General features: G+C 38.3%; 20 protein-coding genes across 35 annotated transcripts; 11 read left to right on the forward strand and 9 right to left on the reverse strand.

Moving 5' to 3' along the window:
* Window positions 1-27,341: 27,341 nt before the first annotated feature.
* Window positions 27,342-32,373, reverse strand: LOC306858203 (Schwann cell myelin protein-like). Its single transcript, XM_079398626.1, has 7 exons — window positions 32,161-32,373; window positions 31,379-31,735; window positions 30,971-31,288; window positions 30,588-30,875; window positions 29,760-29,847; window positions 28,593-28,662; window positions 27,342-28,452 (listed from the first exon to the last, which is right to left on the reverse strand). Exons 1-7 carry the CDS (start codon window positions 32,198-32,200, stop codon window positions 28,177-28,179), a joined length of 1,437 nt encoding a protein of 478 aa, XP_079254752.1. The 5' UTR covers window positions 32,201-32,373; the 3' UTR covers window positions 27,342-28,176.
* An 8,772-nt stretch (window positions 32,374-41,145) lies between these two features.
* On the reverse strand, window positions 41,146-45,365 carry LOC306858204 (uncharacterized protein). The gene is made up of 3 exons (XM_079398627.1): window positions 45,101-45,365; window positions 43,457-43,511; window positions 41,146-43,308 (listed from the first exon to the last, which is right to left on the reverse strand). Exons 1-3 carry the CDS (start codon window positions 45,133-45,135, stop codon window positions 42,949-42,951), a joined length of 450 nt encoding a protein of 149 aa, XP_079254753.1. The 5' UTR covers window positions 45,136-45,365; the 3' UTR covers window positions 41,146-42,948.
* Window positions 45,366-45,466: 101 nt separating this feature from the next.
* Window positions 45,467-58,684, reverse strand: LOC306858202 (B-cell receptor CD22-like). Its single transcript, XM_079398625.1, has 8 exons — window positions 58,555-58,684; window positions 56,940-57,010; window positions 56,230-56,598; window positions 54,770-55,087; window positions 54,411-54,677; window positions 50,410-50,676; window positions 46,409-46,675; window positions 45,467-45,934 (listed from the first exon to the last, which is right to left on the reverse strand). Exons 2-8 carry the CDS (start codon window positions 56,983-56,985, stop codon window positions 45,606-45,608), a joined length of 1,863 nt encoding a protein of 620 aa, XP_079254751.1. The 5' UTR covers window positions 56,986-57,010; window positions 58,555-58,684; the 3' UTR covers window positions 45,467-45,605.
* Window positions 58,685-84,813: 26,129 nt separating this feature from the next.
* On the reverse strand, window positions 84,814-97,761 carry LOC306858995 (myelin-associated glycoprotein-like; the record flags this gene model as incomplete). Its single annotated transcript, XM_079399810.1, has 9 exons — window positions 84,814-85,134; window positions 85,307-85,361; window positions 86,343-86,538; window positions 86,689-86,955; window positions 87,024-87,341; window positions 87,433-87,792; window positions 96,656-96,740; window positions 96,827-96,845; window positions 97,586-97,761. The coding sequence occupies 9 exons, from the start codon at window positions 97,759-97,761 to the stop codon at window positions 84,814-84,816; spliced, it is 1,797 nt and encodes a 598-aa protein (XP_079255936.1).
* Window positions 97,762-127,014: 29,253 nt separating this feature from the next.
* LOC306858833 (integrator complex subunit 13-like) lies at window positions 127,015-137,753 on the forward strand. 2 transcript variants are annotated; one of them, XM_079399589.1, is made up of 17 exons: window positions 127,015-127,452; window positions 127,678-127,908; window positions 128,543-128,617; window positions 128,728-128,930; window positions 129,197-129,277; window positions 129,354-129,444; window positions 129,772-129,900; window positions 131,751-131,835; window positions 132,304-132,396; window positions 132,473-132,562; window positions 132,715-132,893; window positions 133,244-133,408; window positions 134,216-134,370; window positions 134,555-134,785; window positions 134,899-135,038; window positions 135,530-135,665; window positions 135,748-137,753. In XM_079399589.1, the coding sequence occupies exons 2-17, from the start codon at window positions 127,684-127,686 to the stop codon at window positions 135,782-135,784; spliced, it is 2,115 nt and encodes a 704-aa protein (XP_079255715.1). In that variant the 5' UTR covers window positions 127,015-127,452; window positions 127,678-127,683; the 3' UTR covers window positions 135,785-137,753. The 2 variants fall into 2 exon arrangements, with proteins under 2 accessions (XP_079255715.1, XP_079255714.1); XM_079399588.1 differs by having other exon boundaries at window positions 127,178-127,452; window positions 134,555-134,791.
* Window positions 137,754-137,779: 26 nt separating this feature from the next.
* LOC306858834 (ras association domain-containing protein 8-like) lies at window positions 137,780-150,077 on the reverse strand. Of its 2 annotated transcripts, none has more exons than XM_079399590.1 (5): window positions 149,819-150,077; window positions 143,547-143,732; window positions 141,692-142,590; window positions 140,488-140,617; window positions 137,780-140,341 (listed from the first exon to the last, which is right to left on the reverse strand). In XM_079399590.1, exons 2-5 carry the CDS (start codon window positions 143,656-143,658, stop codon window positions 140,220-140,222), a joined length of 1,263 nt encoding a protein of 420 aa, XP_079255716.1. In that variant the 5' UTR covers window positions 143,659-143,732; window positions 149,819-150,077; the 3' UTR covers window positions 137,780-140,219. The 2 variants fall into 2 exon arrangements, with proteins under 2 accessions (XP_079255716.1, XP_079255717.1); XM_079399591.1 differs by having other exon boundaries at window positions 140,509-140,617; window positions 149,819-150,057.
* Window positions 150,078-162,565: 12,488 nt separating this feature from the next.
* On the forward strand, window positions 162,566-168,185 carry LOC306858387 (N-acyl-phosphatidylethanolamine-hydrolyzing phospholipase D-like). Of its 3 annotated transcripts, none has more exons than XM_079398905.1 (5): window positions 162,566-163,697; window positions 164,224-164,458; window positions 166,319-166,965; window positions 167,143-167,257; window positions 167,839-168,185. In XM_079398905.1, the coding sequence occupies exons 1-5, from the start codon at window positions 163,588-163,590 to the stop codon at window positions 167,947-167,949; spliced, it is 1,218 nt and encodes a 405-aa protein (XP_079255031.1). In that variant the 5' UTR covers window positions 162,566-163,587; the 3' UTR covers window positions 167,950-168,185. The 3 variants fall into 3 exon arrangements, with proteins under 3 accessions (XP_079255031.1, XP_079255032.1, XP_079255033.1); XM_079398906.1 differs by having other exon boundaries at window positions 163,657-163,760; XM_079398907.1 differs by having other exon boundaries at window positions 163,689-163,810.
* Window positions 168,186-172,634: 4,449 nt separating this feature from the next.
* On the reverse strand, window positions 172,635-303,732 carry LOC306858663 (voltage-dependent L-type calcium channel subunit alpha-1C-like). Its single transcript, XM_079399294.1, has 48 exons — window positions 303,206-303,732; window positions 260,449-260,791; window positions 258,140-258,245; window positions 213,076-213,215; window positions 212,023-212,162; window positions 211,238-211,399; window positions 210,953-211,155; window positions 208,794-208,897; window positions 206,641-206,813; window positions 203,298-203,388; window positions 202,259-202,285; window positions 201,702-201,862; window positions 198,683-198,908; window positions 198,408-198,609; window positions 198,210-198,330; window positions 197,999-198,113; window positions 197,616-197,736; window positions 196,697-196,766; window positions 196,263-196,395; window positions 196,000-196,129; window positions 195,847-195,906; window positions 195,601-195,707; window positions 194,884-194,971; window positions 194,655-194,762; window positions 194,414-194,466; window positions 194,178-194,324; window positions 193,351-193,552; window positions 193,101-193,259; window positions 192,907-193,017; window positions 191,917-192,000; window positions 191,214-191,297; window positions 187,921-187,968; window positions 186,041-186,178; window positions 184,492-184,557; window positions 184,255-184,346; window positions 183,990-184,146; window positions 183,671-183,798; window positions 183,455-183,551; window positions 183,265-183,367; window positions 183,050-183,151; window positions 181,029-181,156; window positions 180,810-180,944; window positions 178,754-179,094; window positions 176,926-177,042; window positions 175,987-176,108; window positions 175,790-175,887; window positions 175,368-175,712; window positions 172,635-174,294 (listed from the first exon to the last, which is right to left on the reverse strand). Exons 1-48 carry the CDS (start codon window positions 303,330-303,332, stop codon window positions 173,944-173,946), a joined length of 6,666 nt encoding a protein of 2,221 aa, XP_079255420.1. The 5' UTR covers window positions 303,333-303,732; the 3' UTR covers window positions 172,635-173,943.
* On the forward strand, window positions 298,375-308,156 carry LOC306858662 (mRNA-decapping enzyme 1B-like). Its single transcript, XM_079399293.1, has 10 exons — window positions 298,375-298,601; window positions 299,826-299,984; window positions 300,139-300,179; window positions 300,440-300,567; window positions 304,279-304,345; window positions 305,029-305,152; window positions 305,279-305,401; window positions 305,494-306,105; window positions 306,210-306,371; window positions 307,252-308,156. The coding sequence occupies exons 2-10, from the start codon at window positions 299,841-299,843 to the stop codon at window positions 307,330-307,332; spliced, it is 1,482 nt and encodes a 493-aa protein (XP_079255419.1). The 5' UTR covers window positions 298,375-298,601; window positions 299,826-299,840; the 3' UTR covers window positions 307,333-308,156.
* Window positions 308,157-317,737: 9,581 nt separating this feature from the next.
* On the forward strand, window positions 317,738-357,518 carry LOC306858664 (voltage-dependent calcium channel subunit alpha-2/delta-4-like; the record flags this gene model as incomplete). The annotated part of the gene is made up of 39 exons (XM_079399295.1): window positions 317,738-317,844; window positions 319,227-319,308; window positions 322,122-322,238; window positions 322,376-322,435; window positions 322,519-322,681; window positions 322,759-322,890; window positions 323,236-323,296; window positions 324,254-324,404; window positions 324,526-324,600; window positions 324,684-324,773; window positions 324,857-324,970; window positions 325,052-325,130; window positions 325,952-326,085; window positions 326,293-326,310; window positions 327,215-327,292; window positions 330,066-330,146; window positions 330,334-330,408; window positions 330,535-330,621; window positions 330,718-330,789; window positions 330,911-330,972; window positions 331,049-331,116; window positions 331,220-331,265; window positions 331,361-331,458; window positions 332,054-332,147; window positions 332,259-332,351; window positions 332,742-332,872; window positions 332,968-333,039; window positions 350,746-350,807; window positions 352,366-352,380; window positions 352,498-352,545; window positions 352,695-352,757; window positions 353,630-353,700; window positions 353,791-353,866; window positions 354,173-354,225; window positions 354,320-354,400; window positions 354,777-354,890; window positions 355,933-356,050; window positions 356,343-356,423; window positions 356,535-357,518. 39 exons carry the CDS (start codon window positions 317,738-317,740, stop codon window positions 356,628-356,630), a joined length of 3,318 nt encoding a protein of 1,105 aa, XP_079255421.1. The 3' UTR covers window positions 356,631-357,518.
* LOC306858665 (leucine-rich repeat and transmembrane domain-containing protein 2-like) lies at window positions 336,964-345,840 on the reverse strand. Its single transcript, XM_079399296.1, has 4 exons — window positions 345,725-345,840; window positions 343,095-343,254; window positions 339,504-340,100; window positions 336,964-337,681 (listed from the first exon to the last, which is right to left on the reverse strand). The coding sequence occupies exons 2-4, from the start codon at window positions 343,153-343,155 to the stop codon at window positions 337,224-337,226; spliced, it is 1,116 nt and encodes a 371-aa protein (XP_079255422.1). The 5' UTR covers window positions 343,156-343,254; window positions 345,725-345,840; the 3' UTR covers window positions 336,964-337,223.
* A 970-nt stretch (window positions 357,519-358,488) lies between the features above and the next one.
* Window positions 358,489-368,661, forward strand: LOC306858436 (serine/threonine-protein kinase 38-like). 2 transcript variants are annotated; one of them, XM_079398987.1, is made up of 14 exons: window positions 358,489-358,669; window positions 360,572-360,711; window positions 360,839-360,890; window positions 361,145-361,267; window positions 362,010-362,093; window positions 362,194-362,317; window positions 362,476-362,630; window positions 362,776-362,878; window positions 365,253-365,314; window positions 365,389-365,506; window positions 365,632-365,755; window positions 365,960-366,055; window positions 366,230-366,321; window positions 367,209-368,661. In XM_079398987.1, exons 2-14 carry the CDS (start codon window positions 360,578-360,580, stop codon window positions 367,334-367,336), a joined length of 1,395 nt encoding a protein of 464 aa, XP_079255113.1. In that variant the 5' UTR covers window positions 358,489-358,669; window positions 360,572-360,577; the 3' UTR covers window positions 367,337-368,661. The 2 variants fall into 2 exon arrangements, with proteins under 2 accessions (XP_079255113.1, XP_079255114.1); XM_079398988.1 differs by lacking the exon at window positions 358,489-358,669 and adding an exon at window positions 358,998-359,064 and having other exon boundaries at window positions 367,209-368,586.
* A 303-nt stretch (window positions 368,662-368,964) lies between these two features.
* On the forward strand, window positions 368,965-382,115 carry LOC306858691 (gamma-secretase-activating protein-like). Its single transcript, XM_079399336.1, has 32 exons — window positions 368,965-369,350; window positions 369,433-369,481; window positions 369,694-369,755; window positions 370,029-370,085; window positions 370,283-370,352; window positions 370,489-370,536; window positions 371,761-371,849; window positions 371,942-372,011; window positions 372,152-372,201; window positions 372,299-372,403; window positions 372,515-372,571; window positions 372,658-372,710; window positions 372,840-372,919; window positions 373,304-373,381; window positions 373,461-373,547; window positions 373,692-373,784; window positions 374,093-374,313; window positions 374,389-374,458; window positions 374,541-374,620; window positions 374,718-374,798; window positions 375,502-375,636; window positions 376,405-376,463; window positions 376,700-376,731; window positions 377,517-377,578; window positions 377,962-378,057; window positions 378,816-378,886; window positions 378,978-379,072; window positions 379,883-380,002; window positions 380,174-380,235; window positions 380,657-380,761; window positions 381,368-381,464; window positions 381,566-382,115. Exons 1-32 carry the CDS (start codon window positions 369,306-369,308, stop codon window positions 381,664-381,666), a joined length of 2,580 nt encoding a protein of 859 aa, XP_079255462.1. The 5' UTR covers window positions 368,965-369,305; the 3' UTR covers window positions 381,667-382,115.
* LOC306858690 (coiled-coil domain-containing protein 146-like) lies at window positions 382,026-402,842 on the reverse strand. Of its 2 annotated transcripts, XM_079399334.1 has the most exons (18): window positions 402,746-402,842; window positions 402,022-402,174; window positions 396,673-396,965; window positions 395,501-395,558; window positions 391,110-391,286; window positions 390,946-391,019; window positions 390,632-390,859; window positions 390,343-390,529; window positions 389,632-389,724; window positions 388,865-389,035; window positions 387,784-387,872; window positions 387,469-387,633; window positions 387,137-387,361; window positions 386,823-387,051; window positions 384,908-385,027; window positions 384,195-384,332; window positions 383,633-383,881; window positions 382,026-383,294 (listed from the first exon to the last, which is right to left on the reverse strand). In XM_079399334.1, exons 2-18 carry the CDS (start codon window positions 402,169-402,171, stop codon window positions 383,094-383,096), a joined length of 2,847 nt encoding a protein of 948 aa, XP_079255460.1. In that variant the 5' UTR covers window positions 402,172-402,174; window positions 402,746-402,842; the 3' UTR covers window positions 382,026-383,093. The 2 variants fall into 2 exon arrangements, with proteins under 2 accessions (XP_079255460.1, XP_079255461.1); XM_079399335.1 differs by lacking the exon at window positions 384,195-384,332 and having other exon boundaries at window positions 402,746-402,827.
* On the forward strand, window positions 398,457-401,815 carry LOC306858692 (fibroleukin-like). Its single transcript, XM_079399337.1, has 2 exons — window positions 398,457-399,180; window positions 400,367-401,815. Exons 1-2 carry the CDS (start codon window positions 398,532-398,534, stop codon window positions 401,077-401,079), a joined length of 1,362 nt encoding a protein of 453 aa, XP_079255463.1. The 5' UTR covers window positions 398,457-398,531; the 3' UTR covers window positions 401,080-401,815.
* A 20,737-nt stretch (window positions 402,843-423,579) lies between the features above and the next one.
* On the forward strand, window positions 423,580-432,914 carry LOC306858695 (leucine-rich repeat-containing protein 17-like). The gene is made up of 4 exons (XM_079399340.1): window positions 423,580-423,809; window positions 426,835-427,683; window positions 430,444-430,599; window positions 432,254-432,914. Exons 2-4 carry the CDS (start codon window positions 426,939-426,941, stop codon window positions 432,670-432,672), a joined length of 1,320 nt encoding a protein of 439 aa, XP_079255466.1. The 5' UTR covers window positions 423,580-423,809; window positions 426,835-426,938; the 3' UTR covers window positions 432,673-432,914.
* A 3,503-nt stretch (window positions 432,915-436,417) lies between these two features.
* LOC306858386 (centrosomal protein of 83 kDa) lies at window positions 436,418-443,352 on the forward strand (the record flags this gene model as incomplete). 5 transcript variants are annotated; one of them, XM_079398900.1, is made up of 17 exons in its annotated part: window positions 436,428-436,461; window positions 436,640-436,714; window positions 437,096-437,301; window positions 437,395-437,545; window positions 438,537-438,629; window positions 438,799-438,930; window positions 439,010-439,261; window positions 440,003-440,134; window positions 440,233-440,347; window positions 440,425-440,569; window positions 440,647-440,796; window positions 441,017-441,092; window positions 441,201-441,358; window positions 442,079-442,208; window positions 442,364-442,467; window positions 442,560-442,728; window positions 442,877-443,352. In XM_079398900.1, the coding sequence occupies 16 exons, from the start codon at window positions 436,706-436,708 to the stop codon at window positions 443,036-443,038; spliced, it is 2,184 nt and encodes a 727-aa protein (XP_079255026.1). In that variant the 3' UTR covers window positions 443,039-443,352. The 5 variants fall into 5 exon arrangements, with proteins under 5 accessions (XP_079255029.1, XP_079255026.1, XP_079255030.1 ...); XM_079398903.1 differs by lacking the exon at window positions 436,640-436,714 and having other exon boundaries at window positions 436,418-436,461; XM_079398904.1 differs by lacking the exon at window positions 436,640-436,714 and having other exon boundaries at window positions 436,431-436,461; window positions 437,093-437,301.
* Window positions 443,353-444,130: 778 nt separating this feature from the next.
* Window positions 444,131-462,537, forward strand: LOC306858694 (sortilin-like). Its single transcript, XM_079399339.1, has 21 exons — window positions 444,131-444,463; window positions 444,889-444,951; window positions 445,150-445,226; window positions 446,224-446,326; window positions 451,892-452,059; window positions 452,176-452,249; window positions 452,417-452,463; window positions 452,631-452,767; window positions 452,889-452,972; window positions 454,790-454,850; window positions 455,421-455,576; window positions 456,659-456,756; window positions 457,253-457,352; window positions 458,221-458,392; window positions 458,500-458,693; window positions 460,791-460,983; window positions 461,069-461,185; window positions 461,279-461,396; window positions 461,639-461,745; window positions 461,845-461,962; window positions 462,091-462,537. The coding sequence occupies exons 1-21, from the start codon at window positions 444,239-444,241 to the stop codon at window positions 462,103-462,105; spliced, it is 2,427 nt and encodes an 808-aa protein (XP_079255465.1). The 5' UTR covers window positions 444,131-444,238; the 3' UTR covers window positions 462,106-462,537.
* An 844-nt stretch (window positions 462,538-463,381) lies between these two features.
* LOC306858697 (protein FAM3C) lies at window positions 463,382-469,920 on the forward strand. Of its 2 annotated transcripts, none has more exons than XM_079399346.1 (10): window positions 463,382-463,446; window positions 465,081-465,142; window positions 465,376-465,480; window positions 465,658-465,684; window positions 466,213-466,336; window positions 466,504-466,562; window positions 466,673-466,723; window positions 467,900-467,984; window positions 468,072-468,198; window positions 468,304-469,920. In XM_079399346.1, exons 2-10 carry the CDS (start codon window positions 465,127-465,129, stop codon window positions 468,391-468,393), a joined length of 684 nt encoding a protein of 227 aa, XP_079255472.1. In that variant the 5' UTR covers window positions 463,382-463,446; window positions 465,081-465,126; the 3' UTR covers window positions 468,394-469,920. The 2 variants fall into 2 exon arrangements, with proteins under 2 accessions (XP_079255472.1, XP_079255473.1); XM_079399347.1 differs by lacking the exon at window positions 463,382-463,446 and adding an exon at window positions 463,708-463,786.
* A 245-nt stretch (window positions 469,921-470,165) lies between these two features.
* Window positions 470,166-487,078, reverse strand: LOC306858696 (serine/threonine-protein phosphatase 6 regulatory subunit 2-like). Of its 5 annotated transcripts, none has more exons than XM_079399344.1 (24): window positions 486,750-487,078; window positions 483,898-484,057; window positions 482,704-482,958; window positions 481,237-481,423; window positions 480,980-481,117; window positions 480,538-480,603; window positions 480,330-480,442; window positions 480,079-480,186; window positions 479,816-479,942; window positions 478,803-478,955; window positions 478,439-478,669; window positions 477,871-477,935; window positions 477,626-477,741; window positions 477,452-477,537; window positions 476,201-476,281; window positions 476,004-476,101; window positions 475,799-475,856; window positions 475,579-475,706; window positions 475,355-475,494; window positions 475,138-475,273; window positions 474,953-475,005; window positions 473,949-474,099; window positions 473,211-473,312; window positions 470,166-473,130 (listed from the first exon to the last, which is right to left on the reverse strand). In XM_079399344.1, the coding sequence occupies exons 3-24, from the start codon at window positions 482,928-482,930 to the stop codon at window positions 473,082-473,084; spliced, it is 2,613 nt and encodes an 870-aa protein (XP_079255470.1). In that variant the 5' UTR covers window positions 482,931-482,958; window positions 483,898-484,057; window positions 486,750-487,078; the 3' UTR covers window positions 470,166-473,081. The 5 variants fall into 5 exon arrangements, with proteins under 5 accessions (XP_079255470.1, XP_079255467.1, XP_079255468.1 ...); XM_079399341.1 differs by having other exon boundaries at window positions 473,211-473,315; window positions 480,073-480,186; XM_079399342.1 differs by having other exon boundaries at window positions 480,073-480,186; window positions 486,750-487,076.
* Between the last annotated feature and the right edge of the window lie 1,536 nt (window positions 487,079-488,614).

Here is a 488,614-nt window from a genome sequence, read left to right on the forward strand (position 1 = left end):
GGCATGGTGTGTAGGGCAAATTATTGGGCATGCATTTTTTTTTCTCCAACAACAGTGGCTCCTATCGGCTGGGTGTCACAGTAGGAAATATTAGCCACATTATTGCCATTAAGGCATCAAAGAGTCTAAACTGTCAGAATACAAGGCCTGATGAGAAGCGATGGGCATAAGGGAGAGGAAACCCTGAACCACATGGATTTTGAAGAGCTGCAAGAACACCAGCAGAGATTAACTGACATGTGGTGGTGAAAATCCCTTAAAGAGGTATTTAGAGCAGCTGGACGCTGCTAATGGAATGCGCTATATGCAGTGCGGCTTAAGGTGCCCTTACCTCCTCTCTGCTTGCGTGCAAAGACTACTAACATCCTGAGCCTGATTGCAATGTGTCTGACAATCGACCAGGTGATATGTTCAACCAATTCAAAGAGTTTCAAATCTTTCATTTTTTTTTCAGATATTAATATACTTGGGAATACTAATTGTTTTGAAAATACTGAATTATTGGAACATCAGACAGTCTGAATGCATATGCACTTTGCCATACAGCACCACAAAACATCAACCACATCAATATTTTGACCTACTGATAACATAATTATCTAATCCCTTTAATATAATAAAATATACACAAATGAAATGCAAATGACTTATTCCTTAAATCCTAATTACAAATCAACAGCCATTTCCAATCCAATCTCTAAATTAATTACTCTCTAAAAGAATGCAGTTATACACTACATAGCCTATTTTACTGTTTTTAATAACAGTTCATATTAAATTTTCTCTCTATACTGTTAAATAATTAGAAGAGTAACAGTGAAATTAATCCAATCATTGCTTTGCTTTTGAAATCCCTTCATATAATCCTGCCAAAAGAGTCCCTGTCTAGCTCTAAGTATTAGAGAGAAAATGCAGGCTCTCTCTGCAGTGAAATTCAACACACCTCTCACCCCACTATGGCTGGGATGCTTTAGACGTTTTGTTTCATGTTATCTGTGGTGCTCTGTGAGCGTCTCTCAGGGGGGCACCTTGATACCATTGGCCTACATTCCCCATGACAGTATCAAAGGTGTTCAGGCCTAAACTTTGAAGCAAAGGCTGTGCGCGAGTTTATTCGTGCTTGGGTGAATTAAGGAGGGCCTTATTTTGGGGGGGTTTGAGGTGGATGAAAGCATCACAGATTATGAGGATCTATAAAGACACTCTAAAAGGAGAGGTGACGTATCTACCTGTACAACATAACTGGAGGATTCATGGAGACACCACTGAATACGGAGGATGAGCCAGTCTGTAGGTGATGTAATTGACTGGAACGAATATGACATCGGATTCACAGAGCCTCTCAAGGTCTTACATCAGAGACCGGCAAATCATATATTACGGTTACGGAACGATGACAAGACCAAAGTGAATCTGCAGGCTTATGCCCCGTAGTCAGGTCATCCTTGGGGAGTCATTGTAATGCAATGGGCTGCAGATGTTGTATGAAAGAAAACCAGAGGAGGGAGATGACATGAGCAGGAGATAAATGGAAGCACACCAGAAGATAATAACACACCATGTGGCTTTGTCTTTACTGACGTCCCTTTTTCCGAGTCCTGACATAGGACTGTTTTTATGCCACTCTGAAGTCGCGGTAACAGGATTGATGGTCAAAGAAAATGTTATTCATTGGAAACTGAAAGAAAGGCATGACCACTTCCCATTTTGATAACTTTACAGAAGATTACTCTCTTGAAACAAAGTGAGGAAACATTTGGCTTGAGGTCTAAAGAAGACTTGTGCATTATTAACATATAAGTGCTCAATTTCATTTTGTAAAGGTCCAAATGACCACATTAAAAATGTGGGATATTTTTTATATATCAATATAATCATGTTTAACAACGTCTGTAGGGCTGATACAACATACAATAAATTATTCAATTTCATCTCAAAGACATCTAATGAAATCAAGCACAACATACTGAAAATGTTCAGATCACAGCAAGCTGGTTTGAACACAATGATTGAGTTATTCAATCACTGTAGCTGCTATTAATATTTTAACTTTAATAACATTATTTCCACCCAATAAAAGTTTGTCGTCAAAACCATTGTATCCATTGTAACATCAAGAACTGCCATCTGTGTGTTATTTAGCACAGACAGTGGCAAAATTAGGAATGTCTTGATGCACATGGCTTGGGAAAAATGCAAAGTTTTAGAATGAAATTTAATGAAATGAATGAAACTACTAGGGTAAACGTACCTATTAAACTCACGTACCCATTAAGCACACTTTCATATTTGAGCTCAGATTATAAAAAGAAAAAATAATTTATTATCCTACTTGATGTCTTAACCAATTGATATGTTTGTTACTATACCTCCTACAATTATATGTTTGTTACTATATACCTCCTATAATTTCAAGTCAATCAGATCATTGCACACTGAGATATGAGTCTCCATGTGTTCGCACTGTCTGGCGGCCATTTTGAAAGCTGTCTAAAAACTTTCACCAAAAGAGGAGCCCTATAAATGTGCATTTTTTTAGATGTTTAAGCCTTTATTTTGAGTATAAGTTTCACTACTTACTGTAAAATTAAGAGATTAATGTTCAGAACTTGGATGTGGGAAGTAATTACATTAGATTCAAAAGATAGTTTCAGCAACATAGCGCAGATGCTACAGAACACGGTTAGCTGACTAGCTGTATAAGATTGTGTGCTAAGCTAACATATTATTTCACAGGCATTACTGGCTTGTACTTTTACATCCATAATATTATAAATTGACAGTTTATTGCTGGTCTGTTGTTTTACAGTGCTGTCATTTGTAAAGATTTAATTTTATTTTAAGGTGAGCTTAAAGGGTACACGACTATGAAAATCAAGTATAATTTCATAGATATTGCTAATAATAGTTGTTCATATTAAAATATGTATGAACTTAATACATAAACTAGATTATTTAGCAAAATCTTGTCATTTTAATAAATATTACATGAAATGTATTGTTGCTGCTCCAATTAAGCTCAGTGTGCTCTCTTTAAGCTCTTCCACATTAACCATCTACGTAAATACTTCATTAACAGACTTCAAATGCTAACTGATGGTAATCATTTTAAGTTAATGTTTATAAAATGTCTAATAACTTATTTTAACAGCTTTAAGATTACAAAATCGAGACATAACTATAGTTTATGCCAAAAGATGAAAGAGGCATATCGTCCACCAGAAAAAAACCTGTCCAGGAAAAAAACAACTAAAGGCTGGAATACACTACATGACTTTTAAAATGCGAACAATTTTTTTAAACACAAGGCATCATACACGTAACGACTTTGTAAATAGTCACAAAGGAAAACTGGCCATCATACACTAAACGACTGAGGATCACACACTAGCAGATTTTAAATACCTTCCGATCACAAAAAAACTCACACAGAACTGTGCGCATTGTTTCTGTGTTCATCCCCATGAATTAAATGTTTTATTGGTGTTTTATTTAATTTTTGATTGCGTGTTATTTAGCTGAACGAGGACTAGTCTTGATGTTGCAGTGTGCTGAAATTACACTTATATCTGATCAAATTGAATGCCCTGTTGCTTGATTTTAGTGGGGTTTTTTTTATTATTTTATTGACTTTGAACCTTCAAATTAAACCTTTCAATTATTCTTTAAAAATATTTTTTTAAATAAACAAGAATTTTTAATAAAACATGATGTGAGCTTAATGGGAACAGGGGTGTGCTTAAAGGCTACACAAATGTATATCTTTATCAAAATTCTTTTGTCATTTAAAATAAAATTCAATATTTTTATGTGAGAGATTAATATTTTATTTTAGCATAACTTTTTGTACCGAAACCAATATCTTGTGCACTAAAAATGTCTCAATGTAGATTTTGGTGAACTTAATAGGTACGTTTACCCTAAATTCTAAATAATTCTGCACATTTAGACAAAGACGAATAATAGAGAGAAAGAGAGTATAGTTATAATTAAATATAGGGGTGTGACGAGACACTTATCCCACAAGACAAGACACGAGACTGGGTTCACAAAAACGAGAATATAGGGAATATAGGGGAAAATAGTATTTTATTCAACTGAAAAACACAAAATGCAAAAAAAAATTTAGGTACATTTTGAAATCAACTTGTACTTTATGAAATTAAACTTCTATTTTAATGAATTATATGCAGTAATAAAAAAACATGTAAACTAGAGCTGCACAATTCTGGATAAATTGAGAATCACATTTTTTTTATATAAATTGGAGATCATGATTGTTTCACGATTCTGAAAAAAAGATTAGAAAACTAAACAAAATAATGTAATTTACTAGTGGTTCTGACAAGATGTTCATTGCTTAAGTATTTTAAATATATATATTAATTTGAATAAAATACAAAAATTCAATGAAGGAGTCAGTGTCTCACTTCATAAAGACTTGTTACGCTATTGGAATCTCTTCGAATGAATGATTCAATGACAAATACTTTTTTAAGCAGGTTGTTGTTTTTGTATTAAAGTAGAAATGGATAATAAATACGCCTTTCGTATGGGATTAAATAGCAAGAGTGTCCTGTTCATCATATTTATAGCCTATTCAAATAAAAGCAACAGAACTGAAATTCATCATGTTTATCAGCAGCACAGCATATGAGTGAGAATGACGCAATATCCTCTTTTGATCTCGTGGTATCTGTTCTACTTCGAGAGGTCAGAACTGTCTGTCTTGACTGCGCTTATTTCACTCCTCCCCTCACTGCAGCCGCCTACTCTCGCCTACATTTCAGATGAGGCGAGGCGCATCTCAAACAATGACAGCGTTCACATCAGAAGCGTGATGATGGCCGACCCTCTGATTCATCAACATGGGCAGCGACAAAACATGCTTCTCACGCTCCACTGACACTCGCGATGTGAAACAGTCGTAATAGACATAGCTGAATCATTGTCATTCTGGAATAAGATCGCGTGGGTGTTTGAATCAAGAAAGCAAATTTTTAACGATTAATTATGCAGCTCTAATGTAAACACTGCAAAATATTTTGCAAGGATATCGTCACGTTCGAGACCAGTCGGATCTCGCGGGATCAATTGCCACAAGATCTCGTCACATCCCTAATTATATATAATATATAATTAATTGTGTGTGTGTGTATGTGTATATGGAAAAAAAGAAACACATGACAATTTGACAATTCTACTTTCCAAATTGTGGAAAATTTAAGTCCAAATTGTGATTCTCCATTCTCTTTGCTGCCTCAGTTCAAATTCATGAATTGGATTCCAGAAGGCATTCCCACACAACACTATACAAGTGAGAACAAGATGCTGAAATGATAATAAAGCCTATGCATTATAAAACCATTTAAACATCTGATAGCTGCATGTTGCAGCTTTGTGTCATCATTGTTGATCATCCATATTTGTGTATCGTTTATTGCAGCAGGTGTCTTCTTGAGAGAGCTCAGCTCATCTCAGTCTTTGATTTAGCACCTCTTATTTTCTTCTACAGGCATACAGTAGTGTATAACCAGCCATTACCCTTAAGATCAATGAACACATAGAATATTTACACTGATAATTTACACACTCAAAGAAGCACAAGCTACTTTAATGCTCTCAAACCCCAGGACAAGAACAGCCGCCCATTTTCCAGTACTTAGAGGGGGTGAGCCCATGGAAATGAGGCAAATTACTCTGGTCCCCTATCAATGTACCACAATGACCTAAAACCCACGCATAAACACACGTCCAAATGACAACGGGCGCCTTGCAGCCACCATTACACTCATCCTATCCCAGATTGGGCCTGCCACTACTCCGCCAACAGCATCTGCGGCTGGGCAAGCATGACAGAGGTCGGGACAAATTGCTTGGCTGTTTTTCGATGGCTATGGATCACTGACACATACTCTCGGGGAGAGAAAACAGGGGTGAGGGAAAGAGAAGAGTGACAGGCGGCAGAAAAGGATTTTCCTGCAGTAGGCAAATTGGGCACAGAGGAAAACTCTGCCATTCCTGGAACAAGCTAATTAGACATATGTTGGAAGATGCATGATTTAAGCATCTTCCTGTTTCTGGCAGCATTTCCAGTTAAAAAATTTGATAGGCCCCAACAGTATAATTGTAAACCATGATCCACATGATTCCCACTGTGGCATGTCACACATACAATGGGGCTCAAATTTCAGATTCCACATGAAAAGCTGGGATTCAAAATCTAATTTAAACAAAAATAAACAAAGTGTTAAATTACTGAATGGATGCTGATATAAAATAGTCCAAAAGAAGTCCAATAAAGTGCATCCATTCATTATAAAAAAACACATGGCTCCGGGGGGTTAAAGTCCTCCTGCAAGTGAATTGACTATCCCTTTAAGATATGCAAGATCATGCTAAATCCTATTGAATAACTGGAATTTGCACATGAAAATTTGGTGAAAAATCGCAAACATGACTGCACCTTTATGCATGCACATCTAGGCATGATTAAAAAATTATGTTTTAACCTCTGGCACCTCTTTCTCTCAAATACAACAGCTTCTGGCAGCACAAATTCCTTAAATCCAGATACTGACCCAAACAACCTACCCACACTCAAACCTCATTGTACCATTAGGGAATAACCCAAGGGTCACTATAAAAGTGAACGCATTAACCCTGTTAAAGTCTGGGTTCACTCGAAGATTGAACTTTATCCAACTGTCATGTGTTCCAAGAGCTTTAGGCCAGTGACAGGATGTCTGCCTCCCTCCTTTCCTTTGGCAAATTCACACTCTCACCTTTCTTCCCCACCTCCTGCAATAACCCGCTGCCTGCCGTGCTGGCATAAATAAATGCCCTCTCATGAATTCTGCATGCCCGCAGCTCACAGAAAGCTAATGACATTCATTACACCACACTTGGTCTGACAGGCTGTGTGTTTGCAAGTGTGTAGGAGGATGATGTAAAATGTTTTCGGATTCACATTGAATTGAGTGTTAAATACTACAAAGCAGGCAGGCGATGTTTCCACCTCTAAGTGAACCATAAATTCAATAAAATGACCAATTGTGCATGTTCCAACGTGCTCTCATCATCCAGCGGGTGAATTTCTTGTATTTTACGCAAAAAAGGGAACAAAAAATCTGCAGAGCATCAAAACTGTGGTGAGAAGTCTGTAATGGAAAGCATTGCTTTCAACCGCCCACTTTAAGTAAAAAACATGCAGGCATGTCAGTCCCCAACCATGGCAAGAGGAACCACGGGGCAGCAGATGAGGCTGACTGTGAGAACAAGCATTGCATGAGCTGGGAGGCCTGAGAGAACGGGAGGGGATAAATAAAGAGACATGAAAGAAAGCAAAAGATGAGAGCAGAACATCACAAAACAGGGGAGGTCCTCCATTATTGTTTATTAGTGTAATTAGCCAATAAATGCTCCAGTAAGTTGTAGCTTTGAGGCTTCTGAAAGGCTGGTATGTAACCATATTGGCAGAAACCCACTAAGCTGGAAAAGTAGTGAGAGATTGCTGTGCATGACATCTTTGGTCACAGCGTCTTCGCCTGCCATGGTCTGTGTGAAGTTTCCCTTGTGTTTTGAAAGCAAATAGTTCATAACTTAATTAGGTCCTGCTAAGTGTAATTATGGCAAATAAATCCATACCCTGTGTTTACAAGCAGAGACACCAGAGTTTGCATACTACTGCAGTGGACAAACAGACCTGAGAACTTTATAAGGTTTAGACAAGAATTAGAAAGAAACCTATGCAGGTGAAAATAAGTATTTCACTGCATCTCACATTACCTTAGAATTAGCCCCTTTCACACAGTAATACCAGTAAATTGCTGTAAAATAACTGAAACGACTTTACTGGTAAATACAAAAATGCGCTGTTCACACATGACATTCCATCTTTTTACCAGTACAGCACCATTCACACATCAGTTTCAAATTATCAATAATTTCTGTGACATCATTACCCAGAAATTACCTCTAAACGGCTGCGCCTCCTGGTGTTGTGTTTATAAACATGGAATGTTATCCGCGGTCAGTGTTTTTGTTGATGTTTTTATTTTTGTGTGAAATGTTCACATTCATGCAGCGATTTAGGGCCAGAGACATCACATTAGGCGACTTCAAACCAAACTATACAGTGCGGCGTAAATGCATCATCTACTTCAGAACTGCTTGGCCCAGAGCTGTTAAATTGTTATTTTCAATGGCTCTGGATTGGCGCAGGATATATACGTCTTATGTCAGTGCGTTCTGAACTCATACGTGCTCATAGCGGTAATCTCGTTTTGCATTTACACAGAGCAGATTACCAGTGATTTATCGGTAATGTTACAACTACTTATCTGGCGTAAATTGCCAGAACGAATCTACCAGTATTTTTGAAAAGGTCCTGTTCTCTCATGATCTCTTACTGGTAATTTACTAGTCAAGACTGTATGCGTGCGTGAAAGGGGCTATTGGCTACTGGTCGGTGAGATTTTTAAAAAGGTTTATTTTTGTAATAAGTCTATTATGCTCTAGCATTTAAAAAAAAAAAATATATATATATATATATATATATATAAATATATATAATATTTTATTATTGTGAAATATTATTACAACTTAAAATAAAACCTAATATGTTGATTTGCTGCTCAAGTAACATTTCGTATTATTATCAGTGTTGAAAACTGCTGTGATTTTTATTTTTTATTTGTTTGTGCAAACTGTGATACCTTTTTCAGGATTCTGTGATTTGAAACAGAATTTTTGTGACAATGTAAATGTATTTACTGTAATTTTCGATCAATTTAATGCATCCTTGTTAAATAAAATTATTAATTTCTTATTAAAAAATACACACATACTGACCACAGTTATAAAGGCAAAAACAGTATTCATAAAACATAACTGACATTCTAAGTAACAAGGAAATGACAACATAACCAATGTAACATCAACATTTAATGGTCACAAAGTCCGTTCAAAACAATCCCATGAAATACATGCAATTCCAGACGCAGCCTTTGTAATTATTTTGTATTTGCTGCTATGGTAAAAATATGTCAAATGTATAGTAGGGACCCAAATCACTTGACATCTTCAATTTTCCTTACAGCTCAGAAGGCAACTGAAAAAGCAACTTTTCACCCCCAAGCCTGGCAGTGACTTAAAGCAACGACTTGCTAATTGCTCCTCAGAGCTTTACTGATTAAGGTGAGTTTTTAAAGGTAATTACACTATATTGCCAAAAGTATTGGATCACCCCCTTCTAATGAACAGGTTTGACTACTTTAGTAATTTCCATGAGTACAATGTTTAATGTTTAAGCATATAATGATATTCTAGGGAATTGCGTGCTTCTAATTTTATAGCAACAGTTTGGACAGAACCCTTTTCTATTCTAACCTGACAATGCCTCTAAGGCCAGGTTAAAACAAAATGATTGATTGAGTCTGTGTGGAAGAACTTGACTGGTCTGCAAAAAGCCAAGTCCTAATCCCAGCTGAACACCTCTGGTGTGACTTTAAATGCAGACCTTGAGCCAAAAACTCGTCACCAAATACCAATGACTTGTACATACACTATATGGGCAGAAGTATTGTGACACCCCCTTCTTTAGAACAGAAAAAGGCACTAACAAAACTGTGGCAACAAAGATGAAAACATAGTTCATGTATTTAAAAATTTAATTTCAATCTCTGTTGAAACAGTTTTGAAAGTGTCTAAAATGACTGTACCCATGTACCCATATGTACAAGTCATTGGTGTTTGGTGACAAGTTTTTGGCTCAAGGTCTGCATTTAAAGTCACACCAGAGGTCTTCAGCTGGGATCAGGACTTGGCTTTCTGCAGACCAGTCAAGTTCTTCCACACTGACTCAATCAATCATTTCTTTTTGAACCTTGCCTTATACACAGAGGCATTGTCAGGTTAGAATAGAAAATGGTCCTGTCTACTGATCTATATATAATGACTGGATCGCTCATTGCATTCTAAACTGCTGACAGGCAGTGAAGCCACCAGAAGTGTTCGATCCGCCATCTTACTATTCCCAACCAGCAGAGAGCACCATTGAGTCACATGCAAACCGCTAACCTAAAATCACCCAATTTGAAGCGAATCAGTCACACGGGATTAATTTTTATTACGTGTATGTACATTCATTTTTACTTCAGATGTTATCTGCAATGTTTATGGTCTTTTTTTGGGCAGGATAAGCATATATTTAAATCGTTTAGGTGGGTGTGTCTACTGTGCAAGTGCTGACACAGGTAACTGATCCAAAATAAATTTATTTAACCACCGTTTAAATCATTACCTGCTTCAAAACGAATGCTGTTAACGAAATCATTGTTGAAATATTTGTAGTTAGCCTACTGTACGATTAAATATACTATAACAAAATTACAATGAATAACTGTACAAGGCGAATGAAGGTAGGCTATATGTGTATACAAAGCATAAATCTTTCTTCATATTTCAGAATGAGCACTTTGTCATTTGTTATGTGTTGAGGTCCTGTCCGTCTGATGTTTATCATGTTCCTCTGATGTTTGCTACTCATATGAACATAACTTTTTAATAAGCAGGGGAAATTCCCGACATTAAAAAAAAAAAAAACATTTACATGCCTAGGGTGTTTGTACTGTAAGAATGTACAGGGATACTTCAGATTTAAAAAACTACTTAAGTAATGTTTTCTCGTTAAATTCATACGTCTTCCTATTAATTCAATGGAATGTATGGGAATAGTGGGGAATACCAATATGGCGGCGCGGCGGCTTCACTTTCATGACGTCATGAGCAATCCAGTTCTCTATTATCAGTGGTCCTGTCCAAACTGTTGCTATAAAATTAGAAGCACACAATTCCCTAGAAAGTAGTCAAACCTGTTCATTAGGGGGTGACCCAATACTTTTGGCAATATAGTGCATCATAAGATTTGTCTTGGCAGAGATGCTTTGCTCTATTGTGAGTTTGATTAAGAAGGGCTCAGTGTTACTGGTGTCAGCGCATTTAAACCAAAAACATTAATGACAAACAAATGGGCACTTTGTGATTCAAATCATTTTGCCCATTCACAACTTCACAATATCATGGTGTATCTCTTGGCTCGCGATGCTCTAATTTAATATGAAAACCTCACACTACGCTCCACTGATGCAGCATTACTGGATATGACGGATAATGACTCATTTTCCAAACTCTTTTCTGAATATAGGCCTGTTTTCTCAATTATCTTATTTAATAAACCAATAAACTGCGGGTTACCCTGTGTTCAACATGAACAGAACAGAAAAGAATATAGTTGTGATATTAAAGACATTAGGATGGTAGACAGAAACAAATCAAAAGAGCAAATGTAGACAGAGAGATCAGGAGGGAGTCAGAGGGGAGCAGATGCTCTTTTTGGCCTGCTGAGATAATCCTCGATGCTAAAATCTATTCACTGATTTATGCTTGATAAAAACCCATGGCTTCAACTGCCATCGCCACTGAATGCAGGATAATTTGAAAAGAATTAAGTTTATCCCTTTGAAACAAATGAGCCAAACCGTCTTTGTGGAGTCTAACTTCTCTGCTGCTATGACAACAACACAAAAGCTAGTTAAAAATTCATTGCTATCATGATTTTAAGGCAGAAAAGTAGGAGTCTCATTGTAAACAGAGTATTCAACCCACTGAGTAAATGAACCCAGTGACAGAGAAACCCACAAAACAGCCATTACACACAATATTCCTCTTTTGCACGCAGAATTTTATAATACAATGAATGCCATAATGATTGTTGTAGGGAAGGAAAGAAATTCTTCTTCTTCAACATTTCTTGGACTCCGTCCGCACCAATTCCCATTCACACACACACAAGCAGAAATAACAATCAGTGTGGGTCCCTATACTCAGCACTGTGAGGTACAAAAAGCCCAAGTCTAATTCTCTCCTAATAGCACAAGAAGAAAAACACACATACAAGGAACAATACTGGTACCACAAACAAACACACACACCCTCAAACTAACGCCTATAAACTGAGTAGACTGGATTCTGGCTGCAACTCTATAAAGAAAGACAGGCTGATTGTCTAGGTTATTTGGCATTGGTTAATTAAAGCCTTTCAGCATCAAAGGTAACAGGACACCAAGCTCTAATTGAAATGAAACGGGGTGTTAAAGATCCTTGTTGATAAAAACCTCAGCAACTTCTGATTTACATATTTAATAAAAAGGCAAATGTTTGAGGGACTGCTAAGAGTCTGTAGGCAACGTGCAGACAAACGCTCAAGGTTCACTGGAAAGATTTTTACAGGCATTTTGAAGACAACATCTGTGGTGAGGCGGTTAAAATTAAATGAATAAATAACATTCAGATTTTATTAATCGGATTTGAAAATGATGCCATGACTGTCATGCCTTTCCATTCCCAGTGTAGCTTGATGAGTTCATTAAAACAGATAAATCTTATGACGTCAAACCACGTATTCAATTTCCAGCCTCCATTTCCCTGCTGACAGAAATGAGGGAGTGGTATCTAATCAGTTTGCTTCTCAGTTTATTCACTGCAACTTTACATTCGGAAGGGAGTAGAGAATCAGAGTAAACCGTACTGTAGCACTGTTTACAGTAACATTCTGCTATATGTGCTGTCATAACGGTGGTGCATTGTTATTAGTCTGAAGCTCTGTGGTGTCCTAAATGTTTGTGATGTCTATTACCCATTGCAAAAACAAAAGTAAACTTAAACATTTTTGTTTTCTACTGTTATATATTTTAAAATGCAATTTATTGTGTTTAGGAGCCATTACTCCAGTCTTCGGTGATCCTTCAGAAATCATTCTAATATGCTGGTTTGATGCTCAAGAAACATTTCTTATTAATTGTTTTGCTGATTAATGTTGTTGTGAAAACTGTGATACATTTTTCTCAGGATTCTCAATATTCTCTACAATATTCTCATCTTATAATGCATATTATAATATAAAAGCATGATGATAGACTATTGAAGAGTCTCCAGAAATGTCTAAGACCACACTAACAACCCAAAATACCGCAGTTGCAGAGATGGATTGAGGGTGCAGAGCAGAGATGAAAAGAAAGGAAGTAGTTACCTTTTTTCATTATTTCCTCTATTTCTCCCACTCAAAGGCAGTGTTGGCCGCAGTCACAGACAAGTGCAGGAAAGAATGCCTTTTTGTCATGACAACCTAATTCACAGGCATTTGAGAGTCGCTTCACAAGCCATCAGTGTCAGAATGTGCTCTGCCTTTAACAGATCCAAGTGACAAATCAACTTGGCCTTTCTTGTTCTCTCTCCTCATCCCTTTCTCATTTTCTCCATCTCACAGTCTCTTCTGTATCTCCCTCCTCAACTTCTGTCACAACTCCCAAAAAGCATTTCTCAAGCACCTCTGTGGCTTTGTTTCTCTCTTGATGTTTTCCTAAATTGCCCTGGCAAATCGGTTTCTAAATAACGAAATAGAAAGTGAAAGCTGATATACGCATTTAAAACAAACTTTCTTTCTCTTCTGTGAAAACAGACTAAAAGTGTTTATGACTCATGTTGGACTACACAGATTTGTCCAATCAAATGCTTTGAACCAAATAGGTAAGAAAAATCATGTGTCTGAATCAACTAACTTCACTACTATAAAGTATGCTTCTTAAATTGACAGCAAACAGCAATGAAGTTGATGTCATAAGTCACACAACAACCCCAACAATCATACATAAATGTAGGACATACTTTCGTCAAAAAGCAAGTTCTTCATTGAATGCCAAAAGGAACAGTGTAAGATTAATCAGTTCTGTCTCCTTCATCTTTCCTTGAAACTAGAACACAGCTCTGTGATATAACTAGAGCCAGTTTGCTCTTAAAAAAGGGGCAAACAATACAAAATACCACACAAAGGAAAAATTTAGCATCATTTGCTAACCAAGGATCTTATGCAGTGAATGGGTGCCGTCAGAATGAGTGTTCAAACAGCTGATAAGTGCCTTTTATAATCAAAAACAGTCCAAAACAGTTCTAAACAAATATGTTGGTGGATTTTGTTGTGAGAGGACAACAGGGGATGGAGTTTCTCACTAGAAGAAGCGTTATTATGGATTACAGACTCATGTTTTGGGCAGAAGTGACAGTTTAAAGTTAAAATACCATAATGATAGATTTGTTTCATACAAACATGCAGTTCTTTTTACTTCAGAAGACGTTAACTGATGGACTGAAGTCATGTGGATTACATTGTGATGTTTTATCAGTTGTCTGGACGTGACGGCACCCATTCACTGCAGAGGATCGATTGGTGAACAAGTAATAGCCTAATGCTAAATTTCTCTTAATTTGTTCAGATGAAGTAACACTCTTCTACATCTTGGATGGCCTGAGGGTGAGTACATTTTCAGCAAATTTTCAATTCTGGGTGAACTGTTCCTTTACTATGAAACCTATATGTTGAGGTAACTCATTTAAAATTAAGTATAAACAATGGCCGGAAGAAATGCAGAATGTGAAAGAGAGCTGCAGATGGAGATGGGAGGAGAAAGGCTGGAGGAGATTGAGGGATGATCTGTGAATGTAGAAGAGAAGAAGAGAGGAGTCCTTCAGGGTCCACTGCACCGCTAGTGAAAGTGGCCACCGGTTCAAATTACAAACCATGTGGTGACAAGTGTGAGAAAATCTCATTAACTCGCCATTCGCCCAGAGAACTGATTCACCTGTCTTTACATGGTTCCTTTCAGCAAGCCTGGATTACAGCGATTCTCCTGTGTGCCATTCAGCACTCGAGTTCATTTACTGTAGTGCAGGATACAGCACGCTTTGGGAAGAGGAACTGGATTGGGACCAAACATGCGTGTGAATAACACAATCATGTAGAGAAACATCAAGTGTCTTGTCTTTCATGACCGTGAAATCAGGAGACGATTAGGAAATGAGCAAAAGGCAATTAGTGGAAATGCGTGTAATTCGCTAGCATTCACTGTATGGATGATATCTGTCAAAAATAAGCCCCATAACCATAATCCATTCGTAAACTATACAAATAGGATGACACGGATCATTCATATAATGCCCAGAGCTTTTTTTTTGCCACCAAAAATATCAAACCTGTCACACATATGCAGGATTTGGACATTTAGTGTTCGTTTGTGTTCATTTGTAATTGGGTAGTTGGCATGACATCAAGCAATGAGTTCTGATGATATACTCCATCTACAGCTATTTCAGTAACATTTCTATAGTTTTATATGATTACATGAAAGTTTTTGGGATGTTATATTAATTGAGAGGCTAAATAAAATATATTATACTCCAAAAACATGAATTTATCATAATAATACAGGACTAATTCTGTGAGAGAGAAAAAAATCACTATTATACAAAACGTTCAGTGCTCATTATATTCACTCATGCAACAATTACTTGAAGGTTTTAGTGATGTTATATCAACTGAAACTTCTATATTTTTACAGTGAAAGTACTTCAGATAACTGAAATCATACAATTATGCATTTACATACACTTTAACATTAAATCTTACATGCAGTGAATGCTTGGCATTGAAAAATACTACTTCTACACATTACATTATAACATGTAATGCAAAGTGTTGCCCAGGGGTTTGTACCGCACATAAGGAATGACTATTGCTCTGATTTATGCATGGCAAGAGAAAATCATGTGTTAAGTCCTAGATGAACGTTTCTGCTTGCATTTGATATTAAACAGGCAGCACATTAGATCAGATCTATCTAACTGATGAGATTAAATGCTTTCTGCATGAAGCATCAGAGCATGTTTTGTTGCATCCCTCAGCATCCTTCATGCGCGCGGGAAACAATGAGCAATACTTTATCAACAGTGAGCAATTTAACAATTTAACCAAAAAGACCAGTGCTAGTTCCACAAATAGACCTGTATTTAGCACTTCTGAAACCAAGTCTATCCACCTTTTATTCTATTTTAATGCCCGGTGAGGCTCGAGCATCACTGGCAACAGTTGAAATACGACATTCACGTTAAATTATCACGTTAAATGCACTTCATTTCAAAGATACTACTTTATAAGATAAGAGGAGCAGTACATACCTTTCCAGGGATTCACAATCTGTCCTCAAGTCTGCGAGTCTCGTTATTTGGCATCGTCACCTTTCAGAAAGGCAGCGAATTCCTCAAAAGCCGCCTCACCTGCTCCAGCAGCAGCTCTAGGCAGCGGAGGATGGATTAAAGCGGATGCTGTGAAGGGAGTCGAGCTGCGAATGCCCAGTAACTCTCCCCGGGGGTGTTAGTCCGCCCAGAGACCCGGGAGCGGCTGTCACTCCTGCCTGTCCCTTTCGCGGACCTGTCAGCGCCAGCCACCCGCGTCTCACGAGCTAAACCCCGGGCAAACAAACGCGCTTCGCCGCTGTAAATGCTCCAGTAACCACCGCGTGGCGCTGCCGTTTCCATAACAACTGAGGTGAACTCTTTCAGAGTTGTCACATCTCGAGACAGATTTTACTTTATCTGTTATTTAAGGACGTCGCGTCATATAATATTTATTAATTGTTTGCTAAAAATTCGGAATAATATACTTGAGTGGGAAAAAGTTGTTTTTTGTGCCACTGAATCTCCAGGTGACTTTACAATCGTTTGTGCTTAATTGTCATTTGTTTACTTTTTTTTCAGTGATTTTTATTTTATTTATTTATTTTTATTATTATGCAATTATGTACATATTAATACAAACATATACATCTGTCATTTGTTTACATTAAAATCAAAAGCTTTCAAGCACCATGTCATCACCTACACAGAAATTACCTGCTGCTGCTCCTCCCCAAAATCTACACATTTGAAAAAAAACAGGATTAATTGAATAAGGGGGTCATTTGGATTTTTGAGGAAGGCACACATTTGTCACTTGTTAAAATGTGACCCTGTACCACAAACCCAGTCATAAGGGTCCATTTAAAATTGAGATTTATACATCATCTGAAAGCTGAATAAATAAGTTTTCCATTAGGACAGGACAACATTTGGCTGAGATACATCTATTTGAAAATCTGGAATATGTGGGTGCCAAAAATCAAAATATTGAGAAAATCGCCTTTAAAGTTGTCCAAATGAAGTTCAAAAAATAAGTTTTATATATTTATGGTATAAAATTTACAAAATATCTTCATGGAACATGATGTTTACTTAATTTCCTAGTGATTTTTGGCATTTAAAAAAAAAAAAAAAAAAAAAACAGGTTAATTTTGACCCATACAATGTATTGTTGGCTATTGCTACAAATATACCTGCGCTACTTTGGTTATGTGGTCTAGGCTCACAAATGAGTAATTGTGTTATTTGTCGTCTTACTCACAAATTCATAGGCTCAAAACAATATAAGTGTTAAAAATATATCATTTTTCTACCTTTCTAGAAATTATATTTTACCCAAATTTGATCTGTTTCTGTGAGTGGCCATGTAAGAATCTAATCATGAATCAAGGAGTTAAATTATGTATCACCACAAGGCTGTGCTGTTCTTCTCTTAAATTCATCCAGCCAGCTTTGCTGCATTCCCAGTGACTTTTTACCATAAATTGCTGTTTACTAACAGTCTGAGAATGATTGATTGATGCCATTTCTTCATACAGGTGCCTTATGTAATCTCTGTCTGTTTATGCATCAGAAAGCATAAGAACATCAGAAAAGGACATTCACAATTTCCTCTTTAACTGGTTTGTTCTGTTTAGTGCCGCCACAGCATTTCTGTAGACATATGATTGTGGTTTGCTCAATTGCCACTAGAAACAATGTCTCTCATGAAACCCACACAGGAATACAGAAACACACCATGAAACTCTGCTCACAGGTCCCACACTAATTCAAAAGGATCCCCATGTCACGCCACACCATAAGCAAATCCATGCACCATTTGGTGCACAGGCCTTTATAATGAGCTGCCTCAGTCTGAGCTCTGATTAGAACCTTTGCACACAGAGTTTCAAGTAATTAGCACCTTCCCACATTCAGCTTGTGTGTGTGTGTGACTGCAGCGCATCTATCATGGAAATGTGATTGATTGCCTGGCAACCATCTCGGTCATCTCCAGCTGCATCACTCATCCAATCACAAAGCACAATGTCTCATTAATACCCAATGGCACAAAAAAAAGTTTACGATAGCTTGGTTGCATTTTCCAACATACTTAGGCTAAATTATACCAGCAACACGTATAAAGAGATTAATTCACATAGACCTTACTCAAATGGTCAGCGCTAACTTTTCATAGTAAGTGTGCAAGCAGTTGTATTGCCAAATTGAAGTTAGCACTTCATGCATTACACAATTATCTTTTGAAAAAATTATTTATTCCAGTGGTTCGCTGATTAAGAAGTCCAGCTCATCTGTACAATTTCATTTAACCTTTATCAACACAAAATTCACAACTTTGTACTATTAAACTTTAGATTAAACTGTCAAACTTGATTAGCAAAATTAGGTTTAAAGTGAATAAAAAGCAAACATTTCTCAATGATTCACTGTAAAAGACTTTTCAAAAGTTTAAATTATTGGCCCACATTTGACAAGAAAATTGTTTATTTTCTGCTTTAAAACTTAATTTATATTTCTACATTTTCCTCGTTTCTTTCAAATGGATTGTGAAACTTCTAGCGATTTCAGAGTAAAAATTGTTTCTAACGTCTTCTGATGGATCCATCATGACACACAGCCTCGCCAAATCAAAGGTCACACTTTTGAGGCCGTTAGGACAGGCAATAATCCCTTGCCAACATGTGTCAGCGGGATTTGATGGAGAGACTCAGACTCTAAAAAAATGACAATAACAACAAGAATTCTAGCTGTAATAGTTCACATGTATACATTTAAATAGTAACTTTTAAAAATATATAAATGAACAAATAAACGCAGCTTTAGTAAGTATTAGTGTCTTTCAAAAAGATTTTAAAATCTTACAGACCCCAAACTTTTTGAAGAGAAGTGTAGATTGTATCCATTTCTCTCAAAATCTAATTACAACCAGCGTTTATTCAGCAAAATGAAAGACTACAAAATATGACAACCACAAACCAAACCAAACCACACAGACCAGAACAGACAAAAGAATGAAAATCACAACAGCGGGTAGAAATACACAGGATAAATGAGGGATAACACAAGGAACATGTGGAACTAATCAAACATCAAATGAGTAACTATAACAATTAAGGACATGGGGCTAAACACAGAAAAATAAACTAATCCAAAACTACACAATGTGATAATCTTAGTTTGTTTTTCCATATATAACTAAACATTTTTTAAACAATAGACAAGCCTTTATTTTTCATGGTTTAGTTTTGAAAAATTAAAGAATGTCTCAGGTTACGCATGTAACCATGGTTCCCCGAGGGGAACGAGACGCTGCGTCAGATACGCTTTGGAAACGCCTTCAGCGTGACTGTGCTCTGAATTATCTGTACAATCAGTCCAATGGAAGGACGAGGCGTCACGGGCAGGTTCAGGAACGTTCCCCTTTAGGAACTCGAGCTGTGTCAGATACGCTTTGGGAACGAGATACCCACGCCGCCAGACTGACAAATCCCTGCCTAGTGTCACTAGGACGAGAGGACAGAAGAGCCCGGAGCGGCTCGAATGTCGAGGTCATAAAACCTTACAAAAGTGAGGGGCGTGGACCACCCAGCAGCGTTGCAGATGTCCTGCATAAACACACCTGCTAGGAAGCCCTTGGAGGCCACCACACCTCAGGTTGAGTGAGCTCTGACTCCCATCGGTGAGGGGAGCTGAGAGGACTCATAGGCAATATTGATAGCATCCACTATCCACCTACTGAGGGTCTGCTTAGTAGCAGGAAGACCCCTCTTAGGAGGACCATAGCACACTAGGAGTTGGTCCGCCTTTCTCCACAGGGCAGCTCTGTGGATGTACGTGCCCAGTGCTCACACTGGACACATACAATTAAGCTTCTGCTGGTCGGGTTCCCTGAAAGGAGGAGGACAGAAGGCCTGAAGTACGACGGGCTGTGGTACGACAGAGGGAACCTTAGGTACATACCCCGCTCGGGGGTAGAGAAAAACTTTGGCCATACCAGGCGCAAAGTCAAGATAGGTAGGGGCCAGAGAAAGGGCCTGTAAATCACCAACTCTCTTCAGAGAGGAAATAGCCAGAAGAAAGGCAGTCTTAATGGTGAGGAGTCTATCAGATATGTCCTCAATGGGCTCAAAGGGAGCTTTGCAAAGAGCCTCTATAACCACAGCCAGGTCCCACGTGGGGACACGAGAACGTACTGGTGGCCTCAGCCTCAGCGCACCCTGGAGGAAACGTGTAACCAGGGGGTGTCTGCCCACTGACTGAGCACTGACAGGAATGTGGTAGGCCGCAATGGCCGCAACGTACACCTTAATGGTGGAGTGGGTTAACCATGCGGAGAAACGGACCTGCAGAAACTCCAGATCTGTACCAATCGGGCAGTTAACTGGGTCGAGCTGGCGGTCTCCACACCATGAAGTGAAGAGCCTCCCCTTCAGGGCGTACAGTTTCCTCGTAGAGGGAGCTCTGGATTGGAGGATGGTCTCAACAACCTCGGTTGAGAGATCGGAGACTATGAGCTGTGCCCCCTCAGGGGCCACACCCACAGCTTCCACAGCTCCGGGCGAGGGTGGACGATAGTGCCCCCCGCCTGTGAGAGGAGATCTCTCCTGACGGGAATCTCCCATGGAGTGCCGTCAAGGAGAGAAATCAGGTCTGAGAACCATACTCGGCCCGTTCAGAACGGCGCTACCAGTAGTAGACTGACCTCGTCCTGGCGCACTCTTGCCAGAACTCCCGGGAGCAGAATGATAGGGGGAAAAGCGTACAGACGAAGCCTCGGCCAAGTCTGCACCATAGCATCCAGTCCCAGAGGAGCTGGAGGAATCAGAAAGAACCAGAGGGGACATTGAGCTGACTCTATAGTCGCAAACAGGTCCACCTGAGCCTGGCCAAAAACTCTCCATATCTGCTTCACCACCTCGGGGTGAAGCATCCATTCCCCGGGCCTCGGCCCCTGTCTCGACAGAACGTCTGCTCCCACATTGAGATGCCCAGGAATGTGTACTGCTCTTAATGAGAGGAGTTTGCCCTGGGACCACGCAAGGAGGTGGTGCGCCAGCTTGTACAAGGGTTGCGACCGCAGACCTCCTTGGTGGTTTATGTACGAGACCACTGACGTGCTGTCGGTGTGCACCAGCACATGGTGATCTCTTAGGTCTGGGAGGAAGTGTTTGAGTGCTCGAAACACGGCCAGCATCTCCAGCCAATTGATATGCCAAGTCAGATGGCGGCCACTCCACAGACCGCGGGTAGGGTGGCCATTCATGACCGCACCCCAACCGGTGAGGGACGCGTCCATCGCTAGTGTTACACGGCGACAAGGAGCTCCCAGCACCGGGCCCTGGAACAAGAACCAAGGTTTCCTCCACATGTCTAAGGCACGTACGCAACGTCGCATGACCTTGAAGGTGCGGAGTAGGTTTCCCCTCGGGGAGAACCCCCTGGTCTTGAGCCACAACTGTAAGGGTCTCAATGTCGATGTCGAGCCGCCGTCTGCTCTGATTGAGCTAGAATCAACCAATCGTCGATATAATTTAGTATGCGGATGCCCTGAAGCCGCAACGGGGCCAGTGCCGCATCCACACACTTTGTGAAAGTCCGGGGTGAGAGTGCTAGGCCAAAGGGAAGAACTCGATATTGGTAAGCTTCACCCCCGAAAGCGAACCTCAGGAACTTCCTGTGACTGGGAAGGATGGAGACATGGAGGTACGCGTCATTTAGATCTATCGTGACAAACCAGTCCTCGGACCTGATTTGAGACACGACATGTTTGATAGTGAGCATCTTGAACTTCAGTCGCATGACTGAGCGGTTCAGTTGACGCAGATCTAGAATGGGACGCAACCCTCCATCCCTCTTTGGAACTATGAAGTACCGTCTGTAAAAGCCTGAAGGGGAACTTCAGTCAGTTCCATTCAAGTTCACACAAAGGTGAATAGATAGAAAGCCTTTCGTTTACGGTTGTTTAATTTGGGGGTATCAGGCAAGGCAAACCGGTTTTGTGTAGCCAACAAAATCTTGGATATTGGACAAAACCTACGTTAAATCTGATGGGATCTAGCAAACTGGATACAATATTCCTGGCATGGAGATTCAATCTAACATTTCTATTGGCAGAATTTCAGTCTGTATTGACCCACTCTTGATTTTTTTTCTTTTTAAGGTCCTCACAATACTGCAGTTTGTTTTAAACCAGATCTTACAAATCTGCTTATTCCCCTCAATAACATGAATAAAAAATTGGAGTCATAATTAGAAAACAAGGGCATTAACATTAACTGACACCAAGAGGTAGATCACAAATCTGTTCATTTATGAACCGTATGTAACACATTTTTGTCACTGTCTGGTGCAGGCAAGGAGTTCATAAAGCTATTTTAAAAGTAATCTTGAAATCTTGATAGAAAATGTAGTAAAATTAAACAAAAAAATTACTAAAAATTAAGGAAACATTTAAATTATGCATATTAAATTAAACTATAAATATAGATATTATTTTATGCAAATTTTATATACTTTGAATTGCGGCTGTGAGTGGATAGACAATCAAGAAGGTGTTAAATTGTGTGCCACCACAAGGCTGTGCTGTTCTCCTGTAAAATCATGTTTGTGTTGCATGGTATGGCTCTCATGGTCTGGTGTAAGAATCAGGATTCAGGGGTCAGGAGCAGGAAGGAAAAACATTGGTCTAGTGGTTAGTGTTTTTTTTTTTAGAAATTTCTGTGTAGATTAACTTAGAGAGTTGTAGAGCAACTCAATAAAGCCTAAAGTAAGTCAATAGGCTTTGAGTGATATTTAGTAGGCCTTGAGGCTAAAGTGATTTCATTTATTAACAACACAAAATATACTGTACTGTATATGTAAAGGATTACGCTTAGTCACTTCATTTGTCACAAACAATTAGATGCAGTTTGCATGTCTCATTTACATATGGCCACAGACAGTGTGACCAGCTATATAATTTCCCAGGGGAGAAAAACTACAAAGTAAGTGCTGAAAGCACTTTAGACAAAGGCATCAGTGAAATGCAATTGTAAAGTGATATATTGGCTACTTTGCACAATTTGCAACTCGTATGCAGCTCTTCTTACCTGGAAGCATGAAGCTTCCATCCTCAAACTTGAAGACGCTGTTTGATGATTTAGCACCTAGCTCTCCAGCAGGTCCATCAGTAAAGTGCTTCAAGGATAATTTAACACTTTCAAAACTAGTCCCCAAGAAAAGGAAGACTTCATTCTCACTGTTCACCCCACCCACAAAGCCTAACCCAGCATCAGTCTGCTTCAGGGTATCAGGTATCACTTCGCAATCCCAAGCTATGGGGAAAATATAACAAAATAATGAGTGATGCTACACTACAGGTGTGGCCACGGTGTTTGAAAATTCTGTTGCGTGACAACTAGTTTATATAACTATATATAACATTTATATAGGTGAATGAAAAATCTGCCATTTACAGGAATTATGGTTCGTATTTGGTACTTTGATGTCTTATGGGATCAGGTATTTTGTTCACGTTGGTTGAATTCTGCTAATATTTTTTTTTTTGGCTTGATCTGTTTAAAATATCTATAATTCACAGTGGAACTGATCATTTATTTTTTATGTATTAAACACAACCTACTTTAAGTACACACTACTAAAAAATCGAATGCCTAGAGACAAAGGCAAACCGTGTGCCTCATAGGCCAGAGAAATCACATCTGTGATCCAATGCAATAAGCTCAATCACAGACAATGCAGGATCGGACATAACCTTCCATCCTTTATGGGAACAAAAAAAAAAGCTGTAGAAGCCAGACTCTCTTAAGGGTATGGCCCCTTTGCCTAGGAAACACAGCAGTTCCTGCATTAAAAACCTGCTCTTTGCTCCTCGGGGTGCATACCATTGAAATGAGGTGGACTAGTGCTGATCTGAAACTTGTAACCTTTTTCTATGATCTGTCAGAAACTGCCATGCTGCCAGATGTTTAGTATCAACCTTTCAATATTGTTGGCTTGTTCAGTGCCCTGAAAGACTTTGCTGGTTGGTAGCAACTGAACCTGTTCAACTCTGGATCCGTTGAGAGGAGACTGCCCAACACTGTAGGAGAGCCCTAACAACCTTACATGATATAGTACCTTAAGTATCCTGGGTACCAGACTGCGAAAGCATTGTTGAGTAGAGATTGGATTGAAAGCCCGACAGATATTGCTGCTTCCCGAAACATCGTAAGTTCACAAAACAATCTCCTGGGGACGTAGGTGGAGAATGAACACACAGTGTTGTGGTGTCACTGTGTACTTTTCAGCTTTAATGAGGGAAAGAACTACCATCTCATAACTGTACATTACTCCACCAATGCTTTAGAACACCTAAGAATATCTCTCAGCCAATCAGAGTGAAGAATTTTGGGGAGTTTTTGCACCTGGCTAATTTGGAACATTTGTTTCAGAAACTGGCATGTTCTCCTTTAAGTTGCAGTAAAAATATCAAAAGTCTATTGGTAAAAAGGTCCATTGTCTATTGTCAATAATGTAGCAACATATGAAGCACAGCTCACTCAAGTCACTCTCAAAACAAGTAGCTTTCTGTTGGTCACTGCAGCAAATCTGCCTGACCAACTTAAAGTCATTGTGAAATCTATAAAGGGAACACTTTCGCCCCCACATGTAATCCTTGATTGTGTGGATTCCTATTGAAATGACTGGATTTTGTCTGTTGAGCTAACTGTTTGTCACATCTAGTCTTCAATCAGCTGAAGAGAAACCACATCACACCCCACCCTCCCAAACTGTTTTTGACCTGTGGATTGTTTGCTTTGTTCCAAAAGGGACTTACATTGTTAAAATGGGGCATTTTACCCTTAGTTTGGTTGACTTTTACAAGTCAAGATTTGAAGGCATGCCAAAATGTATGTAAGTCACATGCTAGTAAAATTGTCCTCTCATTGGTCAGAGTGCTGATTAAGTGCAGGATTTCACTCATAGTGGTCATCCATTAAGATGTACTGACAAGTTATATTTATGCATTTAGCAGATGCTTTTATACTCTTACAAAAGAGAAAAAAAATTCTCAACTATATTTGTAATATACAATGCCAGGTTTACTACATTAGGAAGCGAACTACTCTCTAATACGAAATCATTTCTGTATTGTTTTTTTTCCACTTTCTTTTACCTGTATTTTTGAATTGCACACTGCATTGTTTCCTGTGTTAGGGTTGAAGGAAAAGATGGTAAACTTAACATTTTCTGCCAGGACTTTATCTGTTTTACCACTTTATTTTTCCACAAGTTCGCACTTACATGTAATCAGATTGAGCAAATAGTATGCATATTTGGTGTGTTGTCTGATGAGATACATACTTTTGTGCTAATCGAGTTGATTATCTAAATGTACTCCTCCTGTGCCAAATTGGTCAATTAACTGAATGTGTTCCTCACAAACTTTGTTATTAAAACATTTTTTTCTTACAATGGAAGGAGAAATGCAGAGAAGAAATAGAAGGGTTGTTTTGTTGTTATCTGTGTGTGTGTGTGTGTGTGTGTGTGTGGTGTATTGTCTTATGTTTTTCCTGCTAAAAATTACTTATCTTATTATTAATATTATCTTATTATATTGGGTGGAATAGCCCATACAAGTGATGAAGATTAATTCTGAAATGCAGGAAACACTGAAATACCTCCAAATGCTTATTTTAAGTAACATATACATTTGTCACATACTGTATATGAATATTTTATTGCATACAAATAATCAAAAGTGGAATCTACAAACTATTTATGCTTGAGAGTTTCTCAGATCTGACTTCTCAATTCTTTGCAACGGCTTTTAACCACATGGTGTCAAGGTGCTTATAATGGTGTGAATGTGAAGCTGGTTCCCCTCAAGTTCACATAAATGTACAGTAGAAGAGTAAACACAGCATTGTTCATCACAGTAACACATGACAACCACGCCAAATACTTTTTGTGTTCAGTTTGACAAGTATATCTGTAAAAAATAAATGCCACTTGATTTGAAAGTTTGTTTTAGGCTATATTGCAACAACATTCATACATTTTTAAGTGTATGAATGTAAGGGTCTGTTACATGATGTTAATTTTTATCCATAACTCTTAATTATTCAAATACAATGACTTAAATACACCTCTGCTAAGACAAGATTGTTTTTCCTTCGAAAAATATACATTTAAAGATGTTGGAAATCAGCTAACACAATAAAATCAGATATTAGATCAGAAAAAAATAGGTTGAAACGGTTTTTCTTATTGATATGGTCACATTGCTCTTCTATGCATCATTCTTAATAACTCATAAGCAGTGTTGGGAAGGTTACTTTGGAAATGTAACAGGTTACAAGTTACCCTATTTAATGTAATAAGTAGTGTAACTTTTCAATTACTTTATTAAAGCAATGTAACTTATTACATTTGATTACTTTTCTAAATTTCTAATAATTTCAACTGTTAATCATTTTCAAACATTTAAACCAGGCAGGGTTAACCTTAATGTACTCAACACTGATAACTGTCACCCTTTCAAAATTCTTCATCACTTGAATTAAGATTATAATAAGTAAGGGAAAATGTACATCTTTATTTTACATTATCCCGCTTATTACATGGCTGCTTGCCACAAAAGTAAATAATTAGACATGAAACGCTGATCTGAGTTGAAATATTTGAACGCAAAGCTTCCATGAAGAAAGCAGTTTCTAGTAAGCGACTAGTAACTAGTAACACCTCTTGTTTACTTTGAGATCATTCTAAGGTTAAAAACAGATTTAAAATTATAATAAGAAATAGTTTAATTGCTATGATAGTGGATTTGAAATCAAATGTTTGCATAGTTATGACAGGAAACACTGGCATCTAACAACGCCTTGGAAAAAACAATTAATCTTAAAAAATAAAGCATATGCATAAACCCAAATAGGAAATAAAACAGTTATTGAATAAGCATGTGTCCTATTCTGTGTCCTAAACTCATGAAACACTGGTGTCTCATTTTAGAGCAGTCAATTCAATTTATTAAAGAAGTCAATTAAATCGGTATGTGTGTGTGTGTGTGTGTGTGCGCGTGTGTGTGTGTGTGAAAAAATTCAGATGTAACCCCCTTTGTAATCATTAACATTTTCAAAAATAACTAATTTAATTACACATTTTTTTTCTCAGTAACTGTAACTAATTGTAAACTACAATTACATTTATTTTGTAATTAAATTGCATAATTCCATTACATGTAAGTAGTTACTCCCAAACACTGCTCATAAGGTTAGGATTAAATGTTTAGAATCAGAATCAGAATGAGCTTTATTGGCCAAGTACACATACGAGGAATTTGTTTTAGTGACAGAAGCTCCACAGCGCAACAGAAAGACAGCAACAGGACAGGACACAGGTAATAAAGAATAATACAAATATCCAAATAGGCAATGTACAAAACAGCAAAAATACAATATATAATATAGACAATTATGTGTTTAAATTATACATGTAGTAAATGACTATGATTACATTGAAGAATTGAATGATTGAATAATTATATGATTATAAGCAAATAAATGAACAAAACTAAAAGAAAAGAAAACAACACACATAGGTTGCTATTGAGAATCCCTAAGATCAGTTTAGCCTCAAAAGCACCAAATGAAAATCTTAGACTGATTTTGACACAAAAATTCAGAAGTGCTTCTACTCTAGAATATTTGTTGCTCTGAAATCAGTATTATAGATAAATTAGAACATATCACATTCCAATTTTCATGGCAAATCCAAGGGATTTCAAATAATACCATAGAGTTAACATTTCCCAAAAACACCAAAGATTGGAAATTTGGGGAATTCTGATATAATGCACAAACCAAATTAGTTAAAATGTAAGAACTACACGTTTTTACAGAATCCCTTTTTTATCCTTGTGTTCTTCACTGTTCTTCATCAGTTGTCTTGTCTGTTTTTAACCAACACATTTCACAACCTATCAGTGACCTCTAAAATTGTGCGATGATGAGTCAGCAATAATGGGGCTAAATGTTAAAATTGTTCTCTTGTTTACAGATACAGTATCTGAATATATATTTTTAGGGGGAAAACTAATAGAGGAAGGGCAAAGTGTCCAGTTTTCTAAGGGTTACGGCGTTTTACCTTTGCGTAAAGCTGAGAGGAGTCTTCAAACAGCTCTTCCTCTAATTGCTTTGACTCTCCTATTGAGCTCTCAGTCTTTGACAGCCATCCAGAACAATCCTGGACAGCGTAGTCAGAATGCAGTGAAGAGACACTCCCAACCTCTCGTGATTTAGATTTTGTGAAGACAATGGAGGAATAAATGTCTTGATAGTTTTGATTTGCTGTGGCGGCTCCAGTAGACATCATGACATAAACAGGGTTGTCTTGATTGTCCTGTGGAGTGACAGGGTTGAATCAGTGCAGTAAAGCTCTAGTGTGTCTCTTTAAATTGTTTAGCTGTTTGTGTTCTAGTTTAGTTGTTTTTTTGTTTTGTTTTTGTATTTATTATTATTATTGTTACTGTTGTAACTCACTTCATTGGTAATTTGATCACTTCTCTTGGTGCATTCTTGTGCAGCCTGTGAAAGTTTCCCATTCCTTTTTCTAAAAAACAAAAAACAAAATGTGTCCATGTTAAAATAATTTATATTCGACAAAAGCTTCACAGTTGGCACAATCATGAAATCAGTCAGGATTGTCATTTAAGTCACATATATAAATATAATTGCAATATATACAAATAATCAAATGTGGCATCTACAAACTATTTATGCTTAAGGGTTTCTCAGATCTAACTCCTCTATTCTTTGCAACGCCTTTAACCAAATGTACAATAAAATCATCAGATCAAATATGCTGAATGTGTTTCACAGTGCTCTTCTATTATGCATCATTCTTAAAGGGGTCATCAGATGCAAAATTCACTTTTCAAGTTGTTTGAACATAAATGTGTGTTGGAAGTGTGTGTACACATCCATCCTATAATGATAAAATCCACCCAGTGGGTTTTTTAAATTCCCTATTTTAAAATGCCCTTTCTCAAATCGGGCTGTTCTGAGATTCCTGTCGGAATGACGTAGTTCTGTACAGACCGCTCCCACGATAGTTGATTGGCAAGGCCGTCTTACTTTAGACCCGCCCTGAGTGAGCTGGGAGCTGTCTGCCTCTGGTGCAGGGGAAGACGACATGTCTCCGATTAAGCGATTGAGGCATTTTGTTGTTGGATGTAATAATGAATATAGCAGTCGTCATTTACTCCCAACAGCTGAGTCGCTGAATATGCAGAGGGTTAACGTTACTTTCATTTTGAAGGGAATGTGATGATCCCGATCTGCCTAAATGTGTCTATGTTCGTGCGAATCATTCGTGATCCAGCTTCATCTACAGAAGAAGTGAGTTTAAGGGTTTTTTTATTCTTTGCAAATCGCCTTGCCTAATAATGTGCTAGTTAGCCAGTTTTGAGGCTGAATTTTAAAGGCGGGGTCAGCAGAGCTCATTAGCATTTAAAGCAACATGGACTAGAATGGCTCACTGAAAACAGAGCTGATTTTGACAGGGGAAAAAAGTTGTTTTTACACTACCATTGAGAAATTTTAATCAAAGTATGTTATAGACTTTTCATTAAGACCCTAAATAATCTTATCAACTTGTGGAAAATGGGCATCCGATGACCCCTTACCTCATGTGTTTTGTGCACTTACCGTACACGGATACATGTAATGGCACACAACAACACGAACACCAGAGCCACAACAGCAACTCCAATCAGCAAAGAGAAATGATTCAATCCTAAAAAAAAAGAATAAGTAGTGTTTGGAAAACCACTGATGATTCAATGATTCAGTTAAACAATTGCTAGATAGTTATATCACTATCTACAAACAAAATAACTATGATGGCCGGGGAATGAGAATTTAAAAAGTAATAGATTAGCATTAGCATTAGCATTCCTACGTATGTCAATGGTTGTGTCTGAAAGCGTAGGGCAATGATTCGCGGGCAGCATTTGAGCACAAAGGTACCTCGCGAAACTGATTTAAGACTTCTGAGGCAGCATAATGTTTTAATGATCTACAACAAAACATTGAGAGTTTTGGTGAATTTTTAGCTAATTACTATAGTACTAACGACATCAAAAGTGGAAAAAATTGGTTGAAAATTTAGATACAAACAGACCACTAACTGCACATTTTAGGAGCCATTTTTCTTTTTAGCCCACCTGTCACAGATTTGAAGACATAATTATGGGATGTCAAAGGCAGTGAAACAGGATACATCTATGATACTTTTAACAATTGATCAGATTAAGGCATCTCAGGAGACAGTAAGTGAAGCTAGCATTGGATTCAGATGAACCTTGATGCCTTCCTACATTGGAATGCAGCTTCTGAATTAAGGCAGCATTTTTCAGCTTTTGGATGCAACCAATGATTGTTATTTTGCTCGTGAATGCACGATTTACATGTTTCACATTTATAGATTATTGACAGGTGCTCTTCTGTTAGATGTATCACAGAACTGAAACTCACGTTCAACAGATATAGGCAACTGAAGCAGTTGACTTGCAGTGCCTCGAGTGTTGTTACTGACACACTGCAGAGTGGATGTGTGTGTGAGAGACTGATGTAGAGTGATGGAGCTCCTCAAGCCTGTGCTGCTCAATCGCTCTTCACTGATGAACGTGTTTGAAGAGTTAGTGACAGGACGTCCAGACAGATGCCACTCCAGTTCAGGTGAGGGATTCCCATCAGCCTCACAGAAACACACAGTTACATCAGTTCTGTTACAGATGGAGGTCGAAGAGATTTTAGGTGCATCTGAAAAAGAAGAGAGAATGACATGATACACATTAAGCACATGGTTTTTATGTAGCATATAGAGGAGAAAAGTATTGATGCCACAAAAATCTTACACTGAACGTGTACTGTGATGCTCTCCTGTGCTGTTTTGTTCTTGTCCTGTAGCTGGTAGGTTATAGTGCAGGTGAAAGTGACTCCATGCTCACGGTGAGTAGCAGTGAAGTTCAGATCAGAGATGAGCTCCTGTAGTCTGCTGCTTTCACTGAGGGGGATTCTGGGGGTGGAGCTCCATGTGAGAGTTGGTGGAGGAGAGGAGCAGAGAATCTCAGCAGAGCAGCGCAGACTCACAGAGCTCCCCTCCAACACCTCCTCCTGATCCTGCACCTCCTTCTGCTCCACATACAGCTGCACTCTGGGTTTGGGGGGAGAGTCTGACACAGAGAAAGAAATGACAATCATGGCAACTTTTAAAACACTTTATTAACACATTTGTTTATAATTAAAAGGCTCAAATCACTCACTAATGACATCTATAGTGGAGAAGGGTTGTTCGTAGGTGTATTTCAGGCTGCCACTCACAATTCTGAAGAAATATTTACCATTGTGATTCGAACTAACATCGTTAAAGATAGTGGTACAGTTCTTCTCGTGTAGTTTTCCAGTTATATTCCCACTGAAGTGACCAGGTTTGGGATCTCTGGAGTTAAACACTTCTTTGCCATTCTTTGCACCTTTGAACCATAATCCTGTCGCAGCACTCTCAGTGAGGAATTGGTCATGTTTTTCAATCTCAAAAGTGCAGTTTATGATCAAACAGGATCCACTGAGAGCTTCAATCTTCTCTGGCAGACTGATGCTGAACTCTCTACAACAAACACCTACAACACACACAAGATGAAAAGCATTAAATTACAAGCAGAAACATTAAAGCATTCAGACACACCAACACATTTGTTGCAACTGTTGTTTTGTAATCTCACAAACAGCTAAATAAAAATATAACTGTTTACAAAACATTGAATTGTAATACATTATAATTTATTACAAGCAGAACAATAGGAACAGCAAAATCTACATCATACATAATTGTAACTATTGATGTATTTTTAAATTACTTTAATATTGTAAATATTTTGAATGAGATCCCAGTCTTCCAGTCAGAAAACAGTGTATATCAATTTAGCTAAAATATTAACATAGTTTAATTCAACAGATTAAACATATTATTACTGGTTAAACTAATTAATTTACATTCTCAGTCATACTGAACACTAGGTGTGAAATAAGGGAAGGAAAATCAAACCTTTCAACAGAAAACAGAAAAGAATTGTTTTCTCTGCCATGTCCACCTCTTCATTAACAAACGCTCAGTCCTGTAGTAGGGAAACACACACGTATGTGCAAGAATTTACATGCATAAATTCAACCCCCAAAATATATAAATAATAATAAAAAAATATTGATATTTATGGATCTCAAGTCCTGATCTGCTGCTAATTTGAAACTGTGTGAAAGTGGGCTGTGTGAACAGTCTTTAGCACTATATACAGACTGAACTTCCTGTTCCTGTTTCATCAACATACATGTTTAACCTTTAAATGCACGAGTCCTTCTACAATCACTCATTTTAAAGCATTTTATGTTTAATTTCCTAACCCCCCTATGTTACATTTTTGTTCATCCCCTTGAATTAAAGCTTAAATTTCATCTTGATTGTTTCATTTTAATTCTATTCTGGTTTCATACTGAGCCAAAATTAAATAATTATACCATAATTGTCAGTGTCCAAATATATGGACCTAACTGCATGTCAATTTGGACACAACTTTTATAAAATAAATATTTGTTATCAGGCAGTCCATAAAATAACACAAAAGTGATATTAGATTAATAACCAGAATGCATGTCACATATATTTATCTTTTTTCAAAAAATGTCAAATGTTTTATTCAAACAACTAAATAGATTTGGCTCAGATCAAATATGTCAAAATAGCATATTTCTCTGATAGTGGGGCTTGGTCTTCATGCTTTTGTTATGTATGAGACATGAAATGTTTTGGTTTTTATTAGTCTTTCATATTGGAAATGTGCATGTTTAAAAGTACAGCTGACTGAAGACAGACATTTGACAACTCACATTAGGCACATATAAATAAATGAAAACAATAATATAATAAATCGAATTAAAATAACCAGTTGATGGGCTGTAGGGTCCAGCCCTGGATGACAGTTGGCTAGAGAGGAGATAGGACTGTGCAGGATATGACCGGAGGTGGCAGTGGTGGCCTGACAGGGACACAAAGCTCAACCACTCCTCACTTGTGATCTCTCTTGGCAATGCACTTGCTTGGCTGCGTGGCAGACACAGGAAGAAGACCGGTAACTCAGCCTGCAGGACAGGATGGGACTGGACTGAAGACAGACAAGTGACTGGAACAAAACTCAACAAGTTAATAGATGGGGAGTACTCAGTAGCTTAAGGTAGAAAGAAGAACTAGCAACACAAAGAGGTTAGAACAACAAACTGACAACACAAAAGAGAAAGAGTTTTACTCTACAAGGACTAAACAAGGGGGTGAGGTAACAGGTAACAAGGAGGCGGGACCAGAGGTTCACATGGCAGACAACAACAAAGTCATGTGCTCACACACACAACCCAAACAAGGAAACATTAAACAGTGACAAAACAGACAGGGCTGTCCGGGGAGATCCCTGACAGGAATTTGTAATTTGTTACTAATTGTATTTGCTCCCCATTAATTAATTTAGGACAGATTACACTTTGCTCTTTCTCTCTAAAATCAATAATCTCCTTAGTTTTGGAGATATTTAAGAGAAGATTGTAATTTTCACACCAGATTTAAAAAGAAAGCCAAGAGAGGCCCATGTTCTTCCTCACCATCATGTAAAATGCTCACTAAAGCAGTATCATCTGCATATGTATATGTCTGTTTTTAAAGATCTCACACAAGAATTTGTATATAAAATAAAAAATAACATGGATAAAACACATCCCTGTGGAGCTCTGACCTAAGTGATCATCTTATCCGAAACAGACCCTCCTATTTTAACTGCTGGATTCTGAAACTAAGAAAACTAGTCACCCAGGTAAGTCACCCACTCTTGATCTTTCTTCATCTAGCCTAATGTAGTTCTTCATAGTACTAGAGTTTGTGTTAATCAGGTCTCACAAAGCTGCTCATTCTTCTCAATAACATCATAAAAGTAAATGTAGAAAAATATAGAGCCAAAATTTGAATAAACTTTTTTAATCATGTTTATTTGCTATGGATGTTCTAAGACTTTACCAAGGACAGGCAGATCACAAGCCTGTATAAAATTATGGACAGCACATAATTAAACTAAAATAAAACAGTTATACTTTCATTAAAAAAAGTATTATTCCATTCAACAAGATCACATTAAATTGATCAAAAGTAACAGTAAGCGCTTGTACATCGTAAAAAAAAAAAAAATATGTATATGTATATTTTTTATAAAATTATGTTCTTTTGAACTTTATATTAATCAAAGAATCCCGAAAACACTGATAATGATAAGAAACATTTCTTTAGCACAACATCAGCATGCTAGTAATATTTTTGAAGAATCCTGTGATGCTCACAGAAAATATTACTTTGCCATCACAGGGATAAATGACATTTTGAAACATATTACAACAGAAAAACAGTTGTTTAAAATAAATAATAATAACACAACAGACTTCTTTCAAAAAAAAAAAAAAAAAAAATCAGTAGTGGATCTCACATATATGCATTTTTCCCATTTCCCTCTTTATATAGTTTGTTAATCTTTATATAAGATTGCTCAGTCACACAAGAAACATAATTGATAAGATACGTGCTTTTATCAGACTACCAGCAAACTTTTCAAATGTGTCTGTCACTTCAACTGCCATTACCTGGCACGTGTAAACGTGTAATAAACATGTGAAGTAAGTGTAATTCAATTACACAACTGAACACATAATCATTAAGCCATGCCCATTGTTCATACAAAATGTTTCTTCAAAACTCATAATTATGACACCAAACAAGCAAAGTAGCTTTTTTGGATCTTGTAAATTAAGATGCGCTTGATCACAAAGAAAGAAGATCTGTCAACAGTTATAATAAGAAAGAAGAAGAAGAAGAATCTAGACTGATCACATTGACTAAATCTTTGGCGTTTATATAAGAGCAGCTGGTTTTCATTCAGTTAACATTAACACAACAAGATAACAAAGCTAGCAGTCTGTATGCATGTTTCTGTTTTTAAAAAATAATATTTAAGCTTATTTACAACCTTAAACATTCATGATTGTGTTTTATGAATTTAATAATGTTTTGTGTGTGTGTGTGTGTGTTTATGTGGTTTATGAGGACACAAATTTGTATAATGACATGGGTATGACAGAGGTATTACAATATGAAGGTGGTTTATGAGGACACTGCCTATCTCCCCGTAATTCAAAAGGCTTAAAAAACATACTAACTGGTGTTTTTTTTGAAAATCTAAAAATGCACAAAGTCTCCTGTGAGGGCTAAGTTTAGGTGTAGGGTTGGTGTAGGGCAATAGCACACACAGTTTGTTCAGTATAAAAACCATTACGCCTATGGAGAGTCCCCATAAACCACAAAAACCAACATGTGTGTGTGTGTAAACTGGCCAAACCACTTCCTGTTTTCTTTTCCGAAAAAGCATGTGTCCACATTAAAATAGGACCACTGCCAGGAGCACTATCATCAAATTGATTGGCACATAGCACAGTTTGGTTTGGCGGTATGGTTCTGTTCTGGGCAAAAACTCCCTGCCAATCCATGCAGCCTGTCATGAATAAGCAAGGAGAGCAGTAATAATAACCCCCTTATAAAGTTAATTAGTAATACTTAGATCTGTGTCTTTGAGAGGACACACACTCAATCTAGAAGGTGTTAAAGTGTGTGTAACCACTTGGTTACATTTATCCTTCTAAATTAATCCCCCAGCAACAGGAAGACTTCATTGTCATTGTTCACCCCACCTACTACCCCAACACCGGCATCAATCTGCTTCAGGTTACCTGGTATCACTTCACACTCCAAAGCTATGGGGAAAATATCATAATATTTATTTTACAAAATGTTATATGTTCATGAATCCCCAAAAACACATTCATAGTTTACCTAGAGAATAATGGAGCAGGCAAAGTAGCAGGAGGCACTGACAAACTTTCATTGGAAAGGAAAAGACAATGAAAATCTGTAAAGACTTTTAATCAAAAGGTGTCAAGTAGTGTGCAGTGTGAGAAGTCAGTTCCCCTCAAGTTTAGAACACATCAACATGACATCCACTCTCAAATCATTCTGTCTTCAATTTTGAAAACTGTATATCATTGTAAAAGCAAACAAGCTTCTTTCTCAAAAAATAAATTCCTTAATATTTAGTTATATATTGCAACAATACTGATACATTTCTAAATGTAACTCAAGGGTCTGTTACATGATGCTAATTTTGATCCCTATTGATCATTTTAAAAAAAGCACAATGACTCATATACAATACATTCATCAGATCAAATATGCTGAATCTGTTTTTCTTACATATGTAGCCACAGTGCTTTTCTATGCATCATTCGTAATACCTCACGTGTGTCATGTTCTTACCGTGCACATGTATATGTAATAGCACATAACATCACGAACACCAGAGCAACAACAGCAACTCCAACCAGCACAGAGAAAAGATTCAAACCTAAAGAAGAATAAATAAGTTTGTTGAAAAACCTTTGATGAGAGCAAGAGAGTCGTACTGTAATCTTTAAATAATAAAGTAATCATGGTTGCAAGTGCAGAGGAACAATCTGGAAAGTAAGACATTAGATTTAGCATTCCCATTGAAGCCGATGACTAAGGTGATGAATTAATTTACATATTATTGATAGGTTTGTCTTCTATTGGATGAATCCCCAAACTGAAACTCAAGTTCAACAGATACAGGCAGCTGAAGCAGTTGACTTGCAGTGCCTCGAGTGTTGTTACTGACACACTTCAGAGTGGATGTGTGTGTGAGAGACTGATGTAGAGTGATGGAGCTCCTCAAGCCTGTGCTGCTCAATCGCTCTTCACTGATGAACGTGTTTGAAGAGTTAGTGACAGGACGTCCAGACAGATGCCACTCCAGTTCAGGAGAGGGATTCCCATCAGCCTAACAGACATACACTGATACATTCCCACTGATACAGCTGGAGGAAGAAAAGATTTTAGGTGCATCTGAAACCTAGAAAGAGAGAATGCATATAGATAGGTGTCTTATGGAGGGGAAAAGAACTGATGCCACAAAAATCTTACACTGAACATGTACTGTGATGCTCTCCTGTGCTGTTTTGTTCTTGTCCTGTAGCTGGTAGGTTATAGTGCAGGTGAAAGTGACTCCATGCTCACGGTGAGTAGCAGTGAAGTTCAGATCAGAGATGAGCTCCTGTAGTCTGCTGCTCTCACTGAGGGGGATTCTGGGGGTGGAGCTCCATGTGAGAGTTGGTGGAGGAGAGGAGCAGAGAGCCTCAGCAGAGCAGCGCAGACTCACAGAGCTCCCCTCCAACACCTCCTCCTGATCCTGCACCTCCTTCTGCTCCACATACAGCTGCACTCTGGGACTGGGGGGAAAGTTATACACACAGATGTATGTTGTATATATGAATATGTTGATTACAAAGTGACATTTTGGTTGAAAACAAACATTTCTACAATGTTCATTTTGTTTGTTTTTTCTCCAAAGAAAATAATTGTAAAAACGAATGTGTATATTGATCATGTCAATATACATGATGAACGGCATGAATTCAAATGTTATCTTTTTGACTACAGTCGTACTAGATCAAAATTTTACAATTTATAACATTTTCCAGACATGAAATCTTTCACCCATCGCATGTATTGAAACGCTGCTTTGTTTATAGATCAATTTCAGTTTACCTTCACCCACAATCCTGAAGTAATATTGGCCTCTGTGTTTTGATCTGAGCTCATAAATTACAGTGGCACAGTCCTTTTACATACAAGCAGAAACATTTAAGCATTCAGACACACCAACAGATGTTGTGTCATAAACATACAAAATGCTAATTTTTTTTAATTAATTACACAACATTCAATTGCAAGTTTTTTTTTTTTTTTCTGAAAAGGTGACATAAGCAGAACAACAGCAAGAGTGAATATAATATAATAAAATATTCAAGTTTGATATAAAAAATTATAATAATATTCTAAATAGTCTTGAGGAAAGACATGTTTTCCAGTATTGTGTATAAATGTAACTATCTGAAAAACCACAGTATCACATAGAAAGAATAATCATAGTTTAGCACTTAAATTCACATTCTCATTCCTGTCACACTGAACACATCAAAATATTGTATAAGATGTGAAGAAGAGAAAGAAAACCACACCTTGTAAAAGAAAACAGGAAAAGAAGATCTTCTCTGCAGTGTCCATCTCTTCATTAACAGACGCTTAGAGGGAAACATTTGTAAATCTGCATAAATGACCAAAAAAAAGAAAAGGAAATCATAAATTCAGCCCCATAAATAAATGCACATTCATTGTTTTCCAAATTATATGCAACAAATATAATTAATTGCAGGCATCCTACAGCTCAACAAATCGAACAGCACTTATGAAGAAACAACTAAAGAAGAACAAGAAGAGTTTAAGACTTACCAGAAATTAGACAAGGGTAAATAATTTATGAAAAATGTATGTATTGGTGTACTGTAAATAACTAAAGTAAGCTAAACTGAACTGCCCACACCATTTCCAGAAGAAACAGCCCTTATGTTTTTACATAAGTTTGTATTGTGGCTTTAAGTGAGGACTGGGGATCTTCTTGAGGATTTTCCAAATAAATCTAAATAAGAGAAGTATAAGAGTAATACAGGGTTCATTCCAAGAAGTATCCTCATGCACGCCAACCAAAATCAGTCAAAGCAATTTTCACCATGTTCCTCATACTTTTTCTTTAGAACAGTAGTTTTCCATTCTGGGGTCTCACAGCATGGTGCACATTGTGTTTGTGTTACTTATTAACACATTGATTGTTATCATCAGCTCATTTAAAGAGAACTACATGAACTCAACTGAATGTCTCAGATAATAGAGATGTCCAAAATGTGTGGTGCTGTGGGTCCCCAGGACCAGGACCAAAAACCTCTTATGTATAATATATCATTAAAATCCTGAAAGTATGATTACAGAAGACAAAGAAGAAAATAAAATGTGTATTTATTATCAAACAGCCCATATATTATTCCACAAATTGACATAAATGTCATATATATAAAAAATTATATATGCACCTTGTTTTTTGCACAATTTTTATCAAATCAATCCATCTAAGTGAAATGAGCTGTCTGCCCTGTAACCAGCAATATGCTAATATTATTTAGCATAACCAATAGGCTAATGAAACACTACAAGACAAAGGATAAATGTTCAAGAAATGTAGCAAAAGTTTATAATCATATTTAAAAATAAATGGACAATCTATACAGATGGTTGGGCAGTCATTTTCAGAGAGTGTCCGCTATAAAAAAATAGACTGATAAAGGCAAAGTGGAAGATGTGAGAGAGGATGGAGTATATGGAAATGAGACAAAAGGCAAGTTTTGTGGGTTTACAATAGTAATGAATGATTACCACATTCACGACATGACACTCCAAGCCACTTCAAAAAAATCATACAACTGTTTTACTGTACAAAATTATAAAAACACACCTTGCTGAGACATAAAGCTATCAACAGCCAACAGCTCTTCCTCTAATACCTTCAACTGTTTGTTAGTGCAGATGTGATTATCAAAGCTGAAAAACTGAATATTAATAATATTAATAATAATAATAATTAATAATAATATAATATGTTCAGTCGTGATACAAAATGTCAAACATCCATCTGCCAACACACTGATTACGCAAGTGCTTTTCTCAGAACTAATTTCGGTCCCACTTTATATTAGGTGGCCTTAACTACTATGTACTTGCATTTAAATTAATCATTTGAGACAATGCACTTATTGTGTACATACATATTTTTACATTGTACTTATATTTTAAAAAATACCTATATGTAGTTACATCTGTAATTCATTTCTGTTATTACATTTATAATTACACGGTTGACTCATCCCTTACACCTTAACCCACCCTTAAACCTACCCATAACACCAAACCTGTCCCTAACCTTACCCAACATCCCACTTCAATAGCAGCAAAAATGTTTTACAATACAATATGACCATATTAAGTACATTGTACTTATTTTTTGAGGTAAGTACATAGTAGCTAAGGCCACCTAATATAAAGTGTGACCCTAATGTCTCTACTCTGCACTTTATACTCTGAAATTTGTTATCACAACTGCTTTTAGTAGATGTGTGAAGGCTGTTCTTGTCAATTTCACTCACAGAAACCACAGCACTATCCATCACATTACCGTTTGACAGCCACAAAGAGTCAAAGTACTTTTTTGTGTTTGTTGTAAATAGCATATTGTTTTCTATCATCTAAGCCATGACCATTTATTTTTTAAATGTTTTGTCCTAACATATTTTAAATAAATATCACTGTTGTTGTTTTGTTTTTCTCATTTTGTTTTTTAAAACTGTTAAGTTATTCTAAACAAAATGTAAAACTGTACATTTCTTCAGAATTGAACTTACAATTGATCTATGTAATTAATCACAAAATGAAACTAATGTAAACTCTGACTGAAGCTTTTGAACCTTAAAAGGTCAGTCACTATCACTTTCAGAATTAAAAATAAATGTGGTCAGACTATCAGCTTCCTGCTCAGCATTCACACATTAAGAAGAGCTTTTTTGATCCACTCTGTTAATAAAGAAAACTGTTTTCCTCTAGACCAAAAGCACAGTCTAATCTGATCTTTGTGTGTTGCTCATTTCAAAATAAGCACATCAAGAAGAACTGAAAAATAATAAAAAAAATTGCTTACATTTTATCTGCCATTTCAGCTTAATTTACACACAACTATAAACATTGTAGCGCCATTAAAAATTAACAACATGCTACACACACACATTTATTTGTATTTTTAAAGTGTCAAAAGACTAAACCTACAAATATTAGAGGAATGAGAATTTGGTGCTTTGTTCACTTCATTTTACTGCAGATTCGTTTACAAACAAGGCACAATTCGATGCAGGATTTTCAAAAAGATTGAAACTAAAAGATGATGCAGTGCCGACTATATTGGATCCAATAGTAACGTCACAACACACAAGTGTTAGTAACTGAAACAAAAGTTTAATGTGTTCAGAAAAGTTATTATAGTTTTAGTGACAATGACAAACTATAGACCAAGTATGAAAAATGTCCAGTTTTTTCATGTTATTAGATTAACAAACATTTAATTTATGCCAAGGGCAAAACGCCCCCATGGGTGGGGGAAAATGCCCCCCAGTCTGACAAAGAAATTTGCTTTAAACACTTACAGCCAAATCAGAGTACAGGCAGCTTTAGCTTAAAAAAAAAAAAAAGAATATAATCAATAATTATGGATAGTCTATTTAAAAAAAAAGTTAGCTGATGATAACTGGCAAGCTAACTAGCTACCTGATGCTAACTTGGTCATTTTTAAATATAAAGTCCAAAACAAATTATTTAACCAACCAGTTAGAATTCATTTGATGGAAAAACTAAGGATTTGATGTTCAGAACAGAATAACTACAGTAATTGCCCATTGCTGCCTGGGGGAATTTTACCCCACACACTATGTTTCAGAAAAAAAATGTCATTCTGAAAATATAATTATATTTTTATTAAATAACACATACTCTCTATCTACAGACCCTACTGTTCTCATATTATATATAACTGTGATGTTCTACAAAACAACAAGCTTTAAAACACTTTTTCTTACTGCTGAAAATTAGATCATTTACTGTGAAATGCGTTTTTTCCCAGTACATCACCAGTGTAAGCTTCATGGTGAAAACGTCTGCATCACTCGTCAACGTAGTCCATAGTTATAATAAAAATGTATCTTGACTTTATCTTGTGGTTATTTTGGGAAAAACAGGAGGGAGGGGGGGGGGGGGCTTCCCCCCCTCACTATTGCTTTGTCTCTTCTTACAGATCGTTTGATATGTATTAAGTTAATGATACATTTTTGACCTAAATCACAACAGTATCCATCTATGAGGAATGTATGCTGTCAAACATAAAGACAGTATATTTTTAATATTTGTTTAATGGCATCTTTGTTTTTATGACTGAAAGCCAGTATCACTGATGCCAAGTAATACTGATTTCCCTATAAAAATGTTTTCCCCTAATATTTAACCATTGACTGTAGCCATTTAACATTACATTATAATTGAGAGCTATCAACATTTATTAGACTTTAAAAATAACTTCTAATTTAAGTGAACTTAAAACAATCTTCACATATACCCATTATAATAAATGTCATTTTGAAATTGAATAAAGTTATCAAACACTAAATTCTAAACTAAATACAGATGAATCCTTTAAACTATAAAAGTTATTGATTTCCTCTTTTCTTTTGTTCTTGATGAACAGACATCACAGCAGCTGGTTATTAGGTTGTTTTGGCTGCTATTTCTTTAAGAGCTGCCGCTGCTGAACATGATGCAGATCTGACACGCATTGTATTTTCTCTCAACTCTACCTTTTCTGACCCATTTGAGGTCGGACCCATTTCAGCCTCTTCTAATGAGCTGACGAGTTGAATCAAGTGTGTTAGATGAGGGAGACAGCGCTAGGATGCTCCAGCACCGTTTTGAAAAGCATTTCAGAGACACATTCTTAATGTAAACTCATATTACATACATGCACAGTTTTATGGCAGCTTTAATCACCTTTTTGGTAACTTCATGACTTAACTGATCATGACATTGCATGCTTGTAGTTTCTTGAGAGATTTGATATGATACAGGCTATGCGCGCGTTGGTGCTTTTGTGTGTGTGTAACACACACACAGTTCCTTTAGCTTCTGTTTCAAGCTTTAAAGCTCCAGTCAACATTCTTTGTAATTACATGGGGAAACACTGATTGTGTGAGCAAGTCTAGCTCAGATGGTGATACTTTCATACGTGTTATCTTCTGATGGCTGGGAGAACACTTCTCCAATATTTGCCTCCTGCTCTAGTATTGTTTGATTTTCCTCAGACTTCATTACAACTGAGATGCTGCTGTTGGGCTGATCACCTCCTATTGAGCTCTCTACATCTGATACTCCACCAGGATAACATCGGACCACAGCATACTCCGTTGTCAGCGAGGAGATGCCCCTGATCTCGTCTGACTCTGGTTGGAAGTTTGTGAAGTCAATGGGGGCATAATGGAGGGGTTCTCTTTCATGATTCTGGGTGGAAGCTTCGTTTTGTGACAGCATAGTGTTATTGGCATAAACAGGGCCAATCTCATCCTCCTGTTAAACAGCAATAATAGATGAGCAAAGCAGCAGAGGAGAGCTGTGGTATATTCTGTTTTTAAAACAATGAAATGAGTGCGTTTTGATATTTAACATTAGTTGTTGCATCATTTCAAAATGAATAATGTACTTTAAGGGAACTCACCCAGTCAGTCAGAATGAGTCCAGGACCACCATCTTGTCTTGTGTTGCTTTCTCTTCTGAAATATATGTGCCCATGATCAAAAAATACTGGCATAAACATCACCCATGTATGGATTTGAATTGTGACAAACATAGGGTGGATGACTGGGGCAAATAATTTTTAGAGTTGGCATTAATTGATTATTGCTTAAGTTAGGGGATGGGAACCTTTTTTCTAAAAAAAGGCCACAAGTTTAGTTACCACCTAATAAGCATCAATCTTCTTCAGAGTTCTATATGAGTGAGTGAATGTGTAAAGAACAACGCACAGTGCTTATGTAGTTTATATGACTACTCATCAACGCAGGTCTTTTGTCAAATTTCTCTCACAGTGAATCTTTTATTATTTGTTTGAATTCAACTAATATGTGAGATTGAAGGTACAAATCTTTAGAACACATATCATTGTGACGTCACTGCACACAACCGAAGACTTGTCTTGTAATGCTGCATTCCAGGCAGGTTTTTGAGCCCGTAAGTCACGACTTCAAACCACGACTCACGACTTTGTAGTGTTCCAGGCAAGTCACGCCAAACTGCCTGAGCAAGGAATTGAGTGTGTGTATCATTTATTATTAATTTGATTGCAACGTTATATTGCCCTAAAGTCTATTTCTCATGTGTACCACTTGCATAAAAAATAAATGAATAAATAAATAAATAAAAATAAAAAAAAACACTGCATCCGTAGGGGCTGCCATTGTTGTTTCGAGGGCTATGTGATGTCAGAGCGCGGAACTGGGAGTACGTCGATCTAGTACAAGTTCACAGGTGGGAAGTCACAGGTTTGACTGCCGTTCCAGTGCATTTTCACGCGTAGAAGGTTGTAAAAACACGGGTTGCCTGGAACACAGCATTAGTCCCTTGTTCTCAATTCCAGTTCTAGGGACCCCCTGCTCTGCACATTTTGCACGTCTCCCTTATTTAACACACCCGATTCAGATCATCAGCTCATTAGGAGAGAGATCCATGAACTGAAATGAGTATGTCAGATAAGAGAGACATACAAAATGTGCAGAGCAGGGGGTCTCCAGGACTGGAGTGTGTGCACAGAAACCACGTTGTCAGCAGATTCAGTTCTCTTCAATGGCTTATTGCACTTTTAATACTTCTTTTAATGTCAGGCACATTTAGTTTCTCCATTCAGGTTTCTTTATTGATAATTTCAAACTGCCCTGTCCACTGAAATCTTTCTTTTTCCACAAACAAGCTATGCTGGAATCTGAGTGCAGGAGCTCTAGGTTACCATTGTGTAAGTGGTTTGCAGTTGATTGCTGTTGTGAACAGCAATGAACACGCAATTGGCCACCGGCCAGTACAACTGCAAATATTCTAAACTTTATTAACTGAACTCTAGTCATGCGTCTAATCTTTTTTATGGATTATTTCTTTGTAAAGTGGGAGAAACCTGGCAAGCCGACAGCTGGTTTAAGTAATCAAACTGTCTAAACTGCTGGACAGTTTATAACCATAATAAAGGCTGCCCTAGAGAGCCCATTTATTCTGCATTTTCCAAAAACCTCAAATTTAGCGAACTACTCAGGTCCCTGTGTAGTTCTAGGGCTTTGTTGTGGACTTATAGTGACCTCGGCCAATGTGAACGTACCTTGCACAGATAAGTAAAATGCCACATAAGATCATCACAGTAGCCCCACCAGCTGCTCCAACCAAAAAAGAGAAATTGTGGAAACCTAATAATAAACAACAAAAAAAAGTTTTTGGGAGAACCAGCAAGAGAATTACAAATAAAAGCCTTTAATTCTAGTAAAGCTAGTGATTCAACTTCCTCTTTAGAAGAATGAGCTGAGCAGCCAGTTTGAATTGTGGTCAGTAACAACAAAGTGGTTTGTGTTAGAAGCAAAAAAGCACATCTATAAGCAAAAAGAAGGCTCTTTTACAGCGTTTCATACAAGTATGTACATAAAAGTGTGTGATGTGTGAGGTAATTAAGAATTAAGCATTTATTTATTTTCATTTAATCATTTTATTTATTTGCCCTACTAATGTAAAAACTGGAAAAGACCAACAAACATGGAGCAGTATTAAAATAATGTAAATATAAAATATAAATAATGGTGTATAAGTTGATGCATCTGTAAACACTTTGAACATTAAACCTTAAAAATCAGTAAATGCCTATAAATGTTACCTGACTTCTGAAGAGTGACATGAAGCAGATTAAACAGTTGACTTGCAGTGCCATGAGTGTTTTTACTGACACACTGCAGAGTGGATGTGTGTGTGAGGGACAGATGTAGAGTGATGGAGCTCCTCAAGCTGTTCAAATGCTCTTCACTGATGAACGTGTTTGAAGAGTTAGTGACAGGACGTCCAGACAGATGCCACTCCAGTTCAGGAGAGGGATTCCCATCAGCCTCACAGAAACACACAGTTACATCAGTTCTGTTACAGCTGGAGGTTGGAGAGATTTTAGGGGCATCTGAAAGTATTAAAATGAGAAAAAACGAATAACTGTAATGATTCTGCTCCTGTCAGTGATAAATGATACAGTTCAGTACTGCTGGATTTGCATCACTGCTGCTAGATTGATGAAGGAAAACTCACTTACTGGGAAGTGTAGAGTAGCTAATATTTCTGTCAGGTACATATACAGTGGCCCAATCATTTCATAAAAATGAATGCATTTGTATTAGGTATCAAAATATCAAAACAAGTAGGATTTATTTTAAAGTAGCATTTAAACAAAACAGAATTAACAGCAATGTGGTAAGGTTAAATGGAAAAATTAGAGGCTTTTTAATTATTTGGTCTTCAACTTAAAGATAAATGTTTTTTATATGACGCTATTATTGCATCATAGTACAGTAACAGTGTCATAACTCTTCATTTCATGATTGACTTTAAGGTGCTAATGAATGTGACGAGGTAAAATTGGCTGTTATGTATAACTCACACTGAATGTCCAGCATCACCGATGAGTTTTGGCTGCCATGTTGGTTCTGAGCTGTACAGTGGTACCAGCCTCTGTGTGTCGGGTCGGTCCTATTGAAGGTGAGGTTTTGTCCAGGCTGCAGCTGCTCCAACTGTCCTTCTCTCTCTCTGGACCAGGTGTAGTTCAACACTGCTGGATTTGCATCACTGCTGCAGGTCAGAGTCACTGAACTGCCCTCCAACTCAGAGCTGGAGGGAATCACTAAAGTTGACATGTTTTGGGGGGCATCTGAGAAAAAGATAAATGGTTGATTTAGGAAGAAATAACCAAAGACATAAGATACACAGAGAGGATGCACTCTTATTACTTATGGATGGGAGAAATTGTAATGCACTTACATAAATCCCACCTTCTACATAAAAGAGTCAATGACTGAAAAAGGCATCGCATCACTGCAGGTGCCATTAAAAGTTCCAGTTGATACAGAAACAATCATTCTGAGACACATGTGCATTACCTGGTCTATCCAGAAAATTAAGCTTTTTTACAAGGGGAGGTCTAATGCCATTTCATGCATTCTGACTTATTTACATTGTTAGATTCTCATGCTAAACAGGTCCAAAGTTTCGAAAAACGAGTTGAACGTATGACATAGAATTTCTGTGCCAAATACATTCCTTCAGTGTTCGCATTCGTTTCAGAAAGTTTATGAATATGGCCCTGTATGACATCATAGAGGGTGAAATTTCTTGTGTGGCCACTTCTCCCAGAAGAGCGCGGGCACACATCAACCAGAGCAAGCGCATGCCCATGCTGCACAGGACTTGCTCGAGAAGGATTTGTCATATTTTTTAAACAATGTCATCAAAGAAGTGTATTTTGGTTGTGAAGGAAAGATAACACACACACCCTACATAAACCATGGACTTCCTCTTCCTCTCTGCCGAGTATTGTATAGCGTATATCCCTCTCCTAGCAATAGCTACTCTACGGAGCCCACGCAGTTATCATAGTCTTGCCTTGCTTTGTGTGTTTTCTAGTGTTTTGATTCTTGCCTGTGTTTCCTGGATTTACCCCTTTGCCTTGCCGTTTGGACTCTGTTTGCACCTCTCTTGGACTATTGCTCGTGTACTTGTATTATCTCTCTGCCTTGCCCTGTTGGATATTGTTCGCCGATCGTCGACCCACGCTTGCCCTAGGATTACTGTCTTTCCTGTGTTGTTCCGGTTTGCCACTGAATGAACCTTGCTTGCTTTGTAACCACGCCTTTGAATAAAGCTTGCAAATGGATCCGCACGTCTCACGTCTCGTTCGCCCCGTAACAGAATGAGTAAAGCCAAAATATCTTCTTTAGTGTTGACTTACACTGAATGTCCAGCATCAATGACTGAGAAAGGCATCGCGTCACTGCAGGTGCCATTAAAAGTTCTAGTTGATACATAAACAATATACATTCTGAGACACACGTGCATTAGTTGGTCTAGCCTGAAAAATAAGCTTTTTTACAAGGGGAGGTCTAATGCCATTTCATGCATTCTGACTTATTTACATTGTTAGATTCTCATGCTAAACATGTCCAAAGTTTTGAAAAACGAGTTGCACGTATGACAGTGAATTTCTGTGCCAAATACATTCCTTCAGGGTTTGCATAAGTTTCAGAAACTTTATGAATATGGCCCTGTATGATGTCATAGAGGGTGAAATTTCTTCTATGGCCACTTCTCCCAGAAGAGCGTGGGCACACATCAACCAGAGCATGCCCACGCTGCACAGGACTTGCTCGAGAAGGATTTGTCATATTTTTTAGACCACTGAGTAAACAATGTCATCAAAGAAGTGTATTTTGGTAGTGAGGGAAAGCTACCCTTATGGAAAAGAAGTTTATTCAAGTATGCTATTAGTATACTTCTTTTAAACGAAAAATAGGAAAGTGTACTTTGTTTACTTTTTATATACTTCTCAGAAATGGGCTTAAAATGACATTTAAGTATACTTGACTTATACTTAGAAAAAGTCTAAATATATTTGAGCTATACTTGTGCTCCTAGAATCCGTGTTTTCATTGTTATATGTTAGGGGGCGCAAGCACACATCTTCTGTACAGAATTTCCAAAAAACACAAGTGAAGAAAAAGAAACAACAGATACTTCCGCATGCAGTCTAACATGATGATCAGACATGAAACAGCATCAAAACTGTGAAATGTCAACCAATGAAGAGGTAATAATGACTGGCAAACTTTGGGGTGTTGATCAACACTATGTTTTGATTATCATTCTGAATCCAATTCATAGTCTTTTTCAGCTTTTTGTTCAAAACATTGCTTATTTCTTCATTTTATTTTTTTATTTATGAAACTTACCAACATTCAAGTGTTAAAAAAAAAAAAAAAAAAGAATGTATGAAGCTAGAATAAAATGTTTTTGTTTAAAAGGAGATACCCTGTTTTTTCTTTGGATGTTTTGTATCTTCAGATATTCATACAACAAAATATATACAAATTAACACCTAAATAGGGACATAGTAGTATACTTAAAGTATGATGTAAAGCTTACTTAAAGAAAACTTACGAGTATACTTGCAGTATAAAACTACTAAACTAGTAGTTTACTGAGACTATACTTCAAAGTGCACAAAAAATACTACTACAAGTATTAGTAAACTATCAGTATACCTATAAGTTCACTTTTAGTATAGTTGCAGTACAAGCTAAAACCATTGATGTAAACTAGGTGTGTACTCAAAGTTTACTACTTTTATACTTAAAGTATACTTTTATATACTAGAAAGTGGGCCAATTTAGTCCCAAGAAGTATTGAAATAGTACACTTGCAAATATACTACTAGTACACTGATATTTGTATACTTATTACATAAAGTATATTTAAAAATAAACTTGAAGTATACTAATTTTTGGTAAGGGTAACCTTGTTCAGCATTTCAAAGATGGCTGCTGAATGAAATGGCTTCCCTCAAAGTACCTTTGGAATAACTGTTTGAATAAGGGATCTAGGGAAGGGATCCAAGTTTCACTTCATGGGTTTGCATTAGGTAACAAAATATCAAAACGTGGCATTAATTTTAAAGCATTTGATATTTTGTTATATAATGCAATAATATTCAGACATTAAGTGTAACTGAAGTGCCCAAAAGTGTTCAAACATGTTATGGGACCACTCTACTGTATATATACTTCTGCTCTGGTTTTAAGGAGACAGTTCTCCCAAAAACACACTGACTTTCATTGTATGAGTAAAATCAAAATATCTTCTTTAGTGTTCTACAGAAGAAAGAAATCCATACAGGTTTAAAACAACATAAGGGAGACTAAATCATGACAGAATATACTTTTTCTGGGTGAACTATGTCTTAGGGCTGTGCAATTAAATCGAATTTGATTATCATGCGCATCTCGTCAGTAAAGCCGGTTTCTTTATTAGTAGTTAATCTCCATCACCTGCTTTCAAATGGAGCGGGAATTACTACACAGAGCCATAGTTCATCGACAAGATAGGCAATATCGCGTTCATAATCGCAGACGAATCACCTTCGATTAGGAGCACGAAATTGTCTAGCTTGTCGGTGAACTATGGCTCTGTGTAGTAATTCCCGCTCCATTTGAAAGCAGGTGATGGCGATTAACTACTAATAAAGAAACAGGCTTTACTGACTAGATGTGCATGATAATCAAATTTGATTAATTGCACAGCCCTACTATGTCTTATTAACACTAAAGATCTTTATTTTATCACTGTCTCTACCCTCTTCACACTGGTTCGGAAAGTGTCACAGTAACTGCTGCAAAAAGCAGAAGAATATCTATACAAACTATTGTGCTGATGCATCAGCTGCCATTTATTGTGGGGATTCGCAAAATATTACCGAGACTGCCCTGAGAGTCCAGATAAACTTCTCTGAAGATCTAAACCTACAATCAGCATTCATGACTGAAACAATCCATTTGATATTTGACTAAGGTGCTAATGAATCTGAGAGAGTAAAATGGGTTATGTAATACTCACACTGAATGTCCAGCATCACCGATGAGTTTTGGCTGCCATGTTGGTTCTGAGCTGTACAGTGGTACCAGCCTCTGTGTGTCGGGTCAGTCCTATTGAAGGTGAGGTTTTGTCCAGGCTGCAGCTGCTTCAACTGTCCTTCTCTCTCTCTGGACCAGGTGTAGTTAAACACTGCTGGATTTGCATCACTGCTGCAGGTCAGAGTCACTGAACTGCCCTCCAACTCAGAGCTGGAGGGAATCACTAAAGTTGACATGTTTTGGGGGGCATCTGAGAAAAAGATAAATGGTTGATTTAGGAAGAAATAACCAAAGACATAAGATACACAGAGAGGATGCACTCTTATTACTTATGGATGGGAGAAATTGTAATGCACTTACATAAATCCCACCTTCTACATAAAAGAGTCAATGACTGAAAAAGGCATCGCATCACTGCAGGTGCCATTAAAAGTTCCAGTTGATACAGAAACAATCATTCTGAGACACATGTGCATTACCTGGTCTATCCAGAAAATTAAGCTTTTTTACAAGGGGAGGTCTAATGCCATTTCATGCATTCTGACTTATTTACATTGTTAGATTCTCATGCTAAACAGGTCCAAAGTTTCGAAAAACGAGTTGAACGTATGACATAGAATTTCTGTGCCAAATACATTCCTTCAGTGTTCGCATTCGTTTCAGAAAGTTTATGAATATGGCCCTGTATGACATCATAGAGGGTGAAATTTCTTGTGTGGCCACTTCTCCCAGAAGAGCGCGGGCACACATCAACCAGAGCAAGCGCATGCCCATGCTGCACAGGACTTGCTCGAGAAGGATTTGTCATATTTTTTAAACAATGTCATCAAAGAAGTGTATTTTGGTTGTGAAGGAAAGATAACACACACACCCTACATAAACCATGGACTTCCTCTTCCTCTCTGCCGAGTATTGTATAGCGTATATCCCTCTCCTAGCAATAGCTACTCTACGGAGCCCACGCAGTTATCATAGTCTTGCCTTGCTTTGTGTGTTTTCTAGTGTTTTGATTCTTGCCTGTGTTTCCTGGATTTACCCCTTTGCCTTGCCGTTTGGACTCTGTTTGCACCTCTCTTGGACTATTGCTCGTGTACTTGTATTATCTCTCTGCCTTGCCCTGTTGGATATTGTTCGCCGATCGTCGACCCACGCTTGCCCTAGGATTACTGTCTTTCCTGTGTTGTTCCGGTTTGCCACTGAATGAACCTTGCTTGTTTTGTAACCACGCCTTTGAATAAAGCTTGCAAATGGATCCGCACGTCTCACGTCTCGTTCGCCCCGTAACAGAATGAGTAAAGCCAAAATATCTTCTTTAGTGTTGACTTACACTGAATGTCCAGCATCAATGACTGAGAAAGGCATCGCGTCACTGCAGGTGCCATTAAAAGTTCTAGTTGATACATAAACAATATACATTCTGAGACACACGTGCATTAGTTGGTCTAGCCTGAAAAATAAGCTTTTTTACAAGGGGAGGTCTAATGCCATTTCATGCATTCTGACTTATTTACATTGTTAGATTCTCATGCTAAACATGTCCAAAGTTTTGAAAAACGAGTTGCACGTATGACAGTGAATTTCTGTGCCAAATACATTCCTTCAGGGTTTGCATAAGTTTCAGAAACTTTATGAATATGGCCCTGTATGATGTCATAGAGGGTGAAATTTCTTCTATGGCCACTTCTCCCAGAAGAGCGTGGGCACACATCAACCAGAGCATGCCCACGCTGCACAGGACTTGCTCGAGAAGGATTTGTCATATTTTTTAGACCACTGAGTAAACAATGTCATCAAAGAAGTGTATTTTGGTAGTGAGGGAAAGCTACCCTTATGGAAAAGAAGTTTATTCAAGTATGCTATTAGTATACTTCTTTTAAACGAAAAATAGGAAAGTGTACTTTGTTTACTTTTTATATACTTCTCAGAAATGGGCTTAAAATGACATTTAAGTATACTTGACTTATACTTAGAAAAAGTCTAAATATATTTGAGCTATACTTGTGCTCCTAGAATCCGTGTTTTCATTGTTATATGTTAGGGGGCGCAAGCACACATCTTCTGTACAGAATTTCCAAAAAACACAAGTGAAGAAAAAGAAACAACAGATACTTCCGCATGCAGTCTAACATGATGATCAGACATGAAACAGCATCAAAACTGTGAAATGTCAACCAATGAAGAGGTAATAATGACTGGCAAACTTTGGGGTGTTGATCAACACTATGTTTTGATTATCATTCTGAATCCAATTCATAGTCTTTTTCAGCTTTTTGTTCAAAACATTGCTTATTTCTTCATTTTATTTTTTTATTTATGAAACTTACCAACATTCAAGTGTTAAAAAAAAAAAAAAAAAAGAATGTATGAAGCTAGAATAAAATGTTTTTGTTTAAAAGGAGATACCCTGTTTTTTCTTTGGATGTTTTGTATCTTCAGATATTCATACAACAAAATATATACAAACTAACACCTAAATAGGGACATAGTAGTATACTTAAAGTATGATGTAAAGCTTACTTAAAGAAAACTTACGAGTATACTTGCAGTATAAAACTACTAAACTAGTAGTTTACTGAGACTATACTTCAAAGTGCACAAAAAATACTACTACAAGTATTAGTAAACTATCAGTATACCTATAAGTTCACTTTTAGTATAGTTGCAGTACAAGCTAAAACCATTGATGTAAACTAGGTGTGTACTCAAAGTTTACTACTTTTATACTTAAAGTATACTTTTATATACTAGAAAGTGGGCCAATTTAGTCCCAAGAAGTATTGAAATAGTGCACTTGCAAATATACTACTAGTACACTGATATTTGTAAACTTATTACATAAAGTATATTTAAAAATAAACTTGAAGTATACTAATTTTTGGTAAGGGTAACCTTGTTCAGCATTTCAAAGATGGCTGCTGAATGAAATGGCTTCCCTCAAAGTACCTTTGGAATAACTGTTTGAATAAGGGATCTAGGGAAGGGATCCAAGTTTCACTTCATGGGTTTGCATTAGGTAACAAAATATCAAAACGTGGCATTAATTTTAAAGCATTTGATATTTTGTTATATAATGCAATAATATTCAGACATTAAGTGTAACTGAAGTGCCCAAAAGTGTTCAAACATGTTATGGGACCACTCTACTGTATATATACTTCTGCTCTGGTTTTAAGGAGACAGTTCTCCCAAAAACACACTGACTTTCATTGTATGAGTAAAATCAAAATATCTTCTTTAGTGTTCTACAGAAGAAAGAAATCCATACAGGTTTAAAACAACATAAGGGAGACTAAATCATGACAGAATATACTTTTTCTGGGTGAACTATGTCTTAGGGCTGTGCAATTAAATCGAATTTGATTATCATGCGCATCTCGTCAGTAAAGCCGGTTTCTTTATTAGTAGTTAATCTCCATCACCTGCTTTCAAATGGAGCGGGAATTACTACACAGAGCCATAGTTCATCGACAAGATAGGCAATATCGCGTTCATAATCGCAGACGAATCACCTTCGATTAGGAGCACGAAATTGTCTAGCTTGTCGGTGAACTATGGCTCTGTGTAGTAATTCCCGCTCCATTTGAAAGCAGGTGATGGCGATTAACTACTAATAAAGAAACAGGCTTTACTGACTAGATGTGCATGATAATCAAATTTGATTAATTGCACAGCCCTACTATGTCTTATTAAGACTAAAGATCTTTATTTTATCACTGTCTCTACCCTCTTCACACTGGTTCGGAAAGTGTCACAGTAACTGCTGCAAAAAGCAGAAGCATATCTATACAAACTATTGTGCTGATGCATCAGCTGCCATTTATTGTGGGGATTCGCAAAATATTACCGAGACTGCCCTGAGAGTCCAGATAAACTTCTCTGAAGATCTAAACCTACAATCAGCATTCATGACTGAAACAATCCATTTGATATTTGACTAAGGTGCTAATGAATCTGAGAGAGTAAAATGGGTTATGTAATACTCACACTGAATGTCCAGCATCACCGATGAGTTTTGGCTGCCATGTTGGTTCTGAGCTGTACAGTGGTACCAGCCTCTGTGTGTCGGGTCAGTCCTATTGAAGGTAAGATTTTGTCCAGGCTGCAGCTGCTTCAACTGTCCTTCTCTCTCTCTGGACCAGGTGTAGTTAAACACTGCTGGATTTGCATCACTGCTGCAGGTCAGAGTCACTGAACTGCCCTCCAACTCAGAGCTGGAGGGAATCACAGACACTTCTGTGTTTTTCGGCGAATCTGAAAAAAAAAAAAAAAAAAAAAAATCAGGTCCTCACAATGAAAATCAAAATAATACAATTCACAACTCAAAACTAAAAAGCATCACTTACACTGAACGTGTACTGAGATGTTCTCCTGTTCTGTTTTGTTCTTGTCCTGTAGCTGGTAGGTTATAGTGCAGGTGAAAGTGACTCCATGCTCACGGTGAGTAGCAGTGAAGTTCAGATCAGATATGAGCTCCTGTAGTCTGCTGCTCTCACTGAGGGGGATTCTGGGGGTGGAGCTCCATGTGAGAGTTGGTGGAGGAGAGGAGCAGAGAGCCTCAGCAGAGCAGCGCAGACTCACAGAGCTCCCCTCCAACACCTCCTCCTGATCCTGCACCTCCTTCTGCTCCACATACAGCTGCACTCTGGGACTGGGGGGAGAGTCTGAAATACACACAGATTATGTTTTTTATATATATATATATATATATATATATATATATATATATATATATATATATATGATTCAAAGGTCAAATGAGAGTACACTATGTAAAATAATGCTGATATTTTGGTAGTATTCTACAAAGGATAAAATGCTACAAAGATTTATGTGCGTGTGATCTTGTTTATGCTACATTGTGACGACCAAAATATCCCCACGAGGATAGTAAAACCAGAAATGTTTGACATTGTGTGGACCATCCTGCAGATAAAAAGGATAAAAATGATTAAAAATAGCAAATTATATTTATCTGAAAGTGTAACAATCCAAACAGGTTTTCTGTAAGGGGTAAGTTTAGGGTTAGGTTAGGGGATAGAAAATATAGTTTGGTCGGTAATAGAAGTCTATGGAAATCCCCACAATTCACAGAAACCTAACGTGTGTATGTAGAAATAATGTTATTATATTTTTTATTGATCATAATATACACCACCATTCAAAAACTTTAGATTGGAAAGATTTTTTAATGTTTTTAAAAGAAGTGTCTTGTGCTCACCAAGGCTGCAATTATTGGATCCAAAATACAGCAAAACAGTAATATTCTGAAATGTTTTTACAATTTGCAATAAATGTTTTCTATTTAAATATTTTTATTTTAAAATAGAAACATTTTAAAACATTTTAAAATGTATTCCTGTGAAGCAAAGCTTCAGCATCATTACTCCAGTCTTCAATGTCACATGATGCTTAGAAATCATTCTGATATGCTGATTTGCTGCTCGAGAAACATTTCTGATTATTATCAATCTTGAAAACAGTTGTGTTCTACACCGAAGACTGGAGTAATTATGCTGGAAATTGAGCTTTGCTAACAGAAACTGCAATTTAAAATACAAATATTAAAATAGTTATTTTAAAACAGTTATAACAAACAGTTATTAAAAAGTTATATAAACGGTTATACAGTGTTATTTTACATTTTTCAAAATATTGTTTTTGCTGCATTCTGGAACAAATAAATGCAGTCATTCTAAAAATGATAGTGTATAATTAATAATGATGGTGAAACTGATTTTGCTGTCCTGTAGTATACAGTAGATCACAATTTACAGTCAAATTCAACAGTCTTGATGTCACTCACCCATCACATGAATTGAAACATATGGGTTTTTATAGGTCCATTTCAGTCCACCTTCACCCTCAATCCTGAAGTAATAGTGACCATGGTGATTTGATCTGAGGTCATAAAAGACAGTGGTGCAGTCCTTATCTTTTAATTTTCCAATTATATTCCCTCTAATTAAGGAGTTCTGTCCGGATGTGCTTGAGTTAAACACTAGATTTGTCGTCACATCAGTCTCATCTTTTAACCACAGTCCTGTAGCTCTCTCAGTGAGGTCTGTGTTATATTTTTCCCGAATCTCAAAAGTGCAGTTTATGATCACACAAGATCCACTGAGAGCTTCAATCTTCTCTGGCAGACTGATGCTGAACTCTCTGCAGCAAACACCTACAACACACACATGACAAAAGAGTTCAAACAAGCAAAAACAAACACTGAAGTAAATTCATGCCTTTTTTCCATTTAATTGCATTAAAGGATGATTTTAATAAGGGGTGAACATAGCAGAACAACACCAACAGTGAAATTTACCTCAAACACAATTATATTAACTATTGATGTATTTAATAATAACTGTAAACTTGTCCCAAACAAGATCCCAAACTTCAGAAAACATTGTGTATCAGTCACTATTTGAATAAAAAATTAGTGTAGTTTCATGTATGCAGAGTAAACATTGTTGAACACTTAAAATAGTTAATTTACCAGTTAAATTAGCACTTACAAACCTTGTAAGAGAAAACCGAAAATAATGATTTTCTCTGCTGTGTCCATCTCTTCATTAACAGACACTCAGACCCTGTGTGGAAAACACACTTGCACTTACATGCAGAAACTACAAAAATACAGATGAAAATCACATATTAAGCCCCACAAATAATGCAAATTGATTTTTTTTAAATATACAAATTAACATATTTATGAAATCTTTCAAACTGAACAGCACTTACATAATGAAACATTTAAAGAAGAACTAGAAGAATTTAAGAAATGAGAAAACAGTGAAGCCATTGTAAATTCTTCACTGCTGCTGATTCACGAGTTCACCCTTGCATCTAATCTGATAGCAAATAGTAAGCATATTCTGGCGTTCTGTACTGGGGGAGGGCTCCGAGCTCAGAATATGGCCCGAACCCAGAGGGTTATAAGGCTTTTTTAGCACTTATAACCAACTTTCAGAATTTTTGAAGCATTTTATATTCTGAAATCCCCTTTTTTCTCTTCTAGAATGACAGAAAAGAATTCACTGTTGAATTGTTGCTGGAAAGCTTTGTTGAAATTGTTCAGCAGTTTGTGTTCTTGTTTTGGAAAGAAGTCTAAGTTTGTTTAAAATGTAAGGTTTTTGTGTTTTAAATCTTTTGTGTGATTTTGTTTATCAGTTATGATTCACTTCATCTGTCCAAATGTTTCTCATAGCACATCAGCTCTGGGGAAGTTTTCCTTTTTTCTGAAAAGCATGAGTTCATGTTCAAGTGTAGCTATAGCTTTACAGGAAAAGAAATCAATAGGTCAGACATTTATAATCAAATGTATAATTATCCAACTTTAGTCACACTTAAAACTGCCTAAATGTAGTTGCATTACAACTTCTTTATTCTGTGCCTTATTTTTGCAGACCTGCCTGGGTCAGAGTGGTTTTTAGTGGCTGAGAAGTCAGTTCCTCACAAAAACCCAGCAGAGTAAGCATGATACACAACACATCACATTAGCGCTTGACAACCACAAGATGTCAAAATACTTTTTGTCTTCATTCTGAATTGTATATTTGTTTCATTTAAAAACTAATTTCGATTCATGAAATGATTTGCTTAAAAAGTGGGACCCACCTTATAATAAGTATCATCAATTATATTTAAGTTAATCATTTGATACAGTGCATTTATTTATATATACATACTATACATTGTACTTGTATATAAAATACTTTCATGTATTTACAGCTGTAATTAATTTCTGTAAATACATTTGTAATTACACTGTTGACCCTACACTAAAATACAGGTGCTTCACGATGCCATAGAATAACCTTTTTGTTTAAATGGTTCCATAAAGAACCTTTAACATCTGAAGAACCTTTCTGTTTCACAAAAGGTTCTGTGTGGCGAAAGAAGGTTCTTCAGATTATAAAAAGGTAAGGAAGAGATGGTTCTTTAAAGAACCCTTGACTGAATGGTTCTTTGTGAAACCAAAAAAAATGTTCTTCTATGGCATCGCTGTGAAGAACCTTTTAAGCAACCTTTATTTTTAAGAGTGTAGCTTTAACGTAATGGTTGTAAAACAGCAAAAAGACTATAAATATAAAAACTATATTTGAGGGAATTTGTAAAAGAAAATGAATCTGACCTTCCTGAGGGCAGAAAGTGTGGGAATCTCCTGGTTAGATCCCAAGTTTCCAGCTGAAACACCTGCTGCTGATTAGAGACGGACTGAAGCTGTGCTGCAGGAACAGAATCTGAAGTACGATCTACTGACTGGCAGCTGATCTATTATAACTTCCCTTTTTCATCAGATCACACCAGTACTTCCTGTATCAGCATTAACATGCATTCTACACACAGATCCTTGCATTTCATTTCTGTTAAGTTTTTTTGCTGCAAAAAACTATACAATTGAAATGTGTCCCAACATTTAAATAAACTGAAATAAACAGCAATGTGGTAAGGTTAACTGAACGACCTGGCTTTTTAATTATTATTTGGCCTTAAATTTAATAAAGATTAACATTTGTATAGTGGTTATTGTGTCAAAGTTTAACATTTCTGGAGTTAAACACATTAGCTCCATCTCTGAACCACAATCCTAGCAGCTTTCTCAAGAAGGTATTTGTCATATTGTTTCTTAATCTCAAATCTGCACTTTATGATGACACAGGATCCACTGAGAGCTTTAATCTTCTGTGGCAGAGTGATGCTGAAATCTCTACTGCAAACACCTACACATGTAAAACATACAGAGTAATGCACAAGCACATTTCTAGCCATAAACACATTCTTTACTGACTAAAATTTCAAAGGACCTAATTTACATTTCATTTAAAACAAAAATGTTATAATAAAGCATTCAAAGTAAGAAGAGTAATCAATAAACAAATGTATATGGCTTGAAAGGAAATATTTCTTAAGTAATGTCTAATGAGATTACACAGATTTGCATGTAAAACTGTAAACAGACCTCTGAGAAACTGTACAGTACAGATAATATGTTTTACTCAGTTAAAAGCACCTGGCCACAAATCACACCAATGCAATAAAACACACATATATGCTAAATGTTTTAGTTATTTATTTTATCTTTCAAATCTTACTAAAGTTCTACATTGGTGAAGGTAAAAGAGATACACACACACCATGAAAGAGAAAAACAAAAAAAAAATTTCAGTTACACACGTCTCGCCTTTAAAAGAAGATCGGACCAAAGTACAGATCATATATACAGTCACATCACCAAAATTATACAAACGTACACAACATATATTTAAAATTGTTGGAATGATTGTAGGGAAATAAATATTCTTATATTCACAAATCTGAAGTAACTAATCTCAATTATAACCTTACAGAAGTAAAAACATTTCAACTTTATTGGATGATGACTATATGGAATAATTGATTACATACACTCTTGAGCTATAGTAAGAAACCTAAACCAGTTTCATGTTATGTTTTCTCAAGCAAACAAAATACAAAATAAATGTCACTTATTCTGGACGCATTATTGCTTCATCTGTGAGACTGTGGCACATTCATTTGTGGACAATTACACAAATGAATGCTTCCTAAAGCAGTACCTTGTATGTTTCTTTTAAACATATTTTGTGAAAATAGATATTTAGATTTTTGTTAATTCTGTTCTCAAAAATTTAAATGCCCACACCATAATTTGATAACAGCGGCACCTATCAGTCAAAGCAATAAGCAATTCAAATGCATTACTAGTTTTTGTATTTGTGATTTAAAAAAAAAAAGATTTGCACACTGTTAATCTCCCTTTATTCAAAATTTTAAAAGTATCAATGTTTTGGTTAAAGACCTTCATCAGGCAAACACACATACATGCAAAGGCAACAGCTCAATACTCAGATTCAAACAGAGTTCCAGTTGATTACACCTGTTGGCAATCAAAGTCAATCATGTGAACAGCTATAGTACATCACAATTGAGCTAAGGGTGCGTTCAAGTTATGTCGGATACATCGTATTCACGAGTTGAACGCACCACAAAGTCGTTATAACGAGTGGGAAACTCGAAATTTTCTTTAAGTCCCGAGTTTCCAAGTTGGGGGCGTGTCAGTGAAAAAAACGTGTTGGATGTAATGGAAGCAGCCAAAAACTAAAGATATGCAGTGTCGGTAAAGTTGATAAAATGAATACAATTATTATTTTTTGTAATGTACAATAAAACTATTTAAGTTACATATACAAAATATTATATTATTCAGTTTACATCACCTTCATAAATTAAATAAAAACGGAAAAAATAAAAAAACATAATATTGCACATACTTCATTTAATATTTTGTAGATGTAGAGTAAAAAAAATCGTTGAATTTTATGTAGAAAAGTTAAATCGCCATTCTTTTCCGACCAAAGTGACTTGAACACACCCGACGTCGTAATAAGGACTTGTCAACTCGTACATACGAACATCCCAGGAGGACTTGAACGCAGCATAAGACAACCACATTGAGGCAAAAATGCAAACACAACATCAAAAAAAGTGTATTTAGTAAATACACACTAAATACTTAGTAGGGTAGACTGAGTGCAGTAGAGACACTTTCTGCTTTTTTCATCACTACACAAAAACTAGATGCTGAAATGAAGTGATTTTTCACAGGATATTTATTTTGCTTGTGTATTAAAATATCATAAATTGATCGTAACCATAAGTAGTTCATATTTTCCACAATCAGCTCATAAACATGAGGTGCATTTTTGTCTCAACTGTACCCATATGGTGTACAGTTGAAACAGTAGCATGGTACAGTTGAGACACTCTAAAGCTGGCTAACCATTTATAGCAAATGTAATTGTTACGACTCTCTAGGGGTCAGCCGTAACAGGAAGAAGGAATAGTCTCAATACCAGAGAGATGTTGGATAACAAGAATTTATTAACAAATAAGGGTTTAACGTCAGGGGCAGACAAGGCCAAAATAACAAACAAAAAATATCTTTTTATAAACACTCTATACTTCCTAAACCAAAAATAAAGAAAACAAAAATACAGTTTCGACTTACCTAACTCCCTTATTCAAAACAATGAGAAAAGAGGTTTCAAAATAAAATGGCGTCTGACCCCCTACCACCCTTAACTTACCAAAAACTTATTTACAAAATATTTACAAAAGATATATACAATTTAGTAGCAAACTAATCACAATCGGAAGGCAATTTCATAGTCAATCGGGCATGGGTCAAGTTAACAAGGAATATAAAAAAATTGGAACAAAACAAATAATCTAAACGATCACCGAATTACAATACCACTAACAATCTTAAACACCCACACACTATCTCTCTGGTAAGACACCCAAATAATTCAACGGAAGACAACGGCAACGCACAAAGGCAAACTATGGAGTCACACACACGATGGCACAATAATGGCCCCTCTTGAGTGTTTGGGGCAGTCCTTATATCTGGGTCAGGTGAGGAGGAGAACCAATCGTAGCCTCCAGCAAATTATCTCAGGGAACCGCCCATCTGAAACACAAACATACACATACACAGAGAGAACACAAGAGGGCATAATGGAAACAAACAAATGATTAAGGCTCATAACACCCCCATCCACAAAATAAAACACCCTGTTTACTGATTAACACGAGACAGTGAATCAGCAACCACATTATCGATACCCTTTTTATGACAGATCGCCAAGCTGTAACTCTGGCAAATTAGTGACCAGCGCATTAGACGATGATTAGCATTAGACATTCTTTGAAGAAATACAAGAGGGTTATGGTCAGTATAAACCGTAACAGGTTGTGAACTGGAACCAACATAGACCTCAAAGTGTTGAAGAGCGAGAATTAAAGCAAGAGCTTCTTTCTCTATGGTACTGTAGTTAATCTGATGTTTGTGGAATTTTTTTGAAAAGAAAGTTATTGGGTGATTCAAGCCAGCATCATCCGTTTGAAGTAGGACGGCACCCGCACCAGTACCACTAGCGTCAACTTCTAAGAGGAATGGCTTTTCAAAACAGGGGGCAGCTAGTACAGGGGCACTACAAAGCAAAGATTTCAAGGCTTCAAAGGAGGACTGACATTCCGAAGACCACTTAAATGAGACTGCTTTACGTAATAGCCCAGTGAGAGGACTGGCAACATCTGAAAAATTCTTACAAAAGCATCGGTAATAGCCAGTCATTCCAAGAAATCGACGGAGCTCTTTCCTCGTTTTAGGAACTGGGAAATCAAGGATGGCTTGTATCTTGGAATTAAGAGGACGAACTTCACCATTACCAACCTCCTTTCCCAAGTACGTGACCGTAGCACAACCAAATTCACACTTTGATAAATTCAAGGTTAGGTTGGCATTTCTCAAGCATTTAAAGACATCATCCAATGTTTTGAGATGGTCTTCCCAAGTATCAGCATAGCAGACAACATCATCCAAATAAGCCTCACAATTGGACACGTCGGACAACACTATGGACATCAGTCGCTGAAAGGTAGCTCCAGCATTTCGAAGGCCAAAAGCCATCACACGATACTGCAGAAATGCATCAGGGGTAGCAAATGCAGAAATCTCGGACGCTCGCTCCGTGAGTGGCACCTGCCAATATCCTTTTAGCAGATCTAGTTTAGTCATAAATTTAGCGTTACCTACCCGATCAACACAATCTTCCATGCGAGGAAGAGGAAAAGAGTCGGCTTTAGTTAAAGCATTAACTTTACGGTAGTCAGTACAAAACCTGGAGGTCCCATCTGGCTTAGGGACAAGTAGACATGGCGAACACCAGGGACTGGCACTAGGAACTGCTAAGTTGTGCTTTAGCAAGTACTGAGTTTCTTGCTTCATTAGCGCTCTTTTAACTGGGTTAACACGATAGGCATTCTGTTTAACTGGGACATGTGAAGCAACATCTATATCGTGTTTTATTACATGGGTAGCTGAAGGAAAGTCATTAAACAAAGTTGGGTACTTACTAATAAGATTGGAAATATCCGCCTGAGCAGATACAGGCAAATGTGACAACTTTTCTGACAAATTCAACAAAGTTTCAGAATTTGGCAAACGAGCTGACAAGAATGATGCACTATTCATTTTCAAACCATCACTTTCGGGTGAGTATTCTAACAGTGACATTGTAACTGGTACAACAGTAGCAACAGGCATACTTGCTTCAGAATCAGAACGTGACATGTATGTTTTAAGCATATTAATGTGACAGACGCGTGACTTTCTTCTGCGGTCAGGGGTATTAACTACATAGTCAGTGACTCCAAGCTTCTCCTTGATCTCGTAAGGACCCGTGAACTTAGCTTGGAGTGCTGAACCTGGCACTGGAAGTAAGATAAGAACTTTATCTCCAGCCTGAAATGATCGCGGTACAGCCTTCTGGTCATAGTAAGATTTCATTCGGTCTTGCACAGAACTGAGCGAATGTTTCGCTAACTTCCACACAGTATGCAAGCGTTCGCGAAATGCACTGACATAATCCAAAACATTAGTAGTTGAAGATGGACGACTAGACGAAAGAATTTGCTCTTGTAAAATTTTCAATGGACCACGAATAGTGTGTCCAAAAACTAACTCAGAGGGACTAAATCCAAGGGATGCTTGAGTAGTATTACGTACTGCAAACAACAAGAGCGGGACGTGTTCATCCCACTCTTTTTCGTGTTCAACGCAAAAGGTCCGGAGCATTGACTTCAGGGTTTGATGAAAACGTTCGATAGCGCCTTGCGATTGAGGGTGGTATGCACTGGATACCTGATGTTTGATGTTTAACTGTTTCATTACCTTTGCAAACACTCTGGACATAAAATTGGTGCCTTGGTCCGACTGAATGCATTTAGGCATTCCAAAAGTAGTGCAGAACTTTACAATTTCCTTGACAATTTTATGAGCTTTGAGGGAACGTAACGGTATTGCCTCAGGAAACCTAGTTGACACACACATTAACGTTAATAGATAAGAATTTCCAGACTTAGTTTTGGGCAACGGCCCTACACAGTCAATCAGAATTCGTTCAAATGGTTCACCTAATACAGGTATGGGTTTCAACGGTGCTGGATGAACCACCTGATTTGGTTTGCCCGCTATTTGGCATGCGTGGCAGGATTTACAAAATTTGGCTACATCTGACTTCATGGAAGGCCAAAAGAAATGCTTAATCAAGTGATCATAAGTTTTACGAATACCAACATGGCCAGAAAGCTCATGATCATGCGCAACACTCAGTACCTGCTCTCTGTAAGGTTTCGGGACAACAACTTGGAAAACAGTGCTCCAGTCATTCTTGGTGTGACGTGGAGACCATTTACGCATCAGTACATCATCCTCAAAGTAGTAGGCCACTGGATGCTCTGACAAATCATTCAGCTCAACAGCGGCTACAACACAGTGACTCAGAGTTTGATCAGCACGTTGTGCCTCAATTAACTTAGGTTTATCAATTGGTAAATCAACACCTGGAAGTGTACACACATCTACCTCAACTGTACCAACATCTTTCTTTGCATTAACAGAATTATCAGCACACAAAAATGAATCGGACAGATCCACAGTATCCATAAATTTGCGAGCTTGAGCTCGGGTCACAACGCATGTGCCAAATACATCAGGAAACTCTTCCTGCAACACATCACATTCGTGCACGACAGGCGTATCTATTACCTCAGGCAGACAAAAAACTTTATCACCGGCCAGATCATTCCCAAGAATGAGCGACACACCTTTAACAGGTAACTGAGCTCGGACTGCCAGTTTAACATTCCCTGAAATAAACCCAGAACGAAGAAACACTTGATGTAAAGGAACTCTAACTACTGTGAGATCAATGCCTTGCACCAGCACATTGGAACCACAGCTTGACTGTTCAGAGAATGGCAACACATTTTGTAGGATAAACGATTGGGCAGCGCCTGTATCACGTAGCATGCGAATATGCTTAATCTCAGACTCAGCTTCACTCAGTGATACTACACCGTCACAAATAAAGGGTTCAAAAGTAGACTCAACCACCGAATTCAGAGACACATTTTTCTGAGGTGACAAAACCTGTCTTTCAATCAACGCAACACTTTTCGAAGGGTTTGCTTTTCTACTACCTTTGCGTTTCAAGGTGGGACAATTTGCGATGAGGTGTCCAACCTCATGACAATAAAAGCATTCACGTTTCTCACTACTGTCTGCACTCGAAATGTTCTTAGGTATGACTGTGGCATCCTTAGAACTACGAACTCGATCAGGGAAATTGCGCTTTGTGGGTGAAAACACTACTCTGTGCGTAAGTACAAACTCATCAGAAAAAACTGCAGCCTCAAAAAGAGAAGACACTTTCTGCTCATTTAAGTAGACCACGATTTTCTCTGTTACACAATTTTTAAACTCCTCCAACATTATCAACTCTTTCAGCTGTTCAAACGTATCTACCTTGTTTGCGGCACACCACTTATCAAACAAATTTGCTTTGTCTCTCGCAAATTCAACAAACGTTTGACTAGGGGTTTTCACAAGACTGCGGAACTTTTGCCGGTACGCTTCAGGGACTAACTCATAAGCGCGCAAAACGGCATTCTTCATTGCGTCATAATCCAAGCTCTGCTCAAGCGTTAACGCTGAGCAGACTTCTTGGGCTTTACCGACGAGTTTGCACTGCAATAACAGTGGCCAAACATTCCGCGGCCAATTTAACGTGGCGGCGATTCGCTCAAACACGGTGAAATAAGTGTCAACCTCACTCTCTCGAAACAGCGGTACTAGTGCAATTTGACGGGTAATATCAAATTCAGGTTGACTTACGTGTGGGGTGCGACGAGGTGCAGGAATGGGACTTGGTGTGGAAGCATTGATGGGTGATGACACAGGCACGCTCAAACCAGGCGCATCAGCAGCTGAGGGGTGAACAGGTAATTTATTTTTGAGCTCAAGCTCCAACTCTTTGAGTTTGATTGCTCGCGTAGTTTCAAGCTCAACTGTGCGCACATGCAGCAGCTGACTTTGATATTGTTGCCTGCTCAACTCCAACTCTAACTCTTTTAGTTTGATTGCCAACCGAGCATCGCTTGGAGAAGGGAGATCGACGGGATCTATGCTGGCCATTTCCTCGAGTTTGGGATGCTCCGCCCCCTCACCCACAGAAACTGGCATCCGGTCTGCAACACCCGCTTCACTCACCTCCAGCAAAACTCCATGCTCCACCAAATGCTTATAGATCACATCCTTGATTTCACGCTTCACTGCACCACGAGGAACTGTAATTTGATATAAATCAGCAACTGAAAACAGATCATCCTTGCGACAAATATCCAATTGTTCAGCTGTAGGCTGAATTGCGAACCTTTCCAATTCAAATTTTAAGGACATACCGAATTCCCTCCCCCTTAAAGTGAAAACCACTAGCCAAACAAAGGCATACAAAGCAAATTTCATGAGTTTTTATTTCACTGACTCGCAACGAAGAAATTCCAATTGGTTTTGTAAAAATTGTTTTTAAAGACGAGCCCCCAATTTCTGTTACGACTCTCTAGGGGTCAGCCGTAACAGGAAGAAGGAATAGTCTCAATACCAGAGAGATGTTGGATAACAAGAATTTATTAACAAATAAGGGTTTAACGTCAGGGGCAGACAAGGCCAAAATAACAAACAAAAAATATCTTTTTATAAACACTCTATACTTCCTAAACCAAAAATAAAGAAAACAAAAATACAGTTTCGACTTACCTAACTCCCTTATTCAAAACAATGAGAAAAGAGGTTTCAAAATAAAATGGCGTCTGACCCCCTACCACCCTTAACTTACCAAAAACTTATTTACAAAATATTTACAAAAGATATATACAATTTAGTAGCAAACTAATCACAATCGGAAGGCAATTTCATAGTCAATCGGGCATGGGTCAAGTTAACAAGGAATATAAAAAAATTGGAACAAAACAAATAATCTAAACGATCACCGAATTACAATACCACTAACAATCTTAAACACCCACACACTATCTCTCTGGTAAGACACCCAAATAATTCAACGGAAGACAACGGCAACGCACAAAGGCAAACTATGGAGTCACACACACGATGGCACAATAATGGCCCCTCTTGAGTGTTTGGGGCAGTCCTTATATCTGGGTCAGGTGAGGAGGAGAACCAATCGTAGCCTCCAGCAAATTATCTCAGGGAACCGCCCATCTGAAACACAAACATACACATACACAGAGAGAACACAAGAGGGCATAATGGAAACAAACAAATGATTAAGGCTCATAACAGTAATAAATGACAAAATTACAGTTTTAAATAATTACAGTTTAAAAATAAATTTATTTATTTGCTTGATTTAATTGAGATTCAGTTAAACAAAACAGTAACAAATATTTTACACTACAAAAATATATGGCAAACAGTACAAATGTTAACATAACAGTAAAAATAACAACATGCATATATTATATAATCCTACCCCTAAACCTATGACTTTATGATTAAACTGTTACTGTATATAGTACATAGCAACCTATCTCTCAACTGGTGTCTCAACTGTACCCACTTTAAAATGCTATGTAATCCTTTTAACATTCATGTTAGAAAATATATATATATATATCCACATGAAAGACTCTGATGTCTCAATTAAATCTGTCTAAAGACATGTATAGTGATGAAATTTTGGATGAGAACCAGGAGGCTTGACTTTCCCATTGACTGCCAAACAATTAACAAGGCCCAGAAAAGTATGAAAGACAATAATAATAATAATAATAATAATAATTCTTTACATTTATATAGCGCTTTTCTGCTTTTCTTAGCACCCGAAGCGCTCTACATTGTCAGGGGGTATCTCCTCATCCACTACCAGTTGTAATAGTCCAAATAGTCCATCTGCCATCAGTGGTTCAACCGTAACATTATGAAGCTACCAGAATACTTTATGTAAGCAAAGAAAACAAAAATCAACAACTCCTCTGCATCCGTGTAGCACCATTTTGCAGAGTAGCCGCTGGATGCAAACTGCGTACGCTGTTTCTACCAGGGCCGTGCACAGGGGGGTGCCCTCATCAGCTGAGGTGCCCCTCTCATCACTAAACTCACCCCTGCTTATCACCCCAGCTCAAAGCATTCAGTTAAAAAGTTCAGTTTTGCTCTACAAAACATTCCACTGATTATGCGAATCCGCTCTGTGTTTTCCATCACTCACAATCTGTGTGCCCACTCTCTGGAGATGACCGTTCTTCCAGAAGGTCGATGCATTAACAGGTAGATGCATTGCAATCCACATTACAGTCAGTGGTCCAATGTCTAATCAAATTATTGTACCCAATCAGATCTAATATAAATAGCACCAATTTTGCTGTTGTTGGCACACTTTGTCGAAAATTAAAAAACCTTCACAAAAAAGGAGAAAGAGAAAGAGAGAGAAAGACCAAAGGGAGGCTGCTAAGGGCAGTTAAACATCACAAACATGAAATCAAAGCTCCAGCAAGCCAGCAGGTAAATCATCATATAATTCTTGCTATTAAGTAGGCTATATTTGCCATTATAATCACTTGTCTTATTTACTAGTAATCTAACACATTTTTTATATTTTATTAAAACCATATTAATAGGCCTATAATAGTTAAAAAACTGTAATATAAATTGTTCTAAATGAGCTTTTTTATTACAACCCGAATTCAGGAAATGTTGGGACGTTTTTTAAATTTGAATAAATTGAAAACTAAAAGAATTTAAAATCACATGAGACAATATTTTATTCACATAGATAACATAACAAATGTTTAAACTGAGACATTTTTACAATTTTATGCACAAATGGGGCTGGGCAGTATATCGCATGCGATATGCATGCACGCGCATCTCGTCAGTAAAGCCGGTTCCTTGATTAGTACTAAATCTCCATCACCTGTTTTCAAATGGAGCGGCATTTAATACACGGAGCCGTAGTTCACTGACAAGCTATGCAATATCGCTTTCATTATCTTAAAATAATCTATCTTAAAAGCCCTATGCACAAAATGAGCTCATTTCAAATGTGATGCCTGCTACAGGTCTGAAAATACTTGGGACGGGGGCATGTTTACCATCTAGCATCTCCTCTTCCTTTCAAAACAGTTTGAAGACGTCTGGGCATCAAGGTTATGGAGTTCTAATATAGGTTTCCAGCTGCTGAAGATTTTGTGGTTGTCTTTAGCCCGATTCGGACGGTAATTGTTTCTCAGGGGGACGTAAGTTATTTTCACCAACAGGGGGTAGTTGGTGAATTAATTGCCGTCCGAATCCACATCTCTAAGTTTACGAGAAGAAATCGATTCAAAATTAAGCGTTTAAACCCTTTTTTGAGCACTCCCGAACACCGTACGGTAACTGTTGTACTTCGGTGTAATTTGCATACATATTTATTTCTGAAATGCTGGAAATTAAGTATTTAAAAGAACAATACTTCATAACTGCTCCAGCACAGCGAGTGAGAGCAGAAAGAGAAGAAAAGCATGTAAACATTCGAAGTGGGTCTTTATTATGGGAGCAGCAGGTATGCAATACAATTTTAAAATGTGTATTATAAACGGATATATATCGTGTATAATTATATCCAACTATAGCGCGTATTTTCCTATTTTTAAACAGGAGATTTAAATAATGCAATAATACTAAATAGGATTATACATTATAAAATATGCTTGGAATAATAAGAATATATTTTACATGAGTTTTATCACTGAGGTGATATGTAAATTTATTTTTACAGACGTCCATATGAGAAACAATTACCGTCCGAATCGGGCTTTTGACGTATTCATTTAATGATGTACCAAATGTTCTCTGTAGGAGCCAAATGTAACTTCTTAGCCACTAGATGGCAGTGTTGGATGGGAGGAGTTGGTGTACGTCATATGATATTTAAACCCTCATGGTTGTGTGTGTGTGGGAGGGTAACAGGTGGCGGGAATATACAGGTCCGTTTCAAAAAATTAGCATATTGTGATAAAGTTAATTATTTTCTGTAATGTACTGATAAACATTAGACTTTCATATATTTTAGATTCGTTACAACACAACTGAAGTAGTTCAAGCCTTTTATTGTTTTAATATTGATGATTTTGGCATACAGCTCATGAAAACCCAAAATTCCTATCTCAAAAAATTAGCATATTTCATCCGACCAATAAAAGAATGGCCATTATGTTCATTTATGCACTCAATACTTGGTCGGGAATCCTTTTGCAGAAATGACTGCTTCAATGCGGCGTGGCATGGAGGCAATCAGCCTGTGGCACTGCTGAGGCCCAGGATGCTTCGATAGCGGCCTTAAGCTCATCCAGAGTGTTGGGTCTTGCGTCTCTCAACTTTCTCTTCACAATATCCCACAGATTCTCTATGGGGTTCAGGTCAGGAGAGTTGGCAGGCCAATTGAGCACAGTAATACCATGGTCAGTAAACCATTTACCAGTGGTTTTGGCACTGTGAGCAGGTGCCAGGTCGTGCTGAAAAATGAAATCTTCATCTCCATAAAGCTTTTCAGCAGATGGAAGCATGAAGTGCTCCAAAATCTCCTGATAGCTAGCTGCATTGACCCTGCCCTTGATAAAACACAGTGGACCAACACCAGCATCACTGACTGTGGGTACTTGACACTGGACTTCAGGCATTTTGGCACTTCCCTCTCCCCAGTCTTCCTCCAGACTCTGGCACCTTGATTTCCGAATGACATGCAAAATTTGCTTTCATCCGAAAAAAGTACTTTGGACCACTGAGCAACAGACCAGTGCTGCTTCTCTGTAGCCCAGGTCAGGCGCTTCTGCCGCTGTTTCTGGTTCAAAAGTGGCTTGACCTGGGGAATGCGGCACCTGTAGCCCATTTCCTGCACACGCCTGTACACGGTGGCTCTGGATGTTTCTACTCCAGACTCAGTCCACTGCTTCCGCAGGTCCCCCAAGGTCTGGAATCTGTCCTTCTCCACAATCTTCCTCAGGGTCCGGTCACCTCTTCTCGTTGTGCTGCGTTTTCTGCCACACTTTTTCCTTCCCACAGACTTCCCACTGAGGTGCCTTGATACAGCACTTTGGGAACAGCCTATTCGTTCAGAAATTTCTTTCTGTGTCTTACCCTCTTGCTTGAGGGTGTCAATGATGGCCTTCTGGACAGCAGTCAGGTCGGCATTCTTACCCATGATTGCGGTTTTGAGTAATGAACCAGGCTGGGAGTTTTTAAAAGCCTCAGGAATCTTTTGTAGGTGTTTAGAGTTAATTAGTTGATTCAGATGATTAGGTTAATAGCTCGTTTAGAGAACCTTTTCATGATATGCTAATTTTTTGAGATAGGAATTTTGGGTTTTCATGAGCTGTATGCCAAAATCATCAATATTAAAACAATAAAAGGCTTGAACTACTTCAGTTGTGTTGTAATGAATCTAAAATATATGAAAGTCTAATGTTTATCAGTACATTACAGAAAATAATGAACTTTATCACAATATGCTAATTTTTTGAGAAGGACCTGTATGGTTCTTACCATATCCTAAGAGCCACTGAACCATGAATACACATGTTTGTTGTACGCTGCATCTCAGTCGTTAAACGAACAAGGCAAGAAATGGATTGTTGGCATGGACAATGACTTTATCTCCAACTTATGCGTGAAGAACATCTTACCACCTGTTCCTGGATGGATAGGAAGCCACTACAAAAAGTAAGAACCTTCTCTGTCTAAGAATTACTGTTGGAATGAAGTAGAATTTCCTTGCGCATTGGAACAAGCAGAGGAATTCTGTGAATGGAAACGTTGACTGGCAACACAGATGGATTGACTATTGGAGTGTTGCAAAGTTGATCGCTGGCATGCGGTGTTGCAGAGACATGGCGTCTTGAACCAAACGGAGTGTGTGCGTTTTAAACTGGATAATGTGGATGGAGAAGTTTCCGAAGCTCGACAAAAGCCGGTGAGTGAACCTCTCTTAGCGTAATGAGACTGATACGTTGATTTACGACGAAGTTGCTGGAAATGTGCTCTTAAAGGCGCTTGTGTGCACAAGGAGTGTTGTAGGAAAGAAGATTGGAGATGAATTGCTAGTTGCAAAGGACGATGCTAATGTGTTTGAGAATACGTCCATGGTTGATTATTGCTGTGGAAAATAATGGAGTTGAAACAGAGAAAAGAGCAAGGAGAATGACTGAAAAGGGTGTCTCACTGAGCATTGAAAACTGATCTTGTTCAACAGAAAGGTGACAGCAAGATGTGCATTGTTTGTAAGGGCAGTCATTCATTGTAAAAGTGTTCTTGTCTGAAGAACATGACACACAGAGAAAAATTGAACATGTTGAAAGACAATAGATCCTGTTTTGCATGTCTAAAGACTGGACATGTAAGCAAGGATTGTAGAAATCCATTGATTTGTGATGTATGTAAGCAAAGGCATCCAACCCTGCTTCATATAGAAACTAAAGTGAAATCACCACTAGTACCAGTAAACAATGTTCTTGTTACTTTGCAAGCTTGTGGGCAGACTGGGGCCGGGAACAATGAGTGTGTCTTATCTATTGTACCAGTACAGATCAAGGCAAAGTCTGGTAGCAAGATTGTAAATACTTATGCATTTTTGGATCCTGGGAGTTCTGCCAGTTTTCGTACGGAACATCTTATGCGAAAATTGAACCTTACAGGAACAAGAAGCTCCATATTGCTCCGTACTTTAGGCCAGGAAAAGTCAGTAGACACATTCATGCTCAGAGGTCTTCAAATTTCAAACTTGGATGGACAAACCTTCATGGATCTACCGGAGTTGTATACTCAAGGATTGATGCCGGTAAGCAAAAATAACATTCTTACTCGGGAGGACTTAAGGGATTGGCCATATCCGGAGGGTATCAAAATTCCCAGCATCAATGAAGAGGTTGAGCTGTTGATTGGTATTAATACATCAAACTTAACCTGTTAGCCATCACCACCCATTTGGGGCCTCACAGGTAAAAATAACATACCTAAATTAAAATGGTAACATTTCCTTAAGTGAGCTACACAAACAAATTAGGTATCTTTGGAAAGAAGATACTCTTGGCTTTACTATCTATCATCCAGAGTTGATAATGCTCAAAAAGTTAAAAAGTCACACTGAATGTTTTTTTATTACATATACAAATACATGAAATAAGTCCTGGAGCAATCCAGAAAAGTAATGGGTTGAAAGCCACGTGTCTCATGAGTTTATATTTCAAATTTGAAGACGATACCATGAAAAATTAGATTCCTGCAATATTTTTTCTGAAAATATTTATAGTCCCCCCAGCCCCCCTGTTTGAGGAAAAATAACCACCAAATGTATTGCGTCCATACATATGATAATCATGCAGATACGGCCACATTCCTCACACAATACACACACACACACGTATAAAACATGTTGAAGGAGGAAAAAAAAAAGTTTTTTATGGAAAAGCAGATCGCTAAGTTACGCCCCGCTCAGATAACAGCTGTGTCACAGCATGCGTCATCGCTGGCTGGAGAGAGCGCCAAATTCAAAAAAACTATATTCCGCTTTTCTGAGACTTTTTTTTCGTGGATGATCTCATTCTGTTTGTAAAACTGTATGCTACAGCACCGTGTTGTTTTTTTACCACCAAGACGCTGTTTTTGAGCGCAATTTACGGACGCGAACAATAACTCCGGAAGAAATTAAATGTAAACAAAGGAATATTCATCCTTATTACAACGTTATTGTTTCGCTGGACTAAAAGTGCTCGCTGGGATGTTGTTCTGTGGACCCTTACCTCTGAAACTAAACTGGGATTTCAGCAGTGGACGCGTTTGTGACTCGTTATTACAATGATAAAGGTACGTACTGATTTTTTACTCTGCGTGTTTGGATGTGTACTGCTTACACAAATGTAGAAAATACATTCCTTATAAGCTTTCCATCGAAAAACAGCGATCTGTCGTCGATGCTTGAGGCTTAGACCTTCAGAATGATATATAGTTTGTCAAGATTAACTTTGTCCCGTTTAATTTATTCTGTTAGAAAACAATGACACTTGCAAACAAAGAGCGTTCAGTGCGACGGCGCACTCCTGACGGTTAACAGGTTAATGGAGCCATGGGAAATAAATAACAGCCAAGGCGGGGGGCCCTATGCTGTCAAGACCCTATTGGGGTGGGTCGTGAATGGGCTTCTAAGAGGTGGCAGTAGTGACAGAGGAAAGACTGGCTGTCCTATAGTTGACTGGCTGTCCTATATTGATGTCATCTTGCCAAACAATCGTAGCATTGTAGAACAGCGTGGCATGAGTCTGCAAAGGAAGTTGAAAAGAAATAAACAGTATCAGCTAGGGATGCTCCGATCGATCGGCCGGAGATCGGTATCGGCCGATAATCACATTTTATGACTCGATCGGTACTCATACATTTGGCCAATCTCATGAACCGATCGCAATTTGATGTCAACGTGTGACGACGTATATGATACGTGGGGACATATGCTGCAAGTGATCGCCAGTGTGGAAATGCTATGACGTTTCGAGAAACAATGACAAATTCATTATATGTCGTGTATGTTTTGCATGATGATATGATGAATGGGTGGTTCATTTTTAACAGCAGGCTTGTAAATCCCACTCTGTTTCATTAGTCCATCTTTTAACAGATCTTAATACAGGCTTTGCAGATTTAAGTTTCTGCCTGTAGGTCGGAATAAGATGAATCAAACAGTGATCAGAGAGTCTTAAAGCTGCTCGTGGAACCGAGTGATATGCGTCCTTTATTGTTGTGTAACAGTGATCCAATATATTACTGTCTCTGGTGGGACATGTGATGTGCTGTCTGTATTTTGGCAGTTCACGGGAGAGATTTGCTTTATAAAGTCCCCGAGAATGATTAAAACAGAGTCCGGGTGTTGTTGCTCACTCTCTGTGATCAGATCAGCGAGTTTCTCTAAAGCTGTGGTGGAATGTAGACACTCACGAGAATGAACGAGCAGAATTCCCGCGGCGAATAGAATGGCTTACAGTTAATGAAGAGCGTTTCTAGATCTAAACAGCACATCTTCTTTAACACAGTTACATCTGTACACCACCTCTCATTGATGTAAAAGCACGTCCCGCTGCTGCACGATTTCCCTGTTGAGTCCGCATCCCGATCTGTTCTCATCAGCTGGAAATTAGGCAGATGAATCGCGCTGTCTGGTATGTCGCAATTTTGCCAGGTTTCCGTGAAACACAGGGCAGCAGAGTTGGAAAAATCCTTGTTTGTCCAGGAGAGCAGGAGGAGTTCATCCGTTTTGTTGGGTAGAGAGTGGAGATTCGCCAGATGGATGCTAGGCAATGCCATTCGAAATCCGCGCTGACGAAGCTTCACGAGCGTGCCGGCTCACTTCCCCCGCCTGCGCCTCCTGTAGCGTTTGACCAGAGCTACGGCTCCGCCAACTACAATGTCCAGCAAAACGTCCGAAAAATCTAAATCCGGTAAAAGATTTTGTGGTGTGTTCTGCCGAATGTTCAGCAGGTCATCCCTGGTAAAACTGATCGTATTTGAAAAACAAAAAGCAACGCACAATAGCTGCCATCAGCGGCGCCATCTTAGTTCTTCTAATGAAGGAGTTCTGTCCGGATGTGCTTGAGTTAAACACTAGATTGTTCTTCGCATCAATCCCATCTTTTGACCACAGTCCTGTAGCTCTCTCAGTGAGGTCTTTGTTATGCGTCCTGAATCTCAAAAGTGCAGATTATGATCACACAAGATCCACTGAGAGCTTCAATCTTCTCTGGCAGACTGATGCTGAACTCTCTGCAGCAAACATCTACAACACACACATGACAAAAAGTGTTCAAATGCAAGCAAAAACAAACAATGAAGTAAATTCATGCCTTTTTTCCATTTAATTGCATTAAAGGATGATTTTAATAAGGGGTGAACATGGCAGAACAACACCAACAGTGAAATGTACCTCAAACACAATTATATTAACTATTGATGTATTTAATAATAACTGTAAACTTGTCTATTTTGAATGAGATCCCAAACTTCAGAAAACATTGTGTATCAGTCACTATTTGAATAAAAATTACTGTGTAGTTTCATGTATGCAGAGTAAACATTGTTGAACACTTAAAATAGTTAATTTACCAGTTAAATTAGCACTTACAAACCTTGTAAGAGAAAACCAAAAATAATGATTTTCTCTGCTGTCCATCTCTTCATTAACAGACACTCAGTCCTCTAGAGAAAAACACACTTGCATTTACAAGAATTGACATGCAGAAACTACAGAAATACTGATGAAAATCACATATTAAGCTCCACTAATTATGCAAATTGATTTTTATATATATATATATATATATATATATATATATATATATATATATATATATATACATACACAAATTAACATATTTATGAAATCTTTAAAACTGAACAGCACTTACATAATAATGAAACATTTAAAGAAAACTAGAATTTAAGACTTTCCAGAAAAGAGAAAACGGTGAAGCCAGAATAAATTCTGCACTGCTGCTGATTTCTGTCACGGATCGGCCAGACTCGATCACCACCCAATCACAGCGCACACCATCACCTGAATTCTGATTACACACACCTGGTCTGAATCAGAACTCTCATCAGCACTCCTTCATAAGCACACACCTCATGTCACTCAGTGTCCGGTCTCATTTGCACAAAGTGGACTCTTTATGCTATCCCAGCAAAAGATTGATATCCTTACCTTCCAACCTGGTCTCAGGTAGCTCTGTGCACTTTCTGTGCGACACCGTTTTACGTATCTTACTGGACGTTTCGCCGCAGTTTCAAAGAGAAATGTCCACTCAGTGGCACTAAAACACAGGTTAAATACATGAACTCTGGCACGTTTTTATTATGTTGATATAGGTACGTATATGGTAATGTGGTATATGCTGAGGAGGCACACATAAAGTACTGTATATAAAAACTATGGTAAGTTATCACATGGCACTGGGGTGGTGGTGGGGTTCCTATCGGAAGCTGATTTCTTATAAAAGGCACTCACAAAACTATTCACAAAAAAATTTACCACACAGGCAAAACCTCCATAAAATGTATTGCATTTATTAATATTGCGTTGTCGTGCTGCTACTACTACTACTACTACTACTACTACTACTAACATTCATATGTAAGGGTCACAACTCAATGTAATTGTGTATGACTGTTCATTAGTAGTTATTTGTCTTGAACCTTAACTTGTAGATAATTAATAGTAGTTCTTCAGGAGGTATGGCAGAATACATTAGTTATTGATTAGCTAACTGTTACTTAACACAATCATAAAATTGTATTACATACTGATTAGTTAACACATCTTCCTTAGTAGTTAACAGTAGTGAATTAAGTGTTAATGAATAATTACCTGTTAGTTCTTCAATAATTCCTTATTAGTTATGCAGTAAAGAAGAAACCGTATTCTAAAGTGTTACCGTAATGTCTAATGAGAGTAAACAGATTTGCATGTAAAACTGTTAACAGACCTCTGAGAAACTGTACTTAAATTACAGATGTTTTACTCAATTAAAAGCACCTCTGCCACAAATCTCACCAATGCAATAAAACACACACATACGTATGCTAATTTTAGTTATTTACTTCGTCTTTCAAATCTTACTAAAGTTTACTAATTTCTTAGCTCTTTTTCCCTTTCTACCTGGGAAGAAACTACAACTAAGCCAGAATAACATCTTTTGGAGTTCATCACCCTTCAAACCCAGAAGAACTTGAACTCCAACACCACCGAACCTTCAAACCACCAGAACTTTCATACTGACACACCAGGCAATGCAAGTATCGTACATTTAACTAAACAAAACAAAAAGAGTTTTAGTATAAGTTATAGACCCCGTTATAAATGGCGCTGATGATTTTAATCAGGTGGTTAACTGACTCTTTCCATAACTGCATTCTCTGGTTTCTCTAATGGCTTCATCCATCCACTTTAGCTCCCCTTTGTATGTATGCGTGAGTGCATGTGTATTCGTTTGTTTGTTTGTTTAGATTAGTTATGTGTGTTAGAGTTTAGTTAATAAAAGTTGTGTGCACAAATTACATGAGTTTCTGGTTCTGCCTTGCAAAATTAATGTTACGATTTGTGATCCTTACTACATGCTCTAATGTATTAATACTTAGGAAAGCTCTGTTTCTTAGAGCTGATATGAACTTACGTTGAATGTTCTCTGGACGGACCGATCAGTTGATGGCAATTTATTTCTGCTACAGTTATTAATGTCAGCCGATATAAATAATCCAAACCACATCAACTGATCACTGGAGTTCCTCAGGATCCCTCCTCTTCTCCACGTACACTACATCGCTGGGTCCCATCATACATGCACATGGCTTCTCCTATCACTGCTACGCCGATGACACGCAGCTCTATCTCTCTTTTCAACCAGATGACCCAACGGTAGCTGCACGGATCTCAGGCTGCCTGGCGGACATCTCGGCATGGATGAAAGAACATAACCTACAGCTCAACCTGGCAAAGACGGAACTTCTGGTCTTCCCTGCCACTCCGACTCTACGGCATGACTTCACGACTCAGTTCGGCTCATCAATGATTACCCCATCAACTTCGGTCAGAAATCTTGGTGTAATCTTTGATGACCAGCTGACCTTCAAAGAGCACATTGCAAAGACTGCTCGTTCCTGCAGGTTTGCACTACACAACATCAGAAAGATCAGGCCCTTTCTGACAGAGCATGCTGCGCAACTTCTTGTCCAGGCCCTGGTTGTTTCTAGACTGGACTACTGCAATGCTCTTCTGGCTGGTCTGCCATCAAACGCAATCAAACCTCTACAAATGATTCAGAATGCAGCGGCATGACTGATCTTCAACGAGCCCAAAAGAGCGCATGTTACACCTCTCTTCATCTCCTTGCACTGGCTACCAGTGGCAGCTCGCATCCAGTTCAAGTCACTGATGCTTGCGTACAGATCTACCACAGGCTCTGCACCCTCCTACTTCCACTCACTATTACGAACCTACATCCCCTCCAGAAGTTTGAGATCTGCTAGTGAGCGACGCCTTGTGGTACCATCACAGAGAGGCTCAAAATCACTCTCCAGAACATTCTCGTTCACCATTCCTGGCTGGTGGAATAATCTTCCCACCCCTATCCGGAACGCCGGATCCCTGGCAACCTTCAAGCAACAACTGAAAACTCATCTCTTTCGGCAGTACTTGACTTCATCCTAAACTCAAAAAAAAAAAAAAAAAAAAAAAACTTTCCCTCTATCTTTCTTTCCACCTACTAGCTTGTACTTATTTGAACAATGACTGAGACTTGGTGTTACGAGCACTTCCTCTGTCTGACTGTCTCTTCAAGATGAATCGCTTTTTGTATTCCCCAATTGTAAGTCGCTTTGGATAAAAGCGTCTGCCAAATGACTAAATGTAAATGTAAATGTAATTGTAATTAATCATAATTAATTGTAATTATTTATATACAATTCCCTTTTGAGCTAATTTGCAACAGAGTGCATGATGGCTCTTCGTCAGTAGAGAAACCCCTGCATATTCCGGACAGGGATTCTGCTGGGGGCGTGTCTCTGAGAAAAGTGGTGACAACGGATGCATCCCTGACATGATGGGGAGCTGTTTTTCAGGGCAGATCTGTAAATGGTCATTGGACACCCCAGCTTCACAAACTTCACGTAAACATGTTGGAGTTGATGGCAGTTTTTCTGGCACTGAAGCATTTTCTTCCATTCTTGGAAGGGTTTCATGTTCTAGTCAGGACAGAAAACACGACGATTGTATATCAATCGCCAAGGGGGTACGCGTTCGTTACAACTGCACATTCTAGCGCACAAGCTGATTGTCTGCAGCACCGTGCACTTCAGCTCGCTGTGAAGTATGCATGTCCTGGGAGTCCTGAATGTTGGGGCAGATCTCCTGTCAAGGGGAAACCTGTTATATGGAGAATGGGTACTCTACCCACAGGTGTTGAATCAAATTTGGCAAATGTACGGCAGGGCCCCCGTAGATCTCTTCGCCTCGCAGGCAAACTCAAAATGTCCGCTGTATTTCTCTCTCAGGGACAAAAATGCACTGTTGGGTATAGATGCGCTGGCTCACCCATGGCCGAACGACATGATGCTATACACATTTACACCACAATTTCTCCCACCCTAGACAGAGTAAGAGAAAATGGATTATCTTTCCTTCTTATAGCACCTCGTTGGCCGGGGAGACTGTGGCTAGCAAGAGATTGTCCAGCTCCTTCGGGGAGAGCCCTGGCCGCTCCCATTGCTCCGGGACCTGCTGTCACAAATGGGGGGACAGATATTTCATCCCAACCTGGAACGAATCAATCTTTGGGTCTTGCCCATGAAGGGTTAAATATAAATGCACTCTGGCTTCTCCAGGAGGTTATAGACACAATCCAGAGCGCTAGAGCTCCATCATCGCGCTCGCTGTATGATCTTAAATGGCGGATGTTTGAGAACTGGTGCACTAGTAAAGGAATAATTCATTTTCACTTTTTACCCTCCTCCGTTTTCTTCTTCAGAGGAAAGGAAGAGTGGCGATGGTGGAGGCGATTGAACTAGCTTAAACATCTATGGTTCTTCATTGCCCAGCGGGCTTAAGGGCCCATTCTACATGAGGGATTTATACCTCATGGGCGTTGTTCAAAGGGGTGTCGGTGGGAGATATTTGTGCAGCGGCAAGTTGGGTTTCCCCACATACATTTATCAGATTTTATTGTCTTGATGTCACTGCACCTTCATTGGCTCATGCAGTTCTTAAAGTGTGCCCTTTGGAGAATTGAAAGGTTCTCTTTCTTTCTTTTGGAGTCTGTTCGGCAGCTTCGGAAAGCATGCATTACGGGAGTTGACTATATCATTCCCATAGTGAGATACCAAGCGATTGTTTGAAAGAGAACGTTAGGTTTAGAGCCCTGCATTTCGGCCCGGGCCAGACGGGCCCTGACTTTTTTACGCCTCTAGGGCCGGGCTTCGGGCCAATTTCCACGTCATAGTTCAGACGCGGGCCGGGCCTCGGGCCTGTTTTAGGTTTCTCCTTATTTTTCTATTTTAGACATCTATAGATTAGTGGTGAGAGAAATTGCCGCGCTGGTGGAAACAACACGAGACCGTGCCATGACTGAGAGCAGCTCGATGGTGTTTAGTGTCCCGCAGCAGCGTGCGCAAGTGACTTCAGCGCAGCTGAGTAGTTCTGCGTTCAAGTGCACGCAATAAGCTAAAGCTTGCTGCAAAACCCCAGCAAACATAACCACGAATGTGTCTGCGGGAAATGGTAAGGAGATATTTGAATTATTTACTAATAAACTGTTTTCTGAGTTTGTGTCGCAATGATGAAGTTGCTGATCCTGACTCGCCGTCTCCTCATTAGACGCGCCTTTAGAGAGAAATGCATCTTTATTGATTGATTAAGATTATAATATTTATCATGTCTGTGAGGCATGTATTCGCTCCGCTTCGGTTCATTTTTGTGAAGCGCTCCTGTTCAAGACCGCAGAAAGCGCATCATGTTTGTTTTCTTTGTTTTATAAAAGAACAACCTTTTGTTGGTATTGTGAGTGCACACAAATACAAGTAGACCCTTTACAGGTCCGAATGATGTATTACACTTTTTTTTTTTTTTTTTTTGATAAAGGTAAAAGACGACGTAGGCTATTTTAATTTGTTTCCACTGAAAAAAATCCAAGTGTTTGCGCTGGTGCCTCCATGTCCTGCAGAGCGCGCTTTAGCTTCCACTCTCCGCACAAACTTAGATATAGGCTAGCGCACATTATTATTATAGCGCAGGTTTAACATTTAAACATTGTCATATACTTGAACTGTTTTAGTATATCTATAGATTTTATTTTAGGCAAGTAGTGATGATATGAGAAGGCTAAATTGATCAAACATAGGCTATGATCAGCTCATGCAGCTGGCTGCTTGGTCGTTACTTTAAAAAAACAAAAACTTATAGGCTATTTAACGAGCAAAAATGCTCCAAATGTTTTTCTAAATTAACTTAAACAAAACGAAATATAATAATTTTGCCATTACACACAAAACTGAACTATTTTAATAGCCGAAACGGTAGTATAAACTGTTTTAGGAGAAGGGGAAAAAAAAAAACGGGCTTGGGTCGGACTCGGGCCGGTAATTCTGATAAGCTGTCGGACATGGGCCGGGCTAGGGCCTGAGCGTCTCGGGCCAGGGCCGGGCTAGGGCCTAAATTTGAGGCCCGTGCAGGGCTCTAGTTAGGTTACTTGCGTAACCCTGGTTCTCTGAAAACAGAGCAAGGTATCTCACCAAGCTTCCCTACTTGCATAACGCGGGGGAAGAGCGTGCTTAGAATGCTGTTTCGGGGATCAAAGCTGTATATATAGGGAGGGGGTAGGCTCCTTGTCAAGAGCTGTGATTGGTCCGTCCTTCAGACAGACGTTGTGTAATTGGTGCTTCCATAGTCTATCACTCCTGGGGCGTTTCCCATAGTGAGATACCTCGCTCATAACCTAACGTTCCCATACAGTTCAACCAAAATTAGTCCAAGCACTTTCCAAGATGTTAAGTGCTAGGCGTCCCCAGACCTAGGATTGAAAACCACTTGTGTATAGTATGTCATTTGGGACATAGTTTTTGTTTTTATTTGTTCCCTTTCCCAACATATTTGGAGACACAATTGCCCTGCTCCCTCCAGAGCTCCCATTTGAAAGTCTTTGCCCTTGTGGAGTGAGTATAGTAGGATTGCTAACTTTCGACTGGAAATCACTCTGTCTCTCCACTTGTTGCCGTACGATTTACCCCTGTCTCAATAGTAACAGTTGTGTGAGACATCAGTAATTAGGTCAATACAGCAGGGTGACTTGTGTACATTACTACCCTCTTCTGGTGATTTACAGACAGAATTTACACAGACAGCAGATTGTACAGTATATAGTGATTTGGTAAGATGAGAAATTCAGTATATTATTTATTCTTGCATCTTTACAAACAGAAAGCAAAATGTTGAAAATTAAAAAAAGCTTTTTAATTATTTCACTGCTGCAGTAGTAGAGTACTCAAAACCAGAAGATGAGTAAAACAAGAGACAAAATATTTTATACAAGTAAACTGTACATCAAAGGACTACTTAAATTAAATCTAATTCTAATCTGTCTTATTTTGAATTTTTTTTATCATTCAGTATAAATCATATAGAAAATATGTACTTCCAATTATGTAATCCAATTACAAAACAAGAACATAAAAAGTAAAATGTGTATTTGTATTTTTATTAAATAAACATATGCACATGCACAAACTTCTTTTTTCAATTTTTTTTTTAAAATACTGGCCAATAGCAAATACACTTGATTGGGAAATGAATAATTAAATGCATACACTACATGGCTTTTGCACAGATTTTCAATGTAATATGTTTATATTATTTATCACTTTTCAGTATTTGTGTTCTTTTCAATCACAGTAACATTGTGATTTTTCTTTACATCATTTACAGTGGGGAAAATAATCCCCTGCTGATTTTGTAAGTTCGCCCACTTAAAAAAAAAAAAAAAAAAAGTCAAATAAGTATTTGATCCCCAAGCAAAACATGACTTAGTACTTGGTGCAGAAACCCTTGTTGGCAAGCACAGAGGTAAGATGTTTCTTGTAGCTGGTCACCATGCACACATCTCAGGAGGAATTTTGGTCCACTTCTCTTTAAAGATCCTCTCTAAATCATTAAGGTTTTTTAGCTGTCTCTTGGAAACTCGAACCTTCAGCTCCCGCCACAGATTTGTACCCTTAGCAGAGAAACGGCCCCAAAGCATAATGTTTCCACCTCCATGCTTGACAGGCTGATGCACAACTTGGTCAAAGTTCAAATAGTACATTATCACTCATGGAAATTTGCAAAGATAAATAAAGGTGAATGTACCTTTTGAGAACAAAGCCAATATCTGTTATAACCATAATGCAAAACAGGCGGCTGGGGCATTATGCACTAATGCAACTGAACTCACTTCATTTAAAGAAAGTAACACTGACATTATCATGTTGTGTAGGTTCATATATTTCAATAATGGTCACTAATTTACATTTTTAATATTTTGACAAATCCTGGTATATGTGAGAAACTGTCATAGCTGGAAAATTGACTTTTACAAACTGAAGCCTTACAAGTGTGCAATTTTTATACTTTTTATTGTTTTTTTTTTCTTGCGTACATTAAAGCCCTCATGCAATCATTAGAGCTGACATTTAAACAAGAATGTTTATTAAGCGAGTAGTAGGCCTATTAAAAACAACAACAAATATTGTATAGGGACACAGTTTAAATTCTCAAAGAATGTTTATCTAAGACAATAACAGAAAATACTTTCTTTTTTTTAAGTTTTAGTTTGCTATAAATCCAAATCCAAATTTGAATGAATTAAAAATTGTTTATACAAATATTTGATATTTTAGTAGATTCACTTTGCTTTAGGTCCATATCTGCCCTTGTTTTGCTTTGGCTGCTGCTTTGCGAGGAACCTGGTAAATGTCTTCTCCGTGTGGCATTGAGGAAACCTTTCTGATCTTTGCCTCACTACCTTCTACATTTTGACCACAGTATCGGACCACAGCATAATCGGTAGTAAGCGAAGAGATGCCTCTGATGTCGTTTGACTCTGGACTGGTGTTTGTAAAGTTAATTGTTGAATAATGTAGGGGTTCTTGGTGATTTAGCGTGGGGTCTTCAGCTGATGACATCATAACTTTATTAGCATAATATGGATCTCTACTACTGTCCACTGAATCAGCCTAGTGAATGAACAAAAATGGAAACTCGTCAATAGAAAGCGTTTATGCACAAGAAACTTGAAATTTGTTGGTGGGTTGAAAAACTAATTGTATGTAAAAGATGTTTGGTGTTTGTGAGTTTGACATATGCATGAATGAATAGCATGTGTGTGTTTGATATATTGTAACATACCCCATCGTTCTGAATCAGTCCAGCTTTATCTCCCCTTTGGGTCCTGCAGAACCATCTACAGAAATAATTTATATGACACATAACTGCTTGTATCTTATTTATCAGAAAATTTTATTCCTCAGAGGTTTCTCTTTCATAGCTCAGGAGACTTTAAATATAGTGAAACATAAGGAATATACAGTAAGTGAAATTTAACTCCAATAAATATCTGATTTATTTCAGATGTTCTTTCTACAATTCCTTAGGTGAAATAAAAACACAAGAGACAGAATTGTGGACATAAAGTTACATCATAGATCCATACATCTATAAGTTGAATGTAAAACACCCAGATAATTTAATCGTAGTAATATCTGGAAGCGTTTTACAAAATGTTTATTTTGAACATCTCTGACTTTTGGTTGCAGACTAAAATCATCAAATCTGACACTTCTGTAATCTGAGACATTGTTGAGATCTCCTCTGAAATTCTAGTGGACTCATACAAGATTATTAGAGTCTTTTCTGGGAACTGGAAATGATTGGAAAAGCAGGAGAATTAAGCAATAGTCTCAGTTTGCTTTACATTTAACTCATTACTGTCTACAGGAGACCTCCTTTGTGATTTTTTTCTTAGGGTTAAGATCATACTCTTGTTTTTACATCAGGCAATCACTCTGTCTACTTACTTGTACAGAAGTGTTGTGACCCATAAGATTGCCATAAACAAAGTTCCAACTGCAATCCCAACCAGGAGGGAATACATGTTAAAACCTATTAAATAAATAAGTGACAGGAAACATCCTTTATTCTAGAGAGCAACTGTACTGATATCAATTAAATATTTAACCATGCATATCTAAATGATTGTCTATATTCAGTAAAAAAAAAAAAATCAGCAGTCTAGTTGATTTACTGCCATATCAACAACTAAAATAGATTAAATTGTAATTTACCTGGAGTATTTTCAGTGATGAAAACCAGATGAAACAGTTGACTTGCAGTGCCATGAGTGTTTTTACTGACACACTGCAGAGTGGATGTGTGTGTGAGAGACTGATGTAGAGTGATGGAGCTCCTCAAGCCTGTGCTGCTCAATCGCTCTTCACTGATGAACGTGTTTGAAGAGTTAGTGACAGGACGTCCAGACAGAAGCCACTCCAGTTCAGGAGAGGGATTCCCATTAACATCACAGAAACACACAGATACATCAGTTCTGTTACAGCTGGAGGAAGTGAAGATCTGAGGAGCATCTAATAGAGAGAAAATCGAAAATTGTCTGTGCAGCACAACTGGAAATATTTCTTGGTAACTTTTTTTTTTATTATTTTTTTTATGCAGTTTACATTGCTTACAATTACTTGGTTTAAATATTTTGTATTTTGTGTTCATTTATTACTCACACAGAATGTCCAGCATCACCGATGAGCTTTGGCTGCCATGTTGGTTCTGAGCTGTACAGTGGTACCAGCCTCTGTGTGTCGGGTCGGTCCTATTGAAGGTGAGGTTTTGTCCAGGCTGCAGCTGCTCCAACTGTCCTTCTCTCTCTCTGGACCAGGTGTAGTTAAACACTGCTGGATTTGCATCACTGCTGCAGGTCAGAGTCACTGAACTGCCCTCCAACTCAGAGCTGGAGGGAACCACAGACACGGCTGTGTTTTTAGGTGAATCTGAAGGGAAAAAAATTAGGTCCTCACAATAAAAGTCAAAATAATAGTTCACAACTAGCATCACTTACACTGAACATGTACTGTGGTGTTCTCCTGTGCTGTTTTGTTCTTGTCCTGTAGCTGGTAGGTTATAGTGCAGGTGAAAATAACTCCATGCTCACGGTGAGTAGCAGTGAAGTTCAGATCAGAGATGAGCTCCTGTAGTCTGCTGCTCTCACTGAGGGGGATTCTGGGAGTGGAGCTCCATGTGAGAGTTGGTGGAGGATAGGAGCAGAGAGCCTCAGCAGAGCAGCGCAGACTCACAGAGCTCCCCTCCAACACCTCCTCCTGATCCTGCACCTCCTTCTGCTCCACATACAGCTGCACTCTGGGTTTGGGGGGAGAGTCTGAAACAGAGAAAGTAAATGACAATCATGGCAACTTTTAAAACACTTTATTAACACATTTGTTTATAATTAAAAGGCTCAAATCACTCACTAATGACATCTATAGTGGAGGAGGGTTTTTCGTAGGTGTATTTCAGGCTGCCACTCACAATTCTGAAGAAATATTTACCATTGTGATTCGAACTAACATCGTTAAAGATAGTGGTGCAGTTCTTCTCGTGTAGTTTTCCAGTTATATTCCCACTGAAGTGACCAGGTTTGGGTTCTCTGGAGTTAAACACTTCTTCGCCATTCTTTACACCTTTGAACCATAATCCTGTCGCAGCACTCTCAGTGAGGTATTGGTCATGTTGTTTTTCAATCTCAAAAATGCAGTTTATGATCACACAGGATCCACTGAGAGCTTCAATCTTCTCTGGCAGACTGACTTTGAACTGTGTACAGTATACACCTTATAACACACACAACACAATTATGTAAAGCAACATACACCCTTATTGACTAGGATTTTCAGTTTACAAACAGACTTCATTAACATTTAAATTAAAATGAAAAATGTTACCGGTATATTAAAGCATTAAATGGGGACACTTAATTTCTAGTGATTATCGTCAATTTGATTTAGCAGATACTACTTAAACTAAACTGATCTAGACAATGACATCTCTGAATTCAATAATGAAATGCCTTAACTGAAAATTGAGTGTTTTAATCTTATTTTTATACATTACTGACACTATCCTCCAAATTGATACTGTTAAGTGCTTTGACACAATCTGTTTTGTTAAAAGCGCTATATATAAATAAAGGTGACTTGACTTGACTTAAAAAGATGAGAAAATCAATAAACAGTCTGTGTAGAATACAACATAACCGATTTCCACCTTTTATTATATTTATGCATTTGGTCTTTAGTGCTTTATTGTACAGCTTGTATTAAAATATTTCTACAATCAAACTTTAAGAGAGTTTAGATTTTAATGGGTTTTTTTTCGCTTTCGAATTTCTGAAATGAAACATAAGGAACACTATTCAAATAAAATTAAATGGCTCTTTAAATTTGTTGTGAGCATGACTCGCAACTTGGCTTGTTAGTCACAAACTAAATATTGTTTTTATTTTTAAATCAAGAATATATTATATATTGTTATTAATAATTTTAACATGAAATTGTAATGAAGTAAAAAGTATTATTTGTCTTTGCAAATGTATATTCTGTTTAGAACTCAAGTAAAGTACAGATTTCCCAAAAGTCATTCTAAGTATATTAAGATACTATTACTCAAATACTTCACATTTCTGCAATTAAAACATTTAGACACCTAAACATTCACAACTGACTAAACACATAGGTATTATGAAACACACATTCATGAAAAATGTTTTAGTTGTTTACTACATATTACAAATGTCTAATTAAAGAAGGTAAAGGAGAGACACACACCTTTTAAGAGAAAGAAAAAAATGATGATTTTCTCCGCTACGCTCATCTTGCTATCAAAAGATGGTCAGACCTAAGCAGAAGTGATATAGTCACATCTCAAAAATAACACAAACATGAATTATTGATTTTTGCAGACAAATATTATTCTAATAATCACTAATCATCTAAAACAAACCATCTGTATACACTGAGGGGAAAAAATTACAAAACTGGGTAGAAAGGTGTATCTTTGTACCTCTAAATGGTACATATTATTACCTCATTTTATGTAATGTTTTCACCAGCAAACAAAGTCAGTTTTTCATAAAACATCATTGCTTCATCAGTGAGACCACAGCTATTTGTAACACAGGAAAATTCTCTCAGATAAGGTGTTGAGTCAAAAGTACAATTAAGAGAGAGAGAACGTTTTGCTAAATATATTGTACAGGACTGTAAAGTGTCTTTTAAATTTGGAAAGCCACTATATAAATAATCATAAAAAAGTATATTATTAAAATAAAATAGATATAGCTGTTGGGTAAACAGTTCATTTATTATTTTATTATTATTATTATTATTTTTACTTGCTGTAAGCCATTAAAGCCTTTTGTGGCCAAGACTTTGATGTGCCTTTTATGCAGAAATTATTTTTATAAATAAAAGTTTGACACATGTTAACTAGGGTGTGACAAATAGTCCTAAACTCCTCTACATCAACACAAGCCCTCAATTTGTGTACAGATCAACAACAACAAAAAGAATAAGAATGGTTAACATTTCAGATAAACAGGTTATTAAATAATGTTGGAAGTGTTTTTTAAATAACTAAATAACTTATACTTTTGGCCAAACGACGCCTTTAATTCTTAATTAATAAAAAGTTTTTGAATATACAAACTTCTTGTAAACTTTAAATCCAGAGCTGTAGTAATCACCTTTAATATGAATTGTAGAGGAAGCAAACATGGAAGTGCAGCATAAATGATAGCAGGACAAAACAAGACAGAATAACAGAAGCCAAAAATTAATCTATTATGTGCTGTTTATAAACAAACATGAATGAACCGAATAAAACAAACAATCTAAAACATCAGAGTCAACACACCTGAAAATAAATGTAGGTCCTACTGATACTTACTACTTACCAGAGAAGGGTGGTAAAGCTGACTGTTGCAACAAACTTTTTTTTTAGACTGGACGTCTCTGTGCTGACACAATGCATGACTGATATTTGACTAATTACACCTTTATCTTTTATTCAGCTCTGGTTGTATCTATAAACATCATGCTGCTCACAAACAGAACAATCTATGCAAATATACTGAACAGTCAATACCTTCAAGCAAATTACCCTGGATTTGTTATACTTTCCATGATGGAAAGAAAATTGTGTAGCCTAATGTCACAGTGAGGTTATATTAATATAAATGAAGCTTTTACAAGATATTTTAAAGTTAATAATAAATAATACAAAAAATCAACCAGTATGATATGTTTTAACCTACAGTATTTCACCATTAGGTGGGATGGCAGGTTTTAACATCAAGAGCTGTTGAGGAGCTACAGAAGAGCCACTAGAGCTCAAATTGCTGTAGCTTAATGCTGAACATCATATAAAGGTATCAGAACACACAGGGCATGGCTTTTTGGCGTATAAAAAGTACAAAGGCTGTCACTGTACATTTCAAAATGTACACCTTTTTACTAAAGGGTGCATAAAGGTACCTTAAAGTTACATATTAAATGTGCACATTACTACCTAAAAGGTACAAAAGTGGACATTTGGAAAAGGTACTGCTTTTGTACCTTTCTTTCTAAGAAGTCAGAGTGCCCCTCATGACCCCTGTACACTGCCAAAAGCACCTACAATTGGCATGTGAGCATCAGAGCTGTATCATGGAGCAATGGAATGAAAGAAGGATTTATGCTCTGGCTCTTTTAGATCAGGTGGATGGCCGGCTACTTGTGCGTTGTTTAGAGATGGCAGAGAGATGCATTTTGGGCAAAAAGGCCGGATGGTGGAAACGTGTTGTTGTGACTTGGGCAAGGTTCTGCTGGGAAACCTTGGGTCTTGACATTAATGCGGATGTTATTTTGACATAAACTGTCTACTTAAAGATTGTTACAGACCATGTACACCCCTTTACAGGCCTTTTTTCAGCAGGATAATGCATGTTTCAGGAATAGTTTGAGGAACATGACAAAAGGTTCAAGGTGTTGCTTTGGCCTCCAAATTTCCCAAATCTCAATCCGATTGAGCATCTATGGAGTGTGCTGGACCAGACACCAGAGGACATGTTATCAACAATGTATAAGAGATTACATACAAACAGTGTTGTGCAAGTTATTTCCAAACTGTAATACATTACAGATTACTTGTTACTGTTATTTAAAAGTAATTCCTTCGCTTACAATATTACTGTCTCAGAATTGTAATGCGTTACATGACTCCTGTATTATTTTTGAGTTACTTTCACCAAAATAACTACAGAAGTAGAACTTAACATTCTAAAATGACAAAATGTACTAGAGCCCTGCCCTAATGACAAAGTGTTTATATTTCGTTCCGGCTTTTTATTAAGTTAATTTAGAAAAAACGTTTGGAGCATTTTTTGTTCATTAAAAACGTTTTTTTCTTTCTTAAAGTAACGACCAAGCGGCCAGCAGCAGACCGGCAGGCTGATCATAGCTTATGTTTGATAAATTTAGCCTTCTCAAATCATCATGACTTGCCTAAAATAAAATCTTTAGATATACTAAAACAGTTCAAGCATATAACAATGTTTAAACGTTAAACCTAGATAAATGTGCGCTGCATCAGTAGTTTGTGCGGAGAGTGGAAGCTAAAGCGCAGGACATGGAGGCACCAGCGCAATCAATTGCAATTTTTTTTTCACAACTTGCGCCATAATTTGATCATAAAGGTAAGAGTAATACATAATTCGTAACTGTAAAGGGTCTACTTTTATTTGTGTGCATTCATAATGTCAACAAAACGTCGTGCTTTTATCTTGAACAGGAGCACCTCTCAAAAATGAACTGAAAGACAGCGAATACATGCCACACAAACATGATAAATATATCTATCTTTAAATTGTTACTTAACAAAATAAATAAAAACTAAAACAAAAACTATTTAATATAATCGTTATCCGTGAAGATGCACTTCTCTCTAAAGGCGCGTCTGACGAGGAGATGGCGAATCCTTACTATTTCCCCCTGGACACATTCATGCTAATTACTTTTGCTGGGGCTTTTGCTTTATTGCATTTATTTGAAGCAGAACTCTTCAGCTGTGCTGACGGCTCGCTGCTGCTGCGGGACACTAAACACCGTCGAGCCGCTCTTGACAGTCGCGGCACGGACTCATGTTGTTTCCACCAGCGCAGTAAATTTTTTTTCCATCAATAACTGATGGATATCTAAAATATAAAGATAAGGAGAAGCCTAAAACAGGCCTGAGGACCGGCCCGCGTCTGAACTATGACGTGAATATTGGCCCAAAGCCCGGCCCTAGGGACATAAAGTCGGAGCCCGACTTTAAATAAAAAATAAATAAATAAATTTTACTGAATTTATTAGTAATGCCTTACACTACTGCGTTACAGCAATAAGTAATACGTTACTGTAATGCATTACTTTTGTAACGTGTTCCTCCCAACACTGCATACAAATATGTAACTTCCCTGCCCAACCTTTTCTTGTGACTTCTTTAAAATTGTGTATACTTTGTTCTTTCCTCAAAATCTGCTCCGAGATCAAGCATGCATTGACTCGTCACCTAATTCAGTTCTAAATAAACATGAATGTGTCTTTGAGAACAAACACAGTGCTGTTAAAATGTAACCATGTAAAACAGGTGTAAAACAGGTGTTTGTGTTTGGTTTTCCTGTGTCGCATGTGTGTTACAAGATAAGACGTTTTACAGCAGGTTATGTGGAAATAGAATGGAATATGTGGAACTAGAGTATGGCATCCATGAGGATACTTGAGCATGGCTGGGAAATAGTGACTAAAAGAAATTTTCGCAATCTACATTTTAGAGAAAATGTTATTTTAGTAATCATATCCTGGGTAAATAAAAGTGTGGTGTATGCATTAACTGATTTTATGCATATTTCAAACATTGTTATATTTTCCTTTTTTTCATATTTATTCATACAGTATATTCCATATGAGTTATTCTTTATGATTATTTTATTATTACTCCACATTATGTTGATATTACTGTTTTTATGCTATATACACTCAAGTATTATACATTTATTCTCTTTTCATGTTGTTAATTCCATACTCATATTCCATTGACGTAGTATTTTCTTTTAGATTCGACATATAAACGGTTCATCTTGTGTTTATAAGATAATGGAAATTTATTCTCGGTGAAAATATTTTGATATGCAAGGATGTTTTGCTAAATTTGTCTGCTCTTTTTGTGTCGTTTTCTAAGAGCAGGTATTTGCAAAAGTATATTTAAATGTCAAGATTTGCTGTTTCTGCTTGGAGGATATAAAAACCACATCCCCTATTTTTATCTGATCTTATCTATTGCTTGTGGTCATAAATACACTGAACAAAACGCAACACTTTTTTGTTTTTGCCCCCATTTTTCATGATCTGAACTCAAAGATCTAAGACTTATTCTATGTACACAAAAGGCCCATTTCTCTCAAATATTGTTCACAAATCTGTCTAAATCTGTGGTAGTAAGCACTTCTCCTTCGCTGAGATAATCCATCCACCGCACAGGTGTGTCATATCAAGATGCTGATTAGACAGCATGATTCTTGCACAGGTGTGCCTTAAGCTGGCCACAATAAAAGGCCACTCTAAAATTCAATTCAAGTTTATTTATATAGCCCTTTTTACAATACAAATCGTTGCAAAGCAGCTCTACAGGAATTTATCACACAGTTGTATCTGTGTGATAATTTATCACATAAAATGAGCAGTTTTATCTCACAGCACAATGCCACAGATGTCGCAAGTTTTGAGGAAGCGTGCAATTGGCATGCTGACTGCAGGAATGTCCACCAGAGCTGTTGCCCATGAATTGAATGTTCATTCCTCTACCATAAGCCGTCTCCAAAGGCGTTTCAGAGAATTTGGCAGTACATCCAACCGGCCTCACAACCGCATACCACGTGTAACCACACCAGCCCAGGACCTCCACATCCAGCATCTACCTCTCCATGATCGTCTGAGACCAGCCATCCGGACAGCTGCTGCAATAATCGGTTTGCATAACCAAAGAATTTCTGCACAAACTTTCAGAAACCGTCTCAGGGAAGCTCATGACTGCAGTTCGTCATTATAACCGACTTGAGTGGGCAAATGCTCACATTCAATGGCGTCTGGCACTTTGGAGAGGTGTTCTCTTCACTGATGAATCCTGGTTTTTACTGTACAGGGCAGATGGTAGACAGTGTGTATGGCGTCATGTGGGTGAGCGGTTTGCTGATGTCAACGTTGTGGATCGAGTGGCCCATGGTGGCGGTGGGGTTATGGTATGGGCAGGCGTATGTTATGGACAACAAACACAGGTGCATTTTATTGATGGCATTTTGAATGCACAGAGATACCGTGACGAGAACCAGAGGCCCATTGTTGTGCCATTCATCCACGACCATCACCTCATGTTGCAGCATGATAATGCATGGCCCCATGTTGCAAGGATCTGTACACAATTCCTGGAAGCTGAAAACATCCCAGTTCTTGCATGGCCAGCATACTCACCGGACATGTCACCCATTGAGCATGTTTGGGATGCTCTGGATCGGCGTATACGACAGCGTGTTCCAGTTCCTGCCAATATCCAGCAACTTCGCACAGCCATTGAAGAGGAGTGGACCAACATTCCACAGGCCACAATCAACAACCTGATCAACTCTATGCAAAGGAGATGTGTTGCACTGCATGAGGCAAATGGTGGTCACACCAGATACTGACTGGTTTTCGTACAGTAAAACTGCACATTTTAGAGTGGCCTTTTATTGTGGCCAGCCTAAGCCACACCTGTGCAGTAAACATATGATATGCCACACCTGTGAGGTGGATGGATTATCTCTGCAAAGGAGAAAAGCTCACTAACACAGATTTAGACAGATTTGTGAACAATATTTGAGCGAAATAGGCCTTTTGTGTACATAGAAAAAGTCTTAGATCTTTGAGTTCAGCTCATGAAAAATGGGGGCAAAAACAAGTGTTGCATTTATAATTTTGTTCTGTGTGTGTGTGTGTGTGTGTGTGTGTGTGTGTGTGTGTGTGTGTGTGTGTGTGTGTGTGTGTGTGTACAATCCAATTGGCTTTACAGGCAAAAAACCCAGCAGAGTAAACGTGATGAACAACATATTGCATTAGCGCTTGACAACCACAAAGTGTCAAAATATTTTTTGTGTTCATTTTGAATTATATATGTTGTTTTTTATTTAAATTATTTTGTTTCATAAAATGATTTGCTTATCATTTGCATAATTAATATGATTTAATTTGATATAATGCACATATGTTTGTAGATACATATATTTACATTGTACTTATATGTAAAAATACCTGCATGTAATTAATTTCTGTAAATACGTCTATAATTAGACTGTTGACCCTACATCTATTCCGTAACCAACACTTAATCTATAGTCAGACCACCAAACCTGTCCATAATCTTTCCCATATCCCCCCTCATAAGCAACAAAAGTTTTTGCAATACAACTTGAACATAAGTACATTGTATGCAATAATTTATTATTTTTTACATTGTAGTTAATGACACCTAAAGTGTGACTGCAAAGTGTGCTAATCTTTGTCATTGCAAAATGAAAAGCTATTTTGATATTTTAGGGGGTCATAAAATGCCCAAAATTCCAAAAGATTGAGTGCTTTCAATTGCTCCCAAAAGTACAATAATATCTATAAATTATTAATTCAAAATATTTGAAAATATACAACTTGAAAATATAAAACTGTTACGTTTCAATACATGTAAAACATCTTTGAATAACAATTAAGATACATAAGAAAAATATAGATTACATTTTAATTAATGGTTTTTAGTGTTATTAAACTTCAATTACTGCTACTTGGAATAAAGTTTTATTTATTTATTTTTTAAACATCCACCACCCTATAACTGGGTAAATCACTTATCTGCACCATATGTCATAAAAGCCTGTGAGTTCATAATTTATACTTAATTTATACACAATTTATGTTTTTTTGTTTACAGATTATATTTGGTTTACCCATGGGTCTCTCTAGCGGAAGTGCTCCATTTGTCAAGTGTGATTCAAACTGATTTTTTGATATGTTTAGAATATACTGGTATTGGTTCATATGAGAAAATGCTAAAAGAGCTATGACATTTTTCTTTATAGACAGCTGAAATTTATGGTTCTCATCAGAAAGCAAAAGAAAAACAAAAAAGCAAGCATTTAATATTGACTGCAAATTATTTTAGAAGACAACAAAGAAGAAAAAAATGTGTATCTGTCATCGGTTTACATAACAGACCATAAAACAAAAGGTTACATTAATCAGTAACTAGAATGACATACATGTTTTTCTATTCAAATAAAACCATAATATATATTTTTTTAATTACAAGTTTCTATAACTAGCCAATAGAAAACGCGTATGTATGTTAAAATAATTGTCTTATTCAAACAACAAAATAGATCTGAGTCTAATCAAATCTGCAAACTAATCACATTCATATTTAGCTGCCAGTAATTCTTGGTTTTCTTCAAGCTTTTTTTATATATCAGACATGAGATCCATGTGAAATTATGTCTTTCATATTGGAAATGTGCATTTTTAAAGTCCTAAGAGTACAGCTGATTGAAGAAGACAAAGGAGGAGATCATATGTGTGTTTGTGGTTTATTGTGTGTCACCTCTCTTAATGTTCAAAGTCTCATATTCAGAGGGTGGAGCGGAGAGCTGAAGAGAAGCATATGTGTCGACTGCCTCATTCTGAGCCTGAAAACAAAAATAAAAAACACTTTCAAACTCCGTCATCCTCATCATGGTGACTTAACATATCTATCATGAAATAAAAGACTCACCTGCAGCTTAGTCGGCCATCTGGAGGGGGCGATTATAGATTATAGGTTAAGAATAAATAGGTATATTAGTAGAGAGACATTTTTGCAACAACCTTTTCATATTATATTAAAGAATAAATGTGCCTTGGTTCGACATCTAATGTAAGAATATTCATACATTTTATCATCCAAGTGCTTTTTTGGGAGCCACTGTATAAGGCTAAAGCATGTTCTTGGTTTTTATAGGCATTGATTTTGTGCAGAATTGCAGTCTGAACGAATCTGAATTGCTAGTTACCAAAAGTCAGTAGCAGTCTGCAGATTTTCAAGAACTCCTCCCCCAAGCCCGCTGAATGCGCTGCCCATCATAGAGGTGCCCTTCGAGCGCATCGGGATGGACCTAGTGGGGCCGTTGCCTAAGTCTGCCCGGGGACACGAACACATCCTGGTCATTGTCGACTATGCCACCCGGTATCCAGAAGCCATACCCCTCCGGAAAGCCACCGCCAAGGCCATCGCCCACGAGCTGTTCATGCTCTACAGCTGGGTCGGCATACCAGCTGCGATCCTGAAATCAGGGAAAACCCTTTATGTCCCGGCTAATGGTTGACCTATCCCGGTCGCTCAAGGTAAAGCAGTTAAGGACCACTGTATACCATCCCCAGACCAATGGGCTGGTCGAACGTTTTAACCAAACTCTAAAACAAATGCTGCGACGCGTGGTGGCTGAAGACAGCCGGGACTGAGACCTCATGCTCCCCTATATTTTATTTGGTATACGGGAGGTTCCTCAAGCATCCACTGGCTTTACCCCATTTGAACTCCTCTTCGGCCGTCAACCCCGAGGGCTGCTCGATGTGGCGAGAGAGGCGTGGGAACGAGAGCCCTCGCCACATCGCTCCGTGGTCTAGCATGTCAGAGAGATGAGACAGAGGATTGACCATTAGTCTTGCCATTAGTCCGGGAACACCTCACAAAAGCGCAGCAAGCTCAACAACGGCACTACAACCAGACAGCCCAGCCACGGGAATTCCAGCCGGGGGACCGAGTGATGCTCCTGGTCCCCAACGCAGCCTGTAAGTTCTTGGCCACCTGGCAGGGTCCATATACGGTGCTAGAGAGAATCGGCCCGGTCACATACCGCCTGCGCCAGCCAGGTAGGCGAAGAACTGAACAGTTATACCACGTAAACCTGTTAAAAAAAATGGGTAGGGTCCAGAGATCAACTCGCCGCTCTTACAATCACGGAACACCCGGTTGTGGACCTCAACCCCCACCTGTCGGCTGCCTAGAAAGCCAAGCTGCAGCACCTGATCAGTCAGTTCTCCGATGCGTTCTCCTCACTTCCTGGGCAGACACAAATCCTCCATCACAACATTTGAACGCCACCTGGAGTCATCGTTAGGCAACGGCTCTATCGCATCCCTGAGGCTCGTCGGCAGGCTATTGAGGAGGAAATCCAGAAAATGTTAAAGTTAGGCGTGATTGAACCATCTCGCAGCCCTTGGTCCAGCCCAATTGTCCTGGTCCCAAAACCAGATGGCACCCTCCGCTTCTGTAACTATTTCCGACGCCTCAACGAGGTTTCGGAGTTCGACGGCTACCCAATGCCTCGGTGGATGAGTTGCTCGACCGCCTGGGAAGGGCCTGTTTCATTTCCACTTTGGACCTCACCAAAGGCTACTGGCAAGTACCCCTCTCTGAAGATGCAAAACCGCTTTTTCGACACCTAGTGACCACTGGCAGTACCGGACCCTTCCCTTCGGGCTACACGGGGCACGGGGCAACATGGACATCTTGCTACGACCTGATCAGGCCTATGCGGCAGCCTACCTGGATGATGTGGTGATCCACTCCGAGCATTGGGAAGATCACCTGGACCGTCTGCGGAGGGTACTGATGGAGCTCTGGAGGGCTGGACTCACTGCCAACCCCCGCAAATGCTCTCTTTGAAGCGAATTAATCTGAGCTCTCCTTTTTGCGTGATTCTTCCACCCAGTTACAATACTTATGTCACTGTAACTGTGTAAATGACTTTGGTCCCACTTTATATTAGGTGGCCTTAACTACTATGTACTTACATTTAAATTAATCATTTGGTACAATGCACATACATGTTTTTACATTGTACTTATATTTTTAAAAATACCTATATGTAATTACATCTGTAATTAATTTCTGTAATTACATTTATAATTACACTGTTGACCCATCCCTTACACCTTAACCCACCCTTAAACCAACCCATACCACCAAACCCGTCCCTAACCTTACCCGTATCCCACCTCAATAGCAGCAATAGTGTTTTGCAATACAGTATGAACACAATAAGTACATTGTACTTATTTTTTGATGTAAGTACATAGTAGTTAAGGCCACCTAATATAAAGTGTGACCATGACTTTTATTGTCAATATAGGGTGTGTCAATACACAATAAAACCCACCAAGTAAATGTAATATGCTAAACCTATTTTGTATTAATTATGTTCTTTTTAGTCACTTAGTAACATTATTTTACATTACGTCATACTTCATATGTGTTGTGCATCCACCGTACACAGACACATATAACAGCACACAACAACACGACCACCAGAGCTACAACAACAACTCCAATCAGCAGAGAAGAAAAAATCAAACCTAAAGAAGAATAAATGAGTGTTTGAAAAACCACTGATGATTCAGTAAAAGCAGTGCAAGGACGTTCTATCATAATCTTTAACAATAATGCGAGGGATGAAGAACAATCTGAAAAGTAAGAGATTGGCATTAGCATTCCCACTGAAGTCAAAGACTGTCACTCAGCCGATGAATCCCTGATTAATTTGTTTTCCATTTACAGACTAGCATTAACAGATGTTCAGTTTAACTTATACTGAATGACTATATATAGGCAGCTGAAGCAGTTGACTTGCAGTGCCATGAGTGTTTTTACTGACACACTGCAGAGTGGATGTGTGTGAGAGAGACTGATGTAGAGTGATGGAGCTCCTCAAGCCTGTGCTGCTCAATCGCTCTTCACTGATGAACGTGTTTGAAGAGTTAGTGACAGGACATCCAGACAGAAGCCACTCCAGTTCAGGAGAGGGATTCCCATTAACATCACAGAAACACACAGATACATCAGTTCTGTTACAGCTGGAGGATGGAGAGATTTTAGGTGCATCTGAAAACGAGAAAGAGAGAATGCATATAGATAGGTGTCTTATGGAGGGGAAAAAAACTGATGCCACAAAAATCCTACACTGAACGTGTACTGAGATGTTCTCCTGTTCTGTTTTGTTCTTGTCCTGTAGCTGGTAGGTTATAGTGCACTGTAAAAAATGTACTGTAAAATTTACAGTAACTTACTGGCAACAATTAGCCATTAAGTTACTGTGAATACTTTTTACAGTTAAGGTACTGTACTTCCATTTACAGTATTTTATGTATACACTGTGAAATCAAAAACAATTAAATACTGTGATTTTAGTTGTATTTACAGTAACTTACTGGCTAATTGTTGCCAGTAAGTTACTGTGAATACATTTTACAGTAAAGGTACTGTACTTCCATTTACAGTATTTTATGTATACACTGTGAAATCAAAAACAATTAAATACTGTGATTTTAGTTGTATTTACAGTAACTTACTGGCTAATTGTTGCCAGTAAGTTACTGTGAATACGTTTTACAGTAAGGGTACTGTACTTACATTTACAGTATTTTGTGTATTCACTGTAAAATAAAAAACAATTAAACACTGTGATTTTAGTTGTATTTACAGTATTGATTGTTTTACTGTAGAAGAAAAAAAATAAATACTGTGATTTCAATTGCATTTACATACAAAAAACAGTTAAGCACTGTTTTTTATGTATTGTATGCAATACAGTACTATAAACAGTAGATAACAGTTAATCACTGTAAATTCAGTTTCGCACTGTACATTGTAAATACTGTATCACTCTGATTTAATATTAGCCATCATTAAAAGAATCACCCATATTCTAAAACATTGCAATCAACTGCAGACAATAAGAAAATTGTTAAGTTATTTATTTAAAAACATTTGGTGAACAGGAATGACAAAACAGGTACAACATAAAGAGATAATGGACATTGGACAACATGCCATTATACCATCCAAAGTTAACGCACATTCTATGTTTGTAATGCGGCCACAACGCCCAGCGGAGTGTGTTAACTTTGGATAGTCTAATGGCGTGAAGTCTATTATCCCGCTTATTCTACTGTTGCTAAATTTAATTTACGACTGAAGAAAATGTTTACAAAACTAGGCTATTTCATTACAAGTTTTGTAAAGTCACAGAGCAAACTGTTACTAGTTCATTCACTAGTTCCACATGACTGGTTGCGATGACGGAACAATAATGCAAATTGATACAATACGGTCAAAAAATTTAACTACTTTGAAGCCGTGCAAATAACTGATTATTACCACATTCTAAAGAGCAATAAATAACACTATGGCAATATTGAAATAAAATAAAACATTGAACATTAAAAAATAAAATATTTAACATTTGCATGAACATTTAAAACAGAAAGGAAAATAAACTTCCCCTGCCACTTGACAAAGGTCTATGGCCTCTTGCATGCCCTGACCTTGGAGACCTAGAATCGTAGTCGGAGCCCTGAAATTAAAGAAGAAAACATTAGATCGGCTGAATGGTTTCGAAAACGGTAAAACTCAACTGTTTAACTCTGGGGGAGTTGTAAAATGAGCCTATTTCCAAAAAAAGTGGAGTGTTCTTTTAACAAATACAACTTTTTATTTAAATAATGTAGGCTACTAGTAAATTGTGAAATTAACATTTGGAAAGATTAATAAATGTTGTAGAAGTGCAGTTTATTAATAGTTAATGTTAACTAATGTAGTTAACTAGAGTTTAATAAATGGAACCATATTGTAAAGTGTTACCAATTTTGTTATACACCGATTCAGACATCTCGTGAGTTCAGTGTTGGACAGATCAGTTGTTTTAACCATTCATTAAATGTAATCGGTTCAAAGGAGTCATTAGTTCGAGAATCGGATGCGTCATTAGCGGACTATGGCACGCGTTTTATTATCCCGGGAGTTTAGGACATTGCACAACATTTTTGTCAACACAGGAAACATTTAATCACTGGATAGTTTTGTTTGTTTATTGAAAGTGTTTTTATTTCAGCTGATGCGGAACAATTTTCAGAGTACATAAGGCAACGTTTTTTTAGCACAATTCACATCCAGCGGTAATTCAGGGAAAAAATAAAATCTATGAATGCTCGACATCAGTGGCGGCTGCTGGTCTTTCAAAGAGGGGAAGCTCATTTTCGGCCTACATCATAAAAATTGTCCAATCAACAAGTCTCTCTCTCTCGTCAGTTAAGATAAGCTACATTATGTCTTGTTTGACTTTCTTTGCACTTTCCAATGACGTCTGGTTAAAGGGATGCGCTCAACCAGCTCACACGTTTTCTAAACACAAACACTGTTTACACACCTGGTATCGGTTGTTGGTATCGGAGTACAAAAATCATTTTTACGAGTACGAGTACATTGAGCTCAGTATCGACCTGATATCGATACCGGTATCGGTGTATCCCTAATAATTATTATTATTATCAAATTATGATTAATTATATTATACCCATGTATACCTATATTATTAATTATATTATAATTATTATTAAAGCTATTATCAGAACCTCACCTGTATCTAGTCAGTTAGTAAATAGAATTCCGTGAAGTCCCTGATGAAGGAGATTACATGGGGGTTCATGTATGAAGTCTTCCGCTTCACCACTCTCCCAGTCGTCTTGCTCATCTGCTCCTTGGCAGTGCACTTGTTGGAGTCAGGATTAATCCTGACTAAAAACCTATGAAAATGAGTATAGGAGTTAGGGGATGGGACAATATGTACACATTAATGAATAACTGTAAGTGCAGTGAGCAATGTAGAATCATACATAAAGGACAGCTGACAGAGGCATTTCACATCTCAACAGGAGTTAGCTTGATGGTTAACCACCAACCACTAAAGGAAGTCAACTCCATGTAGGTAGCAAGTGATGGCGGATCAAAAAGGGATGTAAAGAGGAGAATAGGCAAGGCAAGAGCTGCATTTGGCATGATGGGGCCCAAATGAAGAGCACGTAACATCACACTCAAGACCAAACTACGGCTATTCGACTCAAGCATTAATACCATACTCCTTTAAAGATCTGAGACGTGGAAAACAAATAACCTCCTGAACAAGCTACAATTCTTCAACCACTGCCTAAGACATATTCTTAACATCAGATGGCCTGAAAAAAATGAAGAATTAAGAGCTGTGGAGTAGAGCAAAGCAGCCTGAGATAGAAGTGGAAATAAAGAAACGAAAAAGGGGATGGATTGGGCACACATTGTGTAAAATGAATAATTCCATGACACAAAGCCCTACAGTGGAACCCACAGGGTAAACGTGGTAGAGGGAGACCAAGAAACACCTGGAGGAGGAGTGTCACAGCTGAGATGGAAAGAGCTGGCAAGATCTGGAGAAGCTGGCACAGAACAGAATGAAGTGGAGAGATATTGTCAGTGGGCTATGCTCCTTGGAGTAACAGGCCTAAGTAAGTAAGTAATGAGTAACTGGTTAGCAAATCACAACTGTTTACAGGACATAAACCACTCTCCTTGTTTGTTTTTTCAGGGCAAATCATATTCCCCAGACATCTCCGCATTGGGTCCTCTCAATTTCTCCCAAAAGGTTTTATGTAAAAAGGAAAATAGTATGTACATGCTCAACAGTCCTCCTAAAGCATTCAAGTTGTAAGGAGGCTTCAACCTACACAATTTAGATACTCAGATACTTTACACAACAGGGCTGGGCGATAAAACATTAACAATATGTATCGCGATAGACATGTAATCAATATCAATAAAAAATGCGTTCGATAAAACGTTACATATTTTATTTTTTTCTTCGTCAGAAGAAACCAGAGGTTGCGAAGCAAGTTTGGTTGCATGAACAAAGGCACTCACTCTCTGGTAACCTAGCAACGTAGGGAGTAACACGCTACCAGCCAATCATGTAACAGTTTAGTTGCGCCATATCGTTGTCTCGTGTTGGATTCTTCAGTAACAGAACCGGCGTGGAGTGATAAGTGGAAAGCCTTATTTGATTGGTGAGTGATGAGTAGATGACTGACTGCTGCGCCAATTCTGACAGGAACCCGCGCATGTTACTGATACCCCTGTTCCACCTAAGCAGTTCCAGGTGCTAGTTCAGAGCCAGTGCTATAGCTGGTTCTTAGTTAGTTCGACTGGCGAACCCTTTAAGAACCGGTTGCTTTTCTACATGCTCAGAGCCAGCTCTTACGTCACTGAATACGTTTCATGTTTCGGTTCACTAGCGCAGCACAACAGGCTTGTTCGATGTACATCAGCGCCACGCAGATCGATCGATCGGCACACAACACACTAAAGCACGATGAGAGCGACCCAAAAGCATAAAGAGCCGTCTGCTTTCCAGTCGCTCCCGCAGCACCCCGATATGCCTCGCACCGAACGGTCTGCGCAGCGCCGATCTCTCTACTCACCCCAAACAAGCCTAAACAAACTATCAGCAATGGCGGACGTTGCGGTGCTATTTGATGTTCATGGCTTTGCGAACCTACATCGGCATCCAAACACGGCGAATCAAACGTGTTAGCGTTTAGCTGCTATTTCAAATATGGCGGTCCAAGTTTCTGTTCGTCTTGTTGGTCACGGTAACCCCGCCCCCAGCTCCTGACGCAAGCGGTTCTTCCTTCTAGCCCAGCAATGTTTTGGTGCTACTTACGAACCGCTTTTACTGGTTCGGAGCTGGTTCTTTGGATGTCGAAAAACAAAGAACCGGTTCAAAACTAGGCTCTGGCTCCGAACCAGCCCTGAAACTGCTTAGGTGGAAAAGGGGTATGAGAGAACGAGCAGAGAGAGAGAGAGCGCCTCCTCCGTCCGCGCACTCTCACAGTCTTCAAACTGTCTTGCTCTCCCTCCCTTCTTCGTGCATATTAATTAAAATTTATATTACCATCAAAATCAATTGAGAATTGACACGATGATAGGTCGAAGACCAAAGTTTCACGTTAAGCATTCAGAGATTTATTTTCCCCTGAATTACTGCTGGGTGTGAATTGTACTAAAATAACGTTGCCTTGTCTTCTCTGAAAAGCATTCCGCACATTCATCTGACATAAACCACACTTTAAATAAACGAACAAAACCTATCCAGTGATTAAATGTTTTCTGTGTTGACAAATCTTGTGCGATGTCCTAACTACCAGGATAATCACACGTGCTGTGGCCACGTCATGACAGGTGTGCCTTATATTTCCTGCTTTTTTGTCCTTTGCCAATCACACCTATGAATCAGAGGAAGGTTAAAGGATTAGTTCACCCCAAAATGAAAAGGTCCTAATCATTTACTCACCCCAATGACATCCAAGATATCCATGTCTTTCTTTCTTCAGTGGAAAATAAGTTTGAGGAAAACATTTCAGGATTTTTTCCTTCATATAATGGACTTCAATGGCAACCAACTTAGTTGGTTGCTATTGTTTCCTCAAAAAACCGAATTTCTTTTCCACTGAAGAAAGAAAGACATGGATATCTTGGATGGCATTGGGGTGAGTAAATTATTAAGAAATTTTCATTTTGAGGTAAACTAATCCGTTAAGTTTAAAATAAAAATTTATCGTTTCTACGATGTATCGCGATGCAGACGAGGACGATTCGGTATCGGTTCAATAATAGACCATAACCGATTATAATGTACTGACGCTTTCTGACGGCATTTGTCACGTACGTGCTTTGTCGCGGTAGCATACAATGGCAGAGGGAGGCGAGATGCGAGTGCGAGTAATTAAAGATGCTCCAACTACTTTTAAAGCCTACATCTGGGCACATTTTGGCTTTTATGAACAACCTGGTAAGCACGACCTGCAGAAGACGCGCTGTGTGCGCTCATGTCACGCACAAATAGAATATGCAGGAGGTAATACCACTAACTTGATAAACCACATTAGCCGTTTGCACCGCGAGCTGTTAACGCCTGGCAGAGTCTGACTGCTTTTAGAGCTCCAACGCCGAATCCGTAGCCAAAAATAAATCATCCACCCGCCCCAATAATTTTCTCTGACTTAAGTATCCACACCCGATGGTCAAATTACAATTATTCTGTGTTGTTATGCGTGATTATAAATGGATGATCGTCACCTTCAACAGCGGACTCGGCGATGGTTGATGCGCGCATCTTTAATGGTAACATAATACACTGATTAATGAGCGCTGCTTTTTAAATTAACATTTCTTTAAAACAAAATTTATATGACAGATTTTCCTTTTCTTAATGGCATAAACAAGCTTTACTCGTGTGGGGATCTAGGCAGGCATACAACACAGCTGCATCACATTCACTCAATCAATCATGTGATCTGTTGTAAGGTCACCTGACTAATCAGGAAGTGATAAATGTTTGCTGGCTGCAAGGCAGACTCTTTTCGTGTTGAGGTTAGATACTGTTGTGTGAGTTGGGCTCCCTTTTTCATGCAGGGTAATTCTAGAAGCACGTGTCTACTCTTCACGGAGGACACAGGCTTCTGCATGGAGTTTTGATAGTTATGCGATCACCCCCAGTGTGACTTGAGCTGCTGAGCTGCACTGCAACGGAACGTCCACCTTTTCTCTGCATGTGTTAATGTGCTGTGGGACAGTTGAGCATACTGAAAAGGACCAGGCCAGCCACTGTTTTCCTGTAATTAATAGGCATTTCTTTATTGCTTCCTGTTGTTTGACTTTTTCTTTGTTTGTTTGGTTATTCATAATTTTGTCACTCATGTGCCACATTCATAGTATTTTTTATTTTGACTAAGTGTTGCCATTTATGCTGGTGATTCTCCTCTCCAACTATGTCTTCTGCGTAGGGTATTCTTGTACAAGGCCGGATCCCCACTGATGCTTTGACCCTTCTCTTCAGGGGACCACACTGGGAGAGACACTGTATTGGTGTGTACTTATAACTGCAACACGGTGTGATATTTTGTAGTGGTATATAAAGATCTTAAGTGTGTAGTGCTTGTTGTATCGCATGCTTCGACTGGTGTTGGGTGGCTGTCTCCTGTTTCTGTCTCCCCAGGGGCCTCCTGAGCAGGGGTTTTGCATTGGCTGATCCGACCTTCCTAGATTGAGGAAAATTCACCAGTCATTTATCACAGTATTTTTAAGATCGGTTTTAAATAACTTTTCTACGTCTTTCGTACTAATGTAATAAATTTGGAGTGCATTTACATTTCTGCGTCTTGTTGACTGTCCCTTTGCGGGGATAAACGTAGTATTAGCCACACTACATTCACAGAAAGAGTTGGGGTTCCTCCTGCCCATCATCAGGGGGTGGCGTAGTCAGACTTAAAATAAGGTATACTGCATGGCAGGTACCACATTTTGGCGTAGTCGGCAGGATAAAAAATAAATAAAATAAATAAATAAAAAAGGCATTGACATTTTATATTGCTTGTATGGTTTTGTTTGTGTATTCTTCAATTGTTAAAATAGAAACAGTGGCTGGCTCTGGACAACAGAAGACTACAATTGGACGGCCAAGGCGAATCACGAGGGGAACCAGAGGCTAGTGACTACTACTTCTCAACTGAAGTGTTTTTGTTTTTCATGTCTTTGGCATTGTTCTATGTTCTCTCCTGTGATAGTGAGACTGTTAAACTGGTAAAATGAGTGAGGTGGAGGAACACATGCCAGAGGAACTTTTGACTCTTCGGGAGGAAGTGCAGAGGTTACGAGTGGCTAATGAACAACTTCAGAGAGGAAGAGGTGCCAGCGCAAGTACCTCTGGTAATGGCACTACTGCTGGTGGGACAGCCCCCAGTGGCGATTTGTACTCCCCAAATTTTCCTGGTCCACAACCTAGACCTGAACGTTTTGTTTATATTCAGAGAGAAAGGAAGTGCCCCCACTTCTCTGGCTCAAAATCTAAAGCTGATATATCGATTTATGATTGGATTGAAAATTTTGAGTCATGCGTGAGGGATATGAATATGAGCGCTAGAGAGAAGGCCCTCTTCCTTTATGACCATTTGGAAGGAGAAGCAAAAGTTGAAATTAGATTCCGCCCTTTGGCTGAGCGGGAGAATCCGGACATAATTTTAAAAATCTTAAAAGAGGTTTATGGTTCCTCCTCCTCCTTTGTCAGCCTGCAAAGACAATTCTTTGACAGAAAACAAAAAGATGGGGAGTCTCTAAAAGAATTTTCACACTCTCTGTGGGCTTTAACTGAAGAAATCAAGCGTGCTTACCCTAATAGGTTGACAGACCCAGATATATTAGTTAGAGATCAGTTTATGGAGCATGTACGTGATGTTTCACTAAGAAGAGAGCTAAAGCGCATTGTGCGCCAAAATCCGGCAGTTGATTTTATAGCACTGCGGCATGAAGCAATTAGATGGATGGAGGAGGGCGAGCGCCCTTCCGGACAAAATCGAGCCGGGCTTTACCACTGTGGGGTGGATATAAATGTTGAAGGGGCTTGTCATGCAGTTGGGGTGGGAAAAGGGTCGGAAGTTTCTGTTCTGCAGGAACAACTTAACCAACAGCAGTTACAGATTAATAAAATCCTACAGAGTCTGTTTAAGATTGAATCTGTGTTAAGCCAGTCAACTGCTCGTCCCCATAACCCCAATTATCAGTTTACCCCAGAAGGTCAACCCATCTGTCTCCGGTGTCGTAAGCCTGGGCACGTCCTCCGTCAGTGTCGACAGGGGCTGAGACCGCGAACAGCCAGTCTACCTAATGTTCAGCCGGAGGAAAATCCTGCAGTTACAGGACAGTCAGGTATGCATCATATTGATCCTAGCACTGTGACGAACAATCCTAGTCTCTCTAATCAGGTTTTGCCCCCTTCAAATGAGTCAATCTCACTTGTAGGTAAATGCCCTGTAGTGGAGGTAAAGATGGGGGGTGTTAAAGTAAAGTGTTTACTGGACACTGGTTCTATGGTGACGACAATAACAGAGTCTCTTTTTAAGGAAGTCTTTCAACATTGGGGTGCACCTAAGCTCAAGTCATGTGGGTGGTTGGCTTTAAAAGCTGCAAATGGCTTAGACATCCCCTATGTTGGATATTTAGAGTTGGATATCCAGGTACTGGGTAGAACCCTTCCAGGACGGGGGGTTTTGGTGGTGAAAGATGCCCCTCGCACATTACAACATTCCATTCCTGGGCTGTTAGGAATGAATGTTATTGCTCAGTGTTATAGGGAGTTATTTGCACAACAGGGGGAAGATTTATTTGCTTCTCTATGTGCTGTTCAGGCAGAGGCCTGTTGGGAGTCTGCTCTCCGCCACTGTCGTCGCCAAGCTGTGTGCCATTTAACTCGTGAGGGTCGGGTGCGGGTTTTGGAAAAGGGTGGGGAGTTTATACCAGCTGGGTCACTTAAGTTTATTAAGGTCACCTGCCCAAAAGTCCCACATACGACACCTGCCACAATGTTGTTGGAACCTGGAGGCTCAGATCTTGCCCCAGGTTTGTTGTTGTCCCCATCATTACTCAGTGTTACTAATGGTGTGACATATGTTCCGGTAGTTAATGTAGGAGCCACTGGTGCTACAGTCCACTCAAAGCAGGTGTTGGGGATGTTACACTCAGTAGTTGACATTCAGGCAGAGCAGCTGAGGTTTGAAGGGGAGAATGGAGAGGTTGCCCTAGTCAATATACACACTGCTGGTGAGCCACCTGTCTCCATTTCAGAAGCCCTTGCAGCTTTACACTGGTCAGAGCTTTCACCTGAAGAGGAGACTCAAGCAAAACAGCTGTTAGAGAAGTATAGCGATGTCTTTGCTAAATATGATGGAGATCTGGGTTGTACTGATGAAATTGTACATGAGATACCTCTTTTAGATGACACACCAGTTAGACAAAGATATAGGCGAATACCCCCTACACAGTGGCAGGCTGTGAAAGACCATATCAAACAGCTTATGGATAGCAAAGTGATTAGGGAGAGTAGCAGCCCTTACGCATCACCCATTGTCTTGGTGCAAAAGAAAACTGGAGAGCTACGGATGTGTGTCGATTACCGCCAACTTAACGCCAAAACAAGAAAGGATGCCTACCCATTACCTCGCATTGAGGAGTCTTTGGACGCCTTGTCAGGTGCCCAGTGGTTCTCAACCTTGGACTTGGCTAGTGGCTATAATCAAGTTGCTGTTGCTGAGAGCGATAAGCCAAAGACGGCATTCTGTACCCCCTTTGGCCTTTTTGAATTTGAAAGGATGCCATTTGGATTATGTAATGCTCCTGGAACTTTTCAGAGGCTCATGGAGCGAATATTTGGTGACCAGAGCTTTCACTCAGTTCTTTTATATCTGGATGATGTCATAATTTTTTCTTCTTCTGTGGTCCAGCACTTGCAGAGACTGGAGATGGTCCTTAGTCGACTCCAACAGAAAGGGCTTAAGGCAAAGCTGAGTAAGTGCCACTTTTTCAGGAGGGAGGTGCAGTACTTGGGACATCGTGTGTCCAACGAAGGTGTGGCCACTGATCCAGAAAAGATATCTGCTGTGAGTAACTGGAGGAGGCCCTGTGATGTGACTGAAGTTCGATCATTTCTTGGATTTTGCAGCTATTATCGTCGCTTCGTCAAGGGGTTTGCCCAGTTAGCGGCTCCACTTCACCAGCTAGTGGCGGACGTGATTAAAGCCGCAAAGATGAGTAGGACCAGGCCAGCTGCAGTCCTACCCAGTATGTGGACTGAAAGATGTGAGAGAAGTTTCACTGAGTTGAAGAGGATGTTTACAAGTGCTCCCATTTTAGTATTCGCCGATTTCACCAAGCCTTTTGTCTTGGAGATAGATGCTAGTCACCAAGGATTAGGTGCAGTCCTGTCCCAGGAGAAGGATGGAAAATTGAGACCAGTGTCATTTGCTAGTCGCTCATTGCGTGGTTCAGAGCGTAACATGGAAAATTACAGCTCCATGAAGCTGGAGTTCTTAGCATTAAAATGGGCAGTCTCGGAAAAGTTCAGAGAGTATTTGCTTGGCAGTAAATGTGCGGTTTATACTGACAATAACCCTTTGAGTCATTTTCAGACCCTGAAGCTGGGGGCTACTGAACAAAGATGGGTTGCTCAGTTGGCAGCTTTCGACTTCACCGTGCATTACCGACCAGGTAAAAATAATGCTAATGCTGACTCTCTCTCTCGTCAATACAGCACTCAAGCAGAGACCACAGTTCTGGAGACTGACCAGCGGAGAGTTGAATCTTACCAGCCGCCCATTCCCGACAGAACTGAGGAAGCCATGTCTCATCAAATTGGAGTCCTTCTAAGTCGATCCAATACTGATCTGGCAACGTTGCAGGGGGCGGACCCTGTTTTGAAAGACTTTCTGTCTCTTTGGAGACAAGGAAGGCCTCCCAGCAAGGAGCAGCGGGCCAAACTCACCAAGGATATACAGCATCTCCTCCGGCAGTGGGATCGTATCCTGGAGAAGGACGGCGTGCTGTACCGAAAGACAACTTCCCCTCATGGAGAGCCATACATGCAGCTACTCCTGCCCCAGTGTCTCCATCAGGAGCTTCTCCGGGGGCTCCATGACCAACATGGACATCAAGGAGTACGACGGACTACTGACCTGGTGAGGCAACGGTGTTACTGGCCAGGGATGGGAGCGGAAATTGAGAAGTACTGTCAGAACTGCCAACGCTGTGTGCTGTCTAAAGCTGTTCAGCCTAGAGTAAAGACTTACCAAGGGGTTCTGCTGGCCAGTCAGCCATTGGAAGTACTTGCTATAGACTTCACCCTGCTTGAGTCTGCAACAGACGGAAGGGAAAATGTCTTAGTCATGACAGATGTTTTCTCAAAGTACACACAGGCAATTCCAACTAAAGATCAAAGTGCCAGTACAGTGGCGAAGGTCCTAGTTGACTGCTGGTTCTATCGCTTCGGAGTGCCTAAACGGATACATTCTGATCAAGGGAGAAACTTTGAGAGTGCACTCATCGCACAGTTGTGTCAGCTATATGGGATTGAAAAGTCTAGAACAACAGCATACCATCCCCAAGGGAATGGTCAATGCGAAAGATTTAACAGGACCCTTCATGACCTCCTCCGATCACTCACTATAGAAAAGAAAAGGGCGTGGCCAAAGTACATCTCCCAGTTGGTGTGGGCATACAACACCTCTACCCACCGCTCCACTGGTCATTCTCCTTACTCATTGATGTTTGGTGTGACACCTCAACTCCCCGTGGACTTCCTCTTGGGGGCTACTGACACAGAGGAAACAAGCTCTTGGGATGAATGGGTCTTACAGCATCAGGAACGACTTCAGGTAACTCGTGAATTGGCCCGTAAGAACATGGAGGAGGCAGCAGATTACCGGCAACGAAACCATAACCAACAGGTGTGTGATAAGGGTTTCACAGAGGGTCAACTCGTTTATTTAAAAGATCACCGTTGCCAAGGTCGCCGCAAGATCCAGGATGTCTGGTCACCAGTACTGTACAAAGTTGCCAGGGCACCGACCGACCCTGGTGGGCCCTACACTGTGATATTGGTTGATGGAACTGGTAATGTCCGTCAAGTCCACAGAACAGAGATTAAAGCATCACAACTAGAGACTATACCATCCGTAGCAAAGGTCCCTCAGCCCTGCACAAAATCTACTTGCCCAGAAAGTAATTTGACTTGCAGTGACGAGGATGTCCTTACCTGGATAGGAGAAGTAAGACCTATTCCAACCGCTGCTGTCACTACAGATCTGCCACCAACGGCTCCCAACGAAGCGTCAGAAACACCAGTAGGAGAGGATGAGGGTTGTGACGAGGGCGATGATGCCGAGGTGGGGAACTCCCCACTTCAAGGCAGGTCGCCAGGTCTTAGACGCACCAGACGGGCAACAGCTGGGAAACACCAGAATCCTCACAATTTGCCAAGGTCTGCAGTATCCAGTGCCAATGTGGGGATGGTAGGGGCTGCTGCATCCCTTGGGGTTGATGTTTGATCGTCGGGGGCGACGACACCTTTTGGGAGGAGTGAGTGTGGGGATCTAGGCAGGCATACAACACAGCTGCATCACATTCACTCAATCAATCATGTGATCTGTTGTAAGGTCACCTGACTAATCAGGAAGTGATAAATGTTTGCTGGCTGCAAGGCAGACTCTTTTCGTGTTGAGGTTAGATACTGTTGTGTGAGTTGGGCTCCCTTTTTCATGCAGGGTAATTCTAGAAGCACGTGTCTACTCTTCACGGAGGACACAGGCTTCTGCATGGAGTTTTGATAGTTATGCGATCACCCCCAGTGTGACTTGAGCTGCTGAGCTGCACTGCAACGGAACGTCCACCTTTTCTCTGCATGTGTTAATGTGCTGTGGGACAGTTGAGCATACTGAAAAGGACCAGGCCAGCCACTGTTTTCCTGTAATTAATAGGCATTTCTTTATTGCTTCCTGTTGTTTGACTTTTTCTTTGTTTGTTTGGTTATTCATAATTTTGTCACTCATGTGCCACATTCATAGTATTTTTTATTTTGACTAAGTGTTGCCATTTATGCTGGTGATTCTCCTCTCCAACTATGTCTTCTGCGTAGGGTATTCTTGTACAAGGCCGGATCCCCACTGATGCTTTGACCCTTCTCTTCAGGGGACCACACTGGGAGAGACACTGTATTGGTGTGTACTTATAACTGCAACACGGTGTGATATTTTGTAGTGGTATATAAAGATCTTAAGTGTGTAGTGCTTGTTGTATCGCATGCTTCGACTGGTGTTGGGTGGCTGTCTCCTGTTTCTGTCTCCCCAGGGGCCTCCTGAGCAGGGGTTTTGCATTGGCTGATCCGACCTTCCTAGATTGAGGAAAATTCACCAGTCATTTATCACAGTATTTTTAAGATCGGTTTTAAATAACTTTTCTACGTCTTTCGTACTAATGTAATAAATTTGGAGTGCATTTACATTTCTGCGTCTTGTTGACTGTCCCTTTGCGGGGATAAACGTAGTATTAGCCACACTACATTCACAGAAAGAGTTGGGGTTCCTCCTGCCCATCATCAGGGGGTGGCGTAGTCAGACTTAAAATAAGGTATACTGCATGGCAGGTACCACACTCCCAACTGGAATGTCACTGTTTGAACAGGCGAGCACACACATCACTTTTGAAGAAAATGTTTTAATTGAGAATGCGGTGCATCGCGATGCATTGTGATATCGAATTGAACTGAATCGATGACATGATAATCGTAATCGAACCGAACCGTGAGACCAGTGTCGGTTCACACCCCTAATTTTTAAAGGGAGAAGATGATTTTGAACAGCTTTTCAATTGTCAATTTGCTTTAACACTGCAATCAAACTATTTAAGATAAAAAATACCTCTGAACAAACTCCAGTGTTGTGCTGGCTTCCACCTGATACTCTAGGTTGAATACATAGTAACAGGCGAAGAGAGCGGCCAAGGCAGTGGTGAAGTCCGCCATGTGAGCACCAGGTGGGATTACGACCCTCCCCTCGATCGACAGCATCCATTTTTTTGCAGTCAGGATTGTCTCTCCTTAGTAAAGACAATAGTCATCACAAAAATTATATTTCATAGCAATACATTCTATAAAAGATTTTCTCCACATAAATTGAGCATACATATCTTCGAAGCAGTGCATGATTAAAGGATTAGTTCACCTCAAAATGAAAATTTCCTAATAATTTACTCACCCCAATGCCATCCAAGATATCCATGTCTTTCTTTCCTCAGTGGAAGAGAAATTACGTTTTTGTAGGAAAACACTTCAATTGTAACCAACGTTTTGAAGTCCAAATAAATGCAGTTTCAAAGGTCTTTGAAGTGCTTCAACGGGCTGTGCAGGATCCCAGCTGAGGATTAGGTTTTTATCTAGTGAAACGATCGGTCATTTTCTAAAAAAATATATAATTTATACACTTTTTAACTATAATTGTTCGGATTGAGCTGGGAACTACCGTCAAAGTAACGTATATAAATTATATATATAAACTGCATTTATTTGGACTTCAAACGGACTTCATTTCTGTGTATGCTCAAATGACGAACAAATGCAGTAATTGAAGCTGTGCTGAAATTGCAGTGCTTGCACGAGTAATTCATTTTGATGGCAAGCTAACTGGTTATACTCATAGCTCTAGCTGTAACTTATACATGTGGCTTTCGGCACTGAAGTTTTTTTTTTTTTTGCTCCTAGTAACTTACGTTAGTGATAGTAAATTTACTTACTGATTTTCTGGAAGTCCCGATAAACAGTTGGTGAAGGATCCGCGATTCCAAGATGGAAACTCCGGCAGAGGCCACGGGTGGGAAAAATACATGAACGTTAAAGGCCGTCGGAGCTCTCACGGAAACGTTTTCGCTCAATTCCTCAGGCAAAAGTTAAAGATATCAACACAAAGACTAAAACAAAATAAATACAACCACGAGACAAAGCCGTGTATAAAGAAATGTAAATTTGAGTAATAGTCTGTTATTAACGGAGCTTAACGTTAAAGGCTGTGTAAACGTCTCCGTCGGAGCTTTCACGGAAACGTTTTCGCTGAATTCCTCTCAGGCAAAAAGTGAAAGAAATCAACACAAAGACGAAAACAAAATAAATACAACCACAAGACAAAGTTGTGTATAAAGAAACTTAAATCTGAGAATTAACGGAGCTTTTCTTTTTTTTTTTTTTAATAAAGAGAGAACATCAGAAGAGAAAACAACAGAAGACACATCAGAGAAACTGCAGCAACAACCAACATCTGTATGAATCACAAATTCTAAATGTTAAATGTTATTGAGCAGCACACATAACTAATATTACAAAATAAGTTTTGAAGCAACAGCAGATTAAGACAATGTGAGTCTGTGAGCACCTGTTTTTACACCAATGTAAATACTTGAGTGTACACCTGTGTGTGTGAGCGCGCTTGTGTTCATAAGGTTCCTCCATGTAAATGTTTAATAGTGTGTGTGGGGAACAACAGCCCCAACCCGCAAGGCATGAAGCAGGCATGGAAAAGATCCGGGCCCCAAACATCCGGAGGCCCCCCTGGGCACGGGACCCCCAGGAGAACCACCCCAGAAAAAAAAGGCAGAGGAGAGCCCGAAGGTGGGACATCCGACAGCCACAGTGTAGACGCCCCAGGGTGCTGTGGCGGCAAGCCCGCAGGCTCCACTGGAGCCGACCACACCAGGGCAGACCGGTCCCTGGGCCCGGAGATCCAAGGGCCCCCCACCCCCAACCGGGGCACAGCAAAGCCAGTAGGGACAGGCCCCGCCAAGCGACCGCCGAAAGTGGGCCAGCGCTCACCCGAGCACCCTGACCCGGCGCGAGAAATCACCAATGCACCGGCGGCAACCTCCACCGGCAGGGCATGGTGGTGGGGTGGGGGTTGATTGAGATGAGGAGTGAGGTGGAGTCTAAGGCCCGACCTGACACATAAACGTAGACGAACAAGCACACATATACACAAGCATACTTTCCCACCCTCATACACGCAAATGAATATTCACACCCTCGCCCCACATATAGACACACAAAAATGGACACGGTACCCACACTCACACTCCCCATATGCACTCTATGCTCCTAGATCCAGGCACCACCACCCCCAAAGGGTTAATCAGTGCCCGATCCCGGAGCTGAACCCCCTTCGCTCCGGCGTGGGGACAGGAAGACCACCCCGGTCCCCGCAGCAGCAGAGAAGACCACCAGCCTAGACCCCGACCGGGCGGCCAGCTCATCCTCACAGCCCCCGGTCCCGGACAGAGAACAGGGGTGTAAATAAAAAAAAAAAAAAAAAAAAAAAAAAAAAAAATAAACCCCATGCTTCACCCCACCCGCTCAAATGTAGTGTTGGTTTGTGTTGTTCTAAGGTGCTTTAAAACAGGGGTGCTTTAAAACAGGGGAGGGGCACCCTCCACATGCTTGTGTCAATTCGTCCCCTCCCTAGAGCCCTCAATGTCTATGTGCAACTTAAAATTGAGAAGTGCGCACTGGCACCAGCGGGAAGGCTGAATGAACAGACCGCCCTCCGGATGCCATTCAGTGTGCCCACCCCCAAGGCCCTATATGTATATGTCGTGTGACAGTAAGTAATGAGAATGTTTAAGCTGTAATGTGTGATTGAGATGCAGGTGGCCACGAGGAGACAGAAGAGTACCACCTCCCCCGCATCCCAGCGACGCACCCGCACCTCAAAATCCTACCTATGTGTTGGTGTGATGGAGCGGGAGAAGTGAAGCCTTAAGGATGGGGAGAAAAGCATCAGAGGGGGCAAAATACCCACCCCCCCCTTTGGAGCCAGCTCCCCCGCTGACCCCCGTTACCCCAAATCTGCCCAGGCCGGGGGGGCCCAGGCCCATCCAGACCAGGGCCCACGGCAGCCCGGGGCGGCCCACCAGACCCCACAGCAGAGGAAAAACTACCCCACCCCATCATTCAGTCAACTCCCAGACTACATAAGACAATGAGACACCCAGGTTAAGCCCGTTTACCCCGCCTCTATTGGCAGCGCTGCATGCAGCCGCCAGAAAAACAACACCCAAGAGTCACCAATACCCCACCCAGGCCAGGATCGCAGCCCCAGCGCCGAACCCCCCAAGAAACCCACCCCCAGGGAACTCCCAGATGCCCCAAGCCCATATGGCCACCCCATGCCAAAAAAAAAAAAACACCGCTGGACAGAATCGGGACCTTCACTCACACTAGGTGATGGAGCTGATCAAAGGAGCCCAGAGAGATTGATCTAATGTGGCAGCAGAAGCTGTGTCAAGACTTATATAATCCCACAAATGATCTCTATATTGGTTAATATTGAGATTATTTTTATTTTTCCAGTTCAGGAGGACAGTCTTCAATGCATAGGGCAGTGAAAGCCATGTGGATTGTGCTACCTTCTGTAGTGACACCATCTAGATTGCCCAACAAGCAGACTGAAGTAGAGGCTGGAATAGAACATTTAAGACACTTTGATAAGTCTTCACAAATCCTGTACCAGTACCTCTGAACAGGTGGACAGAACCATAGAGCGTGGATGTAATTGTCAGGTGTATTGCCTTGACAGTGTGAGCAGTTGTTAGAAGTTGTAAAACCCATCCTGAACATCCGATGACCTGTGTAGTGCACTCTATGCAGGATTTTGTATTGTATTAATTGTAAACCAGGATTTCTAATCAGTTCAAAGGTTTTTAAACATATCTGAGACCAGAAATTATGGTCCCAGTTTACTGATAGATCTGCCTCCCATTTTGCAATAGGAAGTGATACTGATTCATCTATTTTAGAAAGTATCCTGTATATTTTAGACATTAATTTGGGGGTTTTGAGATTAAGAAAATCTGCCACACTTGGTGGTATTTGTAATTTGATATGATTAGACTTAAATTTTCTTTTTACAATAGATTTAATTTGTTGATATTCTAAAAATCTGTTCTTGTTAATCCCATATTGTTTAACTAATTTGTCAAAAGAAATAAAGTCTGTCCCTTCGAATATATGTTCCAGGTATTTAATACCTTTACAACTCCAATCTGTGAAGTTCATCATATTATTATTTAGCAATATGTCAGGATTGTTCCAGATGGGGGTACGTTTGCATGGGATTAGTGAATTAGTAACGGAGCTTTTCTGTCACTGACGACGAGTCAGAATTCAAGTGCTGCTTCTTTCGCGCTCTTTTTTCCCACAGATTCTAGAACTGTCTAGACTGGGTAAACCCCGCCCACTCTGCCGGCGCTTTGATTTCGCCCTGCAGCTCAGAAACAGCTCTGGAAACTTGCACGTTTATCTCTCCTGCTTCCGAAGAAAAAAATATATAACACTGATTTTTGTAAAATAAAAATCCCATGGTACGTATTTATGAGTTAACCAGACAGCCCCAATTTTGGCAAGTAATGCACGACATAGCCTATACCCAAAATAAAAGTCATTCTGAATAGACACATAACCTTAGAAAGCTTGAGAGTTTTGGCTCAAGTTCAAAACTCAAAATTAATCAGATGTTATTACTATTGAGATATATAAGCTCAAAAATAAAAACAACAAATATTAAGAATATATTTATTAAATGTATAAAAATATTAATATTTTAATATTAATATACATAATTATGTGAATATACTATTGCAACTTATAACCAATGGTCATGCTTCATTTAAAATCTGAGGATGACATCTCAAAAAATTATGCGTTTATGAAGCCTATATTGTTAGACCATGTCAGGGGAGACTTTGGAGAAGTTTAAGATAAGGCTTATCAAATATTTTATTGCCCTTTTAACACCCATTTACACCCAAACACCCATTTACAGTCACAAAACAAACAAACAAAAAAATATTATTGGAATCTGAAATAAAAAATAAGAATAAAAAATATATTGTATGGAATAGAAAGCTCCTGCAGCAGGTGCATCAGAGTACAAGTTACATGACACATTTTAATTAATTTAAATTAATTTATTAATATTACACTTTTACTTAAAGCTCACTATCGAGTATTTATATCATATTCCGGTAATGAATTCTGAGCAACAATAATCTGGGGCCGTCCATGTGAAAGGGGTACAAAGAAAGATATGATAAAAAAAAGGAAAATTACAGTAGTTTACTTTACTATTTACAGTACTGTAGTGGCTAAATTGTGATTGTTTTACAGTAAAGATTTGACTACTGTGATTTCAACTGTAATGCTTGGACTACTGTGATTTTTACGGTCTTACTGTAAATTTGACAATATTCTACTGTAAAAATCTTATACAGTAATCTACAGTAAATAACTGTAGATTTCACAGCCATTTTTTACAGTGTGCAGGTGAAAGTGACTCCATGCTCACGGTGAGTAGCAGTGAAGTTCAGATCAGATATGAGCTCCTGTAGTCTGCTGCTCTCACTGAGGGGGATTCTGGGAGTGGAGCTCCATATGAGAGTTGGTGGAGGAGAGGAGCAGAGAGTCTCAGCAGAGCAGCGCAGACTCACAGAGCTCCCCTCCAACACTTCCTCCTGATGCTGCACCTCCTTCTGCTCCACATACAGCTGCACTCTGGGTTTGGGGGGAGAGTCTGAAACAGAGAAAGTAAATGACAATGATGGCAGCTTTTCAAACACTCATTTAACACCCTTTTTTAAAAAAAAAGGCTCAAATCACTCACCAATGACATTTACAGTGGAAAAGGGTTGTCCGTAGGTGTATTTCAGAATACCACTCAAAATCCTAAAATTATAATTACCACTGTGATTTGGGTTAACATCATAAAAGATAGTGGTGCAGTTCTTCTCGTCTAGTTTTCCAGTTACATTCCCACTGAAGTGGCCAGGTTTGGGATCTCTGGAGTTAAACATTTGATTGTTAATTGAATGCATTCCATCTTTGAGCCACACTCATCTAGTATCACTCTCAGTGAGGTCTTTGTCATGTTTTTATCTCAATAAGGGTAGTTTATGATCACACAGGATCCACTGAGAGCTTCAATCTTCTCTGGCAGATTTACTTTGTACTCTGTACAGTAAACACCTTTTACACACACAACACAAACATGTAAAACAACACACTCTTTAATGACTAGGATTGTCAAGTGACAAAGAGACCTCATTTACATTTCCATTAAAATTTATAATGTTATAATAAAGCATTAAAAAAGAAGAGTAAATCAATAAACAGTCTGTGTGGATTTATATGGATAGTTTAATATTGTAAATCAGAACTACAACATGGCAAAAAGTCAGAATACTTGAATAAAGATAAAATACAACATAACTGATTTTAACTTTCTTTACATTTAAGCATTTGGTCTTTAGTGCTTTATTGTACAGCTTGTATTAAAATATTTCTAAAATAATCAAACCTTATTAATTTTAAGATAATCAGAACTGTGCTTAAGGTAAAATACAGAGATAATATGTCAACAATTTGACAGCCTAAAAGTCTATAGCTAGGCCATTACTTTTTTTTAAACCACACACACACACACACACACACACACACACACACACACACCTTGTAAGAGAAAGATAAATGTGCTGATTTTCTCCGCTACGTTCATCTTGCTATTAAAAGATGGTCAGACCTAAGCAGAGATCAGTCACATCACAAAAATCATATAAATATGAACAACAAAAAAACACATTCAACATTGTTGATATGTAATGATTTTAGGCAAACAAATATCATTCTCATAAACACTAATCATCTAAAACATACCATCTGCACACTCAGGAAAAAAAAAGGTACAAAGGTACCCCAAGGCACAAAAGCTATTTGTACCTCATTTACCTCTAAATGGTACATATACCTTATTAGTACTTTAAAAGTACATTATACTGTTTGAAAGAGTACCACCTAGCAACAGGTGATCGGAAGATGATTGGAATCTTTTAAGTGTGACAAATATGCAAAAAAATAAAAAAAACAGTGAGGCAAAAACCTTTTCACGGCACTGTATATGCATATATACATATATACATAAAAATTTATAATCATGTGTATTTAATCATGTACATGTCTGTGTGTGTGTGTATATATATTTTTTTAGACCGGAAGCCGCTGTGCTGTGTGAAGATAAAGTACTGGTTACTAACATAACCTCGGTTCCCTCAGATAAGGGAATGATCGTCGCATAGAATACGTGTGAGGAAACTCCTGTTTACTTTGATACTGAAGCCTGATTTATTCATGTTCGTGTACCTGCATGAACAAATGAACAAAAGGTGTGGAGCTGACTGCTATATACAGTATCTCACAGAAGTGAGTACACTCCTCACATTTTTGTAAATATTTTATTATATCTTTTCATGTGACAACACTGAAGAAATTACACTTTGCTACAATGTAAAGTACTGAGTGTACAGCTTGTATAACAGTGTAAACTTGCTGTCCCCTCAAAATAACTCAGCACACAGCCATTAATGTCTAAACCGCTGGCCACAAAAGTGAAAGTGACGTGACATACGACCAAGTATGGTAACCCATACTCGGAATCCCATACTTGCTCAAAGGCACCTAAGTCGTGGTATTGAGGGTGGAGAGAGCACTGTACGTTCACTCCCCCCACCTACAATTCCCGCCAGACCTGAGACTTGAACTCGCAACCTTTTGGATTAGGAGTCCGACTCTGTAACCATTAGGCCACGACTTCCCATGACAAGCAGACTAAAAGTGAGCACACCCCTAAGTGAAAATGTCCAAATTGGGCCCAAAGTGTCAATATGTGTGGCCACCATTATTTTCCAGCACTGCCTTAACCCTCTTGGGCATGGAGTTCACCAGAGCTTCACAGGTTGCCACTGGAGTCCTCTTCCACTCCTCCATGATGACATCACAGAGCTGGTGGATGTTAGAGACCTTGCGCTCCTCCACCTTCCGTTTGAGGATGCCCCACAGATGCTCAATAGGGATTAGGTCTGGAGACATGCTTGGCCAGTCCATCACCTTTACCCTCAGTGTCTTGGTGGTGTGTTTGGGGTCGTTATCATGTTGGAATACTGCCAGTCTCCGAAGGGAGGGGATCATGCGCCGCTTCAGTATGTCACAGTACATGTTGGCATTCATGGTTCCCTCAATGAACTGTAGCTCCACAGTGCCGGCAGCACTCATGCAGCCCCAGACCATGACACTCCCACCACCATGCTCGACTGTAGGCAAGACACACTTGTCTTTGTACACCTCACCTGGTTGCCGCCACACACGCTTGACACCATCTGAACCAAATAAATTTATCTTGGTCTCATCAGACCACAGGTTCCAGTAATCCAAGTCCTTAGTCTGCTTGTCTTCAGCAAACTGTTTGCAGGCTTTCTTGTGCATCGTTTTTAGAAGAGACTTCCTTCTGGGACGACAGCCATGCAGACCAATTTGATGCAGTGTGCGGCGTATGGTCTGAGCACTGACAGGCAGCTCTGCAGCAATGCTGGCAGCACTCATACGTCTATTTCCCAAACACAACCTCTGGATATGACGCTGAGCAGGTGCACTCAACTTCTTTGGTCGACCATGGCGAGGCCTGTTCTGAGTGGAATCTGTCCTGTTAACCTGTTAACCTTTGCCAGAGCTTGGGCACACTGAACGCTCTTTGTTTGCATGTGTCATTGTTTTCTAATAGAATAAATGAAACGGGACAAAGTTAATCTTGACAAACTATATATCATTCTGAAGGTCTAAGCCTCAAGCATCGGCGACAGATCGCTGTTTTTCGATGGAAAGCTTATAAGGAATGTATTTGCTACATTTGTGTAAGCAGTACACATAAAAACATGCAGAATAAAAAAGCAGTACGTACCATTATCATTGTAATAACGAGCCACAAACGCATCCACTGCTGAAATGTATGGTCTTGGCCACCGTGCTGCAGCTCAGTTTCAGGGTCTTGGCAATCTTCTTATAGCCTATGCCATCTTTATGTAGAGCAACAATTCTTTTTTTCAGATCCTCAGAGAGTTCTGAGGTGCCATGTTGAACTTCCAGTGACCAGTATGAGAGAGTGAGAGCGATAACACCAAATTTAATACACCTGCTTCCCATTCACACCTGAGTCCTTGTAACACTAACAAGTCACATGACACCGGGGAGAGAAAATGGCTAATTGGGCCCAATTTGGACATTTTCACTTAGGGTGTACTCACTTTTGTGGCCAGCGGTTTAGACATTAATGGCTGTCTGTTGAGTTATTTTGAGGGGACAGCAAATTTACACTGTTATACAAGCTGTACACTCACTACTTTATATTGTAGCAAAGTGTCATTTCTTCAGTGCTGTCACATGAAAAGATATAATAAAATATTTACAAAAATGTGAGGGGTGCACTCACTTCTGTGAGATACTGTAAGTTGGCTCAGAGTGAAATTCGGCAGAATTTTTCGACTGTCAGCGACAGCGATAGACTCGCGTGGAGACTTATAGCACAGCAACCTACGCAATGCTCATTCCCTTATCTCAGGGAACCGAGGTTACAGTAGTAATCGGAGCATTCCCTTTTGAACGGTCTCTCCTGCTGAGTAGAACGCATGTGGGGAATGCATCCAATAGTGCCATGCTATAAGTATTTGCAGAACCAAAATGCTCATCCCCGGAGTGCCCGAAATGAGGGCCCCTCAGAAGCATAAGCCTGAAAGGGTCCCGAGCTGAGCTTGCTGGGGGCTACATAGCAAAAACCTCCTCCGCTCATAGAATTAAGCAGACAAAATCCGTGCCTGGAGTGCAGGGAGCTAGTTATAGAACCTTGCAAAATTTGACTGTGATGACCAGCCGGCAGCAGCACAATTGTCACCAATAGAGATCCCAATGGACCAAGCCCAAGAGTAGGCCATTTCACGAGTGTAGTGGGCCCTTACCCTAATAGGGCATTGCAAACCCACTGTGACATAAGCCAGGGCTATAGTGTCGACTATCCAATGAGATATTTGCTGTTTCATAAACAACAGCCCTTTAGAGTGGCCCCCGAAGCATACAAAGAGCTGTTCTGATTGCCGACATGGGTCAGAGCACTCTACATACACTCTAAGAGTGTATGAGTGGATTGGGACCCTGCTCGTCCTCCGAACTAGGAAGAGCTAGAAGGGTAATAACTTCTGCTCTAAACAGGGTTGAGAGCACCTTACATATAGCCATGTCTTGGTTTGAGGACAACTTCAAACCAAGGGGCCGTTAGGCACAAACTCAAGGCATGAAGCACTGACTGACAGTGCTTGCAAATGACCTACTCGTTTGACCAATTTAAAGCCAAAATGAGCGTGGTCTTAAGCGACAGGCGCTGCAAGTCAGCCAACTGGAGTGGCTCAAAGGGAGGACCCTGTAGGGCCCTAAGGACTATAGATAAGTCCCAAGTCGGCACAGAGTGAGGATAAGGCAGGTTTAACCTCCGAGCTCCCCTCAGAAATTTAACAACTAGGTCGTCTTTGCCGAATGGCCGGCAGGCAGTCTCCACAGTTCCGGCCGGGGATGCCAAATCGTTCCTATCGCCTGTGAGAGGAGGTCTCTCCTCAATGGTATCAGCCAAGGGGCTGCCGATAGCAGCTGAATCATCTTGAGGTACCACGTCTGATTCCTCTAGAGTGGGGCCACCAGGAGAACTGAACATCTGACTTCCTTGACCTGTCTGAGGAATGGAAAAACTGTATACTGATAAGCCACCCCCTCAAATCTCAAGAACAGTCTGTGATGAGGGGCCATTTGGATGTGAAAGTACGCATCTTTCACATAAGGACCATACACCGGGACAAATCTGCGTGTGGTTTAGGTGCCTGAGATAGAGAATGGGCTTGACCCTATCTTGGGAATGAGGAAGTAGCTCGCTGTTCACTGGATGAACTTTCTCTACAGCTCCTTTTGCAAGCAAGTTTGTACTTCAGCCCAGAGAACATGAGCATCGTTGTCCTGTACTGAAGTTTGAATAATACCTCTGAAGTGAGGTGGCCTGCGAGCCACCTCAAAAATCTATGATTTTTACAACCCAACCTGACACATCTGGGATGGCTCTCCAAGCCTGCAGCCGGATGGACAGAGGATTTAGTTTTTCAACTGACAGTCCTGATTGTGAGAAAAGGAGAAATGCTCTTTTGGATATGTGGGTCTGCTATCACAGTGGTAATTTTGTTGGGCATGCATTAAAGTGAATCTTAAAAGTAAACAGAGTAACCCTAAACAATTAGTGTATAGCTGAATTAGGACAATACCCATTGTTAATTAACATAAAAAAAAGAGCCCTGAAATTCTACCAGCACCTAAATGCAGTGATCCGAGCTCACAGCAGGATGAAGCCCTCCAGTGACAGGAGCAGATTGAAGCGCCCTTTTACAGCTCGTTCTGAAATTACACCTAGGCTAAACCAGAACAGCACAATACGGCCCCACCAAATAATACAATTACAAAAACAAAATTACATTAACTACTGGAAAGAGTCTGCTTTATTACAAAAAAAGATGTTCTATTTACACCTGAAAAGAGACGACAAAGCAGCAGAATACCTAAGCTGTGTAAAAGAGCACAAATTGAGAAAGACAATAACAAAATACAGACTGGTTGATCACTGTCTGGCTGTAGAGAGAGGACGGCATAGACAGAGATGGCAGCCACAAGAACAGAGAATGTGTTTATACTGTGCTCACAGAAAGAGGTGGAAACAGAGGAACATTTCCTACTGCATATTTCACTAAATTCCAAATACAACAATATTTTATGGCTTTACCAAACGCAGAAAGTCATATTTTAGGGGAAAACTCCAGCATGATTGCAACAGCAGCAGAATATGTATCAGCATGTCACTAAACCAAACTAAGTGGACAAAACTAAAGCATTTTTATTCATTTATTTGTTTGTTTATTTATTTATTTTACATCTACACATTTTTTACAAAGTCATTTTTTTCTTCTCTTTTTTTTTTTGTTTGTTTCGTTTCAAAAAAGTAATTATTTACTTACTGATTTATAGATCTATTCTTATTTTGTTTAATATGTCAATGCTTTGGAAAGAACATAATTTACTGTGAGAGGCATGCCAATAAAGCCAACTTGAATTGAATTGAGAGAAAGAGAGAGGTTGGAGTTTCCATCCTGCTGGAAAATAAATAAATAAACAATAGAAACCATCACAGAAATTTTTATGGTTTCCACTACAAATACCATAACAAACATTACAAAGCATCAACTTTTAACCATTAAAACTATTAAAAATGATTTTCTGTAGTGTGTTTTGGCACATATTCCATTAGGATTTAATGGTTTTAACAGCCACCATTATAGAAGGGGATCAATTACCGGCAGAAAATCACAGGGTCCATTACAGTTTCCATTAAAAACCAAATTCAATTCCCTTCATAACCAAAACCATTACAAATTTTGTGATGGTGTCTATTGTTTTAGTTTTTCCAGCAGGGTGCGCTAGAAAAAAACTTTTATTAATAAAATAGCCAAAATACTAGATTGCTACATTATAATTCTTCAGCAAAGAGGTGGAAAAATCGCGGCTTTTGAAGTAAATAGCTAAACGCAGCTTTATTGTTTGTAGAGAGTCACACACACTGTCATCATCTCACTGGATTCGCCTTTGAGCCATATGAGGACTATGTTATATTTGTATATATATTTGTCACATTAATCTCAAAAGTGCACTTTATGGTCACTCAGGATCATCTGTCTTGTTGTTAGCTCAAATCACAAAGGCAAATATTACTTCAGGATTGCAAGTGTTTATTTGATCTGACATACATCAGCACTGTTTCTGTGTATGGACAGAGCACGGACTTATTTCTTTATTATAGTACAATATTTTAACAGTCTATAATATTTAAATACAATTTTATTTTTACTACTTGGCCTGAAATGAATCTGTCAGGGATGTCATTTTGCACTAGGACCGTTTTATTTGAGTTCACAGGGCGGAATTTCCCTGACGGACGGATGTGAGTAACGGCGTTTTATGTCCCTTGCGCTTTTATTTTGCTCCTGTCAGGCTGTTAGTTACCGCATTGTTCCGTTTAGTTTTTAATCTTTCTGTCATTTGTTTTCGAATATATTTTTTTCCCAATACAATTATATACCAACATTTTCTATGCGAGTGGTCTTACTGAGTGCGAAATATCCATTGATGGAAAACTAGCAGGCTAGCAAGCTAAAGCTAGCTGCATTTCTGTGACACACAGGTGACAAAATAACAACTGATATTTTCTAACTAATTATGATTAATTGAATAACCCTTGTCAACTCTTTGTTACTTAACTATTATATTACTTTATTATTTACTTTTTATGTTACACCAAATACATCTTTCCAGAAAGTAATGTTGACAACCTTTTCCAGAGCAGGGTTGGCTAACTTACTCCTGCCATATAGCCATATATTCAAAGTGCCTCTTGTATTTTTCACAGTCCAGGATGAGGATGTTCTCAGTTTCACACAAGACGGCTTTTGTGGTCGATCACTGCCCGTACATGGCAGAGACCAGCCGGCAGCTGATTGAATGTGACATGCTGACCAAAAGCCGTTCACAGGGTGTGATTCCTCTGGCTCCAGTGTCCAAATCTCTCTGGACGTGTGCGATTGAGTGCTCCATGGAGTACTGCCGGATCCTGTACGATATTTACCCCACCAATAAACTGGTGAGTGTATGGAAACTGAAGCTGGTAATCGGTGTATTAACTATAAACTATTAACTAGTATTGACACAGATTTCACGAATTTGATTCTGATTCACAGCTCTCTTTATTCGTTTTGATTCGATTCAGCACTGATTCACTTGTGTATATGGTGGCAGTCAGCTGTCAATTTTTCTAAAAGAAAATAATCTCTCAAGTATTGCTGTAAACAACGTGTTAAACTGGTACATTACTATAATATTAAAGGTTAAAATTAACAAGTGTCACATACAGTAGTCAAAATTTGAAGTGGATAAAAAAAAAGTTCATCAAGAATGCATTTTGGTGAAAGGTTTTGATCCACTTCAAATGTTGACTAATGTATAATATAAACATATGATGAGAAATATTAATTCAAACATGATACATGGGATCACTAACAAGTTAAGTGATCAAAATCATTGAATTTTTATTGTTAACCCAACCCTAATATGAACTATTTGCTATGGAAAAAAACTCTAAAGAGTTGTGTGAAAATTCTTCAAAAATGTTCCATGGGGGAAAAAACGGCATAGAATTTAAGAAATAAATGTGGGTAAGTAAATATTGGCACAATTCAATTTTGGGGGGGGTAAACTATTCCTTTAATGTTTCTCAGATAAACTACATTGTGAGTGATTCTGAGGTTCACATCTTGAATAGCTGGAAGCAGGAGCACCAGAGCACACATGAGGTAAAACGCACATCTGTCACTCTGCGCATCCATATCACACACCCTTTTTGTACCCAAGTAATCTGAGCATTGTGTTGAGCTAATGTTAAGTGTATGTGGTGTTTGATTAGCTGATGGCAGCTTTGGCAGCTGTTGGGCCTCCAAACCCTCGCCAGGATCCTGAATGCTGCAGTGTCCTACACGGGCTGGTGGCAGCTGTGGAATCACTGTGTAAGATCACAGAATATCAGCATGAGTTTCGTACCGCTCTGATGGACACAGCTGACAGAGTGGCCAACAGGGGGCGCATTATTTGTCTCACCAATGCCAAAAGGTGAGAACTAAAATATTTTTTTACATATTAAGCATTGAACTAAATAAAAAAGTGACAGTTACACATTTAAAGTATTACAGAATATCTTTATTTTAAATAAATACTGTTCATTTAAACTTCCTATATCAAATAATCCTGAAAAAAAAGTGTCATGGTTTTTACAAAAATATTAAAAAGCAGAAACTTTTTTTTCCATTGATAATAATAAAAAATGCATCTTTCCCCCTGGTTCACTACAAATTTCTTTCTCTGTCCTCTTCTTTTAGTGACACCCATGTCAGAATGCTGGAGGACTGTGTGCTGGAAACCATTCAGGAGCAAAACAAACGGGCAGCAGGATCTGACAGGTCAGTTTTGATTTCTTTTTATTCTCTTGCCATTAACATGCTCATATTCTTACTGTTATATGTTTTTACTGTGCAGACTGATGCCAATTCAGCAGTGTGAGCTTGTGCTGGTTCACATCTATCCTCAAGGTGAAGAGACTCTGGTCTCAGATCGGCAAAAGAAAGAGGTAGCATCTTTTTCTTAATTTCTGCTATAAATGAAAATGACTTTCCATTGGGATTTCCGTAGGAATAAAAAAAAATTATCTGAGCTTTTCTGAGTTCTGAGCTTTCAATCAAACCAATCAGCTCTGAAATGAATTATAACATTTGTTATGAAACAATAAATATTAAAAATAAAACAGACCGGTGTTTGATTCCTAACACTACTTTCCTAGCATGAAAGCAGCAGTAAATGTCTTATTACACTTGCCATTATGTTATTTATTACATGTTCAGTGTTAAAAAATATATTGAAAATGTTTTTATTTTTGGTCTGTTTTGTGTGTGTGCAGCTCTCGTCAGTGTTGCGCAGCGAGGTTCACAGTGTGCGAGCTGGACGGTATCTAGCCTGTAAATTGAATGTGCTGGTTCAGCAGCACTTTGATTTGGCCTCCACCACCATCACAAACATCCCCATGAAGGTCAGTCTTACTGTCAAACACCTTCCTCTCTGCCTGTCTCTCTCTTCCTCTCTTCATCACTTGTTTGCACTGTATCGGTTGCTTACACAGCTGCTGTTTTCATGGTTTATTGTTTGTTTTGCTAGCCTACATTAAATGTCTGTGAGCAGGTCAGTACTTTACAAGAGCTACTATTACTTATCCAGATCAAAACCCCGCCCTCTCATCCAGCTCTTGCTAATCTCTGATCATTAATGGGAGCTTTAAAGAGCTTTCATTTAATTAGGCTGTACTACTTTTAAAAGCTTTTTCCTAAACGCATCTTAATACGTTTATCTGACTGTATCTTTTATAAGACTGTTGTAATGTGTACAGTTTATTTAAACAAGTTTATTTAATTGTATACTATTATTTAATTTATTTAATGTAAAACTGAAGTCAACATAAACATATCAAAATTGATCCTATTTACTTTCTTAATGAACATTCCTGGCCTTATTATGCACATAATTACAGAAAAATATATGTTTATCTCATTAAACTTTTTGGAATGTTACTCCATCTTAAAACGATTTTCCTTTTCAATTTTCATCACTTTTGGCTGATGTTGTAGGCATTGCAGACTTTCTAAAATCTTGCCAGTAATCAGTGTAGTAAGTAATTGTTGGTTAGTGTTCAATAACAGCAGATAAAAAAATGCATTTAACGAAGAGATATAAATATATTTTTTCACACACATGTATTTACATGTATATATTTATATTCAAATAATTTATATAATTTATAAATATTTAATATATTAACCTAATGTTTTTATTTTTTCTTAAACATACATGCATCTGTGTTTACATATACATAATAAATACAAACAGGATACACACACATTGTTTTTACATTTATTGTTCTCAGCCGTCTGTTGCCAAATAATTATAGATTTGAACAGAAATTGTTCACAGACACTGTTTTGCTATAATTTGTGATTCAGTGAGTCAAATTAATTTACAAACCATTCTGATTGGTTCATAGGAGTTTTTGATTAAAAAGAACCGATTCATTTGGATCACAGTGATTTAAATCCACTTTTTATCATCTAATTAATTCATAACATATAAAACCAGGTCCCACACCTTTTTATCTTTATTAATAATCATTTTCACTCTAAAACTTGTCACATTAAGGAAGTAAAATGGGTTGCGAATGCCATTTCATGTTGACTTTAGTATAATTAAAAAGGTTTTGCATGCTCTCCCAGGAGTGTAGATCCTGTATGATGTATGATTAGCAACCAGCTGGATGGAGAACTGTCCCTCTAGCACCCCTTTCAGCCCCAGACGTCCTCTCTATCGGGGTGATCTCTCTCTCTCTCTCTCTCTCTCTCTCTCTCTCTCTCTCTCTCTCTTTCTCTTTCGCTTTCTCTTTCTCTTTCTCTTTCTCTTTTTTGGGTGATGTATCTTGCCCTGGCTGGGTGTGGCCGGATGTAAAGTGTGTTTTCTTGTTATGGTTGCTTGTGTTTTTAAAAGCTGCAGAAGCACACAGTAGTTTTAGGATGTGTGTTTGAGACCAGTGAGCCCAGGATGAACCGTCCTGCCCCATGGAGTCCACCCTTCTCTGTTTTCCCTCCGTCCTTCTCCTGTCTTCTCCTGTTTTTAATGTGCGTAAGCTCTATTTGTAGCTTACAGCCTCTGATCTCCACTGCATATGAACCAGCTGGGAGACTCCGAGGCCTTTATGGACATTAGATCTGTGAGGGCACAGTTATGTTATAATCTGTGCTCTTCAAACATGAAAGCAGCAGTAGATTGTGGTGTTTTAGTAGTGTAGAGGCCCAGCTGCTGATGTGTGTGTGTATGTGTCCGTGTGTGTGTGTAAAGGAGGAGCAGCATGCTAACACTTCAGCAAATTATGACGTTGAGCTTCTGCACCATCGAGATGCGCATATGGAATTTATTAAGAGTGGTGAGTGATCATTCCCTTGCATCAATAATTCAACACAGCCTTCATTTCACTGCATAAAGCATTTGGACATTAGACCACAGCAAATGTTCTTAACCCTTACAGTGCACGAAAAATGTGAATATACATTTTCACATTTCATGTTATCATTATTACCATGTTGTAACAACATTTTAACAAAAATTGTTTGTGTAACAACACAAACAATTTTTAATAATTAAAAATTGAGAATTTTCAATTTCAAATTACACTACAGCAAAACTAGTGTGATGCAAGAAAAGTGTTTTATGAGACTTTTTTTTGCATACAACTATATAAAAATGTAAAATAACATAATTACCTATATAAACTCAATGGATTTGATTAAAGGGAGAGTTCAACATAAATCCAACACTTTTGTGGAATGTGAAATGAGACGTTTAGATGAATGTTATTCATGGTTCTGTCATGTTTTGCATGTTTGATGTGTAGGTGATTTGCACATGGCCGGCAGCACCAGCAGAGACAGTGGGCTGAAGGAAACTGTCACTCTCAAATGGTGCACTCCACGCACCAACAGTGTAGGTGAGTGGAACTCTGGGAGAAGTTTTCTTCTTTCTTTCATATGACCGATTCTTGATTTTCTTTTTTCTTTTTACAGAACTGCATTACTGCACAGGGGCCTATCGCATTTCTCCGGTAGACGTTAACAGCAGGCCATCTTCCTGCCTTACCAACTTCCTGTTGAATGGTGAGTGTGCACAGTCCTTTGTTCCAGCATTCATTTTTTTCTTATTGAATATACTCTGTTTCACTTTTGGTAACCGAGACAGAGAGAGGCTCAGTGATATGAAACTATGGAAGTACATGCAGTTTTGTATCTTTTGTCTGGTGTCTTCTCAGGTCGCTCTGTGCTGCTAGAGCAGCCTCGCAAGTCAGGGTCAAAGGTCATCAGTCACATGTTGAGCAGCCATGGAGGAGAAATTTTTCTGCATGTTCTGAACAGCACACGCTCTACACTAGAGGATCCACCCTCCATCAGCGAGGGCTGCGGTGGACGAGTGACTGATTACCGCATCACCGTAAGCTCAACAAGCGCTGCCTGACTTCCTAGACTTTAGCTGCATCCCTATCATTACCATAATTACGATGTTCCAAGCTACAAACGTGTGATTGCAACTTGCTTTATGAACTAACAAGCAAAACGGCAGATGCTTAAACTGTTAAACATAGTTATAGAGGTACATTAGTAGTGGTGAAGCATTTCACGGTTCACTACAGCAAAGCCATAAATGGATCCATTGAGGACGTTGATACCCTAATAGAAAATTGTCTCCTTGTAATTACAGAAATTGCAGCAGCATTGTATAGGGATACAATTATATTTCCTGTGTATGGCTGCAGATTAAATCTTGTTAATATTTGTCTGCAGGACTTTGGTGAGTTTATGCGTGAGAATCGTCTGACACCATTCCCAGACTCAATGATAGATGCAGCAAGCAGAACTCCAGTCGAGAGAGCCAAATCACAACTCGAACGACACACAAGATACTGGCCAATGATCATCTCCCAGACTACCATCTTCAACATGCAGGCGGTGAGGGACACAATCTTAATCTATGGTTCTCAGCCACTATGGGGCCTCCACAAACTTTCAAGGAGGATGCAAGATGAGTTGCTTTATTCTAGTATATTAATAATACAAGTCGTCTTAATAATTTTTACATTTAATATTAATATTAATGATCTAACTTAAAATGCCTAAAGAGATAGTTCACCCAAAAGTAAAAATGCTGTCATTAATTACTCACCCTAATTTTGTTCCAAACCAGTAAGACCTTTGCTCATCTTCGGAACACAATTTTAGATATTTTTGATGAAATCTGAGAGCTTTCTGATGCTGCGTAGACAGCAACACAACTGACATGTTCAAGGCCCAGAAAGGTAGTAAGGACATTGTTAAAATAGTCCATATGACATCAGGGGTTCAACCGTAATGTGATGAAGCTACGAGAATACTTTTTGTGCGCAAAGAAAACAAAAATAATGACTATTTAATGAGTAATAATGACAGAATTTTAATTTTTTTGGGGTGAACTAGCTATCCCATTAAACGAAATCAAGATAAACTGAAATTATATCCTCCCTCCCTACCTAACTAATTGATTCGCAAAATTCATTGTGGTTAATAAATATATAGTTCTGTTAATGTGATATATGGTGGCCTTCAAGTCAAAAAAGGTTGTGAATCAATCCTAATGCTTAAGCGCTTAATCAGAGTATTTCTTTTCTGCAATGAAATCCTGTTTTGAATTTTTTTTTCAAAACAGGAGTTGGGGGGTCATGAGGTTGTATTTTGTGCGTGCATTTTTGGGTATTGGGATAATTTTTGTGTATATTTCAGGTGGTACCATTAGCCAACCTCATAGTGAAGGACACTCTAACAGATGAAGATGTGCTGACCTGTCAGAAAACCGTCTATAATCTTGTTGATATGGAGAGGAAGAGTGACCCTCTGCCAATCTCAACTGTAGGCTCCAGAGGAAAAGGACCCAAACGGTGAGAATATGACATCAAGATTCAATCTAAAGGTTTCCATTTTGACTTGCTGTGTGGCTTTGGTTCAAAACCTAGTGAGCTGCCTTGCTATCTGCTGCCTGCAGCATGTTAACCATAATGGAGATTTTAATAGTTTGCCAATACGTTTGCTATGTATGTTGATGCTGATATTTTTATATAATAGTGATGAGCAGTATCGAATCATGTGGAATGAGTTGGAGACGTTGGTAAAGGCACATGTGGGCACCAGTGAGCGGCACCAGCGTGTGCTGGAGTGCATCAGTGCTTGCCGGAGCAAACCACCCGAGGAGGAGGAAAGGAAAAAAAGGGGAAGAAAGAGAGAGGACAAAGAGGACAAAACTGAGAAAAATGGCAAGGACACAGAGGAGAAGAGCTGGACCACAGACTCCGAGAGGTTGGTGTGAGTGAACAAGATGCTGACATTCACAAGCTGCAGCTTGTAGATTAATGACTGTGGATTTCCCGATCTGTGTATTTCTAATGTATGTGTCCTTTTTCCTCCTCCAGGCTGAAGGGAGTAGTGGAGCGAGAGAAGGATGAACAGAGTGAATGCGAGATCATCAAAGATTCACCAGATTCTCCAGAGCCCCTGAACAAGAAACCACGCTTAGCTCCAGAGGAGCAACAGCCTCCAGAGAAATCTAAAGGTTCACATTTATGTTTTATTGTAAAATCAATCCTCTCTTGTGATGTATGAATGCATCTAATCTAAAAGCCTAAACCTAGCTTTATAAGATACAGTGTGAGATCAACAACATGTTCTGCTAATAGAATACACACACTTAAATCCAGCGGCTGCTCCTGGTCCAGTTTACAATGGTGATACATGCTTTGTGTGAAGTGCTGTGATATACACACCTTGAGATTCCTATGTGGGGACATTCATGATGTTTTTAACACTCATACTTGTTAACGAGAAAACTGGTAAAAGAAGTGTCAACTACGTCAGAACAGTCAAGTTACTTGTACAGCACGGCATCATTTTATGGTCAGGATTAGCTCCTACAAGCCAAGTCAGAAAGGTCGTCCTCCCAAGTGAATAAACAGGCAAGTCAGAATGTGACATTATTAGGTACAGCAGCCAATCAGATCTATTACAAATACAAACAGATGTAAAATATGGTCTCTTCTTTTGCAGGTCCTGTGTCTCTACTTACCCTTTGGACTAATAGAATCACTCAAGCCAACTCCAGGAAGCATCAGGAGTTTGCAGGAAGATTAAGTTCAGTCAATAACAAGGCTGAACTTTACCAACATCTGAAAGAAGAAAATGGGTGTGTTGATCTCACTGTTCGTCTCACTGTGTTCACATTAATCAGTCATTTTTTTGTTTACTCACTGTGTTTTCTTTATTAGGATGGATGTTCATGAGAATGGAAAAGCCACCAGATGATGTGTGGAACACGCCTCTTCTCATCTCTGCAGGAGCATTGATTTATTGAGAGGAAGTGATATGACCTTTGGCATGATATCAAATGATGTTTTTGCCAGGATGCTGGTTTTGTGCCAGACCAAGAAGAGCAAGGCAATGTTTTATAAGGACACACTTTTTATATGCTGTAGTTTGTACAAAGAGTCTGTAATACTCGTAAACAGAATAAAGAAAAAAAAAAACTGTATTGAAACTTAATGTTCATGTTTGTGTTGATATAAATAGTCTTTGTTTAATGCTGATTTTCTTAATCATAGTTTATTTACTTGCCTGTATATCACTTACATGTTCAGAAAGCATCACCAATTACCTCTGGAAATATCAAGGGATGGTAAATGCACTTTTTGTTCATGAACCCCTGATTCCAACATGTTTTGTTAGCTTCATCAGGACATTCCCTTTCCAAAATGGCACCTTCGGTCCCTGTGTTCCTCATCCATGTCCACATTTTGGTGATGTAATGCCAAATGTTCATTGTGGCCATATGAAGGCACTTTTGAGCACCCTTAGCAAGCATAAATGACAAAGGGGTACCTAAAGAGTCATGGACTGTACCAAATGGCTCGTTTAATATGCCCTTGTGCACTCACAATGGCCCCCGTGAGCCATTATCATTATAATTCATTATCAGCCCTTTGCGGCTTCCATGTCCCCTCAATGCATAATTAATCTGGGCCCACCTTGACGTTGTACCCAGCAGTCAAATCAGCATTACGTCACAAAATCTGGAGTTTGAAGAAGACCACAAGAGCTTAGGGTGCCATTTGGGACAGGGCCATAGACATCCATAAGGAAAAGCTAGGAGTCCATATAAAGTGCAGTTTGGGACAGGCTCATGCAAGGCTAAAAAGCAGGGTAGGTGATTCAGTTCAAAAACATTTATTTGTTGTGCTTGTTGAAAGTCTGTACACATTCCAATAGCAGTTACAAAGGCTCAGTCTGAGGGCTGTCCTACCTACCTGTCATTGTTATGTATTTGCATACTTCAACGCACCATATTTGCGCACATATACGTAATCGGCACGTTCCATTGCGCAGACCGATCAAGAATGGAAGGTGTTATTCCTGTATTATCTGCTTTGTACTGTAATGTTTTTTTCTCACCAGCGAATGAGCCATTAGGTAATCTGCCATCATTACCTTCAACCCTCCACCACCACCGTCTCTCATCGTGTTGCCGGTTAGCCTCTGGTCTGCCTGTGCAAATTCATGTGTTTTAGAGGAGGTATGGCTTTGGAGAGTGATTTGCAGGGAGGGTCGGATCTTGTGCTTTCAAAGCTAGCATACTATTTTTAGCCTCTATGAAATCGCCTACCCTACCTTTAAAAAAGGCTTCAAAACTGTGTTTGCTGGATGTGTTTTGACTCTGTAATGAACAGGAATCTAGCCATGGACAGAGGAAGTTAGTGTAGAGTTTTCTGACTCCGGTGAGGACGAGGCATCTGGTGGTGTTGATATATATACAATCCTAATGATTGCTGTCAGACTCCGTGCACATATTGAGCAGAGGTGAAAGCTATTGTTTATGTGGGATTTGATTCCTGGCATGCAGTTCCCCTTTTCTCAGCAGAACTCTCCACCTCTGCACTGAAGGAGCCTGCAGTCATTGGATTTGAGTAAAATCCATCCAACAGGGTAAAATAACTGCCCTGGGCTACTCAGTGCCTACAGCTAAGACATCTGCTGGGAAGAGGGCATTAGGGAATTCAAGGTGTTTGAACTCAGTCAAGTCTTTAACCAGCTGGACACACTCGTTAAGCTGAGACTGGAACTGTTCTGATATTTTTAGGACCAGCTTTGTGGTTGCTTTTTGTAACTGTTGCCAGGCTGAATTAATCACGAAAATCTACTGAAAACTATCTGAACACAGAATAACACAATTGACTGGTTGTGTAATAATTTTGCTAAACACAGATAAAGTAACATAACCAAAAAAAAAAGACAGTAAACAGCAATGCTCTATTCTAAATTTATTTCATATTTTACAGTGTTACTGCACCTTTTCCACTGATGGCATAAATAGTTTATGCTGCTTGATAAACGTCAACATAAATCATTTCAATGTGTTTTCCAGGCATCTGACACTTCTCAAGAAGGAAGTAGTTTAAATAACATAATTTGTTAAAAATAGAGCTGAATCGAAGTCTGTTACCCAAAGGGATTTTGGTACTAGATAAAAGGTTAAAACTTGTGATCCAGAGATATCAAACCATGATGCCATTTGATTTTAACAACTTTCAGCTGAGCTTAATATTTTAGTCACACCTGTGTGCATAGCAGCAGGTGATAGAATGCACACTGTTAATTTCTAATGCACACACATCAGTCCCAAACCTCAAGCCTGTTATAGTTGCACATATTTATGCAGTCATTTAGCGCAGTCCATGTTACACCTTAATACAGCCCAGTTGAGTATTACACCTGTATTAAGTGCCATAGGTGGATCCTCAGGCCCCTCACACAAGCTTAAAACTGAACATCAGTGCATGCAGCCTAACAATGCTAAAAAATAAAAACATTGTTTATTTTAGATGTTTAGAAAGCACTGTGCAATTTTTTTTATCCATGTTAAAAATAGTCCTCTTTGCTACTTATTGATATGTTGCTATATGCTATTTACAACTTTCGCTTTTTTTAGTAAGGCATGCTTCTCAGATGTTTCCCCTCATCACACAGAGATGACATTGTTCTTCAAGTCATGCGCCATTCAGATAGTCGAATGCTCATTTGCAAATCATCTGAGCACCAGTTCTGTGTGAAATCAACACACAACTACTCAGTCACTCTACTAAAATCGTCAAATGTAGAAGCAGATGGTTTTTGTTTTGAATGTATAGCATGATGTGCAAAGCTTTAAACCAAACCTGTTTTTTTTTTTTACTAAAAGATACAATGATTCAGTCATCCATGAAGATCATGTTAATACTGGCTTTTGGCAAAATAGTGTTATTGGGGGAAAAAAAAAATCAGTAAGCTAACCAGTTTACAAAAATATTAAAACAAATTCAGAAGTTACTACAACAAATATAAATGAGTAATTCCTTATACATTCTTCCAAAAGCTCCTTGCTTATGTCCATATTAAATGTAAAAATAAATGGAGACATTTTGCATCTGTGTGAATGTAGTTTTAAGGGAAGCAGGTGCTACCTACTACAGTTAAACAATAAAAACAAAAATCATGTAATCAACAATAATTTGGAACTGCTTCCCTTTGCACATACACACAATTACAAATCTTTACATTCATGCAGATATTCATGACTTCCAGAACACTTTGGTTTGATAAGAAATAAAGTTCTAAAAACTAGTAAAAACACTAACAATTTGCCTAAAATATATGCAACTGATGTGATTTTTGCTAGTATATGGAGAAAAAAAGACAACTCTAGATAAGGATTTTAGTGAGATCAGCTAAATAAAAAAATAAAACAGAAATAAAATGCATTTATTGGCCAAAAAGGTTCACTGAAAGCTTAAGCAGAACACGTTGATCTAGGCCAGTCATTACGACTTGTGCGTAACTACATTGTACATGCATAATTTAAAAGGCTTCTTTTTAAAATTAAGCTGTTCAGCACAAAACCAGGTTCCTTTGCTTCATTTTAAAAGGTACTAAATTTCACTTGCCACAAGCTGCTTTCATGCAAAAACACCTCTCTTACTCACTCTCACACCGTTTAAAAATATTGCATGCACCTGTTTTCCTGATTAGCGCAATCAAACGCAGAAAATGATTCTTCAGCTCTTAAGATTTCAGTAAAATTCCAGAGCAGATGTTTTGGCCAATAATGTGCAAACTAAGGCGAAACCCCAACCCTTTCTATGAGCTTTTATCACCACTATGAGCCATATAATATAAATGCATAATTTATCATCCTCAACTATCTCTTTGCATCTCCCTAAAATTCCTTCTGCTTGCATAATCGCATCGAGTATGAGGTTTACCTGGAGATTCAGAAACATTCTAGAAATGAAAGACATCATGATGCTGCATTTTCTAACTTGCACCAGAAGGTTGATGGATTGAACGTAGGCTGAGGCAGCATGTATTCTGTCTGTTTGAGTCAGTAGTTGCCATATTCAAGACATATTCAAAGCCTTACTGCGCTTTGGGTCCAGTGAAAGTGAGCATACATTCAGCTGGAGATGTCTTTGAAGGATTTGGAGAAAGCACTGATTGGGTTGGATTAGTCAAACAGCCATCAAGAGGAAGCAATCATCTCCATAAAAAAAACACTCGCTGCTTGTTGATGAATCTGTAGAGCAAACAACAGATACCTCTGTAATTCCAGGAAGTATGATCTCTCTCCAAAGGAAATCTTCATGGTCTCAGAGTGATATGGAGGCATGTGGGAAGTGCAGACTGTGTTTGAATGTTTATGTCCAGTGCAAAATCAGACATAGATGCCTTCTGGGTTAAAGGTCGTGTTCAGCGGGCTCTGCAGAGCTCGTAGGTCAGCAGGAAGTTGTCGAGCTGATCCAAGCCGCTTCAGAGATCCAGACTGATTTTCTGACTCTACAGAGATAAACAAAAGAGTGACTTTATTTGTGAAGTACACTTTACAACTGACACGTTGTGCTTTAGAGTTTAGAAACATACGTTATAGGTTGGTTACATTAGGTTAAATGAAGAAAAAAAACAGACAGTCTCTATGTTTGTACCTGTGTTAGCTTCCTCCTCACCAGGGTCTGCTGGTAGAACTGTTACTTTGGTGCCAGTCTGTTGAATAAACTGTTGAAGGTTCACCTGCCTCAGCTCCTTAGTTAACTGTTCCAGCTCCTGCTCTCTCTCCTAAATGAAACAATCAAAAGTTAAAAATGTTCACATTTTTTTTAAAGAGAGAGGGGAGCCAAACGAGTATATTCCAAAACCTGCCGTACTATAATTTGTTACTTCGACAGTCCAGATAGAATTTAGTGCTAGAATTTAATAAGTGTGTCTGTCTTATGTAACGTTTCTGGTGAATGCAAACTGTACTGGGACATATCCTGCTCCTTCACTTCATCTGTAAGCTCTGGCAAAGATCTTTTACATAATATCCGTGACCATTACTCCCAACCCCCACCCAGCTCTCTTAACATGCTGCAAAGCCGATTAGTAGCATTGTTGGAACTTAAGGCCAAAGAGTCCAAAACAAAGCAGCTGCAGTTCACAAGGTTTCAGCACAGTCATGCTTGTACTGCATGGAACAAAGCACTGGCTTTTATTCATTAGTACTTTGTTTGCTTCATAGGTTGTTTTGACACTTGGTTAGAGAACACTGGATTTACTACCAAAACTTTATATGCACAGAACAGCACTTGAGTATATCTGTCATGGATGCAATGCAAGAGATGCAAAGACTGCTCCCTGAAAGAACAGCTAATACAGGATTGTCCAATCCTGCTCCTGGAGGGCCAGTGTCCTGCAGAGTTTAGCTCCAACCTCCACCACCACACTTGTCTTGAAGTTTGTAGTGATCCTGAAGACCTGGTTTAGGTGTGTTTGATTAGGATTTGAGATAAACTTTGCAAGATTGTGCTTTTCAGGATTAGTATTGGACAGCCCTGAGCTATGAAATATAAATCTTTAAGAAATACATTTACTAATACATATACTTTGCATGAAGTCATCAACAGCGATTCACTTCTGCAATTTTGGACAAATTGCTTTCATACCAACTGCGAACCATACTTGAATACTTAGTTTGCTGTTGTGCACCTGATTTTGGACAACTTTACACTAATCAAATTGACAAGACTCACTCATGTCAAAATAGATCTGGTCCACCCCAAAGGATCTACTTGTGAAAGCAACCTCAGTCAATTCTGATCACTTTCAACTGTTAGTCTAAGTGAATTGTCATCTTCCTTCAGGTGATCTCACCTGTAGCCTGATGTTCGACTGCCCAAGTGAGAGCTCCACAGCTCTGCAGCTGCTCTCCAGTCTTGCAGCCTGCTGCACCTGTATGTCTAGCTCGGCACGAGCCTTGTCCAGTCGCGACCGGACCTCCATTTCATCCGCTAGCCGCGTCTCCATCAGCTCTTGTTGCAGGCGCTCTGCCTCCAGTCCTGCTTCCATGCACTGAATACGTGCCAGGTACTCTCCCAGCTGTTCCTCGCACTCTTGTACACGGCTGCGCAGTTCCTGCAGCTGCTCACGAAGTTGCCTCTCATTGTCCTGCTCAATCTTTAACTCATTCTCCCAGAATTCATGCTCCTTCATCTCCGCCTCATTCCTGCGGACCTGCTGCTCTAGTTTGACCAGCTCCTCTTCTTCTTCCTCTGTCAATTGCTGCTGCAACTCAGTCTCGCAGCATTGCAGTTTCTGCTCTAGGATGTGCAACTTGTCCTTCTGCAACTGCACCAGGCGGGACAGCTCCTGTGTAGGGGCTGGAGTGCTGCTGCGGTTTGTGTTTACCGCTCTCTGTTTGGACTCACCCTCACGATTCTTCCCGAAGATCTCACGTAACCCCTTGGCACCACCGGTGAAAGTGAGGGACTTGCGTTTTGGTTCACGTCGTTTGAGGGAACGTTCGTTGGCTGTGGGGCGGAACTTTGCCATGGGAGGGAGACTTTGGCGGTATAAGCTGCGCTCAGGGGCTCTTGCAGAGGTGTCCGAGGTGGGGCGTTCACTCAGAGATGGGCCTGTACGTTGAAGCACCAACTGCACATCACTAGCATACTGACCCCACTTATTCAGAGAAACCACAGGATTCTCATGGGGAGCCAGGTGCCTCTCTGTCTCACGCCATTTTTCAATCAGCGTGTAGCGACCTGTCCGCCCTGCAAGACAATGCTTTCACATTAGCAATTTGAAGTGCAATTTCTGCATTAGCGTAAAAAATCTGAATTGCAAAAACAATGATTGTATTCAAACAAGTTTCCCAAACATTCCTCCGATCTGTCATTAGTCAGCCAAACAAGTGGTCCCGCCCACAAAAACATCTGACATGTTTACATTTTACTTGGCATGACAATATGAAAATCTACGCTAAATCCAATCTGGCCCGTCAGACTAAAATGGATTTCCAGGAATGCAATTTGAATAGGAATCCAAACCACATGAATGTAGCTCGAAACGGATTTGCAAAAACAGATTTCATGTAGTTTGTTGCTGTTCAGACTATTTAAATATGATCGGATTTCAATCGAATTTGCACAAAAATCAGATTTGGTCTGACAATAAGAACGAGGCATAAAATACTTTAACATACATTAACTTTAATAAAACTGTGTATGGCAAAACAGAGAAGCAAGCAGAAATACACACAGATTTATCTTTCCAAAGGAAATTCATTCGACATTCACCAGAGCCCAGGCGCCTCAGTGGCACAGAGATTGCACTCATTCATGAAATGATGGAATAAGACAAAGTCTAATTTTTTCTAGTATGGGGTGATAGGGTCGAACTCTGAGACTAGAAGGGACAATACTGCATTTCACTGCTCCAGTCTCTGATCTCAAAGAGGGCTTGTTGTCAAGGAGACAACCATAGTGAGGGTTATGTTGTGTAAAAAACAGTGGAAAGGAAGAACAAAGGAGGAGGGAGCTTGGAAGGGAACATGCAAAAAAAAAACAAAAATGAAAATAAGTTCTGTTAAAAAATGGTACCATTGTGTAACAAGTTATTCACCAATCAGATTGTGTTTTTAGGATGTAAAAGTGACCAAAACCCTGTTTGGATCTACAGTAAATAGGCCTATATAGATTATTAGGGTACAATGTGTTTAGTGTCTCACCTATTGCTTGGGCCAAAGCGATAACAACCTCTTGACATGTGGTGACTTCTGTGACCCCGCAGACGATGCGCTGCACTCCATCCACCCATACCTTCAGCTCCATGCCTCTCATCTGGATGATGTCATTCCTCACCTCTGCAGGCACCCGTTACAAGCTCTCTGGTCTGCATGCTGCTCTTATCACTGCTTCAAAAACCAAAGAAATGTTTGTGCTAATTCCACTTACATAAGGAATGATTTAACCATAAATACCTCTCTGTATTCTTCAATAACAGTGATCTTACTAGCACTTGGTTCTTTATGAAACTCCATCCATAATGTCAGTCTGGCAGATGGCATCTTTAGTTCCTCGTGTAGGGAGGGTTTGGGTACTGCAATGCTAAAGTTTTACTCCCAGCTTGCTCACACAAGCCCTGGTCTGTTATATCCTCAAATCCGGCTCGCAAATCAATTTTCACTTACTGCACTGGTTTGGCTTTTTGTTATCCTCTTGTTCTCTTATAGGGATTGTGGCCAGTTGATGGACATCCTGTTTTTACCTAACCCAGCACTATATTTTGCCTGTCTGACTTAATTTTACAGTCTGATATGAGTGAATTCATTCTTTTGCATCAACTCACTTATATGTATCAGTGCTATGTATAGTCAGAATAGATAGTTGAAATAACTATTCAACTGCCCCCAATTGAGAACACTCTTAACTAGGTATTTTGAGATTAAGACCCTTGAATTAAAAGATCAATTAAACAAAGCATACACAAATATCACAGAATATATGCATAATACTCCCAATTTCAGATGTATTGTCAGATAAATGTTTTTGTTGTTGTTGTGCAAGTTTTATTTACTTAATTTTATTGTTAAGGAAAACTGGCATATACTGATGCTTGTCCTCCTCGGTGGTAGTGTACTGAGTGAGCAGAGTGATTTATTTAGCCATGAACCACTCAAGCAGAAGAACTGGTCCAAACAGGCCTGTGTGAACAGTATGTATGGCGCCCATTCCCATGAGACACACTCAAAGGATAAGTGAGATGAGCTGTACACCCTTGACAGGTAATAAGTCTTTCAGTGTGTGTTGTGAAGAGAGAAAGTCCTCTGTTTGTCTCTCATTCTGTCTGTCTCCAGGAGTGTTTGGGCTGCTGAAATCTGAAGTGGCCTCTGATGGGCAGTGGACAATATCTTGCCATCTCACACCGAACTGATATCCATGATGGATATCTGTATCTGCATAGTGCAGTATGTCAACAATACGGAAATACAGTTTTAGCAAACCCCTAAATATTAAATTCAGGCATGGAAATCGTCCCTAAATTTGTGCCATGTATTTTAAAATACTTGACATTACGAAACCAGTTGAGGAAGGGTGCAATATAATGTTTTAAAGTTGTAAAGTAAAGACAGTAGCAACAGATCTCTTCTTCTATATTGTGACAGTGAAACTAATTGAAAAACAAAAAAGAAGGTCAGGGACTTGGTTCTGTCCATCAGTTACTGATTGCATGGAGGCAGATATGAATGCAAGCTTGTAGTGTTTCGTATAAAAGAAGGGGGTTTAAGTGAACTAAATGATTGTAGATGGCCAGCCAAGCTGAATCATTCTCAATAAGATGAATAAGACACATTTACAAAATAGGGTAAATTTCCAGTTCATGTCAACTTTAAATGATTGGATTACCAATTTTGGGAAATCCCAAATTGAAGGAGGTATCCAAGCAAGAATAACAGAGACAGAGGGTTGGGTTCTTTTCACTTTGGCCAGTACTAAACCATCTATAGCAACCACAAGGAACACCCTAGTAACCACCTTGAAAAGCACTTAAAACAACAGAACTGCTTGGCCACCTCCTACAACATCCTAGCTTTTGCATGGGCAAGCATCACTCACATTTTCTAAATATCTTGTTTTAATTCTGTCCTGGTGTGCGTTTTGATACTCTGACATCATGTTCTAATCAGTCTCTCTTGGGCAGAGACATCAGGCCAGGAAGTCTAATCATTCACTTCTACTTTAGAAATCTCTCATGAGCTTGTTAATTCAGTTCAATCCTACCCGTTCAGCAAAGCAGCATGCAGTGGTTTTCTTGTATGTTATAAACACTGCATCAAAGCCCTACCCCCAACAGTATTATGTGTCAGCTGCAGAATCTGTGTTTAATTGTATATACATGATACAGGCATCTGCCCCATACGAGCTTTAGCTCCATGACCTGGGGCTAAATTTAACTAACTCAAGGCTTTGGCGTCCTGTTGTAAGGTACAGCCAAGACAGCTGCTAAAGGAGACGTAACGCGTCTAAACTCACATTCCAGTCGACTCACGTCTGACGTCTGTAAACACAGATCAGCACAGCACATATGGCTGTATGCTACAATAACCCCATTGGGTGTAACGGTCCCTGCATGCTGTAGCGCTCTCACATGCTCGGTCATGTCAATGATGTACATCCATTCTGCTATACTAACTCGGGGCTGTTGAATATAAGAGTCAAAAGTTTCTAAAACTACTCAGGGTAGCTGTCATATTTGTTGACCCAAAACTAAGAGGCGAGGGCTGGCAGTACACTCCATTCAATATGTTGTTTGTTGTAAAATTTAGTGTCGATTGTTTATTCAGCAAAATTTGTGTCAGATTAAACATATTGTCTACCTTGACTAGAGTCAGTACAACATATTCCAGATCTTTCAAGAGGTCTGCTTTTGAGATGAAAGCTTGCTCTGTTGTCTAGTATTTCAGTCGCTGTAATTCTTGGAGTTTTATCTACAGCATTTGAAAAGCTCCTCAGCACCCTAACGGTGTTTGTGGACTGTAGTGGGGGGCTGTTCTAACAAGGGTCCAGACAAACACAAAGGTCCGCTGGAGAGACGCCCACCCCTGCAGGCCTCACAGCATGACTGGACACAAACAATCCATCTCCATAGTGATGCTTTTGTAGCTTTGTGAATCTCTCACATGGCCGGCTGTGACCGGCCTGGGAACTAACAAACTCCAGCAATTAAGAAACAATCTCTTTATTTTAACTTTTGTCCATGTCCCACTGTAAAACTTTGTCCTGTCAGGGGTTCCCAGCTGAACAACACACCAATGAGTCATGAACTGACACTGAATTTAACCCATTTAAAATAAAATTGTTTGTCAGTAGAGCATCTGTTGAGGATGAGAAACCCTGAGTACGATTCATTAACTCAAAGCAACTTTAGTCTGAGGTGAATATGTCACAGTAATTGGCTTTATCACACACAATGTGGGGGAAGAGATGCCGGACATACGCATACCTTGCAGTTCAAAACAAAAGTTTAATTAGTTGAGCAAGAGAGAGCTCAATCTTGTTTCTCTAAAACATTTTCCTTCAGCATTCATTGTTAAGTAATAATGTGGTGCTGCTAATGCGGGAGCCGGGGGCTCTTGGATTTCATCAAAAATATCTTCATTTATGTTCTGAAGATCAACAAAAGGTCTTACAGGTTTGGAATGACATGAGGCTGAGTAATTAATAACATAATTTTATTTTGTGTGTGAACTATCCTTTTAAGTATGTTTGATATTTTGGCCCCTAGAAATGACTGGTGTGTCGGCGCCAATAGCCTCGTGGTTAGTGCGCCGACATATAGCGCAACTGTGCTCACGGTGACCCGAGTTCGAATCCAATCTCGATGTCCTTTGCCAATCCCGCCCCCTCTCTCCTCCCAATGCTTTCCCGTCTGCTCTCTACTACTGTCCTATCAAATAAAGGCATAAAAAGCCCAAAAATATAACAATAAAAAAATAAATGACTGGTGTCCTTCCTTAAGTTTAAGTCTGTGATTATTTCAACACTTTTATCTTCTACCAATCTGAACACTTAATCAAGTGATAGCACAGCTCTCCACAACACAATTTGAGGTGTCACTGAAAGCAATTATTTAGTTGTTCTGTCGCCAATAATTTGTTGTTGTTCTGTCTTATATGTTTCTTTTTAGACTGTAAAACAACAGTCTAGGCAGCGTTGCCACTTTGCAGACAAACTAATTAGTGCAAAATAAGCTGAACATACAGAGTATGTGCAGTCAGAACAATCGTGCAGTATGCATGCAGTATTATACTATGCTGATTATGAAATTCATCACATATTGTGCAGTGCACATACCCTAATATTCTTTGGTTTCTTGTTGCACAGCAGATAAATCCCTTAATTTCCTTGAGTTGGACAGTGTGGGTTCAAAAGAGGGAAGTGAACTGTCTGTGAACTATGACATGCACTCTTATTAGAAACCAACTAAAATATGCACACAGCTTTCTGCAGCCTACATCAGATCCTGATCTGCATTGCCATCATGCATTTATTCATGATATTACATGTACATCTGTCAGCACAGTTCCATCTCACTACCTCTGTACTGTTGTCTACTCCGCCTTCACTCAGCTCTCTATTGCTTTCTTCTCTCTTCCTCTGGTAGGTCTTGTGCTGGAGTTATTTAGCACGCTGACGATATCAACGGTCAGCAGATTTGATCAGTGGGTGTTTGATGAGCCAGCTGTTGTCATATAACACTGTGTGTAATGAGTGGCTGAGGCATGTGTAATCGGTTGTGAGTGAGTCATTTCTATGAATAAGGCATGTGTAAACAGATCTATAAGTGAGGCAGAGGAAGGTGGTGTCCGAAAGCTAAAAAATGCACATACAAATCCTGTGTTGCACAATATCCTGGCTACTAAGATGTCTCTGTCTGGTCTATTTATGATGGGTCTTGCCCTGCCTGCTGTGTCTGAAGGAGTGGTTGAAAGCAGTGTGTTGAAAATGAACTAACGTACTAAAAATTTCAACAGTTCAATTTTGACCAAGAAATTAGCAATGTGTTCATTAAATATTCACTTGGTTATTTGTTCTAGATCATCATATGTGATATTCACAAGATATTAAGATGCCTCTGGAATGTGGTCTAGAGCCCGTTTCCCTTACAGACAACAGTTTTAGTATGAAGGCACCCTTTGGTTTCACACACAAAATGTCTGTATAAGCAAGCAGCTCTTGAAATGAGGGGTGAATTTATCTTAATTGTCAGTACAACTGAGAGAGTGGACATGTAGAAAAATCTGATCCGGTTAAACAGAAATTCAAACCAGCTGTAAAGCACATTAACTTAATAACAAAGGCAACAGTTTGGCCTCTACAGTATATTCTTGTGTAAGTTCTGATAGTCGGTTTATGTAATCAAACCAGCTTAACAAAAACAGTCCTACCTATTAATAAGAGTGCTTAGAACTTTGCAGTTTGTATGACATGTAAACTTCGAAGGTATTGGAGCAAGAGTTGTGTTCAGTTGTTTGATGATCATGTTCATAACTTTAAAACAAAACATCATTCAGCAGCATTATATAATGCCTAATTCATTATATAATGTAATTTACTACCCACCTTACTTTTAATATGACAGCAGGTGTGGCATTTTAAACTTTTCATCAGCCCCTTCTAGTTTTTTTAGGCGCACAAAAAGAGTATGTTATGCTGCTTGATGTTGCAAATTAGTATTTATTATCAAAATCATACATTTATTTTTTTCCTGCACTTTGTTATTCTTTTAGTTATTTACATATAGCAGCTAGTGAACCAGAAGTCTCACACAATCACAAAACATTACTATTAGTATGCATTTCAATAACTGCATTGTCAGGAAAATTTGATTCAAATATTTCCACACATTCATATTTCAATGTACACTACCGATCTGATGAACATTAACAGTGAGGGTTGGTTGTCGCACTTTTGCTCCGATTAATGTTTTACTTAAGGTTTATAAAAATACACAATAGAGGGGCATGTTGTAAGTGACAATGGACCCTAAGCCTTACAGGTTTTGATTAAAACCCTTATGAATAATCAGATACAACCACTGTGACAACTAGCCCCAGTCTCCCTTAATGTCTAATCATGACTCATTAATGAAACTTACTATAAAGGCTTAGTGTTTATGGGATGCAGTGCTGTATGTTTGTAAGTTTAGGAGGGGCTGCAGGCCTGCTGCTGATCTGATGGAAAACACTGACCATCACACTGTCATGTAACCCATTGAAACGCATGTCAGTAGATCTGGGCTGGTGATAAAAGCCCTGACATTGACTGCACACAGTATCGTGACATGCATCTGTTCTCCTGCGCATTCATGTATCGCGTCCCGTCGCAGCATTTAAAGATGCCCCATGAAAACACATGAAATACATGTCGCCCTTCTATCAGGCTTTCGCGATGGTGCAAAACACGGTGCGGAGATGTTTTTTTAATATAAATTTCGTACCTGCGTGTGTCTGCAGTCCCGGACCGTCACAATCCTCAGCCCGGGTCTGTTACTTCGCTTCGCCGGAGCAGAACCCAGATATAAGCAGATGATGTGGTTGTCCTTTTAATGTTTCGTAAAGACTCCCTTCATCTGATGTCCGTGAATGTAGTCCGGTTGAGGTCCGCTCGCTGAAGTTCAGTCAGTGTGGCCCGTTACATCAGCGGCAGCTGCAGCTCTGCTCTCACATGAGTTAATACAGAGAGAGGGACACCGCAACGCTTTAAAGCTGCACAGCCCACACTGAACACGTCTGCTCAGTCTCTCTCTCACACACACACACACTGCATGTACCGCACGTTTAGGGTTTATTTGGCAAAGTCTGCGGATTGTATTAATGTAACAAATTGTTAACGCTTTCACATCTTTAACCAATTAACTAGCCTATTAATTAGCGATACAAACTAGGCTATTTATTAATAAGTGCATTCAGTGTGATATGAATGAATCACACCCATTTCTACTCGTTTGATGTGCATTTATTAACTGTTAAGTATAATACAACGCTCATTTAGTTTAATGTGTTTTTATTTTAATATATAGTTAATTAAATTGACAAATTCCTCTGTTTATTCATTTAAATAAGCTGTTGCTTGACTTTTGAGACATGAGAAAGGTTTTGTGTGTGTGCCACTTTAGAATTCTTATTGTGTGTGTGTGTGTGTGTGTGTTTTTGCTTTTATATTCCGGTGGGGACTTAAACCTGAATCCACACAGACTCATGGGGACTTGTGTCACGGTGGGGACCTAAATTGAGGTCCCCACGGGTAAACAAGCTTATAAATCACACAGAATTAAGTTTTTTGAAAATCTAAAAATGCAAAAAGTCTCCTGTGAGGGCTAAGTTTAGGTGTAGGGTTGGTGTAGGGCAATAGAATATACGGTCTGTACAGCAGAAAACCATTACGCCTATGGAAGTCCCCACAAGGATAGCGAAACAAGTGTGTGTAGAATTCTTATAGTTAATAAATAAATAGGAAGGCATCTTGAAAATATCTTGAAATTACTTGAAGTTTGAAAAAGTTTGACCTTTATTTACTTTTCTGCTTAATAGGCTACTATTACATTCTTGCAGAAAGTACATTGACAGATACAACTGCAAGAAAAAAGCATAAATACAAAATACCAGAGAAATATAAAAACAAATATTCAAAACATTTTCAATAATAGTACACCAAATAATAATTAAACATATACATACATCTGTCCATACATACACAAAATATACATCCATTCACACACACACACACACATACAATAAAAAATTATGAAACAAACAAGTGCAACTGCAAAAAGGACCCTAAATATCCACATTATATTCACTGAGCAACCTAATACCCAAAGAAAGGAATGGTATAACTAGCACAATGTCACTTGCAATAAATATTTATTAATCAACCTTAAATGTAATTTTAATTATAATTTGCTTTTATATATATTTTAGCCTATTATTTGCAGGTAACAAAATGTATTATATTATTTAACAATTTTGTTATTATTTATATAATGTTTTAATAAAAGCATGTGCTGAGTGCCATTGCTCTAGCTTGCCTTGTTTGTGATTGCAGAGATTTACTGCATTTAACTTGACTTGTTAAGTTAAACTGGCCTCCCCTGCTATAATTTAACAAAATGGTGCCATGGAACGTTAAATAACACCAACAGAGCAAAAGTTGATCTTCGTCTCTGCTCTTAACTCGTTTTTAGTAATAATATCTCAACAATAACAAACACGTTATGTTAGTAATCATGCCAAATGCATTACTGTGCTGCATTGACCTGCAAAGACCCCCCCCCCCCCCCCCCCCCCCCCAAAAAAAAAAAACAGAGTAGAAGCACTTAAATCTTCTTTAATATACTTGCTTTACCTAGAAAAGGAGAAAAACTTTTTGACCACTCAGAATGACCGCTGCATGTGGAGAAATTGTCATAAAGCTCAAAATAGTGGATTACTGCCTGGATGAGGCCTGTTTATCTGCTGTGCTGCATGTGAAATCTGTCCAGCCTATGATGAGATTATCCACCCAGAAATCTGGGATCTATTACTATGTGTTTTGTCGGATAACACGGCCTGCAATCTGTTTCTCAGAGAAACCTTCTGCTGACCTGTTTCCTCTAACACAAGTGTTCTGTGAGGATATTGAACAACAGAACTTTGACATGAGGTGAAGCAAATATCCATAGACTGAAAATACTAGTGAGACTGCTACGTCACACTTTTCATTATTGTAAATCATGAATGTGTTTTTCAATGGTTATACTATATAATACTTAAATACTTTGCATTTGAAAGCTTAGTGTCTACAGACTTTTAATGTAAGTCTCTTTACTCCGCGTTTAAAATGGTAAAATTACTAGCATGCATTAATAAATTAATCAGTAATTGAGGCTTTGTATGAACTAAAGCCAGTATACACTCACCAAAAGGATTATTAGGAACACCATACTAATACTGTGTTTGACCCCCTTTCGCCTTCAGAACTGCCTTAATTCTACGTGGCATTGATTCAACAAGGTGCTGAAAGCATTCTTTAGAAATGCTGGCCCATATTGATAGGATAGCATCTTGCAGTTGATGGAGATTTGTGGGATGCACATCCAGGGCACGAAGCTCCCGTTCCACCACATCCCAAAGATGCTCTATTGGGTTGAGATCTGGTGACTGTGGGGGTCATTTTAGTACAGTGAACTCATTGTCATGTTCAAGAAACCAATTTGAAATGATTCGAGCTTTGTGACATGGTGCATTATCCTGCTGGAAGTAGCCATCAGAGGATGGGTACATGGTGGTCATAAAGGGATGGACATGGTCAGAAACAATGCTCAGGTAGGCCGAGGCATTTAAACAATGCCCAATTGGCACTAAGGGGCCTAAAGTGTGCCAAGAAAACATCCCCCACACCATTACACCACCACCACCAGCCTGCACAGTGGTAGCAAGGCATGATGGATCCATGTTCTCATTCTGTTTACGCCAAATGCTGACTCTACCATCTGAATGTCTCAACAGAAATCGAGACTCATCAGACCAGGCAACATTTTTCCAGTCTTCAACCGTCCAATTTTGGTGAGCTCGTGCAAATTGTAGCCTCTTTTTCCTATTTGTAGTGGAGATGAGTGGTACCCGGTGGGGTCTTCTGCTGTTGTAGCCCATCCGTCTCAAGGTTGTGCGTGTTGTGGCTTCACAAATGCTTTGCTGCATACCTCGGTTGTAACGAGTGGTTATTTCAGTCAAAGTTGCTGTTCTATCAGCTTGAATCAGTCAGCTCATTCTCCTCTGACCTCTAGCATCAACAAGGCATTTTCGCCCACAGGACTGCCGCATACTGGATGTTTTTCCCTTTTCACACCATTCTTTGTAAACCCTAGAAATGGTTGTGTGTGAAAATCCCAGTAACTGAGCAGATTGTGAAATACTCAGACCGGCCCGTCTGGCACCAACAACCATGCCACGCTCAAAATTGCTTAAATCACCTTTCTTTCCCATTCTGACATTCAGTTTGGAGTTCAGGAGATTGTCTTGACCAGGACCACACCCCTAAATGCATTGAAGCAACTGCCATGTGATTGGTTGATTAGATAATTGCATTAATGAGAAATTGAACAGGTGTTCCTAATAATCCTTTAGGTGAGTGTATATACTTATATAAGATAAAAAGTAGTAAATTCCATGGATATTGATGTCAGTAAAGTAAAGTAAAGTCGTGACGTATTGTCAAGTATGGTGACCCATACTCGAAATTGGTGCTCTGCGTTTAACCCATCCAAGTGCACACACACAGCAGTGAGTAGTGAACAAACACACACAACACACACAACACACACACACACACACACTGTATTCATTTTTGTTAAAAAAAAAAAGTGTTGTGGGAGGCTTTTATGTCCCCCTGCTGCCTCTTGATTTCCCTACTTTTAGCTGTATGGTATAAGATGATTACAGCACAGAGACATTTTAATAAAATGGGCAAAAAAAAAGGGCAAAAGCTGCTTTAAACACAAGATCGTCACACCAAATGTTTATTTAATTTAGTTAATAGAAGTTAATTGATAAAGAAATTCTATTTGACATTACTTTTGACAGCACCCTCGTTTTACAGTATTTTTACAGAAGTGCCTAAAACTTTTAACAGTACTGTAGCTTTACAGGTAGGTTTCTTGAAGCATCTTGGAAACGTTGCCACAGTTCTTCTGGATTCAGTCTGTCTCAGTTTGTTCTGTTTCTTCATGTTACTCCAGACAGACGGGATGATGATGAGATCAGATCTCTGTGTGGAGCACTGGCTGTTGTCAGACTCCTTGTGCAAACAAAAATCTCACTGAATTATTACAATTAATGGCAAAATGAATGTTTGGAAATGTAAACTGATATTTCCTACTGACACACTACAGCAAAAGATAGAAACAACTAACTTAAAATCCGTTTTTAGCTGGTGAAAATACTAGTGTCATGTAATTTTGGCCACCACTGTAAGTGTATGTTTATGTCTTTGTTTTGATTATTTATGTTTTTCACAGAAATAGGAATAAGTGTTTGGACTGTACAGACTTCCAAGATATGTGGACTGGCATTAGCCATAATGATGGACATCTGCTCATGAACAGGTAATGCTTATAATGTGTGACTGTGTGTCGTTGTGTAATAGGAAATGTGTCGGTTGCCATCATTTTCTTTTTGAGGGGTTACACCTTTTAGATTATGTAGGATCTTTTAGTTTTTAATCTTTAAAGACAAACGTTTTAACTGATTCCACGTTATCTATTAGTTTTAAGAGAATTTATATTACTATTGTAAAATTTACAATATAGTGCATTGTGTCAAACTCAATTCCTGGAGGGCCACAGCTCTGCAGAGTTTAGCTCGATTAGCTGGATCAGGTGTGTTTGATTAGGGTTGGAGCTAAACTGTGCTGTGGCCCTCCAGAAATTGAGTTTGAGACCAATGGTATACAGTCTTTGTTTATTTATGTCTTTACAGAGTAAGGGATGAGCTTGGACTGTGCAGAGTTCTGGAAATTTGCCATAATGATGGACATCTGCTCATGGAGAGGTGATTATCATTGATAATGTGTGTTGTTGGGTACTGAATGTGTAGGTTGTCATCATTTTCTTTTTGAAGGAGGACACCTTTAAAAAAAAGCAAATGATGGCAACCTAAGTAGGTGGGGAAGGGACAGCGAATGTGAAGTTTTATACAACTAAATTTTTTTTTTTTTCAGTCTGGTCAAAAGCATAACCACTGCTGGACATTGTGCTGGAAGCTCCAGGGGGAGACCATACCGGTATCCCCCTCCTTTGGGTGCACCCTTCACTCACACATATCGCAGAGATCTGTCTGGGATCGAACCAGCAACCTCTGAACCCACGAGGCAATGCTCATACCTATGAGCCACAGATCTCTTGGCTGGACATGTGAAGGAACTTATACTTCACTATTCACCTGTAGGTGAGCTGTGAGTTTCAAATAAAGGCTTTAAAGCTGTGGTGTAGTGATTATGTCCAACACACTGAGGTGGGATTTGAACCCACAACTCCAATGCTTCCACGTGTGTGATTAACGTGTGTTTTAGCCACTAGCACCACTGTGGCTTTCGCAATATATGCTGTCGTTTGAGGAACTTTGTTGGATATAATGCAATATGTGATGTTTTTAACAAGCAATAAGAGATTTGAACTCAGAATTATGTGATTGCAAGTCAATGCCTTACCAACTTAGCCACTGAATCTCAGTGGTTGTATTTATATTTTTGTTGGGAATTAATTTTTGTAATAATAATAAAAATAAAAAAACTTTTCAAATGTATAACATTAATAACGCTTGGATTTGAACCAAGAGTTTTATGTACCAAAGGCAAACAATTATTCTCTGAGTCACAGGTTTCCATTGCGCATTGGATTTTCTTTTGTGTGAGATATATTAATGTAAATGTTTTATTACACACAGTGGTGGGATTTGAGACCACAACTGTAGCTCTTCCATGTATGTGATTGATTAATATGTGTTTAGCCACTTGTGACACCATGATGGCACTTTGCTGGATAAAATACAGCATGTGATATATTTTTAAAATAAGCAATAGTGGGATTTGAACTCAAGAAACACAATACGTTATCTATTGAGCCACTAAGTTTTGGTGGTGGGGCTACTAGTTTAGATATAAATATGGTAAAATATACAATAAAAAGACTTCAATAAATGCAGAATTTAAGAGTTTAATGTATGAATGGCAAACAATTATCTTTTATGATGATGATGATTTCTTTTTTTTTTGGGGAGGGGGGGGGTGGGTATTAATATTCATGAATAATTTTTTGGGAGGTGTTTTGTTGTAAATGTAAAAAATGTTGAAAGCAATAATGTATGTGAACACAGGACTCCACATGTAAAACAACTTGTATTCATTTTGTTGAACAATTGAGCTGGTCAAGGTAAATGGCAGTTTTTTATCATATAAAAATATTAGAAATTGCAGGATTTGAACCAGTACTCTCAAGCATGAGAGATTTCCCATGCTCAGCACACAATAAATTCAATCATTAAAGACATACAATGTTTGTTTGTTTTTTAACACTGAGAAACAGATAGCAGCGTTTCTCTTCCTTCCAGTCCTGCATATATACTTCCTGTCCACACGAGGGAGCTGTCAAACGTGCCTTCCTAACCATTGAAGCTTTTCTATAAATGCTGTTTGTATCTGCAGACAACAATTTGAGGCTGAGCTGAGTCCATTAACTGCTAGATTCCGTGTTTATCTGCTGCTCGAGATGCTGACAAAATTATAGATTTCTTTTAAAATGTATAAAACCACACATTTGTGTCCTCTCACCACCGATCAACTGTTTGCTGCTACACTTACTGACCACAAGAGGGCGCCACTAATCGCATGTTTTCACCTGTCTTCCATTCAGCGTGATAAATAGGGATTCTGCTTGAGTATGTAAACGTTAAAGTAAACTACACGTTTAAGTAATGAGTTAGTGACCAAACTTGAAGTTATTTTCAGTCTACTGGCACTATAACACGACTCAAAGCATACTCAAGCATACTCTGCCTCCGGGGAACACCTGACAGCAGTGTCAACAACAACTTAAGACCCTGGAAGTGCAGATTCTGCACATGACAGCTCAGTGACAGACTCTTAATATAACTCAACATCACATATTTCAGGCCAGAATGAAACAAAACCATCATATATTGCAAAAAGGAGCTTGAATCTAGGATGTCACGCGACTCCCCTGTAAGTAGCTTCTTTTGTAAACTCACTAGTACTTATTTAGCTGTCTTCATTTTGTATTTAAGTCATTATATAAGTTAGTATTTAAGTATCGTTCTACTGAAATGTGAAAGCAGGTCTTTAATGTGCTTGCTGGAGTATTTGGGTGATGCAAGTCTTTATTTAATACGCTGTCTGTCTCTATCTTAAAGTCTTGGACTAATCCTTAAGCATGTATGAAAGCAGTGAGATCTTTCATGCAGGTTTATCACATATTTTGTTTGCATGCTGGCTGTTTTGCTAAACTCCAGTCCATTGTCAGACTTATAGATAACAGATAAATCGATAGTTGTTGCATTGTCGGTGTTACACCAAATTCTGTGACCCTAGGAGGCGCTGTTGTCAGTGTTTGGCTTGAACTGTGTCACACAGGCGGATTGGGCACGCAAACAGAGTACAGGTTCAAAGCGCTCGTGCACATAGTATGAGCGCGTCACTTCACTCTGGTAATTTGCAACCTCGTCTACTGTATAACCTGAAATAATTTTGGTCTAATATGAACAGGACAACTGTTACATTAAATAATTTTTATTAATTTTCTAATACTTTTAAATGGATAAAAATGTACTTTAATTAAAAATTCCCTCAGCTTATGTTTTAGCCTTAAGTGTTATGTACTGTAGATACTCTTGAATGTTCTTGAATATGTTTGTACAAATTCTTAACCGCGTCTTAAATTAATAAAAATTAAAGTGCCTGTGTGGAATGTTTGTATAGAAATGCTGGTTGTTCAACAGGCTTATTAAACCAATATAAAATGTCATTGTTTAACAATGTTCATGAAGCTGATGTCACAAAAACAGGCTACTAATCTATTTAAAGGGGGCATCAGAATATGTGACCCCATTGTTATGTGTTTGAAAATTCCTGACACAACATACACTTTTTTTTTTTTTTGGTTGGTTGGTTTTTACCACAAATGTAAAATAAATTTACAAACATTGTAACTATATTCTATACTCTACATACATATGAATAAAACCAATGCTTTAATTTGCAATGAAATGCTTCATTTGTTCAAACAATATCAGGTTAATAGTACCTTTAACTTAACAAAAAACCTTAAGCATTAATAATGTAAAGGCAGGGGAGGGGAGATTAAAATTGACACGCTGCACAGCTAGGGCTTCATGGGGTCGGGCTCTTGTACACATTGTATGTTTATTCTCGTGATATTTTTAATTAGTTTAATAAGCCTGATGAGTAATCATTTCTACACAAACATTCCAAATAATAATAGAAAAGATAAAGAGAGAAAAGCCAACAACAAAGTGTTGTGTGTGTAAAAGTATATCGACCAGCTTTGGAACAACAATTGAAAAGGAACAGGACGCTGACACCTCTGCTAACACCAGCCACGCTCTCTCAGTCTTGTACGGATGTGACTTTTAAAAGATGCAAGCACGCAGAAGGAGCCACTTATCCAGTCAATTATGAGCAGGAACCTGGGTAGACTGAGTGCAGTAGAGACACTTTCTGCTTTTTTTCATCACTACACAAAAACTAGATGCTGAAATTAAGTGAATTTTTACATATATTTTGCTTGTGTACTAAAATATCATAAAATGATAATAGCCATAAGTAGTTTATATTTTCCACAATTAGCTCATAAACATGCATTTTTGTCTCAACTGTACCCATATGGTGTACAGTTGAAACAGTAGCATGGTACAGACACTCTAAAGCTGGCTAACCATTTATAGCAAATGTAATAAATTACAAAATTACAGTTTTATATAATTACAGTTTAAAAATAAATTTATTTGCTTTATTTAATTCAGATTTAGTTAAAAAAAATAGGAACAAATATTTAACACTAGAAAATATGTGGCAAACAGTACAAATGTAAACATAACAGTAAACATACCTGTATATTCTATAACCCTACCCCTAAACCTATGCCTCACTCGCTTGTTTCATCATGGGGACCTAAGAAATATTCCCATAAGGTTAGAATTTACAGGTATTACTATACTTGTGAGGACATTTGGTCCCCATAATGTAGGTAACACCAGTACACAAACACACAGCCTCTTATGCATTGAACTGTTACTGTATACAGTACATAGCAACCTAAAGGGTGTCTCACCTGTACCCACTTTACCACCTTGTATATTCCTTAAAATGCTATATAATCCTTTTAACATTCATGTTAGAAAATATGTCCATTAATAATAGGCAGTTGAAATATCAAAAATATCATTTTGCGTGGTATATGTGTAAATGTGACTTTTATTCTATTATCATAACACTGTACAACTAAACAGCATGTGACAATAGGACACCAATCCGGGTATAGTTGATACACTGTGTCTCAACCGTACCCCGCTGACGTGCTCACACGCTTCTCTAGATTATGAAAAGACCTTGCATGGCACTATGCTATAAAATATGTCTACTTTTGGAGTACGGAGTAACGTTTGCAATGATATATGTTAAGTTTAACAATCTTAAAATAATAATAAGCTATTCATTGTGGAAGGGACAGGGTGAAATGAAAATCTCACCTTGGGTACACTCAAAAAAAAGATGCACTCATTTCAAATTTCCCACGATCAAAGAGAACACTAATACACACGTGTGGAGCAAAAATAACGGCTCGGGGTTCTTGTGTGCACAAGTTATTTAAGGTGTTTCAACGGTACACATGTCTCAAATGTACTCAGTCTACCCCTAACGGAGAGAGAGCAACTGGACTGAGAAAAACAAGACAATAAAAGTATTAGAAAATAAATAAATGCCAATTAAATATTGTAAAAGCTGTACTGTTCATGTTAAAACTTTTAAAAGTTTTTAGTGTATTTATTTTTAAAGTACACAGTACATTTGGAGAACATAAAAATCTCTCTATGTGAAATAATTTCCCTTAAGCAATATATTTACATGATATATACATATATACACAGACATACAGAGAAAGATAGATGGATGGATAGATAGATAGATCAGTGACAACAGCGCCCAGAATTTGGTGTAACACCGTAATATGGATTTGAAGTAGCGATTCCTATGAAGCTTATAAAGTATAATGTTAACAAAAAGTGTTGTTTATCTGCTGATATTGTAATGTGTAATTCGTGCTTGTTAACAGAGTCAGTTTGTGACAATTGATATTCTTCCTGTAAATATGCTCTTTGTGGATAACACAAAATATATATTTAGAGCAGCAAATGTCTGAATGTAGATTTTTAGATTTATTGAAACTTAAAGATTACATATCTTTTTAGTTTTAACTCTTTAAATGCAAGAAAATGTACCTGATGCCCAACATGATCTATTTTTAGAGATTTATCATGCTTTTGTGCATACGGTATGGAGTCTTTGTTTATATATGTCTTTCCTCCACAGAATAAGGCATGTGTTTGGACTGTACAGAGGTCTGGGACATGTGGACATTCACCGTAATGATGGACATCTGCTCAATGGAGAGGTGATTATAATTGATAATGTGTGTTGTTGGGTACTGAATGTGTAGGTTGCCATTATTTTCTTTTTGAAGGGGGACACCTTTAAAAAAAAGCAAATGATGGCAACCTAAGTAGGTGGGGAAGGGACAGCGAATGTGAAGTTTTATACAACTAAATTATTTTTTTTTCAGTCTGGTCAAAAGCATAACCACTGCTGGACATTGTGCTGGAAGCTCCAGGGGGAGACCATACCAGTATCCCCCTCCTTTGGGTGCACCCTTCACTCACACATATCGCAGAGATCTGTCTGGGATCGAACCAGCAACCTCTGAACCCACGAGGCAATGCTCATACCTATGAGCCACAGATCTCTTGGCTGGACATGTGAAGGAACTTATACTTCACTATTCACCTGTAGGTGAGCTGTGAGTTTCAAATAAAGACTTTAAAGCTGTGGTGTAGTGATTATGTCCAACACACTGAGGTGGGATTTGAACCCACAACTCCAATGCCTCCATGTGTGTGATTAACGCGTTTAGCCACTAGCACCACTGTGGCTTTTACGAAGGGTGCTGGCATTTGAGGCACTTTCTTGGATATAATGCAAAATGTGAGATTTTTAACATAAAGATGGGATTTGAACTCAGGACTTTTGCAATTGCAGCTCAACGCTTTACCAACTGAGTTACTAAATGGTGTTTCTGTATTTTTTTTGTTGGGAATATGATAAGCAAAATCTATATAAATATATATTACATTAATAACCAATGAATTTGAACCAAGATTTTTATGCACCAAAGGCAAACAACTATCTTTGAACTACAGGTCTCATTCCTGACTGGTTTTTCTTTTGTGTTTTTGCATAGATATATTGGCCCAAATGGTATAATATGCAGCGGTGGGATTTGAAATCCACAGCTGTAGCTCTACCACATATATGATTAACATGTGTGAGGCATGTTGTATGTTGTTGGCATGTGATAATTTTAACATAAGAATCAGTTGGATTTTAACTCAGGACTTCACAACTGAAAGGCAACAATTTACCTACTGAGCCACAGAGTCTTGGTGGGCTTATTTTATTTTTGAAATATGATTGAAAATCTTTGGATTTGAACTAAATGTTTTATGTACAATAGGCAAACATTTACCCTCTGAGCCACAAATGTCATGGCACGATAGCTTTTCTTTTGTGTTCTCTGTTAGATATATGGACCCAAATTGTTATTATAACATGCAATGGTGTGATTTAAACCCACAACTTAAGGGCATTTGTGTGTGCGATTAACACGTTTAGCCCCTAGCACCACTGTAGCTTTCTCAAGTGCTGGAGTTTGGGGTACTTTGTTACATATAATGGAATACATGAGCATTTTAACATAAGCAATAAGTAAATATAGTATTTACTCATTTGGGGGGGTTGGTTAGGTTTTAGAGCCATGACAGAAGAAGATGCTCAAACAGAAGTCGTCACAGAAACTTCTCTCATCTTCTGAGACTGGTGAGCATTACAGCTCATTTATTATATTTATTCAGTGTGTTCTGACTCATGTCCTGTGTTATAAGCTTATGCTGTTGTAAGTGCAACTGTTAATTTCACATCAGGAAAATATGAATGCCATGTGTGAGACAACTGTTGCTGATACATCAGGAAGAGCACATGGATATGAAAAAAGTTCATTTCCTTCAAGAACAAATAAACACCATTTAACTTTCAATAACACTTCAGACAAGTAGAAGCTGAGATATATACACAAGCCAATGGTTTGTTCCTGGAGTCTCCCCACCCAGCACTGCGGTTGATGTCTCCCTTATTGAATACAACTGGACTGAATTTCCTCATTAGCTGATTAGTAGTGTCCATTACCTGAGCTGAGTATGTTCAAGATGGGAAACATCTAAAATGTCATTATTAAAAAGCATTTTATATGTGTAATAACACAAAACATATGTGGTGGATGGATGCAAAAAAAAGTTTTACAAACTGGCCATTACCAGGTTAAACATCACAACTTTTTGGTAATGTCAACTCTCTAGCAATTTATTATTTTAAGTTACAGTGCATATTCTTATTTCACTCTATGGTACACATCAGTGGTGGAGCCAGAGGGGCGTACACTCCATATTGGTTGCACATCATTGTCAGCTTCACCCTAGGCTGGAAGAGTCTGTATAGGCATTTTTCAGTAATACATTTGTTGACTGATTGCGTTTCCTAACAGCATATGATACATCTCAAATGTTCAAACACTCAAATCTGCATCATTTACACACACGCAGCACACAGTGAAAGCAGACGTGCATGCTTTTCTATGTTCCGCCACATGTTCCTGCCCTCTTGTGGTAAAATATTGCACGTGCATTTAACTTAATAATATCAAAGCTAAACATACGCGATGAATCAGGTACCTGTTGCATAAACATAGCCACCATGTTCAAACTGTGTCTTAAGAACTAGTCTGACTGACTAGAAATTAGCCAATGGGTAGTTACTCTTACCTCTTATTACTCATACCTTTCAGATTTTAATGAGACCAAATCTACCTTTTTGTGTAACTGATTATGACCATTGAAACAGACAACTTGTAAGACTAGCCAATGCAGTTTATCCAGCCTGGCCCTGAATGATATTCTACATCCGATGAATCATATAGAGACAGTAGAGATGTTCAAAAAGGATCAGCAGTGAATTAGTCTGGTCTGGTTTAGCTCGTCGTTCAAACTGGAAATCAGTACACCGCTCATTACAAGGAAACTCTGAAACTTCTTTACAACCAGACCGGCGTTTTTATAGCAAATCTATACGACGCTATTCACATGCACCAAAACAGCGTGTTTTTACGTTTTTTTAACGCGGTTGTTAAAAGTTTTGACTAAGTTACCCCGGCGATATATATAACACTTTAGAAAGAAGCAAAAACGGAAGTAAGCGTTGCGTGCATAAATCTAAGCGGCTTGTTTTTCTGAACCTGTAGCTTCGTAAGAGGCGAACTGTGAGTGTTGACACGTTAAAACTTTCACGCGTTTCGTTTGTAGGTTTTTGTCCCTTATGGCCGCTCTTACATCTGCTCTTCTAGTGATGCGCTTACATCAGAGGCGCGCTCTTGCGCTCGCGACACCGACAAACTCGAGTTTGCTGCTCGCGGAACTGACGCGTCGGTACGTACCTGCGCGACTCAAGACACACGACTGTTATTTGTTTGACAACACAAACCCGCGAATGTATGCGAGCCTTAAATTTTGTGTTTTATAATCTGCTCCTGTGTTCTCAGGTTGGCTATCGACTGTTGTTTTCTCTTCAGATTTAAGGGTGTATTATGTACATGTTAACAAATGTGTTATAACTAACGTTAGACCCTCTGGGTACATAAATGTGGTATACCCTTGTGTACATTTAAATAGTTTTATTTATAAAGAACACGTACTATAAGGTGCATAGTCCAGTGTGCGTCTAAAATGTTGCGGTTAGAGATAAAAAGCGCAGTACAGGCAGTGTATGGGCTATATATATATACAGATAGGAATGTTACCAACAGTAATGCTAATGTGCACAAAGCAACAGAAGTATATGCAGACACATGAGAGTAAATACCAGCCATGTGTGAATAAAGGAGTTTTCTGCAGGAGAGTTGTGTGTTTGTGTAAACTGTTGTGTTCTTAAGTTGCTCAAATGTGTTTTTAACAGGTGCTTGTGCAGTTCAGTGGCTGGTGGGGCGTCCATGGCAGAGAAACCTTTAGTCACAGCAGGGAATAACTTCCCATTGGATTACAGGCAAGAGCAAGATGTTACGTGTTCCAGACGGGACTCTCATGGGTGCTTTGTGAACCCCTGGACAACATGGCAGTTCCCCTCCTATAGCACCATCGCTCGCCTGTTCCTCACAGAGAAGAACAACAGTAATGTTCCCAGTGCCAAAGAGGTACACACACACTCATCAGGAATGCATTGAATCAGCAGTGTGGAATTTAAAATATCACACAAAGGATATTTCTGAGCTTTAAAACATTGATTATTTAAATAAACATTTGGTAGATTAAATAATTTGCATAATTAACAGAATAAACATTTGATTATTTTATTTGTCTCTGGAACTCTAGGGTGTAGAGGATTTTAAAGCAGAAAAATGGCATATTTTATTTCATTATATGCTACAAATAAATTCGCTTTGAAAGGTGAAATATTGTTTCTAAAGGAACATAACTTCAGTATACTGTTACATGAAATTATACATATACAATTATATATTTAAATTTTAAGTTTTATATAAAAATTTATATTTATACATTGTTTAGAATTAAATATTTATATTTTTACCATTTTGTGCATTTATATAAACTGTTACAACATTAGTGAAGTGACATACTGCCAAGTATGGTGACCCATACTCGGAATTCGTGCTCTGCATTTAACCCATCCAATGTGCACACACAGCAGTGAACACACACACACCGTGAACACACACCCGGAGCAGTGGGCAGCCATTTATGCTGCGGCGCCCGGGGAGCAGTTGGGGGTTCGGTGCCTTGCTCAAGGGCACCTCAGTCGTGGTATTGAGGGTGGAGAGAGCGCTGGACATTCACTCCCCCCACCTACAATCCCTGCCGGCCCGAGACTCGAACCCACAACCTTTGGATTACGAGTCCGACTCTCTAACCGTTAGGCCACAACTTCCCCAAATCACATATCACACTGTTTATACCTATTCTTGATTATACATTTCTAAATATAAAATGTAATATACATTTACTTTATATAGAATGTTTACATTTTATATATATATATACACGAAGTTACATATTTACTTTTTAAACATATGTATAATAATTCTAAATGTATAAATTGTAAAAAAAGTATATGTAAATATGAAATATTATTATATGCAATAGTAAATATTATCATTTGTAAATGTGTAATTTTTGTAAATGTGGATATAAAAAGTAATTTCATATAAAGGAAAAATGTACATTGCATTTCCATTTATGCCTTCATAAATATAATTAGGTAGAAAAAGTATATATGTATAATTATGTATATATTTATTGTATATAAACTATAATAATAATAAAGTAAATAAATATTTTATTATTACTATTTTAATAAACTGTTTATATTTTATTATTGTAAAAGTTTACAATGTAAATATTTTATAATTTATACATTTAGAATGATAAATATATAATTATATACTGTATGCACAAATCTAAAATGTAAATGTATTTTAGGCCCGGTTTCACAGATGGGGCTTAGCTTAAGCCAGGACTAGGCTTTAGTTAAATTAAGACATTTAGTTAAATTAAGGCAGCTTTTATAAAAATGTCTTAGAAGAAAACATTACAGGTGTGCATCTTGAGACAGAACAATGTGACTGGCATGTTAGAGCAAGATATTTGTAGTTGAGACAGCTCAAACATGCATTTTAGTCTAGGACTAGCCTTAAGCCTTGTCTGTGAAACCGGGGGTAAATGTTACATTTTATATTCATTAATGTATTTTATTTAATGCATTATAAATAGGTAGAAATGTAAATGTATAATTAAAATGTACATTTGATCTAAATGTCTTTTTAATACAAAATTATACATAAATTAAAATAAAAACAAATTTAAACTATTAATAAAACCTGAAATAATATTCATAAGAAATACATAAATTCATAAGTTAACTGAATTAAACATTTTTAAAAATGTAAATTAATTAAATGTTTTTAATTTTGATCAAAGTAAATCTGAATTTAATTTGAATTTGATGAAAATAAAAATGTTTTATGTTCTATCTTCAGGTTCTGGACCGTGAGTTGCCGATTCAGGAGCCGTATTTTGTGCAGAGGCCAGATCAGTGTGGGCAGACAGGCCCATATGTGAGAGCAACCTGGCTGGGTCATGCCTCTGTACTGGTGGAGATGGAAGGACTGGTGTTTCTGACTGATCCCATGTTTAGCCAGAGAGCCTCTCCAGTGGCCTTCATGGGCCCAAAGCGTTACCGTGACCCACCTTGCACCATAGAACAGCTTCCTCGCCTGGACGCAGTGGTGATCAGTCACACACACTACGATCACCTCGACGCAGACTCTGTGGCAGCTCTGAACGCTCGCTTCGGTTCCGGTTTGCGCTGGTTTGTGCCGCTCGGGTTGGCTGAATGGATGCAGAAGGCAGGCTGTGAGAATGTCACAGAGCTGGACTGGTGGGTTGGCAGCCGCATTCCCGGGCACGACAATGTCACATTTTTTTGCACGCCAGCACAGCACTGGTGCAAACGCACTCCTGTGGATGACAACAAAGCATTGTGGGGAAGCTGGACAATCGTAGGCCCCCATTGTCGTTTCTTCTTCGCTGGGGATACGGGATACTGTTCAGCGTTTAAAGAGATTGGAAAACGCTTTGGACCATTCGACCTGGCTGCCATCCCGATTGGAGCGTACCTGCCCAGGTAAGACTGTAAAGAGCTGTTTGATTCCTAATCCAGTTGTAAAATAAACCTTATTTGATATTATGTATGTTGTTGGCTCCTTAATGAATTACTTTTGGTCCTCTTTTGTTAAAAAAGCTGGTGTGTGCATTTGAAGTACTTTTTGAAGTACATTAATGGTATAACTTGTGTTCTTAGAGGAATCATGAAGTCTCAACATGTGGACCCTGAAGAGGCTGTTCAGATTCACATGGACATTCAGGCCAAAACGTCGCTGGCCATTCACTGGGGGACGTTTGCTTTAGCCTATGAGGTATGAGCCTGTCTGTCTCTCCCAAATGTTCATTCTCTCAGTGTGAATGGCCTCCACTGAGCTGGCCGGCTGTCACTGCTCTGATTGTGTGTGATTGTTGTCCAGCTGTGGTTGGGGAGTCCAGTCTTTGTTGTTATATTGCGTCAGACTTCACTGCTGCGCCTACGCATTCATGCTTCTCTGAGGGAGAGTCTAGCCTGAAGAAGCAGACATTTAGACATTTTTGAGCAGGTTTTCCAGATTAGAGTTACAATAGTTAGCTGATTTATTTAGATGAGCGAACTTGTTTTACTGTGTTTTAGGGTTAGGTCTTGTGTTGCATGTTATATTTATGTTATTCTGAGGATTAATAAGGGGGGAGAACACATTTTTGAGCCTTTATTTAAGCTCTAGGTATTCGGTTAGCATTAGGGATGTTTTGCAGTTCAGGCCCTTTTCATAAGTTTTTTTTTCAGTAGAAAACAGTCAATTTAAACTGTATATATTTTCACAGTATTGCTGTTTTACTGTATTATATATATATAATTTTACAGATTTCAAACTACATGCTGTTCCGTTCTGTTCTTTTTTCTCTCTCTCAGCATTATCTTGACCCTCCAGCACGTTTGAATGAGGCTATGGTGAATCATGGATTGAATCCAGATCTGTTCTTCACTCTTCATCACGGAGAGTCACGGAAGATCAACCACTAGGACACACACTGAACAGAAACTCAGGAAGTATGCAGACACATATATATGATGATGCTCTACACAGGCTGCATGTTTATAAATTATTTTACAGCTGCAGATTGTGCTGATCCAGTGGCTGGACTCTGGATTTAATGCAATATGAATGTTAAAAAATGTATTAGATTTCTATATTGATTTAATATAATTTGTCACTTAAAATATCATGCTGTGACCATAATAAAAGAACATCTGAATTTAACCTCTGCTGATTGGAATAACATTGGACAGGTGAGATCTTACCTGAGGACCTAATCGGTCGTAATCGTTCATAAGGTGCAGAAGAACCAAACCTTAGGAAATTCAATTTATTTGCAATTGTTTAATAACATCATTCCTCAGATAAAAATGCAATATTACAGGAATATACAGCAGAGATTAATTTAAAACTTCCTGTCAAGAACCATACAATCTAAAGATATTTTTTAGTTTTTATTTACTGGTAGCGTGCGTTATAAGCAAGACACACTCTGTCACCAAAGACAGACTGACAGATACAGATACAAACTGTACAATCACTTATTTACAAATCCAATTTTTTTTTTTTTTTTTTTTTCGTTTCACTTTTTTTTGAAAATAGGAGTAGAAAAAGTGATTGAATCTTCAGATTTACGTAGCGTATTCTTTTTCAAATCTAAATGAACAAATGAAAGAATGATGAAATGAAACAAAAGAGTCTCAGCAAAAGTAGAGGAGGGAATGACAGACCATGCAGACGTCTCACAGAGTTCTCAATAACACCTGGGGTCTAAACTCCATTAAATAGTTCAAAATGTGAATGACCTCTGACGGTGTTTCGTGAGCGACCTGAATGATCAGCACTGATGCCTTCAAATTCTACCAAAAGCACGACACGCATCTAATTTTAATTCAGCTCGTTAATCTAACAAACAGCTCAGGACCTCGAGACTACGCTTCCCGTCCGTCAATCAAACCTATCGAAGCTGCTCGTGTGGTCACCCAAAATAAAGCAATCAAGACGATCCGCTCAAAGATTCCTCCCTTCGCGAGTCTTAAGTGGTTAAACGCAAACCGAACTGCCTCCGACTGCAGGAAAATAGTGTAATGCAGATTCAGGTTACAGCCTCTATAACAGAAAGGATTGCGGACTGCATCGGTAGACGAGTGAGCGTCAGGGAATCGACTCCCTCAGCCCTGCCACCCATTAGAGAAAAAGAGACGCAACAAATCAAGTCCCGAGCTCAACGCTATCAAACAGAGCATTACTTCCATCTCTGCAGAAAGAAAGCAGGATGTGGTAAAGAATAAGTTGTTAAAAGGTTCACTCATACATGGAGATTTGTGCAATATTACCTCTTTGAGCTCCTCATTATAATCGTTACCTTTCCGCCCATCATCTTCTGTCTCTAGTGCTACAATCGCTGGGTGGAACTAGAGGTGGGGAAATGCCACTTGAAAACCTCAAATTGGTTCATATAAATGGTTTTGCATTTCCCTTCCCCACAGTTGGGGTTTTGAATGCAATCAGTGCACTAAAAAACACTGAAGAGCCGTCTTACCTACTGCAGGAGACAGCCTGAACAAATCTGCATTAATTATCGTCCCACCTGTGGAAATGAAACTATGGCAAGATTGACGTTTTGAGCTTAGGGCGAAATTAATATTTACACGACAGCTAAAATCTATGCATAAATTCATCCTTTACTTGGATTATGTGTACGACGTGTCAAACTAAACGTGGTTTAAATGTGCAAATTGTGATTATTGCATCACCACCTTAGCTTTTAGTTTATCATTAAAACTCATTAACGCACTACATTAACTTATAATATCAAATTAACAGTCATATAAAGGAGGACATTAGAGATACGTGCTACACAAAGGTTAAACCAGAGGGCAGACATTGCACCTGTCCAGGCTTTCTCTGGGTCAAAGGTCAACCCCATGGCACGTTCCTTCAGTCTGACACATGCAGAATTGGCATACGAACACGAATAAACCCAGAAACACCGGACGGCCCGAATGCTGATGCTTGAACTACACATTCCTTAATAAATCCACTAACATTTTGTGTTCGTGCAATACTGGGTTTATCCAAATAAAACAAACACTAAAGATAAAAAAAACCCTGCGCTGTAAAGTGTTGTGAACTTGAATGGTTGCTGCTCATTTGATGTCCAAAGTTTACTCTTTTCTAAGGGGTTTATATTTCCAAAAATATTCAGCATTAAATGCTTTAAACCATTTTTTTCAATATATTCTTTTTTTCATTGGGGAAACTTGTGCACGCTGCTGCTACAGATGGCAAACTAAATACAAGCCACAATCAATCAAAGTCCATCAGAAGAGCAACCTACACTTCCCCTGCTGAAATGTCATCCATTACCTCACCGACATTCCCTACAACCAGTGCGAAATATCTCAACTTCCATCTGATAAATAGTTCTCATATATTAAAATATAGAAAATAACTTCTGATTCTCTGAGAGAAGAAAAGCTACATTACAACCATTTGGGCAAAAACCTCACTGAGCAACTAAGAAAATATTCAGTCAAATATTTGGTCCATTTCCCCAAGGCCTGAGCAGACAGCTCTCTGTGTTCATTCATTTGCGGTTTCATTCCACAGAGGCGCTGCTTTTGTGTCATGAAAGCTTGTGACTTTTCCACACTGTTCTATCTTGTGCAGGGGCTCGGAGGGGAACGTGATGTGTTGATCTGAATAAAGCAGCTGTGAAAAAGCCCTCGGATTCAAAATCACAAGATTAATCTCATTGCACTCCTCCCTCAGCAAAAACCCCCAACCATCCTGCTTAAAACAGGCCAGACGAGCGGAGTTTCAAAAGGAGCTACTGCGGTGAACACGAATGATTTACTCTATATTTCTCTATCATAAATTTAATTTCTATCTATACGTAGTCACTACATACATTCTCAAGCACGGTTGTGTGTAACCATTTTAACCCTGACATTCAGCAGATATAGATGAGTTTATATTGTCTCTTCTCATGTGTTAATTCTTTTCTATAAGTCTATAAAAATATACAATCATTGGCTAATGAAGGGAGAGGAGGACTCCGTCCGCTAGGTCGATTCTTTAGACTTCATGCAAACGAGAACAAAAAAATTCAAACTTAGCATCCAGATCCATTATTTCCAACCTAAATCTCCTCGCCGAACACAGATTGTCCATGAGACTTGAGAAATGAAAGGGGATTTCTAACGTTTCCGCTTGCAGCCTAATACTGAGAATTAATGTGCATGACCAACTATTTAAAATGAGCCCGTTCACCGGCGCACGGGTGCCGTAATAAAACGCCTTCACTGTGATGTCTGCCGAAGAAAGGACAAGGAGGGTGAGCGAATGAAAAGATAAAGGGGGGAAAAGCGAGAGTGAAAGAGAGAGAGCTGCTCTTGCGTATCATGCACCTTTCAGCTGAGCACAAGATATGCAAAATCATTTTCACACCGAGACGCTTCTCTCCTCCGTCTGTATTTACATCTTCACTCCTCGTCATCAGTGTTTCCTCAATGTTTAAAAATGAAAACAACTAAAAAAAATTGTTACTCAAAACACTTGGCACACCAAAAGAATCCTCATGCAGAAATAATTGAAACCAACAGAAGAAAAACATCGAACCAAACTGACCCGCACAAGATTATTTCAAAATACTCTACTCAAATGCACCCGATTTCAAGTATGACAGGTTTCTTCAATTTAAAGTTCTGTAACTTAATACACAACAGTGAATATATTTCTCTCTGTATCTTAGATTTTTGTACAGCTGTAGTTCTGAAGGAAACTGTTGTACAGTCAAAGTTATTGCATTGTTTTTGCATATCTTGTGGTATGCAAGCACATACGCATGCACACACGCACTCATCCTGCATATACTAACACGAACACCACACAAACGCGCTTGGAGAAACTCGCACACGTACACAACCAAGGCCTCGAAATATGCCTGGGGCAGCCTCACAATGACATATGGCACGTGTGTGTAGGAGATATGAGGGTGTGGTGGCGGCTTTGGAACAGAGCAGGTGGGTTCTGGCTACATTTGTCATGTTTTTTTCACAAGCTTTGCATCGTCCTCAGAGCAGAGACCTCCTGTAAACATTCAGGAACTAAATCAACCAAAAAACAAAACAAAACAAATAGCACAGGACTGGAGACTGAGATCGAATGCGATGTTCGAGGCCTGGAACCAAATGCCAGGACGCTCTGTAGAAAGTGAAGAGTCAGCTAGACAAAAATAGTCTATGATCTATTCATACATGGAAAGAGAAATTCATATCATCTGAAGTAGAGTGCAAAACGGTGACAGAACTTCTAACCCGGTCTAGTGTGGCACAAACAGAGAGACGCCTGGAAGTGGATTGGTCAGGTTTCTCATCAGCGCATGTGTTTAAGGGACACACTCCATCCCGTCGACACATTACCAACACAATGCTAACGCTTCAACACCTTATTTGCATAATAGATCGATAAGTAGTTCTCTGTGTGTCTGCCAAACTGCATGGAAACAGTGTTAAACACAGCAGAAAAATATCCTTAACAATAATAGTAATTATAATAATAGCAATCAATAACATTGTATGATGATGACACTGCTGATGTAGGTACTTTCATAATGATGGTCATATATTTAGCCCTGTGTGAACTACATTAGAGTTAGTTTTTTTTTAAATGATGCGCTACCCAGACATCCCTGAATACTCCACCCTTCCTCTCCTCAAAGTGCACCTTTACTGACCTTCAGAAGATCTGCTGTTTCCTGTGTCGAGCAGGTGGGATCATGACAGAATCGCAGCTGTCGGCTGAATGTTTCTGGAGATCAGCAGTGAAGAAACATCAGTAGTTTCAGAGCAAACATGAGTCCGATCCAACAGCAGCCATGAGACCTGTCAGTGCTACCTGCGTCCAGGTGACTGACACTGCTCATTTACAGCTTGTGAGCTACCAATAAACATTGTGAGAGAGACCGAACCCCCGGCGGAACACACTTCACCTCTGACAGGAATAAATAAATAAATAATTTTTTTTGTGTGTGTCTGTAAGAGGCATTAGATTCACAACACTGCATCTGGCATAAACATCTTAAACGCCTTCAATAATAATAATAATAATTTAAGAAAAAAAACTGTGCAATCCAAGATAAACAACATTATAAACACTAAATGCTGGAAAATAAAAAAGGAAATAAAACCTGAAGCAGATCTGGAATAAAAGGCCACTGATGCAATGACCCGTACCTTGCACAGCTAGCAGTTACCTGAAAGCCGTAACGGTACACAAGAAAGAAAGCAATTCAGAGAGTTCAGTCTTCCGCTGATAAAAGGAAAAGCTATGTGCAGGCTTAACTAGAGAAATCAAATCCAAAAAAAGCAGCAAAAATCATCAACTGAACACAAAAGAAAGCCGTAAAGGAGAAGGATGACGTGAGGGAGCTTGCAGACGACACTTCTCCTGATGAACGAATGGATGGACGGACAGACAGCCCCGTGAAAGGAAAGGGAGAGCCACTCCAATGTGTCCTTCTGAACATCTCTCGAACCCATGACGACCCCCGGGCGGCAAATTCCCGACACGGCCCTCAAGATCCACCTGCTCGGCACCGAGCGTCCACGCTGATTCTGCGGCTCTCGAATCCTACCGCCACACACAGGTCAGCGCAAACTCCCACTGCTTGAGCAACAACAGCGCATCTTTTCCCTTCATTCCCTGCTCGGTCAGGGTTTTGTTTCCTTACTGCAATCAAGGTTGTGAGAACTGTGAGGCACTTTAGAAACACAAACATGTACACACGCCTACTCGCTCGTGCTCTTGCAAACACACGGACGAACTAAAAACCAACTTGGTCTCAGCTAAGCAGAATGGCCTTATACCCCTACGGTAGGTACACGCAACAGACGGGTCAGACTGCAGGACAGCAGTGTCCTCAGAGAGAGCTGGGCTAAGACACAGGAAGTCCTCCGTTGCTGCTGCTGTTCCCCCTACAAACTGGTCACGCACTCCATGTCCTCGTCCTCCAACAGAGTGCTGTTCTGCTGCCCCGCCCCTTCGGAGCACTCTAGCTCTGCCCCCAGCAGCTCGTCGGAGCCCGTGGCGGTCGAAAGGCCCAGCGCATGGCTGCAACGGGACTCCTGCGAGCCAGTGTCTCTGCACTGTATGAAGGGTAGCAGGTTTCCGTTGGCGTTGGGCGGCGCGTTGGCATTGAGAATGTTGTCGGCGGCGTTCTCCATCTCCTCCATGGTCATGTCGCAGGCGTCCGCTAGTTCCTGCTTTGCTACCTGGATGAAGGTGGGATCCTGTGCATAGCGACCCAAACCCTCGGATATCAACACCTGAACAAAGAAAGAAAAATTACTTTTCAAAGCTTTATACTCTTAAAACTAAAGGTTCCTTAAGGGTGTTTTTGCAGTGAAAAGGTCTTAAAAGAACCATTCTTTACTTAGTGTAAGGAAAATTTTGGTAAATTTTTTTTTTTGTCTATAGAAGTGATGTGCGATGGAAAGGATCTGCGTATGCTTAAGATCGTTTCAAACTCGTGAGACCTACGTTCATCTTCGGAACACAAATAAAGATAATTTTGATGGAATCTGAGAGCGCTCAGACCCTCCCATAGACGGCAAGGGTCCTTACACGATCAAGGTCCAGAAACGTAGCAAGAAGATAAAATAATCTTATGTGAGATCAGTGGTTCAACCGTAATTTTACGAAGCTACGAGAATACTTTTTGTATGCAAAGAAAACAAAACGAATGACTTTATTCAACAGTTCGTCTCCTCTACGTCACCCTAGTGCCATTTTGGAGAATAGCCACTGAACGCAAACTGCGTACGTTCTTCTGTGTCAGCCTCACCGCACGGATACGTCTTCTATGCATATATTTACGCTTTGATTTGAACAAAAACAGCGCATCCGGTATGCGGCTAACACAGAAGAGCGTACACAGTTTCTGTCCAGTGGATATTCTCCAAAATGGCGCTAGGGTGATGCGGAGGAGACGAATTTGAATAAAGTTGGGGTTTTTTTCTTTTGCACACAAAAAGTATTCTCGTAGCTTCATAACGTTACAGTTGAACCACTGATGTCACATGGACTTTTTTAACAATATCCTTACTAACTTTCTGGGCCTTGAACGTGGTAGTTGCATTGCCGTCTATGGAGGGTCAGAAAGCTCTCAGATTTCATCAAGATGAACGAAGGTCTTATGGATTTGGAATGACATGAGGGTGAGTAATTAATGACAGAATTTTCATTTTTGGGTGAACTATCCCTTTAAATATGCAGTTTTGGATGTTTTCTATCCACAAGTATGAAGATGACAAGTTTTGCAATCAAAATAGCCCTAAATCTCAAAAAATGATTAGTGCAATGGTTTTGTCTGTAGTGTCTTTAAGAAAATGCAGCTTACGGCCTCCACGAGGCTGCCGGCGCTCCCGTGTGACAGGGATGTGGAGTCTCTGCGTGTGACCGGAGGAACCGTGAGGGACACGGGTCGCTGCGTCCTCTGCACACTCCTGCTGTGGTTGCCGTTACTGTCACTGTACCATGAGCTGCAGTTCACAGACGGCATGCTGCTGTTGAGTTTCTCGTAAGATCCGCTACCATCCAGCCGCAGAGACGGAACGGGCTGGTAGCATGGCCCTCCCCCGCCACGGCCGCTGGGACTCGCAGGAGGTGTGGAGCACAGACGCGTGAACAGGGTCGGAGAATGACTCCGTCTCAGCAAGGGACTCAACCCCGCCACAGCAAGAGCCTTTGAAAAACACATGAATAAGCGAAAATACAAAAAAAAAAAAACTTGTGTGGGTGTGTGTGCGCACATAAGCTCACCTGATGATGCACTAGATGCAGTGGTAGTGCTGTTTTCTGAGAAACATCAGGTCTGTTATGTTTTCTCAGACACTCCAAGTGAAAGGAAGACCGTCGACCTGTATTGAAAAGTAAATAAGCACTCGACTTCAGCGTCACATTTGAAGCAAAACTAATGACTGTACTGACTTGTATTCTGAATGTGTGCGAGTATGTACCCAGTGCAGTGGGGCAGAGAAAGGCCCGTCTTCGTGGAGACTGCCACGGCCTCCTCTCTTCCCCTACATCCGCCTCCACCATTGGAGCCAATTGCTTGCTCTCTTCATCCTGAAATTCCAGCCTGCACCCCGCACACACACATTCAAAATATTAAAATATTATTCTTTCTAGGAGCCTGAATCTCACAATACTGTCAAGTCTGGGTCAAAATATACCCCCAAAAAAGAATAAGAAATTACATTTTGCAAATGTTGAAAAGATTTTCATTTTTGAAAGAAGTCTCTTATGCTCACCAAGGCTGCATTTATTTGATCGAAAATCCAGTAAACAGGAATATGGTCAAATATTATTACCATTTAAAATAACACTTTTCTATTTGAATATATTTTCAAATGTCATTTATTTCTGTGATGCAAGGTGGAATTTTCAGAAGCCATTACTGCAGTCTTCAGTGTCACATGATCAATGTTGAGAACAGTTGCACTGCTAAATATTTATAAATATTTTTTAATTTTTTTTTAATAAAGTAATTATTAATTTATTTGAAATAAAATTTTTGTAACATTATAAATGTATACTATAAATGTTTATTCTCACTTTTGATTAATTTAATGCATCCTTGCTGAATAAAAGTATTTATTTCAAAAAATCTTTCTGACCTCAAATATATATATATTTTTTAAATTGACTAAATGTATATATAATGAATATTGATTCATATCAAATGAATTCTGTTTTTAGGATCATTATGACCACAGCACTACAGTACAGCTGTTTGGAAGGCACTATTAATATGAGGGGGTCAGATTTGGCAACTTCTACTAAACCATTTTAGAAAGAAAATGAGCTAAGCATTAAACTGTATCTCGCACCTTCCTGTGGCTTATTGTTGTATTAAATATTCTGATATGAATTAAAACAGATGAATGCAGTATTACATGTCCATTGAGAGCATGGTCTGATCTCTCTCATCTAGAAATGTTTCATCGTACGTCTCATCTGTAGATGCTTCTTCTCGCCGTATTATAGGGAGACGACTGTCACTGGAATCAGAGCTTCACAAAACACACAGGTGAACCATAAGCATATTGCACATCTTTATCATCTGAAAGGCTTCAGAAAGTGAGGAAAGCTCACCTATACAGATAACAGCGGTTACTCTCTCCTCAAGCTCTCATAAGGATGTGAACACAAACAACTATAGCAGCTTAAGGTTTGATGATTGATGTCTAACAAACCTTACAGTTTTAACTGGTTGTGTCACATTACAGAAGCACTGCTATTATTTTTTGCATAGAAACCTTATGATATTAGATTTAAGAGGAGAACAGGTTTGTCAAGGGGCACTTCATAAAGACTGCAGTTCTCTAACATAAATAAGTGCATATCCTGTTCCTAGGATTGTGCTGCATCTGTATGTCCAGTTTAATAGCTGTCAGAGCTGCTTGTGAAATTGATGCTTTTGTTTTTTGGTCTAAATGAAGAGCCCCTCCACTACAGCCTGGAAATGACCAGCAGGATGAGCTTCAAAACAAACAATTACATGGCCTAGCAGAGCGCTTCTCAACTGGTGTGTCACAAAGAACAATGATTGAAAACGTACATGAAATCTAATGCAGCTAAACATATATATAAATATGCTTGGTTATGATAAACAGGCTACCATTTTATATTACAAAATAAATAAGCTTACCTTATATGTTTTGTTGATGTTAAGGGGGCTGCAGACAATCTTTTGCAGACAAAGTATTCTTTTACTATTACTTATATACTACAGTGTTTGTTAATATTTTCAATTATCTTTTTATAATTGTATTTATTTTAAGTTTGAGTAATAGTGTTATGCATAATTTTGTTGAAAATATTCAAATTGCTAAAACTACCCGGTCCTGCAGATATGCGTTATTCAACATCAAGAAGGTCAGGCCCTTTCTTTCTTTCCTTTCTTTCAGGCAGGCAAAGCCTGGTGCAAGTGCACCAAGGGCAAAAGCTGCTTTGAACACAAAGGATGGTCACAACAAATGTTGATTTAATTTAGTTAATAGAAGTTAATTGATAAAGAAAATCTATTTATTAGACATTATTTATTTATTAGACATTATTACATTATTTTTGACAGCATCCTCATTTTACAGCATTTTTATACAAGAGCCTAAATGTTTTGCTGTAATATAACATTTTTGTTATTTCAGTTTTTATTTTTTAAGTTATATTTTATTTCAGCTTTATTTCAATGAATTAAAAAGTTTTAGTTTACAACAGTCCATATTTTGTAGATGCCAACATGAATATGTTGTTTCACAAACCCTTTTCATCAAGAAAACCATGAACAAAACTTCAAAAAATGATTTGTTGATGAGTGCGTAAAATCTGGGTTCTGACAGAAAACCAGTTGAGAACCACTGGCCTAGCACATGCTCATTCAGCTGTCAGCCAATCAGAGAAGCTGCTCACAGATCCTGCTAGTTAACGTTATGTATAAAGTGGATCTCTCAACACACAGAGAGTGTGTGTTGTAAACATTTAGCTTCAGATCCACTCCAGTATGGACAGAGCATACGCCAGCCCTCCAAAGTGATGAGGTCTCTCTTGCTCTCTGTGTGAGGAACGTACCGCATGAAAGTGTCATAGAAACAGCTCCTGGTCCACACGAGACAATCAGGGGCGAAACAAACCACAATCAGGAACCAGATTCTGACAAACCTGAACAGCTCCCCACTAACTCACACATCTGCATTCAACTACAGAAGGACTATGGCATCATACCTCTTGTTAGGAAAGCACCATATGGGCCGTGGTACTGGGACGGTGGTGAGGGGCGGCCCCGTGTGTCCATCCACTGTGCTGACAGTAGGTTTGGGGTACCGGTGTCCGATGGCTGTGTTGTTGGCGTTGTTGATGTTTGCGTTGGATCCTGAGGAAGAGTAACTGCTCGGAGTGAAGGTGGAGTCGACGAGCTTCTGATGAGAGGGAGATTCTGCCTCGCCGGGACTCCCGGATTTACTGATGTGCAATGGCCGCTGTGTTGTGAAGGACTGTGGGAAGGAGGCGTGGCCGTCACTCTGGTGGTAGTAGTTGACGTGGTTACCAAAGAGGCCGCCAGACCGCTGCAAAGATAAATATACACACATGAGTGGTCACATTTACGCAAACCGCAAACCTGATCATCCCTTCCCTGTTCACACCTGGTATTAACATCTCCAGTGATTTTTCAGTAGATTTCAATGACTACAGACAGCTTCTTATAATACAGAAGTCCTAAGCATTAAAGGGATAGTTCACCCAAAAATGAAATTTCTGTCATAAATTACTCACCCTCATGTCGTTCAAAACCTGTAAGACCTTTGTCCATATTCAAAACATAAATTAAGATATTTTTGATGAAATCCGAGAGCTTTCTGACTCTCCATAGACAGCAATGCAACTGACATGTTCAAGGCCCAGAAAGGTAGCAAGGACTGTTAAAATAGTCAATTTGACATCTGGTCAATTTGACATTTGACAGTGGTTCAACCGTACTTTCTGTGTGCAAAGAAAACAAAATGCATGTGCTGTGCCTTGTTTACAAGCAGAGGAATGCACACCTATGCATCATGGTACTCTCGTGAATGCGCATCGAAGTCTGACACGGAAGAGAAGAAATTGCTGAATAAAGTAATTATTTCTGTTTTCTTTGTGCACAAAAAGTGTTCTCATAGCTTCATAAAATTACAGTTGAACACAGTTGAGTCACATGGACTATTTTAATGATGTCCTTACTACCTATCTGGGCCTTGAATGCAGCAATTCCTATGCAGGGTCAGAAAGCTCTACGATTTCACCAAAAATATTTTCATTTGTGTTCCGAAGATGAACGAAGGTCTTACGAGTTTGGAACGACATAAAGGTGAGTAATTAATGACAGAATTTTCATTTTTGGGTGAACTAACCCCAGCTTTTCTTATGATCTTGACTTGATTTTCTTGAGATCTCAACATAACAAAATTTTATATTTTATTACAGCCTTGTACCTAAAATCCTTCACTTTCAATGAGAGTTGTTAATGTGAAGTGATTTGAATATATATGGTTACACTTTTCGAAAACAAAACATTTTCTTGTCATATTGGTGTATAATGTGGCCATATGTGTGTCTAACCACCACCAAAGATGAATTGAGTATAAAGTTTTCAATACGTTTATGGGATGAACTACATCACTTTTTCAGCTGTATATAGAGTCTACTTGTGATCGGATCACTAATACGAATGTTACTACCAATGTTATTATGTACAGTAAATAATCACGAATGTTAATACCAAGGTAAATGGGGCCAAATGAACATACAGACGCACACACACACTGAGAACACAAACACTTTCACTTCCTCTGTTCACTCTGCACTTACATTCAGACAGCAGCCATGTTTTAGATTTTTCTAAATTATCAATGAATTTGCATTGACATCACTGATAGCTAATTTTTTAATAATATAATGATTAATTCAACTAATTTTATAACCATCTGATCTGTATGATGAGGGCAAAGCACTATTCCTTAATGATTTCTGATACTTTTAGATGACAAGCTTATAAAACTTGATACATTTATGAACCTAATATGAACAAAATAATTTTGTTGTCCCAAAAACAAGTGAAAAAAAAAACAAATCTAAGCCCTCAATGCTGAGCAATGAATCTAAACAAGCAGCTCTGTGACCCTTCGCAGCCTGGTTGGAAGATCTGGCTGATGGTCCCATGCAGGTGGGCAGAAGCTCCGGCAGCAGAAGCGATGATGTGAGCAGAGCGGAGGAGAGGAAATAAGAGGAAATATCAGACCTTTACCCTGAAGATATCATCCTCAGAAGCAGCACACACTGTTTCCTTCATGGCTCTCTCCAGCTCCTCCTCCACAGTCAGGTCTCCTGATATCGCTCTTCTGATCTCAGGACCCATATCGTGCAGTGTACGTAGGCCAGCCTGGTCACAACACATACAAATAGACACATTCATATGCAAACAAAACACACTTTTCTGTTATAGCGGATGGTCTAATGGACCCACCTGCAGTGAAAGAGCAGTCTTTGGGGGAATTTTGGCCACCAGGCCCTGTTCCTTGCGCTTCTTAAATTTCCTGAAGTATTCCTGAATCAGGAATGTGGCATAGAACTTCCCAACGGTTACTTCATCATCTGTTGGGCAAGAAAGCACACACTCAGGTTTTGTTTGTTGTACTGGTTTAAAAGTTATGTTGCTTCCTGCATTTTTCTTTTAATGCATAAATATATTGTTTTAAACTTTTAAGATAAACTTGACAGCTTCTTGAAGTGCTGGGACAGGAGAATAGAACTTGAAAACCTTATTTTTCTTAAATATATATACAGTTGTGGTCAGAATTATTGGAACCCTTGGTAAATATGATCAAAGAAGACTGTGAAAATTAACCTGCTTTGTTAATCCTTTTGATCTTTTATTTAAAAAATTCACAAAAAGCTAACCTTTCATTGGATAATAAGAATTTAAAATGGGGGGAAATATCATTATGAAATAAATGTTTTTCTCAAACACACGTTGGACACAATTATTGGCACCCCTAGAAATTCTTAAGAGTAAAATATCTCTGAAGTATACTCCCATTCATATTCACAATTTTGAGCACTCTAGGGTGATTATGAACATGAAATTATCCAGCCATGGCTTCCTGTTTCACAGAAATATAAATAGGAGGCAAAACAAAGCCCAAATTCCCTTAATCATCCATCACAATGAGAAAAAACAAAGAATATATTTCTGATGTGCAGCAAAAGATAATTGAGCTTCACAAATTAGTGAAGTGGCTTTAAGAAAAGAGCGAGAGCAGTGAAAATCCCCATTTCCACCATCAGGGCAATAATTAAGAATTTCCAATCAACAGGAAATGTAATGAAACTGCCTGGAAGAGGACGTGTGTCTATATCGTCCTAATGCACGGTGAGAAGGAGAGTTTGAGTGGCTAAAGACTCTTCAAGGATCACAGCTGGAGAATTGCAGAAAATAGTTGAGTCTCGGGGTCAGAAAACCTTAAAAAAAATTGTCAAACAGCCCCTACATCACCACATGTTGTTTGGGAGGATTTCAAGAAAAATTCTCCTAGCTCATCCAAAAACAAACTCCAGCATATTCAGTTATCAGACAGGACTGGCACTTCAAATGGGACTGGCTTCTATGGTCAGATGAAACTAAAAAAATGAGCTTTTTAGCAGCAAACACTCAAGATGGGTTTGGTGAACACAGGGATAAAAAGTACCCCATGTGTACAATGAAATATACTGCTGTATTTGTGATGTTGTGGGCCTATATTTCTGCTGGAGGTCCTGGACATCTTGTTCAGACACATGACATCATGGATTCTATCAAATACCAACAGATAAAAAATCAATAAGTGACTGATTCTATTAGAAATCTTATAATGGGCCATGTTTGGATCTTCCAACCGTACAATAATCCAAACACAAACCTCAAAAACAACACATAAATGGGTCACTGAGCACAAAACCAAGCTTCTGCTGGCCATTCCAGTCCTCTGACCTGAACCCTGTAGAAAATGAGTGAGGTGAACTGAAGAGAAGCAGCACCGTCATGGAGCTGTGAATCTAAAGGATCTGGAGTGATTCTGGATGAAGGAATGGTCTCTGATCTCTTGTCAGGTGTTCTCTAACCTCATCAGGCATTATAGGAGAAGATTTAGAGCTGTTAAACTGACAAATTTTTGAGGTTTCAAAAAGTATTGAATAAAAAGGTGCCAATAATTGTGTCCAACGTGTGTTTGAGAAAAACATTTATTTCATAATGATATTTCCCCCCATTTTAAATTCTTATTATCCAATGAAAGGTTAGCTTTTTGTGATTTTTTTAAATAAAAGATCAAAAGGATTAACAAAGCAGGTTAATTTTCACAGTCTTCTTTGATCATATTTACCAAGGGTTCCAATAATTCTGACCACAACTGTATATATATATATATATATATATATATATATATACACACACACACACAAGTTTAGTGTATGTATTTGGTTGACCTTTGACCTTTTGCCATCACCCACCTCCAGCCGGGGGAACAACTTGATCCAGCAGCTTCATGCTCGTCCTCTTCCAGATCTTCTTCACGATGGCCCTGAGTTCCTCGTTTGCTTGCTCCAAGTTACCTGACACAAACACATACAAGCAGTGACTTTTCTGTGCATATATTGTAAGTTGGGATGTGTATGAGATTTATGCATGTTTATGAAGTGTATTTGCATGTATGACACTTTCTCACCTTCAGTTTTGATGCGTAGAGCAGTTCGTACTAGAGCAAAGAGAGTTGCGTTGAACATCACCGTCCCGTCACTATTGAGAGGCATGTTCATGGACACAAGCCGCTGCAGATGCACAGATAAATTAAGTCAAGTAATGTGTCTAACACACTACAGAATTGATACATTTTGGGATTTTTTGTGTGTTTGTACCTTGCATGCCACTCTATGTGGACAAAGCTTTCCAAATCCAAGGGGAGGCTGAATCCTGCGCAGTAACGTCACCACATCCAGGTGCTTTATCCGACCCCTGCAATCACATTAAACTCAGATCTCAGTTTCAGTCGCTACAAATAATAATCTAGAATTATTAATAATAAGATCTAGAAACTGCAGCTGTTAAAGACGGCAAAACAGGAAGTGACTGACTTGGCCTCAGGATCGTATTCTGCCCATATCCTCTTAAACTCATCCAGGTGATGCGGCCCCAATATCGACCAATCACGTGTTAAATAGTCAAAGTTGTCCATGATGACGGCCACAAAGAGGTTAATGATCTGCGGGAGAGGAAGGATCTGAATCATCTTGTGCTAGGGAAACCCGCTGCTTCTGTTATTATGGATAAGGTAAACATTGTACGGAGGGGGTAAAGGATGTCATGCTGGTGGAGATGATTTCACAGCAAATTTCACAGCTGATATACAATAACACAGTTGCTTAGTGGGAAGGAATATCGATGTCAACTCACCAGGAAGGCGCAAAGCATATAAAAGCTAACAAAGTAGATGATGGCAAAGTGGCTGCCACAGTCTTCACTGGAATGGCCGACCTCTGTCCCCTTCTCACATGGGCGGTTCGGAGAACAGGCCAGCATGATTTCCTGCCATGCCTCCCCTGTTGCACACCTACAGAAATGCACAAGCTCAATGTGAGAGAGAGACATCAAACGAGTGAAAGAGAGAGAGAGAGAGAGAGAGAGAGAGAGAGAGAGAGAAAGCAAGAGGGAGACTGACCTGAAGAGCAGCAGAACAGCCTGAGGAAACGTCTGAAAGTTGTTGTTTCGGTTGATCTGGCTGTGGTCCCTCAGGGCAATCTTACCAAACATCTGTGGAGTCACAAAAAACATTACCCATCATGAATCGCTCCACACCAACATGTCCAAGTACAAGTACAGGAGCTAGAACAGACATGGAGACATTTCCTTGGAGAAGATGAGGAGAGAGTGTGAAGCAAATGAAGCTGGGTCTGACCTGCATCCCAATGACGGCGTAGATGAAGAACAGCATTACAATCAGCAAAGCAACATAGGGAAGAGCCTGTGAACAAACCGAGGGAGAAGGGGAAGGGAAAAGAGGAAAGATTAAATATTTAGAGTGAACACAAAATGCAGGAATATAGCAGAAAAAATGTTAATTTCATTGTTCAAACAGTTTCATTTCACTCTGAATGACATATAATCAAATAAAACAAATTTCATAGCAACAACAAGGTACGTGTATAGTGAGAAGATTTAAGTCATTTTTAAAAATATTTCTTAAATATAAAATTGTATTAAAATATATGATAAATAAAATGTAATGCATGCATATGTTTGTTTATTTATTTATTTTACAATAGCTACAAAAGTTTGGGGTGGGAAAGATTTAGAAAGTCTCAGCAAGACTGCATTTATTTGTTCAAAAATACAGTAAAATTGTGAAATATTATTACATTTTAAACTGTTTTATTTTAATACATATTAAATAAAATATATATTTTTAAAAATATTTTTTTATTAAAATATATGATAAATCAAATTTAATGCACACGTTTATTTGTTTATTTATTTAATTTATTCTTGTGATGCCAAAACTGAATTTCATTATTCCAGTCTTCAGTGTCACATGATCCTTAAATCATTCTAATATCAAGTTCAAGTTCAAGTTGAGCTTTATTGTTATTCTGGTACATGTGTGGACATATAGTGGAACGAAATGTCATGTCTCGCAGGACCACGGTGCTACATACTAGTTAAACATAAGATAAACATACAACAATGCAAGCATCCGACTATACATATACTATAAATACTATAACCACTATACCTAGTTGCCTAGACATACACAAACTGAGACTGTACAAGAACTTTACATATATACTGTACATGAAATTGTGCAAAAAGATAGAAATAAAAATAGTATATATATTTCGTACATTAAATTGCTGTGCAGATTAAAGAGAGATTTTGTGGGAAGCGGCGCATAGTGCAAAAAGATTTGTAGTGCAATGCTCAAGTAAACAATTTGTATTGAGTCTTTGTAGCAACAAATATGCTGATTAGCTAAAAAACATGCATGATTATTATTATGTTGAAAACTCTTAATACTTTTGTAGAAACATTCATGCATTTTTAGGACACTTTGATGAATATAAAGTTAAAATAACAGCATTTATTTAATAATATAAATCTTTTGTAACATTATTTACGATCACTTTTGATACTTTTAATGCATCCTTGCTAAATAAAAGTATTATTTAAAATCCTACTGACCCCAAACCTTTGTACATTTTATGAGTTTATTTCAGATAGACGACTTTGTTGATTATAAGGCAAAAAATCAAGTTTTATGTGACAAAATTCTGCTTGCATCCAGTGTAGTCATATAATAACACAAACTAGTTTGTTAGTCTGTTGTTAGATTGTCTGCTGGTGTTTAATTGCTCACAAAGCCTGACTTTGATTTGGGCACAAAGTCTGGACCACAGTACTATCTCTGTACAATTACACAAGAAAGTGCTGTCTCATTTCATTCTCCTCACCTGAAAGGATTTAATGAAGGTCCAGAGCAGCGTCCGAATGCCCTCTCCCCGAGACAGGAGCTTCACCAGCCTCATCACGCGGAACAGCCGAAAGAACGTGATTGAGATCCTGGCGTTATCTTCAGTGTTTTGGAGGCCCTTTTTCAGCATGACAAACACACACATATGCTTGTTCATGGGAGGTACACACACTATATATATACTGTACACCCAACCATTTATACACCACCCAGAACAATTCAAGGTGACACACACACACAATCAAGTTAATATGTCTACAGCAGCATGTTAAACACTTCCACCAAGAGCAAACTACAGGGACACAGAGGATGTCTGGTGGCTTTATGAAACAATGACAATATTCCAAATGGGTGCAAAGCCATATATAGATGTCTACCACAATACACAACACCCCTGAAGTTGTAATCTTTCCAGATAATCGTATATACTTAATATAATACGCTATTGTACTAACCTGCCATTGAAGCTTTAACACACTATATTTCACAGGTGATATTAAAATCTACATGTGTGTCACATACACAGACACTAAATCACAGATGTTTACAGACGTTACGTTTATCTCATTCTGTACCATTTCCACCACAAAAAAATGCTTTGGTAAATTATAATTATGACATTAAAAGTCATTATGAGATACAAAGTCCTAATTATGACGAAAAGTTGAAATTATGATAGTAAGACAATTATGAGATGAGGTTTAAGTTGAAATAAGATAAAAAGACGAAATTATGACAAAAGTCACAATTGTGAATTAAGTCGACATTGGCAAAGTCTATAATGACTGAGGCCATAATTATGACTCATCTCATAACTGACTTAGTTTGTCAATTTCGACTTTTTAATTCATAACTTAGTATGCCATCTTGGACTTTTTGTCATAATTTTGAGTTTTTATCCCATAATGACTTCCTATCTTGTAATTTTGTCAAAAATATGATTTACCAAAGCACTCATTTTTTATGTGGCAGAAATGGGCTTATCCATTTATCTATGTTTCTTTAAAATCTGATATTTTACTTCAGTTATATAATCTAAACATATACACAAAGCTGCTGCTTTCTGTTTCAAAGGTGCACTCAGTAGTTTTTCCCCTCATTAAAACATTTCTACAAATATAATTGTATTGTAATGAACTGTAGTTTAAAAAATGTTCTTAAAACTATCACTTATCTAAAATGAATTCATCAGTCATATCAGTCACCCAAAAGCAGTTTTGTTTTCCATGGAGAGGGTCACCTCATGGGATCCACCATTTTGAGGTCACACGACCATGGTTTTATTTTGGCAAGACCCCTGTTATCTGATATTCCTGAATGGCATCGGTAATTTTTTGTTTCTTTGGTATGACACTACATCCACACCACTAGGTGTCAGTATAAGCACAACATGAAAAAGACTCAGTGCACCTTTAAATCTACATCACCTACATTTGCACACACATGCCCTATAAAAACACATCACACAAACCAAGCAGAACTGAGAATAAGCTTCATGCATGTGGACATCGCACAGGAAATCGTCTTTTCACAAGCCCCAGCTGATTTCAGAGCTCTGCCACGTCGGTGGTGATCTGTCACACCAGAGCTGACCAATAGAGGCCAACACTGGACCACACACACAGAGAGAGCGATGACCATGTGACTACAGCGCACCAATGACAGGCATCGCAGCCTAGGGGAGGGGAGAGGTCGAGGCGATGGACACACTACCAGCATAAACACGTGCCTGCCCAATGCCACAGTGATGAGAGAGAACACGTGCGTTCATGCCGAAGTCACATGGTGAATGACAGGTGTTGATGGACAGGTCGACAAGGTGGAATGAGAGGTGGGGTTTTGGTTATCGTTGGTCCGTACCATTGGTCTTACCACAGAGGAGGGGGGAGAGGAGGAGGGGTCAGCTGGCTTTAAAGAAAGGCAGACAGATGAAAGCTATAGCAGCGCCAACCACCCACTGTACACCTGTGTGTGCTCGTGTGGGAATTTGTGTGGTAAAGTGTCCGTCAGTGTGTTTTGAGGTACATTTGTTGGGTCTTTTGCAGGGGAGACGCCTCATAGCACGTCTGTCTTTCTGCCAGCTGAGGGCGCTACAGCACATGGTCCGTTTGAGGAGGAGCCATACGCTGTTCTGCAGCCGCAGACTGGAGGATGGGTTGGTGACACGCAGACACATGCACAAATTCGACATCTCTCACGAGCCGAGTCGAGAATCTCTCAGCAGGTTTATCACGGTGTGTGTGTGTTGCAGTGAGTGACTGTATGTGTGACTGCATGTAGGTGTGTGTTTAATTTCTACATGCAGAGAGACTGATTTCTAAATCCTCTGCAGTGCCACGATAGACTAAAATGTCTGTCTTTATGTTTCATGCTTTTAGTGGCGATGACAACTCGATTGATTCAATTATGTATTTGCGGTAGAACTGCAGAGGATCTGGCAACCCCAACCATGCATGTAGCACACACATTACAGAACTGGGTCAACGGTAGAACTCGTTCCAAATGTGCATCTGTGAGACAGTTACCATGATAAAATCTCCACACAGAGCCACTTTGAAAGGGCCGCTCCATATCACAGATATTATCTCACATTGCACAAATATACAGATTTGGCACACACTGGTAAACGCTGCCCCCTGGAGTTTACAATCATGCCCATCAGCGAGAACTTCAGTTGTTAGGTGAGTCCCATGAAAATAAAGGTCTGGGTCATATTTCACCCTAAACTCAAACTTAAAAATAAGACATTACATTTAGCATTAGACTTGTTTTAGGACCAGTCAAATTTCTTGCACTGTTGGGTTTAAATGTGTTTAACTGTCATGAAATTACTATAATAGTAATAGTCTACCTCCTCAAATTATAAGTAGTCTAGTGCAATGAAAAAAATATCCTACAAAAACTAAATTAAATAATTAACTATTAACAACAACAACATTATATTATTTAAATGAGAGTTTATTAATTGTCATGAAAATAATATATTTTTATATAATTTTTTTAGATAATATTTTTATTTTATGACAACTAAGCACATTTAGACTCACTTCCCCCACCTATGAGTAAAAATATATACAAAAATATTGTTTTTTAAATGTATTCTAATCTAAATAATTTAATATTGAATGTAAAAGTATAAATCATCTGCCCTGTAAAATGATTTTCATTAGTACTACCTTTGTTTTAAATATGAAAATTAATATGCAAATAGGTTTAACTTTTTTTCATACGAAACATCATTTCATGAGATCACCCTGTTAGTCAATAGAAATTACTTGAATACACCATAACTGGCTTAGCCAATTAAGTTCAGTGATTGTGGTCCTATCAGCCAGTCAACAGCTTATGACACAGGGAGCAGGCCTACCAAGAATGCTGTGCGGGTGTAAGGAAGAAAGAGAGAAGAGACAGAGGAAAAACACTGAAAAAAGGGAGGAAAATGCAGAACAGAGAGACAGAAAAGAAGAGGAGGCATTCGTAGAGAAGGATGCAATGTGGCATCGTCAGCAAGACAGAGCTGGCAAACACTCCCATCTCTCCACCCCCTGCTTCTGTCCAATCAGACACCACGAATCAGAGTGCCTCCAACAGGCAGGGAGGACAAAGCACTGAGAGGAACAGAGCGGCATCAGGGGGAGGAGGGGTGACATTAACGCTTTTCTAAGGGAGAACAGAGTCGTCCGGTTTCACTCTAATCTCCTTGTAGCACTGAGAGGAGGGACTGGCTATCAGCACGGATTCATCAGTTTCATTTCAGATCACTAATCAGATTAATTAACAGGTTAATGAAGCATGAGAAAAAAGTGCTCAGAGTTTTCTCAAAGGAAAGAAAAGGGGGAAACAAAAACAAATCAATCCAAACACAATGCTGGGTCAAAGGTCATGCCTTCAGCTCAAATCAGATGCTGGATGAAGAGAAAACTCCAACCAAATCAAACCCAGTCAGTGCTGAAATGGATATGTATAGCAAAACGGGGTATATCTCCAGCATAACTGTTGTCAATCATAAATAACCTTCATTAACGCATTTTGATCAGAGAGCCCAAATCAAGAATGAACACTTACATGGAGCTGTAATCTTTTATCTGAAATACACCATTCAAAAGTTTGGAGGCAGTATTGATTGATTGATTGATTGATTGATTGTAATGTATCATGGCTTCAACAAAAATATTAAGCCGCACAACTATTTCCAGCATTGATTTAAAAAATTTTTACTTGAGAGCGGAAAATCAGCAAATTATAATGATTTCTAAAGGATCACGTGGCACTGAAGGCTGATGAAAATTCAGCTTTGCCATCACATGAATAAAATCACATTTTAAAATAGAAAACTTTATTATACATTGTAATAAAACAATTGTAATCATATTTTACAATATTACAGTTTTTACTGTATATATTTTCAAATTGCCCTGTTGTGCATAAGAGACTTCTTTCAAAAACATTAAAATTTTTATTGGCCCTAAACTTTGAAACAGTTAATAGTAATAGTTAACAGTACCTTTACATCAAAACATACTGGCAAAGTGGCAAAGTCAAGTCTGCCACATAATGACTAAAGATCTAAAAGATGCATTTTCATAGCATCCATAATGCACAGATGCAATATTTTGACATATCCAATTTTTTACTACATTTGACAAGCAATGATTTCTGGTTAAACCCAGCCACAGTAGCTGATATATAAGAAGTTGAAGTATTTTGACCTCACATACTCTATTGCTGTTTACACACACAGGCTACCACAAGCCTGTTGACAATCTATATGAAGCCTAAAAAACAGAAGAAAATTAAATACTAAACTATGAAATTGGATACAAAACTTTGAAATTAGCAGCAATATGAAATGCAAGTTTCTTCTAAAGAGAATCTGGGCTCTTCTTTCAAAATCAGTTTGAAGGTTTATGAATTGATTCAACAGTAAAAAAACATTAATATCAGCATTTATTGAGTTACAGGCAACATTGATTGATTTCCAAAACAATTCATCAGTCTATATTGATTGTGAAGCCGGAATATATCACCCTGAGCGCTATACAAGGTCATTCATGCCTATGTGTGCGGGTGGAGGGTTAAAGCAACTCATCTTTGTTAGTGTGGGAGGGTTAGGGGGGTGCAGGCAGGCAGATTGAGAGAGAGAGATTACTTACGTTAACCTCTGTGATGGCTATATCAACAACACTACCCACTACAATAAGGGCATCAAACGTGTTCCATGCATCAACAAAATAATGCTGGACGGAAAACAACAAATAAAAAAGAAAGAAATGAAAAAGAAAAGAAAAGAAAAGGAGAGAGGAGAAAATAAGGAAGAAAACAGTTACACATGAACAATTAACTCACAGAAGACATAAGGAAAAATCATAAAAACAAATGACGGGTGTGAGGAAATCAAAAACGAAATCAGAGAATCCCATGATGACCCGGGACCTGTCATGCTCCACAGCAGCAGTCAAACATCCATCAAAACCATCCTGAAAAGAACGGCCAGGGGTCCTGGGTTAGTTCAGGTGTGACTGTTAGTTACAGCAAAACAACATACATCGCAGCCTGCAGGATGAAAAGAAACGCTCGCTCGCTCTCTCTTTCACGGGGCCTACCGAAAACCTCTCCTGTACCAACACTTTTTCTCCTGCCCTAAATAAACCTCTCACCGCCAGAGGGTGACCTGCCACAGCAGCCATCTTGCCATCGGAACAGGAAATGAAGAGTTGGAGGAGACAGCAGGAGCAGAGAATGGCAGGAAGCACAGGGGAATGAAAGACAGCAGAGATGGACAGGAGAGTAAAAGAGAGGAAGGGAGTTGGGGAAAGAGGGAGAGAGAGGGAGAGAGAGAGGTGGCGATGTACTTACGTTGATCTCACTCAGAATGACGTCTATAATGCTGCCAATTACGATGAGGAAGTCAAAAACATTCCAGGGGTCACTAAAGTAACCCTACACAGGACGAGGGGAAGGTGGGGGTGAGGGGTGAGAGAGGGCAATTAGAGAGGCAGAATTGACCATCACTAGTGCTGCCGTACCCATGATGCATGAGCACAGTCAACCCACAACGAGCCAATTACCATTCAGCACAACTATAGACTTTCTGGAAATTATTGATTAAATATGTCCATTTCCACAAGAAAATGCTCTTTGATTTGTGTTGATGCTCTCGTTTACAAGGAAAAGATGGGTGTAGGGGCTCTAGAGGAAGTCACTTTATTCTGTGAGCGGATGGCATCTCTACTGACGCCATCTTTACGATATCTGATTTGTGCTTAATAGGGCAGGAAATCCTTTAATGGGCTGGAAATAGCTGCCAAGTTATGCGAGAAATAAAACTCTTTACACTAACTGATGGAATTACGTCTTAAAGCAGGCGATGAAACCCATTTCTGAGGAAGAGCGAGAGAAAGACTGTCATTTTACGTTACATTCATTTCAGTCCTCATCTGGGGCAAAACTAGTGACTGTAGTAAAACATTTCAGGTCAAAGACATAGGCTAAATAAGTGAGATGTGACATTTCTGAAGATAAGCAGAGTGTTATCCGTTGTAAACTGTGCATTTGATGACACAAACAAAAACCGAAATGGAAAACATTTAGCCTGGAGGACAGCTGTAAAATAGTTTGTTAAACAGCACACGCCAAAAAAAACAAAAAAAACAGCTCAAAGCACTAATAATAAAGTACTGTATACTGCATACTGGGACTTCACTTTTAAAAATAGCTTATAGTCTAATCATCTCAAATTTGATTTAAAAAAACAATTTCATTTAAAAAATTTCCTGTACACAAATATCTAATAACAGAATGATTTGGAATGAAAATCAGCTCATATAATAAACATGCATGGCGTACCCTGGGTTTGAAGGCGATGAGTTTGAGGATCATTTCCACAGTGAAGAGGCCGGTGAACAACATATTGAGGATATTCATAGCTTTGCTGAAGGACTGAGATTGGCCATGATGCTGCAAACGCATAAATTAATCAAAAAGATTAGATTTGTGTATTTGAGTATGTGTGTATTAGTTCAATTACTGAGCATACTGACCTGCATGGCCAGGCAGATGGTGTTGAGAAGGATGAGGGTGAACATCAGGTACTCAAAGTAGGTGGAGTTCACCACGTACCACACCTTGTACTGATACGGGTTCTTGGGGATGTACCTGCGCAGGGGCCGGGCCTTCAGGGCGTATTCCACACACTGACGCTGTACACATACAGAAAAGTATGGAGATGTAATTAAACTTACACTTTTAAACACTCTCTGTGTTCCTGTAGAGATATTGTCATCAGTCTACCTGGTTCTTGTCCAGCTCACAGTTTTTGTACTCTTGTTCTCCCTGCTCCTGAAATGTCACAATGACGAAACCTACGAATATGTTCATCATAAAGAAGGCGATGATGATGATGTAGATGATGAAGAATATAGAGATGATCACACGGTAGTTGTAGATTGGGCCAATATCCTCTGTATGGGAGTCGATGGCTCTGTAGAGGAGCCTGTGGGAGAACAGACAGCTTCTTGTCAGTGTTTTGAAACACTGCTCTTAAGATTTTTCATTAATTTATAGTAATATTTAAGGAGATTGTTTGATATTAACTTTTAGAAATTGTTATTCATTCACTCAGAAGTTTCAGCAGGGATGCATTAAACTGATCAAAAGTGGCAGTAAAGACACTTATGAATAGATTTCATTTCAGAAATTAATTATGAGTTCATTTCTATTAAAAGATTTCCGGGAAAAAAAAATGTAACAATGTTTCCACAGAAATATTAACAAGAAATGTTTCATGAGCACAAAATCAGCATATTAGAAGGATTTTTGAAGGATCACGAGACACTGAAGATTAGAATAATGGCTGCTGAAAAATCTGATTAGCCAAAAAATTTATATATTTTAAAATGTATTAAAATATAAAACAGTTCTTTAAAATTGTAATAATATTTCACTATATTCCTGTTTTTATTGTATTTCTAATCAAATAAATGCAGTCTTGGTGAGCATAAGAGACTTATTTTTAAAATAATAAAAAACCATAACTTTAAACTCACGAAACTTGTGTTAGAATGTGTTAGAAGTAGTATGTGTGTGAGCAAGTGTGAGTGTGTGTGTGAGTATCGCACCCCGGCCAACCCTCAAAAGTGGACACGGCAAACAGAGCCATCATGCCCTGCAGGACATCATCAAAGTTGAAGTCACTGTTCTCCCATGAACGCTGTGCTTTCTCTGGCTTCCCAACATTCCCATCTTTGTATAATATATAGGACCCCCTGTAATACACACACATACATGTGAACAAGCTGTTTTTTTCCATAAATGTTACTGTAAACTTTGTTTCCCAAAGCCAAAGGGACGTTACCGGCATTCAACCTGTGTCTGTTTAGAAGTGTCTGTGCAGTAGAAGAATTTGCCCTAGAAAACAAACATCAGTTTACACACCTGAACATTTTACAACATGAATGTCCCAACAGCACATACAGTGCCACAGGACTAAAAACTCAATTCATTTTCTCTATAGAGAAGTAGATTTTTAGCAGTAATGTATAACACTGTCAATGTTTTGCTCTGTTAAGTATGCTTTGTGATACAGCACAACTTACCTTGAAAAGTTGAACACCAATACAGGCAAACATGAACTGCAGCAGAGTAGTGACGATGACGATGTTCCCGATGGTACGGATGGCTACAAACACACACTGGACCACATGCTGTGGACGCAAACAAAGCTCACAATTAAAATAATTGCTCAGTGCACCCATTACACTTCATGGAAAGTGTAGTCATCTGAACAGATTTTTGTGTGATTTTTTTTGTGAATGAGAGACTCACTTTGAGGCCCTTGGCTCTGTTGATTGCTCTCAGGGGCCTCAACACCCTCAGCACTCTGAGAATCTTCACTACATTAATGGCACTTGACCTGTGAATCACAGCACAGTTTGGCTCCACCAATCAGAACGGCTAATTACTAATCATGTGACAACACTATACAGAGAAGCAGATGCCCACATGGATACATTTGAAATTTCTAGATTAAATGCACTAAAAATTACGTTGGCACCAAAGACTTTTAAAACTTTTTATGATGATAAATAAATTCTATCAATTATATATATACTTTACATATATATTATTTACATACTAATATAGTATTCATTAATATATTATAGTATATATTAATATTTTGATATTTATTGATATTTAGCTTTCATATTTATATTTTCAATTTCCAATTTAATAATATTTTTAATTTCCAATTTAAGTTTACGTTTTAGTCAGTTTGTTATGTGCTTTTTAAAATAATTGTAATTATTGTATTATAGAAAATTATACTTTATTTTATAAAATTATAAGTTACAGTATATATATAACATATAACTTTTATTTTTTATTTTTTTTATAGTTGTAGTTGTAGTTGACAATACCAACACGGAATTGGTGGACATAAATAGCATTTGAGTGGACATTGGTATTAAAAGGGTGACACTGAATATGTTATTTGTAACATGAGAAGCAGTAGTACTAGTTAGTTTGGCAAAAGATACTTACTGAATTCCAGAGGAGATCAGAGACACACTGACCACCACCAGATCCAAAATATTAAAATAATTACGACAAAATGAACCCTTATGTAGGAATGCTCCATACGCTGTCATCTGAGAGGAACAGTGGACAAATGGAGAGTCAGTGCAGAATTAGATGAGTATGAAAGAAACACAGAGAAGGCTGTAGTAGGAAAGATATTATTAGCATGAAATTAACTGGGACACTTGTATCTTTAAAATGTAAATTTACCTTTAATATGATCTCTATGGTGAAGATTCCTGTAAACACATAATCTGCATAGCCTAGAATCTAGCAGAGAAAAAGAGAGACACACACATATCAAAGCCTCATAACAGCAGCGCTACAAATGTGATGTACATGTCAGTGTGTGTTTGTGTGTACCTGATTCCTGAATGAGTCATTATTCACTGGGTCCTCGGCTGCCAGTGAAATACTGCTCAGCAGTATAAAGAATAGGATTAAATTGGTGAAGATGTTGTGGTTTACAATCTTATGACACAAAACCCTGAACCTAAAGAAGAGAGAAAGAGCGGAGAAAATGGGTTTGAGAGACAGTTTTGGGTTTGGATTTTGAATACATGCTAAATAACATAACCCACTGATGTAGAAATCAAGGTCTATAAGTGTGTATGTGGTTTTCATACTTGTTACTGGGGCTGAAAATAAAGAAAGCTTTGGCTTCTGGCATGGGGACGGCTTTCTCCTTCAGCTGAATGTCGGAGAGTGGACGTGGACGAGGACCTACTGGCATCTCTGGCTCCTCATCGTCCTCCTCTCCTGCTGAAAGGAACAAACAAGAGACAAAAATTTTGGGCTCTGGATCAGACGCGTCATCCCTCAACAGTTCCACACATCTTTGCATTACTCTAAAAAGAAGTGAAGATGACAGACTGGGAATTGTGTTGAACTTGGGGGAAATCAACAAGAGTAAAAAGAAGGATCTTTGCTCAACCGAAAAACAATAGTGCTCCCAGAGCTGAATAAAACAGGCCTGAGCTCTTCTGTGGAATTGCTTTTGACTGTTTCTTCAGTTTTTTAATGAAAAGAAAGCATTTTTTAACACTTTCTCTTAACGCACCTGGGAAATCGTTCACAGGATATGGATTCTTCTCCTCATTCTCCTCCCCTGTGTACTCATCTATGTTGATCTAAAATCAGAAGGCAAACAATAAAAAGCAATTTTAAAACATTTGTATAATCTTTATTATAAATTATTTATACAGATGACTATAAAAGGTCATTTGTGACCCTGGACCACAAAACCAGTAATAAGAAGCATGGGTATATTTGTAGCAATAGCCAAAAATACATGGTATGGGTCAAAATTATTCATTTTTCTTTTATGCCAAAAATCATTAGGATATTAAGTAAATATCATGTTTCACAAAGATATTTTGTAAATTTCCTACCGTATCTATAACAAAATTAAATTTTTGATTAGTAATATGCATTGCTAAGGGCTTCATTTGGACAGCTTTAAAGGCGATTTTCTCAATATCAAAATTTTTTTGCACCCTCAGATTCCAGATTTTCAAATAGTTGTATCTGAGATGGTTTTATTTTTTATTATTGCTTGGCCTCTTCCATAAACCTCAATTTCAGAAATTGACCCTTATGACTGGTTTTGTGGTCCAGGGTCACATAAAAAAAGAAAAAAAAAAAAACATTCATTACTACAAAAAAAAAAATTAAATATCTGTATGTAATTTTTTAAATTACAGAAAACAATTGAAACATTGGTGTCTTTTATCATGTGCGGGTAGTGATGGACTTCTTCGCACAGCATGCACATGCGCAGTTGGTGCTTTTGTAGCCCCCACAAAAAATGGGAGGCATGTGGATGTCCACATAGAGCCTCCGCGTACACCCTTCGATGATGATTTTTATGTCACGCATACCCTAGCGGAAAGTATAACAGGCTTAATATTACATCTTGTAAAAAGGGGCATAATATGTGCCCTTTAATCTGTGTTTCTATGTGGCCTCTTGATAGCGACCTTAGTGGCAGTTGGAGTCTCTCCATCAGAAGTGATGGATTTTAGTTCAATCTTTTCCTCTTTCTTTTCATCCTCCAGAGGTGGTTTCTCAGAGTCCTGACGCTTCTCTGGACTGGCCGTTCTGTAAGACAGAAATCGCGTCATAAATGTGTGCGTGTGCAGCTTTACGGACCCACTAAGCACCTGTATTTACAGCTCTTCAGAGGGGCAAAAACACTTCTGTAAAATTATACTTAATTTCCTCAATGTTAAACTAATGAAGTCATAACCGATACACTTAATGAGCCCATTAAGCAGGGGGCAGGAAATCTTCATAGGAAGGTTTTACAAGCCCTCAGTCCATCTCAAAGCATTGCACTCATGTTAACTGTGAGTCACTGAACCTGGCCAGCTTCTTCCTCTCTTTCTCCTCCTCCTCCTCTTTCTGCGCTGATGTCAGACTCTCGGCGTCTGCCAGGTTGTCCACGGCAATGGCCAAGAAGACATTCAGGAGAATGTCTGTTTAGAGTTCAGGAGCGTTTTGATCAGTTTTATAATCAACTCTTTTATTTTGTGTCACATCGCATTGTGTTAAACAAGTTTTCTTTAGGATACAGTTTCCGCAGATGAAGAGGATGATGAAATAAATGCAGACAAGCATGCCAGGAAAGGAGGGTCCACCATACGCCATGATCCCATCATACATCACAGAGTTCCAGTCCTCTCCGGTCAAAATCTACAATCACAAAATCAAACATGGGTCAGGTTTGAAGACACATTAAAAAAAAAGTGTGGTTCAGACTGTGGCAGAACCTGAAAGACGGTGAGGAGAGACTGGGGGAAGTTATCGAAGGTGCTGCGGCGCGTCTCATCAAAGTTGAACTTGCCACCAAAGAGCTGCATTCCGAGCAGACTGAAGATGATGATGAACAGGAAGAGCAGCAGAAGCAGGGACGCGATAGAACGCACCGAGTTCAGCAGAGATGCCACCAGATTACTGAGAGAGTTCCAGTACCTGAGAGAGGACAGTCAGCATTAATACAAATTCACACCTCACAGTTAACAAAACACACATCTTTAACACATACCTGGTGATCTTGAAGATGCGGAGCAGACGCACACAGCGCAGCACAGAGATGCCGAGGGGTGACATGATCTTGATTTCCACCAGGATAGTCTCCAGAATTCCACCGCATACCACAAAACTGTCAAAGCGGTTAAAAAGGGAGACAAAATAGGCCTGTAGGCCTAGGCTGTACATCTTCAGCAGCATCTCACCAGTAAAAAGAGCCAGCAACACCTTATTGGCGATTTCTGTAAACACAAGAACAACACATGCATTCACTATGAGATTTATACAGCACAGAGATCTGAAAAGCTGTTCACTACCATGTTGTTTATTTTAATTAATACTTAAAATAATCAAAAGTGACAGTAAAGACATTTTATAATATGTTAAAAACGTATCACGGTTTCCAAAAAAATATTAAGCTGCAAAACCGTTTTGAATAATGACAATACGGAAGTCAATAGACTTCAAGACAATAAAAAGGGAAAGTCATGGCCTAATGGTTAGAGATTCGGACTCGTAATCCAAAGGTTGTGAGTTCGAGTCTCCGTTCTGGCAGGAATTGCAGGTGGGGGAAGTGAATGTACAGTGCTCTCTCCACACTCAATACCACGACCGAGGTGCCCTTGAGCAAGGCACCGAACCCCCAACTGCTCCCTGGGCACTGCAGCATAAATCATCAAAATATATCAGAATGATTTCTGAAGGATCATGATCATGAAGGAGTAATGACTGCTGAAAAATCAGCTTTGCCATAACAGGAATACTTTACTTTTGAAAATATATTAAACTAATAGAACGTTTTTAAATCGCAATACAACACCCATAGGCGTAATTTACGGGTGGGACGGGTGGGACATGTCCCCACCACTTTTTACCAGGCTCGATATTGTCCCCACCACTTTTAAAAAGTAACTGAAAAATAGATTGCGTAAGGTACATATTAAAGGAAAAGCACCATCTACAAATCGTCACTCTTCATAATCTAATTCATTCATTTAACAAATTTTTCCGCCGGTCAGAAGCTTTTCAACGTCCTCAAAGATGAATATTAAGTCTCGTTGTGAAACTATCGCGAGATACGCGATATGCGTCATGGGATATGTAGTTTCCTTTCCCTATAATTAGTCTACAGATCCTGTACCTTTCTTTTTACGATGTTCGTATTGTTTGGATACTGTTTCAAGGTTGAAATATTTTATTTGAGATTTTTGAGAAGATTAATTGGACAATATCTCTGGTCCACAAGTCAAATCATCACTCACTGTAGTCATCAAGTGATCAAGTGATGACTAGAAGGTGGACGACGGTTCTTCAACCACGCAGCGAGGTGAGATCACTTGAGGCATTGTTAAAAACTCACAAGTCACGGTTATTATTACAAGTCATGATTACGTGTTATATTAAAAATTAAGTTTAAGTTTAAATTAATGTAAGAAGTAACCTTTTAGGCAACAGGACAATTCTATGTTATGACTGGGATTTTCACAATTAAAACAATTAAAAAGTACAAGTCTTTAGTAGTTCATAGTCCTTTAATTCAGTTTTGTAGTAAATCACAGCGCGCTCCAGTGGCCGCCAAAAACATGATTAGCGACAGTATGTCTATATTCACGTAAGTTAAATATAATATTTTTTCGTGTTAAGCAAAGTAACTTACTGTGCGTGGCTGCTTCACTAAAATTTTGTTGATGTTTTAACATTTATGCTATAGGTAGCAACATTTACCGTTAACTAGCCTGTGGGGTGGGGGAGGAAAAAATAGAGCTTTTATAAAAACGTCATAAAAAAAAAAGATTTTTCAAAACAATTTCATTTATTTAATTATTTAATTAATAAAGGCAGTTTAACCATTTTAAACACAAATTAACTCTCATTCATGTTTTACACAAGGGTTTGCGTAGTTCAGGATTGGTTAAATTATTTGATTGGATGAGGAAACATTTTGTGGGCTTGTCTTGACTCTTGACGTAATGTTGATTCTTCAATGTTCAGCGCGTGCATCGATCACACCTGCTTTAAGCAAGTTGTCCGGCTGGTATTAAGAGTATATATGCAACTTATGCAAGTAATTCAAAGTAGAATGAATCGTAATACACACACAATTGTGCAATTAATGAATACGCTGCAGCTGAAGTTCACCATATTTATCTTGCGTATTTTGATTGATATTAGCTACCCTGGATGTGTTGTGATAAGCAAAACGTAACATTCAGGGATGTTTATAGACATATTTGTGAATGTGATGCATGTATACATCAAAGTGAAAATTAAGTGCATTTCCAACTCTGAACTCAGTCCGCAAGTAAATTCGGTTATTAAATAAACAAATAGCAAAACGAGTTGTGCGGTGTCCCCACCACTTTTCAAAGCAAAGTTACGCCACTGACAACACCCCAGATGTTTGAACAGTTCTGTGCATTGAGTACACTCTTAAAAATGAAGGTTCTTTATTGGCATCAATGGTCCTGTGAAGAACCTTGAACAACCATGGAACTTTTTAAATGCAGAAAAAGTTCTTTATAGTTGAAGAAGGTTCTTTAGATTTAAATGTTCTTCAAAATGGTTCTTTTAGGAACTGTTCACTGAAAGGTTCTTTTGGGAACCAAAAATGGTTCTTCTATGGCATCACTGCAAAAACACCCTTTTGGAACTGTTATTTTAAAGAGTATATGTCTGGGTAAAAAACTAATATAGTGTAACATCACACAGAATCAGCACTGCATTATATACTAAAATAGCTAAAGTAGTGTTATTAACAGAGCATCCTTGGTTGGCAGAGTTCCTCGGTGTAGACAAATTAAACCAAGGTTCTGAGATCAATTACGGGGTTTTATGGGATTGGATGGTCACTGCCGAGCTCTGAGAGATACGAGATATGGGAGTCATAAACGTAGCTTCGCCAAGGACAACTAATCAAAATATAAAGTACATCACACATACACTTTTATAAATATTTGACTGCTCAAGGCTGCATTGCTGTGTATTTCAGTAGCAACAGTATATTGAAATATATACGCTATTGTAGAGTCGAGTACCTTGAACATTGGTGAGCCATTGTGGCTGCTGGTGGTGCTCAGAGGCAATGGTAAGTGTGTTCAAAAATACCAGGAAAATCACCAGCCAGTAGAACACATTTGACTTCACTGCTGCACGGCATGTGCGCCGACATAACCGATTCCACCGGCGTGAATATCGACTGCAAAACAAAGACAGAGAGAGAAATACAATATAAAACAAAAAAAAATCAAAGTCTGTACAATCTGACACCATTCTTACCAGCCGGGATAAATATCCTTTCAGTATTCACTAAATGCACTTTCTGGAAGCATATCAACTATGTGTGTTTGTACTGGCAGTGATTGAAAATGCTGCTGCTCTCAATTCTTTTGGCATCTGTAGCAAACAAATCTAACCTGAATAACACTGGCAGTCTGAACTTGTTAATGGATGTTCAGCCACTGATTAGAGGGCAACCGTGATGATCAAAACACAACACTGGCATCGAAACACAACAAACACACACACACACACATATATATGAAGAGCAGTAAAGAAGGCAGCCTCGCCTTCAGACGGTATGTAATGTACTAACCTGAATTTGGATTTGGAGATCCTATTTCTGGAATGGAAAACAGAATGTATTATACATACAGAACAGACACGACATCATGAAGGACAGTGTTTCCACAGAGACAGCAGAACTGGGAGGGCAGTCAGGTGGGCCTGATCATATATCATCACTACTTCAGAGCGCCCCCATGATGATGAGCAGGAGCAACTGAGTGCCACCCACATATGATAGATAGATAGATAGATAGATAGATAGATAGATAGATAGATAGATAGATAGATAGATAGATAGATAGATAGATAGATAGATAGATAGATAGATAGATAGATAGATAGATAGATAGATAGATAGATAGATAGATAGATAGATAGATAGATAGATTTATAGATAGATAGATAGATAGATAGATAGATAGATAGATAGATAGATAGATAGATAGATAGATAGATAGATAGATAGATAGATAGATAGATAGATAGATAGATAGATAGATAGATAGATAGATAGATAGATCACACTGTGTGTTGCATTGCCTTGACAAAGGTTGTTTTCAGCAAAGTCTCATCATTTACAGCGATACATTTTTGTTACATTCAACTTGTGGAATGTTAATTGAACAGTCCTTATGATTTAACTGCTCCCATATTTTTACTATCTGTGGGAATGTTTATATATAATTACTTTTATGGCTGTGTATTGCATGAATGTTCCTGTCTGTGTTTGTGACATAAAACACTGATCACTAACAGGGCAGATCAGCTGGAAACAGACGACAGCAACAGATGTACAGAGAAAAAAAACGACACTGAAGATCACGGGAGCGCCAGGAGCCGCCCACTTAGCCCTGCTGACCTCGCCTACCAGTAAAGCATTTAAAACTAGCTTTAAACCTTCCATCTCTGTAAATGTCTGAATACTGAAAAGCGTAAGCCTGAAGAGAATTAAGCATGGAGGGAAATAAAAATGAAGTAATTGAGGAATTAGAGGAGAAGAGATGATCAGGAAGGAGAACAGAAGGAGGAGGAGGAAAGAGGAGGAACGGGATGCTGTGGGGACTTACGCCATGCGAGTACAGCAGGTCTCTCCCTCCATGTCTCCAGCTGGAGCATTATCAGTGTTCACTGACTCATTTTCACTGGCCGGCATACTCACTGCATGAGAGAGGGAAAGAGAGGAAGAGAGTGCGATGAATTACCAGAAAAAGATGATACTCATTGCTCATCAAAGGCTGGTTTCATACACACAAGAAACTGACTTTCAACCTCTAAAGAACCTTTACTTGAGTTTTTACACTGGCACACTTACAGCAGAGATGACCAAGGTTCAAAATCAACACTTACCAATTGACAAGTGCAAGTAAAAACTGGCCTTGAGAGGAAAGTAAAATGGAGTTTTAACAATGCATAAAACATCACACACACTGTAAATCTAACCGTACAATAATCTAAACCTTACTAAGTGAGGTGACTGATTCAAAGACAGAGTTCACTAAAGAAAACTTATCTGTCATGACATTTTGCATTTATCTAAGGTGCCTGTAGTTTTTTACATATGTAAAACATTCCTCACAGCAAGCCACCAAAAAGAACACATTAGGAACCAAATGACAGTGTTTGTTCACAATGTTTGTGACAGGTGCAGTTTTACTGATTAGACTGTTTTGTATATGATGCTTCAAGAAACACAAAGCTGTTTGTCACTAATAAAAACAAAAGCCTAAATCACAAATTCAGCTGTTAAAAGCTCTCAAAACTATAATAAAATCATAATATAAAACATGCTAAATTATACCTGTTAAACAGGTAGAAAGATAGAATAAATAATATATGTAAAGAAAGTTGTTACTAAGCCAGTTCTTATTAAATAGACTCAGCAATCTTGATGACAGCCAACATATCCATGCTCAGATGTGACCTTTAATGTTTAATATGGACCATATGTGAGAATGTCTGCCCCAAAAAGTGTTTGAAGAGAATCAAATACCACATTTCCTCAACACACACATTCTGTGTGTCATGGGTGTTGAACCTGTGAATTGATCTTAAATTAAACTAGGCATCAAACCAATAGAATTATAAAACACTTAATGATTTGAATGGGTTCATTCAGATTTCAAACTTACACAAATACATCATGTAAAAGACTCAAAACAATGCTAATCTATCAATCAGCATGCAGGCCTACAATTCCATCTCATTAACATGCACAGGGGGCGGGGTCAAGCAGGGTCTCTAAATTCCATGCTGCATTTTCATTGGATCTGATCTTTTCCCCTAATTCTATTTCTTAATAAAAAAAAAAAACACATTATCATCCAGACTACACCACTTGGAAATGGGATTATGTTTGATCGGATATTCCGAGACAGGATTACAGATGTCGAACAGTGACATTACATCATCAGTATGCTGATGATGTATAGTGAAAATTGATGTGTTTAAAATTAAATGAATATTACTCTTGTAATTTGCAATTAAGATAAAATACATAATGTAAACACTCTAAACAAATCTGAAGTAGTTGGGGTGAAGTAACAAATCAGGAGAAAAATGTTCACAATACTTTGCAATCTATTTCTATTAACATCTCCATGTTAATAATACACCATGGCTGTTAAAGAGAAATCACAACCTCAGAGTCAGAACCATCTGAACCGTGGTGTGCAAAGCAGAACTGTTTCTATCTAGGCAACACATGCAGATCACATTGGAACAGGAGCCTGATGTGGGACTAAGATTTACTACAAAGCACCAGATTCTGATTCAAATACCTGGAGAAGAATGCTAAATGTCATGCTAAAAGTCCAGATATTTCAAACAGAAAAACGTATACCATCCCAAAAGAGCAGTGAGTCTAAATTTTAAACCTTTCAGATTTTCATGCTTATTGTCATTCAGAAATCTAAAATACGAAGAACTAAGCAGGGAGACCCCATCGCCCTCCATACCCAGATTGACCTGTCTGGGCGGGGAAGGATGGGTCGGGGGTCAGTATAAAGGTCTTGTTGCACTTTTCCCATGCAAACGCAAAAAGTAAACCGTGATTGCTATGGAGACGCACACGCCTTACGAAGCAGAGCTGCTTTTTTCTTCACCGCTCCACGGATGTACTGTAAACGATGAGTCTTCCCTGAAAACAACAGAGCGAGACTCAAACAGTCAGAGACAGACACAAAGAGACGCCACCAGCCCTCTCTGTCCCTAATATTTATAGCTAAAAAAGGCGGTCACAAAAAACTCAAGACACTTGCCAAAAAACACTTAACATTAAACATCACTGTTAATACAAAAAAATACATATAATCTGAGGTGCAGTTCTATTTTGTGCCACTAGATGTGCGTGAGCATGTGGACTGCACTATATATATTGTCTATTATATACTCTCTATATATTGTTTTCCCATCTGAACTCAGTTAGGGGCCGGACTGGCAATACACAATCTCAGGCTCTGAAAAACCAGAGTCAAAAATAAGTCCAAACACACACACACACACACACACACACACACACACACACACACAAAAGTCTCTATATATACTGTATATCCCTGAAGGGACTTCCCATTCGCATTTATTATTCTTAATATAAACAAATTATACAACCCTAAGCCTAAAACTGCCATTTTAGACATCTTTCTGTCTACTGTAGATTACTGTCTAGACATTTTGTGAACCTTTTGTCCCCCACAAGGACGTTTGGTCTGCTTCTGCTTGCTTCTAAAAATTTAATTCCTAATATGGATAGCAAAACCTGCCCAAATACAAACACAAACACATTCATCTATTCTTTCAGGTTTTGGATTGTGGTGAGTTTCTGACAGAGAACTCTCATCTGCAAATGACACAATCCATAAGATATCTGAATATTGTGTATACAGTAATATGAGCTAATAATTTACATCTGTCTCAGCAAGCAAGATGCACTTTCTCCAAGTTTTTGGAGCATGTTGGCAGCCAATCTCACAATCAGTATGTAAGGTGAGCTGCTGTTTCTTTTCAAATATAGAACAGATGCAGGTTTTGTAATGACAATAAACGTCATATCTGGACATATAAAACTAGACCAATTTGTGTTTTCAGTGAACTTTATGCAAAATTGCATGTATAGAGGCTGTACATCAGACTAGGATATCAGGCCTTGATCATGCTTGAAGGGCCAGAGATGAAATAAACTACAGATATTTATCGATCTGGAAGTATTTTCAGACTAAGTATAAAATAAAACAGTAGCAAAGTCAGAGTTTAACACTGTAACTCCTAAAAGGTAACATTTCAATGTCCTCATTTGCATTTAAAATCCATTTATTAAATTTGCATGGACGACGCTTTTGCAAAATGTCTCATATAACAAACTCAGAGTAAATCAATTTGCCCCACCCTGGTGCTTCCCTGCTTCATACTTACGATTTCTAGGCTTGTCGTCATCCAGTCCCTCATCATCATTCTCTGGGTCGATATCCTCCGCCTGCGTGATCCAGTCCAGGTAGCCCTTTAGATCCTCCTCCAGCTGCTGCTTCTCACGGAGCTTCTGGAAATCTCCGCGAGCTTTGGCCTTTTCTCGCTCTTTAGAGAACTCTCTGAGAAACAGAAAGAGAGAGACTTCCTCTACATATCCATCCCATAAAATAAACAGACTGAATCAGAAAAAGTGTAATAATTAGAAAAAAAATTCAAATTCAAAACTATTTTAAAAGAGCAATTAAATATTAAAGGGGTCATATGATGCGATTTCAAGTTTTCCTTTCTCTTTGGAGTGTTACAAGCTGTCTGTGCATAGATAAGATCCCTGAAGTTGCAAAGACTAAAGTCTCAAAACCAAAGAGATATTCTTTATAAAAGTTGTGACTCGACCACACCCCCCTAAAACAGCTAATTTAAACATGCACCCACATGTCTACGTCACGGTGTGGGAAGATTTGCAAAACACTGCCTAAATTTATATGCAAAGAAAGAAGCCGGAACTATTATTCTCGCTGTAGTATTGTTGCTGCCTCCATGTCGTGGAGACGCTGTGTTTCGTTGTGAAAGCGAAAGTACTTTGTTTGGGCTTCTAAAAGAGGACACAACTAGAAATCAGTGGTTAAGTTGCATTTACAACACTGTTCCCGAACAGTTCAACCCAAATATTAGAGTGTGTGCAACGCATTTTACAGAGGACTATTTCCTGAACCTACGATGCTGGCTTACACAAAGGCTGTTTCTATAAAGTGGGGCAATTCCAACTTTGCAAGGACAGTCTGAAACTTTTGACTCACAGCCAGTAAGTACGTTTTTTTATTTAAAGAATTTGCAACTGATGATTCAAACGCAAGTTTTGATCTGTGTAGAGTAGTACTTGTTGTTGGTAATTTGCAACAAATGCCTCATTTACAATGGGTTTGATTGTTTTTGAGTCGTCGCGCCGGGACACGGCATCACAATATGGTAAGGGGCGTAACATTTCCGTTTCACGCTTGAGGTATTCGGCCAATCACAATGCACTGGATAGCTGGCCAATCAAAGCACGCCTAGCTTCTCAGAATGATGAGCTTTGTAAAAATCGAAGCGTTTCAGAAAGGCGGGGCATAGAGGAGCAACAATAATGTACAGTATGTGGAAAATAATGTGTTTTTCTTAAACCACATCAACACATTGCATTACACCAAATACACAAAATAAATGTTCTTTTTAGCAACGTCATATGACCCCTTTAAAAATACTTCTGTAAGGACACATACACTACACAACTGTTCAAAAGTTTTTTATGCTCACCAAGGCAGCATTTTCTAATTTTGTCAAAAAATTCAGCAAAAAATTGAAATATTGTTAAATGCTGTAATATTTATATGTATACATACATACATTTACACACACACACACACATATATATATATAGTATATATATATATGTGTGTGTGTGTATATATATATATATATATATATATATATGCACACACACGTCAAAAATCTCGCTGACCCCAAACTTTTGCACAGTAGTGTGTTTCTTGCAATAAACAGAACAAGATATTCACTCACAACAAGACCATGAATGTGTATTTAAGGGAAAAAGGGAAACAAAACACCTTTAACCCTTGATTGTACAGACTTGTTTTAAACACAAAAAAGAAGATAAGGAAGATAACAGATCTCTCTCACATACACTCCCTCCAAAGGATAAAGACAAAGAAATAAAGAAGATGGAGAGAGAATGAATGAGTGTCCCTTACCCGCTTAAAACCCCAAGAACCAAATTAAGAACAAAAAAGGAGCCAATGATGATTAAAGTGACAAAATAAAGCCATGGCCAGGAATTCCCTACAGCATCATTCACCTGAGAATGGAGTATGGGGGGAGAGAGAGATGGATGGATAGATGGAGGGGTACAGTTGAAGAGGAATGAATGAATGGTTAGTATGTGTCTGCTGGACATGGGCAGTTCTACATAACCCCTCTCTGGCTTGCTTAATCCCAGTGCTTTGAGAAAGAAAATGTGTTTGATCAGAGTTCAGTCAGAGCTTGTTCTATTGTCCAAAAATCCAAACACACAAACACACACACTTTCAGCACACAATGCTTACCCGCTCAACACACCCAGAACCAGATTTAGAACGAAAAAGGATCCAAAGATGACCAGACTGACAAAATAGACCCATGGAAGCTCATAACCCATGGCATCCTGCATCTGAGATGAGGAGGGGACAGTTAGAAAAAAGAAAGAAGTGCGGAGCGGAGAGGAAGACAGTCAGCGGAAAACGAGTGCAGTGAACAGCACATGCTGGTCCCTCAGAAACCCAGAACATCAAGAAAACCCATGAAGCATAGAGCATATTCAACAGAGAGAAAGACAGAGAGAGAGAGAGACGTTCAGCTGAGTCTGTTTGACTGCTTTAAAAGATGTCATCAGGAAAACCGTCAATCACTTTAAGTATCTGGAGGAGTGCAAAGGACTGAGATACAGAAAAGATGGGCTTTAGAGAGCAGCAGTGATCACACACACAGGGCTCAATGGGATTTTTTCTGTTAATGAGTCCGGTCAATAGTTCTGGTTTTTACAAACATTTTCAGTGGCTCCACCATATTAGAATGTTCAATGTTTGTGCTAGAAAAATGTATATTGGTTTTATTTAACTTTTTAATTCAAAAGTAAAAAAAAATCTACAGCAATAATGTAACTTCATAAATTCTTAAACACGCTTTCGCTAGAAAATTATATCATATGATGCAAAATATTGGTTTGTAGTTTTCATCACTTTTTTACTAGGGCTGTCAAATGATTAATCACGATTAATCGCAATTAAAAAATAAAAGTTTGTGTTTACAAAATATATGTGTGTACTGTGTATATTTATTATGTATAAATAAATCCACACACATGTATATATTTTAAACATATATGTACATAATTTATATATTTATATATAATATTACATAATTTATATTATATATAAATATATTTAAATTTTTTCTTAAATATATACATGCATGCGTGTGTATTTTTATATATTATACACATATATTATGTAAACAAACTTTTATTTTGGATGCGATTAAATGTGATTAATCACTTGACAGCCTTAATTTAAATTTCTGCAAATTAAAAACATTATCACAGTGAAGAATCAGCAGAATATTTTCACAAAAATCCGAAGGTTTAAGTTTGCAAGGTATAAAAATGGATGTACAAAATCAATGAATGTCAAATTTTCAGTGGCAATGCAGCACTGGCCCGGGCTGAGCCGTAACATACATACACACTCACCTAGCCATAAAAATACATATAAAAAAAGCAATAAAAAATAAATAAAAATAGCAAAAGTGGATGTGGATTCCTAATAGAATTTCCATTTTAATTTGGAACTAAGAATGAAGATTCTCACAACATTTTTTTTAATAATTTTTTTATTTTTACAGTTCTGATGGATATATCTTTAACGGAATATGTACTTGTTTCAGAATAATCTCTATACAAAATAATGACAATCACACTGGGATCTTATGAAATCTCCCCAAAATATATTTGAAAATATTTTTAAATGGGTATTTTATCAATTCTATGTTCTAAAACACATAGTTTTTGTGTGAAATCCTACAAGAAAATTCCCATTATGGTTACATTAGGATTCCCTTTAGGATTTGTTCCAAATTAGGAAAGAAATTCTAATAGGGTTCCTCTTTTTAACTAAAGACACTGGGAGATACTCCTAACCCTACCTCATTCATGTGTCTTTTGTCAGAGACCATGTGTGCTTATATGTGACCCTGGAGCACAAAACCAGTCTTAAGGTGCTGGGGTATATTTGTATCAATAGCCAAAAATACATGGTATGGGTCAAAATTATTGATTTTTCTTTTATGCCAAAAATAATTAGGAAATTAAGTAAAGATCATGTTCCATGAAGGTATTTTGTAAGTTTCCTACCATAAATATATAAAAACTTAATTTTTGATTAGTAATATGCATTGCTAAGAACTTAATTTGGAGAACTTTAAAGGCGATTTTCTCAATATTTAGATTTTTTTGCACCCTCAGATTCCAGATTTTCAAATAGTTGTATCTCGGCCAAATATTGTCCTATCATAACAAACCAGACATCAACTGAAAGCTTATTTATTCAGCTTTGTATAAATGTATAAATCTCAATTTAAAAAAAACCTTATTTACCCTTATGACTGGTTTTGCGGTCCAAGGTCGCATATAGTCATTAGGTGTAGTGTGCCGTTATTGGAGCAGACTCACCCAGTACAGGACATCAGTCCAGCCCTCCATCGTGATGCATTGAAACACAGTCAGCATGGCAAATGCAAAGTTATCAAAGTTCGTGATTCCATCATTTGGGCCCTCCCATCCCATCATGCACTGTGTTACATTGGCCGGGGTGCAATGTCGTCCATGGGCAGAGTTTGGGGCACAGGGGGCTGGCTTCTCTTCAGATATAGAACCTGAAAGAAAACAGGATTTTGTCAGTTGATCTGGAGTCAATGACTAGAACAAGGAAGGAACAAATGCACATAAAATCCTGACCTTTGTGTAAGTCTTTGAAGAAAAAGCAGGTTCTGTGCATCTTGCCCATGAAGAGCTCGAGGCCAATGATGGCATAAATGATGATGACGAACAGAACGAGCAGAGCGATGTGCAGGAGGGGAACCATGGCTTTAATGATGGAGTTCAGCACGACCTGTAAACCTGCAAGCACACAGGAAAGGAATCTGAAAAATACCGGAGATAATCACTTTTCTCATGGATGGTTTTCTTTGTTTTTTGAGTGAAGCATTCATATTCTGAAGAGTAACTGTTTATACTTGGAATATTATCGATAATAAAATGATAATGTGCAGTCAGCTAATCACGATCCCATTGTGAAGCCAGAACAGCTTAAAACAAATGGTCAATTACTGTATACCATTTAAAAGTCATTATACTTAGATGTTGAAAAAATATTTGACTGCAGAATAAAGTGACAGCTTAATCAGAACCAAGTATTCCAGAGAGACACATAATAACAACTAATGAACTTTCGCATTCTGGACAAAATTGGCAATCAGAAAGAAAATAGATTTGCCTACACAACAATAAAAAGCTGTACCTACACATGCTGATAAGAATGGCTTAATAGAGTTTTGACTTCTGAATTTCTGGGTTGTGATTACTGATTCTCAAATTGTTTCAGATCTTCCTACAGGAAGGAAATGAACATTTATTTAAATTCATGTTCTCTCAGTTTCTCAGTCCTGACTCATGGACGACTTACTCAACAGTCATCAGATGAGTGTGTGTGTGTGTGTGTGTGTGTGTGTGTGTTTACTCACTAGGTACTCCAGATACGAGTCTCAGAGGTCTCAACACTCTAAAGGCTCGCAAGGCTTTTACATCAAACCCTGCAGCCTTGCCTCCCATTGAAGTCCCACCATCCCCTTTAGTGGCCTGCTCTAATATTGCACTGAAGAGCCTGAAAGAGAGATAGAAAGAGGATGTTATCATCTCATCCTCATTTTACATTTCAGATTAAAACATATTTTAACTATGCAATTCGTTTAGTGAGAAAAAGACAGGATGCAGCAAATAAAATTCATGGGAAAAAATGTTTTTAACATACTGTTTTGTTTTGTAATTTACTATTCATTTCTTTTGAAAGTTAACACTACTTTGAAACACTCCAATGCAACATTTACATACCATACCAACCAATACCATGCACATTTAAAATTATATTTGAACATTACAATAAAATAAAATATTTTAGCCTCTTTAGCAATTAGTTATACACATAAATCTCGATTTGTTTCTTTTTAGGGAAAATCTGTTTTTCAAAAATGACTTAAATGAGACAGAGCTTAACTGCGACATGTATGTGTGTATGTGTGTGTGTGTGTATGTGTGTTAATAAATCAATCAATGTTTCAAAAACATACTTACATTCCATGAACATTTGATAATTTCATATTTAAAACATTAAATTTCATAATACTTTTGGTTACACTTTATTTTAAGGTGCCCTTGTTACAATGTAATTATACGTTTAAGTACTGAGTAATATTAACTAGCTATTGTTAGGGTTAGGATTAGGGTTTGGCTTAGGTTTACTTGCATGTAATTATGCATCATTTATTGTTATGATAGTAAGTACATGTAACGTGCAACAAGGACACCATAAATAAAGTTTTACCCACTATTTGAGCAGTTTCAGCTTCAGTGCAAACACAATAAAGCTGTACACTGACATCCTGCGAAAAGCATTCTTCTAAATTAAAGTGTGTGACCTCAAACTATGATAACTTAAACTGTACACCAGAGATCACTCACTCACACATGTTCCTACGTCTCAGGGGTTACTGCAGGTTACACCGATAGCTTGTACTCACCCAACCACCACGATGATGAAATCCAACAAGTTCCAGCCGTTCCGCAGGTACGCATTAGGGTGACACAGCAGCCCGTATGCAATAACTTTCAGAAATGCTTCCACCGTAAAAATTATCAGAAAGAGATACTCCACCCGTTCCTAGACAGACAAAAGAGAGACAAAGAGGATATTAGTTCTCTAATTGCATCAGCTCTAATATCTTTAAGCATAAAGCCGCTCGAAGCTCTGAACCAACATCAGAAAATGTACCGAGCCATTTGTCTGGATGACATTTTATTACAGATCAGGCCTATCAGAAAAGAACAGATACCACACACACAAACACACAGAATGTCGGTGCACCAGAGACACTGTGTTCGAGTGGATTATAGAGCAGAAATGCTGCATCTGTAAATGCCAGATGAATTTCAAAGTCTTTGCTGACTGTCTTGCAACTTTCCTGTGAGGATCAATACACAGACATTCATCTCCACACAACTCTGGGAAAAGGGATATCAGACCTGATTTGTTTTAACTAGCTGTCAATTGATTAAAAAAAATGGAATTAAATAATTGCATGATTAATCAAATTGACTGCATATCAGTAGATGCTGAAAAAAATCCTCAAATGAAAACATTAAAATATATGATATTCTTGTGGCAGATTAAATCACAAAATAGACAAAGCAGCTATAATAATATAAAAATAAATAGTTAAAAGAGACTGACTGAAAGTTTCTTTCCATAAGTCAATGTATCACATTGTATGTTTTTATTCTTGATAAATGCCTTTAAAGAGACAACTGTTTATAAATGACATTCTGACAATTACACATTCAATGGGAAACCCAAAAAAAGTCAAATTTTCAACAGGTCCTAGAGAGCGTATCTTAAGATAAAATTCAAAATAGTTGATTTACACAGAAGGGAGACATTAAGTTGGAAATTACCATAATATCACTGTAGCTGAGGGTTTTATTACACACACAAAGAATTCTGCTTCCAATTTCCTTTTTGGAAAGGATATTGAAATTAGCACTGTGATAAGCCTTATTTTTAAGTAACTAGTCAATTTAGTACTTTAATGCATGAACTTAGTACTTTAGTGATAGTACTTTAATGAAATTCACTGCAGAACTGCACTCAAAATGAAAACGGCATAATTGAGATGAGGAAAAAAAACAATGGAACATGAAGGCAAATGTTGCTTGCATTTGAATTACATTCTTAAGCAAAATGCAGCTAGTTAAGGACTGTGTCTGGTCCAATAAATGAGTTACTATGTACAAATTTCACAATTTACAAATAGATTTAAAACAAATATAATTAATTGTGACAAATACATATAATATATGTGGTTGTAATATAATAAATAATTACTTATAGATAATAAAAAAAGCAACCGCATAAGAATCTGAAACACCATGAAGGTGAGTAAATAATGTTCATTTTTGGGGTGAATTACTTATTTAACAGGTGTTTTGTTTGTGTGGAGCCACATTAAAAATCCAGCTGCTTTAAAAACAGAGTTAAATGATGCTGTTATCATCTACTTTACTGTAGACTAAACTCTGAGATCTGGAATCAATCTGAGGCTCTTAAATTACTGCTCAATTACTGACAAGAGCCCTCGGTCATCAGCGCAATCAACACCACAGAAATCCACTATACACACACGCACACACACACACAGACACACAGAGAGAACATCTAACAATTACATTGAAACAGATCAATCTGTTGTATTAGATTTAATTATGGATTCATTTTGATGTCCTGTCCTCATATTCCCTCTGTGTTTTATAATGTGATTGGATAAGACGTTAAAAAAACAACATTGGCAGTCTAACATACAGTCCTGCTTGGCTTCACCCCTTTTCTTCTGATTTGCTGCGTGTGTGGATGTAGGAGGTCAGAGGTCGTGGGAGCTGCTCTGAGACAGTATAGTCCCCTGAGAGCCATTTGGGTTCACAGAGCAAAATAAGGGCTTCAAGCTTTACTCACTAAGAGAGACGGAAATATTCCCATGGCTCAGTCTGTCAACAGTCACTTACACAATACATTAGCTGCAGGGATTGTCAACCTGTTCTCAAATAGTGCATGGGTCTTCGCAACCCAAGTTTAGGCCCATGAGTTTTGGGTCACCAGCCCGGATCCTTTCAAACAACAAAACCTGAAACCTGCCAGAAAGCTCTTATTCCCTGCACATCTGTGGCAAAATGGTTCAGTAGAAGAAAATGAAGTGGAATAAGTCTTGTCTCTAACTAAATACTTGCTTTAGATATTGTGGTGCACTCATGATAAATCTTTTATCTTTCAAAATAAAGTGAAGAATAATTAAAACATCCTGTAACTTTCAGAATTCAAAACTTTCCAGTATACAAAGAAACCATTTCTGTAGTTAAGCTACAGAAAACAACTCAAATCTTTCCAAAATCAATGAGGAAATCACTTGCTTATTTCACACGCAAAAATAACTGTACATATGAGAGAGACATCAGCAAAAATCTGAAAAAAAAAAAAAAGTGTCAGACAGAGGGTGAAAAACAGTCATGAAAATACAATTATGGGTGCTTTTTAGCGCATACAAATTGATTAGCATTATGTGGACCTCAGGGGAATTTTTTTTATTAAATAATAATTAAAAAATAATTGTAAAACATTTTAAACAAAGTATCACTTAATGCAGGGGTCCAATAATCTCTCCAATTCTTTTCTCAGCATAAGCATATATATGCTAAACACATAGTAATAGTTCATCAGGGGACAACAACACACATATCATATCATAATAGTTCCACATCTAATCTCTCCTTGTACCGTATATCTGTGAGGACAATGAAGATAAAGAGTTGTGTGTGTGTTTGAGTTTATGTGATGGTGTGCTTTATATTACTTATGCATCATAATTATGAGTTTACGCTGCATATCCTTCAGCAAGACTGACCGGTTGCTCTCGGAACAACGAAGAGAGAGCGAGAGAGACAGAGACGGTGTGAGTGAGAGAGCGATTTACAAGGCTACTCACTCATGCCCATAATTGCAGCAATAGCACATTTAAAAAGGTCAATTTAAGCCTGGAGTAGCGTAAGATATCCATGTGAGTGAGAATGTATTATTAAGACTCTTAGAAGGCGAGACGTGTTAGTTTTTCTTTGAACCAGCTGGCACAGAGTCAGACACACACACACTCAGGCATCTGGCGCAGTGCATCCCTGCGCTCTCTGATCCAAAACCCGCTGACTCTCTCAGTCCTGTCTTGGACACACACACACACACACACATACAGTAATGTAATAAATGACCAAATATATACAACTGGACCGGATCGGGAAAGGACTCGAACTTGGGATGCCCGAAGTGCAACAGTGGCACATGTCAGTGCGCTGTTCACGATGGTTCCGGTGCTGACAAAAGGATCACTTTTGGTGAATCTTTAAGCAGATTTTTTGTTTCTTTTTTTTTGCCCTGTACAACAACGACCATGTTTAACAGTGTCATGAATCCCATGATCTTTTGACATATAAGAGGTCACTGTGCTATAAAAACATTCTGCAAGTTTCAGAACTCAAAACTTTCTCGTTAGTCTAAAAACAGCTTAATCTGCCAAATGACAGGTTGTGGAATGTGCCTCTTTATGATGAAATAGTGTGGATAAACACTGCCTCCGCAGAAGATCAACACCTGCTTCTACATCACTGCCTGTTTAGATAAATAATGAGAACGGCAAACATAGGTCTATGCAGAAACCATACAATAAACTTTATTTAATTAACTTTATTTTTAATGAAGTTCCAGACCATGTCAGTAGGAGATTTGTCCTTTTATTTACTTAATTTTACCGCAGATTTGTTTACAAACAAGGCACAATTTGACACAGGATTTTCAGAATGAAACTAAAAGGCGATGCTGTGTCGACTATATTGGATCCGACAGTTTAATGTTGCACCACACAAGTGAGAGTAACTGTTTTTTAGTATGTGCTCACTATTGCTTTTTCTGTTATTACAGATCGTTTGATATTAATACTTATGCATTTTTTACTTAAATCACAGCAGCATCCTATGAGGAATGTATGCTGTAAAACATACTCAACTATCAGCCAATCATAGCAGTGGGCATTTATTCCCACCATGCCTATTCAAACAGAGCATTTCGATGAGGGGGTTCAAAACATAAATAATTACTTATATATAATAAAAAAAAGCAGCCGCAAAAGAATCTGAAACACCATGAAGGTGAGTAAATAATGTTCATTTTGGGGTGAATTACTTATTTAACAGGTGTTTTGTTTGTGTGGAGCCACATTAAAAATCCAGCTGCTTTAAAAACAGAGTTAAATGATGCTGTTATCATCTACTTTACTGTAGACTAAACTCTGAGATCTGGAATCAATCCGAGGCTCTTAAATTAATTAAGCTCAATTACTGACAAGAGCCCTCGGTCATCAGCGCAATCAACACCACAGAAATCCACTATACACACTATACACACGATACGCACATGCGCGCACACACACACGCACACAGAGAGAACATCTAACAATTACATTGAAACAGAGCATTTTGATGAGGGGGTTCAAAACAGGACAGAAGATAGCCTATTACTTCTAAATTATTATGTTTTTATGTGAAAATCTTGATAACATTATAAGTGGACCTCAGAGAACAGTACAAAATAAAAAAAAATTCATGACCCTTTTAAAGAAAAATTATATTTTAATTGTTTTGGCTCTGAAAAAACTTCATTTGCTCATTGCGTTCACTTGCAAATCTTTTATGTTACCCTGAGAAACTTTTGCGATCTTGATGGAACACAAAAGTTTTGAGAGCGAACGCAAAGCAACTGTAATATAATTTTTTCTCCAATCCATTTTTTTCCATCTCCCTGTCTCTATAGGATTCACATTCAGAACCAAAACCGATACACTGACGAGTGCCATCAAGTTTGACGTTATTAGTTTCTTGTGTGTTGCAATCAAACAAAATGCACCAGTTTGAATATGTGAATGTGTGTACTTTTATGGTCCTTTTATTTTGGGTAGCACTTTATTTTACAGTCCTGTTCCACGTGTACATGCTATGTACTTATTATACAATTACAATAACTGGGTAATAACTAAGTACTAACCTTGGACCTACCCCTAATTCTAACTTTAACCCAGGTAGTTACCTTGTGCTACAGTACTTTCTTGGGTAAGTACACTGTAAGTACATGTACTGTAAAATAAAGTGTAACCTTTTTCTTTCTTTTTTTTTGGACCTTGTAAGCAGTGGCCACTATAAAATGTTGTTGTATAGACAAGAAAAGTACAAATATTATTCAAACATCATCTCATTTATGTAGCACTAAAAAACACAGCATATGAGTAAGTAAATAATGACAATATACATTTTTGGGTATTCCTTTCCTGAGAGGAGGAAAAATGAGGAGTAAATGAGAGGAGGAGTGGAGAGATGGAAGGATGAAGACAGGAGAGGTGAGCTGTGTGGCTCTCTGGATGACAGTCACGATAATTCAATTTTCTGTGATGGGTGCACAAACGGGGCCACGAGCCAATCAAATTACAGCGAACCGCTCGGGGGACAGAACCTCCAGATCTCTGTGACCTTACCTTTATGCCCAGTCTGTCTGTAACCAAGGTAACAAGATTTGTGGTCAGCAGATGCCATGTCAGACACCCCACCACCACCACTTACAAGTCATTTCTGACGGACAAGTGATGTCACAAGGCAACACACGGTGGCCTATAGAAACATTTTTGTGTGTGTGTGTATTTGTTTAGGCTTATGTGTTTACGGGCCATGTGGCCGAAGAACCTGCGAGAAACGACATAACGAATTAGACACTTTACCTGAAGTCCTGAGTCAGTTTAAATATTGACTGTACGTACAGAGTTAAATAATGCTCTCGGGAGCCGTACACGTTGCAAAACCCACAGCATGCTGCTGTCAGTTTCCAAGACAACCAGAGCCCATCTTGGTCTCCATGGAGACAGCTGGTGAGCAGCAGCATGGCTGCGACAGGACGCAGCGGCCTGCTGCGAATGCTGCGTATGCGTGGAAGCATTTGCACGTGTCGCTCAGATCATTTCAACCGTTATCTGGCGCCGCACGCTTCGCTATGACAGGAAGTTACACAGCCCACACATGCATGCTCAATACACCTGTAGTCAACACACAAGGATGTTTTCTGCCTTTCTGGTCACAAATCTGTTGCATTTTATTCTTTTGGCTTAAAGTTACTATCATGCAGCTTCTGTAGTAAAATGACTAAAATAGGTGAATATCCCCTTGTTCACTATTGAGATATGTACTAAATTCTAAATAATTAAACAATTTTATAATCTGGTATTGTTAAATTAATAAATACTTATATTATTTTTAAATAAACAATTATATTTCATCACTTACATTTGTGCTATTTTACCAATTATATTTGATTAAGAATTATTATAATTTATTATACTTCAAATATTTGTTATAACCTACATGTCTTAAATAATTAAACTATTAAATATGTTTTATTATTTAATTATAAAATAATTATTTTTTTTATTTTTCACTCTTTTACATTTATTTTTGATTAATTATATTTTATGCACTACATTTTGACTATTTAAACAAAACTATTGATTAATAATGGTTGTAATTATATTTGGTATTTGTATTATAATTTCTATAATTTTATTATAACTTGCACTTCCTGAACAATTAAACAAGTTATTATTATTATTAAAAACAATTAATACACGCACACATATTTTAGTCAGTTTATTATTAATACATTTTAATTAATATGCAGTGCGAACAACTACTTGAAAACTCAGCTTAAGTCTCTGCCAAATGTTTGTGACGGCAATGCGCAAACGTTAGGCAGTAGTCCTACTAAGGACTGTGGCTCTTTACCAATGTTTTTTTTTTTCATGTAAGACTACTGGTCGAACTTCACAAGCCAAGCTACCTTTTTATAATGTGCCTCCCCCACTTTTCAAATGTTCCCATGTTCCTGGAGTAAACCCAACCTAGATGAAATAACCAAACGAAACCTGTGCTAAAAGCAGATATGAAGGGAGTTCTGGCAGTGTCGTAATTTCTCCAGAAATAACATCACTGGGTCTATTCATCATCGCACTGCCTCCGACACCAGCAGCCCAGAGCGTGTGTGTGTGTTTGTGTTTGAGAGAGGAATTATTTATGGTGCAGTGCTCAAACGCTATCTGAAAGTGACTGCCAAATTCCACCCACTCTCCTACACTAATATAATAATAATAATCGACATGGGGTGGGGATCATATTTTCTCTGAGTGTGTATATTTAAGGAAGGGCCCCGATGGGTCTAGTACTCTCATGACGATACATCTCATTGGCCAAAAGGGATCACGGTGCAAAGTTCGACCAATCGGAGGTAAGCAACTGTGAAAAGAGGAGGATCGCTCTGTTCCGCTGCATTTTTCACACCACTTTCTAAAATTAACCACATACTCATCTATATACCCTCCCTTTTCTCTCTCTCTTTGTCTCTCTCTATCTGTCTCAGCAGGTACCAAAAATATTCTGTCCCATAGGAACAGAATTATCTGCAGCTTCGAGTTCTTAAGCACGAGTGTGTGTACGTCTGTATGCTGGGTGGCCGTTTTACCGTCTCAGGTAGAATCAGAAGCACACACACACACCTTTTCAGCTTCACACTAAACCATTTTTCTTGGGCAAACATGGTGTATAATTTGAACATGAAATTGAAATTGATTTCCTTTTATGTCATCTTAAACAGGAGGGTCTTTTTGGTAGGTAACTGGACCTTGTCTATATTTACTTCATCACTTCCACAATTTTAAACATAAAAAAATTATTTTTATATCTTTATAGGACAATACATTTTGTGCTTGCTTGTGCTTATGAATGGTTGCATTAGTGTTCCTACGATGTATATTAAGTGTACAGACCCACACTTTTTCAATATTTTAAATAATTAAAATGTTTAAACATTTTTATAACATTAAATAATTCAATAATTATCAAGATTACATTTTGAACAAATATTTTTATAAATATTTAATTACATTTTTATTCATATTTATTTTTGTAAATATTATCTAAATAATTTAAAATAAATTATTGTATTAACTTTATTTCTGCTACTTTAGAAATTACGAACTTGAACCTGCTGTGAAATCCTATTAGAATCCTATTATCCTATTAGAAAGACTGCTTTTCGCCCATGAAAAATAGTTGAACAATGGTAAATGTGACTGTGCCTTAATAGTGATTCTTGCCTGTCTTGCAACTTCCACTAATGTATGTAATCAACAATAAATAAAGGGCTTTACTGCTGATTTTGTAAGTTTAAGTAATTGCAGTGACCGTTACGGAAGACAGCGTATCGCCGCTCCTGTTCATGAAAAACTGAACACGGCGTGACAGTAAAGGATGTTGCTGCCAGCAGGAGAGGAGACCGGGTATGAAAACAGTATCAAAGATGGACGAGGCAGTGCTGCTTTTCTCAAAGGAGGAAAATCTTTTTAGTCTTTTAATTGACAGTGGAGGTTGGGTGGGTGGAGTGTAACGTACTGTTTTGCTGCTGGGTCAAGTAAAAAAGTGATAAAGACGATCTCAAGATTAAAGTGGTGCATGCTTGTTACCTCTGTACAGTTATGTGTGACTTAGTAATAGAAAAGGAGATTTCATGGCTTATGAAATAGTAAAGATCTTGCATCATATATACATTAGGAGAGATAAATGGATACGTTGCATGGGGTGTCTCTCTTTCTTTCCTTTTCCTTCTGTCTTTTTCTCTCTATCCATCTGTCGGACAGCTTCTCTACGGCAATATGACTCACTCTGCCGTTCCAGTGACTCAGAGAGAGAAAAGTAAGGGGGGTTTAAAGGAAGCCGTAAACTGTTGGGACTGAAAGCCACCAGCCCTATTACATGCCTACAGACTCATACTCGCACACATACAGACATACACCCGTGAGCACATAGATGTTTGTGCACATGTTTGCGGTCATAAATCACACACGAACACTTGTATTATCATGCAGAGGAAAATCACACACGCACGCATATGCAGAGGAAAATTATGAGCTAGATCACTGCTTATCGACTCTAGGGGTGTGACAAAACACTTGAGACAAAATTCAGATACTTGGTTCACTAGAATGAGACCATATTTTTATACAATTTTTAAGACATTTTCAAAAAAGTATTTGTCTTTTAACTACAAAGTTAAACAATGCAGTTGTAATTTGAAATATTTTAACTAATCTAGGGCTGTAACTAATTATTATTTTGGTAATTAAGTAATCTACTGATTACTTTGATAATTGAGTAATCTGATATTTTTAGTTTCACAAACAGGCCTAGGTGAAAACTAGGCCTTAGAATTAATATTTACTAATTATATATAAACTAACAATGAGGCAATAATAAATGGCTCAAATAAAATATCAAAACCAAGTAACTGCATGGTTTTATTGAACAACACTGTTAAAATACATAATGTAATATGCCTACATAATGTTAACATAACCAATTTAAGTACATTATGTATTATATGCTGATGATACCCAGATTTACCTAGCCTTATCTCCAAATGACTACAGCCCCATTGACTCCCTCTGCCAATGCATTGATGAAATTAACAGTTGGATGTTCCAGAACTTTCTTCAGTTAAACAAGGAGAAAACTGAAATCATTGCATTTGGAAACAAAGATGAAGTTCTCAAGGTGAATGCATACCTTGACTCTAGGGGTCAAACAACTAAAAATCAAGTCAGAAATCTTGGGGTGATTCTGGAGACAGACCTTAGTTTCAGTAGTCATGTTAAAGCAGTAACTAAATCAGCATACTATCATCTCAAAAACATTGCAATAATTAGATGTTTTGTTTCCAAAACGAGACTTGGAGAAACTTGTTCATGCCTTTATCACCACCATTTGTTTGTGGTTAGTAAGATACATGCATAAAATGTATGCAGTACATGGAGAATTGTGCGTGCATCTATTAATCATTTTGAGTCTAATATCATCCCATAGTTTAACTGTGCATTTGTTGAATGAGCACTGTGCTATATGTCCGAACTGACTGCAATGAATTTTATGTATAATCATTTTCTTTAAATTTATTTTAAATCAATTTCTATATCATTTTAAAATTCCTTGTTTTTATTATCTTTATTCCCATGTTTTTATTGATTTTTAATGTCTATTTCACTTTCTTTTATGTAAAGCACTTTGAATTACCACTGTGTATGAAATGTGCTATATAAATAAACTTGCCTTGCCTTGCCTTGCCTATAACAAATACCTGTAGAGGGCGCCAACGGCCTGGTGATGTTTCACTTTATAGCGTGATTAAACAATGTTTAAATCCATAAAATGTTTATATTTGGCCACATGCAAAGTCAGAAACTTTCATTTTGAAATCGCGATTTACAATTAATGGCATATTTAGAAATAAAGTAGTAAAAAAAGTAGTAAACTGTAAATAAAAATGTCTTAATCTTTTAATAGTTTTATAAAACAAGCATTTTATTTTAAAAATATATATAAAGTTTTGCCCTCTCTTTTTTATTTTAGCTTTTTTTCTTGTGGCCACAATGACATAAAAATCATAATAAGCTTAATATTCTTTGAGCAGAATATAATTTCCTATTTTTTTCTTCTTTGATTTTGGGGTGAAATGTTACCTGATGTGATTTTGACAGGTTTGGTGCAATTCACTGTTTTATCAATTACATGATGGCACATAAAGTGCTGCGCTGACATTATATATATAATATATGATATTATACTATAACCGCTGCACAATAGTTAGACTGGTGAATGTGATACACACACCAACACCAACAGAGACAGATGTCCTTTTGTGCATTTGGTTGACAGGAATGATCACAGCGAAGCACAAAAGCTTAGAGAGGGGAAAAGCTGGTCTGCTTTTCTCAGTGGAATGTAAATAATGTTGTTGAGACTGGTGTGACATCCCAGTGAAGGATTCAAGCCAAATATTTCAGATGTCTCTTCTTGCTGCCTAGCTTAGATCTTTAACAAACAGCACACAACCTGAAAACAGACTGTTGCACCTCCATCTACCTGTCTTTCTTTATTTCTTTCAATTCTGGCTGACTTTTTGTAGAGAAATCTCATCTAACTGTCCTTGTCGTTTCTCTTTTAACTCTCTAAACACGTTTTCATTTACATCTATAGTTGCCATGGCAACACACTCACACAGTGCCTAAGAACAGAAAAAAAGTTTAACAAGATGAGATTATAAGAAAACAGTAGGAGAAGAGTGTCAAAAAGAGAGAAAGACTTTACTGTTTCTCAGCAGCATTTTAAATCACAGTCTGAATTGATCTCATATGGGAATGTCTGAGGTTTTTTGAAGGGCTATTAAATGTCCAGACAATGTCCAAAAGCGCTATTAAGTTCATAAACAATTCATTGACAATGTCCAGTTGCATTTAATTAAATAACTCCACTCCAGACAAGCAACAACTGTTTAAAGTGGCGTGGTTTAGTTTGTGCCTGTTCCACCTTCAGCATAGTTTTCAAGCAACATCTGCTTGCAGGCTTAGAAATCACACACCACAGTTTTCATTAAATGAACAAACTCACTTTTCAGACTGAATCATCAATGTCATCAGAAGTCATTGATGAACTGAATGAGTCAGTGGAAATACACCATGCTCTCTGAACTCTCTTCAATTGCTGAACTCAACTACAGAACAGAATGGAGGGAAATAAAAGATAGACAGACTGAACTAAAGGGCAAAATTTAATATAGGACACTGAACTCTCTAAACTATATCGTACACACAAAATTATAGGACAGACATTTAACCACAGGGTAGATTGTCAACTACAGGACAGAGGCCTTAACAGCAGGCCAGATTCTAAACTACATGACAAACATTGAACAACAGCACAAACTCTATCTTACAGGAAACACTTAGAACTTAGAGACTGCAAACTACAGGACAGAATATTCAACCTAAAATACAGGACATAAACTGAATGACAGGTCAGATTCTGAACTGCATGACATACACTGAACTAGTGCTGGGCTGTATACAGGTTCGTAAAGAATACCAGTGTATTATTATTTATGTTATGATATAAATTTTCAATATACCTCAGTACCGGTGTATGTTGCTTAAACAACATTCGGAATGCGGTGCGGCGTGACACTGTTTGAGAGGGGTCCCTTTTCACTGTTGCACACAGCTGTACGTGTTACTAACACCGTGTCTACACTGGATGCGGCTCGGCGAGACACAACAAGACATATCTCTGACAGAAACCTGATGCCTGATTCTATTTATGACGTAATGACACAAAGTTCAAAATGATTTGCAACGGTCACTTTGTCGCATCCAGTGTAGACAGACTTTAGCTGTTGCAGTTGTCTAGACACTGTGTAAGTATTACAGTGAAGATGGATAGGATAGACATTGAAACTTCTGAAACGGAAGCTGTGATAAAAATGTTCTGTATTTTGACTGCAACTGTCATGCATTCTGATTCCTTCACTTCATTTGAATCATTAGTGGCACCTCTTTGTAAACAGCATAATTTTCTGGGGCCTAGCAAACCTGTATTAATACTAATGTGGAATTCAATCTACTGCAGTATTACCTCTCTCAATCAGTAGAAAATGTGGTCATGCATGAAGAAAATACAGTGTAAACTAGCCTACAAGACAGAACCTAAACTACAAGACATAAACTGTATGACAGGTCGGATTTTGAACTACATGGCAAACACTGAACTACAGCACAAACTCTAACCTACAGGACACACTCAATAATGACAGACTGTAAACTACAGGACGGAATCTTTGACCTAAACTACAGGACATCAACAGAATGACAGGTCAAATTTTGAACTACATGGCAAACACAACTATAGCACAAACTCTAACCTATAGGACACACTCAAAACTGAGAGATTGTTACCTACAGAACAGATAGTAAATGACCAGACAGAATCTTTGACATAAACTACAGAGCATACACTGAAGGACAGGTCAGATTCTGAACTACAGTACAAACGTTGAACTACAGCACAAACACTTACCTATAGGATAGACTCAAAACTGAGAGACTGTAAATAAGGGAACTTTATAAACTACAGGACAGAATCTTCAACATAAACTACAGAACATAAGCTAAATGACAGGTCAGATTTTGAACTACACAACAAACACTGGGTGCTTCTCAATATCCTTTCTCGTTTCCTCGCTTCTCCGTCCTACATCCTATGACCCGGAAACCGATCGATCTCAGCCATCTTGTAGGACGTCTCCATTCTCTAACTGAACCGGGAGGAGGCGAGGATCGAGGAGGGTTCCTGAGGAGTCATGAGCGAGGATACACAGGTGTATCCTATGCCGAAGTCTTTTTCAGCAAAAAAAAAATGATGCACATATAAATTCTCCTCCCCCTTCACATCTGTCGTAATAATTTACATTTACCTTTGCAGTTTAAATAAACCATACATATCATATATTTTAAAAGGGCATCTTGCTTTATTAATATTTATTATGAAAGCCTTAACGAACTTTAACAACATAAGGGTAGATCCCTTTAGCGCAGCTGATGATGCTTTTAAGTGATGCTTGAGTGGTCAAGAATATTCCAGTGTTCATCCACTGATTCCTCCGTCATCATTTCCTTTCCTTGCATCCTTCCCTCATATCCTAAGGGTCTGGAGCTAAGATGCGAGGAAAGGAAACGAGGATGCACAAGAAATGAGAAGCACCTACTGATCTACAGCACAAACTCTAACCTACAGGACTCAAAACAGAGATTGTAAACTACAGGACAGAATCTTTGACCTACTGTAAACTACAGGACATGAACTGAATGACAGAACAAATTCTGAACTACATTAAAGTTTTTATAAAGTTAAAATAAAACAAAAACTATTAAAATATCATTTTTTCCTTGTACCACTTAATTTTCTTTAAGCAATATATATCACTAAAATACAAGATGGACTTTAAATGACTAAATTGCAGAAAATTTGCTCTGGGTGTTGCAGAATAGAGCCAGATGATGAGTTTACATGAATATCATGCAGTCACATCTTTAATACACAACACAGAGACCTGTGATCTCACGGTGCTGCATTTCACCCTTTTGTCACCTCTCACACTCCAGCACATCTCCACAGCAACATGCTCACATCGCTCAGGATAAGGAATGTTAGGAATCTGAGTGAGGTGGCTAAAGAGCATCGCCATGACGACAGTACAGAGAGGGATGAGTTTAGAGGAGCACCATGTAAGGAGGAATTGATGTCAGTGGCAACAGGGAAGAGAGAGGCTGAAACTAAACAGAGGGTTAAGCGCATCATACGAGAGAGAGAGAATTCTTCTGAGATGTCTTTACGTAAACAACGCTGAACCATGAATTCATCACTCCCAAGCATTCATTTGCCATGTCAACAGTGCCACATTGTGAGATTGGGGACTGGTGACGGATTGATTCTAGGATGGGGTTTGTGTGACCAGCGCTTCAATCACTCCCGTCTTTTTTGAGCAGTGTGTTACTGCACTGCCATGCTGCTATTTAGGGTCTGACTGTGCGCCCGGAGATAAAAACGAACAGAAATGTGTTCTTTGATGATTATTTACTTCTAAAGATGGTTTTAAAACCATGGCAAAAGCATGGTACTTTGATATATACCACAACCATCACATTCGTATACCATGGAATTAAAAAATAAAAAATACAAGTATATACTAAAACATGAAATATGAAAAAAAAAAGTAATAATTTATGTTGCGGTCCAATATGGATTCTCAAATGCATTCAGAGATGACTAACGACATAATCATGTACAGGAGAGCTCCTGCAGACATAAAACATAAATAAATAAATGCACAAAAAGCTGAATTTGGGCAGAAAGCTGAAAGTCTGTGGTAACTATGACACTAGTTGTCATGGAGACCGTGTACTCTGCAGAGCATTGTTTTGATAGGTGATGATGCCAAAGTGAGGCTCCATCAAACGTCATGAACAGACAAAACCACAATTCTCCCACACTGCGTGTGTGTGGGCAAGAACATGACATTTTTCTCTGTTGAAGACAGAGACTGTTTAAAAGTTATTATCATTATCTCTATAATTCCCAAAACACACAAAAAGACTCAATCAAGTATTTGATGATTATGTTATTGTGTGAGGGCTTCTGATGTTCACCCTAGATGTTTGTTGCAGTCTGGGAGTGCAGGATTGCAAAAGATTGTCAAGAAATGCTCAGGTCGCAGGACCACAGTAAACTTACACGACGGACAACAAACACACAAACGACACTGCAAATTGAAATGGGATATTGGATAAATCATTCATAAACTACAGGACAGAATCTTCGACCCAAACTACAAGATATCAATTGAATGACAGGTCAGATTTTGAACTACATGACAAACAATGAACTACATGACAAACTCTAACCTAAAGGACACACTCAATACTGAGAGACTGTAAACTACAGGACAGAATCTTTGAGATAAACTACAAGATATCAATTGAATGACAGGTCAGATTTTGAACTACATGACAAACACTGAACTACATCACAAACTCTAACCTACAGGAGACACTCAATACTGAAAGACTGTAAACTACAAGATATCAATTGAATGACAGGTCAGATTTTGAACTACATGACAAACACTGAACTACATCACAAACGCTAACCTACAGGAGACACTCAATACTGAGAGACTGTAAACTACAGGACATCAATTGAATGACAGGCCAGATTTTGAAGTACATGACAAACATTGAACTACAGCACAAATTCTAACCTACAGGACACACTTAAAACTGAAAGACTCTAAACAACAGAAAAGACTGTAAACAACATAAAAGATTGTAAATTACCGGACAAAATCTTCGAACTAAACTACAGGACATAAACTGAACAACAGGTCCGATTCTGAAATCATTTGTGAGCTTACTCTGTTTTCATTGAGTAAATGAATGAATGAAAATTGCCAAACCAACTATATGCTATACGCAATAAAAAACTATATAAAAAATTAAATGACATTTTTTTTTACTATAAAATGATAAGCTATTTTTGAGGAAATTTTAAAATATGCAAATCAATATTAACTTGAAATTGCATGAAGTAATGAACTGTGAACCAATTAAATCTGCATCTGTAGTGTTTACAGAGGATTTGTTGACTAAGAGTCTGAAAATAGGTAACTAATAGCCAAAAACCATCAGCTATTAAACGGCAGGAAAAAAATATTTTTTTTAAACATGAAAAACACAAAAACACACCCACACATGATTTTAACATAAACAAAAAATTTATGAAACTTTGATTTGGATTGGTTTTCAAATTTTATGTTAATATAAACATGCAAAATATTACAGCATTGTCTCCTTGTTAATAATGTAAGGTGCAAATGGTGGTTCTTATGTTTTTACAATGTAGCTTTTAACATCAAATGGAACATCATTTGTATTGGAATCAAGGCAAAGCATATTTATAAAGCACATCTCATACAAAATGGAAATTCAAAGTGCTTTTATGATTATTTTCATTCAAAAGCATCATAACATTATTAAAAACAATCAAAAACTATGAAATTTAAAAATCATTTAAAAATTGATTTAAAACAAATTAAAACAGTTAAGAATAAAATTATTTTACTGTACATAAAACAGTGCAATCCATTCAGATGTAGCACAGTACTTATCCAGAAAATATACGGCTAAACTGATGTGTTTTGAGTCTAGATTTAAATATGGCTACTGATTTAGCACATCTGATCTCTTCTGGATCAGAAGTCCAGAGTTTCAGAAGTCCATCACATGACACTAACACTCAATGTACCTAAACCAGAGTAAATTGAAAACAGACACAAAAATAATGTTAAGAGCGCATAAATATCAGCTCAACAACAAAACGCAGCTCTTTCTAATCTAATGTGACAGAAGAAAGGAGAGAGAGGAGAGGACAGAAGTTATGAAGAGATGAGAGTAGGAGGTGTGAAGATGGAGACAGGACAGAAAGAGTGCCATCTCCCAAAATGAGGTCTTTGGCCCGAGGACATCTGTAACTCACAGGACAGAGAGATCTGACTTCCTAATATTTATCTAAGATGCACAGAAACTGCAGCTGCAACTCATCATTCCATAGAACTGATCTGAAAACAGTTTAATGCAGTCAACATTAACTCTAGGCACTACACATCTTCCCTGTATGCAAAGTTAACCTAATGATATTTTATTTATATGGCAGAGCATCTGCAAAATCTGTAGCAGCAGTGATTTAAACTTTCGAGGGGTTTTAATTTTAATCCTGCATACTGTTTTGGATGGATAGTGTGTGAATTTACACCTGAGCATTGCTTATTATGGGATGTTAGTCTGTGATATGGGTGACACATTTGCCAACAATAACTAAACATGCATCTACATGCTTAATTTGAACCTCCTGCTTGTAAACCCAAACACTTGTGAAGCCTGAGGACCCACAATGCACCTGTCACAAACATCTGTCCTGGTGCCGCTGTGCTGCTCTGTACAGCATTACATCATTACATCAATATTTTCAAGTAGCACATCAACACATGATGGCCCGTTTAATTTTGGACCACAGAGCAGAATCAGAATGATAATGAGCAACTACGCGTACGCACACGCACACGCACACGCGCGCGCACACACACACACACACGCAGTGTGTGGTAATTAAATCTATAAAGATAATTTTTTCATGTTTTATGCCTGGTTCCCAAAAAGCAACATATTAAATAAGTGCATTTTACATTTATAAACTGTATTAATTAACTTTTAATTTTCATATAACACTGCGCAACACTGGTATAACTACTCGAACACGTAGAAACTCACTGCACTTTCTGATTCTCTGTTGTCATAGAAACTTGCTGGAAGCCTTTGGTGGAATACAGGAAGCTGGGGGCTGCAGAAACTACATCACCCAGCAGCCCCAGTGCTTGACTGAATTAAATGTAGAGGATTGTGCTAAATTCATTTGGCAATTCGTTCAGGTTTCTTGAAGCCAAGAGGTCACATGAAGCAAAGCGAGATTAAAAAAACACACCAAAATACACCCACAAGTGATTTTAACATATAAAGCGAATATGTGGTCTAACATTATGCATAAATAGATTACTTTACTGTTACTGTGTAGAAAACAGAGACAATGAAATGCTGTAACCAGAAAGTTAAATAGCGATATATGTTATTTTATATGTTAATTATAAGTAACATAATAATACATAATTGTCTTATGCTCACCAAGTTGCATTTATTTCATCAAAGAAATCTCATGTGAAACTGAAGACTTAATGTAATGGCTCCTGAAAATTCATAGCCATCACAGGAATAAATTATAATTTTTTTTAATTATAAACATTTAAAATATTTTAAAATATATATGTATATTTAAAATTAAATTGTGTTATTATACTCTTAAATATTTTACAATATGACCATTTTTACTGTTTAATTCAAATGAATGCAGTCTCAGTGAGCATAAAAGTCTTCTTTCAAAAACGTCTTTTCAAAAAAATCATTTCAATTAAAAATCTTAATTATTCCAAACTTTTGGCCAGTGATGTGTGTGAAAGTGAAAAAACATTGAAAAGTTATGAGGAAGAAAAAGTAAAGACCAGCTCAGTGCAAATGATGTGACGTACAAACATATAAAAGATAAGCTACTCATTCCTTCTATATTAAATATTTATGAGACAGTTTTATACTCTATAAATAAGACACAAATGAAATATAATTTATGGCAACAGTATGGAAACAGCAATACATTAAGCACTGTAAAGTCTACCTGTGTTGATTTTTTAGACTCATTTAGTTGAACCACTAGGTGGCGTATGAGAGCATGTGTCATCCTAAATCTCTTATTCAGCTGCCACACCCCCCCCCCCCCCCCCCCATCTCTCTTCCCTTCACACACACGCTCTCTAAGAGGTGCATGTTACCAGAATCAAGCCCCCTAAAGTAGGTCAGTCTCTTTCTAGCTCTTCTTTTCCTCTTTCACCTCTCCACCATGTGTGTCTGTGTGTCCTACTCAGTATAGAAATAGCCACAAACAGTCAACAAATGGCATAGACACTCACATGTACAAAAAAATGCATGCAAACATGTGTGTATCCGGCGCCTGGATGATGTATAAGGGTCTTCATTAGCTAATAAAACGCACAGAAGCTGTACTTTGCACAAACAAATAATTAACTCATACAAACTCATTTACATAAACACAACCTACATGCATACATATGTACACACACACCAGGAGGGGAGAGAGAGAGATAAATAGAAAGAAAAGGAAAGAAGAAGAAGAAGAGAAAGGAGGAATCTGGGCCTTTGAAGTGTCATGGCTAAATTAGCCTTTCTAATTGTGGCAGTTCATTTCCGGCCTTTTCCCAAAAGCTCAAGATTCAGAGGTCACATACACCAACAGCATACTTGCGTACTAGAAAGACGTCCACACACACTTCTGAAAGTATAGTAATGAGGATCACATCATGAGGACATGGGTTCATACTAAAGTAATGATATTTACTACACACTAAAGCTGACCTTCACACAAGCCTGGTGACTACATCAAAATAAAACAAGATTGGGATGATTTACAAATAGTGAGGACCACTTCAAATCCCCACAAGTGGGTTTTTTGACATGTTTTACTATATTTGTAAGAACATTTATAACAATTTGGCCCAAACAAGTATTCCAACCTCCACACACACACACACACACACACGCACACACACACACACTTAGCTGCGTATTGCTTCTAAATCTATAAGTACTATTTTCAGGGAAAATGAACATTAACTGAAGCCAGAAGTAATAAAAAGTAATCAAATCATCAGTTAGTACAGAGGAAGTCGATATGTATTATATTTACTATACACTGGTCGTCAAAGCAATGGATTACTTAAGAACAATAGCTAGAGGCAACCATTCATGACCTCTTTGTATCAGATAATATAATCATCAGAGGCAATATACTACTACTTACACATTTATGCATATGCTGTGTCCAAAAATCCATTCCAAAAGGGAACTCTTTTAGGTTTACCAAAGAATCTTTCACTCAATAGTTCTTAAAAGAACCATCTTTTTAAAAGTGCATTTTATGTATAGTATATACAGTGTATTTTAATGTGAATTCAAATCTGAACGAAGGCTAAAATCAGTATTTCCTGTGTTATTTAAATATATACATTTAATGCAAAATTTAAGTTCCTGCATAGCTTGTAATGGGTGTCAACAACTGCAATTATGTGATGTATTTAATTAAACTCCTAATTTATTCCTAGTTTTGTACAAATACTGGTTAACGTTTAATCACATCTTTTAGCAAACAGCTAGTAAAATGACAACTTTACAACTAATTCACCTGTGTATGTGTGTGTTGGCTGAGCCTATTATATCAGAAGAACAGCAATAAAAACAGTTTGTGAACTCCATAACAGATGGCTGAAAAACAGAGCCATGCCTTAACTACACACACAAACACACAGACACACACACACACACACACCAGTTGCGGGTTATGATGGACTAAAACTGTAGGTAGTGGGTGGTGTCGTGAGAGAGAGAAAACTAAATCCGCACTCCACAGCCGAGAAGAGAAAAGATTTGCTTCGGGAAGAGACAAGCGAGCACATGAATGCCATGTGGCAGGTGAGTCTAAACTCTCTAAAGAGGCTTTTCACACTGACAAAACGGCCAGAAGTCATTTGTTTTCCATGAGAGGTGCTGATGTGAGGTGAAACAGATCATGTAGAGTGTAGATGGTAAGGTAGACCAGAGTTAAACTTTAGGCAAATGAATGGTGATGCGATACTATGACCACCAATCAGAAGGAGGACAGTAGAGGACATGTGATCCGCCTCCAGCAGTCCAGATGAAACACCTAGCAACTAGCCACACAGACACTCGGCAACCTCCGGTGGTTAAATCACTGTCAACCTGAATGCACCTTAAACTGGGAGATGTTACATAAATGTAGAGAAAACACATGAAGTTTTCATCAAAATTGAGTAATAAAAAAAGATTTGCCACCATGTGCCAAGCTGCCTGCAAGAGCTGAGTGAGTTGTTCAGGAGAAACGGTTGTAATTACATCACTCTGACATGATTCATGCCATCTTTTTGAGAGTGATCTCTTTTTCAATCAAAAAATCCATATTGCTGAGTCATTGTCATCTCTCTTTAATATTCTCATAATCCTATGGGAAATGTGCACTTTAACATTAGTGCAACAATATTGAGATATAAAAGTGCAACTTCCTGAAGACACGCTGGAAGGATCATGATATGAAATGCTAGGAATCATATTAAAAAATCCAACCAAAACAATAAAAAGGGCCAATGACTTTCATTCTACACAGTCCTGGTCTAATAGAATAGCGGCAATAATACAAACAAACATTTGAATTTATGAATGTAGCAGATCCAAAGTGACTTAAAATGCAGAAGAAAAAAATAAATCTGATCATATTTATACATTTAGTAGACACTTTTATCCATAGCGACTTACTATAGTGAAAACAGACAAAAATTTACATTACATTTACCCAACACTTTTATCCAAAGTGACTAACAATAGAGGAAACGAACAAACATTTACCTTCACGCATTAGCAGACACTTTTATCCAAGAGGAAACAAACTAACAAACAAAACAAAAAATGTTTACATTTATACATTTAGCAGAAACGTTTTTTCCAAAGCGACTTACAATAGAGGAAACAAACAAACATTTACCTTCATGCATTAGCAGACAACTTTATCCAATAGAGGTATCAAACAAACAAACCAAAATAAAATGTTTATATTTATACATTTAACAGACACACTTATCCAAAGCGACTTACAACAAAGGAAACAAACAAACCAGCAAACAAATATTTACATTTATATATAAAGCAGATTCTTTTATCCAAAGCGACTTGTAATAGAGGAATCAAACAAAGAAATTATGTTTATATTTCTACATTTAACACATACATTTATCCAAAGCAACATACAATAGAGGAAACAAACAAACAAAGAAACAAACAAAAAAAAACTATTTACATGTATATATCAAGCAGACACCCTTATCCAAAGCAACTTACAATGAAACAAACAAACATAACACGTTTCGGCGTAATCTTTCATCAGAATTAATAACCTGTATAATGACTTTCCTTGTCAGCTGATGTCATCAAGCCCCTCCCCTCCATCTACCAAGTACGTTTAACGATCCAATAACTTCCCAGTGAAGATGATAAAACCAAGTCCCACCCTACATTTTTTCTCATTGAATGACCTTTATTTAATGTCACAGATGCAAAAAGAGGTTGTGAACGCTGTGTCACGATTTCAGTGTCGGGAGAGCAAAGAACAGAACACCGTGCCACACTTAAACATGTCCCTCTTGAAACACACTGCTAACTGAACCTGTAATGCCAACAAATCAATTTTTACCCAGCGACACACACACATACATACATACATGCACTCACTGACACTGCCTGCAGTGATCCCAGCAGCTCAGCATAAGGGTTACCAGGTGGAATTATGTCTCTCTCTCTTTCAATGGGCCTTACTGGCATGACAGAATATTACATATCTGCCAAATAACTATTGGCTAAGACAACATTTACATTAAACAATGATGCAAAATAATAAAATCTCTCTCTTTCTCTCTCTAAGTTGAAGGATGTGCACTCATTCACTGTGATTGATTTACTGATACTCAAGGATGAGAGCATGAGTGATTCATTCTGTCTGAGAGAAAGAGAGAGAGAGGATACAGGATAGAGGAGCATCCAATGGCATGGGCACCATAAAACATGGAACAGCTTGGCAAATGTGTTTGTGTGAGTGTAATTAAGTTTGTGAGGGATGATGGTAATATATGAGGGTCTATGGGCATCTCTGTTCCTCAGACAAGGTGACTCTCTCTCTGAGACACTCACACACACAGTCTCTCCTCCTCTCATTTTCTCCCAAACTCTCCAAATCCATATCACACATTTATCACTGCCACCTTCCTGTCAATACACGCCTGGAATAATAACAAACAGGGTCACATTATACTGAACTTCACACACACTCATAGACAAATATACCAAAAGCTCTAAATATAACAGTGTCGTAACAAACTGGAAAACATTTGCAGAATTATCAGCATGAACAAATGATCAAACTCCAAACCCTAATTATTAAACTCGGTAACACATCATTTGGGCTATGGACATGAATGGGATTTGAAATCATACAGTTTGTTCAGGAAAGGTGTGCTGTTACTATTCAAAGAAATCCGACTTTTAATTTTAATAAGACAGACAAAACTGGTTAAAAAAAATTGGGAGGGACCAGGGGTTGTATTACAGAAACTTGACAAAAAAAAAAAATGGAAAAGCTCTATATCCAAAGTGAAATTACCATCGTTACTAAGCAGAGAGGACAGGATTCTCCTGGATGTTTCTATAATACAACCCTAGAACCATATCTATAGGGAATATCAAATTCTTTAGGTGTGGTGACATTAGCAAAGTTTTGGTGAAATTAAGTAGCGATGAAATAGTGTATCAATGTATGAAGTACAGCTCACACAGAAGTCACTTTCAAACCACGCTGCTTTCTGCTGGTCAATATAGCGAATCCACTGCAAAATCTACAGTACGCGAACAAATCATTTGCCCTTATGCAAAATTCCAGATTGGGTACATTCAATTCAATTTATTATATATAGCACTTTTTAAATGTATTTGCATAGCACTTTTCACAGCAGCCACAAATCTGCTGTTTGCTACAAAGTAAACCAGATAAAAATCTAGTTTACCATGCCCATATTATAAAAAATACAGTATATGCATTCATAAAATCAAATTAAACAATAAAAAATAGAGAATAAGAGAGTAAGAGGTTTGACTTGATAACAAGAGTCCAGCATCACATTGATCTGAGAGGAAATTGCCAAGCGCCAAATAGAATTTCACTCAATTTCCTCTTTCAGCCATCTTGGGGGGGGTGATGAACAAATGATTGTGCAAGGAATGAAGAGAGATAGAGGGATTGAGAGGCTACAGGGAATATATGCGTTACGTGTGCGTCCAAGGCTTAGAGTTCATCTGTCTAGAAAACACTAATCAATCAGCCAGATGCTTTATCCATCTTACACACACACACACACACACAACCTCCAATTATTATTTAATCGTTTAAGTCCTGATGTCAGCGAGGTGTTGTCTTTGGCAGGACTGTTTGTGTGAGTGTGTGTGTTTGAGAGAGAGGGAGTATTGGAGAGTTCACTGTAATTAAAGACAGCTGATGTGCATCACAGATTATCAACATCACAATTACGGTTTAATCTGACTCACTTTAACTTCAGTCTACACACACACACACACCTTCATATGAACTTCAGTGTGGTGGTGCCTATGGCATATTTATATTGCATCAAACACTGTTTAGACACTCCAGAGCATAATTGTGACCTTTTTCAACTTTCAGATCTGACCTGCCTGCCGGCTCAAAGAAACATGACAAAAAGAAATAAACAGAATTAATGTTACAACACAGTTCCTCGAAACGGAAAAACAGGTTCCTATTCCCACAGTTATAGTTATTATGCTTTATTTGTGTTTTTCTATGTAGCTCTCATTGATGGTGTGATTTCTGCAGTCAGATGTGTTTGTTCTTTAAGGCCAGCACTTGATTAATGCCTTTGCTCGACATATGAGATAATAATAATTCAATTGTTACAGTACAAGTAGGTAAGGATGCCCCACTCAGCAGTCTTCTATGCACAGATTCATCTCTGCATATTATGCGTTTGTATATATGTGTGTGTGTGTGTGTGTAAGAAAGAGAGAGAGAGAGAGAGAAACAGTGAAAAGCATAATGTGGTCTGGACTTAATTACATTGTAAGTATTGTTTATATTTTGAATTGCATTCATTGTAAGAGATAACAGTAACAGTACAGCTTAGGAATTCCATATTGTGAGTTATCGCTACATCGTCAGTAAATCTGAGTTTGTTCGCGATATACACTCACATAAAGTTATAAAAACACATCTTTATGGTGTATATACTTCAACCAGAAGGTGATAGTGACAGGCTGCAATATGTTTACATGCACACATATAATGCGATTAAAGGCAGTGCAGTGATTAAGCTGGAGATCACATAAACAGAATACTATGATTATGCTAATAATTACAGTAACAATAATCACAGTAAAATATGTATATATGTATATACACATACATACATTTTTCCACTCTACACAAAATGTGCATGTGTTAGTCCTGCTGATAGATGAGCAATGCATTAATGGTCAGAAAAACTTTGTCGAATGGAGACATTTTTAGCAAATTTAAAAGTATCTGAGCATGTTTCGATGACATGAGACTCCATTTTTGTCTGAAGTTACTAAAAAATACATTAAAATGCAATTATCCAAAATTACTGGAATACATATAATCTAATACAAACATGCTTTTCTAAATTAAATAATATTAAATTGAAAAATAATGTATATATTGTTTTGTGTCAGTAAAATGCAGAACAAATTCTGCAAAGAAAAAAAAATTGATGTGAAAATTCTTGAAAATGTAAAACGATCTTTTCAATAACAGATTTCCCTTTTTATTGTGTACTACGCAAGATGCTACAACCTTCTGGAAATCACAAAAAGAGCTGTTAATTGAGATGAGCTGTTGGTAGAAACATGAATGGTACGGACAGCAGAGAGGACAGTGTGACAAAGAGAACCACACACACACACACACTCAACACAGCTGCTAGATCCATCTTTCTCAACCACATCACCTACTGATAACACCTTGGAGAGTGACAGAGAGCGAGGGAGAGAGAGAGAGAAGAGTAGGAGGAGAGAGAGCTGATATCTCATTAGTAAAGCGTAAGGAGACATTTCCATATGAATACAATCTCATCTCATCCTGGCATTCCTCAAGCTTCAGGAATGCCAGGAACCTATGGATGAGATGAAAGTGTTTGTGTGAGTGCGTGATATATCATGCTCTAAAGCATACAGGTAACATCTTAGCTGTGTCATAGCTGTGAGACCCTTTTGAGGTTATGGCCTAAATCAGCTCTCAGCACAGCAGTGACGGCATTATATCAGGAGTCCATTACGACTGTAAATCGTGATAGCCAATCAGATCACACCACAACTTCACTCCAGTAATTTCTGCAGTATAAAGAAAACTACAATGAGGGAGATAGAACAAGAGACATGCTCAACCTCCATCATTCTGCTTCGGATGTGGTTGCTAGGCAGCACACAGACAGCTAACTATAGTTCAGGCCGTGGGGCAAAGGTGGTGTGTGTGTGTGTGTGTGCGCGCGTTTGGGGGCGGCCCTCCTGGCAGGCTAAGAGGATGCAGCTGTTCCACATCCCCAAATACCCCCCCCACCTCCCCATCTCTCTCTTGCCTTGCTACTATTTACACCCTCCCCTCTGTCTCTACTATTAAAAGCTCATTTTTTTTCTTAAGATCCTCAAAAGTAGACACTAAGTGTTGATCATGTTGCCTAGCAACTTGTAAAGGTTTTTTTTTTTTTTTTTTAAAGCTAAACACTGATGATCTGTGTTTTAAATGGAGTCACATGGAGAACTGGTCCAGAACATTCTACAGGAGCAGGTAATCACGTAGAAAGCGTACTGCACAGCGCAGTATGCAACGATATTTGTTTCAAAGTGGTATGTATACTGCAGAACGTTAATAAAGTACAATTTATTTGTTTTCCTGTGTTTAGTATGAATACAACACAGGTGTATACAACACAGGTCATGTGACCTCTAACATCCGCTGTGCCGCTATTCCCTACCATTTACAAATTTTCTGTTTTATGAATATTTGACATACTGCATTTCAGAAAGTTGGCATATTCGGTTGTAGAAATGGAGAATGCTATGACATACAATGCAAGTTTAGTTCACTGAATACCATACTTATTCATCTAAACAATGTATAGTTATTTTGGATTTTAATACAGTTTTTTGGTGGAAAATAAGTCTCAAGTTTTGTCAGTTAAATAATAAGTCAAATTCTTAAAGGTCCCATGACATGCTGTTTTTTGGATGCTTTTATATATGCCTTAGTGGTCCCTAGTACTGTATCTGAAGTCTCGTTCCCGAAATTCAGCCTTGGTGCAGAATTTCAGCTACTACAAGCCAGTCCCACAATGAGCTTTTCTTAGGACGAGCCATTTCTGTGTCTGTAGCTTTAAATGCTAATGATGAGGAGAGAGGCGGTGCAAGGTGGAGGGTGGGTGTGTGTCCTGCAGCTTGCGGCCACGGTACCATGCGCTAATGTTGACAGTGGATGTATTGCAATGGCTTGTAGACATGCAGTCATTCAAGCTTTTCAGTTTGACCCAGAATCTGATCCGGATGGAGAAGCAGCAACAATATCCACCGCCCGCTGCCATCAGCTCCCGCGTCTCACACACACGAGCAAATATTTACTAACTTTCAGACCCTTTAGGCGGCTTTTTTCCCATAACGGGTACATACTAACAAACCTAGCGACTTAAAAAAAAACAAAAAAAACAAAAACCCTTATCATTCAGTTGGAAGATGCCTCCAGTACTGACCCGTGAGCGCGAGGTCTCTCTCCCGGTGCAGTGTCGCCTCTCTCGGCGTCTGTTCTGAGCAGCGAGCGGCAGAGAAGCAATGCTTTCAGTTTGCCTTAAAGCAGCAGACTCATCAATAAATAATTTACAAAACAGCGTTTACAAGCACTTGTCGCTTACTGACTGTTTGGACTTTTAAATATGAACATAATTTTTCTGTTAATATGCGCAGTTTATTACACAGATGCAAAACAGTGCTTCGCTCGTTTGCAAGCCATGATGATGTCTCTCGAGGTTAAAAAAAATAATTGCGCTCGCCTCACACGGTCGTAGCTCATTTTCTCATGGGCGGGCAAAGCAGAGAAAGGGGCGGTAACCTTTCCCCGTATGATGACATAAGGGGAAAATTCCAGATTGGGCCATCTGAGCTTTAATTTTCTCAAAGGCGAAGCAGGATACCCAGGGCTCGGTTTACACCTATCGCCATTTCTAGCCACTGGGGGACCATAGTCAGGCTAGGGGAACTCATATTAATGTTAAAAAACCTCATAAAGTGAAATTTTCATGCCATGGGACCTTTAAAGGGACAGTTCACCCAAAATTTGTGCACTGCCGTTTCATTTACAGTATGACAGAATTCTTATTTCTTAAAAACAACAACAAACGAAAAGAAATTAAATAAAATAAAATAAAGAAGCAACTGAGGTTCCAAACTTGACAGAATTTTTTTTTTTCTGTGAACTAAAATTAAAGTAAATAAATTCATTAATAAATGAATTTAAAAAGATGCTAAATTTCTAAAAGGATGATAAAATTCTATCATATACTCACTTTCATGAGGTTCCACACCTGTATGACAGAATTTTCATTTTTGGGTGAACTAAAGTTTTTTTTTTTTTTTTTTTAAAGCAGCACATAATTTATAAAGGGATCCTCCACCCAAAAAGAAAGTCAGGAAATAAATGGTGGAATATCCCTTTAAATAATGAATTGATGAAATAATAAGCCAAGGGAGTGATTGAACCTTGTGGTCGATGTTACTTATTCATTAGACTGGATAGTGATGGTGTTGCTTTTCCGCAATCAATAATCCACAAATTGTTCTCTGCAAATAAAGTATGTATTCCATGCATACTAAAATAGCCATAGATATTTCCCTCTGGGTGTTAGACAACCAGCCTTTTGGTTACAAGCCTTTAACCACTTGACCACACAGCCCCATGTCACGTCTTTGTTCACACAGAACAACTCCTCATCCATCCTGCTCTACAGCTCTTATTTGGCCACAGTATATGAGCTTTCCAATAAACATACAAGCAGCACTGCTACACACGGGACAGCAAATACATATGTCATAAGATCAAGACAAATGCACTAACTGTTGTGTATATTAGTGAACAGATCTGGGATGGAAACCAAAAGAAACCTCAGTTGTAACCTTGAACACTTAACCTCAATTTGCTTGAGGGGACTGTCCTTGTGGTTCGTGTACTGAAGTCTCTTCGAAAAAGGTGTCAGCTAAATGACTAATTTGTAAAATGAATTAGTAATTAGGCAATACAACACAAGTTCACAACATTAAGTGGCTCCAAAAATTAAAAAAAGAAGCAGCTAAATGAACAATTACATGCATATATGCAAACCATAAAGCGCTCTACTCAGTATTTTGCAAGGCCATCACTTCAATTCACATGGCTTAGGACAAATTTCTGGCAACGTGTAGGCCACACAATGACCACCGCAGCACTTCTTTTAACTAAAACTCATTAAATCTCAAAGGCGGTAGAGAAGCCACAGTGAAAAGATGAATTTAGCCATATTTCTCAATTCAGTACAGAAGCAGCATTGATGAATTACACAGCAATCACAATAGTTGGAAACAATGTATAATGCCCTCCAAAGCTAAATGTTAATTCTCATTCACAGCAAAGAAAAACAGTGATTGAAAAAGCCTCAATGTTTAGTAGCCCACCAATTTTCCAAAATAATTTATTTACGATCAGAGGTTGGAATGAACTTTTTCAAACAGCAGCCACATTTGACTACTACATTTTTAAGTCACCAGTCATTCAGAACCTCCCCCTGTCAAAAAAGAAGATTTGTTTTTTGTGTTTTAACTACAGTCTGTCATTGTTTGGGGATACCATAAAATGAAATAAGAATTAAAACAAAATTCTGTGACTTCTATATGTATGTATGTATATACTTGTTGTATAACATATTGTATATTTGTTGTAACTTCAAAATAATATAAAAATGAATGTTTAACACAAACATGTTGAAGGTTAGCAAACAGGCTCTCAGTTTCTTAGGGATCAGCTGTTTCTTCACAAAGGTCAGTGCACTGAACTCAGCATACTGAAGCCTCTCCTCCTTCATTGATATTCATTTTAAAATAGTGGCCTCATCTCTGAGGACTCCAGTCGCATACCAGATGAGAAGTGAAGCGCTTAGGACATTTCACCGGCAGTATCACACATTTGAAGCATCATTCTGTACTCAATTTCTCAAGTTCAAGGCAGCAGTCCAAAACAGTGAATCTACTCTGGCAAAAGTTCACTTCAAGAATGAAGAGTGACTTCATTGAGTGTACATATAGGTGTTTGCTACAACTTATTACTTAAAATGCCTTCTACTCATTCTACTGGTGTGTTCACACTTGTAGAAAACAATGTGTTTTGAATTTAAAGACATGGCACTTCATCTTCATCCAGTGTGGAACCCTCTTTACACTTTGTTGTGCTAATGTTGGAGGCTCCTGGTTCGAGGACATCTCCATATGAATCATAACTTGCCAAATTGGCTTGGAAGTTAATGTGTGTTAACCATCACTATTGATTTTTACCCACATTTGGTGTGTTGTTGGGTGTTAAAGGATTAGTTCCCTTCCAGAATGAAAATATCCTGATAATTTACTCACCCCTATGCAAGATGTTCATGTCTTTCTTTCTTCAGTGAAAAAGAAATTAAGGTTTTTGAGGAAACATTTCAGGATTTATCTCCATAAAGTAGACTTCAAATGGGAAACGTGAAACTATCTAACATTTTGTATAAAAAAATAAAAAATTATATACTTTTTAACCACAAATGCTCTTACACAAGCTCTGCGATGCACATCCACAACTTCATGCATTATGTAATCATGTTGGAAAGGTCACACGTTACGTAGGAGGAAGTACCAACCCAGTGTTTACAAAGCAAACATGGAAAGACTAAATCAAACACCATTTACAAAAAAACAACGATGTCGGATGATTTTGAATTTGGGGGAGAAAATAGAATGGAGTTTGGTACTACTTCATTTTGACTGAAGAAACATTTTGGATGACATGGGGGTGAATAAATTATCAGGAAATTTTCATTCAGTAAGTGAACTAATCCTTAATTTCAAACCTAGTTGAAGACAATAAGTAGTCTGTAAGTGAAAATCCTTTTCGATCCATCTCAGTCACAGCCAATAAGAACATTTTATGCTTAATACAAAGCCGTGAAGTGGGAATACCCAGCATGATGTCACAGTAATAGAAACCAAACAGCCAATAACTAACTAAAACTCTACTACAAAACTCCAGGATGTATTTAAACATCACAATCTCCCTCAGCGAGGTGACCTACCAGTCCAAACACTCGCTGAGAAGTGCAAAACATGGCAGGCTGCAGGTTCGTAAGGGCCTCCGCCGCCAGTCATTATTGCCCCGATGCATTGATTCAAGACCAAACGTCAAGTCACAAGATTAAAATTCAACAGTCTTGTCAGAATGAGGGACTTTTCGTCCTTCCCTTGAGGCCACCACTGGAGGAGGACAAGGAAGACGACGCAAGGTCATTCTGAGCTCATTCTGATTAGTGTGTGAGGAGAGAGAGCGAGCGACGGAGCTCTTAAGAGTGGGGGCTGTTTCATTATTCATAGTTCAGCCATCGTTTGTATTAGAACATCAGCTTGCAGCCACCGGCCACAAAAACTGGGTTACCTCCCCCGAGTCCTGACAACAGGAGAAAGAGGAGGAGGAGGAGGAGGAGGAGGAGAGGAGGAGGAGGAGGAGGAGAAAGAGGGATGGAGAGGTGTAAGACAAGTCTAGAGGAGTTGAGGAGCAATGTGTCACAAACCTGCTTGAATTACAGCCTTCCACCTACCCAAGTGTCCTTCACAAACTGTGGTCAAGGTAAGGGGAAAGAGAGAGAGGGAGCAAAACAGGCATGAGAGAAACAGAGTGATTTTTCTCGCTCGTCCTCGATCTGAAATCCCAGAGCTGTGTGAGCGAGTGAGTGAGTATAGGACACGCTTGTGTTCGTGGTGCCTTTCACTTCCCTTCCGTGTTTCTTTAGGACACACTGTACCAGGTTGCGTGCTGACGGATTTCGAGCACGCCGCTGATGATGTAGCTGTTCTTCTGGCCACATGACAAGCCGATCAATGCAGTCAATACGATTTCATATGATCTGAATGTTTAATAAACAGCAGTCTGACGCAAGTGGGCGTTTAGTCACATGCTGTTACGGTACTGTGTTCAGGCTGATAAAATGCCTCCCACTGTTCCCATAATGCTTCGGTGTCTTTGTGTTTGGCATTAAATATGCATCTGCAGGGGAAACTCACATAACACAAAGCGCATTTATGATTTACTATTCATTTATTCCCATTTAAGGGTCATAACTGTGAGGAGGTAAATGATGGCGAGGGAGGTAGGGGTTAGCTGAGGGGGTGAGTTTTCAGATTAAAGATTCTGTAGTATTTGTGGCATAATGTTGGTTACAAAAATTATTTTGAGAATTTTCCATTGTATAAAAAAGTTAGTGGCACTTAGAATGGAAGTGAATGGGGCAGATTTTAAAAAATATATTAAATGCAGAATAGTGACGTTTATTATTTTCTAAAAACATTTACATTAATTTTCATGTTAAAACTAATTATTTCAGCTGCAAAGTTGTTTAAATCATAATTTGTACAGATATGTTAAGGTTTATTGCATATAACTTTACACAGAAAAGGCTAGAAAGTGTTTTTCGTACTAAAATCATTATTGAAATTATAAACCCACTGGATTGGCCCCATTCAAAAGTGGCAATTACAAATAGACATTGTTGAATATACACTTAAAAAAAGTTTTGTTGCTTGTTCAAATTCCTTCATTAAAATTAGCTAAAGCAACACAATTCCTATACGTTCTGTCCTGACTTAATTTCATTGTGTTCAATATACAATGTTAAAGTTACTTGAACAAATTATATAGACCTATGTACTGATTCATGTGAGACCAATGTACACTACTAAATCATGTTAATTCAACACACTTTTTTTCCGTATATATGGGGTCCAGCACTTTGTGACCTCAACATTCATATTTTTAATCAGAAAAAAGTGTAACCACATTGCAAGTGTCCTGGGCCACAGAGAAGGACCCCATTTTCCACTAACATGCAGTCGTACATGGTTTTAAACTTTGCACTGCTGTAAAAGAAAGCAACTGTCTGATCTAAAAATACTGCCAAAAGTCCATATATATAGCACATGCACAAAACTTCACAGAACAACTTCAGTAAGTCTAACATCAGCATGTAGCGACAGATCATATGAAGCAGGAACATCTGAAGTTGAGTTAATACAGCTGCCTGACTAAAATAACATTTTTTTAACATTCCACTTGAAATGTCACATTTGTGGTAAGATTAAAATTCAAGCATATGTGGGATCGACGCTGCACTGTCTTTTTTGCGCTTTTCTTTTTCCCCTGACCTTGTGAAATCGGCCCACCCACTTTTTCCAAGTCCAAAATTGACCATAAATGCACATCCCGACTTAGCGCGAGGCTACGCTAGAAACACAGGAACCTAGTGATATTTACAACAACCACGGAAGCAAAAGATCAAATGCTTATTTATTAATGAAGTAATTCAGCCCACACACATACATGAGCATAAATCAAACTTCCTCTCACACATGCACACACTCTGTGCAACATGCAATAAACATCTGTTGCATCTGCCATGTGTGGCCCTCAAGCGATAATGCATAAAGTCTGCACATGCACTGTCCTTCTCTGCTTAAGACTGAATATTGCTCTCCGTTCAAATATGGGATGCACAAAAAGACATCTTTTCGAAATTGACTAGTCATGGGTTATCTGATGGGAATACTCAGCCCCTCGGCAGACATTTAACAAATAAACACTACAGGGATACATCAAATAAAGCAACTTTTAAAAGCACCACAGTTATACAAAACCTCACAAATTGTTTGGTCGGTAGTTGGACAAGTTGTCGACCATCCAGCCCATTCCTAATCCAAATATTCTCCTTGTTTGGAAGAGGTGCATTTCAGATCTTCCAAGACTGCGAAAGTCTGGAAAGCTTTATTGTAATCATTTTAAAATGAGCAGAACTGAGTCAGACAGAGATTTTGTTTGCTCAATATCATGGAATTATACAACAAAACTAAAACAAAAAAGGGATTATGCTGTACTTAAACACCTTCCCAGAGAAAAACTGACTCAGAACAGCAGAAAGCAAATTACACAGTACTGCATTTGGCCACACGTTTATCTTCTTGTTAAAATGCGACTCGTATTTACATTTTTAATGCTGTAAAGACTACACATATGGGCAAAATTTTTATTTGTTGTGACGACAGCAAAGTTCAGTTGAACAAACACCTCGGATTTGTTTAGTAGAACGCTACTTTAACCCCGCCTCCCTAAACACACAGGGGACAGATTTGTGCACAGCTTTAAATGTCAAGAAAGATCTCCTATGAAGTGGTGAGAATGTAAAACAGAAACAAGAGAAAACAGACGGATACTGAAGATGTGCATGGATTTAATCTTGGCAACCAAGTGACCTTGCCATGGATCACCAAACAATAAAGGTACAACAGGTGCTAAAGATGAACAAATAGATACTGCTCAAATATTTACACACACATACAGGCCAGACACCTCGCTAGATGTCACATTTTTTCATTACCACAGTACCAAAGTGCCATGTGATCACACAGAATGATATAACGATAGATAGAATGACAGAACAACATATTTTTTCTCTCTCTCAGAAAAAAAGATGAGGGATAAAAGGAAGAGAGAAATAGTTGTGAGCTCTTTAACAATGACCTCATCTAGTGGAGTGGAAATTTCCTGGTAGGCATGGTGACAGCAGCAGCAGAACTGAGAACATTCAGCAAGATGAGAGAGACCGAGAGAAACGGACCCCAACTCACTGACACACAGCATCGCAGTGAAGATCGTTCTCCTTAAACTCTTTCTCTGTCCCTCTCTCTCACACATACACACAGATGAGAAAACAACTTCATACATCTCTGTGGTGTCACAGATAGTACATAATATAACTTGAGTTGTTCTGGCTGCACTAGGCTGCAGTGTTCAGTGGAGCAGGTAGAGGGCGCTGTGGAAAGAGAGCGAGAAAGAAATGTATGTGGGTCACTCTCTGCACTAGTGATGTTTTTAGCTGCCTTAAAATACTGCACTGTCTCCACAGAGCTCTGACCGTTTCCCACTCACTCCACACACACCTTTACCACACACACAAACACGATAGGCTACAACTTACGCACAGATATCTTTTACACACTCACTATGGCACATCTTTATGGTACAACCTCACTCTTGCGGGTAAGGGAGGGGTGCACATGTGTTGTGTGGGCTGTGCAGCAAAGAGAGAATGGATCTGGTCTAAATATGATGTTTGTGTAGATGAAATGGGCAGAATGTGAACTGGCCAGTCGCCAGAGTCTCAGCGACAGCCGTTTTCTCAGAGCGCTCTAAAAATAAAAACGCCTTTATTTCAGATCTCACCAATCAGACATATCCTGCTTGATACAATCACATTCATATACACATATAAACTCAATACTCAATATATGCATACCTACTAAACACACACAGTCCCTTCTTTAGGCACGATGTGCTTTTTTGCCAAGCCTGCTCTGGTGCAGACTCTACAGCGGACTATTATAAAGATTTTGGTAACATTTTAGTATAAGGACTAATTCTCACTATTAACTAGTCGCTTATTAGCATGCCTGTTATTAACATATTGGCTGTTTATTAGTACTTATAAAGCACATATTGTGCATTACCATATTCTACATCCCGAATCCTACCCAAACTTCACAACTACCTTACTAACTATTAATAAGCAGAAAATTAGGAGTTTACGGAGGCAAAAGTCATAGTTAATGGTTTGTTATCAGCGAGAATTGGACCTTAAAATAAAGTGTGACCAATACTTTTATTTATGTAATTGTAGGCTATTATAGTGTATATTCATTTATGTATTTTAGCTTTTATGACATGAATATTTGTACTTAAAAATAATAATTTGTTAAAAAGGTTACATATATATTTTAAAACGATTTATATGCTGTCATTAAAATTTAACTAATAAAATAATTTTTTAAAAGCATATCAAAATTATGAATAGAATATCCATAAACTTATTCACATATATATTCAATATGAGCTCTGGATGATTGACTAGCCATTTTGCTGTGTATTTGTTTTATTAATTATTACTTCTTACATTTTTAGTCATGATTAGGCTTTAACTAGAATATGCTCGGATGGTTTTCACAGTAAAACTATTTTGGAAAGGCTGCATTTTAAAACTCCGCTCTAAAGTGCTGCCACATTAAGATGGATGTCTTTTGCTGTTGCATCACAATTCACACTGTTTTACAGCGTCCCACTACAAGTGTTGCATTTTAAAGACAGCATGTCAAGCTAAAAATAGTCCATCTTTTACGCGTCTTGATACTCTTGCATTCTATTCCATTCTGTTGTGCTCCATCTAGCTGTTTTTGCAAGAACACTTCTTATATAAACATTCCTTAAGGAACACGTCCAGTCAGGGTCAGGTAAGCCCAAACCCAGCCTCATTATACAGGTTTTCGATTAGTTACTCGTTTAAGCAACCCACAGATGAACGACGCTTCTGTGGAGTGCCTAAACAAATATTTGCAGATGTGAAAACAAGAGCCGTTTCTCAATATGCGTTCTTGTCTGTACTTGTGTTCTTGTGAACTTGTGAAACGTCATCAGTCGTCGCCCAAGTACTGTTCCAATTCAAAGTTCACATCGAGCCAAGTACAGTAGTTGAAATCCCCGGACGTGTCCTTGGTCCCCCCCTTTTATCAAGGATGCATCCAGAGGTGACTTATGCAAACTTGAGGCAGCCAGGTATCTCAGAATGCATTTCGCACCAATCAGCAAGCGTTAATAGCGGATGGGAAAACCGCAAAATTTCTAAATATTACTATTATTGTGTCATGACATGCCATTATAAGAGTATTTCAGGTGAAAAAACTCAAATCTGCGGTTTATTTATAAAGAAAGCGCCTATTTGAAAATTTGTTTCGCCGATTTCGGAGTCGCGAGTTCCTGGCGATCACCGGGCGCTCAGTGCTCATGTATCCGGCGAGAGCAGTCTCACCGCGGCTAGTCCTTCTGACATTTGCCGCTGGCTCCGATGGCTCTGATGTCTCTGTAGTGGTTAAACATGAGGTAAAATTTGTTTTGGGTAAATCTAACAGGCAATCTTTGGTTTCATGAATCTATTATTTCTTCCAGGTCATATCGTTTTGGTTGAGCACAAAGTTATTTTTCATAAATTATTTATTTATTAATCGTAATACAGCTCTTACTTTGTTAACGTGACTGATTTGTCTGCTTTAAGTCTCTTATACTTTACTTTTATAATGGCTATTATTGTTCGTTAAAATGACATTTAACAAAAAAGAGAGTTGTGCTGGTCATATTTCGTTTTATTATACATACAGTGAATCAGAGTATATGTGCACATATTACCTAAACCACATATTAATGTTTTGTATTTTTAAAATGAAAACGAAAAGAGGGTTGTGTTTTATATTTTAAAGAAAACGAAAAGGCAGTGGTGTTTGATATCATTTCGTTTTATTGTAATGCGTGTTGCATGAACCTAATTTTTGTGGCTATTAATATTTTAAATGAAACAAAAAGAGGCAACGCTGTTTGATATCATATTTCATTTCACTGTAATGTATGTACGTTCCCTGAACTACATTTTTGCGGCTATTAATATGTTTATATGAAAACAAAAAGAGGCAGTGGTGTTTGATATATTTTGTCGTATTGTAATACAGCGTAGATAACTTAGGCGAGCTGACTGACGTTATCAAGTACGCTGCTGTTCCATTTGCAGAATTACTGGACTTGTGTCCTCCTGTCCTCAGGAGTTCACACTCCCGAGTCGAACTTGCGAAGTCCGAACTACCGAGAACATTACGTACTTGTTGAGAAACGGCCATGATGTTCATTCATGTTTATTTTGTGCTTTAAGTAAATATGAAAAGACGATCGGTTCACGTGTACTGCTTGAACTGAGGCACTACTGTCTGTCATAACACATTAAAGAGCCATAAAACGGTATTTATTGTTTGAATTTCTTGAAAAAAAGAAAAAAAATTTAAGCTGAGACCTTGTTTCATACCATACTTGTTTCAGTAACCTGATCTGTCTTGTCTGGCGGCGTGTTTTCAGTTTTCTCTTTGCTCCGAGGTGTATTTTTTACTGCGTGAGAACATTGTGTGTAGTGTGAGAGAGGCATGGCTTGTTGGACATAGTAACAGTAAGTAAGGAGGGTGGGATTTTGTGAAGGGTCAATTAACAATGTTTTTGTCACCATCTTCCTTTCAGATTTGATGTCTGGCTGCTGATGAGTTTCTGTCAGACACGGCTCCACAGGTGTCTGCTGACAGAAGTGATGTGAAAGCAACTCCTCCTTGTCGGACAAAGTCAAACACCATAAACACAGTTTGACTAGTAACTTTGGGTCTGAGATTAATGTGCTAGACCTGAACGGAGTGCTCTTCGAATCTGTGATCATTATAATGAGGAGGGAGCTTCATATCACTAACCGTGGAAGGGAGCAACAGATAAGTGGATAGTTAACAAAGAGTTATTTGTCTCCAAGTGAATGCACCTTCTGCTCTGCAGGTTGGCTGCATAGTTACTGTGTTACCACGGTAGCTGTGTATTTTACCATCACCAAGGATACCATATCCATGAAAACCTCTACCCATTAAAAGATTCTGTTCATAGCCCATAAGCAGAGGGGTGTATGTATCAAATGAAGGAAACTGTGCTTGTGTCACTCTAACCTGCCAATAGTAAGTAAAAAGCCTGCTTCTTGGGGTAAAAATTCACTTCAGAAATAATTTCTGATATTTTGGATAAAAATATAAACCTTTAAATGACAGACCTACCATGAGCTCTGAACCAAGAACAACAATGTATTTAATTACTGAATTTCCACAAAAAAACTACATTATCCATAATACTGAGGAGAGCTATAGTTTCACCAATGAGAGAAGTCACTGTTACCATGAAAATGGTAATAGCAGTAAAAGCGCACTCACATTAAGCATTGCAAATGACACAATCAAGTTAATAAAAGCCCATTCTCATTAGGCATTGCAAATCATGCATTTCTTCTTACACGTTCCAACAACTTACATATCAATACATACCAAAGATTATATACAATACATAAGTTGTATATACTTTAATGTTTTAAAATTAACTTTAAATATGTTGCACTTTATATGTTTATTCAATGACAAAAGGGCATTTTTTTAATTATTTACAGTGCCGTTCAAAAGTTTGGGATTAGTAAGTCAACAATTTTTTGTGTTTTTAAAGAGTTTTCTTATGGTCATCAAGACTGCATTAATTTGATACATGCACAGAAAAAGCTATTATTTTGTAAAATATTATTGAAATTTAAAATAACAATTTTCTAATTTCATATTAAAATATCATTTATTCCTGTGAAGCAAAGCAGAATTTCTAGCATCATAACTCCAGTCTTCAGTGTCACACGATCCTTCAGAAATCATTCTAATATGCTGATTTATCATCAATGTTGGAAACAGTTGTGCTGCTTAATATTTTTTGGGACCTGTGATAATTTTTCAGGATTCTTTATAAATAAAAAGTTAAAAAGAACAATGTTTATTCAAAATAGAAATTGTGTGTTACAATATATACTATTCAAAAGTTTGCGGACAGTACATTTTCTCTTTCTTTTTTAAATTAATACTTTTATTCAGCAAGGACACTGGATAAAAAGTGATTGTAAAGACTTATATTGTTAGATTTCTATTTTGAATAAATGCTGTTCTTTTTAACTTTTAGTCATCAAAGAATCAAAGAAAAATGCTTCACAGGTTCCAAAAAATATTAAGCAGCACAACAGTTTCAACACTGATAATAAATCAGCATATTAGATCGATTTCTGAAGGATCATGTGACACTGAAGTCTGGAGTAATGGCTGATGGAAATTCAGTGCTGCGTCACAGAGATAAATTATATTTTAAAGTATATTAAAATAGGAAACCAATATTAGAAACTGCAATAATATTTCACAATATTACAGGGTTTTTTTGTATTTTTGATCAAATAAATATAGCCTTGATGAGCATAAGAGACTCCATTAAAAAAACAAAAAACAAAAAAAACATAAAATTTTTATAAAGGATCTTACTGATCCTTTATAAAATCCTAAACTTTAAAGCCGCAGTCCGTTTGAAAACCTGGAATTGCAGCTCTGTGCGGAATTATCTTCCATGCGTGGGGTTGTACTCTGGCACGGCTCCAGCATGGATGAATCTAATGTTTTGAGGAGTATGTGTGGCTGCCAGTCACCGCTCTGGTGTGGATACTGTACTTAGGATTCACAGATTCTAGCCTACGTCTTGCCATCTGAACAAGTAAGTAACAAGTCTGCCATGTTTGTTCTGACCAACTGAGGAAAAAAGCAAAAAGGACAGGAAAAAATCTAACGATCACTAAGCTCATATCACATCAAACCATGCAAATTATTATTATTGTTATACTTTATTCTCAAATTATTAATGTTAACAACATCAGCATTGCGTGACAATGAGTATAGTGTGTATTAGCTTGTAGATTTCAATTTCTGTAAATCTAATCTAATTGTCATGCCATTTGAATTTCATATTAAGAAATTCTTTTAACCCAAAAAGCAAACTACGCTCCCTTCGAACAGGTTGTCTTTAAAAAAAACTAATCTTGTGTAATCCCAGGCTATCTGTAATCAGAAGCACATTTAAAACTGGAATATAATTTAATTTCATTCACATGTGTTTCATAAACACACAATCCTTTCTGGATTACAATCCGCCATCAAAATGATACATTTATTCATTCTAGCTGCTGTGAGAAAATGCTATAAACGATCCTCCACCTGCAGGATCCTCACATGCGATAGCCTATTAGCTGAGACAACTTCTTTATATTTACAGACGTGATGTAATGACGCAGTGCCATGCTCGAATGTCCCGCAAAAACCTACCTGTACCACTCAAATTAGAAAACATTATTATAAGCTAACCGTTGTGAATCGGGCTAAAGTAAGGCGATAGTTTTGAACACTGGCTGGTTATGTACTTGCTCAAATATTGATTTCGGATAATTTTTAACCCAAAAAAGTTTGGGCTGCAGTTACTTTTGTACTTTTGTATCATTTTCAAATCCTTCATGGGGTGTTGTTCATTTCCTCATAAAATACATTTAAATACATATTTTCTTTTTAAAATTAAACAAGTTTGTAATGTTGAAAGCGATTCGTCAAAATCGAGTCAAATTAATCTCAGAGCTGGTTGGTTTGATTCAAATCATTTTCGGAAATACAGATAGAGAAACTGAATGGAAAAAAAATACTTGCAGAACCACTAAAGCTGCTGTATATGTGACCGCAATAACTGCTCGGCCATGAGCTACGTGCCCCCAAAAGCGTGGACACATGCTTTCATTCACGCATTTACAGGTTTCCATTGTGTTCTTCGCTGAGAAAAGACATAATGCGGCTTCAGATCTCCGAGATGATGGGTGGATGGATTAGTGTTACTCAGGCTACAGCATGAATCTTTGAGAAGTCTGAGAACTCCTTCCACGGCCAAACATCCAGATTACCCACACACTCCATCATTCTGCATTCATCCAGGCTGAATGTACTGTACATTGAGCACTGAAGCACACGGGCTGTTCTTAGGCTTACAGAGCTCCAATCTCTCTATTCTAGTTTCAGCAATCTGCACTTCCAATTCAAAACCCAATGTAAGTTCTAAAATGCAACTGCACCTCACAAAAGTTGAGAGCTATTTACTCCTTCAACCAACTTTAATCACTATCATCATCACAACTATAACATCACCACTATCCGCAACACATCATAACCACAATATCATCAGCAGCAGAACCACTATCATCATGACCTCCATCAAGTAATCATTACCATTACATCATCATAACATAGCCACCATCACCATTTTCACTGTCACAACCATTACTATCCTTACTGCTGTTAGCTATAGGGGCTTTCAGAACTCAGAACTAGCCATCATGGTAGTTCCTAGAGAACCAATTTCCCCCTCGGGCCATTTTCCTGGTTGCATTCACACCGGTAGCAGGGACTCTGAAGTGGCTGACAGCAACGCCTTTATTCGCTGCGTTTACAAACGTCATCTGAGTTTTTTTGTTGTGTGTCGTAGGTTTCGTGAAAACGGAGATGGAATGTAAATGCACAATTTACGTGACTGAAAGAGCATGAAAATCTGACAAAATGTCCTATGACAACTTGCAGTATTAGGCCTACATATAAGGTGCTGCTGTCAGCCACTACATATCATGAAGGCTGAGAAAAGAACACAACGCTGCAGAAAACAGACTAAATACCATTATCGCTGTTTTTCATGTTTGTGGATGGTTTTTTAGCCGGTGTAGCCGGTGTCAGTGACCAATCAGTATACGTCACTGGCAGTTCCAGTTTCTAGCTATTTCCTGTAATGCAAACATGCCAAAAAGTGGGTCATTCCACCAATAGTTCTAGGAACTATGAAAAAGGTTCCTCTGGTGTAAAGCTCATTATCATTGCCATAATCAACACCATAATCATTTCTTTAACACCATTATCATCAAAACATATCATCATAACTATCCCAACCACTACCAACATCATTATTATCAATCACTGTATTATCCTTACCAATACCACCACCATTACCATTTCCACCACAACCAAAACCATCCCCATCATTGCCATCATCATCCTCACTGCTACTAAAATTGCCATAATCACCATCATTACTACCATCACAACCACCTTTATCCTAACCACTAACACCATCATGACATATCCTCCATCATCATTATCATCAACACCACAACATCATCACATTATCACCACAGTTACATAATATCCATCCCTGCTATCACCATCATCATCACCAGTCACTGCCAGTATTATCCTCACCATTACCATCATCACAACCATCACCATCCTCACTACTACAGGGCTCGCAAAATTTCTAAATCCCTGGTAGCCCTTCGGGCAGGTACTCTTCAGATTTTGGTAGCCCGAAAATTAATTTAACTAGCTTAAATAAAATAAAGACCATAAATGTCAATCAAAAACATTTTCAATACACAAATATCAAGGAAAGAGTTTTATTTTACTATTTACAAGGTATCTGCAGAATTCTTAAAAATCTATTTAAGGCAATTTGAAAAAATATTTCTTAGACAGTTTTAAATACGTTAAATGGTATAAGGCCTTAAAAACTCTTCAATTTAGTATCAAATTTAAGGACCCGTGGGAGCAATGTTAAATAAACTTTATTCAGCAAGGATGTGTTAAATGGATAAAATTGATAGTAAAGACTTCTATTGTTAGAAAATATTTCTATTTTGAATAAATGCTGTTCTTTTAAACTTTTTATTAATCAAAGAATCAAAGAAAAAAGTAACACAGGTTCCAAAAAATATGAATCAGCACAACAGTTTCAACACTGATTTCTGAAGGATCATGGGACACTGCTGGCGTAATGATGCTGAAAATTCAGCTTTGATCACAGGAATAAATGCTATTTTATAGTATAGGTATTAAAATAGGAAACCAATATTAGAAATTGCAATAATATTTCACCATATCACTGTTTTTATCTGTATTTTTTAAATGAATACAGCCTTGATGAGCAAGAGACTCGAAGTCAAAGACTCAAAAAAAGGTCAATTATTTATCAGGTTTATAATATAGCCCTAACATAATATATTATCAAAACAAACTATTTAAACTGATAGAATAGAATAGAATAGAATAGAATAGAATAGAATAGAATAGAATACAAACTGAAGCAAAACTTAAGCTGAGATCTGTAAGTTAAATATAAAAAAATGTGAACATATGAATTCTTCTATAGCTGTCTAAAGTACAGTTTGTACAATACTCTTGTGTGTGACTGAACATGTTTCAGAGTTTTGTTACTGTTCTTTGCCCATCCTCTGCTATTTCCAGCACTTAATCAAGCCAATCTTCTTTAATACACGAGGACGTTTTATTTCACATGTCATTGCGTTTGCGTTGTCTCTCGTGTTGAGCGCACCGCAACCATTGAAGTATTCAGTTTCTACAGCGACTCATTTGGTGCATATCGTTCTCTTTCTATGAAACCTGTAAACCGCATTCACCGGCTCTAACTCTGTCGTGACATCAGCTCTATAGCGGTTTGCCTTTTGCATTGCTACTCTTTCCTTTTTACTGGCGGCATTCAATCAAATGGCTTCCCAACTCATTTTGTGTGCGCGAGACACATTATTTCTTCTGGGCGGCCACAGTGGAAGAAGAACGCGATCGTGCGCGCGCTCAGCTTAGAGGGAACACTGCGTGGGAGCCCTGTATTTAAGGTAGCCCATCGGGCAGGGCAGTGATACATTTTGGTAGCCCGACTGGAAAACACAATAGCCCCGGGACATCAGGCTAGCGATTTTGCGAGCCCTGTACTACTATCACTGCCATAATCATTATCACCATCAATACGATCACATAACCATCTCAACCATTTTCAGCCACACCACAAAATAATCACACCCATAAAAACATAAAAAACGAAAAAGCTGACCTTAAAGACAGTTTTGGCTCATACTACATCTTAACTAATTCCATCATTACCTTATCATTACCATCACATAACATTCATCAGAATTACCATCATCATCACATTACAACCATAAACATCCCCACCACTACCATCACTATCAAACGCCGTTACAACCAGTATTATCCTCACCACTACATCACCGTCACAACCGTCACCATCCTCCATCGCTACAATCACATCACATAACCATCACAACCAATATCATCCTCACCATTTCCATAATCATTACCACCACCATCATCACCAATATCACATAACATCCATCACCATTACATTCATAATCATCCTCACCACTATGGTCATCGGCATATTCATCAGTACTACCATCAGCAGCAGCACACCACAAACATTATAATTAGTCTTAATTCCACAAGGATCATCATCATTATCATCACTCTCAAATCATCATCATCATGCTCATTTCTGACTTGTGCTGTGAGGCAGAGCGTCTCTTACCAGGTTTGAGTTGGTTGCGTTGGAATCGTCCTCGGGGAAAGGGATGTAGACAGCTAAGGCCACACAGTTTGCAAAAATAGTCATCAAAATTATGATTTCAAACGGTCTGATGAGACGGTGTTAAAGAAAATGAGAGAATTGGTTCATACACAAGCAAAAGAAGAGTACACACACATACAGATACAGTACAGTACATGTTAAGTCTTATCAGTGCACAAGACAGCGTGTAAGAGTCCAGATCCGCTCTGCTCTTTTTTTTCCTCTACTCAAATCATTTTTCTTTCCTGTTAATAGCAAGGCCAAGCTCTTCAAAAACCTGGCCTTCATCAAGACAACGATCTTCACCCACCCTCCCATTTTCCTTCTCTCTCTCTCTTCCTCTCCTCCCTCTCTCTTTTCACTGGCCAAATTGTTTGTTTGGCTTTCAGTTCTGCTGGAAACGCAATCAAACTGTGTCATCATTTGTTACAGGAATGGATTTCTCTGAGATGGGTGTTGAGTCGCATGGCACGTGTCCTGAGGAGAAACAGATGTGTTCTTGTTTTTCTGGATGTTTCTCTTGTATCTGCTGTCTGGGCCTTGAGTTATGGCTCTCTGGGGTTAGTTCAGAATTACAGAGCCATAGACCCTGTAACCCATTTAGATAAACATGCTTGTAGATCAGTAGTTCGGGTCCCCAAGGGAGTAAAAACAGACCATTGCAGGCAGACCCAAACTGAATTTAATCTTTAAAGGTCTTACAAGGTTATAAATAACACTTCTATATATGAAACCTGAGTGACTGTGCATAATGTGAATGTGTGTGACCGAGTGCGTGTTTGTAGGAGGGGTCAATATGTGTGTGCATTTGTATGTGCAAGTGTGGGAGGGGTGTTTTTGTGTATGTGTGTGTGTGTGTGTGGACCTGTTCAGCCTGTTGAGAGGAGCTGTTGGCATGGCAACACAGCCAAAGACAGGAGAGATGGGCTCTGGAGTCTCTGGAGATACAGATCCAGTCAAGTGTGTGCAAGACTGAAGACACATATGGATAGAACCGGCAAAACAGGAACTTTTATAAAATATCCCACCGAAATTAATGAGGGAAAATATTTCTCTGTCTCCACAGTTCAGTTTTTCCCTCGTGCCGGTTTGTGAATTTATGGGGAAATCTTTGATGATGTGATCAGTTCTTGGCTGAAGCTGTGATCTGGATCTCCTGTTTCTTGATGAATGAAGCATTTTACTCAACCAATCAATCCTCATTAACATATTTTCCTGGTCAGGGGCCTATCACTGTCTCTTGTAGGCAGAAACGATTACATAAAACCGTGAGAAAGAAGGGAAAAAAGAGAGGAAGAAAGAGAGGAAGGGGAAAAGGACAGGGGAACACACCGTCCAACAGTCTCCTGTAAAAATTCATTTGAGGGGTGCACTTGAATGACTCAAAGCTCAACTTGATTTAACCCTTTGTAGAAGGTAGTGGCATAAAAACCACAAAAAAGTGTATTTACACCTGTAATGCAGCAAAGAGGGAATGACGGTCATGAGAATAACATATCATACTGAAGAAATGTTTTTTTTCTTCTTTTGTGAGGGCTTTTATATTTTGGTACTGCTTCACGCGACACTGCATTTTTACAACAACTCAAAGATGCCATAGCACATCTGACACGTGTCAAACACGCTGCCTGTAATAATAACAAACAGATCATACAACAACTAATAACCACACATATTCAAAAGCACAGCTGCGAATCAAAATATGAAAATAATACATTTATGGTCTGGAGATCAATAATCTCAGCCTTAAAGTCAGCTACATCCTAAGTTTATGAGTAGTCTGTAACTGTAACACTGATTACTTAACATTCAGAAAACAACTGTATGCTCAGCTACCTGCAGAAGCAACTGTCACAAACTCAATATGAGACTTTTTTGGATGTCGCTCTGGGAAGAACATGTCTGCCGAATTACAGATAAAAAATAAGTATTTTCATAAGTATTGTGTGCTCTTTAATGCGATCGCACTTTGAGGCCCTGCATCAGTATACTGGCTTGTCAGATTCAAAAGTGCTCTTTCAAATGAAATATGTGGTGAATTGCAGCAGATATATATATGTGTATATTTGTGTGTGTGTGTGTGTGTGTGTATAAATATATATATATATATATATATATATATATATATGTGTGTGTGTGTGTGTATGTATGTATATGTGTATGTGTATATATATGATGTGATGGCAAACATTATTCGGAATGTCGGTAACATTATTGAATGTTTTTGACAGAAGTCTCTTTCAAGTAGGTCAGAGTTTAGTAAAGGATACTTCCATTCCACGATACTGATGCAAGCCCTGCGGATGGGGTTTTTAAGAGTGAGGCAGAGAAGGGCTCGGGGTGGGCGCGTGGAGGCAGTGCTGGCCTGTTTCTTGGGTTTGGTGTAGTGCTGGCGTTTGCGCTGCGTGGAGCTCGCAGTGGAGATCTGGGCTCCGGTGGTGCCCATCAGCTTGGCCTGCCGTGCCGCGTCGATGGCTGCCTGCCAGCTGATGGGGGCGCCAGGGGTGGGAATGTGTTCAGGTGCAAGACCCAGCACCCCACCCCCGCCCCCCACATGCTCGTCCTCATTCAGACTGGGGACTGGAGCCAACGACGGACTGGAATAGTTGGAGCCTGTAGACGAAGAGAAGGAGACAGTGAATGAAAGAGTGTGAGAATGTGGAGTTCTGTGATGTTTGGTTCTGTATTAATAAGGATATTTTGATGTCATATTTAAAATATATTTTTTTAATCATACCTTCATTTACTTGGCAACTTTTCTAATGCCTTTTAAGGCAGGATTTTATTGTTTTACCCTTGTCCCAGACCCAGATTTTCAGTAATTTAAGAGAGTATATTTTACAGAAGTCCACAGGGACAACAAAGCCCAGTGCCAGACGGACAAGCGGTTATTAAAACAGTTTGTGTGCTTGTCACGTGTTGTACTTGTCCAATCAATGTTATTAAGCTTGTAAATATGCAAATAAGACCAAAAATCCATCCACAAATGGGTTTACAAATGTACAGTGTGAAATCTCAAACCCTGGCTACCCAAGATTAAACAACCCTGGTATTTCTATGTAATAACTCCTGGGTAAACAATTTCAGGTGTGAAAGGCCAATCAATGTTCTTTTATATTTTATATATTGGCATTTCAATATAATCCTAGCCAATTGCAACAGAGTATTCATCACACATGGCAGCCCTGCAGGACTGCATCTCATCTCCATCTGCAGTCCAAAATCCAAAGAGAACTGTCCTACTGAAGTGTGTGTGTGTGTGTGTGTGTGTGTCAGGAATGAGAGACAGAGAGAGATCACAGTAGTAAACCACAGAACTGAGTTTTTCCCATTCTATACCCTCAGTTTCTCTCTCCCCCTTCTCTTTTTAATAAATGGTTCAGCCCACTGAATAAACCAAAGTCTGGATTAGTTTGAAGTGTTGGTCTATGATAAAATATTTTCTCCTATCCCAGTTTAATATGTAGTTTTTTTAATGCTAGTTGTGCAGAAAACACATACTTTAGATGTCCTTTATATAGGAGAAAGTGCTGGGTTTTGGTCATTAGGATTCAGTAAAGTATGTTATGAGAGCAAGAAGAGAACTGGAGAGTTGTTGTCTGTGTTACCTAACTCCTGTTAAATTATAGGTCGTCAAAGTGGGCTTTTCTCGATGACATGCGGACTCTCCTAAAGCACCATTTCTAATTACCGTAGTAAAGCCATGCTCTGGATAAAAGTCTTTCAAAAGGAAGAATCTCAGTTACTCATCCTAAAGTACCCACAATGGATTCACTCTCTTGAGAGATAGTCTGACATTTTTTTCTAATTGGGAGGTAAGTTTGTTTCTTATTGTCAGACACAAATGAACATGCACAAAAGCAGAAACAAACAAAAAAAGCCACACACACACACACACACTTGTAAACTTGAATTCACACGAAGAAAAGACTAGGTGTCAAATATTAAATCCCACATTCATTCACACAGATCAAATCTGCACCTCAGTGAAAACTTTCTAAAGTTTGAGCCATCAGCCACTAAAGCGGTTCGGTTTGGAATCCATGTACTGAGATTCAATCACATTCTGCAACTGCATCCCCACAGACACCAGGGGATCCCCTTTCCCTCTGATCCGAGATCAGCAATGGGCTTCTCCCAGAGTTTTTCTCTTTAAAAAAGGAACATTCACATTGTATTTTAACTAGAAGCTTCAAATGAGTGAACACTACAATGTACTTATATATCACACATAATATGAACAAATGGATGAGTGTAAAAAGTGAACTTTAGTGTAAGCAGCTATTAGTACTGGATGAGCAAGAAACAGGCTGAAACAAATGGGGAGGGACTAAATGAGCTAGGGGAGGTTCTGATATATATTGTGGAGGGGCTAACGGAGATTAGGCAGAGGATAACTATAGTTTGTTTCCAAAATATGGTGTTTTTTGACCATATGTCACCATTTTCAAACACACATACCTCAGCATGTGTTAATCTAGTGCACTGCATGGATGCGTGTATTTTAACACCACAGTCACAGACACTCTCTCGCATACTGTTTTATGAGTCAGCATCACCATTCATATATTCATCTCACCACACAAAAACACATACACCCGTTCACTCTCTCTCTGAGCTGTACAGTAAGAGCATTTTCACTGCTGCAGCATCACAGCAGTGGATGATTTGACCACGACCGTACAACAGAATAAAACATTACTGCTCTGATTTCTACTGGTCAATTCTGCTCTGGTTTCTTCCGCAGCCAGGCCGTTTTGTCACAACATTAAGATAAAGACACCTGGTAAACATTGTAAAAAGGTGTGTTTGACTTCAGCTTAGTGGTGGAAATTTTGATTCTTTCCAGAGACTCGTTCATTTTTCGTTCGTTCACCAAAATGATTCGTTCAGATTCGTTCACTAATTCGTTCAGTGACCATTTTTCCATATTACACAAATACGTCAGCATGTGCGGCAAAATGTGTTGTTCAACTAACGTATTTACTTGTTACAAAATAAAAACCGATTTGGCTTCATTAAAAAGTGTGCCCTTCTCATTAAATGAATAAAATAAGTCTAAATAAGTGATCAAAGTCATTACTCTTTTTATCTTTTAAATTACACTCTTTTCGGATGACCAAAGCACAAGTGTTTTTTTATTTGTTTGCATACTAGGCTAGTTAACATTTAATTGTTTAGGCAGAGATTTACACGTTCAAATCTGAGATTATGTTAAACGAGGAGTTATTCTGTATGTAAAATATGAATATAAACAAGCGTGCACAGTACGGATACCTGTGCTTTGCATCCGCTTTCTGCTGATTGATGAACTAGATTGACAGAATGGCCGACCTACCCGGTCAACGAACTGGGTATAGCTACCAGTTCGTTCAATTCGTTCACGAACGGGAGATCTCTCTCTCGTTCAGACTCAAAACAGAGCCATCTCGGTCAATGATGCTATTATATTCGTTCGTTCGATCCAATCAATTACATGCCCCTTCTAAACCCGAGCTGAAGTGCTATTTGCTGACGTGAGTCACGTGACGCAAATGAGATGGGATGACGTGACGCAAATAATCAATACTGCCATATTTTTTTATGTTTCACAGTTTTTAAACAAACAAAAGTGCATGACATGACTAACATAATTAAATATTTTTTTTATTTAAAAGTATGTAACTGTTCAAACATAAAACAACAATAATATACATAAATAAAACAAAATGATAAATAAAAAAAAATAAAAAAAAAATAAAACAATAATATAAAAAAATAAAACAAAGAACCAGTTGTTCGAACGACGAACGTAATAATGAGACGAGATGTATGTATGTAACAGTTCATTTGACTCTTTCAAACTCAAAGCAACTCAATGAAGGGCGTATTCGTTCACTAGATTCAACAAATCACATGCTCCGTCCTCGTATCATACTCGAAGGCTATTGGCTCGAGGTTTAGTCATTCTTTGACAGATGAAACGGTCCAGAGCTACGCATGCGCGCAATAGCGGCGCGCTGCGGTGGAGGGAGGAATTTCAGTGAACGAGAAATATGAGTCAATGGATTACGTGAACGAGAATGATTCGTTCACCTAAAAGATTCGTTCAAAAAGAACGATTCGTTCACGAACGTAACATCACTACTTCAGCTTCGACTGATCAATGAGATTTGCTGCTTATGGAGACGTGAAGACAGACACTTTCTGCTTTCTATGGTGATGCTTGAGCACCGTTTGAATACTTTTTCACAGATGAACTGGATTAGATGCAATATTGTCAAATACACAGACAACTGAGAAGGTTTTATGTAGCAACAGAAACACTTTTCATTCAATACTTTATGTATTGCTTAAAGGGGTCATGAACTTCCTTTGTTTTTTATTGTGTACTGTTCTCTGAGGTCCACTTATAATGTTATCAAGATTTTTACATCAAAAAGCATCATAATTTAAAAGTAATAGGCTATTTTCCATCCGGTTTTGACCCTCTTCATCAGAACTATCTGTTTGAATAGGCGTGGTTGGAAGTAAATGCCCACTGCTATGATTGGCTAATAGTTGTGTATGTTAAAACTTGTGGTGTGACATCACTGTAGGATCCAATTCTGCCTTGTTTGTAAACAAATCCGCTGTGAAATGAAAGGACCAAGTTCTTACTGACACGGCCTGGCACTTCATTAAAAATAAAGTTCATCAAATAAAGTTTATGGTATGGTTTCTGCATAGACCTGGTTGGTTAGATTGGTTAGAGAGCTGATGGCTCTGTATGCTTATTGCTTATGAAACACTCTTGCGGTATTTCATGCTACACATATTCAGTGTTATACATTGATTGAACTGCGCAGCACCGCTTCAAGTCGAAGTGTGATATAGTGTTGAGGTGTGGTTAAGAGCATACCATTGTTTGGGGGTGTGGTTAAGGATATGATTTGTTTGGGGTGTGGTTAAAGGGGTCATATGATGTGATTTCAAGTTTTCCTTTCTCTTTGGAGTGTTACAAGCTGTCTGTGCATAGATGAGATCCCTAAAGTTGCAAAGACTAAAGTCTAAAAACCAAAGAGATATTCTTTATAAAAGTTAAGACTCGACCACGCCCCCCTAAAACGGCTCATTTAAACACGCCCCCACATGTCTACGTCACAATGTGGAAATATTTGCGTAATGCCACCCAAATGTTCACGCAAAGAAAGAAGGTGTGGTTTCAGTAACCTCAGTAGTGTTGAAGCAGCCATATCAGGGAGATGCTGTGTGTTTCTATGCGAAAACAAAAGCAATTTATTTGACCTTCCGAAAATAGATGCAATAAAGAATCATTGGTTAAGGTTCGTTTACAGCACAACCCAAATGTTTGAATTTGTGCAATGCATTTTATGGACGACCGTTTTGTGAACCTAGGAGAGTATAAGGCAGGCTGTGCACGAAGGCTATTTCTAAAAAAAAAACTAAAAAAAAACGGGTCAATTCTGACTTTGCTATGACAATCTGGCACTTCTGAATCAGCGACTGTAAGTATGTTTTGTTATTAGTTCAAGTATTTGCTATTGACTGTTCAAATGCGGAGTTTTGCACGTAACCCGTCGTGTGTGTGTGTGTGTGTGTGTGTGTGTGAGGGGAACATGGTCACATCACAGCGGAGTGTACAGCCCATCAGAAATTGTCTTAACCGCGGCTTGTGTACTGCAAATACATACGAGCATAATCACTGTGTCTGTCATGGGACTCTGCTCCCCTCTCGGGGTTGAACTGATAAAACTAACTTGAAAGCTGAAGCTCGCGATTATGGTAAGGGGCATTACATTTCCGAAGTGTGCTTGTGGTGTTCGGGCAATCACAATGCACTAGGTTAATTGGCCAATCAGAGCAGACTGCACTTGTTGGAAGGAGGAGCTTTGTAGAAAACGACGTGTTTGAGAGAGGCGGGGCATAGAGGAACTACAATAATGTACAGTATTTGAAAAATAATGTGTTCTTTTGAACATTAAAGCATGTCAACATATTCTGTTACACCAAATACACAAAATAATGATCTTTAAAGTAGCATCATATGACCCCTTTAAGGGTGGTTAAGGTATTAGTTCACATAGGCCATGTTCAAATATGCATACTTCCCTACCAAAGGGCAGGCAAAAAACTATGAAAGCCCGTTTCCGCCACTGAAAAAATAAAATTAAAAAAAGGTCGTTTAGACTTGCAATTCTGAGAAATAAAGTCACAATTCACAATTTTTCAAAAGAAGCACCTAGAGGATGAAATTACAGATGCAGCCATGATGTAGCCAAACCGCTGACAGGCACAGTAAGATCTGAACCAACAGTACAGCTCATTCTGACCAGGAACTGCTCAGTCAGCCAGTAAAACATTTCTGACTGATTGTGGCAAATGAATAAGAAACTAGAGTACAAAGCAGAATATAAGCTTGATACCAATAAACATTAGTTTACTGCCTTTGTCATATGCCGACAACCGCACTCTGGATATTGGTTTTCTGCAAAGCATGCATACCACATCAGAGTAACAGGATATATAACACAAAACGGTGCAATTAGACAGTTTTTTTATCACTAGAAACAATGAACCACATGCTGACAGAAAATAAAACACATGCTTATTGTCATGAGATTATTATTCTTGCTTGCAATAAACATTTGTCGGACCATGACACATGGACCACGCTAAGCAGCAAAAGACTTGGCCTCTGCAAGCATTTTTACAATCTATTCAAGAATCAAGCATCATTACAACCATTAATTATCCAAATATTAGAGAAATAAAGAAAATATTTTAATGGTGTGGCAGGAGTTAAGCCTAAAACCGAGAAAAACCTTATTTGCAAAAAGATCCAAACACAGGAAGAGACACGGGACCCTGTGGACCCTAGAACACTGACACACACACACGCACGCAAGAGTATTAATAACATCCTTCTTAAAATTCATCTGCAGAGATACAAGGCCAGAATAACCCAGATTCATAGGGAGAAAGTGATGAGGAGGTAACAGAAAGCAAGAGCGGGAGAGAAGAAGTGACAGAGAGCGACAAACCTGGCGGCATCAACAGATCTTGCAACACATCTTGCTGAACTAAGTTTCCTTCATTCAGCTGAGACATGCTACACTCTAAACATTGATATGTATATTTATGAAGGGCTGTTTAAAAGCATAAAGAGAGAAAGGAAGTGACACGTCATGCTTTAGTACAAGTCAAGTTTTGGACCTGTTTGCCCCTGCTGGTAGATGCTGGAACAACAACATTCTGCATCTTCTCCATTGATGGCCATTCAGAAGTTGTCCTTAGTGTTACTTAGCATTATTTATAGTATTAATTCACATTTTAAATGAGCTTTTATTTGTATGTTTTCAGTATTTAGATTTTAGTTTCATCTTTAGTTTAGATTCCAATAATTACATTATATGCTTTTGCCTTTTTTAATATTCTGTTTAGCTTTTTTTCAGTTTTTAGTACTTCATCTTAAACTTATTTTATTTCAGTCATTTGCCAAGGCAACATTTCTAATACTCAACTAAGTGTAAAGTTTTTCATCAAATGCTTCATTTAAAATTTATTTTACTTAAAGTCAGTTTTTTAAGTTTTCTTTGCAATTAACAATAACAACACTAGTTGCCATTTATTTTGACAAAATACAATATTTAAAAACATGAAAAAATAACAACAAAAATGTAATTATATGAAAGCTGTTTCCATCTTTCTGGAGTGCTCTTTAAAGTGTGAAATGGACTGATTTTCCCTTGTCTGCTGCCTTTGACGTCACACCTCAAGATAGTCGCTATAGTGAAGGGTATGTAATTTCCCTATGGCTCCAGAATGATTAGTCACATGACATTTATGGTTCTGAGATTGACTCGGAAAAAAAGAATGGAGGTCAAGTACTTCTGTGTAGGTCTTGTGCTAGCCGAAAAACCAGCACTGAGGTTAATGGAATAATTCATATAAATAATTTTAATGTATCAAAATATATAAATGTGGAACAAAGCCCTTTATAGTGAGGGTGAGCAGGGCATCATAAAAGTTTCATTTTGACTTTATGTGTGCTCAGTTAATGTGGCACTGAGTCATCGCTTGATGATGTCACATATGCAGCAGTGAGCTGTAAAGCACAAAATACTCATTGTTCATGACTCAGCAGGGAATTGTGGGAAATGGAGTCATATGTCGACGATGCTCTGAAGCCACAAAGCTAAAATAAATAAATCAGTGAAAAAAGACCCAACTACTACAGAAGAAAATTAACCAATGACAGGATAATGATAGCGAGATACACACAGGGCTTTGGCCACCTCGATTTTCTGTCCCTCTGTATCACACACACACACACACACACACACACACACACACGCACACACAGAGATACAGAGACAGAGAGAGATCAAAGAGTAAGTGAGTGTTTGCTAGAAAGATACAGGCAAAACACTACAGCACTGCTTGTGTTAGGATGCAGCGTGTGTGTGTGTGTGTGTGTGTGTGTGAGTGGGCGGGGCACATTGAAGGTGTCATCCATTACCATCTGTTCAATTACCTCACTGTTATCAAAGCCAGCCAATCAGATCAAGCTGCTCAGTCATGCTTCACTGGTCCCTCAGCCATAGCACATACACACACAAACCCCTAAACATGACCAAAACTTTAACAAAGCTGGGCGCCAACACCAACATAATGTTTACATGCCCTAGGATGTGTTCTTACATAATTAGCCGTCATTCAGCATTAACACACACGCACACACCTGAGGTATACAGACACACACAGTCACACACTTGAGACCTACACACGCTGATACACCTGAGACATAGACGCATAAACGCAGACATAAATACACGCGCTCACATTTCTGAAATAGTGACACATAGACACACCCCTGAGATACCAACACACACACACACACACACACACAGGACAGATTAACAATGGTGCACAGCAGCAGCAAAGCTATTCAGCCTCTAAAAATCTGACTGAGTTTGTCAATTTTGACTAAGATGAACTGAGATGTCAAAATAAAAAATAAAATTTCATACAGTCTTTCTGCTATTAGTGTGAACAGGCAAATTCCTCATCGCTGCAAACTGTGTCTAGTTAGGTCATGTTGTAAGCAGTTCTCCTAAAGTACTACTCGAGGTTTAAACTAAAAACAGCACCATTTCTTACAATGGGTTTACTGGGATGAGGTTAAACAAGGTATTTGCACTACAATGAGTGTGGTTATATAAGCAAACATGTAACTCCGCCTTCCATTTCTCTTTCTTCCTTGGTGTTATGTTTTCTATTCTTTCCATCCATTCCCGATGTTCTGAAACAAGACTGCTCACAAACATTTAGACTACAGGACCAAAAGATAAGGTCACAGACCAGTTATTTTAAGAAACAGACATCAGTCACTATGGAGTTCAAAGCATGTCTGTTTAATATTGGTCATCAACACACACACATGGGTAGGTGCCAGAGAATGAGGGATTCCAGAGAGATGGCAGAGATTGTAGCTTAGACTCAAACACATCCACCATGAAATTTAAACACACTTTCATACAGAGCAGTAACCTACGCAATGGGACAAAAACAAAACCCATCATGATTTTGCTCCTTGCATTTTTGTGTTGGTGTCGAATATGTGTTGCTACACAGATTTCTAGAGTTACAGCAATAAAAGAAAGCCATATTGTTCAATGTCCAATTCATTCTAAATAAATGTTTTGCCTGTTTTATCCTAAACCTGGTGAAAATCTGAAGTCTGACTGCTAAGAAAAGTACATGATTTGATTCAATTTATCATGGCTATAACATGAACATGTGGGATGTACTTTAATAATATTCCATACATGTATATACTTTTACATTAGAAACACTTAAACAATGTTTCAGTAACTCTAAAAGTTTAGCAAAGGTCACAAAGTAGTCAGAATGCAATAAAATAATGTCATTAGTCATAGTTCCATCCACTTATTTATTTTTAAAGATTTGTTTTTGCTTTATTATAACAGGACAGTGTAGAGATAACAGGAAGCGAAGCGAGAGAGAGGGAGGGGGGGCGGAATCGGGAAAGGTCCTCGAGCCAGGATTGGAACTCGGGACACCCATAGCGCAATGGCTCTATATGTCAGCGGCTGCCCACGAGGTTATCGGTGCCAACACTTTCACTTATTTTTATGCGAATTTTGGGATATTGCATTAAAATAAAAACACACTCTATGGAAATGCCAAGAAGCTCATTGAAACCAAGAATTCTAAAACTGAATCGGATACATTTTTTATCCAATAAAAATACATGCACATAGAAACATTTACCAAACAAATTCTTCATTGTGCATGAAAAAAGTCATGTGACTTTGCCTCAACTGCACTAACTAGCGCACAGATCTCATCGCACACCATGTCAAATGTTTTTTTAATAATTTTTAAATGTTTGAGCCAAAGTCCGTCATCAAAATTATTTGATAATCCCCTCTCAACTGTCTCACACAATTACGTTCCCAGACATAAGATATCCAAGCACAGGATAACATTCAATTAGAGATGTAGCTAATTTAAAAATCAGATTACAATTGCAGAAAAATTTTAACACTGTTTGAATTGATTTATGGTCATCGCTTACACCAGCAAGAGTCAGACTATTGTTTTTACAGTTTAAATCATTTATTCATTTATAGTTTTTCAAATAGTTGCCAGCCAATTGGCCAGGAACTCTGCATTTACTAGCCAAAACCAATTTTTACTCGCATTTGGCGAGTGTTAATTTTAGACCCTATACTTAATCATTTTTGTTTATTTGATGCCCCATGGCTTAAGAGGACTTTATATGAACTACTGCTTTCACAATAAAAAAAGACCCAAAAACTGGAATGGAAACTGGAAAATTGGCACTTGATCCTGAACTAAACTTGATTCCAACACAAACCACAAATCTGCATTCACAGACTGCTTCATATATATTGGACACATATAGGCATGCCGTCATGAGGCCTTCATAGGCAGAGTAAAATGTTCCATCGTGATGCAGTCTGGCCTGTATAAATCCAACCAAAGTGCAGCTGGTTTTCATGGAATTCGATGCTTCTAGAAGGAAAGTCAAGACATGAATGAGAGTCCTGGAATTCTGAACTGGAATTTGGCCCAGAGTACGTAGAGGGATTCGGTAATCTCTGTCACGAAAAGAGCCTTGCAGCACAAACCCCGCTGGTCCAGATTAACGCTGCGTTTAAGTCGGAGCATTAATGCTGATCCGTACAGCCGCGTTTCTCTCCTAAATCCTCACACACACACACATTCAGAGAGACTTTATCTCATCTTCATCTCTCTCATTCTGTCTGTGCTTTCTCCCTTTTTCTCTTAATTTATGCCTGTGTGTGTAACGGCTAAATATGAACTCTCTTTAATAATGTATAACTTAATGAATAATATATAACTCATCAGACCATCTTTTTTGCTCTCTCTCTTTCCCTCCTCTCCTTCCTCCACTGCCAATATCACTCCATCTCTCTCCTCTTTATCCGTTCCATCCAACTCATGCACCCTGCCTCGTCCTGTCTTTTTCTAAACATCTTTCCCCTCTTCTCCTCTGTATTCAGAAGGGCAAGAGGTGATCTGCAAAGTTGGCAATATCTGTGAGTTTTTATCAAAATGTTCAAAGTTTTTGATTGGGTAAATTCACATGCCTGCTGTTGCCCTTGAATGTTCCAGGTGAAACTGTTATTATTTGTTCAAAATCGCAGGTGAGTTAGATCAAGGCTGAAGCTAAACTTTGCAGGAAAGTGTACCTTGAGGGCCAAAGTTAAGAACCCCTGGTTTAGACTTTTTTAACCCTCAATGGTAAAGAAGGAAGTGACTGTGAAAATGTTCAAAGGTTCCACCATTGTTTTTTTCTTGTGGGACCTGAAGGAGCATTTGGACACAGAAATGGCTAATACAGCTTGTAAGACAGCTGTCAATCTCAAAAACTGACTTTGTGAAAACAGCTTCCAAATTCCTGAAAAGAACATGAATTTACTCATACATGTAATTGAAGTCAAGAAGGTATTTCATGAAGAACTTCTTGACTTACTGTAGATATGCAGGTAAATGCTGTACTTGAGTGTTGATGAACAAACACCATTTAAAGAGATAGTTCAGCCAAAAATTTAAATTATGTCATTAATTACTCGACTTGTCCAAGTCTGACATGGAAGAGAAGAAATTGTTGAATAAAGTCCTTATTTTTATTTTCTTTGTGCACAAAAAGTATTCTCGCAGCTTCATAAAATTAAGGTCACATGGACTATTTTAATGATGTCGTTACTACCTTTCTGGGCCTTGAACGTGCCAGTTGCCTTGCTTTCTATGCAGAGTCAGAAAGCTCTCGGATTTCATCAAAAATATCTTAATTTGTGTTACAAAGACAAACGAACGTCTTACAGGTTTGGAATAAGTAATTAATGATTTTTGGGTGAACTACCCCTTTAAGGCCTGTTCACACAAAGAGCAATAACTATAACAATAACTATATTTTAATTATATATTTAATATATATTTAAATATATTCTAATTCTAACAAGGTTTCATTTTCATGCTGTGAGTATGGGGAACTCCACACCACAACTATAAAAGTTAATGACACAGAGGAATGTTTTTATTGGAATCACTTTTAGAAATTTTTTTTGTCCCAGCTGATGAATGATAAAAACATTGACTGCCAATCAGAATGCACACAACTTTAAAGAGTTTAAGCATTTAAAGATGACGATGTAATTGCAGAACACTTATAATAAACAGAACATTATCCTGCATTGGCGTGAATGCAAGTATAGTTATCATTACACAGAAGTTATTGCTTTGGTGGGAACGGGACTTTATACTCCACAAGAACCACCAACTTTTCAAATGTGATGGCTCCCCAACTCAGGTCTCATGGGATATAAAGTATCCACTGTTTGTACTTCTGAATCTCATCTGAGGCATCCTGATACTGTCCGTCCATAGTTTGCTTACCATATCACAATCATACTAAATATTCCACATCCTGCTCACATGCACTGCTGCTTGCAAACTGTAGAAGGGAAGTGTGCATATTCGACCACCTGTAACAGGACTGTAACAGGAACTGGGTTGAGCTGACCTAAACTCTTTTCAGTTCTGAGATGTTATTAGCCAGTTTAACAGTCATCATCACACACAGGCACTCACGGCAGTACTCTGGAGGGCTAAAATAGGGAGAGAAGCAGAAAAAAAGACCGAAAAGATGTAATTGGGTTCACATCTTTTCTTCAGGAGTGCATGAGTAGCTCTAATCTTCCTCCACTGCCCTAAACCAAGATTAGACAGACTCCTGAGACCACCACCTTCTCTCTTTCCCTCTCTCGTTCTCTCGCTTCATTCCAGCGCTCTGTTCTTCACCCAATCTGAAATAATTAACTGCTATAAGTGAAATTAATTACGTTAATTAGAACAGCCGAGTTATTTTGGGGTCCAAGAAGACGAAGAGGAAGGTTTGGGACTGCATTGACCCTTCTGCACACCTTGTGTGTGTGTGTGTGTGTGTGTGTGTGTGTGTGTGTGTGTGTGTTAGAAGGGAAAGGTAAAAGGTCACATGAAAATGGGAGAAATGAGGTTGTGGAAAAAAACTCCTAGTCATTTCTGATCATAAAAAAGGGTGATTCAAGCCTTTGCGGGGAAACTATGGGTCGTCATTCCTCTGATATAACCCTCGGAAATGGTTCTTCCAGGATTTATTTCACAGAAAGGGTCAGATGGTTCTTTGAAAAACTACTTAGAGGAAGGTTCATCCATAAAATAAAAACTGACTGCCAGACTCACAGAGATGCCATCATTGACATCTGTTTCGCACACAAACCGCAGACAGCCACAGAGTCAAAAGCAACAGTGAAAGGAAAGCACAACAGAAAAAAAAATGAGTGCGAGCTTGATAATTTTTCATCTCTGCCAGGCCTGAAATGACTTCTCTCTTGACCCTGAAGAGTCTTACCTCATTTCTCTGAGCTAGAACATTAGATGAAAGCCTAAGGGCTACTTAAGGGTACAATGACAGGAAAAGCAAAGCAAACTTAGGTCAGGCTACAGAGCCCAGAGTCCTGTGTGTTTGATGCAACTGCTGCTTCACACATGCTACTGTTTTAAATGCAGCATTAAACCGCATTTACAAGACATTTAAATAATGTTATCTATGACTGAAGCAAACTAAATTTTTAGCATAAAATAAAACCTAAAGTCGGCGTGAACTGGAAATTCATCCATTCTAAATGCTTCTTAATGATCTTATTATAAACAATTCATATATGCATGTTTAAGTTTTTAGTTTTTGACCCCATCATTTTTAATAAAATGCCATAACTTGATCTTCCAGTGAAATGACAGACTTCTCTAATCTCCAATCATTTAGTCCACTTATGCCCCACCACTTTCTTATAAAAGACTGCAAACTAACATTCAGCTTTGCCTCCAACAACTGAAATAAGTATCCAAATGGGGGGTCAATATGGACAAAATGATACTTCTGTTATATTTTATTGATTAACTATGTTTTTTCAGCTACTTTGTTTAGTTTGCTTTGAGGACAAAAATGTTTCAGATAAGATTTTGTGAACCAGAGGAACAAAACTCTTGGAACGCTTGTCCAATCAAATTAGTGGACCAGAACTAACTGTATGAATTCATAATGCATATTTTAATTTCAGCAGCAAATGTGATGTACATCTAATTGCTGAAATTAGATGAATTGAAAGAAAAAAAGCATTGCATTCATACTGGCTTTGAAAATAGCTTTTTAGTCTATTTATTTAATTTTGTTAAAGTCATCTGAAATATTATATATTAAATATATAAGGGTAATATAATATAATATGCATTTACATTGTAATATAATATAATAATATAAGGGGATTTTTTTTTTTTTTTTTTTTTAGGAATCATGCACAAGAAAGTTTTACTAAGAAAGAAAATGGAGTAAAGAGTAAAACTGATTTACTGTTGACTTTAAAAAAATTGAAAATGAACCGCAACTGCTGAATATTCAGGACAAGCCAAGGGTATGCTGGGAAAGGCATTTACATCATTCAAATGATTTTACAACCAGGACCAGTGTGTTCATAGCAGGTAAGGGGGCCCAAAGACCCTCAGCACCATCTGCCTGAGACATCAACCGCTCTGAGGTCAGAACCTACATGTCTCATATCACATTTTACAAGACCACTGCTGAGATTCAGGGATAAAAGATAACACTTAAAATGAAGCAGTACATTTCTGAGAGAAAGCAGAGAGGTTTAATATGAGATTACACCCTCAAAGCTGCTTGGCACCTCCAAAAGTTGAGCAGGATACTGATAGAATGAAAGCTGAAGCTGACAATAGGAAAATGAATCTGCACCCCTCTCTCTCTTATTCATATTCCTGTCGTGGGCTCCCTCTTGCTCCCTGTGCTTATAGTGAGTCTGAACCAGGCCAGTCCTCCATCTCTCTTATGCTGGCACCGAGACAGGAGAGCCCACAGTGTATCTGTAATGAATACAAATCCCGATACATTACTTCTGGCTACGGCCCAGCCCCAGCGCTCAACCACTTCCTGTTCCCCAGTGATCAAACTGCCGACTGTATTAATCAGAGGTGTTAAACTGAGGTTTGTGTCCTGTTGGAATGTGCAACTGGATCCCTCATCAGATCAGAGACATCCAACATGGCTCAAATACAATGGGGTGAGTTATTCATCCGTTCTGGACAGAATTCTGGTTCTGATTTAAAGGAGAATGAGCCAACCAGACATTTACGACATGCCTTGGTATTTAGGCTCAAATATGACGGCAGCAATGATCCACTACAACTCCAAAAAGAAGAGGAAAAAAAAAAAGTCACAAACTAGAGCAGACTGAACAGGATGTCTAAACTTTCTCAAAATCTCAACACTGATTAGGTAAACTGAATAGTTTATATTTAAACACTATTCACATAAACAAGAGATTGTGCAACACAGTCCTGCAGTGTCTTAAAATTTTGACAATAATGTTAGAATAAACATTCATTAGCATTTACTTCAAGGTATGACCATACACTCAAAACTACATAAAATAAAATAAAATGTCATTAATTGTATGTGGTGTAAATAAATCCTATTTTGTCCCGTTTATTTTCCTCTGTTTTCCATCTGTTCCCAGTATTGCTTTGCAATCTGTAAATGTACTACTGACAGCTTCAACAAATCAACCCAAAAATAACTAAATTAATCAGCTATGACATCAATTTCTAGATGTGACACATTTTAGGGGAAATTAAACAAGTCTCACTTGATTTGAACGTGATTTGAGATTGTATGTTTTATCATATCCAGCTTCTCCACTCCTGCTCCAACCATCTAAGACAAAACTCTCATGAGAAAACAATTCAGTCTGAAATCAAATATGTAGCTATAGGGATTTAATAAAAGTTCAATATTAGCTCCTGATCTACAGATATACAGCTAATTTAGCCTTTACATTGATTGCTATATATATATATACACATACACTGTATATATAAGTAAAGTTTATTTCAAGCTGTAAAATTGCTTGTAACATTTTTAAATCGTTTTGGTGCACCCTCAATCTATTTTCACTCATTTCAAACATATTAGCAGATAAAATCCAAAACTCAGCTCCAACTGCAATAGACAACACCTTCTCCAAATCCAAAATCTGATCCAAGCAACTTTTTTTCAAGACATCATGAGGTCCAAAAGGCACCGCATACAAAGAATGACCCTTTTAACAGCTTGTTCATAGAAATCAATCAAGTCTTGGAGAGTTCTGCATCTCTGTTAAGCCGAAAGCAGCACAGCGTTAACAGCAGTGGAAGTAGTCCAAATGCTTTCTTTCTTTCCATATCTCACATTTGTCTTTTCAGTGATGTAAGCATCTCATTTGTGGTTTCCAAAATGACAGACACTTTATCCAAAACCATTTAAACAACACACCGAGTACAAAGAGAGATAATGTGTTTGCGAAAAAAGGAAAAGGAGGTTTTACTCTTTGGAAACCTGCCCCCCTATTCATTATCTGAGAAGAATTACATCCCCCCCAAATCCAACAGTAATCCTGGATTCAGCAGTAGAACCGAAGTTCATCAGGCATAAAACACGCCTACATTTCCTCCTGAGCCAAACTTCCACTGCACATGAAGGGCACCTTGAGGATATTCAAGCATTTCATTAGCAGGCCACATTTCTTCTACAACTGATTACATCACAGCAAATTGTGCTCTGGGATAATGCACTTCCACTCAAAATGCATTCAAATAATTAATCAATTAAACACCTGCCTGCTAACAACAGGTTCAACACACAATTATGGCCATACGCTAATTATCACCACTACCCAGAGTCCATACGTCTATAATCAGATAAGAGTCATGCACTTGTATCTGAATGTGCAGCTGCATAAACAGAAACACAATAAGATCAAACCCACCAAGAATAAACATGGAGAACTATATTACATGATTAGCCAGTTTTCAGATGCTTCAAATCTTCTTCTCACTGAAATACTCAAGAAGAATTCATGAAATTAAAAAATAAATAATATTTTTGTGGCATTTAGTCTGTGTCTGTAGCTTTAAGACTATATGAGTACCAATCATTGACAAAATAAACTGTTAAGAGTATATATACGCTTTTATATATATATATATATATATATATATATATATATATAAAATGTCCCTAGCTCCCCACAGCAATACCAATTAGCAAATCAAGGTTTTAGTAGGACTGGTCTATGACAAATGTCTTTTCATAACTACCTTTTTCAATAGGCAACGCATTAGTACGGGAAAGAAAATTGCATTAATCCATTTGATTTCAAGGGGTCCATTAAATACTGAATACTGGAAAGAACATTTAAATTGATAAACCAAACCCCTTTATTCTTAAGCACACACATTTCGGACAGTGAATTATACTGGTGTCAAAGATTCATGAATGCTTTTCAAGATGCTAACAGAACACAGTGTTATGTGGCATTGTCCTTGCTTGCACAAATCAAGTTTTTTGAAAAAGAAATCAATTTGTTTTACTATGGACTGTAACATTTTAAAAGTACAATAAATACTCTGAATAGCAATATATAAAACTGACCCTTTCTTTGCGTCAACAGACCAAGTGAAACCAGATCTTTAACCTCAGCAGTCAGGCTTTTCATTCAATCTTTGGCCACTGTCTGCATCTGAACATACTGTTATTGCTGAAGTAGTGCTACATGGTTTAGACAGGACATATAACTTGCTGCCAATGGCTGAAATTTTAAATTCCATCTTCTGGAGAACAGGAATGAAAGAGTCACTGCTGCAGACTTAATATCTTGCAGAGGACACGGTTCTCAGCTGTCTAATATACCACCAGAGGATATTACTTGAATAATTTGTGTCAAAGTGAGGAAAAAAATGTCAAAAATGCAATACCAGAAAATGGAAGGTTCCTGAAGCTTAATTCAGTTAATATTTTATCCACGTGGTTTTAGGTAGTGCCTGGGCCGGTAGAATGTGTGATAGAATTTTAGAGTCTGTAGATTGATAGGTTGACTAGGTCAGGTCACTTATAGTGAACCCAAAAATGAAAACTCTGTCATCATTTACTCACTCTCATGTTGTTCCAAACTTGTATGACTTACTTTCTTCTGTGGAACACAAAAGAAGATTTCCTGAAGAGTGTTTTAGCTGTTTTTGACCGAAAACAACATAGGACACTTGATTTTTATTGTATAAAATATAAATAATCATTTATAATTTACACACACATATACATATATACATACAGGCCATTTTTACCCTGGGTTATGCTTTTGTACAAGAGTTGTTTAGCAAAAGATGAGTAATGGCAAGGTGTTTAGCAAAAGACAACCAATCACAAACCGCCTCTCATCTCATTAAATATTCATGTGATTTGAACAGAATCATTCATGCTCTGTTTAGTTTCAGTGTCTGAAGGCGACAGTTAAAATGTTGAACAGTGACAGCAAACACTCATCTTTGTTTTCCTTCTATTTTTGTCTTTGATATTTTTTAAGTTTTTTGTTTTTTCAGAGTATGTTTCAGAAGACAACCAGAACAGATTTATGTGGTGATATTTCCACGGATAGACAAGCAGTTAATAAAATGTGCTGTACTTGTCCAATCAATGTTATTCACCTTGTAAATATGCAAAGAAGAACACCATCACAGGGTGGTCAAATGTAATACTGAAATCTAACTACCCACAGTTAATTCCCAACTAAGGTAACTCAAGATTACATTAATTAAAATATAATAGAACGTCCGTAGTTTCAATAAGGAGATATTTTGAAGAATGTTTCTTGTCCACACAATACCACAGAGAACAAAATCTCTTCTTTTGTGTTCCACAGATAAAAGAATGCAACACAAGTTTGGAACAACACGAGGATTAATAAATGATGACAGAATTTTCACTTTTGAATGAACTATCCCTTGAAGTCCCAAGGGCAAATTCAGTATACAGATTAGCCAAATGCTTGTAGGGCTAATATTCAGAAGGTTATGGGTTTGAGTCCCCGGGGCCTAATGCCTTGGAGCAGAGCTGCATTGTGCCATGCTGATGTGGCTGGAACAGCAGGTGTGTGTCTGCTTTTGTCAGAGAGTGCCAGAGCAAGTAAACTGTTTAGATAGAGTCCATCTGTGCCAGCACTGCGGAGAACACAGAGGCGTCCAGTCAGCAGCTTTAGGACGGTGCGCAAAGATTCGGTCATCATATGGATCCAGGATGAATCAGAGCAAGAATGCATGGAGGATGATGTACAAAATAAGATGTGGCCTTTAAAAGTGCACTGCTGTGCCTCTCTTTCTGCTCTTTTCATCTCAATGCTCAGGTCTCAAATGCGTTATATCAGCACTTTTAGTCATTCCATGCCAAAACAGTTCTGACCCAAAGAATGTCAACGTCCCATGTCTGGCAAACAGCAGCACCCTCTAATCAAGGCCCGCGTCACCATCTCACTCACCACATGTAGATTTATTGCCTCACTGTGCACTTGTAGGGCTCTTTTCAAGCATCATGATTAATCGGCCAAGGACGCCGATAACAGAGTTCCTTCATTTGTCTGAAGGTCGAGAGAGCAGAGAGAGAGATTGTGAACTGAGGAAGAAACAGAAAAGCAGAGGGAGCCTGAATGGGCCTTTCCTGGGCTGCTAAGCATCATGGCCGGTGTTATTATTTCCACCGGCAGTCTGTGTTCGTGTGTCATTATGTGCCGTCACAGGGAATTATGGGAGTCTTGGGTGATTAGCACTGATGAGAAGCAGATGGCTGCAGAGGTACAGTAAGACGACACAGCGTTAGCAGATAGCATGCTAGCCGGGGTTGCGCTGCAGCTGACACCGTTCTTGTGCCGCAGCTGTGTGCTAAGCGCTCGTAAAAGCAGGACTTTGAACAGCGCTGAAACAAAATACACGTGCACACGTACTCATTTAAAGCTATAGACAGATGTTTGGCTATTGAATGCAGTTCAGGGAAAAGTGAGGCAAGTTGTGATCCCTGTGCCAGAACAGAGTTGGGCCCGGACCCAAACGATCCATCACGATAAGTTGTCACGAGAGACTTGATTGCAGCAACATGGCTGAAGGATTTTGTTCCTTCTAATGCCTGTGTAAACACAGTGTCAGTGTTACTACGGACCACTGAGCCTGTTTTTAAGCACATTTTCATGCCCGTTGTGCAGGCCGAACAGTTTCTGAGGTGGGAAAGGCCCAGTCGGTTTAGTCCCGAATTATTAAAAAATGAACTGTTAGCTAATTAACTGTTTTAGTATTGATTGTGAAACAAAACCCTGGAAAAGCATTAAACTGGCTGGGAGAAATGAAAGAGAGAGAGAGAGAGAGAGAGAGAGAGAGAGAGAGAGAGAGAGAGAGAGAAAGATGATCATGAGTTTCTGTCTTCCTGTTGAACAGGAAATCTACAGTCTAATCCAATTACACCAGAACTCAACGCTTAATCAAATAAGGTTTAAAAACACTCTATTCATCTATTTCAGTCATGTGACCTTTTCAACTTGGAATGGAGAATGAAACATTCATGTTTGTGTTGTTTTCTGTTACACAAAGTATACATTTATACCGTAACTTCTCATTTCAACAATTTAAAATAAGCGTTTTCCATTTTCATATATTTGAAAATGTAATTTATTGCTTTGATGCAAAGCTGAATTTTCATCAGTCATTATTCCAGTCTTCAGTGTCAAATAATCCTTCAGAAATCTATATAATATGCTGATTTGGTGCTTAATAAACATTTCTTATTATAAAAACAGTTGTACTGCTTAATAACTTGGCAACGTCATAATTTTTTGATGAACAGAAAGTTTAAAAACAGCATTTATTTGATATAAAAATCTTTTGCAACAATATAAATGTCTTTGCTCTCACTTATAATCAATTTAATGCACCCTAGTTGAATAAAAGCAGTCATTTCTTATAGCCTTTAAAGTAGAATGACGACGATCACTAAACTTCACTAATGCCATTATGCATTTAATTAGTAGGTCTTTGGGGTTTTAAATTTAAATTTACACATAATGAATGTACGAACTTCTAGTTTAATTGTATCTGACTCTATTAGCTCTATGTTATAAATTTAATTTACATGGGTAATGACTGCTAGCATGTAAAAGACGTCTAAGATGAAATATCAGTGCTTTAGGCTGAACATGTTCTAACAAAATGAGCAAAAACCAAAAGGTATAACAATTATTCTTGCTGTCCCCCTGGGAGCAGTTTCACTTTTTCAAGAAATAGAAACAAGTTTTGAGGACTATGGTCACATCCCTCATGTATCCGCCGAACAAAGCATGAGCATAACGAAAAACCATCATAACCTAAGCTGTTCTAACAGTAAACTAATAACTTACATCAAGAAAAAAAAAATTGGTGTTATATGTTAGACAACTGATTGTCTGATTACACAAAGAATGAAAGCACAGATTTGGCTCTAATCAAAAGCACCCACAACAGAACACCTTCTCAAAGCACATGATTTCATAACCTGTTTCATGAGACATGAATAGCGAGAAGAATATCATTTTTCAAAACATAATGCATGCATATCACGAGGCAATAGTAAGAAGGGTTTACCCTTTCCCAGTCAAACCAACATGACTTGAATGCAACGCAAATTTCTCATTAGAAAATTTCTTTATCACTAAAAGCCCAAACTCTTTATAATGATGAAAATTATAAACAACATTATATACATATAGTATATAAAAATTACTTTCTTTTGTAAGTAACTTGTTTATCAGAAACTGCCTTATTATTTTATTTGAGGCAACAAATCAATTATTTCTTCATATTTATTCTTCATGGGGAGATTTTCATGTACAAAATAGTGAAATCTGTATATCAGGTAAATCAAACTCGCCAAAGTGTCAGTAAGGTCAGAAAAAGCTTCATCCCTGACCAAAGCTACCGCGGCCTTAAAGGTCATATCATGAAAGACCAAATTTTCCTTGATCTGAAATAAAAATAGCACCTGCGTCTCTGCATATCCTTCTGAAGGATCCCAGCATTAGAAACAAGTGACTTTTATTTTTATCAGTTCCTGACTGTTTTATTCTGGTCTTAACTGTTTGTGAAATACATTCATTTTATTGATAATGTAATGCAGCTTTGCAAAGAAATTGTTACTGAAGGATGAGGCAGCAGAAACTATATTAGACCTGACAGCAAACCCACAACTCAGTAACTTTAACTCATTTCAAATGCAAAGAGGTTAGCCAATCATAACGGAGGTCATTTACATGGTGGTCTTAAAGGTACAAAAGAAAAAGTAAATATAACTTAATGTCACCCATTATGTAAGTATTTAAGATTGATTTAATATAAACATTACAGTTAATTTTGCTGTCATGCCAGCCATTACATATGTCATTTATGTAGCTGGAGGGCTACACAGCCATATTATTTATTAATTTTTTGAGCAGGTCTTTTATCCGCACAGTTTCACCTGAGGGAGGACAGGAACATGTGTGAAGGGCGAGTTTGACGCCCTCGCTGGGCAGCCTATCCGTCAGGCAGCAAAAGCTTCAGACTACATTCAGTACTTGACAAAAGCATTTATTGTCTCATCTGTGTTATCTACTGTTTTTAAATATGGTTTCAGGCAAAGTACATCCACCATTTCTTGCAAAGGTTTGGTTTTTAGGCTTTAAACAGATTTGAATTATCTCAGTTGCCATGGTGATGATGACTTGCTGGGGCACAACTGCTAGATGGCGCCAATATTTCAACACCTATCTACTCATCTCCTGCATGAGTGTCGGCGCGTGTGACTGTGAGCAAGTGTGTGAGGGAGTTTGTGAGTGTCAGAGAGAGTGAATGTATGTGAGAAAGAGCGGGTGAATGAGAGATTTGACGTTAGTCTAAATGAAATGAGCCTAGAGGAGAGACTCAACATGCTGTCAAGACAGAGATAGACAAAGAAAGGGACAGGAAGTGGGTGGATAACAGACAGACAGCGGGTCTGGAACAGACAGGGAGAGAAAGGGACAGACAGCTGGTAGAGGACAGGCAGGGAGAGACAGACAGCAGGTAGAGGGCAGACAAACCTTGAGTCACTCGAACAAATGTTTGTCTCAGGGATGCAGAGAGCTGGCATTTAGAAATTATGCTGTATGCAGTAAAACTGGCCATTTGTGTTGCGTTAAAACATCTGTAGAGTAAATTTTTCCAATAGGTAAAGATATAAAACATGCCATTAACATGGTACTGCATGATAGTAACTGTTAGGAAATGCTCAGGAGTTTTCTGAATTGACAAAGTTGAAAGTTAACTGCCACGATACCAACTCAGAGAAAAAGCATTTTTGCTCTAATTTATTCAACGTGAAATTAGTATGAACCTGTGCATATTTCATTTCAGTTATATTAAACATCTCAAATAGTTTCTTTAAAAGTTGTAAACCTCTGAATGTGTTTCAGATTCGTCACCGAATTGAGCCGGGGCCTGTTTTTCTGTCATATTACAGGCGGGGTTGGGTTGAGTGGATTTTGATGGAGACACAAGAGCAGCAGTCGTTTCAGACCGTGTGTGATGCTGGCATGACTGATGTGGTACATAAATCACTCGATGTAATATGCCCCTGCCATCTTGGGAGGGAAACCCATTCCATTACCCCTACAAATACACACATCCATCATTCCCTCATTCAATATCCCCTAAACAAGAAAACAATACACTACCAATGTGTAATTAAAACTCAAGTGTATGCATCATTAATTATGCTAATCGGGTGGTCTGATTATTGAAAATGTGTTCCAGGGTCTTGAGTAAACAGCAATTTCTGGATATACAGTAAGACAATTAGAAAATTATGAATTGCAACACAGGAAGGGCTGTAAAGTACTGACATATGTTCCACGGTTGTTGCTGATGCATGACATATACACAAAATATAACAGCAAATGAGATGTGCATAAACTTCTGAAATGAAACATTTACTTTACACAATGTAGTCAACATATAGTCTTTTTAAAATTGTTTACAATTAAATTTCATTGATAAGGCAACACTTTTAATCCTTACAGCAGATACTGTTGCCCATGTATGAACCCAAATATGAATCAATTAAGTGGCCTGACCAATACAAAGGTTTATTACTACTGTAAACACATGCACCCAAAATTTAAATTATTCAACCTGATCTCATGAGAATTCATAAATATTGTACCAGATGGTGATTTAGTATAAATTTGGTATGATCTGACTCAGGAGATTTCTGAATTGTAAAAGGAGAACATTTGACATTTTATAAAAAGTAGTAAAAATAACAAGAAGAATTTGTATGAATTCATACAATCTGACTTGAATGAAAATGAAAATGATTTGTGGGTAAATATAACCATAAAAGGTGTACCACTAAACCTAACTTTCAGTGGAACGTGAGTATATTGTAAGGGAAAATAAATAAATTATGTACAAACAATTTCACTCATAAATTGCCAGGAAATTTCACAAAACTATTCTAAAGCCCAGAACACACCAAGCCAATGCCGACGAAATAGTGGCGATGAAATCAGACTGCGGGGTCAGCTCATGTCGGCAGCGTCTCAGTCCAAAGTTGTCCTGACACACCAAGCCGACGCTCAACACCCAACAGCCAAGTAGCATATCCGTTCTGCGCCTTTTCTCGTGCACTGGTTCGCCAGCTGAACAGCCAATCAGAATGATCAGATGGCCCGACTGACCGTCGAGCTCCGACGCCGATTCAACATGTCGAATCGGCCGGGAAAAAAAAGCCGACGAGGGCCGGCTGTCTGGCAGTTTTTGTTCGTAGACTGATTAAGTTTTCTCAGTGTGTTCCGCATCATCTGCTTTTTTTCAACATGTCGAATCGGCGTTGGAGCTCGTCGGTCAGTCGGGCTATCTGATCATTCTGATTGGCTGTTCAGCTGGCAAACCAGTGCACGAGAAAAGCGCAGAATGGACGTGCTACTTGGCCGTTGGGTGTTGGTCTGGAGTGTCAGGGCAACTTTGGACCCAGACGCTGCCGACGTGAGCCGACAGCCGACCCCACAGTCTGTTTTCGTCGCCACTAGTTCGTCAGGGTGTACACGGCTTGGTGTGTACTTAACATTTTTAATACTATATAAGTTTTCCTAATCAAATATTATGAAGCTGTGATTTAGTACAATTGTGTAACGATGTGATTTGTACAAAAACGTATGATTTTTAATCGCCAAAAATAGACATTAATCTGCATCCCTAACTCCACCTCTAAATGAGCTGGGGCATGACCGGGACATACGAAAATGTACAAATAAGAACAAGCAAATTCATAATAGCCACCAGTTTGCCAAAACTTAAAATAGAACGGTCATGAGCCTGTGCTGGAATTATCTTAACTGATTTCATACTTGATACACCAGAGCAAAACTCAGCTCACACTTGCCATTATGAAACTGCGATGAGACCCAGGTGATGGGAATAACTATAATTTCGTGCACATGAGGACATCTGGGTGAGTTAGATCAGGTCAAGACCATGTGATAAATGTGCTACTATAGCCAAGTGCGTGCTTGCTGAGTGCCGGTCAGACCCATAATGCCTTGCTCTCATAGCTGAGCGAAGCTCAAACTGATGAATTAAACATGCAACCTACACTGAGAATTCATCACTACCTAAACTAGGCCGCTAGCAGGAGGGACATCTAAAGACAGACAGAGAGAGAGAGATGGGGTATGAAGGAGATGGGAAATGCTGAAACATCCACGCAAAAGACCCAACCATCATGTCCCAAGGTCAGACTTGTTACTAAACCTTCTGACAGTCCTTCTCTCCACCCCAGGCCTGTAATCTTTGCGTTATTGCTTTTTGGATTTGACTCAACGCCCCACACAGTATCTGCAGCAAAACCAACACAGGACGCAAGCAAAAAATCAACTGCGGGCCAACATTTTGTTCTCTTTCTTGCTATCATTCATGGTGCTGGTTAATATCTTGAGTGAGGCAGTGCGCTGTACGACTGAGGGTTTAAAAGAGACAGCAGTCTGCAGGGAGCAGATCTGATATTCACTCAGAGCAAACGCATCAGGACTGGCCTACATACACAACCATACTCACACTTCCACCCACATTTTAGAGGAGAAAAAAGAACCCTCTTAACTCTTTCACAACTCTTTCTCTCACATGTGGTCTCATTTTCTCTTTATCACTTATTATTAGGCAAGAACCACTATTAGTATTACTCATTTTAAGTTTAGGGAATTAAAGAACTAGAATTAACTAGAATTAAACAAACTAGTATAAAGTTTAAAAGTCATCCTGCATCAGTTATGCTACAGACATGATACAACAAACTGTTCTAAAATTACTTCACTAACAGATCAAACTTGATATTGCCTGGTGGACAACAAAAGGGGATCATTCGAGTTTAAATTTGACCGGAAGTGATGGAATGGAAGTAGTGACAAATTGTATATATTATATTGCAAGTCTGAGTGAAACGGATAAAAAATAAAATAAATGTAGGGCATGGACTTGGCCCAATGAATGTTGATTGGATGGAGGCAGACTTGATTGAGAGCTTGCAGCCAATTGTAATAAAGGGGTGGGGTTAAGAAAGATTGAGTGATGATTAATTGTGATGTTAAAATGATTAGATGTTAATGAAAAACTACAAGGTCATTTCTGATTGTTAAACAAAAATTCAACGTATGCATGGATGGATTGTTCACAGTAAGATCAATAATATGCATTTAGAAAATAGAGTGAACTTTCATTCAATGTAGACTTTAATGTTTTTGGCGTAATTCACAAGAGTTTGTATGCTGCCAAAAAAAAAAAAAAAAGTAAATATATTGGTGACATTTATGATAAAATACCGGCAGCTGTGGTTGCCAGGGCCCATATTCATGAAAAATCTTAGTGCTGAGATTTGCTCCTAGTAACAAAATTCTAAGAAACATCTTAGAAATGTGGCTGTTTCCTTTTAGAATTAAAGAAAAGATCCTAGTAGAGAAAAAAGTAATTCAGAAAGCCTTAAAAGAGGTCTTAAGGTCCAAAATTGTTAGGAGTATGGACGAGGACTTTTAAGGGGCTTAAGAGTTTCTTTAGCAGTGGAGAAAATGGATGAAACATGAAGAGGGAGAAGAAATGTGTTGCACACAATGCACAACAGTGAGTTAATAAGACACTACACACTAGATCATGCAGGGATCATGTTTGTGACCGATCTTATTAAAGACACTCTAACATCTCAGATACCGCGCAGAAATGCCATAGCGCCAGAAATGGATGTAATCACTACATTAACATATTTGGCAACTGGAAAAATGCAACAGTGATGATTTGGATCTGTTACAGCACTTATTATTTCGCTGTTCATTTGCTATAAAATACGTTAAGTATGACAGCATGGTAAACAAAATAAAATAAAAATGTATATATACATATATAATGTGTGTGTGTGTGTGTGTGTGTGAGAGAGAGAGAGAGTACAGAAAAATTACGCCAGTAATTTCAAAGTGAAGGCTGGCTAATAATAAACCCTACTCTTCAAAGCACTCATTTATTTCCTTCTTGGACAACCAACCAATCACAGTCTTCAAAAGAATGTGTCATTGCTAGCAACGGGGTCAGCCCCGCCTCCTCACTAAGATAAAAGTTTTTGTCTTTTCCTCGCTCAGAGTTGCTCTCAGATAGGTCCTGAATCACTTTTAAGCTAAGACTGCTAGTTAGAAATTGTTAAGCTAAATTAGGAGCTCTCTAAAAGGATTCTTAGAATCTTTAGGAATACGGGCCCAGAACTTTACTGTAAAAAATATGGTTTTGAGAGCAACTCTGAGCGAGGAAAAGGCAAAAACTTTTATCTTAGTGAGGCGGCGGGGCTGACCCCGTTGATTGGTTGGTTGTTCATGAAGGAAATAAAAGAACGCTTTTAAGAGTAGGGTTTATTTTAAGCCTTCACTTTGAAATTACAGGCGTAATTTTTCCTGTTTTCCTGTACACTCTCTCTCTCAAACACACACACACATATTATATGTATATATATTCTTTATTTTTTATTTACCATGCTGTCATGCTTAACGTATTTTATAGGAAATGAACAGCGACACAATAAGGTTCTGAAAGTGCTGTCAGGTACAGACCCAAATCATCACTGCTGCATAGTTGCTTTTTTGCAGTTGATAAATATGTTAATGTTGTGATTACATCCATTTCTGGCGCTATGGCATTTCTGCGCGGTGTCGGAGATGTTAGAGTGTCTTTAATAAGATCGGTCACAAACATGGTCCCTGCATGATCTAGTGTGTAGTGTCTTATTAACTCACTGTCATGCATTGTGTGCAACACATTTCTTCTCCCTCTTCATGTTTCGTCCATTTTCTCCACTGCTAAAGAAACTCTTAAGCCCCTTAAAAGTCCTCGTCCGTACTCCTAACAATTTTGGACCTTAAGACCTCTTTTAAGGGTTAAGATGCTTTCTGAATTACTTTTTTCTTTACTAGGATCTTTTCTTTAATTTTAAGAGGAAACATCCACATTTCTAAGAATTTTCTTAGAATTTTGTTACTAGGAGCAAATCTTAGCACTAAGATTCTTCATGAATACGGGCCCTGGTCTTTGGAAACACAACGAGTCAAACCTAAACTTTCTACTGAAGCCCAACAGGAGGCAAAAATATATCTGCTCTTATAGCTGAATAAGTTTCTCCTTCAATTTGTTTTAAGATGCCTGACAATAGAAATGGTTTGTCAGATTTCCAGAAGTAAGTAGGTTTGTATTTAAAGGCTATTAGATTCACTTTGTCAGATGGTGGACAATATAAAAGACCCTGTACTTAACTTAGTTCCATCGTTATCCAGGGGCACATTGGATGCTGTCAGTTTACTCCTCAACTGAAGAGGAAACAACAGATGTATTTTGATCTTTATGCACCGCTGTTAATGGGTCAAAGAACTACTAACCCACTCACTCTTGTTATTTAAACATCACACTACTGCTGGTTTCTTATGAGCATGAAAAAGCATGAATCATAGGGATGTCCATTTAAAATGTTTATTTCACAATCAAACCACAGGACTAATTATCCAGAAAAATGTCGTCCTGACTGGAATATGTAAAACAGTGGTAATCATGATTTTATCAGGACGTCTGGTCACCCTTGGGAGTGGACTGGTAAGAAAACACAGAGCAACCACTCAAAACACCAGATCACACAGAAAAAAAGAAATGTTACATTTTGATCACATGAGCAACACGCTGGCAAATATGGCATGGACAATCAGGACTCACTTTTTCCGCATAAAAACCTAAACTTTTGACTGTATGATGCATTTTATAAGTCGCGTAGTAAAACAATTAAACACAAGGAGCTGTTCACTAGTAAACAAGTAATCTGTTTGTGTTAATAATTCAGTATGACTAAGTGGAGCTTTTTTACTCAAACTGGACAAACATTTCAAACTCAAAGTACGTGGCAGATTTGATTAAAGATTAAAGTGCGAAATCCAAGTTTATTTCCGCACCCAAAATGCTGCTTCTCATATGGAAACTGTTACCGATGAAATATTAAGATGATGAACTGACGTTACAGTGATAATTACGACCAGTCGCAACTCGTTTAGCGCAGTCCAGACCTTTCACGCACAGAGCTCACACACACTCATGCAGTCTTTGCTAGGGGGACCGTAGTTCAGAGGAGTGAGAGATGGTTATTAGACTCAAGTCAAGTCACCTTTACTTATATAGCGCTTTTTACAATGCAAATTGTGTCAAAGCACTGCACAATATCAAAAAAAAAAAAAAAAGTCGCAGAGTCGCGGCTGCTGACTCACATGTTAACGGGGGGCTTTGGTTCTTTCCGATAATGCTGAGGGTGCCTGCGGTGCCAATGTGTCACAAGCAGCTGTTTTCTGCTTTATTAACATATACGCTTTTATTCATGCAGTCTGTCATGCTTCCATTTATCTACTGCCTTATCCATTCATGCATCCTACTTGCTCTGGATGTGACACTGAGCACTGGGTTTGGGAGAAGAGGACCAAATGGAAACACACACACATACACACACATATAGGAGTTTTATGAGCTGGGTGGGGTGTACACACATCAAACATGCACAATGCGTGTTTACATGCTAGTGTGTGTGTGTGTGTGTTTAGGGAGCCTAGTGATGTAAACAAATCCCTTGAAGTTCACTATGAAACTTTTCCTGCACCTTTTGAGCAACAAACATTGGGTCCCACTTTATATTAGGTGGCCTTAATGACTATGTACTTACATTAATCATTTGGTAAAATGCACTTATTGTGTACACACGTTTTTACATTGTACTTATTTTTTTTTAAATACCTGCATGTAATTACATCTATAATTAATTTCTGTAATTACATTTATAATTGTAGTGTTGACCCACCCTTAAACTTACCCATACTTCCAAATCTGTCCCTAACCATACCCACATCCCACCTCAATAGCAGCAAAAGTGTTTTGCAATACAATATGAACACAATAAGTACATTGTACTTATTTTGTTATGCATTTTTTCTTAGTAGTTAAGGCTACCTAATATAAAGTGGGACCAAACATTGTAACTCATATCATTCTAACTCAAAGAATGCAGCTTTTGGTGAGCTATTATTATTTTTTATAAGCATTCAGATTTACGGTTTTCACTTGACAGACAAAAAAACTTTATATTAACATTGAAGGAGAGAGCTAAACTACCACTGTAGTAAGAATTATTAATGTTTTTTGAAAAGAAGAGTCTTATGCTTACCACGGCTGCATTTATTTGATTAAACCATTGATAATTTATCTGTAAAATCACTAATATTTTTACATTTTCAAATAACTTTTTTTCTATTTATAATAAAGGCATTTATAATTTATAGGCTATTTTTAAATTACATTTATTTCTGTGATGGCAAAGCTAAATTTTGAGCAGCCTTTACTCCACTCTTCAGTGCCACACGATCCTTCAGAAATCAATCTAATATACTGATTTGCTAAGATTTCTTAATATTATCAGAAATGATATTATGTTGAAAATAGCTGTGACGCTGGAACCATACATTTTTTCAGGATTCTTAGATGAATATAAAGATTAAAAGAGTAGCATTTACTTGAAAACATATATCTTTCTTAAAATTAAAAATGTTTTTCCAGTCAATTTCATGTGCACTTGCTGAATAAAAAGTATGAACTTTTTAAAAAGAGAAGAAGTTCACCCTGGCAATGTAGTAAATATCACTTCGGAGTGATCAAATAACAGCATATTGGTAGCCACCAACATCATGGCATCTACCATTTAACAAACAAATGCTGCACTTGTTTTATTTGTTTACATTACGCTCATACACACGGTTTAGAGAAATGTTAACATTGCAGTGCATTAAGGGGGGGGGGGGGACATTTAAAAAATCCAGGGAATCGTCTATATTGGTACTGATAAATATAGAAGTATTTTCCAAAACAGTAAAGATGATACTGGGTGCAGTATGAGCATGTGGTATCACCACTGTGCACTTAACCTCAGGTTGCTCCGGGGGGATTGCCTGAGCAACAAGTGGACTGTGAGTCACTTTGGATAAAAGCATTTGCTAAATGACTACTTACTGTGTTCCGCATGTGATTACTGACATATTAAAGTAACATGGCCCAATCAATTTAAATACAGTAAACATGTATGAAAGCACACCGGCTGGAAACACAAGCACTGATGTAAAGCAGACGTGAGAGTAGATGATTTGTGCTCAACATGCGTGTTTTCACAGACAGCTAATAAGTCCTGAGTGTTGCACTCCTGTGATTGTTCGACACCTAACATGTCCCACAATCCCACAGTGACCAACGCCAACTGCTCTGCAGATTGAGAAGTCTCGCTGACAATGCAAACTCATTAATTGACCGTCCTAAGACATATTTCTCAAATTAAGTTTCAGAAGTGAATGAGGAGTGGCTTGTTATTATATCTAGTAAACAGAAGCAAAATCAATAGGATCTGTAAAGATCCACATTGTTGTCTTTATGTTACATAGAGGATACATAGAGTCAAACGAGGGAAGCAAGAAACTGGAAACTATCTCTGTGTGACGGCAGACACTCTTAGCCAAAGCCGCGGCAATAAACAAGCTACAACTTTCCCGACTTCACCGTGCTTGCGAAGGATTTATGTTGATGCAAGTTTGGCGGTCTTAAATATTAATTAAGTAAACATTAAATACTCTTTGAACAAACAACATTAGCAAACGGATTCCAGGAAACTAACAACCTGTGTACACTTGCGTGGGATTTTGGTGACCTGCATGTGTTCGACAGTGACAGAAACAAGAAACACTCGATCACTCGCCACTGCCCCAAGGAAGGAGGAAAAGTCCAAGACAGAAAGTCATCCGAGATGGCGTCCTGGAGGCTCGTCAGACATTTTGAGATCTATCATAAACATATTCGTTTAGCTAATGATCTGAATTACCTGTCATATGAACCTGGCACAAAGCCGAAGGAGGAAAGAAGCCAGATAATGCCCCCCTCATTAACAATCAATGAGCATCAAGGGAACCAACAACCTTCAAGAGAGAAAAAAGAACGAAAAGGAGAGAGGAATGCACAAACTAAAACCTTCAAACATATGTCTCTACACTGTGACATTTTTCTACGAAAAGCCTTGACTGGAGTGACAATTTCATCACAGCTTACAGCTGATATAGCATCAATGCAATGACTGCATTAATTCAGCATTTTTGCCCTGGTTTCAAAAATCGTAAAAAACGTCTATACTTGTGAGTCTCAGTAACTGCTTGTTCTGACACAATCATTCAAGCACTTCATGAGTCACATTCAACATTCCAGAAAGTGATGGTGTATCATAGTGCACAAAACATGCTTTCCATCTTCCTCCTGTTTGAGTGTTTGTGCAGCAGAAGAGGTTCATGTTTGGTTGTGATACGTCGCTTGGCTCTGGACCTGTGATTGACTGAGGCTGTGTTTACCTGAAAGCCTGCCCTCATCAGCAGCGGTAGACGACAACACAACACAAACATGAACATCTGCTGGGTTACAGGCCACCTCGGAGATCCTGCTCTGTTAGGACACAAATATGCAGCGTACTAAATGTTGGGTTAATCATTTAGTTGTTTTTTGTTCACGTTTAGCTGGCTTTTATTTGTCAGTGAATTTCCACTTTATACTGACACCTGTCGGCCTGGATGCGTGAAGTTGTTTACTTCACAACAGTTTTCATCTCACGCTATACACATTAATTATATTCAATCATAACATTTTGCATTCAATCGCAATGATTTTTGTGCATTTTTGGTGGTTACATGGCTGGCTGTTCTTTTGCACTTTTTTTCTCTACAGTTCCTGTGAGTTGCACACTTCTTTATGCTTGTATGACATCTCAAAGCATGTAAAATACATATTGCGCTATTTGTTAGTAGTAACAGTCAATTGTATGAAACATCTGGTCATATGATCGCAACATTGGTTGCAGTTTGGTCTAGTTAACTGATATGACTGGAGTTTTCATCCCATCTTATATCCGTCACTTTGAAATTCCTTAAAAGCACTTTTTATGTTATTAGAAGCAAAACTTCTCTAATTAGCAAACAATTACTAAGAGAAACTGATAAGTTATAAGAAACTGTTGTGATGTTTCAGCGTCAAGAGGAAAGTTGCAAGATGCAAATCTGAATATAACAAAGACAAGCTGATCAAAGATAAGCATTTACTGCCAAAACAAAGCATCTAAAATTAGATTCAGATCCTTTTCCCATCACTGTCGTCCTGCTTCTATTTTAATACCAAACAAAGAGGCTATCTCAGTTTATTCACTCAAATCAAACGCTCCACTGTCCCTCACAGAAAGCGCTAAAGAAACATCATTATTCCAGTTGTCATAATCTACTAGCTTTTTTGCATGACAGATGTGCAGTAGGCCTGAGGGGGCGGGGCTATATTATTGACAGCAATTTACAGGCTTTGCTCGGATGCGTTTGTTCACTCAGGTGCGGCAGGTGCGCGCGCGGGTAGCGGGCTTATCGCGAGCCGCGCTGTTGCTATGGGTCGGCAGCTCCGTTGCCACGGCGCCAACAGGCGACGGCTGGAGGCCCTGGACGGAGGGGGATCTTGTGAAGGGAAGAGAGCGAGGCTCCGCGCTCTTCACAAGCGCGCAACCTGTGGAGACTGCTGCGCCACACCAGCTGTCTGATAAGAAGGGAAATTCAACAGATGCACGCTAGAATGAGGGGGCATCACTGATGGCGCTTCATTTCACCATTTGAGATGCTCTCAACATAATAATCACTGTGAACTGATGCGCCGATGACACCACCCCGAGTTCATTTCAACTGCTGGACTGTGATCAATGCAGTCTGGCCGCACAAAAAGATTAAAAGGCCATTTTAAGTATGAAGCAGCTGACAGGATAATCGATTGGCATCTGTGCGCGCGTCTCTGGCCACATAATCTATATGCATAATCAAGCCGTTGCGAGGCATCCAACAAGTTCATCAACTACATAAACGCATTTCCCTCCAAAATAATAATAAAATAGCTGTCGGGCATGAGTGGTTATATTGCATGACATTTGTTGATCGTCCTCCAAAGGAGATATGTGTGCGCATAGTGTGTTTGAAAATGGAAAGGTTCGGGTTTGGGTACACCCCCGCGTCATGCCCATGATAATCCCAACACACTCATCATACACCCCCCAACACATCCATATGGCGCACACACACGCACACACACACACACACAGTTTCCAAACAAGGGAAGACAAATAGAGAAATTACCTTGATGGTTTTCAAGGGTGTCCTCCGGTATGTACATGTTTTTGCTTTCATTTACCATATATGTGGTCCAGCTTTATCCGAAGGTGAATTGAAGAAAAGGTTGTAAAAAAAGGAGGGGGTAGGAAAAAACGACCCAAGGGAAAGAAATTAAAGAAAAAAAGGGGGAAGAAAAAATGAAAAACGCAAAGCGTAAGATATTCCTTCTCTTGCGGCTTAGTTAATATTACCTGATCCCCATTATGGAGCTAAAGATCAGGAAAGGATAATCGCAAGAACCACCTAAAAAAACGAACCAGTGCATCTTTGGAACATCCGGGCCCTACCTAAGAAACATGATACCAGCGCCGCTTGCTGATAATCGATAATCAAATCGGCGCGATTCGCTCGGAAACGGTTCGAAAAGGATGCTGCGAGAGCCAGAAGAAGCGCAGGAAAAGCGGGCGTATGTTTCAGAGACCGTTTCAGAAAGCGCAGCAAAAGGTAAAAGGTGTGTATATTCCAGATCTCACGGGCTTCAGTCTTCACATATGATCGATTCCATCTGAGATGTTCCACAACAGGCGTAATTTGCGTCGCGCCTCGTTAGGAAATAGAGTGCAGAATCGGCCGCGTCCAGTCCATATTGGAGAGAAAGGGGAGTAGTCAGTCTGTGGCCCTGCGGAGAGAGAGCGCACACCACCAGCCTCTCTGCAATGATCTGACGACCAAACCCCCTCCCCTGTAGACTCCCTGACTGCTTCCAGATGTGACTGCGCTAGAAAGGAGAATAAATCCTCCACGCTTTTCCACACGGGCTGTATCTCTTGAGGGGGAGAGAGCAAACTTGGGAATCAGCTCCAGTGAAGCGTAGCCAGACTAGGAACCGATTCGAGCTCTTTTACAGTCCGGAATCATGTCAGAGGGTGATTTGTACCACAACCAATCTGGCGTAAATATGCTCACAGTCACGGCTCCATGCACCATGTTTAGACATTATCCACTTCCTGCTGCCGGGATGCCACTTCTGGGGAGAATGTTGAGTTCCCCAGCAGCAGGTGTCGGGGCTGATTTTTCCCTTCAGCTGAGGTTTAACCGGCCTGATCTTCCCATGGCAGGACAGGCTGTTTCCTGAGGACTGGCGGGCTCTGATAAAGGGGACGATGGGGCCTGGGAATTTCTGCAAGATGACCGAGAATCTTTCATCAGCAAACGGCCTAGTACGAATTTAGCAGGCCCTTCCCCGGTCCCTCCCTCCAGCCATGAGAAAACTTCACATGTCCCAAGAGACATCCCCTGCCCCCAGACTATCATTTCTCACTCTCTACGCATCAGAATTGCAGATTTTAAATCTTCAATCAGTCAGAAGAATCATGAAGCATGTAACAGGAAAGAGAGGCACTCAAAACTGCAGGTTTTCAGACGTCCCTCTGGATGAATGAAAAACAAGCTCTCCCAGTGCATGGACGTTCAATCCACGGCCAAGTTCTTTGATTGAATTTGGCTTTGAACAAAAGTTCATGACAGAGGTCAGCAATTTCCCTTCAGCATCCTCAAATAATTGATTAACTTTGGTATGTTTATACAAAGCCCAGAGGAAAGTGTTTTTCAGTGCCACCCTGTAATCATAAGCTTCTGGGAATCCAGGGATCCAAAGAATCACGGCCATCGGTACAGAAGGAAAACTGGTTAATGCGTGGCTTCAAAGATTACAAAGTTCCTCCCAGCTTCCAGACCCACATTTCAAATGTCAAGACGAATCATGTCTCTGTCTGCACACTGAATGTGATATACAGCAGTGGCCGTGCTCTACAGCCACAGGCTGCATTTCTCTTTTACTAACACTATAATTAATAAATTAACTAAACATAACTGAGGCAACACATCCTCTTCCCTTCTGTACTGACTCTTATCCTATTTATCTCCATGTAATGGGAATTAAATATACTGAATATATAGGTTTTACGTCTAAGATAAATGTTAATTGATCAAGTTTACCAACTTTTTGGCAAGTTTTGTCAAATTTGTACTTAAAAAGATTAATTTTGACAACATTATAAAAACTGGATGGGCTGCTGTGCTCTCTGGAATAGGTCTGAAATCCTGCGGAGAACGATGACAGATCATGAGTAATTGTATAGTGATGCCCTCTAGTGGTAAATGAGTAAAGTGTCGTTGAGTAAATTATCCTTTAGAAGGTGCATTTTGGAAAAGACTAGCTAGTTATAATACAACACTCACCCTGAAGCAACCCTGGTGTCTTGCTCAAGGGCACAATAGCATTCAGTCTCTACGTTTTTCCTGTTGCAGCCTTCATGTAACGTACCTAGTTGAAAGTTCTGTTAAGGGTGCACACATTTGAACGTTATGTTAATGTTGTATTGGCTGACATGACAGTTATCATGAATGCAGCATCATGCAAAAGCAGGAATTCGGTTACTAGTGCAATTTTAAAGCACATCATTTTTAGTGAGACATGATTATTTTAATAAGCCAAAAGCGTCAGATAATACAGGGGGATAAATAGAGATAATATAAATATTTGATTATGGGGTTTTGCAATTAATTTCTACTGGAATAGAACGGGGGGGGGGGGGGGGGGGGGGTTAGGGGGTTCCTAAGCGCGCCATTAAATTGCAGTAACATAGGGAGGTTTGACTTTTAAAAAATTGCAGCAGGACAGTAAATCCTCTGAACTGCATGTGGCCTATGTGTTTTAGAAAGAACACAAACAAACAAACTAAACAATTACAAAAACTTAATGCCTACCAGAGAATGAATAGTGCAGGAATGCGAGAATTTCAAATCCTCAAGATCCTCAGCTCACTTTATCAGTATCACTATCAATGACCAAGATGTAAAAACTAAAGGTCTGGTGGGTCTCAGGTGAGCGCAAGCCATGCAGCTGTAGGGGGCGGGGCTTCAGGCTCATCGGTTATCCACGCGCATCGATTACTTTTCCTGTGTGCGCGCGAGCTCAGCGATCAACTCGTGCTGTCTTCTTGACAGCGCAAACATGGCGAGAGCGGTAGCCGATCAGGAGTTAGATAAGTGAAAGAAAGCGATTTATTCGTGTTTTACTAGTTTGTAGATCATTTAAATCATATATCAGTAGACCGGAACGTGAAGTAAAGTGTTTCAGTCCTGTTTTACAGAGTTGAATCTCGTTTTAAAGGAGTTTTTGGATTTGTGCGGTATTTTAAGTGCAGGTAAGTTACACTCCTGTCCGATCTATAACAGGGCAGCAGCAGCTAACCAAGGCCTCAGTTATTTGATTTGTAAACTTGTGGAGGCATGAATTATTCAATTATTGGTGGCAAGCATCAGTATTTCTGTTGTTCATACACGGTTGGGGGGTGCCAAACTTCTGTTGTAAACCGTCCCGAGGAGTTTGTGCTACGGATATAAATGATCATGGCTGTGAGTCTGGCACGGGTTGCTCACATTTGCTTTATAATATACATTTTATTGTCTTATTTAAGCCTTATTTATTGTATTAAGTTATGAATGTATACTCTGTATTATCATATATTCAAATTACTTTCACTGCTCTGATTTATTTAATAAATTTAAACGGGCTTACCTTTATAAAATATTTAAATGTGTGCATACATTATTGTTTTTAAAAGTTTAGTTCACCCAAAAAGGAAAATTCGGTCATTAATTACTCACCCTCATGTAGTTCCAAACCTGTATGACCTTCGTTCATCTTCAGAACACACATTAAGATATTTTTGATGAAATCCGAGAGCTTTCTGACCCTGCATAGACAGCAACACAACTGACACGTTCAAGGCCCAGAAAGGTAGCAAAGACTAAATAGTCCATGTGACATGTTATGAAGCTACTTTTTTGTGCGCAAAGAAAACCAAAATAACAATTTTATTCAACAATTTATTCTCTTCCATGTTAGTCTTCAACACGCATTCACAAGAGTCCTCTGCTTGCTTGTAAACAAGGAGCAAAGCATCCAGGTTCAGCTCACGCATTCGTTGTGTAAAGCTTTGTTTTAATTTTGTTGGGTGGGTGTTTTTTCTTTTTTTTTACTTTCAACTTTATATCTAAATTTTATGTCTACATTTACACTAGAATAAAGTATTATTGAGACACAACTAGGCCAGTGGAGATTTTTGTAGGCACAGCTTTAGGTCATAAATGGGACATATAAGACAATGTGCATGTATGCAGAAAGAACATTTTACAAAACAATAAAACGTGCAGTATAGAGTTAAGTTCATACATTAAAATATATTTCAGATAAAGTATTTTTGTGGAGTAGTTAAAATATTCCTAATAGACTATAATGATACTGATGCATGTAAACAATTGCTGATCAGCCTTACGGTTGATGGAATTAAATCTGAATGTTTTAGTAAACCGTAATCTCGGGCATCTGCATAGTTTTATTTAAAAACCATATATTTTATTAACAGAGCAGGACTGGAGTCATGACTGCAAGCACAGGTGGTGTCGGGAGCTGTTTATCCATGAGTCTGTCTGCCCTAAAGAGACTCGACCCCTACATCAGCAGCATCACAGACCTGGCCAGCCAAGTAGCACTTTACACCTTCAACAACACCACTAATGAATGGGTAAACCATGATATCAACAAAATTAATAACAGTTAATGGATGGGTAGATGATTGATTATTCAATAAATATTTTGACACTTTTTTTTTTTTTTTTTTTAAATATTAGTTTATTTTTATTTTTAGTTAAATATATAAATGCATTTGTGTTCTGCAGGAAAAGACAAATGTGGAGGGAACTCTGTTTGTCTATAACAGGTTTGTGTGTTTTCTGATGTTTTCAACAGTGAAGCAACACACACATATGTCCTGAATCAGAACCCTAGAGATCTAACTCAGTTCTAAATGTAAAAAAAAATAACTTGCGTGATATTCCTTAGCCTTCTGATATCACACTGTATGCTTGATGCACTAATACTGCAAAACACCTACTCACAGTTGTTTAGGTCCGTCAGACTCATAAGCTTTAGTTTCCAACTCATGTTGTGAGTTCTAATGTCAGTTTTTTTGTGCTTCAGGCTTGCCTCCCCCAGGCACGGCTTCACTATCCTGAATCGTTTGAGCATGGACAACCTGACCGAACCCATTACTAAAGACTTAGATTTCCAGCTGCAGCATCCATTTCTCCTGTACAGGAACGCTCGCTGTAAGTCAAACGCAAATGCATCAGAGTAAAGCTAAAAGAGCTCATACAGCGGTATAATATTACACATAGCTAAAAGTATGCAGATTTGGTTTATTGTTAAAGTTGTTTTTCATGAACAAATCCTTAAATAATGTGACAAGATGAAAGTATCTGTGTTAGAAACAATTTTATATCATACAGGGTTAAAAACCTCAATGTGCATTGCACATTTATACATTTTGGTGCTTTTATCGAAAGTGACTTGCATTGCAATTTTTTTTTTAACAATTCATGCATTCCCTGTGAATCGAACCTATGGCCTAGGTGTTGCTAGCGCCATGCTCTAATGCTTGAGGTACAGGAATGCTTGCATGAGGATTTGGTATATGGACTCATCTAGTATTACTCTTTGTTTGGGGAAATTTAATATTCTGATGTTCAGCCCACAAAGGCCCAGATATACTTAATTTTCCGTGTTTCCCTCAATCTCATGCTTAGTCGAACAAGCAAGCCTTTGAAAGTAAACTTCACTGACCATGAGTGCAAATAGATGCACATGGATCTTTCTTTGGAAGGGCTCAGATCACTCAAACATCCCCGCACACAGCTGCACAGACTGAAAAATTGGGCTGGACATGGATGGTGCATGTTGGCCAAATGTTTTGGACCCCATTTGGGTGTGTATTTGGCATGCAGTGTCAAACAGATTTTAATACCAGGTGTAAACAGCACAGGCAGTACAGGGTGAGCACAGGCAGTACAGGGTGAGCATCCATCCAAAAAGTGAAGAACGTAACAGCAGTAAAAGTGTGTTTGAATTGAGAGAGCTGTCAGACTGGCGTCTGTGTGTGTGTGAGCTCAGAGATCCCTGGCAGGCGTGCCTGCATGAGAGGCCCCAGAGCCAGAGTGCCTTATATGGTGCAGAGAAGTATGTGTGTTTCTCTTCCAGTTTCCTGCCAGCATCACAGACCTGACCAGCCAATCCTGATTAGATAACAAGCCTCTCTCACACACACACATGCATAGGCTTCCAAGGAAATTCATGATCAAGAGACCTGTAAATGGTGCATGTGGAAAAGCCTTAAGTACTTCAGGCTGATTGAATGAATCATTGTAGATCTTGATGTTTCAGCCAGTACAAAACTGATGTTTGAGCACTGCAGTGACAGTGAAAATCTGTGCTACTGCTTACTAGACTGATGGGAAAATCTATCTATGACAGTTTACTGGCCAACTATTTCACTGAATTATGTGCCACAGAGTGGATTTTTATTTCCGATCGAACTCGGCACTTCGATTGTAGAATGTTATGAGTGGTAGCCATAGAACTGCTCTGTGGTTGTAAAAATGTTCTAAATGGTTGTTAATGTGTTGTTACTCGTTCTGGGGTAGTCTAGGGAAGTTGGTTACTACAGTGACCCAGTAGTGTACAACACAATGTAATCTCCACAACACAATGAAATTAGCACAACACTACTGAATTAGTCCTACATGTTGTTGTGGACTGCTGGGCCACCATAGTTTACTGTCAAAAGAGCCCACCAATAAGGCTCAATTATATAGAATTATTCAGGGATGATGTCATTTTGTAGGCCAACCAATAAGTTAGCATCACCGTGGTTCCATAAACAAAAAGCCAATAGGATTTTTCCATTGACTTTAAGATTATTGCAGATAAAAATAAACTCTGTGAGCAATAAATGCTTATGATTCTCATCAAGAAGAAGAACATTATCAAGATAATCCTCACAAATGAACACAATATTCATAATTTTTTTTAATCTAAATACAATCGCTAGAAGAAGAAAAAACTACATTTAGGCTATAAACTAACTACACCATGGTGGCGTGATTTCAAAGTCACTGACATTAAGCTTCCGACAGCTCTTTCAATCTTTATTTAAAATCTGCAAGTTGGAAGGTTTGAGGTAGAATAGTTTCTAAGACGGCGAGTATAATAACAGTGAAGTTGGAAAAGTGGACTAGTAAGCAGATAAGATTTACTGTTTTTGACATCAATACGGTGTAATGTCCTCATCAGCCTTCATTTTCAGGATACTTAAAAGCTTAAATCACAAGTATGGTATTACTTCTGTACTTGTTATAGAATGCAGCGCAAAAATGTCTTGAGACCTTATTTTAGGCATTAAACTAAATCCCATTAAAAATACCCACTGATATTGGGACGATGGAACCAGAAGTGCATTGCCAGGTTTTGGACTCATTCCTGCAGGACTCTATTCTGGTTTCTAGATATGGCTACTATCCCTGGTTTAATGTCAATCTAAGTAATATTTTCCTCTTATATTATCCACCAGATGAAAACTAAATCTTATAATACAGCTCTCCGCAATAGCCACACGATTTGAGGTACTGTTCGTGTCTGTAGCACAAATGGTGCAGTGCAAGAGTTACTTTGTTAATAGTTGAATACTTGGTATTGGCAATAATAATGTCTTTACAAACGCTATTAATAAGGTTTCAGACAATGGGACGTAAGACCTACACTGTCTGTCTTAAATACATCGCTCTTCCTCATGTGCAGAGGGTGCTGGATTCCGTCAGCTCCTCTCTTAAACAAACGCAGTGCTGTGATTGTGATTTGTGACTGTGTAGCAGGAGACTTTCAGCAGGACTCTTGTGTATACAAAGCTCTTACCTCCTGGCCGCACGAATGTGTAGCCCAGCTCTCTCTCCGACACCAGCTTCCCTTTGAACCGCACCTCCACTTCCTCTTCCAGTCGCTCGTGCTTCAGCCTGCGCCGATTGAACAGCCCCCGCAGCATCTTTTTTCTCTTACTGAGATTTGAATCCTCGGCAGATTGAAGCTTTAGTCTGTTTGAAGTCGGTCAGAAGTTCACCGTCTCCTCACTGCGCGTGGTTTCCGCTCCATTCAGTAAAACATGCAGCGAACGCTTCTGCACTCTCTGACACGAGCGAGGATGTGTGGTTCGGGTAACTATTTTTCTTTCCTCTTTGTTGTGTTTTGCTAAGTTCAACTTCAAGAGGTTTCGCAGTGTCCTCTCATCCCTCTCTGTCCTTGTTCTCCTCCCCCTGCTCTCTCTCTCTCTCTCTCTCTCTCTCAGAGTTGTGTTCTTCGGTTCCCAGGCAGTATTTTGTTTGGGTTTTTCCCCCAGGCGCTGACCCGTGTGGTGCTCTCTGCTCTGAGAATGAACGATTGTGGATACAGCACCAACCCTTTCTCCTTCTCTCTCTCTCTCTCTCTCTCTCTCTTTTTGTTTACTCACCCTTGGTTTTGTTATCTCTCTGCTACTTCTGGAGGTGAACAGAACAGGTCCTGATTCAGCTGTCAGCACCAGACTCTAAGTTTAGTTCATGAGGGCTCATGAGGAACCACAGTCTGAACTTATCACTAAAATCTCTATTAATTGTTTCTAATACGGTTGCTCTTTAAAATGACCAGTGACTGTTGCTACAAGCATCTGAAGACTTCATCTTGGTCTTTAAAGACATTTTGGTGTCCTGGCACAGCAGTTGCCTCTAGTTCTGCTTGGGCACTTGGGAGTTTGGGCTCTCTGGGAAAGGAATTTCGGCTTGAGTGGAGTGTGTGTATGCATGTATATGATGGTACTGTAAGTGCATGTATGCTGTCAGGTTTAGTGGTCCTTTTCTACTGCTAATTCTGATGCTGTGTTATGAACTTCATTGGTTTTGATTGAATCTTTGATTAAGATTAATGTTAATATGTATATATGTTTTTTTTTTTGGCAGTGTCCATCTACGGCATCTGGTTCTATGATAAAGAAGACTGTCAGCGTATAGCGGAGCTCATGAAGAAGTAAGTTTCTTCTTCATCTGCAACTCGTACAACTTTTAATTCTGGTTCTGATTCTAGCTCCATTTAATGATTCCAATTCCTTAATTCCCTTAATGATTGTTCTGGTACTTCTATGAGGAATCAGAACATTGTTTAACACAATTTAATGTTTGTTTTTTCTCTCTAGAATGTTTAATTATTAAAAATTACACAAATTTTAGATTTATTCAAGACTCATTCATTACAAGAGTCTGCTCGTAAGATTTATTTGTTTCCGAATCGGGCTTAGTGTAGAGGTGTCCAATCCCAGGTGCACCTGAAGAGTTTTGCTACAACACACATGCCTAGAAATTTCTAGTTAAACGATTGGCTGGATCAAATGTCTTTAATTAGGGCAGGAGGATGGAAGGTGGCTCTCCAGGAACAGGATTGGACACCCCTGATTTAGCAGTACCCAATCTTTTTATCTAGTCACAATGAGTTCCAACATCAAGCTTACAATTTGTCGTTATTTTGTTCTTTTGTGGAAGAGGAAACACTCTTGAGTATTTTATTACTTTTCTCCATATGGCAGATATTCAAAAGCTGTTAACAAAACCACATGTTGGGAAAATCATTTGGTTTCGGTTTAAAAAGAAAAAAAAAACTGTTTTACAACCCTAGCTCTTACTTTCTCACACTCAATCTTTCTTTATGCTTGTCAGTTTGGCAGGGCAGGAACAGCAGTTACAGCCGCAAATGGCAATTGGCTCTGTCTCTCCACGATCTGCAGAGCAGGGTGTGGATATAATGCAGATGCTCACAAAAGCACAAGATGACTATGACAAGGTAACACACGTCTTAATGTCTTCTTTTTGTCTTGAACAAGTACTGTATTAAGGTGCTTTATATACACTAGATGTCACCAGTGCACAGTACATTTCTCCTACTTGTGTTTTCTTCCTTCCTTTTTAGGGAAAACTCAGCGAGCCGAAAGAAATTGGCAGTTGTGGTGTCATCTATGGAAACCCCCATCTGATCAAACCCATTCCCCTCAAACCAGCACAGGAGATACACATTCAGGGACAAACGCAGCAGGTGTGAATACTCTACCTCAGCATGTTTGTGACACAGCAGACATAACATAAATGTAATATTTAAATATAAAAAAGAATCTTTCATTCTCTCAGGATACAGAGATGGACACAAAGCACCTCTCAGTTGTCACTTTGTTCGGTGCTCAGTCAAAACCGGACTCTGTCTCGCTACAGCCCACCGCAACTGTCAGCAGGCTGGGTCCAACACGGTCTGCGGTGGCCCGCTCGCTGTCTTATGATGACCCTACTCCAGCAGGTGGCGCTGTGGTGTCCAACACCCCCATGCAGCACTGCCCAGCCATCCACAAGCTCATGTCTGGTTCACTGCTGCAGCCCCTGTCTGAAATCCCAGATAGCCGCCTGTGTGAAAACGGGGCAGTCCAGAACCAGCCTGACCCAATACAAAAACTGCTAATGAACCCTCTTCCTGTGGCAGGAAGTCCAGGGATGCCTTCCTTACCATTAAATCAGGGAGAAAGTGGCGTGGGGCCCCAAATCCACCCTATGGCTAAAGCCTCAGGGCTGGTCCCAGCTCAGCACTTGCTCTATGTCCCAAATAAAGCACCCCCTGCTGGAGTGGCAGGGAACGTGGTGTCGCCACATGAGCTTCTGCAGAGGCTCACATTGGTGCAGCAGGAGCAAGAGCTTCTACAGCCCAGTCTGACCACCAGCAGCTCCAGTCTCAGCAAAACTAATTTGACACAGGTAAAATAAATTTTTCTGATCTGTTGCCTTTATGTTCCTCTCAGATAAGTGGCAAGTCATCCTACAGCTGTATGTATAACCTGTGATTTAATGTGTGGGTGCAGGTGAGCTCACCTCAGTGTATCCCAGCAACTGTAGCCCCCACCCTGCTTCTGTCACCCAGCGTGTTCATCCAGACTAAAACCACAAGAGCAGAACCAGAACCAGTTGAAATCAGAGCACTTAGCAAGACTCAGCTACAGGCCACACTGCTCCACCTTATCAAGGTCAGAACCAAACACGTCCATCAATTATTTCTTTTATATATATATATATATATATATATATTATTCCAATATTGATAATATAATTTATAGATGCACCAATATTTTGGCCATCAAGATTTTTGTTGGCATAAAACACCATTTTAGTTTCAACCAAAAGAGAAAACAGGCAAGAAGAAATATAGTTTTAACACATTATTTAATTTTATATATACACACACTATATTTTTTGAAAGTTTGGGTTTGGTAAGATTTTATGTTTTTGAAAGAAGCCTCTTATGCTCACCAAGGCTGCATTTATTCAATAAAGAATATAGTACAAATAGTAATACTGTAAAATATGATTGCATTTCTAAATAACCGTTTTCTATTTTAAATGTTTTAAAGTAATGTGTTCCAGCGATGGAGTAATAATTCTGCTTCGCCAGTCTTCACTGTCACATGATCCTTCAGAAATCTTTCTAATATGCTGATTTGGTGCTAAAGAAACATCTCTTTTATTATCAATGTTGGAAACTGATTCTTTGTTTTTTCAGGATTCTGTGATGAATAGAAAGTTCAAAAGTTTTCATAACATTATAAATGTCTTGATCGATGCATTATTGATAATAAAAAAAATTGACCACAAGCTTTGAATGGTAGTGTATATAGTCTGTGTACCGCTAATGCAGTGATGGGCAAACTTGGCCCTTCCATGCCACTTTCCTGCAGAGATCTGATCCAACCCTGGTAAAATTCACCTGCCTGTAGCCTTCTAGTAGTCTTGAAGACAATGATTAGCTGGTTCAGGTGTTGGAGCTAAACTCTGAAGGAAAGTGGCCTGGAAGGGCAGAGTTTGCCCACCCCTGCTCTAATGGGTTGTTTCTCTCTTTCTGTGATTCAGAATGATGCCTCATTCCTGGACACCATCTATGAAGCATATGTCTCCCGTCTCGCTACAGACTCCAGCTCAAAACCTTTCTGAAGCACGTGTACACGTACATGCAGCTGTCATGCTCTGAACCCATATCGGCATCCCATCTCAGGACTACCCTGCTATTCTGAATGTAGCATCCAAGAAGTTGAGCACCTCAGCACCAGATTCACAACGGGAAAACCAGTTTGATTGCAAATTGTATGATCTTCATACAGTAAATTGAACGATCTGAATGTAATATCAGCTTTGAATTTGCCACTTGTACACAAGGGGCAGTCTTAAGTATTTTAGAATTTTCTGAACAAAGAATTTTATGGATTTTACGTTTCTTTTACACAACAGGGCAAGAAATTTGCTGTATGTTAAAATCTGCGTGGAAAGACATTCTTCTTTTTTATTATATTTTTATCCTTGCATATCGAAACAGACCCACAAAAGAAAGATAGAAAAAACAGTACCCTAGCCTCAAATATAATATGATAAATAACATGATATATGACAAGATAAGGAAAACATGTCTTTGTCTTGATTTCTAGCATCTTCATATCTCAGCTGACACAGGCAGAAACTGCCCTCACCCCTTTACAAGCCAGCAGAAATTGTTTATTAATTTTATTCACACTTAAAAATTAAAATAGATTTTGTTTAAATATACAAACAAAAGTGTACATATACTATATATTCTATTTTTCTATGGTTCTGTTCTTATATCAACATGCTGGAATATTTTTCAGTTCAGTTTTTCTTTTTTTAAAGAAACAATAAAGACAATGTCATCAGTATTTCCCAAGTAGCTTGTCAAACTGAAAACAAGCTGACAATTTAATTTTGTTCCATTTTTTTTCTTATTAAAATAATACCCCAACACCTCATATAGTGTATGTTCTGGTTTTCTAGTTGATAATGCTAATGTATGACTTATTAAGATTAAACATGCTACACATGGATCTATTATGGTAGAAAGCCTGTTTGAAAGGTTTCAGAATACCTTTCAAAAGTTTGGGGTCAGGTATTACTTTGTTGTTTTTTTTTTAAAGAAATTACTACTTTTATTAATCAAAGATTGCATTAAATTGATCAAAAACAACAATAACGACATATATTTCAATATTTCACTTTTGAATAAATTCTGTTGTTTTGAACTTTCTATTCATCAAATGATCCTAGAAAAAAGTCTCCACGTACAATATTAAGAAGCGTAATGCATAAGAGACTTTCAGAAACATAAAAAAATAAATCTTACCAACCTCAAACTTTTTAACGGTAGTTTAACTTGCAATCTGACAGGTTTGCGTAACCATAAGAGCACATTGGACTTTTAGTTAGGTAAAAACTAATAAAAAAATATAAGAGTTTCAATAGAGAGTGTAAATCTTTCTAGTTTTGGACATCTTATACATATCAACTAGCTAATAATACATGCTTATAATATAATGTCTTGCACAGTTCATCAAATCTCAGTTTTGTTTTGCTTTATGGTCAACATTTGTACACATAAATACAAAGTATAAAAAAATAGTTGTTTCAACTTGAAATAATGTGTTACCCCCGCTGACTTAACATTTTTAGTTTAGTCAACTAAAATAATCCAGTTGTCCTTTAAATTAACATTGAGTAACTTAAAATTTCAAGTTGACTATACTAAAAAATTTAAGTCAGCGTGGTAATAAATTATTTTAAGTTGATTTTTTTTGTGTATAATTGTTTAAATCTCTTTAATTCCAAGGGTTGTTACCTGACATACAAATGAAAATCATTATTCAGTAAAATACCAACAACGGCAAAAATCTTTGTTTTTGATAGGTCAAAAGCTGTGGGCACCCTGTTTATGAGAGATCCTGCAGCTGTATGTTATCTCCAGTTAATAACTGATTGTGTGGATTTATGAGCAAGCAGCTATCATAAGCATTAGTGATGATGAACTCATAATCAATCTCAAATAAGAGCTTTAATCTAAATAAGCATGGCAGCAGCCGGAGTGTTGCCAGGAGTGCACGTGCTATAATTCCAGTGCGTGTGAAAGATGTTAAGCGTACCCTTTATGCTTGGCTGTGTGTGCTGGGTTCAGCTGATTTCCATGCTTTATTCCACTCGCACACTGTCACATTATAACCCAGCAGTTTGAATACAGGAAACAAGGGAGGATCACATGCAAGTGTGTTACCTGTCAAGTATTTTTGTACTCTGTCAGTAATTACAGATCGGTTTTATTGCAGCGTTTATGTTGGACATCAGTAGAGTTTAGTTTCGTGACATTTAGATAATGGAGTTCTACGCCAAGACTTAATAACACTAATACACAAACATAAAACCATCAATAATAATTCACAAGTGTCCTAGCCAGACGTCTGGTTAAGAGACACTGTAAGTATTTATAAATAAATATGCTGAAAATAGTAGTTTTTTTTTTAACAGAAATGTGTAATATTATTGTGAAGTATTATTACAATTTAAAATGACACTTTATGCTTTTTTTAGCGTAAAAACAGTTTTTGTTTTCTCTTAAAAGAGTTGCTGCTTTAGTGAAAACTGATAGATTTTTGCAGGATTCTTTGATTAATTAAAAAGTTCAAAAGAACAGTATTTTATAGAAATCTTTTGTGACATTGCAATTGTCTTTATTGACACTTTTGATAATTTTAACGCATCCTTGTTGAAAAAAAGTATTAATTTATATTCATAATTATATAAATTTCAATTACATTCTTAAAGAACATTCTCAAAAGGAATATTTTGCAATAAGCTTAAAATCATATTCTCCAGCAGCATAAAATGTGTCATTTTGTAATCACCATCGCCGTGTCAACCTTCATTGTCACAAGACTGAAATCCTTAGTTTACATCTGCAAGCACAAACACACACTTAGTGCAGGTGTGTATCTGTCTAGAGGATGGAAGCTGTTATTTACACTAACTGGGTCAGTGGGTAAAATCTAGAGCATAACATCTGGACACTGACACTCACAATCAAGCGTGTACGTGTTTTAGGGAAAAAGAATGTAGATTTTTTTTAATGGTGCTTAAAATAAAGCAGGATGATGTAGTTCAGTGATGCAGTTATTAAATTCAAATGAGATTTCACTCGAGGACAGATGATTGTTTTAAAGAAAATGAGTAAAAGGCCATTTTATTTCACAAAAAGAAGATGAGTTTTAAATTGTGAAACAAAAGATTAAATGGAGACAAAATTATTTGGACTTTCTACAGAAGATGTCAAACATTAGAGTAATTTCATGATTAATGTGATGAACCACACTTGTGTAAATGCTTGTGCATACACTTCATTATTTTTTAAACAAAATGCTTAATTAGCAAGGATGCAATAGACTGTTCAAAAATGTCAGTAAAGATTTATAATATTTCAAAAGATTTATTTTTTTAAAAAATGATGTAAATCTATTCATCAAAGAGTACTGAAAAATATCAGTTTCCACAAAATTAGCAAGCAGCACAACTGCTTTAACATTGATAAATCAGTGTAGACTGCAGTATCGGACTGTTGAAAATTTGGAACTTTGCCATCACTGGAATAAATTAAATTAATAAATTAAATTTTAAAATACATTCAAATATAAAAGTTATTTTCAATTGTAATAATTTTAAAACAGTGTTTTACTTAAAAATAAAAAACGCCCCCAATCTTTTGGTAGTGCACATCGCCTAAAAATCAGTTTGGGACCAGTTGTTTAAAAGAAAATTAAGATGAGTAAATATCTAGCATCATTTGTCAGTGTCCAAATACACTCTTAAAAACAAAGGTGCTTCACGATGCCATAGAAGAACCTTTCTGTCTAAATGGTTCCATACCTTTAACATCTGAAGAACCTTTCTGTTTCACAAAAGGTTCTTTGTGGTGAAAGAAGGTTTTTCAGATTATAAAAAGGTGAGGAAGAGATGGTTCTTTAAATAAACTTTGACTGAATGGTTCTTTGTGGAACCAAAAATGCTTCTTCTATGGCATCGCTGTTAAGAACCTTTTGAAGCACCTTTATTTTTAAGAGTGTGAACTCTATGTGTTTGAGAAAGTTGCAAGGTTTAGTTGACTTCTTTTTGACTGGAGAAAAACTAATAATCCTGTACTAGAGACTGTATGAATGCGTTGGTTACTGTTACGGTACTAAATCACCTTAGAGTATCAGTTACTACAAGTGATTTCCAGTGACCAAGAGAGTAATGAAACAGGCAGTTGTATCTCAGCTTTATGAATTTACTCTTTTAGAAGATGAGTACCAAGAAATCGACTCAATATATGCACACTCTCATGATTTAAAGAGTTCACATAAGTGCAAATACAATGTACATATAAGGAGCGTAGGCCTACGCAAATAACAACTGAAAACAAATAGTTACAACACATTTAGACCTCATGGATACACAATCTTGCAATTATGCAGAGAGAAACAATGATCACAATAGTCCTGGTTGGTTTTCACAGTCGCAGGAACGTTCAGATGTCTGGTTAACTGTGAACTTGGGCATTGAGCTATAGTCTAAGGTCCACTGATGCACAACATCCGAGGAGAACAAATGCAGAGGTCAATAAATAAATGTTTGTTACTGCAAACGGATCTTGTTCGTGTGGTGTGTATAATTCTTGGGTGTGGTTCTACAATACACAAATGAAACTAGTTAGTAATGGAAGTTCAAAATGTGCAATTAATGCTAACAGTTCAAAGGAAAAATGCTGAGTTACGACAGTTCTTTAATGGCGATCGTACTTGTCACAATTAGCAAAATATTTCACATAATGCGTATTCATACTCTAGTATGAGACAAAATATAACTTAGCAGTATATCAAGGAAATCAGTGATGAAGAACAGTTAAATAACACACAGTTAAATAACTCACAGTCTTCAATGATGCACATTGAAATCCTCACAAAGCAAACTTCGGTGAGAGATTATTAACAGGAATGCATCATCAGCCGTCGATCAAGATCACAAACATTCTCCCTACAGTTCACAACGTGAAATTGCCACAGGATGACCTCTTATTTCAGACCAATTCACAACTTTCACATGCCAGACAGCGGGACTGATTCTCTCCGTCATTACTGAACTTTAGCCATTTTTCTTCCGAAGCTCTCACGCAATCTCTGAATAAACCGCGCCTACTCAACTAGAGTAAATGACCAATGTTGAATACGGTACAGCCCTTTTATTATAAAGAACATGAACTGAACATGGGCTTTTTTTACAGCCGCCCCCAAATTTGGTATGCAAATTTGCCAGTAGTATCGTTTACTCTCTGAATCTGGGGGCAACAATGGCAATTCGATCAACTTAGCCACTGGTCTAGTGTATGTATGATCTTTCACTTTGACCACTGCTGTTCTGACTCTCCCATCTGAACTGGGGATGACAGAAGAAACAGTGCCTACTCTCCAGAGCGCTCTCGGAAGCTGCTCATCAACAATGAGTACAACAGTACCAATTGCAAGGTTTTCCTTTTCACGGTACCATTTCTGCCGTGACTGTAAAGTGGGCAAGAAATCATGGACAAAATGTTTCCAAAAATGATCGCTTAGAACCTAACTATGTCTCCAACGTTTTCTACTGAGTAGCTCAATATCTGAATAGATGACCGGAGGCAAAGAGGAGTCAGGCCGCCCCATCAACAAAGAATTTGGTGTTACTGTATCTGGGTCTGCCACGTCACTTGAGATGTAACCCAAGGGTCGAGAATTAAGCACATTCTCAACTTCGATCAAGATGGTTCTTAATACCTCCTCAGTAACAGTTTGGGCGCCTAAGGTGGTACGTAAGGCAGTCTTCACAGATCTCACCTCTCTTTCCCAAGATCCGCCGAAATGAGGCGCACTGGGAGGATTAAACCGGAATCTGATTTGTTCCTTTGCTAGTTGCTCTCTAAGGTTAGGCTGAAGCTGATGAAGGTGTCTTCCAGCTCTTTGCTTCCACCTTTCAAATTTGTTCCTTGATCGGAAAGGAGCTCGTAGGGTTTCCTTCCCCGAGCAATGAACCGTTTAAGAGACAGCAAGAAGGAATCTCCATCCATGTGATCCAGCAAGTCAAGATGTACAGCCCGAGTTGTGAGGCATTTATATACAATACCCCACCTCTTCTCTGTGTGGCGGCCCACCTTTACTACCAGTGGTGCAAAACAATCGACTCCCGTGGAATAAAAGGGGGGTTGGAATAACCGCAGGTTCGATGGAGGTAGGTCTGACATCCTTGGAATCATCGGCTTGCCTCTCCACTTTGTACAATCGAGACAGTTATGCTGATGCTTCTTTATCACTTCTCTTCCCCGTAAAATCCAGAACTTAATGAGTCAGCTGTAAGCAGGAATGTCTTTCCCTGCCTTCAGCGAACCAAATTCCTCGGGAAAGTCCTGCTTCTGACATTGTCTCAGGATAGACAACTGCTTTTTCAAAATCATCAGCACCAGGTGAATCTGTTCCATCGGCCGCCCCATGAAGGGATCGCACTGTAGCCTCTAAGAACTCATGATAGCTACCGAATTGAAGGGCATCAGGTACAACAACTTCAGTCTCACTTAAAATGCAGATTTCTTAAGCTCTTCAGGAGCTTCTTCAGGAACTTGACCATCTGGTGTCTTAGGGCAACAGTTACTAGATTGCATCAAGAAGGCTGGGCCTCGTTTCCATCTCGTTCTCCAGCTCTGAGTCAATGACAACCAGCGTGTGATATCGTCGGCAGGATTGGCTGCAGAGTCAACATAACGCCAAGATCCAGGGTCAGACAATTCCTGAATTTCAGTGACTCTGACTCCTACAAATACCCTGTATCTACAAGAATCAGAATGCAACCACACAAGAATTGTGGTCGAGTCAGACCAATACACAAACTGGCGGATGTCCAGAGTCAATTCTGTCTTCAAGACATCTCCTAGCTGTGCTCCTGTTAACGCCGCACAGAGCTCCAAACGAGCGATGGAGATCTGTTTCTTCGGAGCAACTCTTGACCTTGCAGCCACAAAGGCTACCTCCACAGTGCCCTGATCGTCTTCAGAACACAGGTATGCTACCGAACCATAAGCTCTTTCGGAAGGGTCACAAAACACATGAATACTTTGAGTCTTGACAGGTTGCTGCAAGCTAGAACTGTAGCATCTTGGCAGACAGATCTGCGACAATTGTGGGAGCTTGCTCTCCCATTGATGCCAACTGGCTAGCAGATTCGCCGGTAAATTGGGGTCGTCCCATTCTCGTCTTTTGTCCCATAACAACTGGACAATGATCTTTGCTCTTGTGCTATACGGTATGAGATACCAAAGGGGGTCGTAAAGCTTGGCTAAAGTGCGATAGATCTTTCGCATGGTAACGTCACTTTCCTCTCTCTGGTAAGGTTTGTACACCAAGGTGTCCGATCTACATTGCCATATTAATCCAAGGGCATTCTCCTGAGGGTTAGCCGTTTCTTGGGTGAGCCAAATCTCACCACTGTTAGACTTTAACTCTTCAGGAAAGGGGTGAATAACCTCAGTGATGTTACTGGCCCACTGCTTCAACTCGAAGCCGCCTTCCAGAAGATGACATCGCAGCCTGTTTACCAGCTTGCTAGTTTGAGCTTCATTTGGGACACTCTTCAGACAATTGTCTACATAGAAGCCGTTTGACGTACTTCATCTGTAGCCTCGAGATTTCTTTGCGCGTGTGTCTGCAGTGCGTAAGTAGCACAACAGGGGCTACAAGTAGTACCAAGCTTTAAAACTTCCCACTGGTATACTACTGCTGGTTCAGTGGTCTTGCCATGGCTCCACAGAAATCGGAGGAAGGGTTTGTCTTCATCAAGGAGACCCTTCAAGGACCCTTCACTTCACTGTAAAAGGCCACGGGATATTCTCGAAAGCGGAAGAGAACTCCCAATAAGCTTGCACCTAAGTTAGGGCCTGGCGAAAGGTGCTCATTCAGGGACTGACCCTGATACACGAAAGAGCAATTGAACACAATACGAGGAAGCAACTCTTTCCAGAGTAGAGGCATGGCGTACCGCTGTACACCATTCCCATCGACCCTGATGGTTTTCTCTTCTAGGATGTGAATCGCCTCTGCATCTTGTCGAGATCGACTGACTACCTTTTCAGATTGATAAGAAAGCGTATCGAGCTGCCAAAACCTTTCAAACTGTCCAAACAGCTCAGCCTCAGGAGAAGCACAAGAGATGAAGAGACATTCTTCTTCAGCCTCAGAGAGTTAGCAATTATATCATAGAGGCGTTGCATATCTAGTCTCATTTTCCTATTTTCCTCCCTCATTTCATGCATACAAGCAAGCATATCAGACTTTTCATATTCGAACGTGAGCTGTTTCTGTGTATAACTAATCTCGTAGTCATGCAAATGCGACGGCCGTTTAGTTGTTCTACGCGGGCGAACAAACTCTGGCTCTCTAGCTCTGGACATCGTAGCTAAGGTGGTTATAGATCCGGCTCGAAGGACCATAAAGAGACTGTATGAATGCGTTGGTTACTGTTATGGTACTAAATCACCTTAGAGTGTCAGTTACTACAAGTGAGCAGTGTTAATTTCGTCGACGAAGACGAAAAATATTCGTCAATGAACCTTTTTTCTGTGACTAAGACGAGACGTTGACGAGCTAAAACTAATATCTGATGATAAAAACTATGACGAAATTTATGCCACATCTTCGTTAACAAGACGAGACGAGACTAAAATGTTATTTGAGGACTACCGGACATTCAAAATACATCCTATAGGTGCGTTTGCATGGCAGCCGCAGTGGACGGATAGGCTACCAAAACGCGAACTAGCGATCTGAAACAATGGCCTCAGCACCCGAAGGGTTAGGGAGTGGGTGACCAGTCGTCCCGTTTTTCCCGGGAGTCAAAATTCATTGTCGATTAACTTAAAGTCAGTGAAGGTGCGATAGGCGGGAACGCGCTGATAGAAGTGCTCTCTCTCGCGCGCGCTCCACTTCTTCAGTTCTCATACACCGCGCGATCAGTTCTCAGTGCTCAAATACACACACAGCAGTCCAAATGTCTCTCATGTAGAATATCTCACGGAAATACAGTCCGTTATGGTTTAAGTGAGCTTAAACAGGTGGGTGAAAACTGAATGTATGTCAGTAGGCTATTACATACATACCTTCCGTCTTAAATGGACAGCATTCCTAATTATCTGTCATAAATGTTAACCAACAAAAGATGTTAAATAAATGTATACTTGTTAAGTAAACCTACTGTATCTGAAATTTATGAATTAAAATTCATTTCAGTTTTTCCAAATTCAATCCTTGATTCAAATTTCTCATAACTAAGCTTAATTGATTTGGTCTAAAGAGAGAAGAATTAATGACTATTTTTGTTTGAATACTACATATAAAATAGCTACCAAAATAAATGTTGGTAACAGCAGTTTGACTAAAAGTAATGGCTAAAAGTTGACAAAAATGCAATGACTTTTCGTCGACTAAAACTAGACTAAAACTATGAAAGACTCAAATGACTAAAATGTGACTAAGACTATTAAGCATTTTCGTTTCAAGATAAAGACTAAGACTAAATCAAAAATGCCTGCCAAAATTAACACTGCAAGTGAGTAACAGGAACGCACCATCAGCCATCAATCAAGATCACAAACATTCTCCCTACAGTTCACAACGTGAAATTGCCACAGGATGACCTCTTATTTCGGACCAATTCACAACTTTCACATGCCAAACAGTGGGACTGATTCTCTCCGTCATTACTGAACTTCAGCCATTTTTCTTCCGATGCTCTCACACGATCTCTGAATAAACCGCGCCTACTCAACTAGAGTAAATGACCAATCTGAATATAGTACAGCCCTTTTATTATAAAGAACATGAACTGAACATGAGCTTTTTTACAAATCCTATGACAGAGGCCCTCCTCTCGCTCACCCTTTTCTCTTTCACTTTATCTCTCTATTCCAATACATGCCCCTCACCCACCCTCCATCATCTACGTCTCACGCTCTCTGTCTCTCTCCCCCACTGTGGGAGTGAAGTGTAATCCATGTGGATTATCATAGTGGGGAGGGCAAACTGAGTGTGTGAGCGTATCTGCTTCTATTTCACTTCCTCCCAGCTGCGTTGAACATAAGATGAGGGTGAGAGAAACCGAAAGACAGGTGGAACTGCAAAAGTTGCCAGCTGGCCAGTCAGTCCGCATCAAGACATCATCGGTGGGACTCTTAGAGGATTCATATAAACTCTGAGGAAGAAAGAGCGTGATGAAGAGTATGATGAAAGGATAAGATGCAAGCATCAAGTGGGGATGATCAGGAATGGGGAGAACAGAGCCAGACGTCATTATTTCAGAAGAACATTCTGGGAGGTTTTCTGTGTCACCCAAAAACACACTTTTGAAGCTTCCAGAGTGTCCTTTGGGCACAATTTGATATCAAGACTAGTCTGGGATTACCGCACAAGGTCTGTCTTCAGGATCCGGTGAGCTGGAGCTCGTACACACTGCTGTTTTATGCATGTGGCAAGGGTTGATGGCTAGGATGAGGAGCATCACACTGCTCTGGGTGCTATTTTTAAGTTGGACAATCCAAACCCAAGCTCAGATGAAGATATCACCTGAAACGTGAGTTCAGTTCATCTCTGCATGAGTTAGTTGTCTTAACATGCCAGCAACCCCATGAATACAAAATCTGTGCAATGTAAGAGAGACGTTTATTGCTAAGTTCAGTACAATATAAATCTCTCACACTTGCACTCTACCCTCAGACATTTATAGATGAACCACTAATAGCACTCCTTTGATTCCTTGCGCCGATCCACAGTATTTCCCCAAATCTAATCTTAATGCTTGCAGGTCATGACCTGCACGCCTCCTGTCACCCCTTGTATAAAGCCAAAAGACTGTAAGCCAAAGCTTAACCTCCACTGGCAACATTCACTCAAAATCCACACACACAGCCTGTTTGAACAGACTTTTTAGTCTCTCTGAGAGCTAATGTAGTTCCTGAAAGTCAAACAATGGAAAACACCAACACAACCCTTAATAAGCTTAAAATCTTTAGCGGTCAGAAAATTGTCACCCTGTGTTTTCGTTAACGGTTTCCCTTTATCATTAATTAATGATGGCAGCCTGAAATCCTCTACTTTGAGAGCCACCACTGATCTTAAAAGAAACTGCATACTGCTGCTGATGTCAACGATCTCCCTAGCATTACTGACCCTATGGAATTTATTTAGTTAGTTTATTTATTTTAATTGTGTTTTTAGTCCATATCTGCTAACATATAGTTACAATTTATTGTTTTTGTTTGTTTTTGAAAGAGGTTTGTTTTACTCATTAAGGCTGCATTTTTTTTAATCAAAATCTGGTAAAATTGTTGCATAGTGAAATTATTTTTATTATTTTATTATTATTACAATTAAAATAACTGTTTAAATATTGTTTAAATAAGTCTACTTTAATATAATTTATTCCCCTAATTTTCAGCAGCCAAGTCTTCAGTGTCACATGATCCTTCAGAAATAATTCTAGTATGATGATTTAGTGCTCAGGAAACATTTCTTATAATCAATGTAGAATGCAGCTTTTCAAATGCTTTTTGTGAAAATCCCATTTTTCCAGGATTCTCTGATGAAAGTTCAAAAGGACAGCATCTATTTGAAATAGAAATCTTTGTAACATTATAAATGTCTTCGCAGTCACTACAGTTTAATGCATCTCAGCTGAAGTGTATATTAATCTCTCATTTCCAATAAATAAATAAATCTTCCTGACTCTATATTGATGACTCATGCTATAGTAGAGATTTTTTGTCCAAATTAAATTCTCTAGAATGAAAATGTCACTCCCCCAGACATTCTGAAATATCAGTTACTTGATATTAACTTATTGTTTATAGATCTATTTTAAAAGTAATCTCATGCTCACATTCTGTTGTCTACTGGGCTATGATATTGCGTAAGGAAGATGTAATGTTTACTGCTTTTTGTTCGTGTTCTGAACAGGGTTCAACAGTGGGCCAGTGCCTTTGGAAAACAGCTCTTGGCCTTGTCAAACAGATACTCAGGCGCTCAACTCTTACAGAAGGTTTGTCTATTGAAAATCTGACTTTACCCCCTCATTTCAATCCGAACAACAAAGCAATCAGGGATATTTCTGATATTGTCTGATAATCTGCAGCTTTATCCATAAATCACTACGTTAGCAATGTGTCTAACTGCTTGTAAATGTCACATGCAGCTGTGTCCAGTTATCTGGCATCTGTTTGAATTTACACAATACTCTAATTAACATTACTTTGTACTGTTAACCATAGACCCGGTGCCAGCCGACAAGCAGCCCATCTGCCTACCAGAGAGTCATATAACGACCAGTTTATATCTGACCTGAATATGTGGGCGTGCTTTCACCTTAAGGGCCTTTATTAGTGAAGCACAACAGCAGGATATGCCTGAACAGTGAGGCAGGAAGAGGATTAACCTTCTCAGACTGCTGCATCTCCTCCTCCCTCTATTCCTTTTCTCTCTTTTCCTCCCTTTTGTTTTTGTGTCTCTAATCTAAACTCAGAATAAAGCCTGGTACTCTTACAGTGTTGTGTGGAGGTGGATTATCCCTGTCTGACCTCCTGCTTCCTCCTGGCCTACGGGTAAAGAGCAGGACTCATTGCTTTGGACACAGATTGAGATTCTGCTCTCACTGGCCTTTGATACTGAACAATGATCTAGAACTTACCCTTTGCTTTTGCGGTTATCAGAGTGATTTGCTGTTTGTTACTTTCTGAATTCTGATTTCAACAGCATATATAAAGCTTTTGTCCTTCATTTAGAATTACACAAATTGAATGTTTGTGAATTGCTGTGATACTTATCATAGTTCCTCTGTAGTTACAGATTCATGTTTTTTTTCTTCTTTGTTATTGCCTATTGTAAAGTGACCTTTAGTTCATAGAAAGGTGCTTTATAAAATACCCTGAACAAAATTATAAACAAAACACTTGTTTTTGCCCCCATTTTTCATGAGCTGAATTCAAAGATCTAAGACGTTTTCTATGAACACAAAAGGCCTATTTCTCTCAAATACTGTTCACAAATCTGTCTAAATCTGTTAGTGAGCACTTCTCCTTTGCAGAGATAATCCATCCACCTCACAGGTGTGGCATATCAAGATGCTGATTAGATAGCATGATTATTACACAGGTGTGCCTTAGGCTGGTCACCATAAAAGGCCACTCTTAAATGTGCAGTTTTACTGTATTGGGGGGGGTCCCGGGGGATCCGAAAACCAGTCAGTATCTGGTGTGACCACCATTTTCCTCACGCAGTGCAACACATCTCCTTCACACAGAGTTGATCAGGTTGTCCACTCCTCTTCAATGGCTGTGCGAAGTTGCTGGATATTGGCAGGAACTGGAACACGCTGTCATATACGCCGATCCAGAGCATCCCAAACATGCTCAATGAGTGACATGTCCGGTGAGTATGCTGGCCATGCAAGAACTGGGATGTTTTCAGCTTCCAGGAATTGTGTAGAGATCCTTGCAACATAGGGTCGTGCATTGTCATGCTGCAACATGAGGTGATGGATGAATGGCAATGGGTCTCAGGATCTCGTCACGGTATCTCTGTGCATTCAAAATGCTATCAATAAAATGCACCTGTGTTCGTTGTCCATAACATGCGCCTGCCCATACCATAACCCCACCGCCACCATATGGGCCACTCGATCCACAACTTTGACATCAGCAAACCGCTCACCCACACGACGCCATACACGCTGTCTGCCATCTGCCCTGTACAGTGAAAACCGGGATTCATCCGGCATTTGCCCACTCAAGTCGGTTACAACGATGAACTGCAGTAAGGTCGAGACCCCGATGAGGACGACGATCATGCAGATGAGCTTCCCTGAGACAGTTTCTGACAGTTTGTGCAGAAATTCTTTGGTTATGCAAACCGATTGTTGCAGCAGCTGTCCGGATGGCTGGTCTCAGACGATCATGGAGGTGAAGATGCTGAATTTGGAGGTCCTGGGCTGGTGTGGTTACACATGGTCTACGGTTGTGAGGCTGATTGGATGTACTGCCAAATTCTCTGAAACACCTTTGGAGACGGCTTATGGTAGAGAAATGAACATTCAATTCATGGGCAACAGCTCTGGTGGACATTCCTGCAGTCAGCATGCCAATTGCACACTCCCTCAAAACTTGCGACATCTGTGGCATTGTGCTGTGTGATAAAACTGCATATTTTAGAGTGGCCTTTTATTGTGGCCAGCCTAAGGCACACCTGTGCAATAATCATGCTGTCTAATCATCATCTTGATATGCCACACCTGTGAGGTGGATGGATTATCTCGGCAAAGGAGAAGTGCTCACTAACACAGATTTAGACAGATTTGTGAACAATATTTGAGCGAAATAGGCCTTTTGTGTACATAGAAAAAGTCTTAGATCTTTGAGTTCAGCTCATAAAAAATGGGGGCAAAAACAAATGTGTTGCGTTTATAATTTTGTCCAGTGTAAAATTCATATTATTATTTTTATTTAAATCTGCCAACTTTTTTGGTCTGTTTTCCAGGAGTAATTATTATGGACTAACCCTCTAGTCCAGGGCTGGGCAACATTGGTCCTGGAGGGCCACTGTCCTGCAGAGTTTCCCTCCAACCCTAATCAAACACATATGTCTGTAGCTTTCTAGTGATCTTGAAGACATTGATTAGCTTGTTCAGATGTGTTTGATTGGGGTTGGAACTAAACTCTGCAAGACAGCGGCCCTCCAGGACCGAAGTTGCCCAGTCCTGCTCTAGACTATAATAATTATAATTAGCTTTATATTAAAAACTAAAAAGACTATGGCATGTTGTCCTTTTGTTTAAATAAATGTATATGTGTCTGTGTGTAGAAATATAAAGATGTGGAGCCCATAGTCAAGATGCAGGAAGTAGATGGTTTAAAGATGGTGAAGGAATTTGCTGAAGAAATGGAGAACATGTTGGGCAGAAAGATGAAATCAGTCAAGGTCAGAGATATAGTTCAGATATAGTTCAGAGATAAGAGCTCTAGTTATAAAATGATAAAATAATTACTATCAAAATAATCATTTGTTATAGAATCACTTCAGTTGCCTGAATTCTTTTTTGTGTGTGTTTTATTTAGAGATTGGCAGAGACGGTAGAGGATGCAGATTTATATCATGAATATAATGCAACAATAGAGGTGAGCTCTCTATCCATTCTTCCATCCCCTCAATCTTCTATTCATCCCTCAATCTATTTTCAAATGTGCTTGTTCTTCTGCAGTTTGACTACTACAATTCCATGATGATTAACACATTGGACAAGGATGGGAATTATGTAGATCTGGGGGGTGAATTTCCTCTGGAGGAGAATGAGCACTTCAACAAACTGCCTGTCAGTACCCAGCAAAGTGTCATACAAGTGCCCACCAATGTCTATAACAAAGGTGAGATGTAGAAATGAAACGGCCCATTTTCATCCTTAATTACAAAAAGTTAAAGCAAATCTCTCTCTGTCTCTCAGATCCTGATATTCTGAATGGGGTGTTTATGTCAGAGGTGCTGAATGACATATTTACCAGTAACTTCGAGAAAGACCCAACTCTAACCTGGCAGTACTTCGGTAGTTCAACAGGATTTTTCAGACTTTACCCCGGTAATCATCACACAACAGTCTTGCTCCTTCAAATGCACCATTGCAGGTTACTGCATGAAAGCACAGTGATTATTCTTATTAACATATAAGACAAAAATGACGTGCATTTCTGCTCACTCAAACACAGGACAGAGAATCTGATTGACATAGAATTACTGGTGTGATTAATGGTGACAGTGACTTCTCTCTGCCTCTCTCATTCATCATCATGTCATCACACTATTGGCACAGTAACAACACCAATAAACTCAGGCTTTCCAGATCTTACACTCATATGAACACAGAAATCCTTCCCTCTCTCATGTAGAGGAGACTGTAATCATATTCATTTATACACTCTTTAAGGTATCAAGTGGACACCTGATGAGAATGGAGTTGTCACTTTTGATGCCAGGAATCGCAACTGGTGAGTCTTAGAATCTTTCTATCCAACAAAATATTAAAATGTATTAATTACATATTAATTAAAAATAATAATTAATCATGATGCTCATGGTAGTATAAGTTCAAAACAGTAACAAATGTTGGATTGCTGATTGTGGTAGACGTCTTTCACCTCTTTTAACTATCAAGAACTCAAGGGGACATCAAGATTAGTGACTTGGCTGCAGTCCAGGGTCAAGGAGCAGAAGGACTGATCTCCGTGAAAGATTTTAATCTTGATTCCTTTCCGTGACTAACTGATGCATCTGCCCAGTTTCCTCAAACACCTTCTGCCAGGACTAACTCTATTACTGCTAATGCACGCAATCTCTTTAGCAGTAATGAACGTGGAGTTCACCTGTTGTCTTGTGTTACATTCCTATATCTGAACAGCTAGAGTGATCACTGTGGTGCGTTTATGAAATTTGAGTAGTTCTGTTATATTAATAAGTTACATAAACATAAGTAAGGAAAATAAAAATGTGTATACCAGACTACTACTGTAATGTTCAGTCTTACATTTAATACGTCTCTCTGTCACCTTCTTATTGTGATCTCATTACTTCCTTCTCTCAGAACATTACGTAGATGAGATTTCACACGCTGTTATCCGGTTGAGGAATTATTACTGTGAAAGGTCTTGAGTGTTTGTCAATGGTCATGTGAGCTAGTATTATTTATATACTATTTTAGCATTCATTCCTATTTTTAATTAGTTTTTAGTTTTATGTTTAGTGTTTTCATTTTCATTTTACTATTTTTTAAATACCACTGTTTAGCTTTCATCTATTTTTTATTTTGAATTTTTAATTCAGCTTTATTTCACTAAAATTAAACAATTTTTAATAGTTGCAGTTAACAAAACTGATATTCAATTTTAAAGAATTTCAAAAATCCCTTTAAAAAAAGATGATTTCCATTATTTTTTTCTCCTTGTCAGGTACATCCAGGCAGCCACGTCTCCCAAAGATATCATCATCGCTGTGGACATTAGCGGTAGTATGAAGGGTTTGAGGCTCACCATTGCTAAACACACCATCAACACCATTCTAGACACACTTGGCGAAAATGACTTTGTCAACGTCATTGCGGTAAGAGCAGAAATCCTCTACACTGTAACCTAACCAGACATGATCAGATAAAGTGGCAAGTTCCTCTATGTAAATCTGGGTTATTATCTTAAATAACACCTAGTATTTTCCGTCTTTCTAGTACAGTGATTACGTCCGGTATGTAGAGCCCTGTTTTAAAGGCACGCTGGTACAGGCCGACCTGGATAACCGTGAGGTAACGTTTTCTTTACTTGCACAGAGCAGTAAATTCTGCTGCCATATGAGATTTTAATATTTTCTGCATCTATTTATTTCTAGCACTTTAAACTTTTGGTGGAGGAGTTGCAAGTGAAAGGTGAAGGAAAGGTGAAGAAAGCCATAAAAGAGTCCTTCAGGATTCTCAACGAGGTGAGTGTGTGTTAGTGTTTGAGGGAAAGAATGTATATCCAAATGGAAATATTGATATATCAAAAGTTTGTTTGTGTGTGTAGGCAGCAGCAGAAGGCAGGGGGAGTTTATGTAACCAGGCAATCATGTTGATCACTGATGGAGCTTTGGAAGATTTCCAGCAGGTGTTTGAAGAGTTCAACTGGCCAGAACGCAAGGTACCAAACGCACACAAACACACACTATGGATATATGCTTTACCTGTGTGCATAATCTGATAACACAATACTCTCAAACAGGTGCGCGTGTTCACGTATCTGATTGGACGAGAGCTAACATTTGCTGACAATGTCAAATGGATTGCTTGCAACAATAAAGGTGAGATCTACCTTAATTAAAGCTGAGCATTGTGGGAGACTACGTGAGTTAGTGATATCTATTATTTGTACAGAAAATGCGCACACTTTGTACAATATTTATAATGCATGACTTTATTTCTAGTGTTTCCTACACAGCTGATTTCATACACAGCTTTTGCTGAGCATCATAGTTTCATTTTCCATTCATTTTCAAGATGTTTATTACAGGATAAGAATGAAAAATAAATATATAAACATATTATAGAGTATTATTTATATACAATTACAACATTTATTAATATTGTAAATTCACCTTTTTATTTTTTTTGTTTTCAGTTTTCATTTTGATTTTGCAAATTTTCTTACTTGCTTTTGTCATTTTCTTTTCTATTTTTCTTTTTTTATATTTCTATTTAGTATTAATTTTTTTTTTGTTCCCCAATTTTTTAGTACCTCATTTCTGTTTCCAAGGAAACCTTTCTAATTTTCAAGTTAACTTTATTAAAAGTTTAATTGTTTTTATTAACATTTAATATATATTTTACCTTTCATTTAGTTTTAGTTAACAATAACAACACTCATCACTAAAGGTAGTTTCACAGACCTGTGCAAAATTATACTGACAATAGAAATTTCCATGACTTTTTAGATTTGATTAATTTCCCTGCCTTCTTCAAGCCTGGAAATGACAATGTAACTAAATCTTGATATTTCAGTTTCCGCAATCTGTTCTAACAGAATTATAATTACATTTTGTGACAGCTATGCCCTCTGCTGGTAACAGATAAATCAATCAATCACATTATCTCATCACTGCTGTTTTTGTGTGCTTGTAATTAGGTTACTACACTCATATCTCTACTCTGGCGGATGTACAGGAGAATGTGATGGAATATCTTCATGTGCTGAGCAGGCCAATGGTCATCAACCATGATCATGACATCATTTGGACAGAGGCTTACATGGACAGTGTGGTGAGCAGCTTACCCTTTCTCCTTCATTCTCTCTTTCCTTTTGAACATGTTAATACTGTACACAAAAGGTCATGTTTCACACTTTCCCAAAACTGCATATTGATAATTTATGCCTTCATTAATTTTGAACCTCTCATGTTGTGATTTCTTTCCTGAGTGTGATCTCATTATGTCTGTTACTTCATTATGTCTGTCATCCCATTCCAGCTACCCAATACAGCTGAGGTAAACGCTTTCATTCTGCGCAGTAGATCAAACATGATCCCGTATGCCTAAATGCAGTAGTTCACGTTTTCTTGTAATTTAGTTCCTAAAAGTTCCTTATTAGATACAATTTAGTTGTAATTAGAAGTTTTGATGCCTGTGAATGTTTTAATTTAATCGAATTTTCGATTTTCAGTCAAAAACAAAAGGAATCCTCACAAATTCCATTTACAGGTCTAGATGTAACATGCTGTTTAGTGAATGCTTAATGAATGCATTTTTTTATATTTGGATGTATTTTTTTTTTTTTATTATTTTATTTTTTGCTAAAAACTGTATTCTAACAGGTGATTAACAAGTCTTACATTTAATGTGATATGTAGGTTTGAGACTAAATTATTTTCACAAAAGTGCTTCACATCTTTTCTGCATTGATTATGGGAATTTAAAGTGTTGCATGGAGCTGAGAGGGCAAATTTGACTTCTTTGAAGATTTTGAAATCTGGAGATGTTTCTTCAGAATTCTGTGGGTGTAAATTTTGAAGATGACTACACTGCCCTACAAAGGCAATCGACAGTAACTACACTACTTGGAAATCATGTCTCTTGGGACTAAGATCTGTCTTGTGACAGATGGGTTTGGCTCCACACACTCAGAACATTTATATTAATTCAATAAGAAACTCTGAAGCCATTTTTCTCAGTTTCAGTGTTGGTGTAGTTACTGTATTTTACCATTTGGTAGAACAATAAGAAACTGATTCCACCTACCAGAGAAGCACCTGCTCTTAATGGAAGTGTCCCTTGGTCTTGTTCAGCTTGTTGTCCACTTCACAGGCCTGGCTGGGGTTTACCATTAATTCAGTCTATGTTCTCTCTCTCTCTCTCTCTCTCTCTCTCTCTCTCTCTCTCTCTCGTCTTTCAGCTTTTTAACACACAGGCTGAGAGTTTGCTGTTGATGACCTCTGTGGCCATGCCTGTGTTCAGCAAGAAAGAAGAAACAGTGAGTTGCCAAAAAACTTGAGAAAATCTTAAAAGCTTCAGCTCTCCTGTGCTGCTCCACACATACATAATTAAAATTACATATGGACATTATTAGTTGTCATGATAAAAGACATGACTCGTTATTTTGAATGAAACGGCTAACAAATTCACTCATAACACTGAAAAACAGTCACTTCCTGGCGTTCCGCTGTAAATTGCAGAAAGGGAACTGAACTGAACGCCTCTTTTAAGTGAAGCTTTTTACACGTTAATGTGGTGTTCTTCAAGTTAAACTACTTTTTTTACCGCTACAATGTTAAAGTACAAGCTGACTTTTGTACCTAAAAAGTGTGATGTAAAGGCTTGTAAATAGCACGCGCCGTTTCCATAGTAACAGTTTTCTCGAGACTGACGAAAAGAGCTCGGGAACGCGCTTATATAACCAGCCAGAACTAATCAACTGCTGATATGTGACCTTGGACACACAAAACCAGTCATAAGGGTCAAACCAAGATTTATATATAATCTGAAAACTGTATAAATAAGATTTCCATTGATGGATAGTTCAATATTTGGCCGAGATACTTGAAAATCTGAAATCTGAGGGTGCAAAAAAAATCTAAATATTGAGAAAATCGCCTTTAAAGTGGTCCAAATGAAGTCCTTAGTAATGCATATTACTATAAAAAAAATATGGTTTGATATATTTATGGTAGGAAATTTACAAAATATATTAATGGATCGTGAGCTTTACTTAATATCCTAATGATTTTTAAAATAATAAATCATAAAAGGAAATAAAAAATATATAATATATAAGAAATATAATAATAAAATATAATTTTCTTTATATATATATATATATATATATATATATATATATATATATATATATATATATATATATATACATATATATACATATATATATATATATACATTTGCCAAATGCATAGGCTTTCTAGGCAAGGCAAGTTTATTTATATAGCACATTTCATACACAATGGTAATTCAAAGCGTGAAAGAAAGTAAAATAGTCATAAAAAATAATAATAATATTGATCACAGCAATAAAAATAAGGAGTTGAAAAAATAGAAAAAAATTGTAATAATAATAATAAAAACAAGAAACTTAAAAACAAATATTCTCAACACATTCATTGCGACCCATTTAATATATGCATCATTTTAAGTTAGAACAACTTGAAAAGTAACAAACAATAACAATACAGCGAAATAATCAACTAACTACGACCATTCTAGCATAATATGATGCTACTATAGCAACAATTTAGGACAGTCCTTTTCACAAAGTCGCATTTTAATTGTTACATCTGACACAAAGTTTCCGCGCAAGCTGGGTAAGAGGAATGTATGATGCAATAATTCTTTAATGTTTAATAGAGGGCTAGATGGTCGTAGTTAGTTGATTATTGTTTGCTGCTTTTGTTGTTGACTTAAAATGATGCATATGTTAAATGGGTCGCAATGAATGTGTTATGCAGGGAATCGGTCGCAATAAGCTTGTGTTTCATGGTAAAGCAGACACAATTAAGTATTGCTGGTGGTTGTGGTGGTATCACTTGTCTGTATTTGTGGTAAAACTGCTGCCATATTATTTCCTGGATGTCAGATTTTCGAATTTGTCGCCTATGCGATTTTGTTTTATTCAATAGCTACTCTGCCATCTGTAGGCTATTTGCTAAGTATTACCTTCCAGTAGGGCCATTCACTCTGAACGCATTTGTCATTCCACTGGGGTACTTTTCCATTGTATTTGTCTTTGTAACCCTAACCCTAAGTAAAGCTAACCCTAACCCTACGTTGTGCTACATCATCGCCCCCTTTCGTTACCTCAGCCGCACCCTCATCAGTGCTGTTCAGTGAGTTCAACTGCATTTCATGGTTTCATTGGCCATTTCAACAGGTAAAAAGGACTGCATGAGCTATAATCTGTCAAATATAACCCTCAAATGCAATCAAATCATTTAGCTCATGCAGGCCTTTTTACCTGTTGAAATGGCCAATAAAACCCATAAAATGTAGTTTTACACTTGCCAAAAAGTGATTACATACTCTACTTATTGAGTGAACTGTTCTTTCTGCCTCAAAATGACTTGATTTCATTCATGATTGTTATATTTGATATATTATAGCTCATTCGGTCCTTTTTATCTGTTTAAATACCTTTAAATGGCCAATAAAACCCATAAAATGCAGTTTTACGCTTGCCAAAAAGTGATTTGAGGCAGAAAGAACAGTTCACTCAATAAGCAGAGTCTGTAATCACTTTTTGGCAAAGTGTAAAACTGCATTTTATGGGTTTTATTGGCCATTTCAACAGGTAAAAATGACTGGATAAGATAAAATGACCTGATTTCATTTGAGGGTTATATTTGACAGATTATAGCTCATGCAGTCCCTTTTACCTGTTGAAATGACCAATAAAACCATAAAATGCAGTTTTACACTTGCCGAAAAGTGATTACAGAAGGCAATCGGTTTTCGGCAGACGATCAATTTTCAGCAAATGTTGAATTCTCTGCAATGTTGGCTATTGCTACAAATATACCTGTGCTACTTATGACTGGTTTTGTGGTCCAGGGTCACATATGTCCTTGACAAGTGTTATTAATATTTAAATATCTTCCATTTTTAACCATTTACAAATTTAGATTATCTTTAAAAACAGTTCAGTTCAATAGTTTTTGAGATTGTGATGGTTAAATTAAATCACAATTTTGGAGATTTTTATTGTTTATAATTCTAAATGTGCTCTTTCTTGTCTCTAGCTGTCTCATGGGATCCTCCTTGGTGTGGTTGGCACTGATGTCCCTTTGAAAGAGCTCATGAGATTGGCTCCTCGATACAAGGTGCCTTCAGTCCTCCGTTTACACTAACACTAATCACATCTAATATCTTTTCATTGATAAAGCAGGCTGTATCCATGGAGATTACTGCATATACACTGACAATTACTGATTGTTTAGACTGCAGGCAGAAAAATAAATGCGATTTTACTGAATGATTTGCTGTTTTGACTTATCTTTGCCATTTTAGCTGGGAGTTCATGGCTATGCATTCTTAAACACTAATAATGGCTATATACTCTCTCATCCTGACCTCCGACCTCTGGTGAGCTCCACAATATTCCCTTTAGTGATCTTACATCTTAATCTACACATATTGCCTATAAGAGCTGATTACCTTGTTATTAGTTTGTATCACATTAAAGTTGATGCTTTCTATACATTGTGGTAGTATAAAGATGGTAAGAAGCTGAAGCCAAAACCGAACTATAACAGCGTGGATCTGTCAGAGGTGGAGTGGGAAGATACTGAAGATGCAGTAAGTGGAACAACACACACATACATACAAATATAAATAAGCTTCCATCATGCCATTTTTAGATCAATTGCTTCAAGGTGTGTTTTGATCCTCTAGTTGAGAACAGCGATGGTAAAAGGGGAAAGTGGGACAATCTCTCTGGACGTCAGAGCAACAGTAGAGAAAGGAGTGAGTTGATTTTGGCCTTTAATTCACTTCTTATGTTAAATTACTTGAATTCATTCATTTTTCTCTCATAATAACATAGCTGTGACTGTCATACTTACATGCTGATGTGTTCTCTTCTCAGAAGAGAGTGGTTTTCCTGAAAAATGAATATTTTTACACTACCATTAATGAAACTCCATTCAGGTGAGTAGTGATAAAACATTTCAATCTTTTCTAAGCGTGAGATTTCTGGACTTATATTGTGTGTCTTTGTTATCAGTCTTGGAATTGTACTTACCAAAGGTCACGGGAAGAATGTTTTCATTGGAAATGTTTCAGTTGAAGAAGGTAAAGATTTTCAGATTAGTACCTGCAAAATTAAGATCATTTGCCTGCCTCTGTTTACTGCTTTCCGTTTGTAATTCCTCTCAGCTGTTTTTTCTGTCCACAGGCCTACATGACCTGACTGCTTCTGATGTCACTATTGCTAATGAATGGTAAATGATATAGAAGGCTAAAAACCATATTAGGCTGTTTCTAACATCTGAAATGACGTAATATACTCTGATCTGATGTTTTTTTGATATTTCAGGACTTACTGTGAGACTGACATCGATCCACATCACCGCAAACTGACACAGTTTCAGGCTGTGGTTCGGTACCTAACAGGCAAAGAACCAGATCTGGAATGTGAGTTCTGTCTCTAAAGGCTTTTGGACGCTAGACTAGAAGTTTTTACCTGACATTTCAGTTTTTACTTGTATCATTACATTTATTTATATTCATGTTCAATTACAAATAAGCAAAAACAAAAGCATTTCATCAAAAAAGGTGATAAAATGACAGAAAATTCAAAATTACAATTTTGTCAAGTTGTTCCAAACACGCATGATTTTCTTTCTTCTGTTGAACACAAAAAAAGATATTTGGTATCCAAACAGTTGACAGTAGAAATGGACTTTTATAGAATTTTTTTTTTTTTGTGCTCAACATAAATTCATACAGGTTTGGAACAACTTAAGGGTGAGTAAATGATGATAGAAATTAAATTTTTGCATGAACTGTGCAAACAACATACAGAATATGAACACTCTGTTCAAACAGTGGAACAGAGTTAAACAATTAGTTGCACATGTAAATCATTTCATATCGTTGTACGCTGGTGCACATGATGTTTTTATTCTCTGTATTCATCATAACCATTTTGTTATGTAATTAAACACAGTTTGATCTGAATGATAATTGATGATATCCGCAGTTGAGTTCTGTTCTGTCTGTTCTTCAGGTGATGAAAGGCTTCTGCAGCAGACTCTGTTTGACGCAGTGGTCACAGCTCCTATGGAAGCCTACTGGACCGCGCTGCTGCTCAACGCCTCCGGGTAAAATTTCCCACCCACCCACGCACACAGCGTCTCAGACAAGTTTCATTAGTCAAATACATGCTCGGCCGTGACCTTTCTCATTCTTTTACTCGCCTCCGTCGTGTGCAGTATTGATGGGGGTGTGGAGACGGCATTCCTGGGCACGCGCTCCGGCCTCATGAGAATGATGAGATATGTCGGAGTAGAGAAACGTGTGGCGAAGTGAGTACCTTTAATCAAGAGCTCCTGCTGTCTGCGTCACGGCTCAACCGCATAGACAGCATCTGCATTGTCATAGGTTTTCTTAAGGCCACCCACTCCCATATCACTCCATATAACTTTCATCAGTATGCGCTCTAAAATACACTCAACACTGGAAAGATAAAGAGGAACAGGCAGTAAAACAGAACATGGTATTAAGAAAATAAATGGTTATTTAATGTGGCTATACATGAATCAATGAACAGATGATAACTATATTAATATACATAATGAATGTACTGTAAATAAAGTATTGACCAAGTAGTTCCATCTGAATACTTGTGTAAAGTATATATATACACACATACACACAAACTCTGATATGAATCTCTGAATCTATTTTTTTCTTAGAAAATTCTTATCTCCATCTGATAAGGAGAATATTTTTACTCTGGACCATTTCCCTGTTTGGTATCGTCGTGCGGCAGAGAATCCATCTGGACGATTTTTGTACTATGTTCCTATAGAGGACAGCACACAAGGTAGCCTGCACCCTCCAGTACACATCATACAGACTATGAGATTTTACAACTTGTTTAGAATATCGTGCTTAGTATTTTTTTTTTTCTCCCTGCAGTGGATGGCAGGTTTGTGATTGCTGTCACGTCTGTTACAGTCTCTGTGAACAAAAAGACAGCAGTTGCTGGAGGTACGATTTTCCCTGGTTATTCTTATCTTTTAATCTGTTTTTTTTTTTAATTCTATATTAGTCTGTGCTTATGAAAAACCACCCATTGAGATGCTATTATCTTTGTCCATTTTAAGTGTGTGTGCACACGTGCCCATGTATGGATGTGCAACCATTTATGGAGTTCACCTCCTCATGAACATCTCGTTTCCTCAACATGACCTTTGCTTGTGCTATTTCTTCTGTACTCATGAGCCCCTTTCACACATACAGACTTTACTGGTAATTTTCCAGTAAATTACCGTTAAGTGATCATGTGTGAAAAGGACCTTTTCAAAAATACCGGTAAATTCATTCCGGCAATTTACCGGTATGAGAAGTTGTAACATTAGCACTAAATTGCCGGAATGATGCTGTGTGTAAATGCAGAATATTCTAACGCAGATGACGCATTTACTCCACGCTGTGTAGTTCGGTTTGAAGTCATCTAATTCGATGTCTCTGGACCAAAAGCGCTGCATGAATGTGAACATTTGACACAAAAATTAAAATATCAACAAAAACACTGACCGGTAATTACAAACCGATGTGTGAATGGTGCTTTACCGGTAAAATATGGAACATCGTTGTCTGTGTGAACAGTGCATTTTTTAATTTACTGGTAAAGTTGTTCCGGTAATTTTACGGTAATTTACTGGTATTACTATGTGAAAGGGGCTATAAAGACACTCAACTAATTACTTGTATTAATGCACTATATAAGGAAAAGATAAGGAGAAAAAAATCTATTTCATGCTTTTAAGTGTTAAAAAATGCCAATGTCAAATCCCAGTCAGTGAAAAAAATGCATTATACCTCCATGATGGTGTAGTTTTATTATCTATCAGCAGGGGCTAACTAGTCTATGCTAATCAGCCCACGCTTGAGGAACCCATTGATTTAGAACCGCTGGTAAATTACATATTTTATTATTTTTAGTTTGAGCAAACTGTGTGTGAGTGCTTACTGAATTTTACACTTCAACAATTACGGAAATACATTCTTTATTCATTTTTAACACAGAATTATTTCACAGCTCACAAATCATATTTCAAACTGATTTTTATCAAGCCAAAATATAAAGAAGAATTTTATATCAGTCTTAGAAAAAAGGTCAAGTGAAGAAAGGGTCACATCAATAAGCTATAAGATATTAAACCAGAACTTTATAAAGATCTTGAAGATGCTTTCAGCTCAGTTAAATGGGCAAATCCTTTCCTTTCATCCATCAACTGGGATTTACAAAGCCTTTATTTAGCGAGGGTGCGTAGTGAAGTGTGTGTGCTGTCCCTGCTCTTATATGTAAGGCCAGGACAGAGAGTAAACACACCCCAGCTGAGTCATTGCTCATTTATAAACCGCCCTTCATATTCACTGACATTACATCACGACTGCTCTGTCGACTTATATTCAGATTAAGCGCATTGCTGACATCGTCAATAAACAAGCATGTGCTCACTTTTGAGAATATTCGCAATAAGTGCAATTTGACAGGAAAGTATTAGTCCACCAGTGGCAAAAGTGCTTTTGTCTTTTTTTCTTTTCATAACAGAGGATACAGGGTATGTGTTTTGTCGCCCCGTGCAGAGTACAGGCCTTTGACACATGCTGTATAAAATAAGAGCTAAATGAACAGTAATGGCAGGAGAGACCGCAACCATTAGACGAAACTCCTCTCATTAATAATTCATGAGTTTTCTCTGAATTCTCTGACAGAGAATTTTTAAAGGTCCTCTACAAAAGGAGTTTGCACAGGAAACACAGGATACTCAATTTTTGAAATCAAGTTATTTTTCATAAATAATTTGTAAGACACAGATTAAAATATATATATATATACATATATTCAACATACTTTTGAATAAATGCATATCTGTACTTATATATACTCAGCTTATGGCTGCAAATATCACTGAATACAGAGACAAAGTCCTAGACGCTTAACTGCTGGTGTGGGTATTAGCACACAAACTAGTTGTACTTTGATTTACAACTTTTTGCCAGCAACCTTACCAGTAATTTGCATTGGTAATGAATAGTGTGTGGGAAAGATTGTTACTATAGTTACAGCGGAAGAACATCTCCTAAATCCTGATGAGGTGGTGTGATATTTGCTCCACACCCTTGTGCCTACTGCACATCCTTCCTATAGATGGCAGCATTGTGCAAGACACCCAATGATGGATTTACTCTCGACATTATTAGCAACATTATATTCTGACTCTAAATTTTCAGTAATACTGAGGAAATGAGTATGTTGGTTCATGTTACCAGTGTGCTGATAGTTTTTGACAGCCTTTTTCATCCAGTCTGAGGTTAATTGCTGCAGAAAAGCTTATATTGATAATATTTGTGGGCTTCTGAAAGCCCAAGTCAAATTGATCTGAATTATTTAGTCTAAACAACTTCTGCCCTCAAGGAAAAGCGGATTATGCAAATTGGTCCACAAGCAGAAAATTGATCACACAGGCACAATCAATTCTCCTCAATCACCAGTCCAAGAGAAAAGATCAGACTAAATCAGATATGACATCCTAGTCCAGAATTAAACAACAGATCAACAAAGATATTGATTTATATTGCACAGAAAAGTCTATCTTAATAAAGGTATGGTTTATTTCCTTCTGCGCTATTGTCTTTCTGGTTTTGTTTAGAGGGCAGCTATCCTGTAGGGCCACTGTGCTTCTTTAGCCACCAAGGTGTAATTAACAGTTCCAATAGTCACGATCTGCCACCCTCCACTGACATCACAGAGTCCTCAGCCTGCTCTACATTAGCACTTCACGATACTTCAAGACACTTCACGATAGACACCAGGGCTGGATTCTTCTAGTATTACAAAAACACGTCTGACCTCTAGAGATGAACATGGAGAAATAGCAAACAGTAAACGAGCAAAAAAATGTTATCAACACAAATTATCACACAATACAAAGGACAAACCTCACACTTAAAAACATAAAACTGGGGTCACGTCACATTTTATAGAATATATTATAGCTGATAAATAAGATGGGAATATTTCAAATATGATATGTGGGGGTTATGATGTTAAGTCCACACTGGGGTAGGGTTAAGGGTTAAAATTAAGGTTGGAGGTGAGAGTTAGTATTGGGGATTTAATGTTTGGGTTGGGAGTAGAGCTGAAGGTTTAAGGTAAGAATTGGATGTTTGGATTGGTGATGGAGGTTTAGAGTTATGGGGTTCATATGAGTGATGAAGATTTATGGTAAGGGCAGATATTACCATTGGTGGTTTATGAATGTGGGTTCAGATTAGTGGGTAAGGATTAGTCAAGGTAGTTTATGGTAACAGTGTTACAGGTTAGGATTTGCTGGTTCAGAATAGTGTTGAAGGTTTAGGGGTAGAGTTGGGGGTTAGGATTCATGATGGAGGCTTGTGGTAAGGGGTAGAGATTCATGTTGGAGGTACAGGTTTGTGGGTTCAGATTAGTGATGGAGGCTTTTGGTAATGTTAGGGATTCATGTTTGAGGTTCAGGGTTGGGGGTTAAGATTAGTGTTGAAGTTTTAGGGTTAGAGTTGGGGGTTAGGATTCATGATGGAGGTTTATGGTAAGGGTAGGGGTTACTGTCGGAGCTTTAGGGTTGGGGGTTTAGATTAGACTGTGTTAGAGGTGATGGTTATGGTAAGGGTTGGGGTTAGTATTGGTTAGAGCTGAGGGCTTGGATTAGTTTTAAGTGGATGGGATTAGAGTTAAAGGTCTAGGATTGGGGTTGGGATTAGAATTCTGATTTGGAGGTTTGGGATGATGATTAGGCTGCTACAGAGGCTAATGCTAATGACAGCACACAATCCTCTAGAAATATCAGGGTTCAGAACTGTGAACAGTTGCATCCACACCTCCTATGCTGAGATCCTCTCAACATTGCAGGAGGGTGGGGGAGTTCTAAAGTGCTGAGTGGTCCTTCTTGTCCTGGGGCAAATAGGTCAAAGGTCATATGCCAAAGTTGTGATCAAGCTAGAGATTGAGTAAAGTGTAAGTCTGAGAGTCAGAGAGGGTCTCAGGAAGGACAGAGAGACAGGAAACAAGGATGATGAATCCTCCGCTGGTCAGCTAAATGATCATCAAATGTACAGCTCAACCAGTAAAGGGTTCTTTAGATTTGTGGCTGACCTCTGAACTCTGACCCCTCTCCCCCATTCCCCTATGCAACTGATGAGATCTGTTTCTCCTCCGGGTCAGCGTCTGCCTCTGCGTCACCCATCAACGGCTGCCTCTTCTTTAGCTCTCGTTGGTATTTTGCCATTAGAGAGGCATAAATGCAGCCATATGCTGCGGCAGCCACCATCATAATACACACGATTCCACAGACCACACCAGCGATCACTACTGTACCGATCGCCCTGCGAACACTGACCGGCCGATATCGCTGCTTCACACAGTCTGGTAGCTCCGCTTCCGTACGCACTACTGCACCTTCAGACGATGGAGCGGCTGTCCCTCGAAAACAAGGTGGAGATCCACCCTTTGTGCTCCCAGCCCCGCCCCCATTCTCATCTTCCAATTGCAGACAGTAGTTGAACATCTCCACAGGAACGCCCCTGATGTCACGACCCCTTAAATTCTTCGGAAGTGTACACTCAACAGCATCAACATAACCGCCTACAACACAAAGCAATAGAGAAAGAGAAATACAAATTTTAGCTCTCTGAGGTAAATAATAGTCACCTCTAATGAATTTAAATGGCTGCTTCAAGCCCTCCAAAATAGCACCGCACAGCTAGTAGGGTCAGCAGCCCTCTTCAATTTGCGTGCGTGTGTTTGTATGAGAGGAAGAGCGGTAGCTGGTGTATAATTAATAAGCCTGACATGCCTACAGAAGCTCTGTTCCCAAACCTAGTGAGCCGCCATGCTGCCTAGTGCCTACATATGTTAATGCATGTTAACTGTCATGGAACCTCATAAGACTGATTTGGAATGCTCTACATAGGCAGCAACTCCACATGCCACACAATTATTTTATTTTTTAAGTTTTGCATAGGATAGACGATTCTTGATTTTAATGTATCTATCTTGGATTTTCTTATGTGTTGCATTGTGGTATCTCCATGAAAATAAACATGCCTTAGAATTTGGTCAAAACAGAAGGCAGCATATGTAACATACCTACCTTCATGTCAAGAGAGCATCTATGATGCCTCAAAATGCTGCCTCCGTAGGCAGCTCACTTGGTTTTGGAACAGAGCAAGAGAATCGGAGCCCACCATGACTTTAGTCTCTTTCTCACACACGTTAAAAGCTTTGTGACTCAGCCTCTCATGTCTGTTTCAAATCCCCCTCCCTCTCAAAGCTGCTCTGAAATAGAATGAAATGAGTTTCTCTGACTCAGAGTAGAAGGATTGAGACAGATAGAAAAATAGAAAGCGAGAGGTATAGAGAATAAGAAGTAGAGGATTCTAAGCTCTGCTTCACAATGATTTTTGGGGTTTTGCCACAATTCATTGCCAGTGGTAGACAAACGATAGACAGGAAATTATTAGGGAGAGTGGGTACATATCCTACAATATGTCTAGTGTACATGCACTTACCATTAGCTTACAGTGCCATCTGTTAAAATCCTTAATAAAGCTTTTTTTAAACTGAAAATTATCTAAATTCGCATTGGTTAAGCCACATTCAAAGCCCTTGTAAAATGCCAATAAACTATATTACTTGATGGAAGAGTAGTTTATTCAAATTTTAAATATTAATAGTTTTAATTATTTATTGAACACTGTACTGCTGTTGTTGTCGCTATATAGGCACAACGATTTTAAGGGTGTTTTAGGCAGTGCACTTTGGGCTGTGCCAAAGAACACATCGTACTTAAAGTGACAGTTCACCCAAAAATGAACATTCTGTTTTTAATTTACATTTTATTATAAACCCACAAGACCATCTTCGGAAGTCCCCACAAGTCATCTTCGGAAACCGAAATTAAAATATATTTTTATAAAATCCATGAGCTTTTTGACCTTGCATAGACAGCAACGCAACTGACATGTTCAAAGCCCAGAAAGGTTGTAAGGACATTTTTAAGTAGTCCATGGCTGACTGACATTATTTTTGTTTTCTTTGTGCACAAAAAGTATTCTCGTAGCTTCAAAATATTGCGCTTGATCCATTGATCTCACATGGACTATTTTAACGATATTTATCTTACTACCTTTCTGGGCCTTGGACGTGTCAGTTGTGTTGCTGTCTATGCAAGATCAGAAAGCTCTTGGATTTTATCAAAAATATGTTAATTTGTGTTTGGAAGATGAACAAAGGTCTTACAGGTTTGGAATGAGATGAGGGTGAGTAATTAATGACAGAATTTTCATTTTTGGGTGAACTATCCGTGTAAGGTAAAATCTCAGTAACACACAGCCTCTTGTGGCTTATTGTTTAAAGGACGTTGTTTGTACACCTCCAGAGAATCAAAAGAGCACACAGGCCTCACCTCGATATATTAGCCACTCCATCCAGTGTTTGAAGTCTCTCAGGTTGCAGTCACACTCCCAGGGGTTCATGCCTAGCTCCAGGTGCTGAAGGTTGACGAGAGGCTCAAATGTGGCTCTCTCCAGGGCGTGAAGTCTGTTCCCAGCCAAGGAGAGCCAGCTCAGCCCTTGCAGCTCATCCAGCAGGCCCAGCGGCACAGCGGCCAAGCCATTCAGAGACAGATCCAGTCTCCGCAGCAGGGTCAGGCCGCGAAATAACTCACGATCCAAAACCGTCAAGCTGTTGTTACGCAAACTCAAATCGCTCAGGTTACTCAGCTCACGGAACAGTCTGGAAGGCAGGTTGTCCAGATAGTTATTGGACAGGTCTAGTGTCTCCAGGGTGCTTAGGTTGGCAAAGGCAGAGACCGGAAGGGAGGAGAGGCGGTTATTGGCCAGAAGGAGGGTATGTGTGCCCTCCGGGAGAGAAGTGAGAGCGGGCACAGATATTAGACTCCGCCCACTGCAGTTAGCTTCCAGTAAGTTACACACACACTCTGAAGGACAGCCAGCGCATAACTGCAGTAACGTAGCACACACACTCAGCACGCCTAGCAGACCTGTGGGAAAGAAGAAAAAACAAAAGTGTATATCGTCGGAAAGAACTGACATAAACCATCTCATTCTGAAAGTTGTTTTGATTGATGTAAAAGATGTGACAGGTGTTGATTTAGTGCCACTGTGAATCACATGTACAGTATTTAATGAAGGGGACCAGTGCTCGACAGAACTGAACCTGTAACTGCTGCTCCTACCATACTATTTTAAACCAGAGCTTATGTGATACGAACGGACCTCTAGACATAGCAGTATTTTTGTTTCAGTTACTGTAAGTAGCTGCTATCTGTTGCAGCACCTTCAGGCTGTTTTTTTTTATCTCACTTGTTTTCATTTGTGTATAAAGTGCTCTTAATGGGTTATTTTGCCAAAAATGAAAATTGTGTAATTATTTACTCGCCTTCATGTCTCTTCAAAACTGCATGACTTTCTTTCCTCCCTAGTACACAAAAGAAGATAGACTGCAGAAAGTCCAAAATGCTTTTTATCATATTGAATGCATGAGCTGTCAAGCTCCAAAACTGACAAAAAAAAAAATAAAATTGCACCAAAAATAAATGTATATTACTTATCTGCTTTATTCAAAGACTTCCAAAACCATATGCTTGCTTTGCAAAGAAAATACCAACATTTAACTTTCTATTTACTGAAAATCAATAACGAAATGCATAAAACATTCAATATTTCAATTGAATGTGAGTGCAAATGAGAACTGAGAGCAAATGAGATTTAAGAACTACACTGAAGTGGTGAGTAAATGACAACAATTCAGCTATTTCTTTGTCGTTTCCTGACTGAGATCCTCGAGTTGGCTAAATGGTTCCTTGTTGGCTGATGTTACATAAATTCTTGAGATCAGTATTGGTTTCTGCTTTAATGTATCAGTAAACAATAAAGCAACTGCAATGGTTGTAGGTTGGTGGGTTGCACCTAAAATTCGGTTAAAGGACCCTGTGTTGGACAAGCATTTTGGATGGATTTATGGAGTTCTGTTCCGATAGGATTAAAAGGTAGCAGGGAAAACAATGCATAGGTGAAATAAATAGGGAGTAGAAATGTTTTTGATACCTTTTGCATATTTTAGGCCTATGCAGTTTTTAATAGCATTAATACATTTCATTGTGTGATTTTAGGGACATTTTTCTTTATAAACAATTTTGAGATTTCACTATTCCTGAAGCAAAACCAATGGAGAACCACTGAACAAGAGAGATACAAATAATTTTTGTTCTCCTATGGCATCCGTTTTTCTGTTCTAAACGAACATGTATGATGGGAATATAATGTGCCTCAGAATTAAACAGAGAACGTCCTCTGCTCTGCTCTGCCATGACAAAACAAACATTTGCCAACTGTTCGTCACCTCTCTCTTTTATGCAACTGTGGAAGAGGGTAGGGAGCCATGTTTCTCTGTGTGTGTGAGAGACAGTCACATGCTATCAATGGATATGACGGTTTTAAATGTTGAGTTCCCAGTTGTCTCGTTGCTGAATGTGTGTGTGTGAGTGTTTGGCAGTTTGAGTGCAGACAGATGCAGTTACAGCACTCAGATATCTGATCCTGACCATCCTCAACACCCTGATCCCTCTGTAATCAGAGACACATACAATCATCGCAAACACACACACTCTCTCTCATACACACGCACACAATTCTGTGTAATCTCAATAATTTATCCATCCTTCTAAACTATGTAGTTGTGAATGATTCTATAATTGCTGTTTTGGCCAATCAACCTTCAATCTTCAGCATTTGCCATCTTTCCAGCACAAGGTCCCTTTTTTCTCTCATCCCTTCTGTTTGGCTGGGGACAAATGTGCACATCAGGATAGGCATATGACTGCTGTTATTGAAACACAATGTTCTTTCACTGTCATGTGCCCTCTGTGTTCAGAACAATCCTGTATTAAACCACAAAGAAGTCAATATATGTCAATGGCGAGAACGAAATCTCCCAGTGACTGGACCTAGTTTAAAATAGGATGAACGTCTATTCTGTGCCTTCACTACAATTTTAGAAAGTGTCCCTCTTTTCTTAGCTTTTCGAATTGGCTCATTTTAACAGGAGTCTGCAGTTCCAAGAATAAATAAAACAAATTACTAAAGAAATTTGAAGACAGTGCTGGTTGCTTCATTGAAAATGAACGGGGACTGCAGCTTTTAAGATACAAAATGCACCATAAAAGTAATTTGTACAATTTACATACTCTATAGTCTACAATCTATAGTCTTTTGACTCATTGAATCATTCAAATGCATTTTATGAACTGGATCAAGACATTAATTGAAACTATCAAAAGGAAATTCAAAGGAAAGATTCCTTCACAAATCGAGTGTGGATGTCAAGATTATCAGTGAATCAGTGAACATGCTTTTGCTCACACAAAGCTAGCTTATGGCTTTAGAAGTCTTTGAAGAGTGTGCAAGTCTTTAAGATAATTTTATGGTGTTTTGTCATTTTGGAGCTTGACAACACCGGTTTTCACTTTCATTAAACTGAAAGGAATGGCTATGATATTCCTTCAGAAAGCTTTGTGTTCCCCAGAAAAACAAAAGCAGTATTGACTTCCAATACAGATTTTAAGTCTGACGCTAAACCAGCAGATGAATATTTCCACTGTACAGTAGTAAGTATATGTGACAATGCAGCAGAACTGTGTGTGTGTGTGTGTTGCCTCTGCGTTGCTTCATGCAGATCTTTAATCAGAAACACATTAACTAAAGCCATCCTAATCCATCTGTTGCTGGGGCAGCTGGTGATGTTTGCTGCACTCTATACCACTCCATACACACCCACACAGACACATACGTCAACACACCACCTTTCTTCCCACAAACATATTAGTGAAACTGACAGTTTCCTGAAATGCATCAGTCTGCATTCTGGTGCTTTAGATCATTGATAGTCATATAAAGCATTTAAAACTGTATGAATGGAATCGGTTCTTAAGCCCAGCCCCTTCAGAAAAGTGAATGTGTGTGTGTGTTGGGCTCACCTTGGCTGTCCGGATTTCCTCTCCTCCTGCGACCCACTGTAGGTGCAGTGCTGAGCTGCATGTCTGTGCTTCTACGACTGCAGCTGCCTCAGATCTGCTGTGGCATCAGCTGGCCCTGATGCCAGCCTCCACAGGCAGCGATATGGGGCCAGTGAGGCGACTGCAGAGAGAGTTTGAAGGGTAGTCAGTTTTTTCTGCACTTAATATGACTTTTGAAGGTGAGCGCTTGTTTTCTGTCTGTCTCAGCATAGATGCCTTACTGAGTGTGTGAGCTGCGTGGCTTGTGTTTTTAGTAGCAGCGGTGAAACTCAAATAAACCTTGACATATTGGTAACAACAGTGTCACTGTCATGGCTTACTTTTTCAAATCAGCTCACTTTCTGTCAAGGTTTATCCCTTCTGTATGTATTCTAGTCTAGGCTCATTAGAAAACATCTTAGGAAAGAACAAATTAGCAATTAATTTTCAACACAAACTTTGCAACTTTGTTTCTCATTTCTGTTCAAAATTCTATTGTACCATTGATTAGACTATTCAACATGTTCCGGTAAAGTGATGGAAAATACAAGAATGAAAAATCACAAGTGTGAGCTCTTGAATATTTAAAATAATTTTTCATTTTATTTAAATACTTTATTATTTAATAATACTGTTCATATTTAATATTATGTTTTCCTAAATGGAGACTTATGCTTACATCTCCTGATTCTCACATTTTTCCAGTGCGAAAAAGACTCACAACTGTTTCCACTAAAGATTCAGAAGATTTCTCAACAATGTCTTCAACTGTTCTCCAATTTGTTTAAGATACCAAACTCTGAAATGCCAAGTTCAAATATTTCTCATCAAATTCTGTCAGCAAAGTCCACAAATTTGTGCTGATGAATAGAAAAGCAATCATAAAAAGCAACAATTAAACACGTATTTAAAAAGATGAAATATTTGATTTGTTTTACTTTTTGTCATGTAAACAATATCAGAGAATAATAAATATGCAATTATGCTGTTAAATTATGGAAATATTAGATTAAAATATCAGGTTGTACTTCAAGTACGTATGTCAACAATTGTCTCATTTGTATTTCTATAGAATTTCAAGAGAAGTATCCAAGACAAACTTTATACTTCAATCAAACATAACTGAAATATCCTGTAAGTCCCTCGAGCTATGAAAGAGCAACATCTGAGAAACAGAACTTTCCTCCCAGTACAAAGCCATCTGCAATACAGCGGTGCTTACTGTAATACAGCTCTCCAGGGTACAAAACCGTAGTAGAACTGACACTGCAGAGACCATTTAGTTAATTGCAGTACAGTAATACGACACTGAAACACTTACAGCACATGACAGAGATGGGAATATTTTTATTATAACGACGTACCATTATGTAATACCAGTTGTGTAACGCAATGCTGTGAATGTGTGTCTCAGATCATTGAGCACAAGGTTACAAGTTGCTTCTGTTTACGCCAGGCCAGTTTGCTGTAAAATGGCCGCTGCTGTCTTAGACTCCCTTTCTGTGACACTTCGGCCTTGTCACCTGCCACATCCATCACAGCGTGTGTGTCTGTGTGTGCGTATTTGCGCAACGCAACACCAATTCACCAGGCTGTCATCCGAAACGGCACAGTGGAAAAATGTGCAGACATTTAGAGATTATATTGCATGTGTGAATGTGTGTGTGTGTGCAAGTGAGTTTCTGCAAACACCTTTTGGAGTTGCTCAACACGTGAACATTTTCCGTGCATTTCGTTTCCTAGAACATGCAAGTTTGAGAGTGTGATAATATGCAAGGGTGTGTGTGTGTGTGTGAGGAGAGGATAATTAGTTGAGCAATGTGTCATTTGACTCCCAAGCATGCAGCCCGCACACACACACGTGATGTAATAGTCTCTCACTTTAGCAGCATCTCTCTTCACATCCAGTTCAGCACATATTTCACACATTCTCACCCCACTCCGTACTGACTTCCTGTGAATACACAAGGTCAACTATGCATGTGTGTGACAGCATATATGTTGTTACTGTGACTTCCAACACATAAGTAAATAGAAACGCCCTTTTGATATTCACCCCTGAACCAGTCCCTTTTCTCATGCACACACGCACAAAAGAAGGCCATCAAAGTCAACGGCGGAGCGAAGAAATGTCTTGAAACAAAGGCATGGAGGCCACAGGATGAATTATTAAGAGCAGAATCACAAACAAAGACACACGCTCGCAAAAAAACACACATGCTCACTCAAGGAACACATACAGAGTATGCACAAAAACATTCATACCTATTACACAAATGTTTTTAGTCCTACCGTAAATGTGTGTATATATGCAAGTGTTCACAAGATTGCATATTGTAGATGCAATCTCACTCCTAAATGCTTATATACACTCAAAAGCAGCATTCCAGCACAACACCTGCGCTCACATATACATCTTTACATTTCCTTTGTGTCTATATAAAAAACTGGACATTGCATGCTCTATACCCAAAACAACAGGCGTATGAGTCTGTCTCATAAAAAAACATCCCTCGGCAGGCATCGTGCACAGACATGGTAATCATAATCAAGGCAAACTGTAATGTGTGTGTGTGTGTATGTGTGTTATAGGTTAACAGTGTTTCACTCACCGTCTTTAGATGGTGTCCTTCTCAGCGTCCCCCCCCCCAAGCTTACACACACACTGTCTCTCTCACACACACACACGCACACACACACGGCTGTGGGAGAAATGAGCGAATAGCAGCTCTTGTAACGCTCCAATATGGAAATGAAAATATCCTTCCGCTGCCAAGAGCAACGGCTGCCACAGAAGGAGAGATGGATTGGAGGAAGGAAAAAAACGATTAAAATAAAGAAGAGGGAGATGAAGGAGGGGAGTTAAATCCTGCGCAATGCCTTGCTGTAATGCTCAGAGAGAGGAGGACACAGAGAGAGAAAGAGAGTGAGTGAGTGAGTGAGTGAGAAATAGAGAGAGAGAGGGGGAAAGAGGAGGGAGAGGTGTGCTCCAGTCTTTCAATTCTCTGTGGTTTCCAGCAGATCGGCTCGCCTCTGTGTTGGTATATTGAGTCCACAAAATGCACTTGAGTGTGTGTATGTGTATGTGTGTGTGTCAGGAGGTTGTTTCTCAAGCGCGTGCTGTCCTCGGGCTAGCCTTTGGTGCGCATGTGTGTCTGTGTGAGTATGTGTGTGAGTAAGTGTGTGTGTGTGTTGCTTTCTCCATATGTGCATGTGGTGAGGCGTGCAGTGTAAGCGTGTGCCAGCCTTGTCAAAGATAGTAACATTAGTGAGGGATGAGAAGAGAGAGGAGGGGTCGCGAAAACAGCTGATTCTTTCTCCCTCTTTATTCATAGATAGATAGATAAATAGATAGATAGTAGCAGCGATGCATTTTGCTATCTATTTATCTATCTACTATATCTCTATCTATCTAAGTTGTATGTAGATAGATTGATCTATATATAGTGTATCTATCAATTGTCTATCTAAACCTATCCATCCATCCTTCTATCTATCTATCTATCTATCTATCTATCTATCTATCTATCTATCTATCTATCTATCTATCTATCTATCTATCTATCTATCTATCTATCGTCCATCCATCCATCTATCTATCTATAGTGTATCTATCAATTGTCCGTCCATCCATCTATCTGTCCTTCTATCTATCTATCTATCTATCTATCTATCTATCTATCTATCTATCTATCTATCTATCTATCTATCTATAGTGTATCTATCAATTGTCCGTCTGTCTGTCTGTCCATCCATCCATCCATCCATCCATCCATCTATCTATCCATCGTGTATCTATCAATTGTCCATCCATCTATCTATCTATCTATCTATCTATCTATCTATCTATCTATCTATCTATCTATCTATCTATCTATCTATCTATCTATCTATCTATCTATCTATCTATCTATCTATCTATCATGTATCTATCAATTGTCCATCCATCCATCTATTTGTCCTTCTATCTATCTATCTATCTATCTATCTATCTATCTATCTATCTATCTATCTATCTATCTATCTATCTATCTATCTATCTGTCCTTCTATCTATCTATCCATCTATCCATCTATCCCCGTCTATCCATCTATCCGTCTGTCCGTCTATCCATCCATCCGTCCGTCCGTCCGTCCGTCCGTCCGTCCGTCCGTCCGTCCGTCTGTCTGTCTGTCTGTCTATCATCTAAAGGTGCTTCAAAAGTTTCTTCACAGTGATGCCATAGAAGAACCATTTTTGGTTCCATAAAGAACCATCTCTTTCTTATCTTTTTATAATCTGAAGAACCTTCTTTCGCCACGAAGAACCTTTTGTGAAACAGAAAGTTTCTTCAGATGTTAAAGGTTCTTTATGGAACCATTTAGACAAAAAGGTTTGTCTATGGCATCGTGAAGCACCTGTATTTTTAAGAGTGTATAGTGTTACAATCAATTATGTATACAGATAAACAGATCATCATTGCTGCTTTTAATGGCTGCATGTGAATCTATCTGAAAAAAAAAAACATGATTCTTCCTCCCTTGTTATGTGTGGATGGATGAATGGATGGATGCATGGATAGATGAATGGATAGATTGATCCAATCACATGTAGCCAACGCCAGAAGTGATGCATTTTACACTCTGTGATGTCCTCAGAGTGCTTACATCATGCAACAGTGCAGGAATGTAATCATACATGTACTTGCCATTGTTCACATGGACTGACAAGACCAAATGTCATCCACGTATACAAACATTCCTGCTATTGCCTGGTGTTCTGAATAATGCATAGAGGCATGCAGGCCACGCTGCAGCACCAGCACCTCATAAAAAAGGAGAAATGCATCCATTGATAGCTATTTATAAGAGGAAAAGCATTTTGCGACATCAGAAGCATTTACCTCCTGTGTGTTGTGGGCTGTTGCAACACACCGTGTACTTCAGAAGGACCTCAGTGCCGCCCACATGCTTTCACATGCCAGACATTGACAAGAAAAAGCACTACAGCCCTATTAAATCCTTACCATGCCATTTCTCTCTTTATCAGAATCTCTGTATGTTATGAAGTGTGCATGTGGGTGCGTACATTGATGATCCTATTTTGTCATATTTTGGTGGTGAGTCTTCAAGGTGTCGGTAGGGGCTGCACTGACATCATGTTACCTAAGCAACAGAGGGAAAGAAACAGAGAGAGAGAGAGGTGGGGGATTGAGAGGGTGTTTTTTGACTCACTGTTAGCATATGCTACTTGAGCTCTTCATGATAATCTGCAATGTAAAGACCCTGCTGCTCTGTTTGCCATCGCACACACCCTGCAGTTCAGTCCTGGCATATTCAAATAGATATTAACTACATTAGCATAATTTAGTATACATGAATATCGTTTTGAATTTGAAATGCATATTAAGCTATGCTTAAAACCATAAAATATCGCAGAATCTACTGCACAGATCAGTGAACCAGTTAAAACAATACATGAAGTACAATGTTCTCTCACAGACTCAGTTCATCTATACTTCAATAACCCACACACACGAGCTGAGGCCTGGACATTAAGCTTATTATGACCAGATGAATCTTATTCTTAAATAACGAGGTTTTGTTTTATATAATTAAAATAGCACACATTCACACACTCATGAATATACTCTGACGTACATTCCACAAATTTGGTACACTTTTACATCTAATGTTTTTTTTGTTCGTTTTTTAAAGCATTAGGAGGCACAAAAGTTTTTTGCTGTGCGAACTATTAAATGTAAATTATCTTGTAACTTGAGTAGCTTAACTTAAATGAACATTTCAAGCTAGTTTTAAACATCAAGTGCCAGCGCAAACTGTCTTTTGGCATTAAAATAGTATTGCCAGGATTTACCAAAGAAGAATTAGCGCTGAAAAGGTGTGGACACAGTTATTTTTGTGCCTGACTTTATTGAATATGCATTTGTAGGAGTTTCCCTTTCAGATTAAAAATTTATGGGAAGAGAGTATTAAAATGAATCACGCAATTTACTAACGTTTGCGCTCGTCAAATTACTGGTATTTGCACCATTATTTAATGCCCCAAAAAAGCATGTCTTAAAGCAGGCACTAATTTGCGCTGCTCTTGATAGATTGCGCTAGTCCTTAACGAAATGTTCTGGCTTCATCTGTGTTCTTTAATGTGTGCATTGTTAGTAAATCACCCGCAGAATTTTCCCTTCCATCGGTGCTTTTATGGAATTGCACTCTAACGCTAATTTGCCCTGTTTAGTAAATCTGGCCCCAATGTCTATTTTCTATGAAATTTTACATTGGGAAATAAGCATTTATCAGTAACTAAAAACTAGCAGCTTCGTTGAGGCTCATTTATTACATTTTGTCTGATAATTGAGATTTACTCTTTATTTCTCTGTTTGTTGAACAAAATTACACAAATGATTATAAACTGCATTTACATATTAGTAGCATAGTATATAAAAACCTCATATTAAATGAATGGAATATAACACCTTATATATTGACCTTAGTTGAGAATTTCAATCTCTGTTTTGTAGCCTATATTCACGGAAAGTGCCACATATATTTCACACATTTCTCCCTCACATCCCATTGCTTCCTCATTAAAGGTTTTGTATTTAACCATCAAATGGTAAAGTCTGTTCAGTTTAAGTAGGATTGCTTGCTCGCCGTGCTGTCGCTGTATCACATCATTGTTTGTTTTTGTGTGTGGGATGTTTGTGTGGAAAAGAGAATGACAGAAGCTCAGAAAACTGGGTATTTACTAAATTATCTGCTCTGCTGGAGTCACATGTCTTCCTTCATTCACACTTCTAACTGTGCTGGGATGCATCTGCGAGCTCGCTCATCACTATTTTTGGGTAATCTTCATTGCAGGGTTGTCCAAATCTTTAGGACGCTGGAGGAGACATGGTGACTGTAATCTTCCAGTGTTGTTACAGTATGTCTGCAGGGTCTAGGGCTTTATAATACACATATATTCATTCAAGAGATTGTCTCCCCTTTGTTAGCCATCTTCCCCGCCCCGAGCAGCTATTACCAACACTGCCTTCCACTCTCTGGCTCTTTATTATCCAACTCTATTAATTAGCTTCAGTATGATAGATGGTCCTGTTCTGGTCTCTCTCTCTCTCTGAATTATTGAAGTTAAAAGATTTTTACTCAAACGAACAATTTACTGCAGTTTAATCAGACCCGTCAACTCATTGCAAATTCAAACTGTCCTACTAATTACACAGAGTCAACAAAACCGTGTTCTGTAAAAAGCAGCAGTTTTTGAGGGAAAATGATGTACAGATTGAGTTATTAGGCATCGGGTTTGATATATGAGGTACTGCGTTTAAGGTAATAAACTGAAGTATGAGGTATAGGGATGAAGAATGAGATATCAGGTTTAATATATGAGCTATCAGGACTGAGACATAAGATATCAGCACATTTTGTATGTTTAAGCTTGAGAGAGTGGGCGGCTACTGATGTATGCTGGGATAATATCCCAGTCGAATGGAACGGGTCTTCAGCAAAAAAATAAAGTCTCAGAGTCTATTCACATATACATGTTTGTGTATTTAATTTGATATGTTATAATACTAAATAAATATGAAAATCATTATCTTTTCTAATTTTTGTGTCTGTGTGTCTTTCCTGCATAGCCACTGGTGTACAGATGACTCTTGAGATGTTGGAAAAAAGGCTTTGGTCCATAGCCACGCAGGTACTAAAACAAATATATCAAATCTGCAATTACAATTTATTGCTTGCTGTCCGTTTATGCATGTTTATTTTAATGGCTGCATTCATGTTTTGCTAACCTTGGGGGAAAAAAAGTATTAATAAACAGATGTAAAAATGTAATAATAAATTATATTATTTAAAATATAAATTATATTATATTATTATATTATATTATAAAACAAATGTCAACAGGATGTCTCCACAAGGATATGTACACAAGCATATGTGATACAGGCCGGATGTGTCCTATCTGTTTAAACATTGTGCATTCTGTGATGGGAGGTGAAGACAAACACAATAATGTTAGTGGTGACACTCCTGGCACAGGCTTTTGTTTGACATTTATGATACAAACAGAAGATATTGAGTGTTGAGAGAGGGGTGGCAGAGTCCAGACGGCACTCGAAAAGAATGGGGAGCGGAGGCGATATCATTCTCTACATCCTCCTCAGGGAGGACATTCTCCCGTTTTTCTCGTGCCCCTGGGATTTTCCATGCCTCCCTGAACGCTGTTCCACCTCAGCTGGCACATTACCACTGTTTGTCTGTGTTCACTCCTGACTGCAGCGATATTAACTAATGCCTTATTCAGTGAAGTCAAAGCTAATGACAATACCACAGTGATTATTTTTAGTTTTAATGCTTGAAGTTTTAAAATCCAAATCCATTAAGTACATCAACACGGCACACACTATAAGATGAAACATGCATGAAGTGAGAAAGAGACTGGCGTTAATGTCTGTGTGTAAATTGTGCAAGGTTATTCTTAGTCCTAGTTGAGAATAATGAGTGTTTTGCCGCTAGAGCACACATACATCATCTTTAAAACAAGACAAATTTACCTGCTTAGCAAAGTTGTGCAAGAGAAAATATTATGAGAGTATACACCTTTAAAGCTTATTTGCCCTAACCTATTGGCATTTTAAGCATAAATGTAACCTAAAAAGTGCTGTTTATTATTTTTGTGGAAACCTTGACAGTTTTTCAGGATTATGTGATTTTTTTTTAGTAATAACGTAAGTCTTCACGGTTACTTTTTACTGTTAAGATTAATTTAATGCATAATTGATGAATATTTATTAACAAAAAAATAAAAATGTCATACTGACCCCAAACTTTTGAGCATTAGAGTACTGTATATATAAAAAATATACATAATGCTTAATATTTGAGCAGATAAATGTAGCTTTAGGTTGTTCAATATTCTTTACAGGGAAACAATGTTCCCTCAGAAGGACACACAAATGCTTAAATTAAGATATATGATGTAAGGATCTTTGATAGTAGTTATACTAAATATTTACATGTCCCTGTGAGAGGAATTGTTTCTGCTTCACCTGTCCCTATTCTCATCTGATACATGGCTAGAGTAAAAGCACACAGGAGCCTACACAGACCATGTGATAGCTTAAAGGCAGAACAGTGATGTTATAAGCAGGAGTTGAGTTTAAAGCTATTAGTCCTGAGCCTGTGATTTCATATCAATTAACGCTTTTCCTTTTTTTCACCACTGCTCATATTATCTGGATGAATATCAGGCGAATGACACAGATGTATGTACTCATTACAAATACAAGAATAATCTCGATACCATAAAAACTTAAAAAGATATCATCATCATCAGCAGCTGTTTCCCTGTCTTCTTCAATGTCTGTCTCTCTCTTTCACAGTGTTCAGGTGTAGAGGGGCTTTGTCCTCTAAGCTGTACCGATAATCCGGTGAGTGTCTTACAGTGTAGTATTTATAGTGCATAAGTGCTGGGCATCTAGAGCATTTGTAGACATATCTGTAAAAATATGTATCGCCAGTCCTCCATAAAACTAATTCAAAGTGACAAATGCTTTTCCTTTTTTGTGTTTGTGTGCAGGATGTTAACTGCTACGTCATTGACAGTAATGGCTTTATCATCATCTCTAAGGACAGGACTGATGTAAGAGCACTTAAAGTGACAGGTTAAGGTCAACATGAAATGGCATTCCCAAAAATATAAAGTAAAATTGCGTATGTGTGTGTGTGTGTCATATACATATATATATATATATATATATATATATATATATATATACAGTTTATTGTTTAGAAATGGTTATTGATTTATTAATTTACTATTTATTAGAAATTCTAAAGACTCTGTAAAAAAAATCCTCTTTAGTGTTTGTTTGCAGTCATTTAAAGCCCTGGAGATTTAGGTTAAGATGGGGAATGACACGCAGTAAAATTTCATCTAGAGTGCCGTTTAAGTGGTTCAGTTGAAAACAGGTCATGGTCAAAAAAAAAAAAAAAAGAACTTAATGAAGTCATGAAATAAAACGGGTCCTAAATAAGGACATTTATGCTGTGAATAACGCAGATTAAAAAAAGCTCTATTTGACGTTGACTCAGCATAAGAAGGTGACTGTGAAAATGAATGAAGGAATAAATAAATAAATGCATGAGGTGTTTTCCATCATTAGCAGCGGTCCTATGAGAGAGCCAGAGAGAGAGGAGAACGGTGCATCATCAGGGTAAATATAGAGGAGAGGAGGGATAACAGGGGTTATCTGAATAATTCAGTGCACTGGGTGCAGTAAACGCTGACTCTGATGTGGGCCTGCAGTCTTACGGAGCCCAAACGCTGTTTAAAATTTGATTTCAGTGCTTTCTTGAACAGTAAAGTCAGCACGCCTATGGAAAAAATAATTAATATAGATGAATTCATTCTGAGCTGTCATTGTTCCTGTTGTGAACCAGAACGAGATCCTGTTGAAATAAATAATATTTTATTTAATGTCTTAAAGCCACGTGTCTCTGTATTCTCTGTAGGTTGGCAGGTTTCTGGGGGAAATTGACGGGTCGGTGATGTCACAGCTCTTGAAAATGGGCATGTTCAAAAGGTACGAGAACTTTTTTGTGTGTTACGAAACACTTAAAAATGTAATGTAATGCATTAAGGTGCAAATGCTGTCACTGCATGTTTTCCACAGAGTGTTACTCTATGACTATCAGGCCATGTGTAAGGTGAATCCTCACTCTGCTAGCGGCGCTCGACCCCTGCTAAGTGTAAGCATTGTCCTGTCTGTTTGAATAACGTCTAGCAGAACACAACCATCAGATGCTATCAGTGTTACTTGTAAAGCATTACATTGCTGTTCTTTCAATCCACTGTGTATGGGTGGAGGTCACAGCTGATCTAGATAAAGGCTTGGCCTTCACACCATGACCCTTTGTGATGGTGTAAAGAGAAAAAGACTAGATATATGGTTTCTGTCATAAGTTCTTGAACAGAAATTCTCAGTGTAATTGAAATGTAAGGATGCCAGCTTCACTCTTTTTAATCCTTTTTCCCTGCTTTTCTTCCTCCCTCAGCCCTTTTATAATCTTTTGGCAGCACTGAGATGGTTCTTGTCGAACTTCCTGTTGTAAGTGTGGCTGTTTGTTAGAACATTTTCTGTGCTTCAAATCATCAGTGACTCAGTTCATCCCTCGTAAAATCAGACATTTTCTCTCTGCCAGGTTTTTACTGGACTTCAACATCTACAGTCTGTGGCACTCAGATCCCTTTGCAGAGGGTATGTGTAAAGCTAAAAGCTCAGTGTAAAGTAATACCATCATTTCATCATTCATTGGTGTTCCTCACCTGTGTGTGTGGGTGTTCCTGTGTCTTCCTCACCTTCTCTCTTATATCTTTAATTCTGTAACCCATCTTCATCTTGACGTGTCACAGCCAAGAGCTTATTCCATGCATGTAAGTGTGGTCTCCATCACTGTATGTGATATTGCTAGTGCTGTGTGTGAAAAAGAGAGCAGAGAAAGACTTGGTCATGTTGTTATTCATGATCAAACGTGACATTTTTTATTGCTGTCTAGATTGTTCAAATCACACTGTTGTTGAAAGTGTATAATGAAAGTATCCTATAGCTTATGGCAAAATGTATTTTGAAAGATAACTGTAGATTTGTTTTGTAGCTAGTAAGAAGTCAAAGGGGGACATTCTGCAGCCCTGTGACACTGAGTATCCCAGCTTCGTCTATGAGCCGTCAATCAAAGAAACCAACAGCATAATCAAGTGTGGGAGATGTCAAAAGTAAGAACACACATAGGGATGGAAGGGGGGAAGGGATTATATCTCACAATTAAATATAGATTTTTTTTAATAAGCTCTTGACAAGTCAGATTTGCTAAATGTAAAGTTGTAATTATGAGAACCTAAAGCTGTTCTTGGATTTAAATCCTTGGAATGCACTTCTGCATCATCTTTCCGAACCAATTAAGGTTTTAAAAAAATTAAATCTGCACAAAAAAACATGGGAGCGAAGGGAAGTTGTACCCTTTAAAGTGGCTAGTTTTGAGCACTTCGATTTGGAACAACACTTCGATATAGCGGCCATTATTGTTCTCACTTCAAAGTGCCCTTCGGAGACAGATTTGTCTTGTTTGGAACACAGTATTTATGTATTAGTTTATCAAGCAAAAGTGATTCTATGCTCACAGTTGGCTCTACTGTCTTCAAATAGTTTCCTGTCTTTTTGACGCCCTCTAGTGGTTAAGACAAATAATAAACTGGAAAATAAAGCTACAGTATAACACAACAGAGCATATGACAGTGATATTTAGGAAAATAGCCGTTTTAAGCATATTGCTTTATTTTCACAAGATTATGATTACAGTATTACAGTCCTTTTGCACCTCATCCCTTAAATCCTTAGCGCTTAAAAAAAATTAATATGGTACAAGCAAATATTTATCAAACTTCTGTACAGCGTCTCAGTTTACTTGAGTGTGCTAATTATATTTTCACTTTTTAGAGTATAATTTCTAATCTATAAGTAGGCTAATTTTCATGCACAGTTTGTTTGTCCTTTGGCACTAATAGCAAGACATTCTATAATGAAATAATAAAAATGACTATTTATGTTTAGTCAATATACAGTTTCTAGCAGAAAGTGCTCAAGTCTTACTGTACATGTTGCGATATTGTGACTTAATTTCGCGAGCATCTACTCGGCACCACACTCTGTCCTAAATTGTATCTGTCATTTTGTTCTGTTCTGAATAACCTTGGTCAAAATAACATTTTGTTCTGTTCTTAATCGCTCTCCTTTCTCTCTTTCTTTTATTGCCTGCAGGATGTTTGTAATTAATCAGATTCCTGATAGTAACTTGCTGTTGGTGGTGATTCAGGCCGACTGTGACTGTTCTCGGCAGTACGCACCCATCACCATGGAGCCCAAAGAGGTCAAATATATCCTTAAAACCCCAGCTAAATCAGGCTCCACAGACCACACACTGAGGAGATGAATCACAGCTTTGAATTAAATCAGTTTAGTCACTTAAAGGTGCAGTACATTTACTTCATTATAAATGTTTTACACAATTTACTGGGTGCGCCTTTTATACATTTAAAGAAGCAACCCATAATGTAACTTAAAGTATGTTATATTTCAAAATATATATTTGTGAACTGAATCGAACTATAAAGCTATGGTTTGTTGGTTATTATTGTGTTTTCTTCATTTTTCTTAACCACTGAGCACACAATGCCTCAGTGAAATGTGACCGCATGAGATCTCAGAAGATACGAAGAAGGCCTGAGTCTTGTCACGCTTACCACCCTCAAGTAAACACACACATACTAGATGGCTTCAAACATGCATTGCAGCAATGCCCTTTGATTACCATCTGTCTGCATAGTGGCTGGTACATATTTTGTGTCTCTGGTCTGTTTTAGGAAAACGCTAAGGACTGTGGTGGGGCCGCTGCAATCAGCTTGTCCATCATGCTGTTCCTAGCCTGTTTATCAGTCTCTGCGCTCATCCGTCGATGACAGAGGACCTGTTAAACTCCCAAGGGAATCACCTATAGTGCACACGCTCAACTCAGCATGTTTTTATTAGCAATAATATGAGTTGACTAGGCTAGAGAACATTATTTTTCTACAGTGCAAGGTCTTCAACATCAGTTATATGAAGCATTACTCATTACATTTTAAAGTTTGTGAATTTTTTTTAACAGTTCTGGGCTTTGTGTCTTTGGTCTCTGAACCATCTGCAAAAACGAGGTTGAAAAATCAGTGTTATCAATGAGAATGGATGGAAATGAGACCTAGACAAGGATGCACAGCGGCTTAGCTTCACTGAACTGTGACATTACAGAGGAGAATTTATGGCCGGTAGCTGTATGTGACTGTATCTCTAATATAAAGCAGAAGAAAAGTGCAGTCTATTGGTGTGTGTGTAAATGAGAGAATGAAAAACAGGAACAGTTAGCATGGCTTTTCGCATGCTTCTCTTAACACTGGAGGTGATCTATGGACTAAAAAAATGACCATTATGACATGAGAACGAGGGAATTTGAAGATGTCTTGTATTTAAACCTTTCATTTTAGTTGTCTGTCCTGCAACTTGCACAAAAACTATTTTTTAACTATTATTATAACTATGCATTATTAATACAACAGATTATAAATCTCTGTCAGAATAAATTACAAAAATGTGTCATGTTTACTTTCTTATATTAAATATCTTGTCATTTGTGTGTTCGCTCAGGTATTATTATGTGGTTATTTTTTTCAAATGCTAATGTTAATGACACTGTGAATATTGCATTACAGGAATCCCATGTCTTGCTGTACACCTAAAACTTAATTTTGAAATGCTTTTGAGTTAAAAGGTGAACATCAGTGATCTATGCTGAAATAAAGAAAGAACCAAGTATTTTCTGGTGAAGTATTTTCTTATGTTTAATATTGAGGTACTAAATCTCATTTGAATATACTGTATATATATATATATATATATATATATATATGTGTGTGTGTGTGTGTGTGTGTATAATATAAAATATATAAATGTTTTTGAAAGAAGTCTGCATTTCTGCATTTATTTGATCAAAAATACAGAAAATCTAATATGACATTATCAGAATTAAAAAAAAATTATCTATTTAAATATATTTCAATGTAATTTGTTCTTGTGATGCAAAGCAGAATTTTCAGTAGTCTTACTCCAGTCTTCAGTGTTTTTTTTATAAAAAATTATAATATGCTGATTTGATGGGAAATTATTATCATTTATTATTGGTGCTCAATTATCAAAAATGCTTCTTATTATGACAGTGTTGAAAAAAGTTTTTGCTGCATAATATTTATTAATAAATTGTGATTTTTTAAGGATTTTTAAATAATTTAATTTCTTAAAATAATTGTTTACCATATAATAATGACATTTTTTAAAGTATTATTTGTGTTCTATTTTAATATATTTAAAATATTTGACTTTTCAGCAGTCACTACAACAGTCTTTAGTGTCACATGATCCTTTAGAAATCATTCTAATATTTTGATTTGGTGGTCAATTATTGGTATTGGTGCTCATTGCTACTTAATATTTTGTGGAAATCGTGACTTTTTAGGACACGTCAAAAAAAACTGCATTTTAATTACATTATTATTATGTCTGGGGAAAAAAAACGATATTTAAATAATAGATAAATAGAAATACACTAAATGACTAAAAGGGTGGGACAATTTATAAGTTAAACAGCTTTGCTTGGTCTGAGGGGGTTAATAAATGGGCTATTTTGTCAATGTATATTATTCTCATTTATTCTATTGTAGTATGATTCTTTCTTGCCAACTTTTATTTTGGCAAAATATCATGGTCTGTCAGGGGGACTCTTGATTTGTCAGAGAGCGCGCGTGTGGGGAGGTGGATCAGATTCAGCGCAGCGCTCAACAAACATCAGCCTCAACAGAGCCACTCTGATCCGCCTGCTCAACTGACGGCCATTCACTTGGCTTTATTTCATCCTTAGTTTGATCCTCGGCTGTCCGGCAAACTGTCTAATCTGGAGGAGGACGGGGAGGTGAGAATTTAGGTGGAAATATGATGGTGGAAATAAATCACAGTGGTGCTATTGTAAATCACCAGCTTTATGCAGGCTCTCGCGCATTATATACGATACAGAAGCAGATGTCTGACGACTAAACAAACAATCACTAACGTTATATCGGTTTGTTATATATCACCTGTCCATCACGATGTTGTGCGTTTCTGATAAGCGTGGCTGATTTCGGTCTTCAGTGAATATGACCGTGTCGCTGTGATATGTGTGGGGTGTCCAGGTTAATGCATCTGTTTTTATAAACCTGTCAAACTGCATGTCACGTCCGCAAGGTCACGCACGCAGACGCGAGGCCGAGCGCGCTCAAATCAAGTTCAGACCTCAGCAGGTGCAGGAGCCTTCCCAGTCCAGAGCGGGTAGCCTACGTTATTCAAACAAACAATGCTTAGACATTAACAATGCTAATTAAGAAACATGGCTGCTGTTATAGTGAAAATTGCGCGGCTGCGAGTCGGCTTTTTGGCACAAAACTGCAAGTGTTTGCTATTCAGAGCACTCTTGCTTCCGTGATGTTGCTTTTAAGACATTTTCAAAAACAAGAAATTAATCTCGAGTAACTTACTTTTCTGGTAAAAAATTGGTCAATTAGTTGGTATAATTCTTCTCTGCCAACGAAAATGATATAGAAGAAGCCAAACCGTCAAGTTTTGCGTGTATACAAACAGCAACGCACAGAGTAAACACCGGCCTGGAATTCCGTAATTTATATGAATGGAACGGAGCGACAGAATAGAATTCTTCATCCCACTCAAAGCGTTCTGAAATCACCACTTTCGAACTCTACTCTGTTCTTTTTTTTTTTTTTTTTTTTTCCTTACCAATTAGAGAAACCCACTCCTACCAGTTATTAATGAACTATTTGGCCGCTTTTTAAAATTTACGACAGTTATTTAAGTACCGTTTACATTATATTTTTACTTGTAGTTTATTTTTATTTTTATATATGTCTATATAGTTTTTTATTATCATTAATTTCAGTCTTTTAGTTGTTTTGGTTCATCAAAAGTGGAAAAAAACGTTCCCTTGGAAACTAGTTGAAATAATATTTATTTTATTTTCAATTAATGTTTATTTCATTTCAACTAACAGTATTTTTAGGGTTTTAGTTGTAGTTACCTGTAATAACCCTGATTTACTAAAAGTTAAATTGATAAATATTATAATTATACTGAATTATTTTGATATATTTGTATTGTTGCCGGTCACTGATGATGCTGTGTTGATGATTATTATTAATAATTACATTGATGTTATCTAAAAATAATAGAATTTGCAATAAATACTGATTAATAATGATAATTAATTATTGCTTTAATTATTAAGATATTTCATATACACATGTAGGTATACCACAAAACCAGTCTTAAGTGTAAATTTTTCGAAAATTGAGATTTATACATCATCTGAAAGCTGAATAAATAAGCTTCCGTTGATGTATGGTTTGTTAGGATCAGACAATATTTGGCTGAGATGCAACTATTTGAAAATCTGGAATCTGAGGGTGCAAAAAAAAAAAAACATTGAGAAAATCACCTTTAAAGTTCTCCAAATTAAGTTCTTGGCAATGCATATTACTAATCAAAAATTATGTTTTGATATATTTACGGTAAGAAATTTACAAAATATCTTCATGGAACACGATCTTTACTTAATATCCTAATGATTTTTGGCATAAAAGAAAAATGTATAATTTTGACCCATATAATGTATTTTTGGCTATTGCTACAAATATACCCCAGCGACTTAAGACTGGTTTTGTGGTCCAGGGTCACATATGATTTGTTTGGTAGTAAAGCTTTTTGACAGAGTTGCATTCATTTGTATTCAGCAAGCTCTGCTTTGCAAATGATTTTCCTGTTCCAGACTAGCATGGCCATGACGGGAGGCATGGCAGCGCCACTCCCAATGAGCAACCATACACGTGAGAGAGTGACGGTGGCCAAACTCACGCTGGAGCACTTCTACAGCACCCTGCTCACCCAGCACGAGGAGCGGGAGATGAGGTGACCCACTACACCTGTTTTCCCTAACTGCATCACTCAACTGTATCATTTCAGTCAAGTATTATTTGATTAGAATAAAGCTGATTTGTTGTGACTGGTCATGATGCAGCGGTTCCCTCTGTTTTAGGCAGAAGAAGCTGGAGAAGGTGATGGATGAGGAGGGTTTACCCGATGAAGAGGTGAGAAGATATACTGACCCTAGAGCTATTGATTCTGGAGTTATATAATGACAGCCTGAGTTAATAATCACAGATATGTCAACAAAAAAAACAGTTTTGCTTATCTGCGTAGTGGTTTGAATAGGACTCAGACTGTGTGCTTTGTGCTTAGTACTCTGCTTTGAGTACGCCAGTGATGCTTAATGTACGCCCAAAATAGTACTGTTACATTTGATTCAAAATATTTTCCTGAGTAGTTTGCATTTTTGTTGTAGAAGAGTATGAGGCGCTCTCTACATGCTCGTAAGGAGACCGAGTTTCTGCGGCTCAAGAGGACCCGCCTTGGTCTCGATGACTTTGAGTCCCTCAAAGTGATCGGGAGAGGAGCATTTGGCGAGGTATGTCTATAGATGTCTACCGTTTTACCAGCTGAAATGAAAGCTCATAAATGATCGTTATGAAATAACACCTCCTCGTGGAGACTTGACTCACAATTGATTGCAATAGAGTTTGACATTAACAACACAATACTCTAATAATAAACATAGACCTGTTTTATAGGGATTTGTCAGTATTCAATAAACTAAGTATGTTTATAATAGGATTAGGAAAATAGGATTGCCTTTTCCATGAAGTTGTCTAGTTATACAGGTCTCTGGGATCTGAAAAAGCCATTGTATGTAACAGTGATATGTTTGTATTATTTATGTACCATATATATATATATATATATATATATATATATATATATATATATATAAAATTTGAATTTAAGTTTTAATCATTTTTTTTATTTCTAAATATTTTTCATTTTAATATTGATTTTAGCCATTTTAGAACATTAACTTATTTCAATTAGTTTTCAAGGCAACATTACAATATTTTTTGTTTAAGTTTTCCATGTAATATTTATATTTTATTTTATTTCAGGGTTTTTTTTGTTTGTTGGTTTTTTTGTTTTTACATTTTTAGTTTTAGTCTGCAATAAAAACACTGGTTTGTACTCATCCTCAATGACTTTTCTTTGCTTTTTTTTGGAGGAACTGGAAGGATTTTGATGTCACTGCGAAGCAAATTTAACTTGCATTTCATTGAAAATCTTTTGGTTCTCCAAAAATCCTCATTTTGTGCTGCATTTAGGTCCGCCTGGTTCAGAAAAAGGACACGGGTCACATTTATGCCATGAAGATCCTCAGGAAAGCAGACATGTTAGAGAAAGAACAGGTATGGATTTTATTTAATTTAGCCATCTCAGATAGTCACCTGTCTGTCATACCAATCCACTGATAATATCTCTCCTCACCTGTATTCCTCCCTGGGGCAGGTGGCTCATATCCGGGCCGAGAGAGATATCCTGGTGGAGGCTGATGGCGCCTGGGTAGTGAAGATGTTCTACAGCTTTCAAGATAAACGCAATCTGTATCTCATCATGGAGTTTCTACCTGGAGGTGAAGACAGATGTATAAAATGTCACATGTTCTTTACTGATGTAGCAGTTAGGGATTTAGAACTGGGAAAGGCAGTCTACTCGTAGCAGCACTATGGAAACTCCTATTTTTAGAGCAGCTGCCCAGAGGCCGTAACTTGTGTGTGTGTGTGTGTCCAGGAGATATGATGACTCTGCTGATGAAGAAAGACACGCTTGCTGAAGAAGCTACGCAGTTCTATATTGCAGAGACTGTCCTGGCCATTGACTCCATTCACCAGCTGGGCTTCATTCACAGAGACATCAAACCTGACAACCTGCTGCTCGACTCACGGGTGGGAATTCACCTTGATTTCTTATTTACTCGCACACAAACAATATAACATGGTCACTGTGTTAAACGGAGATGAATGGGTTTGTGGAAGGCTATTGTACACTATGAAACTGAACACCTCATAACATACTGTCTTTGTTTTGTAGGGCCATGTCAAACTGTCTGACTTTGGCCTCTGCACAGGCTTGAAGAAGGCCCATCGGACTGAATTTTACAGGAACCTAACGCACAACCCTCCCAGTGACTTCTGTGAGCAACCCATGTACACAGATTACACAGCAACAATACACATCCAAATTGTTGTAAAACACAAATATTTACAAGGAGACAAAACAGCAAAAAGTCAAGATAGTTCTAATTTGAACTCCATTTTTGAAGAACCAGGATTTGAGAAAACCTTGTATTAAAGTGAGATTTTGTAAACCTGGTAAAGTCATGGAAATTAACAAAATCTTATAATTCCATGTGTATTTTTTAGTGCTGTCAAACGATTAATCGCATCCAAAATAAAGGTTTCTGTTTATATTATATATGTTCAGTGGTGTGAAAAAGTGTTGGCCCCCTTCCTGATTTTTTTATTTTTTTGCATGTTTGTCACACTTTAATGTTTCAGATCATCAAACAAATGTAAATATTAATCAAAGATAACACAAGTAAACACAACATGCAGTCTTTGAAGGAAGTTTTTTATGATGAAGGGAAAACAAAATCCAAACCCACATGGCCCTGTGTGAAAAAGTGCTTGCCCCCTAAACCTAATAACTGGTTGGGCCACCCTTAGCAGCAGCAACTGCAATCAAGCGTTTGCGATAACTTGCAATGAGTCTGTTACAGTGCTGTGGAGGAATTTTGGCCCACTCATCTTGGCAGAATTGTTGTAATTCAGCCACATTGGAGGGTTTTCGAGCATGAACCGCCTTTTTAAGGTCATGCCACAGCATCTCAATAGGATTCAGGTCAGGACTTTGACTAGGCCACTCCAAAGTCTTCATTTTGTTTTTCTTCAGCCATTCAGAGGTGGATTTGCTGGTGTGTTTTGGATCATTGTCCTGCTGCAGAATCCAAGTTCGCTTCAGCTTGAGGTCACGAACAGATGGCCGGACATTGTCCTTCAGGATTTTTTGGTAGACAGCTGAATTCATGGTTCCATTTATCACAGCAAGTCTTCCAGGTCCTGAAGCAGCAAAACAGCGCCAGACCATCACACTACCACCACCATATTTTACTGTTGCTATGATGTTCTTTTTCTGAAATGCTGTGTTACTTTTACGCCAGATGTAATGGGACACACACCTTCCAAAAAGTTCAACTGTTGTCTCGTCAGTCCACAGAGTATTTTCCCAAAAGTCTTGGGGATCATCAAGATGTTTTCTGGCAAAACTGAGACGAGCCTTTGTTCTTTTTGCTCAGCAGCGGTTTTCATCTTGGAACTCTGCCATGCAGGCCATTTTTGCCCTGTCTCTTTCTTATGGTGGAGTCATGAACACTGACTTTAACTGAGGCAAGTGAGGCCTGCAGTTCTTTAGATGTTGTTGTGGGGTCTTTTGTGACCTCTTGGACACTTTTTCACACAGGGCCATGTGGGTTTGGATTTTGTTTTCCCTTCATAAAAAAAAAAACCTTAATTTAAGAACTACATGTTGTTTACTTGTTATCTTTGATTAATATTTAAATTTGTTTGATCTGAAACATTAAAGTGTGACAAACATGCAAAAAAAAAAAAACAATCTGGCCAACACTTTTTCACACCACTGTATATAATGTATATATGTATATGCATATGTGTACTGTGTATATTTATTGTGTATATAAATGCACACACATGCATGTATATATCTCAGAATTTTTTTTTTTTATATATTAAATATATTTATTTATAATATAAATATGAAAATAAATAGACGTAAATATGTTCAAAATACATTCTGTATGTGTGTGTATTTATATATGCATAATAAATAGTCACAGAACACACACATATATTATGCAAACAAAAACTTTTATTTTGGGTTAATCACGATTAATCTTTGACAGCACTAGTATTTTTATAATGAATATAGATTTTTCTAGTTACGCCAAGTTTTAAAATATTTTATTAGGTAGAAATTGTGTGTAAATAGTATTTTTTTTTTAAATCCTTTTCCTTAATCCTTTTTCAAAATCCTTTTCCTTAATCCTTTTTCAGTAAATCACAAACAACTGGAAAAAACTCATACAGTAGTGTTTGAGAACATCCTAGTCCAACCTGAAAAACGTCTTGTTCAAAACTTCTGCAACTTTCTCACATTTATTTATATCTGTGTGCAGAACATTTTCCTTCCCAGTCATAATGACGAAATAGGATAGAAGAATTACCAATAAGGAAAAAAATGTGACAGTTCAGCAAGTCCTGTGCAGTTTTAGCTGTGTGTAACACCTACTGCTCTGCATATCCATATGAAGAATCACAGATATAGAAGTGATTGGCTGAAGATTAATTTCAGCATGGTCCCTGATAATTTCAGTCTGATTATGGTGGAAACCACTTCACTGATACTTTAAGTGGACCTGTAGGCAAAAATTAAATATATATAAAAGGTATGGACCTAATTAACCATATTTGCTCTGTTTCCACCTCCTTTAGCCTTTCAAAACATGAATTCAAAACGGAAAGCTGAAACATGGAAGAAGAACCGAAGACAGCTGGTAGGAGAGTGTTTCTTTGTTACAGGACAGAAATTTCCTGGTAGTATCAGTGATTCCATTCCTTTCATATACAGGCATATTCAACCGTCGGGACACCAGACTATATCGCCCCTGAGGTATTCATGCAGACGGGCTACAACAAGCTGTGTGACTGGTGGTCTCTTGGAGTGATAATGTACGAGATGTTGATAGGTTAGTAATTTCAGATACTAAACACTAAGTAAACGAGTCATATCAGTCCTTTCTTTCTGTAAAATCCTTTTACTGTAGCCTTTTCCTGTGCTAAAACAGGTGTTTGTTTTGTTTTCCTGTTCCAGGCTACCCACCCTTCTGTTCCGAGACGCCACAGGAAACTTACAGGAAGGTCATGAACTGGCGAGAAACGCTAATTTTCCCCCCTGAAGTCCCCATTTCAGAGAGAGCAAAGGACTTGATCCTTAGGTCAGAAATATTTCCATATATGTGACAAACTGTATAGAAGAAAGGAGTCTATTTACAATTCGAAAACAAAACACAACTTGGCTTTTGAGGTTTCAGTGATTGTTTCCCTCAAGTAAAGAGTGCCACCGCTTTCAAAAACTAGTTTTTCATTACTTGAGATCATTTGAAATTTGATCTGACCAAACTGTTTGACTATGTTTTCAGGTATTGTGCAGATGCAGAAAACAGGATTGGTTCAGGAAGTGTGGATGAAATCAAATCTCACCAGTTCTTTGAGTCTGTGGACTGGGAGCATATCAGGTACTTCTGCGCACACACTTTTCTGTGTTCCTTGCATCATCAGAACTGCAAAATCACTGTTGATAAACAGTACAAATAAAATGTTTATTTTGGCAACGTTAATGGAATCAAGCCTTTTGTGCGCATGATCATAGAGAACTTGATCATGAAATTGAACTGTTTACCTTCTCCCAGAGAGAGACCTGCTGCTATTTCCATTGACATCAAGAGCATCGATGATACGTCCAACTTTGATGACTTTCCAGAGTCAGACATTCTACAGCCAGGTACCGTAAACAACTAAAATTTACAGACATACTGTACATAAACAAAAACATACACACAGAAAGGATTTTGAATTTGCATCGAATTCGTACATCTCCCGGTCTTTTCACACCAATAATGATAAAAATAAGAATTAATAAACCACAATAACAAAACAAAATAACTATATTAGCATCCACACCACTGGACGATACCATGGTTTAGTTGCATTAAAGTCAGATACATTCTTATTTGCTGTCAACAATTTTATCGCTCATGCGATCATTCCTCTGTTGTTATTATCATTAAAGTTGTGGTGTGTACTTCGCTATTTTCTTTCAAATTAAATTAGAACGATTTTTAAAACTATTATATTATACTATATTACTGTTATTACTGTTTTCATCCTTTGTGTGAACGGGCCTTTAGACTGATTCGGTGTCCCACGTGGCCAAGTTCAGTTATTAAGTTTACTTAATCCATTTAAGTAATGGTTTCTTTCAGAAATTAGCTGTTTTCCAGTTTTTAGAAAAATGGATTAGGATATACAGGTAAAATAAGATACAAATAAAGTATTATTTAAATATATAAATATTATACATTACATGCTTATTCCTGTAAAATATACTGATTTATTAAGTAGTGAATGACTTATAATAAATTTTATAGACTAAAATGTATCCATACCTTTAGTGCTCAGGGATCAAGCACCTTGAAACCGTTCTCTTGATGTATGAAGTCTACCTGAGAAGAGGCCCATTATCTGTTGTCTATGAGCTTTAGACTCAATACAGACCATATAATGGATATAACACCTTTTTACATATGAACAAATGCAAGCTATAAATAACTATATATATTTCATGTCACTATTTGTTGTTCTGACTCTCCATCTCACCTCTCATTTCAGTGACAAATGTAACAGAACCAGACTTCAAGTCCAAGGACTGGGTTTTCCTAAACTACACCTACAAACGCTTTGAGGGATTGACACAGCGTGGCACCATCCCCACTTACATGAAGGCGGGCAAGGCGTGAAACTGGCACTGATGGTCTGGAAGAGAAGGATTAGATTGTAAATGACAATTCAAATGCAGATTTCTGCAGATGAAAAGCTTCTGCACTGCCGCTTTGAGAACAGGTCTACTGTGTAGCTCAGAGGAGTCGCTGGTGACGATAGAAAGGAAAATGGGAAGAAAAAAAAGCATAATAATTATATGGCCAAACATATGGAGAGACTCTCTTGTCCTGCTGCTTAGCTAAAAGGAGACACAAATGTTGTCCAAATGCTCTTCAACACTGGATCAAACAGGGTCACAGATTAAAAAAAGGGAAGCAGATACATCACTGAAGCCTTACTTTCAGAAAACGGAGGATGTTTTAACCTCAAACCTCTTAGTTTACTAAACTGCAATAAAGTTAATTTCTCTGTCATTTTTAAGCTTCTTTCTCCCAGGAAGTTGAGAATCTGTATAAACCCAAATGAAACATGTACACTGTTAGACACACTGTATGATATAGTTTGATGCTGAATATTTCCCACAAGTGTATTTTGTGTTTTTGTGTAGTTGTTTTAATGTATGATTGCAACCTACCTAGAAGAAACTTGAAGAGGAGTCGTTCTGGTTTCTGTTTATGTCAGTGAGCAGCCAGCCCTCCTCTACTTGTTCCTGTGCATTTCATCCACACAGTGATGTAGTTGATTCATTTTTATTTGATTGTGAGCGTTGTTGACCTATGCAACCATTTTTGTAGTTCTGCTGTAACACATGCAAGATGTAGCTTCAGTCAGTGGTTTTAAAGGGAAGATAAATAATGCTAAAAACTTGCCCTCCTTTATGTAATAATTCAGTTTTAGAAATCTACAGGGTTTAAAAGGATGAAAATAATCAGCTGAATTGCAATAACGTTTTACATATTGGCAAATTTAACTTAAGATGATCAAAGCTCTAACCAAATAACATCATCGTAATGGAGAACACAAATTGGTAAGTGAACTTCCAGTGTACGGCTGTTAAAGTTTTGGTGTTTTTGTTATGTGGAGTATGGGACATCACAGCCAGTAACGTTAAATACTTCTTACAAGCTGTCTCAGTTAGTTGAGGATATTTAGTGACTGGACACCTGCTGTTGTGCATGACTACAAGTACTGGCCAGGCTGAAAAGAGCAAATGCTGTAGCTTATGTGTAAAAGATTGGTGCTGGGGGTTTTTACTTAATTTATTCACTTTTGTTGCTTTGTTAAATGTTTACTTGGTGTAAAAATGTAAAAGCAGGAAATAAATGTTAAAAATAAGAAACGTTTTCACAGCTGTAATTGGCTGAGCACGGACCCAGTTTATACAAGTAAATTGGAAGTCAAGCACCCTCTCTATTGGTGGTTTTTATAACTACAATTTAACAAAGTACTGATCAGCACGTTAAAATTATGAATTTTTCAATAGTTTGCTCAATGCAACTTTTAAAACAAAAACGTCAGGCTCGTTGAAAACGTTTAACCAAGTGATTTATTTTAATAAATGTTAGATTTAATAAATAAATATCTGAATATACAATTTCAATTATAATATATAATAAATCCGATAAAAATATCATAGAGTAACACTTCATTCTGTAGATCAAAAGAGTGATTCTGATTGGCTCAGCTGTGTTTTGGATCCGCCTTCGAGCTCATATGGCAGATCTTTTGTAAACACCGCAAGTAATGTCGGGATCGGCAGATTGACGGACTTTCGCTTCACTTCGAGTCGCATGTCATCGATCGCAATGTTTTTTAGGTCACGGGGTCAGATCATTTCTAACTCCTGAAGTTCGATGCTGGTTCGATTCGTTTTAAAGAACCGGTTCAAACGAACGATTCGTTCTAGTAGCACTAACTTAGATTTCTAAGATGTTTCTAAGGATAGCTGCCTATGTTCAGCACGTCGATAAACTGGAGCGACTCGTAAGATTTAATATGCAATATCTGTAAATCTGGTGTGTTTAGCTAGAACGTGTATGCCATTAAATGACTCTGCTGAGGCGTGAAATCAGGCCATTTCCTCAATCTCAGGTCTAGTTGACTTGCTTTCTGCTAAATCTGTGCAGGATAAATAACACACATGTTGAGATTAAACCCCATTTTCGATACTCAGAAAGATGTCGTGTCAAGCATTTTGGCTAAGGAGGAAAGAGCGAATATAGGTAAGTGGACTTAATGCACTTGCTATATATATTTTTTTAATGTAATAATTACATTATTATTAGTAGTAGTAGTAGTAGTAGTAGTAATAGTAAACGCATTACTACTATTATTATTATTGGTGGTGGTGTTAATACGTCGCTCAGGGCTTTTATTGTTTATATTAAGTATACACATTCACACAAGTTAATAAACTAGTTTAAAATGTGTGCAGGTGTTCTTGAGCCTCGCATTCTCAGCGTGGAGAGAGATGGAGGGGTCGTGTACTCTTGGAGAGTAAGTTTGGCTTTAGTTTCACGTGTCACTTTAATTTGACGGGTCATGCGCGCGACGTTCCATTCATAGCAGCGCAAACGTCGCGCGCAGGGACAATCTGTCGCCAGTCTACTACAGCAAATGAACACTACGTGCCATACATACAATAGACACTATAGTAAATGGCTTACATGCAAACTGAATGGATGTCACTGTGTTCACTTGCTGTTATACTTTTTGCTCTTTATGTTATTATTTTTTTAAACTTACTGATTTCCCAAATCTTATGTTTAGGGAGCTACAGGAACTACAAGAATTGGGAAGTACGATCCTCACAGTACAGAGAATAAGGTACAGAATGGGTAACCATGTTGGAAATGAACATTGGGCCTGTGGATATGTAATTCCAGTCATATATGATTATTATAAACGGAATATAAATTTACAGTAAAAAATGACAACTTGGATCGGTGCATTAAAATAAATGAGAATTATGCATCACTTCCGGTCTTAATGGAAGTTAAGTCAGATGCCTCTTGTGTTCACAGCTCCTCTACACTTTTGACAAGCAAGTGTGTGTCAGCAGCTGCTCTTTAAATAAAGAAGAAACACTCCTAGGTGAGACTGCAGGCCGATATAGTTTATTTTTTTTAGCATGAAGGCATTATTGTAATGCTAGTGTTTAATTCAGTTTATTATTATCACCTTTTGGGTTTGAGAAGTTGATTACTAATGTGAGCTTTTTCTGTGCTAGCGGTCAGTCTATCTCAGTCCACACAGGGAGAAGGCCGCTTTAAACCAGGTACAGGACATAATTCATAACAATATATTTTCTATTGCTTTAATTGTTATTCTCTGCAGAGCTCAACAATGCAAGAGTTTTTCTAGCATTGACTAAAAATAGATGTGTGTGAACTAGAATGTATTTAGGAGCATGTTTGCAAATAAAAAAAGTCCCCACAGGTCTGTAAAAAGTCTAAAAAAAATAATGTTTATAAGATGTAAGGTCATAAAAAGTCTTAAATATATTAAATGATATATAAAATGTCTATTAAGGTTTACATTTACATTTTTACATTTACATTTTGGGGATGGAAAACAGGAATCATGATACAAAGAGTGATTATTTAACTTCAAAAGCCTAGGCTATGATTACATTAAATAAATATGAGTGTGGCTGACTGTAACTGCAATATATATATATATGAAATTAAATATTATTAAACAGTTTACGCAGAAGTATTTAAAAGCTTAGATTACTTTTTGCATTTTAATAAATTAATTTAGCTTGTAAATGCCTCATTGTATTCCTTTATTGAGAAAAACACATTATTTGATGAATTTTCATTGCACCGCTTAAGTTTTTAATGCGCTCCTAAAAGTAAATTCAAGCCCTTTTGGGCCTTTTATTCATTTAGAAATAATATTAATAATAATAATCAGTTTTGTGTGACATTGAGAAATGTTACTGTATTCATTCAAATGTACAATTGAATCAATTTGACTGAACTCCTATATTAATCGTCGTAATTTTCTGTTTATTACAGTTCAACATAGTTTTAGTATGCCTTTATGGCATGATTGTCACAAGTTCCTGTTTCTGAAATATTTTTATGGTTAGATCATTTGAGAAGGAAGAAGCTTTTTGCAGTTCTATACCAATATGCTTTCACTTCTCTTATGGGGTGCTGTGGTAACGTCATAGTAGATTTGATAAAATAAATAATAAAATAACAATTTTATAAAAAATTCTCCTTTGTGTCTTAAAGAAACCTTAATTCTTTCACCAAATACAAAGAGTGTAACTGTAGGCCTAACGATTGTTTGATTTGTTTCTGTTTTAAATTCAAGAGGCATAACATTTATACTAGTTTGCTCACATTATAATACAATTGGAAATAAAAGTGCATTCACAAAATGCAGAATCTAAATAAATGTATATAAATGAGCTTAGCAGAGGTTTGCAGTCACACTGTCCAGGTTATTCTTTAACTCCTGACATAATTCTGTTTTCTTTCTGCTTTAGTGTCAAAATGTTTAACTCTTCTCATTGAGATACACCCAATCAACAACACAAAGGTCCTGAAGGCAGTGGACTGCAAAGTCAAAGTGCAGGTAGTAAACAGCTGTTATGTGAAGGTGGTGATGAAAAACACATTGAAATCACAATTGAAATGGTCTTTTATTTCCATGACCCCCCTTTCTAGTTTCTTTATCCTAAGACATGTCGGACCACCATACTGGAGAGTCATTTGCTGTTGGCGGCAGAGGATGGCTGTATGTTTTGTGGAAATGTTTCAGAAACCAATATCAATATGCTTTTTTTTGCATTGCACTATACCATATTTTGTTCAAGCTACTAATATTTTGAATATATTTATTGTAATTTATCATGAATGGTTATTTTGTTTCTACAGATGTTGATCAGTACCACATTACTCTGACGAGGCAGGAGGGCTACAGAGTGGTGAGGGCTGCTCTTGATATTTTTTATAATAAAAGGACTTATATAAATCTAATGATGCTCATACAAATGGTAAAAACACATGTACTTGTTCAAACAGGTGATGCAGAATCCTGAGCGTCTGAGCAGAGAGAGAGTTGCAGAGGACTTCAGTTGGGTCCAATGGAACTCGGATACTCAAAGACTCTTCTACCTCACTGCACGGGTCAGAATCTCTTTCAGTTGACTTCCACTGTTGTTTGACCTTTTTTTTTGCCTTCTCTGAGTTTTAATGATGTACATATTTCCAGTATGGTTATTTTTTCCCATCCTATAGGAGAAACACACACTGAAGTGTGTACAGTTTTACCCCGATCGCAACTTTGAGACTGTGGTAAACATTTTTGTGTCACATCTAATATTATATCCAATATTTAGAAGAACTGATTAATTCAAAACAAATGCTTTTATGTGCAACAGTTTGAGCTTCCACTGGAGATACCCAATGTTTCTTCTGTCACTTCTTCTGTGAGGTCGGTGACTTCATTAATTTGACTTTTTGCACTTAAAGACATGCAAAAAAGTTAATATTGCATACAAACATAATCACGATTGTAAAAACCCTGTGTAAAAAGAATAAAGCGGTGTCTGTGGTTTTATAGGTTTGTTAATTTTGGATACGATCACTATCAGGACATGAAGGACGATGGTCTCAGGTTAGAGGTGTTCACCAGCCCAACAGGTACGTTATTTAGCATGTGCTTTTCAACATGAAATCATACTGTGAAATACTGAAACGTTTGCTCATATTTACCTGTGTTTTTTCACTTTTCTAACTTATCATGGGATAGAGAGTAAGTTTGTATTTTCTCCGCTTTTTCGCATGTTTTGACTTAATCACAAGCAACATGCTTCACATGTTGATAGTTTAAAAGCTGGCTTACAATCTCGAAAGCAGTTCCTGAAATCATTTATTGTCAAAGGGCACTGTATGCTGTAAATCGCGTACATGATTTCTGCTGATCTGCATTATAGCTATTTTGGCTTTGATTTTGTGTTTGTATGTAATTAATTTGATTTGAAATGATGTAAGTTGGTGTTCTGAATCTCTGGATGTCATGAACAGGAACCATGTGTGTGTGCTACAGCCACCCAGTTCACTGGCATAGGGACGCCACCTACACTATTGCATTTGTGCACAGAGGTACAAAACATCATGCAGCAGTGATATAAACATTCACACAGATCATTATATAGAGGACTAAATAGACTCTCTCTGATAGGTTGCAGTAAGACGTTCACTGTCTCTCTAGAGAAAGGCTCTGCACCTGCTAATTTGCCAATCGTCCATCCTATCTTCATTCATCTTGGTTAGTACAGCCAACATCTCTCACTCAGCCTACAGAAATCCATCCAACCCAGTCTTTAATTCTCTCACATACAGTACATGGAAAGTCGGTCATCTAAAATGGTGTCATAGGTTATCTTCTCAGTTGATGTTTTATTAATTTCAGATTATTATATAGTGGTGTACCTGGCGGATCATTTCCTGCACCTCATCAACTGCAGACAACAAGACCTGCTCTGCTACAGTCTTTTCCTGTCAGGTACAGCCTAATATTTTGTTTGTTTTGGCTTGGCTTTCTCTTCAGAAGTTTGGCTGAGTTTTTATTATCCTGTTTTTTTTTTAATTCCATTTAATTTTGTGTGTTTGTTTTTATTTAAACTACTGCAATATATTTCATATATTTGATATTTATTATTTTGTGTTATGAGTGTCAGATTTTGCATATATTTTAACATATATTTAGGATGATTTTAACTGTAATTTGAAATGTTCTTTAAATTCCACACTGATCCATTCTGTATTTATGTGTTTTCTGTGTGTATTACCTTACTCTGTGCCTTCTCACAGGGGCAGATGGTAACATTGAAGCCCTGGGTTCAGGCAGAGAAGTTGTGAGGGTGTCTGGCAGCAGGCTGCTTGATGTCCATGCCGGCAGGATGTACACCATGGAGCTCAATCCAGACTTCCTGCTTGAGCTTCTCAGTTCAGACAGGCCAGAGGCCCAGCAGCTTGCTGCTCTGCACTGCATGCTGGTCTACCTTCAGCCAAATCCTGTGATAGAGCTCAAGGTGAGCAAGAGAAAGAGATTAGTTTTGTGTGCTGAAAATTCACTCTGTGTGATTCTCATTTCTCTCTTGTTCCAGATTATAAACTGGATCAGCGAGAATGTCATGAGCTTTGATGCTTTTGATCAGATTCAGGAATTTATTTTAGGTGTGTGGTTCTATTCATGTTACCTATGTCAGTTTTGCATGCAAAATGAGTATTAAAAACAAGTGTATAACTCTCATTTCAGCGACCCTGTACAGAATAAGCTACCAGCAGTGTGTGAGCCTAGACAAGTTGTTGCCGTACTCCTGTGTGTTCGAAAAAAAGGTGCACTTGAGTACTTTTTCCCCTGATAAAAAAGACTCTACATCACTTTTTCTGTTTAATATGAGATTGAATGAAGCTCTTATGTCTTGTTTTCTAGGAGCTTCCTGTGGCTCTGACAGCAATCCCTGGGGTGAAATGCACTCCTGAACTGCTCTGCCAGCCAATAATCAAAGGGAAGGTAAGAGAGGCCCAAATTCTATATGCATTCATGTATTACATGAAATAGTCTTTCCATGATAAACAGCAGGACATTTTATTAAATTTGAGAGTCTTTCAAACAGATATGGCTGTTTATGCATTTGATTTAATTAAGCTGTTAAGATTATGGTCACAATTTAAAGTCAAGTTTGAAATAAAAAAATTATCTGATTTAATTTCTTAATACATGTTACTAAGCATATTGTACACAATTCATGTGTTGTATATGTCACATTACAACATTAAATGAGCTGACAAATAACTTCAAGGGCAAAAAGCAGTTCACTTTCTAAACACTAGGTGGCAGAAGAAACAGTGGCAGATCAGTAGGAGTGCATAGACTAAAGCAAGTCGACATCTAATTCATTCGATCTGCTTGGGAGAGGTGTTAGCAGGAAACATATCAACAGGAAATGTTTGAGTTGTGAAATACATTTAAACTGTCAACTAAAACCAAAAAATTGATAGATCAGACTAAAATTGTGAAAAGCCCCCTGAAACATTTGCCAGGGCTTCAGTCCAGATCCATCACTAAGACACACTTCATTTGTGGAAGGTGTACAGTGACTTATGTGCTTCACAGGTTTATTTATGAAAAGTCTGTTTTGCAAATCTTCTTTTGTACTAATGTTGTAATTGTATTTTATTACTGTGGTAATAATTTTGGTTCTTGTGGCTTAAAGCCTAAAAGCCTGCAGGGTTACTGGGAGGAGCTCCAGCATGTCTTGGACAGGATGAGGTACTTTGAGGCGGTACCAAGCCCACGCTTCAGGTCCAGTCTGATTAAAGGGGACTGGGACAGATTTCAGGCTGCTATGGTGAGCGCCAGGACCACACATTACGCATCAGGACTTAAGTGACCCAGAATCCATATTAAAAGTTAATAAAATTTGCTAAAACATTTATTTAATTTGGTCAAACAGTTGTGGGATTTGTAGAAACTGATTGGAGCCAAAGCATAAGTGTCCATTTCACACAAACATTCACAAAAGTCCCTAGCGGATAAATAGACAAAGACGTTCTTTACGGAGTCATTTGCATTCTTTTTTTATGGTGAAATTAAATCATCAGTGAAGCTCAAAAAGTCAATAAGTCATTCATAGAAAATGTGAGCACCAGCTGAAGACAGCAGGCTTGCGGCAAAAACAACTTTATTGGCCATATTGGGAAAGATGTTTTATTATTGAATCACAGGACATTTGTATGATTTTTTGAGGTTTGAGAAATATAAAATTCAAACATATTGCAGAACTCAATAATTACAGATTATTTTGACTTTTTTTCCTTAAAAAGGAACTGGATACACATGTAACAACAACAAATTTGATTGTTTTTTTAAATAATAAAAAAATATTTATATATTTTTTTATTGACAGCCCTAGTTATAAGGGCTCTAAATATATATTTATACATTGTATAAATGTATAATGCTATATAAAGTATATGTTATATATTTATAATGTTAGAAATATAAATGATTCATAGTTAAAATATGACAGGCACAATATATTGACTGGTGAGCACCTACAGTAGGACTATGCTACAACTACCTGTTTAAAAATCCATTTTTGCTGTTATTGCTGCAGAACTCAGAGAAGAAGAAATCTCCCCGCTATCATCGCCAAATTGAGGAGAACACAAAAAAGTGGGTGGAGTTCGGCATGTGCCAAATATTATGTGTGCATGGAGACTGAGTGTGCAAGAAGAGTGTGTTGCAAAACAAAACAGAGTGCTATGTAACGCAAAAGCAAACTAACTCTTATATGAATAAGTTGAACCTCTTTAAAACAAGACAATATTTACTTCTGCTGTTTTGGTGTTGGTGAAATGCAGCTTGATGTAATTCAAATGTCTCTTTTCCTGTTTATTTCTTACATGCAGAGTTCTGTCCATGGTGGACACTTGGCGTTTGGGTAAGAGAAACTCAGTTTAAATGGCCAGTCGTGTCAATGAAAGGACACTTGTGAGATTATTTATCCCTGATCAAATCCTGGAAATATTTCAAACTTTCATGGAAAGTCCCTGCAACTGGAGTTTCAGGGTCACATTCCCTGGTTTGAATGTAATCAGTCTCTAGGTTTATGTGTAGTTAATCAAGCACCTCTTTAGATACGAGGGAATTCCATACTGTTATATAAGAGTGATTACAGTACCTCCTTCCCACTCACAAAGCACACACACACACACATTAGACAAATCAATGTGTTATCCTGTGTTAGTCAGAATACCTTTCAGTGCCGGATGAATTTTTTTTTCATTTGTAGCTTGTCGTTCACCAAAAGGTTTTTTTTTTTCAGCTCCTACAAAGATAATAGAAATTTGTAGAATTATTAAGGTTGTTAAATTTTGTCTGACAGGACTATCGTATAGTTCAGCCAAAATGAAAAATCTGCTATCATTTACTAATGTTTCTCATGTTGTATGGCTTTCTTCTGGGAAACACAAAAGCAGCTATTTTGCAGAATGCCAACGCTGCTCTTTTCCATGAAACAGAATCATATAGTGACCAAAAAAACATCAGAATGTGCACTAGTGAGAATAAAATTTGAGAGCTATGGAGGGCAGGGCTTTTGGGTTCCACAGAAAAATGAAAGCCATTTGGGTTTGTAACAACATTGGGTGTGTAAATAATGACAGGTTTGTGTAAACTAAACCTTAAAAACTTGCTTTCTTTCTCACGTTCTTTCTGTCCATCCAGATAAGCGTGTAGTTCCACTGTTTCAAGAGGAAGACCAACAGCAGAGGGTGCTGGTGGGCCTGGTGAGTAGTGGACCGTTCAGTTGTCCATCATCCAGCAATGGTCAGCTATAAATCTCCACACAAAATAAGCAGACATGCCATCAAAGCAGCTGAAATCAGAGTGAATAGGAGACAAGTGCAGACAATTCTAGACCATTATACAAACCTTGACAATGACAGCAAGGATAAAAGGCCTAATAACAAACAGAGGACTTGCCTTAAAATGTTCTTTTGACTGCAGTAGTCCTTAAGATTTATTATTCTTTTACGGACCACCCACTCCAAATCTAACCAGGATCGAATGTGAGACCAAATAAAAAGTGAGTCATTGTTGAAATCATCCAATTGGATGAATCCATTAAGGATTTAATTTAATTTAATGCATATATATCTGTTTTTTTCAGATGGTGGACAAACTCAGAGAGCACTTAAACAGACATTTATCAAGACTGGGGAAGAAAAAGATTGATTTGCTGGTGGTAAATTATGCAGCGAAGCTGGTATGTGTTTGTGCTTTTGCATCATTATGAAATCTCTTGCAGCGCACGTGTTAGCAATTGGCAGCTGTGGAACAAATCTCCTCTGTCGACACAAAACAAAGCTGCACCTTTTGATTATTTTAAGTCAGCCACTAGATCTACTGATAAAACTATTCAGTGATTAGTTTATAAATTGTGGACCAAAACGAGTCTTTAAAAATGCACAGGGCGACAACCTTCAATCTTGTGGTGTGCGCTTGGTCCCAGAGTGATAAACTCTTGTCCTTATGCCAAAACAGTTATCTCCCTCCTGCTTGGAAGATTGGAACAAACCTCATAATGTTCTATTGTCCTATTGCGTAAAGGAAAAAAGTTCAAGATACGCACTAAATATCTGTTTCCACCGAATTATCACTGGACCAAGCCCGTTCGGGAGACCAAAGGGGAAGCAGACATTTACTGGTGCTTCCTGTTTTCAGTGCAGGGTGAGCATGAGGATGTAAGAACCGATGCATGATCTGCCAAGCGTAAGCGAGTGTTGGAGTTAATGAGCTTACTAAAGTGAGCAGGGGTGGTGCTCGTGCATTTGTGCACTCATTGAAAAAAGGAAGGGAGAGTGAGTCAGACTGACCAGTACACTCTCTGACAGTTGTCGCTTGAGGACAGTGAGAGTTTATTTCTACTGAACATCTTGACATATTCATAGTAGTTTCATAGAGCATGGGTGTTGTCTTGAATCTGCAATATGTATTTTTGTAACGTGAGTGTTCTCTGTTTAGCTGGAACTGGTCTGGCACGTGTTGGAATTGATGTGGCAGAAGCTGAAGTTGGGCCCCTGGGTGCTCTGCATGTATGTGCACCAGTCCATATTTTACTTCCTCTTTGGGGGGAATGAGAGTGCTTGATTTCTTGAATCTAAAGCTTACAATTTTCTGTTTTAGTAAGCAGCAGGGTTGTTCAGAAGAGTGGGCGATGTTTCATATGATGTTTCGCATTCTGGAAGCAACTAAAGGGCTCTGTCTCCCCCTCCCTCCAGGTAAGAGAATGCCTGAGAACACTTAGGAAAGAGTTCCAAATCCTAGCGAGCTACCTGTTTGTCTACTTACAACATGCCTATTAAGACAGAATCCAAACTGACCTTCTTAAGTGACTATTTGGAACGCTCCACATGGGGAGCGACTCACAGAAATATCCCTCCTTACATGAAAAGATTAAACTATTACAATCGATTCCAAAAGAGTTTGACATTAACGTCTTACTATACTCTAGTAAAACAGTCTAATTATTAGATTATAATTAGATTTAACTTTTTTTCATGAATATTGCTCAGTATTTAATTAAAAGTATATTGCTACATCCAAAATAACATACTGTCTGAGTAGGTACTGTATTTGATTTGAAACTTACTTCACGACTTTCTATGAACATTCTATGTAGTATAAATGTGTTGGACACAATACATTTATCATGGGACCTACGGTCTCAGTTGGGTGACTCCTGGGGCCACATGGGATAGTAAAGTATCCATCAGATGCACACTTCAGAATCTGGGTAGAAGTACATCTGAACCCAAATGAATCCCATGTAGTTTAGCTGTTGGGTGTGTCTGATTTTCTATGACCCAGTGAGGGACAAAAGCGGTTTCTGAAATCTGAAGTGTGCCAGATCTATCTGGGTGGATCCACTCTTTGACACAAATGCTTTGGCCTGGGCTCAGGCCTGCCTGAAAGACGATTAGTAGTGGAGTCACCGACCCAAGTGCTTCAGTTCTAACCAGTTTTGTGATGAATAGAGTGTATATAACTGGTTAAATCGATTAAGTGGTTTATTATGTGTGCACTTGTAGGTTATTCTACACTATTAAGTGTGCTTGGAGTCCGTTGTCTCCCACTGCACACTTTTCTCCAGTATGTGGACCATGGCCTTCTTCAGCTCACAGAACCATTTGTTTCACGACTTATGACAGGTACTAATTTAAACACACATTTTAATATACCCTGTTCTGACAGCTGTCTATTTACATAGATAAAGTTCTTAGACTTTTCTTAGACTTAGTTCTTAGACTTTTGAACTCCTGTGCTTTCCTACTGCATACACTTGGTCACCGCATTAAGGTCTCCAATCTATCTCATGACAGATTTAGATAACAGTGATGCCAATGAGCAGTTGAAGTTCAGTATTCTGAAAAGACTTCCTGAGGTAAGTTAACTGTTCTCTTGAAATTCTTATGAAGTCCGACCCCTGCCCCACTTATTTCTCAGAGCTTGGAGCTGCTTTTGTAGATGTCAGAATTAATCCTGTGTAAAAGAATAGTAATGTGAGCATGTTTGTGGTCATGTGTTGGGTCACGGCATGTGATTGGGCTTCAGTCTTTGTTTTCTAGTCTCAAGGCAGCCAAGTAGTTGTAGTTATAGTAATGCAGGTTTCCTAAAATTTTTTGATTAACACATTATTTTAATGGTGTATAACATTAATGTTAATCCAATCAACTCCCTGTGTCCCACCCAACATTTTTGCTTAATGAATATTGCATTTGAATCATAAATGTCACATTACGAACCGATAAATGTCACATTACGGGTTGTGCCATTTCATGTTGACATGATGTTTTTGTAATTAGCATATGGAGCAGAAAGTTAGCCAGCAGTGGGATCACCCCATAACTTCTGCATGCATTTCCAGAGAATACGTCAGGACTCTGCTGGAAAAAAATTTGGAAAGCACGGTGAGTATGGCAGGGGGCAGACCCGGTTCCAGAACCAAATTATGAAAGGATTATAGCTTAATATAGCCTATAGACTAGAAATCTTGCCAGGAGATGATTCACAAGAGTGCAGAACTCAGCACTTTGAACAAAAACTCTTAACTTAAACACCTGTGATTAGTCAATGGGTTTAAGAAATCAACTGATTTGTCTATGATTGGCTATTTTGTTCAACACTACAAAACATATTGTAAATAGAAACCTTTGATGCTCTTCAGAACGCAAACACAAACACATTGGAGCATTTGTCAGTTTCACCAATTCAACAGAGGGTGCTTTTGCTTGCATTTAAGGATTTTTTTTTTTCTTTCTTTTTTTGTTTTTGTTTTGAAAAACACTGCGGCATTAAAACTGGTTTAAATATCTGCGAAACAACTCCAACTAATACTTGGATGAAACGGCTTATTAGACTAGACGCTGAATGAAATATTACAACTGCTGTTTAGATGTACAGTTCTAAATCGAACAAAGAATCAAGTGTTTTGATTCTTAGGAAACTGAATCATGGTCTTGGCCCTTAGATCAAATGCTTCTATGTTTACCAGCTAAACACATGATATTTTTTAGGACTCTGCACTCTTGGACTATGGCAAGTCATGTTTCTATCCTGATTTCCTGCCCCTAAACCACCTCGCCAAGAATCTCTCAAACAGGGAGGAACAAGGTACACGTTTTCAGAGATGAAGTCATTCATAAAATATGTTGTAGGATAGTAAATGTTGTCATTTACTGTAAGGTAATAATTGTGTGGGTGTTGTTTTTCAGCTCAGAACCCTTTTGAAGAGCAGGAGAATGTGGATGTCAGGTTTGTGGAGGAGATGGCCTTGAGGCAGACACAGATCAAACTGGGCTTTGAAGTCAAGTAAAAAAAGCCTGGTACAAACGGTTAAAGTGGTAAAAAGGGAAACATGGAAAACATTCTGAGAAATTAGGGGAAAAAGTCCCCCTGGCCAAAGAACAAAGCTTGATATATTCAGGTGACTGTAGTAATATACAGAAGTTTCAATGTTAGCGATATCTTACTAAAAACTGAAGCCCAAAATCATACTGTTGACCAAAGATTATTTCTCAACTGTCAGTCTGCTCTTTAAATATCACATTTTAGTACCCAGATGGACACGTACTGACTCCATGCCAATATGTATGGGGAATATTATGGACTTTTCTATACACACAGATGCGATGGAAGTGCACCAACAAAAAAGACACATAAAGGGATTTTTTTCCCCCAGATGTTATTTAGGGTCAAATGGGTACATTTGTAAATATTTCACAAACAAGAAATAAAAAAAAAATGAATATTCTTTGTACTCTTCGTGCTTAGTTTTTATATTCTACAAAATAAGATGCTTCTTGTCGATAGCAATTTTCTGAAAGGTTATTTTATATTGCTGCCTTTGTGTGTTTGCAATTATACTGTTTAGCCTGTAAGGCATGCTGTTCATTTTGCAGCTGTGTTTAGATGGTTATTGGTTACTTTTCTGTAAAGCACTTTGAGCTACTATGTGTATGAAAACCACACTATTAATGAAATTGACTATTAAACTATAGCTGTGCCAAGATTAGGGATTGGTGATATGCCAAAATATAAAATCATCCAAATTATTTGGTTAAAGATTAGCCATGCAGTTATTAGGCGAGTCATTTTACTTGCCTCCAGATATTTTTGCACATGTAATTATAAAGTGCTGAAAAAAAGTTTTTCTTTAACATTCTAAATATTACACATTTAAAAAATAGGACATGAGCATTAATATTTTAACATTTTTGTTTAATTTATGATTATGTTCATTTTTATTGTTATTTTAAATTTAAATTGTGTCTAGTCCACATTCCCATATATTTTCAATTGAGGCCTGTGCAAATGTATGTATATGTATTTACATGTATATGCTGTAGAATGCACAATAATGAATGTGATTTTTCATATGAATCTTTCATAATCTTTGTGATATCAGAGTAGAAAATAATTCCATAAAATGTCCCATTTGGTTCTGTAATTAATTTCCCTGTATGATTCAGCTGTGTGTGGCTCCAGAGGGCATAGCATCATCTCTAGCCCCTCTCCCACCCCTCAGCTCTGGCAAATCTCTAAAGAATCTCTCTGAATTCCCAGCATGCCACCAGAAGGAGCTTCACTGGGCTGCTAAGCACTGAAATTAGACCCATATGATAAACAAATCTTATGTTCGCATCACTAGTTCTGAGGAAGTGGACCAGATTCCTCAGGAATGGGAGCACATCTGGACTTTTATTTTTGTGTCTGTAAGCATCATGAGTTTACAGACTCACTCTAGATCTCAATAGGTTTGTATTTTGGTTTGCGGATGTGGCGAATATTGGCACCAGGTTCGGTGGGTTTAAAGGGGGCCAGGGCTCCGTAGTGTTTGGGCACTGGCAAAGGATCGTCAGTGGGGATGTAAGCATTGGGTCGCAGCTCAGCCGTGGTGTAAACACCGTTTGGAAGCTGGTTCCACTCGTCTCCCTCATCCAGCTAAAAAAACATAGAAATACTTCAGTATCACACAAACATGATGTTAATAGGGTATAAATAATTATACTGTATATATTTACCTTAATTATACTTAAATATTTACCTCAACATTTAAATTAAAGTACGATTCCAAACAGAGCATTAGCACAGAACTTATCCAACATGACAGTCCTTATAATGGTTCTAATATCTAATGAATTTAAATACATCAATCGCAACCGAGAAGTTCATAAAATGTCTATCTTTATAAGGACAAATCTCATAAAAACGTGTCCTTTCTGATCTATTTCATATTTAATGATGTTTACTGTAAGATTTGAGTGCATTTGGAAGGTTACCCTGGCTTTTTTCTCTGCGTCTGCCTGGCGTCTGTGCTGATCTCGAAGGCAACGCAGCCACTCGTTCTCTGTGTTGTCTGAGGGGGGCAGGCCTTGCTCCACACGCCTCTGACACAAGTCCAGCTGTAGTTCCTTGTCTTTCATCTCCTGCTGTAGGGTCATACACTCTGCCTGTCTCATGGACAGCTCTGCTACCACCGCCATCATTTTACGAGTGCGCTCCCTGATCTGAGCCTGCAGCTCGTTCACCTAAGACACAAACACATTGATCTAAATGAATTTGCTAAAACTCCTGGCTACGTGATCTTATGTGTTTACAGTAACAGCACATTACTTTGAGGTTTAGTTAAGCTGAAGCATTTGTTAAGGACAGCTTGCTATGGTTCATTAATGTGAGCAGCTGATGTTTTTTAGAGGCCATGAGGTCAAAGTGTCAAAGCATCAAGTAGGCTATTTTGTATTGTGGTGTACCACTTGAGGTCCAATGTAAATTCTGAGTCCTGAAGCAAAACCAACCATATTGCTATGTAGTGTGTTACAGTATATCTGTCATTAAACGTACTTTCTTAGCCAGATGCAGCGTGTCTTCTTTACCATTCTCAGCTTTGATTTGGATGCGCTGAGAAAGGTGTGTAACCTGCTCATACACAAGCTCCATTTCCAAGAGCTGAGCCTCCTTATCTGTCAAATGGATCTCTAACTAAACACACACACACACACACACACACACACACACACCAGTTTAACTTTTCCTTTTGATTTTTTATCTATATGAGTGCATATTTTTCCAACTATTCTAACAATAAAATGTGTTAAATATATATGTTGTACAAATATATGTATTACAAACTAGGTCTAGAATATAAATAATTATTAATAATAATAATAATAATAATATGAATATATTGTATATATATATATTAATTAAATAATGGAAAAACTAATTCCTTAGTTAATAATTCCTTAAAAACTAATATTGCATCATCTCATATTTTATGCAATAAAATGTGGAAATAATTATATATGTTGTACAATATAACAAACTAGGTCTAGAATATAAAGAATTCATAAAAATAATATTTAGAAAATTATCATTAATATTATTATTATTTTAAAATAACATAAGAAATCTAGTGTTACAAATAAATATAAATTTTGCAAATACACTTGTTTTGGGTGACTGTGCTTAGTGAAACTGACCAACAGGGTGGTCCCTGCCAAAAAAGGCATCAACCCCCAAACATTTCCCTTCATGTGGACTGCAAGCAACTATACCTGTTCAATCCTCTTGATGAGCTCCTCAGGAGACAGATCTTCTCCACTCAGTTTTCTGGCTCTGGTATGGTTCACACAAGCCTTTTCTAGCTCAGTCAGTCTGTCTTTTGTCTCAGACAGCTATGGCACAGAAACAAAACAGCCGCACCATCAGGACACAATTAAAACAGTGGACTCATTTAAAGCCCCTTATTACATAGATGCACTGTGTATTATGTGTGTTTGTATCCCTCTTTGAGTCATTTGGTTAAACAGCGTCAGGCTGGCGACAGATGTGTCATTGTGCTTTTCAGTCACTAAAGACAACATTGCAGGGCTTCCAGCTATTTCACAACAGAGAAATCATGTCAACATGAGGTGGGGTACTTGTTTTGTTGTGCTCAATTGAAGGCCAAATGATTGGAAATGTCTTCACAAAACATAATAAAGCCAACCAAACTGGATAAATAATTTGTCTATACTGTAAATTATAATCTAAAAATGTCTCTTAGGCCCCGCCAGAAACCCAGTGTTAAGCATCTCAACAAAGAGGAAAAGCTGAAATACAAGTTAGATGTCCAAGTGGACTTGATCTGGGAGAGACCTGAAAGATATCAGTGTTATGTAAGACTACAGCCAGGAAGAGCGACACGTGCAACACCAACTGGAGCCCACAATAGACAGGCCAAGAGCTGGTGGTAAAGGTCATCTTTTAGTTCTGATGAATAAAAGCCTTCTTAAGCAATCAAATGAATTACAACAATAGAAAGTGGGCTGGTGAAGACAATGTTTGGGGTCTGAATCTTAATCCTTTGTTTCTGTTCGGCGGTTGTCCTGACATTCCATAAAGAGTAGGCTGATTCTCTTGGTTTGTTCAGGGTCTTGTGTTGGTACAGGACGCCTTGTTACTCTACACAGTAAGAATTGAGAGGTCATCACATCTTTGTGCCTACACACAAAAATATTTCTTGCCTTATATTTCTTTTTACAACTTTATTTTTGTACACTAAGTGTATGCTGTTCAAGGTTTGGGTTGGTAAGATTTTTTTTAATGTTCTTGAAAGAAGTCTTATGTCATTTATTTCTGTGATGACAAAGCTGAATTTTCAGCAGTCATTGCCCCACTGATTCAGAAATCAGTCATGTTGATTTGGTGCAAGACATTTGGTGCATCATTTCTTTTTCTTCTTATTAAAGCTGATTATGCTTAATATTTTTTGTGGAAATGAGACGTATTATTTGATGAACAGAAAGTTCAACTTTCTGCAAGAACTGCATTTATTTAATTTTTTTTTTTTACAATATTCAAGTCTTTACTGTTACTAATGATCAATGTAATGAACAATATTCCTGACCGTAAATTTTGGAACGGCAGTGTAGCTGACATTTTCAGAGTAGCAATAATGTGCTGGACATAAATGTAAATGTAGTGAAAAACATTGGACTATAGTTTGGCACTGCACACAGTGTCTAGGGACATAATATGTTTTTACCCTTGACTTTAAGCACTACAGCAAGGATAAGAACTAGTAACATGATCCAATATTTAAGTGTTTATTTTATCTGCTCTGATTCAGCAGATGTTTATATGAAGAGACTGTGTTGATTAAACACAGAGGGGTATAAAACTATCAAGGAGATTCTTGCTGAGATGGTTTATTTCAGTTTTATCTCTCAGAAGGAACTATAAATGGTAAAAAGAGCACATCTTTGAGTATGGGCAATAAATGTTTGGAATAGTATATACTATCTAACCTTTACTTACATTCCACTGCATTATAGCGTGTTGGAACTTGTTTTGTTTATGTATCTGTGATAGATCATCTCTTTGGATGCTTCACCCAAAGCTGGAAGATGCCCTGAGAAGTCACTCACTTTTTTCATTGTTGTTTTAGACAAAGGTTGCACAGTGGTTTCAGAACTGAGATGCAGGTACCTGTATCTGTAATAGGATGCTTTCTTCATCCAGTGCCCGTTTGCTGGACAACTGTTTCCTGAGAAAGGTATTCTGTCTTTCTTGCTCCTTCTGTTCAATTTTCAGGTTGCCGATTTCATCCTCCATTTTCTGTATCTTCAGGTTGCTGTCTTCAATCATTTTCACTAGCACATTTAGCTTCTCATAGAAAATACACAATTCCTGCTCTTTTTCTACAAGCTGCACGGCCCTGACAACACAAATGCAGATACAAAGTTATGGTGCAAATGCCACCCCAGACTGTGAGAATTCACCTGACAGATCTTATAACTCACCGCTGGTTGCGCTCTTGCATAGCAGCCTCGTAGCTTTTGCACATATGCAACTTTTTTTGCTCCAGCATGTTGATCGTGTCTGTGAGCTTGCCGAGGTTAAATTTCTGCTCCTCTCGTTTCTGGTGCATTTCTTGCAGAACCTGTAACACCCGTGAGAGCTCGTTCTTCATACGGTCTCTGAGCTTGTAGCTGTGAGAATGTTGTAGACGGGACTTTTGCAGCAACCTAGAGTGAAACCAAGCATGTTAACCAAACGTTATCTTATGGTGTGATGTAGACAGATTGTAATTTAAAAATACTAGGTATAACATATAACGTGAGAGCTACGGTACTTGTCTTTGTTGATAGCAATCAATTGCAGTGTCTTAAGATTTTCTTCCAGTTTGGCCAGCTTCTCTTGCACCTCTGTCAGGTTCTGGTTTGAGATATGGATCAGGCTCAGGTATGTGTTCCGCTCACCCTTGGTGACTTCATACAGTTTAGCAAACACACCCAGCCTGGTGAGGGTAAGAAGGGTAAGAAGGCACATGAGTACACATTTACTGAACAGACTACAAGCTAACAAACTTGATTCTTTCTATATTAGGTAAAAGTTTTAACTCTATTTCAGCCTGTCTATAGAGTACGTGTCAATCACCAGTAAATACCTTGACTGGGTCTCTTGAGTCTGTTTAAAGTGTTCTTGAATGACCAGTCCTTTCCCCTGCAGATCTTGCTTGGCACGCTTATATTTTAGCTGCAACAGCATTCATATCAATAAGCAAGCATAACAGAATAGCTCACCCAAAAATGACAATTCTGTTATGATTTTCTCACCCTCATGTTGTTCTATACCCGCATGACAAATAGGCAACATTTGAAATCAATAATGACTTAATAAACACATATAGACTTAGAATATAGCAATTGTTTTTAAATTGTATGGTGCTTTTTGTCATTTTTGGGCCCTTCTCATTGTATACTTTTCTCTATCATAGAAGAAAGAAAACTAGATAGGTTTGAAATGATATGAGGATGAGTAAATGCTGAAAGGAATTTAATTTCTACCTAGAATGATTAATACTTGGGTTTGCTCTTATCAGGGTTCCCACTCTAAGACAAATATCAAATTCCCTGACCTTTCCCTGATTTTCACTGAATAAAAAGCTGAATTTCCATGACCTATAATGAACAGAAAAATAGGTCGCTGTTGTGTTTCCTTTCCCATATTTGATAGCTCAATAGTAGTTTCACAAACTTTACATTTAGCTTTTCTGTCGTCTGCTTTTAACACCTAGTCTTTGAAGAGGTAATTTTGTAGCCAAAGCTCTTGAAATTGACATTTTCTGGCAAGTTTGCCTTAGTTAACAGGTACAGCCTGGTGACTACATTTGACTTGAGTGATTGCCAGTTGACAAGCGGGAAGGGATTAAAATGGCGCTGAAAAATAGCCTAACCATAACAATAGGCAAAATGCGTAAAACGAGATTTTATAAAAAATACGGTATAGAAAAAATACATTTTGATAAATGGAAACTAAAATTTAAAGAGACAAACTAAAATCCCTGATATTACATGACTTAGGCAACAAAAAAAAAAATTCCCTGATTTTCAATGTCTGGAAAAGACCTTTTAAAATTCCACATTCCAGATATTCCATGACCAGTGGGAACCCTGTCTTATAGAGCTCAGAAATAAAATCACAGGGCAACAGTGATGCTGATATAACTGTATTGAGCAGTAGGTAACCTGTGCTTTGAGCAGCTCACGGCTCTTCTGCTCTCTTTCATCTGCTTTGATAAGTATGAGATGATGAAGGTGATGAAGCTCGTCTCTACGGTGATAGGACTCTCTAATCAAAGCCTGTTCCTGCTCCACATACTCTTGAACCAGCTGGACCTTCAGATCTGCCACGGACTGCTACTCTCTCACACATACACACATGAAACACAAATGGACACAAACCAAAGACAATAGAATACCCAAGACTTGTCACTCAAATAGTTTTGAATGGGGGAAAATGCAATGCTCAGTATGGCTGCTCTGTCGAAGGAAGCCCCGCCTTCTGAATAAAAGAGCCAATGAAAATCTAATAGTCAGCATGTCACTGCAGCTGCGGTTAGAAGTTTCGTTTGCTATAGAAAAAGTCAGCATTCTGAGATACACTTTTAGGACTGCGCATATGCACTGGTTGGTTTAGCCTGAAAAATAAACCTTTTTTAAAACTATTTGAGCCAAAGAAACAACATTTATGAGACAGTTGTTGTCAGATTTAATTGGTGATTTCAAATATGAAATTTAATTGTAAGCTTGGTGAACAGTTTTGGAGAATTTAATGTTTCCCCATTCAAAGAGACAGGAGCTGAACATGCATGCCCGAGAGCCGTTTCAAAGATGGCCACCGAGTGACATGACTTGCCTTAAAGGGACTTTGACACAAACTCATTTTGAAATGCATCTTGCCACACCATTTAGACATTATGTAAACTGAAAGCCACTTGCCATTATGTACATACCTTGCTAATCCAACTACGTTTTAGGTTTTCCACTTCCTTTTCCAGATCTCTTCTTCTCTGCAACAAGCAGTCACCCTCTGGGACTGTCTCTCTCTGCACAAAAAAATAAACAACATATATAAAACAGGCAAATTAAACGTAATATAATTTAAAAGAGAAAGTGTATCTTGGGTCCTTTTTTTGGTGTAAAAGTTTTTTTTAAAGATCACCTTTGTACCTTCACTAGATTTAAACTTCATGACAGCATAAAAGATAATATCTACAATTTCAATGTCTCCTTTTTCCTGTTATTTTTTTCTATTGTACTGAAAAGATAGTTAAAGAGGAGACAGGAAATTATGGCTTAACTGGATGTTTGCGCACAAGTGCTACCACGCCATTTCTCTTACATAACAAAAATTTCAAAAATCCAAAGGAACTAATAGTTCCTTTTATTATAAAATAACCATGATCAGCTATTCCATACATAACGTGAGAAAGAAATGATTGTACAGCAATTGTGATATGCAGGATGTCCCAAAATATTTGCTTCTGCAATAAATCATTCTAAGTAAATGTTACTAAATCCTGGAAAATCTGAAAAACACTCTTACAGTATAATTATTGACATAATTAGGATTTTTTTATTAGGACTGTGTGTGGGCAGCAATATTGCATCTAAAGGTGAGCGTCTATATGTAGTTATTAGAAATTAGATGTGTTTTGAGTCACCTGAGCCTGCGTCCTCTCATGCTGCTGTTGAGTGTTAGCAAGAGAGTCTCTGGCCTGTTTCAGCTGCAGTTCATTCCTCTTCAGGGCTCGCATAAGCTTGTCTTTCAGCCGCGTATCTCGAGACAGTTTATCACGCAGAGACTTGCACTCAGCAACAATCTGCTCCATGTTGATGTCCAGTAGACCCCTGTAGTCCAAGACAATCAACAGTAGATTTACACAAACATTTGTTTATTTGACTTATAACACAGCTATATGACTAATTTGCAAACAGATGTCTTCCTCCAACCTTTGATCCATGAACATGGCCTCTTTTTCTTTGGTCATCTGCAGTTCTTTGAGTAATCTGTCTTGTTTGTTCTCTGCAGCCATTAGCTGAGACTTGTGGCCTTCTAGTTCCCGTATCACCTCTCTTTTGGCCTCCTTCACCTCATCACACTTTGCCTCCATCCTCTGCTGATGCTCCATGTGCTCCATACGGTGTTGCTCTATTACTGAAACCTGCTTCTCCAGCTCCCTATGACATGCAAACAGATCCAGTGCAATTTAGTCAGTCAAACATTTCCAGTGTTTTGTGTAACTTTGCTGGAACAAGCCACATACAATGTCTTGTGGGCAACCCTGTCGATCTCCTTTCCCAGTTGAACAGGTACGAGAAGCACCTGAGCCAGCTCAGCCTGGTGAAAGACATTGCTAACATGTGAAATCCACATTCCAAATTTCACAGAACAGATACTCCAGCCTAGTGATTAAAAGGTCTTTCTTACCTCATTGCTTTCAACAAGATCTTTTAATTTCTCCAGCTCATGTTGTTCTTTCTTTATATGTTTGTGTTGAGTCTCCATGCTCTCAGTTAAAGTCTTCACTTCCTGTCTAAGCTGAACCACCTCTTTCCTCACCTCTTCACAACTGTTCTTCATGTTAATGTACCTATTTTCTAGCTCCTGAGGACATACAGGACAACATAAATATATACAGTGCGATCCAAACATTTGTGACCATATTGAAAAACCAACTATATCTGCTATAATATAGACAACTATGTATGTACAGGTCAAGTATGTGCAAATTAGAAATGAGAAAAAATATATAAAATTAGTGGGTGTGAATGGATAATGTATTATAGTTGTGTGTTCCACGTTTATTGTTGAGTGTTCATGAGATGGATTGCCTGAGGGAAGAAACAGTTTCTGTGTCTGGTCGTTCTGATGCACAGAGCTCTGTAGCGTCGACCAGACGGTAACAGTTCAAAGAGGGAGCGTGCTGGGTGTGAGGGGTCCAGAGTGATTTTACCAGCCCTTTTGCTCACTCTGGATAAGTACAGTTCTTGGAGAGTGGGGAGGGTTGTACCAATGATTCGCCCAGCAGTCCGGACTACCCTCCGTAGTCTTCTGAGGTCAGATTTGGTAGCTGAGCTGAACCAGACAGTTATAGAAGTGCAGAGGATGGATTCAATGATGGCAGAGTAGAACTCTTTCAGCAGCTCCTGTGGCAGGTTGAACTTCCTCAGCTGGCGAAGAAAGTACAGCCTCTGCTGGGCCTTCCTGACAATGGAGTCTATGTGAATATCCCACTTCAGATCCTGGGAGATGGTGATGCCCAGGAATCTGAATGACTCCACTGCAGTCTCGGTGCTGTTCATGATGGTGAGTGGGGGGAGAGCAGGGGGGTTTCTCCTGAAGTCCACTATCATCTCCACAGTTTTGAGCGTGTTAAGCTCCAGGTTGTTAAGACTGCACCAGACAGCCAGCTCCTTAACGTCCTGTCTGTAAGCAGACTCGTCACCGTCCTGGATGAGGCCGATCAGTGTGGTGTCGTCTGCGAACTTCAGGAGCTTGACAGAGGGGTCTTTAGAAGTGCAGTCGTTGGTGTAGAGGGAGAAGAGCAGTGGGGAGAGAACGCAGCCCTGAGGAGCTCCAGTGCTGATGGTACGAGTGCTGGATGTGAATTTATCAAGCTTTACTAGCTGCTGTCTGTCTGTCAGTCAGGAAGCTGTTGATCCACTGGCAGACGGAGGTGGGGACAAAGAGCTGTGTTAGTTTATTTTGAAGGGTTTCCATGATGATGGTGTTAAAAGCAGAGCTGAAGTCCACAAACAGGATCCTCACATAAGTCCCTGGTCTGTCCAGATGCTGCAGGATAAAGTGCAGTCCCATGTTGACTGCATCATCCACAGACCTGTTTGCTCTGTAGGCAAACTGCAGGGGGTCCAGTAAGGGTCCAGTGATGTCCTTCAGATAAGCCAAAACCAGTCTTTCAAATGATTTCATGGCTACAGACGTTAGGGCCACAGGTCTGTAGTCATTAAGTTCAGTAATTTTGGGTTTCTTTGGGACGGGGATGATGGTGGAGCATTTGAAGCATGAGGGGACTTCGCACAGCTCCAGTGATCTGTTGAAGATCTGTGTGAAGATGGGGGCCAGCTGATCAGCACAGGTTTTTAGGCAAGCTGGTGACACATATCCTTCATTCCTATCCACACTGAAGCAGGATCACTGGAAGATAATTTTTTCCTGAGCTTGTCAGAATAATTCCTATTTGCCACTCTGATCTCCTTTTCCAGTGTGTATTTGGCCTGTTTGTACAAGACTTTATCCCCCTTTATGTAAGCATCTTCTTTGGCCTGACGGAGCTGTCTGAGTTTTGCAGTGAACCATGGTTTGTCATTGTTGTAGATTAGATGAGTCCTGTTAAGAATGCACATATCCTCACAGAAACTGATATAAGATGTTACAGTCTCTGTGAGCTCGTCCAGATCGGTGGCAGCGGCTTCAAAAACAGTCCAATCAGTCAGGTCGAAACAGGCTTGTAAATCCCGCTCTGTTTCGTTAGTCCATCTTTTAACAGATCTTAATACAGGCTTTGCAGATTTAAGTTTCTGCCTGTAGGATGGTATAAGATTAACCAAACAGTGATCAGAGAGTCCTAAAGCTGCTCATGGAACCGAATGATATGCGTCCTTTATTGTTGTGTAACAGTGATCCAATATATTACTGTCTCTGGTGGGACATGTGATGTGTTGTCTGTATTTTGGCAGTTCGCGGGAGAGATTTGCTTTATTAAAGTCCCCGAGAATGATTAAAACAGAGTCCGGGTGCTGTTGCTCACTCTCTGTGATCAGATCAGCGAGTTTCTGTAAAGCTGTGCTCACGTGTGCTTGCGGTCGAATGTAAACACTCACGAGAATGAACGAGCAGAACTCCCGCGGCGAAAAGAACGGCTTGCAGTTAATGAAGAGCGTTTCTAGATCTGAACAGCACATCTTCTTTAACACAGTTTTATATATGTATATATATATAAAAGTATTCAGACCCCCTTAAATTTTTCACTCTTTGTTATATTGCAGCCATTTGCTAAAATCATTTAAGTTAATTTTTTTTCCTCATTAATGTACACACAGCACCCCATATTGACAGAAACACACAGAATTGTTGACATGTTTGCAGTTTTATTAAAAAAGAAAAACTGAAATATCACATGGTCCTAAGTATTCAGACCCTTTGCTCAGTATTTAGTAGAAGCACACTTTTGATCTAATACAGCCATGAGTCTTTTTGGGAAAGATGCAACAAGTTTTTCACACCTGGATTTGGGGATCCTCTGCCATTCCTCCTTGCAGATCCTCTCCAGTTCTGTCAGGTTGGATGGTAAACGTTGGTGGACAGCCATTTTTAGGTCTCTCCAGAGATGGTCAATTGGATTTAAGTCAGGGCTCTGGCTGGGCCATTCAGGAACAGTCATGAAGTTGTCGGTGTCAGTCTGAGGTCTGACAGTCTGAGGTCCTGAGCACTCAGTCTGAGGTCCTGAGCACTCTGGAGAAGGTTTTCGTCCAGGATATCCCTGTACTTGGCCGCATTCATCTTTCCCTCGATTGCAACCAGTCGTCCTGTCCCTGCAGCTGAAAAACACCCCCACAGCATGATGCTGCCACCACCATGCTTCAATGTTGGGACTGGATTGGACAGGTGATGAGCAGTGCCTGGTTTTCTCCACACATACCGCTTAGAATTAAGGCCAAAAAGTTCTATCTTGGTCTCATCAGACCAGAGAATCTTCAGGTGTTTTTTAGCAAACTCCATGCGGGCTTTCATGTGTCTTGCACTGAGGAGAGGCTTCCTTCGGGCCCCTCTGCCATAAAGCCCAAACTGGTGGAGGGCTGCAGTGATGGTTGACTTTCTACAACTTTCTCCCATCTCCCGACTGCATCTCTGGAGCTCAGCCACAGTGATCTTTGGGTTCTTCTTTACCTCTCTCACCAAGGCTCTTCTCCCCCGATAGCTCAGTTTGGCCGGACGGCCAGCTCTAGGAAGGGTTCTGGTCATCCCAAACGTCTTCCATTTAAGGATTATGGAGGCCACTGTGCTCTTAGGAACCTTAAGTGCAGCAGAATTTTTTTTTAACCTTGGCCAGATCTGTGCCTTGCCACAATTCTGTCTCTGAGCTCTTCAGGCAGTTCCTTTGACCTCATGATTCTCATTTGCTCTGACATGCACTGTGAGCTGTAAGGTCTTATACAGACAGGTGTGTGGTTTCCTAATCAAGTCCAGTCAGTATAATCAAACACAGCTGGACTCAAATGAAGGTGTAGAACCATCTCAAGGATGATCAGAAGAAATGGACAGCACCTGAGTTAAATATATGAATGTCACAGCAAAGGGTCTGAATACTTAGGACCATGTGATAGTTGAGTTTTTCTTTTTTAATAAATCTGCAAAAATGTCAACAATTCTGTGTTTTTCTGTCAATATGGGGTGCTGTGTGTACATTAATGATAAAAAAAAGAACTTAAATGATTTTAGCAAATGGCTGCAATATAACAAAGAGTGAAAAATTTAAGGGGGTCTGAATACTTTCCGTACCCACTGTTTATATATACATACATTCATAATTTATTTATACATATTGGAATTAGTTAATATAAATATAATATAATATACATTTCTATAATATAAATAGAAAATAAAAGTATGTCCTATATACACCGTTTTGAATTTTAGATGAAGTAGAAAGATTTGATGTGTTGTTATTGCAGCATTTCAGTTTTGTGTGTGTGTGTGTGTTTTGGAGCATTTCAGTCTACCTAGTGAAACAACATGATTTGTCTAGAATACCCAGTGGTGAATTCATCCTAAATCATCACGGTCCCAGCAATACTTACAGCCGGTTTAGGTTGTTCCTGGTATTCTTTCTCAAGACAGAGCTTCTCCTCTTTTAGACTAAAAAGGAGAAACAAAATTCTGTGAAACAAATTTCATGCATTTTACAGAAATCAGGATGTGAACAGAATCAAGATATGAAGCAATTCATACAAAAAGGAACTCAAATATGCATGATATAAACTTTGAGAAGCAAAAAAGAATTTGTAACCACACAGGATATTTCACAATTATAAATGTGGCTAAGGTTTTTGAAGATTTTCATGTGTACAAATATTCTAGCTGAATGCAAGTACTGCTGTTAGCATGAACCGAACTGCCCCAACAAAGGAGATTACAGTGAGCAAAAGCATGCTGTGGAAAGTGAATCCATGTCAGTTTGGCTAAGGATGAAAGATCCACTCAGGACATGCTGTAATAGCCACATGTGTAGAAACTACATCTGGCTGTAATATGCCTGCAGTATGAATTCCTGTCTATCCAACTTACATACATTAAATACAGTTGTTTGCATGCTGAGGAATGCACACACATGCACCACGGTACTCTCCATAATGGCAGATGATTTGAAGGAGAAGAATTGTTGAATAAAGTCATTATGTTTGTTTTCTTTGATTATAAAAAGTATTCTTGTAGCTTTGTAAAATTACGGTTGAACCACTGATGTCACATGGACTATTTTAATGATGTCCTTACTATGTTTCTGTGCCTTGAACATGTCAGTTGTGTTGCTCTCTATGGAGGGTCAGAAAGCTCTCGAATTTCATCAAAACGATCTTAATTTGTGTTCTGAAAATGAATGAAGGTCTTACAGGTTTGGAACCACATGAGGCTGAGTAATTAATGACAGAAATTTCATTTTTAGTTGAACTAGCCTTTTAAGATTATTAGTAGCTTTTGGCATTTTTTAATAGTTATTTCACATGTTTGTTACAAAAGTTACATAGAAGAATGTCAGCAAACACTGTCTGAAAGCAGTGTGATCCATGACTCAGCATACAGTGTTCTTTTTTGATTTCGGACAGGAGGAGGCGAGTGTTCAAAGGGATGCAGATAAATTACCTTTCAGTCTGCAAGTCACAGCGAGTCTTCACTAAACCATGTCAAACACCTCTTTTTTCTGCATATTTAGGCAGAGCCACACATCTTGGTATAGTCCTGCAGAGCATCTTACCACTCAAACTGGAACTGCGTCTGGTATTCTCTTTCTTCATCCTCCTTCAGCTGGTTGTAGTACTGCAGAAGGGTTTGTTTCAGTTTGCTGACCTCTGTGTCTGGTCCCTCTGGAAACAGCTCGGCCTTCTCCAGCTCCTGCTTCTGCTGATCCAGCATGGTGCGTAAGGCCTTTGCCTCCTGCAGCAGATGCATTTCTGTTTCCTGAGAACTTCTTAGCGTTTCATGTAAGAGGTTGAAGCTGGCCCTAAGACGAGCCATTTTCTCCCCGCTGATCTTTCCCACGGAGAACAACTGAGGACAAAGATGAAAAACAACTATCAATGATCCAACAGCCAAATAAACATTAGCTTAAATGCATTTCAAAGCTAAACAGGTTGATGGGGATCTACTGAGAGTCATTTCAGGTGCGTCTTAGAGCAAATCCACATGTGTTCCACTTGCATTTGAACTCCAGAATGGAAAGGATGGAACTAAGCTTTGAGTGTTGCTTATCTGACCACTGAAGTTGACGCATCTCTGATTATCAACAGAAAATCTGAACATGTGTGGTTTTCTCCTTTATAGTGGAGACAAACTCAAGGTTTGAGAGCTCGTACCCAAGATATGCAGTAAATCTCTTCCAGATTTGAAGATTTTATACTTGCTGTGCAGAGCTGGGATCCATATAATGTTGAAGATCTTTCACATTAATATTAACTGCTTTGATGTAAGCTTAATTTAACTTACAGACAATACGCAAATGAAATCCAGGTTCTGTGAGATACAGGCTCTTACAGTTAAATATGTGTGTACTGTCTTAAAGTGCAGTCACAAAAAAGCTACAAAAAGGTCTGTTTTCCATTTTCAATTGTGTAGCGATACAGGTTACTGTAAAACCCAGCAGATGGTCACACATTTATGATTATTTCTAATTTTCATCGCCATTGTTTTCAAGAGCTTGTGATAATGTTGCACCAAATTAATTCACTAGAAGTTGTTTTTGACATTTGCTGGACATTTTTCTTGAGAAGCAGCTTGTGTATGATCACTTCCTATTTTATAGTACTTTTATTTTGAGACTTCCTGCAGTGAGCCAAGGCAGGAGACTTAAAGCTGGTTACTGTCAAGTTTATGGGAAATCATATGTCACACATGTGGAGGACCAGCTTTGAAGTAAAACACTGGAGCACATCTTACAATAGGCAATTTGGGATAACATTTCTCTGTGCTGATCTATTAGAAAGAAAAACGAGTGTAAAATGGAGTATATTGATGATAACAGACTTCTGCAAAAAATTACAGCACCAATTCAATGGGAAAAAACAAAACAAATCTGACGCTATTTCTGGCAGACGTCTCGACACATCTGCTAAAGATTAAATAAATACTACAGTTTATGACACCAAAGTCTCAAAAGAAGCTTGTTCGTTTTTCAGCCAATAGTACAGGAAAACACTGCTTTGTGACAACAAATGATCCTATGTCAAACAGAAATGTTCATTTTTGAATGAACTTTAATCACTTTAAATCTAATTCTGTTTCAACAAAAAGCTCCAACTAGTGCTTTCACAGCACTTGAATTGCTTATCTGGCTCATTCTTTCATATACTGTAGCTTAAACTCAGGGTAAAAAATAAAGACAAACATCATTCCTAAATACTGTGTCATAGTGCTGTGTTTCAAGAGAAAGGGTGAGTGGTCCTATTCCACCAAATTCTTCCTGCGTTGATGTCGACTGTGCAATTATGCAATACACAGCTGCCCCACCCACACTTTCGTTCTCTCTCTCTCTCCTCTGATATTAATGGCAAAGCTGTTGCACTTTGAGGCAGTTCTCTTCAGTTCTCGCTCTCAGTTTGGATCACTGTATTTCAGAACATGAAACTGGTGTACGTGTGCTGTTCTCTGCTGATAGCCGTCTGGCAGGAGGTAGAGGCTTCTGGTAGTGGCCCCTCTGGGGTTCTGGACAGGGTGTCAGGAAGTTCCAGCTGCTCCCAGGTGAGACTGAAGCCAGCTGGGCAGTGTGAAGATGAGGAAGAGTGCCCATACCAGATCACAGTGCCACCGCTGACTATCCAGCTTCCCAAACAATTCAGACTACTGGAGAAGACCATGAAGGAACTGCAAAGCTTGAAGGAGACAGTAAACAGGTTGAAGAGCTCCTGTCTGGAGTGCAGCTCACAGCAAGTGGACCTCAACTTGCAGAAGGACAGCGGAGACCCTCCGACAAGCAGCGCAGAGCAGAATCGAGGGGATACCAGCACGAGAGTCTATCGGAATGGGAACAACAGTGATAATGACATTGTACAACACATGCAGGTGAAGATGAATCGCATGTCTATCAGCCTGAAGAATGCACGTTCACAGATTAACTCCCTTCAGGGACGTCTGGAGGAACTTAACCTCCTCAATCTGCAAAATGTGGAGGATATAGTGGACAGAAAAGTTGAGAACATTACCGGGATTGTCAACAAAATCAGCAGCACTTGCACAAATTGTCCAGGTCAACAACAACAACAACTTCAGCGTAAGTTAAATTAAGTTAAATAATTCTACTTAAAAAGGCTCAATGTGAGTATATTTTCATGAATACCATATGAAAATATTGTATAAATAAATATATATTATACACACACACACACTTGAGTTCTGTATAAGAGCATAAAGTGTCTACTCTAATGCTCACCAAGGCTGCACCTATTTGATCAAAAATACAGTAAAAAAATATATATTTTGTGAGATATTACAATTTAAATTAAAATATCTCTTTTCTATTTTACTATATTTTAAAATGAAATTTATTCCTGTGATGGCAAAGCTGAATTTTCTGCAGTCATTACTCCAGTCTTCAGCGTCATGTATAAGAACCTATTTAGGACACACAGAACTGGGGTAAACTAGAAAATCATTTAGATCATTTACATATAAGAACCTCACAGAATGCTTTCAAGCTGCCTCCTCAAACAGGGGCTATCGCATTGAAGTTTCTTCAGTATCTTATTAGGCAAATTAACTGCCAGGAGACAGGCTTCTGGAATAGTTTTGCAAATCCTTATTGAAATCTTCTGACTTGGATTCACAAAATCAGATGTGGAATGAAAACGAATTAAACCAATGCTTGCATTTCAAAAATTAAAACCTGCTGCAGGGATGAACCCTAGTCACAGAATCACATGGTGATGAAATAAATGTAATAAGCACCACTGAACCAAATTGGGTCATCTACACAATTTTATCAAGCATCACAGGACAAACACATACAATTGTGTTGATCTTCTGTAATCTGTATGACCTTAAAATGATAGTTCATCAAAAATTACATTTCTGTAATTCTAAAACTTAATTTACTTAATTTACTCACCTTCATGTTGTTCCAAACCTGTATGAATTTGTTTCTTCTGCTGAACACAAAATTTAATATTTTAAAGAATGTTGGTAACCAGAGAGTTGCTGGTAGCCATTGATTTCTATAGTATGGGAAAAAATACTACGGAAGTCAATGGGAACCAGAAACTGTTTGGCTATACACATTCTCCAAAATATATCATATTGTGTTCAGCAGAAGAAACAAACTCATATAGGTTTGAAACAACATTGAGTAAATGATTGTTTTGAATAAATGGTAACAGATTTTTATTTTTGGGTGAAACATTTCTTTCAGTTCCTGATGCATGTAAATTGTATAGCATGCTTAAACGTCTCTCTCTTCACAGACCTCACAAATATCGCTCCCAGAGACTGCTCTGACATCAGTGTACTGGGGCAGAGAAGAAATGGGGTGTACCAGGTGACCCCTGATCCCAGAAATGGCAGCTTTACAGTGTACTGTGACATGGAGGAATTTGGTGGTGGGTGGACTGTCTTGCAGCGTCGCATCAACGGCAGCGTGAGCTTCAACCGCACCTGGGCTGAATACAAGAAGGGCTTTGGTGACCCTAAAGGCGAGTTCTGGCTTGGCAATGATAAAATCCACCTGCTCACCAAAACCAAGGACATGATCCTGCGCATTGAGCTTGAAGATTTTGAGGGCACACGTGGGTATGCCAAGTACGAACAGTTCTACGTATCCAATGAGTACCTCAATTATCGGCTGTCTTTGAGCGGGTACTCGGGGACTGCTGGAAATGCTCTGCAGTTTAGCAAACACTTCAACCATGATCAGAAGTTCTTCACTACACCGGACAAGGACAATGACATGTACCCCTCAGGGAACTGTGGAGCGTACTACGGATCAGGCTGGTGGTTTGATGCCTGCATGTCAGCAAACCTCAATGGAAAATACTACAAAACAAAGTACAAAGGGAAGCGGGATGGGATCTTCTGGGGCTCGTGGCACAACCTGACTTCTGAGTACTATCCGACAAACTACAGACAAACATTTAAAAATATCAAAATGATGATAAGGCCAAAGAATTATGCACCCTAAGCCAAATGAAGTATAAACGAACAATTATTTTTGGGGCAGTTATGCACTTTTCCTCAAGAACAGCTTATAAAGATATAGCTTGTGATTCATTACAAATCCTAAAATGTTAACAGAACTGCATTTAAAAAATAAAACGTATAAATATGTATTTGCAAGGCACATAAAAATGCTATCCATCATCTAGTCTAAATATACCAGATCTTGAGTTATGGTTTCATTTTTTTGTGTATGTGCTACTGCCATCTTGTGTTTAACTGGTTTACACCATCCTGTTTATAGACTCCTGATGAGTGCATTGTTTCCCTGCGTTGATGTATTCAGTGGAACACACTGAATACATTTTGATTATTTGATTTATGCCATCCATAATCTGCTGGTGGACTTTTTTTTATTGTAAATATATATTTTTACTGAAAGTTACTTTTTTACTGTAGGCTAGATGTTTATACAGATGGCTGAAAGCTAACAGACATGCATTAAAGGCCCATAAGGTTGACAAAATGAAACTATACTATATCTGTGACATTCAAGGAGGAAATGTACAGTATTTATTTTGAAAGCATGGGATGATTTTTAAGTATTGCTGTGTGACTAGGCAGACCTTGATGAGAGTTTCTTTATTAGCCAAATTTTTCAAAAACTGTATGTTGGAGAAATTATATCAAACACCTCAATGTGTGCTTTTAAAGATACATTCATATTTTTTATAAAACAAATAAAACTGCATCTAAACATTAAGAGTTGGTTTTGGACTTTTTCACACAGTCACTCAGTTGAGCACATTTTTGTACTTAATTCAATTCTGATGCCACATGTATGATGAAAACCAAAAAAAATACCTGTTAATCACATTAGTGTCATGGTAATTTACCAGTTTTGCCAAATTATAGGAAATGAAGAGACAGCTGAACAAGATGAATTATTATTTTAAAGAGCTTCTACCTGTTCCAGGTACTGCAGGGCTGGATTTGATGATATGACAGCAGGTTGTTCATGATGTGGATCAGCTTCTGGAGCTATTGCAGAAATGGGCGTGGCACTCTCACTGGAGCCTTCCTCCTCCTCAGAGCTCCGCCCCTCTGCTTGACTCATGAGCTACAAATAATACATTTACTTTTAAAGACACTAATATGAAAATGATATTTTAATCTGCTAAATCCATGCATGCACTCCTTCCCACTGCTTTACATCATCTTGAGCCTGAGCTCTGAAACTACACCTCTGCATGATTTAGAGCAAGTTTGCGGCAGCTGTAGACAATTAACCTCATTAATTGGGGACACGTATTTAGTGGAAACGCTGCTTATTCTTCCAGTCACTGACAATAACAAACGCTAGTTATCATGGCTCAACATAACGAAGCTCAAACGGACGCCGCACAGAGTTACTTAGGTAGACTGTTAATAATTTAAACGGTATTAATATACACTATTAGAGTGTGAAATATTGTTGTATTATAGTATTTTAATAGTATTAGGCAGCTTTTCTGTGTTTTAGCACAAATCTTGGCCGAGTGTTCACTTCCAAGCTGTTAAAATGGTCTCAAGCTCTTCTGACCCACTTAATAATAATGCAAGTATTTCATGTGAACTTTCTACATTTAGTCCGTTTAGTATTACTGTATATCAAGCAAGTTATGTCTTTCGACGCTGTCTTTATAACTTACCGTAATGTTTAAGTTCTTTAGCCGTGAAGTCCTTCAATCTCTGTCCTTTCAGTCTCTGTTTTCCTGCGCGCGACGCGGTCTCCATAGCAACTCCTCCAGAGGGGATCAAGCGCGCGCGCAGCCGAGCTTTTGGCGTTAACATGGTTTATTTTCTGAAACGTTTCTGACAGTATAACTTTTTTTTTTTTTTTTTTGCAGATACGGAAACGGATAAGATCTACATAAGTGCATTTAAACGCAGACAACCGTTAACGTCCTCGCCTAACCGCCAGTACGTTTTGGCCGTCGTCTCTCCTCTGCAAAAACAGGACAGCTGTGAAACTGGTAAGGACCCATGAGAGATGCCTGTCCATACTGTATGAAATGGATGGTTGTGTGTGTTTTTTTTTATTTTTTTTTTTACGTATCCTGTTTATTATGCAGAGAAAACTGTTGAAGGGAAAAGTTTATGCGCTTGAAAATGTGTACTCTTGACTCAGCATGGTGTACTACATGCTTCTATTGGTACTGCTTCAGTGTGTGTGTGTGTGTGTGTGTATATATAGTATGTATAGTTTATTTAATAAAATACCCGAATAACTTCCTATGGTTTTCAAAAATGTCCAGTTTTGAGCAGACTACAGAATACCACATTCCACAAAGCAATCCAATTTCGCTCTCTGTTAGTAAGCTAGTATTCACCTAAGTTTTGAGCATCCTGACTGGAGTGCACTGGCCTCGAGTGCATTGTGACCGCCTGAACTGATGGAATTGTGACTTTACCAGTCTTGGCAGATGACAGATCTTCTCGAGCGTCTTCACCTGCTCATGCAATTAACAGAAGAGACATCCGATATGATTACAGGTAAATGTGAAGTTAAATGCTATAAAAAAAATAAAAATTCCCCCCTCAAATGTTTGTTTCTCCCCCCTCCCTTTTAAATGTTGCCTGTAGCCCAGTACATTGGACTTGGTCAACAGTGACCACTTTTGAGCCTTTTTCTTTTGACGAGCGTGATTCTGCACGGAAAGTTGAGCGTGAGAGAAAACTGCAGGAGATACGCCAGATGCAAGAACGGCAATGGGTGAGCATGACATCATCTGAAGTCTGTCACTCTGAAGATTCAGTTACCTAACAGGGCTCATATTCACAAAACATTTTATCTTGCCACTAAGAGTTCTCCTAAATGGCGATAAGAGTTTTCTCTTAACCTATTCTCAAAGCTGCTGTGACAACTTTCCCTTAGGAATAGAGAGAAGTCTTGAGCAAAGAGTAAGGGTGGGGTTGAACTCCTTGTTATGGATGGTGTCCGCATGCTTACCAACTGCGACACAGGGATTGGCTGATGGGGAGGAGTCCCTGTCAGAGATTGATTCATAGGAATATTGTTAAACACTGTTACCGTATTCAAATAAAGGTTTAATAAAAAATGTAATTGCCACATTGAAAAAGATTTTAAAATAAAGGCTAAGTGTCACTAATTAAACAATATAATGTACGTTTATGCTCCGCTAATTGTCAGCCTGTATGCTTGTAAAAAATGAGTGAATATGCATCTAAACAGCCTTTTAATTAACGGAGTAGAATAATCATGGCTGATAGGAAGATGTGCGAACAAAGAAAACCAAGCTGGACACAAGAACAGCTGTTAATTCTTGCCCAACTGGTTAATGAAAACAAGCATATAATCAAAAGGAAAATTTGAAGTTGTGATGACCTCCCAAATCAATGGCGATACCTTTTTAAAAGCACATAGTCAAATGTTTATAAAATGTTTACGGTCCAAGGCAGATTGCCAGCAACTGACGTTTTAGGATAGTTTATAGTTTGGCCTCGGTGACTTGGGAGTCCTGTTCACTACTCTTAATGTTTCACAGCTTTAGGAGCTAGTTTTAGTGCTAAAACGCTTTGTGAAATACTTTTTAGAGCAAAAATTTAGAAGTTCTAAATTTAGGACTGACACCCATTATTTTTAAGATGAGTTAAGTTGGCGAGTTATGAGCTACTTTTAGCTTTAAGATGTTTTGTGAATACGGGCCCAGATGTGTTTTGGAATATGTAAAATGCCTATTTTGACTTATTTTTCAGCGTTCAAGATTTAGAGCACATCCAGTAAGAAGATACAAACCACTTGTTCAACTCTGTGGACAGTCCCAGACCCATTCACAACAGTCAAAATAACGTCTAAAAGAAACTTAAGATTCGTCTTGTTTTTAAGTGTTTTAATTAAATAAACTAACAAATTTGAAAGCACAGCTTTTGTCAGTAAAAGATTAATGAAATTTGTGAAATGGGGGGTCTAATAACAAATGTTCGAATCGGTCTTATTTTGCACATCCTGCATTCAGGCTACAGGTCTTTCCTAATGCAGTGCATTTTGGTGTCCGCATCATGCGTCTTTCCAGCTAATAAAAAAAAATATATATTTTTTTTTTTTGTAATCTCTCTTGCTCATACGTTTTGCTTGGGCACTTTGCCATTGAGTGTCAATTTTCTATCTGGATATTTAGATTTGTCATGGGCCCTGTTTCTCACTTGGCTGCCCGTTGATGGTAAGCAACATTGCTCAAAAAGTTGCCCCGTGTATCATCAGCCTTACAATGCCCGAGCTTGCCCTGTGTTGACCTTATGTATCCCCGCCACTTTTTAGCCCTGCGTTTGTTGTATTGTCTTCTGGTTGCATTTCCACAGTGCTCTCCGGTTTTATGAATGAACCGTTCGTTTTAAAATCTTCCTGGTCAACTGACATTAAGACATTTGCTTTAAACATTACTACGCTCATAATAACTTAACTCTGCAATGCATAAATCCACACATTACCAGCTAAATTACTCTCAGACAGCGACGTCATAGAAATATACAGAGCTACTGCACAAATGGGACTTCAAAGACAATATTCTAAATATGGTGGCGTGCTTGTTTCGCTGGAGAATACGGTCATTAACACCCTGATACCCAAATAAGCTTGTTACAGACAGTACAGCATAACCATAATTCACAACAATGTCTACTGATTACTAGAGACAAGGTTTCACCTTCATACTGTAAAAAGAAAGTTACACATTCATGCTTGGAAGACTGATTCTAATGTAACCCTATATCACTTTCTGGTTCTTGCTGAACCCATCCAGAAGGGGGCAATGGATCCCCATTTTTGTACCCAGAAGCCTTTCGTTCATTGCTATGCTTCAGAAGAGGCCATTCTCCCTTTAAAACCCAAGACATTATGTAATCACAAGCCTGTCAAAAGAGCTTCTTAGTAATGTCATGCTGCAGGTAGATCTGTCAAGACTAATTTAGTTGTAGACTTTGATTGTATTTCTTATGCTCCAGAGCTAATATCACACGTATGAAATGCTTTAGGAATTTGTGGACTGAAATGAGTGTACAAGGTCTCTCTGTCTGCAAGAAGCCACTGGGGAGACTAGTCACAAAAGGTTGGATGAGAATTTAGAAACATAAAGATGAAGGGAGAAAAGCTTAGTGCGAGTGGGTGGATGTATAGGGTATTTGCTTCATGCTGGACATTGCTTCTGTGGTGGAAGATGGAAATAATTACCAGTGTCTGTCTGCCATAGACCGGAACCCTTTGGAGAAAAAGGAAAAAAAGCAACCTAAAATTGACATGGATATACAGAGAGAAAGGCAAACCACAGTGCTTCCATTCCACGGAGTAGAAGTTCCCACCCCAGCCACAGCATTAAAGAGGTCCCTTGCTGTTGGATTTTTCCTTCTAGCTTAAGAATATGAGAATACTGCATCAAACAGACATCTGTAAAATCTATAGAGAATCCAGAGACAAACACATTGCTCCGGGAGTCACCTCAAATGTGGTGGCAGCTCTGGTTTATAATTTAGTTCGCTTACAACTGTGCAAACGTTTACAAATGCCACCCGTCTGAATATTCAGATATTCCACATCACTGCCATAAGATTTTGTCTTCCAATTATGCACGTGAATCTCTCAAGGCTTCAAATTTTAATGCCACAAGTAATTTCTTGAAACGCACAATTTTGCTTTTAAGGTTTTGAGCAGTTTGAGTGAGGAACCGAATGGAAAGATTTTCATGAAAGCTTTGTGCAACTTGAAGAATACTCTGATTATCCTTGAACCACAATTATAACTTTGGAGAGACATGGAGCCCGGAGGGACATTCTGTCCAATCTGAGTAAACACAGGAGACATGTAGAGACAATGTCAACTAACTCAAAAACCTTGTAAAACCTAATAGAAAAACAGCCAGAAGGGAAAAGTATAGTGCAAAAACAAAGTCTACAATGTCTTATCTTCCATCAAGTTCAAAAGGGCAGAATCCTGAATGGTGAAGCCACTGTGTTTGGGAATATGATGTCTAAAACGTAACCTAAGGACAGAACAGGACAGTGTTAACCAACACAGCCATATTAAAAACTGCCTGTTTTCACCCCAAATAAGGACACAACTTCAAGATGCTGTTTTTAAAGACCAATTAAGACTGAAAATCAAACCCTTTCCTAGTAAAAACAAGTCATTAATGTCACTGTGTCTCAATGTTGAGCAGGCTAGTTATGGCGGGCTATGATGTAGAACTTCTCCTGATGTTTTTTCCAGGTCAACCAGCCCATTGAAGTCATGTTGGGTCACTGCGCTGAGATTTGGAGACCGTCAGCATGCTTTTTTTCAGGTGAAATCATTTGTGCAGATGTTTGCACAAGTCTTTCTGTCCACTCACAATCTCCAACTCTGACCCAAAGGTCAGACATCTGTGGGAGAGGAGCTGTGGGAAGAGGTTCAGAAAGTGTAGTATTATCCCAGGATTGCCGAAACAGTCATTCAAGAAAAGACAGAGGGTGCACCATCTGGTTGGCTGGCTGAAGTCCTGTAGGTGCACAAGCCCAATCAAAAAGGAAAAACTAATCCTAGCATGGAGGTGCAGAGGAGGCTCTAGAGGATGCAGTTTTACGAGATTAGCAGCTGCAATGCTGTATAATTCATATTCAGTTCAGATTTTTTTTAGAGATGATAGATTAGTTCTGCCAAACAGACATCTGAGATAGACGTTTGTCTGTCTTATCAATTAATTTAAAAGTTGCATCATTCCATAATATATTGCACACACTCAAACACACGTTAGTGAGCCCTCTTGATTTTTTTTTATAACTGCTCCTGGCTCATTTCCTCCTCCCCGTCTCCTGTAGAGCCACCTGCAGACACATAACACAAGAAAACATTGGGAACAAGCAAAACCGTACTGCCGTGTTTCACATTATTCCCACACTTTGTTTCAGATACGATCAGTGCTACATGGTCAAACTGAACTGAACTACCTTGTTTTTTGTTTTGTTTTTTGGTATATGCTTGTACGTCATTGTTTGACTGATATTTCACAGCTTTACAGACATAAAGTCTTTACTGTGTGGTTAACAAACAAAATTGCAACAGTCATTTTTAATTTTCGCTGCTGAGGAGCGAGTCTTGTGAAATAACTATTGACTGCAAAACAAAAATTCAAAATATCAACCACATGCAGTACAGTGACAGCAGCAACTATGGTTTCCCCTCAGCAGGTCTCCCAGGTTGCACCTCTTCCGTAAACCAGGCAAGAGCTGCAGGGTGATGTAGTGGATGGTTTAAGTCATTAAAAATACTATGTAAACTCTGCTAGTCATTACAAGTAAAAGTGGATTTGTGAGATCTTGTGCCTGACTTCTGTGAAACAACAGGAAAAGAAAGCTTTGGAATTCTGTTGTCAAATTGACAAATTTGATACCTCCCAGGATAAGTAAGGATAAACCTTGTCCCTTTCTTCCAGGAAACAAGCTGAAAAATTTGCACGTTTGACACTCTGTAATAAGTATGCTTGTATTTGCAGAAATCTCTAAATAAACAGCCAATAAACTGCTATTAACATGTCTGTTGATGTGATGTTGCAACACCAGAAGCATTGCATTGGAAAACAAGCCAGAGATGAGACAAGAGATGCAAGGGAAAGAAATACACGAGGCTCAGACGAGAAGCTGTCCTGCAGGAACTGACACTAATATGAGAGAAGGGGGAGTAAAGGAGGAAGTCACATGGGAGGAGATGGATATAAGGACAACAAGACCGTTTATCTTTGGTTTGACTATGATAACTGTTTGGAGCCCAAGCAAGGACACTGCCCTTCTTTGCTCTTTTGGCATGTTTTGACTGAGTTTTGCAAGTGTGTTGTTTTTTTTTTAAGGGTAAACGGAGTTATACTATGACTGCGTTTTTCACGTTGCTGCTTTCGGAACCGTTGTTGGGATACATACACTGACATACAGTGGGTTGATGTTATTTTCTACACTGGCAGGACTGTTTTAGGGTTGACTTATGCAAAATAAAATTAAATCTGACAATGTGGGTGCATCTTTTAATGCATTTTATGTGGCCTAGAGAAGCTGACCTCATCACGCTCTGGTAGGGTTCACAGTGTGGGTTATGCAACTGTTTTGTTTGACAGGCTTTGACAGGTTTCAGCAGTTGGGCTAAGGATCTAATTGGTTTTGATCTCACAAACCTTTATCACTTGTTGCCTCTCTCCCTAAGTTTATAACCGTATACAAATTCTGGAATCATTCATTAATTTTGGAATACCAATGTTATGTTTATAAACCTTACAGTTGTAAATCGTCGATATGTCTAGTAAAATAATTGCTTGCAGAGATAACTGGGCTGGAGAACTGTTTATTATCAAATTCAACTCATGAAAACAAAGATAGACAGGCAGCTGTTATACAGAAAATTACAGGATACAGCAATGGGTCATCTATTTAAGGTCAAACAGTATAGGTCAAGTGAAACCAGGCTCTTAATCATAACACACTACCCGATAAATTGACCATTCTGCAAAAAAAAAAGGCCTGAATGCTTGGGAATTTGGACTCGCATTCCATGTACATTTGTTAATAAATGATAGTCATTGATTTTCTAAATTCATACATTTTTGTACGTTCAAAAACAAACAAACATTTTTTAAAATTAAAAATAAGGACACTTGAGTTTGTAAAACTCTACCAGCTTTTTGTTAAGTAGCAAGGGTTAGTTTTTAAGAGTTGTTCACAGCCATGTTACAATTCTGCACGTTTGAATTAAGTCTACATATTTGCGCCAGTATCTCGCTTTTAAATGGAAAAACCACAAAAGATAGAGCAAAAGAAACTATAAAACCAACTTTATAGATTCGCTATTGAGAGAAGTGTGGTTTAAAGTTTTGCAGAATTGTGGCAAGGGCAAGGAAAGGATATGCAAAAAATATGGCTGTTTTTCTCAGTACAGTGTCTTTAACCCTCAGGGCTCGACAAACCGGATATGGGTTTTGGGGCAGAGTTTCCTGATAAGGCAGAAATGAGCTTGATTGTACAGATAAGAGCAATACACCATTCGAATCTGTAAGGGGTCTACTTTTATTTGTATACGCTCATAATAACTAAACGTTGTGCTTTTGAAGAAAAAAGAAAACAAAGCTCTCTGCCTTCTCCGTCTCAGCGAACTGCTTTTAGAAACGCATCACTAAAATGAACTGTAACTCGGCAAATTCTGAACACAGAGACATGAGAGTTATAGAAAGCTTGAAGTGTCTGCTTTTTTTTTGTAAATATCCACGAGAGCCGCGTGCGCTTGGAGAAGCCCAACATAAAGAGTGAGAAGATCCTTAATCGCGGCTACTGTTTGTTTCTGGAAGAAGATGCGCTGAGTAAAGGCTGGATTTCCCTCAAAAGAAGAACAATATTTAATCCAGAAGAGAAGATCGATCTGATGAGTAAGTAATGTTTATTTCTGCATTAGTTAACGTGTTATTGTGACAAACTTGAACACATTACTAGTTGGGTTGTTCCCAAACTACAACAACATAAATGCTACGCATCTAAGAATGTTTAGACCATGTTTATTATTAATACTCTGTTCACAAATATATTTTAATAGCATGCTAACCGATAACAATTAGTTCTCACAAAGCACATCCTTTTATAGTACAAAGCATGCGTGAGTCTATGACAGTATTCAGAATCATATCTTCTATACTATAAAATCATACAGGATGGCTATATGACTACAAAATCATAGTTGGGTTTTTCCCAAACTATAATTCTTGACTAAAATGTTTGAAATCCAGTAAAATATTTTGAATATGATGGGCATTTCATTGTATTTAAATTTCTTACAGCACGATCATGCTCTTTATAAAACAATACAAGTAATATGAGTGTACACTCTAACATGATGAATGCTACGAGTCTAGAACATAAAAATAGATTTTAATAATGTGCTAAACAATAATAATTAGTTTCTCAGATATAAAATGTCTTTTTTTATGATAGTACAAAGCATGCGTGAGTCTATGGCTAAAAAACCTTTATATATACAGATGCTCCTGATATAAACATGCTCACAAATGTTTTTTCTTTTCTTTGTTTTTTTTGTGGTTTGTATTTTATTGAATCAGATACCTGCACCACAGATGATGAATCCTGCTCACTTTCAGTCTCTTCAAACTGTTTTTCTCTGAGAGCGCTGTACCAACATCAGATGTTCAATTACACTGATATTCTATGGTAAAACAAGATCCTTGACTACTGATTGTTTTTTTCTTCTTGAATCCATGGAAAGAAGCAGAAACACTTAAATAACACACGTATATATCAGGTATGATTTACTTGTTTCACTTGTTGAACAGAATCTGTTGCAGGAATGACTCGGTCTGTTCACAACTCTGTGGTTAGATCAGTGTGCACAATAATGTGTCTTTTGACCTTCATTATGTATGTTTTGGTTATACTGTGTTGTAAATAAAATACAAATAATTTAAATATCTCCTCCCATTCTCTCTTACCTGCCTCAAAGTCACAGTCACACTGATGGCCCATTAGCAGCCTTTAGGGGAGGGCCCTTTGTCTTTCAGGTGAGAAGCACTTAATATTCAAGACCATTGCCACTCCCTCGCATATTGGCTTTCGATCAGAAAACATGTCTTAAAAAATGTAAATCAATATATTGTTTTCTGTGAGCAAATAAACAAGATGATTTTCACATAATTTTGAAGCAAAATTTCTAGGCTACAAGATCCAGTTCGCAAAAGTCTTGTGAACAATTGTTCTGTATGTGTGTTTTATGGCCTTATTTCAGTGACTTCAAAATTGTAGTTTTTCACTAACCACGCATAAACGTTGCTTTCTCAAAAACACAATCATGTACATAAATGCTGCTAACATATTATTGTAGCCCAGTTTGTGCTGTTTACAGTGTTATTAGATTTAGCCATTTATATTGTTATAAGCAACTGAAAAAAGCACAAATGTCAAGGCATGTTGAAACTTCTCCTCTGCACATATTTTAAAACTCTATTTTTAAATATTCAGAACTGTGATAAAGAGCCATAAAGACGTTTGTTGAGTTGCATATTCAGCAATCACTATTTCTGTCCACATGTACAGTCACACTATTACATTAGATAGCAAAACCAATTGTTTCTGCAAACAAATTAAGCTAAACATTTTCTCAGCACTAACTACATTTTCCCTAGACATTTTAGCATGACGTTTAACAACTGATCTCAAGCTGATTTTTGTGGATACACAGATGTAGCAGAGTAACCAAGGATGCTGTTCATCATGTCTACCTTTTTATAAATGAAATGCTATGTCATTGTGTTATCTAATGCAATGACATTCATGAATGCTTAAATGTTCATTTTAGGGTCCCTCTCGGCAGTCCCCCATACTCAATCTCCCCATGAACATGGTGACAAAAGAATAAGCCTCCAATCATACCCCACCCTCTCTTACTTGTATTCATCTCTCATATCTTTCAATCTCAGCCTTCTAGGTTTCCCAGAAATATTTTGAGATTTATAGTTGGGTACAGCTGAACATTGGAAGCGGCAGGTGCTCCAAGTTAAGACATTACCAAGGCAAATAGCCCGAGTCATGCAGTGTTCCCACATTGATCAGCAATGAGATAATCTTACAAATTCCTGCAGTATTACCTCATTTCTCCTTCAGCTCTCCCACAAGCATACAATTAAAAGCAGAGTATGTACACATTCATGTCTGCTAATATTAAGCACACAATTTTAGTCAAGCAATACAATTCTATAACCTTTAACTCTCAATTAGAACCGTGAATATGTCACTACAGGAGTTCCATAATAGAATTTTGCTTGACTGTTACTACACAACCCTGTGGGTTAAGAACTACCACAGAAGAGTCGTAAGAAAAGAGTTAAAAAAAACATAAAACAATCCATCTCTCAATTAATCAGTATTTCATTTGTATCAGAACAAAACACTTTGTACATTATTGGATGACACTTTGGTAAAGAAGCATTCCCTAATCAATGTCTACTTAAAATGACAGTCTACTTTTGAATGACAATGAGAAATCTGTATGTATATTCTAAGACATCCTCAAGCACATCCTGACAGTAACTTTTCCTTGTGTGGAAGTACAAATGTCCAATAACAGTGTATCAGTTAAAGTCTATAAAATTTAGCGTGGTACTTTACTGTCTGTGCTATAGGTGAGTCATTCAATTATATTTTAATACAGATGGGGAAACCACAACACTGGCGCCACATCACAGCTATAACAGTCTCACTGGCTACACACAGACATGCTCCACCACCATAAAGCTGCTCTACAGATGTTTGTGTGTCTCTTCCCCTGAATACATACATCACACAACAAGTATGTATCCTATCAGGAGGGAAAGCGCTGAAAAGGGAGTGTAAACAAAATTAGCATGTTAAGTCTATCAACAAGCAAGTTGGGTCTCCTGTGCACCCCAGCTTCAGTTCCCAAACACAAAGAAGGGTTCCAACCAAAATATGACACCAGAGATGAAGACTACCTTTGTATTCTCCAGCATGTCCATGCGTGTATCTGCATGCATGTAGCTTCTTTGTAGGTAGCAGATGTCTTCACAGGATGTCTCTCTCTCCACTTTCAGACATTTATGTGAACTTAAAAGAGTGCGCAAGGGCTGTTGGGCTCTTGTTAGAGACGTACGTCTTATTCCATGCCCCCTCATCTGTACCCCCGAAACTAGACAAATTGATGGGGAAGGGGAGGCCCAGCCAGATGTGAGCCATTTGGAGCCTAAGTGGGTCCACTTGCTTTTCCACAGCGAAACCTTGAAATGATTCAAATTCCTTTAGAAATGATAAACATGCTCTGAAAATAGAAATAACACAGGAAATAACATTTGGATAGCAGGCACCTTGATCTGCTTCTCTTTCAGAGGTGTTGTAATGCACAATTCAAGATGAGGAAATCGAAGCACTTTCATTATCAGTTTTGCCATATCTGGATAATAGTCCTACTTGGCTATAAAGGAGTAAATTAAAAGATGTGAGTAAAGGTATTTTCTCCCTGTTGAAAAAAAAAATAGCATTTGCTGGTTAGGTATGTTTTGAAGCATGGCAGCTGGTTTGAACTGGTTACCCTTACGAAAAAGAAGTTATTCAAGTGTGCTATTTGTATACTTCTTTTAAACTACACTGCCCTCCAAAAGTTTGGAAACGCCCTAGAAAAGTGGGGTTTTGGACAATATTGGTATGAATCCTTTTTAATTTGTGATAATTTTGCACTGATAAGGGACAACACAAACTACGAAAACATATTTTATTACATAAACAGTTTATATATAGAAAAACTATTTTTTTTTGATTCATCAAAATATCCACCATTAGCAGCTATTACAGCTCTGCATAATCTGTCAGTTTATTCAAACATTGACTTGATACTGTATATTACTCCAAGCCTCCTGAAGGATTGCCCAAAGATGATTCACACTGGTTGGACACTTCTTACGGACATCACGGTCCAGTTCCTCCTCCCATAGTAGCTCAATTGTGTTGAGGTCGGGTGAATGGGGAGGCCATTCCATGACAGACACGATGCCAGCTGACTGTTTCCTCTCAGTGTGCTTGGGGTCATTGTCTTGTTGGAAGGCATAGGAAGGTTGGGGTGTTTCCAAACTTTTGGAGGGCAGTGTAAAAAATAGGAAAGTATACTCTTAGTCTTCTTTTTATGTACTTCTCAGAAATGGGCTTTATGTACTTCTCAGAAATATACTTAAAATGACATTTAAGTATACTTGACTTATACTTAGAAAAAGTCTAAATATATTTGAGCTATACTTGTGCTCCGAGAATCTGTATTTTCATTGTTATATGTTAGGGGGAGCTAGTACACATCTTCTGGACAGAATTAAAAAAAAAAAAAAAAAGTGAAGAAGTAACCAAAACAACAATAACTTCCACTGTTAAAACTGCATCAAAACTGTGTAACGTTATGGAATGAAATGTCAACCACTGAAGAGGTAATAATGACTGTCAAGCTTTGGGGTTTTGATCGACTCCATCTATGTTTTGATTATCATTCTGAATCCAATTCATGGTTTTTTTTCAGCTTTTTGTTCAAAATGTTGTTAATTTCTTTATTTTTTTATTTATTTATGAAACTTACCCACATTCAAGAGCAAAAATAATGTATGAAACTAGAATAAAATGTTTTTGTTTACAAGCAGATACCCTGTTATTTCTTTTGATGTTTTGTATGTTCAGATATTCATACAACAAAATTAATACCTAAATAGGGACATAGTAGTATACTTAAAGTATGATGTAAAGTTCACTTTTAAAAAAACTTAGAGTATACTTGCCGTATAAAACTATCAAACTAGTAGTTTACTGAAACTATGCTTCAAAATGTACTAAAATGCTACTACAAGTAAACTATCGGTATATCTATAAGTTCACTTTTAGTAGTTGCAGTACAAGCTAAAAACTTTTATGTAAACTAGTTGTGTACTCAAAGTTTACTATACTGTTATACTTAAAGTATACTTAAAAGTATACATTTACATACTAGAAAGTGGCCCAATTTAGTCCCAAAGAGTATTGAAATAGTGCACTTACAAATATACTATTAGTACACTGATATCTGTATACTTACTACATGAAGTATACATAAAAATATACTTGAACTTTACTTAAGTATACTTAATAAAGTAAACATGAAGTTTACTGCTTTTTGGTAAGGGGCTGCCTTTGGCAAGAGAGAATGTTCTAGATTATCTAATGGTTTCCATCAGAGACCAAGGAGATTTGAAAGAGTAAATTCAGAAGGTGTTACTCTCTGTTGAATGCATGTGGAAAAGCTGGTCACGTTGCCAGGCATTGTCAAGACAATGAGAGACCTCATCAAAGCTTTGTTTGTCATGCATGTGGAAAGGATGGTCACATAGCAAGGCATTGTTTGGAGAAAGGTAGGAAAGATCAGGAAGTTGTTTGTTTTGCTTGTGGAAGGATGGGACACAGTGTCACTTTTCACACAAAAGAAGGATGGGCTATCATGATTTGCTTAAGAAGATAGGCAGTTCAGAAACTCAGTTGGAACTGTTGAATGGAAATAAGGAAGAGGCCATTCACACCTTGCCAAACACAGCACTGCATGAACAACATGACTGTAGCTCAGTCACAAGCAGATGCTGATGTGAAAATATGTTTACTATCAAAAGGGGGTGATTCTTTATAATCGATGAGACATGTGTTAATGGCATTGATATTTAAATACATATAATTTGTGATAAATTATTTAATTTCATTCTGTGATTAAATTTCTACTTAATTTACATGAAGGGTAGTAAACCTTAACTGTATAAAAGGTTTAAGCTTAGGATGTTCGGGGTTCATTCCGAATCCGTTGAACCAAAGGTACTACATGTGCTTTGCCACTGCTATGCTGTAATAAACATCTTCATCAAGATCTTCAGTATCCTCGTCACTTTTTCTTACACTTATCCTAATTTTAAGGTGAGGTGCTTGACATCTCAGGGGAAGGGTAGCCTGTTTGGAAAAATCCAATTCCATTTGGCACCATTTTATAGTACAGAAATAATACTGTTAAATGCAAAATCTTCATTGTGGTCATCTTTAAATACAGATAATGCAGAAATAAAATTCCTTCTTAGATTTGTGGTACAGATGAAGTTTATTTTGTCTGCCTGGATTTGAGAAAGAAAAGTCATGCCATTAAACCTCTGTCATGCACAAGTTTAAGGGTAGCAGAGCGAGAGTGGAGACCACACATCTGTGAAAACAAAGTGTGTATACTGAAGCTTTGCAGTTACATAAATCACCCTCTAAAAATAAATCAAGCAATGGTTCCTGAGACATTTTGCTGTTTATCTTCAGTAGGGATGACGTCATGCACGCGGAAGGAATCAGGTGGAGGTTTTGTTTTTCAGAAGTGAATCCATTTTTTTTGGATTTGTAGCAAAAGTGCATAGATTGCACATATGGAGAAGGGAAAAGAGTGTGTTTAGTTGTTAAATTCCTCCTAGCTCCCACAATATCCTTACGTTCACACACTTCCTTATCCCCACTGGCTGTCCTCCCATGCAAAAAATAAAGTGTGTACAAGGTTTATCTTATTTACGCTGACAACATGAAGGGAAGATGAATTTGAGAGAAAGGCTCTTTGAGTTTATCCCAGATGTATAAGTCTTTCTGGTAATGCTCATTAACCTCATCTGCTTGTATTTCCTTGCAAAACAGACCATCAAGGGGCGTTCACACAGAACTTTCAAAATGCAAAAAGCATGGCATTAAAAAGTTGAACATCTTTTAACCTGACAAGCCGTTATAAAAACATGCTGCTCATGTGCAAGACGTCGTAAAAAAATATGAGACATAAGTGCAAAGGTCAAAGACATCATTTTGCAGCATGTTTCCATTTAGCTTCTGAGATGAACTTCTAAGATACTCCAGGGTGGATAATGCTCCTGGTTTTGGTGTGATATCTCTTGAACTCCTTTGCGTTCAGAAAGAAGCCGACCTGTTTGGTTTTAAATGGGATGGTCTACTTGAGGTCTTTCATCACAGCTCTGATCGGAATCTATGACAAATAAAAACTCCATGCTGGGTGTTACAGCTGTTTGGCTGTGGTCTGCTGGGTCTTGTTTAAAAGGCTGTAACGAGGAACATATTTGCCCAACAATTATCACATGTTGCCTTGACACAGATCCCAATTACTTTGCTTCCTACAGTGACAAACTTGTGTAGCATGTTGGGACAAGGAAGTGAGGACATCTTTAGGATCTGGGTAATGGGAATGACAACTCTTAATTCCTGAATGCACAGAACATTCAGGCAGGGCTGGACTGGGACAAAAAAGGGCCCTGGCATTTTTGCTCAGACCGGCCCACCACAATCGATCGGACACAACCAACAAGTATACCATCCTTGCGGTCCCTGTAGATATGCATATCTACTGTTCCATTCCCAAAAACCCCTACAAAGCTGAGAACTAAGTGCCATGGACCAGTGTACTCACTCTCTCTTTACTCCCTGGTGGTGATCAAAGGTGACAGTGGAGTAGGGCCTACACAAAGTGAGGGCATCCTGAGAGAGAGAGAGAGAGAGGGACAAGAATGATAACTGAATGAGTAAAATGATCACCATACAAGTATCTTTAATATATAACAATGTAGAGAGATGGTTGCACATATTTTATACTTACTTAGTGGAAATGGCTCCATGGTGCTCTGAACATCCTCAAAAACAATGAACTTCAAAAGTGAGGACATCCTAAAAGAGAGAGAGAGAGAGAGGGAGATAGGGGAATAATGAGTCACATTTTCAGTCTACAATATTATGAATATTTTTTTTAATAATAATATCAATAATCTCATCTCACCTTACAATAGCAGCAGTTTCCTCAGTAGCTTGCTCTTCTCTGCAACTCTGTCTATTACAGAGAGATGATTTAATAATTAAAATAATCAAATGGCATCATCTAAGTTTTTCTAGAGAAGGGCCGTCGACGGCCGTTATGGGTTTTAAAGGGTTAACATTAGAATAGTCATCCAAAGTTGGAATTGAATAAGTTAACTCTGCACTAACCTAGCTACAAAAACAATGCAAAATAGCTTATGCTGTGTTATTTGACTTTAGCTGACTGAGTGGCTAGTGCAGTAGGTGACAATCTGACAGACTTTATAATAGCGACAACGATTATGTTGTCTTATTATAATATTCATTAATTTAGGTAAATCATCATCATCTTCGTCGTGGCCCAGCTAGGCCCACACACACTATCCTCCTGCATCCGCCCTGATTAACACTCCCTCCCTGTTAAATCATGTAGCTACCCTGCTTACCGTTTCAATTACACGCTCCTGCTCACTCTGTCCCTCCTTGACTTCACTGTCAGACACCTGCTCCTCTGCCTGGGTGCCGCCGGCGCCGCCATGGCTAGTCACCTCTCCTCCATGTGCTATGTTCACCTGTTTTTGCAAAGTGTCGTCAGGTACTGTTGGCTTGGAAACTGAAGCTACAGCACTAAACATGTCGGTTATTTTTGCACATGTTGAGGCATCAACCCCTAGAATTTTTATTTTTTTGGCCGCAACTTCTCCGCACCCCCCTTGCCCTTGCGCTTTTGCTTCTCCATCCTAAATCCACTGATTTCTGGCTCTGAGCCACTGACTGCATCTGACACAAGAAACAGAGGGGGAGGGGTGGAGCTTGCTAAGAGATGATTGGGCCAGTGTCAGTATGGAAAATGAACCAATGGGCTGCTGCCCCTGCTTTATGGGCCGGTCGTTGGCCAATTAAAAAAAAAAAAACATATTATATGGACCGGCCCCCAAGTGCGTCGGCCCACCGGGCATTTGCCCGGTATGCCAGATTACCAGTCCAGCCCTGCATTCAGGTGTAGTTTTAAGTGTGCTCTGACACAAATATCTGGAAGAGGTTGTTTCAAGCTTCTTTGTTGATTCTGTTGTCCTTGGATATTTTCCATCTCTAAAAAACTGACTAGCAGACACAAGTTTCGCTGGAGTCTGAGCCACGCAGCATTTATCCACCCAGACTTGTAGAGACATGCTCTGGAGTGAGAGATGAAAGACAAGAAGATTGGGTCCCTTTATCCTGTGATTTATTAAGAATGTTTCTGGATGACTGAAAATGTTGTGAAGCTCAAAGGTATAGGTCAGTCATGACAACTAAAGTTCAAGTAGCATAATGGATATGACAAGTTATTAGTTCAGTCTTGGTGAACTGGAGCTGCTTATGTTGTTAATGCTGATCAAATATGAAAGCCTGCTATTGCTAAGAAAATACATCTGTCATCATTTACTCATCTCCATGTCATTCCAAATCTATATGACATTCTTTTTTCCATGGAGCACAAAGGACATTTTACACACAATTACAGTTAAATGGACAATGATGCTATCAAGCATCAAAACGGCTTCACTTTCTTTCTTCTACAAAAAATAAAAAGAGAAAATATTACTTATGGGCTATATTCAATGTCTTAAGTTGCAAGATAATTTTTTGAGTGAACTGACCAAATTTTACATCATCCAACAGTAAGCTATTACCCGATGAGCCCGTTTTAAGACAAACTCAAGAACCAGGTTTTTCTGATTCATGAATCAATCATTCAATCATTCGTGTTAACTTATTCATTGAAAAGATCCAACTCAAAATAGCGATTTGTCCATGAGCCAGGTATCACTTTTTATCAAATAAATTATCATGTGCAAAGGGGAGCTATGACACTTCTATGACATTTTTATGAAAATCTACAGTACCTTTTATTTGTAAATACTTGAAAAACTTTTTTGTTTTACAGAAGTAAGAAAGCACATTGGAACGAGATGCTAGTGAGTAAATGATTGCAGAATAATTTTTTTTTTTTTGTGGTGTTTAAAGCCAAAGCATTGATTAAAAATGTCACCTTGAATCCATCTCCTAAACAGGGGTGCGTTTCCCAAAAACATCGTTAGCTAACTATGGTGGTTAGTTCCATTGAACACTATTGGTAACGACAGAACTTGCAACCATAGTTGTTTTTGGGAAATGCACCCCAGAACAGATCTGCTAACTATGAAATATAATACCAACGAAATCTTTGTTTTAAATTTCAGCAACACTAGATGTCCACATGACGTATGACCTTTAATCCATTCACTCTTAAGAAGAAAAAAATGAAATACGTGACAAGTGAAGCTTGGTGATTATACACAGCTGAACTGGGAGACCGCTGCATACATACAGTAGTGTTCAGTAAGAATTGATAGAAAACTCAAATTAAGCTTTGATCTAATAAACTATGTCTTCCTGATTTGCCATTACGTATGAATGACATCTGCGTCTACATAAAGGTGTGATTTTTGAAGAATCATCTTATGGCTCAACCTCTCAACAGGAATGCTTTGTAACAGCAAGCTTGAATTTGGAAGTTGAAAGCAAGTTGGCACAAATATTGCTGAGAAACGGCTCTGGAAACAGGTACAGTAGATCTGTTGCCAGTCAGCTATAGTTGCCAACCAAATTCGAATAAAGGTTGTTCTGCATAATATCAGCTAGCTTTATAAATCCACTCATTCACTCTTTCTCTCTCAAACACTCACACACACACACAGAGCTCTGAAATTGCTATTGGATATGGACTTTTTGTTCATGGTAGATAGAGTGTAATGCATATGGAGACACATTGAAATCTATGCCAAAGTCCACTCTGCCTGCGTAATGCCCTTCACAGCAGCTGCATCATTTCAATCACTGGAAGAGCCAGTACTTGCTCTCTTTTTACATAAACTTTACGTTTTAAGTTCAGGTTAAACTGTTTTGTCTGGACTGGAAGATAAATAGTCATGAAGGATTTCTCTCTAAACAAATGAAAAGAATGTGTTATTGTTTTCAGTACCTCACATGATCCAACCATAAATTAAGTCATTGAAAGTACATAAATTATTTTAAAACGTAGTTGTTTTTTTAATCAAGTGCTTGAAGAAAAGAGAAGCCTGAAAGAGAAGAAAGCATTCATTTTTCTGTCTAATTTACCAATTTAAAACAAATGTTGACCTGATTTTTTATTTATTTATTTTTTAATTTCACAAGTTTAGGATAGTGAAATGCAAACTCGCCTGGAACAGGATTTCAGGAACAGGATTTGAGGAGAGTGTCCAAATTTATCTTCATCCCAAAATGTTCCAATTCCTGGGAGTGCATGCTTGATTACATCATGTCTTGTGCAACTAAACGCGGTGAAATCAGGAATCCGTTTTCATTCCAGGTGGGAAGCAGCCATAGTTTAAACCCAAAGGGCATTTTTACACATTAGTAATTATAACAGTACAATAAATGATCCATTACCATAAATATGCTTTTGCAGTGTCTACTGTGGAATTTTCCAGAATTCAGTATGTTTTAATAACCGCAGATGACTATTAATACAGACTATACAAATTAATCATATCCCTATGGAAGCACTGTATCCATGCCAACAGCAGCAACACAATGCAGTTCCAATCGGTTCGTGGATAAACGCCAGAAAAGGATGTGAGTTCTTTTCTCTCCTTCTCTGAGAAACATACAGGCAACTGTAAAAATACAACTTGGTTTTGATAAAACATTTTGATCTTATCTTTTCAAATTTTTGCATGAGCAATTGTCTTTGTCCTCCGGCCATTGAACTACACAATACAAATGATACACAGCTGTTCCCTCAAAAACAAAGTCAAAATCTGCATGATCAAACATCTATTTGTGTCAAAAACACATCTGGAGACAAAAATCATAAACATAAGTCAGATTGAAAATGTAATGGTTACTGAAAGATTTTAGTAGGCCTATTATTGTATTGCTAAAGATAACAAGGTTGGTTTTGGGCACAGAACACAACTCTTTTTCCAGTACCTGGAGGCTGGATAAAACGGAGCCCCTTAGAGCTTATGGTGGTGGAAACCAGTTTTTTTTCACCCACCCCGAAATCTTTCCACCACCATGAGCTCTAAGGGGCTCCGTAGGATAACCCTACATTGCAATGCTACTGTGAAAATAAAGATTCATAATCTGTATTTTACATTTTTATCAGTTCATGCACTCCCTGGGAATCAAACCTTTGGTCTTGGCATTGTTAGTGCCACAATCTACTATTTAAGATTCAGGAATTTTATTTGAATCAATACTCCACAATTAAAACTGCTTGCAGACTGAGAATAAAAGATTTGGCAGTCATTTCATCTTGGCAGTCCCCCCCAAATGTCTTCTGGGAACAGACACACCAAAGCCCTCACTGCAGGGCAGGTCGTGTTTCTACGCAGGGGCCCAGTATTAGGGGTAGGTTCTGTTCATTTATGAGGTGATGTTAACAAACATGTAGAAAAAAAACAGTCCCAAGGACATGCCAGAGATAAAAGCAAGCAAGTCTCCCAGTGCTTCAATCATCATTTCATTTACAAAACAAGATGCCATTCAATTGTATTTGTTTCATGTTTACGCAACTATGAGTACAAATGTAAAATGCATAATAAATGCAAGATGGTTCTCAAAGACAAGTTGCTCAAGATGATAGACAGATATGCCAACATTTCTGCTTCACAAGTAATATTTCACTCAAACACTGAAATCCTGTTATCATTTATGCACTCTTATGGTGTTCCAAACCTGTACGATGTACTTTCTTTCCTTGAGAGGAGAGATTTTTAATATTGCTTGAGTTTGAACTCCAGTGAACTCAAGAACCGTATAAATCTGATTCGTGAATACTTTTATAAACTGCACAAACTGATTCACTGAATATGACACAAATTATTTACCAAAAAAGTTCCCTCATGAATGAAATTATGCCAGATATCATGTCTCACGTTTAATTTTGGGCGAACTACCCCTTTAAAACAAGCCCAGAAACATACTTTCCACATCGTTTGAATGGGGTTGCCTCACCCAGAGTCTCTTTGACATCAGACTGATGAAGAGCCTCACAAAGTGCTGGAAGCCTGGAGGCGGTACAGTTGTAACAGGGACATGTGGGTCTGCTCGCCTGCACAGAGACGCAATGTGTAATTTAAAACCATGCAGGCACAAGCTTGGGGGATGCACTGAGCCTCACACACACATATGCTCATACACACACACACACACACACACACACACACACACATACAGTCAGACAGCTGAGTTCAGGCATCCAGCACAGCACAAAGCTTATGACAGGACCTAAAGATCAGCTAACAGGACATATCCAGATTGGATGAGATTTCGGATGCATTTCCCTGTGCACAGGTATCTGAGGACTTATATTATGGGTGTGAATGTTTGCATGTGTGTGGGGAAATCTTTATTGCAATGCCAGTGCAGATGAACGTACAGTAAGTCATGCACTCTTGACTCGACTACAGTTTCAGGTTTGCATGCTTCCTGCAATGTTAATTTTGGCAAGGATTTGGGCATTGACTGGAGGCAGTTTGTGTGAAAAGTTTGTTTAGCAATTGTGTCTCTACTCAAGATACACTGTCCAACTCCACATGCTGGTTCAGGAAAGTAGCAAAAACGTGAGGAGAAAGACTGAGTGATTATTCTGAAATGCATGTTTGTGATCTTCTTAAAAAAAAAAAAAAGCCTGGACAGTAAAGTATTGATTGATGTCTATGTGAGTCCAAAGGATTATACCAATTATACCACTTGATTTTTAGGGTTGAGTTAAAAGGATAACAATCTGATAGAAGTAAAAAAAAAAACCCAGACTTTTCCTCCTCAAGCAGAAAGTTCAAATGGTTTTAATTAAGCGCTGCTGGCCATGTAAGTGTGTTCTCTCACACACACATTGTGCTGATAACTATAGGGTCTATACGGTGTGGGAGGGGGGTAAATTCTTCTCAATGTTATTTCAGGTCTTTATCTCTGGACCTGACATAATCAGGAGCATTCCTTTGGACATGCTGGGTGACCTGGAATTTGGGTGGCATGGAATATAAAAAACTAAAGGAGTTGAATAGAAAATACACACTCCCCCTCTCATGTTGGACAGTGAACAGTGCCCGTTCTGCTCCATTTCCCATTGAGGTTTACCATACCTTAGTTCTTCTTTCTTTCTATTATTGTAGTAAACCAAGGCTGTGGCAGCCAGGGACTCGCATAAGGATTGTGTTGTGCTAGTTCATTCACCTGAAGTGCTGACTGTTTCCTGTTAATGTCCGCTCCATTAGCAGAGCTTATCCCAGGCATATCTGCTCACAGACTCCCTTTATACCTGGGATTATCATAGTTTGTGTGTGTGGGATTTTAACATAACATTTCTATCCAGATATCGACAAAACGTTTTCAACTTAAATGTTTCTATATCCTAATCTTAACAGTACAACATTTTTCTTGTGATCTCAACTAAAAAAATGTATAGATGTCAAAATGACATTATAGATTTCAACAAGCAAAAGCTGTTTTATTTAGAAATGTTTATATTAAATTCTGAAAATTTGAAAGGAAATTCTTTGGTTAATGCAATCACAACGCAAGTGGCGTTTTCTGTTTTGCTTGAGTAAGTACTATATGATTGGATGTCTATCCGATCACTAAGGATTAAATGCATGTTACTTCACTGATCTGTACAGGAATGCACTGCATATGTCCTGGGGTATATGCACTAAAAGTTATAGAACCTGTTATAAAGTCTGTGAAGAAAAAGCAGGAAAAAGTAAAAAAATAAATAAAGGATTAAGTGATTATCGCACACCATATTCACAAGGTTTCATGCCGTTTTATCACTGGAAAGAGAGAACCAAAAATCCATTGCTGAATTTCACTGATATCTGCTAGTGTAGGAGGACCAATGAGTGTTAGTGCTGTAAATGGTTCAATGGCAAGTTACACAAGAATTTTTGGGCAGATATTTAGCAGACTCACAAGCAGAATGATCAGGCTGGAGACAGAATAAGTACAGTACAGAATCCCTGTTCAAGTTAGAGCGTTTTTACTAGCACTGCCCTTCCAGTTCACTCTTGTTTCTCCTGTTAGCCAGTTAAAAGCGTGCTTTAAATAGCAAACTGTTGTCTCATAGAAGAGGGTTATAGTATGTGAAACTATCTGTCAGCATTCCTATTCATCTTAATTCACATTACTCAACAGACTACGCCAGACTACTCAAACAAACAGCACAATGTTTTGAGAGTGCTAGAGAGACAGTCTTTATATTTTTGAAGAAGTCAATCAACAAATAGCTTATATATGTCTCTGCAATAGCACACAGCACGGTGACTCAGGCCAAGTCTATGGGTTATAACATTAATGCATGAGCAAACTGAGAGAAAAACATGTAGGAAATGAGGGCTTATTTGTAATTGTTATTAAATAGTAAAAATACAGCATGTCTCCCCACAAGGCAAATATTGACATAGCAGGGTGTGGGCTCATGAAAGGGATTATGCCAGAAATCGAGTTGTAATTCATTCAGTTTTTATGCAATCACTAGGGAAAGCGGTCATCCAAATATGGTAGATCATTTTTAATTATTGTTATAACAGTATGCTGCACTGATCCTTGATATACGGTAATGAAACTTTTCAAAGTAAGGAACAATTTATGATGGACTATTAAATTGTTGAACATTAATGCACAACAAAGGTGGAAATGCAGCCATGACACAAAGTGGATTTCAAGAATTCAATGCTTATTCTATACTAAACTGTATCACAGTTACCAAACGTACTTGTCTATATAGTGTGTTTATTTCAGGATGTGTAAATCTACTTTTTATGGTCTACTGTTACTAACTTGGAAAGAATGTGGCAAAGTGATAGTGATGATGGGTCAACAAACCCTGGAACGACTTCTTAGCAGTGCTGTTATAGAAATAAAACACACCTTGTAACATCTGTCAACCAATCAAAATCAATTCACCATATCTAAAGATAATGAATTTCTTGGTTAATGTTTGTCACAGGTGAGGATTTGTAAGCTGTGCAACAGATTCAAGGGATGATGCAATAGGACTTGCACACATATGTGTGTACAAATGCTCCAAACTTCCTTTCTGTCAATGTCTGTGCAGCATTAATGTGTTTTACCAAATATATAAGCCTCACATTTTGGCATTTAAACCCTTTGGATGACAAAACTATACATTTTCATAGAAGGGAACACAAAATATATGTTGTAGATTCCTTTAAAAATAACTACTGTCCTATGAGGTTTTACTTGTTTTGAATTAACTATAAGACAAAGGTTCTTTTCATTTGAGTGTATGTAATCTCTCTCTGTTCGGAATGCAGCTCTTGGTAATGCAGTTATTTACATTTCGTTTGCTTTTTCTCAGGGTCTGCAGCTGTGCCCCCTCACTCTGACTAAAGCAAGCTCTCGGTTTATCGAAGTTACACTGAGACTCTACTTGACTGGTTAGCCCAGCTGCTGCTGTTTGCCATGCGGCTGCTCTGCGGTCTGCTGCTGCTGCTGTGCCTGGTGGTCTGGGCAACTGAGGCACGAAAGGGTGGAAAGGGACGCCGAATGCGGAGTCGAGAACGGTCAAGTACCACCAAGCGGTTTGCTGCAGACTGCAAGGAAAGTACAGTCAATGGGGAAAAGTTCTTAGACTGCCAAGAGCGCCATCTGACAGCCGCACTGTTGGGCTGGCCAGAGGACATTCACCACCTGCTGCTAGCACGGAACCGGATCCAGGTGCTGCGAGACAACACCTTCAGTCACTTCAGAAACCTGAAGAGTCTGGACCTCCAGCAGAATGAAATCTCCCGCATAGACGAGGGAGCGTTCAATGGCCTGAACAGACTCACCACTTTACTGCTGCAGCACAACCGTCTGCAGGTGGCAAGCGAAGGCATGCTGATCCCAATGCCGCAACTCAAGTACTTGCGACTCCATGACAATCCCTGGAGGTGTGACTGCCAGCTGGACAGCCTGGTCAGGTTCATTCAAGTGCCCAGTAACCGTAACATGGGCAATTACGCATGCTGTGCTGAGCCCATGGAATTCTGGGGGAGGCAACTGAAGAAGCTAGATGCAGAGCTTCTGTGTTCCCCTCAGCAGAAAAACGAATTGATCCCACATCCAGACAATCAGTCCCTACCGGCTTCACAAAAAAAGTCTGACGCAACCTCTCTATGCCACACCTACTTTCACCCTGTGCCCCATCTGGACTGCAGGAACAGAGGTGAGAAAGCTATTGCTCACTATTTTGAGGGACATTTGGGGAGACGTGGGAGTGAAATCAAGTTGTGCTTGTGAAGAAACAAACACATTACCCTGTTTGGGAAAATCCAGTGATTCACAATTGACTTGGCAAACCATGGTGACTATAATGGTCACTGTAAAGGTGCACACAGTATTTTCTGCTCATGTTGTGTCCAGTAAAAAGGGGTTACCAAGAAAGCTTGAGCAATATTTGGCTGACTGTATGACCGCAACAGTGGTATCATGAAAAATTCTTTCCACTAAACCAATTCTGTTGGCTGAAAGAGATTTCACTATTCAGTGATTAGCACTCCCATTAAAACAAATAAAAAAAACTATTTGACCTTACTAATATACTAATCAGTTTATTGAATTATGCATAATTATTTTTGAATCATTTAGCTTTTGTATGAAACAAGAATGTGAAAAGATTTGTGAAGGAGGCTGCCAAATGAAATGCAATTATGCAATTAAATCTGACAGAAAGATGAACAGGTTTAGTTTGAAAATGTGTGGTTTCTTTTTAGCAAATTGAAATGTTGGTTTCTCTGCAGTACCGGTTAGGGCGAAGTGTCATTTATTCCACAATAAACACTCACACAATGAATAATGCTTTCCTCAAATCCATAGACACTCCCTTTTAATTGTGTAAAGCAGCTTTTCATCTAGTGTTTAAGAAAAATACATAAATGCATATGCTAAGGCATGGTGTCAATTGGAGGAAAAATTTGAATAAAAAATGACAACTTTAAGTTCATAGATAGATAGATAGATAGATAGATAGATAGATAGATAGATAGATAGATAGATAGATAGATAGATAGATAGATAGATAGATAGATAGATAGATATTCTGCTGACTCAGCATGTGGTAAATTACTCTAATTCACAGCAGAGTGGAACAAATGCCTGGAAACATTAAATATAAGATGCAGGGAACTAGTGGAAAGGGAATGAGTATCTTTCCAGCTTCAACGTCTGGAGACTTCTCTCTAGAGACACATTAATGCCATATTCTGACTGTTATCAAGACACCATAACTTTTCTGAAGCTTGAATCTCAGTGTTATATTTCAAAATGTAAAATTCATATAAAAATTGGTCCCTTTGTGAATCAGTCCCCTAAAAAAACTCTCTTCCAAAAGCATAGGAAATACCAGATTACTACGGCTATACATGCAAATCTCCAAGGGAATACGAGGGCAGTGCTGGTCTGTCGTATGCATGTTTTATAGTGTTTCAGGGAAGGACTTAGGACAAGAGAGGTTTTTTCTTATGAACAGATGGCTGTGAGATATGACAAGGAAAGTGTCACTTAAATTTCACTCAAGGAAGACAGATATAATTCTGCATTTAACTATGAAAGAGCTCTTTGTCGGTGCAAGATTTTTTCTCTTCTCAGTTTCTGCACATGAATTTTGAGTTCTCCATTTTGTAAAGTGAGGTTCATTATTTTGAAAAACTAGCAAAATGTGCTCTGACATCCATAACGAGATGAGAGACACTGCCACGCCAAAGACGAAATCGTCAGGGTTAGATGAGGCCAGCAAAACGTGTGTGATGGAAAACAGTCAAATGAAGTGAAATAAATGAAGTCAGATGGATTTTGAAGTCAGTGGGATTTGGACTTCTCCCGCTTGTCAGAAATAGTGAGTCAGCAGTCTGGAGTCCTGAATCACTCCATCAAAAAAAAAAATCACACTTTTGTAGCATTACATCATCCGTTCTGGGGACCTAAGGGATAAATGGCTATTTCTTTGTCAGCATTAATCGCAGAAAATACATGTAGGAATCTAGCAGGAGACTAAAAGCCAAGAATTAGTGATCTCAACTTCTGGGAATGCTTTCCCTGAATTAGTTACAAGAATTACAGCAAGTTCATTTCTTTGGGTACAATTCAGAAATCTCCAGATCCAAGAGACACTGTAAAACATTGTCATATCAACTCTAGTAGTAGCTGTGGATCAAATCTGTGTTTATATATGTGGCAGAACAAAAGCAGAATGTAAAATCTGAGCAAGATCTCTCATTGAAGGCACTCTAGGGTTTAAAACAGGTGCTCTGGCAGGTCAAAGCAGGAAGTGCAGCTGTATCAGTTCAGCATGCTGCATAGCTTTTGCACATGTCAAGCAGACAGGTCCCACGATGACATTTCCGAATATCACACAGACAGTGATGTCTTGCAGAGTTTCGAGAGCTACTACCAAACGTGTGCCATGTGTACGATTTTAATAGCTCTCTCTGTGATGATATAAATAAATATAGCCAGGCACGGTTTGCTGGAACCATCCAAAGTGTTGCGTTGAGCTTTCGAGTGCCTAGAATTTTCCAAAATAAACAGAGGGCTTCTTCACAACGATCATGTTTTGCGTATAATTTAAGATCCATATACAGATACTAGTTAGTTTGAATGCCATTATCAGTAAGTGTCTGAGAAAATGACTTTAGCAGACCACCAACAAGGAACCAACTGTACAGAACTTCCAACAATTGTCATGGCAGATGTTTCCATGTATGTTTAGCCTGCTGGAAATCATTTGGAAATACAGAAAGCCCTTCAAAGTGCTTTGCAAGCACACTGTCAATTGCATAATATTCACTTGGGAATCAAAATAACTCAAAATGAAGTAACATTCGTTGCCGAATGCACATGTTAATCAAATGTGTAATTGTGCTAATTATGAAGTTACCTTTTCCAATAGGCCTATATAATTACAGTAATTTTACTCTCTCTTCCGTAGGCCTTAAAACAGTGCCGGCTGACATCCCGTTGGATATTGTGAGACTGGATTTATCCAGAAACAACATCAAGCAGCTGAGACCAAAGGAGTTTGTAAATGTTAAAGACCTAAAGTTCTTGAACCTGAGTGGAAACAGTTTGGAAAGCATCGACACAGGTAAGCAATGGTACACAACCAAATCCTGTCCTCGAGACATATACTTATTTGATTGTTGTACAAAGTGCAGAAACAGATGTTTGGCAGCAATATGTGACAAGGAAGGAGTCTCAAGAGAAAAGAAGTCTGACATTAAAGCTTTAAAGCATCTTGTCAGACACTGAATGAAAAGACAACAGTTGGGGAATTCATGAAAGGTTAACTAGAAACCTTTCATTTTCCTTTCCGTTTAGAATTTAGAACACAGGCCACAAACAGTGGTGAAGGAATCGACTCTGGCCTCTACATTAAACTGAAGGGCTTATATGTGACAATCACTTGTCAAAAGACTGGGTGGGTGAAAGAACTTCAGAAAATTAGTTTTTTGGGAATAAAGAATGAGAGAAATCAAAGTGTGCCTCAACTATGCAGCACAGCTATCAAGAGTTGTTATTCTGGAGAAAGCAATAAATCTCAGCATGTTAATTTTCAAGCCTTTACCAGTTAGAGCAAACTGAGCAGGGGGTTCACAGAATAGAATTGCTTGTAAAAAAATAAAAAATAAAAAAATAAAATCTGCAGGCCCTTTCTTGCTGAGCAGGCACATTTAGCAGCTCTGGGAATCCTGTAATCTTTCTTCCATGAAACACAAAAGGTCTTGTGTGTAATAGCCTGTTGAAGTGGGATGTGTGGAGATCATTTGCATGAATGTTTCCAAATGATCTTAATGATGTCTAATTTAAAGGGTTACCAAGACAGCATAGCTTTTTATATATACACTTTAGGTCCCTGAACTGTAAAGGTTGAAAATCTCCATTTTAAAGCCATACAATAACTTCAGTGTTGGGATGTAAGTCTTCAAGAAGGGTTGAATCTTTTTGACTTTCTATAATTTTATTTCCAGAGTTTGTCAGACACTGTACAGTCAACTCTTTGGTTTAAAGCAAATCCATTTCAATTTTCCTTAAAGTCATTAGAAATACCATATATTTAATCAACTGACCACTGTATTCCCCTGCCTGCATTTTTTTACAGTTAAATCTACACCAAAAGTGCTTCCTCAGACGTTTATACACAGAATTCACATTTGTCATTTTCTTTCACCATAGAGATCAATACAAACAAGAAAAAAGTACTTGCTGTTGCTGCCATAATTATAAGACATCTAAGCCTTTCTAAACTGCCTAAACAATGCACTTAATCACAGTCAGTTGGGCTCCAATGAACAGAGCAGCAGGGTGTGTCATCCAGTGGTTCCCTAGAGGGATGATAACTCTGATTCAGTCACACTACAGGCTCTGGAAGAGCAGTTTAGCTTCTGCTTAGTTCATCAGTCAGTTCAGAGATCACAGCGAGAACAGCAGACTGAGCTCACTTCAAAGCAAAAGAGGTGTAATTCATGCAGTCCTATCCTCTAGTTAAAGGAATGCTCTGGTTTTTCATATCAACAGTATGTAAATATTTAAATAAAATCAAATGTATAAAATCATATGAATCTATTTGATATATAACAATGCATAACCAAAAATTAACAATTAATAATGCATTCAATATGGTTTAATTTGTGCTTTTTATTTTAGTCTTAATGAAATAACCAGAATTGTATTATTATTTCTAGGTTGTAAAAATCTGAAGAGACAGTTCATCTATTTACTTCTTTTTCTGTCTTATGTAGCTGCTTTTACAGGCCTGCTGTACTTGGGAGAATTGGACCTATCCAACAACAGCCTTCGCTATTTTCAATATGGCGTTTTGGAGGACCTGTACTTCCTGAAAAGACTGTCTCTAGAGGACAACCCCTGGATTTGTGATTACAACATTCATTACTTGATCTATTGGCTGAAGCACCACCCCGGTGTGTCCCACACAGGTCTGGTGTGCAGTGAACCAGAAGAGTTCCATGGTTGGCCAGTGGAAAATTACGTTAAGACCTACAATGCAGACTGCCCTAAAGACAAGCAGCTGGGCCAGGTATCTGGCACTGACCCGGCAGGCATCACAGCTCAGGAGCTCACAGCTGAGATAGATGAAGAAGAATTGGGGCCCAGACCTTACAGAGGGCCTAAGAAATTTGAGATCATCCGTCTGACTTAAGATGGAAATTGTGATTCTGTTGGGAACTCTTTTTTTTTATTATTCTGTCATGAACAAATCATTTTCCCATTCTGACTGTGTGAGAGATGAAACTTTAATATGCTGTCACATTAGCAGATTAATTCAGTCCAATCGGAAATCAAGCAGTTGAAGTTTACGTATGTTTTAGTATTTCTAATGAGTAATTTTGTAAATCGAATAATGATAAATAAAATACAGATTGATTTGTTTTTTTTAATTCACTGATGAGTCTTATGTTTGCCCATTAACCAAATTTGAAGAGGCAAAATATAGTGCCCCATGCTGTGAATTTTTTATTCAGACACATTTCAAAATGCAACAACACATAAAAACTATCAAATACTTACACATGTAAGCATAAGAACAATTCCCTTTTCCATGCAAGGCACCCACATTATGTTACACACCAGGTAAAGCCCACATGTTCAAATCTCCAACAAGATAAAGCACAAAAAGAAACTGTAAAGTCTACAAAATAGAGATGTGTATGTATATATCAGTCCTGTGATGTATATGTCTAGAGAACATTGGCCGTAAGAGACTGAACATTAGAAAGGCATTTTTCTGAGAGGGGAGGGCAAGCGTATACTACAGTTTTTCTCCAGAGCCACATTTTTATCTCCATCCTGTCTGAAAAGAAACAGATGCGAGAAGATTACGGATCTGCAGTTTATGTCACTGCTTTGAGAGAATGCAATGAGTGAAAAACCTGGGGAAATTTTTTTGCAGTTCAGGTGGAGGGCCATATGGGGACTCCATGCATTTTAGTGAAAACATGGCTAGGGAATCAAAGTAAATAAATGGATGAAGAGCTCATCCTTTTAATTAATAATTGTTTTCAGCAGCACAGATGTTTTCAGCATTAAATCTGAGTGGCGTGATTTTGCTTAGCTTCCGTTGCCTTAAACGTGGAGAAGTGTTGCTCTTCCACTACTGTCCACATCTGTCTTGGTTTATTTATTTTAATCTTTTGAGAGTTACATTTACATTTAGTCATTTGGCAGACGCTTTTATCCAAAGCGACTTACAATTGGGGAATACAAAAAGCGATTAATCTTGAAGAGGCAATCAGACAGAGGAAGTGCTCGTAACACCAAGTCTCAGTCATTGTTCAAATAAGTACAAGCTAGTAAGGGAGGGAGAGAAAGATAGAGGGAAAGAGTTTTTTTTCTTTTTTCTTTTTTTTGAGTTTAGCATGAAGTCAAGTACTGCCGAAAGAGATGAGTTTTCAGTTGTTGCTTGAAGGTTGCCAGGGATCCGGCGTTCCGGATAGGGGTGGGAAGATTATTGCACCAGCCAGGAATGGTGAACGAGAATGTTCTGGAGAGTGATTTTGAGCCTCTCTGTGATGGCAGATCTCAGACTTCTGGAGGGGATGCAGGTTCGTAATAGTGAGTGGAAGTAGGAGGGTGCTGAGCCTGTGGTAGTTCTGTACGCAAGCATCAGTGTCTTGAACTTGATGCGAGCTACCACTGGTAGCCAGTGCAAGGAGATGAAGAGAGGTGTAACATGCGCTCTTTTGGGCTCGTTGAATCAGTCGTGCCGCTGCATTCTGAATCATTTGTAGAGGTTTGATTGTGTTTGATGGCAGACCAGCCAGAAGAGCATTGCAGTAGTCCAGTCTAGAAACAACAAGGGCCTGGACAAGAAGTTGCGCAGCATGCTCTGTCAGAAAGGGCCTGATCTTTCTGAGAGTTATAAAAAAGACAGCAGATTCAAATACTTGGTTTAACTAATAGAAAAACTGGATCGCTGTGAGATAGGTGCAGTTCCTCTGAGAAGTTTGAGTGATAAATGCCCTAAGTAAGTGAAAACTGAGGCACTGGTTAAACCACAATGCAAAGCAGAAAATGAGAGCAGTGAATGTTACTTTTTCCACAGAGGCCTACTGAGAAATGGAAAGCTGATTCACACAATGATGGGAAACGTCAGCACTGCAAAGGCCAACTCACACCTTAAGACTTAAAAAGAGTGAAGATAACAGGTTATGATGTTAAAGATGCTATAAACATTTAGAGCTTTCCTTACATAGCGGAAGGGGAGAGGCTATCAGGCTCTAATGGCGGATGAGAAAAGAACCTTTGTAATAACTTAAAATTCATTCATTAGATGGTAGAATTCATAGTGCTCAGTGTAAGTGCATAGTGTAGAATGTATTTTGGGACAACTTATGTCACATAGCTTGCTAATATGAGGAAAGAGGGGGCAAAAATGTAAATTCAAAACAAAGACCGGAAGTGCGATAAGATTGGCAAGCATAGAGGCTTCTGATTGGCTAAAAAGACCGTGGACTATTGCTGGCACATATGTGTGATTTCAATGATATCTGTCAGATAATAGTAACATTTCATGTGTGGTATTCCCAAATATAGAGCACCTTTACATTATACAGCTTACAGTTGATCATTTTTATGATATAAAATAAGAAAATACAATAAATAAATAAATAAATAAAATGTACCTTCTGTCTAAACAGGCAGCATCACAAGCACTTAGAATACTTCTCTGTGCACCTGAATAAATGTTCAGATTGAAAATGAAAACTCTGTCTTTCTCTTCACTCACACATAATAAACTGTGGGAAAAACCGTGGCTATTTCAGGAGTGGTTTAATCTCTTGGCCTTTTAAAGATAAAATGTTTACCAAAAACGATAAATATCTTTCATAGCAGCATGAGGGCTGGTTCATGCCCAAAGATATCAAGAGGTTCAGGGACTGTAATGCCAAAATAAAAACGCGCGCCAATCTCAACACATTTTTTTATAAACGGTGTATTTTGGCACAGCTGAAGGAATGATAACTACCCATGTAAAATCAAATAGGAAACAAAAATAAACGTTGAACACAGCCATGGGCACATAAACTGGACTTTTACTGTGTTATTGTGTCGTGCAGATAATATTATGCGGCACTACACAGAGTTGTCTGTATAAATGAAAGCATCTGTCTGAGTATCAGCTAGAACATCCTCAGACATGTCAAGGCTGTGAGAAGTCTGACACATACTGTCAATGTTCGCTCTCTGCTGGCATAAAAGCGTTATTGCAAATTGCACATATATTGCCATGTTCACCCCAAAAAGGAAAAACTATATCTACATCTACAACCCATATGCCTTTCTTTCCTTCATTGTGATTATATAAGTTTTTTTTTCGTTTTTAAAAAAAAAAAAAAAGTTTCTTATGTTCATTAAGTCTGCATTCATTTGATCAGAAATACAGAAAAAAACTGTAATTTTTAATATACTTTAAAATATAATTAATTCTTTAGAAGTGAAATTATTACTCCAGTCTTCAGTGCCACATGATCCTTCAGAAATCAATCTAATATGCAGATTTATCATCAATGTTGGAAACAGTTCCAATATTTTTGGGACCTGTGATATTTTTTCAGGATTCTTTTGATAAATAATAAGTAAAAGAACAATGCTTATTCAAAAAAAAATATATATATATATATATATATATATATATATATGTAAGAAAATTCTAATTATTTCGTTTTATTATTACAGATTAAATAATTATTAAAATATACAAAATAAAATCCATATTTAATACAAAAGTGTTTGTGTGTGTATAAAACTAATTATTAATACATTAATAACTAATGTTTGTAAATAAATAAAGATGTCAATATTGTTATTTAGTTAACTTTGTATAACGGAAGCAGAACGGAACATGGCGAAACAAGTCTTTTATTTTGAAAGGCGCCTCTGGCCGCCATCATCATCACGTGACAGTGCGTCGCTGTCAGTGTTGGATCAGGTAACTTTACAACAGCTGTCAAATAATTTACTTTTTATTTTAATGCACTAATGTATTATTATATTTTGTATAGTTTTGAACGCATGCAGTAGTTCGTGCCCAGCAGAGGTGTTTATTTGTGAAATAAGTGCAGTATGTAGTGTTTATCAAGTACTATTTGCATGGCATTTCAATATAGCAGACAATCTTTGCACTGACTTCCACTCACCGACAACACAAAGTGCTTCATCTTGCGCTTTTTTAAATGCACGAGGTAAGTTTTCCCAGTTGCTCTGACAACATGGGAAACGTTATGCGTTTATGCTGGAGTATCTCTGTTTCTACAACACAGAGTGAATCACTGGAGACCAGCCTGAGCTTCACATCTAATCACTAAACAAGGACTCTTGTGCTGCACATGTAGTGATTAGATGCTTTGTTCGTGATAACTAGGCTCTTACAAGTGATTTAAAACAGTCAGCCCTGATGAGATGTGGCTGCATCTCTTGACTTGGGTTGGCTGAAGTGGAGTCATTTGTGTTGATAGAGATCTTTGTCGTTTTTTTGGAGCTCTCTTGAGGTTGTAGTAGTTTCTGGGGGAGGTATAAAATCTTTTGCTTTTGTTCCTTCTCTCTTTTTTTCTGCTATGGAGCAGATGAACCCTCCAGCGTTAGGGCAGTCATCTGCCCATTTCCCAAACCTGGAGCTGGCAGGAGGAGGTGGGAAAGCCACAGTTCTCCTGAGCGGCTCTACGGGACTCACCAGCTCCGATATGGAGCTCCAGAAGATGCTTATCGATGAGAGAATGCGCTGTGAGAACCACAAGACCAACTATCAGACCTTGAAAGTGGAGCACACCAGGTGAGTGAATACTGTATATATATATATCTATGCTGTAAGATATCTTGTTAAACTTAAATGTTAAGCTGGACAAATGTGTTTGTGTGTGTGCAGACTGCAAGATGAACACACGCGGGCACAGAGTGAACTAAAACGCCTGCTCGGTGATCGCCAGGTCGCTCAGGAGAAACAGCAGCTGCTGCTGGCCGAGCTCAGAGGAGATTTGCTGGATAAAACACGTGAGCTGGAGGAGCTCAGACTGCAGGTACACATTTCTGTACACTTTAGGCTTGTATTTACATATATAGGCAACATGTATAGTAACTTTCATTATTTATTTTAAGTTTTGTTGTGTCATTTAAAAGTATTTTATAAAACACTAGTTTTACATACTAGTTGCTACTTGTTAATATTTAAGAATACTAATACTAGTTGTCCATATATTCAGATATGAAACTATATTACAATATTCAAAGTTTCAAGAAATTTTTAATGATTTGATTGTTATTGCACATTTATAATGATAAAATACAAGTTAAATGTTTGGACACACCTCCTCACTACTTATTATGACTATTTGTCACATTTTAGAATAAATAATAGTGAATTTAAGCCAAACTGTGAAATAATAACACAAATATTAAACAAATTAAACCTTATATTTAACATTCTCACCATGTCACCACATTTTGTCTAGATTTTTTTTTTAATTACCAAAAAAAGGGGTTTTGTTTGTATACACAGACAAAACGGAAATTAAGAAAACCAGGATTTTTATCCTGTAATACATATTAAGTATAAACTTTTTTTTTTTTGAGTATTTATTTATGTACAACAATTTCAGATTTTGGCTAGCTTTTTTATATGATCAGTTTTATATTGTCAGTTTCATTTTGAGTTCAAGTAATTTTGTTATGTACTATTGTCTTTTTTATTATTACATTTTTAAAAATGTCTATTTAACATTTTATTTCATTTTATTACATTTTAGTACTTCAGCTTACACTTTATTTCAGTTAGTTGCCACAACAATATTTCAATTTTTTTGTTTAAGTTTTTCACCTAATATTATATTTAGTTATATCACAATTATCTACATTTTTAAAATAGTTTTAGTTTTAGTTAACAGTAACAACACCGATATGAATATATCTTGGTGCTGCAGAGATAAGAAAACATAAGTGTCTTAGTATGCTCGAATTAGACATTTTGCTGACAAAGTAGCACTTTTGTGTTGTGTTGATCGTGTGCTTAAGGTGCTGACTCCTCAGCGGCTGGAGCTCTTGAAAGCACAGGTGCAGCAGGAGTTGGAGGCTCCCATCAGAGAACGCTTTAACAAACTGCAGGAGGTAAAAGATGCCCCTCCACACCAGCTGACTCCACCTGAGCCATGCTATAGCCAGAATACTGTCCATCACGATGGAAAACAAACTGATTGCTTTGTCTTTTCTACATGTTATAAAAAACACTTGAAATGTGTAAAAAGATATCCTCCTCCTCTTTATTTCTCTGTGACAGGAAGCAGAGAATTACAGATCTGAGTATAATAAGCTCCGTTATGACCTCACTTTTCTCAAGTCGGAGTTTGATCACCAGAAAGAGGAGCATGTCCGAGTCCTGGAGGAGAGATGCATACGGCATGAAGCTGATGTATGCTTTATAATTTTGAATTGAATTTTGACCCAACAGTGTCTCCTTATAAAGGAGTGTTATAGATGTGATTGTGCAGGTGGCCCGACTTGAGCGTGATAAGGAGGATCTGGCTGCTCAGCTGCAGAGCGGAGACCCAGCACGGGACGGGAAGCGTGTTGAAGCCCTGCTGAGGGAGAAAGCTCAACTCCACCAGCGGCTCAAAGGACTGGAGGCAGAGGTCACTGAACTCAGGGCAGAGAGAAATAACTCGGGTTCTCAGGCCGAAAATGTGCAGCGGATCCAGATTCGACAGCTGGCTGAATCCCAGGCTGCAGTAAAAGCACTGGAGGTGAGCGGATAAAGTGAAGAGTTGTAGGTTTTTGATGATACAAATAAATTTGAGGAGACAAATAAGTTTACGCCTTTCTGTTAAAACAGTATAGTACAGTGTAAAATGTCAGATTTTTTTTTTTATATTAATTGGAAACAACAAATTTGTCAGAGCATTGGCACAGTGGGTAATACACATGCTCATGATGCAAGAAAAAACATTCACTTAATATCCAATTCTTTTTCCTCCTGGAATTGGATATTGTATTTCCAATATCCAATTACGTCTCTACTCTGTCGTTTTATATATTAAACATGATATATATTATGAAAATGTTATCAATATTTTATATAAAATATTATTAATTTATAAATGTATTAAGTATAACTTAAATAATTTATGTACCGTGAAGTCCAAAATTTGAGACCACATTAAAAGTCTCTTGTTCACTTTTTAGGATATTTCAGTTTTTATATGAACTATTTTATATATTTATTTCATTATGAATATTTTGAATATTTGAAATATTTTAAGAAATAATTTGCTGCATTTCTGTAATCAAATAGGCACATCTTAATTTACAGAATTTGACAAAAACGTCACATTTAAATGAAAAAAAAAAACCTTAATAATATAAAATTAAATATTTTATTATATATTATTGTATAAAATAATAATAAAAAAAAATATTTATTTTAAAATAAGATTTTTATTAAGATGTTTGAAGGCCTTTTTCCCTCTTCCCCTGTTGGCGTACAGGCAGAGAAGCAGTCTATTCGTATGCAGTTGGACCGGACAGAAAGTGAACTCCGTCTATCTCAGGAACAAAACACACTCCTCACAAGCAAACTGCACAAAGCCGAAAGGGAGATCAATTCGCTCAACAGTCAGGTGCATGAATACAGCCTGAGTGACAAGTCAGATTTTATGTCCACATGCGTGATATCTGTAGTAATGTACCCTGTCGATTGTGTGTGTTTATTGGCCAGATTGAAGAGATGAAGCACACGCATAAGCTGGACTTGAGTAACGTAAAACTAGAGTGTGTCAGAGCCAAAGGAGAACTAGAAAGAGACCGAGATACACTGCAGTGCCAAGTAGAGGGTAATCATCTTGCCTTTCTTTCATTTACATTCTTGGAACCTGTTTTACAATAATAACAGTGTCTTTCTCTCTCTCAGGTCTGCAGTCAGATATTGAGGTCCTGAAGTCAGCATTGGAGAGAAATAAAGAGTTGATATCTGAAAAAGAGCGTGAGATGGTGCGCAGGGTCCAGGCAGCAAGAGAGGAGGAGATACACAAGATGGCTGCCCTTCAGGAAGAAAAGTAAGCACTATTATTAATATCAGACGAGGAACTGATTCAAAGCTTACATTCAAATGAATTTCTTTCATTGTCACCAGGCTGGAGCTGGAGAATTGTTTATCTGAGCTTGAACAGCAGAGAGCTCTTCAGGAGGCATCAGGGAACTCTCAGAAAGAGGAGTGGGAAGAGCGTCTCCGTGCCGCACAATTGGGCGAAGAGTCTGTTCGTAAGGAACTGCAAAACCTGAGGCAAGCTTCTTCAGGGTCATTTATTTCTGTTTAATGTCAACATGAAAACAAAACAGACCCTCTTTACTTCCTGTTCTTGTTGGGAAAATTAAGTTGAATCTTTTACAATGATATCTATTTTATGTTGACTTTGAGTGACAAGAAATTACTCAGTAGCTGTATACAGATAATATGACTTTCAACCCTTGTTTGATTTCCTGTATGAATGCTTGTGAAACAGAGTCAAAATTCAGCAGCAGGGCCAACAGCTGGAAGTGCTGGAGACCTTAAGAGCAGAAAACGCAGACCTGAGACGAGTAAGCACTGGAAAATAAGTGAAATTACTGTGACTGCACGTAATATAGAGATGGAAGTTATGACGTATCATATAACTCAAATAGCTTGTTTTGTAAATTGTTTATCAGCAAAACGCTGAGCTGAATCTACAGATAGGAACCCTGTCTCACTCTGAGAGTGAGCTTTTGGACACCAACAGCAGACTGAGAGAAAGTCTAGAGCGAGTGAGAGAGGACCTACGGAGCGCACGCACACAAATGGAACGGACCCAACAGGAAGCCGAGAGGTACGCCTTATCGTAACCAGGATACTAGCATTACTGTCAAATGAGAACCAAAAATATTTCAGAGAATGCTGACAGCTTGCTGAGTGAGCATCAAAATGTGCCATTTAGCATTTATTCAGATTAGAGGCTTGAGAGTTGATTGGTAAGATGAAATGTTGGTTTCAAAGCAAGATTCAACTTATATAAAAGTGCTTGATAGACATTTTCCCCTTCAATTACAAATATGGGTGATTTGTTTATAATGGTACATTAGATTTTATTGTGTTTTTTTTGTCCTGACTATATTGAATCATCTTAAAAAATGAAACCATATCATATGTGAATATATCAGAGGCATGGCCTAATAATTAGCAAATATTACTCACATTGATCCTTGATGCTCATATGAGTGATGTGACTCAAAGCTAGCTAGTGATATTTTCTGATTTCCATTCCCCCTTTGCTATCATCATTTCCTGTTCACTTTCTAAACGTCAACTTCTTAAATTTTTGTCTATATATTATAGAAAAAAATAGATTTTTTATTTCTGTATGTAAATGATCCTGCTTGTATATCCCTATCTCCTTTATTTGAATGAATAATTTATCTATTTTTTATGATTAATAGTTAATGCGATTTTACTGTTCTTCCTATGAAAATAGCCTAACAATTTTAACAATGTAGTGAACAGCGAATAGTTAAATTAAATTTAGTGAAATGTCAATATTTTATTGTCACAGGTTGGTGGAGGAAAGGCAGGTGGAATGGTTGGAGGAGAAACACAAACTGCAGGAAAAAGAAGCAGAACTACGGGGGAAATACAGCCAGGCCAAAGAGCGCCTGCAGAGGGCAGCATTTGCACAGAAAAAGGTAGCTCCTAAATTCTACCAACTTGTGTTTGGAAAATGAACGGTTGACAGTTGATACTTTGGTTATCTTGTTTGGTATTTTTATATTGTATTGTATTTTTTGTCACAACAATTATTATTATTAACGGTGCATTATTGGTCTCTCTTCTTATCCAGAGGAAAACCATGACAGAACTAAAAGAAAACAAACTCCAGGACAAGATTCAGCTCCTAGAAGCCAAGATAGAAGAACTTGAAATTGAAGCAAGCACAGCCAGAAAGTACTTCCGTCTTCAGTTTATAACACTATCAGGGGACTAAAGTATGTGTGTGTTTTTAAATAATATTTTTTTATTTATGTGTGTGTGCTCAGGAAATCCTCATTCTCTGAAGAACATGCTCAGCTCAGCAAGTGTCTGAAGGAGCTGCAGAGGAGACACAATGAGTTCCGTCGTCTGTTGCTGGGCAACCAAATGACCTCCTCTACCCCTCTGGCCCAATCCCTCCTCATCCCAGCAGAGTCCATCTTCTCAAACATACAGGTGTCTGCAAACATCCCATCCACGGTGTACAATATTCTCTTGTCAGCCATATCAAAACCCAGCATATAAATCTGCAACTTTCCCATCCTCTTCTGTCTCTTTCTCCCCTCTTCACCCCACTCATCTGTTTCTGCACTTCCTCTCTCAGGAGGATCAGCACCAGAGGGAGTTGTCTGTGCTGCGGAGACGCTTGGAAGAGTTGGAAAACAGTCAGCAACAGCATCTGGAAGAGCTGGCTGCTCCTCTGGACAGAGACAGAGACAGAGAGAGACTCTCAAGCCCACGGGATGCACTTCCAGACATTTCTTAACCACTACCTGTGCGATTACGTTCACCATGTGCCAAAAACTGAACATACTGTGATATTTGTGAGCTGTTTTCTTTTAAACGACTCATGGTGCTTTGCAACAGAAAGTTCAGAGATGTTTTAAGGAATGCCTGTTGCATTATTAATTAATTATTTGTCTGGTGGTATTATTCTAACGGAGGGACGGGGCTTCTAAAGTTTACCTAAATAGTTGATTTGTGCTAGGGTTTTTGTAGTACATATTGAAAATGGTCTGTAACATGATAAGCCATGTTTTTCATCCTTTTCATTAAATTAAATTGTAATTTGTGAACCTGAGGTTCATTTGTCACAATACATTTCTATAGGGATGACATAGTGCATAGGTAGCGATAAATAATAATGATTTTATTCTGTTCAACTTGTCTCCAAAAGCACTCGACCCGAAACGTGTTTTTATTAAAGAACATTGTGTCCTCTCGTTTTATTAAATTACCTGTGACCGAATAATTAAGAACGTAACTCAACAAATTGTCTGCCAAAAAATGTAGTAAGAACAAGTGTCAATTGAAGCGGTAGGCAACAATACAAAGATAATTTTATTTATAAAGTTAATATTTGATTTAGTCGAGTCTATATGGCTGTGTCTCAAAACTTAGCCAGCGCCCAAAAGTGCCGCGCGCACGCTTATCTTGTGAGAAAACAACTATTTTACGTTTTGGCGAATTTATACTATTTGACTCCTATAAAAACTTAGGATAGCTTTTAAATAAGCATGAGGTCCTAAACCTAACCGTGGTACGTAAGCAAATCGTTCAAAAGAAGTCGTACTAATTTATATGAAACTTTAAATAGTTACGGATTCCTATAAGAGCGTGTTGGCACGTACCTGGAAGGCCATAAGTGTTGCGTTTTCCTAAGTTTACAAAAACATAATTATAAATTGCGCACACTATTCAAATGCTGCCGCGTTAAAGCTCAAAATCTTGCACCTGACGCCTAAACGCCCTGTACACGTCTATAATGTAATGTTGCTTTGTTTGGCATTATAGGCTTGTGCAGCATATTTTAGCCATAATGCTGACTGGGAAGATATGCTGTTGAGGTAGGCAGCTCACATTGCTTTGAGACACTTGCCTTGAGTCAGCGGCGCGCGCTCAGTCCTCCTCCTGCGCATCTTCTGAGGTATTAGGAAACTTACTTCTATCTATCTGTCATACAGTCATGAACTGGACACTGCTTGTGTTGGGTAGTGTGTGCTTACTGGTCCTAAGTGAGGACGCGTTCGTTCATGGGAAGCGCAACGCGAGGACAGTGACTTTCTCTCGGGCTCCACGCGGTCACTCGAGAGACAGACGGGACACCTGGACGGGACAAGCGCGTTTCACAGCATGCAAGTCTCCACCGTCACCCAAAGACCAAGAGCTTCTGCTCAGCCACACACACGAGGTGAGAACGAGATGCTGAAGTTCACTCAATCCGAATACTTTTTATATTGTGCATGGTGTGTGGTGACATTGAGATGAATGTCAAAAGGTGACCCAATTTATCTTAATTTTATGGTGACAAAGGTTATAGTCGTACTAAAAGTATTTCTGTATTTACTAACAGATATTTTAACTGATAGTTGGGATTACCAAAATTAAGACATTTTGTATACTTTTAGTATATAAAAGGCATAGACATGTTCATATATGTTTTATATAATAATGATGATGATAATAATAATAATAAAGTCCTATAGGTTTGGAACAACACTAGGAAGAGTAATTTTTTTTAATTTTAGAGTGAACGATTCCTTTAAATGACAGCCAGAACAGGCAAGTCCACTTCCATCAGTATATGTGTAACTCTGTCCTCTGGTCTTTTTCTAGACGGGGTTTCATGGTGATGATGGATCCAGTTTTACCCTCACATGGGTTGGAGATGGAACTGGGGTTAGTCAGTTTTGCTAAATCATCTAAAGATTACTAATCACTATCTCATCTAAGTTCTCTGTGTTAAGGTTATTATCTTGAAATTTGGACGAACAATGTAGTTTTCATTCATAATCAGTCACTTTAAAGGTTTTATATATTATTTTATTTAAATAAATTTTGCAGGGATAGTGTGAATCCTTTTTCTGTCCATCTCAGGTAATCCTGGTTCTTTCCACACTCAGCGCTCCCTCTGACTCTTTTTATGAAGGCGGTTCATCGCGCCTTTATAGGAGGTCAGTGGTGCAATTTTTACCTAAATAACATATAGACCAGAGGTGCCCAATCCTGTTCCTGGAGATCTGTGTACCTCCAAGACTTCACTTCTAGCCCTGCGCCAAACATGGTGAACATGATTTCACCAAGTAGCTACAACATTTTCCTGGATCAACATTCCAATCAACCAATCAGAATTGAGGGATAACTTTTCAGGAAATATCTGTTTTAGTCTTATGATCAGGGTTAGGTGCTTCTACACCCTTGTTAATCAGATATCATTTCCCACTGATTTTAGGAATACATTATGGGTAGGGTTAGATTAAGGGGTGGGGATTGGTTTAAAGCGATATTTCACCCAAAAATGAAAATTCTGTCATAATTTACTCACCCTCAAGTAGTTCCAAACCTGTATGAATTTCTTTGTTCTGCCGAACACAAGGGAAGATATTTTGAAGAAACTTTGTAACCAGGTTGTTTTGGGGCACCGCTGACTTCCATAGTAGGAAAAAAAATACTATAAGTCAATGGTGCCCCAGAACTGCTCTGTTTCCCACATTCTTCAGAATATCTTCCTTTGGTGTTCGGCAGAACAAAGACATTCATACAGGTTTGGAACTACTCAAGCAAGCAATGACAGAATTTTCATTTTTGGGTGAACTATCCCTTTAATTCTATATTTTTGGACAGAAAAGTTTTGACAAAACATGTCAATCCCGGAACATGTCTTACTTGGCAAAATCACAGCGACCCTCCAAACATACCTGTCTGTAATTATTAAGTGCTCATGAAGATCTTCATCAGTTGGTTCAGTTGAGTTTGATCAGGGTTGGAGCTGAACTTTGCAGGACAACAGATCCCCGGGAACGGGACTGGGCACCCCTAATGTAGACTAATGTGATCAATTCAGGCTTTTACTTGGGCACAGATACTGATCTCAAAACAGTCAAAAATCGTTTAGTTTACTGGCCTAGCCAGCTGTTTTGGACTTGGACTGATTTACAATCTTTTTTATAGTGAAGACTATGGAAAGTCTTTTCATGATGTCTCCCATGCCATTAACAACACATTTATAAAGAAGGACTTTGGGATAAGTGCTGGACCCGGGAACCCTCAACAGGTAAATAAATGTGTTAAGTCTGAAGCCATGGCTTTATCTCCGAGACAGTCACAAGTCAACTTGTCTTAGCTAATTCTGATAACGAATAATAATATTAGAAACAGCATGACTTTTTTTCAATTTGTCATTATGTAGTTGTCAATATGTGACAATATTTTACATTCTGACACCACAGAGATTCTGTTCAAACAGAAGAGGCCATGACATTTACTTACAATTGTCTCAAGACAGCTCATGGTTTTAACAGGCATTGCTAATGACATGAGCCGCTTTGTGTTAAACTCAATGTTGGGAAGTTTTTTTTGTGTCCCTAAACTGCATCCTGAAAGCAGTGCCACACCCCTCTTAGCCTGTTCAGTTTCTTGTTTGCCCCAAGCTCCACCCACCCCATCTCAAGCCAATGAGAATCATCTCACAGACTTTATTAGCTGCACCTGTGTCCACAGCTTGCCCTTTCTTGCTGCATGTGTGTATACAGTGCAGAGGAATGAATTTTACTCCTGTGTTTTTCCTGCGTGTGCGTAATTGACCATGTAAGTGCCTTTGTTTAATGCTTAAATATTTTGTATGACAAGTTTGGCCTAAATGTTTGTTCACGTTTGCTTTAGTTTCTGTTTAACAACAACAACCTTTATTTATAAAGCACATTTAACACAAAATTGATCCAAAGTGCTGTACATAGTGCATAGCAGGACTACACTATAAAAACAACAATTACAAATTTCCAAAAGCTAAGGAATAAAAATGTGTTTTCAGAGTAGATTTAAAAATGTCCAATGAAGAAGCAGACCTCACATGATAAGGAAGAGCATTCCAAAGCTTAGGCCCAGCCACAGAAAAGGCCCGATCACCCTTTAATTTGTAGCGACTTCGTGACACATTTAAAAGCAAGTGATCTGAAGATCTGAGTGCCCTAGCAGGACAATATGGCACAATAAGATCACAGATATACCTTGGTGCACAGCCAGACAACGCCTTATAAACAAACATAAGAATCTTAAAATCAACTCGAAACTTAATGGGAAGCCAGTGAAGGGATGCCAAAACAGGAGAAATATGATCCCTCTTTTTAGACCCAGTCAACAGTCTTGCAGCTGCATTTTGCACAATTTGTAATCAAGATAGTGAAGATTGAGGAAGACCACAATAAAGAGAGTTGCAATAAATCGTGATGTTAGAAATGCATGAATTGCAACTTCTAAATCTTAGCTTGAAAGAAGGTTCTTCAACTTTGCAATAGATCTTAAATGGAAAAAGCTTCCTCTAATAACCGCACTAATTTGTTTATCAAAGAATAGTGAAGAGTCAAAGATCACTCCAAGGTTTTTGATTTGTTTGCATACATTCGTTGAGAGAGGACCTAACTGGGCTTTCAAAGCAGGAGAGAAATCTGCCGGACAACCCAGAATTAAAACCTCTGTTTTATCCTCATTTAGCTGCAGAAAATTATTTGTCATCCACCTCTTGATATCATCTACACATTCCAATAACACATCAAATGGAGCAGTGGTGTCAAGCCTTACTGGGAGGTAAAGCTGAGAATCATCTGCATAACAGTGATATGAAATGTTTAGTTCTGTTTAGGTGCGCGCTTTAGTCATTTAATGTGCAATTGATTGTAACATTGTGGTTGCCTTGTACCTTATTCAGCATTGTTTATTGGTAAATTAAACATGTATATCTATTCTCTTTATAGCAACCACACGCACACTTCCTGGGATGTACAATAATTTTGGCCCTTGTTGTGTAAGGAAGGATATAGCCGATAGGATCATACTGGCTAGCAAGAACTCTGTAAAGATGACGCATAGTTGGGGTGGTAGGTTCAATGGCTCTGTGCCTGTATCGGAGGTTGTCTGTAAGGCAGTTCCAGAGGAGGCCTAGTGTAGACTCTGAGGGATCAAAAGAAGGATGGTGTGATAACCACAGCTCCGTTTGCTCTGACCTAGCTTCAGGAGGTAGATCACAGATGACTTGAGGATCATTACTGGCCCATTGCCTGATTTCAAAGCCACCAGAGGAGAGGGTAGTGCGCAGACGATGAAGGAGGTCTCTGGCTTCCTCTGGGGTAGGTAGACTTTATAAACAGTTATCTACATAAAAGCAATTGTCTCTTGATCTTGTTTAGATCAAACCACTGCTTTCATATTTCTCTGAGGTAGTGCATCCAGCTGCCACAGCTTCTGAACATTGTGGTAGATGTCATCAGGTGGGCATTTAAAGGAGATATAGTAAAAATTAGTGGAGGGAGAGTTGGTGAGATCCCTTGCCGGACCCTGCAGTGTCCAACAGAGTCGGGTTTTAATTGCAACAGGGCTCAGAAATCTTAATATAGATCAATCCTATGACCCTGTAGAGCTGCGCAAGCCCAATTTCTGTGGTGCTGTATTCCTCAATCCATACCCCTCCATCCCTGACGCCAGTCAATTTGCCACCTTCCAAGACCTCTTTGACTGCATGGCTACCTCCCTTCATGGGGCAGCAAATCCTCCATCAGCAGAAAACTACCGTGATGCAGAGACAGCAATCCTAAAACAAGCCCAAATGGATTCATTCAGGAATGATTTGGCCTGCCTTCAAACTCAAAGGCCCCTTCTATCTTCAAGCCGTTTACTCTCCCTTGCCCCAGAATTAGACCCAGCATTAGGGCTCATTCGGGTAGGCGGAAGATTACGTCAGGGTAGTGAGCTACTCCTTGATGCCATGCATCCAGTCGTCTTGGACCCTGCCCATCCTATCACAAAACTTATAGTTAAGGATTATGATGACCACCTACACCATCCTGGGGCGGAAAGGCTTTTTGCTGAGTTAAGAAGAAGGTTCTGGATCCTGAGGGGTCGTGAGGCGGTCCGAAAACATCAACATAGATGTCCTAAGTGCCAGCCCATGCCACAGCCCATCCGCCTGAGGCCTTCTTCCCTTCACCCATTAAAAAGTACAACCATACTCCATGGTGCTAAAACTGCCCTTCATGTGACTCCCTCTAAAGCCCGAGTTGCCCCATTTAAAGTTAGTCAGCCTTGCCCTAATACCTCAGCCAGAGGCTGTCCAGTGTGTGCCTATTGCAACTCTACCGAACATCATGTCAGTAAATGTGGTGACTTCCTCCAGCTCACCACAGATCAGAGAACTAACTGGATCAAGGATGAAGGACGTTGTTGGCGATGTGCACGAGATCACTTTGCAACTCAATGTGACCTGAACGGACGCTGTAGCCAGTGCAATGGGAAACACCTACACATCCTATGCAACATTAATCAAAGGCAAGTGCAGAATCTATATCTCGACCATCCTAGTGATTGCAATAAAGTACTACTCAAGGTAGTTGAAGTGACCCTACAAAATGGAAACAATTCCCTAGACACCTATGCCTTACTGGATGATGGGTCTGAAAGAACAATCCTCCTGCATCCTGCTGCCCAGACACTTCAGCTAAGCGGAAAATCTGAGAGTCTAAAGCTGAGAACTGTGAGACAGGATGTTAAGACTCTTAATGGAACTACGGTATCCTTCACCCTCATTCCTAAAACGCATCCAACTAAATCTTATGTCATCAGTCAAGCTTTTACTGCTGACCAGTTATCCTTGTCTGAACATTCTCACCCTGTGAAATCTCTCCAGCGACGCTACCCTCACCTCCGTCAGCTTCCTCTCAAACAACTTAATAAAGTCAAACCCCTTCTCCTCTTAGCCAAACTAAGAGGAGTAGGGTTACCAAACACACCTGATTATGAGTGAGTGAAGTGACATTCAGCCAAGTATGGTGACCCATACTCGGAATTCGTGCTCTGCATTTAGCCCATCCAACGTGCACACACACAGCAGTGAACACACACACACCGTGAACATACACCCGGAGCAGTGGGCAGCCATTTTATGCTGCAGCGCCCGGGGAGCAGTTGGGGGTTCGGTGCCTTGCTCAAGGGCACCTCAGTCGTGGTATTGAGGGTGGAGAGAGCGCTGGACATTCACTCCCCCCACCTACAATTCCTGCCGGCCGGAGACTCGAACCTGCAACCTTCGGATTACAAGTCCGACTCTCCAACCATTAGGCCACGACTTCCCCCAATACAACCAGTGAAATTGGGCCCTCCTGGAGCCCCTGTTGCAATTAAAACCCGACTCGGTTGGACACTGCAGGGTCCGGTAAGGAATCTCACCAACTCTCCCTCCTCTAATTTTTACTATATCTCCTTTAAATGCCCACCTGATGACATCTACCACAATGTTCAGAAGCTGTGGCAGCTGGATGCACTACCTCAGAGAAATATGAAAGCCGTGGTTCGATCTAAACAGGATCAAGAGGCAATGCACCAGCTAGAGACCCAAACCATCAGAACACCTGTTGATGGCATCCTCCGATATGCCACACCTCTCCTTCGTGTAGAACCCTGGCCCCCTTTAAAGGCCTCAAAGGAGGCAGTTATGTCCCGTCTTCGCAGCTGTGAAAGGTGACTACTTCAAAACCCGCAACTTGCGGAGACCTATAACAGAGATCCAGAAACTGATCGATGCTGGATATGTCAAGAATTTGTTCGCATCTGAAGTGAAGGATGTCCCTGAAACCTGGTATATACCCCACCACATTGTGCATCACAACAGTAACGATCGCATTGTGTTTGATTGTTCCATCTCCTACCGAAATCAAAGCCTGAATTCACAGTTACTTCCTGGACCAATCCTTGGGCCTTCCCTCCTTGGGGTTCTGCTCCGTTTTAGGCAGTACAGAACTGCAATCAGTGGAGACGTTAAATCAATGTTCCACCAGGTGCGCCTGTTGCCGCAAGATAAATTATGAAAAGGAGGTAGCGGAGTGCTGAGGTAGCTAGCTAGCTTGAAGACAGTGGGGCTGTCGTTAAGAACAGGTCAGTCTAGTCAAACCAGGTATAGGAAAGTTTATTGTACATCCCAGGAAGTGTGCGTGTGGTTGCTATAAAGAGAATAGATATACATCTTTAATTTACCAATAAACAATGCTGAATAAGGTACAAGGCAATCACAATGTTACATCAATTGCACATTAAATAACTAAAGCGCGCGCCTAAACAGAACTAAACAGAAACTAAAGCAAGTGTGAACAAACATTTAGGCCAAACTTGTCATACAAAATATTTAAGCATTAAACAAAGGCACTTACATGGTCAATTACGCACACGCAGGAAAAACACAGGAGTAAAATTCATTCCTCTGCACTGTATACACACATGCAGCAAGAAAGGGCAAGCTGTGGACACAGGTGCAGCTAATAAAGTCTGTGAGATGATTCTCATTGGCTTGAGATGGGGTGGGTGGAGCTTGGGGCTAACAAGAAACTGAACAGGCTAAGAGGGGTGTGGCACTGCTTTCAGGATGCAGTTTAGGGACACAAAAAAAACTTCTCAACATGAAACCACGCTTTTTTTAAACTTCCTCTGAATTGGGGTTGGTGCGAAGCTAATAATCTGCTGTGTGTTAGTTCTTTGGAACTAACTTTTGTCATCAAAACTACATAATTTCCCCTCTTCATGATTTCTGCCCTTTATTTTTTTATAAGTAAATTATATATTATATCACTTTTTGTTACAGGTGATTCTAACAGCCAACCTGCCTTTCACCGAAACCCCAGGAGGAGTTATTTTTACATCAATGGATGCTGGTGTGACGTTCAGATCAGTGCAGCTTCCATTCCATCCAGCACAGGCCATTCAGTTCCACTACCAGGACCCAAAATACCTTGTTGTCATCAGCATTGACGTGAGTGAGGTTTTGTGAGGGGATTCAGGGTTCTGCCACCCCGTTATTGTATTTTTAATTAGCTGACACTTAAGATGTCATATGTGACAGTTTGTTGACATGCTCTCTGTTTTCAGGATGGGCTATGGCTCTCACAAGACTTTGGGAATAGTTGGTCTAAAGTTCATGAAGGTGTTCACACGTTCACATGGTGAGAGCAATAACAGGGTGACATGAGTAACTGAACAAGAAAACTAAACATTTTGAATGTCTGTGTATTTGAATATTTTGATTTTCTATATATATATATATATATATATGTATATATAATTAATTTCTGTAAGTAAAATATAATTTCCCTTTTTTATTCCTTTCAAGGGGATCTGGAATCACTCTTTTCTTCAGTTCCAACCCAAAAGGAACTGGTGCGTGATTTCATCTGTTTTTTTTTTCATTAAATAACATTAAAGGAATCATTAGACATGATTAACTGATGTTCTTTGAGATACATTTTATGTACAACTGAGAAAATTGGAAATTCAATTTAATGCTTATCAATTAAATGTTAAATTATTAATTGGGTTTGAACCAGTGGAGGCAGCAAGACGTGGTGAACTCATTCTGAGACGGACACAGGATTTCGGCAAAACTTTCACCACCATCGCCAACAACACCTTCTCCTTCGGATACATCGGTGGCTTCCTGTTTACCTCTGTCATGGAAAAACTGGTATGGAACTCAAGCATGTGTTCACCCACATGAACACACACCATGTTGCCCACACTTTTTCCTTTTCCCTCCTGTAAGAATCATCAAAGTATGCTCGATTTATGACATGTTGTGTTTACAGGGCTCTCCCCGTGTCATATATGTGTCCTCAGACCAGGGTGACCATTTCAGAAAAGCTCAGCTACCGTCAGCAACTACAGAGCAGGTATGAAAAACACACAAACATTTGAACACACTAATAAAAAACTAAAACATTATTACTTTTAATAAATTATATACACATTAACGGAGTGTCTATCTACACTAAGTTCAAATAGCCGCCTGGTTGGCAAAGGCTATTTACAATAACGTCCACTAACATGTGATTGGGTTAGCCAACACTGAAAAAAGACGCTCGTTCTGCATCAGTTTCAGTGGCGTAAATGGTAAAGCGATCGACCTGAGTTCGAGCCCGCCTTTTGCCGAACTTTTTCAAATCTCATATTGCATCAGAAAGGCATTTATTTTCAATAAAAATGAAGGAAATTATCAAAAAGTTAAAAATAAAAGTATTGGTTAGGGTAATTGTAGGGAGGGCTTTATTGTCCCAATAAGGTGGCATCCATTTAATAATTTGAATTAAAACTATAATTTACACTCAATAAGTTATTATTACGTACCGTTTTATCATATACTACGATACTGAGGTGCAGATAATTGCCACTATTTGCAATAAGTCTCCTTAATGTCTAAAATATAAAAATAAGGAGAAGCCTAAAACAGGCCCGAGGCCCGGCCTGCGTCTGAACTATGATGGGAAAATTGGCCGAAGCCCTTAGAATCGTCCTAACTTTTCCCCCCCTTACGGCGCCCCTGCTGAGGAGACCACATTCGTTAGACAAACGCAATGATCTCCAAGATATTATCTGTATGAAACTGTCAAACTCTATCAAAGCAGTAGCCATTATTATTGCACAAATCTTAACAATCGCAGATCTCACTAATGTTGTGCTGTTCCAGAAAACGTGATTGTGTCTGCCGAATATGTTTTTATGTTATTCGGATAAATTCGTTATTCGTTTTGAAGCCATTATCCGTGCCTTTCTGAATAAGGTATTCGGCTTCGGGCACACCCCTAATATATATAATATATATATATAATTTATTTTATTAAGTATTATTATTAACTAATGTAATTAAATATTAAAAAGTAGGCTGAAGTGGTCAAAGCAGATAGAAAATATGGTAATAGTTATGGGAAGAGGTCTATCAGTTATTAAGAGATGTGCAAAATTTTTACCACAGTATTGCATCTCTCAAATTGTGCAAGCAATGGTTCTTAGTTATTTAGAATACTGTCCAGTGGTATGGTCGAGTGCATCAAGTAAAGACTTAGAAAAAGTACAGTTAGTCCACAATAGAACTGCACGACTAATTTTGAACTGTAATAGAAGGGTTAATATTATGAAAATGCACAAAATTCAAGGTTAGCTGCTGGTGAAGGATAGGGTAATTGTTTCTCTGCTTTGTTTTATAAGAAACATTTCACTATGAAGAGCAACACCAGGCATGCATCAAAAGGATATTTTTTGCTTCCTGTTTCAAAAACTAATGCAAAGCAACGGACTGTAATGTATAGAGGAATGAAAACATGGAATGAATTGCCATCGGACATTACATGTTTTTTAATTTAAGTAAAATGAGGTTTAAAAAAATCGTTACAGTACTAAGTGGATTGTTGATCTTGATGTTATGTATGAATTTTGGGTTTTTAGGTTTTATTGTATTGGTTTTTGTTGTTATTCTTTATAATAAATAATATTAATATAATAATTTATTACTTATTTTTAACTCTTATAATAAAATGTATTTATTTTGTATTATTATTTTACTTTCATAAATATGTTTGGGGAAATGTATGAGAGTTGTGCTGCTACTCCCTCTTTCAAGTTGGCCCTGCTGATTTGGCAGAAAAAAACCTGTCACAACCTCAGGCATGAGCTGTATGCAACTGTTTGACTCACTCTTGATGTCTGTTTGCAGTTCTACTCCGTTTTGGACGGCGACGAGGACATGATCTTCATGCATGTGGACAACCCTGGAGGTGCCGTTCATTTTGTTTTAACTTCCTTCTCCATCCTGTGAGAGGTGTAAAAGAAAAGTATCAGTATTTTATAACAGCTCAACTACTGTTGTTGTCAGGTTAACAGTGTGGAGACTGGACTTGTCAAGCGAGTTCCACTTTGTGCTGACATATCATAGAATGTCTCTGCACAAAATGCTAGACTCTTTTGGGTCAGTCTGTACGCTATTCATCTTAGAGTCTGGAGGTCTTTGTGCTGCGACGATCACTGCAAACAGATAAGAGTGAGGATGGTGTAGTTTTTCAGTCAGGCCTTGGAGGTTACACACAAATACACCCCTCATTGTATTTACATGTATGTATCACATACAGTCTCATGTGAAGAGTTATTTTATTTCCCATCATACCTGTTACATGTCGATCTGTTTCTCATTGGATGTTCGATTCCCATTTTGTCACATGAAGCCGGTTAGATTGGTTTGCTATGTATGTGTGTCAATAATGATGGCTTACGGCTGATCTCTTATCTCGTCTGAGAGTAAGCTGTGTCAGCGGAGTGTTTGTATGTGATGTGATCTCACATGCTTACAGAAGACACATATTTTGGGACAATCTACACTTCTGATGACCGTGGGATCCTGTATTCTAAGTCTCTGGAGCGCCACCTGTTTGGTGGGGAGGGGAAGAGTGATTTCACAAACGTTACATCTTTAAGAGGGGTCTATCTCACCAACATATTGGAGGAGGGTATGAACACTTGTTTCATGTAACTTAGTTTGTCTTAAAGGTTGCCTAAAGGGTTAGTTCACCCAGAAATGAAAATACTGCATCAAAGAAGTACATTTGAGCTTCCGTTTACCATATTTGATGTGCTTTATGTGTGTGCGTTAAAAATCCTAAATTAAAGGGATAATTCACACAAAAATGAACATTCTGTCATTAATTACTCACCCTCATGTCGTTCCAAACCTGTAAGCCCTTCGTTCATCTTCAGAACAGAAATTAAGACATTGTTGATGAAGTCCGAGAGCTTTCTGATCCTGCATAGACTGCAACGCAGCTGACATGCTCAGAACCCAAAAGGGTAGTAAGGACATCGTTAAAATAGTCCATGTGAGATCTGTGGTTCAACTGTAATGTTATGAAGCTATGAGATTACTTTTTGTGCACGATGCATACGTGTGCATTCCTCTACTTGTAAAAAAGGCACAATAGAAGAAACCGTTGAATAAAGCCATTATTTTTGTTTTCTTTCCACACAAAAAGTATTCTTGTAGTTTCATAACATTACGGTTGAACCACTGATGTCACATAGACTATATTAACAATGTCCTTCCTACCTTTCTGGGTCTTGAATGTCCGTTGCGTTGCGGTCAGAAAGCTCTCGGATTTCATAAAAAAATCTTAATTTGTGTTCCGAAGATGAATGAAGGTCTTACAGGTTTGAAACGACATGAAGCTGAGTAATTAATGACAGAATTTTTATTTTTGGGTAAACTATCCCTTTAAATCTATTCATCATATAAAGCGAATGTATTATAAATTATAATACTAATGTATTATAACTAATGTATATGAATTTCTATTACAAACTTTCTGAAGCATTAATGTTTAAGTGGAATGGACTTTCAATGGGGGGGACAAACCTCTGAAAAAAGTTGTTTTTCAAAGATGAATGAAAGTCTTATGGGGTTGAATAATATTTGACAGATGACAGAATTCTCATTTTCAAATGAACTATCCTTTAAGTGTCAAATGGCCAATCACACTTGTATTGGTATCGCTTATATGTCATCACTAAAAGATATCTTACTCCTCTTGGGCCGCAGATGGACGCATCCGTTCAGTCATTACATTCAACAAAGGTGGGCGATGGAGATTTCTAAAGAAGCCAGAGAATGAGAATTGTCCAGAAACCTCAAAAAAGGTAACAACTGAAGACTGAGTGATGAGAAATTGCATTTGATTAAAGTTAAAGTTTCTATAAGTACAATTGTTTTTCCCATTCTGTTTATTTGTTTTCTGTTCAAACAGGAAGTTGAACATCATGAAGATTTTAAATTTAGCCATAATTAGACAAACATTTAATGAAAGGCAATTTTAAATTATTACATCTGCAAAAAAAAAAAAAAAAAAGTTTATCAATGCATTAGCACACAGATTAGCCTTTAAAGTAAAAAGACCAATTTTGATTTCCTTCAAAGCAATGAAACCGATGTAGCAACAGATCTTTTCCTCCATTCTGTGACAGATCTGGGTATAACAGATTATTGAAAAAAACAAAACAAGGTGGTGACTTGGTTCTATGCATCGGTTATTGATTGGATTGTGAGATGGAAGGTTTAATTTTTTTTCAATTCACGGCAACTTTAAAGGTTACTGTAAATGCATGTGTGTGAGACTGTTTCCATTTTCTGTTTCAGTGTAACCTGCATATTCACGGAGAGCACAGTCACTTTAGTGGAATCACTCCCATGATGCCTCTCTCTGAACCTACCGCCATTGGTCTGGTCATCGCCCATGGTACTAGCTCCTACCACCTATCTCCACAACTTCCACATTATAGCAGAGGTGTTTGTGTTGCACATCATAGAAGACAATGTTAGCATCCGATCATTTTAACTGTTGTAGAAAACTGGTTAATTTAAAGCTTTTTTGCGCTATTTTCATCTTCCGGGTTTAAAATCTACATCGTGCATCGATGACGCGTCAGTGTGGATTAAATTATTCATGAGACTGCGTGTTCTTATCCTATGAGAAAACGCCTTGCTTAATTATTCACAACAGCGAGTGTTGATTTGCTATGACAGCGCCGTGAGAATCAGACTGATGACATCGCGCACATCACCTGAGAGAAACGTTCATGGATTGCAGGAGTGTTTGTTTTTACTTTGTGTAACCGTATATATAGCTTATCTAAACGCCACAGAATAAGCCTTAATGGTTAGAGAGTCGGACTCGTAATCCAAAGGTTGCGGGTTCGAGTCTCGGGCCGGCAGGGATTGTAGGTGGGGCGAGTGAATGTCCAGCGCTCTCTCCACCCTCAATACCACGACTGAGGTGCCCTTGAGCAAGGCACCGAACCCCCAGGCACCGAACCCCCAACTGCTCCCCGGGTGCCACAGCATAAATGGCTGCCCACTGCTTCGGGTGTGTGTGTGTTCATGGTGTGTGTGTGTTCACTGCTGTGTGTGTGCACGTTGGATGGGTTAAATGCAGAGCACGAATTCAGAGCGAAATTAAGCTGTCTATCTCCCCTCTTCCTGCTCCGCACCGCGCCCACTTTTTTAGCGTTTTTTTAAAACTGTGGTGAGAACTAACCAGCGCTGAAACAGGGGGTTTCATGACCCTTTAACTTTCAAACTTGTCAAAATAGTAAATGTCACTGCAGGTAGTGTCGGTGACTCCATTTCCGCCGCTCGGCCGGATGTGTACGTGTCTGGGGACGGAGGTTACACCTGGTGGGGGACTCTGAGAGGACCTCACCACTACAGCATCCTGGACTCTGGAGGGCTGATAGTGGCTGTGGAGGCACATAGAGACAGACAGATCAGCTCAATAAAGTAACTCACTATTACTTGCCCTGCAGTTGCATTACAAATTGTTCTCAAACGTGTAATTTGTGGTCACTGACTGTCATATATGACTATGTGTGTCTGAATGTTTTCAGGTTTTCCACAGATGAAGGACAGTGCTGGAAGGTATTTAATTTCACAGACCACCCTATCTTCTTGGCAGGACTGGCATCTGAGCCGGGCACAAAGACAATGAATATCAGCATTTTCGGCTACCGCCCAGATGATGATGATCAGCCCATGTGGGTGGCTGTCACCATAGACTTTGAGCACCTGCTCACCAGAGAATGTAAGAAAGGTTTCAAGAATTATGGGTAGAATTCAAATAGTGCTATAAGTATCATACTATATCATCAAAGCTCAGACACAAATCAAAGAATAGTGTAGAATTGACCCCTTGCTGGGAGTTCGACTGACAGGCGACCTGACCAATCATAATGTCGAATGTGCTATTTTGTCTGACAAACAAACCAGACAGGAGATTAGATTAACGTTGGCGTATGGAAGAATATTCAGGACTTGATGCTGAAACAGGTGAAAAGCGTTTTGGTAATAGTGAATATTGACCTATTGTGCGTACCGTTGTTGCTCCCTCTGTTAGCAGGGTATAATCGCTGCATTTGGGGTAAAAAAGATTATTATAAATATTATTATAAAGAAATAATGCATTGTTCCAGGAAGGTTTTCTGTTCGTTCACACAGGCACGAACTGATTGGCAGCTGCCTTTAGCGGAGCCTTTACCGATTACCTGCGTTGATCAAAGCATTCGGCACGGTCGTCTGTGCGTGACATCACCTCCCAATACAAACACGCTCCTTAGTATAGTCCCGCCCACTCACATAGATTTTTTCCGTGAAGACATAGGAAATTCAAATGCAAAAGGAATTGCAATTCCATTTGAGTTTTGGCAGGTTACGTGCACGATGCAGAGAAAGTGAAAAGGCAAATGTGGTAAATAATATTGCTTTTTAAATATGACAGGCTCATAGCTCGTAAGACATGGGAAATACAGTCGCAAATGGACTCTGCTTTTTCATTTGAAATGTGGCAGTCACTGTGCGTTCACGAAAGCGAAAATGCAAACGATAATGCAAGATTTGCAATTGCATTTGGATAATGTCACAATTTATGCGCCCACATGTGGAAAACACAATTGAATTCCTTTTGAAAAAAGTCCTGAATGTTCTTCCATATTGGTGGACTTGAACTTGAAAATGGTATTGACGTCTTTCCGCAGTTAAAACGAGATGCCTTCTGATGTTCATTCATGTTTATTTCATGCTATAACTAGTAAAGAGGAAGAGATGATCAGTTCACGTGCCGCTTGAACTGAGGCGCTAGTCATTTGTCATGACACATTAAAGAGCCACAAAACAGTATTTAATGTTTGAATTTCTTTAAAAAATGACAAAATTTGAAAGCTGAGAATTTGTTACATACCTAAAGTAACCTGCTCTGTTTTGTCTGTTGGCGTGTTGGCAGTTTTGTCTTTGTTCAGCGATGTATTTTTCACTGTGTGAGAACATGATATGTGGCGTGAGAGCGCCATGGCTTGTTGTACATAGCAACTGTAATGATGGGGTGCGGGTCTTTGCGAAGGGTCAGTTGACACTGCATCTGAACCAAAAAGTTGTACTTGAAGTAAAAACTACAGCCAATGAGCAAACTAGCACATGCATTCTGAACTTGTTTGAGAGGAAATAACTCTCAATACCAGCTGGTGGCAGTAGTCTGTTGTCATTTAAAAACGGAAACTGGCATAGCTAGGACTGTGGATGTACAAACCACAAACAAAGTAGCGCTTGTATACCATTTTGTCCACTTAACTTCGTAGTTTGGTTGATTTCATCACTTCTGATCTTTTTTCTGTGCACTTATTCACTAAGCTGAATAGCCAAATGGAGTGATCTCTCTTAACAACAAGCTCTGTCGCCAATTTAATATGCTCAGTCAGACTAAAAGCTTCTGACAGGGGGTCCACCTAGTGCCAAAAGTGCAGAAAACACTACAAAAAATATAGGCCAACAGATGCTCAATGACAGCCTGACAGATGCTCAACAACATAAGCCCAACAGCTTCATGTCTCTGCCTTAAGAAGGAAAAAATGTGTAGTTCCTCAGTGTTCTGGGTTATTAATAGGTGCTTGATTACCGGCTTAAGTCTCTGATAGTCTAGCTCAAGTATCTTCTTTAATATAAGAAAAAGAATATAAGAAGTTTTTTTTCCACCAGTTTTATCATCTACCAGGTAAAATGATGTCTATGATTGCATAGAAAAGGAATACAACTGCTCACACTACTCATCAATATAATTTATATATGTACCCCAATTGTGAAACTGCAATATCTAGTCTTAGAAGTTTGTCCAAATCATGTCTTTTCATAGGTGGTGAAGAGGACTATGTGCAGTGGTTGGCACACTCTGACTATGACTCTGACCCAGAAACAGATGGATGCCTCTTGGGCTACAAAGAAACGTTTAGAAGACTAAAGAAACTGTCAGCATGTAGAAATGGGAGAGGATATGTGGTCGGCAGGCAGCAGCGTCCATGTCCTTGCACTAGAGAAGACTACATGTGGTAGAAATAACTGCACCACACTGAGGTTTGGACTTCTGCTTATGATCAAACAAAAGTGTTTTCTGAACATCTCTCCTATCAACAGCGAGTACGGTTTCTATCGGCATGAAAACACCTCGGAGTGTCTCCTACAACCCAACTTCCTGAATCAAACCCGGGATATTTGCTTAAATGGGGAGCTAGATGACCTGCAGTATACAGGGTGAGGCTGAAATACATCTTGATTTCTATATAACAAAATTTTAAAACACATACATACACTTCATTGTTATAATTATACCACTGTGTTAAACAGGTATCGTAAGATTCCTGGCGATAAATGTGAGGGGGGTGTCAGGCCTCCGAGACGAGAAGATGTTTTCAAAAAGCTTTGTGGGAAGGACCCTTCCTCAGATCCACATACTAAGAGATCAGTGAGTGGCCCGTTTCTCATGACAATCATTATTCACTATACAGTAACCAAAAAAAGTAAAATCACTTATGTTACAATTTAAAGAGCATAAATACAGTTTGCTTAACCAATATGAGCAAGAGTGATGTATTTCGGAAAAAAATCAATATGAATTTTGTTCATAAATCAATCAGCACTTTTAAAAGAATACATAAAGAAAAACATGGCCAATGAACATTTATTTTATTGTCTTTCTATTTGCAGCCAGGCATGCTGGTTCTTATTGTGGTGTGTACTTGTGTGGGGGTCATTGGTTTGGTTATTACTGCAGCTTTAATAATCACTTCAAGGAGGATAAACTGTAGGCAAAGGTAAGGTCGATATGATAAAACTTGATTGCCATTATTTCTCATACAAGATATGCCTTGCAGAATTCAGATTCTCTATTGGTCAAATTCTGCCCCCTGCAGGTCACCTGCTTATCGCTTTTCGGCTCTGCAACTTCAAGAAGATGACCTGTGTGTTAGCAATGAGAGCAGCCCCAATGGCAAACTAAATGGTTTCCAGGTCCAGGAGGACTCAGATGATGTAAGCTTGATGAATCAGTCAATATTATCCTTGCCTGTATCCACTGAATTTAGCCGTTTTTATTTATTTATAATTGATTATATATTTATTTTTGCATTCTCTTGTTGACTTTTTCATTTTTTCTTTAGGATCTCATTGAATGAGCAACATTTAAACACTGGGAACTACTCAGGCTTTGCAGACAAGTGTGAATTGTTTCAAATGAATCTCATAACCCAGGCACTATGACTGGACAATAAACGCTTGGAAATAACGGTGAACTGCATTTTTCAAACTGAGGCAAATGATATCTTGCTGCGGTCAGGTTCTTATGTTGTCCTATGAAGTGTCTTATACAGGGTCCAGAAGATAATCAGTAGGAGTGAATTCACTTTCACACTCTCTGTCTTTTGAACTGGAATCATTCATATTCCCAGGCTGCTGCTTGCAATCCTCCTTGAGCTTTGGGACTGTGTATTTTAAAATAGACCAATCTACTGTTTTTGAATTGTAAATAAATTAAGATGCATTTAAACATCTGTATTATTTATGCTCATCCTATTATCCACATTTAAAATAAAACATGAGTATATTATATTATTTAGCATCTGATTGCTACAACTAATATATATATATATATATATATATATATATATATATATATATATATATATATATATATATATATATATATATATATATATATATATATATATATATATATATATATATATATATATATATATTTTTTTTTTTTTTTTTTGATAATACAATACCATTACAGACAGATGTCAAATGAAAAAGAGACCAAACATTTGTCTTGGAAAACAAACAAACCGCACACCTCACAAAGGCATACACTCACCTCACACCTCCTCACTAACACACACTCTCACACCTCCTCACTAACACACACTCTCACACCTCCTCACTAACACACTGTACACCAACATGAACCAGACTCTCACACATCTTCACCCATCTGACTCAAACTTCAAGAATATTTAAGCAGTACGGGGTATAGGAAAAAAATAAATAAATCAATTACATTATAAAGTTGGTAGCTTGTCTTAAATCGCATTGCCTAAAGTTTTTCAGTCCATTGCCTATGTGTACATACTATTCAGCCTATAAATTCACATGAAACACTAAAATATTAAGAATTTCTTATTTAAACATTGTTTACTTTAGTTTAACCCAAACATCTTAAAATAATAATAATCTGTCCTTTTGGAATATTTTTGTATAATTTTCTATTCCAAAGTGCTTCAAGTTGAACTACATAGTCTAAAACTAGTATGACTAGTTTTTAACAAACTATGCAAATTATTATTATAAAAAAAAAAAATCCTGAGCAGTGTGGGCGGGTGCCTTATAGGACACGCCCCCAGTTAGGCGTGTCTGTCTCTAACGCACGCACACATCTCTGCACACACGCACGCTCCTCCCCCTCTGGAGAACCCGGATGTTTAGGAGTACTCGGCGTAGTGTCGCCGTGGCACCAGGTTCTTCTTTTTATTATCTTCTTTATTCAATATCAGCCTAAAAGTATATTCGTTGGGTTACATGATTTCTTGAGTTCATATTATATATCTGTTGTAAGGTGTATACTTGATTTTTTATTTATATATTCGCGTCATGCTAACGGCTACTGTCATTACTGTTGACAACTGACACCTTAACTTCACACCAACACAAACACAAACGATTCATTCGCTTCTAGCATCTTTTTCAGACATAATTCGAGGTTTTCAGGATGTATGTGTTTCTTTTACATGTTAGATCTTGAGCTGAAATTAAAGCTAAGAATTTGTGGAATGTTTTATTGGCTCGAGGAAAAAGAAGGTGAAGACTGATACAATCTAAACTTAGGCATGTTCGCATGTGTTAAACCAGCTTTTAAACTTTATTTATTAACGTTATATATTTTCGTTTTCCACCTTTCTATACATGTGAATAGGGTTTGATCAGTATTATTATTTATAATGGCTAATGCTCATGTTGATATATGGAGAGCAGAGTACAATTAAGATGCTGAACACTAGCTTTATACTATATTAGAATCTACTAAAATAGCTGAAAACAGAAATTGTGCACTTTATTCATAAACAATGTAATGCAATCATACATTATTTAATTCTGTGATGTTAAGTTAAACATGGTGAAATGTGAGTGTGTGTGTGTGTGTGAGCGCATGTTTATTAGGACACAAATTTGTATAATGACATGGGTATGACAGAGTTATTACAATAAGAAGGTGGTTTATGAGGACACTGCCTATCTCCCCGTAATTCAAAAGGCTTAAAAAACATACTAAATGGTGTTTTTTTTGAAAATCTAAAAATGCACAAAGTCTCCTGTGAGGGTTAGGTTTAGGTGTAGGGTTTGTGTAGGGCAATAGCACACACAGTTTGTTCAGTATAAAAACCATTACGCCTATGGAGAGTCCCCATAAACCGCAAAAACCAACGTGTGTGTGTGTGTGTGTACTTGTATGCTTAACTGAAAGGATAATTAAGTTACTCTGAATATATAATTAAGCAAATACACGAGGGTCAGAAATGTGAATTATGAATCTGAATCAGCAATTATTGGTCAGTTAGTCAGCCTGGCCATTGTTTCGCTGTGTAATTTTTTAACACACATGTGAGCCTGGACCATAAAACCAGTCATAAGTCGCTGTGTATATTTGTGGAAATAGCCAACGACAATACATTTGTTGGGTCAAATTTATGAATTTTTCTTTTATGACAAAAATCATTAGGATATTAAGTAAAGATCATGTACCATGAAGATATTTTGTGAATTTCCTACAGTTAATATATCTAAACTTAATTTTTGATTCGTAATTTGCATTGCTAAGAACTTCATTTGGACAACTTTAAAGGTGATTTTCTCAGTATTTTGTTTTTTTTGCACCCTCAGTTTCCAGATTTTCAAATAGTTGTATCTCAGCCAAATATTGTCTGATCCTAACAAACCACACATCAATGGAAAGCGTATTTGTTCTTTAAAAAAACTGACCCTTATGACTGGTTTTGTGGCCCAGGGTCACACATGTAGACTATCTTGAGTAAGTATTTTAGCTGGGATATTTAGGAATTCAGGCTGTTGTTGCTGATATCTGATCTCATGCCAGGTGTGTGGATCTCAGTGTGGTGACTGGTGCTTGCAAAGCCGTCAGGATGATGCGAGCAGGAGGTGTGTTCCATGTCTTTCCGTATGAACTCTGCTTAAGATATATTACATGTAATTAACAGCAAATATTTGCTCTTTTGTCAATGACAATATGTTATGATAAAATGTGTAATAGCAGTGCAAAAAAAAAAAGTTTTGCTTTAAGACATTGAAAATTTGCTGTAATCCTAACAATTGTTTTTTGTGCAAAAGTGAATAAAATAGTTGAAACGTAAAAAAGTATTGTTTTTTTACAGGCCTTTTGAAACTGGCAGTGCTGGTTTCTGTATTTTTTTTAGTTGTGTTCCTGGCATTTGAGCTATTAGAAAGCAATATGAATTTTAATTTGGAGAAAGTACTTGGTAAGTTCATGCACGCAGCCCTCTGCAAAACACACAGAACATACCGATCTGAAACTGCACACGTCTATTGTTAGTAAAGTAAAATAATACACTTGTTTGGCAAAGGAATGAGTTCATGTTTTTCAATGTTTGACATGGGACGTTGCTATTTGCTAATCGGCATATGTTTCTCTACAGCACGATACGCACCTGCAGAGACTGTCCGTGAGTACATCGGGGGGTTTTTTATACTACATATGAGAATTGAGGATGGTGAATGAGTTCCTATCTAATCCTTAATTGTAGCTTGAACAAGCTCCTCCTGTATCTTTGCTTAGAACTGTGTAGATCTAAAACGTAACTTGAACCTGTGCAGAAATCAATGATTGGTTAAAGGTGTGCATAGTTAAACTTTCCTGCAATGACATTAAAAGCATGTAGGTGTTAGATTCTTGATAATAGAGACAGAGTTCTATAGTTGTCATATTAGATGTGTTGAGTTGCTGCAAGCTGCCATTTACTTTAGATGAAGTAAGTGTGTTTGGGTGTGATCTTGTTTTTATAACGTCAACCACTTAAGAAGTCTATTGTAGACATAATTCAGTGTGAAGATGCCTGTCTGGTGTATGTGTAAATAATATAAACAATTAATAAATCATGCAGACAGAAGACTAGAACATTGATAATTTTTTTATTTTTCCCCCCTCAAAGAGTTAAGACGTATGTTTATGAATGTATTGATGTTATTTTCAGCCACCAGGCCTCCGCGCCACAAATGCGGCCTTTCTAAATCATGTCCTGAGGACCATTTTGCATTTAAGCTCACCAGTGGAGCAGCCAGCGTTGTCGGCCCGAAAATGTGTTTTCAAGACAATGTGTAGGTTTTACACACATCTCTAATTGCGCAATACTAATGAATAATCACTATAGAAAAATACAAATCTTGACTTTTTTTTATTAGCTGGGGACTTCCTGAATTCAGAGCAAACATGAGCCAAATTTGACTGCTGCTTTTTGAACTCTTTCTTCTTAATCTTTTATCAGATTAATGAGTGGAGTAAAGAACAACGTTGGACGGGGTATAAACATAGCTTTGATCAATGGTATGCCTTCTTTTTTTTTTCAAAACATGTAGATGGTGAAACCTTTTAAACTGAACAGTTACTACATACTGAGAGAAGTTGGACTGCATTAATCCACAGTCTTTTTACAGGCAAGACTGGTGAGCTCACCAAGACTGATTCCTTTGACATGTGGTCTGGAGGTAAATCTGTTTCTAGACCTCATATCTTGTTTCCATTTGCAAATTTTGCATGTGTTGTATTTGCAATGTATTAAAATTCATCTCGGGTGATCACCTTACTAAAGCTATTAGGTACACAGGCTTTTTTGTCCCATTTTTATATACATATTCATATATATTCCGAAATGCATATGAACGCACATTTGTATTATAATGTTGTCCTCTAAAAAAAAGTAGTCATAGAAGAAATGTTTGAGAATTGTGAGTATTAATGGGGTCTCGCCTAACTGAATTTTATTCAACAGTATACTCAAAAATCTTTTGACTGAGAGGCCCCCTGTTATCCAACATTTCAAAGCCCCCATGTTGGCAAATATATTTTAGATAATTCTGCTGTCATGACAAAACTGCTCATTTTCAGAAATTAGGATTGGCAATATATTAAATGAATTAATACGATTGTAAAACTTTAGTATAGGGACTAACTCTCACTATTAACTAGTTGCTTATTAGCATGCCTATTATTAACATATTAGCTATTTATTAGTACTTTAAAGCACGTATTCTGCATGACCATATTCTACATCCCTAATCATACCCAATACCTAAATTTAACAACAACCTTACTAACTATTAACAAGCCACAAATTAGGAGTTTATTGAAGCAAAAGTGGCATTTAATGGTTTGTTAATAGAGAGAATTGGAATTTAAAATAGTGTGACCAAAATTATTTTAGAATTAAAATGAGAATCCTTAAATTCTGTAATTTTAGAATTAAAGGAACTGATATTTATGACAAATGAATTTACATGATAGGATAAGGTTTTTACAAATAAATTTTACTCGCAGATAGAAATTTTCTGATTAAATATATCAAATAAAATTCTTAAATTCATTATTTCTTAAATAAAAATGACAGTTGTCGTTGTGACAGTTGTTAGACAAATGTAAAACTCATTTGGTCTTAAATAATTTAAAATGATCTTGAGGGTTCTAGTGGTTCCCTGCCCCATGGTAGTGTTTTAATTGCATGGCCAGAGACTAATTTTAATACCGGCCGAAAACAGTACCACTGTGTTATGGTTTTATTGTTAAGAGCTTGTTTGTATTTGCAAACTGGACAGGGTAAAGAACTTGAAATTACCTCCTGAGTCGCATTCAAAAGTTAATCTTTTTAAATGTTTATTCTTGTCTAGATGTGAACCAGCTTATTAAATTCTTGAAGGAAATAGAAGATGGAAGCATTGTCATGATGACCACTTTTGATGATCCTGCAACAAAGTGAATCACTTCTCTAAATATTTGGTCAGACTTTTACAGATCTGTCAAGTCTTTTCTATTTAATGTTTTTTTGTTTTTTTTTTAAAGGCTAAACGACGAGGCCAGAAATCTGATAGCAGAATTAGGCAGCTCAAGCATCAGCATACTGGGATTTAGAGATAACTGGGTGTTTGTTGGAGGCAAAGGGATCAAGACAAAGAGCCCCTTTGAGCAGGTAAATTTGCCTTGTGTCTTGTTTTCAGGTCGCAGCCCCTACTAATGAGAGGCCATGTCCTGTTCAGATGTTAAATATCTAATAAACCATCTCTTATGTCTCCAGCACATCAAGAACAATGCAGAGACCAACAAGTATGAAGGCTGGCCAGAGGTTTTGGAGATGGAAGGATGCGTTCCTATAAAACATGAGTAGAATCAACCTCTTACGTTATTTCAGATTATTTAGCATTTTCATGTACAGCCTGGAGAAGGTTAAAGAGTTCAAAATTTAACATATCGTGCCATGTTGCATTGTTCGATTAGCATTGACAATGATGCAAGTGAGAGAAAAATATAGACTTTAAATTTGTTGTTGGACTTCCTGTATTTTGAATCTTGCCATTAGTGCTCCTGAGCACTATTTCTGCTCTATTCCTGTATTTATTTGACAGGGTTCCCTCTACTTTTGACCAGTGAGTTTCCATGACTTTTCTTCCAATTGTCCATGATCACTAAATGGATTGCACTCATAAAGACCAATATGTAGCCAGGTCAATATTTTAGTTGAAAATCGCTATAAAAATGTATATTCACCATGGAAATATCCACAACTTCATTAATTGTTGTGAATTGTCCAGTCCTGGAGTTCACAATTTTAAAATTCCATGCCTGTGGGAGATCTGATTTGTAGGGTTTGTTTTAATAAGTGGCCCATAAACAGAAAGTTGTTTGTTTTTTATGCCATTTGTGAGGTTTCAGTGTCATAAGGAAAAGAGAGCTATTGAATCAGATGATTTACTGCATGTTTTCTTGCCTACTATTTTTTTTTTTTTTTTTTTCCTCACAAAAAATAAATGGAGGGTTTGCGCTCATATTTATCACTGCACTATGACACTGTAAATGCTGATCATACTGGATTGGAGTTAAATGGTTGAGGGCTGCTGTCACCGAAATTTATTTCTTTACGGTAATATTTACTTTTCTACTGGCAAAGGTATTTTGACTGCTGGACTTTATTCCTGAAGGTAAATAACGAAGAATCTTGTTTTAAATCCTTGAATTTAAAACCTCCCCTTATTTCTGGTGTGTGATGGGTTGAGTTATTGATTTGTGTTGGTTTTTGACCTTCTACTGTTTTCAGCTTTATGCCATTTATCCTTAGCTTTTGGGAATGTTGTTACATATGGGAAGTTCAAAAATGTTCAAAGATCTCCATCTGTTTTTTTGTTGATAGTCTGTGTGGTTTCTGCACATTCTGAGTTTAAGCGGTATGTTTTGCAGCTGTTAGTTTTTATAGCAAGCAATAACAATATCATACAATATAACTGCTTTTATTCCTAATTGTGCCTTCTGCAGTATCCATAATGTGCTTTTCAACCAGGTAGTAAAATGTCCCATAGTTAAGTAATTATAATTCAAAACTAATGATTTCTACTTGTTCACTTCATAATTCCCTGCACAATTTTAACTAAATACTGTGAAGCCGTGGATTGAAACCCATTTCTTTTGTAAGAAAATCAGTTGCGTGCCTTATTTACGTTATTTTTAGTTTTGTGTGAAATCATTGATGTTGCATGTGGCCTTAACGTGTAAAGCTGTTTTAAGTATTTCTTTTAGTCTAAATTAAATTTAAATCGAGTAAATTGTGTGATTGCTGAGTCTTTAGTAATGGCTGTAAGTTTTTTTTTTTTTTTTGTAAATTTCATATTAAAACGAAACTGAGCAAATGGTTGTTGCTTTCATTCCTGGGTTTTGTCTTACCTCTGTTTAGATCAAGGCTGAGAACCCCCCAGAATAACCCTAGCATCTGTTCTGCCTCATCAAAGCATGATGCACACATCCAAAATGGCACATGTGTTTATAAAGGAGTTTGTAGATTCTTGGAAGGCGTCCATTCAGCTCTCATTGGCCAAAGAACAGACCAGAGAAGGTTTCAAAGCACACAGCTGCACAAGAAAGGGATGGTAAACTTCACTCTGCCATCTTAACTGATGAAAAACATTTCTCTCAATAGCAGATTTATTCCGTTCTGAAAATATCAAAATATATAGGTACTGATATAGGCAACAATATAATGTACAGACCCAGTCTATACAAATGTCAATGTGCTGAGAACTACCTTTTTATGCCATCAATGAATACCTTATATTCTGACAAACTCGTCTCAATATACTAATTCTCTAAGTGCTCTGAAACATGGTAATTCATTTATCCTGCAGCATGTGCCCTTCCCTTCAACTACTCAAATCCAGCATCGTTATTATGGCATGGAAATATATAACCACTATTTACAAGTGCATAAAATACATCCATGAAATCCAATTAAGGTCATTGTATTCGAGGGAGAGATCTGTAGGGAGCTTGTACAGCTGTACAAAACTATTCCAGGTTCGATACTATTAGTTACCAAAGCTCTTTCAGTTTCTAATAAACAAAATGAACGTTAACGCTGTTATTTAAGACAAGTTCTGGTACAACTCCTTGTTTTTCAATGGGACTAACTTACTGTCCCTTTTGTTCGTTACTTGCCAAAAAGTTGTTTTTACCTAAAAAAACAAATACGCGAACTTTAAATAAGGATATATTAAAATTATATTACCTGAATTATGTATTTTTGCTACAAAGGATAACGTAGATACAAGATGGCGCCATTTACGTTCTCGTTCAGTTACAGTTACCCGTATGAGCGTGCTTATATACGGCGATTGGCCAATCAGAATCAAGAATTCCACAGGGGCGCATATTAATGGTTTTATCAACACAACATCTAAAGCTATACTTTAAAAATAGAAAGTGTAAGAAAAAAATTCCAGAGCAGTCTCTTAAAGCTTTCACGGTAAGTGGATGACTTGCTTGTACAACCTAAGGAACGAGCCAAAATTATGTTCGGTTGTAATAGAATCGAACCCGGAACGTTCTCATTAGAATTCAAATAAACGTTTGGCTGCTTTTGAAAATAATACAAGCATCATCTGTTAAATATCTATAGCTGTGTAACTGAGACTTCTCTTGGGAAAATAAACGAATACAAAGCTTCAATCTCCCAACTCAGCTGTAAATGTACAGAAACAGTCCAGACACAGTAACAGAATTGAACAGAGCAATATTTTGGTTGCTGAAGATCACATAAATTAGAATCTCTACAATATGTAAAATAATATTGGTTAAAGTTAAAAATAAGATTTTTTAACAGTTAAAGAAAAAAGGCAAATACATACTTTTGGCTTTGGAAACAAACCTATTTGAACATGTCATAGATATAAGAAGCAGTCAATGGAGGATTTAAACACTCCAGATGCAAAGATCATGAAGAGCAAGAGAAAAAAATACACGGTGTTCCAATGCATGATGGGAGAGACCAGGTCTCCATACTAACACCTCAATAAGTGCAAAATAAATAATGCAATATCCCAATCCTGTAATCCAACAGATTTGGTACCATAGTAAGCTTGCAGAGATATGATACGTGAAATGTGATAGCCAAAAAAATTCCCGCAAGAAAAAATAATCACATGACGTTCAGGATGAAATATTAAAAGAGGTGGATCTTGGCATTTCCAACGTGAGCTACTGGAAGGTTCTGAGACGAGTCTGAAAAGTCTTTCTGACAGCATATAACAAGAGTTCCGGTAAAAAAAACAAAAACTGATGATGCATAACACTGTCCTGTGGAGTATTTCATACGTGATATTATACTACGGAATTGGGGCAAATTGTCTTGGACTCTGGGGAAGAAAATCATGTGCGGCATTGGCGCTGGACAGGGAAAGAAATTGTGGGGGGTGGTTCTCTCGAGACCAGCTGACATTTAAAAACAGAAAAAAAAAAAAGCCTGTTTGCTTTGAGGCAAACCCTTCTGTCCTTTAACAGGAACAAATCTGAAGAATTTGTAACTTAAGGCAAGGTTATTACGATTACTTAAGCATTTTGCTTTAAACCCATGATTAAATTTTTGGAAAGCTTGAGCATAAAATGAAGAAAATTAGAAACTGTTTAGGTGACCTGAGGGGTGAGGGAAAGAAACTGAAAAAAAGTAATTCAATACAATCAGAAGGTCTTGACTAACTAACTAGAACATTGTCGGAAAAAAACTGCTTGTATATGCTTGATAAATAATGTTTTGCATGCAATGAAAAAGTCCAAAAAATTCAAAGAGGCACACTCCCACCACTAATGTATAGTTTCCGAATGAGTCAAATTTAAATTAATTGACTAAACATTACTGCACAGGTGCCGACGTGGACACCGCGTCATACAAATCTGCCTCAAAGCACTTCAGAACATTCAAATACATGATTTAATAAGATTAGGCCATAATAATGTGTTTAAAAAAATCTTAAAAGTGAACTTGGCAAGGCGGTGACCTGTGCAGAAATGTGTCAAGCATTACAGAACAATTCAGTTGTGCTTCAACATACAGTAAATTGGTGCAGAGGCTGTTGTCAGGCAACAAGGCTTTCGATTTTGCATGAGGATGTTCAAGACGTTATGCCGTGAAGGATGAGCCTGTGCTTTCCAATTAGGACCTTCACATCCCTGTTTTCTACCATCCAAGGTTGCGAGCGAAAAAAAAACTAATCCAGAAAAATTAAGGGAGGGACACAAACCGAGGAAAAAAGAAGTCCTGACAGATCTTGTAATCACACGGTCACTGCTACATTTAAAACTGTGCATATCTCATACAAAGTTGAAAGGATTAAAAGACTAACACCTCTGAGCACTGTACTGGTTACTGGTTTGTGTTACATGCCCCTGGCTTCCTCCTCCAATTATGGGCTGATTGGCAGTATCCAGGACCAATAACATGGCAGCATTCTTTATTTAAACACCAAAAGTGGTATTGAGGTTTGGGGGTTCAGAATGGAAGAGGCGGAGAGTGGGTCGGACTCCTATCCAGAGCCTTCAGACCGGTCCGTTAGGCGTAATCTCAGCTGAAGCAGGGGCCTCGACTCTGTAGAAGCATAAGAGAGAGTAAGAGACAGCGCTTTTTATCTCTCATATAATATCTGGTTAATACACATTCACATTTACCTAGTCTCTGTCACAGTGGTAGCATCTGACTCTTCTGTAGATGCTGAAGACTCACTATTGTCTGTGATGCTGAGCTTCTCCAGAGCTTCAGTAGGCACCTCGCTGCTGAGAAAAGAGTGCAAGAGAGCAGCACAAACATTTAACACTAAATACTTCCATGTCTTTACAGAGTCAAAATTGCTTTCACAATTACGACACTGAAAGTGTCTTTTCATCATTAAATAGTTTAAAACTTGGTTGAATCAACTGGACAAGGCATTCTAAAGGTGCCGTCAACATTAGCAAATTTTTGTGGGCCAAAAAAACATCCACTGTCAATAGCGATGAAGCATCGCAACAAAGTCACTTTCAAAACAAGCAGCTTTCTGCTGGTCAAGAGCAAATTCCCAATCAATTTGAACCCCGCAAAATTTTTCACCCTCACGTGAAATTTCCAATTGCGTGAATTCCTATTGAAATGACTGCATTTTGTCTGTGAAAAATTCCCAAAGTATGGTAAATGTGACCTTAAGTCAATAACTTTGATATAGGGAAGTGTCCGAATGGGATTCACTTTTCAGTCTGGTCTGTCATATTTCTCTTCCCTTAGAGAGCATAACTAAACAATCATCACGGTACAGGTCTTCTGTCATTGTTTAAAAATGGGGATATTATTCCCTTCCTGAAGTCATGAGAATCTTTTTTTCTGGAACTACATTAAATCACTAATGCTGCTATTTCTTCGCAACGTGTTCTTACCTCGAGGGTGCTGTCGTCTGGTTGGTGAGTGTTTTAGGGGAACCCTCTGTCTTATTTTCACCAGGGTCCTCTTCACTGTCTGAGGCCACCAGAGGGGCTTTTTGCCCAGGACTTCCTTCCCACGCTCCTGTAGCCGAACCACTGCCAGCCGCTGCAAAATAAATACAAATAAATAAAAAAAATAAAAATTAAGGGTCTAAACGACAAAAAGTCAACCCTCTTCTTAGGGTTTTTTCTAGTGTTTTCCATATTACTGCACCATACCATTGCCATGTAAATGTACGTGGTCATGCATTAATGTTAGGGCTGCACAATTAATCAAATTTCTAATCGCAAGTACGATTATGGATGCCACGATTACATAATCGTTCAAAGTTGCGATTACAAAAATAAATAAACAATTAAAAATGCCCACTTGCATTATTCTGTGTGCTTAAGAGGTGTTTGCAGCGCAGGGTTTAACAAACTCAAACACACTGGATAAAATAAATTGTCTAACTGATAGTCGCTGTCTTTTTTTGTATAAAGAAGAAACCAAACCAATGTATAGTTGACATTTGAGGCTCAATGCTATAGAAAACCAATAAAAGTTCAGGAAGAGTGTTTTCAGCCTTTTTTTAAATATATATTTTATATAAAAATATGGCATGCAGCTTCAAACAATGGCATAAATCTGTTCAAAATAATCGTTATTAATAATCACAATTACAATCTCTAGGGAATAATCAACAATTATGATTTTTGTCAATCGTGCAGCCCTAATTAATGTTTTGGAGTTTCTGATGTCAAGGAATTTATGTATTTCTGAATAGGAAGTTGTGTGTTCTAAATGTTTTCACAATACTGAAAAGATCAAGAAAAATGTGATTCCCCATGATATTACCACTTTAAACATTTCATCAGGCAAATTTAAGACAGAAAACTGTCTACTGGTGGTCGACTACTTCCCACGTTGAGTATTAACAGAGTTAATATTCAGACAGACTCAAACACAGCATACTCACAATCCTTCTCTTGACCTTGTTGAGGTTGTCCTTCGGTCTGGCTGGACTCTGTGCTGTAATGTAAAAGTCAATGGATCAGCACTGATAAAGGTATTCCCCTAATTCAAACACAGCCCAACCAATATTACCTCACTTTAACAAACACTCCAAAACAGTGTCATAAGTAGCACTATGCAACTCTTTACCTGCTGAAAGGCTGGAACTCAGTGAAGGATGCCCAGCTTGTGTCCTGCGAACCCTCACCTCCATGCTGAGGGGAGCTACCCCAGGAGCTAGAGGAGCTCACCTCTGACTCGCCAAAACTCGCTGTCCAGCCTGGATCTGTACACAAGCACAAAGAACGTTCAATAAACAAATTCATCTGAAAGATTCAGAGTTGTGGGGTGATGTTATAGCACTCACTTTGAGTCTGAGCTGCTGCAGACTGCTGAGGACTGACCTCTTCCTCAACATCCTCTTCCTCAGAGGCCGACCCGCTGCCTCCACCCCCATTCCTCACTGCACTCTTGGGTGAACTATCTGAAGAAAGAGACACCCCGAACCTGGAAAGAATAAACAGAGATTGTGAATTCAATAAACAAAACAGGAGAATTTATTTCCTCAAGCATATCATCTATGTGCTTTACCTCGATCTGGATTTAATTTGTGTTGCATAGTTTATTTCTTTTTCATCCCAAATATCCTCCTCTTCCTCACAGTCATCGAACTGCTGGATTTTTTCTTTACAACACGCCTCAAAAGCTGCAGCATTGGCCTAAAGGAGCACAACAATCCGTATAATGCATCAAAACACTTACAGCAGGGCTAAGTGATCATTTGAATAATGGACAGTTTTCAGACACTTACACTATGATCATCTGCATCTATATTGAAGTTAATTTCAGCAATTCGATCGAATGCAGCACTGCAAGATTGAAAGAGGTCTCTCAAAAATCACACTGACAATCTTTACCACAGAAACATATCAGTGCATGTCTCTGCAGCATTCTGATACATGGAAATACTTATCACTGGATCGGAGCATTTATACATGTACGTCTTCAGCACTCACTTGATATTTTCATCATGTTCACTAAACTCCTCATCATTAAAACCAAACTGATCCACAAAGTTGGCGGTCATCTGCTGAATCTGGTAATCAGAGAACGCCTGAAAGCAAAAAAAACAAAAACAAACTTAAATGCTATCCAATCAGCTTTAAGGAGCTTAAAGCAGACTCATGCTGGCTATGTATTTGTTGCTTCTTACCTGTTGGATGGACAAATCATTGGGGAAGGGGCTCTCCATGTCATCATCTTCACTAGATGAGTGTAAGTTATGGGTGCTCACCTGGAACACAGGATAAGAGCCAATCAGAAACCAGCATCAAACTATTTAACATGCTCTGAATGAAAATGAAAGTGACAAAAAAGACATTAAATAGTGTTCACAACGAACTGTGATAACTGGTTTCCACTACAGTATAGGTTTTAAAGCAATTTTGGTCAAAATCGCGTTTGGTCTCATACTGTATCGCGTATCTGGTCAGTGTGTGCACTTGCTTGGCCATTTTTAGTGATTAATAGGAAAGTGGGTTCAAGCGCCAGCAGAAGGCAGTGTAATGAAATAGTCTTTAAGAGAAGCAGTCTATCAGCGGAAGTTAAAATCAGCTCGTAAGTGTATTTACTTGTCTCAGTGTTTAGCGCCGTTGCTAGGAAACGCTTATTTTGTTTACTATGTTGAGAGTTGCTGAAATCGCGTTTGGTCTCATACTGTATCTTGTCAGTGTGTGCACTTTCTTGGCCATTTTTAGTGATTAATAGGAAAGTGGGTTCAGCTGAATTGTAGTAGAGATTTGTTAGATAGGTATAAAAAAGGTTATTATACCGCAGCAGCCCTCGTGTGAAGCCCTCTTAGTGTGAAGACCAAAGAGTGTAAAGACCAAAGAGTGTAAAGACCAAAGAGTGTAAAGACCAAAGAGTGTAAAGACCAAAGAGTGTAAAGACCAAAGAGTGTAAAGACCAAAGAGTGTAAAGACCAAAGAGTGTAAAGACCATTGACTCTACCAGGCTAGGACACCGGCAAAGGATATAAGTATCACTTTTTATTTTTTTCCTTTATATGTTTACTATTGAAATGTTGTTGTTGTTGTATGCATTTGTCAATTTTATTTAATTTCTGTATTTTCTTAAATGGGTGGGAATATTTAGTATTTACAGAGTGTTAACTTTTAGTTTTATTAACTTTTTCTTATTTGTAAGTCGCTTTGGATAAAAGCGTCTGCTAAATGACTAAAAGTAAAGTAAAAGTAATTTTGACCAATTAGGGAGTGATGTTCTTTTTATGAAGAAAATAAAGAAGCACTAAGCATCTCTGAAATATTTACGGTTATAATCTATTGCAATGAAACATATCTTGAAAGGGAAAAAACCCACGATCATTACATTAACTATTTAAATATCTTATCCAGTATTATTCATCCGTCCAATGCAATGAAATGTGTGTAAATGCTATCCTCACCAAATCCACTGTGTTTCTCCTGTTGGTCTCTCTCAGAGTCTCACCCACAAAACTCTCCCAGCGGCCTCTGCAGTCTTCTGGCAGCTCTGTGGAAATACAAGTGATTATGATCTCATCTCAGGCATCATCAGATCATAAACTCTCTGGCTCTTTTGACATTCCTGCACAACAAACCTTTAATTAGGTCATTAATTTGAGAGTGAGCCAGCCCTTTCTCCAGGTTTTGAACCACAGTGTTTGCAATTCTTGTCAGGTGACCCATGTTTCCCCTTCGCCTTCCTCCTTCAGCCCTGGAGATTAAGGTAGAGAAACTACAATCAGCCAACATACTGACGACATGATGGATATCAAGATGAGCTTCATGGGACTATCGCACATGCTTATAAATCAATGACAACAAAGAGATGAGAGGCTCTTACTGAATTTTATCATTTTCCTCCCATGCATCCAGAATCCTTTGCACTAGTCGGCAATGCTGGAAGAGCTGAGGAAAGCAAACCGCCAGATATTGAGAATAATGAACAAAAAGGAAATACAAAAGTGTGTAGAAAAAAGGCAGTCAAAAAAGGAGAAATAACAAAGAATATGCAGCAGACAATACTGACACACCTCTATCTCAACAAACCACATGACTTGAGATATCAATCAAGGTGGGGGATGAACCAGAGGTCATTACTTGAAGTCGGTCAGTGGTTTGTTCAAATCCCTGAAGCAAAGTGTGTGCAATACATTACCGTTCAAAAGTTTGGGGTCAGTTAGATTTTTTTTCATGAATAGAACAGCATTTATTTGATTTTGTTTTGTATAATTATTCATGTTTTTACTGTCACTTTTGATCAATTTTATGCATCCTTGCTAAATAGTACTTATTTCTTAAAAAAAAAAAAAACCGACTGACCCAAACCTTTGAACAGTCAATATAAAAATATGCACCTAAAGCAAGCGGTCATGATCAAAAACAGATACGAACTAAAGCAGATGACCTACATTGGCAACAAGAGCATCTTGAATGGGCGTGTTTGCTGGGTCTGAGGTGCTGTTCTGGCTAGGTGTTCCCTCCTCCGCTTGGCTGCCTGTGCCTGTAGCTGGTCTCTCCTCGTGGTTCTGCAGACCTGGGTTCTGGAGGTCCGCATGGACTGAGTGGTTCAGGATGGATGCCACACACAGCTCCACTTGCAAGTGCAAAAAATTATTCCAGGTGTATTTAAAGAATAAATCCTGCAACCAGAGAGAGGTGGAGAGGGGACGCGAGGAGGAGAGAAAAAAAATTATGAAAAACAAGATCACCCGCCAACAGCCAGCTCATAGTGTTGAGTCTGCGATATTCGATGTGTGTGCGAAAGTGATTTACCAACAGCAGGTCCATGGTGTTGAGTCTGCAGATCTCTTGGCAGATGCTGAGGTCGCAAGTCTGCAGCAGAGAAGCCACCAGTCTGGCCACATGAAGGCGAGCGCTCCCCAGGGGCTGCTCCAGAACGCCCACTGTCGTGAGTATTGCACTTCTCTGTTACACAACAAGTGGCGGGAGATTGACACATTGTTAGAGGGCTGTCACTCTCAGCATTGCACAGTAATTGCTGAGACAGAAGTTCTGCTCCAGAACTTAGTGTGCTGCCAACAAAGACTGACGCACTTTACGGCATCATTAAAATGATGCTCCTGAAGGTTGTTCCACAAAATTAAGCAGCAATATGTTACCTACAAAGACTTAATAAAGTCACAATGAAAACGAAGTAGCTACTGATTGTTTCTTTCGTATTGCAATGTACATACAAGTGCAACAGATTATCGAAAAAAGGAAAAAAATGTAGGGCAAGGAACTTGGTTCGGCCCATCGGTTGCTGACTGGATTTTGAGATATGGGCATTGCACCCAAAAATTAATGCGAGCTTGCAATCGATTGTGAAGAGGAGTGGTTTAGACAGAGAAGTCGGTCATTCCACAGAAAGAGGACATTAGGACATTTTGATTAAAATTTTCAAAAAATTATGAAAAAAAAAAACAAAATTGGCATGGATGAATCATTTGACTTAAGATCAATAACATGCATTTTTCATACCGACTTTCCGTCAAACATTTGGGTGAGGCATGTATTTTGATGCCTAATGAAGTATATTAGCTTAGAAACACACTAACTCATTTAAGTTTCTCAATGAGCTTCTAGTGAAGAGCGACACCGATGTAGAGTTTTCCAAATCAGTCACCTATGAGGTTTTACTTTAGTTATCCACACAGCAAGGCAGCTTAAGTTTGGATAGAGAGCAACAATCTTTAGCTTAACATACAAAAAAACTAGTTCAAAAGCCCTGAGATGACATTTAAGCCCATATGGAGTTGCTTGTGAGTGTGTGTGCATGCTGGTACCGTAGGAGGGTTCAGTAGGAGCTGCTGGAAGTCCTTTAGATGAGGCTCAATAGCACGTAAAATACTGCTGTTGACAGTGTAAGACCTTTCACATCCCTGAGAATACAGGTCCATCAGACCCTCCAGCCTAACAACATCAGACACAGAGATAACAGAAGGTCAAAGAAGGATTTAAAAAAAAAAGAGGAAGAACAGCAAGCATCCAAGCATTGCTGTTTATTTTAGGATTAATTAGGCACTGTAATGGATGAACTCACCCTGACCTTCGTGACTCCAGTAATGTAAGAAGCACTTGCGTTCCATTGACGATAGACGCTTCAGTCCTTTCCCCTTCAAACATGTTCTTCAAAAGCTCCGCCACATTCTCTTGTCTACAAAGACATAAACAAATGGATGAGATACAAAAACAGCCTTTTTGTACAAAAACAGCAGTCTTTACAGAGTGTGTAAATTTTTACACATGGCCCACTATTTTACATGACTGTGATCTTAGCTAATCAGATTAGGCACTTACGACTCCAGGACAGCGAGTAAGGGGTCTGGTTCGGTGACCTCTGAAAGCTGATTGGCCTGGTCTCGACTAAGTCGAATGATGTCACAAAGAGTCTGGGATGCATTAGATTGTCTCTGCAGAACAACAAGAATGTCCTTTTTTAACTTCCATAACTGAAATCATGTGGGCTGGGGTTGAAAAGTTCAGCAGAGTGAGGGATATTTTGTACCTCTTCATCTCTCCCTGTGTGCATGAGCTCTGTGAGTCTCTGGATGAGTCTCTCCTCATTCAGCCACTGCAAATACATTCATTCACAGACTAGAATCACAGCCCCGTAATGATGAGTGAGTATTCAGCCAGGACTTGGAGGATAACAGTCAGGCTAAATGCAGGTCAATGTCTCATACAGGCAACTAAATCACTTATTAATGTTCTTTAAAGGCATAATTTCTACAAATGGTTCAGGCTCCTAGAGGTAGATCAATGTAAAATGCTTTTGAATAAGATTAACCATCATATAACCCCCAAATTCACTTGTAGAGTCAACAACACATGGACTCATTGGCACAGTGCATGTTACTGCATTTAGATATAGCTCAACAGAACACAGTTTATAAGTGCCTCTTTAAATCTGTGCATTCTCATTTATATATAAATATTAGTGTGCTTACATTGAGGACCTCCATCCTCAAGGGGGCAGGCTCTACACAGCTGATGAGGCGCAGCAAAAGGTCCATCATGGCCGAGGCATCAATGTGATTCAGCACCAGACTGATAAAGTTGTGTTTTTTCCTTAGGAAAGAGATTACCTGCATGTGCAATGACAGACAACTTACTAACTAGACATATCAAACAAATAACCCCCCTAATTTTCTTTGTGCCATGTGGTGTGTTCATATTCTGAGTTGTGTGGATCAGGTGTGCGTACCTGGTCTGTTTTACGTGCAATCAAGTTCCCAATGGTTTTGCTGAAGAAGGACGCCAGCAGGGGATTAAGTGGTGGCTCCTGCTCCAGAAAGTGGTAGAGCTTTTCCAAAAGGGATTCATCTCCACCCAGCTTATCATTGATAAGAGCCACATCAGAGGTCAGGAGCTCACAAGCTATGTTTGGAAACCTAGATAAGCAAAACAAAACGTCTATATTCGTTACAAGTAACGTGACAACACAATCAAACAGCAAATGCAACAGGCCAAAAAAAGGTCTATGGTGACTTGGCCTTTAGCATTACAAACTAAGCCACTTTCTAAGGGTCCAATGAGGGCATTTCAAAACTAACAAAGTTGCTCTGTAGCACAACGTATCTTCTGTTACTCAGATAGCACTAAAGTAAATACTGGTCAACTCAGTGGTGCAGTGTTGTCTGAGCCACAAGAGAAGGTAATAATCTCTGCGGCAGTACATTATATTCTACTGTAGGATTCTGCATTTGACAAAAATATCACCAAGCAAAAAATCTGGATCAGTACTGCTAGGAACATATTTCACTCAATGTAATAACATTTCACAATACGTGGAGAGAAAAGACATTTTGAGTGATTCCGCTTGCTCATTTCAAGACAAATGATTCTGCCTCCTACACACAGAGAACCAAATGATTAGTTTTAAATTAACTCTAATGTCTTTCTCTCTCTCTAACCATATGGTCCCAACAGAGAGCGCTTAAACTGTTAGATTTCAACCCTTCAGAACATGAGTTTTTCATATATTTTGTTATAACAGCACAACCCTCACAAACAAAGCAACTCTGATTTAAAACATAAAAGTAGCAGAGCACAAGAGTTTACACATCACCGTTCAGCTCACTAATTTCTATTTTCCTGTTCCTCTTCCTTCATTTGTCAAATTAACTCCACTTCTCTGCACTTCTACATCTTCACTGTCAGTTTTATAGCCCTCCCGTAACCAGGAGCTCCAGACATGCAGGGCTACCAGTGAACAACACATGTCCTACCATCATAATTTAGCAATTCTTAGTACCAGTCGGAATACTTTTTACTGCCAGCCATATTTACATCTAGGCTACAAGTTAATTGCTGTGAATGAACATTAAAAGTGCAGTCACATTAGCAAAATTTGGGAAAATTTCTCAAGTAAAAATGTACACCGTTTATTGTCAATAGTGTAGCAATGTATAAAGCCCAGCTCTTAAACCAAGCAGCTTTTTTTTGGTCAACAAATCAAACACATGCAAAATCTGCCCTGGGAACTTTTTCCCTCTTGTGCAAAACTCTAAATTGTGCAGTTTCCTATTTTGCTCATGAAATTTTGCCGGCCAACAGTAAATGTAGCTAAAGACACCCTGTCCCAAACTCAAGCAATTGGCTGAGCCAATGTTGCAGTGTCTGGTTGGTCAAAACTAGCAAAATATGGTACAAAGATGTGTTTCTGTCTTACTTGAAGCGAGTTTTCTCCTCAAGGTCAGCAGGGGGCTCCTCCGTAATAAGGGTGACCAGCTCCTGCATACAGTGATCCTTGGAGAGGAAGAGCAGGAGCTTGCGGTTCTGTGCTTTGCACTCCTGCAAGACATCCTCCTCTTCCATCAACTCTCTCAGAGTCACTCCCTCTCGATCCAGCAGCTGGTCGATATGGGAGGTGTTGTTCAGGTCAAACTTCCAGAACATGATGGCTGCTGCAGCAGGAAGCCAAAGCCTAAAGAGAAGACTTGAATGTGAGGAGAAATATCTATTGCAGAGAAGGTGATCCTAGACTGAGACTGCGATAAACACAATGAAAAAATCCAATGCACTGAACGAAATGTAGACATGGAGAATTGCCAATTTTTGACTAAATGTACCCTTTTATATCTGCGTAAATATGTAATTACGTTTTTCTGAGTAATTATGATGAAGCACAATTTTGTATACACAATTTTGTGTTTTCAGACATTTTTAAGAATCCTGTTAATGAAACAAGAGCTATTGTTATACTTTTATTTACAGTTAGATTATTTAAAAATATTAGTAATAATTTATTAATTTAAATGCTTTTTAAATGATCTTGAATGCCCCTTGGAAGTTTGCTGAAGCCCCCTAGTGGGCCCCGGCCCCCTGGTTGAGAACAACTGATATAAAGTGTTCCATAATGGTTAGGGAGTTGTCTTAAAAAGCAGCTGTCTATGTAGGCACTCGGCAGCCTAATAGGTTTTGGAACAAAGCTATAGAATGAGTGCGAGGGGGAGGAAAAATAGCAATGGAAAGCAGAACTAACAGATGAAAGAGAATCTGGAGAACAGACGAACAAGGAAGGGGACATAAATAATTGATGGACCTTTAATGCATCCAACTAACACATCCCACTCAAAACAAAACATGAGGCAACTGGAACATGAAGAGCAACTTTCCTTCTTTCAGTACTGATTGAAATCACCTGGGCTGTGAAGATATTCTAACAACTCTGGTCATGAACAAAGCAGACCTTTCCCACAAGATGACTGATACCCACACACCCCCCCCTGGACGATACATTTCACACAGCCTGATAGGCTTTGCTTGCTCAAAGAGATGTGAGCTGTTAGTTAGCCTATATAAAAGACTCTTCAGGAATTCGAGCTCTGGAACATTAATAGCATTTGTTAAATAAATATTTTACCAGCTGATGAAACGTGTGAATCCTTAGTTACACCTCCTCCACAGGCAGACAGGCATTTGAGTGGCAGAATGCAGACAGCACAGAATGACCTAGCATTAATCTGCATGAGGTCCACTTCCCACCAGGCCTTCCTCGATTACACGCCTCAGACGGACTGACACTGGGGAAAAGAAACAAGAAAATGCAAACCCTTCAAAAATAATGCAGGCATAGGGTGAAAAACACTTTAAATCAATGTAAAAAATCATGCAAAGGGTATAATACATCAACAATGTATAAAACACATTACATCATATAGTCTAGGAACCTTGGAGCTAGGAAACGCACAACAGACTGTGGAAGACTAAAATCAGAACTATGGAAGGTCTCGTGAACTGAAAATGCAGTGTACAAACGTCATGTCCTTATCAACAGTGAACAAATGCAACAACACTCTCTTCCTCAAATTTACCCTTATACTGACTCTCTAGCAGACATACAAACAGTTATTTTAAGCATTTGCTTAAACAGCACTACAGTGGTTTGTACAACAAATAAATACGAGTCTTGAGATCAGACTTCAAGCATTAAAGGAACATTTCACCCAAAAATTAAAATATGCTGAATATGTACTCACCTTCAGGCCATCCAAGATGTAGACGAGTTTGTTTCTTCATCAGAACAGATTTGTAGAAATTTAGCATTACATTACTTGCTCATTAGTGCATCCTTTACAGTGAATGTGTGTCGTCAGAATGAGTCCAAACAGCTGATAAATAATCACAATAATCCACACAACTCCAGTCCATCAATTAACGTCTTGCGAAAAGCTGCACGTTTGTAATAAACAAATCCATCTTTAAGAATTGGTAAGTTCCAACCATTTCTTCCACCATAATACATAATTTTGCTTTCTCCAGCCAAAAAGTGATTTTGTCTGAATCAAGAGAGAAATATGCACAGATAAGCACTGTTTCGAAAACAGTCCTAAACATGGTGGTTTCTGATGTGAGAGGACAACAGGGGATGGAGTTTTTCCACTGGAAGAAGAGTTATTATGGACTCGTATTTTGGACATAAGTGACAGTTTAAAGTTAAAATGGCTTAATGATGGATTTGCTTCTTACAAACATGGAACTTTTCACTTCACAAGACATTAATTGATCGACTGGACTATGGACTGGTCTATTTTTATCAGCTGTTTGGACTCATATTCTGACGGCACCCATCCAAGGCAAAGGATCCATTGGTGAACAAGTGATGTAATAAATTTCTCAAAACCTTTTCCAACAAAGAAACTCTTTTATGTCTTGGATGGCCTGAGGGTCCATTTTCAGCAAATTTTCATTTTTGGGGGTGAACTTATGCAGTCACATTTACTATTGTTTGGTGAATTTTTGCGGGCAAAATGCAGTAATATTTCCATGAGGACAAACAATTTCCCCATGCAGATTTCGCAAGAGGTTCAAGTTTAAGATTTACCGCATTGACCAACATATAGTGAACTGAAAAAAGCTTCCTTCTACTTCATCACTACATTATTAACTACAGACAATGGACCTCTTTTGCCTGCAAAATTTCACTGAAATGTTGAAGTTTAGACCAAATACTAGGAAGTTAAAACAAAAGGTGCAACTAGACGCACTTTCTTCCTAAATGAAAGGCGCACCTACTCCACATCTCGTGCGCATATGGCACACTCAAAACAGCAGCTGGTAACAGCTTCCTTGAGCACTACATACTCATCTGATGACAAACGCCACAGAGAACACATACCGGAAATAATATCTATCATTGATCTGGAGCTGTGCAAGCTGAAGCACTTCTTTCATTTTTTTAAATAAGTGGCCAAAAAAAATAGACAAAGGGACGTGTTTCCTTCTTTTCTGTGGACATGACTGTGTGCACATGCAGAGCTTACTGCGACAATAACAAGCAGAGAACTCCCCAGTGAACTCTGCACAGGAAAGCAAATGTCTCTGCTCTACAATTAATCAAAAATAGTAACAGGCATTTGCACACAATATAAGCTGCCACACACAGCAGACACGAGCGGGGATGTTGCATGAGATCTCTGACAGCAGCTGAGGTCAAATAAGCTGGCATTGATTGCACAACTGTCCAGAAGCTGCCTACTTAGGAAGTTGATCCAGCAACTTGTCCTGACCCCTGGACCCCCAGAGGGGGTGTTCCTGCATTACAAAACTACAAATGAGACTGCATTCGTCATACTGAACGACCGTGTTTTACAATTCAATAGTTAAATAGCTGGAGAGGATGAACTAACTTATGAATTAATCTTGTGGCTGCTAATGAGAACATGATTTGAATCAAATGTTTATAACAGACGTCAATAACATTCCAGAGCGTTTTTCACACCTTATAAAGCCAGGACGGGTAAAGAAGACGTACTACCAGTATATTCACACACAGGACAATGGATTTAAATGCAGAATAACAGTTTCAGCAGAAAATCTCGCCGACTGCATGTTTACAACTGGGCCCCGCTAGCAACCGTTAGCATAAGCGGCTAACATTAGCGACAAAACTGGTTTCCGTATTTTCAAAACAACCCCAAACTCGACCGAAACAACTCAAATAAACATTCATTTATAGCTCAAACCGGGTTACTAGAGATACAAAGCGTTATTTAACGCTAAAGAATGGGGTGTTTTCGGTTTGTTCGCTAGCTCGTCTGGCTAACTTCAGCTGAATCTCTATCTTACAGAAGTTTCTTCCGATCTGAAGAGAATAAAAACGACACATTTTCTAAGCGAAACATTTTGAAACAAGCATGGTTTGGCGTGAGACAGAGAGGGTCGGCCCCAGCAATGCTACCTGCGCATGTAAACAGGCTGTGCTTGTACGCTTACCCCCTCTGTGAGTGTCTTCCGACGGGCTGCTGCTGCCCCGCGCGCGCTCTGTGAAACCCCGCAGCTGCCACGAGACCGTTTTCCTCTCAACTATCTGCCCATAGCGCGAGCCATCGTCCTCACTGAAGTTGCTTTTCTGCTCCTTCTTATCGATAAATAAATTTTTACACAATTATTCTTCTCCTAGTCCCTACGCAGAGTTATATCGGCCGCTCACGCGCAAGGCGAGGGACAGGGGGATCGGAAAATAAAAATCGTTCATATGTTTGTGTTCAAAATGGCGAAACTCTGTCCCAGACGCGCGCGTGCGCGTGCTGTCAGATCACTGTGCCTGCGCATCGAGTGCGCGCTTCCCCTCGTTCATTCCACTAGCCTTGACAAGAAACTGGAGTTTGCTGTCATATTTTTATTAAAATAAACTTGGTCAATGCGTTAAACAATTGATAATATCAAGTTTTTCTATTGATTTCTTTTCCAGGCACAGTCTATTTAAATAACCTTAGAAGAAACAACATGAAAATCTAAAGAGTAACGCACAAAATAACAAGCATTACTGAAACACGTTTGACGGGCTTTGTACTATATTAATACCAAGTCATTCATTTAATTTGGGATTATCCTTTTTGGAGTAATGTTAATGCGTGTCCATTTTCAACTGACTTTATCTTATCGACATATTCTGTTTTTTTGTGGTTTGTTGGTTGGTTCTTATGGCTATATATTAATGGGAAAAAATACATTCATAAATGTAAATTCACAACCGTCACTTTAATGTCTTTAAGCAAGAATTGTTATTTATTTATTTTTATTTTTCATTTCAATTTTTAATTTCTTTATTTATTTTATTTATTTATTTATTTAGTCATTTAGCAGACGCTTTTATCCAAAGCGACTTACAAATGAGGACATAAGAAGCAATCAAAACCAACAAAAGAGCAACAACGTGCAAGTGCTATTACAAGTCTTGGTTAGCCTAACGCAGTACAGATAATTATTATTATTATTGTTATTTTTTAATAAAAAGACATAGATAAAATACAATTAGAATAGATAGTGCTAGAGTTAGAGGGTCAAGTAAAGATGGAACAGATGAGTTTTTAGCCGTTTCTTGAAGATGGGTAAGGATTCGGCTGCTCGGATCGAGTTGGGCAGGTCATTCCACCAGATGGGAACAGTTAATGAAAAAGTCCTTGAAAGTGTTTTTCTGTGTTTTTGGGATGGTACAATAATTCGTTGTTCACTTGAAGAACGCAAGCTTCTAGAGGGCACATAAGTCTGAAGTAAAGAATTTAGGTAAAGGGGTGCAGAGCCAGTGGTGGTTCTGTAGGCAAACATTAATGCCTTGAATTTAATGCGAGCAGCTATTGGTAGCCAGTGCAAATTGATGAACAGAGGCGTGACGTGCGTTCTTTTCGGCTCATTAAAGATTAATCTTGCAGCGGCATTTTGGATTAATTGTAGAGGTTTAATAGAATTGGCTGGAAGACCTGCCAAGAGAGCATTGCAATAGTCAAGTCTGGACAGAACAAGAGCCTGAACAAGGAGTTGCGTTGCATGTTCCGAGAGAAAGGGCCTGATCTTCTTAATATTATATAATGCAAATCTGCAGGACCGGGCAGTTTTAACAATGTGGTCTGAGAAATTCAGCTTATCATCAATCACAACTCCAAGGTTTCTGGCTGTTTTTGAAGGAGTTATGGTAGATGAGCCTAACTGGAAGCTGAGATTGTGATGAAGCAATGGGTTAGCTGAAATTACAAGCAGTTCTGTCTTAGCTAGGTTGAGTTGAAGGTGATGGTCCATCATCCAGCAAGAAATGTCTGATAGACACGCTGAGATGCGAGCAGCTATCGTCGGATCATCAG

Source organism: Barbus barbus, assembly GCF_936440315.1.
Source record: "Barbus barbus genome assembly, chromosome: 39".
NCBI classification, from domain to species: domain Eukaryota; kingdom Metazoa; phylum Chordata; class Actinopteri; order Cypriniformes; family Cyprinidae; genus Barbus; species Barbus barbus.

Excerpts from the sequence above, each read along its gene's own strand:
- LOC306858692 (XM_079399337.1), top strand. The coding sequence starts at position 398,532 with ATGAAACTGGTGTACGTGTGCTGTTCTCTGCTGATAGCCGTCTGGCAG. Across the intron at positions 399,181-400,366 it reads ACAACAACAACAACTTCAGC|ACCTCACAAATATCGCTCCC; the intron begins GTAAGTTAAATT and ends CTCTCTTCACAG.
- LOC306858691 (XM_079399336.1), top strand. The coding sequence starts at position 369,306 with ATGACTCTGCTGAGGCGTGAAATCAGGCCATTTCCTCAATCTCAG. Across the intron at positions 373,548-373,691 it reads TCCTATCTTCATTCATCTTG|ATTATTATATAGTGGTGTAC; the intron begins GTTAGTACAGCC and ends TATTAATTTCAG. Across the intron at positions 376,464-376,699 it reads ATTGAGGAGAACACAAAAAA|AGTTCTGTCCATGGTGGACA; the intron begins GTGGGTGGAGTT and ends TCTTACATGCAG.
- LOC306858387 (XM_079398905.1), top strand. The coding sequence starts at position 163,588 with ATGGCCGCTCTTACATCTGCTCTTCTAGTGATGCGCTTACATCAGAGG. Across the intron at positions 166,966-167,142 it reads ATTGGAGCGTACCTGCCCAG|AGGAATCATGAAGTCTCAAC; the intron begins GTAAGACTGTAA and ends TTGTGTTCTTAG. Across the intron at positions 167,258-167,838 it reads CGTTTGCTTTAGCCTATGAG|CATTATCTTGACCCTCCAGC; the intron begins GTATGAGCCTGT and ends TCTCTCTCTCAG.
- LOC306858202 (XM_079398625.1), bottom strand. The coding sequence starts at position 56,985 with ATGGACACAGCAGAGAAAATCATTATTTTCGGTTTTCTCTTACAAG. Across the intron at positions 55,088-56,229 it reads TGTTTCAATTCATGTGATGG|ACTCTCCCCCCAGTCCCAGA; the intron begins GTGAGTGACATC and ends TGTGTATTTCAG. Across the intron at positions 45,935-46,408 it reads GGTGATGCTGGACATTCAGT|ATGCCCCTAAAATCTCTCCA; the intron begins GTGAGTTATACA and ends TAATACTTTCAG.
- LOC306858834 (XM_079399590.1), bottom strand. The coding sequence starts at position 143,658 with ATGAGAGGCATGGAGCTGAAGGTATGGGTGGATGGAGTGCAGCGCATC. Across the intron at positions 140,618-141,691 it reads AGTCGAACATCAGGCTACAG|GAGAGAGAGCAGGAGCTGGA; the intron begins GTGAGATCACCT and ends TGTTTCATTTAG. Across the intron at positions 140,342-140,487 it reads TGAGGAGGAAGCTAACACAG|AGTCAGAAAATCAGTCTGGA; the intron begins GTACAAACATAG and ends TTATCTCTGTAG.
- LOC306858663 (XM_079399294.1), bottom strand. The coding sequence starts at position 303,332 with ATGCTGCGGGGGCTGTTCAATCGGCGCAGGCTGAAGCACGAGCGACTG. Across the intron at positions 211,400-212,022 it reads ACTCGTATCTGGAGTACCTA|GTTTACAGGTCGTGCTGAAC; the intron begins GTGAGTAAACAC and ends GTGTGCTTGCAG. Across the intron at positions 198,331-198,407 it reads CTCTCCTCACCGTCTTTCAG|ATTTTGACCGGAGAGGACTG; the intron begins GTTCTGCCACAG and ends TTGTGATTGTAG.
- LOC306858696 (XM_079399341.1), bottom strand. The coding sequence starts at position 482,930 with ATGTTCTGGAAGTTTGACCTGAACAACACCTCCCATATCGACCAGCTG. Across the intron at positions 480,604-480,979 it reads TGAGGATGGAGGTCCTCAAT|TGGCTGAATGAGGAGAGACT; the intron begins GTAAGCACACTA and ends ATGTATTTGCAG. Across the intron at positions 475,707-475,798 it reads TAGATGCAGATGATCATAGT|GCCAATGCTGCAGCTTTTGA; the intron begins GTAAGTGTCTGA and ends GTGCTCCTTTAG.
- LOC306858690 (XM_079399334.1), bottom strand. The coding sequence starts at position 402,171 with ATGAGTCAAGCAGAGGGGCGGAGCTCTGAGGAGGAGGAAGGCTCCAGT. Across the intron at positions 396,966-402,021 it reads CCCTGCAGTACCTGGAACAG|TTGTTCTCCGTGGGAAAGAT; the intron begins GTAGAAGCTCTT and ends CTTTGTCCTCAG. Across the intron at positions 387,362-387,468 it reads ATTGCTATCAACAAAGACAA|GTTGCTGCAAAAGTCCCGTC; the intron begins GTACCGTAGCTC and ends GTTTCACTCTAG.
- LOC306858665 (XM_079399296.1), bottom strand. The coding sequence starts at position 343,155 with ATGCAGCTCAGCACTGCACCTACAGTGGGTCGCAGGAGGAGAGGAAAT. Across the intron at positions 340,101-343,094 it reads AGGAAATCCGGACAGCCAAG|GTCTGCTAGGCGTGCTGAGT; the intron begins GTGAGCCCAACA and ends TCTTTCCCACAG. Across the intron at positions 337,682-339,503 it reads GGAGTGGCTAATATATCGAG|GCGGTTATGTTGATGCTGTT; the intron begins GTGAGGCCTGTG and ends TTTGTGTTGTAG.
- LOC306858436 (XM_079398987.1), top strand. The coding sequence starts at position 360,578 with ATGGCCATGACGGGAGGCATGGCAGCGCCACTCCCAATGAGCAACCAT. Across the intron at positions 362,879-365,252 it reads CAACCCTCCCAGTGACTTCT|CCTTTCAAAACATGAATTCA; the intron begins GTGAGCAACCCA and ends CACCTCCTTTAG. Across the intron at positions 366,322-367,208 it reads GTCAGACATTCTACAGCCAG|TGACAAATGTAACAGAACCA; the intron begins GTACCGTAAACA and ends CTCTCATTTCAG.
- LOC306858662 (XM_079399293.1), top strand. The coding sequence starts at position 299,841 with ATGACTGCAAGCACAGGTGGTGTCGGGAGCTGTTTATCCATGAGTCTG. Across the intron at positions 306,106-306,209 it reads GCAAAACTAATTTGACACAG|GTGAGCTCACCTCAGTGTAT; the intron begins GTAAAATAAATT and ends GTGTGGGTGCAG. Across the intron at positions 306,372-307,251 it reads CACTGCTCCACCTTATCAAG|AATGATGCCTCATTCCTGGA; the intron begins GTCAGAACCAAA and ends TCTGTGATTCAG.
- LOC306858203 (XM_079398626.1), bottom strand. The coding sequence starts at position 32,200 with ATGGCAGAGAAAACAATTCTTTTCTGTTTTCTGTTGAAAG. Across the intron at positions 30,876-30,970 it reads CATCACAGTACACGTTCAGT|ATGCACCTAAAATCTCTTCG; the intron begins GTAAGATTTTTG and ends CTTCTTTTTCAG. Across the intron at positions 29,848-30,587 it reads GTTGCCTATATCTGTTGAAC|GATTGAATCATTTCTCTTTG; the intron begins GTGAGTTTCAGT and ends CTTTTTTTTTAG.
- LOC306858697 (XM_079399346.1), top strand. Across the intron at positions 466,563-466,672 it reads AAACATAGCTTTGATCAATG|GCAAGACTGGTGAGCTCACC; the intron begins GTATGCCTTCTT and ends GTCTTTTTACAG. Across the intron at positions 466,724-467,899 it reads CTTTGACATGTGGTCTGGAG|ATGTGAACCAGCTTATTAAA; the intron begins GTAAATCTGTTT and ends ATTCTTGTCTAG.
- LOC306858695 (XM_079399340.1), top strand. The coding sequence starts at position 426,939 with ATGCGGCTGCTCTGCGGTCTGCTGCTGCTGCTGTGCCTGGTGGTCTGG. Across the intron at positions 427,684-430,443 it reads TCTGGACTGCAGGAACAGAG|GCCTTAAAACAGTGCCGGCT; the intron begins GTGAGAAAGCTA and ends TCTCTTCCGTAG. Across the intron at positions 430,600-432,253 it reads TTTGGAAAGCATCGACACAG|CTGCTTTTACAGGCCTGCTG; the intron begins GTAAGCAATGGT and ends TGTCTTATGTAG.
- LOC306858204 (XM_079398627.1), bottom strand. The coding sequence starts at position 45,135 with ATGATCTTATGTGGCATTTTACTTATCTGTGCAAG. Across the intron at positions 43,512-45,100 it reads ATTTTACTTATCTGTGCAAG|AAGAGAAAGCAACACAAGAC; the intron begins GTACGTTCACAT and ends CATATATTTCAG. Across the intron at positions 43,309-43,456 it reads GACTCATTCTGACTGACTGG|GAGGATGAGATTGGCCCTGT; the intron begins GTGAGTTCCCTT and ends GCTGTTTAACAG.
- LOC306858833 (XM_079399588.1), top strand. The coding sequence starts at position 127,684 with ATGAGGATGTTCTCAGTTTCACACAAGACGGCTTTTGTGGTCGATCAC. Across the intron at positions 128,618-128,727 it reads AGCACCAGAGCACACATGAG|CTGATGGCAGCTTTGGCAGC; the intron begins GTAAAACGCACA and ends GTGTTTGATTAG. Across the intron at positions 131,836-132,303 it reads TATGGAATTTATTAAGAGTG|GTGATTTGCACATGGCCGGC; the intron begins GTGAGTGATCAT and ends TTTGATGTGTAG.
- LOC306858694 (XM_079399339.1), top strand. The coding sequence starts at position 444,239 with ATGAACTGGACACTGCTTGTGTTGGGTAGTGTGTGCTTACTGGTCCTA. Across the intron at positions 454,851-455,420 it reads GCATGTGGACAACCCTGGAG|AAGACACATATTTTGGGACA; the intron begins GTGCCGTTCATT and ends ACATGCTTACAG. Across the intron at positions 457,353-458,220 it reads TGGTCTGGTCATCGCCCATG|GTAGTGTCGGTGACTCCATT; the intron begins GTACTAGCTCCT and ends ATGTCACTGCAG.